The 576,716-nt window shown below is 39.2% G+C and overlaps 1 protein-coding gene across 1 annotated transcript; it reads right to left on the bottom strand.

Moving 5' to 3' along the window:
• Positions 1–189,032: 189,032 nt before the first annotated feature.
• Positions 189,033–483,627, bottom strand: CNTNAP5 (contactin associated protein family member 5). Its single transcript, XM_074828793.1, has 24 exons — positions 483,196–483,627; positions 411,558–411,668; positions 404,681–404,874; positions 355,092–355,239; positions 344,314–344,517; positions 341,591–341,775; positions 338,110–338,253; positions 326,706–326,970; positions 323,917–324,066; positions 322,629–322,800; positions 304,095–304,201; positions 289,692–289,811; positions 276,880–277,080; positions 246,711–246,867; positions 237,549–237,676; positions 237,205–237,375; positions 234,902–235,120; positions 225,661–225,900; positions 224,084–224,308; positions 208,988–209,118; positions 207,587–207,671; positions 197,644–197,862; positions 192,221–192,292; positions 189,033–191,173 (listed from the first exon to the last, which is right to left on the bottom strand). Exons 1-24 carry the CDS (start codon positions 483,269–483,271, stop codon positions 190,977–190,979), a joined length of 3,921 nt encoding a protein of 1,306 aa, XP_074684894.1. The 5' UTR covers positions 483,272–483,627; the 3' UTR covers positions 189,033–190,976.
• Positions 483,628–576,716: the final 93,089 nt, after the last annotated feature.

Below are 576,716 nucleotides of genomic sequence, written 5' to 3'. Positions count from 1 at the left end.
GTTCAGGTCATTTTGCCGTGGTAGCTACTTCATCAGCAGGTTTTGTGCTAAAGCTATTTGGAATCTTTCATATTTGTTCAGACTCCTTTCTTTCTTGTCTGTCAGACTAGGGAATGTTATATAGGTTTGTTTGTTGGGTTTTGTTTGATTTTTTGTTTGTTTGTTTGGGTTTTTTTGTAAAACAGACACCTCACCTATCAAGCACTTACTTTTTTATCTAAGAATAATGCCAAAAAATTAGTAGATAAAAACAGGTCCAGAACACTTAAGGAGATATTCTTTGAAACCTCTTTGCATAATTGTCTCCTTTTCACTCTTCTTTCTCATTTGAATGATTTACAAGATAGTACTGTATAATATATAACAAAGAAAATTATTTTATTCTGATTAGAATAGCAGGCAGAGGTGAAAGGCACTGCCCCATCAAGATACCAAATTGAAAGAACGTGGTCAGTCTAATCTCTGATTTTTTCTTTTCTAATGGTGTCAGTTAATGTCTGCAAGATCATCGTACTCATTGATGCTAGCGTCTACCTCTGACAATTTCAACAAGCAGAATTTACAATCATTCAGAGAGAGGTAGGACCAGCCATCACTGCAATCTTTAGATGTATGGTTTTAGCTGTTACAAACTCAAGGTTTTGGTCCTTTGCCAGTCGACATATTAGCACCAACTTTATGCATTATGTGTTGGTAGCAAAACAATTCAAACTTGAAATGTATAGATCTTCTACGAGGAAGTTTGTTTGCTGTTTATGTAACTAACCTTTGCAATTTTTCTTTGTTGTTTGAGAGACCATAGTCTCCATAAATAACAGAGGTAAAGTTCTAGGCTTGTAATCAGTCAACTGTTATTTAAAGGAATTGAAAAGTGCTTGATTCAAATTCATATCCAAAATAAGTATCAGTGTCTGACAAAGCTTCAAGATTTATTCACAGCAAGATTTATTGTCTTAAATAAAGACAGTAAGTTCTGGAAAACTCTAGACACAACTGAACTTAAAAGATCACAATGAATTTGTCAATGAGTTGCAATATTGTCAAGGGCCTGTTTCTCTTCTGACTGTAGCGTATCAGGGCATATCTAAAGCAACTTTAAAATAGTGTCATTGACGTGAATTAAGTGCTAATTTGACCTTTTATTTTATTAAGAAGTATTTCTGACATATGAGGGAAAATTAAATAAACTTTTTCAATTTGATACAGGCAGAATCATACAGCTGGGGTGTTAGCCGAGGCCGGTGCAAAGCCTTTGCAGGTAGCTTATCACAGAAGACCCTAGCATCAGAATCACTTCTGGTGATTAAATCAGACTCGATCAACTTAAGTTTTTCTTCCTTTTTTTTTTTTTTTCTTTTTTTCATGAATGAAACAGAAGAAACTATAAACGGAGTTTCTATGGAGGTTTTATTTTCCTCCTTCCTAAACTAAATGGTTAAATATGGCCTCAGAAGAGGATTTTCTGTATGTAGCAACTGCTGCATCATTCTTATCAGGGTATTCTTTCCAATGAAAAGAAACTCTTTTTTTGAAGCAGCCAGAGACAGAAACAGTCATAATCAGACAGTTGGGTGTCTCTGACACCCTGACACTCTGCTTTCCTGCCTTTGGGTTCTGTCCTTGTCTCTGGCTCACACTAATCTATCAGAACTTTAGTTAATGTTCCTGAGAGTTAGCTGCAGTGATAGTTGCCCCAAAGCTGGCTGAGTTTGAGCATATTTATCAGGCACCAGTTTGACCCTCAGCAGAACGACTGAAGTAAACTCTACTTTTGCCACAACTTTGCCACAGCTCTGACCAGAATTTTTTTGTCTCTAACTGTTGTTTTTGATCTTGGGCGAACCTAAGAAATGTGGTTTTGTGGGGAGATGGGGACGTGTGTTATGCATATAATGGGAAAAAGAAAAAGGACTATTTTTTCCATGATGTTGCTGATATAACTTTTAAAAAAGCATATTGCTGGAAATTCAGACTTTTTGTCTCCAAATTAATAACATTCAGGACAAAATGCAGATAATTAATTACCATGGAAAAATTTAGGTAGGGGGGGAACATATGGAGGTTGTGTTATTCACCCTGCTTCAACTGAAAACAGGTCCAACTAGGTCAGGTTGGTCAGGGCTTTCTCCATTTGAGTTTTGAATATCTCAAAGAATAGAGATTCTTCAAACTGTGTTTAACAACAGACACTGTGTTTGATTCTCCCTGGCCTTTTGCCTCCTGCAGTTCTTACAAAAATGGCTATGAAATGCTTCAGGGCTGACAGGCATTATGTACATGCGCTTTGCAGAAGCATAAAAAAACTGTGCTTAATCAAATGCTCACATCTTCCCTCAGCCTTACAGTTTGGATACATCTACAGCATTTGACCACTGCAAGCTCCTCAGGGAAACATGGACTGAGGAGTTCCTGTATTCATCTTGAAAAATTCCTCTTTTTTTTCCCTAAATTCTTCTCTGAGGAGTTGGTGGTGGCCTCTTGGCCTGAAAATATCTTCCATTTTAAGACCTATAATCTTTCTTCTAAGAAGCCCAGCTGTAAGGCATCTGCTTTCTCTGATAAAGGATCTACCATTTATTTCATTACACGGCTTCTCTGTCCTGATGCTTTCTAATCATCCTGGTGATGTCAATGTAAATTCCCTCTGAAAGTCTCAAATTTTAGAGATTTGTGGTAAGCAGAGACAAGATGAAATAGAGATCACACTAAAACAGGATATATTGTGCCACAGTTCAGGCTTGTCAGAAAGCATTTTTGCAATTTTTAGACAAATACTGTAAAACAGTTGTGAAGATGTTACTTTTCTCTTTAAGACTAGTAAGAATTAAATATGCTGAACACCTTCCAGAATGAAATCTTTACAAAATTACCTCTCAGTTTGCTCTTATAATGAGTCACCCTTGTTAACTCTAAAAGAAAGCTCTTGGGTTTTTTGCCCTATGCATATAAAGAGTCATGATGGTAGCTTTCAGGGATGTCTGTATAATACAACATTATTTCCACTTAGATTTAAATTAAGATATATAAAAATAAAATTCATCATCTAAAAAAATGAGAAAAAAACCTGAGAAAATCTAGTCTCTCCTTTTGAATGACAAATACTCCATTCATATTTCCTGTTTCGAACTAAAATTAACATTTCACATGTTATATCTGAAGATTCAGCAGCAACACAGATTCTCCCCTGTCAGATATTTGCATGAATCTTTTCCTTGGCTCTTGCTGCTGGTTCATATGTAGTGCATGGTCTAAAGCAGTGGACTGTGAGGGACAGGGGATCCTAGAGCCTGCTTCCTGCAAAGCCACTTCCTTTCTGCTGCTCCTGTCTGCTCCTCCATGCCCCTTCCCAAAACTGGATCGTTTATGCTTAGAGATGGAGTAGGTTCTTGTAGCTTTGCTATAAATGAATATTTCACAGTTTCACATGAAATATCAACCCTCAAAGGAATGCGAAGGAGCTGGGGGGGGGGGGGGGGGGGGGGGGAATCCAAGCTTTCAGAGAAAGAGGGGGACAACATTTATTGGCTAGCTTTTATTTGTTTCAGCTGATTACATGGATCCAAGCAAGAGGGGAAGTTGGCCACGGTATGAATCTGTCCTGCTGAGAGAACCCTGGAGGTTTTAAGACACAGGTTTTCTCTTCTATCTGCAACTGAAAGTCCACCTTATCCAACAGCACCACTACTGTAAGAGATTGGATCAGTTTACCCCCAGAGGGAAGAGTGCTACAGACTTCCCCCACTGTCAGCAAAGCCTTATGTTCCCAGGTTGTCTCTCCTCCATGTACTCAGACATGCTTGACCTTACTTCGTAAACATAATATGGCAAAAGTCATGAGGATAATGTTGCAGGCTGAAAAATGAATATGTGCAGTACCTCATGCTGTCATTTTTTATTATCTCAAATGTCAGGTCAGTCTTCATTAGATATAAGACCAAATGCATCCTTCCTTCCCTTAGTAGCAGTTTCTCCTAGTCCCTCTTTTTCTATATTTCTCTCTTTCCTCATCTCATGGTTCTCGGTATGTTTTTAGCCCAGTTACTGCTGTGATATCCCCCCATTTTATGTAGTTTAGCAGAGCAAATGCATGCTCCACAGTTACAAGCTTTATTGTGCTTAAAAATGTGTTTGTATTGCAGCAAAGACTCTAGAAGTTCTGTGATATTATTTCTAGTAAGATGAATCAAATGCAGATTTTCTTTGCAGTTTTTCCAATTTGCCCCTCCTCTGATGACTCATCCTAAAAAGGTACAAGATATGCATATTCCACTTCAATAGTTTCTCTATATAGTTTTTCCAAGTTACTGAATCTTATATTTCAGTAATTATTTCTCCTGGTTTGTTCTCCTATACTTTATTGGTATCTCCAGTCTTCTAAGTGCTTTGGGATGCATAAAGCAATTTACAAATGCAATTAGACAGAGATAAAACATGCACAATAAAATAAAGACATCATAAAACATTAAAGAAAACCTTGGTGGTCTAGTGACTGGAGGCATGGGATGACAGTAGGAGCTTGTTTCTTCTTCAAAAACTAGCCTGGGCAGATTGTTACAAAATCATTTCATTGAAGATGAATGCTTCTATGCTGAAATGCTGAAGTGAAGTTCAGGACAGCAGGGTTCACTTTCCAGCTTTACCAAGAATTAGGGATATGACATTGCACAAATTCCTTGATTTCCTCTCTTCCTTAGGCTCTCACCTGAACAATGGGAAGAACACGTTTTTTTCTGAAAACCTCTGTATTTAGACCAAGATTTATTCGGCATAGTGTTTTTGTCTGAATCACTAACAAAAAGGGGAAGATGTGAGTAGGTGGGGTCACCAAGTGAAGTTCTATATCTGATGGACTATGGACAGCTGAGGAAAGGAGCTCAGGAGATATTAATTGTTAATAAAGTCTCCTACAAGGCCCTGGGATGATGACAATTACCTCTCCTGCTGTGTCTTTGGTCACACCATAGATTTTGTGGCTTGAAGCTATGTTGCTTTGTAATAAATTGGGGAGTAAAAAGTGGGTTTATTTGTTACATTTAAATAAGGATGTCTTATTTTGCCAGTTCCTCATGAGGGATTTCTGTTTCTGGTACATATGCAGAAAACCCCCAGGCTGAGAGATCAATTTATCCAGTTGTCCTTCCCGGCACCTGCCTCCTGCAAGCCTCTTCATCCCTCTTCTGCCACTTCACTGGAAGCCTGTCCAATTAAATACAGGAGATGGCTATATTCTTGTCTCATGCTGATTGAACTTCAGTTTCCAAAATAAAGGAGTACTGTTTGCTCAGGCCTCAGCGTAAAAGAATCTTGCCCTAATAAATGGATGTAGCGAAATTCCTTGCCTGAACAATATGAGCAATCTAATCTGAAAATTTAATTATCTTTAATTAGTTGTTATTTCATATTTATCCTGAATGGTTTGAGAATCCAAAGCAATCATTCTCAATATCACAGCATATTACTGGTTACTGTTTGGGTAGAGGAAATTCTTATGATTTCCTAGTGGGGAATACGGACTTGATTCCTTTCATAGAGCTGAATAGTTAGAATCATGCCCTTCAGTTAATTTGTGCAATTCATGTTTCTCATGCTACACTACGCAAGAAAGCAGAGCAGCGAGGGAAGAACAAAATGGCCTGATCAATAAAGATCTTTCTTCATGTTTAAATGTTGTGGAGGAGCAGGGATGGTAGTTATTTTCTTATCCCTACTCATTCTTTCTGCAGTCCAGTCCAACTAAATATCTTAAAATGGATTATATCCACAATGATAAATGGAGAAGTTTGTATTGATTTACTGAAATCACCCTATAATAACATAATTAGTATACTTATGAATTTTCTCTACTGTGAACTAAAAAAAAAAAAAAAAAAGCAGTAGAAGAAAAATTCCTGTTTACTCACTTAACACTTAAGGAAAAAACAACACCTAGGAGATGCTTCCACATAACACTGTGATAAATGCTTTACAGATGCTCCCTTTCACATTCTTCATGGTTACTGATTCAGGTTTCCATTGTGCATCCTCATTCCATGTGTACAGTTCTTTGACCCTCATCCAAGAAAGCACTTAAATATTTACTGAACATCTGTGGTTGTTGCTTTTTTGACACCCAGTTCTCACATTCTGTTCAGGTTATTAGACCACCTCCTTATTGCAGCATGGTGCTAATGCATCTATTGGCATGTTCTGTTTTGCTGGGTCAAAACATTCATCCAGTTTTATAGTAAGATTTAGCAATTGCTATGGGGTCTAGCATCCCAAAGAACTGAGAACCAGTCAGAGACATTGACACTGAAATTCTGGAAGCAGTGTAACTGTTCACTTTCTTCTCTTGTGCTACACCAGCTTTAATTCATTTGCAAGCTGCATGTTAATGTGAATCCTGACTCATGAGCTAATAATAAGTGACAGGAAAGAAAAGAGAAATGCTTAAAAAAATTTTTTTAAAAATTATGAGAGAGAGAAGGGAACAATAGACTGTTTGATCAATTGGGAAAAAGCAGCAAATTGAAATAATGAGGCAAAATTTTATTTTAAAGTCTTGAAAATGAGTCTTCAGAGTCTTCCTTTTACCTTTTTCATTTGTTAAAATAATGCTTACCTGGGAGGTGATAAAGATAACCCTGAAGTTTTTGGAATGAAAAACTGAAGTTTAAGCAAGCCCTTAGGATATGCCTTATTAAAATGTATTCTTGAAACTTATGTTCTTATTCCAAGCAAAAGGTGGTGATATTTTAACCTTTGTCATCATAGCCTTATAATAAAATTTTCTAGCTAAAAACCCTAGCAGAAAGCATAGAAGAAAGATACAATCAATGTCCATATGTAAATTCTGACAATTTTTATTTTTTTATTAATAAACATGTTTAACAGGTCTGAGAATATATATCTTCTGTTTACAGCACTGACTGTCATTAGCTGATTTAGGTGATTAATCTGAGCTAAAAATAGACAAGAAAATTTGCCCAGTGCAGAGTTCAGGTATGCTGAGAAATTAAACCACTTAGTGGTCAGTAGCTGGATTTAAGACACTGGTGTCTACTGATCACCCAATTACTATCAAATTGTGCACAAAATATAATCTCACTGTATTCCTGAATTAGTTCTTGAAATCCTGTCTCCTTCACAGGTCCGAGTTAAGGAGGAGAGATTGTATCAAGTACAGAAAGCTAAAAGCAATCCACATATAGATAGGACAATGAGGAAAAACATTTCAGAGATGAGAATCTCTGGAAAATTCATTCTTCTCCTTTTGCATGAAAAGACCTCAGACTTGTAGGCTTTTTCTGAGGTTCACAGTATTGCTTACTGTTTCATAAAGATAATGAATGTTGTGTGCTACATACCCCAAGATATCTTTATGGTCTGGTTTTCAGCACTATTAAACAGCTGGAGCAGTACTTAGTGTTTGTAAATCACGGGGCTTTTTGCCTAAAGATGCCAGTAATTAGTTGCTGCTCCCTAAAGGACAGTATCAGAAGGTCAGCACTTTTCAGGTGGAATAAAACCAAAGTGAAGGTGCTTGGGAAAAGCCAAGTGAAGTCTCTGCTCAGCCTGCTGCAAGAGGGTTTTGGTGGTATCACCCAGTTAAACTGATCAGTGTATCCTGGGCTAGGGAGGAACCCTCTCTGAGCTGAACTATTTTTCACCCTTCTCTGTACTCCGTCCTTGTGCTTTAATATTACAAAACAAAAGAAAACTCTGAGCTTTGACTTTCTTCTCCTGAGCACAATATACATCATGATTAAATTCCTGATTCCAGTATGACTGGGGTCTTCATAGGGGTGAACAATTTGGTCCATTGTCACTGTATTTCAGAGGTACTTGAACTTAATCTCTGGCCTGCCTTGGGGCAAGAAATGTGAGGTGTATCTGGGAATATGTTCAGAGTGAGGGCTCTACAGTGTGCAATATGGCTTTTCTTAGAAACCTTATCACAAGTATAATGATTGGAAGGGGGAACAATTTGGGTGTTTTTGGATTGTCATTGACCTGTGTAAAAAGATTACCATCTGCCACTAGTGTCAAGATGACTCTTGTTCCTCTGCTCTTTATCTGTATAAAGAAATTAGGCTGGCCCTAAGAAAAAATGACTGCCACTTCTCTGGATTTCAGAAAGAATCTGATGTGTTTAAAGCAAACAATTACCATCCTGTGGTTCAGGGTTGTGGAGACTTGTATTGGGTTTGAGTGACAAGGTTTTGGCAGCAGGGGGACTACAGCGGGGCCTTCTGTGAGAAGCTGCTAGAAGCTTTCTTTATGTCTGATAGAGCCAACAGCAGCTGGCTCCAAGACAGATTCACTGCTGGTCAAGCCCAAGCCCAAGCCCATCAGCAATGGTGGTAGCACCTCTGGGATAACATATTTAAGAAGGAAAAAAGTTGTTGGGCAATGGCAACTTCACTTAGAGGACTGAGAATGTGTGAGAGAAACAACTCTGCAGACACCAAGGTCAATGAAGGAGGGGGAGGAGGACCTCCAGGCACCAGAGCAGAGATTCCCCTGCAGCCCGTGGTGCAGACCATGGTGAGCCAGGCTGTGCCCTGCACCCATGGAGGTCCATGGCAGAGCAGATCTCCACCTGCAGCCCATGGAGACCCCACGCTAGAGCAGGTGGATGTGCCTGAAGGAGACTCTGACCCTGTGGGAAGCCCACATTGGAGCAGGTTCCTGGTGGGACCTGTGGACCCATGGAGAGAGGAGCCCATGCAGGAATAGGTTTGTTGGCAGGACTTGTGACCCCATGGGGGACCCACACTGGATCAGCCTGTTCCTGAGGGACTTCACCCCATGGAAGGGACCCACGCTAGAGCAGTTCATGAAGAACTGTAGCCCATGAGAAGGGCTCACGTTGGGAAGCTCGTGGAGGACTGTCTCCCATGGGAGGGTCCCCACGCTGGATCTGGGAAAGAGTCTGAAGAGTCCTCCCCCTGAGGAGGAAGGAGCAGCAGAGACCATGTGTGATGAACTGACTGCAACCCCCAATCCCCATCCCCTGCACCACTGTGGGGGAAGAGGTAGAGAAAATCAGGAAAGAAGTTAAGCCCAGGAAGAAAGGAGAGGTGGGGGGAAGGTGTTTTAATATTTGTTTTTATTTTCTCATTATCCCACTCTGATTTGATTTGCAATAAATTAATTTTTTTTTTTTCCTGAATTTGAGTCTGTTTTGCCCATGACAGTAATTGATCAGTGATCTCTCCCTGTCGATATCTCGACCCACGAGCCTTTCGTTATATTATCTCTTCCCCTGTCCAGCTGAGGAGGGGACTGATAGAGTGTTCAGCCAGTATCAACCCACCATTAAACTGGAAGCCAAAGAGAGACACTGGAAGTTGAGACTGGCCAGAGAGTGGTGACAACAGGAGAGCGAGATGCAGGGGATGCGTGAGGCAAAAGGGACACATGGAGAGGAGTTTCAAGGATCAGGTGAAGGTAATGTGCTGCAAAGACCTGTAACAGAAGAGAAAGAGGTCAAGAAAACAGTGAATGGTACATGTCACCAGAGATTTAAGGTTGGATTTTGTTCCTTTACAAGGGTGGGGATACATGGGGATGGGTTTTAGGTAGTTGTTCTCTAAAGCTTCAAATACCAAATAGTAAATATGGTTCCCTTTTTGCCTCTGTTCAGAGGTGTAAGGCTTAAGCCACTATTAAATTTGGAAGTGAGATACTCTGAAGAAATTCTGACTCCTGATTTTTATAGGCACATGGTTGGCAACAAAGTGTTTCCAAAGACCTCACGGGGGAAACAATGTTCCTGAGACACCATTCAGTCCAGTTGGTGGCTTCTGGAATTTTGTACTGGTCTCACAAACTTTCTGAGTTGTTGATGTCTCTCTACTATGAACCTTGAAAGCTTCTGAGATTTGCCCATAATGAGAGTAATTTCTTTGCTGTTGTGCACGATTGTTAACCAGCATACTGAGAAGTGTTTTAATAAAGACATCGCTTTAAAGTAAGCTACTACCATCTGTTCTGCCCTCTAATTACAAATAGGGAAAAAAGGGAAAGAGAATAATTTACAATTGCATCACAGAGACAGCAAGGATAAAGAAGTGACATAAAGGTGTGAAAGTCTCCAAACATGTCCTGCTTCACTTACGTTGCTTTCATGATTCATATACAAATGAAAGATGAAACTGTTCCCTTGTGAAAGAAAAAGTTCCCTATGATAGTGATTTGTTTTCAGGATACCAGAAGCTTAATCCGAAATGGCATGTCTCTAACAATATATACCAGTGCCTTCTCTTTTGGTGTCAGTTACTTAGTCCTGGAGAAAGCTATAGATGTGAGTTGTGTGTGCTTGAGATAAAATAAAAGATATGTTAAAAAAGATGATCTGGTAGGCAGTGGATTGAGATTCAGAAGAACTGCATTCAATTCCAGTTTCCATTCTTTTCAAGCAAAATAAAAAACAATTGGGAGTCTAACTTCAAGCGCAACTCTGGATTTGATGTTCTGTGAGGCTTACATAGTACATGCATAGTACTCGCATAGTACTCATAAAACAGGAATAACAGCCCCATATTGCATAAAAGTGTTGCCAAGATTCAATCAATGTATGTATGCATGTATGATGCACGGAGGCTTTGATCTGATTCCCTGCAGCCTTTTCTGCCATGCTTATTGCATCAGTATATGCTACCTTCTCTGCAGTACTTACATCTTCTCAACAAATATGGAGTAGGCTGAAAGATGCTCCACAGTCCCTCTGTGATGGTGAAATCACATACCCTTGTTCCCAGAGGTGCTGCCCAGTGTGGTTCATGCTGCTGCAGTGGAAAATGCTAAATCTCATGTGGTCGTAATGTTAATCACAATCCTCAGCCCTGGGAAGAGTGGCCAAGCAAGGAAACAACAGCTGCTTGAAGATACTTTCTTCACTCCGATTATCTCGGAGGCATGCAGGCTCTGAGCTTCTCTCTTTCTCAGCAGCTATGTTGCTGCTTCTGGTTTGAAATTATGCACTGCCTTAAGCTGGGGAAACACTGAGCTCCTGAAGAAAATTCCTGCAGGTCCCACAATATGTTTATGCATTTACTTAATCAAATTATTAGAGGATTTATCTGAAAGCATCTGAGCACACTGCACAAATTGAGCAAGAGCAAATTCCCATTTGATACAGGAAAACAAACTTAAAAGTGTGTGGCAAAAAGGAAACTTGGGTGATAGTTAATGAATCCTTCCAGTCAGGGGGGATGGGTTGGTATCTGATCAGCATGGACAATCAAATCAAATTAAGACCTTGTCTTAAACATCCACTAAGTGGTATGAAACATTGTGTGTAAAGGGAGAACAGGAATATAGCTCTTCCACTTTTCCCATTTCTCCAGTTCAAGCCTGAAGATCTGAGAATGTATGTCTTCTTTCCTAGCTGTAATTGGATTCGTTTCTTTACCAAAATGAGGTAAAGGTCTTATGAGGAGCGGCTGAGGGAACTGGGGTTCTTTAGTCTAGAGAAGAGGAGGCTGAGGGGAGACCTCATCGCCCTCTACAACTACCTGAAAGGAGGTTGCAGAGAACTGGGGATGAGTCTCTTTAACCAAGTAACTAGCAGTAGGACAAGAGGTAATGATCTCAAGTTGCACTAGGGAAGGTTTAGACTGGATATTATGAAGTATTTCTTTACAGAACGGGTAGTTAGGTGTTGGAATGGGCTGCCCAGGGAGGTGGTGGAGTCCCCATCCCTGGAGGTGTTTAAGAGTTGGGTTGACATAGTGCTGAGGGATATGGTGTAGTTGGGAACTGTCAGTGTTAGGTTAATGGTTGGACTGGATGATCTTCAAGGTCTTTTCCAACCTAGATGATTCTGTGATTCTGTAAAATAATGACAGTGAAAAATGGAGCAGAATTCTCTCTTTTCCATTACCCCTCAGATAGTAAAAGTGAACAAGACAAGCTGTTCCAAGACAGTGCCATCCACCAGTGTGCAACTGTAATCAATGTATTTGCCACACTGAGGACTGCACCAAAATCACTAAAATGTTCTTGAATAAAGAAAGGAATAAAACCCAGACCTGCCCTAACCAGTAATAATTTTCTGCAGTCATATGATGCAAGGGGATTTTAGCCATGGTGAATACTCTCACATGCTTTTTTCAGTTAATGTCTCTGGCTCAGAAGGGATTGTAAGCCTGGATTTAATCATGTCTCTAAAACTAGTTGAATCCTTAGGCACTACAGGAATGCAAATTACTATTAAGTTCAAATCCCAGACATAAAGCTCAGAGAGCTGTGTGCTCTTTTGATGCATTTCTCTATATGTAACTGCTGCAGATAAAAGATGGTCCATAAAACCTTCTCAGCCAGCACACAAATATATTCAGCTTTTTCTTCAAGCATGAAAAAAACAAACTTCAGGCCCAAACTTCCCAAAATATACTTATCAGGAAGCACTGGAAAGCTACCTACATTCATAAATATGATTTCAGGTTTTGATGACTAAAAGACCATCCTAGGACAGGGCTTCCCAGGAGACAGTGTGAGCCAGGGCAGGTGGCATTCTCCATGTTCCCGCAGAACATAAGAAAAGATACTTGCATGGCTATGAACCCTCTTCCTCCTCTGTTAGATGATTGCTGCTTGCAGAAAACCAGTGGATATGGTTTATTCTCAGAGGTTATCATAAGTCTGAAGTATCACACAATGGGTGAAGTTGGAAGGGACCTCTGGAGCACATCTGGTCAAACACCAATACTTAGCTACACCAAGCACTCTAGCTTTACATTCAGTGGAAGTGCTCAAAATGTTAACATGCGTTGGGACTAAGGAAAAAGACAGGAATGGTTTTGTAGCATTTCTGAGACCCCCCCCAGCAAACAGATGTGCTCTAATTCTGTCTTGTAGATGCCCTGAAACAATGTGCTGTCTCTCAGAAGGGAATGTTTAGTCTGACTATTAATATCATTTTGTAATGAAAGTTCTGAACTGTGTGAGAAATATTCCTTTACATAGCTGAGAAACCTTCTCAAGTCATTTAATATCCCCAAACAGAGATTACAAGGTCAACTTTCAAATAGAAGACAAAACTAGTATTGAAAATAAATGTAAATGATAAATGATCTTTCTGTTTCTGTGTTGTTATATTTTTCTGCACTCAGCAGACCATAGTGAAGAAATTACCTTGGATTTAATTTCTGGTTCTCTGCAAATATAGAAATTAGTTTGTGAGACAAATACTTCCAGAAGCCTCTATTGTACAGATAATATGTGTCTAATCTGAAATATTTTCCTATATCTGCAGCTCTCCAATAAAAGCAGGAGAGACTTTTTATATCTTTCTGTGTAACAAAATACTTTGATGGTCAGTAATGGCACTAATACTATAAAACTACTTCAACAGTTCAGGTAGTAGTACTAGCAGTTTGTTAGCTTTAAGTGGTACAATAAATGGAATGGAAAAACACTTCTTAAAATGCTCAAGAATCATACTTTTTAGATTAGTTGTTTGGATCTATAAATTATGTAAAAGAATTGAGGTTCCACAGTTGAAAGGACAACATTATTATTATTATTATTATTATTACTGCTCTTCTTCAGTACACTTGCAGAATCATAAGAATTATTTCCAATAAATTATTTCAAGATTTGTGTATTCTTGAGGGTTTTTTTGAAAATAACTGGAATTTTGAGGTGGCCTGTGGTGAAAAAAATCCTTTATTAAGGAATGAAACTCCTGGGTTTTTTATTTTGATGCATACTGGTTGCTGAACATATCTTAACATCTGGGAAAAATTATTTCAAGGACAAAAGCTAAATAATTTTTATTTTTGTTGAATAAGCATAAATGTTAATATAATCAACATGTTTGCTTGTACTTTGGGTATTCAAACTGAGATTATTAGCTTGAAAATTATTGCAGGGAAGAATGGCACCTTATTACTTAACAGAGCAGATCCAAATGTGTATTCAGTCATAATATATTTTCACTAGGGAGAGAGAAATAGCATTTCATTTATTATTTATTTTTCTATTAGCTCTTCGTACTAGCTCATTTTGTATAAACTAAGTTGTCTTCTAGTTCTCTGCACAACAGTAAAATAATCCCTCAAATATCATCTACATTGTGTCTTTGCTTTCTATGCTGCTTTAAGTCTCTGAGGAAACCACATAGACAGACTCCATACACAGTTTATATGAAACGTTTTTGTAAATATGAATTTCTATGCCTTATGCAGTCAGTTTTGATTCTTATGTATGGGGGTTTGAATCGTTTGATGTCATGAATTTGCTTTCCTCATTATACAGCAGTCATAAATATAAAAAGAAGGTAGACTATGGAGGGAGAAAGAAGGTAGACTATGGAGGAGAAAGAAGGAAAATGGAGAAGGGAAGATAGGAAAATGTTAGATGTATGAAAGAATATACTCTAAGGATGGGCATATTTTTAAGAATAGCAAAAGGAGTTTCTTCTCAAATATGTTTGCAAATACTTAATGGAAAGTAATAGCAATTGAAATAATATTATTACAACGAAAATAAAGTAAAATAGGAAGCATTTTAAGAAAAAAATCCTGACTTTTCAAGAAGAAAATGCCTTTTCCTTCCCAACTCTACAGCTGCTTGGTAAAGAGAAGGTTGTTAATATTTGTGTTCCAGCTTTTCTTAGGACATTTCTAACCCTCAGAATTTGACACAAATAATTGCTTTCTCAATGTGGAAAGGCTAATGGGTTTAGTTCAGTTACTTCACCCATAATGAGAAAAAATCAGACTTTTGAAGCAAGGAAGATCCTTACCTGATGGATATTGCCCAGTCTGACCAGCTGCATAGCACAGCCTCAACATTTCATCAAGGTCTGGGAAGGAATGGGGTGTGGTGATCCCGCTCCCAGGTGCTCTGACACCTTAAAAAGTGATGATCCCAATACTAGTCCTTCTCTTCCTCTGTTTGTTCAGTTCAGGAAGAAAGGAATAATTTTGTTCTCAGATCCTGTTTCCTTTTTAATTAAGGGCTCTGTACTCAAGAAAGATCCATGATTACTAATCACAGATGGAAGGAGACATGCAGGATTTGAACAGTGGGCAAAGCTCAATATTTAGAGAACTTGCTTGGGGGAAAATCCCCTTGGTCCCTCTCACAGATACCTAACTCCTTTTATGCATCTGTGAGAATCACCACAAATCAGGCCCTGGGGTACTTTCGTAGGGCAGTCCCTCTGTTTAGACACTCAGCACTTTTTCATAAAGCCCAGGAGCCTTTTTGTCAGAGCTGACATCTCAACATGATAATGAGAATGTCTTCTATTTCATCTGAGAAAGTCCAACAAGGAACTGAGACATCAAACAAACAGGAGAAGCTTTCATGTTTGGAAAGTTGACTGTTCTAACACACATCTTCACTGGTTTTTTTCTAGGGAAAAAAAGAAGCATTTGTCTTTACAAGAGGGTTAATTATATAAATGAAGCACTTTCCGTTCTAAGATACAGGATTAATGAAATGAAATCTCAGGACCTCTTAAAGTCTGATCCAAGGGGAAATAAAACCAACCACAACATAGGCCAATTGGCTGAATGTGTTAAGTAAAGGAGGAAAAGAAAAAGAAATTTTGACCATATACAGAAGTTTGAATAGAAAGTTAAAAACAAAAAATAAAAGAAGAAATTGATGATGAGTGAACATTCATATTGCCAGGGTGCTCCTAAAGCAGAATGCAGCTATTATTTGGAGTGGAAACAGTTTGTGAAGAGTTGACAGGCTAAAATGATTTAAGGGGCTCAGAATGCAACAATTATTTAGCAAAAGAAAAATATAAAGATGGGTAAAGGTTTTCTTAAGTCTTGAACAAAAAAGAAAAACAATCTTTCCTGAGGTGTGGTAAATGCTTTTTCTCAAACTAATTTTCAGTGTTGTAGGGAAGAAGGATACAGAGTTCAGTACCGGGCATCCTGTGTACAAACACGTCCATTACATCCTTTGTTCCCATTTGAAGGCTGCATAGTGGTAATCGCTCTGAGTCAGTATTAATTTGGATCTTTTTTCCTTGGGATGAACAAGGAACAGGGATGAACAAGGAACAACAATATTTCTTTTAGAGAAAACTATGACCATAAAAAAGTTATTCTGAGGAAAAAAAAAAAAAGAAAAACACAACCTGCAGATTCATCCTGGGTCCTATTAGATCTGCTTTAAAAAACCATAAAGAAATTCTCATTCAAATTCATGACTGCTTTACATAGCTTCAGTTGTGAAATTATACGTGTACCTGAACGTTGCTGTCATTTATAAAAAGATAGCTTGTGAGTATTGCGCTTGTAGAGATGTCGTAGGAAACATGAATCCTAAAGGTGCATAAACCAGGCGGGGGATATAAAAAGAATGTTAAATATATTTTATATCTTTCGAGATCTAACGGATGCTTTTCAAGTCTTCATGTTACATTTCATGAGGGCCTGATTCTGCTGGTGTGCATTAAACTTGCTGTGATGGGATCAGAGCAGAGCATGCCTCCACCTACCTGACTGAAATCCAGGGGCAGTTAGGCTGAGAAATTTCTGGATCCCTTTGGTGGTTTGGGACTGCTCTGCCATGGTCTGTAAAAGCTGCTGGTGTCTGTGGCTGTGCTGAGGGAGATTTACTCAGGGGAGTAACTCTTGTGACCAAGGGACGTCACAAACTGCAGCTGTGAGAGGATTAAATTCCTCCAGGATCAGAAGTGTTTTGGATTTTAACTTTCAATTGGAAGACTTTGTGTGCAGATTACTCTCCTTTTGGATCCACCCCAAGATCTTCAGTATGAAATCAAGCAAAATTTCCCTTTCATGAATCTTTGGATGCTGACTACCGGTGTTTTTGAATTCCCACTGTTCTTTCCCTCTGTTTTAGGAGTGGCTTAAGTAAATTGGGTGTTTCTTCCACTTCTTCTTCATATTTTGTTCTTTTTTTAGGAGAAAGGAATAGAATAATGAAACTAGGTGAGTTGTTTAGTGTGCTTAATTGCATAGTTGATCTAGTGACTAAACCAAGAACACTTTTCAACATATGATTTTTTTTTTTTTTTTTTTTGGCTAAGTTTAGCTGGTAACTACATTTACCAATTTTTTATCTTAATAAAGCCCTTTTTACGTTCTAAAGCCTATGTTTAAGCATTCTGAAATCACTGGAACAAAACCAGGAGTCAACATCCTCTCCCTTCCCACAGGGATGCATCCTGTGCCCCAGTGTCCTCTGAGAGCAGGTCAGGATAAGTGTCTCCAGCTGGCTTAATGCTGCAGAAGATTTTTCATCCTCTGTTATGATTGGCAATGCATTTCAGCCTGGTTTATGTGAACAAAGCTAGAGAGCAAGAAGCAATAGGGCATGGATCCTCTGAGGCTTCAAAGCCAAGCTTTTTCCACTTAAATGTCAGTTGACTACTCTTTGTCAGCATCATGGAAAGCCCTGACAGAAGGAAATTGAGTCTTTTCTGCTTCTTTAATAGCCACGTGGCAGTGTGTCGTGTGTGGTGCCACACTAGAAAATGAAATATGCTCAGAAAGAGCACGTCAAGGTGAGGCTTCTGCCTTGCAAGCATCCCATGCACAGACACTGCAGTGGGCTCAGGGCACCCTGACCCTCTCTTTTAAAGACCCACATCAGGGACAGGGGGATTTTCTCAATCTGCTTACTTTTTGCTTAGAAGAGGGTTTCCCAGGCAGCCTTTCCATACCTTAACAACTAGTTCTGGCTGTTTTGATGTTTTCCAGGGTGTATAACTGTGTATACATATCCAGGGGCACATGGGCTTTTCTAGGGCAGCCTCTGGCCCTGTTTATGAGTTTGTCCTCTGGCCCAACACTGAGTTTGGCAATGCGGAAAACACCAGAAAATCTCTGTCTGGACTCTGGGGGATGAGGCGTGGGGTATTCCCATATGTGAGGGCAGTAGGGTTAGGGTTTTAAGAACATGAGTCTGCAGTCCTTGTTTGCATCACCGACTTTTGAGGGGATTCTTTGGAAATCAAAGATGCTGTTTCTGTGAGTAAAAGGAAGAAAAGGACCCTGACTGTGTTTGTCTATAGCTGTGCTGAAATCAGGAATAGCACCTCTATCTTAAAAATATAGATTATAGTCAAAAGGGTTACTCTGATGAAAACTAATATTTCAGCTAGTTGTTCATAAGCCAAATGCTGAGATGACTCACCATTGGCTGAAGTTCATACTGCAGGTATCACTGCCTTAGTAAATAATGCTATTAATTGTTTGCATTTAGTTCTGTTTGTTAATCTCTCTTGGACATGTTATTTGCAGTTGTCATCAAGACAAATTTGCACCCTGCCAAACTGCAAACAAGGACTGCCATCCCTACCAGTTTATTCATGCCAGCGGTTTCAATTAGCTGAACTCTGAAATACATCTGTCTTAGGAAGAGAGTACCATACCTAACAAGTCATTTTTCCTTTGTGTCAAAATAGCAATATCACAATGAAGATATGATCTCAGTGACTGGAGTAGAACGATGAATAATAGTATCTAATCAAGATATTAATTAAAACTTGAAAAATTATCTTAATGGGAACATGTTCCAAAGTTAAATTGGATTTTTTTCCCCTTTTAAATTAGCACAGTCGATTAACAGGTGTTCTCCATATGTAATTATTTTCAGTGGAATGAAAAGCTGAGTTAAACATTACAGTTGTATAGGGGTATATTACGGTCAGGCACTTTGAGAGGATGAAGACAGAGAGGAGGAAAATGTGGACCAGGATGCTGTGGCTAAGTTCCAGTTTGCTAATCACATCGTACTTAGTCAAAGCTGCCTGGTGGTTTCAATTTGTTGGTGTGTTCTCCTCATATTTCCTTGGAGGGCTGGGTGGTTTACAATATAAAATTGAAAAGGTGCTTCCCACCACGTGTGCCTGCCTTTAACTCTCAAGTGACAAAGTTCAAATAACAGATCTATTTCAACTTAGTTTTTGTGTGCAGGAAAGGCTTTTCACTTTATATCTCTCTCTGTATAGTTATATATGTATGAACATACATATGTATGTTTTTCTTTAAAGGCTACCTACAAACAGTCTTCCTGTGGATAGAATAGTGGTTTTGATTTTCTTGTGGAAGATCCCTGCATGAAAATTTGTCATATTGTTTTAGCTGAAAAATCTGGTTGAATATTTTCTAGCTTTCTAGTTGTACAACTGATGGCCTCACAGGCTAATTCAGCTCATCACCCTGGCTGATTTTGAATGTTTTGACAATGGTGGTCTAATATTGAGCTTTGACAGCAGAAGACTTTAGAATCAGTCTCTTTTGATGGGCTGGTGATGGTGGGTTAAAACAGGGATATCTGGGTCTGAAGGCATGGGATAAAGGACAAAGCTGAGTTCATTCAGACAAAACCAGATTTTTTGTTATTTTGGTATTTGTCAAGTAGACTATTGAGCATCTGTGGTTACCCACATGTAGAGGTCATCATTGTGACTTGGTTGTGTGCTTTATGTCCCATAATGCTGAAAGGGTGGATCTACTCTTCAAGTAAGACTGAAAGGGCATTTCAAAATTAATTCTATTTACCCTCTTAAGAGTAAAATGAATATTCAACATTTATGTAAACAAAATCTGTTTCACCCCAAATCCAAAGCCTGTCAAAATCAATGGAAGACTTCCCATGAACTTCAGTGAGCTTCAGTTATAAGTGAAAAGAATTAATTTTGCAGAAATAAGAACATCTGAGCAGCCTTTACAAGCAAATATGTAATCATAGGAACAGTTTGCATTTATACAGAACTCTTCCCCTAAGGATTTCATCCTTTTTTGAAAATGGAGTCCTTGAACAGGCTTTAACTCCATTTAAATATGCATGTATAGAGATTGTTTTATTTAAGAAGGTTCCCCCCCGCCCCCCATCAAGCATAACTTCTTAATCATGCATTTTTACCCTCTTTCTGGTTTCTCAGTATTTTTCACCACCTCTAGCCAGACATTAGATTTCCTAGGACAGCCAGATCCCTGTCTTGACAAGGTTATTAATTATCACAGCTGGAGGTGGGGTGTTGTGGCTGTTCCTTGCTGTTTGTCATTTGACAGTAAAACTGGATGAAAACTAAGGCTTTGGAAGAAAATAGGAATAAACCCCAGCATTTGTATACAGTGCATATTGTCTGAACAGCTGCTGGGTTGTTTTTCAGAACATCTCCAATGTCTCTTATCCTTCTTTCTTGAACTTCTCTTTTCTGAACTCAGAGTTCTTTAAACAGAGAATATTGTGATAGCAGACCAGTACAGAACGTAGCAAATTGTTGCTGAAAATATTTTGCCTTAAAGATATTTCCCAGAAATCTTCAGAGCAAGGTTGAAGTAGTGTGGTGGTGAGAGGATACATTCAAAACAAAGAGAAGATGCCTTCCAACAAGGCCATTTACCAGCAATCACTCAGGAATTTAGGAGATCCTAAATTCCCTACATCTAGCTGTTGTCTGAAAACACTAATTTGTGGGGTGATTCGTTTGGTTTGGGGCAATGACTCAGTCACTGATTTCATGAATGCTTGCAGTGGTGAGTGTGACTGGCTGGGTAAGGTGGGTGTTTGCAGAAGGATGTTTGGGTTACCAGGAAGCCTTCTGTGAGCATCTACACCTCTCACACACTAAGGTGAAGCAAAGCTCTCTCCCCGGGTCATGCATGGGCCATGAGGAAATTTGACCCAGGGAAGGACAGTTCAGGCATCAGGGCCAGGAGGTGCAAAAGCAGTCAAGGGGCACCACTAGAAGCACAGAGCCTACAGAAATTGTCCTTTCCTTAGCTTCTGAGGCACCTCTGGGACTGATGTTGATCAGGAGCATAGAAAAGGAGTTGGAGGAGTTTGTGCAGCCCACACCAGGACAAAGCATCTCCTGAGAAAGATGAATTCGTATTGGTGTAAGGCTTATCTGTTTTCCCTGATATTCCTCAGGTTTAGCTGCTGTGAGTCTGTGAAGAGCAGACAATATCCAGGAGAGGGCAGTGCTGTACTCGCACATCAGCTGGATCAGGTTGGAAAGCCAGGACCGTTGTGGAAACATTGCGAGTGATGAGAAAATGTTCTTCTCATGTAATCAGTTCACTTAATTAGCTACAGATTCTTCTGCCACATTTATATTAATTTTATTTTTGTATCTGGTCAATCTCTATCATGGAAGTTACTAGATGTCGTCAAGGTAAATTGTGACAGCAGCGCGGCCTTGCGGTTTCATTTTTCTTTTCTTCCTAGTTACAATGAGATCTGTGAGGAAGAAAAGAGAGGAATGGTCATCCTAAGCCGGAATTTAATAATGGTGCTAAAAAGTTTCCTGAAAGTGAACAAACTCTGTTTCCTTTCCCCTTTCTCCAGAAGTTTTGCTGTGCCCAGATCCCTCAGCCTGGATATCTATCACCTGTAACTTGCTTGTACACTGTGGTGGGCTTCCTCATTCATTTCATCCCAAAGGACTCCAGCAGCCTTGGCTACAATCAAATGTAGCTAAATCAGTTGAGATCAGATTCTTTCATTGCTTTGCAGCATGGTACCAAGGCCTTAAATCGTGGAAGGAGGTAGGGACTGAGCTGATAACAAAGCTCCTGAAATATGGAAGAGACAGACTGTGCATTTGAACTAACCGGAGTCAGACAGTGAACTACAATGATCCACACTGGACATGACAAATGCATAGCTCATCCTGGCTTCCATCTGGGAAGAAAGGGAGAATAACAGATGCACTTCGGCTCCCAGGGAAAGACGTATGAGGATTTGTGAACTGAAGTGCCCCTGGAGCCACAGGAAGTGTCTGGCACTCCATACTGGCAAAAAGGGTGCTTTATGCCCAGCAAGCTGAAAGACTGGGACATTAGCCTGTGTCTGTATAAAGGCTTCTAGTAGTACCTGCCATTTCTCTCTTCTGTACTTGTTTTCAGAAACAGCTACTTCTTTCCTGTCTAAGTTTCTCTTGCCAAGTCTGTACTCCTACAGTTGCTCCTCTGCTGAAATGGAGACCTGCATGTTTGGCTCCTGCCTCCCACCTCACTGCAGCTCAGTCTGCATCCCAGAGGTGCCCACCACACAACAGCCTCTCTCCTGCTCCCAAACTGGTCACAGCTGTGAGCATCACCACCCTTGCTCTGAGCATGCACATCTGCTGTATGACTGTCACTCATCCTATTCCATGAAACTTAAATTTCAGGGTTCAAGTAACTTGAAAGGGCCAGAGAAGGCAAATTTCCTATGTGTAACATTTTGATGGCTCTCCTTGTTCTACCAAACCCCCAAATTCATCCCCCTCTTGCATAGTTGTGTTTCACATCAGAGACAGATTTCCTTGAGGAAAGAACACAGAGAAGAAAAGGAGCAATGAATGACAAACAAAACCAGTGAAGGCCAAGTTCAAAGCAAACAGGGTGTGATTCTTCACACACAGTGTAGTTAGGTTGTGAAAATGCTTGAAGTATATTTTGGAAATCATCCATTTATCTGGCTTTGCTGGAAAACTGGACAAATTCTTGAAAAATAATCTTCATGTCTTTCATCCCTCCAAATACTGTATTTTAGAAACAAAACACAGCTTGGGAGGTGATTCTCTGAGCAGTCTCCATTTACCAGCCTTTGAAAGTTTACTATTTTATACACAAAAAAAGAATGAAAAAGTTACCAACTAGATTAATTTTCTTTTTAAATCACCCAAACCTCTTAGTGTTAGTCAGTTGTGCTGCATACTAACATCGACATTCAAAGAAAACTTGTTTGCAAATTTGTCTTGAGGACAACCTAGAGAAGATGTTCAGTGAATGACCTTTTTTCAATTTACCTCCTCCCTGCAGACATTTTAGAGTCACAACAAGCCTGAAGCCATGATACTTGAATAATGATCTCAGATTTTGCAAACTAAGCAGGGTCAGGACCGGGACATGTTTGACTGAAGAAACCTCCAAGACAAATCCAGCAACCCTCAGGAGGTGACATGAGAATTTTAGAGCTGAACCAATATCACTGGATGGTAGGTGTTACTGATCTGCTGCTTTTTTACAGAACTTCTCCCTTAGGTAATGCACTTACTTACATATGAGTATATTCAACGGTGTGTTTGTAATTGGGACTCCCTCCACCTAATGGGAAAGCTTTCAGACTTCTCTTTGGTTATGAGTCAGAAAGATCCCATCAAACCCAGCGAGGAGACCAGATTATTTAAATGTTAATGTGAGAAGAGATGAACATAAAGGAACTATTCATAGACAATACCTTCTATTTGCTTGACATCCACTGGAGGGTCTAAAGTGAAATTACACACAAACATATCTAGAGTGCAAATAGCTGCGATAGTGTTGTGGGTTGACCTTGGATGTATGCCAGGTTCCCATCAAGCTGCACTATTGCTTGCCTCCTCAGCAGGACAGAAGGAAAGAAAATAAGATGGAAAAAAACCCTCATGGGTGAAGATAAAGGCAGTTTAATAAAGTGAAAGCAAAAGTCATGTGCAGAAGTAAAAGGAAGACAAAAGATTTTGTTCTCTGTTTCCCATCAGCAGGTGATGTCCAGCCACTTCCCAAGAAACAGGGCTTCAGTACACGGTTTCTCCGGAAGACAAATGTCATAAATAACAAATGCCCCCCCTTCCTCCTCCTTTCACTTAGCTTTGATTGCTGAGCAGACATCATATGGTATAGAATATCCCTTTGGTCAGTTTGGGTCAGCTGTCCCAGCTGTGTCCCCTCCCAAGATCTTGCCCACCCCCAGACTTCTGGTGAGGGGGGGAATGTTGGAGAGACAGCCTTGATGTTGTGCAAGCACTGCTCAGCAGCAGCCAGAACACTAGTGTGTTATCAACACCTTTCTAGGTACCAATACAAAGAACAGCACTATGAGAGCTGCCATGGGGAAAATTAACTCCATCTCAGCCAGACTCAATACAGATAGAAAAAGTATTTCTTATGTCAGTGACAGACCCTTTCAAAGGAAAGGACTTACCGCGGGCCTTATCATCATTCTGGTTCATGCTTTCTGAGAGATACAGTCATTTGGGGATTGCTGAATTGTTGCTATTTTAAAAACTTCAGGAGAGGGAAAGCTGAAATCTGAGCAGTCATAGCCTGATTACACCAGTTCCTCCTGAAATGTTAAGTGTATATAATAATGCCTTTTCCTTATGGAGCCTAAACTGATAATAGCCTTGCTGTTAAAACGCCATATTGTGCAAGGGAAGAAGCAGATGAATTCTGCTGGGTAGTGTACTGTTTGTCAGTGAAATTTTTGTAAAAGTTATGGGATCTTTAATATGTTATATCCAGGAGGTTCTGTCCATAGTTTGAATATTTGCCATTGGGACCCAAGTACAGACAGGTGCTTCTTCAGTGGGGAATAAAAATCTCAACCCCCACCTTACTGCCTTATTGAACTCGTTATCTCAGAGGGAAACACATTGCTGCCAGGCTCCTATTTACCATGAGAGGAGGTCAGTCAGTACCCTACCAGTTTCCATTCTTCCTCCATAATTGCTTCTCACATTGAAAGAAACATTTTTTATTACTCTCTGACAGTGTATGTTCTCCACATATCTCATGTCATGGATTTATTTTCTCTTCTAGCTTGCTGGTACGTCCATTTCTCAGTTCATCATCTATTTCTTTCTACAAGGAAAGGTTTACTAAATGTATATGTGTGTGTGTATAGAAGGGATTCAGACTTCAGTTTGACAGTCTTCCTGCTAGTCCCACAAATTCAGCTGCTTACGTCTCAAAAGTGCACTGCAGTTGGGTTAATATGAAAGAAATAAAGCAAATTAACTTGGCTTGTATTGAAAGTTTTGGAGATAGTTTACTGAGTGGCAACATATTTCAGCCACTTGCACTTACTACTTTGTATTGTCTTGTATGAATAATATATACTTGTGAAAAATTCCCTCAGAAAGGAATAATCTGGGAAAAGTACTTTTTTCATGTTGCAAAGTTGAAAAGCTACCTTCATCCAGAAATCAACATTTTGTCATAAAAACTAGATTTTCTCTTAGAAAACATCAAGGGGTCTGGGAGAATACTAAAGAAAATATTGTTTGTGTGTAAATGTAAAGTCCAGTAGTGTATTATATGGGAAATAACATGTGTTCATGCGATTAAAACCTGTGAACAGTATTGTCATCTCAGTGAACATTGCACAATGCATGATCTAATACATACCAAATTTTCGTGCAATCCCAGTGTGCTTGCAAACCAAGGAAAGGTAGCTATATATACTGTCAGAATAGGTACAGAGTCAAATTAGACTTAAAAATGTATGCACAGCTTTGCATAAAGCTGGACCATCTTGCTCATCAAAAATTGTGGCCCTTGCAGCTTTGGTTTCTGTGCATTGAAACAAATTGCTGCGGCGCCGACCTTCCTGTGCTCAGCACCCACGTTCCTGTGCTCAGTGCCCATGTTCCTGTGCTTAGTGCCCATCCTGTCTGCACATCTCCGTTAGTGGAGGCAGCAAGAATGAACATGTGCCCAACACATTTTGAAAGCTTCATTTTGTCGTGTTAATGGAAGCCCAGCTTCAAGGGTAGCTTAAGCTAATATGCTGTCTCCTGAATTCATTGTCCAACCTGTAAGCACACATTCCTTTATGGTGTCCAGGGGTGATAACCAGTGACAAAAAGCAGAGGGGAATAACACATTACACTCCCAAGTTAGATTTCAAAAGCCTTTAGTCTCTCTGAGCCTGTCTTCCACCTGTAAAAGTTGTTAGGAAGATAAATGTCTAAAGGCTTCCACAATGTGCCATATCAAGGATCAGAAATGTAACAAAACCAGACTGAATAGGTGGAATAGAAATCCAAGCCAGCCTGGTTCTCAGCATTAAAAACTGGTAGGATAATCTGGGTCTGTTATATTTTTCCTGGTTGACCTTCTACAGCTAGTGTACCAGATACAGAAGTTAGTCAAAGCATCAGTAATTTATTCTACCATTTCCCGTGTTGAAATCCCTTGATGACATGTTGATGAAACTCTACTCAGCTGGAGAGTCAAATTAAGTGCACAGCAGTTTATAAAGCTGGCTAAATTCAGACACAATCCACTGCAAAGCAGAGAAGTCTAACCAATACAAAAAGCCAGGCTTTCTGTGAGACATTCAAAAAATGAAAAAAAAAAGTTGGAAAAAAAAAAGTAGTAAAGGAACAGTTAAGTATATATTATGTATGTGTGTATATATAGGTACATATAAATACATACAGATATGTAAGTATGTGTATATATATGCAAAAGGTACAAAACTGGAATGGTGTGATTGACAGACTGAATGATAACACATCCCTTGGCTTTTGCTTAAATAATAAAACCACAGCACAGTGGTTTTCCAGAAAGTCCTCTCTTGTTTGTCAAACTTCTAAACCACAAAAGAATAGTTTTGAGCCTTAGCCAAATCCTTTCTCTATTGAGCTCACAGAGATCCCTTTTTCTGAATCAGTGCATAATATTACCATGCATGTTTATTGTAACAGCTCCACAACCCCTTTTGGCTGAAAAATTAGTGAAACTGCCCATGGTTTTGATGAGTAATCAAATATCATCTAATATCCAGTTGCTTCAGACAGACTGATAATTAGGGCTGAATTATAGAGCTTTTCTTAGCTATCACTGAGCTGATATTTTACCATTGGCCATTTTTATTTTCCTGCTGCCTTTGCCTGTATTGTTTGTTTTGTTTATTTGGTGGGCAGATACAATAGCTGCAATTTTGCATTGGATTTAACACAGTTAAAATCCAAGCTATTTTTGAAAAGGGTGCTGCTGCTTCTCCTTTCATCCCAGGCTATTCATTCCCTCATCCTCTTTTTGCCATGCCTAAAGCTGGTGTAGGTCTCTGATGAGTCAGACCAAGGAGCTGCTCTGGCTGAAAACTAACTTAAAATAAAAATCTGCACTCTCCAGAGTGCCCTGATCCCTCTCATGGCATAGCAAGGGCTGGACCAAAGAAAGGGCAGGAATTCACAACCAGGTGCAGTGAAATGACCTTCTTCAGCAACTCTGCTGATGTAGATTAGGCTTCATAGCGTTTTTAAGCCATCCTATTGCTTACTGGAAAAATACGCTGTATGTAGCACAGCTTTATACCAGTCTTGAATACACTGTCATAACATAAACAGGAAAGATGAAGTATTCCCTGCTGCTCAGAGAATAGTTTTGAAGAGTTCTTCAGTATCCAAAACTCATATTGATACAGAAATGACTCACTTTGGTAGTGTCTATATAAAGATGCTCAGTGTTAGATGTAGCTTTAATGGGAACCAGTGCTCAGAAATACTTTACAAACAGAGTAAGTTGCCCAAGCTGGAGATGGCTCTGGTCCTTCCCTGAAAATCTTGGGTTTGTATAATGAAATCTCACCTGTTAGTTTTGCAAATCCTCCAGAGATGAGCAAAATTATTTGCTATTAAATCTTACTAAATTAATTAGGTTATTCTGACAGACTAGATTTGGTTCATTTCAGAAGCAGCACTCCAGTTTCTGTAAAGTCACATCATCATTCTGAGGGCATAATATCTCTGATAACATACTTTCCTTTCATGCAGATTTTTCTAGCCTAAATCCAGAGCTAGGAGAAAAGCTGATTTTTGTTCAGAAATGAAGGCTTGGGTTGTTTTTTTTTAGCATAAACCATTTGTAATTCTTGCATTTGCTTTGTGTAAGCAAGCTGGAATGAATGATTGACAACATAATCATTTGGTCATAGTTATTATAGAACAATAAAGATTTTGCCTTCTTTTTAGTTTTCTATCTGCAAAGTGGGGATACAGTTTCTGTCTCAGAGGAGAGTTATGAAGATTTGTTGGTTAATGCTTGGACTGCATTTTGTCTGTGCTAAGTACCATATAATTATTTAATGTCCCAGTTACAGACAGTTGACACTGTGTCGCATCCTTGGAGTATTGCTCACTTGTTTTATTTTTTAAGATTCTGAAAATCTGAATGATACGCTTGTTCTGAGCACAATGCATCAAACATCAAAGCACAAATGTGGTTTTTTTATAATACTAATACTCGAATGTATGCAATTTTTCATTTGTTTGCTCCTAATACACAATATGTTTCTATCATTTTATACAAAACTGACCAAAAAAAATCTGTTATACTTCTTTGTAATCTCAGGAAGACTCTTGAATGTTTCCTTCTTCATATGGTCTAGACTGTGCCATCATGTTATTACAAAATTCACCTTTGGAGGATAGAGCTATTTATATGATTAAATTTCAGGTGTGCTCAAAAACATGACTGCAGTGTTGAGGAGTCTAATAAAAGCTCATCACTTATTAATTGGAAATTAGTTTTAGTATGTGCACCTGAGCACAAAAAAATAGCAAAACTGAGTCACTGAAAGTTGTTGTAGAAGAAAATCTGTCTGTTTTTTCTAACAATTCAATGGCTTCAGGACTCAACACTCCACACTCTCTGGTTGCAGCAACCGCTCATAATGAGTACTGTCATTTTAAGTGAGTTACATTTATTTGACTTCACTCGCTGGAGCCTCTAAACAGAAGAGGCACCTGCCCAACACCAAACAGCCCAGTCGCCAGTGGATGGAGCAAAGTGAGCAAGAGCATGACTTAGTGGTCTAGAAATTGTGAATACACTTCATATCGAGTTTTGTTGGATTTATGAGAGAAATAAAATCAAACAGAAACGATTTAAAAAATGCCTGTGTGATTCAGTTGCCTTCAGTATCCCCTCCTACATGTTGTGCTCTGATTATTGCACTATGGAGTCATGTTCTTCCTTCAGTACACTACTGCTTTGATCTCATATGTCCTGTTGAATTTGTCTCTGGTTCTTAGATGTCTTCTCTCCTTCCCTCAGAGCACAGTGGTAGGACACCCTCCACGCAAAGGTGCGTGACTTCTTGCTGTGGTAGATGGTTCTGTGGTAAAGTTGATGCTTACCTTGTGCTTTAGGGATATCCCAGTCTCTGACCCTGCAAGGTCTTAAATGTCACTCTGTGAAGCAGGGTCTGATGGGGTTCACTTGGAGACCCCCAAAGGGTAGCCTTGGACATGTTCCCTGTACTATCCTTGCACACAGACTGGACAGCAGGCAAACAGCTTCTATGGTCATGGCTTGTTAAAAACCTGTCATGGGAATTTTGGGATCAAAAATACAAATGCCTAATGAGATCAGATGCTGCTAAACTAGACTGATAACTAGTGTTATATTATAGCATGACACTTAGAAATGAAGAAAACTTTCAAGTCCCCTTTTAGATGCCCAGGTTTTTTCATTAGACCTGTCTATGTGCTTTGAAGAGATCTGCCTCCTTCAACAGTTAAGTTCTAGTTGTGTCTGCATTATCATGACTTTCTGTAGTCAGCTCTCGGACTTCCTATCTCCAAAGTTAAATCACAGGTGACTGTCAGAAATACAGCCTGCAGACTTTGATCCACTAAGATACATGCTTAAAACATGAGTCTTAAGATGTGAGACATACTTGTAGTGTATTTACATAGATGCTTTGGAATAGAGTTTCATGGAGGCCCGACTTCACAACACACCATTTAGGGAAATGGCTGAGACCTACCCCACACTTCAATTTCACATCCTATATCCCCAAAAACCAACACCCCAAACTTTTAACTCCCCCACTATATACCCACATCTTTCCAAATCAGGGCTATCACTGCATTTTTCTTTCTCACTTTCTCACTCTTGTGTGATACACCTTCACCTCTCCAAAACATATCCCTACCTACCCTTGCCTCTATCTTTTTTTATCCTCTTGGAAGATATGATTTCTTCTGGATGTATTCAGTCTTATGTCTGTGATCTCATCCAGCTTCACAATTCTTTGCTGCCCACCTTGGAGGGCTGCCCAGCTTTCTAGTTGGCCATTGGCTCAACAGAGATCCTTTGCAAGATGCTGCACATCACGCAGTAGGAAAGCTGCAAGAGACAGCTTTTGCCTCCCATGGGAGCGAGTTACCCGAGATTGGCTGCCACACAGTGTCTTGTTCCTGCTTGAGGCAGCAGCTCCTAGCTCCTGAACTTTTCATTTCATTTCCATACATATTGCTGTCCAAAATTAATGCCTTTCACATTTCAGCATGCTAAAATATGCAGTCAGAAAATCAGCACATTTGATAAGCAAGCAGATCATGAACTGCTCATGAGCCACTCTTGGCCATGACTATTATAGTCAATAAAGAGAAGCTACAGAAAAATTGACCATAGTATATAAATATGAAAGCTTTGAGAAAGGTATTAATGTTTTCTTTATCTCTTGAAGACATGAAAGGATGTCTTTGTGTCTCCTGAAATTCTACCAGAGGTACAGCAGGGACGAATCTGCTCCATAAAAACAAAATTACACAAAAGAAAATTAAACTAATAAAAAGAGAGAAAGAGAGATTACAATAACAATAAAAAACAATAGGCAAAGGAGAAAACAACTCCCCCTCCTTATTGTTATGCATCCAGAATCAGTGTCTTACTCATTTGTTAAACTTTTATGGCACTGGGAGACTCAAATACTAATTTTCTTCAGCATGAAAGTGCCCTTTTTAATGGGATGAATATGATGCTCCCAATGCAGGCAAGAGCAGGCATCTGGGGGATGCTAATTTTATATTCTACCCTGCTGGAGGTCTGTGGGCAGGACACCTTTGTCTCATTGTTTCTCCTACCCTCATTCTGCCCTAACCTGCTGATGCTGCAAGAACATCTGGTCAAAAAACATCTGTTAAAACCAACTGTAACAGAATTTTGATGTTGCTGTGTTACAATTTTCATTAGCAGTGAGGCTAAAAAATCACTTTCCCAGGAAGTAAAACCTTCTGCCTCAAAAAATGAAATGGTGTCCATGTGGAGATGAGGTGTGCATACCTAGTGGGAAAGGCAGTCTGGTGGTGTGCTGTCATGGCTGTCCATGAGCCACCAGACTTCACTTCCAAGGGGACATCATGGTGGGGAAGTTCCTTGCATCCTGCTAAGTGAGGGTGTGATGAATCATAGGAGGGGTTATCCTAGGAACAAGGAGAGAAAGAGGCAGTGCAGTAGCATTATTTATTTGCAATAATGGGAATTCCTGTTGGAAAAAGAATGTCCTTCATACTTCTGTGAAAAATGGAGAATTAAAGTTTTACATGTGACAAACTGAAAAATCTGTGTACAGTGATGAAAACCTTTCCTTCAAGGTCTTCATATGGGTAAGCATTCAACTGAGCCCAGTATGACTCAACATGGAATTTCAACACTCATAATAGAAATAATTAGCTATACTGGTTTGTTTGCAGAGGTTTTCATTACTTGCTGAGCTTTATTTAGTGCACTGTGTGTATACTAACAACACACAGCTCTCCAGGACTTTTGAAAAAGTAGGCCATTTAAACAGGCGAACATCATAGGGTAACCTTAACTATTGGTAAGAAGATGGACCAGAAATTATGTTCATGGCCATACTTGCAAGACTCTGATGATGATAATAATAATAATAATAAAAAAAGATATCATGCCATTGACAAATAGAAACAATTTTATATCTAATAGGATTTAAGTAATAAAGGCTGAAGGGCTGCAACAGCTGCAAAGAGATTAGATATGTTATGTTTTCTCAGTGTAATAAAACTTGTCAAATAAAGCTGAATAAAATCTTCTTATCTGTGTTTCTGGCTTATTTTTCCTGCAGCCTCTTTCCTTTCAGCTGATTGTGGGAATCACCATTTCTCTAGAATGGTTACACACACGACAGTTCAATTAGAGTCAAGTTAGTGAAAGTTATTGCTGGATTTGCTTTTGGTTGCGCTTTTTTTTAAAAGCAAAGGACATCTGCAGCATTTGGAAAGTATGAAGCAGATCAGAAAAACCGCTCTGCCAGTCTGTTACCAATCTCCACTGATATTTACTGGACAACTGGGCTGGACTGTGTATATCACTGTAGTACCATTAAATTTAGCACAGGTTTACACCAGATCTGGATCTGATTTAAAAATAAAACACATCAAAATAACATGACAGCCTTCCCCAACCACACTTGATGCTGCCTTGGATACTGCAACCCGTTCCTTTGTAAGGTCTCCCTTTTCTCACCTGTCTGCTCCCACCTCTGGGCACTGTCTGGAATCCTCCATTCCTTCTGTTTCTCCTGCCTCAGTTTCTCCCTATCTCTAAAGGAAAACATTGTCTTTCTAGGGCTGGTGTGCTAATGTTTGCTGAGCGCTTTAGGATATGCAGATGGTATTTGTGCTAAAAAGTGTGAGTTGTTATTATTACTGTTAAGAAGATGTGACAGGCTGACATTTTGTTAACCTTTCCATGAAATCCAAGGCCAAACATTTGTCTGGGCTACAAACATGCTTGTATTTGCCGTGTGGTCCATCCTTCCACCCAGGCCAGTATTTCTGAACTTGTGTGCATGTCTGTTTTAAATTACATGAGCATCTAAAACAGAAGTATTTTTTTAAATGCTGACTGGGAAGAGCAAATGATGATGCATGTTTGAGCAGCATTGCTGTTGCCTTTGGCACATATTTGAACAAAGTATATTACCTTCCAAGGCAAACCTGTGAACCTAGTAAGAAAAGCGAAGGGATCTGTCCAGGCTAATGTAATACATAGAGACACAAACATCATCCATAAATCAATAGGCATTGATTTAGGTAAATGAGATCTTTGCCCTTAGGTAAGAAAAATTTTACTTATTTATATGTATTTATTTAAAATGTTTCATGAAAGATTTCTGGGGACACATATCCAATATTAATTAAAAAATAAGTGTGTTGTGTCAGTGCCCACAAACCCATTATTTAAGATTTTTTTTTTCAAATTAAAGCTTTTCTCTTACATTATTTTCTCCTCCAGATAGAAAGCTCAGGAAACCAATGCATGATGACAATATGATTACCAATTAGGGAAAAAAAGCTGAAACAAGATGCTCATGCTGAGACTACCATCAAAATCTACAGTGTATCTGTATCTGAAATAATTTCTGGCCACTGTTTTAAACACATCTGTTCCTTGGGGCAGACAAGGAAAAGAAATTTCTAAATAAATGTAATATAATAATTTAGTGTCAGCTCTAATTGCATAGAACTGTGAAGACACTAGGAAAATCAGGGTGGGTGTAATCCCTATGTCACCCTGCTGAGAAGTGCTGCAGTCAGGTCTGAGCGAGCCAGCGTGAGTCCTCAGGGAAGTCACTGCATTAACCAGAGTGCTCCCAGCCTCTAAGCTGGCATCGCAGAGGCTGTATGTGCAGGTTTATTAGAAGGATGGGAAGGGAATTAAGATGCTTCTCTTCTTTTAATAGCAGAGGAACTCTCATGACTGGAAGGATGCATTACTCTAAAGCAACGAGGCTGACCCAGCTGTCAGCAGATGGTATACACACATCACGTTTGGCATCTGTCTTGTCTGATCTCAACTGCAGCCCTGGTCTCCAGCATGGGCAGACTTTCTGCAGAGCAGGCTGAAGTGTGAGTGTGCACCATCTCAGCCCAGTGGTCAACATTTCTGGGGGTCTTGAGCTCTCTTCCCCAACTCTCCACTTCTCCACCTGTATGTTTCTATTATTACTACTACAACATTATTCTTCCTTCCTTACAAAGTAAGGGAGAATTGTGTTGGGAAATACTCTTCACAGGTTTAAGTCAAAAATAACTCCACTGATTTTAATTAAGTCTGTTCAGATTGTTTCCAGCTGAAGTTGTCATCCATTTGTTGAGATGGCCTTAGGTATAGCTGCTGATAAAAGGTATTATATTAGTAGTTGGACAGGTAAAATAACATTTTAAAACATGCACCTCTTTTCCACTTGTCCCCCTCCTGTGAAGTCAAGTTGTACCCAGTGGCTTGAGTATAAATAAATGTAGGGAAGAGTCTACTTAAAGTTATTCCTTTCCCTGTCCTGGTCAAGGGGTTTTTCCATAAATCCCTTCCCACTGAGGTGCAGCTTTCCCAGTGTGACAGGAGATTTAAAAAGGCATCAGCATGGCTCAGCCCTCTGAATGCAAAACTTTTCATGTAGGTACAGAACCAGCTAGGAATATGAACAGGAGTTAAGATAGTATAGAAAATGCAGAATTACATCCTCTGATTAAATTTCTCCACCTTCCTCTCTTCCTGCAAGATTATGAAAAAAACCTCTGTGCGAGTAGAGACATGCTTTAGCTCTTGTCCGAAGTTCACATTTTAATATTAGTTTCTTTCTGTTTTGTTTGGGTTCTCTCCTTTTCTTCTGCTGGTAAAGACTTAATGAAAGTTAACCTGACAGCAAATGCTGGGATCCAAGCTGTGGATGGTTTGCTGCCATCAAAGTTCTTTTAGCCTTAAAGTTCATCCTTATCACTGCTATTGAATATAACAGCATCGTGAGATTACTTTCTGGCATCAGTTTTCACACATGATTGACAGATGTAACAAGCAGGTAGGCAAGAAACTTAACTTGTTGCAGGACAATGGATTTGCACATTAGAAGATTTCTGAAATGCAGAATGTTACTAAAGGCCATAACCTGATATCAGCAGTGGAGATGGCTGCAAACCACTCGGTGCACTTCAGTTCTTAATATTTTTTTTTTGTTTCATTGCTTACCTCTTGTAATAGATCAGTACTCATGTCCTCAAGGTATTTCTTGCATACCAGGAGCCCCCAGGACATGGGAACCAATTAAAGGCATTGATATTCTTGCTGCAACAGTAAGCCAAGGAAAGAATTGACAGGAATTTCAAGTTCATTGTGCATGCAGGATGTGGTTACCATTTCCATATGGTTTTCAGACTGTCTTCACTCCCAGTGAAAACCCACGCCTGGGGAAGACGCAGCAGGGCCTGAGGCATGATTCGCTCCAAACAGCTTTTGATTCCCACCAGCATAATTTATTGGAAACATTTTGCTTTTGTTGGAAACATTTGCAGACAGTATGGGAGCTACTGAAATATGTCCCTAACAGTAGAACTGATTTTGAATGACAAAGCCCAAAGTAGCCATGGCCAGTGGCTGGACAAAGCATCTCGTGACCATCCTTGCAGCAGGTCCCAGATCACATATACACTCATGCTTTCAGTCACTTGGGGTTTTTTTATATTGGACATTTAGAAGTCCCACTGCCAGGCCACGCTGGAGTCCCAGCCTTGCACCAGCAGTGTTGTCCTTTTGGATTTCACCAAACTGAACAGATGTTGCTTATGGTCCCCAGCTGATACTGTATGAAATGCTGTGTGATGGTGGATGGGGAGGAGAAGGGGAAGGAAGGAGATCCTTAAGGTCTAAAGATGCAATGATCCATATGATCTGCTCTTAGCTCATGCTCAATATGCTTTGCAGCCTGGCCATGTTCTTGAACTCTGCTCAGGAGCATGACGCCAGCTCTAGTGTGGTGTTGTGAACACCTTTTTCCCTGCGTGAAAGAGGAAAGAGGCATTGTGCTATAGACCTGAGAGATTTATGGGGCTTAGCTTGGCATTTCTAATTTTGGCCTGCCTCGTTTGCTTGTCAGTTCTTAAGCACACAAAGCATACATAAATATAAGCGCCGTATTTCTCAGGAGTAACTCTATGAATTAGTGGAACAAAAATTATCTATAAGCATCTCAAATTTCATTTGCTATGTGTGGAAGGTCCAATAACTGTATTTTACATGGCAACTGAGTGTATTACACTGCTGTTTTACTTGCTTTCATGCCAGCGACAAATCTCATTCCCAACCAGTTTTGACTAAAGAAAGGGAGTTGATCAGATGACTTTCAAGGTGCATTTTTAGTTTGAGTCACCCTCTTCTTTCTGTGTTGTTTCACTCCCCATCTCTTCCAGTTTCAGCCTTAGGCAGGTGAAGACCTGACTTGCTATTGTTTCAAGAAGCAGTTCCCATGTACAGTTAAATGGCTGCAGTGTTTCTCTGCAACAGTCATTGTGTTTCAGAGAGAGGCGAAATGGTGCTGGTTATACTGCAGTTTGTATTTTGCAATTGCCCAGATACATGTCTGAGATAAGGGACGAGGGATGTTTCTGATTAATATTACTGATGTTTGCTCTCTGTGCAGCAGTAGAGACAGACCTCCACTACTCTAGGTGCAACAGGTACATCTAATGAGAGTCCATGTCTATAAAGAGTAAGCAAACATTCATCTCTCTGACCTTGGTTATCTAAAAGATTCGTGTCTAATCTGACCCCCTTGTCCAACCTCCCTCTGTACTTGGTGGAGAGGGTGATAAATCCGTCCAGTTCCAGACACCTCTCTCAGGCTGGGATTAATCATCTCAGGAGATAATCTTTCTCTGTTGGCTCTAGTGGAAGCTGATGCAACTAACATGGATTAGATAGCTATATTTTAGATTACTGATTTCCTTATTCCATTATGTTTGGTAGACTGAAGCCTTCTCTTCTGTATAGGTGGGAAAGAAATGGACAAAGCCATCATTTCATGATGGTGCCAGGTAGTGTGACTGTCAAATATCCACACTTATCTTCATTTTGTGTACACCCAGCTTGCAAGCAGGAATAAGAAATTGGATTATGATTCTTGCTCTCTTGTCATTTCCTCAAGTAGCAGATTGATAAATCAGCACAAAATATTCACCTATAATAAATATATAATTAATCCATTATATAATAACTATAATGAACGGGTTCTTTTGGTTGGGGTTTTCTTATGTTTACATAGCAAATAAATATGTCTGTTTGCAATTGTCAAGGCTAAAGAAATACATATCTGCCAATTTGCCTTTTAATTGGACTGAAATTCTTCTAACAGCACTGTAATATTACCACTTCCTTCTGACCCTGTGGAAGAATAATCAGAAAAGCAACAATACTCAGAGGCTCAAGGTGAGATTATCTGTCTTTCTCCTCAGCAGCAGGAGCTGCTCAGAATGTTAATCAATGCTGTTTCCAAGCTGGAAGCCATCTAATTCCAGCAGCAAACATTTAAACTATTCAGTCCTGTCACAGTTTAAGCCCAGTCAGCAACTAAGCACCATGCAGCCGCTCGCTCACCTCTCACTACCATGGTGGGATGGGGAGGAGAAAATATAGCAGAAAGGTTTCTGAGTCAAAATAAGGACAGAAGAGATCATTCACCAATTATGGTCGTGGGCAAAACAGACTCGACTTTGGGAAAAAACATCAATTTAATTTATTACCAATCAAATCAGAGCAGAATAATGAGAAATAAAACCATCTCTTAAAAACACCATTCCCCATCCCTTCCTTCTTCCCAGGCTTAACTTTACTCCTAATTTTCTCTACCTTCCCCCCTCCAGTGGCACAGAGAGACGGGAAATGGGGGTCGCAGACATTTCATCACTCGTTGTTTCTGCCACTCGTTTCTCTTCAGGGGGAGGACTCCTCACACTCTTCTCCAGCTCTAATGTGGGGTTCCTCCCATGGGAGACAGTATTCCATGAGCTTACCAATGTAAGTCCTTCCCACAGGCAGCAGCTCTTCACAAACTTCTCCAGTGTGGGTCCCTTCCATGGGGTGCAGTCCTTCAGGAACAGACTGCTCCAAGTGTGGCTTTCCTTCAGAATACTGGCCTCCTTCAGGCACACCCACCTGCTCCACCATTAACCTCCATGGGTGCAGGGGCACAGCCTGCCTCACCATGGTCTTCACCACAGGCTGCAGCACCTGGAGCATGTCCTCCCCCTTCTTCTTCACTGACCTTGTTGTCTGCAGTTGTTTCTCTCATCCCACTCCTCTCCCTGCTGCAGGTTGCCCAGCAGGTTTTTTTCCCTTCTTAAATATGTTATCACAGAGGCGCAACCACAGATGCTAATTGGCTCAGCCTCGGCTAGAGGTGGGTCCAATTTAGAGCTGGGGAAGCTTCTAGCAGCTTCTCACAAGAGCGACACTTGTAGCCCATCTCCTGCTATCAAAACCATGCCACACAAACCCAATACAAGTCCTTAATGAAGTTGTCCCAACGGCACATCTTTCCTTTACAATCCACTTCTTGTACCCCTACACTGCCCAGATGTAACTGTCAAGGGCTTTATAGCCTCTCCTTGCTCTTATCCTGTTCATGAGCAGTTATCCTGCTCAAAAGTGACAAAATTGAAAGGAAAAATTAGGAAGGGTCGTTGCTCTGGCCTGGCTGGGAAGATGCTACTGTGTGTAGATATTGGGTTGGATGCCTTCAGGCAGCAAAGTCCAGGTACTTCGTATTAAAGATTCTGCCAATTATAGGGGATGTTCGTTCATATTCCTCATAAACAACCAGTAGAAATCTGCAGCCTGCAAACAGGATGTGCTGGTTTTGGCTGAGATAGAGTTAATTTTCTTCACAGTATCTAATAGGGGGCTACGTTTTGGATTTGTGCATAGATGTTTTTGTTATTGCTGAGCAGCGCTTACACAGAGTCAAGGACTTTACTGCTTCTCACACCTCAAGGGGGCTGGGGTGCACAAGAAGTTGGGAGGGGACACAGCTGGGACAGCTGAACCCAACTGACCACAGGGCTATTCCATACCATATGACATCATGATGAGCATATAAACCTGGGGGAAGAAGAAGGAAGGGGGGGGGGGTGGGGAGGGTGGCATTTGGAGTGATGGCATTTGTCTTCCCTTACTTCTAACAGTAACTGTTATGCGTGATGGAGCCTTGGTTTCCTGGAGATCGGCAAACACCTGACTGCCAATGGGAAGTGGTGAATGAAACCCTGTTTTGTTTTTGCTTGCATGCATGGTTTTTGCTTTACCTATTAGACTGTCTTTATCTCAAACCATGACTTTTCTCACTTTTACTCTTCCAATTCTCTCTCCAATCCCAGCAGGGTGGGGACTGAGCAAGCAGCTGTGTGGGGCTTAGTTGCCATATGGGTTTAAACCATGACAGTCCATTTTGGCACCCAGTGTGGGGCTTGAAGGGTTCAAGGTAACGACAGATTTGATTGGAACATGCTAGATCAAATTTATAGCTGTTATTGCTGTTTAGCTATTAATCAGCAGGCTCCTGTGCTTGCCATAGGGCTTGCCTGCCTCACTGACTATCAGAGTCTAGTGCTTGTTAGTGGTTGCTTTTTGCTTTTCCTGCTTGCTGTACTGCTTATCATCTTACTCTGCTGTGCCTGGGAACATTTTTATAACAGCCATGGCGATGCGCCTGTGCTGGCAGATGGCTGCTGTTTCTGTGCTGTTGTTTCTGTGCTGCTGTACTGGGCAGGCTGGAACTCCAGTGTGAACTCATGTCGAAGCTCTGTGACCTGTGGATGAGTCAATGCAGGAGCAGGACACCCCAAAGTATCTGTGGCCATGGATAGGTCCACGCCAGAGCAGGTACATCTCAAAGTGTCTGTGGCCATGGCTATGTCTGTGCTGCAGGAGGTATTACCTCTGAAGAGATTGTGGCCCAAGGGTTAGTCCACATTGGAGAAGTTACATCTCAAAGCATCTGTGGCTGTGGATATGTGCACACTGCAGCAAGTACACCTTGAAGCATCAGTGGCTGTGCATGAGGTCATGCTGGAGCACCTTAAAGCTTGTGGCCATGGATAAGCCAACAACACAGGAAAAACTTGTCAAATTTGGCGTTGTCCTGTGAATTTGATTTTGGCCAGCATCTGAATTGGTCCTTTCCTGCAAGATGTGTTCAGAGACACCAGCAGCTATAAAGCTTCCCATAGCTCTATTGTGAGATTTTATAATTCCTGCACCAAAAGAGCACAGGGTGGCTCCCCCATCCCAAAATCTTACCCTGAATGGGGAAGAGCATGGCAGGAGACCAGGAGCTCTCTGTCTGCTCCATGCAAGGATCAATGTTTGAAACCAGGAGCTGCCATTTGTTAGACTGATTTATTTTCATAGCACAGCATTTAAAAGAGGGATTTGATTATGAAGCACTTCACTTGCAGAAAAGGACCAACATATATTTTTTTTCATAGCTTTTAGATTTAAAGCCCGGTTTAAAGGAGGATTAAATTAGAGACACTTCTCTGGTATGAAATGGTGCAGCTTCTCAGTGACTGATGAAAATATATCCAAGCCCATATCCTGGGCTGCATCAAGAGAAGTGTGGCCAGCAGGTCAAGAAAGGTGATTCTCCCCTTCTACTCTGCTCTCGTGAGACCCCACCTGGAGTACTGTGTCCAGCTCTGGGGCCCCCAACAGAAGAAGGACATGGACCTGTTGGAGCAAGTCCAGAGGAGGCTACGAAGATGGCCAGGAGGCTGGAGCACCTCCCGTGTGAGGACAGGCTGAGAGAGTTGGGATTGTTCAGCCTGGACAAGAGAAGGGTCTGGGTAGGCCTTATAGCAGCCTTCCAGTACTTAGTGGGGGCTACAGAAAAGATGGGGAGGGACTCTTTATCAGGGAGTGTAGTGATAGGACAATGGGTAACAGTTTTAAACTGAAAGAGGGTTGATTTAGATTAGATATAAGGAAGAAATTCTTTACGGTGAGGGTGGTGAGACACTGGAACAGGTTGCCCAGAGAAGTTGGGGATGCCTTCTACCTGGAAGAGTTCAAGGCCAAGTTGGACGGGGCTTTGAGCAACCTGGTCTAGTGGAAGGTGTCCCTGCCCATGGCAGGGGGGCTGGAACTAGATCATCTTTAAGGTCCCTTCCAACCCAAACCATTCTGTGACTATATGAAATGTTTCCATCACCTACGGATGAAGCCGAGCAGCAGGACCATGGAAAACCAGAATAAGAAAAACCCCATATAGAGCATTTTCCAATTTAATTATATATTTTATGAAAAGATAGCTGCTTACTTTTTTGGGACTGCAATAAGAATTTGCATATTCTGCTTGTAAACAGTCCTCTGGGCACTTTATCTCTGTTTGCAAGTGATATTTCCCTCTAAGTATTTGTTGTGTTTGTTGAACACATGATAAACACAGGTTAGAGGTCATCAAGACTCTAACATTGCACGTGGTTTTTTCCTTCTTTCCCCTCCCCCCTGTTTTCGTTGGTTTGGGTTTTTTGACCTCCTAATGTCTTTGCTCCCTGACCCAGAACATCAAGAAACAAATCAAATCACCACAAGGGAAATGTGCTTGTTAAAACTTGCTTTGGTTTTCAATGCAGCAGCAGCACAAAGTTGGAGCATTTTTGACACAAATAACCTCAGTCTTTAACATGCAGCATTGGTTTACGTAACACTCAGCAGTCTTGACAACATATGAGGGAAAAAAATATATTCCTAGATTTTTCTTCTTTGGGACAAATAAAAAAGCACTTGTCAAGGACAAGTATTTTAATGTCAGAGTTATGGGTTTTCTTTTTCTTTTTCATCTCTTCAGTTCAGTTCAGTTACTTTAGGAAGGTGCTTAGTTCTAAGTGTTTGAGTTTGAAAACAGAATTTTTTTTTTTTTTTTTTAAATTAGATATCAACAGCTGGAAAAGAGTTCCTGGGGGACATCTGCAATGTGTATGAGTCTAACTGATCCCCCTATTGAAGATACATTCATGAACATCATCCTTTGTCATCTGCCATAACTCTTTCCATCAAGACAGACAGAAGTTGCTCTTCGAGCAACCTGGGATCAGGACCTGGGAAGCATCAGCACTGTGCTGAGTCTGGGGAATGTTGCCTTGCCTTGAGCAAGTCATTTGAGGATGGTCCAAAGCCAAGGAATTTCACAGGTTTGTAAATCTGCAGAGACTGTGCCGATCAGTTAGTGTTTCCTGCTCCTGTAGGATTTCCCTGATTGAATTTCTGTTTAAGCTTAGCTATGTCTTTAAGTAAAAATCATGTAAACCTTTCTTAACTTTAACATGCCCAGTAACACTACAGCTTTTGGTAATCATTCCCCTGGTTAATTACTATTCATATCAAAGAAACCATGGTGTTCTTGAGGAAGTACAAAGCCTGGAGTTTACATATTTATTTTCCCTCTATAGTATCATTACATAAAGAATACAACAGAGGAAACAGGATTTAATTTCTGACTCCCAATTGTATCTGCCTCAGCAATACCAAAGTATCTGAGCTAGTTTGATGTGAAAGAGTCCAGATCTCAATGCATTTTAATTGGATGTGTTGATTATTAGCTCAGGCACAGATCTAGGTTGAGGCAGTTTAGTTTTGTGCAGCCCGAGCGATAAGACAGAGTGGATCTGTGCTGAACCAGTGGTGCTGACCAGCTTGGGCTTTTCTGTCCCAGATGCCACAGCACCACTTCACAATTCCAGCTAGTTCATGCCATGCTCACAAGGCAGGACTCTTTGGGCAGGACAAGGTTTCAGGTAGGGCTCAAGGTTTGTTTACAGAGATCTGGAAGCCCTGTGGAGTAATACTACTGTACTGACCCTCAGACCAGGCTTCTAGTGTCTGACCAGGTCCACCATGTGGCCAGCTTTTAGGTGTTGAGCCCTCATTTAGGCAGTGTGAGAAATACTATTGCAAAGGCACGCTCACATCAGAGATGCTGCAACATGATTAGATAAACAGTATTGTGACAGACAGATTCTCTGCACCGTTTGAGCAGGATTAAGGTGCCTAAACATAAGCATATAGGGGACTCCACCAGGTCTAGCACAGCTGGCAGCATTGCTTGGAAATGTCAGACATCCGAGGGCATTGGAAATGGCACTAGACTGCAGTGTATGGATATTTCAATCACAGCACCATTAATGGAAGAGAAACTCCTTGATCTACTTGGGTTTGATCAAGAAGTACAGTTCACAAATCTCAGTGATCCATTAAAGTGTCTGTTTCACAAAGCTAGGCTCCTTAAGACCAAACTAATCCACTCTAAACTTCAGTATTTAAGACAGGGTTAAGAACCTGTGTACCATGAATACCTTCTGTAGTCAGTAAAAAGAGAGGTATATCTAAGTTTATCTAAAATCTAGCAGATTCTACATGGGACTATTCCAGGATTTGCCAGCTATCTAATTGTTGGCCAGGGACTTTCTTCCTACATGTTTATTTTGATGAACATGGGATGTATTTTGGCTTTGTGACAGCAGTTTCCTGAAAGTAGGAGGTCTGGATGAGTCTAAGCTTGTGGATGAGTCCAGGTTTGTGAGTGAGTCCAAGCTTATGAATAACAACTCCCCTGGAGCCAGTGGAGCTACATCTGCCTTTGAAAATGTATGAGAGCAGAAGCAGGTTCCCCCATTGTGCTCAGAAACCAAGCTGGATATCAGATAGCATCCAGCATTTGCGTCCTTGAAAGTCCCTGCTGCAGCTGATGAAATGTACACTCTAGTTAAGTCTTGTTACCCTTTTGTCATATAGATCAGAATTATCTAGATCCAAACAGCTCTGTCAGTAAAAGGGAGAGAGCGGGGAAGCAGAAGAAACAGTAATGCATGAAATGACATTTTAATGAGAAGTTTGCCATTCAGCTGACAGATGAAATCTAAATTTCAGGAAGATGAGGAGCGTGGAGTCATGTGGGCAGACCTTACATACTACAAGGGCTTGAATTTTTGAGGGATGAACTGATATGGACATTTGAAAATGACAGCTTACAGGGTAGCAGACCCAAATGGTGGGAACAATATCCAGTTAGAGGAATATCCATAGGTTGTTGTTATGCTTTATTTTATGATATGAAGGCTTTGGAATGCATTCATGTAATAAATAAATAAATAAATAAATAAAGCGCATCACTGTCACCAAGGGCCTTTTCTGATATTTATCAGAGAGATGCTGTGTTTTCCTGTTGAATAACAATGCTCTTCACTGCTGACAGATTTATGTAGGAGAATCTCAAAATCTTAAAGGAGAATTGAATGGGGTTTTCAGCAGAATTAAAACATAGTGAATGAAATATTACTATGTTTTTGCTGACTTAGCAGCTTCAATAAGCTGAGAAAGTTGGATATAGAAAGATCCAATGTGTGTCGGAAAGTCTTGGAGTAAAACTTATTTTCATGATGTAAGAATCAAGATACATTACACTGTCACCTCTATTTTAATTAGAAAGTTGTCTTTTATGCCATTGATGAACTACTGAAATAGGTTTGATATTTACACCACTTTTTATACCATTCTATTGGGTCTTACTACTGATCACTTTAAATTGCAGAGAATGGTCATAATCATCATGGTTTTTCATCTGGAGCATGGTCCAATGTCTAGTTTCAGATTATATTATTTTAAGAACCAGATCCTGGGCAATTGCAAATTTCCTCTGACACGTTATGCTAAACTGACAATACCCTGCTCTGCCTATAGATATGTAAATAGAGAGGCAGTGAATGGGTGCTCAGGACTGTGTAGAATTGTTTAAGAACTTGGTAGGCACAGTAAGTTAGTTCCTGTTAGTTACTTCACATAGCTCTTCAGCACAACTCTACACCAGCTTTCCACCAGCAATCAGTCTGTATTCCTTAGCTTTGTAGACTTTCCTGCCCTTTGTTAGCACCAAAAAATTGTTGGTTTTGTTCTGCACGGTTGTGCTTTCTGCCATACAATAGCACTTCCATCTCAAAGAAACATTTCTCAGCCATTTAAGTGGCTTAGGGTTTGTGGGTTTGGGTTTTTTTCTTTTTTTCCCCACTATTTTCATTCTTCATTTTCCAATGTAAGCTTAACCTGTGACAAGATATTTGAATAGGAAAATCATGCTGAGGATTTCATAATTGAAACTGAAGTGTAACATAGGGAAAAGAAAAAGAAGAGGTGAGAGAGCTGAGCTATTCAAGCATGAGTGAAAGGATAGGAGTTAAAAGATGGAACTTGTATTGAGCATTTTCAGATCAGCCAGAAATTCTTCCTTAAAGGAGGTGGAATGAAAACAGTTGGGAATATTCAACATTAAAGAATTTGGAGAAAAGATCCTTAACCTGCTTCATCACTACTTTGGAAAGTGATGTTCTGCAACTCTGGGCAAGTTGCTCCTTCTTTCGTTTATCTCTTCCTTTAGTCTTGTTTGCCCTGGTTTGTATCTGCGTTTTGCAAGCTCTTACAGGAGATTTTAAAAAGTAGAGCTTTCCATAGCATAGTTATAGTAACTGTTAAATAACATTTTCTGATCTGAAACAAACGAAGGATCTGTCACATGAAAGTCTCAGACAGATCTATCCTCATGGCTCTGAGTGCCCAGCATCCAAAGGTGATAGAATGAGGTGTAATGCTCCATCAGCTGCTTCCAGCAAACATATTGGATAGGAGATGAAGTTAAGTATGTTTCTGAAGTAAGTTTCAGGATATGTGGCTTCAATTCCCAGGCACTGGAACAGGCTGCCCAGTGAAGTGGTTGTCACCATCCCTGGGGGTATTTAAAGGATGTGTAGATGTGGCATTTAGGGACACTGCTTAGTGGTAGACTTGGCAGTGTGAGGTTTACTGTTGGACTCAATGACTATAAGGTTCTTTTCAAACCTAGAGGATTCTATGATTCCATGATTAATCATGAACTTTTTGCAGGACTGGTAAAGCAATTTAATATAATGAAGCCTCAGCTGACCAATATTAATCTATGTGATGATGCTGTCCAGTGTTCCAGGAATGTTACTGTGGCCACAATCTATCACTGTTTATAAGTAGTTTAAATAATATGGGTTATATTCATCCTGTAGATCTGAATCAAGTTAGGATGGGTTAAACCGTGAGCTTGGTAAGGCTCTATATTCAGAGCAGTTTACTGGTCATAACATCAAATGAAAACCTGAAACATTGTTTTGAATTGAAATTCAAATAATTTTGAAAAACAAAAAATGTTTAATCTGCTTTTTTCTTCCTCATTTCCCATATAAAAACTGCACTTTTCAAAGAAAAAAATCTTTATTTAAAAGATAATGTATGTATTATCTAAAATAATTGCTCATTGTTAAGTAAACTTCTCACTTCTTTGCCGTTGCTGAGCTCCTGTCTTCCCTCTTTCTTCTCAGTTCCATATGTGCAGTCATTTGCATTGAGTCTGTATGATACAGAGAGCTCATGTCATCATCACAACTGTTTTAGGGCTTCACTTAGGTCATTCTCTTCCTTGTCAACATTATTATTTTTTATCAAAATTAACAGTACCAACAGAAAGTGGATTTTTTCCCCCCCTCTTTCAGCTAAACAAAGGAGAACTTGAACCCTCTAGTTATTTCTGCTTCCCAGAGCTAAACCTTAGGTTCAAGCAGGTGGCATTTTTTACATTTGGAGAGGCTCAGCCTCTGCAAGCAATCGTTCCAGACAGACCAGGAGAGGGTAAGGACAGAAAACAGGACTGTGTTGGAAGACCTGATTTCCATCCTTGGCTTGAATGGTATCAGGCTGTCATATATCCTTGCTGTGTCTCAGTTTTCAGAACAATAAAATTCAGTAAGAAGCTGTGATCAGCTCTTCTTTATTTCCTTCAGTCAAAACCTCTTTTCTCCTCACTCTTCCTTTTAAATGATCTGGGTTAAAATCGGTCAGGCAGAACTTTTCTGCTTTGCACTGCCTTAGGACAGAAGAAGGCTTCAAGCAGTGTCCATGGGACCCATTTGGTGGTGGATTGGTGTGCTTAAATGCACCAGTCCCCTGCCGTGATAAACACACTGGTCATTTGCATGCAAGCACCAGTCTGGTTCTCATTTAAAATCCTTTGAAGAAATTTTTAAGCTTCCTTTGCTGTAAAACAGAAACTCTTCTCTCACTGCCCCTTCTGCCTCTATCTGGCTGGTGGACTACTGATTACTTGTCCGGAACCATGACGTGAACTATGCCAGCAAGAATATAAGTATTACTTAAATCCTGTTTGCGTTAAGCTAACAGCAGAATGTTGACAGCATTAAGGAGGGAGAGAGAAAGAGAGAGAGAATTTAAAAAATAAAATCTCCCATCAGAATGCAGTTAGCCTGCTGCTCACTTTCTCCTTTATGGAGTGTCAGAAGGAAACTTTTGTGTATTTATGTCATGACAACATAACTCTTTTTTCCTTCTTCCTTGTCATAAATCAAGATCCAAACTGATTCCTGTTGATACTCAGCTGTTGAGTTCACTCATTTTAAAAAATACCTGCCCTGCAGATCATTGGAAATTGGGAGAGTATTCCAAGGAAATATCACGATAGGCTTGTGCTAATTCTATATTTGTCCCTTGACATTTGCTGTTGGGGGAGGATACTGTGGTAGATACATTGTTAGGCTGACATTGCCCAGCTGCTGCTATGTTCCAGTGGATTAGAGGGGGTTTCACTGGAAGGACGAGAGTACACTGATTTTGCTTTCCATGAGTGTCTGTATCTCCTGGCAGTGGCTGGCTGCAGGACTGGGTCCATAAGAGGTTTGATTTCTAACAGAGGTGTCACATTATGGTTAGCTGCCAAGTAAATGGTTCTGCAGGATCAAAATCCCATCTTTCCTACCTAATGGTATGAAAGGACTGTCAAATATGAACACATGTCCTTTTTTTAGTTCTGTGCTGGTTTTGGCTGGGTTGGAGTTAACTTTCTTCATAGTAGCTCGTATGGGGCTACGTTTTGGATTTGTGCTGAAAACAGTGTTGGTAACACAGGGATGTTTTCATTATTGCTGAGTAGTCTTTACACAGTGTCAAGGCATTTCTGCTTCTCACATCACTCCACCAGTGAGGGGGCTGGGGATGCACAAGAAGTTGTGATGGGACACAGCTGGGACAGCTGACCCCAACTGATCAAAGGTATATCCCACACCACATGATGTCATGCTCAGCAATAAAAGCTGGGAGAAGAAGAAGGAAGGGGGGGATGTTTGGCATGATGGCATTTGTCTTCCCAAGTAACCCTTATGCATGATGGACCCCTGCCTTCCTGGAGATGGCTGAGCACCTGCCTGACAATGGGAAGTAGTGAATGAAACCCTTGTTTTGTTTTGCTTGTGTGCACGGCTTTTGCTCTACCTATTAAGCTGTCTTTATCTCAACCCACATATTTTCTCACTTTTACTCTTCCAATTTTCCATCCCCCATCACACCATGGGGGAGCGAGTGAGCGGCTGTGTGGGGCTTAGTTGCCAGCTAGGGTTAAACCATGACAAGTTCAAACGTTGAGACCACAAAAAGGTAGCTGAAGAGAGCAATGAAGATCAAGGCTGGTCTTTATACTGAGGAATCATTTGGATATGTGAATCAGTTTTTCTTATTCCACTGTTTCTGATCCTTTCTGAGTTTTAAAAGTGTAAAGAGTCAGAACAGCTGAAAAAGTAAATACACCAAAATAAACTAAAGTCTCCTTAGGTTTTGTACAATATTATTTCCTGGGTCCAGGTGAAGTCAAACAGAGAACAGAAAGGTTGCCTCTTTTCCTGAGGGTCTCCAAAGTAAATGTAAGAAGAGACATTATAGACAAATGCAATAACAGGAAAATACAGAGGAAAAGCATGACAGAATTGAGTAATGAGTTCAGGAGCTCAGCACTGCAACATCTTCACATCCCTATATATTTCATCTATTTATTATTTTGCAAAGCAATTTTCTTTAAAAATGTACACACACAGAGAAAAATTATTTTTTCAAAATCCTTTTTTATAAGAAAGCTACCACGTATCAGCTCACAAAACCTCAGAGAGCTCAGCTGGCTCCACTACTGATGAGCTTATGAGGCTGAGCAAATCACTTATCTCATTTTGACTTCATTTCAGCCTGCCGGTGGTATGTTCCAGATAATTCTAGTATTTGCCTATTGGTCAAAGGGTATCTTGTCTATCTACTGCTATGCTACATGTCTGTGCAGCACATAGGATGACTGTGTCCCAGTCCGTTTCTGTCATTGTAATGCCAATATTAAAAAATAATAAATCATATACATATAATATACAACAACTGGTAGCAAAAGTAAGATGGAACTTTTGTAAACCACAGTACTACTTTCTGGGTTACAGATTCTAAACTGGGTTTTGACAGACAGAAATCAAAATAATGCTATTTGTTCCAACAAAGCTGCGCCAGTTTACACTACATAATATATAAGCATGCTTGCTTAAAAAATCTTGAGTGCACAGCTTTTGCAACTGTGATTTTTATTTCTCATTTTTCCCCCAAAGAATTGAAAGAAAACTTACTGTCTACCAAGAGGAGATCTAACATATTAAATTAGATCACAGACTAAATATATTACATCAACATCTGTGCTCTCAGAAGAGTTCTGTTACTGTCAATAACACAACCTGACAGCTTTAGGATCAATCATCTTATTAAAACTTTCTTCTCTCTTTCCCTTCCCCCCCCTCCCCATTCCTCGAAGGAGCTTGGCAAAGTTTATTTGTTTGTTTGTTTGGTTTTTTCTACTTCAGAATTTCTCTCACTAATACTTCCCTGAGAAATAGATTTGCCTCAAGTAGCTTACATTAATCTGGGACACAATAATGAATAAATATTTGGAATAAATAATGCATAATGTCTAAGTCTGATAATCATACTAATGATGACTGACATCCTCCTCGCACCTTCCAACCCCAAATCCCAAGGCATTTAACTGAATGACTACAGATCTGGGAGCTGTGGGATGAGATGGAGAAAGATCCTGAGCTGCGGTGAGCTGTCAAAGCTTCTCTGATGTTGCTTGCGCCTCTTTACCATGCTTGAAGTCTGCTTTTGTTTACAGGACCCTCACTATTAACTATAAAATAGGATGCTTTTTATTCTGAAAATGGCTCCCTAAAAATACTTCTTATGTTGATGGCTTACTGGGCAAAGAGACGTGAAGGGCCAATACTTGGGAGACCTAGCTGGTGCACCACCTCTTGGAGCAGTCTATGCCATGGTGATCCCCATCTGCTGCAAGGACAGAGGCAAGTAAGGGACTAACAGAGAGCAGCCTAGGGAAGGCAGCAGCTGTTGCCAAGGCATGGGATAGCGCTTCGCTTCCGTGATGAAGAATATGGGGTGGCTAACGAAAAGCAGACATCTTGGATGAGGACCAGCAAATGAGACTTATAGGATGCTGCTGAGATTTCAGGGTTGGATGGAAAGGACAATGCACTCCTGGAAAGCCCACCGACTCTGGCACGTTAATGAAGAGGTGTTGCACCATTCTACCTCATGCTCCTTCACAGATAGGAAGCAGTTCTTGCCATTGATGTCAATGGTCATGAGAGGCATGTTTCAGACCCAGGTCTTTTCTAATCAGCTTTCCCTTGGCTTGATGCTCTCCAAATCCAAAGTGAATGAGAGGGATAAAGGGATGAAGGAGTTGTAAACTGAGGCATGTCCCAGAGGATGCAATTTCATAAAAGCTAGCATTGGAAAGAAGCTGCTGGCTTTTGGTCAGTATGCCTAGGGTGATTTGGAGGACATATCCAAAAGCAGTGGGTCACCTTTCTGCCAGAGCATCACTTTAAATGCTGGCAGAGAAGCAAAAGCTACTTCATTTTTCCCTTTGAGGAAAGACTGCCTCCAGGCCACTTTGCTCCAAAATTCACCTCCCCTGGAGAATTCTGGGTACCAGAACCTCTGGGCTCCACCTCTTGATGTGAAGCTCCTTCACTGTGGGTTGTTGTTTTTTCTTTCTGATGGCAGCCCTCACAAGTAAGCACATTCTATATAAAGCTGGCAGGTGTTATAGTGGCTAGTGGTCAGAGTAACACCTGGACATCCCTCTTACAGTGGCCTGTTGAGCACTGTAAAGTTTGTGAACGTTCTACAAGTACCACGAAAAGGATCATGCCTTAGGTGTCAGGGACATGACAATCATTTTAAAAGTCTGTTTTGTCTCCGATTTAATTCTAATGGAAGTAGAAAAGCTCCCAGATATTATAGGGCTGACTCTGAACCCATGTTCTGGAGCAGATCTATACAAGAGGAGCATAGCAGGGACTTCTTCTGGAAAGTATACAGATTTATCCATGGGGTCATAGCCTTTGACGAGCCATATACATCCTCCATTTCATAAATGCTTCAGTGGGACTATTCACAAGAGGAAAGATAATACAATGATTTGCCTATATAAGCGTGGCAGACAGAAACACAATGTGCAGCTGGAGAGCGATAAGGGAAATTGATTTCTTTTTCCTATTCCTTTTCACTTTATTTCTCCTGGATGGCAGCAGCAGTTCTGTTCATCAATACATTGCCTTCTTCTCCTATATGGAGGCAAATTCTCTAACATTCTTGAGCCTGCTGCAGGTAGATATATTGAATAATCTGCCCTTTAAAAAGAGAGCTGACTTTTCATGAAATTCTGCTCTATGTTGCTCAGGTTATTGGAATATTTTCCATTTTTCTTTATACTATTCACTAAGCTATAGGACTAACAACATTGCTCTGACTGTCATGCAACTGTCCTATTCGGCTGGTGATTTGGAGAGATACATGTCACCTAAATCATGTTTTTTTGCTGGCTCTTATTGCTGTGCTAGATATGGTATTAAACACTTAACCACTCATAAGAGTGCAGTCTCTGCTTGTGTTAGGCTGCAGATGAAGAAATATCAACACAAGCATGATAAATTGGAGGTTTCTTCCACAGAGCACTTGCATGAACACAAACAAACAATTCATTAGCAAGATGATAAACAAAACAAACCCCACAGCAGTCCCCACGAATGTGTCAGTAAATTGCTTCAGGGTGAGAAAACACCCTCTGCATCAACTCCAGGATATCAGGGAGACTGGGGAGGTGCTGCTGGGCTGGAAGCATCTTTTGGGCTGTGTGTTGCCTCTGTGAGAGGAGGCTGCAGAGTAGGAATCCTCCCCTCACCCAAAGGGCAGGTCCTGCTGGCCCTTGTCAGGTTGCTGCTGGGCTTCTGTAGCTCTCCAGGATTTGGTGCTTTGCCTGAAAACCAGTCCTGTGAAGTTACTCAAGATGAAGCAGTTGGAGTTAATGCATTCTGCCACATGTGGGCTCACTCTGAAGACTGCCCGTGTCCCCCTCTTATTTAACTGTGTGTTTTGAAATTCTGCTACAGGGACTGATGCCCCTTAGGGAGAAGGGTAATGTTTGTCTTCTCTTGGGTCTAAGAAACAGTTGCAAATAATAGTTTCAATGATGTTTATCTTTCTGCAATCAATTTGTAGAGAAGGGCTTAGGAAATACACACAAAGAAGTTCCATTAGGAAGTATGGTTTTCCCTATGATTTTTTAATTCTGATTTTTGACTATAATTGAAAATGTTAACTTATTTAGTATTTTGCACCCCTCCCACCCACCCACTTCTGTTGAGCACAACAGAAAGAGTGATACCTATGGGATTCAGCTGTTTTGATTTTTTTCCTCCATTTATGTATTTATTCAGCTGCCTTAACTTTGTAAAAGGTAAGGCAAAGTAATTTTCTCTTTGTTGTCAAGTTGTGCTGAGATGCATCTTCATTTTTTTTTGAATATGTATTTTTACATTAGCTTTGTTTGAGAGTGTAACTATTGATTTCAAAGGTTGTAAATCTAAAGAAAATTAAATACAAGAAAATAGAGGAAAAAAACAGCTATGAAGCTCATCCATAAAGAATTTGGAGACTGAAGGTGAGGGAGAGGAATATTGAGGAGCACATATTTAAAAATGGAAAGGAAAAGAGGAAAAGCAAATGATATGTTAAACCTAATAAAAGTAACACAGTATTGGAAGGTTGTAAGTATATATCTTTTAGAGAGATTTTGGAAAGATTGAGGCTGGCCTGTTTGATGAATAATTTTCTCTGTGACTTATCAGATAACTATTTCATATGCTAACTTTAGACTGTGTGATGTTCACATTCTCTAGAATCAAGGAAGTCTAGGCTGTCTTCACTCATCCTTATCACTTGGTGATTCAAATTATTTTATTAGGAGAATTCAGTGAAACTAAAAAAAAATACACTTCTTTCCAAAGAAAATTTTTTATTCGTAAGAACTTGAATAAATTTGCCACCACTAACAAGTTTAATTGTTTTATGTTACACATTATTTCTGAACCAATATAGTAAGGTAGGAACACTACCCTTTCTGGAAAGATCATCCACATAGATTTGTCTTCTTACAGAAACCTTTTTTTTCCTCCCTGCTGCATGCTGAGGTGAAGCTGGTTCTTTACATTGGTAGACTTATAGAGGTGACTTTTTTTTTTTTTCTGGTAGTAATATCACAGTGACCTGTTGCTCTCTACCTGCTTCTACCTAGTGAGTATTCTGTTTTTTTGGTTTTTTTTTTTGTTTTTCTTCATGGTGCTTGGATGTTTCTTAGCATATTGTCCCAGAATATATGCATATCTGACTGAGTTTGTTGTGGGATGAAATAAGTAACTTAAGTATATTATTTTACATAAGAAGCCTAAATCATTCATCAAGAGTGAGAAAACTTTTCTTTTAAATCATTAAAGGCAGCTAGTACTTAAATATCTTGTGTAGTATAGTTTCTTTAAACAAGGTGCTGAAATAAAATGCATGGATTCAGGAAAATGTACATTAGACTTGTAAAACAATCCTACAAAAATACAGTTGAATTGTCTTGATAGGTATGTTTCAGACATACCTGTGCCTCTTAGGTAGTTTTTTATACGGATGTATGTGGTTTGAAAGACTTCCTCTGTATTTTTAAGCTTCGGATGCCTTGAAGATGTTTTTTATATTATGCAATCCTACATTCGTGGTACTGCCCCTTCAATCTTTCCTCAGCTAGATCTTTTTCTTTTACCACTTCTTTTTGCCTCTGTCTTTAATTCAGATTCACAAAAGTTCATGCTTCTTATTGCTCAAGTCTCTTTTTCTCTCTTTGTAATTTTTTGTTAAGTGTATATATATATAAAATCCTGTGTCATGGGTGGGACTCAACTAATGAGCAGCTTGAGAATCTGAGTTCTTATAAATTTTTTTACTTTTTAGGTAGTTTTTCTTTCTTTCATTATTCTTTTCTAAAGAGGAACAAGTATGATTGGGAAGTGATCTTGCTTTTCTTCCCTGTAAAAATGTTTGGGAGGGTCATATGGGCTTCTCAGAAGTTAGTAAATTAAATAACTGGAATGAATTGAAAAAAGTAAAGATATGATCAGGTCAAAAGTGTCTACAGTTGTAACTCCATAATAGAGATGTTCAGTACTTTGTACCACTTAACTTTTTGTGTACTATATCATTTATATTAAATGTATTTATTTTCAGGCGTATAATTAGTCTCTGCACATGAGAAAATAACTTTCTTCAATTCTATATTTTCAAATAAATGTCACCAAGACTCACTGTCATCTCAGAACTGACGCTGTTCATGGAGGTTTGATGCTTTCTGACTCTTATTGCTGTTGGTGTATTTACATCACAAATAAAGAATTATAAAATGAGGCTTTAAACAGAGCTATCTATGCTAGATGAATCAATTCCACAATGTTTTATGTTCCCTGTGTGGGTAATATTTCAGTGGCATTTTTTTTCAGTTTTTGTCAAGCATTACGCTTTGTGTTTGCATTTGATATGGTGTCGGATGTTCACACCATCACACTCTTCTTCCCACTGCCCTCCCAAAAATATGGTAGGATTTTTACAGTGATTTATTTAGCAGTTCACTGGGAATCTGACTCTTCAATTTTATCACTTTTGCTTTTCTTTCAGTTTTGTAAACTTATTATTGCCTCAATACAGAGAAGTTTTTTGGCATTTAACATACAGAAAGCTGTGCTTAAAATACCATTACCATTGTAACAAACCAATAAAACCTGAAGAATTCATTTGAAAGGCTGAAATTATATCCCTAATTTACATGCTTTTCCTTCTCCTTGTTAAGAACAGTGGTGATGAAGTGTTATCCTTAACTTTGAATTGCTCAGCATCTGTTGGTTTGTGGCACAGCCCAACCCTAACATTATTTAAATGTATTTTTGTGCATCTGAATATTAAATGGTGCCCTAAGGATTCAATCCAGCAGCCCAGACTATGGTAGTTACAAGGTTATAATTTCTCTTGTGCTTATTTTTTGTTCAAACTTCTATCTAACCAGCTCAGTTAAAAAAAAATAAAAGAGGGGGAGGGAATCCAGATTATTTTGTGGAAATATTATGAAGGTAGGGTTACCAATATACTTCTTTCCTTTAAATATTCAAGTTAATTCCCCAGAGCAAGAATACTTTAAATTTCTCACAGCATTTCATGTCAGGTTTGCAAATTGCAGGGAGTTCATCTGTTCTTAGATTTGTTTTGATTTTCCTTACAAGATGAACCACAAAAACATATGCATATATAATATATACACAACATGTCAGCTGAGGAACACTGAAAGCTGAAATCCATTTCTACCAGAAGAAAAAGGTGAAACTAATTTGAGAAGAAACCTACCAACAAATCATCTAAGTCTGCAAATGGTGGCAGACTGCCTCTGTGTTAAGATTCTCTGTTCTCAAGCATTGCCATGACTTTTACACAGGTTTAAATGGTGATAAATTCAGTAACTCCATTTTAAATGGACAGATTGGATTGCTAATATTTGGATTAAAAGTAGTATTAAAAATAGGGCTTTTGAGAATATGGGGTTTGGTTCAGTTTTTTGGATTCACAGAAGTCATTTTTCAAAAGAACCCAGACATTTTTATTATTTTTAGAAAAACTCTTCTGTTTTCAGTTGTATGAGCTTTAATAAAATGTGAGTAAACACTGTGTAAAAACTTAACGTTTTGTTTTACCCTTAGATTTCACATCTCTGACCCTACATAAGATTTTTTGATTTTAAAAAGAGATTTAGAATCACAGATGTTTTGAAAATATTGTTCAGTTTTCCACCCCTGGGAATTATCTTTTTTTTTTTCTTTAAAAGATAGATAAATTTATTATAACACTTCAGGCATTTGGGCTTAGGAAAAATGAAAGATGAAACAATGTTGAAAGCAGTAAAATAATTGGAGTTTTTCACTACAAGTGTTGCTTCTTTTGAATGCTTTTTCCTTCTTGCTCACCAGGTAATATCAGCTGGTGGCTTCTCAGGGAAAATTCTAGTTTTGTTAAGGGGAAGAATATACCTTGTTGAGGCAAAGAAATAAAAGCAATCACACTCTTTCTTCACATTCTCTGCACTCGTTCATCTCTCTTCCTCCTAATTATTCATCTTTCATATGTGGCCTGGAGCAGAATCTCATCTATTTACAATAATGGGAAAAATATTGCAAAATAGTAGATCCTTTCCAAGCTCCATTAGCTAAGCAATATGATGCATGTTGATGAAAGGTGCTGACAGCCTCTCGTAACTCAGGTCTGGAGAAAGGTTCCATAATCAGGGTCAGATCCATTGCTCAAAGCTCACGCTTAATGCTACCTCTTAAGAAGGCCACATGAGGGACACCATTCTTTGACTGGACTAACATTGGCATGAAACCTGCAAGGAGCTTGATTCCATACCTCTTTCTCTTGTGATGATTTCTTGTTTGAGTGGTGTAGGGTCTCTGCAGGCAAAGAGTGCCTCAGGACCCTTAAGTATCTTATTATCTTTAGGCTTTGGTGTTTCTAAGCATCAAGAACATACGAGCAAATCATAATAAATGGTGGAACTGCTTTCAGAATGATACCTGCAGTCTCAAGTCATCATTGGTGTACTCTTGTTTACAGATACTGTTGGCTCACCCCATATTGCTTTGTTAGACTCAACTTCTTTAAAATTAGTGCTCTGGCTGATCTTGAGAAACCTCTTTGTGAGACCCATCTGAGGCCTGTTGGTTGCTGGTAGTGTCCAAAGCTGTATCACCACATGTAAGAATGTGCTTGGCTGAAAATGTAAATCACTTTTGAGGTGAGGTAGAAGTGTTGCAAGTATTGCAACATTTGCCTAGTATTGCAATATTTGCCTAGATTATATAAGGGCAAACCAGTGAGGGCCAGTATGACACAGTACCTACACAAAACAAAATGTGAAAATAAGCTGTGGTTTCCAACATATCTTCATCCAGAAGAAGTAGAGAAACAGACCTGAACAACAGTGTTTTTCATCCTACTTATGTTGTTGCTTTCAAAGGTGTTATTCTATTATGTGAGAATGATGTGCATAGCATAGCTGTCAAAACATCAAGGAACCACATCCAGGCAGTTGTTGAACACCTGCAAATCCCACTGAAGTTGGTGGAAGATGCAGCTGCCAAGCTGTAACTCAGCTCCTTGAAGGGACTAACTACAGTAAGTAATAACAAAAGCAATAAAAAAAGCAATTAAAAGCCACAACTACCTTGCAATGTCTATTTTAAGGAGATAGGTTATGTGTTCTAGAAAATCAAACTCCATTTCTTTACTGGAAATAAAATGAGACTAATTAACTGTTGCACACTACTGACTATTCTGATTGGTATACAAAGGCTATGTAAGTTTTCTGCTTTTTTTGATTCATGGAACTTTTGGTGTTGTTGCCTCAACAGCAGTTATGCTAAGGTTTAAGAGCCTGACAGGAACTCTAATAAACACTTTTTTTAAAGCGTTCAGAAAGTTTGTGCACAATTGTTAAATAAAAAGCAGGATCAGTGAAAGAAATTAAACTGCCATACCTGATGCCAACAGGGGACTGTAGTCAATGTTGACTCTGAAAACCTGGGTCCTAAATTTAGACCACTGCATCTGCAGGAGATTAGCAAGTAGGCATCAAACTGAGATAATGAATTTATCATTAAAAAAAATATAAATCACCTTACTGCAAGAAGAAGTTGCATGAGGGCCTTGAGGAACCCAATGAAAGGCAAGCTGTGTGTAACCTCTTAAGATCTCACGAATGATCTCTACCTCTGTTTGCTTCAGTGCATTACAAACAGGTATGTATTTGTAATATTTTGCAGTCTGTCTGCAGAGATCTGTTTTTTCTCCAAGATCAAGTAGAGAAAATGACTCCACAGGCTTCCGGTTCTTCATGAAAATATTTTACTTACAGAGGAAGAGTCTTCTTGATTCTTCCATAATTGCTTTATGTATGCATATGTTGACCAGTTGATAGATTACATTCACTTCAGATGTCTTTCATTTGTACTTTGTTAAGTTTTAGCCATTTCTGTCTTTTGGAAAGATGTCAGTGGTGATTTTGAAGAAAACATAGATGTTTGTGTCTCTGGTCACCGCAATCTTTTCAGTGGGACTTTTCCTTCTCATTCACACAGAAAGTCTTGGTTGTGAAATACCTGTATGGGTTGCCACACCCTCTTGGACTTCTGTGGGGCAACGAAGGACTGCATGAGTCATCTCCTATCTTCATTCATTAAGTTCTCCAAAGAATTTCAATTTTACAATGGCTTTGCATGACACTTCATGTGATTTCTTATAATACTTTATTCTACTAGCTTTAAGATCAACAGTGCATAGAACAAAAAATACTGCATTGGTTATTTTATTGATGGATGCTGTGGACCTGCTCGGAACTTGGAGAATAGAATTGATCTTTTGACTAACTTTCCCTTTGGATCTGTCTTTAAGACTGACCTCATAAAGTAGGCAACTTCAGTACCAGTGCATGAGCTTCAAACAGATGGAATCATCTTTGTGTACATTTTCTTTGAACTGTCATCATGTCCTTGGCTCCTTTGTGGTTTTATTTTTTCTTGTTGTTGCTGTTTTTCCCTTCTTGATTCTCTTTTCTGTCTCAGTCCTTTCATATTCTTCAACTCTGAGTTAAAATGACTTGTGTGTAGTTGGCAACATGAACACAGAATTCATTTATATTTGGCATTTAATCAACAGGGAGCAAAGCCCAATGTCAAATTAACACTACAACACTACTTTGTTGTTTAACAGCACAGGAAAATACAAAGTGTATTTTCTTCAAGTTTGTTTGTGAATCTTCTGCCCAGATGTGTCTGAAACTGTATGTATATGTGTTTGGAGGGCAGTTTACCCAGTTTACCTTTATTTTGCTACAAATATGCCTTTTTTTTTTTTTTTTTTTTTTAATAGTAACATTAAGGACTAGGAGCATCACCCTCAGAACAAATGAAACAATGTTTGGTGGCTGGTTTATCATCCTCTTTCCATTATGGCCTGAGCCTATCCTACACAAGATATCTTGTCTGGGTGTTGTCTTGTATCGAGGATAGACATGACATGAGTAGAGCTGCTGCTGTTAGTGGACTGCAGTCTGGCTACTTTCTCTTGTCTTTAACTGGCTTTGGACCCCAGACTAAAGGTTGGAAACATATGCCACATCCCTGTGTTCAAAATACAGCATATGTACATGCACACACATAAACACAGCATGAGTTTATGTGACAATTATGCTGTTCTAATTGCTACTATGGGGATACAGCAGTTTCCTATATATGGAATGTTTGGATGCAACAGTCTGGCAGCTCAGTAGCTATGTAAAAGTAGAGTTTTTTACCATGTCAGGTATTTTTGTCACATTTCTCTGGAGAGGGCTTTGGGTTTAGACTTGTAAAATAAGTGGAAGTCAGCATCATCTCTGTAGTTATCTATACCTATGTGTTGACTCCCCTGGAGCAGTCAGGCCCATGAGTAAGGTTTGTATGTAAGAAAACACTTTACTGCAAACCTGCGTGCTCGTCACAGATGAAGGCTGAGGAAAGCTTGCTTTATATCCTAGAAACTTACACTGTAAGAAAACAAGGAAAAGATTAGAGCACTAGGAGACAACTGAGTGCATTCAGTTATTGAAAACTGATGGGCATGATAGGTAATCATTTTGCCTTTTAAAAAGAAATGAAGTCACGCAACTAAATTTCATCTATGCTTTGGGAAAATGTGAACATTGCTATCCAGAAGAGATTGTTTATTTCGTAAGACAGATCTTGCTGTTCTTTTCTAATTCCTTTACTAGACCTCTGATATATCACAAAGTTGAAGCATTGATTAAACAAGATATTAACTACTTAAAGGCTAAAAAGTGTTTTTTTCCTAAAGACAAACTATTCGGACCCAGTAAAATACTTCTATCTAGAATTAATAAATTTAAAAAAATAATGTTGCTTTCAGTTAATTTCAAGGTTGGAGGAGAAAATTTATTACTGCCTGATTTGATCTGTGGTTTAATGCATTCTGTGTATTTTTACCCTATAACTTCTATTTGAGTTACGGCATATATTTTAGACAGCTTTTAGCCTTTATTCAACAGTCACAGATAATGAAGACTTTACCACATCTGTTAGTAGTTTCTCCTAATGGCTAATCACTTTGCTATTAAATGTGTTTTGTAACTTTACTGTGATTTTTTTTTTTTGGTCTGTTTTAAGTTTCCAGCCATTGGCTCTCATTATCTTAAAAACTTGACCTGTCAGTTGTGGGCAAGTTGCTTTATAACACTGTATTGGTTAAATGATATTGAGAAGCTTTCTTTGTTTCTGCTGCTTTACACAAGTGTTGGTTTGTCCTCTAATATCTCTCACAGCTCTTCTGTGATTCTATTCCAGCCTTGAGACCCAGCATGGTTCCACAATAGCCTTAGGCAGGACCACAGGCCCTTCTTCTGCTCCCCAGTGTACTTGTCATGATATTATGCCATCCCATTTATCTATAGCGTCATGCTGTGGGGTGGTTATGTTGGGGTTTTTTTCACCAAACCTTACTCAGATAACCAGTTGCCTCTGGGATTCTGATGAAAGTGTTGTGCTATTTTGGGGTTCACCCAGGTGCTTTCATAGGTCATGTGAAAATACATGTTTGAAGAAGCAAAAAAACTGTGATGAGAGTCCCCTTCTCCCTAAATGTAAATTAGTGGAATTAGTGAAACACTCAGATTTCTGCATAAGTACTATATTACTGGAAGGTTCTGTAACTCTCTTCCTCTTTTTTTAGCCTCCCATCACAAGTAACTTTTTTCAGATATGATTCTTTAAAAATATAATTATCCAAACACTCACCTTAGGGTAAGCTGGCCCACTGCTGCTGTGCATTTAAAACTATTAAATCTCTGCTAACATATCCATTAGAAATGAATGAAATAATGATGTGGATGAAGCTAAACCAAAGCACACAATTAATTAGATTTCATTTTCTATTGTGATGGATTCCTGGAGCTCTGTGGGCACTGACCAAAGATACATTTGCTTTCCTCATGTAGGGTAATTGGATTACTAGGTAGTATGAGTCTTTAATCTTTGCTGATAGAGCGAGATAAATGTCTGCTAAATACTCTGAGCAAACAAGAGTAGCTTAAGAAAAGAAGTGACAAAAAAGGTGTTGTGAATGTAGAGGCTTAAGCAATATTTCTTCTTGTGATGGAGAGGAAAAAGCTGTTCTGTTGTCACTTGGTCGGTTAAACATACTGTGACAATAGGGGTAGCTGCTTCTCTGCACACTTTAATAATGTCTCCCTGTATGCACTGAATTTTTAAATGGGGTGTCTGCTTTACATGTCTGCATAAGTGTCTTTGCTTTTCAGGGAATAGGTGTCTGAAAATACTTGGAAATTTTTCTCTGTGAGGAACTCTGAAATATAGAGTGGTAAAATTGAGGTGTCAGTCATTTCTAAGGTTGAAAATGGATGTCAGTTTTTCATCCTGTGATCAGGAGAAAATACAGTGTGTGCTTTGGTATTTTGGAGTTGGGGTGGGGGTGCATGTTTGGTTTATTTTTTAAAGTATTGGAACATAAAAGGAAATATGACAAAAATGAAATTACTTTACAATTCCAGTGATTCATCCTACCAATCACCACTCTAAAAAAACAATGTCAGTCATCTGTGACTAGTCATAGACCTTCATTCAAGCAAAAACAGAGCATGAAAATAAAGAAAAGATTATGGGCTGGGATGTTTGGTGGGTGAAAATAAATAAATTGGGGTTGTGCTGGTTTGCGATTGGAAGCAATTTCCTGTGGAAGACCTTTCCTCCCAACCTGTAATTTATGCCCTGCTTGAATGCTAAGGCAGAACCTGATCTCTTTTGAATATCTGAGAAGCATAGGAGGAAGCACAGATGTAGCCTCCAGCTGTGGGAAATAGATACTGAGATCTGAGTGCCTCTGCAAGAGCTCCAGGGACATCTTACATAGCCAGAGAGGGGGACTTACTTTCAAAGAGACAGCATGTGGCCACCTTCTGTCCACCTTCCCTTAAAAGACATCTGAGCTGTTTAATTCATCCATGGTGCTTGGAAAACTTGGCCCTTCAAGGAGCAGGTCTGGAGGACTAAACAAACAGGTTGAACTCCAGTAAGTGGGCAGACCACCTCCAGAAGTATTGATATCCTGATGTCCTGTCATGAAGGCAGCTCTGGCCTGTGAAGGAGCTCAAGGGGTGGCTTATATTCTGGGGGGTCAGATCACTGCCAATTTTAAATTCAACAGGGATTGTCAAATTCACTTGTTAAAGCTTGTTTGAATAGATATCCTGAACTTGTTTCATTTTAGGAAAGCCAGCAATAAAGAGCTAACACCCAGCCCAAACTCTAGAGACCAACTTCCCCTCTTTCTGGGTCGTTTTGTGGTTGTAGGATTCTGGGAAACATGCAAATATATCCTGAACCGTTTCATAAATGCCAGAGAGGTCAATCTTCTTTCCTTGCTGTTTCACAGGGACGTGATTGATGCTTGGTACTTCTGTATAATAATAAAACATTTCCAAAGTTTATGGTCAATAAATTTGTGTAATAAAAAATGCATCCCTGTGCTATTATAGTTCATACTTCCACTTCAATAACTTCGCAGGCTAAGATAATGTAAGTTTTGGTCATGCTTTTTTCCTTTTCAAAGAGCAAAGACTGAAATTTCTTTTAAGGTAGTGCATGTTAAGGTTAGTGTCTCCTTCAAAGAGTGATTTCTGGTGGAATCAAAACTGTAATTTTAATTCGAATTTTCTATGAGTCATTGTAAAACAGTGTGGTCTGGGACTTTAAGTGGGTGGCAAATATTCTCATGTTAGTTATTTTTCTGGAGACATCTGAATACATCTGTATTTTTTCAGTGAAGTACCCCACAAAACTGGCTTTCTGATCAGGTATCTATTAATGAAGTGTTATGACGTCTACAATCTAACCCAAAGTACAGTGCAATCATTGGATAAGTCTTCACTGCCTCTACCAATATTTGAATAAAAGCTTCAGGTAAAGAGATCTATAAAAGCACTCATCTTTCTTCAGGGTGTAGAGTTCATAAGGTCTTTGCTTTTCTTTTTTTCTTTTGTTTTTGCTGACAGACTCTTTTTTTTTTTTTTTCCCTGACTTTGGATTCAGACAGCAACAGTAAATGGGGCTGATAGAAAAGGACTCCAGTCTTATCTCTACTGAAATGGTAGAAATGACATGGGTTTCTGTTGAGAACTGTGAAGGTTCCTAATTGTTCATGTGAGGGATGTAAATAGAGGTCAGGGACCAGATTTATGTGATTTTCAGTCATAGAAATCCCTAACTGTTCCAGAACCACATTTCAGCTAGCTTTAGAAATTAGCTTTAAATGTTTGTTTTCCTTTTAAAACCTCCTATCAGGTTTTTTGAGACTTTTGGATATGTTAGGCAATGTTTTGTGTTTGCTGGTTTTCATGCAACCATGATAGTTAGGCATGAATTCAGTTGCCAGACCATAAATACAGAGATAGTGGCATAACCAGGCTTCAGCCAGCACTGCAGAATGGGGGTAGTTATTCTTTGGGTCCTGTGCCATACCTACTAGCCTCATCTGAGGCACCTTAAGGGGTCTGCAATATCTGCCTGTGTGTAGACAACTGAATTGACATGTTAATGTGCTTGCTTTTGCTTCCTTTTGCAAGGAAAGAAATAAAAATAGTCTGGACTGAAAAAGCTCTGAATTTCCCTTCATTATTCATTAAAAAATTAACAAGTTTTTTGTTGGTTTTTTTTTTTTTTCCTTGATTTTACCCCTTTTTTCCCAGAACTGAAAATTTTGGTTAAGAAAATATTTAGAAGATGAACTAATAGAGAACAGAAGGTACTCATACTTCTTCAAGTCCATCTTTTAAGAAACTATTCTCTAAAAACTAATTCTGAAAGGTAATTTCAAGGAATTTTCTCCCCATAGCAGATATCAAGAATACACACTATTCTGGAATATGTGCCTGTTTGGGAATGCCTGTTCTCTGTTAGGGTTTGCAGGATTGATAAAGTGATGGTGGGGAGACATAGAAAAAACCATAGAAAAATTAGAACTGACACAAGAGGAAGGTGTTAGTGGTTAGGATCTCAGACTTTGTTTGACAAGGGATTCATCTTGTCACGCTGAGTTTAACCTAATTATCCAGGGTCCTCCTGAGAGAGAAGAACAATCTCCAGAAAAAAGCTTCTCCCATCATCTGAAGAAAGGAGGCCATATGAAACTGATCCTAACCTGTCTCTTTGCTTTCCTCTGGAGTTGACTTGTGAGAGAAAAATTGTGACTTAACATCTTTGCTTTGTTTTTGATAAAACTTTAAGCATTTTTCTGCAGTCTTGTCAGGAGATGACATGTGCCCTCTGCTTTGTCCTCGTGCCTTCTGTCTCATTTCTGCTGTCCTTGTGCATGCTGATAGGATATGATCTAGCTTTTTCTACCCAAAAAATATAGAATCACATTTCTAGACCTGTCCAGTACTGTGCAATAGCTCATATCTCTGACTTCTGCCTATTTCTTCTCACTCCATAAAGGCCAGGGCAATATTTCATGCATTCAGGCAGTCCTTCAGCGTCACAGCAGCTCTGGACCCCCAATTTATAATCTATTACCAGCTGCTGTCCCCCTTCTGAACTGCCACACAACAGCCGCCTACAGAGAAGATTGATGCCTCCAAATTAATCCATGAATGCCAGGGATTAATTTAGGCACAGAAAGCTAGTTCATAACGAGTTCTCAGTGTTCGTGTATAAAAATACTCTAGTAGATTTGCAGCTTTAGAGAAGCGAGTTTAAAAGATGAAAACACGGCAGTTGATGGCCAAAAGGAGTCTGCATGGGGGAGAAAATACATGGTCACTTGAAAGCTGCAATCTGCTGAAACCCAGAGGGTTCTTTTAAGTTTGTCTTTTCTCTGGTCTGTGTTTGTTTATTCCAGCAGAACATGCTATTGTCCAGAAGATATTTTGTGCTTCAAATAAAACATACAACGTTCACAAAGAGCTCTCTATTTTAAGCTGATATCAACCATTTATGAAGTTCATTGTGGAAACTGCACAAACAGAAATGTGAAGATTCCAGCTTTTAAGGACAGGCTTTTCTCTCTGACTGGGGAGGTCATAGTATCTATGTCTTTTTCTTGTAAAACTTGCACATTGCTGATAAAAGCATTTGGGGCCTCTCCAGCAGATAGCAAAGGTAGGACAATTTTTACATCCCTGGGCTTACAGCTACTCATGACATTGTTCTGTGAACTGTTACTTTTAGGTAAAGAATTTGGGCTTAAATTAGATGTAGTTTTCTTTGTATAGGTCCTCTCTTTGCTTCATTTATTCTATTATACTCAAACTGAATATCGCTACAGAAACAGAACCACACTGTGTGTGATACTATAAACACACAATAAGCTACACTTTCTATGCTCAAGAAGCAAGTAGGCCAAACAGATGAGAGGACAAAGAGAAGGAGTAAAGAAAAATCAGCCCCTTTGTAAATGCTGGGAACCTGAAGTTCAGAGCTTGTTCAAGGTCACTCAGGAGCTGTTCACCAGAGATGAGATTTAACCAGGCTTTCTGAATTCGAGACCAGCATTGCAATCACTAAAATATCTCTTCATCCAGAAGTTTGCAGTCACTTGACATTTGTGTTAATGCCTGACACTTGACTTCAACGTTTCAGCTTTGATAAGGACACACTATCTTCATTTAAGATGAAAAGAGGTTTTTTTTTTTAAAAAAAAAAAAAAAGCAGGGGACTGTTTGTTGTGAAGGCTCCTTCATGGTATGTGAAAAGAGCTCTGTCAACTCACTTTCACTGAATTGGTACCAGAAATTATTTTAATAAAACCTTATTGTAAGGATAGATTAATATGATCAGTGGTTGCCTGTACTCCTCATTGAGACAAGGGAAGTATCTTGTCTCTTCACCATGAATAGCTTAGGCAAATATTTGCCAACACAAATCAGGGGTGTTTCTTACTTTTTTCAGATTTTTTTATGGTAGAAATATACAGGCCTTATGCCAATACTTAGCGTGTGATAATTCTGGAGAATCAGTCTGGAGAGCATGGGACTTTGTAGATCAAGGTGGGCTCATCTAACCTGAAGGTCTGGGCTACTATTATTATTACTACTATTACCACTCGTAGTGTCTTAGAATTTTCAGATAATTTGAGGATTGGTTTCTATGGGTTTGATCTGTGGGATATGCCACAATTTTTGGAGGGGCACATTCTTTTCATTATTTTAATGTCTTTCTCACGTGCTGCCTAGTCCTTTAGGTGAGGGAAAGGGGGTGGGAAGAAAAACAGAAATAAGACTGCACCTACAAGACATCCAGCTTGTGCAGAGGTATCGCTGCTGGGTAAAGTTACTGGAAGAGGCCACCTTGTGGAAGCCAGTAACACAACTGCACATTTCTGCAAACCACTGGCTCATGAGCAGAGGGATTTTTTGGTTTACAGACTGATTGTTAACTATTACTGACTAAGCAGGGAAAAAAGAACCCCTTTTTTGAGACTTCTGTCAGTGCAGCTTCACAGGCTGACATAGAGAGCGCTTAAATTGTAGCATTTAATCTAATGAAGGCAAATACCTTCGCAATTTCAATATTTTCAAGAACATCTCCTTCTCTCTCTTTCACTCCCTTCCCTTTTCTTGTACCCAACTGCCAATTACCCAATAACTACTGGGAATCTGTTTATTTATAATAGTTTTTAGAGAAGCAGCTGGCCATAATATCAGCAATGACTCTCCAGGTTTCTAATTTGTTACTTTTTTTTTTTTTTTTTTTTGTAGTGCTTGCCTTTGCTTCTGCTCTTTTCAAATGCTTTCAGTGCTGCTAATTGTCTGTTTGGATTATATTCAGAAAATTATTATTATTGTTTTTAACTATGTACTCAAAGTCACTTCCCTGTTTTTATGTAAGAAAGGAAAAAAGTTGTGTCAAGCAAAGAACAGCTGTCATGTATCAAACATGACATTTAAAAGGAAGTCAATAGCAGGTGCTGTGAGCAGACAGCTCCTGCCAAGGTACATAGGTACCCAACTTAGGGGCAAAGCCACAACATGGAGGCAGGACATGGGGTACACTGACAATCTGGGATGTAGAGTGCTCCCATGTGTTTCAGAGGGGGGTATGTTTCATGTACCTCTTGTTTTCCCATGGAATTTCCTTGTGTTATCATTTTGACACATCACGTGTGTGAGGGTGACTGGTAGTCAGGGTTTGGCTTGAATAGGCCAAAGTCAGAGAAGGCAAATGATTTACAGGACAATATTTTAACAAGTGGTTAAAGAATGAATTGCCATGTCTATGTTTATTTTCTTTGTTAAAGTAGAAGTGTAAAACACCCATAACCCTGCAATGGAATTAGTGCCAGACTGTCTTCAGAACCTAAAAAACTAGAAACATGTGGCACAAAATACATTAGTAACGTTGGTATATGTTTTTCTACCTGAAAGGAAAGATTTAAAAGAGAAAAACAGCTAATCCTATGCAAAACAGTTAAATTTTTTTAAAAATGTTTGAAGTCATCAAATAGAATAGAAGAGAGGGACCTGGTTTTTACTTGAGAGGAAACATGTCAAATGAACTGTGAGTAAGCTTGGTGATTTTTCCATTTGGGAAGGCAGAGACAAGTTGTACTTAAAGTACCTAAATGAGGGTTGAGTAGTTATATGACATCTAATAAATTAAAGGAGTGACAGCCTGTCTCCTGAGTGATTCCTTGTAGTCACCCCTGTTGGGATCCTAGGGGGGGGGGAAATTTCATTGTCTTTTTCCTGCCTGGCATAGCAGCAAAATATCATAGCAGAACCCAGAAAAACAGACCAGTAATGTGGTAGAGCCTCCAAAAAAGATAAATCAAATAAAAGATGCACTCAGTCAAAGAATCTGAAGGGTAATGGCAAATGAGTTCTCATCACTGTGTAAAGAGGACCAAGAGTTGTTAGTCTGAAAACATCCTTTGTTAACACAGCTTGTAACTTGGTGTGCTCTCTGAAAGGAGTAGTGGGTAAGCTAGTGTTAATGTCAGATTTATGTTAACATGCACAGAGGAAATCAATACAAGGTAACATTGTTTGCATAGGGTAAACAGATTTCTGGCATGCTTGCTGCTTTTGATTATCCAAAATCGTGGATGCAGAGATGTGAATTTGCACTGCATTGTGCAAACCAGAGAGTAGTTCTCCTGTGCAGAGAAACCAACACATTTCAATAAAGCAGCAGAAAGAGCTTAGAGCCAATTTTCCCTATTGCTTGGCACAGGGGTAGGGGCTGCCCTTTACAACAGTTTGTTTCTTTGGTCTGGATCTTACTCGCTTGCATGTCAACTTGTTCCTGGGGCAGTCTTTTTAACTCTGCTGAGAAAGTGTAAACTGAATTATTTCTATGAAGGAGGGAGTGTGTGGGAAATCTTAGACACAACCAAAACAAAGGACTTACAAGAACCTATTCTCAAGCAAAAAGGTGCACTTAAGGATGCTCAGAACATTCCTTTCTTTGCCATACAGTTAGATCTGAAATGCATATGCAAATCTAGTCAGAAATAATATTTGATCCCAATCGGACTGATTTTACATGCTTTTTGAAATCCTAATATTTTCTCTCATCAGTGGCTGAAATTTTCATCAGCTGCAAGTTACAGTGTATTTAATAAAAAGTTAGGAGAATCTGCATCTCTGCAGATCTTATTTTTCCTTCCCGTACTGTGGTACTACCTGTTTTATACGTTTAATATCCAGTTGTCAGTTTAGTGTAACTTTTTCCTAGGAGACCTGTTAGTGTGCTTGGTCTCTCACCCCTTAATGAAACATGGATTGTTTACAGCTAATGAAGCTCACAGTATCCCACTTTAATTTGAGGCTAATTTTCCTGGGCCCAACCAAAACCTTTAAACCATAAAGAGCATAAGTGGGGCCTGACTGAAGGTCTGAGGTTGTTCAGTCCTCAATTCCCTGGCCTGCCCTCATGCTGCTAGAAGTTATTTCTTTTCATAATGAACTGAGGATGCAATGTTCCCAGCAGGACGGGGCCGTAGGGAAGCAGAGAGGTTTTGACAGCCTTCGGCTGCTGCTGCTGCAGCAGGAGTGATGGACTGGGGCTTTGGGCTCTAAGAAATGTCTCTGTACCCCAGAGGCAGGGCATGCCAAGCTTCATATACCAGTTCTCATTTTCAAAGAGTGCAAGCTTATTTTCTCACATCCCTAGGTGTGGAGATGTCTCCAGTTTGGGAACTGCTATCTTGCATCTGATCCTTTTGACCTGTTTGGGACCAGTTTCATTAAAGCAAAACCTTTCTCAGTGAGAAAGATACAGAGCCACTTCACCAAAGAGCATATTTCTTTCTATCCCTCTCCTACCCTGAAAGAGCAGGCTAGTTTTGTACAGTGAACTGTTAGGGATATATTTCCCCTTAGAAAGATCCATCTTCCACATCCTGAAGGTGCACACTGTCTTTTTGTGGCAGGAAACTTCTACACAGATTCCTCTTTAGGTAAGAAAAGTAAGGGAAGAAAATAAAATGTTGCTCTTTGCTTGCAACTTCACTCCAGACACAACAGCATCTGTAACATTTATTTCTAGACTGTGTGATATTTGGTTTCTGCACCACAGGATGGAAGACTGATTTTCTCACTGCTTCTCCCAAACCCATCAGTATTAATAATCCAAATAATAAATCTAAAAAGGACTCCAGCCCCCTCCTTTACAAGAATAGCCTCTGTGTGTTGTGTTTTGGTTGATATAATACTTCTGTTTTGCTTAATTCAGAAGCATTTATTTTTTCTTCCATCATTCATTTTACTGAATGTTAGTGGTTCTGTGGGGATTCAGTTGATTAATGACTAATTTCCATCCTATGCATGCTCAAGAGGAACCTGCTCTCACAGTACTTCCCTCCAAAATAATATAATCTTAAAGGAGGGGGGATCTTAGGGGAGGAAGACTTTCATGTGAAAACAAAAATCCAGTAGAATCGCAACGGAAAGATGGGACGTGTTGAAAATATCTGTATTTCAGTAGTTTCCTGGGTGCAAGAGCACTTCTCCTGAACTGGATGCCTATTCATGCATTCCCTTTTGACTGCCCCAGAAGCTGAAGATGTTACTGTCACTAACTGGCTCATGTCATGACCCATTTGGAGGTTAACCCTCTACTGTCTTAACTGGCTGGCTGAATTCCTGACAGCTTATATCAGCTTCCTTTTTAGAGAGCTAGAAAAGGATGGGTAAACACAGTATCATGCTCTTTTCTCCCCTAAGAGAGAACAGAAGCAGGGTCAGAAAGTAGATTGCTCTGGGTCATGCTACAGATAGGTGGCAGTCAAAAATTGGTCCCAAATCCAATTCAGCCCCAATCACAGAATTACAGAATGGTTTGGGTTGGAAGGGATCCTAAAGATCATTTAGTTCCAACCCCCCTGCCATGGGCAGGGACACCTTCCACTAGACCAAGCTGCTGAAAGCCCCGTCCAATCTGGCCTTGAACACTTCCAGGGAGGGGGCAGCCACAGCTTCTCTGGGCAGCCTGTTCCAGTGTCTCACCACCCTCACCGTAAAGAATTTCTTCCTTATATCTAATCTAAATAAACTCTCTCTCAGTTTAAACCCATTACGCCTTGTCCTATCCCTACACTTCCTGGTAAAGGCTACCTTTCCTGGAGCCCCCTTTAAGTACTGGAAGGCTGCTATAAGGCCTACCCAGACCCTTCTCTTCTTCAGGCTGAACAATCCCAACTCTCTCAGCCTGTCCTCGTAGGGAAGGTGCTCCAGCCTCCTGACCATCTTCATGGCCTCCTCTGGAACTGCTCCAACAGGTCCATGTCCTTCTTCTTATGTTGGAGGCCCCAGAGCCGGACACAGTACTCCAGGTGGGGTCTCACAAGAGTGGAGTAGAGGGGGGAATCCCCTCCCTTGACCTGCTGGCCACACTTCTCTTGATGTAGCCCAGGACATAGTTGGCTTTCTGGGCTGCAAGCGCACATTGCTGGCTTATATTCAGTTTTTCATCCACCAACACCCCCAAGTCCTTCTCCTCAAGTCTGGTCTCAATCCACTCATCAACCAGCCTGTATTTGTGCTTGGGACTGTCTTGACCCATAAATACTGCCTGAACTGCTAAATGTATCCTGTATCCTCTGAGACATCAAAAACCAAGAAATAAGCAATCAGCTCTCAGCAGAGACCGAATACCTCCAAAACCCCACCTGATGCCTGGAAGTGTGCAACACTTCTGAGTGCTTCTGTCTTTGCAGGGAGGAAGATGTGATCTTTGTAAATGAGTTGAACCTGAAAGTTTGCAGTAAAATTCAGTCAGATCCTGGTAATGGCTCCTCTGTGAGGGAGAGCCAAGCCTTCCTCTGCAGGATCACCACATGTCTTTTACTTGCAATATTTTAAGTGGTTTTATGATGTTAGTGTACCCTTAACGATAACACAGAATTCAACAAAATACCACAGGCATTTTGGAAACTGTCCTTTTTCAAGGAATTAACCATTTAAATTAGTATGTCCACAAGTGAATTGAAATGCAGGCAGATACTGCAGACAGCAGATTTGGATTTCATCATTTCGCACATCACAAGAGTCATAGGCATCTTGCAAAGGACACCAAAAAACCAACCTTCTCCGGTTACTTCCTTATGCTTCCTCTGAGAATGCCACAATCTTTTAATAGGTATCTCAATGCAATCATAGATTTTTTTTTTTCTTGTTGGAAATGAACCAGAGGCAGAGTTCCATTGCTAAATCAATTAGAAAGAAAACTGCAGGTGCTCTTGTAATGCTGCTTGCAGGAAGACAGATTTCCTGATAAATCAGTTCCTTTGACACGCTGTTAATGAGAAATTAAGAACCACGTTGTACTCTGTGCCTAGGCCTGACTGACTTAAATTTCTTTTCTTTCCTCTTTGAGTGTAAAATATATTGGGGAAAAAAAAAAAGGTATAGTAATTCCTAGCACTAAGTAGATTTTTTTTTCTAATATGCACATTTATGCATTAGTCTAGACACACAGATAGATTATTAATATGCTGAAAGGACTTGCCTTTGCCAACTTCAAGAATACACAAAAAGAATATTCTTTAATTACTAACAACTAAACATCTTGTCAAAAAGTTTTGAAGCAAACCTGTAAAGTAAGATGTCAGAAAGGAGTATGCAGCATCTTACCAACAAATCAGAAGTCAGAAGAGCTGCAGCTTAAGGTCAACCCACAGATATAGCATACCTATTTTGGACCATCATATTCTCCTACCTTAGACTTTGACCATGTGTCTGTGAGTTGCTTTGTGAATGAATTTTTAGCCAGCTGTGTTGGATGGACTCATATATGAGTGTGTAGGTTCTGATCCTGCAAAGTATGAAATGCCTTGTAAGAGCTGTAGAGTGTCCAGTGTTGGCTGTGATGGGAAGTGAAAATGTTCAAATGCTGTATTTCTCTGCTTATGAATGTCAAATATATGTTTCAGCATCAAAATGGTTCTGCTGTGCTGTTATTGAACCACATCAAGTAGAAAACAGTCTCAGCCTCCAAAACAAAGTCATGCACTTGCCTTGCCTGTTTTACTAGAAAGTTACAATCCATATTAGGACTGGGAAAGGAGAAGCAGCATCCCTCACCTGTTACAGTTCATAGTCACAGTGCAAACATGCCTTCCCCAGCCCTCAGACATAAAATGCCAGTCTGAAGTGTAACAACTGAGAAGTCAGCACCTATTCCCTTTTGTTGTGCCTGGTCCACGGAGGGTAACCTCCATGCACAAGATGAAGCTTGCAGCTGGATCTGATAAGGTATTAAATTACAGCAGCAAAAATTTCTAGACTCTATCATTGTTTCAGAAACTTTTGCTATGATTTTTTTTCTGTTTTTGTTTGGTTGTTGTTGGTGTTTTGTTTTGTTGGTTTTTTTTTTTCCTACTGCCAAGGGCAGTGAGCACATTGTGCTGGCCCTAGTTAGCTAGAATTTCTCTCAGTAGAAGATGGACTCTACACTGGCCTAACTCATGATACTTTATATGTCATAATTTTATGATAGCAGCTGAAATTTGTTAGTTGTTCATAGGAAGACTGGTCTCACAAGATCATCTTTCTTCTACAGATAATCGCTTTTCCCCATGAGATTTCACAAAGAGAGTGCATATGCAAACACACACATACTCTATTTTAAAAAAATCCTCTATTTGTTGTTCCATTACAACATGGATAGATAATCTGCATGTCTCTAGTGATACATTCTGGCTTTGTGTTCAAAGTCTGTTGATCTCATGTTTTACTAGATTAATTGTTTCCTGTCAGTCCTTCCTTTTTTTGGTAAGCTCTTTGAAAAGGTATTTTTTGTGTTTGACACAGAGTGAAACTGGAATTTTTTTTCAATGCAGTAGGTATCAAAGGCAAGGTCTGTAACACAGCAGGGGGGGGGTCAGTAGTTAAAGGTGTTCATGTTTTGCTAATGTAGATTAGAAGGGCTCTGCTGAAGCCAGCAGAACTGAATCAGTTTGTATCATTTGGGGATGTGGTCGATATATTTAAGGATGGAGTGTATGCTTTTAAAAAGTAAGTTAGTTGGATTTTTTTCTGGTGACTATTTCAGTTGATCACATCTCATGTGCAGCTAATATTATATTCTTGGGGGACTAAACCATACTTCTTTACCACTCAGACCTACATAGACCTGACTTCATGGGAATATCAAGTTTATGAATATTAAGCATTCTTTTGTTTCTATTTCTGAGGTAAAAGTTAGGAGCTGAATTGCTGGATGAATAGGCTAATCTTTACAAAAGTGGCTAATGATGACCTGCCAACACAAAGTAATTGACCAGTCAACACAAGTTGGACCCCACCAGAAATTATGTTGTTTCATGATTAATTTATATAAATTCAAGATAATCTGTCTGACCTTTACTAATTAGTTACGAGGCAAAATCACAGACAAGTGCAACTCTACATCCACATCAATTGCTGTAAGCCACTTTTGCTCCTCTGTGGCCAGCTGCTTGTGCACTGCTAAGAAAATTCTCAATGTGTCCTTGGTGGCTTGAGAGAGGATGCAAAGTCTTCTCTCCATTAAAAAGTGCTATCAAAATGGAAAAAGAAAATAAATGAAGAAAAATCATTCCATTATGATATTTTCATCTGAGTAGATGTATCGACAAAAGTGCTGTGAACAAATGTCTAGATCAGTCCTTCTCACTACTGGATGTATAAGTTGCCTAAGTAAGATCAGTCTTTTTGCTCAGACACCTGAGGTGGTATCATGCCATTCCTGCCTAGTTGAGACTATCTATTTAGTCTTCTACCACTCTCCCTATACACCTGAATATGTATAATTTGCAGTATTTGAAGGTCTGGCTATCGCTTCACCAAGCTCACTAGTGAAATCTCCACTGGTGTCAATGGTATCAGGTAAAACCTCAAATAATTCCATGTTTTACAATAAACCACCCAAGCCCTGTTCTCAAGGGCTGCTTGGAGAAGGCATTCCCTAGTGACAAAACAACAAGGTCCTACCAGTCCTCATATCCCCAGCTAAAAGCCCTTTGACTCTTATAAAGTGTCTGCTCACCACACTCAGGTGCACCCAGTGATGGTGAACATTTAGTGTTTTGAAGGAAACCTGTTTCCTTTTCCATCATAGGGCAGGTTAGATGGTGATCTCTTGTATCTTTTCTCATTTTTATCAGCTGGCATACATCCTCCCTCACCAATGAACAACTTTGTATAATAGAAAGGCACTGCTTACAATAAAGTAATTTACTTGCAAGCCATCGGAAATGGTGTATGGTCAAAAAAAGCACAATGTTATACAAAGCAAAACACCAGAGAAAAAAAATTCTTATCAAAGAAAAGGCAAAGCAAAGAAAATCAGAATGTGTGTTAAAGATAAATCTTATGTCACGACCCTAAAAAACTCCAGCTGGGATTCTGCTATTCAGAATAGCCCTTGGAAATTATTTTCAAAGGTTAGCTGCATGTGAAAAAGGAACAAAATAAAGTTTGATCACCCAGGGATTTGCAAACATGTTTGTGGGAGCTACCAGAAGGCCCTGTACAGATGACCTGAACAGAGGAAGAAACAGTTCCGTTTTCCAACCAAGCAAGCAGGAGTGAATGTTCTGTAAACATTTGAATATCAAAGGAAGCCTTTTAAAACCAAAACTCAACTTCACAGGAAGCCAGTTTAATGAACATACACCATAAAAAGTAAATTACAGGGCTGGAATACATTACTTGGTGAGATCACACCATTTTGAGGGCTGTCATTTTCCAAAAACTTTTCTGTGCAGGTCAAGGTGCAAGCTCTGATCTGAACCTCATGGTATGATTAGTAGGGCAAGAAAAAGCATCTTAGGTTTAGAAAGGACCTGGATTAATGTGTAACATTTAAGAATGCACCTGGAGCCAGCTGCTACTAGAAAAACAGTAGACACTTGGCATGAAATAATCCTTTCAAGAGGTTTAATGAAGCTTTGTCTCACAGATAGTCCCTTCTGGTTTCTAATTTCTTATTACTCTATGTCCTTGCTGAATTACTTATTGCTGATGAAGCAGAATTATTACAATACCTAAAAGCTGTGTTGAAGTCTGGGCTTGGTTTCTGATGCGCCTTTTCAGGTGGACAAAGATACAGAGAAGCCTTAAAATGCCGTCTTACGAATAGGAACCCTGAGTGCAACAGTTCAAATTTGGTGAAGGGGAAATTACAGTCTCATCAGTTCTGTACCATATAGTCCTATGCACCAACAACTTCCATTTACCTCCAATAAATTAAATGTAAAAGCATGAGGAAAAACCAGACCTTATTAATTTCACCTTTTTTCTTTTTTCCTTCCTGGAATTCCTTTCAAAGTAATAGGACTATATTCAATCTCTTGGAACTTCACTTTGTAAAACTGAACTTCAGATACACCCATTTTTGAGCAAGCAGTGAAACGCTGGTGCCCGTGCCTACCCTGTGCAAGGTTTCTTCACATCTTCTGCCAGACACAAGCAAAATTTTTCTTTTTATGTCAAAAGTACGACTGGGTTCACTGAAGGGTTAGACAAATTCACATATCTTAATTGTAGCCTGGTCGTTACTTCCAACTCCAGATGTCTCTGTACCACTAATTACAGTAAATCAGGAAACTGTACTGAGGAAAAAATTGCTCTTAATATGTCATCATTATTATATTCCTCAATTAGCTCTAGACCCCTGCTGGAGCTGGGAGGCTGAACTCGATGGGCTCAGCTCCACCCCACTGCAATGCTTATGTCCACCCTTACATGTAAATCCTTTACAAAAAATAATCTCGTTTTGATATAGAGAGCCTGACACAGGCAGGAACAATGTAACTAAGCAGGAAATATAGGAGCAGAATCACAAGTATGATGGGAGATAAAGATGAAAAAGAATTATGTCCTTATAGATCCACTGACGGCAATGAAAATGTGCTGATTTACACCAACTGTAGTCTTTACTAAGGTAACAGTATAAAAGTATCACTGGGAGTATAACAAATGTTTCTTTCTAGGCACAATGGATTACAGCCAGCCATGGCTGCAAGTTGCATGTGCTTACACCAGGGTTTAATTTGGCACAATAACTATAAGCATGATGTGGCTTAGCAAATGATTTATGTTGGCTTTGTAGGCAGCTGACAGCAGAGATCTTCCAATAAAACTGTATCAGTGAGATAAAGGAAGAGAAGCAAGTGGCATCTCGGATGGCATGACCACCCCAATCTGTACAAGGATGTTTGTGTTGTCTCAGTCCATCTGCATGAGCAAAAGACACATTAAAAATGCATGAACAGACCCATAAAGATCCTCAGATTAGGTGTGGGCAGGTTATTTTGTCTTGTAATGATCCATTCACATGTGGAGGGTATTGGAAGGGATAATTCTCTGGGGGTCAACAGGTGGGGATGTTGTCCGCGCATGGCCACCGGATTTGGCACAGAGGTCACTGTGTTTCCAGTCTGACTCCTCTTTTTCTGCAACTATAGTGAGAATGGGTTTGTTCTTAAGTTAGCACCTTGAGAAGAGAAGGTGGGGAAAATCCACTTCTCTAAGAAAAACTGGTGCAAACTGGCATTGCTATGGTTTCCCCAGGGGTATGTGGAAATGAACCACAAGACCAAAGCTATTTGGTCATACCATCTAATTTGACATCATGTGGGGGTGTAACAACTTGGGCAAATTCAAAGAAGCAGCTCTAGCCCAGTAGAAAGTAATGAAAATGAAGGGTGCCAGAGATATTGTGAAGGGGTGAGCAAACTTCATCCCTGAAAAATAGTGAGTATGCACAAAATAACAGCAGTTCATATTGATCACTTATCTGAAAAAGCTGGTAAAGATGATCTGGGTGGCTGTGGCACATCTTGTGACCTGGCTTTTCTACACAGAATTGGCTCTGTTTGCAAGCAATAGCACTGACCTGGAAAACAGGTTGCCTTTCATATTTTAAATTATCCAGTTATGAAAATATTTTTTAAAGACAATTATTCAGAACAATCATATTTCAAAGTTATTGACTCTTTCAAATAATATTAAAAAAAAAACCAAACAAAAAAAATGTCTGGCATGTGGCTATGGACAGAGACAGGACTATGGTTTGGATGAACTGGATGGACTGTTCCTGGATTAGTAACTCACTGTGTTACTTTGCCTTTGAGTGTAGCAACCAGGGAAAGACTAATGACTGAACTGGTCCTCAGAAGCACAGAGAAGACACAAATCAGATCTGGAGAACTGAAGCTGGAGCGTGTACTCATATGAGCTAGGCACACAGGGAATTTAAGGTAGCTTCCTTTATGGACAAAGCAGATATATAATGATAGATATGTAAATACAATTATTATTAATACAAGAAGGTGGCAAAGAATATTTCCAGTCATTAAAGCATGCACTGGAATAGTAGTGCTGTGGTTAGCACACTGTGAACTTCTCATGTTTTATCTCTGAAACGATTTGAGATCACCCATCTGCTTCTGTTCTGCAAGCTGGCTGCTCCTTGTGAAAGAAATTGCTTTGTGTATCCCATCAAGACTTAGCTTGAAATATTAGCTTGCATTGTTGGCTTTGTCTCTAGCATAGACCATATGAGTAGACACCACCAAAAGATTCATGCATGGTCTAATGTGCTGTGGCACAGAAATATGCCCAGAACAATCTTCCGTGATGTGAATGTAAGCAAACATATTCAACAACAGGAGCAGGAATTAGATTTCTTTTTTTTTTCCTTTTCTGATTTTTCACTTTTACTTTGTTAGAACAAGGGAGTGAGAAGGGAAAATGGATGGGGGAAAGACAATATTTAGTATGAACTCTTTGTTTTTGACATGTGTTTGTCTCATTTCTGTCTCTTCTGTGTGTGGAGTTTGTCTAAATGTCTAAGCAGTGATGTTTTGCTAAAGACTTGCTCGTATATGATATTGTTCTCTCCATTTACTCTATAAAACTTGACCTTTTCTATGCCAAATGATGCCTGCCTTAGGCTGAATTGTTAAAGCTTTTGGGGGGACAAAGGGGAGGAAGTATAACTGTTATTATACATAAAGAGAAGAAAAGTGGTTGTTTCTTTTTTTTTTCTAGCAATGAGAAACCAAAAGTCTCCTAACCATGTTGAGGAAGGTAGCCAGATCAGCATCATCTGCATAAATTCACCCTCTTATAATTCTACAGTATGACAGAACAGTGTTATTCCAGTCTCTCTGTTTTTAGGGAGAAAAATACTAAAACCTAGGCCAAGTTATAATTATCTTAAAAGCACTGTTTGTACATAATTTATTTTTTAAAAAGTTGGCTAAAAATCCTCAGAAGATTGCACGTACAATGTTCAGTGTTCAATGCTGACTAGGTTGGCAGATATTGAGCCGGACTTCAGTCATGCTGTGAACCTAGAGAGCTTGACCCTTCTGGGTGTTCAGGAGGATGTTGATTGGTACTGAAGCAACATGCCAAAAAGCGGGGAAGAAATTTATAGGGCAGATTAAAGGTGTTAGCTCCCCAGAACAGACCCTTATATCATATGACAAGGTTGTGTGCACACCTGATAAAGGAAGTAACTGAAAGCAATGAGCCCAGGGGCTGTCTCTCATAAGATTTCTTGCACTTCTGGTTACACAGAGGTAGGTCAAAATCAAAATGCAAATGGGAAGTCACAAATTCAAGGGCAGTTACAAAACATCTGAGGAATTAGCAGGCCAAATATGTTTTGGTGGATGCAGTTTTTAATCAGTTTTCTCATGTAAAGGATTATTTTGTCATTGTGAGTGTGAGACAAATTGTGTGAATAAAAGATGGCTGGGGGAAGGGAGAGAGGGGAATCATGAAATAAGAGGAATTACTCCCTGAAAAGAAACTTCCAAAATCTCTCTTTAATCTCAGCCTCTCTCCTGTGTCACCTGCTACTGCAACACATCCCATCCTCTCCTTCCCTTCTCACTGATCTCCTGTACTGAGAAGATCAACAAGTTCAGAAGAAAGGCCAGGACTCTGCAGACCCAGCTAAATGCTTTGACGGTACTCACAGTATTTGCCTTAATGTTCCTGGTATCACTATAGCAGATGTTCCTGTAACATTTGGTGAAGAAGCCTGTACTTAAGGGGGGGAAAAGATCATTCTTGCATGTTTCTGATTAAAAATGGGAACTGAAGCAAGGACTCCCCCATCTGTGCAGTCGTTCTTGGCTTGGGTGATTATTGACTGAGGGTTTGTGGTTTCAAATAGGAACCTCAGGGTGTTTTTAGGGTTCTGTTCAAATGCTATTGTGTGGATGGGCATCTGTCAGCAGTCTGTGTGATGAAAGTCAAAAACTAGAGAGAATGTCATAGAGGTTGAGACTAAATGTGTGGGCATTTTACTGCAGGTACAGCTGTGTGTCCACTAAGGGTGTGGGAAAAGGGTATGTTTGTCTGTAGGAAGCTTTGAGTTAGTGTGGCTGGACTGTAACCAGTATCTAAATAAACAGTTTCAATGAACTTGAGACCAATGGCCTTGCTATAGGACCAGCCCTCCCATGTCCCTTGGGATCCTGGTAAGAGGTTCCCTCTGTGCTGCTGCAGCGCAGGTGATGAAAAAAATTTAAGTTAAACAAAATGCAGATCATCAGGAGCCAGCAAAAATCTTGAAAAACATACATAATTCTGGGTTCTTGTTTTCTTCTTTTAAAGAAGAATAATTTCCCCCACCCTTTTTTGTGCACAAGAAGCAAAACCGCCTAAGGTTGATTTTTGTGTTTGCACTTGCTCGGTCTAATTGGTTTGCTATTCCACTTTGTTTGCTTCAGCAACTTTAATTTCATTTTAATTTTATCTGTTTTTCAAGTCAATATTTTCTTGAAATCAGTGATATTTGGAAATCTGAGGTATCTTTAAACATCTGAGCCCAATTAGTAATTCAGAGTGACAGGAAGGTTTTGGATTACATCAGGGAATTGAATGCAGGTCTTCCCAGTCTTAAAAGATACCCTAACTTTCCTATCCCACAAAGAAACGAATATAGAAACCAGGCTGGACAGAGAGACTCTCTTCATGATGCTTGGTCCAGCTTTTCAGCTTTTCTTCTTTCTTCCCTTACCTTATCTTCTAATACCAGCAAGGACTAGATCCTTTTTAGATCAGCAGTGTCCTCTAAATACCTTCCCATCTAATGCCATCACTAGTCTCATTAGAACAGAGGTTTTAATTTCTGTTTGCTAGTAGGTATAGGCATCATTTGATGCTTGCTTATCTGCTGTATTTTTCATCTTATCAACCTTATTTATATTCATTCTCTTTCCCACTTAATCAAACTCCTGTCCTACTCTGCTAATGGTGTGTTTGTTAGTTGTAAAGACTTTAAAAATAAATTTTTAAAAAAGCACTTTAAAAAATGTGGAGAGTGAGAAAGGAGCACAGGGCTGGTAATATTCCTCAGTTATCTTAGACTCAGATTCACCACCAAATGTAATGCAGTGCAAACACCCTTTGCTTTGATTTGTGATATAGCAGCTCTTGGAAGTGCTTGGTGTTAGAGGTGTTGCATATGTTTAATTAAGGCCCTAAACTGCAAACACTCACAACAAACAAAACAGAGTCATGAGGCAAATGAGGGTCTAAAGATGTGAATAAAACCATTTGATACCATGCTGTAGGTCAGTAGTCAGACGACTGAAATGAAGCTTGCTAACTACCAAACCAGATAACTGGTAGTCAATGTTTGGCCCTGTCTTGCCCGTTGCATGACAGTGGCCATCCTCAGCCTCATTTGAAAAACCCATCATGGAACAAGCTGGAATGAAGTAAGTACCATGACTCTCATCCTGTATGTCCTGCACTAGAAGAGAAAAGTATGTCTATACATGAACAGTTTTTACTGTTCTTATACTTTCCCACTCTCAGCTAAAGATATTAATGTTATTCTCACAGTATTTATTTATAAAGAAAATTTATTCTGGTTGGGGGGTGACATTTATGCTGATTTTACCACAGCCTTTTCACTGCCTGTGTCTTTTATTATAGCTGTATTTCTTTCATTGCCTAATGTTCATCCCCTCTTAGAAGTAAAATATTTTACCAAGCTGACCATCTGATGAAACATTTTTTCTGCTAGGTTCAGAATATATTTACGAAGTAACATTGGAGGAGTGAAGGCATATAACATTTTCAGACAGTGTGCCACAGTATAAGGGTGATAGAGGTTTATGGGAGATATAAGAGAAAGGAGGGAATCACTTCCTTAGAGTGATTAAGCAGATTTTATTTACAGCACAAACTGGACACATGCAAATTGTGTATCCATTAAACACAACACTGCTTTAGATTTCAGGCAGCTGGAGGTGAATGCTTCGGTGTTAATTTCCACCTAGCATATAAATGTTAGCTCAAGTTAAGGTTTAGGATATATCAACTATTCCTAAGTTAAAAAAAAACCCAACAAAAACAAACAAAAAAGGCATGAAAAGCAGGGATGTTACAATTATCCCTAGAGAAACCATTGCAAGTACAATAAAATGAAAATGCAAAGTCAAATTTCCAAGACAAGCAAACCGTGTAAGAGGAGGTAGTGCAAAGCTCAACCACACAGGCTATTTAAAGCTCTGCCATCTAGGTTTTTTTCATAGTTTTTTCACACCATTTCAGGAATTGGTGAGGACTGGGAGAAGTTAGGTTCTTTGCCTGTGTCTTGTCTCTCCCTTCATCCTCAGTCTTGCTTCCCAGCAAAGTAATCTGTGCTCCATACAACTGCCACTCTGTGCAGCAGAAGGGGAAAAACTGGGGTTCACCTTCCCCATGGGGGAGGTATCGGATGATGTCCGCAGTGCAGCCTAGGAAGGAGCCATGCACACCCAAGTGTCTGACAGAGGTCCCAGGAGACACAGAGAGGCTGAGACCACTCCTGGGTCTGGCACAGAAACTGCTAATTAGAGTAAGTGGGAGAAATTAATAAAAGTCAGCCTGGACCAGATCCAGTGATCAGTGAACAGTCATGGTGCCAGGTGCTCTCCCAGGCATATTGTGAAACTCATTTTTGCCCACTTCAAACTAAATACAGAAAACCCAGCATGAGATTGTGACTTTAGAGTGAATTTTCTTGCATGAGAGTAGGACAGGGACTAACAAAACCTATTCTCTGGTGAGTCTCAGAGCTGCCCCCAACTCACAGAACTTCCTGTGCAACATCCTGTTGTCATCACCCCAAGCTGCTGCTCTCCATAAGGTTCAGATCCTGTGACTGACACCAACGGGATCCTGCCCTTGCTTGTGTATATGTAGATCAGGTGCATTTCTTGAAAGTTAGATCCATGTTTCTGAGAGCAAATAGATAAGCATGAAGCAGGCTGGCTTTTATAATCTTCTATTCAACACCATGTACGTTGCACAAATTCCCCCTCACCCTCTTCCCAATCTTTTTTACAGGAACAAAAAAAAATGCTGAAGTATAGGACATAAAAATCTCACTGGCTTTACAGGTTTCAATTAAACACATCTATTAATGTTATCCTCATGTGCTTATTTATAAACACGATTTATTATTTCCTGCAAGTCATTCATGCAGCTGATGCTGCTGCTATGAAAGTGCTTTCTTTGACTGCATATTTTATTATCAGCATATTTCTTTAGCTACTTTCCATTCGTCCTACCTTAGAAATAAAGTATTTCATTGAAATGTCCATCTGATAAAATATTCCCCTTTAGACATGTATTTTCTCAAAGAATATTTGAAAAGTAAATTTGTAGAATATTTAAGGCAGAAAGTGGTGCCAGTAGCAATAAATTAGTGACAGGCTAACCTGCAGGTTTGTAGGCATTCTCTTCCTGCAATAATATACAGTATGTCATTGTTAGTAGCGATATACATACTCCTATAGATCCTAATTCAAGAAAGACTTATGCACATGCTTTGAACAGAGTCAAGTGCTCCAGTTATCCAAACTGGAAGGGGCTTTAAGTATATATTTGAACTGCAGAGTGAAGCTTCCCTGGGAAGTTTGGGCACTCATAAGGCCATGTCCTTTATGAGTTCCGTAACTGAAAGAGCAGAAGAGCTTCAGTTATACACAGAAATATTTATTACATGTGAGCATGGTGTTCACTGCAAATTTAAGCATAGCTTTTAATTTAGGACAGACTGTGTTTTGCATTCAAAGTTCAAGCATATCCCAAACCCCTCAGTCAAATATCCCCTGGACCCATGGGGTTTCCACTAGGGGCTGAACACTGTTAGCTGCCAGTGCCTACATTTCAGCTAACTGTGCTGCCATTATCCTTCGCTCTGGCTGCATTACAAAGCCTGAAGCCTGGTTTGTTCCCCACTCACTGCTCAAGTATGAAAGAGCTAACACATACCTGCAGCTGAGGCAAGGAGTTGCTAGCAGTTCACTTGGCACAGCTTGCATGTCTGGTCCCGCATGGTGGGATACGAGGGGAGTGAATCTTTTGAATTCCCCAAGAGCCTGTGTGCTGGTGGAAGAGCCAGACTCCGCTTGGCAAAGCTGCAGGGCAGGTCAAGTCACAACAATGACTCAGAGAAACAAGTTAGTTGGTAACTTTATTAATGGATCACTTTAGAGCGTGAATTGAGACAATTTGGCAACAATCAACTGATAACCGTCTGATAACTGATTGAAATTAGTACAAAATTTATATACATGAATATATGTAAGAAAGAGAGAGAGAAAAAAGAGGTAAGAGAGAAGAGAGGAAGAGGGGATAGGAAAAGGGGAATCACCACCCTTGGATCCCATGTTGTTGTAGTGTCACAACCTTGGTCTGTACGTGGTGGGTCTACAAAGACACACGTGAGGTCTTGCCTTTATACAGTCTTTTTTATGCATGTGCAATAGGTTGTGCCAGAAGGTTTTCATTTTCTCTGGCTTGTACCTGTGCAGTTAGACAAGTTCTGTCTCTGGACAACAGGAGGGAGGGGGAGAGAAATGGCCCGCCACCCCACCTCCACAGGGCTTGCTCTGCTTCTCCCACAGGACATCCCACTAGAGTTGTTTGAGATGTCCTCTTTACAAACAGTTTCTTGTTTATGAACAGTTCGTGACACTGCAGTGCACAGATTCCTGCTCTAATTAATCCATCCACTCTCAAGCTTCTTTCTGTAGCCTCAGCTATGTGTTCACCTGGTAGAGACTAGTGTAGCTACTTGGCTTAAGTGGTGCAAGTCCTGCTCCCTGAAATGCTGTAATGAGACTTCAGTGTGACTGAACTCAAAATTCATGAACACTCAAATGTCCTGAATGTGATATATGTCCTGAATTATATAGGCCAGAAAACAATGCAAGGATTCACCTCAATATACATGAGCCCATTTCCACAATCTCCTGATAATGCATTACATTTGCTGACCAAGGAAGCCTGAAAACACAAGGGGATTGAGTGCAGCGAAAAGCCCCTATTGCCATGCTGCTTGCTCTCAGGGTTGCTGTTGTGGGTATTTTGGCAACAGTGGACTATATGTATATTACAGCAGACAAGGGACCCTTCTGTGTCTGACTATCATTTGTAAAAGGCCTTGCAAAAAATAACCTGTGTGTATTATTTTAGCCCTGCAAAAGGTAACCTCTGTGTATTATTTTAGCCCCTTAATTGACTCATTACACAGTAAATAACAGCTCTAGAAGCTGGGGAAGGAAAACACAGATGGATTTGAAGGTAAATAATTCAAATGCACTATTCTTTCCTAAAATCCTTGTTACACTGGCAGAGTATGGAAGGAAGCTTTCCTCTTCATACAGAAATCCTTTTTCTACAGTGTTGTTCCACTCCCCCCCCCCCAAAAAAAAAAAAAAAAGTGATCTAGGCTTTCCTAGGGTGTGCTAAGAAAGAACAGAGAGATTTTGTCTCTCAAAGAAGCCAGGTGCCACCTGTTATCTCTGTAAGGCTCTATTGTTTTTACCAGAAGCAGCAGCTGCTACTCCCTTTACATTTGGGAAATGATGCCTTTCATGGGCATTTCACTCAGAGTCCCATGGATCTCACCTCCTTTGCTCCTTGCTGTGGCTGACCAGTGGGATTTCTCTGTCTCCATACAATTCAAGAATGGTGCAATGTTGCTCCTTAGCAAGAGTTAACGGGGCTGAGGGACAAGGAATTTAAATATCATATTTGTGTGGTACCTCTCAGTGTGGACATGGTAGCTCAGGTTTACATTAGCTCAGAGATCCTGCTTTCCCAAATCACTTTTCTCCATAGTAACCTCAAAGTATACTTTTAAAGCTAAATTATACTGGAATGCTTAACATTATGTCTGTTTTTTTTCTTTACACTGGTTATCCCCACTTTTCTCTCGCATAATCTCAGTGAATGAGGGGCTGGTGCATTAGATCTGCATGTCAGTGGAGCTCACTTCCCAGGGGTATGCCCTGTTCACCTGTCTGTGCCCCTGTTAAATGTGTAATCCTTTGTTTCTAACAAATTAATCGTTTCTGTGTGCAAGCACTAACTGTGATATTACAAGCAGAGGATTAGGCTTGCATGCAGTGAAGAGGTAACAGAGGAACAAGCACTTTAAACACTCCTTGAAGTTCCTGTTTCTTGTGTATCTTAGTAATAAAGATTTATGGAAGGGTGAAAAATGAAAATTTCTAAGATTGATATAAATTAGTACTTACAAGGTGCTTTTTGAAGGCCTCATAAAGTCATCTTTTTGCCATTCAAAACCATCAAGTAAATAAATATTGCTTTTTTGAAAACCTGATTAGGAATGTCTCATTGAAACAGATTTTGAACTTTGAAGGAAGCTTAAGATAAAAAGCATGGAATTGAAGCTGGAATGAGAAAGTGGATGTAAAATTTATTGGAATTTTTCATTGCCTGTTTTCCAGTGGTCAGCCACACTGACCTGGACACCCTGTCTGCTGGTGGGGTACCTGCTCCCCTGTCACTGGGCTCAGGTGGCATATGACTTGGTGTGGACAGGGACATTGGCCAGATTCAGAGCACTTCCTCACATTTTCACTCCTTTTCATCACTTTGCCTCCCAATTGTGCCCGTCAACATCCATCTAATATTAAACTCAGCTCAAGTGTGGCTTCCCACTGGGTTAAGGCCATGGTTTGTGACATAGGTGCAGGTGAAACGCCTCAGATGTCCACTCTAGTTTGCTCTGTGGAAGGAAGCTATGGCCTGTCTCCATCCAGTCTTTCTTCTCTTCCTCCTCTCCCCTGGGCTTTCTGAACAGAAGATTAGCAGAATTTGCTGTGACATGCTTGGCTGCTCCTATTACCACTTCTGCAGTTCTCATTAAATTCACAAAAGCTCTGTTTTATCTTCCAACCAGTGTTCATAGAGGGTGGAAGCAGGAGTCCCCTGAAGTGAAACTTACTGTGTTAGAAAGAAGTTTGGTGGTGGAGTGTTCAGGCCACAAATATCTTTACTTATTTTATTTATGTATATTGGTGCACTACTTGTGCACTTGATACTGCGGTACCCAGAGTTCAGACTGTAATGGGGAGCAGCACGATGCAGATATTACTACATTTTCATCTCTGGCCTTTTCTTTCTAGCTCTCTCGTTAAAACCCAACTGAATTATCGCAGACTGAAAAATTGTTGATTTAGTACCTATCCAATAATTTATATTGAAAAAACATAGAAAGGGGATTTTGTTCCATTTGTAGTAAGGCACCCATATCCTATTTTTCCCCTATTGCCATGCCAATCAGAATTTGTCTTTTGTGTGGTAGGATGAAAGAAAGACTAAATATTGAATAGGCATAGACAGCATCTAATTGGTAAAAATATTTGTCCTTGGATATAGCTGGACACACTAGAGGGTAAGGATGGGATACTTAAGCTGAGGGAGAGAATTCCTGATGATGATCCTAATGATGCAGAACACTGTGCAGTGTCTGTAATGACTGATACAGGCAGTGAGTATAGTGGAAAACCATTTTCAGTTCAACTGTCTGTACTCCTTTCTAAAATTTTCTAAAATATCCATGATTTGGGATGCCATATTTGTACAAAACTTTGGAAAAATTCCTGTACTATATCTTAAGATGCATTTTAATTAATATCTGCTTTTGAAATGAAACCTTTTGTCTTCAAGCAGCGAAAGAAAGAAAAAGAACAACCACACATTGTAAATATTTTTACAATGCTACAGTGCATTAATATATTCAGGTTTTTTCTAATAGAGATTTTGATTATTAAAAATACAAATTGTCTGATTAATTATAAATTATAATTTGATTTATAAGATGGTGTTACATATTAAATAATGCCAGATGGTGCCATGAGGGCATTAGCTACCCATAATAGATTCTGGATGACAAGGGAATTAAAAGGGGACAGACTCTGGGAACCAAATTAAACAGGCAGTGAAAACTCTGCCAGAATAAAAATAGTTTCCAAAGCATTTCTGTCTCCTTTTTTTTTTTTTTTTTAAGTTAAAGATTAAAAAATCACCCCAAAACCTACTTATTTTTTGTTATGTTTTCAGCATTTATGATTACAGCAGGACTCCAAGGGCATTACAGCATGAATTACATTTTCAGTAACTTCATGTCCCTTATAAGCTTCCTTCAATATGTTTATATTGGTTAGTAAAAAAATCTATTATTATGTACCACCATTTGAAAAATGTTTCTGGATGTTAGAGCAGCCAGGTTTGTTATTTGTACTACTCCTAGGTAAGAGAGATCCCCTTCCCAGCCTTAGCAGTAGTGGCTGAGGTGCATCATTGCCCTGAAGTGCTGTTTTCTCTTTCTATGCAGACTTAAATGAAGCGCTACATTGGTTTTACTTACAAATATGAGTTACAAGGACCAAAACATTTACTTATACACAGAATGGTCCAAGTACTACTAACGTGATTTAAACATCTTCCTCTTTCAAAGGTGTGTGGGGGGGAAGTATAGAGTATGCAAATACATAGATTAAAATTTCCATTACATAGACATTGTTAGCATTAAATTATAGGGGTTTTAAAAATAATTTTCAGTGTTGATTTTTTTAATAGAAGCTGCCTCTGTATGGCAGATGCACCCACCCAATGAAAACAGGGCTTCTTGGCTACTGAAGTGCAGCAGCTCCTGACTGCTTTTGTTCTCAGGGCTTCGTGGTAATTGGGGCCTTTGGCCAATGGGAGCCGCTGTTGAGCACAGGTCAGATTCGGCCTGAGTATAAATGGAGTCCCCGGGGTCAGCCATTTTGAGTTAGTTTCATCTGGAGGAGTTGTCTCTTCAGTTGGGATGCTGCCCAAGGAAACTCCTTGAGGTAACCTGGGTCGGGATGCTGCCCTGAGAAGTTCCTTGAGGTTGAGAGCCCTCACTTGTTGGGTGAGTGATAGAGCATTTTGGGTTGTCATTAAACCCTAGGAAGTTGTTTTGTTCTCCTGTCATGGACATTCAAACCTGTAATTGAATAGTTGCAGAGGGCTAGTTAATTGTGTTGATAACAAGTTTTTAATTTTTGGTGGTTGGTTGTTTATTTGAGAGCCTCTGTAACACCCTGTTAAACTCACAGGGATGGGAATTCTACTTCAGCATTAACCAGAATATCTCTCTTGTGGCCCTCAGTTCTAACTTCATGTCAATGCAATGTATTTAAACATCTGCCACTGCTTTTTTTTGCCATAGTTATTTCCACTATGTCTTACATCTTATAGGGATGTTCTGGAGTCAACTAAAATATGCATCTTCTAATTGCAAGCTTTATTTTGAGTGGTATTCATTAGGAGGTTGCTTGTTCTTTGTCCAGTGATCTATTACCATTATGTGAGCAATGTGTGCTGATGTAGTAATATCCTCCAGAGCATCCTACTTGCAGCTGCCCCACCAAGTATATTGTCATATGCTTCTAGTTTTAAGTTTGGTGTCCTTTATTTGATGCAATTTGTTGAACATCTACAGGGACTTCCTATTTCCATCTTGCTGTACATGGATTTTTCTGTATCAGGAATGAAAGGTGGGTGTATAAGAGGCAGAAGGTTCTGTAAAATGAACCTTGTTATGATCTGCAATAAACATCCAAGGAGCCTGAGAAAGTCTTTAGGCTTAGCAAGTGTATCTTCTCTGGGAGCTGTACTTCTTTCTATTTGCATTTTTTTTTTTTTTTGTGAAGGGAACAGTGAAATAGTAAGGCTATCTTTCTTGAACTCAACCTCATGTGTTTTATTGTGAAGTGTCTGATTCAAGAGGGCCATTTTTTTTTTTTCCTGGTACTCTTGATGTTCTTGTTTTGATATATCATCTTTCTATTGAACAATGACTGATGACTTCAGGCTCTGCCTAATATGCAATGTTTATAAATGAATTGGAAAAGCAACGTTGCACATATTTGCATGAGAAGATAATGTAATGAAGTTGAAGCAATTTTATCTCTGAAATTCCCTATTTAAAGTGCACTGGTCTTCAGTGTAAGATGATGTAAAAAGTGCTGAGCTTGGACTTTTTGTCTTAAACTTGGAGTTTCCACTGTAGGTGATTCCAGTATTTCCAAATTTGATACTGAATAAAACAAAGTTATATTATCATACAATTTATGAAGGGAGGAAATTTTATTTTATTTTGTAACTACCTTAGTAAGCTGTCTCTTCCTGATAAGGTTAAAACTTTTTATTTCAGTGTTTTATTTTTACTTTTATATTATGGTATAGTTCTAATGTAAAAAACAGTCCATTTAAAGATGAAATGAATAAGAAAATTCCAGTAATTCTGGTACAGATATAGAAAAATCTGATCCTCATTTCATTTGCAATATTACACTATTCCAGAAGTATTTACTGTTTAAAATAACTTGATTTTTTTCATTCATTTCTAACAAGTATGTGTTTAAGTGGTGGTTTTCATTTAGTATTCAAAATTCACAGAATTTGTGTATTTCTACTCAGGCTCTGTGTACCAAAGACAGTAGCAAGAACAGTCTGAATCTCTTGGATTTCACATAACACAGTTTTTAGCAACTTTAAAAAAATAACTGTTATATTTTACAAATTAATTCTGATACTGCTAAACTTAAAGACAACAAATTTAAACTTTGCCACAGTTAGAAGGTGTTTCCTGGAACTGTCCCTCCTCAAATTGTGATCTTGTCACATCTGATAAGGATCTTATATGATCTAGTCTGGAGACACAAGTTGCTCTCAGGAGACCTCAGAAGCATGTGTGTATGTACTTGTATATATGTTTTAATACCTATAATTCAGATAATTGGCGCTTTAAAACAATCCTCTCACCAAAAAAACCCATTGTGTTTCAACAGCAAAGAATGATGGTGTCTGTCATGCAAGAGAAATTTTAACCCAGAACTTCCTTCTCTCTTGGAGCTTCATCTCTGTTATTTCTCCGTGAACTACTCTCTTTCCTTCTGCACTTTCTGCCTCTCATTTCATGAGGTGTAGGGTCTCTGTGACTATTTTCAAATATCTAAATATTTAAAGGACTCTGAGTTAGCTGAAGAAAAAAAAAATGCAAGCAGGAAAATAAAACAATGTTTGTGACCCATCATTTGATATTCTGATCCTGACCTATATTAATGAAAAAATGCTTCTGCCCAATTTAAGCTGGACTCCTCCAGACACAGTAGGCAATAGGTTAACATCTGCAGTGCAGTTCAAAGGGACTTGAGTCTTTGATTTGCCTCCTCCTGGGTGTGTGGTTGTATCTCTGGAGAAGAGGCAGCCCATATAGCATAAACTGACATAGGTCAGCGAGATAAAATGGACTGGAAAAGACCTCTGCCTGGTATATTGCCTGTGCATTTCCAGCTGCTCTTCTAAGGCTATTTCAGAGGTAGGGGCTAAGAATAGGGAAATAAAAAGGACAGGAAGTATGAGAAGGATTCAGTACAAAAGGAGACTGAAAGCACTGGGGAAACTGAAGATAAAAAGAAAAACTGAGGGATGATGATTTCTCAAGGAAGGTTGCTCAGTTGCTCATGTTTCTTTTTCTTGTATTACCTAATCAAGGAATAATTAAGCTCTCCAGAAGCATATTAAAACAGACTAAAGGAAATGTGTGTCTTCTGTTTTATTATATTAAGGATTTTGTAACAACCTTACGGAATGCTATCCTGGAGGGAGGGAAGGAAGTTTTTATCTGAATCATTTGAACCAGTTTCATTGTATACAAATCTCTCTTAAAAATGATCAAATTTTTAGTTTTCAGGGCTAATCTTTTAATGAGCTCAGATTAGGAAGACTGCTTTTTTACTCCATAGAGGTAACTTTTACAGAAGTGTCTATGAAGTACTTGAGTCTGGCTACTAGATGAGGAAGACTACTGATCCCATCTGCAGCTGCTGTTTGTATATCACAAGTAATAATGTCCACAAGGATTTTTCCAACCCCCTGTATTAGTTTCAAGACCTGTTCCTGAAAGTGTTCCTTAGTAAAGGACAACTTCAAAGAATTTCCTATCCTGAAAACAAAATAAGGGAAAAACTGTTGAAATTAGAGTTCTCATATTTAGCATAAATTATTTGTGGTTTAAAATATTAAACACTTACACTGCAAACAACCCAGCATTGTTATTCTTACTCTGGTCTTTTTTGTTCATGAATATTTTTGACACTGTCAGTCACCACATGTATGAAATCAGGAACATGTTTTATATTGCCAGTTCTTTAAACAAGAAAATCTGTTGGTGTCTGCTGCTAGAGGCATGCATTTGAGAGGCAGGTAAGCTGCAAGGTAGTAAGAAATTGGGAGAACAGAGGATTTGCTCTGATGTAAAGTTTAATTGCCTGTTTTTCCCCTGCATGCATATAACCATAGAGGTGAAGAACCTCTGAATAGGTTTGCTCGGGTACATAACTCTATTAAGAGTATTGTTCTTACACAAAGATTGATCTAGACTGGGCTTTAGAAACAGAAATTTGACAAAACACGGAAGATTGTTGAAATAAATATGCGATTAATTTAACTTGTATTTCTAACACACACAATACAAGGCATAATTTTTTTAACCTCCCCTGCTTTCCCTCTCTATTCATTGCACATTTAAATTCATTATGGAAAAAAATTAAGAAAAAAAATTCCTGATAGTTATTTTTATGATCAAATACCTTTTCCAATTAGTCTTGGCACCTCACTATAATCACGATGAATGTTATTAATTCAGCAGTCTACATCCTATTAAGGGTTTCATTATAGCAGCGTGTTCAGGAACTTAATGGCTTTTGCATATTAATGCTGCAGCCTGTGGTCTTGTGTCCATTAGTGCTGTTTAATATCATGGATTTGCACTCATACATGTATATACAAACATATAAACATATTACATACAAATCTTGATCAGATGAGTGCAAGGCTATTCATCTGATCAGTAATTTGAATTTATTTAAGCAATTATTTTATGTGAGATTGTTGTACATGCAACATGTTCTCCAAGTAACAAAAGATGTAATGCCATTATAAACCAGTAGGGTGCCAGTACAACAACATACGAGAGAAGACAGCGGTAGTGAGTGTTGCTAGGCGTTCTGCACAGGCATTGATGATCTTTGAGGTCATGGGAAAAGTACACCTTACAAATGCAATATTACTGTAAAGGTATTTTAAATAAAAGGGTGATTTTAAAACATCAACAAGGTGCTTTGAGAAATTTTGAAGGTTGATTTGTGGGGCAAAAATTTTGTTAACTACTGGGTTATAACAACCAGTCTGACAGCCTACCTTGCTTTCTGTTGACAGCAAAATGATTAAGAAAATGTTTGAGCAATTCAGCCTTCAGAGGAGTTCAGATTTTGGCATAAACTGCATTTTTTTTCTTCTTATTATAGAAGACTTAATCTAAGATCAGTTTCTGTGCTCTGAATTTCTAAGGGTGCAAGGGTAAGGGAGGACCTTTATCATTTAGTGTCACCCCCACCTTCATATAACACTGGTAGTTCTTATTTCACTTTCCTCGAGTAAACTTACAGCTTCTCTTCAATCTTTTTCAAAGACAATCTAGACATATTTTTGAAAATTTAAATGATGATTGGTCAATTGATCACAATTTAAATTGTCTCATTAATAAAGGCCAGTATTTAAAAGTCTGTATCTTAGAATTTTCTCAATTTTTTCTCCCTACTATCCTGCATTTTCAAAATTTAGTCAAACTTTCTTCTGTCTTTAGATTTTAAATATCTGGAACTTCTCCTGCAAACTGCTGCTCCACCAAAGCTCTTGAATGTTCCTGGCACTTGGGCACCCCTCAGGAGCACTCCTTTTTGCACATCTTGCTAAGGATCCAGCAGCACATACCAAAATCTTGACCTGGACTTGACATTTCTTCTAAATTGTTCAGGGTGGCCAGGTTGTGTGACCCTGAAGCTTTCACAGAGGTGGATCCAGCCATATCACTCCCTTTTGTGTTCTTTTTTTTTTTTCTAAAAAAGAAAAAGCAGTATGCCATGATAATGCTACTACTACTGTGAGTCACCTAGTCTTGGGCAGGCCTTTGACTTGGAGGGAACAGTCCTCTTGCTTCAAACCTGAGCTCTTCCCCTGTCTTCCAAAAGGAACATTATGCAAGATCTATTTAGATATTATGCCCTCATCAGAAAGCACATTTAGAGCTGAGCAATGAAATAGTCCTTGTATCACTAATTAAAATTCAGTGGTGAGGTTGTTTAATTACTCCCTCCACTAAAAATTCTTACTTTACTTTTCACATTTATTCTGGTAATAATGTGTTGAAGAGCTCATCAGCCTCTGAAGGCAGGCAACAATTTTTCTCGTGTACATAATCATTAAACTGACAAATAGGCACAGCACTATACAGTTATCAATATTAGCACTGCAGCCCCATCACTATTAAAACTCATTGCAGCAGGGGATTAAAGTGCATAAAGGGGGGGAAAAATGGTGGGGAAACGACTAAGTTTGAGATCCTTCCCTTTTGCTCTCCTAGCAGCCACCTCAAATCAATTCATACTGAAATTCCTCCTTCCTATACAAAAGCAAGATAATTGAACACATTTCATTCTGTAAAAAATTAATGACCTTATTTGGTTTTTCTTTGTGGGTTAGTCTAAAATGCTTTTCTTTCTTTTTCTTTCATTTTTTTTCATTGATGATCATAAGTTCTTAACGCTGATGGATGAGTATATAACTGCCTGCTGCAGACTGCTTTCAAATCCAGTCACCAGCTCTGCCAGTGAAATAAGGAGGGTGGAGGGGTGGATTCCTAAATTACCTTGTTGAATCTTGAGTTGGGTGAAATAACTGGTTTGCAGCTCCTCAGCCATCTTCTCTGACTTCAGAGAATCAGAGTGCAAAGGAGAGACCACCCAAGTCTTCAGCAGTATCTAGCCTTGCTGTATCAGGGAGAAGCAGAACTTCAGTGACTAGAAATAAAAAATACCTGCAGCTGTGTTGATTGTTGGTGAATGCAATGTCACATGGCAGGTCTAGGGCGCAGGAGTAGGATAATGTACATTTTGGAAGCCTGGTTTGGTAATTTTGAACCAAACAAGTGGAAGTCAGTAAGGTAAAAACTGCATTTCATGGTAAGGTTATAGCATGAAATAAAAGGAAAAATACTCTTGTTTCTTCACTAACTGTGCTGGGGATCTGAAAGGCTTGCTAAGCTGCCATTATAAAAAATAGTGTATCTCAGAGTTGAAGATCAATTATCATGAATAACACTGAGGGAAATCCAGGTTCTGTTTCTCTTTTGGTCATGGCATGCTTAGCTCCAGCTTTCAGTTTTCATTCTGAAAAGCATGAATTAACAGAAAGGGGGTTTTCTAGTGCTCTGTAACATCCTTTTAGGTCGGCTTCCCCAAAACATAGAGTTTTAGCTCTGCCTTTGTAAGTCCAGGGTAGCAACAGCATAAGACATGGCCACAGTTCACAAAAAAATTCATTACTATCCAAGCAGCTTCACTGTATTCTAGACTGTAGTGATCAGGTCATACTTAGGTGCCTTAAAATGAGGAGAGGCCAGTCTCCAGCATGGTGATTTTATATCAGTTTTGCATATGAAGTTACAATCTGGGAAGGTGTTTGAATTACCATCTGCTACAGGCAGCTATACCCTGTCCCATTATTCAGCAGATGAGGGTAGTATGGTTGGGCGCTCTCTTGGGAGAGGTTGTGTCCCTGATTGATAGTGCACCATTATTGTCAGCTTACCTAAAAAAGAAAACATGTCAGGAGGTCTTGTTACTACTGCAGCAGCCTGCAAAGGGACTGGAAAAAATCATGTATCAAAATTTGAGGGATGCATCATCAGAACAATCTCCCTGTACTTTGTTCACTCTCTGTTGGAGGGAGGCTGAGTGACAACTCCCACAGTCTACTGTCACCAGGATAACTTGCTAGGAAACAGAATACCCAGAAGATCCCCTGGGCTGTCATGTCTGTTCACCTGGGACACCAGACGATAACACACCCTGTGTGGGACTGAAGGGATATGGGGTGTGATGCTGCCTCCAGCTCTTCCTTGTCTAGCATGGCACTCTGGATCCAGACATCTCTAGGCACTACAAATAGGCATGGCAGCACTGCCAAGCTGGGTGGTTTACTAGCACTAAAAATCACTTTGAATAAAGAAGGAAACGGTAGCGAATTTAGCTGCTCAAGAAAATAGCAGTGTGATAAATAATGTATGGAAATGGGATGTTTCTTTAAGAGATGAAGGAATGCTGAAGCTTTTATTGAGCAGTTAATGCCCTCTCTACTTATTATCTTTGGAGTTTTTAAACCTTTTGGCAGTCAGACATGTTCAAATGGAATAATTTAATCACTTCTATGCTGAAAGAGACGGACCAGGAACTTGATTTGACCTGAAGTTCCAGGATGTTAGTTTCATTTTGCAGACTTTGATGTTTTCTGTTGTTTGGTTTTCTTGATACTGTTTTACTATGGGCCCACAAACCGGGAGGTAAAATTCAAGACATGTACCTGGAGTGTGACACATACCTTCCACAGGCATTTTTGCTTTGGAAAGACAAGTATTTCCGATGGTGTAAAAATTAATTTCCAAATTTACTGGTGATAAGGCAGGTGAAGCAAAGTTCATCACTTCTAGGAATCACATCCTGGGCTTGTATTTTGAACTTGAGACATTTGCTTACTGTGGTAACCTTGGGCTGTTATTTATTTTTCAATCCTTTGAGGCACATAAAAGAATGATTAAGAGGTTGAAAGCCCACATGGTTGTATATTTTTGGCAACATTGCCAAATCTTTTTTACAGTCTTACAGATGAATGTGCATTTCTTGTCCAGAATCCATTCTGTATCCAAATTTCCCCACCGTGCCATGAAATTCAGAGGCAAATTGTTCAAAGATTGTGCTAAACCTATTGATTTGGACCAAATCTCTGAAAAGCTTAGAGCAAATGATATGGTCTTTATTTTGTATGCATAACAAGAAAAAATACTTGTAATGGATTTTAAGAGGATTAGATTTCAGGTAATGGAAGATGTGCTTTGTTTTGCTACCTCCAATTACCCTTCATTACATTGAAGCCTGTCAGATTTGCTATTGGATGAACCTCCTGAGAGGAGGTGGTGGTAGCTTCACCGTTTTGAATTACTTTAAAAAAATCTCATTCTTCCAGCAGAAGTTTTTGGGTCTAATGAGGGAATAAAGCAACATATTATGGGTGCAGAAGACCAGACGTAACTGGTCACTCTCATCTCTGTCTCTGAGTTACAACCATAACACTAAATGGAGTTGAGGAAAGCGGCATACTTGAAGGCATGACTTCAGATAAGTGCTTGGATAGCTCAACACACAATTCAGATTTAGGTTTTCATCTAGGGAGATGATTTATTTGAAAATCAATATTGTGCTGGATATGTCATGTAACAATTATACAGTGCTTTCTTTTCAAATCAAGAGATGACTGTTTGCAATTCTTAAACTTTGTGAAATATTTTGGGGGTAAATAAAGTGAAAGCTATTTTCCCCAAATTGTACTCCGGCACAGCAAGCTAAACAAGCATAGGAATCATTCAGTGAATGTCACAGTATAGTTGGCTATGTCTGAAATGCTCCTATTCAAAAATGATATAGCAGCTCCCCTTCCCAAACCTGACTTGTGTTAAAGAGCTTTCAGAGGTTCCAAGCTCTTAATTTGTTGTGCTGGGTAACCAAGGATCTCAAGAATGATTATACTCCATGGGATTTGCTATGGTGTAATCTTCTTGCTAAAAGATGTTTTCTCTTTTTATGTCTCTCACTAAGTACTACTCAGAATGCAATAAGGTTTTGTATTTTCTTGCCCATAATCTTAAAAAAAAGAAAAACAAGCCTCCCCAATCCAAAATAACCCTGTGCTGAAAGCTAGCCTATGTACACTGACAAAGTACAACTGCTTTATAAGGATGTGATTATCTTTCATATTTTCCACCTACAGGTGTCAATGATTGCATGTAAAGCTTCTTCCAACTGGAAAGAGCCCTCCCTCTGAAAGTATACTGAGATAATTAATTTGGAAGGATGGTGCTGTAATCAGTTACCTCTCAAAATAAAATAATGGAAGTGACATTGTACCTGCACTCTGATAGCTGTCTAACGAAAAAAATATTTATGGTTGTATTTCCAGAATTACACCATTTATAAAAGCTCCATTTGGAAAATCATTTGTTGAAAGGATATTGAAAATTCAAGGTGTAAAGGGACAAGAAAATCACAGCTCATATGTGAAAAATAATGTGGCTCATTGACTTTTTTTTTGTAACAGTGGAATATTACCTTTTCTGTGTCATTTTTGAACCAAGAAATATGTCATTACAAAATATTTAGCTATTGAGTTAGCTCTGAGAAAAGCCCTGTGATTGAAGAAGGGGGAGAAATTACCAGCTCAGCTGGTGAAATCATAAGTGTCCTAATCAACAGTCTCTAAAACTGGAGGTGTGATGCGTCCTCTCCCGTGCCAGCTTCTTTCCTTCAGTATTGGACATATATCATCAGCACTCATAAAAAGAAGGCAAGAGAAATTTCTTCAGTAGAGTATAGCTTGCATCACAAGTCCAAGAAAGAGAGGTGTAGCTCAGAAGTCCACATGTTTGTTAGGAAAATATTCTGCTTGATCAGTAAGGTTACTGAAAAATTGATGCCTACAGAACATCTGATGCCTTCAGTGTAATAAGCAGCTGTAACAGTAATATGTAAAGACCTCTCCTAAATTAGTTAAGTGCTAAGCCTCCTACTGTTGCAAGCAAAATGTATAGGACCTTGTCCACATTTTAGAGCACAGCAGAAATATTCTTAAAAACAACTGCTTGAGGTGTGTTTTTTTTCTTGAGAACATGAGACAAAATGCTGTGTATCTCTTTTAATGGGAAGTAAAGAGCTTTTCAACTGATGAAACTTGAACAGTGACTTTTGTGTTTCTCCAGCACAGCTGATGACCACAAACAAGCTCTATCTGAAGGCAGATCTCAAACCTGCCAAGTATGCCAAGCAAGGGGCAGTACTAATAAAGGCAAATTTTCCTGGGTTTGGTTATGGTGTCCAACTTCTCCAGTCCCTAATAAGCCTTGAGCTCTAATTAAATATTTTTCAACACATGGGCTATTTACAACCTCCCTTTTCCTCTCTCCTGTGGATATGCTGCCATCTAATAACATTTGAATTCATAGTGCAGTTTTCTGGGTTTTGGAGTTGGGATTTTTATTGAGATAATTAGAGTTCTTTTTCCTCTAGCTGATTACTGTTTATTTTCAAATGAGAAGTTAGTATCATTCAGCCTAATCTCCTGCTGTCAAATCTGATTGATTAGAGAAGTACAGTCACGTGCACAGACAGTATTGGTAACATCTCCTGAAGAAACAAGACTGAATAATTGGTTCTGGTTCCTGGATCCCTTGACCGCCAGGTGCCTGAGAGCGATTTAGCTGTTAGAGCAACATGTCAGAACAGAAACTGAGAGATGGGGCTGGGGTCAGATCACACATTTTCTCCTTTTGTTTCCTTTCAGAAAAAGAAAGTAGTAGGGTTAGGATGTGGGATGGGGATGTTCAAAACTGTTCATAATAGTAGTTTTGGAGTTCAAAATGGGGAAAATACCATGAAAAAATTTAAAATGTTCCTATTTCTCCTAATCCTTCCATATTGTACTCTCCATTAAAAAGAAAAAAAAATCTGTCTAGTATTCTCTGTGTGTGTGTTTTAACTCGCTTTCTCTTGTGATTGTAGTTTATTGACTTTATACAGATTCCCAGGCACCAAATGTTTTACTGGGTCACCAACTAGGTCTGCAGTTTTATAAACTGTCATGTTGCCAGGTTGTTCTCAGTAGATATAACACTGTCAGGTGTGAGGTTATAAGGATGAAATAGAGAAAAGAAATAAATTGTAGAGAAGTAAAGAAAGAGAAGGCATAGGAGAATGGGGCATGTGGTTAAGTGGAAGGTGATGCTGGTCTTTGTGGAGGGCATTTGTACAATGCCCTGAACCCCAACAAGGTGCCAGTATAGGGCTACAGGTTCAGCTGATGGCCCTGCTAATTAAATCAATTAGTTTTCTTATCCTTTATTTCTGTGCCAAATGTATAACTGACATTTCTTTTGTCATCCTCCTGTAACACTGAAAACTCAATGCAGTTCCTTCCTTCTATCTGTTTACCTGGTGGATAACTCTCCTCTGTGTATTATCAGCCTGTGATGTTATTTGTTGGGCTGAATCTCTTTATTTTCTTTTTTGCTCTTCTTCACAATCATTTTAGAGTACTTTCTTATTTCTGTCTTGAGTGGTGTTTGCAGCTTCTCCTAAATTTAAATCATCTGTGAATTTAAATAACATGAAGTTTGTTCCTTCTTCTGGAATGTTAATTATTACATTAAACAATCCAGATAGACCGTTTTAATTTTCTTCATTACATTATATTAAAGCACAGTGGTAATTAGTTAATGAATCCTTTAATTTTTTTCATTCCTAGACCAGATCTGAAAATTAACATTGGTACAGAGCACTACACCTTAGCTTGGCTCAGCCTCTGCTTTGTTAAAGAGGGCAAAATACAAGCACTGAATCACTGGAGACTGCTGAGTCTGTGTGAAGGGAATAATTAAAGAAAATAACCTTCCCGATACAGTCAGAGACTCTCACCACAGATAAAAGAAGGTATCACTTTGTATTTTATTTAGTGGGGATTTTACCAGGTTTAGTCACAAATTAGACTCCTACAAAGTGGGGAGGATGATTGGCAAGACCTTATTCTATTTATTTTCTTGTTTTTCCTTTGAAACTCCTTTTGATTTCACCAATATAAAGAACAGGCAGCAACATCAAATTGAAGGTTTGGAATGGCTGCAGGACAGAAGAGAAATTATTTGAAAAATCAAAATGTTCATGTCATCTTTTCTCCTGTTCTTCCCCAAAACAATGGTAAAGGGTTTGTTAAAGTCACTAGAAGAATATGGAGGTCTGTTCTAGCAAACAAGTAGGAGTTCAGGTTTTTAAGAGCTTTAGCCTCACAGCAGTCTTGTGCCACTGAGAAACAGAGGCACAAAAAGATTAAGTGATTTGGCTGTGGTTACAACAGATAGAAGGCTCCTCACCACAGTTTCTCTGCATCCCCTTTTTTTCATGAACTAATTCCATACAAGGTTGTAGAGGTCAAATACATCCTGTTTTCTTCATAGAAAAGGAAATACACTGAGCTTTTTCTGAATGGGGTGGCTTTGTTTGGGGGTGTGTGACAACTTTATTTCTCCTAGTTTGAGCTGAGAGGAAGTCTTTTGCAAGATCTCATACTTAATTCTTGAAAAAATACTAAGGGTTATACTGTTGATCTCTTTAGAAGCACCTGGTATCATATGTTTTTAAAGAAAAAAAACTTAGGTTGCCCATTCACTTCCATCTATAAAGAGAATATATCTGTGTTCAGTCTTTTATGTTTGTATTTTAATGTAAATATTACAAAAATGTAATGTGCAGACTGACAAATGCTATAGTTTTTCTATGATATATTTTGATGTTCTATCTACAACTTCAAAGTGTTCACTCATTGAATTATTTGTGAAAGAAAGAAATGTGTGGTAACAGCCTGTAATCTGTTTGCATAACTCCCTCATGGTCTGTTGTGGTGCTGTACAGGATGTGTTGTGTATGAAATACTGCTTTGTCACACTGGCGGGGAGATCTGAAATAGACTGGATCTGTCTGAGAAGGACATTTCATTCTGTGGCCTGTGCAAGAATAGCCTCTTTAACTTTGTCCAAAATTATTTTAAAAAATCCTGGGGGAACATTGACAACAACTTCTAAAAATGATGCTATCTATAAAGCTTGGCTTTCTAGTTACATTTTATGAAATAAAAGAGGACAATTTGGGAAAATTACCCAGACACTTTGGTGCCTCTTTCCAGATGAAATGTGGATGGTTTTGTTTTTATTGAAAATCCCATAAGATCTTGTCAAATTTCCTTTAAAAATCAACAAGAGACAACAAATGACCGTACTGGTCATGGAGAATGACACTGGAATGACTCAGTTTTCTCAGTGTTCAAGTCCCAGGCACATCTTGCCTCTGCTTTCTAGCCCGGTGTTTTCTCCAATGGCTTCTGGTGAGCACTCAGTTGATTGCATACTGAGACTGTCGTGGTAATAAGCAACCATACCCTTATGGACATGCCAGAAGCGTTTCCCCTTTGGTATCATATTCCTTTTCCTTTTCTCTTTTTTTTTCTCCTTTTCTTACACCATCTGAGATAACTTTGACAATCCAAAGCTAAATCTGTTTATAATCTGTAGAATACCTGAAATAAGATCAATTATGTTAAAAGGTCTGTTGCTCACTAGGGGATCTCAGAGTCCCAAGGTACAATGAAATTTGTTGATTAAACTTCAGAATTGTTTCCCCTCAATGTACCTTTTTTCTTTTATTTTTTTGCTTGCTTAATTGCTTCCTGTGTATTTCTGCTCTGTGGGAGAGTTAGAGAGTGTTTCTGAAACAGGAGGATGTCATATTTATTCTGTAGGCATTAAGAGTTCTAATTACTCCCTGACGATTCTCATTCACAAAGCATTTTATTTATGATGCTTTTTCTTAAATGATTAAATATTTATTGGTTAAATGTTTGCTAAGTGTAAGGTCATCACATCCTTGATGCTGGTTCCCAGTAGGAAAATAAGAAAGAGGATATAGTAGGTAGCTGTTACAGGAAAGTCTTTCCCAATAGTGAGTAGCTATTTGTCAGGATACAGGCTGCCCTGTTTTTAAATACATATATATATATATATAATTATACTACGTATTTTTTTTAATATGTGGTTCCATCTAAATGCTTTTGGTTTTGTTGTTGTTGTTTATCATTTTTCCTGTTTCACAGCTGTTCTGTCTGCTCTTCATCACATAAATAAAACCTTTTGAGGTTTGACTTTGTAAAAATATATCTCAGGTAGATTGTTAGAGTTGCTGCTTTGTTTCCAAATTGGTAACAGCATTTTTTTTTTAAAGTTCTTGCCTTCAGCCTGCTGGAAATCAAATGAAGTGTGTGCAAAGAAAACCAAACCGAAGGACACAGAGTGGAAATTAACCAGCGAAAATCACTGAGTGGCTGCCATAGAGATGCGGGTTACATAAATGTTACCTCTGCGTTTTCAATTTGTTTTGGGACCCTTCCTTGCCTGCTGCTTTTTCTCCCTTCTTCCCTCATTTCATAATGACTCTTGGGATTCCCTTCTTCTAATTTGTTCTTCTCTTAATTTACATTATTTCCCTTATCCCTTAACAGCTCTGCTTTCTTACCAGCTCCCCCTTCTCATTTTCACACACAGGCACATGTGAAGATTGTCAGTCTTGTCCTGTTTCACAGCATTTTCAGATAATTATTTTGTATTTTCAAACCACCATCAGCGGAAGGGGTGACACTGGCATCTGATGCAAAATTCCTGAAATGTGGTGACACTTGCGCATCAGCTCCCATCTTCTGTTCAAAGTGTGGTTACCATGAGCCTTGAATGTGTGTGTTTGTGTACCCGTATGAAAAATACACTGGGAAGAGCTGGTGGAAAAGCATGCTAGAGATTGGCATTGTAAGGGGGGAAGTGGCTGCTGACTAATCAGCCAAGCCCTTATTCCAACTCTCAAGTTGTCTGCTGAATCTCTTCCTTCACCCTTGGCAGGTTTGTCATATTCTGAATTTTTGGTAACTTGTTCTGTGCTTTTGATATGAAACACATGCACATCGTAAAATAATGTTATTTTAATCTTGATGGAAATAAGAAAGAAGTGATGGATCCCACTGTCATAATTATATTTTCTTTCATGAAACCAATAGCTTTTAAGAAAAAAAAAAAATGAATACAGAGGCAGCAAGGTAAACTACTCTTGGTAGTGCATAAACTACGTGAGCTAAAATAACCACAGCCATAACAGATCTTTTATAGTTCCAGTAGAACGTGCCAAAACAGGAGGGACAAAACATTTAAGGTGTGTCTATGTAATGAGGATGGATGGATGGAAGCATTGGGCTCCAGGCAGACTTGGGACTTGAGGTTTTGTAGGTGCTGTATTGAGGCCAAGCAAAAAGTCCTTTGAAAAGTGCTATCCTTCTTGTCATAGTGTAGACAGACACTTAGAAGAGCTACAGCAACAATGATGTATGTCAGTGGAGGAATAAAATGAAGTACTGTGGGCAGGCAGCACAGCTTCACCATGACACTGAAGGTTGAAGGGATAACTACTGGCCTAGGGAGATGGGGGAGGCTTTGAGAGCTGTGGCTGGCTGGGGAACTAGCTTTACTCCTTGCAGCAGTGACTGGGTAAACTCCATTATTCCAAGATGTATGTCTCAGTCCTCCAGTTGTTGACCAGGTCTTGGGAGCTGAATCTCACCAAGAAATGCATTTTTCACTGCTGAGTGATTGGTAAGTTTGGAAAGCCTTAAATGTGCCACTCTTTGTATGTCAGGAGCAGTCTGTGTGTGGGGCTGCAGATAAAAAGACATGATGGAATTGATTTCTTCAAAGCATTTTTATTTCCTGTGCCTACTGTACTGCGTAACATGTAAATTCAGAACAGCTCCACCAAATCCAGAGATGGATGGCATTTACTCTACTGCGGGCGAGATCAAAGTGAGGCTGGAAGATGTATGCATTTTAGTGCCTGTAACATTATGTATTATGCACACAACCCGACAATTCCTGAGCTCAGTTCCTGCTGTTAAGTGCCTTCCTCACAACCTGCAAAGGCAGATTCTTTAATTAACCTTTAAATGATAATTATTTCACTGGCAGTGTACCAAGCCAGAATCAAAGTAACTCAGTTCATACTGTATTAGACTTGTCTCCTGAAGATATGTTTTATTACCTGGAGTAACTTAGTGAAGCTGAAGGCTGCTTCACCTACTTGTTTGTGCTGTAACCAAATAGATCTGTGGGCAGATAAGATAGAGAAGTGGTGATATATGGGACAGGGCAGATGATTTGCTTTCCTGAGGAACTCGCTGAGTGGAGAAGGCAGACAATGTAGTCAGGAGTCATTGGGGAAAAAACATGAAAATGTACAGGGAAGTGCAAAGGAGAACTGTAGCCAGCTGCTGTGACTTTGGAAATTATCTAAATGGACCTTACTGTGGCAAGCATTGCTGTGCCGATAGGGAAGGACTTGCTATGATATTTGAGAGACAAGCAGCCAGATCGTATTAAATGAGTGGTATCACTTGCTGTCACTTCTATGAGCTGAGCATGGACTAGTTTGGTTGCATAGGTGGCTAGTTGACATGCTTGGCCTCTTGGAGCTGCAGAGAGCAATAGATCAAGTTGATTTCCCAGGCGTTTAAGATGTTTAATTTCTAGTCCATTCCCTCACTCCTCACTGAATTTTATGCAGTGAGTCCCATGTTATATCCTGAAAGATCAGAACCATCACCTGAACGAAACAACATGAAGTGCCAAGCAAGCAAGGAGATAGGAGGCAGATTTTTGCCTCCTTCAGGCCTCTCAGTGTTGTGTCTGTAAAACCTGTGGTAGAAGTGACTCTCCCAGTCTGGGATAGAGATGCCAGTGAGGTGAAAGTATATGCCTAAATATGTTGATTATTCACTGCAGATCCATCATTTTAGGGAAGGCAGTGACATCAGGGTGAGCAGCTTCCCTTTTCCTCACATACTTTTACTCTTTTCTTCCAAGTCTAGAGGAAGCAACTACCATGGGATAAAGGAAGAAAAATGGTAGATAAACCACCTTCTGCTTTCAGGACATTTTCCAGATCTGATTAGAAATGTCCTTGAGAGTGACAGTACTGCCTTCTGTTACTTAAGTCCAGACTGTCCTAAGAAGCTGGATGCTGCCACCTTCTCCGCCTTTTTCATTCTCTCAGCAGCACATCTCTGTGGAGGTATGTTTTACCCTTCACTACAGCCACATTGTGGTTTTGCACACAATTCACTGGTTCCCATTTATTCCCACATGTTCATCAGCAATTCTCTCATCTAAATGACTGGAATATATTGCTGTCTCCAGGCTAGTAAAGTAAGAATAAATGGATGCGACCACATTCCTTATCTCCAGACTGCAGAAACTTTTGTCAATCCATGAGATAGACTGGGCAGAAGCTGAATGCATAACAAGATCATTTGGGGTCATGGTACAATGATTAGATTCATACAGCCTGTGTTACTGTAGATTAGTACTCTGGCTCCCTGGAGGAAAAACAAATCTGAAATTCTATGCTACAGCCAGATGCCAGGCAGGCCATCATAAACAGTGTGTGAACCTGAGAAAAACACTTGTCCTTTTAAGGTACTGAGATCTTTTCCCAGCAAACCCTAATCAATTCTAAAGGGAAAGCTCAGTTCAGTTTGTAGTGCTGTACCACAAATGGGACGTCTCTGGCTACTTGCAGGGATCACAGCTGTAGTTTGGTAAGCTTTAGGAAGTGGTGTTTTTTTCTTGAAAGAGGAAGAGAGATCAAAAAGCATAAAAGCTCTAACTCAGTGACAGAAAGTTTTCAAAAGCTTTGTGGTAAGGTCCAGGCAAGACTGTCAAGGGATTGCCTTTGTGTCACAGAATCAGTTATGTTATCCCCTGAATACATGTGTGAAGGACCACGATGTACTGCCTAGAAACAAATGAGTGCAGGACATGAGATAGTCTAAGGAGATGGTCTTTATTCAGCATTGGCAAAGGGAAGATTTTCAGTTTGTGGATGTCTGGCTGTAGTTTCCTAGCTTTCTGATTACACATTCAATGCATTCTGCAGGTCAATGTTAATGTTCATTTCTAATCTGTGTATTTGCTCCTGGGAGAGGGGTTTTTCAGTCTTGTTCTACCACGTAGCTTTTGCAGCATGGTAGCTGCTTTGGATATCGTTTGGCTTGTAGAGAAAATAGGCTTAATCCTGATTTACAGGCAGCCCTTAGAGTGCTTGAGAGCAAGTGGTTTTGTCCAAAGTCTTGGAATCTTGTAATGAGAGAAGTTCAGATTTCTCTAGACACACTGAATGCCTTCCATGGAGAAATACAGTCGTGGGAAGCTGAATTTCTAATACAACCATCAAGTGGGGAAGTATAATTAAGCCCCATACAAGAACAACAAAATCATTCTCCTAACAGGGCACAAACCCAAACAACTCCCTGTTCCTTCCTTTTTATGCAGCAAAAGAAAGAGAAACATTTCATCCTGCCAAAAAAATAAAAACAACAAAAAAGGTGTTAGCAAATGTGATCTTATTCCAGCAATGCCCAACCTAAGAGAACAATTTGTGCTTCTGCCAGTAGATACTGCAATTGGATACTATTTTGTAGCCGCAGAATTGTTGTAACTGCTGTGGAGGCACAGCATGCTGCTAAAAACCTGGCAACTTTTATGAAAGCCGTTTATATTACTGTAGGCTTTCTATAAACAGTGGCAATAAAAAGCTAAACTGTTTTAGGAATAAGATGCAGATATTAGAGATGAGTTTTTCTGCAACGGTAATGCCTTTTGGCAAGTGTGCTGGCATTTAAGGAAAAAAGAATTTTTTAAAAGAAGTATCTCTTAAAGATAGAGACTGTCTCACTGCAGCCTTGACAGCGAGCAGAACCCCTTCCCTAAGACAGATCATGGGCTGCAGAAATTATATGGAGTTGGTTTTCTTACTAATCTTGCATGAGAATGTGGGCAGAGCACTCCTCCCAAGTAGCAAAGGCATCTTTTCTATGAATGAATATTCAGAGGGGAAGGAGCAAGTTTCTTGGCTGCCCTCTGATGCATGTCTCCACTAGGGTTTCCAGGGATTTATGTTGACCCATTTGAACTCATGTATTAGGAGTTTAAGACTGGTTTTGTTTGTTTTTTCTGGAGCCATCACACACTAGGGTTTTCCTTTGGCTTCCAGTGGATTTTCCAGTGGAGACCTTGGAAACCAGACCACTCATTTATGGGCCTCACTGTAACAAGCCACATCTGATGTTAAGGATATATTTGAAAGTTTTGAACTATATTAGCTTTTTAAATTTTCATTCTAGGCATAATTTTTAGTGGTTTCCAGAGTTAGAGAGGATTTCAGAGTCATGGTTAAAAACAAACTGTCTCCAGAAAATCCCTGAGCTGAAAATGGCTGGAGGCTAAGAAATGTGCTTGATCTGGTTTTATATTCTTCACTAGGCATCTCCTTTTGGTCACCACAAGACCATTTACTAGGTTTTGGTCTGAACTATTGAAGCTGGTCCCTTATTCTTGTTTCCTTGGGTACTGGTGATGCTTTCCAGCCAAACAACTGCTGGACAAAAAGAAGGGGAGCATAATGGGACTATCTTGCTATTTTTAAGCTCCAAAATCCTTTCATACAAGAACAGCTGTATACTGGAAAATCAGTCATGTAGACACAGCTACACCTGGCAGGAATGATCCCTCTATCCCAGAAGCCTTTCATTTTAAAGGAGGTGTGTATAAGTCTGTTTTATGCTTTCCTGTGTGATTTAAAGTATTAATAAAATCCCACACATGTCTAACAGCAGATAATTTAGAAAATTTGAGATATTGTAAATTTATGGGAGTCTTATAGTCATTTAGTTAATCACGGGCTAATGGAGAAGCGTGGGAACTGCATGTGAAGTGTATGGACATTTTCCCCACAGAAAGCTGTTGCAGATACACCAGGGACCTGCTCCCCAGCACAGCAGCACAGCCAGGGTTTGCAGAAGTGTGTCTAAGATTAGGTTGTAGTTCATTATCTGCAGCACTAAAATTACACCTGCCTAAGCCATGTTCAGTGCCTACTCTTTATCCTACCTGGAGCAAGGTAACAAGAGGCTATGATATCTGTGCCCACTCTCTTGATCTTAAGTGATTGTTTCTCCTGCTTTGTAGGAGGCTGTGAATATAAATATGGTTAAATATAGTTTTCCCCCATTTCCTTATTGTTCCATAGAAGCTTGAATTCTATTTGCCACATTGAGTATTAGCTATCTTGCAGAGCTGGGTACAATATATAACTTTTTTTTTAAATGAGACTTTTTTCCCCTTCTATTTGTGGGCTGCTGGTGGATTGCCTTTTTCTCAAAGTTATTCAGTATGAGAATAATTAGGGACATTGAAGCATGAAGTTTGAGGGGAAAATGGAAAAGGAAGGATGATTCGCTGGCTGTATATAGCTTCTTTAGGGATGATGTTTACTGAACACTGAGATGCGACATTCAAGCTGTTTGCATAGGATTCTCTAACTTCGGGGCTTTGTTTCTCCTGTTTGAATGGTAAGCAATCAGGAATCAGCAGAATTTTTTTCAAAAATAATTGCTCTCTGCATTAAATATGAAATATTCACTTGCAATTGAATTTTTGAGTAAAGTTTAAACCCATAAATGAATTTATGGGAATTGGGTCATGTGATTTCTAGAGGTTTATGAATGTATCTTAAACTTATGTAAATGTTTGCTGAAAAATGTGCAGAACATATTTTTTCCGGGCTAATCCCCAGTTTATTCATTAAATAAATGTTTCTGCAATTTTCAGTTGCTGAGGAAACAAATCCAAAAACTAATCAGGAGTCAATCTGCTATTAGTAGTACCAGTAATTAGATTTACCAAATCTATTTGAGAAGAGGTATGGAGCTGAGAGAGGCAGTCTGTGCTGCTTCCATAACCCTCACCTCCTTTCCCAAGTGAGGACTTAAACTCAGAGCACCAACATATGCCTGCGGACTTCTTTTGAAAACTGCTTTCAGAACTAACTGGAGGAGGCTGGGGCAAAGCATGAGCCTGAGCCCTCAGCACATAGGGGTGTGCTGCCATTTGGACTGCCTTAGGATACCTGAGCACCTGTGTGCGGAGAGCCAAAGGGAACCAGGATCTGCAGGGTACCAGAACGTCTCTAAAGGAGCAGCTGGATGTCACTTGGCATATTCTGTGTCTCTGGGATGACATAAACATATTTTTATAGACTCACAGCATTGGTAAGGTTGGAATGCACCTCTGGACACTGTCTAGTCCCAACCCCTTGCTCAAAGTAGGGACAACTAAGGCAGGCTGTCCTCAGCCATGTCCAGTTGTTTTTATCATCTCCAGGGATGGAGACTCCACAAACTCTCTGCAACCTGTTCCAGTCCTTGGTCACCCTCACAGATAAATCTTTTTCTCTTGTATTTTGAGGTATTTGGATGCCAGGACAACTTGGAATATAAATCCTGTTATGTCTAACTTGAGTACTGTGATAGCCAGCCATGGTTCACTGACACATCCAGGTCCTTCTTTGCATGTGAATGGCCATAAGAGTGGGAAGTGCAGGCAGCATTGTGCAGGGCTGAGAGCAATGTGCCAATGGCAAGAGAGGTCTTGAATTAGTGTCCCTGTAGTTGCTAAAATTGGAGCATATTACATTAAATTCCTGGTGGTCAGATTTGTGTGATGAGTAAGATGTGACTTTAATTTACATGATGCTCAGATTTCCTTGTGTCCCACCAGCACTTATTATGGTTCCCATTATATGCTGTTACATTCAGAAATATATCCCACCTATCCTATGGGGTACACTGTTTCAGGGGGACAGGGAATCATACCTGTCGCTTCCCTGCCTTCACCAGGAGGGCACAAGCTGGGAAATCTCACCCAACCTCTATCCAAGGAAAAGAACATCAGCATCTTATACATAATTTCTAAAATTTTCTAGTGGTGTAAACATGCATGAGCGATTCACAAGTCAGGTAGGAATCAGTTATGCTACAGGTAGACACCTTAGGCAAGAACACGTTGACGTGTCCTTTTGCAAAGAAACAGAAAAAAGCAAATAGCTTTCATATTCAGTGCAGCAGCCCAAGGATATGTCTGCATGAGCTGGTTAATCTGAGGTAAACAGGGGTGTGAATGTAGAGCAAGTAATCCTGTGGTCACTGCCTGAGTGGTCGATGTTCCTGGCAGTAAATGTAAAGCAGCTCATTCTGTTTCTCACTGCGTGCAAAGAGGGCTCATGGCCAGCTAATGTGCTATACATCCACGCCCAGGCTTCCCTCCGGTACTCACAGCCTGCATGATACATAAATAAATCACCATGTCCATCTGACAAGCTTGTTTCAGGCTAGGAACCTTCTCAATAGAAGGTACAGAGTTGGTGAGAAAGTGGGAAATATCCTAAGCTTTTTAATAGCATGGGAAGTGACCTGCCGGGTTGGACCAAGGGTCCATCCTGCCTGGGACTGTCACAGGGAGACTGTGTGAGCCTGAGTGCTGTCTGTAGGTGGTTCTCCTTGTGCTTCCCCTGCATCTGCAGTCACTGGTTTAGCAATGTGAGAAGGCACATCCTTGCTTATTCAGTATTTTTTAAAATCTGTTGACCATGATTTATTTTACCTCTTTTGAAGATGCTGCTGCCTTCTGCCTCCAGTCTCCTGTGGCAGCAAATTTTGTGGGGTGGTTTTTTGTTTGGTTTTTTTTTTAGCATCTCCTGTTCCAAGATGGAGCTCCATGCCTGCTTAACAAGTAATTAAAAGCAGCAGTGTCACTGTGCTTTGAGAGTCATTTTCTTTTATCTTATGACTACTGGATACTCAGGAACTTACTGATTGTCACAGCTAGAACAAAGCTATGAGAAAAAAAATCTGTACACATTTATTATTTGAGTCAAAATCTTATCATCTCTATACTAATTTCTATTATAATTGTATATACCTAGGATATGGCTCTGTGTGGCATAAGATCAGAACAGGGCAAAATAGAATGCCATGATTTTAAACCCTTTAGGAAAAGGGATGATGTAACTAACTTTCTTCTACAGACAAAATGTGCCTTAAGTACTTAAGGACTTAAATGATGCAGCAACCTGCTACAATCAACAGGAACTTCACCTTCTATCAACATCACACCAATTGAGTTTCATTAGCATAAACAATCACAGAAAGAGAATTTCAAAGCTATGCATGTAGTGGTGGAAACAGGATTTTAAGCTAGCACCCCATCAAAGAGACCGAGGAAACAGTGCCGTGCAATTCCTCTGACCCTTTGAATAAAATGATAGCTCAGATAGCTCATTAATAATCCATAGGTTTAAGATTTGAAGCAAAGAAATCAATGTAGAATTCTGAATAATTAGTATTTTTGAGGAACTCTACCCTCCCCAGAGATGAGCAAAAATAAAAGGTAAAATTTGTGAGACACAGTATTGGGAATTCACTGAATTCTGTTCTGTGGGGAGGTGATGTGGGCAGATATCTTCCCACTGCAGATCCATATAGCAGTTTTCATAGAAATAATTGAAACCTGCTAATTCTATTGCTATCATAAGATCTTTGCCATTTTGTAGCAGTTGGAGTTGGTGAAATCTTGCGGCTTGCTAGTGCAAGCACTTGATCAGACCCTTTGATTGTCATTTTTACCACAACCACAAGCATCTTGGGTTCTTCAGAACAAGAATAAAAGGATTCTAACTTGCAGTTAAAACTAGATGATTATTTTTTCTTCCCTTGAGAGGAGCAGAGGAAAATGAGAATTTGGTTTTTGTTGACATTTCCCTGCTTTTTTTAATCTTTTTTTTTTACAGAAAGCTTAGGAAACAAAAAATTCAGTGAAAGTAGGTCTTTTTATTAAAAAAAAAAATTCTATAGAAGAAGAAAGATTTGAAAGACTATTTGTCCTCAAACAACCTGATTCTCAGGTGTAGCCCATACCCCTGAGAAAATTTCATTTTGATTTATTTGATTGTGAGGGAAAGCAGGCTCTGGAATTCCCTTGTTGGCTCTTTCCACTTGGAAGGTCATTAATATGGTTCCCATGAGATTAGTTGGCCAGTTCTGCAGATATCTGAAGTGTAGATTTGTTCTGAAAAAAGCAGATCTAGAGAATAAATTACGCTGTTCTGGTATACCGCTTACTCTTTCTTTGCTCTGAGAAAGCTTCCTTTGAAAAGGCTGAAAATAGTGGGTGTTTTGTGTCATCTGGCACCAAACATACTGTGATTCATGACTTGATGTTGTTAGGATGCTTCTCTGCAATCTCTTGGCCTGGGTGCCAGCTTGGAAACAGGGCTGGCAATCACAGAGTATCTCTGTCCTGTTTTTGCTCTCCACATGGCTGATACTGTTCCTTCCTGCCCTAGAGAAACCTCACTGCCCATGTATAACGCACATAATTGATTTATTTGACTTCATTTATTTACATTCTGACAAATGCTTTTAAATCAAGCTATTTACTAAATTTGTTTTCTCCAGAAATAGCACAGCATTAACTTGTGACAAATGACATTTCAGCTTGTGACATCTCTCACTTAAATTACTTTCAAGTAATTCTGAGTAAATTTGTGATTACATTAAGCATGGTTTTTAAAAGAATATTTTGCCATTCAGTATGTCACACAGTAATGAGGTTGGATTCCTTCCCATCTTACCTTTCTTTGGCAGTGTGCAATAAGCTCAGTGATTTCAAGGGCTAAACCATTAAGTTTTTGTAAAGAAGAGCTAGAAGAGTTGAATCTCAGAGCATTAAGAAGAAAAGATGATAGAAGTATGTCACAATAAATCCAGGTTCTTAAGGACCTCTTAAGAGGAGTGGGTGGGAAGATGCTTAGTAGTCTTTATATATCTGACAGGTATCAAAGAGTAGTGTGGATCAGTGTATCACTCAAGTGCACTGTAATACTTTGAAGTCTTAATAATCTGTAGGTTTTATGCATTAAGTTGTTTCATCTGTATGATAATAAATAATGTTTAAAAAAGATTTAAAAATTGGCAGTTTACTTCTTAAACATTAAAAAATAGAAAGCAATTGGTTAAGTAGGGGGTTTCCAAATGAAAATGTTCACTTTCAAAAGACTGAAGAGAATAAGACATCAACATGTCTCCATTTCTCTCCAGGTAGGCAGAAAGTCTGAAGAGAAAGGCCACCACCTCTGGTTTAGGTGTTGCTTATGACCCTTGTGTGGCCTCTGCCTGAGCCAGGACTAAATCCTTACCCTGAGGTCTGGAGAAGAGATATTTTGCCCTGATCTTGGCAGTGGACATTGGTCTCTTCCCACTGTGGTCATAAACCTTGGTGGAGGGCCATCGCTGTGGCTTCTTTCCATGAACAGTGTGGACAAGACCCCTGCAAAAAACACTTTCTACAAAAAGTTGAGACTGATGTTTAATGTACGGTTTGTGTTGGATGCCTCCCAGATAGAAAGACTACCTGAGTGCATTGTGATGGCTTCCCCCGGCCCTCCAGGATGGACTTCATGGGCAATTCAAATGCATTATTTTATATTGGCAACTCTCATACCCTCCTACCACTGGCAGAAAGCTCTCAAACTGCCTACTATGGGAACAGGGAGCTTTATTTACTGCAGTCACATTGAAATGACAGGTCTTTCCCATTCCCCTGGTACTGAAGCTATTCTATTGACTAAAAACTCAGCTAAGCTAAATGTTACTCAAGATGCTGATTTTCTATTATACTAGGTTTCAGCTGTGTTCTTAAAAATACTGTATTCAGGAGCAGCTGTAGTGTCTAGCCCACAATGTTGTAAAAGTTCTCAGATCCCAAGAGATTATGAGAAATCAGAGAAATGCGATAGTTCTTTTAGTAACAATAAAAGCCTAGTTTGATTTTTATAGATTTTTTTTTATCATTTCAAAGTATTCAATTTGCACTTAAGTCAGATTTGCTGTCTTTCTTCCAAAATCACAAGGAATAAAATCTACTTAAAAACAGTGAAAAAGCAAGAAAAGAAAAATAAAGGCAGAAGTATCAACTATTTCAATGTCGTTGGGCTTAAAACATCAAATCTTTTGAAGTATGAGTTATGAAAACCAGCAATGCTATGCTGGTCTTTCTGTTTGAAAAAAAGAAATCCCCTTGAATGATAGATATTTCATATTTTATTTAAAAAACATTAGCACTCATTCAAGAGAGAAATAATGAATAACTGTTAACCATTATTATTGCACTCGCATGTGATTATTACTTTGTTTTTATTGGAGAAAATTTTTTTATGTATACTGTTTTTATTAAATGATTGTATTTAACCTAAAAGAACCTTAAAAATTAGTCACTTTGTCAAATAACCATGTATAAGTACCAGGGAAAAATTAGGCTGTAGCAAAAATATATGCTTTTGTTATACTATGACTTCTGATTTCAGTTACTAGAAACCCTTGTTGCAGCCTTCATCGTTTGTTCTGATGAACCCATCTCTATCTTTCTTTTAACAGTATAACAAAAAGGCACATAATTTTAGACTTCAAAACTCTTTCTATACATTTCATTCTGGTTTGGTTTGCTTGTGTCTTTGTTTCTAAGTCACTGCCCTTGACAAGCAGTCAATCTTCAATATAAGCTTTATGATTTATAGCTCATAGAACTGGATCAAAAAAGCTTGTGAGGTTCAGGTTGTTATATCTGTCTTCTGCAGGACTACAGGATATAAATAAACATAGAAATTTTAGGCTGAATATGTTAATAAAAAGTCACATATCTTGAGTTCTGTATTTAGCTACTAAAAGGTGGGAAAGAACATTTAATATGTATGGAAATTTCAACTCTAAACTGGAAATTTTATTTATCAATCCCCTGATAGGCTTCTTAAGACTATTACAAGTGTGAACAAACAGAATAATACTGAACTCAAATGTTATTCTGAAACTTATTTCAGGAGTGAGACATCACTGATAAAAACAAAAATACTCTGGGTCTAAGGAGGACTTTACATGTTGGAAGAAACCATAACCTCCATTAGCTTTAAGGTTTGATCTGCTCTCCTCTCTTTTCCACATGAAATAGTTTTATGTGAAACAGTGGTTCTCCTGCCTTCTTGGGATTAATTTGGTACAGAAAGGCTGGATTCTGCCCTATTCCCCGTGCTGGGTAGCTGTGTAACTGCCGCATGGTACCCTGATGGTACATAGGATGGTGCCGGTGGGTGATGAGGGATAATTTTATGACTGGAATGGTATATCTTTTCATGCATTTGTTTTAAGCAAAACAAATAAGCTGATAAGAAGTAGTTAATATGAAAGGATAATACCTGAGACTGTTATTTGTTTCAGAAATATGTCCTATGGCCATAAGTACTATATTTCTGACACCTTTTCCAAATACAGTTAGACCTAGAAAGTGATAATTATACAGTTCTTCCTCTCACATAAGCAAAGTCCAAATTAATTTCTATTGAGAGAATTCTGTAAGAGCCAAAAAATAAAAATGCATCCAAAGTGTTAGATTTTTTGGTATTGAGAACAGAAAAATAAAAATCTGAAGTTTGAGTAATATTTCTTAAAATATGTATTTTTTCATAGAGGAGTCCTAAGAAAAATTCCACTCTGAAAGACATAATTGAGATTTGTTTCCAGTTTGTTCCCTGCCTACATCTCAGTTATGCCTTTTGATCTCTTCAGCTGTAGACCTCCTTAGCCTAGAAAATGTTGGCTGCGTCCAGCAAACTTGCCTCTTTGGGGAGGCAATGAAGGTTGCATGCTAGGAAGAAAGTTAGCATAGCAAGGCTGCTGAATGAATGGCAGGAAGCTAGCCAAGCAGTCAATCAGCTTTTTGTACTTCTCATCTAAAGTTCTGACAAACCTGATAGCTTGTGGCTGGCCATTCCCAGTCAGTGGAAACTATTCCATGTTCATGAAAAATTTCAATCACTTGCAATGACTTTTAGATGACTTATGTTACAGTAGGAACCTTCAGGGAGGAGAGTGTTGGGAGGGGAAAAGTAAAGAGGAGGCTATATTACTGCATTATCTGAATTTTCTATGCCATTTGCCTCCCAAATTACTGCTACTTTTTGCTGTAAAATTTCTCATCTCAAAGTGTTTGGAGAGTGTCTTGTTAGGTGGGAAATATGGCTCTTCATATAAACCAGGGAGAACTGAACTTGTTGTTTGGATTCTACTTTTGTCGAGGTGTCCAAATTGCAGATGAGCAGAGTTGTTTCCCTTAAAAGTCTTTTAATTGTATGAGACTCAAAAAATGTTAGAAATAACAGATAAAGAAACAAAGGAGTCTGTGTGAAATACTAAAGAGTAAAAATACTGATCAAAAAGCTATGATTAAGCATTTTTCGGGCAAAATGTCTATGTGGACAAAATAGCTTTTATACAGAATGTGTTTGTCCAACACGTTTAGATTTCAGTGCTTTCAGATCTCTTTATTTTTAATAAAACTTATTTTTAAGAACTGCCAGAAGTGGTTAAAAGTATTTTTACCCAGGAGAAAGAGTTAATCCTCAATCAAACAATATCATAGATGCCTGTGAATGCAAAGAAAAATTCTATCTTAAAATATAGCCGAAAACATTCATCGTAATCATATAAACTAGGGATTTTAAAACAAAATATTATTTTCCATTAGTAAAAGCGTTTTCAACTTTGTGACTTTTTAAACTGAAGAGCAGTCAAGAAGAAATATCTTTAGCTAATCTATTGCATTTATATCTCTCTAAAAGAGGTTGAATTCAGTGTATTGATTTACTTTAAAAAAAAAAAAGTGCCCTTACAGTCTCTCTAAACCTTCTACTTTTTAAACTTTCGAACTTCAAGGTTTTATTGTATAGCAGATTTAAATCTGACATTTGGAGTAAATTTCGAGAGAGTCAGAAGAACCTGAGTTCTACAAGTCTGTGGTACCCTTTAAAGTCTAACAGCTGAGTCACTCTCTGAGTCAGTCCACATCTGCATTAAAGAAAGCTGAGCTGGGTAATTTGATGTTCTCAGACTTCAGATTTGTGGGCTGTTATATCCAATCAGTATAATCATTACAGTGTTGTGCACAAAAAAATGGTGTTGCTTATTCTACAACACTCTCTGCCACACTAACATAATAACAAACGTGGGGCTCCAATGATGCAGTGCAATTTGAATTACTTAGTATGATATAAGTATACATAAACAAATATACTAAACTTTTTCCTACTTGAGAGAGATTACATTAAAATAGCACTATGCCAACCCATGTAAACTGTAAACCCTCTAAGCAAGTCATCAGGGTTTTATCTGTCTTGCCTCTTCCGATGAGCCATGCAATATTTCATGCCCCTTCCAAAACCCTCCACAGACTTTATGTACTTATCCAGTGAGATCCCTGTAACTGACCACATGCCCTCTTATCCAGAGTCTGTTCTCACATTTGACTGCCATCAGAATTTAACACAGCAACCAGAGAGACACCTCCACAGCAGCAAATCTATCCCACTATTGTTTTTATTCAGAGCTCTCCCTTATCCGTTCCTACCTCTCATGCAGTTAGTGTTGGACTTATCCCAGTGCATCTGATGCTTTTTCTTTGGTATGACAATAGTCTCATACTTTTCCATAGTTACGAAACCAGTATAGCTGGGACTGCAGGTATATATCCTTCTATGTACACTGTTGTTTTTTAATTCTTTTCTTTCACCAGATTTGTGACTTTACAAAATGAAAAGAATGATGCCTTGTTTGTTGACTTGTTTGTGCTTTAGAGAGGAAAAATGCTGTAAGAGAACTAGGTTTGTTTGTGACTGTTATCCTGGCCTCTCTTCCATTATTTTGACTGCATTATGCTTTGTACAAATTGTTTCTCTTTGTATGTCTGGGTAACTATCCATCCATCTGCAAAACTAGCATTTAGGCAGAAGAAATATCGAACAAAAAGGTGTTTGGTGGGTTTTTTTTTATTTTTGGTTTTGATTCTTCAGCATCTCACTAGCTTCCCAACAAAAAGATTATAGATTTCTGAGTTTGCTTGTTTGTGAGCAAAGGTGATCATTTTTCCACACTGTTATAATTCAGCTGAAAGGAATATTCCTGTGTAGTAAGAACAACAATGTGCATGCAATTTGGGGTGTAGCCGAATAAAATATGGCAGAGCAAAGGGAAGAACATCCCATGACCTCATACCAAACACTGTGTTATTGCATACCTCAGTTTCCCTAGCTACCAGAATGTAATGTGTTGCTTTTCCCTCTTTTCAAATATTGTTAATACCAAGGTTTAAAAACTTATAAATCCATGGTTTGGAAAGCACTGTGACAGAGATGTACATTTTCTTGAACCTTTCAAAAGCTGAATAATTGGTCCTTCTTGGTTACAAATTGCAGAAATAAAAGGAATGCTACTTTTTATTGTTTTTAAATCATTTGTTTCAACTCAGAAAACACCTTGCCTGGTCACACTTGACCATCACGTTATCTACCCTTCCCCTGCAGATTTTTCTTTTTGTTCCCATGGTAATTGCAATATTCAGTGTACATGTGCATCTTTAATCACTGTTCAGCTGATGTCTCAGTGGGTAGCAGAGAGGTAAGAGGCTTCCCTGTGCGGAAGATTGATCTTTTGTTGATTTGTTGGTTATTATATTGGCATGGTTTACAAAAGCACAAAAAGTTTTTAAAGATGACCAAAATCAATTATTCCTTTTACAAACTGTGTCATGAGAGTGACTAGCTGTGACTTAAAAAAAAAACCAAAAGAAGCAAAAAGAAAAACCCTCAAAAAATTGAGGTGACGTAAGGACAACTTGCTTTTAGCCTAACGTGATCATCTGTGGCTGGAAACCTGTGTGTCTAATGGAAGAATATATGAGCAACAGGATGTTCATTCCAGCTGCTATTTGAGGTTACATTTTCTTCCATCAAGACAAATCAAACACAGATTACCAGCTGTCTGCCACTCTCTTCACAAACAAAGAATTGGATCCCCCAGTAATTACTTTTACTGAGAATTCTATGAGCCCCTTGTCAGGACCAAAATTTGGATTAGAGTCACATTTATAAGAGCTAAAGGGCTTACCTGATATGTAGGACTTATGCTGGATGTGTTCATGGGGATTAACTGTGAAATGAAAATTCAGGTCCCAGAGAAGTAAGTAGAAAACCCACCACTAATGTCATTAGAAGTTGGATTGGACTGTTAAAAAATTTCCTAAGTAGAAATAGGACATTTCTAGTAATGTCTACAAGGAAAAATGCCTCAGAAAACTTTCTCCCTGAAAAATGGTGATGGAACATTTGGAGCTTTTTTCCCCCTCTTTTCACACCCTGTATCTGATCTGTATTTATCATGCACAGCCAGATCTGAACCAGTTTTGGATATGTGTGCTTCATATCACTATGTTATTTAGAAAGATACATTACACTGTATTTATATTTAGGTCAAAGAGTTTTATTACAGTTTTGCAGTGAATGTAATACATGAAAGGATAATATAGATGTGATAAATAGTGCAGTTTGAGGTGATTACAATGGGAAGAGGGGTTTGTATAAATGGCCAATATATTACAAAAAGGCTTCATCTTTTGAAAGCGCAAAGATGACTAATGCCTTCACTTAGAATGAAAGAACTCTAGAAATAGAAAAGTTTCATTAGCACATCTTCCCTAATCACTCACAACAACCATCAGCTGCCTACTGGTTGAGTGGGTGGAGGAAGTATTCTGAAAGCCCCTCAAAATCAATTAAAAGATTTTAATAAATTCAGTGGATGCTGAATCATCTGAAGTGAGCACTGAAGGGGGAATGGCAAATTCTCTACAAAACTTGCTTCAGAAAGTCCTTAAACAGGCACTACTCTCCAAAAGTGCTTACACCTCTTTCACATTCAAATTTGCCTTGTTTCCACCTCAAAACTTCTTAGAAGCAAAGCATTTAATATCTCAGTACAACAGTAATAGGGATAATACTGTTTTTCCTTATCCAAGCCATCCATCTATAACTAGGTGTGCAGTGAGGAGAGTCCAGAAGAGAACAAGAACATCCAAAGCTATAAAATGAGGAAAGATGAAATAAATTTGACATTTTCAGTTCAGAGAAAGAAAATGCATTGCTGTGGTGTTCCTCAAATATGAAACAGGTCACTATAAAAGGCAAAAAGAATAAACTGATTTCTGAGGATAGGTTGGGAAGCCATGGACTTGTACTGAATCAAGGTACACGCAGGTTGGATGCTCAGAAAAGCTTTCTAGTAGTGAGAATCAGGAAGCAGTTGAGGGGTTACCAAAGAACAGATAGGATCCAAAAAAGTTGGACAAGCATCTGTCAGGGGAGAATTGGATAGAGCCAGTCCTTCTCATATGTTACCTCTCTTATCCTCAAAATGAAACTAGTTATATCTGTTCACTAGCAACATAGTGTTTTTTTGAGCATTAATTACCTACAACCTACCAAGACTCCTGAAAATTACACATCTTTCATTTATTATGCTCATGTTCAACATGTTCCACAACTGCCTGTGTATTGCAGGTGATCTGAATCCTCATCAGCTCGAAGTAATCTTTACTTGTTTTCCTTTTTTTTAAAAATGTGTGCACAAATCCCAGATCTCATTTTTATTAAGTATTCACCCTGCAAATTTGGAAAAGTGGTAATTTTGTAAAAGGAGTGTAGTGATCCTTGTCTTGCTGAGCTTACTAGCTTGTTGATTCTGGATTTGGTTGTATTGTTGTTCAGTGCAGGCAGTTGACCTTATTTTTATAACTTTATTCCCAAAACAATTTTTCTTTCAAAAATTCTAAAGTAATTCTCATTTAATTTCATACACATTATTGTCTTTGGCTACTAAGCACCAGACAAAGTAAGATTAATCCTCTTTAAGGACAGAAAAAAATAGAAAAGGAAAAAATATGTTCTTGAAGCTATTATCAGCCAACATGCATGTTTTTCCCAAACTCTTGCATTATGCAAGCTCAAAAAATACTGTAGTATCTAATGTTTCCTAAAAAGAATGGGCTGTGTTTAATGCATCATCACAGTAACAAGAAAGCAAAATTATTTTTTCTTTCAGTATCTTACATATTTTTAAGTATTTTAAATCTGTCACGCATGTGATATATTCTGAACTCATGTTTTTAATGCTTTATGCAGACAATGATTGTTTCAGATCCTCCAAAGGAGAAATTCAAAACCTATAGTAAGTTAGGTAAGGTTAGGATCCTTATTGACCTGAAATTATACCCTAATTGACAAGTCAGTTAAGCATGTGTTTAAATCCATCCTTTTTCAGCAATTCATTTAATCTTAACTTTTTGCAAAAATTCAAAATTAAGCATAAATGTAGGTAATGAGTCTTTGAGCATATTATTTAATGTTTCTCTAAGTATGTTAATTAAGCCCTAGTAATGAACAAGACCATCCTGATAGTAAATATTGAATTTCAAATCAAGCATTTCTATAGTTTGGACACCTTTTTTTTTTAATTTTTGTTGTTTCCTTTTGCATGTGTACATTTGATGACAGTATTAAAACATAGGGATGGAGAACAATCCACATCTTATGCTTCCTCTTTTGGTTGGGAATTTTTATTTCCTCATAGAATGTAATTTCCAGAGGAAGTTCCCCAGCTTCCTTGAAAGGGGGAGCTTTCAAGGATTAGAGTCACATTTATAAGCTGAGATCACCATGTGATGCTTCCTTGAAAATGAGGGCTCTGGTCTTAGAGTCCCCAGCAGCGGCTCACTGCTGAGTGAATTCTCAGAAACTGTGTTTGGAAACAGCACTATATTTACAGATCTGCTACTAGGTCTTAATTCAGTACAGGGGTCAAAGAACTTACTAAACATAACATGAATGAGAGCAAGTATTTGTCATAATAAAAATGAAAAAGGAAAACCAAAGGGACAAAGATGAAGAAGCAGCCATTTTTCCATTTCAATTTATTAATGTTACAACTCTTCAGAGGGCAGTATAGATACCATCAAGGACTGGTTCAGCAATGTAATACTGACTGCTAGGAAGCAAACTCCCCATGTGGATGTGATGTGACATCTAACCAATGTGTTTGTAGTTTCAAAGTTTGACAGAGTTTAGCTGACTAAAAAGGTTTTGGTGCATGCTTCATTTTTGTTGAGGAGGGACAGGACTTTTGCAGGGGGGGAGTTTCACTAATATTGGAAGGGCTCAAAAATGACCTACAAAAACATTTCTATGTACTGCAGACCTGATGTGAGCAGGAGAATCAGGACAGTGCAGCTGTTTTGGGGTTTTAGACTTGGAAGGGATTAGGATATGATTTAGATAAGATCAACAAATACTGACAAAGCAAAAATATTTCTGAAAGTAGACTGCTGTTTTGTATCAGAAAACAGTACTTGATGAAAGGAAGTGGAAGACTATTTCATACCAAGGACAGGATGCCCAGTTCAGACACGAGGTAGTTTAATTGCTGGAGTAATTCACCTAGACATATGTTGAAATCTCCATCCTTGGAAATCAAAGACTGGAAACCTTTTGAAAACTAGGTCAAATCAGAGTCATAGCCCTGATGTAGAAATGCAGACAATAGCTGTCTCAGATCCTCCAAAGCACAAATTCAAACCCAATAGTAAGTAAACTAGTTATTTAGCCTGTACAATGGAAGGCGCTGGAGGAAATGATCAACTGACACCTCAGTCTTTAAAAACAGTTAATCTGAATTGCTACTCTGCATCATAGTTTGGCTTTATTAACGTATAAACTATCAGGCTATCATCTAGAATTTTTTTGTTAGCTTTTTTTTTTTATTATGGTACTGGTATTTCAGTAAAAACACCTGCTTATAGGTTATGGGAGTTAGGTGTCTAAAAAAGAATGTTCTTATTTCTGATATGACATTTCAGAGGCTGCAATCTGATCTGCACCTACTAGGAATCCAGCCCAGCAGTGACATGCTCTCACATAGGATTTCCTAGACCTGGTAACAAAACAGCTGAGAACCACCATAGACAAACAAGCCAAAATATGGTCAGGCAGGTCATTTCCCTCGAGAAGCATTGCACTGAAACTTCATACTTCCTTCACTCTACATATTTTTTCATAATAAGATTTCACTTTTACTCTTTCGACAGGTACTGCCAAAATTGTTGTTTGTGCTAAGTGTAATAAATTCTATTTGACTCCTAGTGCTCTGGGACCTGTCACTAAGTCACTAAAAATATCATTAGGAGAGCATTTTGTAAGTGAGAGAAGGTGAGATCTATCACAGACCAAGCAACCAAAAGAAAACAAAACGTGTGACTTAAGCAAAGTAATAAGATGAGGATTTCAAAATATCATAGTTTTCTTCTTTATTGACTTCAGGCATGGGAAGCAGAAATACTGACCTTGCAGGATGATCCTTTCAACTCTATAGGAAGCCAAATTCCAGTGTAAAGTGAATTTTTAAATTCATTTTCATAGGAACAACGCTGCTGTGACTGAACTTGAAATATTTTCCTCTTTATAAACTTACTCTGAAACACCCTGCCACTTCTTTTCTTTCTGGTCCCTGGAGCCGATATGCATCATTGTTAGTTTTCAGCATTATTACTTGTTCTGTAGAGTGAGCTTATTGTGTAATTATATCTACCAGTACCAGTAACTACCACCAGCTACAACTAAACAGGACTACCGGATAAGATAGTTGTTTGCAGAAGCCTCCTTCAGTTATTCTTGTGTTAAATCATACTGTATGATTTCCAAAAATATCCCGCAACCAATTGCATGCTGCATCCTAAGGGAAAGGGAACTCAAAATCACAATGCTTTCTGGATAAAACAGAAATGATGGTGCTTTCGTCTTTCCTTCAGACTCTTTCCAGGCTCCTGTGATCCTTGCAAAGATGTGACGCATTGGTATGGTCTCTAGCAAGTGCTGATAACAACTTGCTTATGGTATAAAGATACCGCTGGGAAATCTCAGAGATAAGCAGCAGTTAAACTTAGGTTGCTTATTTAAGGGTCACATATGTTAGGTGTATTATCCACTGACATTTGGGCATAAGCCTTGCCTGTGATTACTGCATGAATCAGTAGTACATAAAAGCTAGGATTCCCAGGTTTGTCTATGTTATCAACCAGTGCAGTGAAAAAAAATGAAGGATTTGGGGTTTGATTTGATAAAATCCATTACAGCTCTTGAATGTCATGTCTGCATCACGTGTGTGCCAGCAAAGAGGCTTATGCACGTTGCCAATCCTGGCCGCACATGCCGTGACTCTGCCCAGCAGGTGATGGTGCACCTACCTCACAAGTGGGACTCTCTTGATGGCAACCTGGCATGGGGCTTTGGCCAACGGGGAAACTGCTTGAGCACAAGTCCCCTTGAGCCAAGTACCCCGTACTTTCTAATATAAATGTGAGACAAATTTATACCTGGAAAGGACCACTTGAGCGCATCAAAATACTAACGCAGATACTCCAGCATACTGTAGCTGCTAGCTGTACTCATTCACTATCTCATACCAGTACTAGATTTTGGTAACATAAAGCATTCAGCAAGTAAAATGCTAATGTGAGAAGAAGAGTTCTCTATGAATTTTTCTAGAGCTTCTTGAGCACTGATAACACTGGAAGGCTCAGTGTATTCAGCATTTGAGTGCCATATAAAGCATTAAAGAGATACTGAGCAAAACAATTACTATCCACAGTCACACACCAGCACGTGTACTGACAGCGTACATTCCCTGTGGCAAAGACCTTACGTACCTTTAAGTTTTCTACCACACCAGATGCACCCATGGTTCTTGATAATATTTAAATAACAACACGAGCAGTAGTTCTGCTTTGATTTTATATAAGGCATGCTTGTTCCACCAGATATTTTCAGGGATGAGAAACTTATAAGAAGGCTTGCTGTTCTGTGCAATCGCAGCGGGGTTTTGTTTGGTTATGTGTGCGTGAATAGCCTGAGGAGTTCACAAATGTGTTTGATTTGCATTGAGCGAAGAACCTTAGAAACCACTGTGATGAGCAGTGAGAAGCACAAGTTAATACAGCAGGCAATCAGTTGGTGTGTAGCTCTCTTTCATTAATACAAAGACATTGTGTCTTTGAAAGCTAGATGGTTTTATTTAATTGTCATATGATGGCAAATCCATGAGCTGAGATCAGAGACAGCCTGGAGATCAGAACATTCTGTTGATTGCAACCAAGAACTGACAGGTCCACAGAATCTGTCACTCCATGAAGGACTTTAAACATGGGTTTTTTTGCAGCCAGGCCCACCTCCTGGTGCTTTGAAGACATCTTCTGCATAGTCTGCATTGCTTGATTTATATACAAACATCTGGAGATTCTACACATTTTGCTCTGTCATTCCAGGACAAGGCATGGACAATCAGTTCTTCCAGTGGGAAATTAAAGATAACTCTAGCCCAGCCTCAAGAGTCTTTATTGACAAGTATTTATTGACTGTCCTCTTTGGATTTTCTGAGTCTTGACGAATGATTAAATAGGGACCTCTATCACGTCCTCAGAAATGCTGATTGAAAATGGTGGGTCAGTGATTATATTGAACAGAAATAAAAAGTAGTCATATATCACTGGGGTTTAATCTCTTTTGCAGAAAGGAGAGCATATTGATTAGAATCAGAATGCTTAAAGTTAGGTACACCTTAAATGACAGTATTGACACCTAGACATGCATCAATAAGGCTATTTTAATGTGTCTTATATTATTCTGCCCAAATTATTTCATTGGCTCTTCTATCATCCTTCTAAAAATGTATTGATCTCTTATTTTCAGTTATTGTTGGTTTACACCAGGATGTTGTTTGTTGCATTTGCAATGATGTTGCAGTTTTCTGATGCTGTTGAAATCTCACTGAGATTGTTATTTGTTAAATTATAATCCCTGGATGTAAATGTGTAGTGAATCTAGTGGACTTCTTGTTTTCAGTCTCTGTGTCTCTAGGTCTCTGGTGCACTTGTTAAAGTAGTTTTACTTGGAAGTTCCAGAACTATTCTTAACTAGAAAAAAAATACTAAAAAAAAGTCAGGGACACTTTCTAGTTTTAGAGCAATGAGAGAGGAAAAAAGTAATTTCACACTATTTTCTACATTTTTCTTTTTTTTTTTTGTAATTAGCTTGGTTTCAAAGGTGAATTCTTCACATTTTCTTTCTTGTCGCTCTTTGCTCTGGTTAACATCAAGAAGATAATGAAAAAACATTGTTGTGCATAAATTTCAAACAGCCATGAATGTTCACTAAGTGTAAATGCAGAGGAGCTATTTCTGTAGATCAACACCTGCGACAGAATATAAAGCAACTATAAACTACTGAAAAGGACATCACCCAGTTTTGTTGTACTGTGCATGTTCCCCTTCTTCAGAGTAAAAGGGCATACAAACGTTACCAAATTTCAGTCTCTGGAAGATGTCCCCAAGGCTTCACAGAGGAGCTGGGAAAATGCTGAAACTTTCTGCTCTTGCTGTATTAGCTGTATTTTCCTGCAAAGGAAAAGTCATTCATAGTAGAAACAGGGCCTGGCTGAATAGACAGTTTATCTATTTATGGGCATATTTATAGACTTGACATATTTAATAGATCCAGCTGGCATGGAATGCACCATTCATTTTGTAACAAAAGCTAGCCCATTTATTTTTTTTTCGTGTTGGCTGGATGAAGAGAACTGTTTTCTCATTTGGCTTGTTTCATTTGAACGTCCCTTTGTAGATCAGTCTTCAAAGTAATCATGTCCAGATCGTTAAACGTACCCTGCAAATACCGCTGTTAATACATATGTGAAGGGACTACACATTACTGACATTGCAGGAAAAGCTTGAAGAATGACTGCTCTGGATCTGAAGAAGAAAAAACCTCAGGACTCACAGTTTTAGGGTGAAAGGATGAGAAACATGGTTCACAGTTCACCATTTAGTACTCAAAGAGCTGTGATTTTGTGGAAGGTTTCTTTTTGTCACTGGGAAATTTGCAACTAGTTATAGCTATAAACAGCTGTTTATTAGGCTGATAGCACAACTGGTTTGTTAATTCTGCATCAGTTCAGACAGTAATCTGCACTGTGGCAGAATGGCAAGGAGCTGATATGACATGTATGATGTTATATCTTTCAGCAAACTAGAACTCTTTGGATGTGAATTAAGTTCCAGTGTCACTTACAATCTGTTTCAGAGCTGCTTTTTTTGAAGGAAAAAAAAGACTGTTCACCCTTCTACCGTCTGTGCCATGTAGCTAAATTCACATAGAATACTTCAGGTCATTTAAAATGAGCATCTTGGCAATCAGGAACATATGCTCCTTAAATAGTCCATCAAAGTCATAATGCTAATATGACTTGTTGTTTGCTGCTGCTTTTGTTTTTCCTGAAAATCACCCTTTCATGCAGACTCTGACAATTCTGATGAAATCAGAAGAAAGCACAGATCCTGTATCAAGTTCCATTTTAAGCTATGTTTCTTTAATCTGTAAATCAAGTCATAACATACTCTAAAGTACTGTCTTTTAAATTAAATATTTGCCAAGATGCTATACTAAGGTATTCCATGATGGTAAATGGGTGAAATTAAATTCTCTGGGATTGCCTCTGTAATAGGATAAATGGACTTGCATGTCATCGCAAAGACCTTAATTTATTACATTTTGTATTGAATTCGGTCATGAACCATCAATTATTTGCACTATAAGTTATTTTTCTTTTGTTCTTTGCTGTTATCGGTGCCTCAACTCATCGACTATTTATTGTGTACAGTTTGTGACACTGTTGCACATTTCTGGCCTTTTGTAAAAATCCACATTGAATCACCAGTTTCTGCTACATGCTTTCAGGATAGATCCTTCCCAGCACAGGAGTGGTGTGGTGGTTTTTTGTTTTCTCTGTGGCACATCCTAAAGTCTTCCCCCAATACAGCAGCACTCTTTCCCCTAATCCAGCTATGTTTTCAGGTGTTGTTACCTTTTCTCTTTGGATTTCTTTTATAAAGGAAGAAATTTTCTGTGGTCACCAGTGACTTCAAAGGGTCTGACATGGAGAAATTTTTATCATCTCATTGCTTGTCGCCTAGTAGTTTGTGCAACAAGTTTTGCTTTGCCATTTATAATATTCAGAAAGCAGCTACCTTTTCCTTAACCACTGTCATTATCTGTTGTCTTCCAATTACCTCTTGTAATGGTTCCCAAGCAGATGAGGCCATAAACTAATAAGGGGTAGTCGTTTTGCACACTTTATCTTTACAGATTGCCACAGGCTGTATAGTAGGAGCTGCCTCCACAGCCAGATCTGGTCTCAGTCCATCCTCATTGTGTGCTTTCTCTGGATGTGTCAGCAGCAGTATGCCAGAACTATATGGCTTCAACCCTCACTTGTTAGTGCATCCCCATGCTGACATAGCCCTATGGCTCCCAGTCTGATGGCAAAATGCCTATGAAAGCAAACAAAGAAGGACCATTATATTCAGCACTTTGATCTCCTTTGACCAGCCTTATGTGGTGAATGCTCTGTACTCCTCAGCTGTGATCTGACTTGTGTCACCAGCTGTCCTGCTCCTCAGAATATTGCTATCAGTGTGGGAATACTACACAAGTGTAGCTATCACAGCTCTGTACAACTACACCAGGGTTTGCAATTGTCATGGTTTAAACCCAGCTGGCAGCCAAACACCACGCAGCTGCTCCCTCACCCTCCCTCACCTCTGGGGAATGGGGGAGAGTTGGAGGGGTAAGGGTAAGGAGACTCATAGGTTGAGATAAAAACAGTAATTGAAATAAAACAATAATGATAATAATAATAGTAATAATAGAAAATACAAATGAGTAATGTAGAATGTGATTGCTCACCATCTGCTGACCGATGCCCAGCCTTTCCTGGCTAGTGATTGCAGAGAAACCACAATCCCGGAAGCCAGAGTGAGCTTCTCAATCAACCCTTATCTATACACTGAGCATGACGTTATATGATATGGAATATTATATTTGTCGGTTTGGGTCCATTGTTTTGGCTATGCTCCTTCCCAGCTTCTTGTGTATATGTGTACTAGCAGGACATGAGAAGTTGAAAAGTCCTTGATTTCTTAGCAACTACTAAGAATATCATTACGTTTTTCTCATATTAAATCCCATACTGAATCTGAAACACAGCACTATTCTAGCTACTGAGAAAGGGGAAAAAAAATTAGCTCTATCCCAGCCGAAACCAGGACAGCAATCTACATATGCTTCTGCGTAGGCAGGTTTTGAAAGCTTTATAGAAGTCTTACGAGAAGGTGTGGAGCACAGACACTGGACTGTTTGCTATATACTCCAGCAACTGACTTGGCAAAGAAATCAAGGGCAGTTTAGTATAATTCCCATCATCTGGACACAACTGAACTCGAGGGAAAGAATCCTCTTGCATTAACCTTTAGATCAGATCTCTGCCTAAGCCTAGCTAAAGAAATAATCACCAAAGCTTTTCTGTTGGCAAGATATATTGAGGATCACTTGTTATGTTGCTATCCTCTGTAGATTTTGTTCAATAGAAACAAAATGCAGGCCGTTGAACTTGCCTTAGGGGAGAAGTCTGGTCTTCAGTCAGATAAACCTCAGCCATTTAGTTAGGAAGTGAATGGAAAGACCCATATTAACTGTTCAGTTCAGAGTGTCTGATAGTCTCTATGACGTTAAGATGTAGAATAAGTGTCACAGATTCTAAGGCCCAAAGAAGTTGTTTTGATCCCACTACCTAACCCTTCTTATAATGCAGGTGATACAGTCATCCATGTGTTTGTTTTGACAACTATTACTTAAGCTGCACAGATGTGGATTTGGGATAAGAGGTGTGTAACTCATTCTCACCTCCCTAACTGTAATATCGAAATGTCAGATGTGAGTGTCTTCCTCTGTCACACGAGGACTTCACTTACTAATGAGGGTTTTATCTGCCTATGGCTACCCAGTCCTGTGTTTCTCTTTGTGTTCTTGTATATCTTTTCCATTTTTGCAAATGGGGAGAAATCAAAATGCACAGTGACTGTATAAAATTTGCATACTATACATACTGTAATTTCTCCAAAGGTGACATATTGTCAGCATGTGTAAGTTATTTATTTGCAAAAGATGTGAGATGAGTTCCAGAGGAGTCTGCATCACTAGGAAATAACTCCCTCTTCGAACACACACCAGCTGCTTCCCTTTTTCACTGGGGTTTTTGCATCGTGTCACCACCTGACATCATTTGCCCTGGAGGCTCCAGGAAGGAATAGAAAGGTTGCCATGTTAATTAGAGGAGAGTGATAAAACCTGATGTTTTATTTATTTTCTTGAAGAGGGATTTGTGTGTCTTATCCTGTTTTACGGTAATATTTTTATGATGAATTTTTTGAAGTTTAGTTCAGAATCAGTTCCCCTGAGGAACAAGTGTTGCAGCAAATTATAAGAGGCCTCCAGTGCTTGAGATTTTTCATTAAAATTAACCCACCCCTGACTGCAGTTACCAAACAGTCATTACATCCTCAAGGACCCTAACTTACCTCCTGATGATGACACAGGTAGAATTAGACATATACACTGTTTAAGCGTTTCTCTTTTAATGACTGAGATGGGTCCAATCTGTGATAAAAAACACTAGTTTAGAAATGCTGCAAATGCCTGGAGTTTGCAGCAGGTTATGCCAGAAAGGGAACAATTATCTAGGTTCATCTGCCAGAGGTTCAGGATCTGAACACCTTCATAGATCTTGGCCCATGGTGGTTCTTTTGCCTAGCAAACATCAGCAGTTGTGCAAAATGGACTTTAGGGTAAGTGGTTGTTGGCAGAACTCATGGAGTATGTTGCTGCATTTTTATAACTGCAAGGACTCATCACACTTGAATGGGGTCAGGATTAGTCTGGGAGTAAGACTGCCCCATGGCAATTAGATGAACACAGCTCTTCTCTTGGAACAGAGCTGGACTTGGACCTGTGGGGCCTAGAAAGCCAAGGAATAAGGCAGAGAAGAACAGTTGTTTTCTTTGGTCTCAGATTTATCGTAGTTCAAGTTTAGGTTTCAAAGGGACAGACTAAGCTGTCACATATAATGAAACCTTTGCTGAAAATGAAAGTTTTCATTCCTTTCTTGTGGTTTGGAGGAATTAAATGGTTAAAGACCATAAGGCAAAGACCTGACTTTTATAGACATCTTGCTTTAAAGATCCATTTTGCATAAATAACTTGGACTGAACTAATTCACGCTGCAGCCTTGGCATTTATATTATAATAGTCCCTAAAAACTCCAACCATACATGGGGTGTCATTTTTCTAGATACCATGTATAATTCAATAAGAAGATGTATTTTCCAGAAGCATTTATACTCCAAAAGAAAGCTCAGGTGAGGGGAAAAAGAAAGCCCAATAAGAGAAAGATCATTTAATACATAGTAACTTTAAGCACGGATTAAAATCAGTTGCCATTCAGCAAACCACTTAAGCATTTGTCTCACTAAATTTAGCTCATCATCTATTTGGGGCAAATACAATGTTTTACACTTGGGTAAACAATTTACCTCAGCAGGGTTTTGGTTCTTGACTGTGTCTACTTGAAGCAATTGCAATATGAATGACAACAACAATGCTGATAAGTCTCATTAATTAGGATCACATACTGCCAAAAATACTTCTGAAAAACAGCTTCCCTATTCCAGATTTTGTAGAATTTATTGTGGTTTCTACTGAAAAATGTCTGGGTTTACCTTTGAGCTCTCTGCCATAGCTGTGATTTTAATAAGAAGCTGGTTTTATGCAAATAGCATATTATTCACAATTTTTCACTGTTTGTCTTACGCTGATTACGTTAGCAGCTTGTCTTCTGTACTGCAGTCTTGCTGCTAATAATGTTACAGATCATATAATAAAGTTAATAGTGAAAGCAACTGTGTCACTTTCATTGTCTATACCACCAGTGTACATGGATGAATAGAGGTTGCTGTGATAATTTTGGTAGGACTCAACAACCCACCGTGTGTGGGAGGCTTAACCCATCAGGTGTGGAAGCTTTTTGCCATGGTCTAGCACTGTTCTCCAAGTCCATCGCTTGCTGAAAAATAAAAGAAGGATTTTCATACTGTTTCCTAAGGGTCTATCTTTAGATTCTATTAAACCTAGTATTTGTATAGAAGAAAACTAGTCAGGCCAAAGAAAATGGTACAAAGATACAGTTTTTGTTCTAATCGTCACAGATTTGAACAATGTGTTCTTGCCAAAAATTTAAATGCATCACTTTATAAAGCTGTTTATGCAGCATGTGAATTATTTGGGATAAGTTTAATTATGGTGATTAATATGCATGACACTGCACCACAATATGAAACCTATCAAGGCTGGATTGTTTATTTTATTGTTGTTCTTTTGATTGTACGCAATTTAAAAGCAAAATCGCCTCTACCCAGTAAGATCTCAGTGTCTTTTCATAGGCTCAATCTCAGTTCATATTTCCAAGATGTGATCGTGTTTTTGAAATGTTAATTTATATGCATAATACCTTTGTTACATATACTTCATAATGAGCAGTTAGGTTTATGATATACATGGAAACTGATTTTCTCGTAGTTAGACTTCTGAGTTTTGTACAAGATAGATGCTGTAGAGTTACCTTGAAAGACCTTCAGTTAACACTGACTCAGGATACACACCCACAGAGCTGTGACTTGGGTTTGAATCTCTACAGCCAGTGAAACAGCTTACTCCAAATGAAAGGCAAATTGAACTGGTGTGCTTCTTTTTTCTCAAAGCCTTGTAGTGTTATAAATTTTGCCAAAACCTTGACCCTAATGAAAATTTGCACCCTTTTGAGAAACTAGGAGGAATCCAGAGTATGGTATGAAGCATAAAAGCTAAAGAGTTTCTGATTGGTTTAGGTTTCATTTTAAATGTTCCTATGAGTTTTAATGAAAAGCATCTCAATAACATTATACCATGAAAAACTCCCTGTCAGTCTAACTTTCATAGATCTAACCTAGTTAGACTTCTGTGAAACTTGTCATAGTTTACTATAAGAGAAATGAGTAATTAAAATGAAAAGGAACACAATTAGTAGAAGGCCCATAAGGTGCATAAGAAACTGAAATACAACAAAGTATTAGGCTTAAGGGAGCTATGTACCTGAGATCCTCAAACCTCCATCTTGTTTAATACTGTCGCACTAGTCATTATGATTAGTGTAATAAACAGGGCTTTTGAAACGTGCTAGTACTTCAAAGGTAGAATGAATGCCAATGAAGAAGAAGGATTCAGGTACTATAAAGAATTTACTGAGTGACCTTGAGGTCCTGGAAACAGGAGGTCGTGCATGTCAGAACTAATACAAAATATTGGGCACTGTCAATATTTAGCACTAGGAGGGAAGGAAAATAGCCTGGGTGTTTTGGTCAATCACAGTATGACTATACACCACCTTTGGAAAATAGCAAATATTGCTCTATCGTGTCTCAGGCAAAGTGTTTGCAACAGAAATATAAAAGTATTAACAACCCTATGTAAAGCCTGCATAGTTTATTTTTATTCCCTGTATTTTTTTTCTGCTCACCTATGTTAGAGAATGAATTCGAACTGAAACAGGTACAGAGAACAATCAATGGGAACTGGAGACATCATGCAGAAGAATGAAAGGTGTTTTGCTTTTTTAACCTAATAAATTCAAGGCTGTGACTGCGCTCTCTGAATTCCTCAGGAAAGAGAACCTGCAGGATGAGTGGACAAAGAATAAAGTATGTATAAATGAATTTAGGTTAGAAATCAGAAAAAAACCACCTCATTTTCAGTGCTCTGATAAGGTATCCTATACTGAATGATGAGAAAGCTGCCTTTGTAAGCACAGATAAGCACACAGCTACATTAATGAAAGGAATTATATGAGGTGGCAACTGTTGTCAGGACTTTGATAGGCTGTGATGGACCTGATGACTCAGCTGAATCCTGTCTAGCCTTACACATGCCTCTCTCCCTAGCTGAGTGTCATGCTGTGAATATGACTTTCTCTTGCAAACTTTCATACTAGCAATCTATCCTACTGTCAAAATGAGATGTGAAAAGGGGTATTTCTACTACAGACTGATGCCTTGTAAAATTTTGTGCTTCAGAAGTAAACAGAAGAGATTGCTCCTGATGGAGGAAACTGTAAGTTCCAGAGAAATCATAAGCATGTTTTTGTTTCTTTTGGTTTTTAGTTTTCCTTAGAAAAAACAGTTAAGTGAGTAGAGTTTCCCTAAGAAAGGAATAAACACCTAATTCTGATTTAGGCCAAAAGAAAATGTGATTACTCAATACATGTATAGAAATGAGACAGCTGACGCTGCCTTGTCTACAAATGATGCTCCAAGTTTCAGGACTGCTCTGTAAGTCCCCAGTTGTCCAAATGGGGAAGATCACACTGCATGACAGCGGGTATAAGAAGAATTGGTGATTTGTATTTCTTCTCCTCAGTAGCACAGTTAAGCTCCAGCACACGTCCACTGATATACAAGAAAGGTGAACTGTCAGGGTGTTGTGACTCAGTAGAAATATCTAGTGTCAAATCTTGTAAAACTAAATAACACAGAATGTATTAGAGGCTAATAAACAGCCATTAACCACCCAGCATTCAGATTTACCAATTACCACACTGTTCTAGGCCATGGACCTGCTCTCTGTGGCTGACAACATCACATTAATGAATCTCAAGTCTTAACCTCCTTGAATTCATGAATAACAATTTGACTCCATGTAACTTGATTACTATGAAATGGAAACTTTAGTTGAGTCTAAACATTGGTTATGAGGTTGAGATGAGAGAAAGACAACCTTACTCCATCACTGGTAATTTAAACTCATATAAAACCGAGCACCTGTCACAGTGATAAATGGGTTTTCTTGTTATCTCGCTGTCGGTATCATTTCCCAGTCAGATTCCTATCAAACACCCAGACAACACTGTGGAAACCAAGGTACAATTGTCTTCATTTTATTTCTCTTCCAGAGAAATGGGTAAAGGTCACAAGATGCTTATAAATGTGATTGATTTCATTTTCTTTGAGTCATTCCCAGAACACAGATTAATTTACTTGTATATGCAAACGTAAGGTTTTTATAGTCATCACAGAAGAGAGAGCTGCTCATTGTTTACTGACTCAAAGCTTAAGCCACAACCACCTCGAATCAGGAGGTGTCCCAGTGGGTTACATCTTTCAAGGTCCATTTCACTGTGTATGGTTAAGAGAAATAAATTTTTTAATCTGTTCTACTTTAGATCAGTGCCCTTACTTTAGATCCTGCTTGGTCTGAGGAATGAGGCTGAAAATATAATGTGAACAAGCTCCTTCATTACAACTCCAGTGTGTCTTGCTTCAAGTTGTATCATATTTTTTTCTAGACTTGAATTTTTTTTAGTTCTTTTTTAGTTTAAATCTTTTGGTTTCAGGTCCTGCTGTGTATCAGAAGCAGAAAAGATGTAGGAAGATCAACGCAGAAGGAGGGAAAAATACCCCAATATTTAAAAACATAAAACTTGAAAGAATTGTCTGTCTTGTGTTAAACAAGATGTCTGAATAGACAATCGCTGTGGTCACTTGTGAATGTAGAAGCTATGCACATGCTGTCACTTGGTATCAGTATGAATGAAGAGAATTGTCTCATCCTGACCTATCTGACAGGTTTCGGATTAGCTCTGTAATACTGCAGAGTATTTGTATTCTTTTGGAGCTTCAGTGCCATGCATCCAACATGATCATAGTGAACTTTCATTCTGTCTTGCTGGACTATGGTCTTAAAATATAAATATGTATGTTCATGGATTTTATTAGCAGTTGCACAGAATAGCTTGTGAACATGGAGTGAACCCTCCAGAGGTTACAATAATACTGCTGCTTTCTTTTAAGATGTTGCTGAAGAAGGAGGTGGTAATGATGATTTTCTCTCTTTTATAGAAAAATAAAATAAACAGAAGACTCACATTCTTTCAAACTGTTGCTTTTGCATATTTCTTTTCTCCCTAGAGTGATACAAGTAGCAGACTACAGGTTGATATTGCCCTTTTGAAGCTGTCTCCGTGTAGAGGAAAATATTTATATTACTTGATCATGAAATGGGAGGTGAGAGACAGAGAAGGATTTTGCCTGACAATTAACAGGTCTCTCTCCTTTTGTGAGAAAGGATGTCTGCTTGTAGAAGATGCTTTAACAATTGGTTCTGTATTTTAGCTGGTGGTAAAAGAAATAACAATCCTGGAGAAGGGAATAGAAGGACCCTTTTTAAAAGAGGCAACGGGGTTGTTTGTACATTGAAATAAAGTAATCCAATAATGTGGTCCTCAGGACAGTCTCCTATGGAGGGGCACAGTCCAAGGCTGGTCAAGTGCAGCCGAGCCTCACTGCTCTTTGCCGTTGCCTTCCAGCAAGATACAGCAGCTCTGGTCTAATCTGTGCAAGTGGGAGGCAAACACAGCACAAAAAAATCAGAAGTGGAGATGGGAAAGTGACGAGATAACAACACAATAGTTGTCAAAATGTTTCACTGTAGAATTTCTCTGAGATGTGAAATTGAGTCATGTCAGACATAGCAGAGAATTGAAGCCATTTCTTGAGTGAAACCTCATCTGCTAAGTCTCTGTGTATCCAGGGCAAGTATGTGATACTTCCTCCTCCAGATAAGTTTGGAAGGAAAGGAATGAGGTGTGCTAAGCTCTTTGAAAAAAAGATCCTGTAAGCCAGCATTTCAGGAACATGTTTCAGGCTTCAGTCTGACAGGAAGGGAGATGAAAGATGGCTTTTTCTTCCCTCATATTGCCTATTGATTAGGACTGTGTTCCTCCTCAACATGCTGTCTGCGTTGGATCCCACCTGAGCATTCAAGTTTTCCTTCAGTTCTATTCAAGGTTCCAGGTTCCTACTAGTTAGCTATTATAGCACTTCTCATTAGGTCATTAGTGAAATCCTTTACTTGATTAAGACTTGTGTTATTTAAGATGTTGCATAAGTCAACACAAAGAATAAAATCCTTACGCTTCTTATCTGTTCCCTCAGGTTACCCTTTCTCTTGTATCAATGGCCAGGCAAGACAGTCCATTATAACATTGACTCTTTGGGATGCAAAAATGAAACTTAGCTGGAAATGTGTGAAGTTTTGCTTTTAGTTAAGTTGAATGTCATCCTTTCTTTGAAGAAGACAAAGAAGACAAGGAAAGAAAATACAATTTATCCACTGTATTGACATTTGGGTTTGGAAAGTACAAAAATACGTGAACTGCACATACTATTATGATTAATAATGTTAAAAAAAAATCCCCTCACAAGGGCTTTGTGTTAATCTTACATGATTCAACTCCTGGCTGCATAATGAAGTTCTTACATATTTAATAAGCAAATTGAAGTAGGCCCAAATGAGCGAACAACATAACACTGTAAAAAGAAACAGCGAGGGGGGAATTCTTGTCAGATGAGGTGGCTGAAAAAAACCTGATCTACTGACATTTTTATGTCTCCTATCAAATGTCATTGTGAATTGAAAGTGGAATGTCTGAAAAAAGAAACAGCAAGTTTCTATATAACCTGATGAATGTAACTCCATTGTTTCCATGAAATCATATTAAAAAGGTCATCGCTCTACGTATGAAAATACCATGGCAGTTGCTCTATTGCTCTTTCAGTTTGAAATAAGCACTTGAATGTCATCAACGAGAAATAGCTGATATTCTATAATTAAAAGTAGATTTTGATTTACAGTGGGGAAGATGATAAGAATGGATCCTTCCATACTGCTGATGTAGACATGCAGCTTATTCAGGAATAAAAGAATCTCTCTGAAGGATGAAGGGAAAATATGATTAAATTAAAATGTCTGGGGTATGAAAATGTGTATGTGAAAGGAACTGAAAAATTCCCTCTTCTTGTGGTGTTCTACAAGTAACTCCTTCGGGTAAAGCTTTTGCCATAGCAACAGACAAAACCTTTATGAGGTGTAAAGTTTTGCTAAGAAAAGAAAGGTTTTCTATTCCATTTCAGCTGGTGTCTTGAAATTAAATTAAGTCTGGCATGAGTATTTTGTGAATTATCATCAGTTTAAAGATGTGTTTTTTAAGACTATGGCAACAAAGAGTCTGGGATGGTTTTACGGAATGAGATACACATGAATTCCTGCTGGAGATGAAAACCAGAAATCAGAACCCAAATGAATAGTGACTTCATTTACTCTTTATTCTGCCCACTATCCTGTCACCTGTTCTTTTTCTTCCATGTCTCATAAGTTTTGATATCTGTGTTGTTATCTTCCCTTTTAGCCTCTCCATGATGTCTTGTATGTTCTGTATTTTTCACATTTTTTTACAAATAGTTAGATGGAAGCATTGGGATAGATCTTGGCCTTAGTGTGTAACTTTTCTTCCTACTTCTGCTGGCTCAGTTCTTTGCTTTGCATTGCATCCTTTTCTACCTCTCACTGTATTCTCTTCCTTCTATGGAAAATCAGAGATCCAGGCCTTCCCTCATCTCTCATCCTTGATTTTATTTTTCAGTCACCAAGAGCTCTCTTTGGCACCTGCTCCTTTGATAGGCTTTTGCTTCCATTCATAGTAAGGCTCTCAATTACTTTTTTTGAAGACTTCAGCTCCTATGTATTCTCAGTAGTGCCTCTGTGGATACACTGAAATTGAAATTTTCTCATTCTGTGCATTCTTATGACGGTTGCTAAAAGCAGAGTTATGAAGGTCTTTGTTATGTTGTTGTCCTCTTCACTGAAGTGCCCCAGCTCTTCACAAGATATAGGCAACTATCTCAGAAGATTAGGGTGAGTCATAAGAGGATCCTCTGATTGTCTGTCAGTCCTGTGAGTTTCTTGGCATTTGTACTCTCGGAATTAGGCTGTGTCAATTATACCTGCAGATGGAACTTCTCCTCAAATTGCTCCAAAACCCACTTTCTAGTTTCATCTTGTCTGTTTGCCTTTACCATCAGTAACATCAGTTTGTGAATGGAAATTCTCCATGCAGCAAATTGCTGAACACTTAAACAAATGCCCTCTCTCCTTTCCATGTTTCATACCCTGAGCTGTGTAGTTACTTCTCTTTTGCTCCTTTTTTATTCCTCCTCCTATGAGGGATCTGTCCTGACATTGCAGAACTGGGACTGTAAGATTAGAATGACAATGTGTGAAATGGAAATCTCTGTCTATCACTTTGCAATCAGCACTCTGCAATGCTCTTTCCTGGCTGCTATCAAATCTCCTAGTTATGCTTTTGTCAGCTGGTTTGCTTTTATTTTTATTTTTTTCATCAACTCGGTCCTTGAGTGCTTTTTGAAAGCTGGCAGGTCAGCTGAGCTGCCTCTCCCTCCTCTCTGTCTTGAACACAAATGCTCAAGGTCTCAGAAGCGTGGAACGAAAGAAGACATTGAAATGAGGCTCAGAAGTCTGGGTTGTGCTTTTGCACTGTGTTGGCAGTGGGTTGTGTTCTGTACTGAGGAGCCTTCCCATTCACTGTCTGTGGGAACAAATGAACTCTGGGGACAGCAGGGCAAACTGTGACAGCAGTTGGGGAGCATCTCACCACCCCACTCCTCAGCATCACCTTGTGACTGAGGCCAAAACTGCAGCACTACCCTGTCCTTAACCTGGTTTGTGGGATGTTAAGGCTGACGTGCAGAGTCATAACACAGGAAGGAGAGCCCACCTAAAAAGTAAAATGAAATTACAAAAATAAAAAACTAAGTTCTCAAAAAAGGGTTTTGGCCATTTCAGCCCAAGATATTTCTTCCTTGCAAGTGCCAAAATATTCTATACTTTACACTCTCTTTTCTGAAAACCTTCAGGTGTGTGATTAAACTTACTTTTCAGGATAATTTTGGTGTTAAAGTACCTATTCTACAGCCTCTGGCACTTCAATCAAGGAGAGGAAGTAGAAAAGAAAGTGAAAGCAAAATCAATTAAATGGGGAAAAATCATTCTTTTCTTTAGAAAGCCAATTTTTTTATTAATTGTCACATGAATTATTTTCCTCTGTCTGTCGTGTAGGTGTGGGGAGGGTAAGGATGTTGATTCCTGGCTCTCTTTATCCTTCCAGTTCAGTGCAGACAAATTCAGTTAGTTACTTACCCTGCTTACACACACATGGCTACCTTCTGCTTTTGGAAGTGCATATTGCTTTTGCCTGATGTGTTTGAATACATTTGAATTTATATTGTTATATGTATTAATAATTGGCCTTTGAATTAATAATTGGTTATTTTTCCAAGCAATTACTGTGGTTCCCAAGCACTCTGTATGCATCACAACACCCCTGAACTATAAAGGCTACGAAAATGCCTTTTGTGTTCAGTGCAGGTTTGAATAAATGGAAATTCGCTTATGTCCCAGTGCTGAAAATTCTAGATTTCAGTCTTCTCTCACAATGTCCAGCATACCACTTTTTGGTATGGGCAGTCTGATTTATCCTTTGGAGCAATCAGTGGAGTGACTCCTGTTGACTAGACAGTCAAAAAGCTGAGGCCAGCAGCTGTCTGGGAATGAGACAGGATGCTGCTGCACCCTCTACTCTGCTGAGTGCAACACCAGTCAAAATAAAAAAGACAGGAGGTTGAGTCTCCATTGCACTCCTGCCTCTTCAGTGTTCTCCTCGGGAAGCCACTCCTGGGTCAGGACTGTATTTAAAGATCTAGTGATTTTCACATGGCTCAAAGTAGAAACTGAATGTTTAGTTCAGTATTGACTTACACTTTACAAAACCAGTCACAAGTCTTGTCCCTGATGCAGATGGATAAATAGCCAGGTCCTTTGCCTTTCCTTTCCATTCAGAAATGAATGTGAAAGGGAGTACATAAAGTTAACAGTAGATGAAAATCACAAAGACTTTAAATTTCCTGAATGTGCCATTCATTAGGCTGCCTGATAAAAGGTATATGCACCATAGTGATTTTCTCTCAACCTCTCCTTCCTCATATATGGAGGACCCCCTATGTGTGTTCCCTCTGCAGTAGAAGATTTGATTTATCTCCTTTATGCAGGTGCATGTGGACCCGACTTCCCTCTTAGCATTTCTTTCTGAAGGTCAGAGCTCTGAAAAAGGGCCTTGTCTTCTCCCTTCCTGTAGGTAATTCCTGGAAGTGGAGTGAGGGAAGCAAAATACAACATCCGCAGGTGTGCAGTCAGTGAAAATGTCAAGGCTATTCAAAAGCTTGTTCTCTATAGCAGTTAGTGGCCCTGCATGTCAAACAAAGACTCCACCACTTAATCTTCAGCCTTTCTTAGCAGCAAACCATATGTTCAGTCTTTGATGGTTTAGGAAACAAGGCTCCCATCAAAAAAACATGGGCCAAAATGTGTTCAAGTTGAGGCATCTCACAAAATCGAAGACCTGCTAGGAAATCCAGCTCACTGGTGGACAGCAAGGATGACAAACTGTGAAAGTTCAGGCTTCAGACTTCTGCAGTTGCTATTTTCAATGTCTTCAAGGTGATCTACAAGAAACTTGGGCAAGTGGAAACAACTCTCAGTCCTTTTCAAAGATGGTAAACTGAGTCATGGAGAGGTGAAGTGAGCACATGCTAACGTAGACCTGCCATGCCTGGGCTCCCAAAAGCTGACCTGGGTCTCCCCTGGGCTTGGGTCCTCCAATCCTAAAGAAAGCCAATCAGTGACAAGGCCTCTTGTCTATGGTCAGGCAAAACTCCTGTGGAAGCACCAGATCAGAAGCCAGGTATCTTTATCTCAGGACACTGCTTTTATTTCTATTTCTTCTTCTACATGCATCCTCCAAGGCTTTATTAAGCACGCTGTTCTTTATCCATTAGAGACTACTGGTGTAACAATAGATGAAGTGCTTTCATTACAGTTGGTCTTTAACCATACCAGTTACGCAGTGTTTACGTAGTGGTCACTGCAGCATCTTTATAGCAGCGTTTGGTGCTTAGCAAGCTCTGAGCGGAGCTCAGCCCTGACCGAGATGTTCAGAAATGTTCAGCAAAAGGCAGGATTTCCCATGGTGCTTGCCCTGTACAGCATGTCTGACATCACTTATGAAATATCTTCAGTTTACTCAGTTATCCAAAGGTACAGTATATCTCTTTGAGTAATGTCTGTGAGTTCATTGCTTTTTTTATGCTACTGAAGTATAGCTAACAACAAAGCTCTGAATTTTGGCATTTGTGTTTCAGCAGGAGCAGAACTGTAAGTGCCTGGGGTTTTGTGTATTTATTTAATTTTCTCTAAACAATGGTTTATTATGAGTGATGATTTAATGCTTTCTGTTCCAGATTAATTCTTTGTGAGCATCAGATAATGAAGAGTTCAGCAAAAAACAACCCAGGCTGTCTCACCTTTGTTTCAGGTATCTCAGTTTGTGTCTCACCCTAAGGATTGCTAATCCCAGTGGTCAGGCTAAAGTCAAAATCTAATTGCTCATCTTTCTCTGGATGGTCAGACCTTTGGGTCTTTTGGTTTTGGTTTTGTTTGCTTTTGTGCCACATTTTTCAATATCGTTCAAAAAAGCGCAGAAGAAAAGACAGAGTTAATTTAGTCTCTCAGATGAAAAATCCCTCAGCACTGACAAAACCTGCTGTGCTTGTGCCAGGTCCCTAACAGCTTGAAAATCAAATTAGGCACAGAATTATTACAGACACTGTTTGCTGTCAACAACCTGAAAAAAAATAAAACAGAAAAAGCCTTCTCCAGAAATCTCAGTAAGAGCCATGCTTCCCAATCCATTTGCAGGTTCTCACTCCAGGTCTGGTGTTCCCCTTTGCCAGGTGTCTGGCAACAAGGGCTGCAAAACAATGTTTTAAAAAGTCATTTGAAAGGGAGCAGAGAGACTACATGCCGTCTTGAAAGTATGACAGCAAGAAATATCTGAACTTGTTTTGCCGGTGATGAGGAAACCTCACCACATTCACTGTAGGTTGAGCTCACTGGGGTAGAGGAGGGGGATTTAATCTCAGTATTTGTCAGACATTTCCAGTGCAGTAGGTTGTGCTGGTCAGTACAGTCCTGCTGCCATTTTCTCACAGGGAAGCTGAATGCCAGTGCATTGAAGTTACCTCATTTATGGCCACCCTCCTTGAATGTAAGAAAAGATGCAGTGGGTCAGATTAAAAAAGAAAAAAAAAAAAATTCCTTCTAGCCCAGTCTCTAACTGTGGTCATGAGCAAATGTCCAGAGCAGAATAAGAATGGTACACGCATATATGACACTTCTCTCAGTGCACTCCAAAATGCCATGTCAATAATCATAGTCAATGGATTCTCTGTTACGAAGTTAATGATGGTACTACTGATGCATATAAACCATTAATATCTACAACATCCTTTAGCTACACGCTCTACAAGTCTCCTACATCCTATGGGGCAAATAACCCCTTTTTTTTTCTATTTGTTTTGAACTTGGCAACTAGTAGCTTCACATAACATGCCCTAATTCTTCTACTCGTGAAGAGATGATTAATCAGTTCCCATCCATACTTTCCACATTCCTTCTGTTTCCAAGGTCTTTCCTCATCCACAGGATTTTCTGTATGTTTGCTAAGCATTGCTGCTTTTCTCAGAACCTTTTCCAGTTCCAGTATGTCCTTGGAAATACATGGCAGGAAGAGATATCTTGATGCATGTCCTATGTTCCTAAGTCTACAGCATCATCTACTTTTCTTAGGTCCATCTGAGCTTAGATGTCTTCTCTCCTCCACAACCCGTGGTCTCTTCAGCAGAGTAGCAGCTCACAGCATATGTGCTGCAGATCTTGTCCTGACTTTCTTGGGAGATGAATGGGACCATGAATGAACTCTTAGCTGGACTAGTGATTCTTCCCTTTGTGTCCCCTGACTAGCTTTGGAGGTAAATTCAGTTGTCACTGTCAATGAAGGGATGTTGGGCTAGAAATGTGAGCCAACCTGGTACCTCTTATGTATGTGGTTTGATGTACTTGTTTTGTTGGTCTGTCCATGTCTAGTCTTGCCTTGAAGAAGCATCACCACAAATGGAAATTATCTGTGGGGGAAAAGTCTCACATGCATTGCAGTTTGCACAGGCTTTATCATTTCAGTTGTGCCTGAGCCATGAGCAGAGGTGTTTGCAGCATGTTGCTGCTGCTGCAGTTGTGCAGTTGTCACCATTAAAGCTTGAGGCTAGTAGAAGAGTAGGCAGCATCAGGTGAGCTTGCAATTTCAATTTTAGAGTTTTTCTTTTTCCCTCTCCCCAATATGCCTAATCTGACTTGTCACATTGAGCTGCTTTTTTTCTGCTTCCAAGTTGTAAATGTAATCTTGCCAATGATTATGGTTACTAATTCCCAGTAGGCATGTCATGCAGACATTGTCAATCAACTCTGTTCTTGGATCTTTGTCTTGGTTTGGGAGAAAGAGAACACCAGAAAATAGAAAATCTGGGAACAATAAATTAAAATCAAGCAAGAACCTAGGAGAAGTATTTGTAAAACCTCAGCTTGCCTTCTTAAGTTACTGGGCAAGATTTCCATGAGCTACTTCCAACTAATCAGAGAGGATGTAAAGAAATGGAGCTTCCAAGTATGGATAAATTTTATAATTTTATGTTGTCACTCCCTCTCAACATTTTACCTCTTTGTGTCATGTTGAAAGGAAAGTGTTTGTTTTGATCTCTACTTTTTTCAGCACAGTGGGCAGCTTGTTTTTGGAATAGTACTTAATGCTTTGCAGGAAACCCTGTTGAGGGTTTTCAAATGCCTCTTGTTTGCAGACACCAAAAAATTGTTAGAAGTGGGGGGATAATAGTTAGAAATGAGCTGAAGGTGAGGAAAATGTTTCTAAGGAGAAAGTTAATAAAGCTATAGAGGAATATTGAATTTTATGCTGTGGGTCATTTAAAATTGGACAGTACAATATATCCTTCAGAACGTGAACTTGTATTGGACTTGAGGGGTAGATTAAACACTCTGGTTGGCTTTGGGGATGAGATTTTCAAAAGCAGTCAATTTGCTTTTTCTATTTAAGTGGTAATAGTGTTCAGTCAGCATTCAGCACATTTTGAATATCTCAGGATTTGTCTCTGGTTTTATAAGCTGAATCTTTGGTTCTTTATTAAAAGAAAATACCCTGCAACTCAGAGACAAATTTTCCTGGAATTAGATGTGTTTGCAGGCTCCAGGCTGCAAATATGCAGTTTTATTTTGTAGTATTTGAAACCTGTCAAGGAATCCCATGTTTTTGCAGCATCTTGGATCACTGCTGAACCTCTTTTAGGGTCAACAGTCTCATTCCTTCAAGGGTCCTCTTGTGTGATTGACTTTTGGAGTAAGATTATCCTAATAAATCCATCAGTGCTACTGTTGTGGATCCCTGCCTTTGTTATGCTTAGCTCTGTCTGACAGTGGAAGGGTAGAATAGAGCCTACATTCAAATCACCCCAATTTGATTAGCCTTGTAAAGAGGAAACAAAACCTTACAAAGACTCACTTGATTTTCTTTGGAGAACATATGGGAACCATCAACATGTGCTGTATTTAGGCATCATCATGTGCAGTGCAGGCATCATCATGTGCAGTGCAGGTCTGAAGTCAAACACACATGGTGTTTCCTAACCCTAGCAAGCTCTGCAGCATGCAGTTGTTCTGCCTGAGATAAACATGCAGCTTGAGCCAGTTGTAGCAGCCATAATTTTGAAGACAACTTTGCTGGGGTAGGAGGCTGGACTAGAGACCAAGGTCCCTTCCAGCCCGTTTCCCTATGTCTATGATTCTGGAAGTGAGAGTCCCTTCAACCATGTCCTCAGCTCCTGTAATGATGCACAGGAGTTCTTGTAGATCTGTAGTTTTAAAACCACCGAAGGACTGCTCTGGGTACTGACTTCTGAAACTGATAAGGATAGGGCACTATCAAGACATTTTAATGTTTGAGGCACAGCTTTCCTTTCCTGGCATGTTTTCGAGGCTCCTTACAGTCCTGGGAGGCTTTACCTCTCCATGGGTGGATCACAGTATTTCCATGTTTCTGCATGCTTTTTTCTTGAATGGAAGCACTGAAAGATTTCCTGCACTTTTTCCCTGCAGGTGCACTCCTTGTTGTCACAGCTCTGCCTAAAAAAAGCATCAAAGTACAGTTTGATGGAGCTGAAATAAGATAGATATGATTCCTTAGATAGTTGGCAGGTCACTGAGAAATAGAAAAAACAATAATCAACTGGGAATAGCTGAAGCACATAATTTACTGCAGCCCTATAGATAACACCTTTCACCTTTTAAACTATCTGTTAACAAGGGTTGAATGAAAACCACAAACATTTCATCCCTGTGCTGCATTTTTTTTTCTTACCATGCTACCACATTCCCTAAACTGATTATTTGTTTCTTTCTAGGTTGCCTCTGGAGAGGGGAAAAGTTGAAGACTTAAAAGACTAGTGAGATAGTAATCATTGGTTCACACTGTTTCCCTTCCAGCAACTTGCTGTAAGCAAGAACAACAGAAAAAAATAAATATACAAGACAGAGAGAGAAACAGAGCCTGAGGAGAGAACATTCATATTGTCATTTAGATGAACTATGCAGCTATCTCTCTTGACACACCTATTCCACAAACATGTTTCTTCTCAACCTGGTATTCATTTTCTGTCTTTCTTCATTACATTAGTGATTCTTTTTTCCCCTCCTACTCTGCCTACAGTCTGAACCACTTGCTTATTTTTTGCCTATATTAGCCAGGTTGTTTGTATTGCTGTCCCGCGGGTGACCTAGCAGCTCAAACTAATAACACATATTTCTTTGTCAACATGTTAGTCTCCAAGCTTGTTGAAGACATTTTATATGTCCAAATTGCAGTGATGCATTTTGGGGATAATAGCACAGAAGTGGAATTAATGCCTTTTGGAACTTTCCTTTCTTGCAAGATTGGACTGGCCTAGATAAATGGTTTTCTCACCTAGCTTATTGTGTTGGTCTTTTGTTTCAAAACCCCTGAATTTAATAATGTGTTGAGTTTTTTCCCCAGACCTCTTCATAGAATTTTTATATTTGTTTTACTCGGTTTGTTCTTATACAGCAGGATCTGCAAGTTCTGGTTCTAACTAAAAATAGAATAAATTGAGACATTCCACTATCATGAAGGTGTGATTGGTTTCATTTACGCTGTAAAGTGCCTGGGGCTGAGATTTATGTATTTGTAGTATCTATCATAATGAGATTTCTTGACTAGGATGAGGAATCTGGTCTGTGTTTGAGATTCCTGACACATGATTGAGGCAATGTTCATGGTAAAGATAAATTAGTTTCAGAAAGAAGATAGAAATTTTTTTTTATCTCCCCCATTTACCTTATCATTAAACCTGTAGGAAATTTGTACCTTCAAGTCTGTGACAAATTTGGTTGAAAATGGCTAGTACAGTCAATGCAGATGGGCACATAATTGTCAGATGATCACAGGAGCTTTCTGTGTCTTAAGAAACCAGGCTAGAGAAGAACTGATGAAGAATAGTTAGTTCTTAACTATCCATTAGTGAAGAGAAAGATGTGCTGTCAGAGTCCTTTGCAGATAAGGCGTGGCAATCCAGTCCCACATTCCTCAGTAAAACATTAATGATAATGATTTTGTTCAAGCAATATCCACAGGCCTTAGGAAACTGAGATCAAGTTTGTCCCTCATGTGAGACTCCATCCACATACAGGAGCAGAAAGTCCTGGTCCTACAGATGTTAGGATATGAGAAGATATTAAACAAGTGGAAAATAGTAGAAGAAAATCAATTTACCTTATTAAGACATGTTTTAATTTAGTCCCAGGTCCTCACAGAGAGTTAGGTGCTGAAGTCCCATTGGCTTTCTTGGGAATTAGGTACTTAAATCCTTGTGAAGTTTTGTTTGTGTGTGACTTACCCAAGGTCATGCACATACCATCTGCAGATCTGAGGTCTGAATGGGACCTCACTAAATTTCACTCCACTGTCTTACAAAGAACAGCTTAATCTGGGTACATGTAAAGTAGGGTCTTTTTGACTGTGTTATATCTAGCCTGGTTTTGGTTTGTTTTTGTAATGTTACACAAGAGGTTTTATTTGGTTTTAACATACAGAGACAACCTGTAGTCATATCTTCATTAAAAAAAAGTTTGAAATTCAATTATAAACCATTAACATATCAAGTCTAATTTGAGGGTTATTAACCTGTGTAGTTAGAGCCTAGTGTAGAAAGGATGCCGGTTTGTTTTGTCACAGGTTTCCACCAGTAGCTCAGGCTGGTTATTCAGTTCCTCTTCCAGATAAGGTCTGTATGAACATGTTAGCTCAAATGTTGTTCCTCACACTCAATCCCATTAGCCACACTGCACAAACTGTGTCTCCAGTCTGGAGCATTCCAACAGTAAGATGACCAACCTTCTTGCTGGCTCCATCCCAACCAGCAGTGTGGGTACAGCTGGTTCCATGCGTTGGCTCTGCAAACTCAAACATAGCTACCAAATGCAGCGTAAATACAAGTGTTCAGTCCCCTGACACTAGGGACATCCTCTGAGGAGGAGGAAATGGCTATTTCCTCACAGAAACCAATCATGCTTAATTTATTTAGCTTGGCAAAAAAAAAGGCTGAAGAACCAGAAGACACAAAGGCAGAGGAAAACCAGGCATATTAATATTATTAAAAATGGGCATAAACTAGCTATGGATACATTTATAATAGAAATTGGATGATGGTTTTTGACCTTCCGAGGGACAAAGGTCTAGAGCTGCCTTCAAAAAGCTGGACAGCATTTAAAAGACCTGACTTGCTTTAAGAGAATATGGATCCCTTTTCAAAAGTACTCTCTCTGAACACTTTAGTAATTTCCTTTTTGTAACTGAGGAACATGACTTACCTCACAGGGAACACTGTGAGGAAAAATGAATGAATGACTGTGGGATGCTAAAAGAGCTGCTAAATGCTAGGTAGCCAGAGGGGTTCAACTGTGAACACTGCCAATAGCTCAACATGTAGGATGTAGGATGTCTTGTCTCCAGGCCAGTCTGGAGTTTATCCTACTGTATCCTTTTAAATTAGCCAGATTCCAGCAATATGTTACATAAAATGTATGTGAGACAGAGCACAGTGAAGGAAATAAGAAATAATATTTTTCACACTCAAATAGTGGATTCATGTAGGTAAAATGAGCCACAGTATTTGAAATGTCAAAATTGTTAGTATAGCTTTGCATGCATTTGGGTGCTAATTTGTATTTATAATTGAAGCAAAAAAGTGTGTCAAGGAGCAGGTGACAGGCTTTCACCAAAGTGTCTACTCCAGTCATTTATTAATGACAAAAGTATTTAGAATATGTCTAAGAGATGAAAGAGATTTTCTGATCAACTGAAACAAGTGTGAGGGTTAACCATCTCCCCTTGTTCATGGATATATCTATGAAACCCCAAAGCAGATAGCTTTGATATACTCTATAAACTTTTTTGGGAGGCAGATTTTAACAGCTTGTGGGTATTCTGTGAGTCAAAACTCTTTTGAAATGTGTAAGGCTAATATCTTCCTCACAAACACAGAGCACTAACACTTGGTTTCAGGGATCTCTGGTGGAAGTGGGGGATCTTCCCTTCTCAGTCAGTAAATCTGTGTCTTCAGGTATGCATCAAACAGCCAGACAGGAAACAAAAAAAAAAAGTGGTTTCTACAGCAAGAAAACAGATATTCTTAAAAGGTGTAAAGTGATATAATTCCAACATGCACTGCAATTACAAACCAACCTGCTCATCATCTCCATGGTGCTTACTGGCTTACTGTTGCAACTGTTCTAGTAGGATATCCTATTCTAAAACGAGGAAATAGCTCAAGTGCCAGCATAAATTTTCCTAATGTGCTGATTTTTGGTGGCAGCTTGCACTGGGGGCACCAACCATCTCTCACTGCATGGTCTAGAAAGTAGAAATAAAACCAAGTTGTCTCACTTGAGCACTTATCTGACATGAAATTTTCATTTCATCAGGCACAGTGTTGGTGCCTTGAATTCTAAACATTTGGCCTTCTGCTGCTGTAAACTGCTATGTGAGCTCTAAAGCAAACAAATGCACATTTTTCTTGTGTCAGTGTTTCTCTTCATTCCCATACAAAGATAATTCTTGGCAAGGTCGCACAATGGCCTCTTTTGCCTGCAAGCAACTGCTTCGGAGCTGACTGCAGAGAGCTCCAAAACCTGAACTGCGGCACTAGTTCTTGTTTATCTCAGCAACAGGAAAGGAGGAGTTACGTGAAAAGAAACTATTTATTTTACTTTTTTTTTCTTATCTTCCTAGCATCTTGAGCAATAGTGTATGTGTTCGTGTACAAGTATGTAAGAGTGAACACCCATTGGCTTGTGATTAGTATAAATTAGGCACATATTCAGTTGTCATCCTTTTCATAAGACTCCTTTTACAAGAGAATATTGCTGTTTAATGCCCAACTCCTCTGACTTTAAGAGAGAGAATCAGAATCTTTCTTGTTTCTTTATTATTATTGTTGTCGTAATTACAGGTTAGCTTGTCTCTGAGGTATTTGGAGTACATTGTAGCGATCATTAAATTTATTGTGTTTAGGGAAAAGAAAGAAGTGACCACACTACTTACATCTTTATACTAACCCCTGAGCATGACAAAGATTAAAAGATATACTTAAGACATTATTACAGTTCTCTTCTAAGTACACTTCATAGTTCAGAACAGAATTTTGTCTCATGCCAAAATATTTCCTACCACTGACATTTGATGTTTGCCTCAGTTACTCCTCAGTCATCGAACTTTAGGTATTTTGCCAGAGATAAAATTGGGGTGTTGGTGTGGATGGGCTGATCTGAGTTTAGATAAATTACCTCTTCTATTCTTTTTGGTTTGTACTTTTGAAAAGAGCTGATAAGTGTGAGGCACCCAAATGCTTCTTGAATTCAACGAGATTTGAAATTGTGTCTCTCTGAGTAAATACTCAGAAACTATGACAGTAACCTAAAAAGAGTAACCTAAAAGAGTCCCTACAGTCTTAAAATTAGCCTTCATATTCTCCTAAAGAGCTTCTGTGTAATTGCAAATTATATTAAATAATATTATATTTTTCTCTTATTCAGAAAGTGCATTGAAGTATCTTAGTTTTACTCCATGTTTATAGAATGGTGGCTTCATTGCCACTAGATCACTCCATACACCAATATTAGGAATATATATATTAAGGAAACCAAAGAAACATATTTCTTTTCTCTCTGTAGAGGCAAGTCTGCCAACAGCCTGAGTTGCACTCCTTTCCTTACAGCTGAAGATAGTGACTCAGCAAGCATGAAGTTTATTCACATCTGTAAATTTGGTGTGTCTTGCTCTTCTGAGGCAAAAGAAGGGCTGTTTTGCCACTTCTGCTTCATGTGCATAGGTTGAGATCCATGGAAAAGCCTGGCAAAGCTCTTGTTGCATTCAGTGGCAAAACGAGATTTTACAGACAGACATAAGGACTGTGATTCTAGAATGACTTTATGCATAAAGGTGTTCTGTCCTCATTAAGTCTACACCTAACAGCTGCTTTGGTCAACAAAGGACTCACTGAAACCAAGGGTTGTGACCTTCCTTGCAAACATGCTCAGAAGCAGTACTGAGGGGCCAAAAGTTGAACTATGTATATTTTTTCAGCCTTTCCTCAGAGCTCAGCTGTTCCTCTATGTTATTGGGCTCTCCAAAGCAATTTTTTGAGCTGATCCTTTTGTGTCTATATGCTGGAGAAGACTCTGAAAACCTTCCCTGTGTCTCCTTATTCAGAGCTGCCAGGAATTCCTTCATATTGGATTAGCAACTAGAAAATTGTGGGTTGGTTTTTTTTGTTTTGTTTTGAATTTTTTGTGAAATGTAGCTGCAGTGACACTTCACATATCCAGTGATTCTGCAGTCCTTCAAAGTTTACTGTAGCCTGAGGAATGGCTAAATGATGAGCCAGCCTCCCTGTTGTCAAACCACAGCACGAACTTCCAAAGTGAGCCTGGTATTTCTTTCTTGTCTCCATTGATTTGTGAATCCATACTCGTCAGAAAATGTGATTTTGTTCTTGTTTCTCACACTTCCCCTGAGCTAACTGTGACTGTTACTGTGTTTTGGATTTGGTTTCAGGTTCCAGCAGAGACTTTATAGCTTTGATACAGGGTGTGAATTAAAAAAAAAAAAAAAAAAAAGGAGGAGATAAAAGCTGAGTTATAATGTCTATGGGCCTTTTGGTGGTTTGAGGTGGTTTTCCAGCCTGGTCTACAGGACATGACTTTTATTCATCAATTATGTCTTTTAACCCCACAGTAACCATTGCGATTGTGCACTTCATTTAGTGAGCATGGATTGAAGGGTGGACGTATAGAAGAGTTCAGCTGCTCTGTAACCAAGCCCATGGAACAGCTCTTCTCTCACTGAGCAGAATCCTGGGATGTGCCCTTGGTTCACCACACCATAATACCTGTTTTTATTTACAGAAAATAAAGAGGAAGAAGGAGAAAGGGAATGAAATCTGGAATTCAGGAACAGAAAATTAGGGATTGTTTCCAGCAGGATTCCTCTGCTTGATGCCTCCATTCCTCTATAAATATGAAAAAAATTAGAGAAAAATTTAAGCTTAATTAAGTGCCAGGCTTAAATCTCCCTCAGACATGGAACTGAAAAAAGTCTCTACATTTGGGGTGGTAAGCTATTATGAAGGAAACTAAGGGTTATACAGAATGGGGAATGATTAGACATGGGACTTTAGGAAGACCTTAGAGTTTATCTTCATTATCAGTGAACAAATCATGTTTATACACTGTATTCTACTTGGAACTCCTAAGCTCAATTCAGATTTCTGAGTATGGTTGTGGGATATAAAGAAGCCAGAAATTCTGGTCTGGTTTCTTGAATTGACACAATATCCTCACTATCCCAGTTTCCCTAAGTCTAAAATTGAAATAATCTGTCTTCTAAGAGACAGGATGTTGATGATTTCTTTCATATCTCAGTCTAAAAATGACATATTATTATGAATCCATCCCTTCTTGCAGTGAGTGTGTCATGATAAGGAATCACTGTACCTTTAAAGCAAAGGCAAAATGTGAAACAACAGTTGCCTCTTTGGCATTGATGAGTTAACCTGGATTTTTTTGTATCCCAGGCTACCCGGATTGAGGAACTCATAATAAATTGCTCACATTACATTTCTCTTAGGCTTCTTGTTACAGAGCTTCTTTGGAAGGTTAATTGTAAAACTTTAGTCTGGGACTACATAATGTATCTCACAACTCCATAACTTGACTTAAGTATTAGCATAAATGTGGTGGGTGATAAAAAGAGTAGTTTTTCATATTATTTTGAAAGGCTGAGCTCATATCATTATTCATGATTGTGTAAATAGGTTTTTATTCAAAGGTACTAACAGCACTATAAATACTCACTTTAAGGTTTCTAGATCTCATCTTACCCCCATCAAAGTTGATGGAAAGGTATACCTTGATATCCATGTTCTTTGGATCAGATTCTTTGCCTAGGATGACTGTAATTCACCTTTCAGTGGTCATTTGGGGCAGTATTTTTAAAACTGCCTCAAAAGAATGAAGTGTGAAAACAGATGGTGTTTAGTCAAATGCTTGTGTCCCCTTTTCCCCCCTGTCCAGGGAAGTGATGGAGGAATTGTGCAAATTACACTGATTACTGCCCGCCTTGCACCATCTATTAAAAAGCAATTATAAAACAGATCTTCTTTATAAAGTCCTTGGAAATCTATCAAGGGAAAAGTGCTATGAAAGAGTTAGGTAAAAGAGGTATTGCAGAAGTTCCTATTTGTTTCCATTTTTCTCTGACACTCTGTACATACTTGTGTCTCCTGAGCCCAAGAACTCAGCTGGATAAAGCCACCTTCTGAATTTCATCTTTATTGACTGCAACACATATGTTTTAACAGTAAGGATAATAAGATAAGAAGCACTGACACTGACAGTGCCCTGGAACAGATTGTTTAGAAAGGTTGTGAATTTTCCATCATTGAGCATTTTGAAGAAGAGGTCAGAGAAACATCCATCAGGTAGGACATCACTTTTATTGGGAACAGGCAGAGGAGTAGAGAGCAAGCTGAGGTTCCTTCTAAAGGGGGATCATTTTTTGAATTGATTCCAACAGTAGCTTGAGGCAAAATAACAGTAGCAGGACTATTCTGATGCTCACATTTAAGTTATTTTTGCAGGTATAAATTCCAACATTTGGGAAGTATTTGATGGTAACTGTTCCTATGGAATAACATAGCATTGCAAGGGGTGACTCCACAGTCTATACCTAATGGCATTGAACAGGATCATCAGTCACTATACAAGGTGTCTGCTCTACTCCTTCCCACCAGGTACGAGGCAATTACAGAGGATATGGAGAAGAATCCATCAGGGAAAGTCACTCCTCTCAGTTGCCAGGTTCTTTTATTAGGCTTTGCACAAGACTAGTTGTATGTCTCTGAATGTACGGACAGAATGTACAGTAAGCAGGAACATGTGGGCACCTACAGAGCTTCCAATTCCTCAAGCCATGCAACTAGGCCTGGATGGAGCCTCAATTCTCCCCTTTCCTCATGTTGTGGCCAGCACAGCTAAGTCACCACTGACACAGGACTTAGCTATAGCAGGAAAGACCAGCTGCAGCTGGGTTCCCTGAAGGAAAAGTCAGCTTTAACTTGGTCATTGCTTTGTGTTGGGAGTTGCAAACCCTTGTCTGCTCCACTTGGAGCAGACTGTACGGTGCCCTAGATAATATCTAAAATCAATGAAGAGTGTACATATATATATGTCTGTATGTATGCATGTATATATTTATATATAATATGCATATTTATATATAAAAATATGGATGCATATTTGTGCGTATCTACGTACACATGAGATATAGCTAGCAAAGCCACAGTAAAGAGATGTCTAAGCCAAGTAAATAGTAAATGAAGATGATGTTAGTTTTGGACAGTGCTTTCCTGGCAGAAGTCCTATATATCATTCTGTCACTGGACTGTGATCTGGAGTTGGCAGCATCTCTGAGCAAGTCTACTGCAGAATATTGTCTCCTGCAGATAAAAGTTGAGTGGCTATTTCTGTAAAGGAATTTTGTCTCTCTGAGCACAGATTCAGGACACAGCTGCATTTAAGTGAACCTTGTTATAGCATTTCTTAGATCATACCAGAGAGACTTATGACCTTCATAAAGCCAAGAAGGACAAACATTGCTGCTTTAAAAGCTTTTAGGAACTGATCATTTTTCATGCCCACTTGTCTGTAGCAGTTATAGTAAATTTGCTGTTCTCTGCATGGCTCCAAGATACGCTTTCCCTTATTACAGAACCACAACAAAAAATACTGTAGTAATATATGATTCTGTCTTCAAATGTAGCTGTACTGCTTTGGTTCATTTCCATTTAACTTAGTAATATTAACTGCACACAGGTGGATTTTCCCCCTTTAAAAGGGGACATCTAGAAGTCCATAGAAAGGGTGTTGTTTTTAATTTATAGCTTTCTTAGATCCAGATGTCCCTAGAAGTATTATTTTTGCTATACTAGTAAGTGCCTTTGCCATAATCCAGAATCCTTTTTGCTCTGCTGTGTGTATCTACTAAGGAACAGATCCTTGCCCAAAGACCTTTCAATATCAAACAGTGTATGATTTCTACTGTTTCCAGTATTATTATTAATGTACTAAATAACACAGTGCTTCCCAACCTTAGGATTTACTAGGCAGAAGTGCATTAACAAACAGAAGACCTTACTGCCACAGAAACAGGAATCCAAAGGATTTAGCTAGACCCTATTGTGCTGCATGCTATACAAGCAGAAACAGTGCTATTCGGACAACAGATGTCTTACTGCTTAAATGTAAGACAAGATAAAATAGGTGCAGACTCTATGGAAACAAAGGTACACTCATGGTAAACTCTCCTGAAAGTTCATCCTCAAGGATAGCAGAGTCTGGCTTGATCTTTCTTAACAGCGCTGTGATATAAATAATTAACAGTGTGCTAGAAGTGTCCTTCAGGTAGAAATATACAGTCAATTAAGCTGTCCTTAGCTTTACTATTCTGTTCCTAACAGTTTCACAAAACAGTATTTGTGTTCCCTTTTTATGAATGGCTAAGGAGTATTTGCCAGGCAAGAAAGCACAAGCTTAACTGTGCAATAATTCCAGGATGTTTGTTTTGAGATGATTTAACATGGTTCAGTTTGTTTGTGTAGCAGTGGAATATGTTTTTTTCCCAGGTGACATTTGCAAGGAGATCTGGCATGAAGTCTGTGAGGCATTGTGTGCCCAGATTTCCAAAAATGGCTCTATTTCTTAATAGAGCTTAATGGTTCTAATTGGAGTTTGGAAACAGACAAAATATCCTCTTGTGGGAATTTTCACAGATCTTGGTCAAAAGCAGTAATACTCATTTTTATTGCTGTTAACCAATAACACAACTGAAAAAATGTTCTCTCTCTGGAATAGAATTCTGTAGAACACTTAAAAAAACCCCAAATTAACAAGGGAACAGAGCTACAGAAAGCAGGTCATTTTCTATTAATTTTGATATCAATTCTTCTTAAAATCTGTATAACCAAGGTATATCAACATTAGAAGATAGTACAGTCTGTTAAAATAGACAGTAAACATGAGAAAAATGAAAAGAGCTTGATTATTTTTGTAAAAAAAGCTCCAACTCTCAGGGGAAACAGAAAAAACCAAATCACTTAAGAGATTTGATTTAGCATAACAAGAGGGGTTGAGATGCAACTGAGTCACATAATAATATAGTTTCTGTGTCTGTAGTGCTGTGTGTGCCCCTGAGTCATTTTTTCCAGTTGTGTGAGTGCATCTCAGCATTTTGAAGTAAACCTGGGGATGTGGGCAGCGAGGGAGCTTCCACAGTGGTGAGGTCCCCAGTTTGGCTGATCAAAGCACCAAAATTCAGATGCACCCACTGTAGAGGTGTAACGAAGGATTCTTGCCAAGCAAACCTGAAGAAGAACTGACTGAGTCAATGAAATTCAAGATCTAGGGAATCTATGAGACTGTGAGATTTTAAAAATAAAAAAAGCAGCGGCATTGTGTCCTCTTTTTTTATTTTTCTGGTTTTCTATGTTCAGAATAATAACACTGAACAAAACAAACGGCCTCAATGTGCAGGCACTTATTTTCTTTCTGAAACAAAAGCTGAGCATTTCTGTGAACTGAGATACTAAAAATATTGCAAGAATCACAATAAATTATTGAGAGCTGGTAGTACTGCAAGTTTTTGGTGTTAAAGGAGGCAATACTTATGCCATAGGAGCCCTTCCTGGAAGATCAGTGTCACTGACACTCTGTATATACTTCATTTCACCAGGGAAGAGAAAATATCTTTTTTTTACAAACTGTGGATAAGACACATGTTCTGTAGTTCAGTAATGATGATTCACAATGTGGTATCAAATATTAATGTTCTTTAGGACATCTGGAAAATACTGACTGGAAAATTAAGATGAGATTAATGTTCCTTCTGATGTTTTTATCCTCTTCATGCCTCATCATCATACCCACTGTACCATGAGATCAACAAGATTGGATATCTGTGAAACCTGCTCACCGGCAGAATGTGATATTCAGGCTGAGGTAAGAGGCCAAGAACAACTGACCTGAAAGATTAAGGTGATAAATTAGGCATCCAACAGGACATCTTTGTTCTAACTGAGGGATGAATACGTGATGCATAGATGTGTTGACTTGTCCTCAGCTGAACCATAATTCTTAAAAGCTACAAACACATATTTTGTTGCTGATTGTTCATGGTTAAGTGACAATGAATAACATTGGTCAACACAGAAGGCAGGGGGAATGAAAAAATGAAGAAAGGAACCTTGAGTAAATAAAATTAAAATAAATATTAAATAATATATGCAAATTATATACTATATAAGAATATAGTATAAAATAATATATAATGCAGCATATATGTACGTGCAATATGTTTATAATGCATATATTTTTATATATGCATATATTTTATACGTATCATATATGCATATAATATATGTATGCAAAATGAAATATTTGTAGAATGCACATATATATATTATATGCAAAAATCAAATAACCCATTGTCCATGTTCATAGAGAAGTAGCCCAAGGAGTAATAGGTTCAAAATGCAGCTCCATAAGTTAGATGTTAGGAAAAACGCTAACAATTACGCTTGTGGATCATATGGAGCAGACTAGTTTACATTGCCAAAATCAATATGAACAGGCTGGACGAACATCTGCTAGTCATGATATAGCTATATTTTATCCTTAAGACAAGATTACTTTTCAGCATCTTGCCAGCCCTGTGATTCTATATCCTTCTAGACTTTTAAAATCTGAACATCAGTAATGCATTTAACCAAACTGGTGCAGCATTGAAAGGACAAATTCCCTCTTTGAATATATGGGTTATAAAAAAAAAGGGCTATCTAATGAAGAACATGTTCTTCTATCCAGCAGGGAGTGTAAGTGCAGGATATATCCAGATGACATAAATGAACACAGAAGCTTAAGAAACAGTGCATTATGGAAGTGAAATAAAATTTGAAAGAGGTCATGACTTCTGAGACAAGAGGAGGAAAGCAAAAAAGAAAAAATAAAAGCCAAATAACCAGGTGTGTTTGTGCTCGTAATTAAATGTTTCACAGAATGTAATTTTTAATACGACAATGGGAAACAACTAAGAAATTTTCCTCATCCTGACAGTTACTCATTGTTTATTGCTCAGAATTTTTGAGTTACACAAGCACTTAAAAGGTAACTAATACATCTTCTTTATGGCAGTTTTCAAGCTTCATGAAAGAATATCGCAGGGCTTTCGGGATCAGATAAAAAGGAAGCTGTTTGTAAAGGGCACCACTAAATAAATGCATTCTAAAATAAATGTTGAGTAATTCAATCATCAGAATGTATGAACAGAGTGAGCTCTGAAGTGAAACACAGTGACCAAAGAAATTAGTGGAGCCAAGTTGCTAAGCAGAGATAAATAGGGGTCTAATTGGTTTTATACATCTCAATTGAGGTACTTATTCATGTGCAAAAAACTCACAACACTAAAAATAATTTGATTTAGAAATTGTTTTCATAGAAAGCATTTGGTATGAAGTTCCTGTATCAATGTAATATAGTGACAGCAGAAGAGAAGATATTTCCAATTAAACACTTGAAAGCTTCATATCCATAAATTAGTTGGTAGGCAACAGAGTTCATATGAACTGTGGCTCTGAATGGGAAAATATGTTCTCTTCAGAAAAATCATGCAATTGAATGATATAAACATAATCTGCAAATTCTGACAGGTCAGTAGTTATCTTAGTAGTTGAATGGAAAATATGCTTTTTAATATGTTTAGCTGCTGTCTTCTACTGGTGGGTATTAAAGTGGCTCCAAATATTTGGGTGCCCATATGACTCAGCGAAACAATAGAAGTATGTAAACCCTTTGTTAACTACCTCTTTAGTATTATTTTGTATCAGTCGAAATTAGTTTGGGATGCCATTACCTTGAACACTCCAACCTCATGCAGATAAAATGAAAAAAAGCTAGTAATTAGATTATCCAGTGTCAAGCCCTAGTTTTTTTCTCCTGTTTCCTTCTTACCCCATTCTTGCTGCTCAGTGATACGAGAGGGATGAGAACCACCTATTTACTAGCTGACATATTCCAGCTGATGAAGGATGGGCGTGTCAAAACTATTTACTCAATATGGAATTAAACCTGGATGTTTTACTGGATGGGCTCCTTAGTTGCTAGAGTTTGCAAGGTGACCTCAACTCTGTTATGTGAGGAATCTCAACTGGTCAGTGTGTAGTAGCTGTACTCTGACTCAACATGCTCCTTCAAGAATTTGCAAGGACCTAGAGCACTGGTTCCCAACTATTTTGGCCTCATCCCCTTCTTTTTTGTGTTATATGTCATGCTGTTGCACTGCTGCCGCCTTACCTGCTGGGACTTCATTGTGTAAGTGCCCTGGCTGCTATCACTTTCTCTTCTATACCTACTGGTTTTGGCATCACCGGCATGGAAGTCACCGTACTCTGTCCAAAACTGCTTAGCAGCTGAGGCAGTACTTGAAAAACACAGGGTTTGACCTCACCGGTAGGGAAACTGACATCTTGACTACTGAAACCTGATAGGCTCCATGTAGGCCACATTTCTGATGGAGATGTATGCCTAAATGAAGAAGTTCAGGCAGGTTTCCCAGTGAGTTCAAATTCCAGTTTGGGGCTATACACTTCCAACCTGGCTGCTTTTATTTCACATAAAGAACCCTGTGGGCACAAAAGCCCTGTATTTGTTGTGGCTTTGAGAACAAAGGCACTAAACAAGTATTTAAAAGGTTAGCCAGAATACTGAGAAAACGGCCATGATTAAAGCAATAGTTCAGTAATGTATTTGCTGAACCAGTCTAAGATGAAGCCAAATGCTGAACTTCTAGATTATTTCTTAGAAGGAAGCAGGGAACAGAAGGGCACTGCTCTTTGCTGGAACTTAATGAAACATGCATAATTCAGTGAAAATAAAATAGTCTTCTGGTTGAAAAGCATGCTTTCAAGATAAAGAGATATGTCATATAAATACTGATATAACTAAATGAATTTTGAGTTTTGAAATACTAAGCTTTAATTAAAATTGTATTTCAGTAAATGGAAGGTTGTAATAGTTCAGATAAAAAAATTAATATGGAGATTTTTTCTAAATGGAAATTAAGCCTGTTTCACAGCCTTCCAACAAAGTTTTGAAATACATAATTTTGTTTCTCAAAACAAAGTTTTGTATTTTAACGAACATAATGGTCTTTGAGTGTTCTGCACATACATGCAACAGTTTTTATCTTCTACATAATTTTCATCAAACTTAATGCCCTAAAGTCCACTTAGCAAGGAAAAAAGATGTGGAGAAACATATCTCAGGCAGATCCATGTAATGAATGCTGAATGACAGCTACTCTGGAAAACAAGGATTTCTTGTTTTTTAATGAAAGTCAAGATCACCAAATTTCTAGCTTTCCTAAACAGGGTCGTCATTTAGTACTCAGCCCAGACAAAAAGGATATCACCATGAAACTCTTCTGGGTGAGCTGAAGACATGGACTGGTTCACCACACCTCACTTCAGGTTGTGCACAGCAGAGATTTTTCCCCGAATGAAGAGAATGAGGATTTTTATGAACTGAAAGGCTCCTTACTCACCTCTTTCCCTACTAGTAAGTATCTTCAAAGAAGGGGCTAGCCAGCTGGAGGTGGGGTTTGGCACAATTTCTTTCTGCATGCTGTGGCATGGCTTCAGACGTTTGATGGGTTGCAGACTGACTGTGTGATGCCATGACTCTGTAATCTGCTGTTGGACTGAACCCAAAGGTTGCTGAAGTGGAGAGTGCCACAGGGTGTGCATGGACATAGAACCATAGGATCATAGAATCATTTAGGTGGAAAAGTTCTTTAATATCATCGAGTTCAACCATAAACTTAATACTGCCAAGTCCACCACTAAAGCATGTCCCTAAACTCTACACGTACACATCTTTTAAAAACCTCCAAGGATGGTGACTCAACCACTTCCCTGGGCAGCCTATTCCAGTGCTTGACGCTGAGTCTCCTTTTCTCCAGATTAAACACCAGTTCTCTTCTTAAGACTTGCTCTCTATACCATTCACCAGCTTCATTACTCTTTGGACATCCTCAGGAATGGAGAAAATGAAGGCAAAGGGCAGAGCAAACTATTTTCTCTGCTGAAAGCGTACCAAACTTGTCCTCAGGAAACCTAAGGGAGAGAATGTGAGTCAACTGAGAAATACAGCAGGCAACAAAATACTTGGAAAAATTTCTCAACCCCCACGGCACAACAGTTACTGCACTGCTTTCCACCAGGTGACTGTTTCAGGAATGTTTAGCTGCCTGGTTGGAGTCTGTTTTCAAAGATCATAAGCAGTGATTTAATTGGGGGTTTTTAGAATTGTTTTTATTACATGTTTCCTACCAAAAGCAGCAAAGGGCAGAGACTGTCACAAAGCCTGGAAGTTGAAACATAAACTTCAACTTCCTATGGGTTACCTTTGACACTTCTATTCCCTCAGACTTCTGAGCTTCATAGCAGAGAAGCAATCAGGAGAAAACCTGCTAATCTGACCACAGAAAGAAATAACTCAATACTCTAAATTTTTCTAACTGGTCACCTTTAAATTCCAGCAACAAGGAACTGTGACTCCCCCTTTTGGACTCTGTTCTCTTTGCTTGAATTAACACAGTACAGGCAATTTTTCCACTGACGTTTCACACAGAAGGTTTATTTCCAAACAGTTAGAAGTAGTTCCTTGGCTGCTTTTAAAGCTTGAGGAGCTTTGTAATTGAAACACTAAATTATTCTGTGCACAAGACCTCAATCAGTTGCTGTTCACTCACAATGTATGCCAAACTTTGGGGATTATGTTATATTCTTTCTTTTTCTATCAAAAATGTGCAGAACATCCACTTTACAGAAAGCTGAAATATTCTGAACAAAAACTAAAGAGGAAAAAAACCCTTTGCCTTATTTTTTTTTCAGCCTAATTTGGTGGTTCTAGAGGATACTGTTTTTCTGTGGTCATGTTTTGGTCTCCTGCTTAAAATCAACTGATTTAATGTTTAATGTATTCAACATGATCAGAGTTACTCTGACCTTGCAAGAATGTTTTATAGGATCTGGAGTTAATACTAAACATAATGTTTACCAGAGTTAATGTTAAACAAAATATTACAGCTAGAGAATTATACAGCTGAGTGTTATAGACCTGGTCTATTGATCTGGATACATATTTTTTAAATACAAAATAGTGTTATATAAATACATATAAATATCTCTCTGTGTGTGCATATATACAACCTTTTCTGAAGCTGACTAAGAAATAATTAGATAATGTCTTCAGAAAATGTGTCTCACTTTAAAAGTTTTCAAGATACTGAAACAAATCAGCCACTTAGGAAACATAATGCATTCTAAAGCCATTGACTTTGGGATATCTCATATCAAATAATTTATAATCTTTCTTGAGGGTATATGTTAATTTTCCTACAAGAACTAGAGCCCAGCTTCTTAAAGGTATTTTACTCTCTAATTCCCAGTGAAATCAGTGTGGATTAGGGACTTAAATTGGCATTAGACTTTTAAATAATTTTGAGAATCTGGATATTGTCTCTTAACCACAATGGCATTTATAGCAATTAAGAAAAATAATACAGCTAAGGCAGTTGCCCAGATCTGGAAGCATTCAACTGTGGATTGAAATTGTTGTATATGAGAGGCAGTGGGATTGAGACATGGTCAACACCTTGATAAAGGTCACCTGTTAAAAATAAAGAAATCTTTCAGTAGCTGACTGCTGGCTCCTGGGGGACCCAGTGAATGTCATCAAATGCTGCCTAGCCATAGATCTTAGCACTGTGTCTTGTCCATGCAGATGACTAGATTAGGTCACTTGTCCTGATCCCATTATAGGGCACCTACTTGTCCCATCTTCCCATATCTTCATTTAGATGCTGCACTCTGTTTTGGTTTTGTTGTTGCTCTCTTGCCCCTTCAAATATTTACTATGTGCTACTGAGTGATTGTTTTCTTCTGCCCCAGAGATGGCTTCATTCATCTCTGTGGTGGCTGAAATAACTCCTGGGCAACATTTGTGCTCATAAAATGCTCATGGGCACCTGAGATGACGATGATGTATATGTCATATGGGGAAGAGAGTATTCTCCTCCTGCCCAGCTGACACAGGTGGCTGAATTACGTTAGCTGGTGTAAGTATACATATATACACATAGGTATATTTATACAGCTTGTAAAAGTGCTGCTTTCTTACCAGGCCATTGTAAGTTTTTCCATTTCGACTAACTTGGTCCAATATAGCAGTTCCATGCATTTACTTCCACAATCGCTTTCTTTTTTTATCCAGCAACTGTCCTTTTAATTAGCTGCTGCTAATTAAAAAACCGAACAAATATCCAGACTGTTGTGAAAACTGGTGATAGTCTATGGATTAAATGATTAAGGGCAAATAGAAGTTAAGCTCATTAAGGCTTACAGGGGCTAACGAGCAGGAACATTAGTCGAGCCTTGCTGCGAATTGTACAGAGGGGCTTCACTGGCATGTGATCTAACACAGAGGCTGGATCTGACAAGGTGTATGGGGACATGAACAAAATATCACAAGTGAGGGCAAGGATTTACAGACACCAACTACTCCACAGTTGCTTTTATGGAATGGCCAGCACATCGTGAAAACCTACAGTAGATTTTTCTGTGATAAAAGATGGGTGAATGACATTAACAGTGGCTGAGAGCTGTGAAACTAGCTGGAGAGACTTGTTGTTTTCACAGAGGCTGAGCACACCGCAGCCGGTAGTGTAGCTAATCATAACCATTTTTGCCTGTTGGAAAAGTCAGGTGCCTGATGCCAAGCAGCCCAGTAACCCAAGGCTTTTGGGAGAGCTCAGCATTGTATGCAGATGGAAATTTCTGCAATACACTGAACTCCATTGCTGCTTTAATGATGCATCATACATACATGAGACATGGCCACACTTGGGCTATCTCTGCATATGGAGCATATATACATATATTGGTAAAAAGCATGCAGTGTTTTAGGTAACTGCTGAGCCTGGGCTCTGTACGCACTGTGGTACAATACAGCATATCCAAACAGCTCTCTGAATGTACAAAATGTCAACTGCAATAATCTCCATGTCAGGTTATTGAAAATAAATAAACGAAAAACCTAAACCAAACCAAATTAAATAAAACCAAACCCTTTTCCTTATTGTTTCAACCAGATCCAACTAGATCTAACCACCCATGGGTTAATAAATGTTTCATAAATTGGATTCAGCCACACAGAGGCTGCGACTGAAGCATTCAAGAGAAGATGCTTGCATTGTCAGGAGGTAAGCAATAAATGTCATTCCAATTCTCCCAGATTTGGATGATAATGGGTAATATGAGAGTGGCTGGGGATAGGACAAATAAATCTAGGTAGAAGCATAGGTGAAAATGACAACTAGGAATAAGCAAAATAAAGCCAAATGAGGCCTAACAACAGCAAAGATAAAAAATTATTAAATAGAGGACATAATTAGAAATTACTGCAGTCCTCATGTACATACAGAGTGTTCAATGTTGAATTAGGCCTTTGCAAAAGTTGTTTGATATTGGCATCCTCTCTGAGGAGAGGTTGGTGGTTTTAAGAACCTCTATGAGAAGAAGCTTGGATGGTTTTAGACAAAGGGATGGGCTTGCTTTGGATAAAAGTATTAACCTATCTGTATTAAAGATTCTATCTCATATTTCAGAGGAAACAGGAGACATTTACCTCAGGTGTTGATCATTCTTTAAGCATACTTTGGCCTCTTCAGGGCTCTGCTTGGAAGAGTAGCATGGTGTGCTGGGTTTGTGTGGCAGGGTTTTTGGTAGCAGGGAAGGGGGCTACAGCAGTGGCCCCCTGTAAGAAGCTTCTCAAAACCTTCCCAGCTCCAAGTCGAACCCACCTCTGGCCTAGGCCAAGCCAATTAGTGATGGTGGCCACACCTCTGCGATAATGTATTTAAGAAGGGAAGCCTAAGAGGGGATGGGGACTTTGAGAATGAGTTACAGCAAGGACACCTATGTGAACACTGAGGTCAGTGGAAGAAGGGGGTGAGTAAGTGGCTGCATGGTGCTCAGTTGCCCTCTGGACTCAAGCCATGACACATAGGATAAAGCCTTGGAGGGAAGAGGGGCTGAAAAAAGCTGGTTAATATTCGAGGATCACCTCCTCCAAGCTCAGGAGTGATGCATCCTGACAAAAAGGAAGTTAGGTAAGAATGCCAGAAGGCCTGCATGGATGAACAAGGAGCTCCTGGACAAACTCAAACACAAAAAAGGAAGTTTACAGAGGTTGGAGACAAGGACAGATAGCCTGGGAGGAGTACAGAGAAACTGTCTGAAGAGCCTGGGATCAGGTTAGGAAGACCAGAGCCCTGGTCGAATTAAATCTGGCCAAGGACATCAAGAGCAATAAGAAAAACTTCTATAGGTATGTTGGTGATAAAAGGAAGGCTAAGGAAAATGTGGGCCCTCTCCAAAAGGAAATGGGAGACCTCCTTACCCAGGATATGGAGAAGGCTGAGTTACTCTGACTTTTTTGCCTCAGTCTTCAGTGGCAAGTGCTCCAGCCACACTGCCCAAGACACAGAAGGCAAAGGTGGGAACTAGGAGAATGAAGAACTGCTCACTGCAGAAGATCAGGTTTGAGACCATCTAAGGCACCTGAAGGTGCACAAGTCTATGGGACTTGATGAGACGCATCCGTGGGTCCTGAGGGAACTGGTGGATGAAGTGACTAAGCCACTATTCATTATATTTGAGAAGCTGTCACACTCCAGTGAAGTTCCTGCTGACTGGAAAAGAGGAAACATAACCCCCATTTTTAAAAAAGGGAAATAAAGAGGACTCAGGAAACTACAGACCAGTCAGTCTCACCTCTGTGCCTGGCAAGATCATGGAGTGGATCTTCCTGGAAACTCTGCTAGGGCACATGGAAAATAAGGAGGTGCTTGGTGACAGACAACATGGCTCCACTAAGGGCAAATAGGGCCTGACAAATTTGGTGGCCTTCTGTGATGAGGTTACAACATTGGTGGATACGGTTAGAGCAACTGACATATCTACCTGGACTTGTGCAAAACATTTGACACTGTCCCACATGACCTCCTTGTCTCTAAATTGGAGACATGGATTTGTCGGATGGACCACTTGGTGGATAAGGAATTGGCTGGATGGTCGCACTCAAAGAGTTTCAGTCAATGGCTTGATGTCCAAGTGGAGAGCAGTGACAAGTGGCGTTCCTCAGGGGTCAGTATTGGAACTGGTGCTGTTTATCATCTTTGTTGGTGACATGAACAGTGGGATTGAGGGCACCCTCAGCAAGTTTGCCAGCAACACCAACCTGTGTGGTGCAGTTGACATGCTGGAGGGAAGCGATGCCATCCAGAGGAACCTCAACAGGCTTGAGAGGTTGACCTGTGCAAACTTCATAAAGTTCAAGACCAGGTGCAAAGTCCTGCACATGGGTGGAGACAATCCCAAGCACAAATGCAGGCTGGGCGATGAGTGGATTGAGAGCAGCCCCGAGGAGAAGAACTTGGGGGTATTAGTGGGTGGAAAACTGACTATGAGCCAGCAATGTGCACTCACAGCCCAGAAAGCCAGCTGTATCCTGGACTGCATCAAGTGTGGCCAGGAGGTCAAGGGAGGGGATTCTTCCCCTCTACTCTGCTCTTGTGAGACCCCACCCTCACCTGGAGCCCCCAACATAAGAGGACATGGACCTGCTCAATTGAGTCCAGAGGAGAGCCACAAAGATGATCAGGGGGCTGGAGCACCTCCCTTACTGAGGACACTCTGAGAGAGTTGGGGTTGTTCAGCCTGGAGAGAGAAGGCTCCAGGGAGGCCTTCCAGTGGCCTTCCAAGTACGTAAAAAGAGGGCCTACAGGAAAGATGGGGAGGGACACTTGATCAGGGAGTGTAGTGATAGGACAAGGGGTAACAGTTGTAAACTGAAAGAGGGTAGATTTAGATTAGATCTAAGGAAGAAATTCTTTATTGCGGGAATGGTGAGACACTGGACCAGGTTGCCCAGAGAAGCTGTGGCTGCCCCCTCCCTGGAAGTGTTCAAGGCCAGGTTGGACGGGGCTTTGAGCAACCTGGTCTAGTGGAAGGTGTCCCTGCCCATGGAAGGGGGGCTGGAACTATATGATCTTTAAGGTCCCTCCTGACCCAAACCATTCTATGATACATATATTTGACCACTTCCTTGTACAAATTTTGCTAGGGATAGAGTGCATTGATTATTCTAGAGGAAGCTTGCTCTGATAATCAGTTGAGAAAGAAAACAAATCCCTGATGACTTGAAAAGGTCCTGGTTTATCATGGGTGTTTTGAGATAAGCTGAGGTATGAGGTCTCTGGGGCTCAGCAGTTTCATTCTGGCTGCCCTGGGACTCAGAATCAGGTAGTAATAAAATACTCCAAAAGGACTATTTTTTTTAATCTTATCATCTGATCTTTGGTGCACAGATGTGCTTTTGCCATTTTACATTGTTGATAATAACTTCTCTGCACTACATTTCCATGGGGAGAAAGCATTAATAATAATTTTTTAAAAAGTATCCACTGAGTTCTCAGCAAAATGATTGCACTTGAAATTGTTCTTTCCTTCTTCTAATGTCCTGGATTTGGGGATTAGCCAGTAAACAGGAGAAGCAAATCAGCCTTCATCCAGCTCTTTTATGTGCATGTCACTAACCTCCAATATGAGCTGCAGCTGAACAAAGATGCAGATTATCAATATTAAAAGGTCATTTTCATTATAATTAATATATGGGGACTGTCCCGATCCAATGTCAAGGGAGGTTTCAATATGATCCCAAGGGCAAGATTAAGACACAAATGAGGTCAAATGCCGTTCACCCAAAATAAAGTTTTTTATTACTAAAAGTGAAGAGGGGTAGCGATAGGACAGGATGGAAGGAAAAGACAGAAATCAAGCAAGCATGCGGAATAGAGTCGCAAGAATAGTCACCACCATGGATCCAGCAGCGCCCCACTGGTACTCGGTCTTTAGTTCTTCGGTGGTGGGTGCACACAGAGCAAAGTTCTGTGTCGCCTTTTAAGTTCGTTTTATCAGCCAATTAGCATATCTTCCCACCTTTAGTTTTTCCTCCATTCCCACAGATTTTTACAGACTGCATGCTTCTTGAGCAATCATTCAGCTTCTGGGGCAGAAATGCTCACCTCGCCTCTTATCATCGGTTCCATGGCGAAGGCGCAAAGTCATTAGCAATACAATAGAGCCACAAAGTATCGGGTTTATACAATGGCCCGTGATCAGCGGTTCTTGTGCTTGATGAGAAACACCTGGTTTCACTCAGTCCACCTCTTTGAGGCTTATCTAAGGAGTTTGTCAATACAGCTGCAAGGGAGTGGGGAGTGCATCCTTTGATACACTCCTGCTTCCTTGGGTGATATTCCTTAGAGTAATTACACAGGCCACAGCTGGTCCTTGATGAATGGTCAAGGCACAACTGACACCACCCCGTGACTCAAAGCATACACACAAGCAAACTTTGAGACAATCATTTGACATTTCAGTCTCTCACAGGGACACATCTGGGGTACTGAGGGATGCTGTGGCAATTAATTTTGGTTTGGGTCTAGGGAATAGAGAGCTGCCAGTTTGAGTAGCACAATGATATTATGGGAAGTTCCTTTGAAATAGTGATTTCTTATATTGAATTGCAATATAAGATTAGGACCTCTACAAGTGGCACCATCTCTGCACAATATAAAACCAATCTTCTGTTCCAAAAAGCTGTATCAAAAGGGGACAGCCAGCAAATGCTTTACAAAGGCCAGACCAAAAGCCAGAAAGTCTAATTTGTCTGCAGGAAGATGACACACCTCTGATAAGCCTGGGCCATGACCCAGCTATCTTGAATCCTAAACTGGAAAGTTCGTTAGCCTCAGGCCAACCCTTCTCTGCCTACAGGGCTCATGATAAAAGGGAGAGTTAGCATTCGTTTCAAGGGGCAAGAGCTAAAGTTAGATTTTTTTTTTTTTTCTTACTAATAACTGGAATTTCTAACAAGAGACCAAGCACATTGGGAGCTTTGCTTTGGGCAGGGTACTGTAGAGGTCTGCTGCTGAACCTTTGTCAGTGACTTGCACGGAGGTTTGTCCTCTCAATGAGAGGACTGGTTCTCGAGTCTGTTATCTGGGACATTTTTTCCCACTTTGTGATTTATTCTTTTCCTTCATGGGAAATTCCATCAATTTATTACAGAACAGGACCATTACTGGTGCAAAAATCATCTTTTGAGCTCTGTCTAGACAGTTTTGCAGATACTTGACTTCTTGAGTAGGGGAAGGTTTCTGCATAGAAAGCTCACCAGATTTTGGGATTTTGCAACAATCTAGTGGCACTCACTACCAACATTTATTTAAAGTCCTAATTTCTTTAACATGATTTGAAACCCACTCTGTCCTTTTGATAAGGATCTAGCTTGCTGTGTGAGAATATGCAAAGGAATGCTTCAAACCATGTGTTGCAGACTGTGCCTGCAGATATTCTGACTAACGGGCAGGGGGTTATGCTTTTCTATTTTAAATTACTTCCAAGTCTATTATTACTGGGGTGTGTGTGTAATATTTTGGGTCCTCTGAAGAAACCAGTCTCCCAATCAATGTGTGTGAGCTGTGGGTGTGTGAAACATATTGAATGTTGCCCACCTACTAAGGGCAGTTATGAATTGGTAATGGTGGTCAACACCGTTAATGTTCTGTATGGGTCAGTAATAGCATGTAAGATGATTTCTGCCAGGAAGCAGTTAGTCTTTGGAAATTAGGAATGCATTATCATATGACTTCTGAGACACCTGCCACTGAGGCTCTGAACACTTTAGTAGGTGCTCTGAGCTACTTCAGGGTATGAAATTCTCCAGGTGAGAGATCTGGGATAATACCTTCAAAGAACTTTTTCAGAACTGAGAATATCCAAAGATACCTTGAAGATATCTTTAAGTCTATGCTTTTCCTAGCAAGTAGTTATCCTTTGCTTAGATATAAAAAGTTTTAGCAAATGTGCTTGAAATTCAATGAAGTTTTGACAGAAAAGAAAAAAAGGTTCTTTTCTAAAACTAAGTAACTTTAAAAAGGGAGGGAAGATAATTAGGAAAGAAAAAAAAAGGCAAAAGCAACAGTTTTGAGTAAAACTGAATAATATATATTCTTTTAATTAGTTTTGCTAATGAAGATGATAGAGAATAACAGACTCAGCCAACAAAGGTGTTTTGCTGCACTGCCTGTGTTCAGAGAAATATGATGTTCAGAGAGCTTTTGTAGAAAACAAGCTTGCATGCTCTGGGGATTTAGTTACATGATCTAGAAGGTCTTGGTTTACTGAATATGCTTGTAGTGTTTCAAGATTTTTCCTTACATGGGTGAAGAAATCGAAGCAAGCTGTTCCACAAGCAGAAGAACTGATGGAGTCCAGTGTCATGTGGCTTTGGATGTTGTGATTGAATTCTCTGCTGTCATCTAATGAAAACCTGGCTGAAGCTTTTCCCAGAGACAATTCTAGCAGCTGCCTTTCCCCAGGCAGTGGAGAACGATCTCTCTTTTCCTGCCTTATACACGGCTGTGTATTTTCTTGAAACTCATAGGAACACAAAATTGTTAAAAACGCACCCTGCTAAATGCCAAAATAAAGGATGTTTATACATGTGTAAGTAGTTCCCAGCTAAAATACCAGTAGATGGCACTTGAGAATATGCAGTGGTGTTCCTGGGTTCTGTAGCATAACAAATCCTCTTCTTCTTGTGCACTGTGACAGTATTTTGTTGGTAGGTCTTTTTGTAACACTCCCAACCGGAGCTGCCTCATGGGAATCTGGAGACAGCTGTGCTTGCTGGTTCAGAGTTGCCTGCAGCTGGGGTGGGTGAAAACACGGTGGTCCTATGAGGGGCATTGCTTTTGATTACAGATAATGTGTTCTCTTCTGAATACTAAGAGGTGAGCTGATCAGAATGAGAAAAGCCAGCTGTGCTTTGCAAAATGGTCAGGCACACACCTGGCAAATGAAAGCTAAGTTGTATAACTTAGCTTGTATACCCAAATGACACATGACAGGCAGCCTGGGCCAGCTGCATACCGAGCTGTGGAGTCACTGCAGTGCCGTGGGCCCTGCCTCCTCTGTGTTGAGCCTTCCTGTGCCACACCAGGCAGAATGACATAGCTCTTCACTTGAAGGAAAGACAGTTTATCTCTGTCGCCAGTAGGTCAAGGATAGCAGTTGGGACATGACTACCTTAAGGTAAAACCACAGTAATGTGATGACCTGTAATTTCTTACAACATAGAGAAAGACACAATTTTCTTTCAATTCACCCTGGAAAGATTTGGCTCTTCATATTTCCCTTCCAATACAGAGATCCTCTTATGTCTCTTGAAAGACTGGCAGTGTTTGTCTTTGAGGCTCAGAAACCTTAGGGGAAGATTCACCTGGATAACGAGACCTCCCCTGAAGCTCCCTCTCCTTGCAGTTGTGTTTCCTTCCTTTCTGGTCAAGTTATCCCCACCACCTTCTGCAGAAGAATGCTGCACAGGAAAGGCAACATGAGCAGAAGATGGTCTTTAGAGAGTGGTGACAGCAAAAGAGCATTAAATTAGGACTCTTTATGGTGGTGGCAATCAATGCTGAAGCAGCTGTACCGCCTCCATGTGCTTCATGTTGTCATTTGAGGAGATCACAGATATCCTGCAGTGAATCTCATGGTGTGACGCTTTGGTGGCTGCTGGGAAAGTATCTGCTACACGGAGTGGCAATGCTCTGTTTTACTGCTCTGAGTCACTTAAAGGAAGGGTAGCAAAAAGTCTGCTGCCCCTGTTGACCCAGTCCCCACACTTTCTTCAGAGCCCTGCCCCCAGTGCTGTAATGCTGAAAGACTTTTAAGTTAGCTTACTTAGATTTTTTTTTTCATTCTATTTCTGCAGTACAGAGGTCTAGTAAGTTAAATGTCCCATAGCCATTTATTCCTTTATATGACAAAGGCTAGGCAGGACATATTTATTGTGACTGAAAAAACAAAACCAAAAAATAAATATCAGGTGTGTGTATATGGAATTTATGCAATTTTTCATAGATATGACTTACCATTTTCCTAGCAACTCTACCACAAGGGACCTTAGAGCTGTAGATGGAGGCAAACAGCATGCCTTAATGTGAGAGAGAATTCTGCTAGCACTTTGCCAGAGTAATGGGCAAAATTATGCATTTGTGTCCCCTGGAAAGGCTGGCATTGCAAAGGGCCTTTTCATCCCAAATGAGCACCTGAATAATATTTTTGACAACTTCTCATGAAGCAAATGCACAGTGGTTTTGAGAAGGATTTTGTTTTTCTTTCACATAGTTGCAAACAATTTCACCTTTACTCTATTGCTGCATAATGTATCTGAGCACCCCTTTCTAGCCTTATTAATATGGCATATTTCATATTGTGTAGAAGATTTTGAATAACTCATGAAAATGTTAAGAAAATCTTCACATTTCTGCAAATTGTTTATATGCAAATAAATCAGTTTTCCCATTAAAACTGCATCCAGAATTCTTATTATTACCCAGATTTACATTTGTTTTCTATAAACCTTTTCCTGTAACGTGTCTTTAGAAACACTAATTCATGAAACCTTGCAGCCAGTCTTGGTGACTTAAGTCTGAATTTCCTTTTTATAATGCCTTAGAGTATTGGTTCGAACACAGTTATATCAGTGAGAATCTTTCCATGAATCAAGCTCACATAGAGACCCTTAGGGATGAAGGAGGTAGTCTTCTACTCCTTGAAACTGGGGCAATATTCCTACTGGCTTCAGCTTGTGTTGGAGGAGGTACTAAACGTTTTGCTCAAGTCTCACAGTTAGTTTTGGTGGAAGAGATTTCAAGGGTTATGCTACGCTATCCACTCTTCCTACATTCATATAATTTAAATCCTGAAGAGAGATCAAATCATTCATTAACCTCCCACAACAAGCCCTAAAATATTTTATAAGATTTAGAGCCTTCTCCTTGCAGAGAGGTGATGGAGAGAGAAGGGTGAGGGAGAGAAAGGGAATGAGATCTTATTTAGGTCTAGTTGACCCTTGAGCACAGATTGGATAGACGAAGAAGAAAAATTAATAACTGCAGAAGTAAGCAGAGAAAACTGGACATCTCTCTGGAGGATAAGAGTGAGAATACATGCGTGTTATGATGCAAGACCGTTCTCAGTGTTCAGAGGACACCTGGCTACCATTCAGCAAAACCAGAAGACTATGCAAAGCTGAAAAAGTGATAATTCTTCAAAAAACAAATCTGTGGGTAAGCTAAGAAATTGTCTGGGGAAATTCCTGCTGAGATATTGTGGTAATAGTTTAGAAGGTAATACAGTAACCGTAATCCCATGGAAGATGTGTATTAATAACAAGGGATGCTAGTTCTGGAATAAATGCCCTAGTTGGGTTAACAAACTACGTCACTATCTATTATTTGGTGGAAAAAAATATATGCAGTTAATTAATGCTTTGGGGACTTAGGGGGAAGAAAAAACAAGAAAAAAACCCAAACCAGATTTCTCCCAGGTCCCCAGGGATAAAGAAATGCAGGAGACAGAAAATAATTTATTATTTTATGTTATTTTATTTCAGCCAGAACTTTGTCAGCTACAAAGCACAACTCAGCTTTAATCAGTGGAAATTTTGAGCTTGATTCATTTCTGAGTAGCATTAAATTTCATCAGGTTTTTAATGATATAAATGTAGAGCTCTCAAGGTGATCTAGTCCTTAATAGTTACTAGTGAATTTGGCCCACACATTGCATTAGTTAACTGTACTATAAAGATGCTAATGAGGTGAAGGGTAAGTAGGTAATTCTTTGCTAGCATAATTCCAATGAACTATGAAGGAATTTATTATGGTGTAATTTGTTTGTTCTGAATAGCATGGTCTTTAGTGCAAACTAGTGGAAAGACTTTTTGATTGGGTGGAGAAAGTTAAGACACCCATTTATCAGTAGAGGTTATTTATATATAAAAAATTTAAAAAACCCAAACCCATAAACACAAAGATAAACATAAGTAATATAAAAATTCAAACATAGTGTCTCCAGAAAATCAGTTTTCAAGTACTTCGAATGGGGGCAAGCTGTAAAAATGTGAAGATACTGAAAGAGAGGAGCTGAACTGTTTGACGATTCTGGCTAAGGATAAGAAAGCTGCTAGAACAATAGTGATGGGAGAAGTAGAGCTCCCCTCTGACTCACTGAGAAGATAGTTTTGACCTGTTGAAGTCATCAGAAAAATTCCTGATTTTCTAGGGACTTTGACTCAGGTACTGATGAATGGCTTAAAGGCTCCTGAAGCACATGAGTAGTGACAGGGAAGAGTGGGAAGGAAGGCAGGAGACAGTTTTGAGCTGAAATGTCAGTATGTCCTGACAGCCCAGACGCAAGTCTTTTGAAAAGCAGTCAGCTTCACTGTTTCACCTGAATGTCAATAGCTCCAGCCTGTGTATGGTGAACATTAGCTATGAAAAACAGCTGTTCAATATTTTTTTTAACTATGCTGATTATTTTTAGTTCAATGCCTCTTTAAATCTGAACTGCTCCCTTATCACTGTACCTCTGAGAAATCTGCCTTCTGGCAGTTTCCCTTTGAAATTTGTTTTTTTGCCCATAAGGTGCAGATGCTTAGCAGCAAGACAGTTTTCCTCCCTTCTCAGCCTTTTCCACTGAGGATATAAAAGTAAAATTCATCCAGATTTCATGCTGTTTGAGAAGTCAGAGGGTTATCTGGCAGATTTGTGACTTCACTGGATTTTGTGCCTGTGTGTGTAAAAATGTACAGATTTGATTAAAATGGGCACTTGGACGACAAAAGTCTACACACTGCAGGAGATTATGTTTTGAAAGTGTACAAAAGTGTGTTGTATTTAACTTTGTAATGCGTATGCTCTGTGCGTGTGTGTGTGTGTGTGCATTTGCATGTACCATGGATGCAGTTGTTGCAGCTTGACATTGTGTTGGGGGATTCATCTTGCAAAGTAGGATACCTAAATTTATGTATTGACAAGTGAGTTAAGGGTGAAATCTGGTTGCCTGAATACCGGCATCTGATGCCATTGTAGACATTTTGGGATACACTAGTTCTTGTGTATCTACTATTCTTGTTTCTCATAAGAAGTTCTCTATCATGTCTGCCAACCATATATTTGTGTTGGATATTGCAAATGGCACTAGAACTGTATTTTAAGAAAGTGAATCGAACCCCTAAATTAGGTGCGTCAACCTGAAGCTGAATCCCATCCTTGTCAAACAGACAGGATATATTTCAACCTCATGTTCACAGCTTTAACTTGCCAAGTAAAGAAGGACAGTGTCTAACCTTAGAAAGGCATCAATTTATATTTAATCATTAGAAGGACTCTGTCGTTGGCCTATTCTTGGTAAGCATTGGTACTCTGTTACCTTCTCAACAGGCATAAGTCCTTTCTAGTCCTGACCATGTGTGCCCATCCTTATGGGCCTACAAATGCTGTAAGTTTGTGTTTGGACTCTCAGTCAGGTATTCTGATACATCTCATGAGAAAATAGCAGAGAGAGCACATGAGTATGAGAAATAGACATTCAAAATATGTGTGATACAGTTTTCTAACTGTGAGAGCCAATTTTATCCCATTATGCATAATGTTAAACCTGCAGAGTAACACTGATAATGACACTAATATTTTTGCATAATCAGCATCAGGCTCTTTCGCGGTGCTGAGCAACAGCCCATGAAAGCAAATGATATGTTTGTGTGGTTCCTGCTTACAGATCATGCCCAAACAGATTAAATTGGTGCAATATTGGAACTTTAAATTTAAACTCATCTGAATATTTCTGGAAGTTGCTCTGATCCAAATCCTTGCAGCTAAACATTTCTCTTTAGTCCTTGTTCTGGATCTCTTTCCATAGTATATGCAACATAGTTTATGTTTTGAGTCAAGGGCAAGCTTGTTATATCTTTGTATTTTGGCACCCCACAAGTTAGATCTTCATCGTATTTCTCTAGAGACTTCTTCTTGTACTACACTCTAGAAAGGACCAAACAGACATTCGATAACAGAAGCTCTAGTCTGAGACAAGCAAATATTGACAGGTTTTTGGTGCAAGATGGCAAATGTCAATAGGTGAGACAACATCATGGAGATTCGGACCCCAGATGCATAAAGCCTCAAAAATAATTAGTCAACCACCAGTCTTTTAACAAGATTTTACCATTTTACGAGAGTGCTGTTAAACCTAATGCAAATTTAAATCTAATTAGTGCTCTACCAGGGTAGCAAACCCCTTTGTTGTTTAGTTTACATGAATACATTGATAGACTGGGCCTGAAACATAATCCTTACCCAGAAAATCCATTTTGAGTATGGCTCCAGATCCAGAAACTACTTCCCTGATAGGTATATGTAGTGTTGCTGTGAATGTTTCCCATTTTCGATCTGAGAAGTAGTTTCTGTAGGTGTTTCCCCAAGCACATGCATGTGCTCGGGAGTGCCCAGCTCTCCTCCAGTCAGTCTCTCTTTCAAACACAGTTCCCTTAACTACAAAGGGCTGTCTTGCTGCTAGACCTGCCAGCTCCAATGGCAGCAGGAACCTGTTTTGCAGATCTTACTTGACATGTTTCAGAGAGGTGCCGTTGCTCTTCTTCAAAGAGCATGTCCCCAGTCTTTCTCATGGAGGTGCCCACTTAACGAAAAATTTTTGCAAAGCACTAAAAAAAAAAAAAAAAAGGTCGTAGAAAGTTTTGCAATGAAGTTGCAATTTGATTCTTCTTTTCCTTGAAATGTTCGAACTTTCCCTCAAAGGTGATCAGTTTGTTTTTTTTTTTTAAATAGTAATTTCTCATAATGGAAAGAAATATTGTTATTAATTATTGCCTTTTATTATTTATTTAATTGCATCAACATGTAACATCACCAGTGCACAGCACCCATGCTAGAGTCATGACAGGCACAGGAAAGATAGCAGCTGAAGCAAATATAAAGGAGCCTTTTTTAAAACCACCATGATATTTATATATTGGCCAATTCATGGTTTTTTTATCTCCTGTCTATTTTAGTGGATCATAATACATTCACTAATTGTCCTCATTATTGCCATCATAAGAGTGGTTTTCAATTTTTTAAGGCACCCACCATACTAATCCAAGGTGCCACTTGGATCCAAAGCAGCCTCCAAAGTCAGTCTTTCCCTTTACCTCTTTGTACTTGGTGCCAGCAGCTCAGCAAGTGATCTGTAGTCCCAAAGGCACAAGCCTTGTGGGTATTTGATGCCAGTCAGCAAGTGGGATTTCAGCTTTTAAATACCACATTGGATAAGAGGCAAGAAGCAGTGCATCACTTCTTTTGCCTCAGCAAACCCAGGTTTTCCTGCTATGAATGTTGTTCCATGGAGATAGGGATCAGGGGGTGTTTCACTGGCTGAGAAGTGGAAGCCTACGCCAGAGGGGGGCTTATACATATAAATATATATGTTTATATATACATACATCTGTATACACCTCCCCATATGTATGCATCTATACATATACACATATATGTAGGTGCATGCATTTTATCAGTGTACATGTGTGTATACATATGTGTGTATGTATGTATATGTATACATAAAACAATATTGATGTTGAGAAGTGACTGATTCTCTTTGTTTCTCGTGTGTTTCAAAGTGATATGCTGGGTTTCAGATCCCAGGACCATTGCCTGCCCTTGTGGACAGAAGAAGTCCCTTTCGTAGCCTCTCTTTTTGGCTATAGAGTTTCTTTAACTTGATGATGCTGAGGGGCCTTTGGATCAGATTGTAAGGGTCCTTCACAGCAGTCTGCTCTAGAAAATAAAAATCCTTTCCTTCCACAGTAACTTTCTTATTGCAATATTTACTGAACTCTTGGCAGTGTTGGGGGGGGGGACAGAGCCACAAGCTCATCTTTTCCCTGTCGCTTTTTAAATGGTCTCCTCCCAGCGAGGAGCAGATATATTTCTGTCTTCACATCAGCTTGCAGCCTTTTAGGAGGACAGGGTGAACTAATGAAAGGAGATTTTTGCTTAACCATATGGGGTTGAGTTGCTTCTCCATCCTGGGCACTAGCAGTAGTAGGAAACAAAGCTGGTGTCTGTGCAAGGCAGCTCCTCTCTGCTGCCTGAGCAGAAGAACAGCCTGAAAGGTGTGAATGGGGAATTTTGGGGTGTGTGTTTGTATATAACTAAAACCAAGCCTTAACTGTGGGTCTTAATCAGTCTTTTGCATAAAGCTCAGGCATATTCTACCTGTGGAAGACAGTACACATATATGGGTTCAGATGTATCCTGGTAGCAGAGAAGTCCTGTCTGTGTGGTTATCTATCATGCCTTACTATGATTGACAGAAGTCAGTAGAGAAACTGTTCCTGGTTTTCTCTCTCCCCAACCAAATTCAGGTGAGGGTTGACCTTAAAGAATAGAAGATCTTAAGCAAGACTTAGGGTGGGATTCAAAATTTAAAAGAAATAGTAAATTCCTCAGCTGCCAGTAAAAAAAAAAAAAAAAAAAAAAAAAAAAATCTCTGTCACTCCATCTCTAGCAGTTGTCTTATCAGGGGAACTATGATATTTTAGGCATCGGCTCCTAGAACCACCACCTAACACTGCTGTCCATGTGGAAGTAAAAAGTCCATTGCATGTTTCACTTCTTTTGTTATCACTTATATTTCTACTCCAAGGCCAATACTCTGCTCAAGTGTGCAATCCTTCATCCAGGAAAAAATGCTTCATTTTAACCATATAAACTTGCTAGCAGTCTGCTAGCTTAGGTTATTGAAGCTGAACTATTTCATGCTGAATCCTTCATTTGTTATGTAGCAGCTTGTTGCCTTTCATCCATTCATCATCCACATGCTCTCTCCATCAGATCCTGTTCATTTCCTGCTTTGTCCTGTTTATTACTTATTATTTTACAGTGAAGCTTGTAACACACAAAATAGCCACTTCCCTTTCATATTAAAGGTTTTGTTTTTTTTTTTGCTGTAGCTTAGCAATGACAGAGATCCAATATCCACCTTGTACTTGGACATGGTCTCCTTAAGTGAAGGATAAAGTAGGGATCGTCTGCCAGACCTGTCAGTTCCAAATTTCCTATTGCCCAACACGTTGCAAAGTGGGAATGAACTAAGAACTGGTCTTTTTGACAACTGGATGCCCCTTTGTACCTCCTCATGAGGCAGAAGCACTGTAATCCATCACATGGTGGACTTCTTGCTGTGTGTGAGCTGCTTGTAATAGACTCTAAATCATACTATTGGTGCCCCATCAGTGTTTTGGCTTTGCAGCATGGCTTGGCCCCATCACTGCAGAGGTCTGATGACATTTTGTTAGAGAAGGGTGCAGGGAGTAAGGCCGAGGAAAATAAATTGGGGGGAGGAAAAAAAATCTTCTGTAGATTAGTTATGCTACAGTGATTTCTGACACTCCAACTGGTAAAATTAAGCGTTAAGTTCTTATTAGGCTACTTTCTGTAATTGCATAGGGTTAAAAAAAATGCCAGAAAAGGTGTAAGGGAAATGGGGTTGGTTTGTCTGAGAACAAGGAAGGCTGAACAGTGTAGGGAGCTGGAGGGATAAGATAGCTGTTGAACAGAGAAAAAGGGCTGCTGCATGACAGGAAAGGATTGAGCGGTTCTTTCCATTCCCTTGGGAACAGGACAAGCTGTAATGGGCTTAAATTGAGGCAAAGGCTATTTAACTTAGGCTTTCAGAAAGAGCAAGCCATGGTCTCAAGCTAAGAAGAGTTAAATACAGACATCACCTGCATGGAGGGTTAGAGGAACAATATGACCTTGTATGGCTGCTTTTTATGATTTCTTGCTAGGCTAACAGGTATAGAAAAATAAGCACTGACTGCAGCAGCCTAGTATTCATGCTGTGGGGAAAAAGCAAAAAAATACCACAGCTAACTATAGCTGGGCTTTCCTACATTTCTTTCACAGCGGTGCTCACTTAATGGTATTTGCTTATATACATTTGCCAGTGGGCTTTTGGTTGAAGGAATAAAGCTTTAGCATAAAACACTTGCTACTCATGTGAATGTTGGTGATTTTTTTTTTTTTTTTAAATTTTGCCTGAGAGTAAAGGACAGCAGGTGCTGAGGAAGAGGGAGATTTGATGACAATCCACCATGATATCTTGTCTCCTCTTCCACACATTGCTAACTAGCCATAAACTGCAATTAATGATGTTTTGCCAGGCTGCCAAATAGATATATGCATTTGCATTACACTAGTGCAATTATTTAATGCAACCTTCTGAATAATGTCTTTAACTCATCACAGGACAGTTCAGGAAGAAAAAGCATAATGAATTTAAAAAAAAAAAAAAAAGAAAAAAAGCATGGAGGAGCCTAAAGCAGCTGCCTAGGGTATTAAAGAAGAAAAAAAAATAATCTCAGAAAAACAGAAAATAAGTCACAGTGACATTTCTAGACTGTAAACCATACAATCTTAATTTCCAAGGGTTGGATTAAAAATAAAATTGTAGGAGTCAGTACCGTCCTTACAAGCCTTCATAACATTACTGCTCCCACTATATTAGCTATGAAGAAGGAAGGCTGGAACATTTATATAGGCATTGCTCTTCCTTGCTCATTTTTTTCCTGAGAAAAGTAACTTGGTGTGGGATTCACTGTAACTTGCAGTCTCTGCAAGGTCAAGTGATATCTAACGCCCACCTCCCGCACCCCCCAAGAACAAGGGAACACCAGAAGGGTGCTGTTGGGTAGGTCAGCTGTTGTGCCTGCATGCTGCATGGCTGGTTGTGGATAGGGACACCTGTGGTAGACTGGATCAGCCCCGTGAGACGGGCACTTGTGCACTGTTGCCTGCAGAACCCCAAGGTGGGTACTGCAGAGTTGTCCTGCCAGATAGCACACCTCCATGCAGGACTATAAACACTTGTTATCCTTGTCTTCTGGGCAGCAGTCCATCCAGAAATAAAGAGGAAAAATAAATCTCATGGAGAAGTTCCTAAGATAATGAGACCCACAGCTCACCTGCTAATATAGAAGCTGATTGAAACTCAGAATGTGTAAGCACTGAAAGGTTAGGATGAGGATTGCACCAAATCCAAGCATGTGAAACTCTTGAAAAAGTGTCCTCCTCTTTATACTTACTAGGATTTGCTATTTTCTAAGTCAGTGTTGACTGGTTCTTGGTTGATAGTATCAATCGACTGTGATTTTCAAAGGACACTATGAGATTTATCTGCTCAGTTTCCACAGAAGAGGGAAAAAATAAGCAGTGAGACTGACAGTGTAAGCCAAGGCAGAATCACCAAGACTGAGCCAGGTCCAGTTTGCCATGCTAAGAATGTGTGTGAAGGCAGCAGTGTGCAAGTGTGATCCCTGTGACAGCCAGAAGTGCAGTTGTTGCGTGAGGGGACATGTGGATGAAGCAGGACACACTTGTGTACGCATGGCAGGCTGGGGAGAGAATATATGTGTGTGTGCACATGTATGTGGGCATGGGTACCTAGAAAGATATAGAGCTATGACTAGGCATGTTTTCTAACCAGAACTAAAGCATGTCTCCAGACATGACTTTTAACCCCTTAGGCAACTGTGCCCTTATGCACCCAGGGTAGGTGCTGCAAACCAGCATTAATCAGTTATATCAGGGATATGGGTGATGACCAGAGGTCCTCTGACACTAACTTTTAGCCATAGCTGAAATCAATAAATCCAGGTTGTGGGCACTTCAGCTTTTATTAATATCCAGTGAGATCTATTGGCTAAGTTAACATGTAAATGCCTGAAAATTAGTTTTCCCATAATCAGCACTTTTTAACGTTCACTTAGCTAGAAGATAAAATAAAAACACAGGAGGAGGCATTTGTCTTCCACACAAAATCATACAAAAAGTCTCTTTTTATTAAATATACATTATTTACAGTTTAAGTCTTTCTTCTGTACAACAGTAACCATAGAAAACAAAAGAAGCTAAGGCTAAATTTTTTCAATCCCCGAACAGTGTATTAAGGACATGTTACATTGTCTACAAAACTGACTTGGACTGAGGCAACGTCCTGTGGAATTCTCTTTAGAAAACCAGATAGTGAAAGGGGAATAATCTAAATTTCCGTTTTGCTTTTTACTGTAACTGAGAGACTCTCGCATTACCCTTGGACAGCCCATTAAAAGAAGAAAAGTCTCTTTTTTTGCTTTGCTACTGAAATGAGCTGTGTTCTGAGAGATTATTTAATATAATTTGAGTAGAACAAAGTAAAATGAATGATGAAGGGCTCATCTGTAGAAAGAGCCAGTTGTTTATTACTATAAGTATTTAATCTCAGCTAGCTTTCATAGCCTGTGAAGCTGCTCCTTCTGGCTTTTTTTTTTTTTTTTTGCTTTTTAGGGTGCCTTCCTTTTTCAAGTAGGACACAGTTCACCACAGTCCGCCCAGGGGTAGACTCCATTAAAATCCCATAAAATCCTTCCAAAGTCGGTGGGTTCCCAAGTTGGTTGGCAACACACTACCCACAGCCAACCCTCCCCCCCCTACACACATTTCCAGAAATTCCTGAAGGTGTCTTAAGTCATGTCATGGGCTTAAGTGGAGCTGAGGTTCATTGCCTTATCCCAAGTTTTATCCACAGTTCTGCTAGAAGACACAGACAATTGCAGTGAACACAACTCTTGCTGACAGCAGTAGGGGATGACAAATATAAGGTCCTGACTTTAATTCATATATGTCAGCCCCAGTTTGCAGGACATCATCACTGCCTAGGGCAATCTGAGGCTAAATTCGTCTGTGATATATCTACATTGACCTCAACAGGATTACAGCCAGGTCTGAAGCTGGCTATTTCTTTCATGAAGTGGGTTTCAAAGCAGGTTCAGGAACTAAAATGTTTAGCTTCTCTCTATCATCTAGATATAATGGTCTATGTTAAATATTTCATTTGCAAAATTCATAGAGTAGAGATTTTTATGGCTGGGTGCCTGAAAAAACATGTACCTGCTTGCTCTCCTAACCTCTATCTGAAATTTCATGGAGTGGGCTTGGGTGTCCAAGTACTCCTCTATGTCATGAATGGGATGTGAGGCTGTGACTGGCTGTATCTAATATCTAAGCTCTACCTCCGAAGCAATCAGTTTTCTTTCTTAACCATACACGTGCTCAGCATTGGCAGCAATGACAAAACACGTCAGAAAATGGTTTGTTTAAATGGTGCAAGAAGACACTATAAAGGGCATGCAAAAATGAGTAAATAATTTCCCATGCAGAAATTTATCAGACGGGCTCTCTTCATCATTGTGGGATTGAAATCCGTGAAGAGAGTAATGACCAGCATATCAAAAAGCAAATGGTGTTGCAATGTGAACAGCAGTCAGTAGTTTAGAAAAAAGCTGTCACAAGCATCCTAAGTGAGGGAGGGATGGTGAGAGAAGAGTCTCTAAGCAAACACCATTCTTTGGATACCCTGTTGTACCCAACATTTCATTAAATGTTACCTTTATTTGAGGGAGACTATCTTCAATTCTTTGGGGTATCAGGGAGAGCTCCAGTGATCTAACTGGAGAGATTCAGATTAGTATCACAGGTGTGAAATCCTCTCCCATGTTTGAAGCACATTTCTGATACTTTACAGATCATCAGGACAATTAAAGCTCTGTTTTGGCAGGCTAACTAGTAATTCATTCCATTGCAAAAGTGAATCATGGGAAAAGATCTGAAACCCCCATATCCACCTGATGGTTACCATGCATGGCTTCCAACAGCATAACCTTTCTGAGAGCTTTTGCCGCCTGTGCTGCCTCATCGCAATTGTCATTTGGAGAGTTAATGTCCCCATTCCCCCTTACAGGTCACCATCTCTAGATGACTACATCTCCACAGTGGAGTGCAGTCTCCCTCGTGGCTGAACACCTGACTGACATTTTGAGAACCATCTTTGAATTTCTGGTTTCTGTGACTGCCAGGAGAAAAATCATAACCTTAGTTAGAATTGTAACACAAGTTCCTCTGCCTCCTACCACCAATTTGATCGCCCCACATGTTAAAGAAAAAAGGAGAAAGAAAACAGAGGTGAACTAGATATGAAGTGCCACTGTCAACACAAACTGTTGCCTTAATCTTTCCTTAGCTCGGCTTGTAGACTCAGCACATTACAAACAACAAACAACGAGCTTACAAATTACAATAGTTCACCAGAAAGTGTGCTTTTTTTTTTCCAGTTTTTGTTTTTGTCAGAGTAACTTAGTGCAAAAGATCACAAAAATAAGTACCAATACATAGAAATATCCAAACTCCTATATGTATGACTCAGAATAAACAACCAAAGAAAAAAGCTATTTCGGACCCAAAAGAAGAGTGTGTTTAGAAGTTTGATGTACAAAAGGAGCACAGAAGAGGGGGCCGCCCACACCAAAAGGGGACATGGAGAACTTTTCATTGGAAAAGGAAGCGCGGCAAAGTGCAGAACCAAAGGGAACAAATCATGCCTTGAAGCTGTGATAGTAACCCCTCAAAACCCCCAAAGACATGGTGCAAATCTAACTGTAGTCAACCAAGAGGCCTCACACCAACCTCAAGACTCTGGAGAAGGCCCTTAGTTTGGCAAACTTAACTTGTTTGATAAGTAGGCATTAAAATACTTCATGAAAGCTTTGAAATAGCACTTGTCTTAGTATGACAAGGTCTCAGCTTTTGCTCATTTACAAAGTGTTGCTTTCTGAAAAATAATAAAAACCTAAAACCAACCCCTTTGTGTTTGAAAAGCTGGCAGTGCAGAACAATACTTGAAATGTGTCATCTTAAGTGTAAGTTTTGTGTAGGTGACATCAACAAACAACAATGGCATGAGATGGTGGAGCACAAAAGGGTCAAATTCTCCCTCCTGTTATACTCTTGTTAAGCTGAGGTGAAGGACACACTTCAATTGATTGGCTTACTCTGATAGAAAGAAAGGTTGATTCTGTTCTGAAGATGGAATTTTTTTTTTTTCAGGGATTCATTTCATTGAGACCTTAGGGGTTCTGGATGGGCACTTACTATAATTCGAAAAGCCAACAGGTATCAGACATATCTGCTGGGGGCTAGCAGATATGAGACATGACAGACAGGAGACTTGTATCCTTACTGGAGCTGCAGAGATACTCTAGTTTGTCTCAAATGGCACCAGACACACAGGGCTAAAAAGGCATCTTAGGAGTCTGAGTTAGCTTTAGATTATGAAAGCTGTGTAGATCTGTCTACATATAAGCTATCTGTCAAAGCTCCCACATGAGGCAATGAATAGATCTTGGATCTAGACTAGCTTGGAAGAACTATCCTCTCCCAAATGGCCACTGACTCAAACGGGTGCTTTGACACCAGATTTTCATGTATTTATTTGGCTATAAGTAGATGCATGCATTTCCTAAGCGGAGATGTCTAGTGTAATTTTAGATGCAAGGAGGCACCCTTCCTTGATCCGAGTTGACATCTCAATAAAAAACAAGTCTCTTTTTAAGACCTGTGCAGATGTGTCTACTGGAGCTGCAAGACTAGTGTAAATTTTCTGTATGTAGGCAAATTCTGCTAGAAGTAGCTAACCTGTTGCCAGGAGCCTACCCTGTCTCTATAATCAATGAAGAGAAAGATGCACCTCTAGAAAGTGATTCATTTAATCTTAAGGGATGTCAGAGACATTTGCTCTGTCCTCGCTGACCACAGGACAGGATTGGATGACAAGTGTAAAACAAGTAGCCTGTAAAACCAAATGTAAAATGAAACAAACCCAAAAGATTCAGATAAAAGCAATCTTCAAGTGCTTCCATAGGTCTACGACTCAATCTTATGCTCAACAAAATCGACAGCTGACTTCATTAGGCGAAGATTCATATCCCCTCACCATAGTGAAACTATATGATGTATTGATTGCTCATCACCCAATACATGAATACGTGAAATATGTCATCAGCTAAATGCTAATATAGACAAACATCTCATTAAAATAAGAGTTGGGCTTACACTGTAAAAATTGAGCAGTTGCTAAATAGGATGGGCTAAGTCTGGCTAGATCAGGTTAAAATAAAGCAGAGAGAAATCGTCTCATGTTTGCATTTTGGCTGTCAGTTTTAACTTAAATGTCAGGGGACTCTCATGACTGAATGCAATCTGGTAACAGTACAGACCTAAATGGCTTGTTTTCACAGCTACGTTCACACAGATGAGAATCCTGGTTTAGCCAATGTGAGTTAAAAGCCCGTCTTTTGTTTGGCTTTGTTTTCACTGCAGACATACCCTAAGTGCTGTGCCATGGCAAGAACAAGAAAAAGAAAAAAAAGTGTACATGTTAAAAATTTACTCAAAACACTCACACTATCTTGTCTCTAGTAAGTGAATAAGGACAGATGAAATAATTACTGCAAATTACATAGATGACTTCCTTAGGACCAGTGTTTTATTTCCAGAAGAGAAATGGGACTCAATTTTCAAAGGTATTTAAATGTCCTGTAGTATTTTAAAACATTTCACAGTAAGGCAGAAGCAGAAATTCAACTGAAATTAGAGTCAAGTGCTCATCTTGTTTAGTCACTTAAGCATTGATCCACATCCTCAGGAGACTAAAGTTCTTTGAAAGCCCACACTTCACTCAGGTGGCAGCCTATGTCTCACTGAAAGTTAGTGGGATTTCTGACAGACAGGCTTCATTTGTTTTCTGTAGCCAGACATCAGGGTTCTCAGACAGTCCTTCTAGTCATCCAACTTGCACAACTAAATATCTTTATAAGCATAGTTACAGGCCAAGTCATTTCTGGAAATCAGGAATTTGGAGTGCCTAAATCCATATCTAAGTGTCTTAGAAATTTCATAGCCTAAAAATCTCTGCCTAGCAATTATAATTTCCAGAGGTTACATACCATATCACCAGGAGAAAAAAAAGAGACTTTGTATCATTCTACCAGCCTCTTACTTTGTTATGAAACTTGTCATGGGAGAAGGAGGAAAACCCAAACACCTCCAAACAATTCTTTGACACTCTCAGGTTTTCCATTAAAATAAATCCTGACATTTTATATATAAAAAGTACTATCCCCCACATTTACTGAAAAATGTTATCTAGAATGATAGCTGAAAGAAAAAAGGAAAGACCCCCCTATTTAAAGAGCAATTTTAACAAAAATAGACATTGCTTGTAATAGATGGGAAAAAAAGGTCTAATTTGAACTGTGGAAAATAAAAGCAATTTTATTGCTAGTAGATTTTTTCAAAATTGCATTTCTTCTATTTAAAAAAAAAAAAATTAAAATTAATTGCCTTTAACTGATACTGAAATAAATCAGATTATGCCCTCACTAAAGAAAGCATTGTAACAAAAAAAGGAGAAAAAAAAAAGTTAGTATTAGGGTACTTAATATAGTATCTTTTAGGTACCTTTTAATAAGAATACTGACAGCCTGATTTAGAAAATAGGATTTTAAATGGCAAGTCCATACAAACATGTTCATTTGTCCAGCCCTGTAGCATATAAATATTCACATCTCATTACATCCATAGGTATAGATGCACGTGTTTCCGTATACTCATGTATGCATTTGTGTATGCAGTTCTTTCTTTTTGCAGATGCACACCAGCATAGCTAAATTTTCAAGGAGTTTTACCAGGTTGGGCTATATTAAATGAGGATAAGGAAAAACAGACAAACCAACCACTTAAATTGTTTAGCCAGGTCTGGGCTTGCACACAGGGTGCCACTACACTTGCTCTCTGGCCCAGGACATAGCCGCTGAGCTGTATCTGAAAAGTTTGCAGCAACACCAGTATCAACATTGGTGATGGGAACTTGATGCTCCTTGAGAAAGGTCAGCATCTTGCAGAATCAGGCCCTAAGATGGCCAAAAGTAATTTAGTCACTTGAGAAATGAGAGGACTCTGCTTCATTGCTCAGTCTCTCTTTTTCAGCTACTCCACTGCTGGAGCTGCTTTGTGCTTTGTCGTTGCACTTTGCAGTAATCCTATTCCTGGAAACTAACATGTAGGAAAGCAGAAAGATAATTTGTATGTTAGTTTGGCTAGAGAAAAATACACACCCGTGGGCTTTCCCCTCCTTCCTATTCCATTTTTCATAAAGCCAATTAAATACATTAGGACTTCAGAGATGTCTCATACAGAGGTCATTTTAGATTAAGATGACTCAAACATGGGCAGAGGAGCCCATGCACTCACTTATTTCTCCCCTCCTGCCATGCCAAACAAAGAAGCTTTATCTGGGGGAAGAAAGGAAGGAGAAAAAAGAATTGCTTTGCCATGATTTCACTGCAAAAGATAAAGCAACGTAAAGGGAACACAAGTAATGAATCCGTCATTACATATCTCATCATGCAGAAACAATCTCAAGTAATCATGTATCATGCAAACAGCCAGCAGGAAGCAAAAGGGCTGTTGTTGACCACAGTTGAGGAAGAATGGCATCAATACATCTGGTTATGGGGCTGGCCTCACATATTCCTCTTCACGTGAGAGCGGTATCATTCCAAGATTGCTTTCTCTTCACTGGACACTGCTTCTCATAAAATCTTCCAAAAGTGGTGAAGAATCACCATATCCAAACTATCATTTATTTATTCTTTTTTGTCTTTCCCCTCCTCCCATCAAAAAAAACTCAGCTACATACCTTTGTGATGCACTGCCTGTAAAAACAGCACTTGTTGCATGTGTAACCTCATCTCTAGTTTGCTGTGTGTTATTACCTCATACTGTGATTTTTTGATTTTAATCTATGTAAAAAGGATCACCATGTGGAAACCCCAGGATGACTGCAGAAGGGTGTAGGGGGCAAAGAAAGAGATTCAGCTGCACAATCAATTGTCTTGAATTAATCCTTTTCAAGAGTACTGCAATAAATAAGATTATTTTTTTTCTTAGCTGTTGGATTGATTCAACTCCTGTCAGAAACCTTCAAGTCTGACAGCAAATTCTACATGGTCTTCAGAAGCCCTGTGAAGGCAGTATGTCACACAAACACAAGCAGGATGTGAAAAACCTCCCTTGGTGGGACTTCCCCATTTCTTACCCTTAGGATGTCTGTGACTGAATAGAAGTTTTTTCAGCCTCACACTGAAAACCATGCAGCACAAGTAAAATAGGCAGGATTCAAGTTTCAGTATTGTTCCCTTTCAGGAAAGGATAGAAGATTTTAGAAAAATAGGAGAGAAGATTCATCTGAAGTGGAGTATCTGGAATCTTTTTAAACTTGTTTCCTCTTCCTTGTAAACAGGGTTGATTAAATATTAAACTTTTTAGATGTGACATCAGACCTCTCTCTCTTTAGTTTTGGAGAAGATATTCCAATTTCTACAAATAGGAAATACCAATCAATCTTTCATGCAATTTTGGGTGGGTTTTTTTGAGTAGTTGGATTTTTTTCTTTTTTAGAAGAACTGGCAGAAGGTGTGACTCATGTTTCAGATTAAACTATTTTTGTTTGGTCTTGTCTATGTACTTTTTCTTTGCCACAGTGGCAACAATGTTTAACCTCAGCACATGATAATCCTCCATATGGCATGAACAGGTATATGCTGCATTTCTAACATCTCAGACAAATATAGAGCACCTAAGTCCTAGCAGCTTCCTAAAACCCTTGTAGATTCAAGCTACTATTTTCCATGCTTCAGCTAGAGTTATGCTAGAATATGTTTTGTCTACATAGCCAGCCTTATGAGATGGACGTGAAAGAGATGCATGGGAATGACATTTATTGTTGATACATATATTGTTGGAAAAGTACTGATAAGCCTAAAAGTTACAGTAAAAGGACAGGAGGTTGGGGGAAGGAGCTTAATGAGGACAGTTTTATTTTTCCTTACCTCATACCAGCTTCTCAACCGGTATAAATTCATGTAACACCATTGAAATCAACAGATATATATCAATTCATATTGGTATCATATGAATTTGGCCAGTTCTTTACGATGGTTGCAAATGAGCCTGTAAAATAAATCAGGCATTTTGGTCTCATTATTTCCATCTATCCTGTCCCAGTATCTGTAGAGCTACGTGTTCAGCTACTTTACCTCTACTTTACATAGTCCAGTTCTAGTGTAAAAGTGATGAATTAAATGGCTCCAGAGGAAAACACAACTAAATGTAGGGACTTTGAAACATCCAGGAACCCACAGCATAAACCAGGTGTGCGTGTGGATCTTATTTTGTGTAGGGTGGGATAACAGGTCTCTTGCGCTGCAGAAGTAAACTGTGACTGCCAGGTTCTTGTGCAGAGAATGAGGCACTGTGATTGTTGTCAGTGTTTCCTGTGCAGGGCGGTCTTTTCCAAAGCAAAGAGAAGTTAGCAAAAAATGAATGTTTAAAAAAAATTACAAAAAGAAAAAAGGAAGGAAGAAAGGAAGGAAGGCTAAGGGAGTAAGAGTAAGAAGAAATTGCATTGTCCATCAGATGAAATATTCCCGTTTGCACTCGCTCACTGTGTTCTGCAAGTCAATGTCAGCTTTAAAGGAGCTCTCGAGGTTTTCTGGGTATTCCTTCTCCTTTGTCTGGCTGCTTCGATGTGCTTGTTTGTGCTGATAGAGGAATCTGCTCATGATGGCAATGATGCAAAATATGATGAATATCACAACTGCTATGACACCTGAAGAGGGGTAAAAAAGGAAGGATAGAAAGAGTAATAACCAAAACCAAACCAAAACCCCCACTTACCTCAAAAATACATTACCAATGCACAACAGCTAGTGGATATGATAGATCAGTTCATCTTAGTCTGTACATGATCATCTGCCTCTATCACACCCTCCCTGGTAATTTTTATTTCTATTTTGTCACCTTAAGTAAGATTTAAAGCGGCAATCATTGATGTAATTGACCTTATAATTTCAGTCAAATTCTGCTTTCACTGGAAGTAAAGTTGGGTCAGTGTATTTGGTTTTAAAAATCTAGACCTCTATGCTGATTCAAATTCCTGCTCTGCCATATTTTCTTCTGTATTATCTCTGGAAACCTTGCATGAGCCTCGTACACTCTGGTTTATAGCTTCTAGATATTATTAAAGGCAGCTCCCTACAAGGCATCCTATAAAATAAACAGAGATGAATTGCCTTCCAGGTTGTTAAAGGAAAATGAAAACCATACATGAAGCTATGAGGACAATTTTCCCTAATATATGAATGCTTCCATATGACCTAGTGAGTTGCACTACACCACCAGCTTGCAAAGAGAGAGCTCAAGAAATACAGGATATGTGAACAGTGTGTTAAGGCTCTCATCAGAGTAGTGTGTAAAACAGCTACCAGTTAGCTGGGTCTTAGATCACAGAATAAAATGGATCAGGGAATGGTTGAGGTTGGAAGGGGCCTCTGGAGGTCATCTTGTCCAAATCCCCTGCTCAAGCAGGCAGATAGACTTTGGTTATATTTTAGAAGACTCAGGTTCTTGACGATCCTTAATGCCTTTTCTTGGGTGATACCCAACATCACGTGCTGCCACTATTGGCTTCATCCATAATGCAGGTGCCTGTCCAGGTAGCTTGATACAGGTGTGTGCTAATAAATACAGCAAATACTAGAGCTGCATTAGATTACAAAAACCTGAACTGGAATTTATGGGGCCCAGATTTAAAGTACCCTAGATTTCTGTCTTGACAGAATTATTTTTCAATTGTAATCTTTAAAAATGAAGTTACCTCCAATCACAGCTGAATCGCTTCTGACTGCGTTGGTGAGAGGCTCTCTTTCATCTGTCTTCCCAAAAGGATCTGCAGTTGGTTAAACAAAACAGGACTTAGTTTCTGTATCAATTACATTAATTTTCTCTGTGGCTTAGACAGAAGCATCCTCTTACCCTCAAGAATTCTGATCTCTTTTCAAAAGATGTGATTTGGTGGATTGGAGAATCAAACCAGAAAGTGCTCTGAAAAATAAAGTGACCTTGCAGGACAATTTTCTTCTACATCTTCAGGAGCAAAGTCTGTTAAGGGTATGTTTAAAAGGAAACAGAAAGCCTCACTCTAACATCTGAAAGTGTCTCAGTTATCACTAGAAGAATCAGAGACACATTTGAACTAAATAGCCCACTGGGTGCTTTTCTCAGTCAGATTTTTTTTTATTATTATTATTTTGATACCTAAGAAACAACATGAGAAAGAAGCAAAAGGAAAGGAAGGCTAGACAGATGCAGACCTGACCTACATTTGTAGATGCAGATATACAAGTCAAATACAATTGCATAAAGAGAAGCAGCCTCTGCTTGGGACAGCTTCTTGGAAGGGATGTTTTTCTTGGCATTGCAGAAATGCAGTGGTCAAATTGAATTCAAGACAGAGAGGCATCAGAAATGAATTCCTATATTAAAGGCTTCTCAGTGTTGGAGCTCTCTTGCACCCTATCTATAAATGACTTCTGTCAAAACACTGGGCCAAACAGACTACATGCTGGCAGTTTCTCAAATTCAGATCCAAACCTGAGAGGTCAAGTCCTCCCTGAGGTCAGTGGAGTTATGGCAGTATACCTACTTTAGTCCTGTATGTTGCAGAAAATGCTGCATTTTCTATTGCTAGCTAAATCCATCTTTTCTGCACCTTACTTTTTTTTCCCTTTTAGCTTACCCTCTCCTTCGACGAGATTCCTATCTGTGTTTCTCTCCTTTACAAGCCTCCAGGCTATCATACAGAGGATGTACATGGGAGTTACGGATGACTGTCTCTGCTATATATTACACTGCTTTGCCAAACCGATCTTTCTAATGCAAGAGGTGGAAGCTTGACTGAGAAATTCAGTGTTGCAAGGTTTATTGTAATTGAACAGCCTTACCTTAGTAGCTGACTCAGCAACATTTTGCTCTCATTGCCCAAGAAGATATCTTTTATTGAAACAAGAAATAATTTCATATTTGAAATCCCATATTTGAAATAATTTCATATTTGGGTATCAGTTTGGAATGATGGTGGCTTTGGGCTATGTAGATTCTTAAAGGGGGCACTTTTTCCTTATTCTCTATGTCACTGATACCAGCCCCAAAGATGTGCAGAAGGCATCAGCCTCAAAGAGGCTTTCATGTTTTAAAAGATGAACTCTACTGCTAGTTTTAGGGGTGGAAGGATTTCTCATCAAACACATCCACACTGTAAAGTCAGGGTTCCCCATATCTGCAGTTTATTGACTGAGCTACAGGCACAAAAGGGACTTCTGGGGCCAACTGAACAACTCCAGTACACCCATTATTAATGTGAATGGTGATTGCCAATGACAGATTTGGACACTCCGGTTGAAACCTATTTAAAAGAGGCCCCTTGCTTGGATATTGGGTGCCTATAGTGATGTTGCCAAGAAACAAATAGTCATGGCAATTCTTCATCTCATTTACTACATACTAGTGGGACTGAAATGGGGATAAAAATTGTTGTTTTACATATAAATACAGATAACATCGTAGAAAAGGTTAGGTTGAAAGGAAAAACTGGAGGTTATTTAGCCTAACCTCAAGCCTTTGAGCCTAAGCTCAAAGTAGGGCCAATTTCAAAGTTAGATCAAGGTTGCTCATAGCGTTGTACATCATGGGTAGGTTCATCTTTATTTTTCAATATCTCAGAGTTAGTTATATAAATCAAAACTAGTAATTTAGGCTCTTTTTATTTAGTCAAACAGAGGAAAAGAACCTACAGATACTTTATACACTAAGATGGCTGTCAAATATGGACAGTGTGATTTGCCTATTTCCTTCCACAAACTAGAAGAGGGGAGTAATCATTATTTTAGACTCAAGATGATTTAACTTTCAGATACTGGACATTTAGTGAGATATTTTCTACCCCAGCCCTCAGATGGTGCTAGTGAAATCAGTTACAATAAAAATTCACATCTGTTGAACATCAGTCCTCCTGTATCAGAGAAAAATCTCCAGCTGGTATCTGGTGCATGGTATTAGTCAAATAGAGTCATGAAAGACTATTAACTATGTATGAAAAAAGCATGAAATTGAATTTCTATCTTAAAAATTATATAAGACGTCATTCATGCCTAAAAGATTATGTTAGATCTGACACTAAATGCTATTAAAAGCTCCGCTATTTTTCAGAGACTGTTACCAGAATTTAAGCACTGAGAGGAAACCAGAACAAATGTTGGAGATCAGTTTCAGAATGGAGGCCAACAGACATTGGCCTTAAGAATTATGTTTTGCCTGAGAAATTAAATCAGGATACAAGGAGAGGAGGGTTTTTTACAGCGGAGCAGATGGCATGTGACAGCAGAACCATCTCCAGTGGGAACACAATAAACTCTGAAGCCAAGGAAAAGCAATACTGTGTCTCATATGAGACCTTAACAGGACATCCTCCTCTTCTTAGATAAAACTGATGACACTACAGTGTGAATCACTGAGGTTGGAAGCATTGCTGACTTTGGAAGACCCCTCTGGAAATCATCTAGTCCAAATCCCTACTCAAATCAGGGTCTCTTACAGCAAGTTTCTCAGGACTGTATCCGTTTGGGTGACCTTCTGCCACCTCTGCTAGATTTCCTGATCATTGGGATGGATCATTCTTGATCTTGGAGAGGTGATCCTTGAACCAGCTGTTCTTCTCATGAATCCCGTGGGATCCTTCCAAGAGGTCCATGACCAGGTCAAAGGTTGTCCTCCTGAAGTCTGGGGTTGCAGACATGCTTTCTGCTTCTTTTCCTTCCTCTCAGGATCCTGAACTCCACCATCTCGTAGTTGCTACAGTCAAGATGTCCCGCCACATCCCTGGCCAGTTCCTCTTTGTTTAGAAATATCAGGTCCAGCACAACTAGTACTGTGAGACAGGGACTTGCAGTGTTTAAGCTGCCTTTCAGAAGCAAAATTTTTCTGTGTAGTTTCTGATTTATGAGAGTCTTTGGAATTTTTTACTTTAAATGCATGAAGACCTGCTCTTCAGCTGGAGTGGACAGACAGTTCAAGACTCCACCACCACAGAGCTGAATCTGCTCTGGCATATACAATTTTTTAATATTAAAAAAAAATAGCATAATAAAAGTCCATTACCTCTATGCCACCAGTGTAGAGTTCAGAATACCAAAACCTCTACACGTGCCTCAGCAAGGAAGAAGGTGATTTGCAGATTTTTGTTAAATATCAAACCACTGTAAGTCACCTTTCATTTTGTTTCCTAATCAGAAAGAATATGTATGGATAACTGAGCTGTGAGTGAATGAATTTTATTCCATATCTGTCTGCTAGGAAACTTCATTGAAGACAAGTATTCCTCTCTGAAGGAAAGAGCTTCAATTGTTTTCAAGTTATAAATATAGAAAGCTTTTTTCACACATTTAAAGAGTGATTTCCTAGAGGGCTTTTTTGTTGTATCTGTACATTAGAAAATCGACACAGACATGTACAGTCAGCTTTGAAGTTCTATTTTTCGTCTCAGACACTCAATAATGAGAAATCTGGAACTGATGAATTGAGATATAAGCAGTAAATTTGAAAGTTAATCCTTAACTCTGTCTTCTTTTTATGTCTTAAAATGTGTCCTTTCCATGTATAAATGTAATTCTCAAGTACATCTATACAAAGTATAATTTGCTACAAATTGGATTTTTTTTTTAACAAGAATCTACCGCCCAGTGCTCTTACTATAACATATAAAGACATGAAGTCTTCGGAACTAACTTGTTCTAAAGATCTTATTCAGGCTTAAATCAAATCCAGTATGAATAGCAAGACAGTAGTGTCAGTTAATTCATCATATTGAGAAGAAATCATATTTTAAAGCACCAAGTGGCAAAGACAGGGATGAACTTTTACAATAATTCTGCATTTCTGATGTAACCATGTTTAAACTTGACAATAGAATGCAACTGATTGTAAGTTTTAAGCATTTAAGTCCTAAGATGCCACACTGCTCTGTGTTCTGTCCTGCAGTTCCAATCCTCAGGTTTTACTGCTTTCTAAACTCTTTAAAAACATTAGATCATCAAGGTGACAGATCACAGAGCAAGGAGTACATATTTTCAGTATCATTGCCCATTTGGTATTTACAAGACACATTTCTTCTGTGCATCAGAGCAGATACCTTAGACAACTCTCGGTGGTGAGAAGAAAGTTGCGGGCTGGGGCGAAGCACACACACACACTGGCAGCTGCTCTCCGCAGAGTAATCAGCAGCCTTTTTCCCTATGCAGAATGCTAATAGCATAATTTGTTTTCTGCTGAATATCTTAGGCAGAAGCTGCAGGAAATGGTGATTTGATACAAGTACAAATGTCAAAGGAATCATGTTATGATCTAAAATGGAGATTTATTAGTTATCAGAAAAGAGAAAGTGGCTTCATAGGTCAAGGGGCAAAAAGTAGCCCTTAATCTGTACCCTTTTCTGGTCATTAAGAATTCTGCCACATCCACTGGTGACTAAAGCAGCAACTTGATTGCCCCTGTTCCTGGTGACAACACTTCCAGCTGCTCTGAGTTTCCTCTTCTGCATACAAATTCACGTATGCAAAATACTTAAGATTCCCAGAGGACAGTTTCAGGATTGCAAAAGATAAACGAACTATTGGGATCATCTTACTGGTACTGCTCAAGTAGTGCTCCTTCTCTTTAGGCTGAGAGAATAAAGTAACAGGCATTCAGTGGAAGTCATGTGTATGTGTTGAGGGGTTTGTACAAGGATTTTTTGTTCATTTCTGCTAGGGAGGGAACAAATTGGACTTGTTTGTTCTATGACTCCTATTGCTTCATCACCACTGGGATATGGAATCTGTGTAACATTTATGTTCTCCTTTGAGATCTGCAGCACTGGAGCTACTTAGAGTGGACAGGAATGGCAAATCAGGTGAATAACCATACTTCCAATGCTGTTTCCACTATGGCTCTGGGGCTTTTTTGTTTGTTCTAGGCATGTTTTAGGCAATCCAGAAACTTAGTCTGAAAACTCTGTTTTAGTACAATGACTTTTAAAGGGGCCTTGGCTAATCCTAATGCTCATCCTCAACACTCTCAATTCTGAGAGAAAAGGCAACTTGCCAGTTCCAATATTTATACTATCATAATTGCATTACAGCAAAAAAGAAGGAAACCTCACTCTACAGCATCTTTTAAATTCTCCATTTCCCTCTTGGCAAGACATACCTGATGAGGAATATATTGTGGTTACTGTGTTCACATCAGCTTCCATTATGGCTGCACAGCTGGATTCAGTCAAGGAGCCTTTGACAGTCACGGGAGCAACGCTTGGATGGCGTAAGGCAGCTTTCAGGGGAGCAATGTGGTTGTACTGTACAGAGGACAGGCAGCCAGTGAAGCCATAGGCATTTGCCTTTGAGACTTCAGGGTCCAGTGACAAACTATCTGCAGTACAACAGAAAAAATACTCTGGGAATTATCTGTTTTAGGAAGGCATTAAAAAAAATTAATCCTTTTTTGCCTTACCCACCCCTTTTACTTCTCTTCATCCAATCTCAATAGTTCAGGTTTTCCTTCAGCAGCCTACAAGTTCTCCTTGGCTTGACCCATGATGTTGCCCTCCCCAGTCCGTTCTCTACAATGCTACTTACATTGAATCAAGTTGGCTCAGACATAAAAGCCTGCATTGTGCTTCTTTCCTCATCCATTTTCTCTACTGTCTGGACAATAACTAACACATCACAGGTTCTAACCATGACAATAATAATAATAATAAACAGTAAAAGTAGCAACACGGAATAACACAGGATCCTGGGGATGATGCTCTTTAACTTTTTTTGCATCTGTTAACAACATCATTTTCACAGAAACGGACCATATCTTTAAGGCATTCTGCCTCCTCTACTCTATTAATGAAGGAGCCTGCTCTCTATGTCTATTATACAATGTTTCATGCGGCCTAATATTGAAGGCTTCCACCCTTGTCCAAGAGTTTATTTTTTAACTTACTTTTTTGATGCACCTAATCACGTTACTGCATTTTTATAATCAGAGTTCCTAGGAATCCTCCTAGTTATAGGCCAGGCTCTCACTCTGCTAGCCCCATTCCACTGATAAAATAAAAAACGAAACTATACCTCTTTTTATCTAAATCAAAACCAAAGCCAGTATCTCCATGCTCTTTTCCAGCCTAAAGATGACATAGAACAAGTAATTTATCTGATAGTCTGTGTTAATTTAAATTTCACAAAGAGAAAACCAATTCAAAGGTAAGTGTTTTTTATTTCATTCCAAATGTTTTAGTATCAAAGATTGTTTGAGAAACTCAGTGAAGGATAGTGAAGCCATCTTCTCTTTCCTCCAAGTTCTCATTTATTTACTATCCAGAAATTGAAATTCATACTGCTCAGAGGTCTGTAACATGATACGTGTTATATCTAGGTCAATCAAACAAGAAAAAACCCACAACTCACACATATTTAGTATCAAAACTTATTCACAGTCTTAAAAATTATCTGCTAATGAAAAAAACTTCTATCATTGAAAGTTTTGGAAATATCTCCAATGACATTGGAAAATAAGGATTCCCAGCTTTTCAAGTTTATTTTCAAAGCTTGAAAGAGTAACATGGTAAACTTTAAAATAAGGTCCAATTTTTCCACTTTCATTCAAATACAATGATTTTACAAGTTCTCAGCCAAAAGGATTTAGGAAAAAAGTAGATGTTCTCTTATAACTGACATTGCTACCTGAATTACATAAACTTCTTTTACATGTAAAAAAAACCTCAAAGAGAAACCTCAAAGCTACACCAAATCACACATTATTTTGGTGCTCAAGATCTATGACCATTATGTCATGCAGTCAGAAGGAATTAGCTGAGAAAGATTTCTAATTATGTTTGAATGTCTTTATGGAAATATAACGTGGAAGAGTTTGGCTGCTTCTCAGTAAAGCAAGGTATGGTGTGAGCTTGCTCTCCAATGGGTCTTACAGAAGATATGCTTAGTCTGCAGAGCTGTCACAGGAACAGCCTCTGGGCTTGGATAACTGCAAAAAAGAGAGATTGGAAGGGAAACAGTGAGGCTTTGCCACTGGAAGAACTGGAGCCTTACAGAGGTTCACATTTGCTCTTCTCAAAGTGTGTCGAAATTGGCTGCATTCAGGTTTTTAATGAGATTTTGGCAGCGGTATTATAAAACAGACAAAGAATTGCTTCCAAGTTTCTGCAAGAAGGCTTATATAAAATTAAAAGACTGATTTACAGTATTTGACATCTTTGTTGAATTTATAAAACCCTTTGTAAACATTCCTACTGTCAGCCTTTCCTGTTTTCTTAGCCCTGACACAAAAGGTAGATTTGTTGGCATCTTTTAGACATCAGGCAATCTAAATTGCTGTGTTCTGCCCCAATGTGCAAAAGGTAAAGCCTAAGAAATAATGAATTCCTTTCTCATGGTACAGTAGTTTGAAAAGTCTAAGATACAGTACTGTTGAAGGCTTTTTTTAAAAAGTCAAATTAAGGGCCAATTCCAGAAGTCTTTTGTCAAAGGAAGCTTTGCATGAATGAGAACTAGGAGATTTGTTGTTGAAAGGCTTTGAAATTTGAAAAAAAGAAATCAAAGAACAAACCATAAATAACCCCAGAGTCCTCTGGTAAAAATCCCACGTGCGCAGATACAGTTTGCTTTATTATATGGCCCTAGGTGCAAGTCTTACGTCTTTCAGAAAATGGGGCTTTCACTGTTCTCAACAAGAGACCTGCACAACTTGGATGTGAACGACTCGTGCTGCCCTCTGAATTCTTGAGTGGATAACGTGAATCTGTGACTATGACGTGGTTACCTCCGTGAAAGGCTTATTAAAGGCCACTCTGTCACTGAAGTCTTTATCATGATAAAATGTTTTTCCAAAACATATTTTCACTACATGACATGACGCTCAGTAAGAGAAGCAACTTGGTGAATTTCCAAGATCTATGTTGAAGCAAGGCCATATGAAACATCAGTGGCCTTCCTCTGACCTGGTTACACTGTGAATCTTTCCATGCATTTGACTGGCCTGGAAAATCACACCAAATTGCTGCTGATGGCTTGGTTTGATCTTCTGACATTTTATCATTGTGTTTCTGTTCCCAGTACTGGAGATTGAGTTACTTAAACGATTTCTACATAGGGGGTGAGAAGGCAATCTTTTTTGGCTTTTGAGTAATTTAACTGGCCTTTCTCCACAACTTAAGTTTACCCATATTTTTTGGAAGTAATTTTTAAGCTTTGTCTGCTGAGTTGTGCGTAAGTTGGTCTGGCTTCTTGCTGGGTCCTCTAGCTGCTCCCTGGAAACTGTCTGCAATGTCACAGGTCGGTAAGTTTTGTGTCAGTTTTGCTTTCCTGTTTTCCATGTTTTTGCAATGGCTTTCTGTGATAATTAGCATTAAGTCTAACAGGTAGCTGTATTTTTTAAGCTTTATTGATTGTATCAACAAAATTTATCTCCCGATTCATTCCTATTCACCAAAACAGACATCCTGTTCCACTGATGTTTCTTTGTGGACCTCTGCCATATATAACACACTTGTTTTAAGACCATAAATAAATAAAGCAATTTTAAGTCTTAATATCTCAGTAATGGGGAATTAATTTTCATCAACAATAGAATTCTGCCAGAATTTTCTAGCACCAAACATTAAGCTGCTCGGCAGTGTATCAGCAAATTGACATAGTAAACAGTAACTAATATGACAGGTAACTGGAATGAAAGAGAAATCAAAAGTGTTATTTGTGTGCAGAGAGAGTGGCTCAAAAGACCGTCTTTCTAAGGATATCACAGTGGAAAATGGACCATAAATATTATCCAATATCTTTTTGTTCTTTCTTTATAAACATTAATTTTATGTCACTCAGAAACTTAAATCTGAGGCCAAAGTTTACTTGTGTGATCACTTTCATCCAAGGAAGGCCCATCATGGATTTGCTTAATCAAAATTTATTTTTAATGTTAGCAGGAGCAGACATAGCCTGTTTTAAATGTCTATGCCCTAATTAATTAATCTAAGTGAATTGCTGGTAAAAGTGCAAAGGGTAATTTACTCTGTATGCTGAAGCACTGGTTGTCCTTTTTTTTTGAGTCTGAGAAATAGAAAGATGATTTTTGTGGGACTTAAAGTGTATCCATCACCTCATTTTGTCAAGGTGCTGAACAGCACTGTCAAGATTACTTCTTTGATATGGTCATTAGATTTTAGCCCATGACTTTGAAGTAAAAGACTCTTGTAGTCTCCACACTGCACCTGTCTCAGAGTTGACTAGCAGGTACTGTGTAGTTACCTCAAAAAATATGCTGCTATGTCCTTCAACAACCTCAGTAAACATTGCTGATACTAATCATTAATTTAGAAAGGGCAGAAAGCATATCTTGAATTGGACTGGAACCCACAAAAAGGCATCTTTGGAATAATTTCATTTCCTGGTGTGAGCCTGCCACAAAGGCAGCGGAGTGAACAACACAGAAAATTTTCCTGGTTAGAACCATTGAGCTCAACCAGTTTGGCTCTTGCTGAAGAAAAGGATGTGTTTGAACAGGAGACAGGCTCCAGGCATTCAATGCACCTCCAAAACACTTCTGAAAAAGCAAGGGAGAGCAAAAGCAAAGGAAATGTACTTTTCCTCACAAATTTTCCCAGGAATGAGCAGAACGCACCAGGATTTGCTTGCTGGCAATTGAACATTTCATGACAAGTGGAACACTTGAGACTTTTTGTTTCATTAAGCTTACAGGAGATAATTCCAGACATGCATTTAAGTATGTTTTCTTAAAGAGAGTTTGTCATCGAAAATTAAGCACTGCTTGGAGTTGCAATGTGAAATTTGTTACCTGTCACAGTTTTTGACATTTGAATCCTAATCTTTCACAACACAGACAGCCCTGTGTGATTTTGCATGGGCTCAAAATACAACCTATAAAAAGGAGAAAATATGCAAGAAGATCGAGAGATGATGTGCAAAAGAACACATGCTTTTCTCAGGAGCAGACAGCTAAAATCAACTCAAGTAGCATGAATTCAGACTAAAAATAAAATTTCTGGATAGAAGTTGGACACTTATTTAGGCAGCGTTATCATCAAGAATCCGGGGATTTAAGTATGGTGTTATGATCATATGGTAAATGGTATTGCTGGGGAGAAAGTCTGAATAGATTTGGTCTCTTTTTGATAGAGACATGATGGCATTATTGGTTTAGACTGAATTGCTTGAAGTGCCTGGGATAGCCAAACTTTGCTTATTTAAACGGCTGCCATCTTGGTCCCAAATGCCTCTCCTCTTTTATCCCAAGTAGTCATTTCCATTTTCCTCAATTCTTTACTAGGCTACTAGGAGGAAAACCATTTACTTTTAAAGGTGCCCTTTAATGAACCCAAGAGATCTTTTTCCAGTGTATGGTCTTTCTAAGAAATATTAGGACAAGAAGAGTCTGAAGTAAAGGAAAGAGCTTTGTTGTGACCAGAAGAGTTCAGCCAATATCGCTTGCAGCCATTGCTGTATTGTTTAAAATGCTAGAGCACGATATTCCAAGACTGTGACTTTAAATTTCTCAAGCAAATTCTGATCTTGTGAGCTTAAAAAAGGGAATTACTTTCCTCTGAAAGAATGGACTTAAGTCTTTTCCATAGAAACTCTCTTTTAGGAGATGCTGCTTTAGGGAAGCTTTTGTATATCAGAGTTAATGCCAACTTACCCCTTCTGATTTAATTATGCTGTTATCATCTCCCCCAATATGATATCACTCTGATGAATTGGACTTTGATCTCTTCAGTGTATAGATTCCACTTTCTTCTTGTGAACTTTTAATAAGAAAAGCTATTGTAGAAATCGTAAGAATTGTACTGCACCTACATAATGATTTTAATAAAATTACTTTCCAGATAAACTTTTTTCTACATACTTTATATCAAAGCTAAATGATTCAGTGGAAAGACTCCTACAACTTGACTATGTTTTAGCTCAGGCTTTTAGAGATAAAAGATATCATGATTATGTGCTAGACTACACAGTTCTTTACATTGCCAGTGTGGGAAGGTCTGCTAATTCATCACTTTGAAGAAACAAGTAAATTAGGTCAACATTAATAGATGCTAAAGAAATCTGTGCAAACTTTTTCCTCAGAATACTCTTGAATCCCTTTCAATGCTACCCTTTTACTCTGGTATCACTACACAGCTAGTATATTAAATTGCTCAGAAGAAAATATGCAGACAATGAGATTCACTTCTCTGCATCAGTGATTATTTTTCCAGGGACTGTAATAGTGAAAGATTTAGACATGTTGGGGCACAGTTAAGAAGCTTTCAAAGATTCATTAAGGTCAACCCCAAAACAAATAAATGATATTTTCCATTGGGATAGCAGCTTTTTCTAGACAAGACCTAAACATATGCAAATGTGTCTCTGAGATCAGAAAATTACAGAATAATTTAAGTTGAAAGACACCTCTGAAGGTCAGGCAGTTCAATCCCTTGTTCAGAGCGAAGCCAGCTTCACAGTTAGGTCAGATTGCCAATAGAGCTCATGTGGTTAAATACAGCAGTATGATCTCTGTAAGGAGTACTTAAAGTAAATGAACTGGGACTCTGGTTAAGATTTCACTGAGGCTTTGCCATAAACTGTATGACCCACTTGGGACCTGAATCCAGTACTCACTCAGTCCATGGAAAAACTCCCATTGATACTGATGATCTTTGGATAGGTCCTTTTGTGTCTTGCCTCTATATTTGTGAAGTAAAAATGACAAAAAACTACAGGATAATAATATTTTTCTATTGCTGTTGGATACTGTGAGGATGAATTCAAGAAACGCCTGTTGGCTACTTGAATGTTGCTTCTTTTTAGTCCCTTGTCTTCAAAGCTACACTTATATTTAGATTGATCTTTCTAAGGCAGCTATATGGCCCCATTACTGTGGATCTGAACAGCTCACAGCCTTTAATGCTTTTATCCTCCCAGCACCCCTCTGATGTAGGGATGTTCTATTATCCATGCTTTACTGATAGAGAACAGAGATAGTAAAGCTCAGACTGGTTCCAGTGGGAATAAAATGCCTGCTTACCTTTACATCTTCACATAAATGGCTTGCCCAAGGTCATTCAAGCAGTCTGTGGCAGAGTGAGTGTCCCTATGTTTTGAATTCCAGGTGAGCCTCCTCTGCTTTAAATGGAGGGTTTTTTCCTGGAATTCAGAGCTGGGTGTAGGGCAGCCATTGGAAGATATAGCAGATTTGAAAAGCATAAAAAAAATAACAGTTTAAGTAGCTTTTGACTAAAGGAATTGTAATGGGGCTGAATTGGGGGGGGGGGGGGGGGCAGTGTGTGTGTGTAAGATGGGGGAAGCACTATTATTTAAAAACTGGTCATTGTATGAAAGTGCACTTTTCAAAAGTTCCAGCTGTGCTAAAATGGTTATCAGAAAAAAGTCTGTTGAGGAAGAGGTTTCAAGCTTTTATGATGTCCTGCTGAAAGCTCTCTTTGAGATTTCTCATCCAGTGGGAAATGAATGGTGGAGTCGAGAAAGAAGGTGGTGTAATCATCTGGTTAAGCAGCCAGGATCAGGCTGTTAGAGCAGGCAAATGAGCAGTGGTGTGACAGGAAAGAAGGAGAGAGACAAATTTTCAGAAGAGTATAGCATGGATATGTAGGACACGTAGAACAGAGGTTTTTTATAAGGTTCTATTTTAGTGGACACTTAAATGTTCCTAATGAATGCCTTCAGGTACCTAAATCCCAGTGACATCCAAAACAAACACTACAGGAAGTCTAGGTCTACTTTGAAGTATCACATGCCTCTGGAAGTTTATGCTTTGCTGAGGGGATGAACAATGACAAAGAAGAACTTGGAGGATATTGGTTTAGGTCACCCATACTCACCTTCTGGTGATCCATTATTAAAAGGAGCTATAGTCAATATTTTATCCATATAATAGTACAAATGATGAATGTACATATTTATGTAAGTTCTACATTCCTAAAATGACAAGGTCCAGCTCTCCTCTTGATACAAGGCAATACTCTTGACTTCGTAGCACTGAGGATTTTTTTTTTTTCCTTTTTTTTTTTTTTTTTGCCAGCATGGGATGGGACAGTGTGCAACCTGAGTAAGTTTGGAGATGATACAAAACTGGGAAGAGCAGTTGGTAGACGAGATGGTTGTGCCACCATTCAGAGGGACATTGGCAAGCTGGAGAAATGGGAAAACAGGAACCTCATAAAGTTCAGCAAAGGAAATGCAAAGATCTGTACTTGGGTTAGGAATAATTCCATCCACCAACACTGGTTGGCACTGACCAGCTTTGCAGAGAAAGACATGGGGGTCCTGCTGGACAAGAAGCTGACCATGAGCCAGAAATGTGCCCTTGCAACAAATGCAATCAATGACATCCAGGGTTGCCTTGGGAAAAGCATTGCCAGCAGACAGAATGTGATCCTTCCCCCATACTCTGCATGAGTGTAACACTACTGTAGTGCTGGGTCCAGTTCTGAGCTCCCCAGTGGAAGAAAGACATGAACTTTCTGGAGTGAGTCCAGTGAAGAGCTGCAAGAATTATTAAAGGACTGGAGCATCTTTCATATGAGGAGAGGCTTGATAGAGCTGGGACTGTTCATCCTAGAGAGGAGAAGACTCAGGGGGATTTGTGATTCTGTGAGGTGACAAGGAAGAAACTAGAATTAGGATTAGACTGGAATTAAAGTGACTTGCTGGGATGTATTGTGTGATTCCTGGTACAGCAATAAGATCTCCCACCATATAGATGACCAAGTTTATGGCTCTAGTGTCATTACAGATTATTAACTATTGCTATTATTATTACTATGACTAAAACAAAATCCCAGTAAACTTTGGGGCAGGAGAGAAATAACAGAAGGATATATCCATTAAAGGCTGTCTGGGGACAAGTCTGTGGTGTTCAATGGAATTGAATGCCAGAACTCTGGACCTTTTGGCTTTGCAACAACCTTGCACTTGGAATTAATCATATTCTTGTGACTAAATCTAGTTTCCCTCCATGATGCTGAGCTGTACCTTGTCAGCTTGCTGGCTACATCTTTGAAGGTCTTTGTGTTCCATCTTGCTGGTTAGAAAAGACTTAGTTTATTGGTTTGGTATCTATAGGTGGAGCTTTATGTAGATGTCATGATAAGCAATGTTCTTTTAGGTTTTCAGCACTACAGCTGACAGTTGACAAAATGAGATTTTTAGCTTAGCTCTGACTTGGGCTGGAAAGTGTCAAATCTGTCCACAAAGGCTTCGAAGATTGCTGCATTTTGAACAAACATTAAATATAATTAAGGGGAAAATCAGCTCCTGCTCTTAATCTACTTAGTAAAACATGATGCAGAATGCACTAATGTCATTATACACAATTGTATTGCACAAGTAGACACTAGAGGAAGTCTACAGGTTCTGTCTAGCTACCAGTCCTGCAGGCCTTAGGTGCTATTAATAAAACATATAAAATTGTAATAGTGAAACAGATGTCAGGCTTGATATGGAGGTCCAATTCTAACAAAGGAATAAAGTGTCTATAACCAAGGAAGCATTTAGAATCCTACTGGAAATGAATAAGACTTTTATATAAAGTAATATAACATACTTGACAACAAAATAGAGTTCTACTTTCCAAATTTCAGGCAGTTTTCCTGGTCTTGTAATGGCTTTGTTAGTGTGGAGGGGTAAAGATCACGAAGATCCAGAATTGTGGCCTCAGTGCTATATGTAATATAAATATTCCTTGCAGTGAAAAAATGGTAGAGAGGATGAAGGCTCACAATGCTGTTGTTCTTATCATTAGGAAACAGAGATGGCTTGAGAGGAGCAAGCTGTAGTCAGCAAAATGATATCATTAGGCTAAGATGCCAGCCTGTGCAGCCACACAAGCAGTATGAATCACTTTACTGGAGGGAGCAATGGGAGAAGTTAATATTGCTATCAGTGCAATCAAGGAAAGTTGCCAAATTTTTGCATTGATGAGATATACAAATAGGAGTACTGGAATGCTCAGGCCAACTCTTACAGCTAAACCAGACAAACAGAACCTCAATCCTCTTAAAAACCCAACATTCAGCACAGGTTAACTCCAGCACTATAACAACTGATGAATCAGGAATATTTTTAGTAGAACCTACCTGTGACCTTGCCCAGGGTGAGTGATTTGATGGCCTTAAAATCAATCTCAGAAAAGTTATGTTTGAGTTTGAGAACTTGATCAACCTGGAAGAGGTCAATAAAATTAGTTCATTATAACAGCATGTAGACACCCTGAGATCTCTCTGTACTGCAAACTTCTGGGAATGCTCTCAGCTGCAAATCAGTTAATTCTGCCCCCAAGCGTGATTCAGTTTCTAAAGATAGCAAAGTGAATGTGCTTTGATTTTAGCATGAGAAGCTGAAAGGTACACCAGAATAGTCATAATAAAGGGCTTTAAAGAAACTTCCTCTGCAGAAAAGCTTAAAATGTTTGACACTGAAATCCCCCTGCTTCCCAAAATCCATGCCTAGTCACTTCAGAATACACTCAAAGGAGGCCTCTCTAGAAATATATTGTGAAGAATTACTTCTGCATAGAAGAAAACCACACTGCAGCAGATAATAGAAGACTGATACTTGAGGAAAAGCCTGGCTTTTAGCATAAGCCTTTTTCCTAGATAGTCAGGCCTACCCACCCTAGTTGCATGCTGTGTTGTTATTTTACCACCCAGACATGGAAACTGTAGACAAAAGAAAAACTGTGGTGCTCCCTGTGTTTTTGTCTCCTATTCCTTAACACACGGCTTCTCTGCAGACTGCCACCTTTCCCTGTTAAATGACTGCTGCCCAGATCTAGCCAATTTGTTTTGTAATATGAACCGCTATAATCAGCCTCAGAAGGAAGGAAACCAGAAGGAGCAGTAAGATGGTCCTCTTTTCCCTGCCTTGGAAAAACAGGCGATGCAGGGAAGCAAGGCAGAGGAGGGTTCTCGTCTCTCATGAGATTGTTACATTCAGCATGGCTTGCTTCTAGCAAAGAGACAGGGCATTGTCATGCAGATCATGGCTGCACCCTGCCTTCCCTCAGTTTTTCCTTTACTGTCAGAGGATAAGGCAGCTGGGGTCACATTCTGCCTTGGGGCACATACCCTAAATGAAATTACATTCCCAGGTGCCCATTCCTCAGCTGTTTTTCTCCTTTTGGCAGCTTTTTAATGATCCATACTGAGTACTTTCTCTGGGACTACAGGTCACACAGACATCCCGAAGTTCCAGAACCACTCCAATGGTCCAGATAAACTTCTGGCCAAAGTTGTTTCCTAATTCACAGATTGTCAGAGACAAGGGAAGGAAGAAAACACCATAGTTGGGCACTCTTTGAAGCAGGGTCTAGATGAAGTTTTGGTCTAACCTACAGGGCTGTTCTGCTGCTGGACCAGCTTTGGTTGTACCAGATCAATGTGAAACCTTTGCCTCCTGCTGGTGATCAGGCACTGAAATCAGTGGGTCTGCTTGTGGCATGAGGTATTATTTAACACTCAACATAAGCCATGGCATACCTGAATGACGAGCTCTCTGCCTTCTCTGTTAATCTTCACATGGTGCAGCTCTCGGTTGGCAAAATTTCCAGAGTCAATGGTGAAAATGAGGAGCCCATCCTTACTCAGCTTGTATCGGACCTGTAAACTTCCTTAAAAGCAGAGCAAAATTCTATGTATAAAACCTGTGCCAATAATGAGATACTGTTCAATACCTTTACAAAACATATAGCTCATTTTCTTTTTATTACAGTGGAGTAACAAGGTTAAAAAGTCAAGAAGGAGGTTGAAGAGAAATGAGAGTTCAAATTGTAATGAAAAGTGTGAAAAAAATAATGCACTGAAGAATTTTCCTTCCCACTAGCTAACAAACTCTGCTTCTGGAGAAACACAGCTTAATGGAGCAACTCAGCATATCAAAGGAGAGTGTGTCTGTCTGCAGGTCACACATTTAGCACTGCCATAAAAACTGATCTACATTAGTCTGTTAAGGATCGCTTCCACCAGAGGGCATGCAGGTCTTGCACTATTCTATTAAACTGATATTGGTGGATTTTACTATTCCTTTTCATCAGGATGTAACAGACAATGCAGAAGACAGTGACAACTGTGAGAATTATAACTTAATTTTAAACATTTAAAGGCCCAGACTCATTATAATTTATATGCAATACAAGAAAAGATATATTGTAAATGTTTATACAGAAAAAATATTTTTACTTTGGTGTTCTAACGTATTTGAAGAAATAAATATAATTCATATAAAAATGAATGCCAAACATCTCTTTCAGTCTTTATATCGAAAAAAGCATTGTGACTTCTGATAAATAACAGTACCATAACAAATCAAAATGCACAAGAAAACAAGGAATCCAATATGAATTTTAATTCATCCACAAATGACTACAGGGAAAATATATATACACACAGATATATATAATTTAAAATGAAAAGAACCTATTCTGATAAAATCCTTTTGAGTTTACTTTTCTGGGAATTGAGTAGCAGGGAGAAAAAAATTCTCTGAACTTTTGGAGCTCTTTTTTATGCATCATCAACCTAAATACATGGAACAACAGTGGTACCATAGAGTTAAAAAGCTCTTCTGGGGCTATTTTGTTACTGTCTCCAAGGAGAAAATGAATGCTGACAGCACCACAACCCTGAGCAAAGGGTCCTTCATTTATTTGCTGTTCTCAAAACCATCATTAAAAAAACTCCCATCTCCTTCCATTTCAGCACTTCTGTTAGCACAAGTTCAAACTATTCCAAGTATCACTAGATTCTGCAGAAGGCTACAGGCAAATGTTACCTATGCTGACTGATAGGGACCAACTGACTGACTGTCATTGAAGGATGTGTTCACACTGTTTTAGCTCTGGGATTGGTTTCAGTGTTTGCAGAGGCAACGCCTGTGTACACATCGTGATACAGCGCTATGTGAGAGAAGCCCACAGCACACCTGCATGAGCTGCTGCCTATGCGTGGTGCACCGCAATGTTATTCAGAGGGACCTCTGATCCCAGAAGCAGTCTGTCTGTTTAATAAGATGAATGAGCAGCCCTGCTTGGCTCCTATATTCAGCCATATTAATGCTGCAAGCTGCTTGCAGGTCTAGAGTTAGTGAGAGAGGACATGGGGCAGTTCTCCTTCACTACATAGTATGGATGCACCTGCTCCCTTCAGCCTTCCAAGTCCTCCCTCAATAAGGTCAACTCTGTTGTCCTACAAGCTGCTGTAAAACCACTTTATCAAGAGCTTAAAACAATGTATAAATTTCCTGCAGAGGGGGAATTTTGCCACCTCTACACAACTCACAGTGAACTTGGTAGTCCTTCCAGATCAGACCCAGAATACAGTTAAGATCATCCCTCCTCCTTTTCCCTCACCAGGGTGTTTGGCTCCTCGGGCTCCTAAGAGCTGTACTTTTTGTAATGTTCAGTATGTCCCAGATGAGTACTGCCTCTCTCTGAGCTTTGGAGGATAGAAACAAAGCTTCCAAAAACAAGAGGAAAAATGAGAATGAACTACTACGATGAGGGCTTTTTAGCTGATTGACAGGGGTGAGTTTTTAAAGTGAAAATTAAAAAAAGGAGATAAAAGGCATTTACTTTCTCACACATAGTCATGCATGTTAGAGGGGAACTTGTGAAGAGACCAAGTTCAGTAACAACTGCTAAATTGTTCAGTGTGATATTATAGGTCCTGATTCAGCTGCCCCAAATCATATTGCAAAGCTCCTATCCCCTCATTGCATAGCCAGGACTGTGAGTGAGTTACTCTCTATCACCATTATTGTCACCCTTAAAGGTCCAAATTTAAATCACAATCCCATTTTCTGGTACTGAATTAAAGATACATCATCAGGGAATAACAGTGTAAACATCTTACAATCACTTTACTCTAGAAAGACATGAGAAAAGAAGCCCAAGGGAAAGGAATTTAAGGTACCTTCTTCAGACTTGATTGTTAGAGCAGTGGGAGAGTTGATAAAAATTGGAAAGCTTGCCTGACCCTGCATACCACAACTGAGATGACCACACAGAATAAAATGAAACAAAGATGTAACAGTGTAACAGATTGGTCGAAACTAGAAATCATGTCCCAGCAGAAGTACTTTATAGGCCACCTCTTACCTGGAGCCTTTGAAAGGGGTGCAATGTGAAAACTGGAACAGGGCCCAGATTTGGTCTGTGACCTTGTACTAATTGCTTAGTTTGCAAATGTGAAAAACTTCTCTGCTCTTTTTGAATGCTATGAACACAGTAGTATATAAAATATAAATGGTACTACTATATCCAGGTGATCAACATAGCAACTAGCACATTTGTGTTCAAAGAGAGTCAGCAAGATACGCAATCTATTGAGGCTCTCGGCTGCTGCAAACAGGGATTTAGCCACTGACTTCATCAGAGAAGCACTGATTTTAAACCAGAAACCATCTGTTCCATTTGTTGGGACACAATGGAGGAGGTTCTTGACATCTGTTGAGAACAGATCTTACTTTCTATAGTAGTATAATTTTACCTTAAATCATTTAGAGAGATCAGCGAATAGTATCTTACTTTATCAAATTGCTTTGAATTCCAATGGCAACTTTTTTTTGGATGGCTGCTCTCCAAAATCATTGAATTCAAGTTGGCATTTTGCCTGGGGTCAAATTTGCATTAATATAAACCAGAAGTACATGGGCTCATCTCTCCAAAGGTGTTCTGGAATTTACACCAGTGTAGCCAAGAGCTGATTTTGGCTTGCATTCAGTACCAAAACTTCTTTCGTTATCATAGTACAGAATAATTTGTCTGGAAGATTACACTGCCACTTTGCTACTTGACAGGCAAAATAAAGATATTATTAATTAGGATTATTATTAAGAATTTTTTTTTGTCCTTTGAATTTTGATTATCTGGTCCACTGACTTTCTCCATCACAACAGCCCAGTGTCACTAACTGCAAATAAAAATCTGTACATAAGCCAGCTCTATTCTCCCTATTCTCTATTCTCTCTCTATTTTGCATCATTTTTGCCTCACAATAGGGATTCACACTAATCATGAGCAGTGTAATTTCTGGCAGTCTTGTTGCAGTCATGCCTGTCATCCTCTTTTCAGCTCCCCGTGTCTGAGCATGCACACCTGGAGTGCCATAATGCTCAAGCAATGCATTGCCTGTTGTGTTTTCTTCCTTCTCTGATGCATGTGCAATTGCTGGAGGCAATTTCTATTAAGTCCGTAAATGAGGGACGGAAGGAAAGAGAGAGGTGTCATGTTTTTGGCCTTGGGCTGGAAAATTTTAGTGGGCATATTACCCCATCAGTGTTAAGTAAGAGGAGATTCACGCTTGATCATAGTCATCCCTTTCAGCTTCAAATTCTGCAGACTGCAGATCAGCATGAAGATATGCTGTGCTAGCTCCAGAGTAGCTGAAAAAGGGAGCAGGCATAGTTTAACCACAGTGTTACAGAGTGCAGCATGGCCTCTTTTTGCCACTTTTGGAGGAAATGAGTCCATGCGGGCTGCCATGCTACTGTGATGAGACCACTACCAGTACCAAAACTGGCTTGCTACACATCACTGTGGCCTTCAGTCTGTAATCTTCAATAGTGTAATCCATGACTGTAGGGCTGAATGACATCTATCTGCTGATATCAAACAGCTACAGAGCTATTTTAACAGGGGTCCTGAGGGTCCCTGTGTGCAGCAGGAAGTTCTGAGAAATAGAGATCAAAGGGCATCCTTTATTTATGCCATCCCATGCTGGTGACTAGGTTGGGGATGACTTTTCTGAAACAAAACACTCCCAGGACATTTCAGTGGTGATGGAGGCCAGGGTTAGTACTTGCTAGCAGTACAGTAATGATCAGTGTCAGCATAACCAACCTCCAGGCAGCTACAGGAATAGCATGGTGCCTTCAAGCTGTTTCTACCTTTTTGCTGAGGACAAGAAAGATGTAGTAGTAGCTCTTAAGACTAGTGGTAACAAGGACATTAAACTGGTTAAAGATTTCAAAGTGTTCAGCCCGAAGAAGAAAAAAATACTCCCAAACTGCACAGTGTGAAGAAATACCTTGATCATGATGTTACATATTCTGTGTCCAAAACCTTTACTGATTGAACGTGTCAACAGGACACTTGTCTTTCTTTTGCCTGTGTCTACAGCAGTGCCTGAGTGGAATGTCAGAAACATCTGGTGGCTTTGTGGCCTATGCCCACTAACTTTACATTCATTCTGGACTGCCAAAGCTTGTGTTTAAAATAAAAATATTAATTTTTAAATAATCAGCTGGGAAAGAGAACATGGAAAAATGTTACAGAGAGTGTTCTAGCTCATGAAAAGACTTTCTGGCTTGAAAGATCTCACCCAGTGCTAGTTATTTGGCAAAAAAGGTTGAAGCAGTTCTGCAGAAAACAAAAAAACGGATACCAGGATTTTGGTCTATAAATCCATCAATCATAAGCAAGGTTCTTGTCACACATGTCACCAGGACCACAGGTCTTGTGTCATTTAGTCTTGAAGAACCAAACAGCAAAGAAGGGAATGACATGCCCTTTGAGTCTGAGACTTCTTTGCAGGACCTTCATTTACAGAAACTGGTTTTAAATGAGTCCAGATTGAACCCAACATCTCTGCCAATTTCAGTAGCACTTTTTAATGACTTAAACTGGCTGAAGCAGCTGGCAAGACATCTTACACCACTTGGAGAAGTTGAGGTTAGTTCAGGGAGCACATGTGGATGGCACACGTAAAACGTACAACTTTATCAACATCACGTAGCATCAGGAAAAATCATTTAAATGAGGGCAGCTTACAACTCTGATTTGGGAGAAACATGTATGTATGAAATAACGAAACACTGCATTAGGAAAAGGGCCTCGGACTCCCCTGCATTTCTCATTGCCTCAGAGGCACCCAGAAACAAAGGAGTTTAGGACCAACAGAACCTCTTACAGCTGTCTCAAACTGGCAGTCACCCTCATCAGACTGTAAAATGTTAACTATACCACCGCATCCACCCTCAGCACTCACCTGAGCTATAGCTAAAAGAGAAAATAATTAAGGAAGGCACCAATTAATCAAAGGGTGGAATACATTAGTGAGGCTAATGATAAAAAAATAAATAATTAATGTATTTAGCACAGAAAGCCATTCAAAGCTCATAAAGTGGAAATGTTTGTTCATTCCTGATCACAGAACAGCGCATGATAGTTTTCAGTCATCTCTACTGCAAAATACCTCTCTGGCAACTTGCACAGTTTCAGCATGACAGTGTCCCTCTTCATAGCCTAGATATTTAAAAATGAACCACAGTTTTCTTGGTTAGGAGCAGCTGGCTAAGAAGCCTGCTCCTTAATTAGCAGCTTCTCCCCAGGGATATTTACGCAGTAAATGTACTCTTCAGTGGAAGTGCTGCTGGTGATTCGAAAGAACAGGGCCCATCTCTTCAGCATCCAGTGGCATCTAACTAAGAAAGTACTTGCACAATTTTAGGAGGTGACTCTTCCTATTTGTTTTGCATGGAGAAAACAGAGGCAAAACTGTTGAACATGTTTGCTGATATGATTACTCAGCTATTGCATTTGCTTAGATGAAACTGTTTCATAGGTTTAAAAAAAACCCCACTCCACTCCCCCAATTTTTTGTAATCTCTCATGGTAGTGAAAAAAATAGGTGCTTATTTGAATGCCTCCCACTCAATGGTTGAGACATTCAGGACTTAAGGATCATATTCAGGCCACCCTATATTTAAAAAACCCACCACTTTCATGTTGCATTTCTTCAACTTAGGAAAAACCACACCAACAGAAGTCCTTAAAGGAGCCTGTCTGGAGGCCCACGATCTCAGTTCACTTTGCAATCCTGCTAAGGCAGCTGGAGCCAGATTGAGAATGTCACTTAAACATCAACAAATGTAGCTAGTTCCCTTACGTGACTGACAAATGTGTTTAACCTTCATAGACCTCATTCCCACCAGCCGCCAGTTGGCTTAACACAGGCTGACCAGCAATTAAAAAGGAACTGGCAGATGTTTCTTGCTTCAAAGCTAGAAAATATTGCAAGTCTAAAAGATGACCCAGAGGACCACAGTCATAGAGCTCATCATGCATGTACTGAGTGGTTTAAACACAGAGCTTATTCCAGTGATTTTAAGGGGAACACTCGTCTAAACTAAACAGTCTATGTCCTTGCTGATGTGGCTGGGCCTAAAATTGGGACAGGGCTAACCCATGGATGTGGGATAATGCTAAACACTGTCTCTCCAGTTCAGCTTATGGGTAAGCATACACAGTGGTGTATTTATGTACCCTGGAGGCAATGGACAGAGCACTGCCACAATTTGGGATCTAACAGCTTGATGACTGCTGACAAATTGTCTTCCTTCTTTGTGTCAGTTTATCTGTTGGTGAAACGGATGAATGTTAACATCCTTTGGAAAATGACATGAAACCTCTGGATGAGCAGCAATTTAAAAAAATACTATTAGTCATTATCATTATCTCTCCATTCCCAGATACTTCTTTTTGGTGAAGGAACTGGTTGCTGTTTCTTTTACAAAGCAATGCTACATTAATTATCTTTTTTTCCTGATGGTGACTGAATGTAAAGAGGAAGGGAAGAGCTGAGGGCATCAGACACAGTTAAGTCTCCCTGAAATTACCTCTTTTCTGATGGCGAAATTTTTTCTGGCAAATTTTAACCTACACCTTTTCTACGCATTCTTTGGAATGTTAAAAGTCACTTTAAGATGCTTCATTAACAGAAACTAGCTGTATGATACTATTGGATCTGATGCTCAGATCTCTCTGTCTTTAAACACACACTGGATGCCATTAGTATTCTCACGGTCAGACATTCAGTAGGCCCTACGGTTTACTCACCTTTGTACGTAGAAGAATCTTCCCAGGCTTTCATCTCACACTATACTTTTTATTTAAGACTAGCATAGCAGCCAGACTGGCAGAAAGAGCTTTTATTCTTTACCCAGTGAATGAAATAAAAAGTATCATACTATGAATTTTTTTTCCAGAAGTTAAACCTGGCTTTGCAAATTGTACATCATCACTAACTCTGTGCAAACAGCTTGCAGGCAAAAAAGACTGAGATCCTCTGTTGTGATACCCTGAGGAATTCATACCAACCTCCCCTCACAGAGATCCTGGCTCACAGTTTCCATTCTTTCCCTAATATCTTTCAACCATTCCTGTTTCAGTTTTTGCAGTACAGATAACTGTTCGAGCAAGGACTTGTTTCACGCTGACCTAACAAATTACCATAATGTTCAGCAATGAGAACATGGAAAAAGATAGTCTGGAAGAAAAAAAAAAAAGAAACAATCAATTTGATCATTACATGATGTCTGTGGAGCCGGAGAGTGAGCAATAATATTTTAAATAAAACTAGAGAAAAATAATCATATGCCTCTTCTCAAACCTCCTTTTCATTTTTAACTCATAATAAAGACAGCACAGTACTTTGTGGATTAATGGCTTTCTGAGGTTAATGATCCTTGTTTGTGTTGAGCTCTCTAGACACTGCCTGGCTGGTCACTAATCTCTGGGAAATGTTCTGCTCCTCTGACCAGTAAGTCCATCTAAGCACTGCCTATTTCAGAGGTTATGCCAGCCTCTGTGACTGGATAAGCTGGATCCTTTAATCAGTAACCTTCTCCTGATTATAGCAAACTCTCAAGGGAGCTATTTGAGTTTCATAACAAGCCACAACCACTGGCATACAAAGAACTGACTTGTGTTCTTAAGTCATCCAATGGAGAAAATCAGAGGAAGGATGAAACATTTACTTAGTAACAATCCTGGTACAAGAACCATATAAAGGTAACATTGTGATGACTTCTGTAGGAAAATACATGCTTATACACATATACTTTCACTACTTTACCTTCAAATGCATACTTCTGCAATCTTTCACTGATTCATAGAATGGTTGAGGTTGGAAGGGACCTCTGCAGGTCATGTTGTCCAACACCCTAACCCACCTCCCCCCTGCTCAAGCAGGGAGACTCAGCCAGTTGCCCAGGGCCATGTCCAGATGGCTTTTGAATAACTCCAAGGATGGAGACTTCACAATTCTCTAGGCAAGATGCAGCAGTGCTCAGTCACCCTCACAGTAAAAGAGTTTCCTGATGTTCAGAAGAAATTTCATGTGTTTACTGTTTGTGCCCATTGCCCCTTGAGTGGCCTTACAATGACATCTGCCAGCTCTCTCAGCACTCATGGGTGCATCCTACCAGGGCCCATGGATTTAGGTATGCCCAGTTTGGTTAACTCCCTGATCTGATCCTCTTCCACCAAGTGTACATTTTCCTTGCTTCAGACTTTTCTCCTGGTCTTGACCTGGGATTCCTGAAGGCCAGTCTCGCTCACAAAAACTAAGGCATAAACACCCAATTTCATCAGGCAAGAAGGACGAAGTCACCTTTTCATTATCCAGCCAGCATAACTGATACATTATGGGAAAAAATAACATGCTGATAGGGATATTACAAGGAAGATAGAGAATAAGGTTTGCTTGGACCCAGGCTGGCTCTTCCAAGTATTATTATCTTGGGCTCTATGTTGTGTGGAAACAGTTACACTGCTCCTAGGCAGCACTTGAGGCAGCAGTTCTGCTGGACTACAGCTCTCACTACAAATCTCTCTACATCCACAACACAGATAATTCACAATTTAAGAATAACTGAGAAAGGACTACTATCAATCCTCAGGTTTAAAGGTTTTGGTATATTGGGTTCTGAAGAGACCCTCATTTCAGAATTATTGAAGAGCATGTATCTATCTGCAGCATTTGTTTAAACACAGGAGCTTGTGACCCTCTGTCCTTCCTCCCCACCCCTTTCAGGACAGCTCCACACAAAGCCAACAATAAAAATGAGCTAGGAACTTAAGTCCTCTAGGAGATAAACACCTCCTCCAAGCAAATGGGAATGTATGTTTTCTTCCTAGCTGATTATCTGCAGCCAGTGGTCTGGGATTTTATGCCAGATACCAGTAAGTTCAAAGTCAGTCTGTATATATGCAGAGCAGAGATCAATTATTAACTGCATCCTCAGCCTTTCCTGCTCAATGTAATCCAGTTACAGTTGCCTTGTTTTTCCCTTGTGGGTCTCCAGAACCAACTCTTGACCCTTCAGTTTGGCAAAACACTCTTCATGAGTACAAACATGCCCATGAATCCAGCTAATGAGACAGATCTTCAGTTCTCCCCTCATGGAAAGCAGATAAAGAAATCTGCCAGAGTCCTTGGCTGAATGTTGTGGCTGCTTCTCCTTTCAAGTTAGTTTTGCACTCTTAAAGATTTAGAGTGCCATATGCTAAAACAAACAAAAAAAAATTGGTTTTGGGAGCCAAGTGTACCTCTTCCCTTAAAGACTTTTTAGTGCTGGATTTGAACTGAAAACTAATCAGCATTCCTATTTTCTGTGAAGTATGCTTACAGCAGGGAATCATCCAAGGGACCAGAGATGTTTCTAACCAGAGGAGATCTCCTGCCACCCTAACCCTTTCTACTCATGGTGCCACAGCCAGCCTCCCATTTACAGGCAACTAGGAAAAATTTCTTTTACAGTCACCATTCCCAATCAAACTCTCACTGGTCACTCACTCGGTAAATAACATAAGATTCTAGGGCCAACTACAACAATTGCTTGAAATTATTTTTAGAAGATAAATAGTCATATCTGCCATATAAAATCACTTAATGGCTGTGAACCAGAGTTAGACTGGGAACAATTCTCAGTCACTCACAGACAGTTGCTTGAAAACCAGTCTCCTCAACAAAGCTGTCTCCCACACTTCCCAACACGACTCACTTTCCTGCTCCTATTCTGTTAAAAATAACTATACCTGAACCTTGGCACCATTTTCCACTTCAGAAACATAAATTGTGCAGGTTGTTCAATGGGTGTTGAAAGTCTGTAAGCCAGAAGGTGTTCTCAAAAGACAAATGCACTAGCAATAGCATAGCCTAGAGGATCTTTCTGCAGCAGTTAGTTATGTCCTGTGGTACCCACATCCCAAAACTAAAACTTGCAAGGTGGTAAAGCAAAAGAACCATCAAAGTCACCCCCAATACCCACCCCCCAGTGTTTCAGTAAGTCCAGTTTTCGCTAATTATTTTAACTTTACCCCACTGAACTCTAGAGTGCACAGCTTAAACAGAATCAAAATTTTCTTTGCCTCAAAGACTGAACCAGATTTTTTGCCTTTCTTTACCACTGGATGACAAAAGCTTTGTTTTTGCTTGAGAAAAGTTGTTGGAGATGAAGCTCAACAGACTTGCAAGGCAAAAACAATAAGGAGAATTTACATGCCTTCAACAGAAAGGCTGCTTCTGACTTAGAGACAGGAGGAGATTACGGTAGTTTTCTAGTTTATTAGAAAGAAAAAATATCAGTAGCTTCTCACTGATGACATCTGTTTCTTTTTTGCAGAGTGTTAATTCAGCTCACCTCTATTACAGGTTTTGGTTTCTTTTCCTATTTACTTCAAATATCATCTGATTTCAAAACCTTATAGGACAGGGCAGTGGAGTTGATCTAGGTCCTGCTACTGTATTCTGAGTATCAGAGATCTAACAGAAGAATTACTCAAGCTGTTTTCATTTGTACTTTTGTTTTAACTGTGCCTTTTTCCTTGTCTTTAATCTCTCCCATGCAATTTCAGAGTCTTGCTTTCCAAAAGAAACTGAGAACAGAGCTCACTGTGATGGCAATAGGTACTGGATAGAAACAAATAAAAAAAAAAAAAGGACTCAAATTGTTTAGTTTCTTTTGAGATCAGATAATAAATACAGATAAATTTTCAATCACTCTAGGATAGTTTGAGATTCTATGTCTTTTCTTTGATGCTGGCTATCTGCTGTTTTTCTAGATTAGGAATCATACTGTTTCCATGGAGAAAGCCAACAACACTGAGAATCAAAGACTTGGGAAAATGTTTTCTAGACAATATACTTCATCATATTCATATCACATTTGATTACTTTCAGGGGGGAAGGAAGAAGGGAGAAGCACTAACAGTTTCTTTATTAATATTTTTCTCTCCCATCAATTATTGTCTTTAGGGATCAAGGAAAAGATAATAATACTAAGGTACTGGTAACTTGGTGAAATCATGTAAATGCGAAAACATACAGTGAAAATTTAGCCTGGGAAAGAAAAAACTATTTTTTTCTTGGCAGCAGCTTCCCATGATGTGAATAACTTCTGTGGACTGACACAGTGAAAAGGCTAATTAGAGATGTTTACCCATTTTCTGTAGCTTAGCAATGGGCACTATAATTTGAAATTTCTACAGCACTGATATTAAAAATACACTGCCAATTATTACAGTACTGCTAATCTTTTGGTTGTGAGATCAATGGGACTATGTCAGCTTTACATATGTACGCATATACACACCCTTCTATATACATGTATACATGCCCATCTATATACAATACATACACATCTATATATATGTGTAATTTAAAAATCCATGGGTACAATATGTAAGATTGAGGAGGAGCGGACAATGCAAAGTTATTGCACACAATTTTCAAAGGCACGTGCATGATTTAGAATCATAAATATTGATTAATGGCAGAAAGAATCCCTAAATCCTCTTTAAAAACAAAACTTACCCATAAGCTGCTAGGACATCAGTCAGTTGATCAGAAGTAAGAACAACCTTGTGATACAGATAAGTTCTCTGGTTGGGAACTGTTTCTAGAAATATTAGCTGGTGGGCACTAATTTTACCTCCTTCATGAACCACCTGGACTCTAAGGCTCCAAGCACTGGAAGGTCTTTCTGTGTGGGAAGCATTGATCTGTGTGGGTGAAGCCATGAGTGGGCATGAGGAGATTTTATTTCCTTTCCCAGACCTGACACTGGCCTGTTGGGTGACTATAAATGAATCATTTAGCTACAACAATTCTAGTGTCTTAGTCAATATGTACTGTATCTTCTAATGATATGACCTTTTTTACAGACTGACAGTGCAAAGTGTGTTGGGGTTAAATGTGATTATTTATTAATTTTACTGAAACCAATTGATTTTACAGGAAACATTTCACACCTGACTGGATTAGACCATAGATGCCTATACAAGTTCACTTTCATTTAAGCCCATTTTAATATACTCTATGAATAAGCCTTGCAGACACTTTCACTTCTTTTATGTTAAATATTCTGAATTACCAGAAACATTATTCTCATTGTCACTTTTATTAACTAATAATTTGCCTAGTTATTTTGTGCATAATAGAAAAGAGGAATAACAGGATACAAAAGTAGCAGCTTGAAAATACTTTAAAAAGGTGAAGTATTGAAATATACACAGATGTTCCAGTCGAGTTTCTTAACAAGTGGAAAGGGTCTTGGGATTATGGCAAAGAATATTATGCTCAACTCTTAAGTGTAGAATGCCCATTCCCATTTCACCAGGAGCCTAACCTTTATTTAACCAATCAGTTATCCAGCAGGGACCTGCTTAGGTCCTACTATACACTCTCAGACTCACCAAGATTCCTTGAAAATGAGCCAGTAAGACAGAAGGAATTGCACTCACTTTTAATGCTACAAAGGACATTGCTATTCATAGTCCAGTAACTTTATGGCAAGCATATACCTCTTGGAGGAAGAAAGAGTAACATATCTGAACATTATTTTCATTGGAATAATTTCAATTCCAACAAGACTGAAAAATAAGAGGATATGAGATTTAAAAAATTATTACATTTGGGACAAAAGGCAAAGAATATACATGACTGAAATGACTGTCTTGAAAGAATTACACAGAAGCGTGCACAGAGTAACCCTGAAAGAGACTTTCAGGAGTTAACCAAGGTCAGCAAGTTATCTTAATAATTCCTTGTGTATAGTGCTACATTTTATAGTCCAGAGTTTTGGAGGCTGACATCTCACCAACCCTCTAAACTACTGTTACCTTCTTTTTACAACTGAGTATATAGAGGTACAGATCTGAGAAAAATACCATTGTTTAAATTATCTGAGTGTGCTGAGAGCTGCTCCACCTAATTTGCAGAAGTACTGAGAGTCTCTGTCTCTGAACCAAAGCAGAGATCTGCAGATGGTGCAGCTGCCAAAATGCAAAGCTTATCTCTGCTCCTGCTGAGCTGCCACAAGATCCCAGTGTCCTGATCCCAACCCCTTGGCCAACCACCGTTAGAGTCCCCCCTTCCAGAACTTCACAATTATAGCTTGCTTACAGTTGTATTTCATCAATAAAAGTCAATTGACTCATGTTTCTAAGGTCATTTTACACTACTCTGGCAGCAGTAAATGTGATTTAAATGGATATTACATTTTCACTCACTTTAGGGCTATTTCCGATTGCCTGAGTGGCATCAAGAGACCTGAGTGTAACTGAGAAGCAGATTCCAAGGTTTCAACCTCAGCAGGGGATAACCTCTGCCACTCTGGAGCTACACCCCAGAATATTCATATATCTGAAAATCAGAAACACTTGCCTCTGAGAGCAAATCAGAGATGGATATCTGGGACTGGACAGGAGAGGAGACAGGGTTTCCTCAGTAGTCCCACCACCCTTCATTGACTTCACTTGGTGAATATGGGTCTAGGCTGATACTGTGCCAGCCGCCCCTCCCAGGGATTTGGATACTCATCCCATGCCAGCCCGAATGCTAGCCACATGACATAACCAGGAGATAAACTACTGCAAAGCCCATATAAAGACTAAAACATTTTTTTTCCTCATAGTTTCATTTGACAGTACTTGAAAGCTTAGCTGTTTTGGAATTTGCAAGGCTTCAGAGTGGTCTGGGTCATTCGGTCAAATGTACATATTCAACCACGTAGCATTAACTTTCTATTGTTCTGCCACAGGCTAGTGACTCATCAATATGCTTACTCATCACTTCCAGAGCTCCAGTGCCTGAATACTCTTGAATAATTCAAACATCCCCATTTGTCTAGGATGCTGTTTGTCTGGAGTGAGTTTTCTGAAAGCACTGCAAAGATTCCGGAGCCAGATTCTACTGAGAAGACATACGGCCTATGCCCCTAAAATCTTTGCATGTTTTCAAAAAGTCCCCACACCATCTACCTTTTAATAGAAAATAGATTTACACCTCATATTTTGGTCTATGAACCTAGAAAACTTTGACATTTTCTGGCTTTAGTATTCAGACGTACTGTCCATATTCCATTGAAACAACCCAGTGAAGAGCAATACATGTGCCAAAACAGAATGCAAAAGATAAAATGATAATATATTGCTGTACCAAGTGTTCTTGTACATTCATGGTATTTCTCATTCCCATATCTTGGAGGCCTAATGGATCTCAGTGTGGAATAAATAGCAAGGAATTGCTATTGTACAGTCTTGCCAAATGAAACTCAAAGCACATTTTAAGCCCCAACAACATGATTATTCAAAGACTGAATAGGCATGTGTAGCACTGAATGCCAAATAAAGGGACATAAACAAGAGTGATGGCCATTTGCATGAACTGAATACCATGAAGTTGATAAAGTTGCAGACACAGAAATGAACTTAAATCAGTGCAGAATTCTATACTATTCTCACAAAAAACACAGTTACACTGGTCTCCCTTCGGTAGCAAATCAAGAGTACTTACCATTCTTGGAGAGAATCACAGCCAGGTATTCATGAAAGTAGGTGTTGATGTACAGCAGAAGGCTTGGAGTATGTGCTGTGAGAAAGCTAAATGCAATATTTTCCTTGGACATGACAGCATCCGCATAAATGGCAGAGCTTGAGGTGCTTGCATTTTTTGTGACAGGATAAGGTTCTTGGAAAATATAGGTAATGGAAGTGCCGGCTTCAAATACTGCAGAAACCTCTGAAAGCATATATAAACCAAGGGTATAATTTCAGATACTGCATTTACAGATCTCCCAGACAGGCAGGGATATGAGCTGACTACCTCAGAAGCAGAACACTGCAAAATGCCCCAGACCCAGCTGACATCACCATTCCTTAATTTGGATGAGCAGTGTGTCTTTCCTTACAGTCTGTTGTCTGGCACAGAGAAGGACAGTTTATTGAGACAGGTCTCTAAATTCAGCTATTTTAGTGCTGGAATCAGAGCTCCACAGAATGGAACAGGCCAAAACGTCTGTTAGCCAAATAAACGCTTGGTTCACCATCTTCTGACAGCTGACATGTAAGGCAATATTCTCTGTCTTTCCCCCACAGTAAAGACAATATATTTGTCCTTTCTAGCCTTCTTTTTAAACAAAGTCATTATTAAAGAACACATTGACCCAAAGACAGACAGTAAGGGAAGTTGTCTTTCATAGCTCCAAAAGAAGAGAAACATCTACCTGTGCATGATCAGATCCCGAAAACTCATGTTTGTGTTTTCAATAAACACAGCATAGTCTGGACATGAAATACACAGATGTGATAATGGCAGTTTTTTCTAATGGGAGGCACAGGCCCACTTAGTAAACCTGTCGCATTTGTGAGGTGAGAAGCAGCCGTGGAAATTAAAACACTCACACTACACCTTGATGTTATTGAGCGGGAGTTTTGTTAGTGCCCTCCTCTGCCAAAGAGCATGCTATCATGTTCTTTATTTGCCCTGCTCCTTTTTCTGATGTTGGCAACATCTCCTGTGAGCCACCAGAAAGGTTCAATGAGGACACATTCACCATACAAATCAGTTTTCTCCTGAATGCTTCACACTTATTTTTAAAAACTCTTGATGTTTAGATGGGTTGTCACAGGAATGGGAAAAAACATGAAAAGAGTACATCTTTTTGTCATACCATTGCTCCAAAACTCTGTAAATAAAAGCTCTCAAGATTTTATTTAGGTGGACAAAGCTGGATGAGGTTTAAAAACAAGCAAACTAACGCAAACTGAACATTCAGACATGGGCAGACAACTGTTATGAAAAATTTCAGCCCTAGTTGTTAATGTCTGGGTCAAGTTGTACGCAATCGAATACAGGAATCATAGTGGGATATAGTTGATTAACAGTACAACCAACACCATTTTAAGTTCTGAGGCCATCAATGAAGTCAACAAAAGGAGGTGTTATAGACTGCTTACGATAAACAGTAATGTTGAGGGGACAGCTGAGATTAGAACATCTTCTTGTAACATGGGGGACACCAAGCTTTCATGGGTGAAACTGTGCTGTATATCAGACACTGATAAGGACTTAGGATCAAAGCTCCTGCCTACCTTCCTTGCAGAAGGGTCCTTCGTAGGCTGAGTTCGTACAATCACAGGAGTAACCATTATACTTCTCCACACATTTTCCTCCATTATGGCACAGGTTACCATAACTGCTGCAATGTCCTGGACATCCAGGTTTAACACCAGGTGTCGTTTTAGCTCTCTCTTCAAGGTCAAGTTTCTGTCCATTTAAATGCAGAGATCGAATGCATCCCAAAAAGCCCTTTTGTCTGGAAGCTGTACCCCCTGAAAAAGAGAGAAAAAAGGACATGTATTCATTGGTGAGTCTGCACAGTAATCAAAGCCCTGAAGTACAATCCAGAGGTACAAATATGAAACCATGAATTTAAAAAAAAAAAATATCTATTACATATCAATGCATACAGTGGCAAAAGACAGATGGACAGTCCTGGAAACTAAAGGTCTCTATTTATCTTTATGAAAGCACTAAAAAGCTGTATGTGACACTTTCTTGTTGTGATTCTTCTCTTTCCTGCCTTATCTACTGCCCTGTCTGGCATTTAAACTGCAAATTCATTTAGGAAAAAGATTAGCTTCTTTATCTTATGTCTGCATATCACCTAATACATGCAAAACCCCAACCTAAAATGTTTGGGTTTTTTTTTTATTTGTTGCCATAGTACAGAGTATAAATAACACCCTAATCCCAACAGCAGGTGAGTTACACATGCTGATGAGTGCAGATAGCAGGGATGAATCATGTTCAGCAGGAGGCCTGATGGCTGAAAGGAAATGACTTGAGTCAGAATTTATGCATGACTGCCCAACCTGATGTTTCATGTGAATAGTTGTTGTAGGAAGAAACATGGGTTCAGGTCACAGTTGTGTTATTTATTACAATTGTTAAGCATAATTGCATTTCCTTCTGAAGACCAGACCTGTATGGGACTATTCAAGAGGGCAGTTCAGTCTCCACAACCTAACTATCTTGTTATCTGACCAATGAAATTGCTGACAGTGTTACAATGAAGATACTTTTTCTGTAAGAGGTGGTCTCTGAGAATGATGGTAATGATGATTGTTAGAGCACTTTGTGAAAATATCACCATTTTTCTTATTGTAGGTTTTGTTTGGCAGTTGCCAATGTTTTGCTTTCGAAGATACTGCAATTCTGATTGCTGCTAAGAAATCTAATTCTAGTTCAGGAGTTATCAGCATTTCCAGGCTCTAAAATGATAGCTTTATTGGTGATTCTCCTGCAAAAGTAGTATGAAAGAAGTTATCTTCCCAAATTATTCTTCTGTAGGAGTTGGTTCTATATCAAAGTGCATAAGATTACATCTTTTGATAAGTCCTTGCAGAAGAGCATCTGTTTTTTCATAAATTGTTTAATTAAAGCAAGACTTCTGCAAACTAAGAGAATGAAGCAATGGTCTGAAAAGCAATCTCACCAAAACCCTGTTGTTCTGCTATACCATTCTAGCATATTTTTCTTTATGGTACACTAATAGCAAAAACACCAGATTTGAATTAAATAATTGAACTACAGATAATAAGTGTAAGACAGGTTTATTTCATGCTAATTTTATGATGCTTTTCTCAGAGAAACAAATATTTTCAAATTCCCCTTTAGCCAGCTATTCTTTTCAGGTGAGCAAATGTTAGCTCACTTATTTTAAAGGCCCTCTGAGCACAAGAATCAACCTTTTGCATTTGCTGAACTGTGCACACACAGTGCAAATTTTTCTCCAAAACCAAACATACCATGCAGAATTTTCAGTAATATCCAAATAAGTAGGAATGTGATTTCTCTCTTTAAGGTGGTTGGTTAATCTGTTTTCTTTTGCATGGAAGGTAACAACAAATATTACAAGGAAATGAGTTTCCTTGCCTCCTCTCTGCACACATATAAATCCCAGCTGTAACATTTAAAGAATGACTACAAACTATTGCTAACTATTCCACAGATGTCATGTTTATTGTACTACCCATATTCTTACTGCTCTCTAAAGCAGTTTGGAAAGCCATGTAAAGTAAGTTTTTCACTCTCCTTTTCTACTGTCTGGAGAGTATAGAGCTTAACAGAGACCATCTATACGATCTTAGATCCACACAGTACTGATTAACCAAATCTGTTTATTATTTGGGCAGTTTTCTTCAATTGACTAGACTTAATCTTCAAATACATTCCTGCAAAGCAGAGAAAAACTGAAAACAAACAAATAAAACTCTTCCCCAAACTAGGCTTTGCAGATTTTTCCTACTCTAATAGGCCTATTGGACTGGACAATTTCATGTATGTGACCTAAATGTTTTGTTCAGGAAAACATATTTTAGGATAAGCCTCAGGACCATAAACAACAAGGTTAAGGGTGTTCTTTGCTGAGTGGAGGTGACAGTCAAATGAGCCATGCTATTTTCAGCAAGGTATTTATACAGCTGAATTTTACTGAGAAGCCTTGGGGCAAGGAAGAGTCTGAGAGGAGGGGGCAAGAAGCTCAAAACTGAGCACTCATGGTGTATCGTGGTGACACAATTGGCTAAATAATTAACATTCTATCAATGAATTGAGGATTTGCTTTAAAAAGCAAAGGACTTTTTGTTCATAAGAACTGGATTAGGGAGGCTGAAGCAGAGTGAAAAAGTATTAGGAGCATTCTTGCTTTATGTAACAGATAGAAAGAAAAGGAAAGGTCACGGGAGTGTAAGAATCATAATTATTATTACTCAGGAGTAGGAGAACTTGCTATGATATTCCTCAGAAGACATCCAAGTCACACTTGTTAGTCTCAAACTGAAAGTTGTACAAAGCACACAGGATACACAAGGAGTTACGCATGAATTCCTCCTCCTGGTCTCCACAATATCGCAAAGTGTCTACAGATTCCTTTAAAACCAAAAACAGTAAACAAAGTATGCCCCTTATATTTCTCTCCTTCCTTTTCTCTGTCTCCCAAGAAAGTTTCTCAGATGCTGACTCTCTTTGGGGTATTGTTGCATTTGGACTGTCTACAACAGAGGAGATTCACCCAAGGATTCCTCACTCCCCTGCTACCAAGACAAAAGCAGGAACCCAAGCACTTAACTTTGCTAGTCTCCTTAACATACCAAATGAATAGCACAAAAACTTCTGATCAAGGCTTTATGCATCAAATTAACTTCTTAGATTTGTATTTTGCTTCTCTGAAGTTACCAGTCTGAGTGCAAATCCTGTTCTCAAAGAGATCTGAGAGGACTGTCTTTCCCCTCCCCACACTTCAGTGTTATGGTCATGCCTTCTCCACTAGATAAGACAGTTTCATCTCAGACTACATCATGAGAGGAGATGATGACACACCTCCTTCAGGACCATAGAGGCAGCTGCACAATCTAAAAGGATGTCACTCATTTTGAATGCTGAAAGCGACTGTCCATTGAAAGGAATGATTTTTGCCCGTCCCTTCAGAGCACGTAATGTTCCAAATTGGCCTGTTGCTGCGCAGTTTGGGCAGGTTGGTGCAGCTGATATTATCTAGACAGTACATTTGTTTGGGGTTTTCTCCTTCTGCTATAATTTGTTAAATTAGCAGAAGAAATATAGCCAGGTGCAAGTATATTTATGCTGTGACTGAGGATTATAAAGCAGCCTAAAGCAGTTAGATACCCAAGACCCACTAAAAGAAAGTGAGAAATGGTTTTCTAACTCCTCTAGGCTGCTTTAAAATCCAAGCCTGTTCAACTTTGAGTGTACTGGCAATGAAAAGTCATTTCTCCCTTCCACTTTGCACACACAGAAAGCTATCTCAGAAGACTGCCACATACTCCATGTGTGCCAATGTTGGCCTTAAGCAGACTTTCTGTCTTTAAGTTATTGCGACAAGTGTAGCCATAGAAAAACTCTTTCTGGTACTACATAGATTAATACTTAAGTGCCCTGTATGTCAATTACACATTTAACACACCATCTAATCATAGGATCATTACTTCATTTGCACTTCTGTCTCTCTCTTAGTGACTATGCAGACTATATATACTGACTATAACAGAGAGAAACCATAATTGGATACAGATATTTATAGGAAGTGATAGAATAAAACAAGAATTGCAAATTTGAATCCTATCACATTGTGTTGCTATGGATGAGGAGATAAAAGGACAGAGATTAGATTTGAACAGCTCCATTTTGACTCCCCTCCTTTTGGTTTTATCTCCAGGCAGATCCAAACAGAAGACAGTCATTTCTTATGGTTATTCTGAACAGCGTGTGTATGAAATCATCACTGCAGCAGAATCCGGGGCATGCTGTCCAGAACAAATGTTAAGGTTCTGCTCCCTCAAGGGGAACATCCCCCAAAGACAGACATGCAGGGCAGACATCATGTCAGCAAGATGCAAGAACAGCCAAGAATCATTGAATCAAACACAAAACAGGACAATGAAATGTGGCAGAGCAGACCTGAATGAAGAACAGGTGGTATGGAAAGAAATGACACCCAAATTCCAGCATTTCTGTGAATACAATGAATAGTATGAGCATATGGGAAGGAGCATCTGATTCTTGGCTCTATCCTTTTACACAATATTGATGTATAAAAGAGACTCTGGGGTAAACAGAAATCACTATGTGAGTACATCTTTCCAGGACACGTAAAACTCATGTGAACTTCTCTATCTGTGATGATGTATCAGCTCCAAACTGGAAGTATTTTGGGGTACATTTGTGTGCAGATAATGAATTACCACTAGTTTATGCTTATCAAGGCCAGAAGTGAGTGAAGAAGCTTTCTTGCAGATAGTACTGTTGATCCAAGTAATGTAATGTGAGTTGAAGCCGAGTAAGACATGCCTAACATTCAGAGATACTCCACAGAAATGCAGTTTAAGAACATTAAACACACCCATGGTTACACTTAAGTACATAGAATAAGTTGAAAATTGATTTTTACCCTAGCAATGACCCAGACAGGCTTAAGTTCAAGAACATGCACAACACAAAATTAGCATAGGGACAATGTAAGTCATGGTGAGACTCCCAGGTTCTGCTATAGTCTCTGAACATCTGGATCTCTCTGCTGGAATAAACAACCATGGCATCCAAATATTGAACTCACTGTCATTACATATCAGTTAGTATTCCTCTGAAACAACCCAAATTCACATTTTTCACAGTCTTCAGGACACAGATTTGCATTAGTTCACCATCAGTGTTTTCTTCATCTAAAATTACTAGACGGTTGTTGTGATTTGGGTTTTTTTTGGTTTGGTTTCTTATGGAAGAGTATAATTGGTCACACATGTGGTATATTTTTATCTCTGAATCCAATAGTTTTTCATTCCTTGCCCAAATTTGAGAGAGAGAATATTATGTTCTCCCATACTTCAGGAAAACTGGTAGCAGGGTAAATAAGAGATAAACAGCATCAAGGTCTCCACTCAGGAAGACGGAAGTGTGAATTCATCCCTTACTGGACATAAAAGTACCTACACAGATAAAAGAGAAATCCTTCTCTGTGCTTAGTCATTGGAAAATCTTCAGTAAAAGCCTAAATCTCCTAAAATACCTAAGTCAGTCAATCTGAAGATAAACTTCCAAGGCAAGTCAGGCCTTCTTAACTCTCATCCTTACGAAGTATTTAAAGGCTGATTAACTTCCTCACAATGTGTCAGTATCACCAGATCAGAAGTAAATGAAGCACAACTCCACGACTGCCTACAACTGTTTTGTTAACATTGCTGGAGAAGGCTTCTGTTCAACTTTCTTTACTATATATCATAGAAAGTAACAAGTCTGTTTGACAAGCCAACTTTTAAAAAACCCCAACAAATTAACATAAAACCCCCAAGAGCTATATTCTTCCATTGTTGGACTGGATGATCTAATGGTTGGACTGGATGATCTTTAAAGTCTTTTCCAACCTAGATGATTCTGTGATTCTGTGATTCCCTAAAGTCCCAAATATATCTGGGTTTTGGGTTAAGAAGGAAAAATCTGGCCAAAACAGAAGTAAATAACTAATTCATAAAACAGGCAGAAGCAGTTGATAAGGAATTAATTGGTCCAAATTAACAGAACTCCTTAAGAATTATGTTATATGCCAACTGACCCTATAGTCAAATTTTACAAATGTCCAAATTTATTTTATATGTTTGATCTGTATATAACTCCCTAAAAGGAAAAGACACAAAACCATCTCACATATACTACATACAGGCTGATGTTTCTGAAGCAACAGGAAAATAATCGTAGTTTCAAAGCTACAGTGGATCACCATTCGATCATCATCATAATGCTACATGATATTAATACAGTTCCTTCATCCCAAAGGATCAATAAATCCTTCCAGAAGATAAATAAACTAAATTAAATTTTGACATTGAGCCTTATTTATGAGATTTACAAAATATTTGAATTGATTCTGGAGAAGAATCAAGAGAAAAAAAGGTTATATCTTAATGACTAGTTACCTCCAGTGTGGAAACAAAGTTCCATGTTTAAATTGAATGAATTAGGGAGATTCAATCAAAAAAATATTTTGAACATTTTTAAAATAGCAAAGCATGCCAGTTATATAGATTATTAATTAAGAATGTGCATTCTAATTGTGGAAACCCCTTAATCACTGTCAGTATGCAGAACGCTGCAGAAACAAATATGTTGTGGATTACAGTGGGAGTAAGAAGTAATATTACGTGTTGCTGCTTCTTTCCTTTTTACAATGTTGTTTATGCATTTATTTTTCAGATGGGGTAAAATTCATTCTGCATGGTTGAGGTATTAAATCAGTTGCTTCCTAATAGAGATTGGAATGAGACTTTCAGTAGAGACAAATTATGCCACATCTGTGTATTGTTGGACTTCTGCCACCTTTCCCTGGAGCACCTGGGGACAAACAGTATGAGAATCAGGAGGCTACCCAGGTTTCCAGCTCTGCTGACTGCTCTTAGGAAAACTCAGGAAGTCACGGACGATTTTGGCTTTCAACATGGTAGAACTAAGGGCCAAAAAAGCACTCCTAAAAATATTAGGCCTTCTGTCCCTTTTGTTCAGGGTTCAGCATAAGTGTGGATGGACAACTGAAAACAATCTATTTACTGCACAGTGAGAACTTTTCACCTCTTGGTTGAGATAAAGTAACTTGTCCTAGAGGTTACTGTAAATATTAAGTACAATAAGGTTGGAAGTCACTGCTGGAGATCAACTGGTCCAACCTGTTCCTCAATGCACAGCTACATTCAGATAAGGTACACTTTCACTTCACCAAAAACAATGGGACCTTTTCTGCACAGCTGTTACCCATCCACTCAATCCCCAGCTTGTACAGATGCATGATGCTATTCTGCCCCAGGTACAGGGCTTTGCATTTGTTTTTGCTGACAAGGGTTCCTGTTGGCAAACGTCCCTGTTGAGGTGTCCTGGTTTCGTCCAGGATAGAGTTAACTTTCCTTGGGCTGAGAGGGAGCACAGCTAGAGGGTCAGGCCTGGATCGATCATTGGAGTATTCCATATCATGTAACATCATGGACACGTGCTCTCTCATTTTTGTTTCGGTTTCCTGGTAGGTGGGATTTCTGATGTGGTTGGGCAGCATACCAGTCACTGGTCAGTGAGCCACTGCTGTATTTCACCCATTTGGACTTACTATTGTTTCTGTTGTTTTGTTACTACTACTGAATTTTTTTTTTATTCAACCTATGAATTTCTTTTTTTTGTCCCTCCCCTATTTCACCGGGGAGGTGTGTGTGGGGGGAAGTAAACGACTGGCCATGTGGTGATTGGCTACTGGCCATGACATGAGGTCCTTAACTATCATGGATTTCCATAATGTAATTCATTGATTATGTCTCTTTAAAACCACCATGAAGTTTGTTCAGGTAACCTGTTTATTTTGCTGAGGCAGAGAAGCAAGCTTATAGGCAGATACTACTTTTCAGATACGAGATGGTGAGCAGTTGATAGATATGACATATCTGCTAGATGACATGATAAATCATTTTTACTCCTTTAAAAAGACACAACCAAAAATTTGCAAAAGTCTATCCAGTCATTAAATTCTCTAAGTTTTCCACCTGGAAACAGTACCTTGGCTAGATTTCTCTGATGTTTCCAAGGCCTTTAGCAGCCCAACCCTACTGCCTCCAGGCCTGGCTTCCAGCAGAACATGTTCTTAGGATCATCTCAGCATTTGAGAAATAAGTGATTAGCAGCATGTTTCATAGCAGAAAACAGAAACCTTGCACTGTGACAGTCTTAAGCCTCCCTTCTCTGAGTTCTTCAGTGAACTTTCCTCTGGCTGAGTCTATCAGAGATCATTTTAGGTATAAATCAACAGCTATGTGGGAGGGACTCCTGGCCATCGATGCAGCTGCATCTATCTATTAATAGATTCATTCCTTACATTCAGAGCCCAGTAATGACTGCACACACACACTACAAAAAGCTCAAATAAATACCCCAAAATCTTCTTAAATCAAAGGGTGTGGATACATGGGTAAACTTCATTAAAATTAATTGACAGATTGAGGTTTGTTATAGCATTTCATCTAAGTAAGAGAAACCATTTTAAGGAAAGAATCAGTAGTTACCTGCGTGGCCCTGAATAAGAAGCAGGTTACAACCCCCTCCATCACTGAGCAGATTACTCAGAAAGACAGTGTTTGAATACAAAAAAGGAAGAAGTCCCTCTGTAATCCCTGATTATTTTATCAAATACAAGCTGGTCCCAATCTAGGTTTCATTTGCAAGGGAGATAGGGAAACAAACTATACGCAGAGTTTTTTTCCTTTTTTCCCTTTGCAAGATCACCTTCAGTTAAAGTAACTGTATTTGCTTTGACTGTGTTCATAGCTCTCTCACACATGCACTCTATGGCCAAATAAGGGTTTTGGCAGACACACCTGAAGGAACAGACTTTAAGACCATACTGTCATCAGGCTTTGCCCCAGAAACTTACATGATGAATTTGTGCATTTTACATTGCACCTAAAAAGATAGATCACATTTCCTACAGCAAATTACACAGCCAGTGCTGCACAAGAAGAAATACTATGAATTCTTTGGCAATAAATATGTTTCAAGCAATCTTAGACCCTAAAAATACCATCTAGTATAGTATGGTTAAACTATGGTTAGTGCTTTGAGTGTAAAGGCAGTAGTTTGGGTTTACTTTATGTTGCCTATGCAGGATCGGAAGAAGAGAAAGCAGAATTAGGTCACCACATGCAAGCTCACTGCTGAAACAATAGCATTACCATGGTATGGACATAGAAATATTGTACATATCTACAGAAACCCTTATATGGTCCCTACCTACAAATAATTGGCTGTTGAGCTGCAAGCGGAAGTGCCCCTCAGCAGGTGCCTCCAGGACCTTCTTGGGGAGGCTGTCCACCTGGAGAGAGGTTTGCTTGAGGTTCCTCTCTGCTCGGACATAGTGCCACTGGTTGTCATTCAGGGGTGTGGGAGACTGCACAGTGGCTTCTGTGGGGCCATTCCCAACATCTATTGAGAAGGTGATCTCTTTGGGGGCTGGAATAGAAAAACAGATGTGAAGACAAAGTGAAGGTCTGAATTAAATTGTGGTTTTGACATCAAGAAGTCTTACATAAATACAGGGTCCACTACCTTTTATGTCAGCAAATAGTACAGCAGCATTTACTGCCCATCTCCTACACAGCAGCTTATACATAAATCTAAGCCTGCGGCCTCACTGTTTGATCTCTGCTGTGATTATGCTTGGCTGTAGGTACCCATCTTTTTTTGCTATAACAATTACAGTGCTCTAGAAATAGTTCTCTTTTTGAAGTACAGGTGCCAAATGCTGTACAGAAGTCACAGAATGGTAGCAAATGATTTTGGACAAATAATGCTAAGATGAGGGAAGGAATGAAGGAGCTCTTTCAGACTAAATCTTTTGAAATGGATGTACTTAACAATTACAGAACTTGGCTGCATATGGTGGGAGAGAATCCTATAAGCATTTGTTTGCCTTAATAAGTCTAATCCAAGAAGCAAGGAAAAACAGACAACCAAAATTAGTTCATTGGTGATCCTAAACTAAAGAGGAATATGTAACACATGTCCAGAGATAGTAAGGCTCCTAGAAACAGGATGATAATTGAAAAACAACAGCCACATATAAGAATCCATCTTGCTCTGTTGCATCTCGCCTGAAAGGGGCCAGAACTTTTTAACATCTTGCTGCTGACTATTTTTACTGTTCCTAAAATGCTAAATACACCAGAATGACCAAGAACTAGGTCCACAGACCACACAAACATTGAAAATTCATAAAAACCTGTTATTTCAAGCCCAACAAATTGGATAGGTCTGGTTTTGGAAGCTGATTCTTAGATAGTTTGGATAGGAAACACTCCATAGGGATAGACAAAGATCTATTCTGAGCCCCTGCATCTGCTAAAAGGCTGTTTCCCTTCAAAGCAGCTGGTCTGTGAAGCTTCCTTGATACAAGGCCTTTAGGCTGCAAATTCCATCTGGCAGCAAGAAACACTACACCAAACTACTAATGAGAAGCCTAAGTTTAAAAGACAAGACTTTTCCCAAACTTTTAAATAACTCATTTCTCTAGGAGTACAGATTTAACACACGTACAAAAGCCTTCACTATACAATCCTCTTAGTAGTTTACAGTATTTTTGAGATCAAAATGCCATTTTTACTTCTATATCCCTGAGAATGAAATGCAGTACACTAAAGTACAACCAAATTGGACTTTGATGTGCAATTAACAGTAAATCATACCTCATTACCTTGTGATAATGCACCATGACATTTACCATTGGTTTAATGAATCGAAGGGCCTTGGGGCCCTGTTTTATTAAATTTTATGTTGGGGTTATTATAAGGATATTATAAAATGCATAACACTCAGGTTGTTTTTCCTAAGCTTGACAGAATTTGGAATACAGAAGTCGCATCTCATGTCAAATCCACAGTTCTCTTTTGTCACTAGTAAATATTGGAGGTCATCAGGAGTGAGGCAAAACCTCAGTAATTAAGTTCCCTGCTACTCTCCTATATATACTGAGTAGCAGTTATACTGCAGCTACTTACTAGATTTTGAAGTATTCAAGGCCAATTACAACTGTGACTGACGTATCTTGCATTAGCATCCTGTCCTTCATAGACTCTCACCTCATAGTTGTACCATACACACTAAGTTCCTCTGAAACACTAGGGCTGCATCATACTGGGTATGTTGCTGATACAGAAACAAAAGTAACCATCAGAGTGGTTGTGTTAAATTTTCCATCTTTCAACTAAAATCACAGTCTACAGGTATATCTAATGAGTAGCTTTTTCTCTAAAGAGCAAAAAAAAAAAATTAGTAGCAGTGTTGAAAAAGTAAATTCATTCACCTGTGTAAGAAAGATAAACCTAGCCATAACAAGATTAAGTGTAATGACCAAGGCTATACAGGGAAACTCTGACAGGAGAGGTAGATAAGTCTAGATTAATGAGTCTTTATGTCTCCATTTTATCCTTTTCAGGCACCTCAAGCCATCTCAAGACATAAGAAAATATGTCCTTCCTACTTCCCTGCACCTGTCAAATTTGGCAAATACACCAAGAATTCTCGATAGTGAAACTTACAGTTTATTTCAACTCGTATGAAGTCTTTAATCCCAAGGTTTTCTAAGAATACCCCAGAGACAGCCGTAGTTTTGAAGAAGAAGGAGATGTCCGCGCTGACCTCAGCGTGGAAGGTGGGGAAGTGCAGGTAGGAGGCCTCCGTGTTGAAAGAAGCAGCGTTCCAGAACTGCCCTGCAAACACAACCCCCTTGTCTATAGTTATTTGGCACAGGACAGCAGCTGCGAGCTGCATGTGGAAAGCCACCTTTCATCAGATAAATACATTTTAAAAAAACAAAAAAAAACACCAAAAAGAAAGAGGGAACATTTTGTACCTATCGAAATTGAGAAGAGCTAGTACTCACTGTCTCCATAGCAACGCAAAGGGCCGATTTTCCAAGCAGCCTCAGAATTTGATCTGTTTGTGTCAGTGATCACTATCTGAGTTACAGGCAAATGGTCTTTGAAAGCAAGGAGGCCGGTATCATTTGTCCTGGATTATAATAAACAAACAGAAAGAGATGGATTAGTCACAAAGAAAATCCCCAACATTCCTTATACAAGGCAATATTTGAAAGATGCTTACTTAAAGATGAAAGGTCTTTTTCGGAATTACTTAGAAGAATTGTGACTGGTACACACTGCTTAAGATACATACATGCACATGTACAATCTATACTCATACATAATACTGACAACTGAAGACACTGTGTTTGGATACATGATACTGTCTGGTATGGAGTGTAACTGTGTTTCAGCTGTGCAGAATGACAGTGAAGCCGAGTGCTGCCATTCTGCCTGGCGGGCATTAATGTAAAATGGGCTCTACTGAGTTTCCTCAGCAGGATGAATTTGATGTGGATCAGGTATAAGCCCAAGTTTGCATTTCTGCTAAGTTAGCTGGAGACAGATATTTATGCTGGCTTTATGCTTTATCCAAGCAGGAAGAGGACATCTGATACCTGATCCAGCGTTCTGTTGGCATGGGGCAGCCAGACAATAACCAATCCAACCTCAAGATGGCTGGTATGCAACTGACTTAGCACATTGCAAAGATGGTTGAATTGGCAGAGTAAGTTTGGACTGAATCAGTCCTTTGCATTATGTCCCTGTGGAAATTTTGGTTCAGCAACTGAAATACTGAAGGCTGATTTACTGCACTGCCGACCTACAGTCTCTTGTTTGTATCAGCTGGGCTTATTCTTCAGCTGTGACTAACTTACACACAACTGCTAGAAAGCAAGAGAAAAGAAAGATTCCTAAAGGACCATTTCTTTGGTTTTACTCTGAGTGTGCTGGGCAAATTGTTGTCCTCAAAATGCAGCACAGCGTTTCATGGCAGCCCTCTAGTCCCTAAGCCGATTAGTGGCTTTGACTCTGGCAGGGTATACAGTTGTGCATTTATCCCACTGTACTTCATGAACTGAACTGAGTCTCCCAGGCATCCAACCCTGACCTTAACAGAGCCAAACTACCCTCTCGAGGTATTCCTCTATCAATTGATTATAGAGAGGCGAGTGCTAACATATCTTATCTCCACAGTGGTGAGTTTTTTCTTCTCCTAGCTCTTTTTCTCAGGGTTGAGGTCTTCTGTGCATCTGGGTTCATAAGCCTGGCAGAGCGTCCTTAATGGAGATGAATCTCAATAGTTTTGGAGAAGAGGATCCCTACCACTGTATGGCTCAGCAATCTGCACGCAGGGTTGGGACTCAACTCACTTGTCTACTCAGAGGTGAAAGACTACATGCTGCACATGGGGATGGCAACAATGACCAGATCCAAAATGCCAATAATTCCAAATTTACACCCATTTCTCTTCAGACAGGTATGACTCAGGAAACAGGTATCACTTTTTGAGTGATACCACTGCCAAAAGAGTCTGACATCCCAGGCAGGATCCCAGACTACCTATATGCTGCTCATAATGCCACCTTCCACAAATGTACCTCTCATTATAGTTCCATCTGTGGGAAGGGACCCAGGACTTCAGCAAAAAATAATAATCAGGGTGAACACTGCAGCTGTGCTCTGATACACAACCTCGGATGTTTGCTTGGCTAAGTGCTCTACTCTGATGTTAGAAAAAAATAGAAGAGGTATTTTGATATTTTTGATAAAGGCTGCATACATTTTATTTACTTTTCATTGTTTCTAATTGCATGCAGCAGTTAATTGTCTCATAATTCCAAGGGGAAAAGGAGAGGTACCCTCTCCAACCCTAAATTTTTTTCTTGCTTCAGTGGGTGTCTGACATGCAGATAATTACAGACAAAGTACAGCAAGATGAAATTCCCAGGCATGAGGCAGAGTGATGCTTTCAATACAGACTCAGAAGGGAAAATACCATGTATGAATCAAAAGTACATGGTCTCCAAATCCCTTCACGGACGTCTCTCAGCAGCATACTCATATAGCTTATTGTATCAATCTTTGAAAGTTAGTGTAAATGTTCTCAACAGATTATGAGACAGTTGTAACAAAAGCTGAACTACTTGAGTATTTCTCAATAATTGTTTCAGTGGGTGGGAGGAAGAAGAGTAGGCAGAATGAATGAAAGGCAGGTAGAAAGACGCACAGAAAGAAGACATAAAATATGCAATATACACATGAATAACTAAGCTGGCATTCACTCCTTTCAAAATAAAGTAAAAAAAAAAAATCACAAAACATTTAGGGAGGTTTCCTGCAAATTTATTTTCATTCAAAAAATAGTGCAGTCTTTTGACTAGATATGATAAGTATTCAAATAAAAATCAGTATCTTCCTACAGCTACTACTGAAGATATCTACAAAAAAATTGAAATGGTGACATTTTAAAGATATCTATTCCACATCTCTGAAAACTGCATTGCTTATTAGATATTCTGTTATATTGCATGAAGTTCTTTTATATCGAATTTTATGACTGAGTTTTTACTAGTTATATGCCAGTGTCACAGAGAACTTTAGTAGCATAGCTCAACTGTGAGAAAGAAAAATATTCTAGAACTAATAAAAATCTTCACTTTTATGTTAATGCCTTGAAAACTCAATCAAGTTTCTCTTGAAGCTCAAACAGCACATTTTATGTATTTTATTCTCTTACACATGGAAAAAAATACTTGTGCAAGGATATGTATTCTCATACAAGCAGACATTGAAATAAAACCCATCAGAAAAACATTCTGCCCTTCCAAGAATGTGTTAATGACAGGAAAAACATATCTATTGTTGCAGTTTATTATTATTATTATTTCATGGAGGGAAATCAAGTTTTTGGTGAAAAGTCAACACCTAAGATGTTTCTGCTAAGAAAAGCAGAAAAGAGATTTGAAGACGCTATGCAGGCCCTCATGGGAGCTAAAGTTTGAGTGTTTTAAATTTCTGGTATTCTTTAAGTTGAACTTATTTCAGACTCCATTTCTTACAAAGCACCATGATTCCTCTTCTCTTTATGTGGTACACCATGGCAGCCTCAAATGTATTATGCCTCAGAGAGGAGCAAGAGAGCTTCATGTACCTGTACAGTAATTTCCTGGAGGCACTGCTGTGGCACTACAAAATACAAATATTGCAGAGTTTGGACAAAACATTTGGAATTTTGCCTGAAGGGGGCTTGGGGATCACTTTTAATGTACTACAGTTTTTTTTAAAAAGTGCTATTTTCTGATAGAAAGCATCTGCAGTATGATGTGCATATACATGATTTTGTCTTTTAAACATAAATAAAACCTTGTTAGAGTCATTGTTGCTGTGTTTGTTCCCAAAGCTAGTTTTCAGTTATACATATTTTAATTTAGCAGTTCACATATACTTAAAACCAGATTCTGTTTGGTTTTCCACATCAGTTTCTCAGGTTAGCCAAAACCGATACTTTATTTCTCTTAATGGGTTTCACACAGCACTCTTTGACCACTTCCACCAAGCATGCCTTTTGTACCATGCTATGCCCTGCTCCTCAGTACGGAGAACAATGGGTGGGTCCTGCCTGCAGGAGGGTCCTGGGGAGGGGGTGCTCCTTGGTCAGGAATGTAAGTTAAGTTCTGATTTCACAAAAATCAAAGCAGATTTCATCCCTTTCCTGAAAGGAATCCTGTACGTGCAGAAAATGGTGCAAATAAATTCATGAACTTGGGAAGCAGACCTTCTGTTTACCTGACTTGGCACTCAATTCAGCACAAATTCAGATGAAAATCTGAATGTTTTTCGAGGGTGGAAATCACCCTCCATGAACAGATGTTTCTCTGAGCTCTTTGCATAAAGGGTAGCATTAATTTGTACTTCCCATAAGCAAAACCACATCAAAACAAATCCAATAATGCCCTTTAAATTAAATCACTGAAATATTTTCAGTTATGGGTATTAAATACAGTTGGAAGTTATCTATTCATCTGTTTCTGAAGATTAATGTCTGTATCTACCCAAAGGACTTCCTCAATAAGCTATGAGTCATGTTACACATCAAACAGATACTTTATGCATGGGGAGGAGGGCAAATAAAAAAAAAAAAAAAGAAAAAAAGCTTTGCTGCAAGCGCAGCAATGCTAAAAGTAACAGTGCAGCAACTGGATACTTTAAGATGTAGCACAGGTAGTCTTACCTGTAAACGACAAATAACTATTTTGATGGTAAAATTATGAGACTATTTTTCTTCTTCCTGGCTACTAATAAAAGCAATCTCAAAAAAATCTCACTCTATGGTATTCTAACAGTGTAAACCATCATAAGTTGGTAATCTCTAGGTAGCTGTTTTCATATTTTTTCTAACAGATGGTAGAACAGTGGTGCCACTAAATATAATTTCTTCTCATATGATCCCCTATTGGTACATTTTCTTGTTGTACATTAATGAAAAGTCTGGTAGGGTCTGAGCCTCGGTAGCTCAGATATTCAGTACAGAGTTTCATGAATTTGGGGAAAAGAATACTATCATCATCAGATGTCAATAAACTGCATGAGGAATGGGCAAGTGAAACAGGCTTCCATCAGAAAAAGTTTTGAGCCCTGTGCAGGACAGATCATTAATAATCCAAAGGAATACATTTCAAATGCTATCTTACCCACCAGCTGCATCCAAAAATTCTTAACTGGGTACAATAATGTAGAGTCACAATAACGAAAAAAACAGCATCAGAAGGGGACATACCTAATAGTTAAAGGCAAGATGCAATGGCTATATTTTGCTGAATTAGAGAAGAGGTACAGAGAAAAAGTTTGGTAATGATAGTAATGAACTGATTCCTGACACCTCAGGGGCCTGCTACAGTCAGCTCCCTGCAGGCAGCTTTTCTAGTTTGTTGACAAACGCAGTCATAAAGGCAGATATCCAAGACAGCTCTATACAGGCCAGGTCACCTCCGGCAGGGTTTTTTTATGAGTTCACAGGCTCTGTGGAGTTGCCTGCACTGCTTCTGGGGGAACGGGTTCAGTGCGGCATAGAGGCTAAGCAAACAAAACCTGTCAAATCTGGGCTTGTCAGCGGCTGGGTTTCTCTGCCCTGCTCTCCTCAGCTCTTCCAGTTTTAGCATCCTGGCTCTGGCACAGCTTTGCACAAATATAGCTTGTCCAAAGAGGGCTTAATTTGCTTCCACGTGGCTTTGCTCCTCCTTGAACAAGGATGGATATACTCAATATATCTCTGGGAGCCAAAGTGGGTCTGACAATAGTAATATTCCCCCTCCCTTCCCCCCTCCACCTTCTTTTCATGTCCTGTGGCTTCCTTGTTGCTTGCAGTACCCCAAAGGCATGGTAAAGAGGTGACTGCATGTTACTTCGGAAATGGGAAGACTCAGAGGCTTAGTTCCCTAGTGAAGGCGGCTGTTCTGGAAATAAAAGAAGAGGATACTCCTATCAATTTGAATAGTGAGACTGGAGAATAGAAATAAAAGATGGCCAATCAGCTACTGGTTGGAATCCACACTATCCACCACACTGCTGAAATGCCTGAGCTTCCTGTACAAAATACCTTCCAGAGATATCGCTCTTTCTCTACAAAATAAAAAGCTGTAAAGTTCTCCAAATTCACAAGGTTTCCAGCTGAATGCAGTCAGTAAGAAATAGGTTTGGTTTGATGACTGGCTTGAATCAAGTGTTTGCATTTGAAGTGGAAAACGGATTCCAGACAGAGAGACCAAAGTAGCAAATGGACAGTCATGTGCCACCATGGCATGAAAGAGGTTCCTCCCGTTTAAATGAAAGGTTTGGTAAGCAGCAAGACTTTCATTGCCAAGGCAAGAAGATTTTGCTTGAGAAGACAACCTGGGAGAGGTATTTAAGGATCCAAAGCATATCTAGAATGGACTTAAGATAACACAACCCTGTTTGCATTTCCGAAATGGTTTATTCTTTAGATCAGTTTAACATCTTTCCCCAATAGTGCCTGCATCAAGAACGCACCTCCTGTTTGAAACAGGGCATATTTTCTGAAAGACAATTGCAAATCCATCTCATCTATACATAACTTGTCCCAACAGTTAACTATTCTCAGTGTTGGGGAAGGGGAAGAGAGAGAAAGACAATATTGTCTGAACTAGATTTAGCTTCAGCTTGCAGCCACTGGATTTCTATGAATGTTTCCAGTCACTAGCAAAAGCTTTCAACAGGAATCTCTCTTTTCATGTTTAACACCTTTTCAAATCCCTTGCTTGGGTCAGGGTGACAATTTACGCCCCTGCTCCCTCAGCAGAGTTCTTCTGCTGTTCTCCATCAAATGCCATGAAGATGCTCCACTGTTCTGCAGTGACAGAATCAGCTGTCGTCATACTGCACTTTGGAAGCATGGTGAGGAGCTGGATGGAAAAAGATACTTTTCACTAGAATGCTTTAATAAAAAGAAAGGTGAAAAATACAAAAGCCTTCCCCATATAGCATGCAACCAGTTATATTCCTGTTCATCTGGCCAACATAACTCGAGGGGGACTAACTTGGTGTCAAGTAAGAGCCCAGAGATAGCAACTGGCTCAGGTGTCTGCTTAGATGTAATTTAGAAGTCAGTGTGCCTAGAAATGCATATTGTGTGCTGCCAAACACCTGGCTCGGGACATTTTTCAGGTTTATTTTCTCTTGTTTTCTGTTTCTTTTGCTGCTCTGAGAAATAACTAGCTTCTTCTGCACCCAAGATTTAGTCTAGGGAAACCAAATCAAAGCAAAATCCTAAGCCTGTCTCCTCTTCAGAAGGACACTCCAGCTATTCTGGTGAGTTCCTACCTCGGAGCTGCAGTGAGCAGCCTGATTTATCTAAAAGGAGCAAAAATGATTTTCTGGTTTTCCACTCTGCAGCACCCATTTTATTTCATGCTAAGGCAAATAAATGCATCTACTGCTGTCTTGCTTCTTCCACTATAATGTATAGCAGGTTAAAGTCACAGTTCAGATCTCAGCAGGTTTCAGATTCAAATGCTCATTATATATCAGGGGGTTAGTGTTCTAGCGGAGAAACACAAAAGAAATCTTCAAGAGGCATAAAATTTCTTATGTTTAGAAACTCTTTGTAAAGGTCAGGGTTTTGTTAGCTTTTAAAAAGGCAGCCTGCAATTTAGAATACTACCAAAGTCCAAATTTCAAATGGATTAAAAACCAAAATAAAACGCCTGAACCCCCAAACCAACAAACAGTAGGCAGTTTAGCTGAGGAAATTTCTATGCATATCCTGTTATCATAATGAAATTAGGAGAAACAAGTAGCTCTGTAAGCTGCAAAACTAATGAAGCATGATTTTCAACATCTTTCTCCCATGAGGGGTTTCCAAAATCTAATAAAAGTGTATGCTTCCTTAACTTCCTTCTTGTGGGTTTTAATTGGCTTTTTCCCCTCAGCCTGGCATAAATTTTCATAGAAAGTGTGATTTCTAATACTTTTGAGATTTCTCCTTCTCTGTTAAAGATGTCTGAAATGTGTCTGCTTGTTCAAAATCATTGGAGGTGGGGGGGGAAAATGGAGATTAAACACCCACAGCATAACTCACTTAGGCCTCATTTCCTTAGGAGACTTAGCTGAAACATTATAAAACTGCATTTAGCTTTCACCTTGCATTGGTTTGTACAATCTAGTGGTGTACTGTCCTGCAATCTCAGACTACAACCCCAATGGTCTTGAGCAGAGTAACACACCCTGCTCTGCTTGACTAGCAGCTCACCCGAAAGTGAAATGTGGATTATGAAAAGAGCCAAGCACCAGTAAAAGCAGATGTTTTTGATGCTCATGTGTAAACCTCACCGAAGTGCATCTGATAACCACACATTAAAGAAAAGATAGATTAACATGCACAGTAAAGGCCCTTCTATACAAATCTATACAAATCAGATTCATAAAGCAACATTTACATAAAGATCTTCCTGAAGAAATCCCCCTACAGTTATGATTTTTGAAAGTGAATAGTGACCCCAGGGATATAAAGGGTCTAAGTGAATAATCACACTGTCTGGAAATTGAGCAACCAAAAAAGCCCAACACTTACAGTTACAAGTAATTTCTGATTATTTTTTTTGTTTGTTTCAAGATCCCTTATAGTTGCTTTGTACTCATTCTCTTTTAAGTGAAGGTTTCACAGGGATAATTCAGAAACTATTTCAAACACAGTAGCCTATTACAACAAAACATTTGTCTATTTCCATGAGTCATAATTTCTGAACTACTTGAGGTTAAAATATCTTTTTTTTAGAGAAAGGGCAGCAGCTCTCATCGGTGAGTGGTCCAGAAGGGAGAAGGGATGAAGCAGAGTTTCCACATGTATTTTCAGTGTTTCAAATGGTACTTTCAACAATACTCATCTGGCATTTTTGTGCCCTCCAACACAAGTATGGAATTAACTGAAAGTTCACCAACTAGCTCTTGACTGCTGGAGAGTCTCTCAAGGTGCAGAGAACGGGAGAAGCTTGTGAGGTGGCTTTCGCAAAACCATGCAGCATTGGGGCACAACAAAGGTCTGAACTCAAAGAAGGCTTTGAATGTTCGTGCTGTAAATCTAAAACTTCCTATGGAGACTAAACCAAAACATACAGAAGCCAAAGGAAGTTTTTCCATTGACTTTAAAAAGCTTGGGACCCAATGTAAAATAAAGTTAAGGCACATACAGATATACTGTTTCATAAGAAAAATACAAGTATTTTTGATAGTACAGATTTCTTGTTCTTTAGCTGAATGTACCTGAATTTGGCTCTATTCCAAATAGTCTATGCCTGAATTTTCTGCTCTGATGTATACCCATTCCATCAACCTCCTAGAGCCTTTATTCATGCAACGTTCCAACTGAATCAATGGAAATTTTTAAACAAATAAAATGACTGGATTTGGTATTCAACAAGAAAGATTTTTTGAAGACAACCCATCTCAGCGATCTGCTTCAGAAAGATATTGTCTTTGGTTCAAATAAGAAATTTAAGATGAAATCAGAAGTCCAAATTCTAGTTTGACTTTCATTCTCATTTGACCATACCGAAGCCATTCAAGCTTCCTGAGTTGTGAATCAGGAAAAGATTTAAGCCTTCTTGCCCTACTTGCTATCCCCAGCTCTCACACAGACACTACTATACACATGTTAAAATTATTACCATTCTTCTCTATCTGCGTCACAGTTGCAAAAATATCTCATATCCAGACAACTTTCTTCCAGTCCACATGCACACTGTTGAATGCCCGGAAGAGATCCTCCCCAGTAAAGATGCTTTTCATTGGCACGGCCAACCCACCAAGCAAATGGCATTCCATCTGGATGAAAGGGAAAAAGAGGGGGAAAAAAAGAGAAAAGAGAAAAAGAGAGAGAAAGAGAACTTGATAAGCAAATTGGATTCTCCTGAGAATGAAAAAGAGAATGGAGATAGACGTGTTAATACTGAAAGATGTGAACTACAGATGAAGTAACAAACCATAAACTTTGCCCAAGTTCCATTTTATGGAAGTCACGTTGAGAGAGCAACAGCTCTATGGTAATTCCATTCGGTTTGGGGAGCAGCTGTTTTCCCCATAGGGCTCATGTGTCAATCACCCATGAGAACCTTGGCACATTTCAGCTGCAAAGACTTTTGACATGCAAACCCAACACCATTGTCTGCACCAGCAGTGTCCAGTGTTTCTGTGTGATGCTAGATGGGAGATCTGATCACTGAAGGAGTCTGAAAACAACTCTCCTGCCACAACTCACATTGCACAGGTGCTTTGAACCACCCAGTATTGGCCAAGGACCTCCTGCAGAGTCTACCTGTTATGAAGATGACTCTGGCTCTTAGATCAGAATTTTTTACCTTAAGACTCATATATAAAGAGCAAAAATTTTCAGAAATAACACACAAACTGACCTATTACTATACTTAATACAGTTCCTCTCAAAACAAAGACCAAAATTTGGATTGGTTTCTAAGGGAGCAGGACTAGGGATGTTAATATGCTCTCCAAGGGTGGAATTTACAAATGCAAAGCTCCATAAGATATTAAAATATCCTAGATTAAGGATTCAGGTAGGACATAAGTGGGGAAAAAGATATCCCTACTTGGGAATTAATTTGTCTCTGTGAAGTTATTTTCTATCTACAGGAGCTCTAAGATCTATGTATTTATATAAACCAAGATAGCTTTTGTTTAAATTCCATAATCCGTTATACATCAAGCATTAAATATTAATAGATACAGTTAGCAGATTCAGAATAATGAAATCCACGGATTAACATTTTGCTAAGATTGACTTTGTCTTCCAGCTCAGATAACTTTTTCATTGACTTCTTAATCCTTAAATCAAGAAATGTAATCAGTTACACATATAGGTAGAAGGCAAAATTTAGCAAAATTGACATATCAAGACTTTTTGATCAAAGGAGCTTGGAAAAATAAACTGCACAGTTAATGTAGAAAAATGTATCAATTTATTCTTCTGCTTTACTAGCATTATTAGTAGGGAGTATTCCTCATTATACAAAGCAAGAAAGTCTAAAATATGAAATGCAATCAAGGTTAACTGTAGAATGTAAGGGACTAATTAAAATGAGTTTTAGAATCACTTGGCAAAATTAATTCATATTTGTTTTCCTTCTAAGCTTAGACTGCTGAACTGTAAATTCATGAAAAAAGGAAAATAAATATAGGAAGAGTAACTCCATTCTCATGATACCAACAATTAAGACATGATGAGTTTGACCAATACCCAGTGGTACTCATTAGAAAAACACAATTTAAGAACATCTAAGGATTCATCTTACAAAAATGTGCACACTCATTTTAGGTCTCATATTATTGTCAACGCATTTATATTTTCTCTCTTTTCAGCTGATTTTCTTGCAGAAGTTGATTGTTGCAGCCAGTGAAAAAGGTCTATACTATAGTATTGGGAAATTACTTGGTAAAGCTTGGAATAGTAATGTTAATTGAATAAAAGTGTGATTTGTCTAGGAGTTGAAATAGATATTATACAGAAGTGCTCAATCTAATTATAAAAGTACCCATTCTGGAAAAATTATTTAGATAAAGATAAATCCTTCAGGCCATCAGCAAATAATGGTATCCATTAATCAAGTTCAACCTGTGTCAGATTCTTTTGGCAGAAATAGTTATATACTTAAATATAACAGTGAAATAAGCAATCATTCACAGGAATTAAGAATGAGTAATTTTCTGATGTCTTTTTCAGATCTGTTGTTATTTGTTTTATCGAGCAATACCAAGGAAACAGATACACATTCAGATTTATGATATAGACTGGGGAAGTGGTAGAAGCACCACAGTTTGAGTCATTTACAACTAAATTAAACACACTGCTAAAAAATAGAGCATTCAACATTATAAGGAACAATCTTAGATTGTCAAGGGAACAGACTATAAAAAAACAGTGTCTTTTCAAAAATTCTATTTATAAGGCAGAGTTCTGCCACCCTTTACTCAAGATGAGTAAATTTTTCTCCCTAACTAGTCCCTTAGAAATCAATTGTAGTATTAAGGAAAATTATGCCCTGATTCTTCAAAACTCTTTTCTACATGCTTAATTTTTAACACATGAGAAATCACAGAGCTATTCAGCAAAGCTCTTAAATCTAAGATACTTCAGCAGCATTGGAAGTGTTTAGGAATTAATGAAACATATATTGTATGTCATATACCTGTAATGCTGAAGTAATGCAATATTTCACTAGCAATGCCAATTAATATATCCCTGAGTTCTTTCCAGAAAGTTTACACTGTTATACCCTGGCAGAGCTGGAGGGTGCCTTGCATTGAGATTGAGTTTGGCCAACAGGTGCTGGTTAAGATTCTTTCTTCTAAGTCTGTAGATTTGTTGCAATATCTTCACTTCTGTAATCATGGTATTACCATTTTTTCAAAGCATTATCAATTCTCCACCACCTCAAAATGAATTAATTAGCTTTCTGTGCTGAAGTCACAAAGTCAATGACGTTAATCGAGGAGTTAACATGGCCCCATAAACTAATAGTTACATAGGTCAGTAGAATTCCACTTTAAAATTTCTAAGCTAAAAAGTCCATTAAATAACAAATGCTACTAGTTCTTCATTCTGTGCTTACACTGTACCTAGTCATACATTATTTAGTCAAAAAAGGTAGTCAGAAGCCTACTGCACAAATATAAGTATTATTTTCCATGCATTTTTATTTATTTAGAACTGAAAAAAATCAGCAATAATAAATTTATTAAGGTTCTCCTCGAATTCCATACTATGGTTCTGAAGGAGAATGTTTGTGAAAAAAATCTCGAACCAAGAAAAGCAAACAAGCTCCCAGTGACTAAATTCACCTGTAAAAGAACAGAGACTAGTTTCTAGGTTCTTTCAAGTGACTTCTTCCTGTACTGCTCAAGCTGCCTTTGGAAGGTTTTAATTTTAAGGACATCCCCTCAAAAAAGTAAAAAAATGTTTATTTCCTGCAGAGGACAATAACTTTCTGTGATGATGCTGTCTGGAAGCCTCTACAAACAGCTGTGATATTTACATCACTGCTTTTACCATAATTTAATATGATACTGAATAAAAGAACTGAGCAGGCAGACAGTATTTTGTATCAAACCAAGTATTGCTACTCGCTCACACTGCCAGGCACAGGCTGCACAAAGTAAGGGTGGCACAGGCCTTATGAATCTTCAGTTGATCATCTTGATGTTTCCCTCTACCTGTCTTCATAGCCAGGTCCTTTGTGGTCTATTGGTCTACTCAATAGCTACTGCATATATCTATCTGAATAGCCAAGTAAGACTTTGGAAACCCTGGCATATACAACACTGAAACACAGGGACAAGAACTCATTTTCTCTCCATCCAGCAAGGCACAGAGAGTAAGCTCCTTTCAGATGTCAGTTCTTCAGCAGATCTCCAGTACCTGCTCTATCAATGTGCTTAAATAAACTGTTCATTGTTAGTTCCCTGTATGAAATCTGTTTCAGCAGAAGCAAGGCCAGCACAAACTGTACAGTTCACAAGCACAGAGGCTGAGGACTATGAAGAGAATAGCAGATACATGGAGGTTGTTTCCAATGATCCTTAGAAGGAGATGCAGATTGAGATCAAATTCACCCACAATGTGTATCTGGCTCTTCCAGTGACGAGAATGGCTGAACACATATTTGGTGTCCCTCTACCAGCTTACAAGAAAATGTCTGTCCTCTTAGATCTCACTTGTACTGACAGTTATCTCATTTTCTGTATTAGAAGGCATTGACATTGCTAGCAGTACAAGATATTTTTAAAGGTTTTAGGCTTGCTCATGTTTAAAATAGCAGAGAATTTTGTAAAAAATTATTTGTATAGGCACTCAGAAGCTGGAGGAGGGGGAGAAGCAGCATATTCCAACAGCATCCAGGTCTAAATTACTCTGTATATAAATCCCAAGCAATTTCTGTGCACTCAGTTTACCTTTATATAGGCAGAAAGACTTAGCATTGGCTTTTATGTTTATACACCATGAGTTAAAACAAAGCCAGGCATTTTTAACATTATGTTTTAAATACTTGTCAAGATTTGTCTGCATCATTTGCCAGGTGGTTCTTTTTATTGCAGCAAACAAAAATCTAATGATGGAAATATAACAAGATAAAATGGATCTCTTGTTAAACTCCTGTGCTATATAAACGTGAAGTAACTGCATATCCCTAACACAGGTAAGGCTTTTGGGGTACCCAAGTTACTAAAACAGGTCAGTTATAGGTTTCTTCCACCACCACAGCAAGTCAATTTATTTGTATCTGTCTGTTGAAACACTGAAACTATATTGCATTAAAACAACATTCTCTTGGCAGTCTTCATCTTCAGTTTTTTCTCCAAAATCAAACTGATTTAAGCAGAATTGAATTTGTTAAATCTTACATCTACACATCTTACTGATGAAAACAGATTAATTTACATTTATGCTGTTTTCTCTTAAAAGGAAAGATTCGCATATCAAGAGATAGTGAAAACTAGGAAAATATTAATTGTAGAATTGCATAAAGCAATCAAAGCCAATTCTTTGCTGCCGCACTCAAAAATGTAAAATGTCTGTTTGCACTAACCACTTCAACAATATCAAATCCTGCAAATGGCTCACCTGATACATTGAACATTATGTGAAACAAGCAGTTAGCAGATTTTTTTATACATACATCTCTCTATATATATACACACACACACATATGTATATGAGGCAATTTCAACCTGAATAACTGAATCCAGAGGCCAATCCAGAGTACAAATTATGATCTCAGCTAATCTATTTTCAAAAGGCTCTTGAAAAATGGAGAAAGGGGTAGGAGAGTGAGAACAAGGGAAAACTGTGACTCAATACTTTTTGTAAGAGTTTACCAAAGTCTTGTTTTCCCATGCTTGATTTTTTCCCATTGCAACATTTTTCTAGCCTTTTTTATCAGAATTTTAAACATTAAATTGAAGTAAAACCAAAACCTTCCCCTTTGACCTTTTCAACATAAAAAAAAAATGCTTTTGATAAATCATAGAAAAAGTGTGTATAATAATTCTGGACAAAATTATGGACAAATTGGAGAATATTTTGTGTTTAGTGGATTACACAAAATTAAAATATTCTTAGAGGCTGTTTGTTCAGTGAAGTCGTCTATGGTGTTAATGACTCAGAATCTGTATTGGTTTAAATGTCAGCTCACACCTCTGGGAGAATACACTAATAACACAAAGCAGGGTGAACTCAGGCTGTGCTGCATTAACCAGTATGTGCTACCCACTCTCTGAAGTGGATGCTGAGATTTAACAGTGAAAAACATTGCTCTTTGGTTTACAGCCCCCAGTGATGGTCTCGCAGCTCTGCCCCAGCCAGAAGGAAGCAACGCCCACCCTCTGAGGTGGCAGACTCTCTGCACTTCACAAACAAAACCCTGTTTTTAACTCTAGATCAGGTTATCTTGGAAAAAATTACTATATGTAACATGGACCAGGGAAAAAGTGAGAATACCCAATGACATGGTTTCTTTGAACATTATTCACTGAGTGAGCCACCAAGTTGTCCAGTTGTTTTTGTACCATACTACTATGCTTCCATGTGGGCACACACCTGTTTTATGCATGGATCTTCTCTTTTCAGTACAGACCTAATGACCATCTAACAATTCCTCCCTTTTACTCAAAACATTCCCTACGGCAATTGTGCAATTCAGTTTTATTGTCCTTTTTCTTTCTTAAAACTGTAACCCACATATCACTGCCCTAATTTTCAGGGATGACAAACACGACTGCATTGGAAATCACATCTGGTCAAACACTGTAGCAAGACAGACACCATTCTGTAGTGAGCAGCAGTGGTGCCGGCCAGTGTTATTAAGATTCACACAGAATTTTATTTCAATTTCTGGTCAGATCCTGTAACCCTCATTTAGAGCAGCTATCCAAAAGTGAAGTAGCCCTGTTAATGCCAGTTGACCTACTCCCTGGGCAAATGTTACTTAGACACAAAGTCTATCCCTCATTTTATAATTATTTTGTTAAGCGTGGTTCAGAAAAGGGGAAAGAATGGCAGTACTTTGCTAACATTTTCTTTCTTGTTATTCAGCTTTGCTGCCAAGGTGCGCTGCTTTCATACAAAGTCCCAGACTAAAGTTATTGCTTAAAAAAGAAAAGAAAAAAACATGCAGCAGCATTTTTCTGTGTCTCTTTCTCTTAAGCAGAGAAACTGCATCTCCCTCTGGAGCAGCTGTTATCACGGTGTGTTCTGTTCTTCCTGGAGTTGTTAAGATATTGTCACAGATGAGAATGGGCAGAAAGAAGGTAAATAAACATGGACCTTTGCTTCTTCTACATTTAACAGGAGGCTAATGAGCAGAACTGCTGAGCTGCAATGACAGAGTTCTGCCATTGCACACTAAGAGCACTTCAGTAAAAGCAAAATCATCATCAACCCTTTTGAGAGACAGATTTGAGGATGGGCATAAGGATTTCAGACCCAAACAGTTTTATATGCTGAGGAAGATTGACTTTACATTCAAACTAAAATTTTATGCCTCATGAATGTCTCTGCTGAAGGCCAGTACTTGCATTCTCCTCTGCCACCTCAGGCTGGGTTGTTTTCTCAATAAATTTCTGGCCAAGCGACAAGTTTCCTGAAAGATGCAAGTGGGACTCCAGCCAGCAACAGAAACTATGGGAACAGCTGAGAGCATGCAGGTTAGGAAGAAAAAGCAACAACAACAAACCAACCCAAAACCAAAAATGCAGAGAAAATTACAGCTTTTAGGGACAAATGACAAAACAGAAAATAGTAGCATTGAATCCTCAGGAGTTTTGCTGAAGATGGAGCAGACATTCTACCCTGTTGAAACAAAAAAATTAATCTTATTTCCTTTATCTCCTGCATTCCAGCTCAGCTTCACTTCAAACTTGTTCCTCTTGCTTTCAGCTCCTTTTCCTTTTTCTTTTCACCTTTTCTTTTCCCATTTTCTCTGTTTAGCTTAAGTCATCCAGATAAGTTCAGATAAACACGCCCTGCATAACCTTAACAGATAGGCCTATGACATTGATGCATGTCCTGCTGCATCCTTACTCTGTGCTGGGACCAGAAAACCATCAATGGCCTGGATTCAATTGAAAGTGAACAATGACAATGGATAAGCCACAGTGGGCTCAAGAATGACCCTGCCTGGGCCAGAAGAGCAAGTCCTGCTCAGCAGATGTCTGGCTATTTTTTTCTATGCCATAGGTATAACCAGTAAGAATAATGACAATAAGATGATGCCACCATTTGTTGCCCTCACACTGCTCATTCAGGTCCTATGTATTCATTCTCATCCTCTTTCACCAGTACTATCTCACCCATTTCCACTGGAAGATCACCTCCTGCGGAGACTCAGTACAGTGCCCAGGACAATGGTCTTTAGTTCTTAATCAGTTCTTTTGCATAAGTATAAAAATAGTTGTGAGAGTAAATAGTAGCAAGTGCTGGATTAATAAACAGAAGATAAACCAAATCATGTCATTCCAGTTCTTGTGAAAATGCTGAATGGGTACTGAATGGCCATATGAGATTACAGCTTGGGGTTCTCTGCATCTGCAGCAGAACAGTGCTCCTCAGCGGCTCTCTAGGGTCTGAAGAAGACAACAAGAATGACACTCACAGCCACCCTGTATGCAGTCAGTAACACAGGCCAGCCTGTCAACGTTCTACTGAAGTCTTACCCATGTTATCTTATGAGCTCACCGGTTGAGGTGGCCTGCTTTTAGATCACCATACACCACACAGACTGGAGGAGAGCATGGAAGAGATGAGTGAGTTTGTAAGTTTAGGCAGATCATATGCTCTTTTTCAGAGCTTTCTTTTTAAAGTGTTTTATAATGGATGTGAAAGGACTATAGGGTAAGGAGAGACTACTGAACTAATGTACCTTATAAACTACTGTAAGGTGAGAGAAGTAGTTTATTACAGCAGTTTTTGTTCTTATATGCTATTTAAGTTTTCATAGAGGAAAGAAATTTCAGAGCCTAGAAATAACATCACAGAGGACAGAGGGGAATAACTGAAGCATCAGACTATGAATGGTGCATCAAACTGTAAACCAATCATTTCACCACAAGAAAACTTAGTATTCAACTAATAAAACTTAGTATTCAATTTTTCATGGAAATGTTGAAGTGAGACAACAACTGTTACAGGACTGTAAAAACTACATTATGAGCAACTGTCCCAGGAAAGACTGTTGGGAAGAAACACTTTGCAGATCATTCATTCACTATTATTTTCCAGGGATAAAAAAGGCCAGAGTCAACAACTGGTATAAACGCATCTGGCTCCAGCAAAATCAAGGTAGTCGTGATGATTTACGCTCAGTGAGCATCAGGCTGTTCACAGGACAGAATGAGGCTGGAGGGGACCTCTGGAGACTGTCTAGTCTAGCCCCCGGCTTCAAGCTGTTCTGAAACAGATTCAGGTTGTAAGAATTCCTTAGACAAACTCTGTGGCTATCACCGGGACAGGTAAAAGTACCACCTGCAGGTATGCAGCGACTGAAATAAAGGCCTGAAGGATCTTTTTTTAAAGGGGGAAAAAAAGGAAAATTAATTGTATATTTGATCTATTTACTCCTGAAAGATCCAGCGTGACATCTCAAGCTCTTGGGACAGGGCACGGATGAAGAGTAACAGAGGGACCTACTTGCAGCACTTTGCACCTCATGCCCTCAATGTGGTGCAATGGTGGAGCTGTACAGCAAAGCCCCCAGCTCTGCATGGCTCCCAGGCTCATATACTCTTACCCGCCTACCAGCCTGAGCGCTTCATCAAGAAAGTCAGCAAAAACCCGGGTCTACAGCCTGGCCTAATAGTAGTCTGGAAGCCAGGGCATAACTCAGAGCAGGTTGCTCAAGGTTATGGACACAAGTCAATTGGAGTAAAGTCAAGGGGAAGTAATACAAGGTTTAAACCAATTCTTGCAGGAACTTGTGGAAGGTTTGCTGGATCATGCTCACAGCAAAATGCAATTTGATAGACTAGAAGAATAAAATAGATAAAATGGGGACATTTGGGACAGTTAATAAGAGACTGGATAAGTTACAGAAAACCATGCTGTGGAAAGCAATCTTTGCTTGGTCCTTTGGGAGAAACTACATACACTAATAACAGTCCTTCTCCCCCCACTTTATTTTGAAAAGTGTCTGAGTAAAAATGGAATTACCTTACTCAACAGAACTGTTTCCTGTATATGCAGTTTTAACTACCAGCATTAATAATGAGAAAAGTATACTTATTATTACTTTTTTCCCCTTCTGCTCACACTGCACCAATACAGTCACAAGTGACTGAAACGGACTGTCTTCTGATTTGACAGCCCTCCACAAAAGACAGATTAATCTTGTTCCCATTGTACTTGCAATAGCAGCTTCTAGGAATAATAAAAACTAGATTTGGGTATAGAGATCTTTATTAGCCATATTGATTCATGAAGCAATGAGAACACACCTTGTCTTTCAGCTCCCAGGTTAATACAGCATGGCTGTTTAGAAGAAGTTTCTCGCTGTTAGAGAATAACATCTATTTACACAGAGTGAATCTGATCAGAAAGTCATTGGGACAATGTCATTTCCACAGAGTGCCCTTCTGAAGTGTAACCACTAACTGGTTCCTGAAAGTGGTTGATAATAACTATGGAATTTCATGGGTTAGATTGGTCTTAAATCAGAAAATATCATCTGTAAATATGCTGAATTTCTGAACTAGAATAAAAACAGAAAAACAGTCTTAACAGAACATAAATTAGAAGAGGTAATAACTTTGAAGCTGCAATCCCTAATTAAATAAATGAGGGGATTTTCTTAAAACTGATAATAGCACTCACAGATATTATTGGGATGATGCTTCTGTTTTGGAAAGAATCCTTCAGAAAATGAGATATGAACATCTCAAATTCCCTGTAAAATTAATTGGGCAAATAAGCATCTTCAGTAAGAGGGAAATCCAGTATCATTCCCCATGCAGCTTTATATAAAAAGCCAGAGTTGTTTGTTTGTTTTTAAATTAAAAAGGCAAAAAAGCAGTATATTTAAATTTATGCTAAACAGTTGAAAGTCCCTGTGCAGAGCATGCAATATATTTCCTGTATTCTAAAAGACAAGCATTGTAAACAACCAAAAAATGAAACCAATACCCGGAAAAGAGTTTAGAGAATAATCCAGGCACATTTATGAGTCTTATACTAATTATGAGCCAACAAGGCATCTCGGACAAGCGGAGTAAAAACAATGCTCTTAGCTTCTCCTCCTACTCTTCTGTCACATGCCCATTGAATTGAAATATCACAGGGACAGTTGAACTGGATTGTTTATTTTTTGCTCCCAAAAGTGTTAGTCGGCAAAAGACAACACTCAGTTGTACTTACTATGATCATAACAGCACCCATCTGGACATCCAGCACAGCAGTGGAGAAAGTCCAGTTTTAAGTACTTTATCAAAAGAAAAAAAACCCAGCTCATTGAACTGCATCCCAGTATTTCCAAGAGGCTACAAGCATTACTGCAACTCATTAAACTTCTTGATAGTCTGATGTGTTACAACACATTACAGAGCAATGGTAAATAAATAACTGCTGATTTGCCACTGCTTTCAACTGCTGAGCAATTCCGCTTTCCTCAATGTTACAATTAATGTCAGCAGTTAATGCCTTAAGTGGTAGAATCAGAAACTTGACTACAATAAACAAATGCAATCAAGTTTCAACTTAAGGATATACCCAAACTGCAGCATGGCGTTGGTTCAGCTGTCCCTGTCTTGGGCTGCAATTACAGTTCTGTTGGTCAGAGCAGCAGGGGCATCATTTGTCATCCTATGGAAGGCTGGAGTGCTGTGAAATTGGGCACTTTGGAAAAATGCAGCTGTAGCAAAACATATGTATAGGCAAGACCATGAAATGAACTGGCTCCAAGCCAGCATGTAAGAAGAAAAACAAGAGAATATAAATGAAAAAATTCATAGAATAGTGTACTCAGAAGATGCTCCTATTGATATATCCTGACCAGCTTCAAAGGTCAGGATGACAACAATCTCTCTTCTCTGCAGAACAGCTTAATCAATTTGCAGCTCTTTTTTCTTCACCCTGTTTGCAATGAGTTTACATCTTTCAAATGGATCTTCTATTTAGTTTTTGCTATTTAATTGGTCTCAGGTTCCTGTATATCTCTCTATACAACTGTAGCAAACAGAAGGATATATAAATGGTTGTGTATATATTCATGCACAAACTGTACTGGATAGAATACAAACTGCTCAGCTATGCTCCGTAGCTCTACTGTCACTAACAGACATTATTATTCAGCTCAAGAGATGTCAGTTTTCTGCTCCTGGAGCAGAAGGAAGAACTCAGCTGTAGCCTTACCACTGCAGTGAATACTGGAATGGGCAGAGGCTGCAGAAGAATGACAACCATGCAGCCACAAGAAGCCACCAGTCCTTCCTCTTTTTCCAAATGCTGAACAGAACCATGTGAAGATACAGACTCCTTCCCCCACCACACATACACACACAGTGCAGAGCAGGGCTGGGCACTTCAGCAGCTCTACGAAATGTATCAGCATATGCCCAGTATCAAGAGTTAGCCACAAAGCTCAACAGTTTTCAGAGAGAACACCTCCTGCCCTCTGGGCAAGATCAGGGCATCTTATCCCAATCCAGCAGAAGATGACCTGGCCTCATTCATTGATTTCTTGGCAGTACTGGAGCACAGCTCTTGATTCTTGAGAGAACTCCAGCTGCCACATCATTTGTGAGGAATCACACAGGTTGCAATGAGCATATCAAATACTTTTTTTATTTTCTTTCTTCCCATAGAATATACAGTTAACAAGGTTACAGTTCTTATTTTCAGAGTAATTAATCTTGTGTTCATTTAATCTAATTTTCAGCATTTAACTGAGATGGCTACATCTGTGTTTAATGGCGAGAGAAAGAACCAACATTGGAGCCATTCGGTCAACCTATAAACTTCGTGAAGTAAGAATCAAGATCTTTACACACAATGTAACTTTCTACCATATGACTTTCATCACAGCTGAATAATGACAAACCTTTCTTGTGGGCTGCATCAAGACTGAGAATGAAAATCCTACAAGATCATCATATACATCATCTTTCCTTCCAACAGTAAGACTCCTTAATTGAATGTACCTTCCTCAGGACAAGTATAGCTTACTACAAATCCTGTCTACTACTGGTTTGGAGAGATGTAGGCATCTCCCTCATGTAGTGATGCCTGGTGGAAACAATACAACCGAAGCAGGTAAGTCTCTCTAAGACTGGTGAAGGATTTTGGCAAGGTGTACATTAATGTATGTTGTTAGAGTTCTCCAACAGCTATGCAGAAAGTCACTGGGCTCAATCACTTCCATTCAACTGTCTACATCATTTGCCTTCTTTCCTTCAAGACACAGAGCCCCAGGGGGCTAACGGTCAGAGGAAATGAAGTCATGGACAAGATTAGACCCAAGACTTGTATTTTAGAGACAGGCCTAGATCAGACAAAACAGGAATGCCTGAGGGGCAAACTACTTTCAAAAAATACATGAGAGTCCCTCCCCCCAACCTATTCTCTCTATACATATGCCTGCATGCATATGTACACCTCCATAATGGAAGTTTTTCCACTCAGATTTACGTTTAGGAATTAATAAATATAAGTTACACATTTATGGCTGTAATACACTCCTGAGGATTATGCTTCTTCTCACATCTGAAGAGCAGAACAAATGCAATGACAAACATTACCCTGATGTATGCTTCATTACAGAACAGACTGCAGAAACAATCAGCAATATGCAACCTCTTGTAAAGAAAAGTGACAACTTTCCCCCCCTCCCCCCATCTCACTATTGCTTTTTTTGTCCCTTCACTCTCAGACAAATGACATTTGGCAATGTTGACGCCATGCCATGTATTTTCTTCCACTCACATGCAACTGGTCAAGATAAGGTACATATGCCCAGAGATTCAGGTAAGATGCAGCTGTATTATGCTATAAATTCAGAGATACAGAAAACTGATGTGCATAAAGGAAGCAACCCCCTAATACAGGAAGAAATATATTTGTCTGAATTTGGGTTTCTTTTCTCTTCCACGTTGTGAGCAAAGGTTCTAACCGTACAGTTTTACTTTTAAATAAAATACATAAATGACTCCCAAACAGCTGGCCTACTTAACACTACTATGTAAACATCTGTTCACATTCATGCATGTAAATAAGAACATCAGCTAGCAAGTCTCTTAGGCTCAGATTAGTCTTTATCAAGTCCTCCCAGAAACCACTGGGGTTGAGGCCAACAACTGTGTGAAGGGGAGGAAAGGGAATTCTTAAGGTTTTTTTGGATAATTGATCCTTGGAGAAAAGATGGATGATGGAGAATACCAAAAAACACAAGTCCCATGCTTTCTATTTTTCAGTATATTTGCTTTAATGTCAGTTTCCTACTTCATCACATATTTTAGCAGCCTGTTATATAACTGGACATTGTGTCAAATTTTTATTCCCCTTTATTCAAACCATCTTTTGAAAGTGTCACAGATCCCAGGTCTGCTCCTGCTGAACTAAATGGGATTCTTGACATTGACATGAATGAAAACAGGACTAGGCCGGCTGTATGCCTCATTAGATACGCAATTCTATAGCACCCTCTAAAATTCTGCTGAACTTTCCCTTTCAAGCAAATAAAGCAGGTAAACTCAAAGGCCATGAAATGTCACTATTACATTTCGACACTTAACTGAGGTACCTGATGAATTAGCCATCTTCTTGCCAGGCATCTTAGAAAACTGCAGCCCCCGAGGGATTTCCCCTGGCCGTTACCACTTATTGCAAAGTCAAAGAGAGAAAGCTAAGGTTATTGTTTTGCCTGTGGAATCAAAATATGCTGAGAGAGCATGTTATTCCCTAGACTTACAGGTTTATTGCGTTTCTAATTCACACCTAAGGTCACCATATGTCAAGTGAGTATGCATTCTGCTACCATGGCTACTGTCATTATTTTAACTCTAATGCTAAATAGTCCTAGACTGGAACAATACTGTCTTAGAAACAATGCAATTTAGGGCTTATAGCAGAAGACTGGTCTTCTGATTAAAGATGGAAAATTGAATGTTCTGGTTCCACCTTTGGGTTTGTCAGACTCTCCAAAATCTTATAAGTCAGTCAATCACTCTGGATCTTCATTTTCACACCAGAAAGCCAAAGAACTAAAAGCCCTGAATAAACAAAACCAAAATAAACAAAGCTACTAAAGCAACAGTTGTGTCTGGTCTGTTGAGAAAGGTTAATAAATGAATCAATCTTTGATAAAATTTCATTCAGCATTTAAAACTACAAGATGAGGTTTGAAATCAGTTTCTTGTGGCTTGATACAATTATGCCATGATGACGATGCTTCCCTCTGCATAATGCATTAATGTGAATTTGACCACACAATTGTCATTTCTTGTCATTTAAGTAGTCTTACAGTTAAGCAGCCACAATTGTCCTTTGGGTGTTATCTTAAATACATTAAAAAAGAAATTGAATGCTTTCACCACATTATAGCTGGGACACTTTTTCAAAGCTACTTTCTATGTCTGTGAATTATTCATAATACACTTCAAACAGGCTCTTCTGGATAAGGTAATTGACCTTGTCTGCATGAAGCACCTACTACCTTGCCTTGGGATAATTAAATCTACGATGTGGTCCATTATTTAAAGGTAATGTCTTTTCATTAGGTTAGGCAATATATTATCACTCAACTAGTCACCTAATTCTGCATTTAGCACATTCAAGTTTTCACTGTTTTGTCATGGGTTACACTCATCATAGCAATACCTCACATTAAGTAGCATTGTATAACAGTAAGACAGCATTCTCTTGATAAATGGAAGCAGGACTTTGAGGACTAAAATTTCAAGATTTACCTCTGTATTTGCAACCTCAGTTAGCTGTGCTTGTTTTTTCTGAGGGTGAAAGCAATAAAATGTGTCTATTCAGTAAAAACTGGTGTCGGGTAAAAACTCAGGTACAATTAATGTACCACGTGGCAGTAGCTATACAAATTCACATACTGTTCAGCGGAAACACTTATGTGCAGTTGAAAGATATGCTAAAACACATGTATAGAGTTCCGTGATGTAAACTAGCTCAGGTACTTCTACAGTTTTATTTTGGTGTGTAGAGAAACCCTTGGTAGGCCTGCCATCCAAGGTTGCAATTAGCAATGCTGGCTGTTGCCCAGGCTAGCTCTGAAACATTTCAGCTTTCCCTGTAACAGATTACTAGCACTCAATTCCCCACTACATATTCCCTCAAAAGATGTTGCTCAGTGAAGTCCAAAGTAACTGATTTTTTTTTTTTTTTTGCATATGCATGGAGTGAAAACTTCTGAGAGAGAAAGCTAAACAGTTGAGCACCCAACTCTCACCTGTGCTCCAACTACTTTGAACCACTTTAGCAGAATAAAACAGCCCTGAATCTATTTTAGTCAGTGACTAAGTCCTCCTGCATGGGTAAACTCTTGAGTGGCACAGCGATCTGAAGGAGCTCCTGCATCAGTCCCTTTCCTGGCTCTCAAAAATGGCCAGAGATGTTATTCTAATTTATATTGCACCACTCCAGTAACCAGGCTTAAAGATACTTCTCCACCCCCCCTCTACATCAGTTGTGCAGGATATACCTCCCTTTTCTATTACAGGAACACAGTATTGGATTTTTCAATCTATCAGTACTGAAGTGATTAGACTGATTGCAAATACTGCATGAACAAGTTATGGATAAACTTGTTAGCTCCTCTACATATCTGAATTTTTATAGTGTTTCTGTGTTGTGCAGTTTGTTTTACACTAAAGTGGAATTTAATGAAAGATGCAATAACTAAGGTGTTAATCCACCATCTTACTTACCTAAATTGGTATAAATATACTGAATCCAATGGAAATGATCCTGCATATCTTTGAGCTTTTTATTTTTCCAGTTGAATCATTTGATATTGTAGCTTCTCTCAAGCTGCCCATTAATAGAATGTTATTATGTTAGCTATTCAAAGCTTTTTAATCATGTTATACAAACACAGTTCAGCCTATGAATTGTTTATCTTGATTAGATATTGTTTGAGTGTTCACTTAAAACTATGAAGCACTGTTTTACATCAGAAATAAGGACAAGAGCATCAAAAATACTTCAAGGTGTTAAGAGTGAACATTTACTCTGAAGACCTTTGGCTGAATTCCTATTGGCATGAATATTCATGAACAATCTGTTCATGCCTCAGGAACATTTCTGCAAACACGAAAATCTCAGTATTGTGGTCCAGAATAATATAAAAAAAAATTATGAAAATTATCAAAGTGAAATTGAAATTAAATTCCAGTAGGATAGGAAAGAAATAGCTGCCATTTATCATTTTCAATCAGGTAGAACAAACTAGTCAAGGAAAGCATTGTTCTAAGCAGGATTACTTGTAACTGGCCTGTCTGCTAAATCATATTTCATAACGGTCGACTGCCTTCCATTGTGTAACCACAGTTGTGTACTATACATTGATAGCTCCTGTCACTATAATACGATTATGTTTACCCATTAGTTTCTGCTTTTGTGCCACAACCCAGCAACTACAATATTACAATGGTTCTAATGGTCTGTTTCACTTTGTTCATTTACCTATTAATTTTGGCAATGGCATATTTCATGCAACATAAATTTCATCCTCTGAAAACATGACAACCTGTACTACAATATGGTCAGACAGATTCTGGAGCTTTGTATGGAAGCAAAATGAATTGTCCAGGGTGGCATTTTGGAAAGAACATACCTCCCTCTGGAGGCATCGGTTGTATCTAAGGTGATTACTTCAGCAGTAATAGGATGTAATTATTCACTCAATAAAGTTCTGCCGCTATTAAGTAGGTACTTCTAATGTTCTGCAGATTGACTGGTGGCCCTAGCATGTCTCACAGAGGCAGTAAACAAAATGCAACACAATCTCCTTGTCTGAATCTAGAACTTAAACGTGCACTGGGAAGGAAGTGACCTAGAAAGCTGGCACTGCTTTGAACCTGGAGGCTCTGGGAAACAGGACCCCAAAACAGAACCTGAAAAATGCTCGTTGCCAGGACAACCTTCCCCAGTTCAACGATAGATATTAAAATGGCAAAACAAATGGACAAAACTGACTTTTCATAGTCAGAGAAAAAGCCAAAGGGAGCTGAAACAGAGCCTACGTCAGGAGAAGACAACTTGCCCTAGAATCCCACCCTCTGCTGTTATGTTAGAATTCAGTCATGAAGATCTCCCTCTGAGGAACAGCCCCTAAACTTCTGCCACACACCAAAATAGTTCCATCTGGGAGGTTGAAATCACAGTGACAATGCGGGGTAAAGAATTGCTAACGTACAGAAAGCCTTTTGCTCAATGGAGAAAAGAGTAACCAACACTAACTTGTCTTGCACCAGGACTGGCAATGATCCATCTATCCCAAGAAGTTAATTACAGTCAGCTTTAACTCTCCTTTTCCTCCTAACATATCTGCACATATGCAAACACATACTTTCCCAAAAAGAGAGCACTCTGTCTATATCAACAGATAATTTTATGGACTGTACTGACCATTTGAATCAGCAGCTAAAAGAAAAGTTAGTATTTAAAATAAACATATCATGTTACTTTTTCTTCAGAACCACTTTTCAGATCTCTGCTCATTTTTTAAAACATCCCATCATAGTCTCGGACTCATCAGTAAAACAAACCTGTCAGACCTGAATTGGGTTCAGTAATGCAAAATTGACAAAAAGAACAGCCAGGAATCATTATCATCTTTTCTTTCCTGCCAACAAGTGCCACTACCAACATTTTGATCGCACTGAATGAGACAGCCTGAACAAAAAGAAGAATCGAAAATGGCTACTGATTGCAGACTAAGCTACTGGGAGCACTTTTCATGCGCTATTAATGTTAATATATTGGAATCACTACATGTTGTAAATTAGACACGTTATTTTAAACTTTTGTCAAACCAAAGATATAGGGAAAGGGGGGACATGGACCTAAGCATCATGGATAAAGAAACAGGCAGCACATGATGCAGACAGACACTGAATCTAGCACAGCAGCATGTGTCCAAAGATCTACAAAAAACTGATGAAGTTCAGTTGAGTTTAGGATGTACATTTGATTTAAGTTTTTGTTCTTGTGCTGAAGAGACAGACAGACATTTGTGTATCTGGCGTGGTGAGAAAATACGTGCATCTGCATCTCATTTTAGCCCAAATTAAGATTTCCTTCTAGCACTAGAAAACTTGGAGTCAGCAGAAACTGTATAGTACTCTCTAATCCCTGTTGGTTCTAGCAGGCTTTAGATACTAATCTTAACATGGTTTTCTAGAGAAATGAGACATATTAGAACATGCCACGTGAATGTTTGTGCACATGTGTCTGTTGTTCAAGTAACTCATGAACCCACTGGCCAACTTCAAGTACATCTGACTGAGAAATATGTTCCTAGAGGTTTCATGTACTGTCTAAACAGAAAACAGAGAGGTCCTCCCAGTATCCAGCCTAAGAAAAGGTTGCAATGCATTTTCAACCCCCAGTAGGTATCAGACAATCCATACAGAAGCTCAACACTAAAACACAAAGCATAAGGAAAAAAAAAGCATCATTTATTACTCCACCATTCATTGAACTATTTTTTTAGCAAAAATAAACAAAGAAGCAATGTTCTCAACTGCCAAAAAATCAGTAGCACAGAAAAAATAACCAAAACTGTATAGTTGGGAGAGATGCTGTTCACGAAGCAGAAGCATGAGAACATAAAACGTTTAATCAGTTTGATCAGTTCCTGTTTAGAAAGGTATCTAAAGTAAGTCGGAAGTGTCACTTTCAGTTGCACATATCTCTGCCTGGAAGAACTTGGGCATCAACCTTGGGCTGAATACATAACCTTATGACAGCTACAGTAAGACTACATGGATTCCATCCTAGAAATGCAGGCCTTCTTCCTTTAGCTCTAATAGGTGTAATTTCCAAAAACAAGGGCGCTGTTTCTCAATTACGTGGAATCCCTTCTTGCCCTTTACAAAGGAAGACAACATCCTTATTGTACAACTATACCATATACTACAATAACAGGTATGACCAGGCAACAGGTAGAATAGTTGTAATGGTCTCTGTCTAATTAGTGCAGGTAAGAACAGTCGTCTACCAATGGTAGGATGAATTCTAGTATTGAATCAGCATTATTGGAGACAGACTCTGAAGACCAGATTATGAATCCCTGCCTCCTGCATCTGGCTGTGTTCAGATCCATACCTAGATTCAAGCCATCGTGTCTAAGCTAACACTTTCTGAATGAATTGCACTTATTCTCAGGTGAGCTTTTCCTTCCTCAAAACATCTATGAACAAAAAAGACAGGGCTGTCCATATGGCATCTGAGTGTCTAATAAGGAAAGGAGGCTTGGGGTTCTCACATCTCTCCCTTTGCAATCAACCACTGCAGCAAAGCAAAATCCAAACATTGCCTGGGAGATGAAGAGGAAGAAATTTGGTGCTTGATTGATGCTTGAGACTGATGATACTATTCTTGGGCTACAGTGCAGAATCACAGCTTTTTCTCCTTACCTGGCTGAATATACCAAACATCTCATTACACCTCACCTGAATATACCATTACCTCCCTTGTAATTTGGTAGGTCCACAAGAATTCACAGAATCATGCCTTCCTTGATAAAGAACCATAACTTTGTTAATCAGTTCACTAGAAAAAAACATGTGTACCTCTAAGGGATGACATGTTCATTCTTCCACCAGCAGCAGAAGGGCAAGGCACAAGAGGTACCTATGTAAATCTCACAGTTGGAGTGTAAGACTTTAGAGGTGTTCATCTGGGGGTAAACACTCTTCTTATGGCTCTTTTTTGTGGATGCACAAACCTGGTCATTGGTTCTAGGGTGGTACTTTCCAGTAAATCTAATGGCCCATACCAGTTTCAAGGGAAATTGTCATCAATACCAACCTGATGACTCAATTTTCTTCTCTGCTAAACAAGGTAAGAAACCTACCTTTAGAGGAGGACTGCACAGATTAATTGGTTAACCTTTCTAAATGCTAATGTTAAAAAAAAAAAAAAAGGTTTTCTTCCGAGACTTTTGAATTCTGCTTTTGAGAGCAAAGGAAGAAGGCTCTTGATGTTGCTTTGAGTCCTGGACAGCTCAGGCAGGGACACACCCCTTGACTAAAACCAGTTCCCATTAAAGTCTGATCCTTCCTCCTATCAAAAGGGCTTGGAACAAATTCAGGCTCAAAAGCTTTTTCATTTTTGTTCTCAATCTTTCTGGCCCAGAAGATATGAAAAAGCTTCTCTAAAGAAAGTTTTAAAAGGGTTGCTTTCTTTTAGGTCACCACATCTTTCCAGCTACTTGTCAAGTGTCAGTCAGATCTGATCCTCCCCCAATCAATCTGGGTTGGGGGGGAGGCAAATAATTCTCAATTGCTTTAAGATGCTTCTTGGGAGGGGAAGAAGTACACAACTTTTTTCACCAAAGGTCTGGAGATATTTTCCCCAAGCATGCTTACTTACCCTCTGTATTTTGTTTTTTTTTTTTTTTACAAAAGAGAGTAACAGACACCTAGAAGAGTTACTTTTATGCTTCTCTTAACATCAGGTGGTTCATATAAGCAAAACATTGTACTAAATACTTTTAGGGAAGGCTCTTGTTATGTTGCTGTTTGAACACCAAACACAAAGTAATCTGAAAATACAGCCTTCAGCTGATCCTCATTGTTTCTTTTCCCCTGTCTCTGCCTTCACACCTTCAACAATAGAAAATATATTTCCCATTGGCTATCTTCACACTGTAATGGGGGTAAAATTCCAGGACTCAAGATTTACAAGCAGTGAATCTAAGCGTAACCCAATCTATACAGAGTAAAAACTTGACTCCTTTTTCCATAGTCTTACATTTTCTTTTCTCCTAATTACACCATATAATTAAATTATGCCATTGATAATCTCATGTATAGCCTCTGTCTTCTTGGATAGGTCACACCAGTTAAAGCGAAATCAAAGCTTATGGACTCTGTCCCATTCACTTGCTCCACCCCATCTGATTTTCAGCAAGCACCTGGCTTTGCATGTACTTTTTTCCCCAGATCTAAAACAGGAGTCAAGTGAACCCAAAACACACATAAAACTGAGACATTACAGCCCCAAATGCTTTGCTATCCTCAAAGATAATGTGAATAGAAATGCAAATTACTATTGCTTCACTCATGTGGCATCTTGGTAGAAGAGGTCAGCTGAGAACTCTTCCACCACTACGATTTACATCTTCTATTCTCCAGAATCAGAGAACATCACTCTCTGCACTGGCCCAAATTTGACAGAGAAATTAGTTTAATGTCAGTAAGACAGTTTGAGTCTAATGGAGCCCAAGATGCTCAAAGTAGGACAGCCAAATGAAGCAGACAAATGGAAGTGTGATGAGAACACACTCCCCGCTGTGGCTCTAATGAGGGAGAAGGCACACTTTTCTGTGCAGGCAGCAGTTCTGCTTTCTTTCTTGAATGGTGGACAGGTTGCTGTCATAGCTAATGACCCATTAATATAGCAAGCCATGGATTAGCTGTTTGTTTCTAATTGCCATTATTTATTTATTGTTAACAATATGCCGAGTCCTGCAATTTAAAAAAGACTATCACTGTTCATGATTCAGGGAATGCTGGCTGAGATAGCCTAAAAAAGTTGTCTAATTCTTTCCTTCTTTGAATTGTGTGTATAAATAGCTTATACGACCGGGTCTTTCAAGTCAGAGGTATCATTAAGACATGTTTGGTTCTAGCACACATGTCTCATAAAACTATCTATTTCCAAACTCTTATTTGGACTGCAGAATTCCCTGAATTCAAGGTTTCTTTGTTACTGAGGTATAAGTTTTCACAGGTTGAGCAAAAGATGTCATCAACTTTACTCCAAATCAGAGATTCTTTGGGAACAAAAGTCCCAATCTAACGGATTATAAAAGTTAAGCAAACATCTTGCAGCATCTGTTCACAGCACTGACTCCCTTACAGCACCACCAATAACAGTTCACACAATGACCTTCAGATTCCAGGCTCAAAATCTGTTGTCTAGGTTTACATTTAATTTACCTGTCCTATCTGTCTTCATTAATACCCCCGGTACAAGCTTCCTGTATATTGGAAGAAGTACTTTCCACGTCAGTAAATACAGTAAATCTATTCAGTTTGAACCGATAAATTTGTTTTCTAGATAAACTGTAAAAGGTCTCTTAAAAAATAAATAATAGAAGTATAATTGCAGAATTTCTCCTTACACTTCAAAAAAAAAACAAAACAAAACAAAAAACAAACAGAAAAATCATTCAAGGGAGGAAAAAAAAACCACAACAAAAAACCAAAAGAAATATCCAGTGACAGCAGAAGTATGAAGGACATATTCCACAGAAGCAAAAAGGAGTTACCCTTAGAAGCTCCTTTCTCACTACTGTCAGTCCACACTTCAAGAAGTGTTTTTTAATTCACCTGACATATTGTGTCTAAAGCAAACACAGATAATGGTGCTCCAATGTTCACTGGACTAGTACCAGGAGACTCGTGCCCTTCTGGTGTCACACCAGAAGTATGCCAGGTATCATTAAGCTGTCCTCTCCTGCAGTGGGGTTCAAGAAGGGAGCATGCTTTCCTCCCACTGGGTTAGAAAACACCCAGTATATGACTGAGCAAGGATTTCTTCCCATGTCTTTCCCATCTCTTGGCCTCTTGGCTGCATTGCGAGCTCAGAGAAGCACAATGGCTCTAGAGGAGAAGTAATGTCAGCAGCTGCCATTCCTTCCTTGGCAGGTATAGCAAACTTTACCTCACTGCCAGTCAGGAGGGATTGTATATGGTGAGGGAAGTAAAGAGTCAGAAACTGGGATAATGATATGTCTGTTACTCACAGGTGCATGCGTGCTAAATGCCAAGTTACCTCCTCCACACAGCAGTTTTTTTATTCTACTTAGACCACCTGCATTTTAATCAGCTGCACACTACTAACAATATAGCATCTTTAAAAATGGCCTCTAAATCTCTTCCGGCAAATAAGGGGGCATGTTGCATTACTATGGCAAACTCTGATCAAAAGTCTCTAAATATAGCACAAGTTATCTAAAATTGTGCTTGTGAGAAGCTGTGAGCACTGCCACTTTGGAGGTGAGAGACAAGGTATGGTGGTGGAAACACAGATGGCAAGTCAATCATTCTCAAGAAAGATATCTGAATTACCCAAGAATAATTACAACACAAGATCTACACCTGCCACCTATCCCCCGCTCTCTTCAATACGAACCACTTTTTGAGGGCGGACTGCCCTGTTCTATGTTATTTTGTGCAATGACAAATAGTCTCTTGGTAATGCAATAACAATTTAAAGTTATTTTGTGCAATGACAAATAGTCTCCTGGTAATGCAATAACAATTTAAAGTACCTGGAATGATAAAATGGAAATTATATTTGAAAGACATAAAATAATAGTGAGCAAAACCCCAATCGTAAATGACTTGCTTGTTATGGGTCATTTTATATCACCTTATGGTACATCTATGTAAAAAACTTCAACAGAACCCAGGTTTCACACGCCTTTCTCCATAAAGATTTATACTGCTCTAAAAAGTGGTGTCCCCATTATATGAAACCTTGGTGCAAAACCATGCTTTAAACACTGTGGGTCACTTCTGGGGAAAAAATACTAGAGCTAGTAAAGGTCCAAGAAGGGCAACTTAAAAGGACTATAAAAGCACTGGATGAGTGCAGAACTGTGATTCACTGTATCCTGAAACAGCAGAACTCAGCGCACTGACTAAAACATTAGTTTAAAAGATATTAAACAAAAAGTAGTTCATGTGCAGCAAGTAGGGAACTCCTGGGACTTGTTTTCCTAGGAGGCTGCAGAGGCAGACAATGTTCAATATAGTTCGAAAAGTGATTAGACAAATTACGAACACCAGATCCGTAGTGGATACTAAAAGGTATTGGCAGTGGCATAAACTCTAATGCCCTTAACAGAGCAACTGTGGGTGATGGGAACATATTGAGGGATGTGCTGAAGACATCCAGACTTTTGTACTCACCCTAAACTGCATCTGTCCAGCAGCCACTATTGGAGGCAGGACCTTGCAGGACATTTCTTAGCATCTTATGCTCTGACATCACTGGAGGTCTTATCTGGAACTAAAGAGGGAGCTTGCACAGACGAAGACCTCTAGCAACATACAGAGTGTAGATAAAACACCACTGAACTGTCTCAGCAGCAGAATTAAGTTTAAACTCTAAACTCAGAAATTAGGACATGCTCCCTACTGTGAGCTAACACTTCATCTTTCCCTCTAATAATAGAGGCACAACATGCAAATGTGGTGGTTCACAGGTAAGGGCAAAAAGCTGTCTGGCATAAGGAATCACAGACAGCACATGGTGCAGCTTGGCACCGAGACACAGGTCTAGCTGGGAGACAGAGGGGAGAAGAGGAGGTAGAAAACTGGGTGCAAGTCATATAATACTGAGACTTGACAGATTTTAAGAGGGACAGGCAGAAAGTTCAGGGAAAAAGTGCATTGTTTAGGATGGATGTTTGAAATCAAAGCTTGAGGTGACATGGTGTGGGACTTCTACTGGAAAGAGAAAAATAAGGAAGGCAGGAAAAAAACCACCACCTAAAGACATTCCTGTTTCTTTGATTTTGCTCTAGGACTGATCTTTTCTCAGTCCCTGCCTACACAAATGTGCTATGAACTTGACAGACTGTCAGCCAAGTATTGTAAAGCAAGCTATCCTGCCACTGATACAGCCATCACGGTGTTAAATCCTTGATATGGTGGATGCGAGGCAGCTTCCCAAACGTTAAGTCTTTGAGTACACCCACTGCTTCTAGAAAACTAAGCAAGTTCAGTCAGAGCTGAGGGTTTCTTCAGTTAATAGTGTTTTCATACCTTCAAACATCTTGTATGTTAACAGTTTAATTAAACATGCATGTGCACACACCCACCTATCCTGGCACACATACCCTTTTTTCCTAGGTATTACCTGAGATGCTCTACAAAGAAAGGAAATCAGAGCCCTGGGGCCCTAAATTTCTTTTCAGATTCCCAGAATACAGACAGCACATTTAGAGGTAGCCAAGGCCTCCTGCCCACTCACCTCCTCTCCTGCTAGCTTGTCTTGGTCTGTGCTTCTAAGGATGAGGCAGTGGTAAAGTCTGTAATCTCTTGCTAAGAGTGTGGATGACTTTCCTAATTAATGCCAACTGTCAGATCTGCTCTGGTTATGTGAGTGTCTCTCCAACAGGCATGGAGAAGTCACAAGAGACTTGAAATTACTGGACAGAAATTGTAAGTTTCGTTTGCCAGCATCACGATAAAGCCAGATATTCCTTTGATGAACAGACATCTATTCTGATGTTCACAAACCTCCTGAAAATCTATCTGATGGCAGAGATATACAAAAATGCAGTTCAGGGCAATTTAATTTTAGTTTTCAAAGACATGCTTGCAGCTAAACTGTAATATGACAACGAGAACTGATAAGGCTGTTCCAGACAGCAAGAGATGGAGATGAGTAAAACCCTTTACCAACTGCCAGATTGCATGTCTGACACATTTCAGATGTAAAACCAAGTAACTCAATGGGGAAACTACGCTGAATCACACCCACTGGGAATGTGCCTATGTCTTCAGGACAAGAGGTAGTAGGAAGAGAGGAAAGACAAATTCCTTCATATAAACAGGAACAATTTTATGCAAACCAGGAGCTTCCCTTGGTTTCTCTCTGAGGCAGCCCAGAGTGCCACGCTTGCTCCTTTGCCCAGGCACATGATTTTTTTCTTTTCTTCCCCACATCAAAGATGCTAAAGCCAAAATTGCTATGTAACAACATGTGTCTTTGCTGGAGAGTAACTTTATGAATGAAAGGGAAATTTTTTTATTGCTTCTCTGTGAAACATGACAGTGTTTAGATCCTGAAGACAAGGATTTGGGGTTTTGGTGCTACCAAATCATGCATTCCATCTCCTTGGAAAAAAAAAATAGCAAAGCCCCAAACGAGAGGAAGCTCAGAAACAGATTAGATTCCTTGCAGGAAGGGGAATTTTTATAGCTCTGTCAATATCAGATACACCTCTGGAAGATGCCCCTCCATCAAGAACTCACTGCTGTGCTTAGTCCAGAGGTATTAATGCATGGTGATATTCAGCAGGCTGGATTAGGTCATGTAATGTTTCCTGCTGGCCTACAAATGCAGCATTGTCATCAATACATGTGCATTGTATACTGACTTCTGAAGGAAGATGTTAAGTGTGGTTCATTAACTGCAATTACATATTATGATACCCTGGGAACACAGAGAGAACACAGTGCTTCAGGCTTCCAAAAGCCTAGACTGAATCAAGAAACAAAACCCAAGAGTTTTGATTTTTTTTGTTGTTGTTGTTCTGACCCCAAATCAAACTCGCTCCAGTCACTTCTGGGCATAAACAACACAGGTGAGAACCTTTTGCAGTGAGTCCAGTAAAACACCCTAGGGTTATTCACACTTGTAGCTCGTCTTCAAGTTTAGGAATGGAAATTCTTAAAGCTTAGAACTCTTCAAGACATGTATAGTGTTCAGCACCATTGGGTCTCTAGGATCTTCTATAATATAGCAGCAGTTCACCTCAAAATGAATCTCAATTAATAGAGCTATTTAAGGCTTTGGGGAAAAAAAATGACTCGTCATTTCAAGAACTCAAACAATTTATTTTTGAGCATATTCCACATCTTGCCAAACTTACAGTCTTAGGCTATTGAGAAAGTTCAGGATGAAAAACTGAAAGTGTAATTAAAGAGCATAAAACAGGAAGAAAAAAGAGAAAAATATGATAGGGCCTGCCACATGCACAGCACTGGATTGTAATTTTTTTTCCGATTTATCAGCTGGAGCTATACTAAAGAGTTATGAGTTGTGCAATTCTTGTGTGGTCAACTGTGGCACTGCAGCAGCTGCAAGAGTGCAAGCCAGGCTGCTGGACACTGTCCCCACGTCCTCTCCCTTGAGGAGTTAGTCACAATTTTAGTCCGGGAGAAGTGGAGAAGGAGCTGCCTGTCACGAATTAGCTGGTCTTACAGTTGGTAGATAGCTTTAGCCCTGAAGATGGATAGTTTATATACTTATATAATATATATAATATACTGGATAGGATATATATTTATATACTATATTATATAAATATATAATTTACACAAGATTATCTGCTAGTTTTTTCTTTTTTTAAAGAAGAAACGATTTGGATCCTTATAAGTGTCCCTAGCTTTACAGAGGCACCACATACAAGAGGTATCTCAAAATGCACTCAATAATGTATCTTTTCCACATACACATGACCAAGTAACTCACAGAAATGTGTAAAAGCAAACACAGGCAGACCTGCTCTAATGCTGTGGCCTTCATCCTTAAAAAAATATTTTGGAAATAATGTCAAGTGTGGTGTGTGATACACAAGCCAGCAACACTGGAAGTATTTGTAAGATATTCGTTCCCCCTATTTATGAACAGTTATGCATGCTCATTTTGTTTCCCCTTTGTGTTCTGTTGCTGATATTAATGTTTCATTCTTCAACAAATGATTAGCAATACAAGAAGTTCTTGGCTGGTAAATTCTGATCATAACAAAAGACATAATTTACAGGTTTTAAAAATAAACTGACTGTAAGGCATCTGATTACTGGATCCATAAACATTCAGTGTTATAGTAACTTTGCTAGAACCAGGCATGTTTTTGATATATCTCATTAGGCAATGTATTTTTAACACAATAGGAAGTCCCATTGCTAGCTCCCCTTAAGGCTTTCTGTGGGATTCTTCTAACCTACTAACAAATTTAAGAGTTGCTAACAATCAAAGAATCACCAGGACCATACAGACAAGTAACCAGATGAGACTTTGAAGACGTTCAGAAGCCTGCCCTTAATGTCATTCGTCTCTCTGGATGAGTAAACATAAAATCCCGACCCCAAGAGAGAGTCGAGTGGAAGGCAGCCATCCTGAGTAGCCACTGGAAATATGATACCGCAGAGTGACACAGACTGATCAGACCCTCTGCTTTCTTGTTGCTGCTACATTAAGTCAGGGCAAAAAACCTTGTTCCTTCTATCATGAGAGGAAAATTAGTTTTGCTTCAGAAACTGTTCTACCAAGCACCTTAAACATCATATCCAGGGCTGTGGGACTCAGAAGAGGGTACACCTCTCCTCTCCAGAAACATCATATGAGTCTGGAGCAATGTGGATGCTTTCTATCTTTAATATACAGTCTAAAAATGTAAATGAATAACCAAATCCATTTACCATCAGCTAAATACAGCTTTTGTGGTTTCTAAGTAGTATTTTCCATTGTAGAAGCTTTCAGAGCCTTTGCACACATGAATTTACAGAGTGCAAACTCCCCTGCAGAGCTCTGACCCTCTTGCATCAGAGGACAGGCACTGCACAGTGCTATCCAAGAAGGTTGTGGTGGGTTAACCCTGGCTGGATGTCAGGTGTCCACCAAAGCCGCTCTATCACTCTCCCTCCTCAACTGGACAGGGGAGAGAAATATAACAAAAGGCTCAAAGGGTTGAGATAAGGACAGGGAGAGATTACTCACCAATTACCATCATGGGCAAACCAGACTCAACTTGGGGAAATATTAATTTATTACCAATGAAATCACAGCAGGATAATGAGAAATAAAAACTAAATCTAGAACAGCTTCCCACCACCCCTCTCTTCTTCCCAGGCACAGCTTAACTCCCGATTTTCTCTACCTCCTCCCTGTGAGTGGTGCAGGGGGACAAGGAATGGGGGTTGTGGTCAATTCATCACACATTGTCTCTGCTGCTCATTCCTCCTCAGAGGAGACTCCTCACACTCTTCCCCTGCTCCAGTGTGGGGTCCTTCCCATGGGAGACAGTCCTCCATGAACTTCTCCAACATGGGTCCTTCCCGTGGGCTACAGTTCTTCATGAACTGCTCCAGTGTGGATCTCTTCCATGGGGTGCAGTCCTTCAGGAACAGGCTGCTCCAGTGTGGGTCCCTCATAGGGTCACAAGTGCTGCCAGCAAACCTGTTCCAGCGTGGGCTCCTCTCTCCATGGGTCCACAGGTCCTGCCAGGATCCTGCTCCAGCGTGGGCTTCCCACAGGGTCACAGCCTACTTTGGGCATCACCTGCTCTGGTGTGGGGTCTTCCCCAGGCTGCAGGTGGAGATCTGCTCTGCCATGGACCTCCATGGGTGCAGGGCACAGCCTGGCTCACCACGGGCTGCACCACGGGCTGTAGCGGAATCCCTGCTCCAGCACCTGAAGCACCTCCTCCCCCTCCTTCTTCACTACCCTTGGTGTCTGTGGAGTTGCTTCTCTCACACCTTCTCACTGCTCTCTTTGGCTGCAGTTTCTGGGGTTCCCCCCCTTTCTTAAACATGTTATCATAGAGGCTCTATCACCGTCACTGATGGGCTCGGCCTTGGCCGGCGGCGGGTCTGTCTTAGAGCCGGCTGACATTGGCTCTGTTGGACATAGGGGAAGCTTCCAGCAGCTTCTCACAAAAGCCCCCCTTATAGTCCCTGTGTTACTAAAACCTTGCCGTGCAAACCCAATACAAAGGTAAAAGGTTTTTCCCTCTGTTCTGTATTGCTACTATTCATTTTGGTTTTTTTTTTCTCCTCAGTTGCAGTGCAGCCTGTACCTGCCGCATAATCAATAAGAGTTAACGAAGAAAGATTTGAGATCATGGCACTTACTTGGGGTATTCAGGAGACGTGACTTTCTGCAGTGGTAGGCTGCCTCTTGTTCACAATACTCTGCACTGTTTATTATGGCTTCAAGTTGCTCAGCACTGCTGTTGTAGTTAAAGGACATGGTGTATGGCTTCTCTGGATCAGTTCCTTGAACTCTGGTTAGCCCTGTGTTGTTGTGCTGCACTGCAGTCCAGATCTTATCTTCTGTTAAATGAAAAAGGATTGAACAGGAAGTTAACAAACTTGCAACAAGCAGGGAACAAAAAAATAATTGAAATATAATTCTTTAGTGCGTTGGAGAGAGCATCAGCAGGACCCTGGGCTCCTAGACGGTCACTCTGTGATGAAGACCTATTACAGGTCATTGTAGCCTACAGAGATGTTTCTCCCTGAACCAGCTCAAGCAAACACTACAGAGCCTGCTGAGCAAGAGAGAAACTATAAGCTTCCCAGGAACCATGGGAGACCTTCAGCATCTTCTATTGCCAGCTATCTGAAGAAAATTAGATACCTTGCAGCTGGCTTTGGCCCTGAGAGAAAAGACATAGTAATATGGCCCATGGGGGTAACACTCATCTTTTGCAAACATAGCTGTACCTGAGAGCACAGCCTATGCTGTTATAACAACAAATGGTAGAGGGAACTGTAGCTGATGAGCTTCCACAAACTCTTACCAAAAAGCTAAAACTGAGAGTATGTTCCTACTTCCCAGTTGGAAGTCAGATCACTCATTTTACTCAGTTCTCAGATTTTTCTACATATAAATTGAGTGATGCCTTGCTTGGATGATGGTGCAGAGCAACATATGACTCAGCATCTGTAGTTCACTGTAAATGTTGATACTTTTCCATGCTTGGGAGTCATTCTCATCTCCTTCATCGCATTTACTGTCAGAACAAGGGATTTTGTAGCTGACAGAAGGCAGAATCTAGGCTTAAGCACAACTTGCACTGTAACAACCCAGCTCGTGACCAGCACTGGCGTTGGCATGATAAGGAGGACATCGCAATTAAAAGCAATTAGCTTAGCAGGGAGGCTGTTTCCTGGATGTTTCTGGTGACATAGCAACAGGCAAAATAACAAGGGCTGCCTGAACAGCCAGTCTGCCAAGCTGACCCAAAGTAAAAGGCAAACTCTTTAATGAGGATTCACAGGACTGAGCCCTGCACGTGCTTCACAATAATATTAAGAGTCACATCCGGTAAACTCCCTCTTAATTGAAGACCCTGCTTGCCTAGGAATATACAAGGTACTGACAGGGCACAAATTTAAGGAAGTAAATTTTAATCATTTGATGAGAGAAAGATTCAATCTCACTTGCAGAAACCTACTAACAGGCAAGGTCTAGACAAGCTATTTCTACGTCATTATTCATGCTTCAACAGAGAAACCCTGGATAATGCTGAACCAAATCTTTTCTAAAACAATCTTAAAAACTGCATTTAAGTATTCAGATGGTTTTATCATATTACCTGGTCTGACTTCTTGCAGGGCATGAGTGTTCCAGTTACTCCTTAATACACTGGCATAATGTGCCCATTAGCTTTGTGGCCACTGCAATGCACTGCAGTTGAAGTATTTTTTGTTGAGCTACAAATATCCCACAGATCACTTCAACAGAACTCTAATAGGTGTATAAAAATCCTAAATGGACTATCTGTGCAAAGACACTCAGATGATTTAATGGATTGTCATTATGGAGGCATGCAGATGACAGGCAAGTAACAACCACCATCTGGAGACTATGTAAAGAGGTCTGTTCCAAGACCTGGCTGCAAGTTATGGAGAAACTACTCCCCCAGTAATGTATAGCATTAACTGTAAGGGCAGTTTACACTCAGCAAACCATACATTCACTCACAATGCTCTCATTATTTCTGTGATGGTAGACAGAAAGAGTTTGCTCATAGATCTGTAATTCTGTGGTTCTTATTGAGTTCAAGATGCTGCTTGTGGATCCTTTGAGTTGGAGCTCAAAGAAACATTGCTGCAATGTGTGATACACAAAAGTCAGATTAAAATCACCAGAAATATTACAAATTTATTGCTTGTAAAACTTGCTCCACTGGTTGTAATCACAGTCAACACTATAGCACAATACCCTGCACATATATTGCTTCCAATGCAATATAATTCAATGACTTCATAACACACATCTTGTACATCTGAAGGTAGTGATTCTTATCAGCCAGAGTCTGTTTTTTCGTTTGTTCTCTCAAAGATTGACATGAACAGAGTGGATTTTTCAGAAGCAGTTGAGGGTGAGCTAACTTTCCTCTCACTGAAGTTGGTAGAAGTTTAACCCCTGCCTTCACTGAAAAACCTACTGAAAAGGCAAACATCAAGTTCCTAATGCTGTAAGTGAGATATAAAACCAAGAGATGATGGAATGAACTGGTTGCTGAAATTCCAGATGGGCAGTCATAAGTTCCTCCCTACTGAGAGTTATTAACATAATTTTGGGAAATTGCAGTAAGATTAATGCTTACAATAGCGGCTACAGTGCTGCTCAGGCAGTACATCAGCCTAACACTAGAGTTTCAGAGTGGTTAATAATACTGTGCTTTCCAGGATGTACACCAGGAAGGGTGCTGTGAGGGCACCTGAAAAGCCAAGAGCGTCAAGTTCCAGTAATTTAGAAGCAACGAAGGATTACCGGGAAAAACTTATTAAAAGTAACATAGCATAAAACAGTCTTGTCAAGAAGTGTTGAAAATGTAATTAATTGACATGTTTGAAATGAGGGTGGACAAGACATCAGCAAACATACTTTTAGCAACAAGCACTCATTAACAAGTGTGCTGGACAGACAATGTGACAGGTCTTTCTCTTATTCTCTCTGTGATTGTTCATTAATTTTCAATGGTGTTGTTATCATTACAGCTACACTCAGCTGCCCCTCTGAGATCTGAACTTTGACATTCAAGAACTGGTTTTCTCCACAGGATCTTTTAGAAATAAGAAGCTAACTGCAGATTTTCCATCCTCTAGTTTGTGAAGGGAAAGGAAAAACAAATCAAGTTTCTTTCTGTACTCAAAGAAATTGTGATTTAGCAAGTACATCAGAACAGAGAGTTAGAAAAAGTAATAAAAGAAGAATTCTGGAGTTACATTTCAGACATTTCCTAATCTACACATGCCTGATCTGTTATGTTTACTACTTTTACAGATCAGATCTGTGCTTTGCTGGTCACTTCAGAGATTCCCTCTGTGCTCCATCTTTGAAGTAAAGGTAACCATCAGTACAGCTTCTCAAAAAACATGTTTGACTACATGATCTAGTGAAAGGAAAGTCACAGCCACCAGCAAGCATACCTCTAGGATGGCAAAAGCTACCACCATTCCAGTTTGTTTCTTTTCCCTGTGCACAGTTGGTGTAGAAAGAGCACAAAGAAACACATCCTCTGGTACCTTTTTATTTTTAACAACAACCAAAAAAAAAGGCAAAGAAAGAGACTTTAAAAACTTGAAGTCTGAAAAGGAGTCTTCAGATTAGAAGGGGAACCCAACACACTGCAGATGCAAGACAAAAGAGCTGGTGACAACAATGTTAGAGGAGGAAAAGGAAGTGAGATGTGTTCAAACATCTCAGCCATGCTTTTTCCTGCTTCCCAGGGAAAGGATAAATACTTCCATTTTAGAAAGAGGGACGTGAGGTGTAGAGGGGCTAAATTACATACACAAAGTCACACACAATCTGCTAGAAGAATAAGGGATTACATTCACATCACAGTAAAAAAAAAAAAAACCAAGAAAGTTCTTTCTTTTAAAAGGACACCCCTTTGTTTACATGAATCAAATGAGCCTGAAAGCGATTTAAACTTTAGTTTGCTTTGGACAGAGTGGGAGAGCTGACACTGCTCCCTCTGGAGTCTCAGTTGACTCGGGGAGAAGAGCTGGAGGGCAGTAAATTCTCGAACCATTTCAAGACAATAGCAAAACCATGTGCACCTGCTTTAGTAGAACAGAAAACCACACAAAAATAATGAAGACCCTCACCATTCAGGTTAACTCTTAGGCTTTATTCAAGCACCATTTTCTCTACCTCAAGCCCAGCAGCATTTAGAAAAAAGATCATGCTATCTTCTCAAATTCACACGCACAAGTGGAGGTAGGGCTGCTCCCAGAATACAGCTGCCTGCCTCAGAATGAGGTCAAGGAATTTTACCCTTACAGCTCGATCAGTGTGTACTCTGACGCCTACTGCCAACAATCTGGGAGCTTGCATTCCAGGAGTGCTTCAGGACCTGTGTAAGAAATACAGCTGCAATCTGGACATGTACACAGATCGCTACAGCTAGAAAGTAGTGCAACAGCTGTCTGCAACCTTAGCTCCATGACTTGCATATGCCTTTGCGGAGGCATACCTCTGCACAGATTATGCCTATGGCTTTTGAAAATGGGGCTTCAAATAGTATTCATATTTCACAATACAAGGACTGATTTTTTGAAAAAAGACCTTTGGGGTTTTTTTGTTTGTTTTTATTATATTTTTAGGCATGGACACTGTAATCATAGATGCAAACCAAGTTTAGTGCCACTGGCTCCTTATAGCCACTTCCATACCTGGAAACTTTTAAACTAGGCAGATAAGGCTCTTTTTTCCTTTATTTCAAGAAAGAAGTTATCATTATCTTTTTACGTCTGTCCATACTATATGTTTTTTTCCTGTTTACTCAATTTAATGAGCTCTCCCTGCACTTGTGAATTTGCAATGAGAATGAAAAAGCTGTTCTCCAAGCAAAGGTCACTGTTTATTTTTACCTTCTATTATTCCACTTTATTATTTTATTACTTTCTCAGCTTGGTAAAATTTCAAACCGCACACAAGCTGAAAGTCATTCAAAACCCAGTAGGAGAGTGCAGCCACATCTTCTACTGTATAACCTGGAATAGTTAAATGCGGCCTTGAAAAGCAGATTTCCTAAATGCTTGTTAAATTGTTCCATAATTCAAAGGTGACAATGCTTTAATTTCAGGGTAATGCTACAGCTTTATGACTTCGCAGTTTTATTTAATGGTCCAATTTACTAGGATATTATGCTGCCTGTATTTGGTCCTAGGAGATGTTTTTACAGCATGGGACTGCAATGCATTTAGCACATTTTAGACCCTCTGTTTAGCCTCACCCATAGTTCTATCATCTTGCTGGAAGCCTCCAAGTTGCTTTTGACGGCACATAAATTAAATTGTGGGAAATTAGAGCAGCTGGGAAACTGGCTTTCAATGAGTTCTGTATTGTCTAATTCTCATTTTTATTCTTCAACTTGAAATATCTCTGTGGAGCACATTTCACCCATACAAACTGCATCACTCCTTTGTGATTTAGGAGGTTTGTCACAAAACAAGATTATTCAGACTGATTAAATTGCCAACAAGCCAAACATACGGTAAATGCTACATGAGAGAGAGAAAAATTGCTCTGAGAGCTCATATGATGCATTTGTTTCATAGTGCTCTACATTGAATGCCAAATGTTGTCCTGAAAGCTATACCTATAACTACAGGAGTAACCACAGGAAGGACAGACTCTCCTCCTTGAACGTTGTAGTGTTTTAAGCTGCAGTGGCAGTTTAACCCAGCCACTCAACATACACCCCTCAAAGAATATGAAAAGATAATTTCTTATTGCAAACAGCTTTAATTCACTGACTGCAAGAAGATGTTTTCTGAGTCTCCTATGAAATCCACCCCTTTTTTTTTTTTTTAATAGCTACCTTTTTTTTTTTTTTTTTTTCTGTTGGCTGACCCAGCAATATGTGCTTTTTCAGCTTGTTTCGTGCTCATCAGCCTCCTCCTGGTTTCTGATTAAGCCACTTCCAGCCAGTGCAGAAGCACTGCAATGCATTTCCATGGAAAGAATTCTCGGGGGGGTTCCTGTCCCCCCCAGTGGGCATGCAGCCCACTCTCCGATGGTACTGGCAGACTGCACCTGCCAATGTGCATTCCTCAGGGATGCCCACGCCTGGAACCATTCCCCATCTGTAAACCCTTTCTGGCAGTCAGTAGTTGGCACCAGGAAGGCACCACCCCACCCCTGGCTCCACAGCCAGGCTGCCCCAGCCCTGGCAGAGAGGGAAGAGCTAGATTCCCAACTCTCTTGCTCACTCTGAGCCCATGGTTTGAGGCACCTCTGTCAGTAGAATGACCATACCAGGCGGCTCTGATGGATGAGAACAAGACACCTCTTCTGCAATCCCTTGCACCCTCATCCCCATGTGCTGGAATCCAAAGATGACAAACCATTATTCCTGCCAGCCTACTTTTTGATGACACTCCCTTTCCATATTTCCTCTAATACAGGGTATCTACAACAAGCAGTGAGAAATATTCCTCTCCAAAAATTGAAGAGGAAGTCGCTGAACTACTTCCTAGTGCAAAATGGACACTTCTCCACTGTACTCACACTTGCTGCACTTGTGACAACAGTGCAATCCTCTCTGACTCAGTTTCCTTCATCTAAGGTGAGTTTTGAGAGACTCAACATACTCCCTTTACTGCTGGTTCATATGCTTTGTGATGGCTCAGACATCTGCATGAGCCTGGCAGACACGAAGTGGAGCCCACAGGAGACCTGCTGTTCTGGTGCCACACCAGGAGGCTGGGCAGGACATCTGCAGGTTTCCAACATGGCACTAGACACCCGTGTCTGGGGCAAATGGATTCACCCCTTGTAACTGAGACAGCTGAAGTGACTTTTAGAGAGCCAGAACTTATCTACTGTTACGTTCTTCTGTACTAACACTTCCTCGGAAGCCTCCTGCAAGTGTGACAGTGAAGGCAGCCTGCAGGACTTCTGCTGTGATGCTCATCAAAAACACTGAACTCATCATTTTACTGAAAACATCAAGGTAGCTGTTGACAGCACAATGCCTTTGACATAATATAAGCACTAAAGAGTCTTCATATTATAAATTCTGGAATAGTTATTGAAAATTCAAAACAGAAATGTATAAATTGTCAGAACTACAGCGTGCTGAAAGACCTGTAGTGTTTGAAGGGATAAAGTGTAAATCTTTAAGGGCTGTCTTTAATCTAAATAGTAGTAAATAATTTTTAAAGGATTCCCATTTGTTGTTTTCTCCAGTGATAAATTCAATTACAATCACAGACAGTAAGCTGCAAGGTACACTCATTAAAAAAAAAAAAAAAAAAAAAAGACAAACAACAAAAAAGGCACTCCAAGAACCTCCTTAAGAAGTTCAAATCTGTAAAATCTTATCTAGCTCATTCTGAGAATCTCAGGGAGTTTCACCATTTAAGTTCTTGTCCCACAATTACAGAGTTGCAGGTAATAAAACCAGAATTAAGGGCATGATCTCCTCCTTCTCCTCTCTTATTGCCTCAGTCTAACTGGTGGCAGTCCTCCTTTCCACATGAGAGTCTGCCAAGTCCACAGGAAACATAACAATGGTTAAATCACATGGTGACTTCTGTATCAGTCTAATTGCTATACAAAGTAAAAGGAGGTGATTTCTTATGGAAAATGAACTAATAAATTATATAAGCAGATGAACTGAGAGTCTCGTGTGGAAACAAAGGGAAGGTAGATGCTCTGGAGAGTAATACCACCAGTTCCATGATTATTTTGGGAACATCACTGGGATCTCTACTGCAGTGATTGAGGTTCAGCCAGCTCTGCTTTGTAGTAGACTGTCTCTTTGTTACTCCAGACTGCTCCTTGTTCATAGCAAAGTGAGTGAAGCTGAACTGCTACAGTATTTTCCTCAAATAGCTGATCAAATATCATACTGTAAATGGGACTATTCAGACACCTAGAGTATTTAGACACTTCAGCTAAAACACAACTTGTATTCTCCTGAATTCAACCCCCTTTACATGCCATGAAATATGTACTATCTGGGAAAATAAAATCTTGATCATTGTTAGCTGAATAAAAAATAAAAAATTGCAAGTATAACTTTGGCAATCTCCTTCACATCTTAGAATCCCTTAATCTGTCTGAGATTTAAACACAGTTTCAACACAGAGATAGAGAAAAGAAAGCTTTACTTTTCTGGCGTCAGAAAAATAGGCAATATTTGCATTTTGAGAGGTGACTGCAAAACTGAGATGATCCACAACAAGGAGAGATATATTTTTTCCTTAATTACTTTTTCATCATGTCAGTTTCAATAACAGATCTTGGACTAGCAGCAAGACCTGGGATAAGGACTAATTTTCCCCCAATCTGCACCCCTGGAGGAAAAGAGGTGAGGAAGGAAAAAAAAAAAAAAAAAAAAAAAAAAAAGGAGACAAACTATTTGAGGACTGAACAAATATCTAGCTAAGATAAAATTAAGCATTGATTTAGTCATGGCAATTTCTAAGCATTATTGATTTGATAGCCCAGGATCTACACACAGTAAAACAGCATCAGTGAAGAAGTACAGTGGCAGAATTACTCAAGTGTATTGTAAGCAAATCTTTCAGATATTAAGGGTAAAATTTATTCCAGAGGAGATGAAAAAAGGTCATTACACTTTCCATACAGGACAGCAAAACAAGTACATGGATGTAGATTGCATGTCTATAGACTTTGCACTGGAGAAAGTGAGTATTAGCATTTAAGTAGTACTCCAGACAGATCAATAGATTTCTAAGCAACAAGAGAAAAAGAATAAACCTCGCAATGATAGAAAGACTGCCAGACCAGAGGTTCAGAGGGTCCACTAGATGTTTTTTGTATTGATTGTTATCAGTCACTTCAGTGGGAAGTGAAGATTAATTCAACTGGTCTAATTATCAAACAATCAGCCTACAGGGAAAATTTCTTTCCCAGCGCTGGTGGTTATTACCTCAAAGCATGACAAGATACATTCTCTCTGTACTTTATGCAAAAAAGTGTGGGCATAGAGCACCATGGATGATGGGAGACCCGGGTAAAACAAGCAGAACTAGTTTACATTCCCATCCAGACAGCCCTGGAAAAGGCTAGCTATGTTCCCATGGCGCTGAACACAATCATCTCAAATTAATAAACTCTGCATGGACCCTCATGGTGTCTCTCATAGCATCCAACTACATATGATCACGGTTTGGGCACATACACCTGGTTCACTTCCCTCATGCACATGCATATTTGGTGTGTATTCCTCGTTGTTTCTTACAGTTGATGAATTTCCCTGTGAAAGTGACTTTGCTTTGTGTATAATGGGCATATAAGGTGAAGAAAACATTATGTTAATAAGGCACTGTCTTTTTTAAAAAAAAATCTAGTTTTGAGTTTGTTGTCTTCCACTGTCATTGAACTGTCTCTTTATTCCTATTGTAAGAAAATGCAAATAAACATCAAGATCACTTCTGTCAATGAGTCCTATTCACTTTGGATCTTCCCAAACTAAATAGTCCTGGATTATTTACTTCTAACCTCTCTCTATACAGATATCTTTCTATGCCTTTAATTAGGTACATTACTGTTCCTGACAACCTCCTATTTCAACAACGTATTTTACTTTTAGAATAAACAGCCTTCAAGATAAGATCCTTCTAAAGTGCTCCACACACTCTTCCCTCTTCTTGACCAATTTAAATAATAGCATGCCATCTACAATTTTTGTCACCTTGCTTTTTCAGCCACTTCTCCAGACAATTAATACTTTTACCCACTTCGTTATCAGCAGATATCCTGTGACACTCTATTGTTAAATTTCGTTCCATGCTGAAAATTGGCTTCATATTTTTAAATATTTTTTTCCTCATTTTGTCTTCCTGCAAAATTTCCCTTCCCTTAATTTCTCTCTCCCTCTTTGTCTTTGTATGATTGTCCAATTCCCTCTCAACACACAAAATTGCAATTTACTGGTTTCTTCAGAATTTTTATTCAGCATTGGACTGTTGAAGTTGACAGGCTGCAGAGAAATCACTGGGACCATAGACACAATAAACTAACTTGTAATGTCGATACTTCCCATATCCACATCACATATTGGATGCCTATGACCAGACACCAATATGTGAGAAAGCTGCTGTTAGTCTGCCCTGGTTAATAACTGGATACAAACAAGGTCCCTATCTGTTCAATTAAACAGGTAAAAATTAGAAATAATTTTAAACAAATGTAAATGAACATTAAGGAACAACACTGTTCTCTATATGCAATGATGCTGCTCCTTACTGATGATCTGATTCCTTCTTTGAATTCATCCTTCAGAGATTCAAGGCAGTGTAATTCCCAGAGGTCATTAGTTCACTGCACCTCTACTTTTAAAAGCACTACATGAGTCATTTCCCTGGATTTTCCATTCCACCTCTAAATTCTTCAGCCTGAACATGTTTTGGACATAAAGAGGTTACTGCTTCTTGAACTGTATACAAAAAGAACAGCCAGAGTAAAAGCAAATCTTCGTTTAGCCCAGGAGCCCACCTCTGTCTTCGAGGGTGAACACACACCCAGGCAAGCGAGCAAAGGCAAAAGACTTTCCAGAAACTCATTCCCGTTTCCCAGCAATCTTTGTCTCACAGCTGCCTGAGCAGGGAGCTGCAACTAAACCTCCCCATTTAATTGGACCTTCTGAATCTATCAGACAAGACTGGGGCTTTTTCCAGCCTCTTTTCTTCCCTTTGTTGATACATTGACCTCCTTGATGTCCTGTGGTAGTAAGTTTCAAGTTGAATTATTCATTTCATCAGGAAAAAGAAAACAAACAAAACCCCTCCAAATCTCTCAAAATCCTGCTATCTAATAATTTAACTGTTCCTTAGCTCCTATATGATGAAAAAGAATCAATCCCTATTTGCTTTCTCTATGCCACAGATGATCTCCATGCTTTCCTGTGACAGTTCCCTCCACCACTTTTTTAATTTGTTTAGTTTCCCTGTACGTGGAAGCCATCCATGTTTCTGACCATCTAGATTTTTCCATGCACAGGAGGTGCGGTATGGATCTATGTCACTGAACAGTAATGTTGACTTTTTTGTCTCTGTTCTTTGTATGTTGCTAATATAACAACATAGAATTTTATTTTTTGACTTTCCCTGAATATTGATACTTTCAGAAAGCTATGCAGAAGCATCACTTAAAAAGAACAACAAACTCAGAATCCATCCCTGTGCACATACAGTTAGTTTTTCCATATTTTGCACTTAATCTATTACTGTAAACAATTTTTATCAGCATAACAATAACGTATGTTCCCAGAGAGAAAAGAAGTTCTTGTGATTAAGGCACCCAAACCATATTTAGATGATACAGAAGCATAACCCAACTGTACCTCAAACTCTCTGGACAACTGTAAAATAGTAATTTCTTTCTATGGCTCAGTCCTTTTTTATGCAATAGGAATAATAGAGATGCCTGTGACAAATGACCTTCCCCTGCCTCAAATGAGACATCTAGGGGAAAATAAGAAATACGAAAAAGTTTTCCAGGCTAGGAGGTTCTGCCAGTTTTCCCCACCTCCACGTTTCTCGTAACCAAAATAAATAAGAATGTCAGCAAGTTCATTACAGATAGAGAGAAAATCAGGTATATGCCTCCTGGATTTCTGCCAAATAAAATTTATTTGAGAAAAAGCAGATGCTTTCTGCAAGGAGTTTGTCAAAAATCCTACTTCTTCAGCAGAGATAAAAAGCACTGACAATGTTTTGATCACACACATTTATATGATAAATAATAAAAATGAACACATTTCCCACACTGGAGATCAAGGAAGGATATTCAGACAGAAAGGTGAAACTGTGTTTCAATTCTTACGAGATTCAACAACAGTGAAGGAGACACATCTTATTAAATATTTGTTACACTTGAATAAAAAACATACTTAATAATTAACTGGTGTTCATTTAATTAACATAATGATTGCCCAATTAAATCAAAATGAAAATTTAATTTGAGACACTTTAAGTACAAGGAGATTAAGGATAAAACATGAATATCCTGAGTCCTTAGTTTTCAGGACTGAGTGTGGAGGTGATATGTGGCAAAGTAGCTCAACCAGAATTAGTAATTTAGAACAGGTAATAAAATATTCTTTCATCAGCACCTGGCCACAGGAAGTAAAAAATGCTGAACAGGAGACAGTCTAGGAAATTTCCTCTCCATTTCAAAACTAAAAAGCAGAAAGGACGCTCTATGATATGAGCTATGTAATCTTTTCTCATACCCTTGCATGACAGTCCTATATACAAAATAGAACCCACTTAAGGGGAGAATGTCAGACAGGTATATTCATTTGAAACACTTTTTATTTTAAAACTACAGAACTGTAAGGTTGAAAAGTCTCAACCAACAGGTCACCTTGCCAGGCTCTTGTTCTGCTACCTGTCTCTTCGGTGCCCCTCTTCTTAAGAGAGCCGTGCCTTCTCCTCCACACAGATACCCAGGACTATCAAGGTTTCTGTTCTCTGGGACATCAAAGGCAGCACATCCATATGAGGGGAGGTATGCCTGCTTAAGTCAGACTGGAAGGGTTTACAGCTAGCTCAGTGAAAGGAGTTTAATAATTGTTCCCAAATGTAGTGTTCTAGTAAAGCAGAGAAACTATTCAGTTTCAGAAGAAGGATTCAGGTCTAAGTTTCTACATATTTAGTAAAAAACACAAACATCTCATCATTAAAAGTTATGATATTATGAAAAATATATCAGCAGTGCCCTTTATAAGGTGCAAATACCATTGTAAATACCACTTAGCAACAGTACAAGGTGAGTTTTTCAAGGAAATGCTCAGAGTTGAACTTCAGTTACTATCAGTTCTCTGCTTTTTCCCCACTACTGAAAGACCTGTGATTGCACAGTCTTCTTAGTAGAACAATGATAGATATGTCAATAATATTAGAGCCAACATAAAGTACTGAAGACAAGGTTAGGTCATTACCTGTTATATTGCAAAAAACACGGAGTGGTCCAAGTGGTCCACTTCCATCAGAATCGATGTAGAAGAAACCTGACGTCTTCCCTTGGTGTCGGTAACCCTCACAAGATTGTTCATAGATAGCTTTAAAAGAGAGAGAGTAATTGCATCACAAACAAGGAGAAAACTGACAGACACATTTTATACATGAGTACTGCTTTAAGCATTGTTATAAACTGTTGGTTCACTGCTGATTAGCATGTGAAGGAGTTTACTGCATTTGGACTTGAGTCCATTCTCAAAATTAGGCATGTATTTAACTACTTCCTCGATCTTAATATATTCTGGCTTTAAAGATATAGCTAATGGCCTTATTTTGGATTGAAGTATGTAAATTCTTAAGTAAATTGATATGAACTTTCAGATGTGCCACCATCTAGTTATGGAGTGATACATATATGTGTTCAAATAGTATTTCAAAGACATACGTACTTACACACATGTACACATGATTTACTACCTAGGCATGTGCTCAAGTCTTGTCAACACAGATGACATATTTTTGCCAGTCCTAAGATTCCCTGCAGGATATTGTTAACAGGTAGCTATAAACCACCATCTATTACCCAAATGAAAACAAGCCATTGTCCCCTAGCAGAAAAGCTCAAACTCAGATATGGTCTCCATTCTGGGTGACATATTTATGCTTCAGACCTACTTTTATACAACCAATTCTTTCTCTCTGCTTATCAATATTCTTCTTCTGGAGGGCTAGTGCCCATGAAAATCCAAGAGGTTAATAAAACAAGCACAGCAGGTCACCAAGACCAAGAACAGGAGGAAAAACTCCCACAGGCCTGTACAATTCCTTGTATTTGAGGCATGTTTTCAGGAAAGATATCATAACTGTCACTTCACATGGGGCAAAGAGAAAACTCCCCCAGAGAGGCATTTAAGAGGTATCAGAAACCTATATGCATGATCCTGGATCTTGAGCAACAGTAACGTTAAATCCCATTGCAGGAGGATTGATTTTTTTTTCCACTCTATTAAATACGTACTCGATTATACTGACAAGCTTATTCACCATAACAGCATATGATTGTTCAACTAATTGTCAGCAAATAGAATAAAAAACACAGATAGACTTAGCAGATAGATCAAGACTTCCTTTTTTCTTCCTATGAGACAGAGTTATTTGGAAGACACAGTAATGGAAATGCAAGCAAACAGAATTACCCCTAATCGTTAAGTAAGCTTTTCAGTTCTACCAGTAGCAGAACACACAGAAATATATTTGAACATCATCTCCGGCTTCTGTGAAGTCAAATCTATCTTCTTCTTACCCCTTAATTTTAAGAGCACATTTAGCTACTATTTGCATATTCGTACATCATTATACAGCAAACACAGGACAACATATTGGGAGATACTCAGGGAAACTGCTGAATAACCCATTTGTTAGTCACTGCAAATCTTTTTTTCCAGGCCTCCTCAACTCTTCAGGCAGCAGAGCAGTACAGTTAAACTTGATATAACATAATATCTGCTGTATTGAGGTTGTAAATACAACTGCAAAGTTCCCAGTGTCTTTCATCTGGAAGGAACTCAAGATTTGCAGACCGAGTGCAGTGAGAGCACTTCCTTGCCACTTCTGAAATGCAATTCCAGCCTCTCCTGCAGAAGGCAGCAATTGCTCTGCACCAGCAGGAATAGTTCCTCATTCCCACTCCTGTGTGATCATAGACTCACATCCCTTCTTTCCCCTCATCCCCTAGAAGTAGTTTCTCTAACGCAACAAATTTCAGAAAGGCTTAAATGTCAGTCTGAAGTAGCCTTGTCTGACTATTATTCTGAAGAATGCTATAAGATAGTTAATCACTCACATTTTAATGAAATTTGGACATTTCTTCACTTCTGCTGACAAAACAGAAGAATCACAGTTCTAGGGGCTCCGATCCTAAACTGCGTATGAATTAAGAGTCGCACCAGTCAATCACTTGTACCACTCACTGAAATATGCTTTTCCCTTGTACATGTCTCTCCCAACCAGACACCTTTAGCAGGCAGAACATCACTAAGTGCTAAATATGCACAGCATTACCCTTCCCGGAGTTAAGAAGCTGCTTAAGGTACTCAGCACCGCGTGAGACAGTGCTTTAATTAGTATCCATCCTATAATAAATAGAATTAAGAAAGCTTCTTCCTGACAGTCATTAGCCTGGTGTAGAAAGCACCGTAGGAGTCCAGAAGATCTCTAAATTCCCCCTGTGATAGCTGGCCAAGTGTACATATTAAACGCAAATAAAATAAAATCCCCAAACCAGAACCTATTGTTCCACTATTCACAACCTGAGGGGCTAACAGAGAGTCCCTCAGTTGCCGAAGTGCTGACAAAAGCAACTGGGATATGGAGGGTCAGGGAAGAGACCGTAACAGGCGATTAAGTAAGCAATCAAGGAATCATGGTTTGATCAATTTGCAAAGTTCTCAAACTGCAGTTCACTTAGTGAATTTGCTGTCATCATCATTACGGGACACTTTATCTTGTCTCATTAGGGAATATGCCAATTGCTCCCCCTGAATTGTTTGCTGAGTATTTTTGAAGACAAAGGGTAGTGCAAGGGGTAGAGACATAAAACTAATATGTTGTCAGTGAACTGGCACAGCTAGAAACTCATTCTTCATCAAAACTTTTTCTTACTAAGTGTTTTGCTGCTTCTTGACTGCCATTTTGGCTGAAGGCCAGATATACTCTTTTCAAATTAATAAGGAAAGATGTGAAGATTCAGCCATTAATAATGTGGGCAGATGCAAGCAGAGATGATCTACTCACCTTTAGATGGTCCTTTGTCACTGCAACTTTAGGAAAAAAAGGCTGTATAGAGCTAGAAATCAGTCTAGGCATGCTCAACTGGTATAAATCTGAAAGGTGCACAAGCTTCAGTGAAACTACAGTTATGTCTGCCAGAAGAAAATCCATCCTGGTATGTTTTCCTTTTGGTTATATGAGAATTCCAGCAGTAAATACTAGGGAGTAGCACAAGAAGTGGGAAAAGGCTGTAAACCTCGAGCTGTAGCACATACTCTATCTATCATGACTTAGAGGAGATCTGGTTTGGTGGACAGTTTCTTTTGTAGTTACATGCTGAGTGTTTCACATGCTTATATCTTAAGCATTTGGTACTGCATACTTCTAGACATGATGGGCCATTGCTTTTAGTTCTCCTTTTTGCTATTTATCCTGTATAATGCATCAAGGAGAAAACTATATTTGTTTTCCAGTCACTGGCAGATGCCCCCACAGACATTTCAAGTGCACCATCCATTCCAAGCTCTGCTCAATGTCTTTGCAGGCTGAGCTGATTGCTTGTTGCAGAATAAAGTTATGCAATTCCATTTGCTGAAAAAGGCCCTATTACTCCAGTGACAACAACCTTAAGCTGTCTTTATGGTTTAATGAAAGACAAGGTCTCTTTGCAGTCATTCTTCTCTTTATGCAATCAGAAATAACATACAAAATAAAAACCAGGCGAACAGTCGGCTGTGACTGTTAAGACCCCAGAGCCTTAACTCTGAAAACTGCCTTCATAGTTATGTTCCATTTTGTGCCAGGCATCTCTGATGTAGATGGAAATGTGGTTGTTTTGGGAACAGTAGGAAACCATTACTGTAGTTGTCATTAAAGAGTCACCAACCATTTATGCATGTAATAGGGCCTTACTTTCAAAAAGCAAGCACCAAGTGTAATTATGGAACTGTTGACAAATGCATACATTTTAATGTCAAATAACGTTTGCAGTAATTGCACCTTTTTAACAAAGGAGAGGTATTCATCAGTTCATTCAGAGTAGAACCCATCAACAATTTTCAAGCATTATTTTTAAATTTAAAAAACCAACAAAAACACAAACAAAAAACAGTGATTTTATTCCTTTCTGTGAAGCATTTTAATGGTGTTTATTCTTTCCCTCCTTCAAGTTTATTTTCAAATTTTAAAATGTTCACCAAAATAACAAAAATAATGTTCTTTACAGGCTGCTCATGCAAAGCTTGTTTCCTCATTAAAATGCTTAATCAAGCACTTTTTGAAAACATAATTTAAAAAATGAAACCTCTAGGTTGTCTTTTGTCTCAAAGAAGCAAGACAGTTTTCCTTCTCTAACCCTCCCACACTTTTTTTGGACTAATTTTGACTTATACCAGCCATTGAAGCTAAAATGATAGTTTCCATCAACATTTGCTTCACTGAGCCAGAACCACTGAAAATCACAGTTTATGACTTCTAGCCCCTGCTGCGTTTCCTCAGGCCCTTTTGGGAATGAGCTGCACTGCCATGCAGCGATAGCACTGCAGTTCCTGCCCCCGAGTTCCCGCAGGCGGTCAGGACGAAGCTGTTTGCTTCAGGGAGTTGCACTATGCTAGTGCTCGACAGAAAGAAATGACAGCAGTGCACATGAACCCAGGCTACTCCCCTGCAAGTATGACTTGGACTTCAGAGTCAGGTATGGCAGGTAAAATCATTAGGGTAAACTACAGCACAAGGCAAAAACCAAAGCGTAAAAAGAGTCACGGGGCAGAGTTTGGCTGATGAGCTATTGCTGGTAACAGTGGGCATTCCCGGAAGACAGAACAAGAAACAGCTTGACTCCAAGGTCCCAGATTTAGTAAGGGAAACTGGACATCAGAAATATCTGTTTTACTTGGTCACAAAGAGACTGGATATCTTTTATTGACTTTTTCTTTTTTCTTTTTTTTTTTTTTTTTCTCCCCAGAATCACTTATAAGCTGTAACATTGGACCCTGTGCTGACATTTTTGCAGTGCCCTTCAAGGAATTTTTTTAAAGGCTACTGCTGTGTTTCACAGAGAAATTTAAAATCATGCCAGAGCTAGCTACTGAAACTGATGCAGCCTGAGAGCCCCATTCTTCATACCAAGAGCTATTTCCCTAAGTACTGTATGTGTCTTGCCTACCCGCTAGGATGAGCTGTGCTGATGGTGCTCAGGCATGCACAATACTGACAGAATTCAAGATATCTATCTCCCAAGCCCTTATAGTCCTCTGTGAAATACAAATACCCAGTTTCTCCCTCAGGTATCTCTTTCAGCCTTAAGTATCTCAAATTAAACTAGCTTTTCAGATCAACAACTCATCCCATCAGAGCATTCATTCTGAACACTGCTTTACTCGCTGATCATAATGGCCATCTTTTTTTTAGTTCTCACTTCTCACCTTTCTGGGTGATTAAGAAATGGTTCATCAAACTTTGATCAGCATTTACAAAATAAACACTTTATCGCCAGTCAGATCAACATCACCCAATTCTACATGTTCTCTTATATCTCCTGGGATATAAAGATTCATAAGTTCAAAAATCAAAATTATGGATCTGAAACATACACATTCCATATTTTTGCAAGCCACATACACTACATCCCTACACACTTTGATTGATCAAGGTTCGAGCTGTAGATCCATGATTCAGACTTCAATGCCAGAAAGGCATTAAGAATTGTAATGTCATTATAATGACCTATTTTGACCTTTTGTGTAAAATCAAGTACAGAATTTCATTTTCTAATTCCTTCATCAAGACTCTTATGGCTGGTCAGCCAGAGCACATGCAGTAGCTCTCCGCACCCTGCAGTCAGGTCTGACAGGGCTGGGGTCCCTCTTAGCTTGGCTTTGCAATTGAAACTTCAGCCTTGATTCAGTACACTGCAAGAGCCTGACAAGTTTTAAATATGAGCAATTTCATCACTGTTCAGCTCTCTGAAGTATCTTGAACCTGTTAATCCAACTGTTTTAATTACAGTTCTTAAACTAGAAGAGATTGTGTCCCTGTCGTAGCTGAAATCTTTAACAGCACATGGCTGAGCACAAACATTTGCAAGGTCAAACTTCCATCATTTCCAATACAACATTTTTTAATTCAGTTTTCCACTGACTACCTGTTATTATATTGACATTTGGCTTCCAATCTTACTTTTGCCCTAACCAGTTCACCTGCAGTCTCCACGACAGCTTTCACTAAGCACATGCTTACTGTTTCACTGTGGAGCTCCCAGCCGGCCTCAGTTTTCCCAAGTACTTAACAGCTCTGTTTCCTTTGACTCCATGCTGCTAACTTATAAAACCTCTCCTCTCTCTCAGACCACTTTAATTTCATTTTTAGCCCCGAGTTCTAACAAAGAACCCCCAAAAACAGACTGTTCTTTGCTCACATACTTGAACCTCTGCAAATAATCCCCAGGGAGCAATATATTTAAATGGATGGATGAATGAACTTGTTTATTCATCCACTAAGACGGACCCCTTACCTACAATTAAATAGTGCTGGGTGTTGGACTGAATGAATTACAGTGATATCCAGACTTCAGTTTTACTACTGGGAGACCAGGCAAGGTAAACCTCTCTGCCCTCCACCCAGCAGTACATTATTGTTATAGATACAACTAAGGGAGTAAATTCCAAATCAAAGGTAATTCGTTTGTTTGGGGCTTTTTTTAATCAGGGGATTTAATATCCTTTTAAAATTTAGTGGATATCGAGATAACTGTCCAAAAAAATAAAATTAATTAAAAGTAAACCTTAAAATTCCCAATATTTCTTTCCTACTGTACTTCCAATTACTTTGGAAATTGATCACACATTTAATTGCAAATACTCTGAGCTGGAGATTCAGAATTTGAGCTGTACTAGTTATAATTATCAAAATGAATCCTGCAGTATTGCTGTTTCTAGATTGGATTCTCATAATCTAATAAAAGTAACTGATAATTTTCAGATTCTCAGGCGGATATAAGATTTTATGGTGCTATAATAAATAAAATGAATTAAAAAGACCTAAAGAATTTTAATTCTTAATTTCATTGGGAAGTGCTGACACTGTCCACTCCTCAGCTAAAACACAGCAGTGAGATGCATGTTGCTTTTACTACCTCTAACAATTGCACATTCATGAAAAATAGGAGGAGGAATACTTATTGCCAGATCATTTGGGACTCATTTCATTGCTTTGTAATTCTTTGCACCTTAGATGCAAAGAGTAATAATAACCCTTATAAAAATTATTGTTCTTGTATTCTGAGGTGAAAACTTATGTACTGGTTAGACTGGAAAGGCCAGTAAGAGCTAGGGATTCTTTCAGGATCTGCAACCATCCCTGGACTGACCTTGGACAAATTGATACACACAAATGCCAACATAGGCTGAATTAAGCATTCTCACCAAAACGCTCAGAGCTCCTGGAGGCAGACTGGATATGACTGTTTCACCCTCTGCTTCTAGACCTCAGGCCTAACAGATTTCTTCTTACAGATTCAGCATGGTGAGTGTTCAAATCAAGGATTTTTCTAAATAACAACTAAAGCAATATGCAACATGAAGTTTCTTCTTCTCATTCCAACAGCAGAGGGATTAGTACAGTCAATGAACTCTGGGAATGATCGTCATTCTCACTCTTATAATACAATTGTCTTGTTAAATGCCAGAAAATGAAATCTGCACTCTCAAAAGCTGGATTTTGACAATTCTGCTGTTGACAGGCTAATGCAGTCTCTGCTGTGATGTGCCTGGATGACAGATGGCTTATTTTTCCTTTTTCAAATATGTATTTACTCATCTGATAAAGAATGAGCTATTTCCATAGATAGCTTTAAAATGACTTTTACCACAATGTCATGCAAATGGATGTTTGGGAGGGATCCTTCCATTACACTTGGGGATTAGACAATTTCCTACCATCCAAGCTAAGGCTCCCCCTGGCTGAGGTACGAAAGGTCATGTCAGCCCGTCCTCCCCTGTCGCTTCCCCGCTGAGGTTTGAAGGCGGCTGTGTCAGTCACACACTCCAGCGGCCCCCGCCCAGTGCTGGTGCAGAGTGACCTGCAAGTCCTGCTGCCGCAGGAAAGCAGTCAGGAAGACCAACAACATTTTAAGAGCAGTGTTGGAGGGAAAGGAGAAATCAAAGACTTGACGACACTGTGCAAAGCATGGTATTTCAGCCTTGCTCTTGAAAGTACTGGCATCCCTGTGGCGATGGTCACACCTGACACAGGCAGGCTTCAAAATGGATTGAGTTAGTCCCCCATATACTCTGTTCTGCAGGTAAATTCCAAAGTGGAATATTCTCTGTGTTATTTATAAGAAAATGTCAGGCAAAGGGAAAAACTTTTTTTAAATGAACACCACTGAGAAATGCAGATATACAATTTACAGATACACAAACTGAAGAGAAAGCATTAATAAGACAGTAACTTATTACAAAATAAACAATGAAAATTCATATGCCAGAAGCATGGTACGAACAAAAATATGCAGGGACACCAAGTACAGTACTGAAGGCTTGATATGAATATTAAACATGTTTTGTTTAGTCAAAGAACACCAAAGTGTTTAAATGCACATGGAAAAAACCTATTCCAACAATCTCAGACAGGAAAATTGGCTACTCAGGACATGCAAATTACATGATCAGACTCACTCTTAGACATCTGGCAGACTGAAACCCTCTGAACCTCATTTGCCCAGCCAAGAAACTGTGTACACATCTCTCTACCTTGTAACACAGTAGAATTGCCAAATCCATGGCTGACACTTTAAGATGCACCTCCAGTACTGCTAACAATCTGGCTGAAGCTATATTAAGGTTTTCAGATCAAAAATAATATATGCAGTAAGCATATTTATATTAAAAAATACATTTTCAAAGCCTGAAGTTATGTAAGTTTATGTCATACCAACAACTACATGACATTTCCATTATTGGATGGATCTTTCCTCCAGCAATTACCTAGGCCAATAAGGCACATGCCTGTATGTGCAAGACAGATCACACACCAAAGCAAATATTCAGAATTAAATTACATTCTGTTAATTATCACCTTGCAAAGCTTTGGGACATGTTGATATCCCCAGAACATGAAGAATAAAACCATTATTTTATATTTCTCATCATCTTTTAGATCAATGTTCAGCACTCTTCAGATTAAAAAAATACACCCAAGACTAAAGGCCATCTGAAAACTATCATATATAAAAATAATAGAAATACAGAAGGGGAAGATGAGGCTTTCTAAGGGACTAACATAACTCATATAAGAGGAGATTACTAATAATTACCTTGCAATAAAGTTATAACATTCTGTATCTCAGGGCCATTTTACACTCGTCTACTGCTTTCACTATCACATGATAATTACAAGGAGAATTAATAGTATGAGAGAGATGACTATGCAGGTTTTAAACTATGACCTTTCAATTAAAAATATTTCGTATATATACACCTATAATTCTGATCTAGCTCCAGTTGCCTACTGTATGTTTAAGCTAAAACAGCCTCCCTCTATAGATGACATAACACTGGCATGTTTCAGAGGTGGTCCATGAACTTACCATGGAGACCCTATCTCACAGTGAGATTAGTCAAGTTCTGAAAACAGCTCACACTCTGTTAAATATAGAAAGAGACCAGACGACTATCTTAGATTAGATGTCACAATATCAGCCAGGAAAAAATAGATGAGCTGGATCCCACCCAGGCCTTTTTCCCCAGCTGTGTACTAACATCAGTGTTTCTATCTAAAAGAGGAAAACAAAACAAACATTACAGTATTATCTATTTTTCTATGATTCACACATGTAATTACATAAAGGATCCTCTCCTATCTATCTAGATTATATCAGACTACTCCAATACCTTATGGATCAGTAGGCTACCCACCACACTGTAGAAATGGGGAAAGTGTCTATCTTTAAAAAGGCTTCAGCTGAGTTAATCTTCCAAGCTATTTAAATGCAAGCTGTGTGAAGCACATTTAAAAGATAAACCAAAGAGCAAAACCATGCATTTTACAGACTCAAAATAAGATTGTATCCTCAAAGCACTGTCTTAGCTACAGATAAGCTCAAGTATCAGTACGCAAAGTAGTTTCAAAGGAAAGAATCCATACCATTTCAGTAGATGATATAGATCACACACCTTCTAATATACCTGCAAATTGGATCTATTCCCAACAGAGGTGGAGAAACTAAGGCACAACAAAACTCATACACAAGCAAATGTAACTCACCTACCATTGGCTTAATATCCTATATGGTTATTCCATAATTCCTAGTTTCCCCAAACTGCAGGCAGTGAAATGGGTACCAGGGGACTGCCACCACAAGTTCTACATTTCCCATCAAACTGCATGTCTGTCCACATGCATTTGTGACAGCAAGGCACTAGCACATGCCTTGGAGTTCCACAGTAAAGAGATGAAAACACAATTGCTAATCAGTGCTGTGACCAGCCAGCAAGAAGATGTGAATCGCACTGGAAGCTGGAATGATGAGAGATAGATCCAAATCCTCTTTTCCCATTGAAATAAAAAACCACCCCACCACCCCCCCAAAAAAAAAAAAAAACCCCACAACAAAACAAAAGCACCAAACAACCAAACAACCCACACACAAGAGAATTGGAAGGTATTGATAGTATTCCATACGTGGCAGCTTATCAAGGAGGATTAACTGTTACTAAACAGAGAAATGGACTTATGCATGAGGCAATAAGCTATGCAGGAAAGAAACAAGCTGTTTAGAAAACATTCAGACTCTCTCCATAAGTTACTGAAATCCAGAAAACACCAATGGATTTTAGCACCATTTTACTTGTATTTACAGCTAAATTCAGAGAAGAGGAGAACAGAAGAGGACCATATGAGACCAAGAGGGAATGGATTTAAACTCCAACAGGGGAGGTTCAGACTGGACATCAGGAAAAAATTTTTCACAGAAAGAGTGGTCAGACAGTGGACTAGGCTGCCCAGGGAGGTGGTGGAGTCACCACCCCTGGATGTGCTTAAGGGTCATTTGGGTGAGATGTTGGGGGATATGGTGTAGCGGAGAACTTTGTAGAGTAGGGCTGATGGTTGGACTCCATGATCCCAAGGGTCCTTTCCAACCTGAATGATTCTGTGATTCTGTGATTCAGGGTGAAACTTGTCTGCCACAGAATAGCTATTTAACAGGACATGACTCTACACCCTTTCAGTGGTGGACCCTCAACTGGATCTGCCACACCTCCTGTGACAGTTTAGGAGCATTTGGGATCAGAAAGGATTTTGAGTGAGCAGGAGGATACCTGAGGTTTGCAGAAAATTGACTGCCTCTAGGAAGATTATATTAAAGCCATGTCTAGACCCAGCTAATTCTTTATATGTATCTTGAGATGTGCACTTTTGCTTCATTCACACATCTTGAATGTCAGCTATACCCATTTTCAGTCATGACAGACAAAATCATGTCCCACATATCTGATGTGGTCATGCAAACATTGTCCCAGCTGTGTCTTCTCTCAACTTACTGTTCTGCCCTGCCACTGTCTACTTCCTTTCTGTTGCATCAAATGCAAACTATTTATCTTTGCTTTTCATGACATGTTTCCAACCTATCTACCTGTCATGACTCTAGCATTTGCCCTGTCAAAAATGTCAAACTCCTCTGGCCATAGCCTTATATTTTTCAAATGAGCACATTATTGCTTTCTCCCATGTCACTCCATGCCTGCAAGCATTCAATTTCTTCCTCTTTTTAATCTCTACTTTATGACTTTTTGCCTACAAAAAAGCCTAGCAATAATTATGTACCTGGTAGACTGAAACTGCCACCTATGATGCTGATGAAGACTTTCTGGCACTCCATCACCTGTGCCAGAATAGTTTGAGCCCTCAGAAACTTAACGGCAAACTCTTTGGAGCAGGGATAGTCTGTATAGTTAGCTGTTCCTCATAGCAGGATCCAGTGTGGTCCAAGAATACTTGGAAGAAACCAGTAAGATTGCTTATGTATCAACCACAAAATGCATTTCAACACTTTACAGATGATGATAGTAAGTTAGGGACAATGTATCTTCAGATCTCAGTTCTTAAAATTGTAAGGTCTCCCATTCTGAGCTGGTAAAACATAAATCGATTAAATCGGGTTTGCAGATGCATGTCATGCAGTTCTTCCCAAAAGCATGGCAAGGAATGAGTCTTTTTACATTGTTTAACCAGTGGCCCCCAACTCTTACAAACATCACACCAAAAAGAAGTAAAAACACACTGATGAAACTCAGACAGAAAAGAAATCCCATTGACAATTAAACTGTTCACACTATGTTTGACTTGCAGCAGATTGCTGGTTAAATCTTTCCACTGTTGCTGCATGGACTTGGGTCCGAAGGGCAGGTTAATAAAAGAAATAGCCTCTCCAAAGTGGTACGAGTTCAATTTCAGGCCTGTCAGCCTCAGTGTTCTAGTAAAAATCAAAATCTGTTGAGATAATGTTTCAAACCTTAAGAAATTAGATGGTTTACTTTGATAGAACTACACTGAATTACACGATTGGAAGACTTGCTGTACATTGAGGATATTCTGGAGTTCTGTTGTGATCAGATCTGTGGCTTTCATTCACCTTCTACAAGGTACTCCTGTATGTCAACCACTATCAGCTGAAAGCGATAACGTCTCTTGTTCTGCAGGTTTCTTATCAATAGTCTGCATTTGCCCACTGGCTTTGAAATGGTTTCATTGCACATTTCAAGCACATGAATGCGTTTTTCCAGACTAATGTTGCTGTTTATCAGTGTTGCTTGGCTTACAGGGCAGCTGGCTCTACAATCTTGCTGGAATCAAATTAGCTGTTGATAATATGGTTGTAAATAAGCTGAGCAGCTGAATAGCTGTACATCACATGTGTGCACAGCTTGATCTGCTGGAAAGTCTTAACAAACGATCTTCCTAAGAAATTTTTCAGAGTAGTTTTTACCTCAGTGAACCTTAAATAACTGCAGCTATGTATGTGCCTTTGAGAGCACAGACACGAGTTCACAGAAGCGGGAGGCTTTGCTAGCCCCATGTCCATGGGGAAAACTAGTCATGAACTAGTCCTCTGCAGTAATGAGATGGTCTCTTTTGGACACAAGCCACTCTGAGCTGGCATAGACATAGCGAACTTCAGGCCCCGAGCTAATATGACAGTGCAGATGTATTCTAGAAGTTAGCGTTCCTAATTGCCTTTGACAGTCAATAGCAACAGACCTCTTCTTTCCCCAAGGAGCCTCTCCCTTCTCAGTAACTGATTTGGCCATCTAGTTTTGTACCAACCATCAGCTGGTGTACATACTCTGCTATGGCCTCAATCACTGCATGCAGTAAGTTGGGTTTGAAGGTTTTGAAGAGTGATGATGCCTTTTGGAATGACAAAAACATTGGGCAAAAAGTAAACCCTCTTTTCAAAACTATAAACTCAGCATTTTTCATTCCATCCTTCATCTGGCTTGGCATGATTTCTGCACCAAACCCTTAGCTTCCTTTGTGCTTACAATGTAGAGTTCAGGTGACTAATCTATGAATAGACCTCTCAACAACCTCTCCCATCAGATGCAGACCCCACACCACAAATGATTTCACCATTAATTAGCAAACCATTAAAGTCTGCAGAATTACAGTACAACTGACAATATTCTCAGCTTCAAACCACTAAGTACCTTTTCTTCTCTTCTGCTTTTTAGCTTAACAGGGAAAAAAATGCATCTCTCACCAATCTCATTGTATCTGTGGTCCAAGTGCTCATCAAACACCTGGAGTGGTTATAGCTGTATTCCTGGAATTGTTATTCTTACTCACTCTTTTTTTATCTTTATTTCCTGTGATAGAACAGGAAGTTTACCTTCATTTTCTAACTGTTTTCCCATTTAGTCAGCTGTATGAACAGGCTTTATTTTGGCTTCCTCTTTCTCTCTACTTTTTTAAATTAGAATTCCCAGCATTCTGTGTCTCTACTGTTTGATACTTTTTTTTTAAAAAAAGCCTTTAAAACACCTTTAATATTCCTTTTGCTGTGAATTTCAGTAGAAGACTTCATGTACTGCCACTGTTTCAGATACTGTATCCTTGCTAATAGCAGGAGCCCAAATAATAGTTTAGCAAAATTCCAAAATTTTAAACTGTTGAAAACGGGATTCTTGCAACGTGATAATCTAAAAACTAAGAAGCCCATGATGCCAAAATTGATGTACAGCCCAAACACAGATTAAAAACACCCAGCTCAGCCCAGCTAAAATCAACTAAATGTCTAATGACTAATGAGTCTACAATGTGTATGTAACATCAATGAATTTAAGATTCTCCAAATCAATGTATAATATGAGAAAAAGTTGTGGAAAATTAGTTAAAATAATCTGGTTTTGTTTTCTCCAGAATATTTTTCAAGAAACATGCATATTTGCAAATGCATTCCTGTGCATTCCCAGCCCAACTCTTGCCCTGTTTGAACCATGTCAGGACATGCTACATCCTATAATACAATATGATCTTTCACAAATCTCCTCTCTCGTTTATGTGTACCTTGACATACGAGCTGCAGTAGAAAACACTGTATATGTGGGTTTACTTACAGTTATGACAGGTAGCTCCCATGTAGCCTGTATCATTACAATCGCAGTAAAAGGTGGTCCAGGACTGAGAGCATTTTCCTCCATGTTCACAATAGTTGGGTAAACATCTAATTGGAGACAATTTTAAAAAAAAATCCCAAACAATTAATTATAAACATTTCTGTAAAAATAATGTGCTGAAAAAAAAACCCAAACCAACTGTCTTAATTCCTCATTCAGGCAAGAGTTTCATAGGGCTGAATCACTGTATAATACCTCAAATAATTACTTATTCCTCTGATCCATGATTCACTTCAAATACAAGCATTGAAGACAACAGCATTTAATGTATCCAGTAAGTAGGTAAAGATTGCTTTTAATAAAAATATTCCACTTGTCTTCCACTTGTTAGCAATTAAAGTGTCACAAACTTTCCAAGCACAGAGAAGGATAAGTAACAGGTGAAATGCTATTGAAATCTTGTTTCAAAGGAGAATCCCCCGTTCTCTGATTAAACAGGCATCATTGTTATCAAAATTAGGCTGAGTTACATTTGTAGTAAAACAAACAGCATGAAAATCTCAGAAGTGAGAGGAAAAATATGCTTCAATTATGAGTTCTGTACTCTCTCTTCTTTCGCTCATTTTAGTTCGTAAGCCTCTAAAGTATTACTGTGAAGCAAATTATTAAAAGAAGAAAGAGGCACAACAGCATGCAGCTTGGGAAGTGAAAAGAAACAAAAGCTGTGGGAGATAAATTCAATCTCCAGGACAAGAAGTGAATACTGATCTGAATTACATCAGTGTAAACACAGGTAGTGCAATAGAGTTACACCAGCCTAAAGGGAAACAGAGATTGTTCCATTGTTTGCTTTTTCTTTCTTTTTTTTTTTTCCTTACTGTATATTAGATAATCTCTTTTACACTGTATGTTTGACTTTCAAAAAATGAGTAACTTGTTTATACCACTGATTCAATTGTGATGGGTGGATGGATAGAAAACAGGCAATCAATTTATCTCATACACACCAGCACTCTGTTAGGGTTTGCTTTGTTGTAAATTGAGCTTCAAAAACCTTTTTATGGCCCAGATCTTTCAGTGGTGTTAGTGGTGAAGTCACTGAGGCAACCTAGATTTGTACTTGATCACTATTTATACCATTGTACATAAAATTATAAAGATCATATAAAATATTAATGTGAAAGATTAATTAATTTTTATTAATGCTTACTCAATTATTATAGTAATTATGTAATATTCAAATATTAGAGACATAAGGAATTCAAGAAGAAAGTATGTTATTTATACCTATCTGTAACATCTGTTAAAACAATTATAAGATATATTGGTCTTATAAAAATCATTGTTATGGGTTCTATTAATCACTGGGCTCAAATACAAAATGAGGAAAGAGAATGGGAAATGCATGCCTAGTTTTCCAGCTCACCATGGAGCTTTTTTCAGTGCTGTGGAGAACAACTTGTTTCTGAAATTGGAAAGAAACAAAGGGGACAGCCAAAACTATTGGGTTTGCCACAAGCTTACAGGGCAGGAAGTCTGAAAAGGGATGAGATTTTGTCTTTTAATGGTATGCTGGGAAATCATCTAACAGAGCCTAACAACCTGCTGCTACAGTGACAGCCCAGCCAGCCATTACATCTACTCTTGGCAATGGTAAAGAGAGATTTAGAGGCTTTGGGTCAATGCTGAAGAAAGCAAAGGCAGCCAACAGGGTGGCACGCAGAGGACTGACTGGTGCACGATCTGCACCCAGTTACGTTCTGCAGGACCATGCCAGCTCCCTTGACACAGCAACTCTTTAACAGCTTTGTCCCAGAAGCTGCAGGAGAAGCGCAGTGGTTCAACAGCTCTATAGTGAATTTTGCCTCTCATGAATTTTGCCTCTAAGAGTACATTTGCTCATATTTGTGCTCTGGTTGTGCCTGCCCTTGCCCTCAGCATATTGCCTTTACTTCTACCTGCTACTTGGTGATAAACATTCATTTATGTCACTTGTACAACAGCAGTAGTTATATTCACATCACAGGAGTGCTGGCAACAAGAAACATCTGATGTTAGTAAAGCTCTTTGGAATGGTAAAAAGAACAGTACCGTGTTATTATCATAATTCACATCATCAGTGTAATGGACAAATATGCTTTCTGCCTATTTTAAGCTACCTTTTATTAATTAACCCAATGCAGTAGAGCTAATTACTAGTCATTTGTGGTTTGCTAAAGGCCTCTATCAGAGGCATAGCCCCATTTATTCCCTTAGAACAGCTTCCTTTTTAAAGGCTTTACATAGTTGAGGGTCACTTCTCCTTTCTACTTGTCTTACAAATGCAGACACTTTTTCTTCCTCCAACAATGCACAAAACGCAAGTTGAACTAGCCATGTAAGCTTTTAATGATATTCATAAATTCAGAATTAAACTTTTTTTATTCCTTAGTCTATTTGCTTTAATTAGCACCAACCACATTGATCTTGTTTTTGGTCAGATAACGAACCCTTCTAAGAGCTTATGAAACAAATTTCTTTGCAACTCTAATAATTACCATAATCCCACTCTAGCTGAGCAGTTGTGTCTTCATTAGGAGCAGAATTTATCCTAATTGTCAGAGAACTCAAAATTAAGAAATAGCTATGATTAAAATTAATCAAGGCATGGATAAATCACAGGTTGTTCCATTTGATAACAGTCCTGGATCCTCATGTTGAAGGATTTAAATACATGTAAGTTAAAATAAAAATTAATATTTGCATTCCACTAGAATCAAGCAATTTTAGTAAAAAGCGCAGTGGTATCACAGAACATTTCATAGGCAAAAATTTGCAGCAGGCAGCCTGTGACCTATTTGCAATGGAAATGAACAAACAGATCAACTCAATTTTTGTAAGTATCATAAATGTGACACTTTGAAATTTAATTATTTGCCTAAGACAGTATGTGACAGACCAAGGACTCTAATCTTCCAGATTAATTCATAGAATATATCATGGTGAATGAATCTTATAAAAAAAATAAACGAAGCAAATAAAATTTTCCCTCCTTTGGTCAAGCTGAAAACCACACCTTACCTATCTAAGTGAGCAATACGCAGAGCCCTCACAAAAGCATTCACTGCCCTTAGATGAAAAATTCACCTCCAAAACTGTATGTGTGCTTCCTTTGAATTCAAAGGACAAACTGCATAGACATTAGAGGGCAAAATTTGGTCCTTTGATAGGAACAATGAAGAAATAACAATGACAAAATTACTTGAGTGGGAAGGCTGAAGGAGTTCTACATATTTGATGTTACTCTTGACTGGAAATAAACTGGGTACTTTCAATAAACACCTCTCGGATTTTGTTATAGTCAGCACAACACATCCTGCCTGCACCACTCTCTATTCTTCCTAAATAAAGAGGAAAAAAAAGAGAACTATCAGAGAGAGAAAGAAAAAAGGAGCACACACCCTCAATATATTAAGACTGTGAATATACATAATTTTGAGACAACCACTAAGTCCCTAAACTCAACGTCCTAACAAAAAAAAACACATGAAATTTAGACATTTTTCTATCAAGAAAGCATTTGACTAAATGTCTCAAATTCATTTTATTTCAGCTTGTTTTCCTATTTATGAGCTGTAGCTATTTAATGTGTAATTAACAAAATATAACATTAACAGTGATGACTTAATATAGTAGGCATGCATATATGATGAAACTCATGGTGCTACTGTAACAGCCTATACTTTGCTTCGGTAAAATGATGTCTTTCCACTAAATTCAATAGATTGAGGCCAATTGCAACAGCATGGATTTTGGCCCTGCTCTGCTGAGCTGTGTATCTGTGAAATTCCTTGCCAAAGGTTATTTTGGATACAAGAAATGGGTTCAAGGGGAGACCAGACAAGTGTTTCAAAGAGAACTCCACCAGTATTATTACATAGACAACATGTAACAACTTCAGGGATTTACCAAGGGGGAAACAAATGAAGATCAGAGAGTATTATAAAAGAAAATACCACAGGAGCATTTTTCCCTGGATGTCTGTGGTAAAATGGCAGGCTAGGTCTCCTTAACCAAAGGGAGAAAAGAAAACTACCAGAACCTGAGGGAGGAAAGGAGAATGAGTAAGTAAAAACAATATTAAGACAGGCTGTAAAAGAGTTAACACTCTTCAGATCTTTAGTTTGCCTCAGCACATAATCCCTCCTCATAACCACACCTCCCAACTTCTCTCCTGAAATTTAAGAAAACTAAACAACTTTTAAAAAAAGTGTTGTGGCATTTTTTTTTTATTATTATTTTTTAATCCATTTACATTTTCTTCCCTAAATTCATTATGTTATGAGAAGTCATGGAGTACAAACAGAACAAGAGTAATATGAACAAAGACAGTTTTTCTTTTCCATGCCGGAAATCATTTATCACAGAATAGATGTTTAAAAAATCTAAAGAAAAAAATAAGGCATTTTTGTCATTTTAATAATTTGTCACAAAGGTAGTTTTTTCTTCTGTCAGAGATTTACAAAACTTGATGACTGAACTTATAAAATTTATTGTTATTTCCATTGCTGGTCACCCTGGTTCTCAGACTCTGCACTTGCATTCCACTGTGAGGCCAACATTTAGAAGATCTGAACACTGATGCTAACTGCCCTCGGGCATGTGGCTGAGACAGAACTGAGGGAGGAGGTTGTGCTGGGATTGGCACAGGTGAAGGGAAAAGAGCCTGTTATCTATGCCTTAGATAAAAGGCATTTTTTTAAGGTTTGATTGCTTTGTTGTTAGAACACCTACATTTTTAATAGAGGTAAATGTGCTGACAGTTTGGCTTGGCATCAGCAGAAAGGATTTTATATAAATAAATTTGAAAATGAAAAAAGGGAAACAAATAAACCATCCTGTACAGACAGCTGTTCCATTTAGAATTCATCATTTTACAAAGCAAAAGCAGAAAAGCCATCTGCAAAAATCAAACAAACAAACAAGGACAGGATATTATATCCTACATTCATCCCTGCAGTTGGCCTTTAATTTACCATGGGGTTGCACATCCCATGAATTTTGACTCTAAATGAATAGCAATGGGGGTGAACTCTATTCAGGTCCCCCCGGAAACTCAATTCCACACTCAAGTCGGATTCCAAAAGCCACTTAAGTAGCCCCCTACCAACCTTCAAACCACCTTATTTCTCCACAGGGGTCTCATTTAGAGCAAATCCCCTCTCCAGCACTAGTGGAAGTCCCTCCACTCTGTATCAAAGACAAAATCTAACTATCTCTAACTCCAGCATTTCCACATGTACAAGTCATTGAAGCTATAGGAAGGAGTTCACCTTGCTCAAACCAGTTCTGTAGTTATCCCTTACAGCAATTACTAAATATTTTAAAGGACCAGCTCAGCACTGCTCTTAGTTACTCAGCATTGGGTAAATGGGATTTGAATTCAGCACCATTTTCTTACTTCACATGAAAATAAACAAACTTACTTATATGGAAAAGAATAAAACTAAATTAAACCACGATCTGTCTCCAATTCAGATGCAGTGAGTATGTCAGATAAATCTGAAGAATCTGTCTTTATTTTGCTTTGAAACACTGACCAGTGCAGCCTCTGTAGGCCTGAATCATTTTCTGCAGCTGGTCTTGCAAGTATGAAACAAAGTCAGGGAAAACAAAAAGCCTTAAAATTAAGGCAGGGCAGGCAAGATCAACTCATGGCATTGCCCAAATAATCTGAGCATTCCCTTTCATTCACATTAAAGAAAGACAAAGGACAGAAAACTCCCCCATCTTCAGAGGTAGCATCTTCCACTGTGACTGCCTATTTTTACAGAGACTTTGCTTTGCACACACATATTCCTCTTTTATAACTACCCAGACTGAGCTCATCTGACAGTGCAAAGCTCATATACCAGTCCAAGAGGAGGAAATTCTTCTACATGGTTTTATTACACTTCATTGTCAGTCAGCCCTTAAGCTATCAGAGAGAGAAGCTCTGTCACTGCCTACGTTATCCAGCTAAGTTTAAACATTAGAATAGATAGGAGAAGATGGGAGGATGGTCTTCAGTACTTCAGGGATTTTACTTTCGACACGCAGGTTTTGGGTGTTTGTGGGTTTGGATTTTTAAAATCTTGCTCAGTTTTTCTGCATCCTGTCCTTTCACCCTAAAACTTGGGCGGTATTCAGGGGGTTTCCAAGACTCACACTACAAAATGAGCTACCTGCAATGGTTTGATTACATCAGTTAGCATGTCTAATTTGTGATGTAGGTGCATACTTTTGGGAGGGACCCAAGGGGTTCATCAACTCTCACAGAACATCATGTATTCCTCTGTTTAATATTAGTTCTTCCACTGTATATTGATCTTACAAGGGATTAAGTCATTAAGATACCTTTTTTACCTTTTCCTTCCCCATGATGTAACATAGTTTGGATTTAAGATCTTTCCCCCCTTCCATTTCCACATCATTATTTCCACTGTTTTGCTTTAGTTTTAGTACAGAGAAAGAGGAAGAAGATAAATTCTGTAAGGACATTTCTATAAGGCATTTCTAACAATATCATAATTTTTGCTGCACAAACACAAAGCAAATTGTCAGTGTTTTACAAAGTACCAACACAAGCATGAAAAAGGGAAATTTTTAGAAAATCTGTCCAAAATTTCCTTAATTAAAATAGAAACTGAAAGGAGACATGAAGCTTCAGTGTGCCCTGTGCTAGTTGTAAACATGTCCACTGGACCCTACATTTGAAACAGGCAAGGGACGCAAAAGGTGAGGGGGAAAATAGTCACTCACAGGACTGAAGTTATCTTTTTAAGGTGACACAATGGATCAGAAGAACTATAACCTAGACCATCAGATCCTTATAACTAGGCAGGACAGCCTCTCCTGTATGTGGCATTTAATGGAACAATTCTAGAAAAAGATCCAGGTATTCCAGCATCTGAAGGTGTACCATTAAGTGCTTTGTTTTGGCTGATGATGAAAATACAGGTGGGCAACATTCAAATCTACTTTGGGATTTACCCAAAATCAGGACTGTTTAAAAAAGGACAGATGACATCCCCTCTTATGTCTTCAACTCATCCCAGTTTTGATCACCATCCAAATTCAAGGAGTGTGATCTAAAAACATCTGACTCGTTGCTATAAAACCAAGAAGGGAAAATGTAAGAGGATTTCCTGCAAAGAGAAAATAATCTGAACTATAAAATAATTGTCATTTCTGCAGAGAAGATACTAAATAACTACTGAAAGTAGGAATACTAGAGAGAATGAATAGAATGGATGCCAAATTGTGGGGTTTTGCTCTTTTGGGTTTTTCTTTATTCTTTCTGCAAAACACTGCAGGTATTTATGTGGGGGTGAATGCAATACTAAGTGTTTGCTTTTTCAATCCCAGCCTGAGACTGTAATAAATAAAATCAAAACTCACTGGGCATAATTAGCCAGGATATTTTCTCATTTGCATGGCCAACTTTGGGGGGGGGGGAAAAATCATATAAAGTTTGGCTTCTGCTGCAGGGCATACATTAAATCTTAGAGGAGATTTGGGAAATGCAAAAAGAGACTGCTTTCATCGGATTTATCCTAACACCATTCACCTGCAATAGTAATTAATTTCCCAAAGGCCCATTTTGACAGTACAACACATGAAGCAATGTTAAATTCAGTACTAAAAGAAAAGGAAGAAAAAGCCAAAAATTATTATGATTTCTTACATGTAAAAATTGGTAGTAAAATCTAATGGAATCTACAAAAGAAATAGGTATAAAGCAGGAATTTAAAAGGTCAGCTCTATTTAGCAAGAAAAAAAGAACATTTTAAGCTAATTTATTTAGAAAATGTTATGAAGAATTTTCACAGATAAAACATGGGTAGCGATAAAAGGATGGGAACTAAGGACGCTATCTGTGCTTCGTAACCCAAGTAGTACAGGGAAGCAAACTCATGAATCAACTCAGTATGCTTTTCCCTAATGAGGTAAGCTGTTAACGCCAATCCTATCGCAGTGATTGTTATGTATACCACATGCTGCTCTCTCCATTTGTATTTGCTAGCAGAACCGGAATATACAGATGAATCTTAGTTTAATAAGGATGGCAATATCAGCGTGTGCTTATGTCTGCCCACTGATGCTACAGAGATGAAACACTGCCAGGATTCATAAGAAAATATCTGAGGTCAGGTTTGCGTTCCTCCTTGCAGATCTCTGGAATTCCCAGGATGGCCTGCAAGATGCACCATCCATTCAGCTGCCAAGGTGGATTCAACGTGAATTTTTTTTTCCTTCTCCCCTCCCCCAGGTCACTTAAGGGAACTGAAGTTTCCAGTGTTGTCCTTGACAAGTACTGTCAGTATTTGCTATAGTGAGGGCAGGGTGCCAGCCAAGTAAAAATAGGACAACCCAGTCAAAGCTTCATCAGCGCAAAATCAACACGAACAGCAGCAATCAGATTAAAGTACCCTAGCAGTTGTAGACAGGGAGAGCAATGCATGCATTTATCTATGCATTCATGCAAATCTGAGCCTAAAAGAAAGCAGGCTCTCACTGTCCTTGCAGTTCATTTATGAATAATGACAGGTTCAACACATAAATGGCCTTCTTAATCCCAACACTACCTAGTCTCATATACTCAAGTACAAATGGTGTATAGAATTTATGACAATATAACAATGGGTGTACAACACTGTGCTTCTGCATCTCCCTTAACCCTACTTCTGTCCAGGCAAACTTTGCTACCAAAAAGTTAACAGTTTCAAGCTATTTCAGCCCTGGCAGGGATAGCAGAATCATATGAAATTTCAGGCTCTTTAACGGAGTTTTCTCTGTCACTGGCCAACACATCCTTTGTGATGCTGGTTGAGGATTTCAAAAGCAATAATGTAGCTAATGGCATTGTTAAGGATGTGTCTCAAGAGGATGTGACACATCTAAGGATGCACCTCAAAAGCCTGGTGGAAGCAACCATTTGTATATCACCATCTTGAGAGGCAAAGGAGACTATATTCATGAGAGCTATCAAGTCAGAGGAAAATGAGGCCAGTTTTCCACTTAGCTGTTTAACACGAGCTATCCCAACTGCAATGCCTCCTAAGCACATCTCTTTACAGAGTTAGAAGGAGCTGGTAGGGAAAAACCAGACCAGTTCTTACCTCTTTGTGTACCTCTAGGAGTGCAAGAACTCCTAGAAATGGAATTTTCTTCTCTGTGACTAACACTGCAAAGCAGTTTGTCCCACTGCATGCAAGAAGTGTATGAGATTAATCAACCCATGCCTACAGGCAGCACCGCCACCCTTGCTGTTGTATTCCAAGGGGGCCATCTGCTGTAAGAGCAGACAGCCTTGCTCAGCCCAAAGGGAGCATCTGTGCCATATGATGAAGGGCTGGAAATCCACAGTGTTTCTGGACTGAGGTTTAATGATTTTCTGGCACATTTTCCTAATATCCATGGCAACTCTTGAGCTGCAATATCTCCTGAGCCCACATTCCTGCATCTATTCTCTGAACAGGATGCCAACCACAGCAAACAACCAACTCAGCTTCAGGACTGAAGCTAGTATTTCTAGGCTGAAAATCTGGCATTCCAGCCAATTGCTGAATGGGAAATCCCAGAGCTTCTCAACACTGTGGCCAAATTCTCAGCATCTGCATATTTGTTTTCCTACCCATTTCATTTATTTTTAAATGAGAGGCTGCCTGAATTTCCTCCAGGCTATGCTTTCCATTGTTTGCTCACACACAGACAGACCCACACCCCCACTATTCCACTGCCAAGTAGGAAGAGAAAACACAATGCAGAAAGTATTAGTACTCAGCAAGATTCACAGTCAGATTCCAATGTATTTTGAGATTAGCACAGCTATGACAAAATATATTTTAGTTTTGAACAACAGAAGTACAAAGAGCTACCCACAATGAAAAGCATGTCTTTAAAAGAGTAAGAAACTTGAAGCTTCCTAGTCCTAAGATTATCACCTCCCTCCAGACTTCGCTTCAGATCAACAGTGCCTCTCCTCCAATTTCCTTACTCCCACAGTGTCATGGCAAAGATGCTGATGAAACATGTTTAAGAGCATCCCACTGAACACTTTGCCAGCTTCCAGCAGGTTGTGACTTAAGATTCATGTATGCCTTACTGGCTTTTTCCTTTACGTTTGACCCCCACGGTGTCTAACAATATCCAATTTGATGCTGTGTAAGATGAATTTGTGAGAAAGAGTAAATTCGTGTTTATTATTCACCTCCTTTATGCTGCTCCTCATCACACAACCCTGCCCAGCTCTCTCTTCTCCAGGCTGAAGAGTCCTAGCCTATTGAATCTCTCCTTGTAGAGAACAGTTTGTGACACACAAAAGAACCGAGTGTCAGTTTTAGAAACAGCCATGAGGCCTGAATGACAGACTCTTATGGTCAGAGTTATACACAGCACCACCTCTGAGTGGCCCAGTGAGGATGTACTTCTTGGAAAGGGCTGTTCAGGCCAAGGTTGAGGTCAGTGAATACATCCAACTGGATTTATGTTTCGTCTTTTAGCAACTGAAATAGAGATTGTGAAGGGATCGACACACAGTTGTTAGCTTGATTTACTAAGGGGAAGATGTTCCCATAGTTATCCAGTGCCTCAGTCCCCACCTCCTCCTAACAGCTTACAAACTTCTCACCATCATTTTGACCACAACTGAAAGAGGGACAGACACCTCAACTCCAAGATGTCACAGGATCTCATGAAAATAGAGAGTCAAATAAAAGGAACGCAGTTACTGTTCATCAAAGAAAAGTACGCAGCCTGAGCTGAACCATCATTCTAAGCATCATGGAATCTGCAAAGAAGAAATCTCAAGAAAAAACAGGGCAATAAATTCTGCAATCACAGAGCTTCATCCTGCAGTTGTGAAAATGAATTCTGCATTTTTAGAAGCAAAAAGCAAATCATAGAAGTGAGAAATGAGTAGAAACTGTTGCTCCTTCTCCTCCATTTCCTTACACTTGAAACTTAACATATACATCTCAGGTTAAAAAAAAAGGCCACCAAACCATATCTATGGGCCACATGGTCCCTATTCCCTGCCACAGCACTACCTTAGACTGTCTGAGAGATACATCTACCAAATGAGCTTTCTCACAGGTGTGAGAAATTCTTAGCTGAATTCCTCAAAGATATTTCCCACATATTTTTAGTTTGATTTTCTTTTTTTTATTCCTAAGCAGTGTTATAGTTGTTGACATTTCAGAACCCCTAAAGCAAGAACAAGACACAGCTGTTCCAGCTCAAGGAGAAGCCTGAGCAAACGCAACAGAATTTCACAGAGCTGGAGGGAACTCAGAAGATCACTTAGTCCATGCTCACACCCAAGGCACAATCATCCGTACCCATGTTTGTTATTTCTCACAGATTCATCTAACCTATTTGTAAAGCCTTTCAGTGATAGAGATGACAGTCTCCTCAGACAGTCTATGCCATGGCTGCTCTCCTATATATCCTGGGTAGAAAACACGATTATTCCCTTCTGCACTGCAGCAGTCTTTTAGCACCTGAAGACCACTATCCTGCCTCCCCTCAACAATCTCTTCTGGTTAAAGAACCAGAATTTAATCAATCTTTCTTTGCAGGGGATGTTTTCTAGACCTATTTTGTGTCTTTTCATATAGACAGGGCCATTCAAGAAACAGTTTGGGTTCTGAACATGTTTATATAGAATAGAAATTTAGAAGCATGACTGCTAATGAACCTAGGACAGTTGAGCACCAAATGGCAACCCTGGGTAGTGTTTACCATACAGGGTTTGCTCATCTCCCTGCTGCTCCTCACTTGGACGCATCTGCCCACCCTGTTTTGCTCACTAACTCCATTCTGTATTTCAAGATTTGTAGAGTTGCCAGTGACCCCAAATTTCAAAAGGAAGGCTGTAGATGATAAGAGCTTGTGTACTGGGTTTGTGTGTGTGGCAGGGGTTTTCAGTAGCAGAGAAAAGGGCTACAATGGTAGCTACGCCTCTGCGATAACATATTTAAGAAGGGGAATCTGGGAAGAGGAGTGGGAGTTGTGAGGAGGAGTTGCAAGAAGGACACCTATGCGAACACTGAGGTCAGTGGAAGAAAGGAGGAGGAAGGGGGTAGATGTGCCAGTGCAGAGCCACTCCCTTGCAGCTCGTGGTGAGAGGGCAGGCTGCCCCCCTGCCACCCATGGAGGTCACCAGCAGAGCAGAGACCCACCTGCAGCCTGTGGAGGACCCCACGCTGGAGCAGGCGACTGTGCCCAAAGAAGGCCGTGGCTCTGTGGGAAGAAGCCCCTGCTGTTGTAGTTCAGCACTGGGAGGACTGCAACATGTGGGAGCGACACACACTGGAGCACCTAGGGAGATGCTGCGGCCTGCGGGAAGGACTCAGGTTGGAGAAGGTTTGTGGAGGACTGTCTCCCGTGAGAGAGAACCATGCTGGAGCAGGAGAAGAATGTGAGGAGTCCTCCCCCTGAGGAGGAAGGAGCAACAGGACTGACTGCACCCTCCCATTCCCTGACCCCTGCGTCACTGTGGGGAAGGAGATAGAGAAATCGGGAGCAAAGCTGAGCCTGTGAAGAAGGGAGGGGTGGGGGGAAAGTGTTTTCAAGATGCGGTAATGCTTCTCACTGTCCTATTCCATCTGTTAAGTGTTGCTCTTGTTAGTGTTTGAATTAATGTTCTTTTTCTTCCCCTAATGAGCCTGGTTTTTGCCCATGACTGTAATGGGTGAGTCATCCCCCTCTGTCCTTATCTTGATTCCTGAGCCTTTTGCTTTATTTTCTCCTTCCCAGTCCTGAGGGGGAAGGGGTGAGTGAGTGGCTGCGTAGTGCACCAGTTGCCCTCTGGGCTCAAACCACCACAGCTTGGATTTTTGGTATCAATGGTACAGCTCAGGGATCCTGCTTAGATGAGGGGAATGGCAGCAAGCATGTTTTCCTTCTATGTCAATAAGAGAAAACATTGTATGAAGAAAACAGCAACTTATCTGAGTTTATGACTCACCACAGCACTGAATAAACCTCAGGTTACAGAATCATTATTAACACTAGAGAAACCAATATTTTTTTTGTCATGCTTCTGAAGAAACAGGTTAGGGTTTGTCAGTTTGAGAAGGCACAAGACTCAACTCTCTGTTCTGCCACATGCACATGCTAGCCATGGAAGGGAAGCACTGGCATACCTGGGGACAGCAGCCTGGTGCTTTTCATCAGTGTTAAAAAGACTGAAAGAAGAGCTTTGTACCAGCCACACTGCCCAGATGGCCACTGCAATAGATACAGCTGTGATTTCTCACCCTGCTGAGTGAGAAGTTTCTATAACCACATCCCTAACCCATTTCCAGGAGGCTGTTTGACAGGCTCAAGAAGTCTTTGCAAACACTGTAAAATACTGAGGAAGGAAATGCATAAGTGAAGACACCATTAAGAAAGAGACATCCTGTTGTGTTGGATTTTTTTTTCACTAAACCAGAAGTACTTCGGAACGTCTTTCCAGCTTGTATCTGTAAAGCCCCTAACACGCTACCTGCAGGTGAAGGACGGGAAGCCTGGCCATACACTTAAAGCTAGAAACTTAGTGGAGCTCAAGAAAAGGGTGTGAATCCCTTCTGACTTACAACATCTATGAGAAACCAATGACTCTTTCATGCTGCTTGTCACCTCCCCATCCCTTAACACTGACGTCCTCCCTACAGATGCTACAGGGTGAAAGACAGAAAGAATTATTCTGTCCTTATTAGACTTTTTTGCAGCTCAGGTTTTCCCGTGGAAGCTTTTAGGTTTAATGTGTCACCCCAGAAGATGCCTCCCTTCCCAAAAAACACAGTGAAAAACACCAGGAGCGAGGGCTGTACGGTCCCTGTAGCCATGAACTTAATCTATATCACTCTGAACTGAAAATAAATTCAAAAAGCATCTGCATTTATTTGTTTGGCACTATGTCTGATGGCTTTTGGTTGGAGATGGTCAATGTAGTACATGTACTGCTGGAAAGACTTCATAGATACTCAAAGATATATCTTTCCCTCCACAACAAAAAGTCTCTGAATTCTAGGGCTTCATGGCACCTTCACTTCCAGACATCTCTGCCTTGTAATTTTCTGTTCTGTACCATGCCATAGAGGGGAAATGCCAGCATGCTGTAAGAAACTGTACTTTCCAACTTATTAATTCAGTGTAAAGCAAACAACCCCTGATGTGTACCTGCACTCCTAACTGAGCAGAAATCCTGAAAAAGCAACAAAGAGGTATAAAATTAAATCCACTTCCTTTTAAATAGGGAGCAGACCTCTATGGCTTAGCAGGATATTGTCTCATTTTTTCTTCACCTTTCATTGGAATTGGGGATAAATGCATTATAGGAGCTATGACCCCTAACACTTCATAACAGGAGAAGTGTAAGCACCACACTTTGCAACATCCTCAGAAAAGACTGAGCAATCTGTGTATTTGGACAACCACAGCAAATATACATACTACGAAAAAAAGAAAAAAAAAAAAACCCAAACTGGATTAACAGCAGGCAGGCAGTAGGGATAATGCCAAGATTGCTACAGGAAAAATTGCTTCCTCCTACAGATTCTACATTTCTGTTCCACAAGGCATTGGGAACAGTTTGCAGGAACAGCTTTTTCTTGAAGGAGGTAAAGAAGGGAATACAGCATTATTTTGCAGGGCTTGTGGAGCAGACACAGCTCTGATATGAATAGATTGGGGATGCCTCTCCTTGCACAAGATGTGTCACCTAAGGACAACATGTAGATACCGTACAAGGGGATGTCAAGTCAGAGATGACTTGATATGCAGCAATAGGAACACTAGTGATTCTGGCATTACAGCTGAGAGCTAGAAACAAGCAGTCTCTTAACAGGAGATGTTGCTAACTAGCCTTCTTCCATCATTGGGACAGTCCATATTGCTGTGTTCAATTCCAGGCTGCACAACATCTTAATGTCCTACTGAAAGTACAGAAGACATGAGTTTTCTGTGTGTTATCTGCTAATCCTAGTTACTGCAGATACATCCTGAACTGCCCACTCAGCCAGGACCAGAGCAGCTACTGGGTGGCCTTGTTCACAGGCTGCAAGGAGCCTCTGGAGGTCTCTACCAAAAGCCCCTTGTTCAAAGCAGGGTCAAGAACAGGGTCAAGTTTGCATGTGTCTCCAAAAACATCTTCACTTGGCACTGTCTCTCCAGCCACTAAATGGAAAGAAGGCAAAACTCTGTATATTTCTATGGACATCCCCATTTTAGTGTGCTCTCTGATATCTCAGCTAGTGACAAGGCATTTATTTCCTGAGAAGTAGTCACTGAAGGATGGAAATAACAAATACAGGGAGACAGAAGGCATTCATGCCAAGTTCACTTGAGCACACATATAGTTCAAATACTAGAGATGAGAGATGATGAGATATTAAGGCTTAGTCCCTCAGATGGCTCCCTTTAAATTAATGGAGGCTCATCACTTTACATATAGAATCCCGGTGTGTGTGTTTGGGGCGGGGGGGATATGGTGTGTGTATAATATGCTTACACAACTATATTCTCTCTTGAAAAACATACTCCCAGCATCAATAGTAGTCCCAGTTTATCATACTTCAAAATAAAGTAATTAACTCCCTTTTTAAGAGCAGGCACAAGTTGCAGTGAGCTGCCTAACCACTGTGTTCAGAGCCCAAGTCTGAATGAGCTTGGCCTACAAGCCTGTAACAAATAAACTGCTTTCTAAATAGAATCATATTCCTCAAAAGAGGTTTTTTGCTTAGATAACTAAGACAAATGTCCCATTTACATGTTAATTAAGCTACACAATTCCCACATGCGTTAAAATTACAAAAACACGTGCTTTACAGTGCACACAGCAATAAATCTTATAATTAAGAAAGGGGAGATCACATTTCTCGAAGAAGATGTTTCTACAGTGTTTTAACACTCCTTATATAGAGAGAATGAGCAGCTGGATACTGCATGCCTGGAGCCAGACCCCAACCTTCCTATAGTCCAGAACTGCTGTGATACAGATCACAAGTTGAACTATGGTGACCAGTTGAATTACAGTAACTTGAAGTGTCAGACATTTTGTGCAATGAACCAATTTGAACAAGATCTGAAAACATACTCAAGGGTACACCATGCAGACTGGACAGCAATACAGTCTTTAGATTTGAATTCAAATCTCCTGTTCCCCCAAACTTTCCATCTGTATTTTTCTGTAACCAACTATGCCGTAATATAGGCTTGCAGAACCTAAAATTTAAAAAAATGGTTAGGAGGAATACACTCCATGAATACTTTCTTGTTCACTCTTTCCCCAGCTCACCCACTAGCTTAGGATCAATTGTGTTGGCAAAATAACATAAAGGATTTGCCTCTTGTCTGTATTTTCCTTAATTATTTTCTTTGAATTTCATCCTTCTTTCCAACTGTCCCTTGCTGCTATGACCACTCTTGACTTCACTACTGCACCAGCAGTACTTCGCCCTGGGAATCTTTGAACAACTTTTGTAACTTTCTGAATTCAATTCTTTAAATTTAACCCCTCTCAAGATTGTGTCCCAAAGGTGTAAAATGAGTAATATGATTTAGACAAAAAAAATTAAAATCCTTCTTCCCTGCAAAACAGCTTCAGCACAGTTTTTGGAGTTGCCAGACAGGGAGAGTGTGCTGGGTTTTTCACTGAATGAGAAAGCTGCAATCTCCATGGTGCCAGTGAGGCTCACACCCTTTCAGGACATGGCAGGTTTCTCTCTTTCCCTTCAGCGCACCTCCACTGATACACCAAATCCAGCTGTAATAGACTCACTTTTGCCAATTGTAAATCAAATTATTTTTTTCCTTTTTTTAATCTACCTTGGGTTTGTGATCATATCTACTATATGATCTAGGTAGATCATATCTGCTATATGATCATAACTACTATAGAATTACCTAGATCATGTAGTACAGACACATAAATTTAATGCTGTCCAGAGAACTGCATTGGAAGAGAGTGCTTTAATCTTCACTAGATCATGTATAACTTTTGTTTACATGTCTGATATCTTCAAGGCAATGATTATGTAAAGTACCACCATTCTTATTATGTTTGGATCCTTGCCCTAAATAATTGTATGGTATGATCACAGACTGCTGCTTGTCATCCTTAGGATACTGAAGATGAGGAAGACACTCGCACTAGTACCACAGATTTATACTTTAGCCTGGACTTGGTGACAATGAAGGCACTGGAGACATTTCACAGCACCTCTGCATCATTACAGAAGAGTTCTCTGTTGTTTCAATATACAAATATACAAGTTACATTTGAAGGGCCCATTTGATCTTAAAGAATCTGTTTTTCCAAGAAAACAGAAAAATACTTTCTCTCAGTTCTCAGGAAAGTCTACATTTTACTTTCTTTTGTTAAATCAGCTGCATCTTATCAATTCTGTCTTTCAGGCACACCAAGTGTGAAATTCATATCCCCTGAATTAAGTCTTTGTTAAACATGGAAACAGGTTTGATCATCAGAGTCAGTATTTCCTCCTACAAGTTAACAAACATGAACACACAAAGACGAGCACAAAGGTCTCACATAACAGGTTTTGCCCACTTTTGAAAAGATTGTAGCTGGTCCCTCCTACAGTAAGCAATAATGGAGATTGGCCTTCAGCTCCACCTAAGTAACATGTCTGAAAAAATTACATTAAATGCTTAAGCTCCTAATGTATTTCCAAAATATCCTTACTACTCCCTCAACTATCTGAAGTACATGAAATTTCCTGCAGTTCCATTTCCATTTTTCAGAACTTAGCTAGATTAAAAAAAAACAAAATCAGAGCCTATTATTCCACATACTAACTTCAAAGTACACATTTTCAGAAATAATTCAGAAATATTTAGACACTAAAAATCCAGAGGAAGTAAAGGAGAAATTATGAAATACTTAAAAAAAAATTGGTTGCTTATTTCCTCTCTACTCTTTATGAGAAAATGTGGGTTTCGTGTCAGGTTTCATCTTAGGAGGAATTCAGATCAGTATTTAAACTGAAATGTGTCTCTGGTAGATACAGACATTTCATCATTATATTGTCCTACTGAATGGGCAGTATGTTGCATGAGGTGTACCGTATCTTCATGATAAACGTGCTGTGCTGTAATGGCTAACAAGAAAAATTGTAAATGATCTACTTAAGCAAAAACAGCTAATATATTAAGGGGATGACATGTTCTGATGAATCAAATAATTTTTCCTTCTCTTTCATTTTCCTGTAAAACTTCAAAGCAATCAAATATTGTTTATGCATAAAATTTAATCCTTTCACCAATCTGTAGTTTGATTGAATTTGCATACTCTATTTGCTACAAGTCAATGTGAAGAGAGCCTCATGTAATTGAAGCTATTTCCCCTCCAGTCCTCCTATCTTCGCTGTAATATTTTCCATTAGTAGCTCTATTATGCCTAATATCCGTAATGTTGTCAGATTAGAATTTTCACTTAATGCAACCTGTATTTATAAACCACTAGGATGAAAAAAAGAACAAATACAAGAAAGAGGAAACAATTACCTGTCTTTGATGCCACACAGATCAATGTGTAAATCACTAAAATTCCCCAGGGAGCCTTGCTGAACTAAAATTAGGTCCTTGGGCTGGTTATCAATAAAGATGAGCCTCATACAGCCTTGAAAAGCAGTAACGGGATTTAAACATTGGGAATCAGTGAAATTGTCAGGGCACCCTGTGGAAAAAAAGAGAAGAGGCAGAGAAGAATATTGGAATGTTCATCTGTTTCTGCTGGGATTTCCTGATGCAAGAACTAGGAGGCTCATTATTCCAAGTGGTTTCATTCCTTGTGCTACACAACCTTCTGTGCTATAAATGCTTCAGTAAGAAAAAAAAAAAAAAAAAAAAGAGAACCCACTAGAAATATCAGAGTATGAGGTTTTCACATGTGCTAAGCAAAATCAAAATTCTTTTTCCATCTTCTTTAAACTCCACAGTCGATAGCAGCTGACTCCCATAAAAAAAAGCTGTGCAAATTGTAAAATCATTATGGGTTACACTCTGCTGCTGAGGCAATGCACGGAGTAAAAGGATGAAATTCTGCGGACAGCAAGAAAGAAGCCATTTGTATCTGAGCTTCCTCAGTATTTGGCCAGCTCTGAGATCCAAAGCCTTCTGTGCATCCTCACTTAGTGCTGTATCCAGAGGGTTCATCGAGATCAGAGCCTCACTACAGTAAGCACTACACAGAAATATATTAAAAAGACAGTTGATGACACTCCCTTTATCTAAATTAATGTTTGCACTCCAAAAAAGCAGAAGGCAGTATTTTTCAAGACTGTTCTTTCCATTTTCACGATTGAGCTAAACCTACATTCATTTCCGTGAAAGCACAGTACCTAAATACCTTTGTAGATCTGAGCCATATGTCAATTAAGCTCTGAAGTCTAAAGTCACTGAGCCTGATCAGGACAGTGATATCTACAGGAATATTAATAATACTCATAGTCCTCAGACTTTTAACTAGAAAAAACACTTGTGGCTAAGATAGCTATGTAGCTTTTGCATGTTTTGCCAGCTAGATGTAGGTACCCATTGGCTACAACTACCAGTAGTCCACTTTTACAGCTGTGTTAGCATTTCTGCTCCTTCTCTCTCTGTCAGGGTTGACCAAGACCCTTTGATCTTCCCACAGTGCTGTCTGCATTGCAGCTCAATAGGGGGTCTAAAATCAGTTATTATAACATTTGCTCTTAGCTGCAAACAGAGTGCACCTGGGGAAACATCAGTGGTGAGCACCTGAGGATCTGCATCATGAAAACCTGTCCTGCATCTGTCTGAAACAACCCACCTCCAAAATAGTAGCTGTTCCCAGAGTAGATCCTTGAGACAGTGGTTGCGTGGCTAGCAGTGGCAGCGTTGTTGTCCAGTGTCAGGGTAATGCGATGTCTTCTGGCATTGATGTTAACAGAATGCCAAAGCCCATCGTGGAGATTGGTGCCTGGGAAAATACAAGTGCAAGGAGTGAATAAAGAGGTGCAGGAGACAACTGTGTTCTTCAGGCCTCCTTTTGCTTCCAACTTGTGATCATGAATGTGCAGTTGACCCCAAAAACGGGAGAACTGGCAGCTGAAAAGAACTCATTACCTCTGGAAACAAACTGGTGTAGAAGAAAAGGCCCAAGAAAGGAAAAGCTTTTGAGAGTATTTAAGGTGGTCATCTTACATTTTAATCTAACCTGCTTCTGGTACTGTAGGCATTCATCAAGCTAGTCAGGCCCTTTACCTTTCTGGTAGCACATTATTACCACTTTCTATGTTTTATGTCTATCTTCAGTGTGTTGGGAAATGCTTATAGCTTACAGAAGGACGCAGAGAAGATCTCTATTGAGCTTCTGGTACTAAATACATGCCTGAGATTGCAGAGAATTAGATTCAGTGAGATGGCCATATCCTGTCTCAGGCTCCAGTATGAAACCTGACAAACTTCAGTTGCTATCAGTAGGATTTTTGTTTCTTAAAACCCTTCAGCAGTAAGTTAGCACACAGACTATCTGACGGATGTACGGAATCCTTATGTTGGATTTTGACATGGGTATTGTGAGAGCTGGGATTGTTGCTCTGACCAGGAACCTGTGAAGGTACATGAGAGATGATGGTACTGGGTGGCCTCTTTTTCTTCTAGACACTTGTGCAAAGTGGGAAATAACCTCTCTGTTTCCTTATTCTGAAAATCAGTGTTGCATCTCATGGCTCTTGAAATAGCACCGCACAGCTACAAAGAAACTCCACATCCTCTATTCAGACAGCTGTGAAAATCAGTGGGAAAGCTTCTGAGCTCACACACAGTGGTGCAGATCAAAAGTAACCTAATTACAGTTCAAAATACACTACCGTCAGGCTGGAGTCACTGAGATCAGGCACAGACAACTAGTATTTACTCCCCTCCCTAATGGAATACTTTTCGTTAATGTAGCTTTCAGAAGAAACAAACGAGCACTTAGTGACACAAAGAGGTGTGAGAACAGTTCAAAACAAAATAAAAAAATTGTGGGTGCTCTGTGTATGAAAAGCCATTTCATTATGAATTTGAAAATGAGACAATTTCCACAGTAATGGCTGTTAATGCATGCACAATTTCCATAGAATAAGAGGTTGGTTTTCCAGCAAAAGTGTATGATTTTTCAACTAGAATAAGTCCATTTTGAAGTGAAATATGTTGCTGAAGTTTAAAAAGATGTCAAAACAAAATAGGTCCCGTTTGGGGCAAAAATCACTCCATCCTTGAGGAAGCATGAGTTTTGTATCTGACATCTGCAGAACATGGCACTTACAATTTCTGCATATTTTCCACGTGTAAGTAGGCAGTTTAGCAATGTTTTGGATAATACCAAAGGCTGGGCTCAGGTTCATGATTTCAGAACTGCATAAAACAAATACACCCAACCAAATATTGACACTGTCTCAGCTTTGTCTACAATTTAATTAAGATTGCAATAAAGGCTGGAAATGCAGCTTTCAGTGTTCAGCTGCAGCAAGCTAAGGCTGTACCAATCTACATGAATGAGGATAGATGCAGGGCTGCCTCATTTTCTGTCATAAAGGGGAATGAAACACACATGCGGAACAGCTCTGCTTTGACAACTCTGTCAGATTTTATCTCTGCTTCTTTTAATAGACACATCTGCCCTCTTTCAGTCTGTACTGGGAATATTTTAATATTACATATTTTTAAACAGCTGCTCTTTTAGAAAATACTATTATTATTTAGTTCCATCTGAGTTTCATCGGTCTATTACTCATTCACCTTTGGAAAATAGGTATTCAACCTATGCAGAAAATTAATTTCCCAGTCTCCCACCCAGCATGGCTGCATAGCAGCAAGGGATGTGCACAGGCCCTGAGCTAAGAACATTTCTGTTTGGGATGCCAGCATGGCTTATAAGGTTGTACTGGGATGGCAGCTGGGCTACTCTGGTCCTGCCTCTATTGTACAGTCTGAAATTGTTTCCCTGTTTTCTCTGTGAGCCAATGCATATCTGTTCTGGTAAGTGTTTACAAGCAATTTCCTCTGAACTTTAAGTCAGAGAGACAACCCCATTTCACCCTCTTGCATCCCACCAGCTGCACTGCACAAAGCAACTTGCAAACTGGCTAAGGAAGCCAGTGAGGGAGTGTGAGCAGAGAAAGTCCATGGTCCCTCTCTATTCTGAGCATAGCTTAAAGGGAGAGTGTAAAGCTACAGTCAGAGGAAGAAAATCAGCTCTGAGGCTGTCTTAACTTGTGATGGGGAATGGTGCAGCGGCTGAGCTGGCTCCCAGCTGACTTCAGCACAATCTAAGGATGAGAAACAGGAAGGTCTTCATGTGACCTGATTGATGAAAATTTAGTGTGACTGTTTAAGAACACAGAGGCTGAGCTAATTGTCAGGTAGATTGAGTCTGGAGATCTCAGGATGCCAGATTTCCATGCTTAGATCTACCTCAAGCTGCACACAGTGGTTCTATACTAGAAAGCAAGATAAAATTTGAAAAAAGAAAGGAAGATTGGATGCTTCCTTATTACATCATCCTTTTATCTTGTGGGATTGGACCTTTGTATTTTGAAAGGAGACAGGTGAAAGTAAATAAAAATTGAGTACCTTCACTGATTTCCACTGGGTTCTCTGTCTCTTTCTGAATAAGTAGTGTCAATCTCCCACCATGGAGGTAAACCAAGAGAGGTCCTGAATTTTCAGACAATTCGGTGAACAGAAGTAAGCCATCTTTATTCCATGTTCGAAACTGGAAGCTGACTGACAAACCATCGATTTGAGGAGTACCAGGTAGTAGCAAGTAGCTATGACTGGTGCTGACAAAGGTGATAGGAACAACTTGTGGTTCTGAGCAAGAAAAAGTCACATTCCCCTGCAAATAATGAAAATCAAATGTAAATCAACACAACAATTTTTTTTTGGTCATCCTAAAATATCCGTAGTTAAATAAGCTGACTGGATTTCTAATGGCCCTCAAGGCCGAAATAGGTATTGTTACTGAGACACAAATCTTTGGAACTCATTAGGAAATTTCTCTCTCCATTCTGGGAAAACACATCTGACTTAAATATTTTACTTTCACCCCAAATAAGGGGGATCAAAATTCAAAACCTCAGTTCTTAGAAGGATCTAAACACATCCAAATATCCCGTATTGAGACCATGCCTGGGTGAAGAATGGCTTATTTGCTAGCCCAGACAGACCATCTCCACATGGCCACATCTGCATTGTGTTTCCCAGCACCTCCCACGTCAAGCTCAAGTTTAGCTTTATGTCAAGAAAATCAAACTCATTTGGATCTATGCTGACTTCAGGAACTGACACCAAAGGAACAGCAAGTCTGCTTGCACTTTCATGTGCTGTGGGATTTGATACAAGTGTCCTGCATTGGCTTTTCACTGATGGGACTACAGGGATGTGAACAAGGCAAGCTGCAATTGAAAAAAGCATCCTCCAATGCACAGGGATCCTACCAAACAGACTAGATTTATTCTAAATTGAAGCCAAAAATCAGCCATTAATGACAGTACTTTTTTTCCCCATTTACACCAATGCTACATAACCTTAAAAGCAATAATTCCCTCATCCACTTGAATCTACTACATGGGGCAAAACGCGAGGCAAATTTCCTGGGTTTGTTTCAAATATTCAATATATAGCTTGCAGTAGCAGTACTGGTTATGTTTTCTTTCACCCAGAGTGACACAGTCTTGTGCTACTCCAAATGATAAAAGTCCACTTCATAATAATAATACCAGAATTAGAATTTTTCAGAAATTGTTTCAAAATTCATAAGGAAACTCAGAGAAAAAGTCCCTTGAATAAAGTACTTACAGTGGGATGAAACAACAGTGATGTTTCCTGGACAGTGCTAGGTCCTACAGTTTTCATGGGGAATTTTGAGGAATTATTAAAACATTACACACACAGCAAGCATGGTAAAATCCAACACTATTTCAATGCCAAACTTAGTTGATTACCTCAGTCATCCAGCCCTGAAATCAATGGCATAATTTGCCCAGAAGTGCAGCACATTTACTCAAAGCAGTCAGCAGAATCTGTACGTGCATGTACCATTGTAGTTTGTAGAAGAAATGACTCCACCATTTTGTTCAGCCATTGTAGATTACCCAACTAGGTCATTCAAGCCATGTAATAAAACCTTAACAATATATAAAGCTGAGATGCATTTAAAGAGTCATGACTTTCAAAGCCACTCCAGGAGACTGCTACAGACAGCTTGCTTTGAACTAGGCTGCTTTGCAAAATACCAACTGGAATCTGATACAAACATTGGAGTAAAAGTATTTCTCCATGGTACTGTTTCTCAACAGAACTCACTCTAACAGGATAATTATAATGAACAGCACTTGATGGATGTGTAGGAAGTTTACAATGCTTGGGGAATTCCTCTCTGAAATCTCAGACAGCTGATGGAACTGTTCCCTATCACTTTCAAATGTCTTTCTAATCTTTATTTTAAAATAGAAAATAAATAAAGTGCTAGAAGGAGACCAAGTTATCACTGGATGAAACAACCCTTGATAGATACATATCTATATCAAGCTACTTACATATTCCTGGCCCTGTTAGGTGAAGAATGCTACATACCAGATTTACCAATGGCAAAAGGAATGTATGGATATATTATATTAGAAGGAGTTCTGAGATATAATCCAAAGCTTACCCAAACTCACCTGAACATTAGTCAGGTGGGAAGTAGGAAATTTGATCTCAACAGTTAAAAAGTTTCTACTACCTGCTGGGTTCTGCCTGCACAAGAGATGCCACAGGCTTTTTTTTTTTTGTCATTGTTGTTATATTTCCACCTCCATTTTCAACCAAATTCATGACAAATTACAGAAAACACAGTCAGCTGCAGTGATATAAACAAATATGGTTAACTTTCTCTAGAGCTTTTTAAAGGTTTAGACATTTAAAATGCGAAAGAAAAATTTTGTTTGGAATTTTAGACATTTACAGTGATTCAAATAACTCCACACAAAGCAGGAAAACATTTACAGATCTCATACATACATAACACTGGAGCTTGGAGGAAAGTTCAAACATTATCTGAGTCTGCACTGAAGTATCTAATTTGCTTCACTGGCAGTGGGAGGCTGTAACAAAATGCAAGACTGTAGAGGGGAGGATTTGCAACATTCGGATAGGATTTTTGTTTCAGCTCTTTGCAGACAGGACAAGCTATGCCTAGACTGACTTAATGGTGCCAGAGAAGGTGAATGCTAAAATGAAAAAACATGTTTGCAATGCACAACAAATTTTCACATGACCTTAAAATAAGCCAGTAAAGACCTTGTGCAGTCAATTTCAGCTTTCAGCTATTTACAGCAACACCATAGCAAAGTACCCCTGATGCATATGCATAGGCCCAAATATAAGGTCAAATTTCTGTCTGCTTTTCATATGAGGTTCTCAGCACGTGCAACTAGTCCTAAACTCATGGATTGCTGTGACCCCTTGAAAAACTCAGCAACAATCTTGTCTACACCAGCTAGTAATTCATGCCATCCACACAGAAGTCTTGTACTGGGACAGGAGCAGCAAAGAGTGTGAACTGAACCCATGGCCAATGCTGGGACATATAGGCAGCACCTACACATCTCCCCCCATGCTTAACCTGGTGAGACTTCAAGCTCTGTAGCCTCTCCACTGACTACCCTGCAGCAGAGTACGCGTGCTCCCACCTGCCACAAGAACACATAAAGGCAGTGCTGCAATATTTTGTGTACATAGGATTAAAGGTACATTTGGGGGATAGAAAACAGGCCTCTTGCAAGGGTTCTTTTAACAAGGTATTTTTGTTACTCTTACTCAAGAATTGAGACCTTCATGATGAAAGAGCCAAAACTAATTTTACTCAGAGTTAAAAACTAGCTGGGACATTTGGGAAAAAACGTTAAATAAACCAATTGATGCCATGGGAACTTAAATCAGTTCAACCGACTCATTTAGGAGGGAAACACCTTCTTAAAGCAGCATTCCAAAGCAAAAACAGATGATGTAGTTAATACACACCAGCAGTAGCTGCTGGTGTCCTTACACTGACCAATGCTGTCTACCTTCCTAGAGAAAATAACATGAAAATTTGAAAAAGAAATACGCAACAGCTACTTTGAAAAATGTTCATCCACTGAAGTGGGATAGCTTCCCATTACAAAAACTGTTAAATTTGCCCTAAATGTTATTCTCAAACAAATTATTCCAGCAGGTTCAAGTCAGAAAAGTAAACAGCTCCTCCTAAACCTGCATCTGATCAGGAGCATTTTGCTTTAATTGGCAGCAGTTCTGGAACTCTCCAGGGTACATGCAAGACTTCTGGCAGACACTTGATTTTATAACTGAACCCAGTTTAACTGACAAGTAAAAGCTCATTGGCTAGGAAATGGGATAAGAAGAGTCTAATCCCTAAAGAAAACAAAAGAGACGCTCAGCTCTATCCAGCTGCTGGAAATTCCAGCTATCATGTGATGTTTGAGAATTCCACTGAGTCCATCATCTCCAGACTGATCAATGACTCCTCTCACAAGCACTGAAAACTTTCCAAAAGAGTTCTTATTGTTCTTACAAGAGAAACCTTCTGAATCTAGAAATGCAACGGAGATATTTGCAATTTGTTCACTGACTACCATGACACTTGCTTCAAGACAAGAGTGCAAGCACCCCAGATTTCTGCAGGCAGGGTACTGGTTGCAGAGGTGGTTATTGTTCAAGTAAGATATTGAATGAACAGGCACAGCATGCTACAGCACTTTTAAAGGAAGAATCAGAGCCTTTCCAATTAAAAAAGAGAATGGAAGAACACAGTTGCTAAGTGATGAGATTAAAAGTGGATTACATAGAAGATCCTCTGAGCCATAAACCTCATCCAAATCTGACTGGAGTCTTTCCAGTGACTTCTGTGGGACTTCAATAAAACCTGCATAACTTTAATGAATCATTTCAGTCTTTTCCAGCCTTTCTTCATGCAGTTTTATGTACTGTTGAATGAAGAGAGAAGACTGCTACAACACCACAGCCTGGGCAATAGGTGACAGGTTTCTGATACATCTCCCTCGCTCTCACAGAATACTAATCAAAAGTAATACGTACTTGGGAGATTATTCAAACTGACAGCTGAACTGAAATCCTCAACATTTAGCCTACCAAAGGATACAGGCCAAGATCACAGCTTGAACAGGAAGAACAATAAATGAGTATTTCTAAGCTCTCATTCTACCTGTGGGTTAGAGCATCAAATGGGCACTTTCCTCATTAATCACTCTATGGATATTATCCAATAAAAAGGATATCTTGTTTTCTGCAGAGGATTAGAAAGGAAAATTTATTTCATATGACAGGTAAAGGGACTAAAATCCCAGGCCTGGCTGAGACACAAATGTGGGTAAACTGGCAAGAATACGTCTAGCTTGGAAATTGGAGGACTATTTCTAGCTGTGAAGAGACTGAGATTACAGACAAATTTGCAAAGAGAGTAACAGAGGAAAAAGGTGACCTCTGGTGCAGTTTTAAAAGGATAAGATGAAAGATTGTCATTCAACTCTGAACAACTGGATTTTAAGAATTGGGGAGGTCCCTTCAAATCCTGTTTTTAAATTAACTGTCTCAAGGAGAACAGATGTCAGGAGACCCACATAGATTTCAAGTACTTTTCAAATCAAGACACTGCTAAGCACTGAATGAAAAGCAAACCAAAGTGAGATATCAGCTCCAACCTTCTGAAATACTGGTGCAAATTGTCTTCAAAGACGATGTGGGAGCACCAAGACACACAGTGTTACTTGCATTAGGACTAGTCCACTGAGTAAGCAACTAGTTCATCCCAAGAGCAGGGCTCATACTTTAAGAGAAGTTCCTATACTGAGGTGGGTTTCTCGTTCTCTGAGCAAAATTTCATCATGGAGATCTGAAAGCTTTCCTGATCCCAATTTCATTGAAATTAATGTATCCTTTTGAAAATCACCCCTGTGATAGAGAACTGCCCTATCTTTACTCACTCTAGGTATCACATATGTCAATAAAATGCTAATTGTTTATCACATTGACTTAAGTTGCTTACATTAAGATAAAGTTCCTATATGGAAAAAATAGCATTTAACAAAAAAAGCTTTGAAAAAACTGAAACATAGTAACTGTGACAGAATCAGGGATGAGATGCTTGGCTAGACATTTCTGGATGTTATCTCAGACTCCTAAACTATGTCACTCACCAGAAACGGAACAAAGGATTTTACTATTTTTGTGCCCATAGGAACTGTACATTAGTGTTTCATTATATGGTACGATAGCTAAGAGTTGCTGACAAAAGATGGGAGCAAATACAGAGCTCATTAATAAAAATCATACATCATTTCCCTCAGAGAGATAGGAAAAGGAAAAAAAGAGCACAGGAAGAAGCACAAAAAAATATACACCACTTAATATTTTTTCTCATTTGAATAACAAGCAGGAATGAATCCAGCCATTCAAATGCACCTTGCTAGAAGTGAATAAAATAGATGTCTTAGATCAAACTGGCAAATTAGCACAATCCAAGCGCAATTTTTGTTCATGTTTAAGGTAAACTGATCGACAGGTTATGAGGTTTTATCACCTGGAACAAAACACAACAGGAAGGAGATTTTTTTTTTTAATTATTAGTATATTACTATTATGTATTTAAGTATTATTATTATGATGAAAACAGAGGCACATATCTTAAAGTAGAAAAGGGCATAGAAAACAATTCTTATCAACTTTTTTTAATGTATTAGTTTTCTTTATTAGATTTTGCTCTTTTAAATTCCAATCATCTGTGTATCATAGCACAGCACCAGCCTAAATGGTTGGTATGAAATGCACATACTCCAGGCTTTTGACTGTGATGGGGTCAGCTTGCCCCCTTCTGTTGTGCCAGGCAGCCAAGTACCAAGCAGTTTCCAAGGCCTTAGCAATTGGAATAAGACCTTAAAAGACATTTAAGCTTTGGCTTTTCAGCAAATTACATTCTTCTCCATTTTCCTTATTCCCTGCTAACTCCTATGACAATAATTAGCCATCTCTCTTGGTCTCCTACAGGGACTAACAGCCTTATCACCCCCTGCCTTGAAACATCCTCCTCTGCTCAGCAGGTACTAACTGCCCTATTCACTCAATTTGACTACCTAGATAATGTAATAAATTAAACTCTGAGCAACTGTTTCTAACCTGTAATTTGCTAAAGGCTGATGACTCCCAAAAGGCCTTGTTTGCTCAGAAATGTGAAATTTTTTTCCTCATATGTCAACAAGTCTTCTAAAAAGATATGGTCTCTCTCCCCAAAAGACTTGCTTCACTTATGGTCATCACAACTATCAAAATCCTAACACAAAGAAACTTTTATATTAAGAAAAAGAGAGTTTATTATTGGAGCTACATACTGGATTAAGTATTTACATACTGAGAGTCTTCAGAATTGTAGAAAAAGCCAACTGAAATCAGCTGGAAAGCTGTCATTTAGATAGACTTTATTTCAAGTTCTTGATTGAGGTGACACAATTCCTTTTAAAACAATCCTGTTCTGCCATCCAGCAACAATAAATTGGGACCTTAAAATTAATGCTATCTATATAGACTTTCTTACTATTCCACAGTGCAGATAGGATGTGAAGGAAACTCATCTGAAGACCCAGACAGCAGACAGGAAGATAGAAGAAACCATAAAAAGCTATTTTTACAGGAATCAAATATTTCTGGAATATGAGTTCACTTGCCTTGTCTAAAGAACAGCAAACTCAACTACCTTTTTAATGTGTGTGTGTGACTCACACTTTCATTAAGTAATTGCATAAGTTTATTTTTTTTAATAAATTCAACTTAGTCCTATAGGAAGTTGTCAAAAATGTCAATAAATAGTTCCAACAAATTTATTTATGATTTCTATAGTCTGATTGCAGTGCAAAAACTAATGAAAAATAAACAATTAAGAAAAAAGAAAAGATAAATCTATCTCCTGGTTCTCCAAACCCTAGTAGGGGCCTTCAAAAGTCACCAGCCTGATACTCACAGGTATATCAAAACTTGCAATAGTGGCAAGAATAGTGGTAGAATAAGACGTGTGTAGACAAGTAAATTCTTCTCAAGATGAAAGTATCTCAAAACAGCTTAATAAAATAGCATGTTTGGATTCTCTATAAAGGGAATGAATTATTAGTTTACATTCTCCTGTCACTAGGTATCTTTCCTTGCTCTTTGATGCAGGCAATGGGTTATTTCCCTGAGGCACTACAGTGATGCATTTACATGTCACCACATCCCTTGCTGTGCTGAATTGTCACTCCCAGATTCAACATGGCAGGCCAACGTAGAAATTCAAGATTATCTGAGGGCTGACAACTTCTGCCTTACAAATATTTTGCACTCCTCTCTAGTCAGTGCAGAGTTTGCTCTGCTAAACAAAAATACAACTCCAATTCCTGTTAGCTGAAGGTGATGGAAGGGAAGGGGGGATAGGGTTTTCCTCAATTTCAATGAGTACATAGGGTGGATCACTGAGAAGATCAAACACAGCATCTTTTCATGACCTCTTAATTTCTTTCCTTCAGCTAGACAGCTTCTTATTTTGGCATCACAAATCAGTGACACATGAAAAGACTTAAGACCCTGGCCACATGTCACATTGGAGCAGTTTTTAAAAGTACGACCTGAAACTAGCAGTGGGTAACCACTGGTGGCCAGGATACTATCGTTATTTTCAGGATGCTATAGCTATTTTTCTCTTAACTACTCCCTCAGCCAGACATATTTAGCAATTCTCAATGGATTTATCTTCCTAGAACTTGTTCCATCGTCTCCTGCATCTACATACACTCTTAACAAGCACAACATCCTTCAACGAGGAATTCACCATCCCAGATATCAACAGGTCAAATATCCTTCTGTGAAGGACAATTCCCCTTCTGCTTCTTGTAAATGTGGCTCCTATGGTGTATTTTCCTGCCGCTAACTACTTGTCCAAGAAGGGCGAGTAACTGCTGTACCATTTCTCACAATGGGCAGTCTTCACTTCTTTTGTGCTGAGAAGACAGCTAGTAAATAGGGCAGATTTTTACATTATTATTTTAAAGCATTTTCTGAGGTTTCCCAAGGGTCCAGCCCTATGACCATAACAGTGGTAATTACAGAAATTTGACTTCTCATAACCTCTTGCAATTAAAACCAGTAATCACTTTGGATAGCAAATAAAAGATCCCTTATCATTTCTCCACACTCAGTGACCTAGGGGAGAAAAAAAAACACAGAGCAAAAAAACCCACAACATACCATCAGGGACAGAAGAAACCCCAGAGAGTAGATAGCCTGTCCAAATAGATAGGGCTACCATATAGAGAGGTTAAGTATCAGGCAATATAAAAATGGAATTCTGAAGGCGAGTTCCAGTTCAGAGACAGGCTGCCTCGTTATCTTGAGATGTCTTCTCCAGGGGATTTATTGCAAGTCTGACAACTGCAAATGAGTTACAGAAAAGAACAGGCAGAATGATAATCACAGCCACCACCCAAGAGGACAATACATAGTACAGTACTCTGTTATTGACAACCTGTAGTTTCTTCCTCTGACTTTAAATGCAGCTGATTTGGGACCATTATTTATATGGATAAGGAACTACTTCATAAGAGGAAATCTATACCTCCAAAGCTGATGTACCATTCCCCTGCTTGTGTGAAAGATGTCAACAGTAAAAAATCCAAAGTTGATGGGTATGAAAACCCACAAGTTTGGCTCACTGACTAGACTGTGTTAACGTTCACAAAGGCACAGAGAATGAAGCACAGACTGAGTGTTGAAGTCTGCCGACCTTTTGGAATCAAAAACTAGTGTCTCTGAGCATTAATGACTTTCTAATCTCAAACCAGCCAGTTTGTCCTCAAATACCTTTTGTTAGGAGACAAAGGTATTTTGGGTACTAACAATGCAGAACCATCTCTGGTGATCTCTCAGCTTGTGGGGAGGGAACACAGCTATACAACACATTGTTGGAAGAAGTGATTCCAAGTCCCTGACATATTTAATTATTCTTCTGTGTTATTTCTTTCATCATATTTCCACTCCAGACAACCCTAGCAACTACAAAGACGTGAAGCAGAGAAGCTTGCAGCTCCCTGGGGATATGGATTGTTTCTTGAAAACCTCAATGAACTTTGAGTAAAAGCATTTAGTGCAGAGGAAGTCTGGCAGGCAAAAGACTACACTTAGTAAGAACAAGTTATTTTAATTTGAGTAAGTAAATTGCTAAGAAGTGAGGAAGAGCAGGAAGATGGGAGAGGGAGATCAGTCTGTGAAAGCTGGAAGTACCTGAGAGTTGCTAGAGGAGATAAATAGCTGTGATGGAAAGGATGCTGGAAAACCAGAGATTTACAGGGGCTGTTTCCTATAGAAGGATGTTCATCTAAGATTATGAGGTGCTGTGAATGTGGCAACCTTTCCATGCACTTTGCATACTTAAGCGTCACAGACAGCATGTATCAGCTCATAAATCTTGCAAAATGCAGTACAGCAACCAGCCTTTGAAAACTATCATGTTAAAATCATGACTTCTGTGAGGGAGATTGGAAGATGGAGCCAAATCCCTGCTACCTTAAATTGACAAAAGGAGCAGGATTCCTGACCTTCAATCTAGCATTGACTGAACCAAGTATTGTGATAACAGAGTTTCATTGCTTGGGGCCACGTTATACCCAGACAACACCCTTTCCGAGAGAAAACACATTACAAAGTTGTTCTTTTCCCCTTTAGGAAGGCCTTCCCATTACACAGCTGTCAAAACAACCAGCTGTTTAATGACCTAAGACGCAGACCAGAGCTCTTTGCTCCCTTTAGAAAGTAAGCTGAGGAGAAGAGCAATTTAACACAGTTCATAAGATTTGTGCCTTAGCATCCTGAGTCAGAGCAATCAAACTTCAGGTTATTAAAGCAAAGTCTCTCAGGCTAGGGGAACATCCTGGAGGAAGTCTTGACTGCCAGCAAAAGAATGCAGCACTTCTCACCCATCACCTTTCCACTTCCCATTTCCCTGTGTATTCAGCCTCACCCTAGGCAGGGAAAATAAGGAAAGGAAAGCCTTCTTGTGGTCTTCTGGCTTGCTTTGTTGTAGCTTCAGTCTGTTTATACACATTACTACAAACTAGAAGATGCCATGAGAGCCAGAAGCAGTTTCACCTCCACATTCTCCAAAGACACAGTATTAGCCAAAAGGCATATATCAAAGTGTGGTACAGGAGTGAGGCATGAGCTAAATAAAGAGCTGAATTATTTACAATTTGTCAAGGCTGCATGGGAATACACTGTTCTTTCTACTTATGAAATAAAATGTTCTTTATTTTGCTCATGATATATTTAAATGTATCTATAATTTTGGACATTATTATGAGTGAAGTTATGTTTATGTTTTATGTTAGCAGGCTGGATAAGACCATAGTTCCTTTTGCTTTACCTCTACCATCTCACATTTAGAGACACTAATATCAGGTCAATGGTTCTCAGAACTGCCAATACACTGAGTATAAGGGGTGGCACAAACTAAAATATTTCCAATAGTAAAAGAAACATTTATTCTTCTCTATAATACCAACTCAAATAGCAAAATAAAATTTTGCTACTACTGTACTCCACAACAGTGATGGAGAGTGGTTCAGAAAATAAGATTTCAACTGAGTTAACCAGAAGAAGTCTTTATGACTTCTATCATCCCATCAAAAAGACACATTTTAATCTTGGAGAAGGAATTAAAAAGTTTCTCCAAACAAATTGTAATACACTTGGAGAGTCAGAGAAATGTATTAATTTCCACACATGTCTTTCAATAACTCTCACCACAGCAGTCAGTGCTGGCTGGTGTTAGCCTCATCAATATCATTTTTAACAAGCTAATTATGCCCATAGATATCTAAATCTGAACTCCACTCATTCAGTGAAGCCAGCAGCACCAACAGCATGGAAGTAAAGAAGGAAAGCATACATTATTGTCTCTTACCACAGTATAGATCTGAGGTTTGCGTCTTTTTGCCAGGTCAATTATATTGACTCCATTGTAATAAAGGTTCTCGATGCACCCATGGAAATTTTTCCTCTGAAAGGTTCCTGGTTTCCCCGGGACAGGAATACCTCCGAAACTGAGCTTTTGGAAAAAATAAGAACAGTATTTAGCTATCACCCCAAAAGAAAGAGGGCAGAGCCCACTCCATGCAGCCAAGGCAGGACATTATATAAGAACAAGTCACATTAATAGCATCCTGCCGGAGCACAAAGCAGGTCCTGGCTGCCCAACAGGGGAATTACAGGCTGCACAGCATTACAGCTGTTGGAGAAATGCTGCTGGCACAGACAGCTCACTAACTTGAAAACAGCTTTTAAGTGCCTTGACACACCACTTCACCAACCCAATACCACCAGCCCCCCACCCAGGAACACCCAATGCACAAGATAATGTTCAAATGGTCTCCAGCCCACAGGCCCCATGGGCCTGGAGGCTGCCGCCCATCAGCAGACCACAGCGGCCAGGAACCGCTGAGCAATGGAGGAATAAACTCTTCATGTCCACAGAGCACTGGGTTTGCCTGAGAGCTGGAGTCAACCCTTTCCACCAAACATGTATCTGAACAGTTCTGATTTCAGCCAGTGGAGGGTAGTATCACACACGCAAACTACCCCATTTGCACCTTGCAATCGTTTTCCCTAATTTTCACTGTGGTTTGTTCTTTAAAATACTCGCATGTGGTATTTGAGACAGATCAGCGTAATGAAGAAGTTCCGCAAGTTACACATTTAAACAAAACTTCTGCTGGGCTGTTGTCTAAGTAGTGGAATATGTTAGTATTGTGCAGATTACAACTCATCACTCAACTGGAGGGCTGAAAGTCCTAGGAGGATAAAGAGCCTAAGAAAACAAAGCTTCCAAAATCCTTGGAGCATAATTACTTTAGATTCTTTAGAAAAGACAGACAGACAAAGACATAAAGACAGACAGAAAGACAGACAGAACCCACATCCCACACCCCAAACCTCACAACCCCCAAAAATTCTGATAATCCCGTTTTCTTTTGCCAGATGACACAGCTCATTTCTAATTAGCTCCACTGGCCTTTTTGGCAAAGTCTTACTACTGGTGGTACCACTGGATTTTTACTCATTTTTCCCATCGCAACCAGCAGCATCGTGAGTGATGTAATGCCGGTGGGGATCCTGCAGTCATCACAGTTCACAGTGGTTCCAGTGCATCAGGAACTGTGCTGCAATCCCGCTGCATCTGCTGCAGCAAGGGCATGCACTGCTGTGTGGTGCTGTCGACACTGACGGCTGCTGAAACCTGGTGAGCCTTATGCCTCTGTCACAACTCCTAAAGGCTTGTCTCAGCTCATTATTACGAAAATAAAGGGAAATTTGGGGGTTATTTTTCCTCCCACTCCACCTAACAAGATGGGATACCTAAGCAAATGAAACCTCCCTGGATAACCTTGAAAGCACTTCTTTGAAAACAAGTCCTTAATGAACTTACACCTCAGTTGTATTCATTGATCAATTCAGAGAAACAAAGAGGGAACAGACTGCTGTTTTACATCACTTGCAGGGTTGTTATTGGCATGAGGGCTTATGTGGTAGCAATGTTTTTTTCCAGTGAGAATCATTAGTTCTTCCCTTAAAACACCAGACTTTCCTTCTTTCATGTTCTATTTCTTAAGTCTTCTGTTTAGGGACTCTGTACTGGGTTTCAAAACCAGAAGAAAAATCAATATCAATTACACCACTGCATTACTAAAAAAAGTTTCCTTTGTGATTGGCAATAATTTTAATTACCAAACTAATGGTTTTATTACCCTCAGTAAAGCCTTCAATCCCTAAAGTGTGCTGAGATAAACTTTCAGTAGACTGTATTATTGTAACGTTCAACTGAAAGACTGTGCAAATGGAAAGAAAACACACTGCGTGAAATCCTATGCAGCAGGGGCCAGGACGTAGTGCCACAGAGGTCAGTGGTGATGCTGATTTACATCATCCAAAGATCTTCTCTACCATGCTTCCTGTTTTGTAATATCTGGAAAAATGTTCTGCAAATACATTGAAGTCTGAGTTTTCCCTAATTGACATCAACCTTGTAGCAGGAAGCAAGGAATTTTATTACTTTGAAATTAAGAAAGATCATGACTATCATTTGGCTTTTCTGAACTCCATCTTGAAAGTAGATACAGCTTTGGCCCTTGCTAGTTCAGTCTGAAGCTGTTACAGAATCTCACTGCTCAAATGTGCTGTCCCTACTACATGTGCTCATGATTTGGTACAGCAGTGCCAGGGGACAGGTACCACTCCCTCCACCCTGCTTTGTGAAATGCAAAGAAGGGAATTTCAGCTGAAACATGAGAGGAACAGAGAGCAGGCACCTGCCACTGCCGAGCTGTCTGCTTTTGTCTCTTGGGTGTGCTGGGAATTGATCCTTTTCAGAGAAATGAATTGGAAGTGCAGAGGGGAAACTTGTGGTCTCTTAAGCAATGCCAGCTCAATGCATGCAGACAGGGTGATGGCTCTGACTGTGCAAGCATGACCCTGTGCCTTGTGGGCTAGCAAGGCTTGGTAGACAAGCGCGTGGGGATAAAAATGAACATGGGTAATTTGTACTCAGGTGTGCGTTGGTGGGGGGAACAGATGAGGAACTGCCTTGCATATAGATATGATGATATAAAAAGTTTTAAAGGTATTTTTTACTGACTATCAGTCACAAGCACTGAACTGCTGGAGTGATATAAACTGCACTCTGCCACGCCTTGGGCTCATCACAGGGGAGCACACCAGCCTCAGATTTTATGGGCAGTCAGGATGTTTCCTCTGCTCAGTCCTCCTTTAGCTGAGCTGCTCTGGCTCCCTAGACCAGGATGCTCTGCATCACAAGCCCAGATATGAAGGGATCTGGGTCAGAGTTAGTTGTCTTAACAGTTGTGCTCAGGGTCTTCCATTCCTACTGGGAAGACAATGGTCTTTACCTGCTCATCTCTATGTGGAGAGCTATAATCTGAGCAACTGGAGTCACAGCTCAAGCTGGTATCCCCATGGTCATGTCAATCAGATGCAGGGATGGCATGCAAAAATCCCATTAAAATCACATTGGACATGATGACACAGCACCTCTCCATACAGATAAGTGCAGTTGCCCCCTGAATATTTGACTAGAACCCAGACTATATCTTTTAGTTTAGCTCAAAGTCTGCCATACTTTGAAGTGTAAGCATAATCCATTGCATATTTGCCCAGAGACTGGCCATTTTCTGAGACTGTTGTACATAGAGTTGCACTGACATAGCCTATGTCTGTTAACTATGAAAGAAGCTCTCTGGAAAGAAAATATTAAATAAAGAAAAGATCTTTGCTGGAAAGAAACAGCTCATAGGGTGGTTGCTTTTCATCACATTCATTTTATATCAATTCAGCCTGATCTCCAAGGTTATAACCTAAAGGGCTTCACACACCTCATAATCAATATCCAGGTGATCTGAATCCCCCTTCGTTCGGAAATGCTGGGTGTGCTTGTCCACCGTGAAGTTCACTTGCTTGTTGAAGCGCTCTATGAGAACTGAGTGCCAGTGCTGGTCATCCAGGAGGCTGCCCAGGGTGACGGATGTGTGGCTGTTACTGAAGTGCAGGTTGGAGTCCCCTAGAGGGGCAGAGACAGGCAGAAGACACCAGAGTTACCTCCAGCCCCTTAAGTGAAGCATTGGGACTTAAGGGGAGCACAGAGCAATGCTCCTAGATGCAAACTGGAGCTCTGCTCATCAGAAACAGACCCTTGTCAAAGCTTGCCCTGGATATTTTGGGCCTCTTATTCATATATATATACACGCACATGCACACATACACATAAACCAGGAGGTTTTCCTGATGCTGCACCCACACAACACTGCAGCATGCACAGGGTCGCTGCTCTGCCTGGCCATTGGTTCTACTATGCATTTGAGGCCTGGTGTTTTAAGAGCTCCCTTCAGATTGCACCAAAAGTCTCCTGTCTATTCACATTAACAGACCACTCCTGACACTTCATTTTCAACTACGTGCTTTTTGTCTTTTAACAAGAAAATTGCACCTGTTCATTTTCAGAGAAAAAAAAGCCACAAGTCCGTGAAGCAACATGAACGCGTTTTGTTCAGCTCAAAAAGATTCTTAAACCTGGCCTGGACCTCCAAAAGTTTAGATCAAGAGTCATAAAAATATTTAGGCCCTAACCCTGGTGATTTCAAGCACCCTTGTTTTCCATCTGGTTACATGTCTGAACACTTCTGAGTCTCTCATTGAAAGGGAGTATGTGTCCTTTTTTGTATTCCAGCAGAATGGAGAGAACACGTGCTCCAAAACTGCCAGGCAAGATGCAAGCAGATTCAAGAGCAGGCATCAGAAGCCTTGCCCATGACATATGAATGCACACAGAGGACTTGAAATGGCTAAAATCTGTACATTTGGGGGTACTGCTGAAAGACAAAAACCTCTTATCTCAGACCATGTATTCACAACAGCATCTCCTCTGGAAGAAGTGACATAATATATTCAACGGTACTATATCTTACCCTAGTATGAAACATTTGTAAGAGAAGGACAAATGAATGGAGCCAAAGAATCCCACATTCAGAGACTTTGGATGTAGCTACTTGGTCCAAGTAACATCCAAATATCAAATCAGAAAAATGCTGCATTATCATTTCTACTCTTTGATAAACTAAATAAATAAAAAGAAAGAAAGGGAGGAAGAAAGAAAGAAAATACTAGTTGGAGACTAAGCAATTAATGAGCTTATGAAAAAATTAAATTCAAGAGCTGTGGAAAATTGTTACATTTAAAACAAACATATTTAAGTATGAGGGGAAAAATGCAGAAAAAATTATCTATGAATTCTGTTTTAGTTTGCTCCCACTAGTTTATGATTTCTTTTAAATCCCCAAGTCATAAACAGGGGACTAAGATACTGCACCGTTGCCTGCTTTATCTGCTCTAGACAGACTTCTTAAAATGTCCTGGAATTGCTAATCTGAGATCTGCCCCTGTTAATACTATACATTACTGGATACTACATCTCTCACTTTTTTAAAACCAGCCTTGGCAGTCTAAGCAACATGTACATGAACTGCAAAAGGCTCAGATTACTTTAGTCAACAAAGTTACTAAGATTGAGAATGGCAGTGAAAACCTTAGACCTTAATTCCCTCCTCTCCTTGCCCATTCCCTCATGGTTAAAGGGTTCAGCTTTCCATCTGGTTGGGCCACTGAGGTTTTCAGACCAAATTCAATACCCAAACAGGGTAAGTGCAGATCCTGTGCTGACCAAAGTACAGCAATGCAGGCATGGAAACTTCTGACCAACTCAAACCCCTCGATATGAGAAACGTGACTCAGCAGGGTCTGCTGAGGCCAGTACCATGGGTCACCCACAGATGAAGCTAATGAAGATTTTGCCACAAGGCTGGGAGAGAGGGTATGATTACTCCTACTACAGTAGCTCCTGCTATTATCAAAGTGCTTTAGTGAATTCACCAGGAAAACGCAAGCATCCTTCTACAGCAAGAAATTAAGCCAGCCTTTAATCTGTCCCAACATGATCATACAGTGATGGTCTTCCAGATATTTACAGTTTTCATCTGAAACCATCTCCAGAAGCAAAGCAATACCAGTGTGCACAACGTTTTCACCAGAATGTTTTAATTTAAATTCTGTATTCTCAGCTCAGTTCCAATCACAGAAAGGAAAAAAATAAGACACAAACCAAAAATAAACCTTTGCACCCCAAACCAAACTTTCTGGGAATGCTATTCTTAAAAATTAATAACAATAAAAATAAAAAAGGAGGAAGGGAAAAAACAAAACTTTTATTTAAATCACTGCTTGAAAGCATCATCAGGCAAAGGTCAAAACTTCAAAAGTAATCATTGAGCATCTCAGCCTCGGTTGGCACTAGTTAGAAGAACCAGGGTCTCTTCTTGGTTCAGCTATCATGTCCTGCATGACATAAGTCTATCCTCTTTTGCTTCCCCTCCCACCTTCTCTGACCAGCATTTAAGCTGTGAGCTGTCTGAGACACACAGCATGTTTTGTTGATCTCAGCTGGAGTTTCTAGATACTGCCTAATACAAACAGTTGATTTATAAAAGCAAACCAAGACAATCCTTATAACAGTAATATGTGACCCAATAAACCTAATTACCCTTACCCAGGTTGATGTGCAAGGAAAGCTTCCCTTTCTGCAGTTCCAAGGTAACGTAGTCTCCACGCTGTCCTTCTCCATGGAATAAGACTCCATCACCCTGCATGCTTTTGAACTTCAAGGAAACCACATCTTTGAATGTGCTCATCAGCTTCTGATTGAACCTGTAGAGGAGTGAACTTCTGCCATCGAAGTCTGCAATATCTGACTCTGGGAGAAAGAAGATGGCAAAATGAAGAGGAGGGGCAGCATCAGGAGAGGGACGGTATTTTTTCAAGATCTTTCCAAATATCACTTGAAGCCAGGCATTCTCAAAGCATACAATCCACAGGACATACATGGCATCTGGCCAACCACATTTCACTCATTTCCAATCCTCTCCCTCTGTCTGGGGAAAGGGAAGACTAGGATGAAACCAGAACTTCTCTGCACTTCTCCTCTCTCATGCGAGACTGCTTTCTCACTCAACTTTTCAAAACAGAACAGTTGACTTCCACCATATTCAGATCTCCAGAACAGGCCTCAGCATGTTTACTGTATGTCTCAAACACACCCAGGATGTTACTCATCGCTTTGAATACTTCAGTTCTCCTTCCACTTTTTGTAGCTTCACAAGCATCTGTTGAGCAGCTTCTGCGTGTCAGCCATGCCTGCATCCACCTTTGCATGCAAGTAAGCATCATCTTAGTTTCTGAGGGTTGGCTGCTTGTTTGTGATGGGCATTTATCAACCATGTTTCTGCATGCAAATTGACTAGGCTGGCAGGAATACTCAAATATCAATTCAAAAAGCTTTTGAAGGGATTTCATGGGAACTGGGCATCTAAACTGATTATACACCTTTGAAAATCCTATTAAAAAACACATTTTCCTCTTCAGCCAGCCTCTAAAACCCAATCACTGTGATGGGAAACAAGCTTCGATTCTTCAATTGCAATTAATATTTCCTTTGGCAGCAGCAGCCTGCAGTACTCTCTTTTTTATATAAAGTGGTATTTTAAGCAAAATTTATTTTTAATAAACTTACTTTTCTAAATATATATATATATACACACATAACCAGAATGTTTCAGGTACCTTTAAATACTTTTAACTAATAGATTGTTTTCAAACGTGTGACTAACATATGTAAATTCAATTCCAATTTCTATCCTGTTTTCTATGCTGTTTCACGTCTTTGTTGGCAACATGGATAGTGGGATTGAGGGCACCCTTAGCAAGTTTGCCGATGACACCAAGCTGAGTGGTGCGGTCGACACGCTGGAGGGAAGGGATGCCAGCCAGAGGGACCTCGACAGGATGAGAGGTGGGCCGAAGCAAACCTCATGAAGTTCAATAAGGCCACGTGCAAGGTCCTGCACATGGGTCGAGGCAATGCCAAGCACAAATACAGGCTGGGTGATGAGGAGTGGATTGAGAGCAGCCCTGCAGAGAAGGACTTGAGGGTATTAGGAGATGGAAAACTGACTACGAGCCAGCAATGTGCACTCGCAGCCCAGAAGGACAACCGTGTCCCAGGCTGCATCAAGAGAAGAGTGGCCAGCAGGTTGAGGGAGGGGATTCTCTCCCTCTACTCTGCTCTCATTAGACCCCACCTGGAGTACTTTGCCCAGCTCTGGGGCCCCCAGCAGAAGAAGGACATGGACCTGCTGGAGCAAGTCCAGAGGAGGCCACGAAGATGGTCAGGGGACTGGAGCACCTCCCTTATGAGGACAGGCTGAGAGAGTTGGGGTTGTTCAGCCTGGAGAAGAGAAGGCTCCAGGGTGACCTTATAGCGACCTTCCAGTACTTAAAGGGGGCTACAGGAAAGATGGGGAGGGACTTTTTATCAGGGAGTGTAGTTATGAAAGACAACTTCTAACTCCCTGAAACAGGGCCTGAGACAAACAGGCCTGTGAGAAACAAGGACTGAGAAAAACAGCCTGAGAAAAAGATAAGGCATGGGGCAGGGGGGAGAAGGCCCAACGAGCTGAGGAATGTCTCTAACATGCACAAGTAACAAAACTATAGTCATGGGGTTGATAGTGTGGATTTTGGAGCTGATAAGCCTGCCTGGATAGCACAGGATGCAGCTGGAGGAAGGAGCCCTGTGAAGACAAGATGGTTCTGCTCTGGTGCATCTTGTAAAGTTTCAAGGGCCATCTGTCCAGTGAATGACCTTTGCTTCATTATCCACAAAATGCATATTAAAGTTGACACCCCTGCATATGCTAATGAAGATTAACAAAATCAGGCTAGTTACATCATCCCATGAAGCACCTTATCCCTCCCCATACATGTGATATACAGATAGGTAGGTTGACCTAGGGGAGGGACCCAAGGAAAGTGTGTATAAATTGAGGGGGGGGGCGAGGAGTGAAAGAAAAGGAACGAAGTGAAGCAAAGCAAAGTGAAGTGAAGATGGATGCACCTTGAACCCTCATTGGCAGGACCAACACAAGAACCCAGACCGGTGATCTCTTATTTCTACATCTCTCTCTCTCTCTCTTATTCTCTTTTTTCCCCCTTTTGCCTTATCATCATTAGGTAATGCAAGGCATATTATATTGCTTGCCATAACTCGTTATATACTTAGTCAATTATCATTTACCCAATTAGTACATTGTGGGAAATTAATAAATGTCTGGACTTTACATTGTGGGAAATTAATAAATGTCTGGACTTTGAGACTAGTCTCACCGTTGTCTGCTCCATTGGGGACTTACAAATCTAAGTCACTTGTCTCCCTTGTTTGAGCAGGACGTGACAGTAGTGATAGGACAAGGGATAACAGTTGTGAACTGAAAGAGAGTAGATTTAGATTAGATATAAGGAAGAAATACTTTACTGTGAGGCTGGTGAGACACTGGAACAGGTTGCCCAGAGAAGCTGCGGCTGCCCCCCTCCCTGGAAGTGTCCAAGACCAGGCTGGATGGGGCTTTGAGCAACCTGGTCTAGTGGAAGGTGTCCCTGCCCATGGCAGGGGGGTTGGAACTAGATGATCTTTAAGGTCCCTTCCAACCCAAACCATGCTATGATTCTATGATCCAAATGCAATTTGGCACAAATTATGGATAAAATATACACTTGTAAATAATAAATCTGTCAATTGCTATTTCCTGTTGTTAAGAAAAATATTAACAATTAAGAACACCAGATGATGAAGAATCTGAACAAGGGTTTACTAAGCTGTGTAACTACTGGGATATATGTGAATAAAGACAAAGAATACCTTCAGAGTAACCAAGAAGAAAGAGCACAGACCATCTTTGTTTGCAAACCACATGTTTTAATGACAATCCAAGGCTATCAGCTTTCCATTTTCTTTTGAAAAATAACTGAAAGGTCCATAAGAAAAAAACAATCAAGTCTTCCAGGTCAGCATCTGCAGTGTTATTAAAGTTGCTGATTTAAGTCACCTAAACTCCCTTGAGAGTTCTTCTATCTTTTTGAGCATTAATGGTAGATTCATTTGCTCCTCTTTGAAAACAGAAATAACAGGGATTTTTTTTTCCCCCTCTTTTTCATTTTTGGACCAAGATTTAAAGAGGTTTACAATTAAAAAATATTATAAGCTTAGAAAATAAAAGACCCGTTGATGATTTGTTACCATGGAAACTACCATCGATAATTTCTGCATATCAGTATGACAGTTTGTACAGAAGTTTGTGGCACATTTACAAACTTGCAGAGAGCCCAAAATTTAAATTTGATGTGAAATTCCGTCATGCAAAAAAAGATTCCATTCAAAATCTGAAGGCAACTGATTATTTCTTATGAGAATAACACTACAAAGAAATTCAACCCTGGGAAAAATTCACTCCAGAATAAACTAAAATCAACTTCTTATCTGTGATGTCAGAATTATAACATGCTGTTTAGCATCATACATGGAAAAGCTGCTAGTATAGGAAGCATTATGACTACAAAAGTATTCACGCCACCTGCTTTTACTGTTTTTTATTTCTTAATTAGTTGTTCAGAAACAGCTCCTTCAGAATTGCTGATTTCTCTCTATTGACACCTTGACTGCCAGTTTCTGTAAAGGGAATTAAATTCATACTTTAGTTCTTATGAATTTCCCCTAGCTAAATTAAATACTTCAATTTGTTTAAAGTAAATTGCAAGTGTATCATAAAAATGGTTTCATTTTAACACAGGCAGGAATTAGGAAATAGCTTATAAAGAACTTACTGTCTTTGATTTCCAGTGCATTTTGCAGTTAAAGTTGATTTTCTGCCCAGCTCTCAAAAACAAAGATACTGTAAGAGAGCACTGATTCAATGTTGCCATAATAGCAGCCTGTTTTTTCTTCTTCTTCTTAAGATCTAAACTCAAGTTCACACTTCAGTCCTTGTTCTTAACTCTCCACTAAGCTACAGCATAACACACAATTTCTTGAAGAGCTCTACTACTGACATTTACGGAGTATAACACAAAGGAAAATTTGTTTCTGAGAAGTTCACTAATTATCGGTTGTGAGTCCACTGGCCAATGAACAGCCCTGAACAAAATGGGAATATGTCAAATAAATGCTAAGACTGGCAGCCAAAAGTCATTAGTGGCAGTTTGCATGACAACAAATCATTGGCTTCTTGTTAAAAATTGAAAGATACAGCACAATTTACCAGATAACCTGCTTGTTTGCTTAGTGTTTATTTAGTCCATGTATGTCCATAATCTACTTGCAGCAAGAGAACAAGGATCAGAAATGTTATAAGTCTCAGAAAACCTGTAGGAATAACAAACTAAAACACAACATGTGGTTTGATTCCGCACTTCCTGCTGGTTTACTTATTCTCCCTGAAGACAGACTTAACTCAGTCTGGGTACTTTTCTATACTGTCCTCATCAACAAGGCTACAAAACTCAAAAGTGAGATCAGGCAAAATATGCTTCCTTCATGTTATTCTCCACTGACCAACAATTCAAACAGATGCATCTGCTGTAAATACATACAAAATCACAGAATTATTTAGGTTGGAAAAGACCTTTAATATCATCATGTCCAACCATAAACCTAATACTGCCAAGTCACCACTAAGCCATGTCCCTAAGTGCCACATCTACACGTTTTTTAAATACTTCCATGGATGGTGACTCAACCACTTCCCTGGGCAGTTTGTTCCAATGCTTGACAACCCTTTCAGTGAAGAAATTTTTCCTAATGTCCAAGCTAAATCTCCCCTGGCACAACTTGAGGCCATTTCCTCTTGTCCTATCCCTTGTTACTTGGGAGAAGAGACTGACACCCACCTTGCTACAACCTCCTTTCAGGTAGTTGTAGAGAGTGATAAGGTGTCCCCTGAGCCTCCTTTTCTCCAGACTAAACAATCCCAGTTCCCTCAGCCACTTCTCAAAACTTGTGCTCTAGACCCTTCACCAGCTTCCTTGCACTTCCCTGGACATGCTCCAGCACCTCAATGTCTTTTGTGTGGTGAGGGGCCCAAAACTGAACACAGTGTGGTCTCACCAGTGCTGAGTACAGGGGGCAGGAGTATCTATGTACTCCTGCTCACAGGTGAAGAAGTTCCCATAAAATAGGAATCATTCATCAAACTTTTATGAAATTCAGTAGAGGTTCTGGCTCCAGGGGTGCCAGTTACGTCATTGCATTTGAATGTTCTTTCCCAACATAGATCCAAACATTAAAGTCACTTGGGGGTGGGTGTAAACACAGGCAGATAGTTGAAGGTGGATTACCAGGTTAATTCAGCTTTTTTTTTTTTTTTTTAAAGGGAGCATGTGACCACAGAGCTCAACCTCTGGGACCAGCTATTCTGAGAGGACCCAGGCTAGGAGAGATGTGAGAGCATGGAGTTTACTTGTGCAGTGATCTGCTCCTGACAGCAGAGAAGATATACATTCATACTTACAAAGACAGTCTTCCTAGTGATGATGGAAAAAGTAAACACTTGCTTGGCAAAGTTATTCCAAAATATCCTCTAGGAACAGTTGCAATTTGAGACAGAAACTTTTGGTCTTGTATTTGCATCAATGAACAGAAGCTTTAACTCCCTGCAGGAAGGAGGAGGACCGTTCCTGGTCTGAACAGATATGTCTCCTGGCCAGTCATGACTTACTGGTTTGAGTTAGTCTAAAACAATCTGGCTTCGCTCTTCATACCCCTCTCAGACATGCAATCCAAGGGATGAATGTGGATGAGCACTTCAGAGGTGACTGTTCTGCTATGCAGCTTTATCCCTATCACAAATCTATGTCTGCAGCTTGGTAAGCAATCATTTCAGTATTTATCTTATGCAGCTGGTTACAAACACCACTGGTCAATGACCATCAGACTTTAAAGTGGTGCTCTACAATGCATTCTTTTCTGTCTCATAGGAAGACAAAGGAGAGGATGAAAGAAGGTGGGGAAAAGAGGAAAAAAAAAAAAGATAAAAAGATCCAGTAAAAATATCGTTTAATCAAAAAAGCACAATATCAGATCATATTCCCTGAAGCAATGACAGCAAAGGATGAGAAATCAGAGTCCTGAACTGTGAATGAAGAACTCTGCTCTCAAAAGCAGAAGATAACCTGTCTCACACCTTATCATTGTTTCTACTGTGGTTTCCCAGCCTGTTAACTGCACATACACCTGATTCTGCTGATGCATTTTGGGCTGTTAACCAGTTATAGAATATGATCAGCATCTTCAATGCAGCTATAAATCTTATCCTATAAAAGAAATTGTGTCAGCAGATTTTTTTCCTGCGCTAAGCTAACAAGACTTTTCCCAACTATAAAGATATACCCATTCCCCCCTTACCGCCCCCAACATCAAAAGCAATTGGTTTGCCATTTGTCTGAACACCTCCTCTGCTGCAGCTCTGGTTATCTGTTACAATCTCACTGCTTCTAGAGCCACTGCTGCAAAGGGACATTAAGAGCTTACACATACCTCTGCATGGAAATTTCCATTTAACTCATCATAAAATCTTTTCTGAACAGGAAACAACAACATATGTTTTCAGATCAAGATCATCTCCTTCCTATTTCTGTACCTATTTTGAGCATGTAAAATGGAATCTTTACAGGAATTTCAAATAATTAATTTTCATTTATATATATACTTTCTGTGTAAGAAAGTAAACAATTAGCATGTGTCATCTGTGAATTCCAGGTGATTCGATGCCCTTGGGAGTGCTTTGTTGCATAGGAACTTCGATCTGTATGGGACAGGGTCAAGCAAACTCATGTGTCTGAAACAGCTTTACTATTAAAAACATGTTTTTATGTTCCAAAGAAACAATGTCAACTGGCAGCCAATTAGAGGTTGAAAAGAAAAAAAGGGGAAGGGAGGAAATAAAAAAAAGAAGAGAAAGCTCTCTTGTTTGACAGAGAAGTTTTGGGAATAAATTCATAGTAGCAAATTACTTCTAGTAGGATCAATAAAAACCAGTGAGTGCCATTTATCAGCACAGTGAAATCACACGTTAAGTTAGTCACTGGCATCCACTGCACGTAGCAGTTAATCTCTAATATGGTTCTTCGGTATTTTTTGTTACTGTGTCCTGGCAGAGTGTCTGGTGACCTACAAGACCTGATGCCTTCTGCTTGCCACCTACTAAACTGTCAGCATTGAAAGCTGCATTTACCAAAAGGTAGCACAAGGTTGTGTTTCTGGGACCTCTTCAGCAGAGTATGTTGCACAGGACAGTCATACTTCAAAAATGAGAAATCAGAGCCTTGCGCTAACACAAGGGTGTAACATTCACCTAACTTTGCCATCAAAAAAATGCTTAAGCAACAGTGAAACCACAAATCTCTCCTGCAGCTGTTATCTTCTGCTCAAATATTCAAGGTTATAAAGGCGCTGATGTGAGCGGAGACCGTTCGAGGAACCACTGGCTATTTTGCATGCCCTGGTGTATCACAGCAAGGTGCTCAGCTGCATGTTTGGCACTAGTCCCAGGGTTTTAACAGATGTGCAGCAGCACATGAAATTCAGATGGCCTAAGCTGCCAGTGTCCCCAGACTTTTGTTTCAGCCAACCAGTGAATGCTGCTACTCACACAAAAAGGATCTCCAGCTTGTCTGTAAATGAAAACTGTACTTCTACAGCTTTCTGCCCCAGATATCAATATAAAGTAACTGTTTTCAGATCAGGTGCTGTGCTTCTGGGGCAACATTTGCCTGAAAGGTGGAATGGACAGTCAGCGGTCCAGCATCATCTGAATTTCAGTCTGCTTCTACAAGTAGGCTAAAAGCTAGAAATGACCCCACAGTCACACATGTGCATTTGGGCAGGCTTTGGTTCATATGAGTTTCCCATGCACATGTTCTGTTTTTGTCTTATACTTCAGGACTGGATCCAAAGCTAAAATGCCAGTGGAAATCCTTTCTTCAACTTCAGTGGACTTAAGATCAAATACTGCAGGTTTGCTTATCTGTAGAAGCCTTTAAGCCATTCCAACAGCTTAAAGATGATGGGGCATAACTGGAAATTAGGGTCTTACAGATTAATTTATATCAGTTGAAACCTTTGATACAGGTAGGTGACTATAACACTGTTTCTACTCCCAGGCTCCCATCCCTTCTTTCATATACAGAGAGACACTTGCATGAAGGGTCATCTCAGAGATGGTGCACACTTGGGACATTTGCTCTTCTTCTAGCTCCATTTCCTTCCTGGCTTGTCCAATAGCTTGTTTCTAGTGATATTTTTTTTTTTTTTTGTCATTTTTTAAAACTCTTTTCAAATTATTAATATATTACTTCTGCCAGAATTGAACATGGTGGATGATTCTGTATGCCGTCAAACATTACAAAATGCAGTTATGTAGGTGTATACCAGGATCTGATGCAGATATTCTGTCAGTATAACAGTAAAGATGACATTTTATAAATGATCAAACGTATTTTGTACAGTGCTGGAGTGCCTGGGTTAGGAATAGCCAAGACTGTGAAACTATATAAGCAAAACTTGTAGACAGGTATTGTTTGGCATATACAATTTGCCAGAGAGAAATTTGAATGGCACATTTATATAAACAGAATGAATATTTCAACACTCTGCAAAACTTTTATGAACCCCGTTATTTCTTTTCTGGCTTGCTTCAATCTCAGACCTTAATTCTGCACAAGCATTTTTATTTCCTGTATCCGCAGGGTACCGGACAAAGATGAAGAGTTAGATGATATCAGTGTAACTAAACAGCCTTCAAGTGACTTTGAAGTCTTCACATCATAGAAGATACAACCACAATATGACATGAAAGTAGTTCCCATGTAGTGTTGTACATGGAGTAGCACCCAAACACACTCAGCTACAGAAGTTTCAACCTTCAGTTCGAGTTCTATTTGTTGCACGTCTGTTTGAACTATACTCTTTACTGCACAGGTTTGGTCATCATTAACAGAATAAAGCTCTTTGAAAAGAGATGAGATAAATGCTTTGGAATGATGTCATCAAGGGCCGTTGGTTTTGATTTATAGGTTTCAGTTTCCATGTTCACTGGTAGGGCTAAAAGTGGTCTCTTATCCTAGTGACTATCCATCCAGACCAGGCTCTTGCGGATCTGTACTTACTCGCAGTGCCTGAGCATCAAAGTAGGTGGAAAAGCAGCATTTAAAAAAAGCTGAATGGATCTTTTAGATCTACACATAGATCTACACACAGACCACAACAAGGATCTTTGTGTGAAACCATGTGAAGCAGTCTTAAGACCCAAGTGTAGTGATGAGTCCTGGAGTTGTGTCTCTGTTCAATGGGATCACATGAATCAAAAGGTTTAAGACACTTTGCTCTTTGATTCTGCTCAAATGAATTTAAGAAGTCTCCCAAATAGAGGGGTTTCCACTTTTTTACCTTACAACCCCTTTTCTGCACCCAGCAGGAGCAGATTAAGATGGAATCTAAATGGGGAGATGTACAAGTACAGTAGTGTCACATGATGGTGACTTGTGCCACACCACATTGAATTTACTGGTAAAATGCTGTTAATCCCCTGAAATCTTCCAAGGAAAATCTCACCTGTCTCCAGTTGTATCTCAAGTCATACTTGACCATTTCAGAAATAAACCCACAGCCACATGAGAAACATAGCGGGCTTGTGTTTCCTCATTTGTGGACTTGTTTTTGTTTTGTGTATGGGAGCAATACTGCTCTGTTTTCTTTACATTTGCATTCTTCCAGGCTGATAGGTCATATACCTGTAGCAGTACACCAAGATAACTATGGGGCTGAAATGCCTTAAGGCAACAAATGTTTATAAGCTTCTCCAAAGCTCATGTGACAAAGCGCTGCAGACCGTGTCTTAGAGGCTCATCACCACGTGTTATGAAGAAGAGCACTAAAGTAAACACCCATGCAAAAACATTTAAAGCAGCAGATGAGTTCTCTGCTCTCTGGAACTATAAAGTCATCACCCTCAAATAGAAATACTAGCTGAACAATCTGCAGCACTTTCCTCAACAACTAGTTAAGTTGCCTTAAAACCAAAAATGAAGTATTTAAGAAAAAAAGTGGTACCTTTCCTAAATAAAGCCCTACAAAAGATCCCAAGTAGCTCTGTGCCCTCCAGCAGGGCAGGAGGTTTTGCAGCATCTGTCAGCCTTGCATTCACAAGAACCAGCAAATTGCTCTGTGGTGAGCTCAGCTCTGAGAAAGCTTCACCAGCTGAGCTAGATGGGCCAGCACATCCCTGAGCAGAGAGGCAAGGACAACTACTGAAAAAACAATGATGGCTATGTATTTCATATTACATTTTAACTCATAAAAGTCATGCTGGACCCATCCCACAGCACTGACAGCATCAACAAAAAGCTCTTTGAGAAAATGTGCGTTAAGATGTAACAACTTACTATAGGAGCAGCCGAAGACCTCAACTCTCAGCCCTATCCGTCCACCAACATTCCACTTTAGAGGGATGAAGCGCAAGAAGCGGGCTTTCATGGAGTGCAGAAATTTGTGGTGAACCACACTGTCAGCGTTGCTGTTCCCTGTGAAAACCTGGAAGGATAGAAAGCCTTGGTGAGACATTTAGCACCAAGAGGTGAATGAAGCACTTTGAATTAAGGCTGGGAACTGCCACCCCTTTTCCCGATTCTCAGTCTCATAAATTACTCAGTATTATTTAAACTTATTCTCAAGTTTTCTTCTAAGTGCTGTGTCTCTTATAGAGGGAAAGGAGGGAGACAGCAGCACACAGAGCACCTCAGCAGAGTCAGGGGACATATACAGGGAGTCACAAAAGCAGGTTGTAGATGAGGATGTTACAGAAGACGCTGGATAATTTCTCCAAACCAAGGATATTCCTGTGCACCACAGTACTCCATCAGCCCCTAACATACCCAGTCCCTTCAGTACAGTGAAGGATGGGGCCCAGTTTAGCCTTTGGTTCATTCAGAGTAGTAGAAAAAGATGGTCACACGGCACTGAGGTTGGCCAGAGCCTAGGAAGATGAACGGGAAAGTGTACATCTGGATACGCCACAGAAAACACAAGCAAGACACAGGAAGAGATGAAAGCCTGAGTCGGTATACAGGAGACTCAACAGTTTGACTGTGTTTGAACCCAGCAGAGTTAAATTATTATTGTTTGCAAGCGTTAACTTTTTTTCTTGCCTATTTGATTAACTGCTTGCAATTGCAAGCCAAATTAACAGCCCTACTTGGAATTATCACTCAACGAGAAGAAATTCTCTCACTGATGAAGAATGACTGCAGGTTTTTCAAAGACAAACCTTAAGACAAGCATACAAGCTCTGATCCCACCTGAAGCTTTTTAAATTCATCTTTACACCCTTATTCTGTAATACTGGGCTAGGAATATCACAGACTTTCTGCTATCTTCAGAACATTTGAGCAACCCAGCTAGGATTTAAATTTGAAGCTAACAGTTCTGTAAAACATGAAAACCAAAGACAGAACTCACAAAAAAAAAATCTCACAGGAAGCCTGTGTTTGTAAGAGGTCTTCCTCAGTATAAAATTTCATCACAAAAAGTTGTACCACTTTTAAACACTTCTGCCATACAAAAGCTAACACCATTCAACTATGCAATATAAATGCAAGCACAAATCAGAATAACCCCAGTAAAGTAGACCTACAATTAATTCTTGATGGCTGAAGGATGAGTTAAAGAGATTGTGGATTTCATCTCAGCTTTGAAATAAAGGACTAATTAACAGCTGTTTAAATTTTTACTTAAATGCAAACATTCCAATTTTTTCCCAAATGTTGTTAAAATGGTGTAAAACTTCAAATTCAGTGTGTTCTTGTTTCACTAAAAGCAGTGTGCTATCATTTTATTAGAACTATATTCAATAAAAAAATCCTTGAACTTTTCTAAGGAACAATACTTTGAAACCATACTATGCTTTTTTTCATTTCACCTTAAAAACTCTAACCTGGAAAAATGCTCTTATATGTAATAAGCCTTATTTTCCATCTAGTCATGAATGAAAAAGACAACATATATCTTCAATTCCTAGAACATGCTTTGCAAGTACATTTCACTGCTGCTATTGCTTGCCTCTGAAGACAAACAATTTTACTGAAACAATGTCTCACAACCCCAGTTACTTCAGTGACATGAAGAACCACCCTTCAAAACATATGATCTGTAAAATTATTTTTATTAGAAGCTTATCAGGCTGAAAAGGGTATATAATTTGGCTATCCTAACTGTCCCCAAAACTTTGCTTATCCTGCATCTCTTATTCTGAACTTCTTATGCACAAGTTCTTGTTTTCTACAAGCCTTATGTGATGGTTAACTAACCTCTCACAAGTTTAGCTATATTATGTAATTTTTTTTTTTTTTTGGACGGAGATTCTTGTTGATCTTAATTCAAAGTTAACCGCATACAGCAGCTCAGGAGCCTTGCCCATCAGATATGTTTTGAGAAATGCCACAAGTAGCACTTCCAGATGTCCTGGGCTTACTCATACTGCTCTCCAGATAGGAGCCAAATTCAAACTTTGGCAAACAGTATTTCAGAGGTTTTTTTACCTTATACTTCAAGTGAAAAAACCTTGTTCTTCTCAGTAATGAAACTGTCAGCAGAGAGTAAGTCTCACAGCCAGAGCTGTGGCAGCACTCACATTATTAAGACACCCATGGATATATGAGATGGACAAAGGGGAGCATCGGTTTCTACTTGTTTGTTTAGTAAGCTCATCCTCTTGGAATCCTGCCATTATGTAAAAATCTCACATTTGAAAAGATAAAAAACGAAAGAAGGAAGAAAGAATAAAAAGAACAGAGGGGCAGCAAAGAGTTTCCAGTCCTCCCAATTGTGAAGACAACCTTAAAATGCAGTGACTAGAAAGCAAGTGAAAGGTGAAAATTAAGAGACAAAAGAAAAAGTACACCTTAATATAGCAATACTGTGAAACAAGGGAAGGGTCTGTATTGTTTATTTTCCCATAATCCTCTCATACACAAGGCTGTCAATACTGCACAGTGCATCACAGGCCCACCAGGTAATCACTTTTTGGTTTATATAAAAAAGAAAATATTCTGGGAGAAAGACCAAGTTGAAAAGCACAGCACCTCTAGAAATATCTCCTTGCAATTACAAAGAAATGGGAATTAGGTGATTTGTGAATATGACTGTGTGCTAAACAGCCCACATATTCCTGCTTGGGAAGGAGGTAGGAACACAGCCCGCGCCGGCACTCAGCAGCATGCTGTGATCAGTGGGGCCTCGCAGCTGCTGGAAAACCATAGAGGCAGTTCTCAGCTACCTGTAATGATGCTAAGGGCAGTCGTGACACCTCTCTTGCAGGGCAAACCTGTAAATACATTTTTTGCAAAGCTTGCGCAAACCGCATAGTCAAGCACAATGCACGCGAGCATCACCACTGCTCTCAAACACTGAGGCAGCCCTCTGCCTCCAGGCACTGCTGCGTACAGCATGTTTCAGGGACTGCCTCTGAAGTCAAAGGCTCTTTGTGGTTTTGCCAGGTGAAACAGACAGCTGTACCCCACTGTCATAGTCATCTGTGCAAGACAGTTTCCTCCACAACACTTCAAGGAACAGCCAGAATTACCCACACCCAGCCTCCAAATCAATTGACTCCAAACCTGATGTGCAACTATGTAAAAACATCCTTCCCATGTTGAAACAGTCATGTCGGTAAAAATAAATCCTTTAGAAGTCCAATACATCCCTTACAGCAGTGTTTCTCAAGCTTCTCTAATAACCAAAGAGCCAGCGAAACTTTGGGGGAAAACAATCCACAGGAAATGCTGTAGCTATCGATCTGCGCCTACGAGATGGTTTTGCATGCAGCTGGCACATCACAGCTTGCTGCTAACTGCGGGGTGTCACTGTGTATGCCTTTAGGATTGCTTTGATTTTCGCTTCCAACTCCCACTGCTATACAGATCACCTTCCAATGTTTTATGGACCACCTGTGGGCTGTAGACCATTGATTGAATAACACCAATTGCCACGGTTGGTCACTTGAAAACTGAGACCCACAGCTGACACAGAAATAATCCATCCATTAAAGAAGATGAAACAAGGATGCAGTACCAGATTTCGTAGCCCTGGATGTTCAAATATTGATTAACAGTGAACATTGGTGAGAATGGCAGAAATATTTTCTCCTGAGAAATGGCCTCTATTACAACTTGTTGTTGATATGGATTAATTCACAGGAACAAAACGACAAACTAGCGAAGAAAACAAAGCACCTGCATGCCATTTCCCATGCAACACAGTTGCTCTGGGGGGGAACACAGCACTGAAATCTGTGGTTTCTTACAAGCCCTATAAACACAACAAACTGATGATTTACCTGGGAAATTCTGCTTCTGGCATTCTATGGGGCTTATAAATCAAAAAGCTCCATTAGCACCAAATACTGTCACCTTCTCGAAGGCAAAAACTTTTCCCTAGTGCTAGCGGGTGTAAGGTTAACAGCTTGCCACAGGCAGGGCTGCCTCTCGGACCCAGCTTGTTTCACGATGCCTGGCTGCGTGGTGCCCTGCTGTGACACAGACCATGGCACCACAGTAATATTTTATGAGGCATTTTTTATGAGCCAGCAAAGGCAGGTCCCACTGGCAAGAAGAGGTGAGGTAAGAACAGCTGCAGTAGTTCAGAGCAGGGTCCAACCAGCCTAGTACTGCCTCTTTGGCAGCGGCTGTCGACACGGAGGAAGGAGTAAGAATGAGACAAGCATATACAATGCTCTTCCCAATGCTCAGCCCACCTGGTTCATGGGTTATACTGAAGTGGAACAAAATAGAACTCCAGTTTAGATGAAAAAGAAAACTTTCAAAAGAAGTTTAAATCTGAAAACCACCATTGTTACCTGGAATTTGGATGTATGACTCCCTCAGGAAAAACAACAGTTCAAATGAATGGGCTGTTTATACAACTCTCCCATTCAGAGGGATCCCAAAAGCTGTTCAAGGGCAGATCAGGAAAATGTCATGCAACCATGGTGAAATTTGACAGTTGTTTAATAACTCTGCAGACACACATTTGTTTCGCTACCTCATATATTAATTCAGATCTATGCCAGATCATACCAGTGAGATCTGATGTGCTAAACTTTATCTAGCACTTTGGCCAAACTCTTAGACAGGTCTCCACCTTTAGACTCACAACTGGAAATTGGATGCAAGAAAAGTGTCTGCTCATGAAAGCCTAATCAATTCAAAAGATAGCATCAGACGCAGGCCTTTATCTCAGTCTTCCCGGCACGCACACTCTGCACAGGAAATGGCAATTTATTTACAGAGCTGCAGAAGGTGGTTCCCATAATGACTCTACTGAATATATTTTGCTCTCCCACTTTGTAAGGCAGGTAATGGGATGCGTTCAAAATGAGTATGCAAGCAGCAACACAGGCACAATCAGCCCTGAATGGTGAGCTGGCAGACCTGAGGTTAACTACCTTCTAGGGAAGACATTTGAAGTAGTATTGAATACCCTCATTTCTGCCAAAGTCACTCTGATGAACTGAGCTGAGGGGGGGGGAAAAAAAAAAAATCAGATTATGAATGGGCAGAGGGCACATAACACAGATGTTAGCAATTTACAACATTTCAACCTTCACTGAAAGAACTACAAGCACAGAAAAGAGCACTCCACCTTCAAATCTCACCCATAATATTGCAGTATGCTGCCTCCAGTGCCTAAAGAAATAAGGATAGAAGCACACTGAATTCAAGCTATCCAGCAGTTTAGTGAAGGAAAAAAAGTGATATAAAAGCAGCTAAGCCTGTCATAAATGCCAAAACTGCAATACTTAGAGTAAAACAATGTCATTCACCCTTTTAAACTTTCTTTCTAGGATGAGAAAGATCATGAACTAGGAGTTAGCACTGTGATACAGAACATGCTTCCTTGTGTATGCATTCCCAGGACCTCCTCAAACATTTGAATGTACATTCACTTTAAAGAAAACATTAATTTCCAACTAAGAAACAACATGAAAATCTGAAACAGGAAGGAGAAAGCATTGTCTAGATTTTCACATTTTCTAGGTTGAAATAAACTTTTACTCAAGGATAGCTTTTACCTTCTCCAGAGGCAACAGCATTTCAGTTCTGCTCAAGTTTGTATTATGTGGAATGCAACTCAGTGGGGTTATTGAGTGTGGGTATTAAATCCAGGGTTTGGGGAGGCCAGTGACTGAAATTATGTTATAATAGGGGTCCTGTGCCTCTGCTTGTATGTGTGGAAAGAGACTGAATGCTACCATGACAAGGACACAACACAGCTACAAATGCACCATATGGAAACTAGGCAGCCTCTGATTTTAATGGGAAGCTACAGGTTGTTTTTCACAGAACAATTATACTGCATCAGTGCCTGCTAGCAACACCTTGGGCTTGGATAGGTTTGTGGTGACTTTTTGTAACAATGAAAATTAAAAAATCCATTTAGTTTCTGCTGTGAAATGAAAGCAACTGTCAGTTCAGGCAATTCCAGAAACTCCTCCCCTCACCTCAGCCTGACCCTAAAACAAAAAACAAAACAAAAAACCAAAAAAACAAAAAAAAACCAAACCAAAACAAAAAAAAACCCAAAAGAAAAAAATGTGGAAGAACAAAATACAACTTCAAAGTCTAAATATTCTTTTTACATTTTACCTTCCCTACATACTGTTCATGTCAACAATGAAAAATGTCCCTTTGCCGATGCAATGGAAAAAGTCCTGCCCAACACATCAAGCCAGAACTGTTAATATCTTGTCATGAAGAAACATAGTGAAATGGCTTTTCTGTCATCTCAATCGCCCTGTGTCCAGACTGGGAGCTGCTAAAAGCTCCACCTCATTTGGAGGGCGTGTTAAGAGCAGCTCTTCAGCACAGGGGTTCATGGCAGGACCTGGCCCTTGGGAGTTGTCCTCTTTCAGCATGTGGCCTTAAAAATCCTTTTGCTACTAGAGACAATGGGGAGAAGGAAAGGATGACAAGGAAGACTGCTTGGCTCCTTAAAGTGATGTAATTTAGATCTTTGTTTTCACCTACTGCGCAGCTTCCTTTGGTACACGGGCAGCAAACCTCTGCATCATGTTTTCTCACTTCTCTTTCTCAACAATCAGGTTACATTTTCCTTCCATTTTCTTTCAACCAATCTCTAAAAATGAAGGACAGATTTTACTTCAAGTACAACAAAGTTGTCTGCTTTGGAGAGTCAATGGGAACCTTTTCCACCAATTTAAGCAGGTTTTATTTAGTCTGAGCCCAAGAGGAAATGGCTGCCAGTCTAGTCCAGGGACTGGAAGCTGGAAGGCAGGATGTGTCCTCTTAGCACATCACTCACCTCTGAGCATCTCTTAGTACTTCATGTCTGTCTTTCCTGTTAACTCTCCATGGTCTTCATGACAAAAGGTAATTGGTCATTTCTGGTTAACAACCTTCTGAGTTGAGTTGCCTGTTTCCAGGCTCATGTTTTCCCTTCCAGGTTGAACACTATGACACTATCTAGTCTAAAGCCTATCCTACCTTCAGAAAGAGAAGCCTGCATTCTGCTTATGTTTCTTTTCTTCTTTCCTAACAGCAGCTACATTCTTCTCTTTGAAACACCCATCCTTGACAAGAACCTCAAAAGCAATATCCCCTGGCACAGTGTCAGAGCTGCTATTAGGGGGGAGCACGGGGAAAAAGAATACAAGAGGCACCTGTCAAAATTATCCTCCTATAACAAACTATCTGAGGAAGTGACAGCTTCCCTTCCCATTCCTCCACCCCCAATTGGAAAAAAAAAAAAAAAAAAAATTGGTCTATACAAAGAGGCAGTCTAACTTCTCTATACAGCAAGAATTAAAATTAATGGCTGCAGTACAGGTTATCAAGCAGGGGTCCTACTGGGAAACATGCATTACATTTGTTACGTATTGAGGGGCTGACTGCTGTGCTTCAGCAATGCAATGTCCACCTGGTTTCCTACGTGTTAGTCACCTCTGAGCTACTGTCAGATCCTGTATGTAGCAGAGTAGTCCAGGGGAAAGAAGATACAATAATGTGGCAGGGTCCATCTACTTAATCATTTCCTTGAATAATCTGCTTAAGTGGGAAGGTTATTTGCCTCTGATCTACTCCATTACACTGAATGCATACCCTTCGCTCTGGTTAGTTACAGGAACAAATACTGTTAATAACAGCATTAGCCTCAGATAGATGACTGTCCAACATAAACCACATCTATATTAAGGATGTTGTTTATTATCCTTGTGCTAACAGTTAGTAGAACAATTCACAGATTATCCAGATTTTTCATCTACCAAAATATTTTGCAAGAGAATGTTTTACATGTTTTTTAAAGACTATCTATTAAGACAATCTATGTAATATTTTGTTTTAGACAGGTCTCTATCAATCCAGAAAACATCAGTTTAATGATGGTAACATTAAAAACATGAAGCTTCTTGGGTCCCCTTCAGGACAATGAAACATTTCTATTTAGACCAAAAAAATTTAAAATATTACAGAACTTTTGAATTCTTTGTGCTTTTTTTTTTCCTTTTCGTTTACTCCTGTTCTGATTTACCCCTAGCACCTGTCAAAATTCTGGTTTTCTATACTGGAATGGACAGTCTGATCTTCAAACAGTCTGAATTAGTGTAAATCTGTTTCCAGAGTCTGCCAGACTTAGCAAAGTCTGAGATATCGTATTCACCAGAGACCATTCCCAATAGGCAGCTTAGGTACAGTGATCTCTTTTGAAGAAAAGAGAGTTTACCAAACGGCTAATATAGGAGCTACAACACTCAACCTCAGAAAACGGTCCCTGTCCCCTTCTATTTACTCCTACAGATGTAGCCCAAGTGTCTTATTCAACCTGTAGTTGGGCAGGCTGCCCTTCTTCTTCCCAGCAATGGTCCAAGCACAATTTCCCTGCCCTACTGAGACACACTTTGAATACAAATGCATACATAGAGTTGCATTTCAGTGATGAAGAATTGATCCCCATCTTTAGTTTTTAGAATCAGCTCTGTCTTTGAAGCACTTGGAGGTGAAGCTGTTATCGCTGTTATTATTATCACTGCTACATAAATTAATAATAATGGAAGCAAGAACCAGCAAAATTAAACACATAAATTACAAGTCTAAGCTAAAAGTCGGCAGCTAATTCCTGTTTCTGCTCAGCCTCCTGCACTTCATCTTAAAGGCAATCCTACATATAGATAGTATTTTAAGCTATATCACTGCAAAGGATAAATATTTCCCCAGTACCTTGACTAGATTAACCTTAGCCAACAGACTGAAACTGCTCTTTCCACCGCCAACATTAATCATAGATTTCAGCTGTTCTTCTGCATAAATCTCATGGAGACCTTCATGTTTTACATTAAATTAGTGGGATTAACAATGCAGCGAATGTGTTTATGTCTGGCAATGTTGGGGAACTCTGGGAACCTTCCCTGTATTTAGCTTCATCAAAGTGCGTTTAAATAGCTAGCGCTGTACACTTGGTATCTCTCTGGTTATAATTTGCCAGACGGATCCAGCAAGATGACACCAGAGGGGTGTTAGTTATTCCATGCAACAGTGACCTTAGATGAATATTGTGCTTCGTTATCTTACGTTATTTCCCTGTTAGGAAGTTTGATGGCATTTTCATTTGGATCAGTAAAGTAATATCCTGTGGAAGAGGATAAATAGGTAGACTTGATTTTCTCCAGTGTTTTATAATGCATTGAAATGCACGTACATACACACATATTTTTTGATATACGCAGCCTTCTGTATTTCTTTTTTCTCCTTTGAATAGGACAAAGCTCACATCCTAGCCAAGATAACAACAGTTAACATCGCAAAAGGTCACTGTAGACTGATCCCACTGTGCTGTTTACCTTACTCAAGATCATCTCTCAGGAGTGTCATCATAAAGTATGCAAATATGAGGTTACAAATAATACTAATAATAGTGATTGTTTCTAAGGTTTGCTATGCTCTACTTACAAAAACACCATGCAATTGCAAATTAGAAAAAAATTTATCTTTTTGCTCATATATTTCTCTAGACTTTTTCAACCATGCCTTGTTAAACTGCAAATTCTCCTGTGTCAATACACTGTGAGTATCAGTATACACCCTGTATTGGTATAAATCATTACTGCACTCTTCAGAGCAGTGAAACCATGCTCATGCACATCAGCCATAGTCTTGGTCTAGTGAGTTGCATAAACTTCTCTCGTACCACAGGAGGGTTAAACCTAACTGACATAAGCTTCCTCCTAGAAAACCATTATTGCAATGTTTGCAGCATCCTACATTTGAGTCTTGTCATTCCACTTTCATATTGGGGTCCATCACTGGACCACATAAAGTAATCTCCAGGACACTAAAGCAACTTAAATAAACCACTTTTCTTCCTCCTGAAAAAGAGTAAGATGAGCTTTTGTAACATCTCTGCGGGCATATATGCAATGTCTTCCAAATGCATGTTGGCCCATTAAGTTTCAACCACACCAAAGCATCCTCAGCAGTAGGCTCTGAAGATCATGATGTTCTCTAAACTACAGCACAAAAAAGGGTAATATTCTGTTAGTGATGCAAGGAGAAGGTGGCCTGGAATTCTGATTCTGAAGTGTAAATTTTGTTTGCATATGCAAAAGGCCTGTAACTGTTGTTATGGTAGGACATTAAGCGAAATCATGATACATTTGGGAGGCTCAAGATCACAGTAGGCCATAAATAAAAAGTGCTTCATAACTTTTATTTTGGAAATGGTAAGAGGATGGGAATTGCTCAGTGAGTTGGAAGTGTCAGGACTTGTAAAAAACATATTTGAAAATGAGCATGATCACCATGTTGCTGAACATAAGCGAAGGAATGTGAAAATTGTTTCTTGCAACAAGAGGAGTTTCTATGCAACAGAGGTTTCTGTAAATATGTAAACCAGGTTGCATTATTCTGGACTGTCCTTAGGACCTTCGATAAGAGCAGAGTTCTTGTCCCTTCCCCAAGGAGAATGATCTTAGAGAACCTTTGTCTTCTCATCCTCTAACAGTAAGATATGCAATGCTGATTTACACAAAAAGGTCACCAGTTTTAAGCAGTTGTAATGGATTGCCCACAGGAAGGCAAACAAAGACTGATAATTGTCATCCTCTGCTGTACACCTCCATTCAAGAAAGGAACATCAAAGACGAGGTGTGGAAATATTCCTAAGCCTTGCACTCTGTGGCACTAGGTTCGGGAACCTCACACACCATTTTAGAGATGGAAGAATATTAAGAAAATTAGTTTATTTCTGTATGGACCTGCAGCCCAAAATGTACCTTAATGGATACTTTCAAAGGTATCAAATCAGCTTAGGTGAAGGGAAAAGGTTTAAGTGAAGTGAAAAGTAGAATTATGTTTTAAAATACCATGTCAATAATTTCAGTATAATGCCTCTTAATACTAATTGGATAGTTTGCTTTCCCAGAGTGTTCTTTTTCCACACTTCTTATAAGATGCCCTTTCTCCTTTCCCTTCCATACAGTTTTTCCCTAAATCATAGCCAGGCAAACACTTAAAAACTAGAAACCTTAGGAGTCTCTCCAACGGTACCAATATTTCCCATTTAAATATGAAAAACAAGATGGGGAGGGGGGATATAATAAAATAGAATTTAAAAAATCAATAGCCGCTTAACAAGCCCTTCTCCTGAGGTATGAAATCTAGCACACAGGGCTCTCTTACTCTTTTTAATCTCCTGTTCATAGGTGAAAGAAAGGACCCAGGACTTGGATCCATGAAAGAGCTTGCCTTTAGAACAAGAAATAGAAACACCTTTTTTAAAAAATATTAGATGAAGACACTGTGTTTAAGTTTGGGGGTTTTTTCTTCCCTGAAAACAGTATGAGTAGCTACATCTTGAAAAGTAACAAAGAAGGGAAGAAAGAAATAAGTGTTTTAGACAATGCAACCCACAGAGAAGAAAATTAACCTATTACAGGATTTCCTTTCAAAACTTCTGCATACTGCGAGGCCTGCATAATAAACTTCACTAGGACATTATGTTCACTATTCAGTCTTCAGCAAAGATGAGCTCATTTTCTGCCAAACAGAAAAAGAGTGTGCAAATATACAAATTTATCTTCTAATAAAGGAGGACACTGATATGTCCTCTACTGCATCTGCATCAATACTGAAGTCTTATGCACATTTGAACTCCTCAGGTTTCTGCAGTATAGCATTAATGAACACCCGAACTGGTATCCATGCTGAGAAAACACAGCATTAAGACAACAGTTATTTAAAACACCACTAGAACAACACATTATGACTAAAAAAATATGCAGCGATTCTGCAGGCTCCCAAATCTTTTATTATATGACATCCTTGGAGAGACTCAGATTAGCATTCTCAGAGAGTCCTATTTCCCTCTATGTCAGTGTTCATATGAGTCATTAAGGAATGAACAGAGAATTTCTTATCCCTGATTATAGCACAGGACAGAAAGGGACGACATGCACACATCTTAACCAGCAAAGCATGGTCTCAGGAAGTCAAGTCCCATTTAAGCAGAGCATGTCAATACAGTTCTCCAGGGTTACATCAAATGTACACGTGCTAATTCTGGAAGTCTAACTGACCTGGGTGAAAGCCTTGCTTATTTGAAAATACATCCCAGCAGACATATCAGGAGCTTAGTGGAAAGCAGGCACTTAGAGGAGGCAGTACAGTTGCAGTTTCAGGGTAGAAATGACGTAAGGATGGAGTGGGAAGCACTGGTAAAAGAAAGGTTAGAACCAATAGGGACAATGAGTCACTATTGATCATCCTAGTATTTATATGGATTGAAATTCTTCTACATTAGTGTTAGATCTGGGTTATCAAGAACAGGACCAGGTGATGTTACCATTTCACACAACAGAAGATAAGGCAGTAAAAAAGATCCATGAGTAGAGAAAACACCTTTGAATAGAGAGGGTAGCTGTCATAGTGATTTAAAACCCTAATTTTAGAAAACAGAAATGTACAGTTGCTGGAATTGGTAGGCAAGGTACCTAGCACACAAACACAATGCTTGCTTTAGACTTAAGCAGCACTCAGGATGAAAGCAGTGTTATTGAGGAGCTACTCTGCAACACTGGTCACACAACACTGAAATTCAACACACTCAAGTGCAGAGCAACAGATACACACAAAGATACTCCTTTAAAGCAGAGCTTAATTTCAAAAAGGAGAAACACATAAAAATTAGGACTTATTAGATAGAAATTAAAAGTAACAAAAGGATAGATTATTTTAAGCACCATAGAAGTATTTTAAAATCATCATATTAGAGATTCAAAATAAATCCACACCACTAATTCGGAAAACAGATTTCCTCAAAAAAAAAAAAAATCTGGTAAAAGAAGAGAAGAAGAGAAGAGAAGGAAGACTTCCTTCTAAAGTAGTCACAATTAAATGATAAAAATTGAAATCAGGATCAGCTCTGTAAATACAGAATACCAGCATAATGTAAAACTTAAAAAAAAAAAAAAAAAGACAAATCATTTGATATAAGGCATAAAAACTAGCAATAAATACCTTTTAAAATATGTGATACAAAGAAAGCCTGAGAGAAAGTCTGCAAAACAGACTTGAAGAAGACAAGACAACAGCTGAGATGTTAAATGAGTTGTTTGCATCAGAGCTGAGTAGGATGCAGCTTAGGGTAATTCCAACTCTAAGCTCTTTCTTTTGGGGGAATGAGTGAGAAAAAGCATTTTAAGTTGAAGTACTGAATTAACATATAAAATGAACAGAAGCAATCCACTAAGCTCTGTTAATATTCTTCCACAAGGAAATTCAATATAAAATTGCTCAACTATTAACTGTGGTGTCTATATACACTATCAAGGAAATTGACTTCATTACCAGAAAAACAGAAGGTGGCAAATGCAGCACCACTTTTTTAAAGGGCTTTAAGACAGGCCTGAGTACCCACACATACAAATAAATCCATACATCAGTAGAAATGATTTTAAAAATCAGAATAAGCAAACATGCAGATCATTATATAATGTCTAAAACATGTCTGTTTTTTTCAAAGGAAAGACAGACCTCACAAATTTATTGGAATTCTTCAAGGGAATCAGTTTATGTATTGATAATGATGGCATAAATTGATGCTATGTACTTGCACTTTCATCAAGTTTTTGTTGAAAATCACTGAAAGAAAAGGCAAACCAAGCTGATATATGACAAAAAGGAATGTGTCTTCACAGGTTAGCAATTTATTAGAGAATAGGAAAGAAAGGTTGGGAAGAAAATTATCAGTGGACACTAGGGGGATGCAGTCTAATCTATGCTATTTTTTGACTTTGTAAACACCATATCAAAGAAAACACGGAATATAGAGAACTGACACAACTTCATGATAACCTGAAATTTGGTGGCTTTTAAAAATACTGATCGTGAAAAGCTGCACAAGTATCTGATGATACCGAAAGATCAGGCAGTAAAATGGAAAATTAGTAGCATCAGCAAATGTAAAGTACCACAGCACGCAGACAAAATCATCCCCACCACACACCCTCTTCTGAAATAGGCTGTAAATCTGCTACTGTCATTCAGGAATCTTGAAGACTTGTAAACTGCTGGATGCAAGAATCACTTCTGGACTCAAACATGGCCAAAACCCCAAAGAGGTTATTAGGAATTACTAGAAAAAGTAGAGAACAAGCCAAACAGAAAGCATGCAAATGACATTATATATTAAACAGCTATGTGATCACAACTTAAAAACTGAGAGGGTTTTGTCTCTCCATTCGACAAAAATATAGTTGAATTGGAAAAAATATAGAAAACAGCGAGAATATAAGGCCAATAGTGTAAAACATCTTTAGAATGTGGAAAGATTAAACAGACTGGGATTTTTCAACCTGAAAAACCAATGTCCGAGGTAGGATACAACACAGAGCTGTAAAATAATGAATGACAGACACAGGAGGAGATTGAGGAAGTATTATTCATGTTTACTAGCACAAGAAAGCTAAACAACTAACATCATTTTCAGACAACTTATGGACACAACAGCTTTTGTTTTACTAGCGATTTCTGGACATGTTTTTTCTAGTCAAATTTTTAGGTCTGTCTATATGAAGTGTCAAGCTACTGCTAAATTTTCCTGATCTCTTCAACAATGCTCTAAAGAAAAAGACGACCACAGAAAATAGGAAATTAATAATACATGTAAGCTTTTAGATAAAGATGAGTATACTGAGATTCATAATTAGTCAGTGTCACAGAGCATTTACTGACAAAAGACTTGAAAAACCTCTACTCCTTTTTCCCCAGTGAAAAGGATTAAGAAAATTTCTTATTTGGAGCTGGTGACATTTCATAGGAAATTGTGCATTAAAAAAACATAAATAAACAACAAACTAATTTTATTTCTGGACTATTTATTCATTGGCTTATTTTCCAACAACTATACTGAACAGAAGAAATCTGTAAAACAATAAAAATTTAATTTGATTTCAAAGTTTCTCTTTGAAAAATATCACTGAAAATGTTCCTTTCCCTTGAACAAAAAACCAGTACTGACACAGGTCATCTTTCAAAAGGAAAATTTCTCCATCATTTGACTAGTCAGAACCTGGGATCATAACTACAAAGATTTTGGAAATCAAATACAGACTTTGCACCACAAGCCCACTGGTTTCCTTCCACTCCTTTCTAGCTGACCATCCTTACAAACTGTATCACACTTACGAAGCATCAGTATCTACATGGGCATCCACACTACTGAATAAAACAGCTTATGACATCCTAATTTCTCTAAATATATTCATTGCTTCAAGTGGGCATTTCTGCCTCCAATGCATTCAGAATTGAAGTATTACAAAACTGAGCAGAAAAATATTACTTGAATATTTTTGCATGGCTCTTGCAAAGAAATTTTGTGTTTTCACTAGTTCTGAAGGTTTTAGGATGCTCTCCCAAGGAGCGGTACAGGGCAGACACTACACCAACCATCTCCCCGTGTTGGCTTCCCAGGCAGGAGCCCATGGGCAGCCGCTGCTCACCGCTACAGGGACAGTTGGGGCCTTCAGGGACCATCATTAGAACCAGGAGTCGGCACAGCTGTCACAACCACAACTTCATGTTAACCTGGACCCTCTGCAGAGCAGGTATATCACCAAAACCTGAGCTCACAGCACGTGTACAGAACTGTCCCAGCCCCCATGGTGCCCTGGCCTTTCTGCCCAGGTGCTGCCACTCCAACCCAAATCCCCCGTGGGACTTGCTGCTGTGTGCCACGTGCTCTTGTTCCACATGAGCCATCCTGACTGTCCCAGGCTCCCGAGACCCCTTTAAAGCAGAAGCAGGTACGCAACCTGCCATCCCCTGGCCCATAGCCGCCTGCCTCACAACATGGTGCACTGGTGGTGAGGAGTAGGGGGTGCCACTCACAGTGCCCTATATATTGCCCAATTTACAAGTGGATAAGTCTTGTTTGTCTGTGTTTGCCCTTTACTAGATTGATGCCACAAAAGCAGCCCCTTTCTTTAATACATCTAATTTACGTCATGGTTCTACCATGGCTTAGGCAGGGCAAAACAAGCTCAGCTGCATTCCAGGAAGGACGATCACTTATTTATCTTTCCCTCTGTCTCCAAGCCAAAGGGCTTTATCACAACCACTGGAAAGTACCACATCAGCATCTCTCAGGGATTTGCTGTTCAGTGATGACTTTCTCCAAGGTTGACAGTCCAAATGGTATTTTCAGTTCCAAATCCAAACCGATAGGGGCACAGTGGGGAATGCTCTGGTCTCCAAACCAGACAGGTACCAGCCTTCCCTCAACCTGTAGAGAGCAGGTGGCAGAAATCAGGAGGGCCAGGACACTTAACATTAACAAGAGCTACTATTATCTACTAAAGAAAAACAGAACTGGACATTTTAAATAGATAAACTCTTATTTCATTTTTATGTACCATAATGGTACATTGAAAAGACATGGTTTATGTCTAAGGTCACCCTTGGCATTAGTTTTCACCACAATTGGGTCAAATTTCACAAAGTATACACTTCCCATCATAAGCACCCAAGGCATGATCAGATCACGCTGATTAAAAACTTCTCCAAGCATCTTCAGGTGTTGCATATGGCAAGTTCCAAGCCTGGTGCTTAGGACAACACGTGAGCTGATATGTGCCCCAATCTAGACAAAGCAAATGAGAGCACATAGTCAGGGAGACCTACATGTGAGCTCTGCCATATCAAAAAAAAAAAATTGAATTGAGCTGGACGGACTTTGGGTCCCATTAATTATCAAATGTTACAAATGCCTTTGGTTGTCAGAGACTAACCTGAAGTGTGCCCTAGAAATCTCATTCATTATGTATTAATTTCTGTTGTATGAGTTCTGCGAGCTTTGTTAAAATATTCCTCTCCCAAACTACCATAAAAATAAGAGATTGCTGGCCTCCTAGACAAATAGAAAACCTGTAAGTCTTGCCAGCTGAGTTGGAGGTCTCTTTAAAGGAGAGACAGTACCATCTGTTAGTTTTGGTTTAGCACTCCATTTCCTGATTCATTACAAACCTCTAACCTCAAATCAAAGATTCACCAGGAACTTTTCAAACCATCCAAATTTACCACTCATACAATCTAAATATCTAAACTAGATTGGAGAGGGGATGAGCAATCAATCTTGTTAATTACCCTCAATCAATTAAAACAGATTTCTGTTATTTCAAGCAGGGATGTTCGGTTTTGGGTTTTTTTAAACTCGGAAGTAAAATATTTTAGTTATGTGAAACACCATAAAAAACTCAATCTTCTATTGGATGAACTTCACATTTGTAAATGCAAAAATAAAATTTACGTCCATATATATCAAAAAGGATTGAGAGGTGGAAGAGTCAAATAAAAAAGGCAAGGCAATGAGAATGTTTAAAACTTTTAATTCATATGATTCCATATATAATTCCTAGGATCTTTTATGACATTGTCTTCATTTCCACAGCTTTGTTTGACTAACACACATTCAATCCAGCACTTGTGTAAGCAAAGAGTTCTCCACATTGACCCAAGAAACTGGAAGGGGCTGTAGTGTGACCTACTGTTTACTTGTTAGGTTGATAATATATTGCTTTTCAAATAGCCACTTGGACTCCTGCGAAAGGCTAACAGCAATATAAACAAACCCAGATGGCACTGTTTTGACATACGTAAAATCTTGAATCTGCCATCGGAGTGATGTGAGAAATCTCTACTTTTCCACTATCCAATTAAATAAAAATAGTCTATTTTTAATACTTAGGCAGATGTGTGCACAGCTATCACCAGGGAGATCTCCAGGGCATTTTAAAATCTCTCCAAAGATCTAGAAATCCTTAAGTTTAGGATGTTTTAAACGACTGGCATGAATCTCTAGGAAAGCATACTGGGGAAGAGAAGGTTTCAGAATAAAGGGATATGCACCAAAAAACTGGCTTCTTCCCATTGCTAATTTCTCAAAGTGTGATACAGTTTCTGTTCTCAGGCAAAACATCACTAAACACTCCTAACAGCCAATTGCAGCACTGGCAGTACCTGCCTGAGCCCAATGGGTTGAGACTGCTTTGAATCACGTAATCCTACACCCAATATTTTTTTTCCTACCGTACTGATTTTACAGGGCAGTTTAATGAAATTTCCTGATATTTGAATCAGCAAAGCAAAACGACTTTCAAATCATTTCTGCAGAGTTTTCCCTGCCCTACCAATGTCATCTTAGTAAAATCCCTATTAGCTACTGAACTATGCTTGAATGTTTGCACCTCTCATTCACAGGAGTGACCCTTGGGACTTCACACTACCAAAGCCACCCTTCTGCTTCCTGGGGCATCTCATGTCTCCCTGGTACAATGATTTGACATTTTCAATCCTCAAATTCCAGGCTGTTTGGGACAGACCCTCACCCAGGAATATGGTTTGTAGCAGCATGTGAAAATATACACATTTTTGCATCCCCTGTCTGAGAACTCACATAATCGCTAGTGATGAAGGACACGTAACTACTAGGATCATTGACATTAAATCTTATCACTCCTTTCTTCTAATCTGGTCGAAAAATCATCTGGCCCCAGAAGCCGTTAATAATACAACACTACAAACTGATTTGTGTCTGTAATAATATTTCCTCAGTGCATGATGGGAAGAATGTGTTTAATTGAATTATATAAATGGGAAGCATTTTTCATTTGTTTGATTTTTAGCCTTTCAAGTTTTTTGTGTGTTTGTTTGCGCTTGTTAGTTTTAAATATTGGATGAAGGAAACAAATTAAGCAAGAAGAAAATGAAATAAGAAAATATTGACATTGGAAAAAAATACCACATTCCTAGAGATTCAGCCATTTATCCCAGATGATATGAGAGCACACTAATAAGTGTTTCACTAGAATACAGAAACCCCAAACCAAAAGTTAAATTACATTCTGCCAGGAATTCCAAAGGATAAGCCTTCCCCACAGAATGCTCCCAGTCCACACCGACAAGACAAAAGCTTGACTGCAGACAATTCTCATTCCTATTGCTATAATGGGTCACTGAACCAAAGAGAAATTTGCCCAAGGTGAGGACAGAAGCCTGTAGCAGGATGTAAAAAAAAACCCCAAAACAAAAAAAAACTAACAAAAAAACCCACCCCAAAAACCCCACAACCAACTTATTTAAATAAAAATCAAAACCAGAGCATATTTTTAAACATCTTGAGAGGAACAAAATTCAAAACTAAACTTTTTGGAAACTGAGAAAGTCTAAATAATATCTCTGATCAGGTTCCTCACCTCCAAAAGCAGGAAGGACTGGGCAGCAGAGTAAGGACCTGCAGTTTGCCTCAAATCCCAACCCCAGTGAAAGCTAACAGTAGCATCTCTTTATGTCAGCCTACCAGTGGGGATGTCGGTAAATTTTAATTCACTTACAATCTGAACACAGGGTTGCAGCAAGAGGAAAGTTTAGGAAAAAAAAATTCTATAGTGTCCACTTCTCCTTGAGTCCTGTGTTTGCTATTTACACTTGCCTGCCACTTAGTGCATCGTTAGCAGCAATTGCTTCTAGAACAAATGTACACAACCCATTTCTGCTGAAGTTACTGATGAGGGTACTTGCAAATGATTGTAGAGTTTTGCAACTCGCAGAATCACAGAATCATCTATGTTGGAAAGGACCTTGAAGATCATCTAGTCCAACCGTTAACCTAGCACTGACAGTTCCCAACCACACCATATCACTAACTCCACTGAAACTAGAAGGTGAATACTGAAATATATCTTAACATGCACAGGGTAGAGACATCCTCTGCCTCTATGTAGTTTAAGAGTCTCACCAACACCTTGGGATTTGAAGTAACACAATACCAGGAATTGAAATTGATATTCTTTGATTTTAAGAAGAAGAAACTATACATTGCATGAACCTTAATAAAAAGCCTCAGTCAGCAGCTATCATAACTACTTCCAGACAAAGATATCACAGTGACAAGATCTTGTTTCTTAAATGTGCTACTGTCAGTAACTGCCCCACTATGAACTCATCAGAACATAATTAATGTCAACTTGGAACTATGAGCTTATTGTCCTTTTTAGGCTATTGTAACTACCTTTTAATTCCTTTCTATGTTTTGCTGCGTTGCCTAGATATGTAAAGAGAATAGGAGTCTCTTATCTATTTCAAGAGCTCCTAGAGGGACAGCCATTTCTTGTATGACAAACTGCACTGTATTCTCAATAGGAATGACAGCATAATAATGTAAAGGATCTGCAGCTTGCCCCTGATCTCAGTCTCATAAATAACCTTCTGAATGCTTGCTTGGAGGGATATGGATCTAACAGGGTCCATGCAAAACATGGCCCAGACTAAACAAATCCCAATTCTGGGGGAGGGGGAGTGTAGTTGGCATCAAAGCTCCAAAATTCCTAGCTGAGAGAAACATTCCTAACCTATACTGAGGAGTCAAAAACCTGTATTGAGGAGTAAAAGTCTGCCTTGCTGACTATCTGCAATGTTATTTTAGGTCACTGAAAATGCTGCCCATCGGACTCTCTACTGATGTCCAACTACCATTATCAAATGCTGGAATTACGAAAGCCATTTCATGCATAAAGGCTGTTTATGCATCTACTATACCACTGTCTTGTCTTGATTATGCTGAGTCAGAGTTCTCCAGCAGCCCCTCCTGAAGGCTCTGCCAGTCCTTGGCCTTCAGCCTGTTCACTGCATGAGGCCACTGCAACCAACTTGGATTTGTAAAGCAAGATGGGATGAGGAGGAGCAAGGGATTCTGTTCAGCAACAAGCAGTGGCAAAAACATCTCTACCAATGCACGAAGTCGACTCACATCTCAAGGTTTATGTTACTCTGGGTGACAACAGTCACAGAGCCATGCTACAACTGCTACAATATATATCCAATGTCACCTTCTGAGAACATGATTAAAGAATGTCATTAAAACGATTTTCAGCAATACATTGTTTCATCACTGAAATTCTGCTCATTGCACTAGGACATATTTTAATTCGCATTTGAGTTTTGGTTTGGCACTGCTATGAACAGAAGACACTGCATTGTAATCATGATTCTTGATGGTTTGTGTGTGTGTATGCAAAATAAAAACTGGTTTCACTCACACCTAAACTCTTGTGACTTCCACTTCATGATTCAGAACTGTATTTCTTCAGTCACAATCACTATGTTTTGGGTGGATGTAGCTGTTAAAGTAACATGAAATTTAAGAAATGGTACTGTATCAAAGTAGCTTCCTATTAAAACAAACAATTCACCCTGCAGATAATAAAGATGCTCTTGGAGTCTATTTTTAGAAAAGCAGCAATACTGCTGAAATTGGCTTTAGTGGTGAATAGGTGTATGAAAATGCATTCAGGTAGGCAGAAGAGATGGACAGCAAATATTTTAAAAAAATAGGACAGCCTAAACTTCATAATGCACAGAAAGGCATACAGCTAGTATGAGTTTTTCCACAATCGCTTTATCCTCCACTGTCCCTTGAAATAGTGTACAAGAAAATGTCTCTAATTCATTGCAGTAATGTGACACTTTACACTGAACAACAACTAAAGTAGAAAGATTCTCTCAGGCTATGATCTGGCACCAAAACTTCCAAGACAGCAGTGTGCTCATTTCACCTGTCCCACACACTTCCTGCTTATGACCCTGGTATCTACATTTTTAAATCTGGAGTCTCAATTTCTTGTGTTTCAGTGCTCAGTGTATCTTAAAAGTAACTCTCTTTTGTCCTTAATGACTTGCCAAGTCTGCATAATGCTCAGCAATGAATACAAAAACATGAATTAGATTTAATATTATTACAGGTAGTCGAGAACTCATATTCCCTCTCACAAGTCATCTCCACTAACAGCCTAGGCTGTGCTGTACAAGTCCTGAGGTACCCACAGAAATTATATCCCTTACATGCCATTGAACTACTTCTCATTCTGACACTATAATGACTCAACTTCAGCTCATCTCGGTCACACAGGAGGAGAGCTAATTCAGCATTCCTTTGCAATGTCCTTCCAAATGAATGCCACAAAGTGACACGTCTGGCTATTGCATCTCTAGCCAAGTTCAAGCTGTTATGATCCCACTGAAGTCAGGAACAAAGCGTGTGAACCCTCCAGTGTTTACTGAATTGAAGAAATTTGGCTGTGTGTCTCCCCAAATCATCATGTTATTCCTATCAAATAGCATTGTGTCTTCTCTCTTTTTTCTAAAATTAAAATAAATAAATACATGATTTCCTCTGTCAGTGAGAAAAAGCATTTTATAACAGATTCCATATATGACTAACTTTGGCATTTGCCAGTTAGGATGCAATATACAACCAGACTGCAATATTTCAGAACTAGCCATTACAGGTATTTAGCAGGTTAAAAGCTAGGACAAAAGTTCTCCAGTCTGTAGTTTAACGTATCTGGGCTACTCAGGCTGGGCACAGTCTCTCTGGTGACGTCTGAAGTGCACTTACCAAGCTCCTTGGTCCATGTAAATACTTTGGCCTTGCCTCAAAATGCTGTACTGACTGCTAACCCATCTTTCCCCTACTTCTGCATCCCACTTTCCATGACAAAGAAACTTAACTGCATAAACTGTAAGGAATTTCTAGCATGGTCCAGATCCAGCTCCCTGGATTAAACAACACCGCACACTAGGACCCGAAGGGCCACATATTATTTTTTTGCCACTTAATCCAGACAGTCCCTGGGTCCTGGCTCTGCATCTGTCAGATAGGGCTAATAATACCTTGTCAAGTCTTTTTCACCTACTTACTTCTCTTATGCAGAGATCAACTCACTTGATGGATGTTTGTGGTGCATGGCAGCACACAGCTCTGAACTTAGCTGAAAACTCTTTATATACTTCTGTAAAAATGCTATAAAGTAATACTAATGTAAAAACATATTCTCTCTCTCTCTCACTAGAAAACCATTATCCACAGTCCACCAAGCAATTACCACTAATTGTAGGTGTGAAGAAACTTGAGATCACTGAAAAGTGCTAAAAATTGAAGAAAAATTCTGTCATTAAATGAATAAATGGTTTCCAAGGTGTATAGGAATTGTAATAGCTAAACAGTAGAGGAAATGATGGATAAAGAAGTTGTAACAATAGTAAGCTTTAAGAATATAAACAGCTTGTAAAAGGAAATTAATGGACTGAACAGATTTTGATATGCCCCCCCCCGCCCCCCCCAAGAATTAATAAAGAAAAATCTTTACTTTTAGAACCTGCTTGGGTGTTGCATAATCATTTTATGGAGGATATTTTAGGGGGAGTCTCTCACTTATACACGAAGTGAATCAGCATTGATGATCCTAAGATGCTGCTGCAATGCCATGTTATTTCCTGTCACATAAAGAGTTAGAACAACTAAACAAACAGGCTCAAACTCCATCATATCACCTAAAAGGTACAGATTGCTTGTTTTAAAAGAGAGACTTCAACTGTTTTTTGGTGGGGCTAAATAAAATAAATATGCTGGGTTCAGATGACATATTCTCGTTTAAACCTGCAATAATTTTTATTTCTTTGGCAAGATGAATCTGCTGCTTACCTGGCTAGAAGTTGAAATTACTAACACAAGTTGGAGTGCCACATTTCAGTGAATTTAAGTCTAATCCAGAGACCATTACTATTCTTCCCTGTACCTCCTCTGTGCACTTTTGATTGAAGGCAGAATTGCTAGCAATTAGCATGTTAAATTCTCCATCACAGATTAATCCTTTCCTTCCCCAACAGATAGAATTTACTTGTGTAAGGAGGCATCCTACAGAGGATAAGCGAGAGCACGTCTGAGGATTGCTTTGGATCTGTTCTCCTAGACCTTGCCCATAGATAAATAGTAGATTATTCAAATGGTTTATCCAGTCCAAAAGATTGCAGAGTTCATAGAGCTGACCAGAAGAAACAATGTCATTTTACTGTGGCCATTCTCATTTCAAAATTACCACCATGCTTCTGCGGTCTTTCTAAAAAACCTCTGATCTAGTTTTTCAGGACCTTTTACCAATGGTCAGTCAAGGAAAAACAAGGTGCTTCTGACTGTTGTAGACACTTAAAAGCAGCAGATATGGGCCACTCACCCTAGTTTTGAGCCATGCAAGACTCAATGACACTACAAAATAGTGCTTGTTTATTCCACTTGGTTTTTTTTTTTTTTTCATTTAATTAAAGCATGGACACACAGTTATCTATATGCTTTCACACCAACGCATGCACACCGATCCATCCACCATCCTTTGTCAAAAATATTAAGGTTGCTAAGCAGATACTTAAAAAGCTAGGAAATGTCAGCATTCAGTGCCATAAAGACTACTGTGGACTCCTCCCCTCCTCTCTATTACATGGTTATTTATTATTTCTGCAGGACCGTAGTTTCAATTAGCAGTTGAGAATGTTCCTAGAAAGCTCTAATATTAGATGCACTTCCTCAGTAAAGCAGGTGTTGCCTCTAACATATTCATCCTTGCAGAACTTGGGGGGTCAGCAGTAAACGAGCAAGAGGAGAGCAAGCCAGAAAAAAATAACGGTTTCATTCATAAAGCTGGGGAAAATATACTTTAATCCCACCTGCACCTCGGAGACAAAAGAAACTGCCAATTATGAGATACCAGTTTTATGGACACAAACTGTAGGTGAAAGACAATTATGAGTTTTGTTCTAAAATGTTATTTACTTTTAATCAAAAAATGCTGATTCATGGGAAGAGTTCCTACAGTCTATTATGAAAGCAAGTCAGAATAACTGCTATTTTAGGGCTTTCAACCAGTTTGGGAATTTTAGGCTCAAAACCTTATTGACCCTCATTCACACCTGGAATGTGGGCATTAAAATGGAAATGGAAGGACCATCTGTAACCCTGTTTTGGATTGTGCCTTAAGGGATAGAGGTCTGGCCTCACTTCATTTAGTGCTGGTTTCTCCATCCCCTTGCTTTAACCACTAATCCCTGTTATTAAAAGATTCACCTGGAAGCAGAGAGACACTGCCTCAGTGTTCCCAATGACAGGTCACTTCTGCCCCTCAGGCAACTATTTCATCTACTTTGCCTTAAATTACTTGGGCGAGGCCACCTTGGAAAGGGTACAATTGCAGGAAAACCATGCAGATGGAAACGCTAAGAAGCAGCAGCAAGCATTACTCTCCTCATCAGCAAAAGGTTCAAGGCCTCAGCTGCCAGGAGTATGCTTGTATGCCATCCAGTAATTTTTAAATGCAGAGCAAGTATCCATTCCTGGGAATAGAGAAGGTATGTTTATTTTGATAGCTACTTCTCACTATCACCAGGGCTGGTCTTTCCAATTCACAGCAGCAATTTTTAATGCGGCTTTCTACCACCTCAAAGATAGCGGTTTAGTGGCTTAATGACATGACTAGGGAGGCAACATCTCTCTCTGGCACAAGACACGTTCTTGCTCTCACTTGTTTTTTTCTTTAAACAGGTTGAAGTCTTGTTTTCAGCCTATGCTAGGTGGGGGAAAATAAAAATCTATTTAAAATACTGTGATCTGATTTGCTTTACCAGGTAGTTTATGCAACTGAAGTAAATTGGAATTTTTCTTCAAATGCATATAAGCTGCTGAAAGACAAGTTTTATTCGCCTTAAACTAAGCTTCAAAATTAATGTATGCTTTTTCTTTGTTATACAATTCACTGTCTGAAAAATCATAATAGCCCATCATCCCTTTTTGATGGTGTGAAAATAAACAAATATTTGTGAAATAAATTTTCTTGTGAAGTGTACTTCAGAATTTCCTGTCAAGAAATGAATAATTACATTTTTGGAGCCAGGTTTGAAGAGTATACAGTGAATACAACGTAAGGCCACGTACTGAGGAGAAAACAAAATATCGAATAGTTGCTCATTAATTAAAGACTATCCAGTTTGTATGCTGAAAGGAGTGGAGGATGCTGTGCAAAAAATAGTTTGTGAACAGGTAATTAAAGCCCTTCCTACTGCATACACATTAGGGGGTCTAATTAAGTTAGCAATGACATTTTCTATCCTTCAGGTTTCTAACTTCACAGCTTAATAATGTCTTTTAACATTTCTTCTTCATTTATAATAGCTCTCTATAATGCCCCAACAAAACATTTATACATTAAGATATTTCATATAAATGCATCTGCTTCTGGGTTTGTTTTTTTTTTTTTTGGAAAAGAATTTCTCAGTCTTTATATCACAGACATAAAATGAAATATGTAGCACTTTCTTACCTACCAGGAAATGCAATACTTTTTTTTTTTTTTTTCCCCCCAGACTCTTTGAGCCCTTGGAATATGCTGTGGGATCTCCATATTCAGCTTCACTCCAGCTTTGGAGTTAACAGAAGAAGAGCTCTCAGTTACACAAGAAACAAAATTGCTGATATCTGTACCACGGATCTACAGATAGGTGGGATTACCATAGAAAACAGTCATTTCCCAGACATTTATAAAACTCTCTCTTCTCTACAGAACATTATGCTTTTCCTATGAGCCTGGGCAAACCAGGTAAGAACAGGGAAATCTTCAACCCCACTTTGCTTCTTTCTTCCCTCTTTTACAGAACCAGTTTAAAGCAAAGAGCATAAATTTAAAAGTGAAGTGTGCATATGTGGGAATCCTCTAGTGTGCAAAACACTCCTTCCCCAGCTCTGCTTCTTTATCCTAATAAAGAGTGATGTTTTTCTTACTAAAACTTGAAAAGCACTGTCGTACCCAGCTACACCCTAAGAAACATGAGGATACAGACCTCTTGTGCTGATGAACACCGTCTTTCACTACCATACTTAAAATCTTCCCTCTTTCCATGAGCTCTGCTTTCCTCCAGGGAACTCTGACAGGGAACAGCTACCAGCAGGTGACAGACCTGGACCCTTGCCTTTTCCTCTACCACACTTGGAGGTGTTGAGGATCCCTAGGGCCAAACTGCCCTGTCCTGCACCCAGTGCTACTGGAGAAATACAGAGTATTATAGCTAAAATCCACACCTCTTCTCCATAACCTCCATCCCTCCCCTAGGATTAACAGAACTAACCACCACAGCATAAAGTACAGGTTACGTACACATTAAAGAAAGCAATGCTTATAAATTACCTCTTCTCTGCAGCGGACAGTTTAAGCCACCACATCTTCTTATCACTAAGATTTTTCTCCATCTAATTCTATTTGCTGTTCCTCAGTGAATATCAACAATAACTCATTTAGTTTTAATGACATTAAAAGTAGAGCCTGTCCTTGAGATAGCATCTAATTTTTCTTTATGAAAGCCAACATAAATTCTATGTATGAGGTCTCTGACAGCCTGGTAATAGAGGTGTTGTTAAAGTGAGCTAAAAATACAAACCAAGAAAAAAAAAAAGTATCTTTCAGAGGAATCATTAGAGAAATTGATGAGGTCTGTTTGCTTTCCTTGCAATCTCTGAGGACACATTACGTATATAAAGCATGAGCTAACACTAAGTCTGTCACAAAAAGATACTAGTTGAACAGATCTTGACCTTTCCTCCATCTATGCAATAAAGATAAAGGTTATAACAGGAGCTCTGCAAGAGCCCCTTATTATAGTTATCTCACACTCCATATGAGAGTTAGTAAACTTGTAGCTATTTTTTTTCCCCTCTAGGCATCCCCCATGCAGGGGGGAAAAAAAAAAAAAAAAAAAAAATCAGGCCCTTAAGTCCTAGATAAAAATGCATATAATTAAAGGAACCAGACTAACGTTGCCCAGGCAACTAGTTCTGCTATTTCCTAACTTTCTGCTTGACTTTGTAGCCTTGCTATTTATATTTGTACATAGTTGTGTATCTGAATGTAATTATTAATAGATTTGTGAGTTTGTGATATGCACAGCTGAGTGCTATTGCGGTGAGCGAATTTATCACTCAGTAATAACAAAATTAACAGTACAGTCCTGACCTATACATAGGGTCTGAACAGAACACTGAAATACATAAGGAGCTTTTTACACATGTAATACAGGATGAGACACTGTTTCACTGATCTAATGATACCAAACTACTTTCACACACTCAGGAGATTTTTCTTATGGTGATTTGAGACCTCTCTGCAATATGGCAGAGAATGGGGTGAAGGAACATAATTGCCATGATAAACTGAGATGTGGAGAACAGGAGCTGAAAACAGACAGACACAGCGTAATAATCCAGCTGCAGAATTACTTAATGCAGTGTGGTGCCAATGCCAGAGATTTGCCCACTGTCATTTCAATACAGGAAATGTCAGTCTACACTTTCTCTGAAGAAGATGCCCCAGTCCTGGGCAAGGACATACCTCAAGCTGATTAAATATGAACATAAAATTTCCATCCACATGTCAAGCAATGCAAACCTCCAAATGGTTCATGATGAAAAAAATTCTGCTGAGTTGAAAATTTTGTGGGAGAGAGAAAACATCAAAGTTGCACATTTCTCAGGAGTAGCTACCAGAAGAGAAAGTATAAAAGAGATGCACACCCAGGCTGTGCTTAGGCAGGCCACCTGATGTAGTATTTACCTTGTTCCGATACCACATGCATCACTAACACACTGATTTTGCTCAGCACTTTTATGTGTTTGAATTACACATGTATCTCAGGAATACAAGATCACTATATGGTTTGTCCTATGTAGCTTTAACTTAAGCTAGTAACAGGAAGAAAACGCAACATTCATGGGACAATTCTGTTGCATCATTTTCTTGTTCTGTCGTCTCTAACTGCTCTCCTCAGGGAAAAAAAAATACATTTGTGGAATTCTTTTTAAATATATTTTATCGAGAACATTAACTGCATTCTTATTTTTACTGACTGCGGGAGAAAACAAATAATCCTATTTGCATAAAATGCTGATGAGTCACAGAGTTGGTTCCCAGAGCAAATCAAAATTTTGTAGTATGTCAGTGGTGTATTTCACTGTTGTAAATGTTATGCATGACTTTATAGTTTGACACACACGCACGTCAGCCTGCAATAAGGAAAGGGCATTTTTAAAAGTTACCGGTCATGACTGATAACAGACTCTTTTTACAGAAATCCCTACTGGAGTCTGAAAATGCAAATACAGACAGCCTGCCTGAATGCAGAACAAATGAGCCTCATAGGCAGTCCTGCTGTCCTGGCCTGCTGATTCTGCCCATGGGGGTATTTTTTGGAAGTTACCATGTGCTCCTCCAGGACAACGCACCCAGATTTTCAGTGGCAATAGGCACACCAGGAAAGATGGTGGGGAGTGGGATGATGTGGCTCAGTCAAGATATTTGGGCTAGACAAGGTCAGGGTGCATGGGTGGATGTGCTGTACAGTTTCTCCAAAGTCCTGCATTTGGGGTGGCTGGAGAACCTTAGTAAGTCTCTTAATTCACGTCCCTCTCAAAGAAGAATCAAATACATCCATTTCTTTCATCATGAAGGTCTAATTTTAAGAACACTGATGGGAGTTTCCCTTCGCTTCCTGACCAAAAGCCAAGAGAAAACAGAACTAGGCTTCGTGCAACTATGCAGCTAAACTGTGATTAGACATGCAGTGGTACCTGATGAGTAAAATACTCCATTAAGAAACTTTGAGTTGTGTTCTTGTATTTGACATCAGCTTTCTGTAAGACTTCAGGAAAGTCTTTTTTCTGTTTGTGCTCCAATTTCTCCAAGTTTGGGTCTTGCCTATCCATTACTGGGTAGCAACAGTAATGAAGTATTGAGCTTTACAGTAACAACTCCTACACATCTGTTTAAAACAGAAGTATTTGTGTTACTGCAAACAATTACTCATAGTGTAGAAGGGAAGTCAGTATGTCTGGAAACAGAACACTATACTTCTGGAAAAGATAATGGTACTCTGTAAAAAATGAAAGTAAAGTGCATATCAGAGATAGAGTAGCTAATTATCTCAAATAAGGATTCAGTGCCCAACCAAATTACCATTGCAAAACATTACTTTCACAGCTGTAATCTGGAGAAAGCAGGTAGAAAAGACCTTAGAAACAAATTCCTAACCGTGGGTGAAAGAACTGCTCTGCCAAGATCCAGTAAGTTTCTCTGAGTCTGCCAACACTAGCATTTTAATAGCCCAGATGAGTAGTAACCTTTGGCAGGTTTGGGGAAGTGGTGTGGAATTAATGTTAACTCCTTTCTGAAAGGATTTGTTTACCCTCTGTTTTGTCATGGGTGCTAAAAGGTCAGACCCAGCCCTGATCCCGAGCATCATTACATGTTTCTTAATGCTTCCAGGACACTCAGATCATGAAAACTAAGAAAAACATTACAGCTAATGTGCATGTTACTTCTGAGGGTATCTGATAGCCTCAGGAAGAGGAAACATCCCTCTTGGACACCTAGCAAGAATGCATTATAAATATAGACCTACATTAATCTGGGCTAAAATTCAAGCAAACTTTGTGAAGTCATGCTGCAGTAACCACTTGCACAGAAGAATATTAATTTGAAAGTTGGTGATAAGCCAGCAGTGATGCAGGAAAGTTGAAGGTCATGATTTTGCCCAGAAAGCAAAAAACCAACAATTAAAAAAAGAAAATAAATTAAAAAGCTCCTCTCTCTTTTAGGAAACTCCAGGACATGTCAAAACTTAAACAAAAAATGCAAATGATCAGAAATAAAAGATAAAGAGACAGATTTTTGTACTACTGGTAAAGCTTCTTGCAATGTTTATTTTCTAAAGTGAGTAATAAGGAATTATTTGGAATTCTGGATTCATAATTTACTAATCACACTGCAGGGCTACATGTTGAAAATTGATGATAAGGTTTATTCATCAATAAAGTAATGAACTGAAGAGGCAGCATGTAACTTAGGAACCTTCCAATTAGGTAGCCCTAACATTTTGCCAGCTCAACAAACCTTTTTTTTCTCCCTTTAATTTTAAGTTTAAAAAAAAATTAAAAAAGAGAAAAAACCTCATGTGCAATGTTTGCAGCCCAAAAACATAAACCTTACTAAACAACCATATTATCTATTTAAAAAAAAACACAACCTTTTCTCTCTGATCAAAAGATGCAATCAGAAGATGAAAACATGAAAGAGTAAAAGTTAATACCAATATACAATAGACATTTAAAGATCTTGTAAGCATCCATGCACACAGTAGGATCCTTTGGGGCTCTGTATTCTCATCAGCCAACACTGCATTGTCCAGAGTACAGCTCCCTTCCTCCACCAAGTCCTACCTCTTTGGCCACAACACTTGTCAGGACCTTCCTGAAGGAAATTCAAGGTATGTCTCACTCCTGTACAAATGTTTTTGATGATCAGAGCAACTTAAAAATTGTACCACATTGGTTTTAGTTCATAATAGTGACAAAGTCACCAGGGGTCAGAACTGATATTGGTGCAACCAAAAACCAAGCTATTACCAAAGCTTGAAGAAAGCAAATTCAGACTAAACTATGGCATATTAGTACATGAATAGCATTATTCTGTATGTAGTTCCAAAGACCTCTCTGAAGTTTTGCTCACTGTGTAGCAGGTCCACAAGATCCTCAAACATTACTAGCAAATTGCAGCACACAAGGAGTAATGAATCCTGGAAACGACCCTTGGGATCATAGAATGAATCCCAAGGCCCAGTATAACAGACACAAATAAAAGCTTTATTTACAGCTTTCTTTTTGAGAGCAGTAATGGACCAGAATTTTCAGTTGTATTGTAAAGTCAAAGGAAAATGAAAAAATTCCTCTCTGGATACACGACTGTCCTCTAGCAAAATTAGGATACAGTGACTTTCAGAAAAATAAACTTGACAAAATCAAGATTTTTTTTTTCTTGGCTTTTATTTCTGAAAACTTGAGCTCATGCTGTTTCTTACAGGACTAGCACCAAAATATTCCCTTTGCTACTTACCAGAGTAAATAGTAAAGTATATTTTTTTGACTGCACTACATTAAGGTTTAGTAGCTAAGTGGCAACAAAACCTGTGCTATAAAAGTTAATAAAAACACTACAACAAATAATATTTATGGAAATTACATCCAGCAAAAACTTTGAAAGAAAAACTAAATAGATGTAGCAAAGCTACATTAAAGAGTGTTAAAAAAAAAAAAAAAGAAAAAATTAGAAATGAAAGGTGAAAGAAAGAGGAAAGGGTTGTACAGAAGGAGCTCTGACAAACAGTCTCTATAAGCAGGAAAGATGACTCATTGGTCTAAATAAACACTGAAATGTGCCAATCTCCATATGAAGCAAACACCTTCATTGGCATAACCTCCACTGTGCCCCCCAATAGCACCACTTTAGCATGTGCAATTTTTCTAACTTGCATTTTCATATATAGTTTAGCTTTTTACCAAATGAACCGCCCCAGGAGTATGGTGCCTTGCCTCACAACATTATTCTCAGCCCTCTTTTAAAAAAAAAAAAAAAAAAAAAAAATCAATACATTAGAAATATAGTTTTAACAGATTTGTTACCTTCCCATTCCACCTGCTATCTCACCCATATGCAAGTTGAGGGGATTCTTGCCAGCTCAGACATTTTGCTCAGTGGCACTGACCATCTCACACCTCAGTATGCCACAGAGGCCCAAGAAATCAGTGTCTGCAGCAAATTTTTAAAAAGGTCATATGTACAACACTGAATTAACCCCCAAACGCACACTGATTAAGCAGCCTTTGCTCCTCTCTTGTTTGTGAATGTCAGCCTTACTAATTAGTAAACTCAAGCAACTAAGCTCCCACCCCTAACATGCTCTTCTCTGCCTCTTCCTGGAAAGTGCAAGGGAGTACATGAATGGCAGCTCATATTTGAGATAAAAACAAACAAGCAAAAAAAGAAACATTTTTTGTTCTCTTATACATACTTCTAAAATGCTCTGATCTATCACCCAGAACGGAGGTGCCTCTGGAACCCAGCAGAGGTAAAGGCCAAATGACAGTTCAGGATGGTCTGAGTGCAAAAGCAACTTGCATAAAGTAACTCTAAAGTTTTGTAGTGAGCTCTGGAAACCACGATGCTGAAGGACACAGCTGCAGCTCCCACAGTGAGGAGACTGACAGAGGAAACCATTTATGCCACTTAGTAAAACGTAGATGCATTTGCTCAAACAACAAGTGACTGAGTGGGTTTAACAAGCAGGATAATAGCTTAGGATGTCATTTTGATCTGAATACATAATTAAAGGAGATCAAGGAAAGGCTCAGGTTTAGAAGTGGCCTTGAATATCTGCAGCCTAATTAAGAATTGATTTTGCCAATCACTGCCTAGAATGCGAGTCTTCTGTTTGCACTTGGTTTCCAGTAAAACCTGTCAGCTGCCTAAACATCAGCATAGCTTCTACAGGCATTACCCACATAGAAAATATGGTGGGTCCAAACCTGGCCTAAAATGGTTATATACAAATCCTATGGGTTGCTATCTTTTAGCTTTAGATTACTCATGACAAGTGCAATCAATAAGGCTTGTTAGCCTGAGGCTCAGAAGGGCTGTAGCTATTTTTTTCATCTTAGCCTGTATGCATAATATGATAGGGCGGTGAGGAGGCACAGATGAAGAAGTTTGTTATTTATGACAATATCAATCAATGCACTCTAATACTAAATGAATTAAGTAGCACTGCAATAACTGGCTTTTCTGCTGCAACTTTGGTTTTTAAAAACTGCACAGAAAAGTGATATTGATCTGCCTAACTCTACTGCCATTTTATTACAATTCTCTCACAAGGGAACAGAGTCCCTCCTACCAGTGCCCCAAAATTTTTGTAACCATAAAACTAGATTCATCTAAAGACTCACAAAAGGACTTCAGCAGATTTAAGCCTTGGAAATTCAAAACTGTGATTCTAAACCTCTCAGCAAAGCATCTGGTTGACCCAGAAAATTCCTAAATTCTTTGACCATTGACACAAAGGTTCCCCAGTTTCCTACAGCTGTTTTCTAGATGCCCAGACCTGCAAGTCTATGCAGTCAGTTATTTTGCTGCTACCTAACATTGGACCTACTGAAGGTGAACCTACAAAACACTCAGAATTCTCCAATGCTAACAGTGACCTCGGCGGTGTTGCAAATGGAAGTGGCCAGAAGGAAAGAAGGTGACATAACAAGAAACAGGTACCTTGGGAATGAAGCACCTGCGCTCATTCGGAAGTGAAGGACCTGGGTCCAGCATCTCATCTGAAGGAAGCCTCACCACAGAGCCATCATTTTTCTCATTGTTTGTCACTACTAAAAGAGCCATTTCATTCTGGCTCACTGGGCCAGAAGATCAGAAAACAACAGGGAACCCAAATGCAGCTCTGGGCCAAAGCCACTCACCTTATCATGGGAAAACCTCAGGAGATGAGTCATTTGGTGTTAATCAGCTGTGCTTTCATCCCTGAAGGAGGTCCAAAGCATACCAAGACCTAGAAGAATGACCCAAGGTAACAGGATATATAGGGCTGCACAGAGATGAAAAATCTGTGTGATTTCAGCCTTTAGCCAGCTATAAAGAACGTGGGAAAATTTCAGCCTATTTGCCAAATCTGAATTACAGTGAACCCATTTACATAACCACGTGCTTGAAAGCTAGCAGGTGTAAATGGGCCAGAAAGGTAGTGATTAACGTATGATGAAGAAACACATCTAATCAGAGGATTTAAGAAAAATTGATATAAGACAAGGCCAAGACTCACTGTCTAGGGCTGCTAGACATCTATGACTGTGCCACCATCTGTGGCACTGTGATGTTATGTTTATCATGGTGTTTGCTGCTGCCCAGACAAAGAAACCCTCTGGGACCATCTAATGCTACATTAAGTTTTGTGCCTGAATACATAAGGGTCCCGAGAAGGCAACAAAAGAGTTCTAGTTACTTTGTAATGCTACAGAAAACAGCATGAAAATCAGTGCACAACTTAATGTGCAATTGTGTGGTAATATCCAAGAATTTGGCTGAATACCTGGACATCCTCCAACTACCCTTTAGCCTGCCTCTTTTTGCACCTCAAAGCCAATGCATTTTCAGTTTTTGTAAGGTCTATTTGGGGAGGGCAGAGGGATTGAGACAAAATACTTTCTGGTAGCTACAAAGCTATCAAAAATGCAGTCTAGGATAAAATGGTTTTATTAGTGACAAGGGCTTTGGAGACCATGAAATCAACAAGAGTTTTCCTTGAATGACAATATTGGGATGGAGACCACCAGGGAAAGGCTTTGGTGGGCATGGAACCAAACATGAAACCTGGAGCCCATAAATTTAATCTAATATGGCCACTGAACATCTATCTTTTATGTAGATAAAATGCAGCAAATGGGTGCTCTGAAGTGTGAATAGGCTTATTTTTAGGTACCCACTGAAAGCATCTCCAAAGAGGAAATGCAAGTGTCTTCTGTGTGAGGGTTTGTTTTGTTGTTGGTTTTTGTTTTGTTGGTTTTTTAGACCTGGAAGAATAAACAACCATTGCAACTTATAATAAGGATTCTGTTAGTATAGAACAAACTTTGATTTGGTGTATGCAGCTAGAGGAAATTTGCTTCCTTCCACTTCCTTTTTACAACCAACTGTATGAAATAAGAGCCTGGACTAAGTCCAAGGGACTAAACCAATTATGATAAATAGCTAAATTTGTGAATATGTAGAATCAACTGATCATCGCATAATTACTTATACTCCTGAGGCTATGGTAAAAACGTGGCAGCAGAATCATCGTTATTTTCATCACAGTAATTATAAATCATCATCGTTGCATTCTTGCAGATATGGCTGGATGAATGCCACCTGAAACTCTGCCTTCCCTCTGTCTCTCAGATTTGCTTCTCCACTGTCCTATGACTTTAATTTATTTTTACACACACACACAATTGCTCCGCATATTTGCCAATAACTCTTCAGAACTGCCCTAAATATCTGTGAATCTTTAATTTCATAAGAGTATTCCTTGTAGATCACCATTTCTGTTAACCTTTATAATGATGTATGCGTTACCACGTGCACGTATTTCTCAGGGTGAAATAGCGCACATATTTTACAAGGCCATAACCAAATAATGTCCATGGATTATAAGTATAGGTACCATTATAAGCCTTCAAATACTAAGGCTAAGCACTAAAAGCTGACCTCCAGCTTAGTAGACGGAAAAGAAGAAACAAAGTTAGGTGAAGGATAGTGAGAAGTCAAGGCCTTATTTCACAGCAATGTGCTTCTGCAGCTTGTTTTAAAAATCAGACTGCAGATATGCATTTGCTTCTAATGACTGTCCAGCCACAAAATGTAGGAAAGAAGGTGGCCCCTCAGGATGAACAAATAGGTGGAGAAACAGTTTTCCAGGGGGGAAAAAAAAAAAAAAAAAAAAAGGAAAACAAACTTCACAGCAAATGAGAAAACTAAGTAACTTTCAAGTTCAGCAAGTATATAATTGTATAGCCCCTACTCTACAGTATGTTATGTTCAGTACCTAATTACAGGTGTGGGATGAAATCCTGGCACCACTGGAAATTTTATTATAGAGTTATTTGGAATCAACATTTCAGATTTTCTCATTTCTAAATTGTTATGCTTCATGGCTCATTCTGCAAATGTAAATGCATGAGCTAAGTGCCCATATGTTTGCCAGATCGCAGGCTAAAATCCTCATTTAGATGAGTAGTTACTTGTACCTGAATAACCTCACAGATTTTAGAAAGCATTGTTCAAAGTCAGTTACTACTTGCTTTAAGTGGAGGTAACAGAAAGTGGTCCCACTAAAAAGGAGATACTGAGAACTTCCAAAACCTCAGTAACTGTTGTCTTTAGATCCTTTTCCATTTGATAATTTCCACAGAGAAATTAAACATCCCTCTGATCTCTGTAGGAAACTAAAGGCTATCTAGATTTTAATCTCTGCTATCCTCTTCACTATAATATATACTCAAGTTGGAGAGCAACCAAAACAAAAGCAGTTTACTGTGTCTGATGTGGCCCTGTCTGATGGGATGAGTTGTTAAAGGAAAAAGTAAAATGAGAGGAAGAAGAAAAAAGGGGGGGAGGGAAACAGTATGAAAGGAGAAGTTGTGAAAAACTTTTTTCACTCCTGCAGTACACAAAATTCTCTCCTCCTACAAGGAAATTCAGCATCACACCCAGAAGCTTCTAGACATGACTTCCATGGCCATCAGGTTTCAAAGAATCGGTTTCTCAGAGGGTGACTATCTTTCCCTTTCTTTGTGCATATTTTTATGAGTCCCACAGTTCTGCACATAGCAGGATGGGAGAGCACATCTGAATGCTTTCTCCCTACTATAGTACCTAATCGTGAAGATTTACTGCCAACAAGAAGTTGCTACCTGTAAACGTGTCAATCATGACTTACATGGCTGCTATACAAATCACAACTACTTGAAATTTTAAAAATCATTCTACAGGGATAGCTTTTGCTTTGGCTGACTGAACTTTGTTATGGTTTGTTGGGTGTAATTTGTTAACACAATGTGCTCTCCACAGAAGTCAGCTGCACATTTCAGCTGTCTGAACTGATGTAAAGGACTAAAACTTGGGAAGGGATTTAAATCTCTGCTTAGATATCACAAAACTGTTTTCAACACCAAAACCAAGAGTTTTGATTCTCTTTCCAGAGAAAAGAAAACCCAGAAAGGGCTACATATATCAGTGCACTAGCTCCAAATCTTCTTCAGCATACATAATTTATGGTTTTGTTTGTGATCTTGTAACAAGAAACAAACTAAAATTTGAAAGTTTAAAGAGATTAGAGAGTGCTTATAAAAGACCACATATTGGATGCACATAAAAGCCTGACTATATGCATCTGGGACACAAATTAAAAGCAAGAATAACTACCTATTGTAAAAACATGTAATGAACACAGTAACAGATGCTTGAACAATGTTTTCATTGTAAAACAATGCCATGAGATGGAAATTTTTCCTAAATTTCTAAAGAATAGTTTTTTTCCAGAGACTGCTTTATCAGAAAAATACTGAAGTGTGCCCTCTTCCTTGGAGAGAAAAACTCTTCCCTGAAGTACCAGCTGATGCAAGAAGGCAATATCTGAAAGATATCCTTCAAAAAGGATGAATTTTGGTACCTGCTCTTCTGACTAAATTCTATCTGTTTTTATTTACTGAATGATAGACCACAAAAGGCTTTTCAGGAGGCATTTTTTCTCTCCTTCTATTTAATTTTTTCAACTGAAGTTCAAATGAGAAAGCACCAAGAAGCATCTGCTGAGCATATGCAACTTTCAAGTATTACCATTAAAGGATACTGCTAATGGAAAATTTTGTTTACTGGGCACACATATATTATGACTGGCATACAAATACTTTCAGTCTGAAGGACTTGACAAGGAGAGCTGAGTAACTGTGGACCAGCTCTGTAGTGCAACAGCAGCTATCTGTGCCCAGAGACTACCAGGAAAACTGAGGTTTGGGTCTGACACAGAGGCAGTAGGTCACACTTTAGCTGTTTAGGAAATCTCATCAAAGAATGACATTGAAGTGTAAAATAGGATTAGAAAACATGGATCCAGAACTCAGATTGCAATTTTCTTTTGATACTACTATAAAGTACTTGAGACTGCCCTGCAGCTAAAGTCTTGAGACTGTCCTGCAATCTCAAGAATCTCAACTCTCCCCCAACAGCACCCAAAGAAAGGATTTGAAAGCATCAGCCAAAAATGGCTATAATCCTAGTGCCAAAAGGGCCTGCATCTCTTGGATTTGTAGGGATTTATTGAAGGAGATTATATAGAATTGCTAGGCATTGCCAGAATTACTTTAGTCTTCAAAACAGTTCCCAAGTGGAAGGTGTAAAGTTCTTTTGGATCAGCTTTCTTAAATTAACTGCCACAAGTCTGGACGCTTTCTTGACTTTCTATCAAGACATAGACCCTCCTGAGGCAACCATGATACATATTTTAAACGGATAGGTCTAATTTCCAAATAGAAGCTGTTCAAATGAAATCCTTATTTTCGAGAGCTGAACCTAAACATGAAATACTCCAAGACAGTTAGTCTTTCCATATAAATTCTCCAAAGTCTACCAAACCTCATCTCAGGAAAGCAAGAATCTTCTCCAGAGAAGATTTGTCCTTTCTTATCACTGATGTGGGACCCTGAATATTTGAAATAAAAATAAGTGACTCGCATTAAATGTTCTCTGAGTACAACTGTTTGACTAGCTTTTATTTGAGCTGAATCTCTTCTCTCCCCCAAGCTGTAAAGGTATATATATGGAACATTTTATCATGTTTTCAGGACTGCATTTCTACCCCCAGCTCATGAATACTTATTCCCTGAAGAATGAAAGTTCTTCAAGTAATACTACTTCAGGATTTACTCTCTATCTTGGTTTGCTCACACATTATTTTATCTTTGATTACTAACTCCACAAACATAAACTGAATCCTGCAGAACAGGTCTATGCAGCTCCCCAAAAGTGTCAGATGCATATTAAAAAGTTTCCCAGTTAAGTCAAATTTCAAAGGAACATGGACAGGCTTATTTATTCTGCAGACACTAATTTTTGTTCTTAATTTTTTTGTACCTCACGGGATCTTCTAAGGATTTCTATCCTTCCCCATTCCCCTGAGAAACAGCTCTGAGAATCAAAAGTACAATTGGTATAATGACCTTCAAGATTAATGATTATATAAGTGTTTTTAAAATTCTCATGCACTCAAACCTGGAAGACATTGAAAGAATATAAAAATATACACCACACATTTGGAAAGACAATGTATTAAAAGAGGTCCCCCCATACTAAGAATTTTACTTGCATTCATTTTTGAAAATATCAGTAATCTCACTAATTATTCTTTCTTTTTTAATTAGGCAACATATCTAATAAAATCTATTAAATATTTATATTTTGTCTATATTGGGCATTATAGAAACACTATTTCCAGGCTTGGAATATTCCAGTCCAGGCACTGGCAGTTAAAAAAAAAAAATTAATAAAACTTGCTTCTATCAATGGCATTCTATCAATGTTTAATATCTTAATAAAATCACAGACCTAGAGTGGTTTGCAATGGTTTGTTTATAGCTTGCCTCTTCTTATGTGCCATTTCCACTACACTTATGTGCCATTTCCACAAGCTTCTCGTTACAGGAATAATCTAAAGTTTAGAAAGGGCTCAGAGCAAAATAGGTACAATCTTAAAACAGTTACTGAAGACCAAGTAAGACCAGCAGAGCTGATAACCTAGGTAGTTATTTGAATTAATCTAATCTAAGAGTGAATTAGTGGAAGTGACACACTTTTCAGCAGCAGGACAACTTGTCTTATTTTATAATACATGATAGTACAGTAAGAGTACACCTGCTAGCCAGGTCTCCAAAAGAACTGGCTGTTAAAACAGCTAGAGCTATTCTCAGTTGTTCCAAAACGTACCAAACAACTGCAAAGAAACTCGCTAAGACCTGAGTTCTGGAAGCATATGGATTGAAGCACTATTTGTTCCATACTTATTTATAATTTGTAAAGGCACCTATTTATAGCTTCACATACCATAGAATTTTCAAACAAGAATAATGAAACGTGGTCTACTGATATAAAGAAGTTGCTGGATGAAATCCCCCATCTGAGAGGAAATGTCCACTATTTTCCACATTAACCATCTTAGCATGCTGCCACTAACATTTACTCTCTTAGTAGATGCCTGGAAGGGAAAACAATAGCTCTCTGGCTGTGGCAGACGAATCTGCTGGAGGCAGTTGGAAGACATATATATTTTAGGGCCAGACTTCACCAGCCAGAACCATACCAACCAGACTTTCCACTCCAGTTGGCTAGGGCCATCACTGTGAAGTCATACTCTCTAGTCCCTAGCATGAAGCAGCAGAGAGACAAGATCGTACAGAAGATCTAGAATGTAGGAAAGAGAAATCAAGGAACATTTCACAGCCTTCCTGTGCTAAATGGTAACAGAAAAGGTACATTTCAGGCAACTTGCAAAGGAATAAGAGCGGGAGGTCAGTGACGATGTCACAGACTGGAAATAACCACATTTCTTGTAGTTTCCTGGGTCAGGGTGAACTGCTGCCAAATACCAAGCATGGAGCATTACTGAAGACATTACTGATGACTATCATGTTAATACCAGCATTAAATTCTCTAGACTCCACCTTAATATCACTTTACAGTTAACCAACTATAAAAGCACATTGTAAGGTCACAGAATTCATACAAAATTCAGTTAGCTTAAGGCTAACTCAAGTATCTCAACACTAAAGGGTAATTTGCAATCTAAGTATATCCATTTTATTCAGGCATAAATCCGTACAGAGTGTACTTAGCAAAAGCAGATATACTGACACTTTGAATTATCCTCCCAATGGGAGAAATGCCTTGACAATATCAAGAAATAGATAGACTTCCTGAGAACGTGCTCAAGAGGCCAGGTTTGCAGCCAGCTCGGTAAGCTAAACCAGAATTAGAAGCAAATTAGTAACATCCAAACAGCATCTCAGAATCAGACAGTCTTAAATCATAACAGTCACAAATACAACAAATGGATAATAGTTGCCTCTTCAAAACCTGTAATAACAGAGGTCTTATAGAAAAAGTGATGAAAAACTCTGAAAAATCTTGCTTCCTGCAGCAAGACTGAACTGGTTCCTTCATTCCTACTGAAAGTAGCAATTGGCTTTTTTTTTTTTTTTCTTCTTTGCTTCTTAGAGCAAAGGTGATGGAAAAGAAAATAATCCATAGTACTTACTGTTTAACACCTCTTTGACTGGCAATAAGTATTATGCATAGAGGAGATTAAATATATCTGAATACTAGTACAGCAGGAAGCAGTATAACAAGACAAGCAGAAACTCATTTTCTAATCCAAGCAAACAATATAGGATTTCTCATCACTACAGGTGGAATTTTGCTCTGGCCTTGCCTGGAGGGCATTAGGACTAGAAGCTAAAAGATGCTTTAGAATAAATTAGCACATCTATAAATCTGACAAGAAGATTAATATTCTAACTATGCGTACAATAATTAACTCGCCAAAACAGTTCCACGATCATTATCCAACTAGAGTGGAAATGGGAAAGTTTACAGCACTCCTGTAGATTTATAAGCCAATTAAGAGTGACCCTCCTCTAGATTTCATTAGAAAAGCCTCGGGTTCAGCAGAAGCTCACACATGCAAGTAAGAATTTTCCTGAGGAAAGGGGATGCAAGGGATCTTTATCACCTCTATTAAACACTTTTCCTGCTCCCCTGATAATTGCATATTCTTAATGCATCCTCAGCCTCATGTCAACTCTCCAGCCTTGCACAGCACCCTTGCACCTGCAAGAAGTGGGACTGACACTATGGCACTTCTCCATGGGGAAAGCTCTGCTCTGTACCTTGCATGACCTAGGTGTCATGGTCCAACACCAGAAGCATACTTCCTATCTTGTCATTCAGCTTTGGGGTTCAGGCTTACAGTCCCCCTTCCACCCAAAGCCATCTTTGTCCTTCCATGTGCAGCTGACAGCAGATGTGTAAGAAGCTTCACCAACTAACAGTCAGCTTCAAACTTTTGCTTAATATGTGCAAGTATGTGCACGTATTTGCACAGAGTATGATGTATCTCCTTACTGTCTATGCTATTTTTCCCCTTCATTGGCTTTCTGCACAGATTCATTGTTCTAAGAGCCTTCTCTGCCACTGTCAGAGCAGCCTCCCTTTATCTCCAATTCCACAACTTCCCTTTCTCCTTTCAAAACTTAGTCTAAAGAACATCTCTTTTCTCCTTTTGTTGCATACATCTATGCCTGCTCCATCCCCTTTCTTTTGTGTCTTCCTGCATAGTTGTGTTTTTCAGCCTTGTAAAGTATTTTCAATATAGCTAGCATAAAAATTGCTATCTAAAATGAAATACCATTGTATCACAGCCCAGACTTTTTGTCCCAGTAATATACACAATTTGGACTGACTCAAGCTGTGGTGTGTATGCAGGTAAAGTAAATTCTGAATTATTCAACACTTAAAAACACTGAAAAATCATTTACTTGTTACAAGCAATAAGATTTATGTTTTATGTCTCCCAATCAATAGCTAGTATGTCCACACACAGCTGATTTATCCATATTGAAAATATAATTATAAGTCTAGTTTGCTCTGAACCACAGAGTCCTTTTGTAACAAGATTATTTAAATACAAATGGGGTTGGAAAATTGGTTTTAAATGGCTAATCTGTCTTGTCTTCAATTCCAGCTGCAGAATTTACTAACATCATAAACACAGGCTGAGTGAAAATGTAAGAGGTTTTCTGATTCTCCTCGCGATCTGTCTATGCAGCGCTCATTAACGGTGAAGTTGATGGGAGCTGTATGCATGCCGTGAAAGGAGGATAATAAGCCTTGTAATCTCTATAAAGAGAAAGGGATTTTTACTAGTGATATGTTATATATACTGGCGTGCAAACGTCTGTCTTATCAGCAGCCCAATAAAGAATTTATGTACCCGGGTCTCAGATGCACTGAAGGACACATATGCCATATGGGTGGACAAAACCTATACCCAGATGGCTGGAAACAACTCCTCAGGAGCACCACTTGCAATATGGAGCATCAGACATTTGCAAAGACATGATTAGGAAAAGTTTCATCCAGGCAGATTTATTCAGGGATTATAAAAGGAGCTACTGCCTTCCTGTTGTTTCCACCAAATGTGGCCGATGGCCCATGACATGCAGTGGGGAAAGGCTGTGCCACTAACTACCTCCTCCTCCAAGAGAGCACTGCAGTCCAGCCAGCTGGGAACAGGCCGTAACTTTGTCCACAGGTCATGCAGATGGACTGGAAGAAACTGCAGTTCAAATCTGACTTGGGTTGAGTAGAGCTTGAAGATTTCTGCCAGTTTTAGCTTAACAGACATAGCTAAGAAGAGATTTCAACACCCTGTTTCCCTTTGCTGGAACGCAAACAAATTAAAACAAAGCAAAACCTCTGACTTCTACTTGAAATAAAATGCTTGCCTTGAAACCCAGGTGCTTCTTACACCCTTTTCAGCAATTGAGTATATCATTATTCTGTCAAAAGGTTTTCCACATAGTTATATTGCCTTCAGAAAACAAACGTATTCACCAGACTACCTAGGTCCCTTATACTGATACATAATCTCCCCTTTCAACAGTCGCAAATGAATGATAATTCGTCACCAATGAGCCATTGGTGCGAGACATTCAGTAATATCCGTACAGCAAAGCGCAAACTTCCAGCTAGTTTTACTGAAGTAGAAGCTGTATCAGCAAACCTGACAGGTCTAGTGCATATCAATATTTTATATTGATACAGCAGATGTCATCTAATGATCTCCAGGTAAAAATGATTTAGATTTCACAACCCCATCTGAGCTATGAGTCAGTGTTGACTACCTCTTAAGTTAGGAAAAGCACAGCTTTCTGAAACAAACAGCAGTAAAGCAGGTAAACATCTAGCACTTTATACACAAAAATTTAAAAAGGAAATCTTAAAAAGCTCAAAGTTCTGAGGGACATAGAGAGTACTAAAACCTGTCCTAAGGACTGCAAAAATAAGAGCTCCAAAGTTAAAGCCGGGGGGGGGGGGGGGGGGGGGGATTCATTTCCCACCCAACCATCTGAAGTGTCTCATTTTCCACAATAACCTAGATTTTAACCCCTCCACTTCCTGTGGATGAGAAGTAACCTAAGTTGCCACCTTGCCCTGAGATAGGAGACTCCTACCTTGAATCTTGCTTAGACAGACCACCGTGCCCACCCCAAAAAAAACAACAGGAGAATGTGCTGGTTTTGGCTGGGGTACAGTTAATTTTCTTCATAATAGCTAATATGGGGCTATGTTTTGGATTTGTGCTGAAAACAGTGTTGATAATACAGGGACATTTTCTCACTGCTGAGCAGCGCTTACACAGAGTCAAGGCCTTTTCTGCTTCTCGTACCACCCCACCAGCGAGTACGCTTGGGGTGCACAAGAAGTTGGGATGGGACACAGTTAGGACAGCTGACCCCAACTGATCAAAGAGATACTCCATACCATATGATGTCATGCTCAGCAATAAACTAGGGGGAAGGTGGACTGGGGGGCTGCTGCTTGGGGACTGGCTGGGCATCGGTCAGTTGGTGGTAAGCAATTGTTTTCATTTGCACCACTTGCTTGCTTGGGTTTTATTCCTCTCTTTGTTATTTTCCTTTTCATTACAATTTATTAGTAGTAGTATTAGTATTTTTATTTTATTTCCATTATTAAACTGTTCTTAATCTCAACCCATGAGTTTTCTCACTTTTACACTTCCAATTCTCTTCCCTCCATCCCGCTGGTGGGGGAGAGTGAGAGAGTGCCTGTGTCATGCTTAGTTGCTGGCTGGGGTTAAACCACAACAGTCCAGGTGTTCAGGAGCTTCACCTTGTTCCAGAGCAGTCTGTAATAATCCATGACAAATGGTAGGATTGTATTTCTGACCCAAGGCAGTCAATTCCAGGTGTACTGGATACTCCTCCATGTGAAAGGAAACTGTGATCTGCACAAACTGTGGCTGCCAGAGGGACCGAGAAAAACATGTTTGTGATACCAATTGTTGCATACCATTTGGTGGCCTTTGACTCCAGTTCATATTGGAGTTCTAGCATGTCTGGTATGGCAGCACTCAGCAGCATCATGACTTGATAGTCCAACTGCCTTGATAGTCCAACTGTTAGTCTCCACTTTCCATTAGATCAGGATCCTGTAGTTGTTTGGAAGTGAAGTTCCAGACCATTGGAAGTGAGAAGTTCTCTAGATACTTGCCCATATTCTCCCACATGCCATGTCACCCATGACCATACTCTTGCAGATCCTGGGTCATATTCCTAAATTGTTTGTTAACCTTAGATAAAACAGAAGCAATATTCCTAAGAAATACCAATAGAAGTATTTCAACTACCCAAGGACATTCAAGATACTGAGAAGTTATTGTAAGAAGGGAGAAAACAACATAAAAGAAGGTGGCAAAAGTGCCTATCTGTTTCCTCCACAAAAAGCCTCTTGGAGAAAGAAGTATAATTGTTAATTGTCTCCATGAGATGGTACCCAAAGTACAGTAATGGCTTCAGTACAGAGCCCAAATACCAGATTAAGCTCAAGGTCAGTGTTTTAATAACAAATCTCTCAGGCTAAACATCACTAATCACTACAGAGCACAGCAAACTGCAAAAGCCAACATGAATCTTTAACATGTATAGCAAAAAAAAGAGCATGGTGCAGATCACATAAACATCGAGAACAGATGAATCAATATTGTGATCTGCAACTGTTAACAGATAAAATCCCTTCTAATATGCTCTGGTCAATATGTTATTATCTCAAACCCTTTGAGCCCCATGTTGGGTGCCAAAGAGGGTTGGTCATGGTTTAACCCCAGCTACAGCTAATCACCACACAGCGGCTCACTCTCTCCCCCCACAGCAGGATGGGGGGGAAGAGAACTGGAAGGGTAAAAATGAGAAAACACATGGGTTGAGATGAGAACAGTTTAATAATTGAAATAAAATAAAAATACTAATATCACTAATAATCCATTGTAATGAAAAGGAAAATAACAGAGAGATAAGTAGAACCCAAGAAAGACAAGTGATACAAATGAAATCAATTCCTCACCATTAACTGACCGATGCCCAGCCAGTCCCCAAGCAGCAGCCCACCAGTCCACCTTCCCCCTAGTTTATTGCTGAGCATGACGTCATATGGTATAGAGTATCTCTTTGATCAGTTGGGGTCAGCTGTCCTGACTGTGTTCCATCCCAACTTCTTGTGCACTGCCAGCCTTCTCACTGGCAGGGTGGCGTGAGAAGCCGAAAACACCTTGAACATAGCCCCATACTAGGTACTATGAAGAAAATTAAATCTACCCCAGCCAATACCAGCACAGACACAGATTCCTAAGGTTGAAGCTATTAACCTTGTGATAGATTGGTACAGTGTACACTATCACAGATTGTGACAGTGGAGTCCACCCTGGGGTGCTGCTTTCCTGTCCCTGTGAAATGGTTCACTCCACTGCCTTCCCTTATGTTGAGGGTGACGGTTCTTTCCTAGAGGTGTGCAATACAGAACTTCCCTTTCAGCTATTTAACAGACAGATGTTTAGGACAAGCATCATGTTGTGTTTGTCTTCATTTCATCCAAGGGTCTGGCTTTTATAGAAAAGCCTTCAACATACAGCATGCTGGACAGCACACTTCTATTTTTCTTCTTAGTTAGAAAAAAGCCTAATGAAAGGATTAATGCCAGTAAAAGAGAAACACTGCAAAATTTGAAATTATAATTCTATACAAGCTTCTGAAAGCCTCTTTGGCTTTCCTCTTTGTGCTCTGAATAGCTCTCAAGATCTAATTTAATTCAGTGAAACAAATCTAAAAGTGCCAGGAAAAAAGAATCAACTTTTGCTTTAGTTAAAATAAAAATTGTACAGAAGGAATTCTTGATCTTCATTAATTCCATGGGCAAGCATACAAGCTCCTAGGTGTTAATGAGACTTGCCAGTTTAGGTGGCTGTAGAGTCTAATGAAACATCAAATGAGCTCACTTTGGATTTTCACTATCAGATATTTTCAACAACGAAGTTTGGCGATGCACCCCAACCATCTCTTCAAGCCGTCTGCCTGGGGACTTGGAGCAAATTGTTCTTCTGGACTGGAATTATGTTACTGGCTCGCATGGTCAGTGTGACTTGTAAAAACTAATGTGAGGGGAAAAACATCCAAATCCTTTTCCAGTGTTACCTTTTCCACATCCAAATTCTATTTCATTTTTCCTCAGTTATATACAAAACTATCCTCTGTAGCCTATGGCATTTTTCCATTAGAAAAGCATACAAAAAATTACCCCTCCAGAAAGTAAGCCACCAGATCTACTGAAGCGTTAGAACTTGTGTCAGGATCTGCTCTGAATGAACTTCATGCCTAATCACTTAGTAAAACATGAGAGTTCAGGTTCTTCATAAATCCTAACTCACTGTTAAATGCCTGTTAGGCTTGTTCTTATTCTTGTGTGCAATATTAGGTGCCAGATCAGAAACTCACAAAATCGGATTTAGGGCATGAAGATTTGTTATGGTAAAATTCTGTGTTGTCTTTTCAAGTTTCTTCTTACAGGGAAAAATATACAAAAGAAAATAAGAGGTCAAAGGTTTCCAAAAAGGAAAGGACTGAAAAGTTAGACACATAATAAAAAAATAATTTGTCATAATATAAAATTTTAACAAGGCACATAATATTTTCAAAGAAAGAAGCACTTAAAGACACCAAGTCTGGAAAAATATCTCAGTTCTGGATTTCTAAGTCCCAAGGGTGGAAGTCAAGAGCCAGGTTAAATGATCACGATATTCAGTCCAGAATGGAATTCCACTGTTTTTAAAAATTAAAATTAAAAAAGTTTATAAGTATCTGGAGCAAAGACAGCCTAATATAACTTTATAAGTGACAGATGAAGCAGAGCCACACTTCACAACTTTATGATCATCCTTGGGCCAAAGTTGTCTTCCTAAAGGAAGAAGGATTTCCTTAGCTTTCTCTAAATTAAACCATGATAAAATAAAGACAGTGGCAATGCAATGGATTTTAAAACCGCAGAAGTTAACCTCCCTCTACATGCATCCCCACTGCCTGCAACATGCTCAGGAAAAAATTAAGCAGCCCTTCTCCCCTCTTCCTGCTGCACCACCACTCTCCTCATTCGCAGTCAATATGGTCTGGAAGCAAAATCTGCTTTTGTGACAGCATTTAATGAAGGTGCTAACCAAAGAAAAAATTAAGACAAGAACCAGAAATCTATTTGATCACCCTTAAAAAGTTCCCTTTTATTTTCATGAAGAATGTGTTTCATTTACCACTGCATACTGTCATGCTACCAGGGCTACTGATCCTCAGAACTACAGAATATAGAATACAGAATATAGCACAGGGAGGATGCTACCGTTCGTTAACAATTCACTAACAATTCACGTTTTTCATATGAAAGGAAGACTTTTAAACTTCTCCATCCACACCTGAGGTTGCACTGCTACCACAAGCAGTCCTACCGACAGCACCTGGCATGGCCACACGTTGAACTTGAGACACAGCAAGCATCAAAATTAAAATTTTAGGAAGAGCCTTGAGCACTTTTAGTGTATCTGCTAAATCATCCCACCACTCATGCTGCAGCTCCAGCCTTCTCCAGCCAAGGAGCAATTTACCACCCACCTCCCCCAGCATGAGTCCTGTTGTTCTGGCCAGCAAGTATGCATAAGACACAGAGTTAATTTCCATATTTCCTGGAGAAAGTATGTAGATGATTATCCCCATTTACCCTGGTGTGCCTGAATCCAAGCCAACCAGGCACAGAAGCATGCAGGTCATTTTGAGTGCCCTGAGCACCCTCACAGTCTCAAAAACCATGTAGTCCTGAAGGCCTAAACTTGTATTACACAGACAGTCAGTGACATAACCCATTTAGATCAAAATATCCTGTAGAGTCACTTGGGTCTGTGCTCACACCACTACAGCACTCCTCTGATCTGAAACCAAAGACGTTTCTCCAAATGCCAAAATGAGCATGAACCAGAAAGATCTGGGGGCAAAGGCATCTGCAATTCAAACCTACCCAGACGGTGTCATCTTGTCTGTACTGTTTCCAGTTGCGGCCAGTGTCGCTGAACATCAGTGTATAGCTGGTTACCCAATCTGAGCTCCCGTACCTGCCCTGGGTAGCGACCGCAACAATCTCCACTCTGTCTCCCAGATCAACCTGGAGCCACTGCCGCTCGTTTGAGTCCAGCGGGGACCAGCCACCAGCTCCTGAAAGAGATTGGATAAAGATAATTTAGATGACAGTGACACCCCAAGGAATTATACTTGACAAAGAATCATGTTGTTATTTCAGGTCATCACAGAGGACCCTACTTCCTGAACATACAGCTGCTTGTTCATATTTTTATATTAGGAAATACACTACAAGGTGTGCTTCCTTAGGGTTTTCTTAATTAACCTAAAGTTCATAAGGAATTTTGAGTTTCAAATAATTTTAAAGACATTTACTCTTTAAAGATATTTACTGGGCAAACGTCGGTGAGGTTGGTACATCCTCAGTCACAAAAAACATACAGTATCTATCCCCTCCTCGCATGCTTGTGCAAATCTGGGAATGCTGATTTCTAACTTCTAATTTGCTTTGACATTTTCACTTTTGCTATGCTTTGAAACACATTCAAAAATATTAGTTATCTTGATTTGAGACCTATTAAGTATTTGAAAGAATGGTTTAATTACAGGTTATAAAAGCACTTCAGATAATACATTGTAAAGCTAGAGACCATTTGATTGAACAACTGAAAGGACTGCCTTTACACTGGGAAGTAGCCTCTTCCTTACACAAGATGCCTGCTAAGTGAATATGTATTTTATCTTAAACAAAAGAACAAACAAGATCTTCATAAGGACAAACATGAGTTGCAAATTATCCACTTCCATGATCCACTTCTCCATTCAGGAATGAAGACTTCAGAAGTCACAATCACATGAAAGCTGATAGCTTGTAACTCTTGTTTGTCCTTTAAAAGTGAAGAAATGTACTGTCCTTTGAATTCTTTTAGGGGTTAAACAGGCCTGTGGTAACGCCAAGCCAATGAAACACAGAACTGCAACCACTGCTGGAATTTCACCACTTCACTCACTACAATAAATGTGAGCTTATGGTTAAAAGGCAAATCTTTCCAGACTGGAATATATTACTCTAAGATCTTTTGCTTTGTTTTACACCTTAAATTATAGGCTATGTTTATTTTCTTTTAGCTTGTTTCTATTTGCACACATTTATTCTCCATATACACCCAGCATTCACTTCAGCCTTAGAAATACGAGAGCAATGCAGATATGAAGAACACAGAAGCCACTAACAAAGTATCCAAAGTAGCAAATTTTCAGGCTGTCACTGCTTCTGCAGCCCATCATCTTGTTTGTTGTGCCATTATTAGTGAAGTTTACAAGAACTGTTCTGCGTGGTTACAGTGAACACAGTCACATTGGGAAGGAAAGGGGGAAATACAGGGTTGAGAGTAAAACATTAACAATTCCTCATGTGAAGTACAAGAATGGTTCCAAATGTGCATTTCCAAACAAAAAGCATCACTAAGCTTTGGTTATAAATAGAAGGATTTACCTTAATAATTTTATTAACTGATACATCTCAAAGATGCTCCATGAAGAGTTTATGGAAGCGAACTGAGTTAAAAGATCAATAAAGGTGGTTTATATAAAAGAATTCAATTTCAATAACTATGCCTTTTAAAAAATTTCTTGATTTTCCTGTAGTGCACTGCATTTTCCAACTCACAATTGAAATTCCTTTGTCTAAAAATAGGTGTTAGAATTTTCATTGTTTACAATTCATTAAGATAGGTTTTAGTCCTAATTCCTGAAACAGAAGCGTGTTTATTTCTTTGCTGGAATTATTGTCCCTGTTCCCCTGGATGACCCAGTCTTCATTTCTCTATGAGAAGTCTCCAGGGAAAATAGTTTGTAACCAATAATGCATACTGCTTGCTCGTGCCATGCTTTATTTTACTTTTTTCAATCCCAATAGAAGTCTTCATTGTCATTGTGATTATTTTACCTGCCTTAAATAGAATACTCTCCCCTATGAGCATGCCATGAAAGACCTAATGAGAATGTTGGGAATTTCATTACTCGGTTCTCTCTAACTACTTCATGGCTCTCTTAACTCCATACCTATAACTTATATAAGACTATAGTACTTCCCATTAAAAATCTTAACAATGGTTCTTCTTCCCCCTCACCCTTTTTTTTTTATATATTTAAAATATCATATAAAGAATATTTCTGTCTGTCTTTTAAGATACAAACTATATAACTGTCTTCAAAGACAATAACCTGCATATTCCTCCTACATGGAATCGTGACTAATATATGTGGGAGCCAAAGGAAAATTTCCTTTGGATTGTAATATCCAGTATCTGAAATAGACTCTGAACACTATAGTTGCTGCTTTGTTTATAGCTTTATTTCAGGAACTGGCTGGACATAGAACTTCAGTTCAGAAGTTCTGGCAGGTCTGTGGCAAAGTTGTTTCCTTCAACACTCCAGAGAGGCTATTCTAGAGGTTTTCAGCAAATATTATAAGAAATGTGGACATTTTCATCTTTCCTTTATTGTTCTTCTACAACATAAACAGCAACAACTAGATGGAAGAAGATCACTTATAACAAGTAATCTGTTCGATGAGTTTCTCATTAAAAAAAAAAAGAAAAAAACACTTTGCTTTCTCTTTCTCTCTTCTAGTTTATACACAAGTTCTTAAGCCAAGCTCATTACCAAAGGTACTTTCCAGTATTTTGTTAGACATTATAACTAGCATCTACTCTACGTAGTTTATGTGCTCTCCCTTCTGCTGCTAGAAGTGACAGAAAGGTGATATGCTTTCCACAAAAGTATTTGGCTTTACTGAGCACTGCTATTTTCCAGTTTGAGCATGGCACAACAGGCTTATATTTTCAAAGTCAGTCAAAGAAACGATACACACTGAATGGAAATTTGGGAGATCTGTGGTGAGCTTGAGCTCTCAAATTGCAGATTACAGGGCATCTCTGAACTGCATCTCTCTTCATATGAGCACATTTTTCTGTTGGGAATGTCACGCTTTAGATGTAAGCACTGCATGACACAGCAGTGACACCTGCTCATCTCATTACCTCTCCAGAAGCTGGTCTTGCAAGGGAGATTTTATCAGTTACAGACCATGTCTTTACAAAACAGCAGCGACTTCATGCTCCTTTTCCCACTGGGAAAAAAACCACTGTATTTCCCTCTCCCAAACTTTCTACCATTACTATTTCCACAGATGGACAGTAATTCTACTGACTTGTAAGAATGGCAGTTAAAATCCCTGCAACAGCAAAGCTGCATTGACTGCGTGACTGAGGGCAAAACTAAAGCTTCTCCCATTGGGCCTCTCTCACTTCTGCTAGTAAAGCAAACACATAACTTCTGCTTACTTTTGTGGGTTTCCCAAATCCTCAAATACTGCTGTAAGTACGAAAAATCAATAAATGTTCTTTTTCCTCCATATTTGCTCTCTTATACAGAGCAAGTAGCACAAAGGATAGTGGCATCTTTTTCCAGCACAATTTGTCTGCACATTTCTTTTATGCACGTCATTCATTATAGAGCGTCAACACCTCACCCCCTACTTTTTTTAGTAAGTAGCAAAAAAGCGCATCCAAAGTATAGCAACTCTTTTACAACCATTTTCTCCTCTACCCAACAGTGAGGCAGGCCCAAGACAAGGGACAAGAACGTAATTTGTGAAGGCTCTAACAGGCAACAACAAGGACTACTGAAGACACAATATTTACAGGACATCAACTCCTTTGAACAGGTACAAGCAAAAGCCTGACTCCATTTTCCTGCAGCTGGGCATGAGGAAATTGAAGAGGACTACCTTTTATTAATAGTGTGGCATAAACATAAACCAGACAAAATGTGGCTCTGATCACACCCACCAGATATGTACTTTTTTTTTTTTGATAATCTGGAACGTACTAATGTATGAAGATGCCACACTGACTCTTTCACAAGAAAACAAGAGAGAGAGGGTACTCAATAAAGTCAACACATTTAGCACTTTATGACATCATGTCTGAGGGGCATTCAATTTCCCGATTCTTCCCACCAGGTTCCCACTGACATTGATAGGATTCTGTGCATTGCACTACACCATCATTCCTCACAGTTCACACATTTCACATTTTCTGTGGATCATTTAAAGGGAGAGGTTCAACACAGTATGGAGACAATGCCCAAGTGGAGAAACAGTACCACAAGAATCTGATATATTGCTTATATTCTCCATGGCAACAAATCATAGTGCTAGAAATATGAGGAGAACAGAGATCAGATGGTTTCTCAGTTGGAGATCCCTATGACTCCAAGAAATATGATCAAATACTTTTTTTTCTTTTTCAGACTATTTGTACATTTTGCCATAATTGTTCAAAAAATTGCATTTAAGCCCAGCGTTATGCAGTCAGTGCTCCCTGATGTTCCACAGGGCTGCTCAGGATGCCGATACTTATTTGTAGTTTATTAATACGAAACAAAGGGAATGCTTGTTTCCACCCTACAGTGCCTTACAAACAGCTCTACTGTCTTTATATTGTGCTACAAACTCTTGGACTTCCTGCTGCAACTGTGTGCTTCCCTGCTGCAGAATTTTACTTTAATGCCCAGATCAAATGCTTCCTGGCCATAAAATATATTCTTTTTGACATTGTATATATTTTATACTCCCATACATAATTGTGTATACTGACTACTCAGGCTGAGAACTAACAGAGAACTGAAAAAGCTCAGTTGATACAGTCATACTGCAGCAATTTTCTTATTCTTTTTCATTATTTATTTACTGTAAACAAAAAAGCCGATTAATCCCTCTCATGGGAAAGCAATATATTTCATACCTCAGAATCATATTTATCAGAATTATACTAACTGCTATACTATTACGAGTACAGATTTATCAGCATTTTAATTGAGTGCTTTCAGCAGCTCACACAGTGCTTTACTCATGGGTAGTTTGTGTGGTTTTTTTTTAATGGCACATTTCACTGCTGCAGGCCTTTTTTTAAACAACAGCTTTTTAGTTATTGTTATCTATTACTGAATCAACTTGATGAATTAGAACTTTCTATTGATGTAGGTCTGGACTGTATTTTATAAACTCATTTTCACCTGCTGCATTCATATTTACTTTAACAAAAGTATTTATTTGGCTTTCTACCTGGAGGCACTGTTACTTGCAGCACTGTCTTATCAATTACAAACAAAGCTAAGCCAACTCATCAAAACACTCCAACATTATTAGAAAGCCATGGCACAGTCCTTGTTAGTGAATATTATTTCTTGTAGAGATATCTACTGTTTGCATTCAAGTGCCAGCCAAAGAAAGTTCCTTCAGCCACCATCTACCACTGCTTGCTCCTCTAACCCAAGATGAACCACCCATATGAATTCTGCTGGCACTACATCTGCACATTTCTACAAAAGTCTGTGCAACAAAAGAAACAAGCAATGTAGAATTTAGCTTCTAGGTCCCTGTGTTGGGCTTAGCTCATCAGTTATCACATAAGTCTTCAGAACATGACATAAAAGTTGCTGAAACAACTCCCTTGCTTAGGGCTCAGTTTCAATATTCTGTCTTCCTGCTCCCATGATTTATGCCAAAGGACAGTGTAGACCTTACTGATGCGATACCGTATGTCTAAAAAACTAGAATACCTTACCTCCTACTACATGGCAAGACTACTCTAGCACAGCTAAATAGGACCTATTTAATTTTCTACCCTTAAATTGAAATCATTGTCAATTTATTTTAGATATTGTTATACCACTTTAAAATACAGTACAACCAGAGCTTGACTTGCAATAATATTGACTTTGAATCTCTTCTTCTTTTCTGCAGATTAAATTAGTCATTAGAGCCATTTGCAAAATCACGTAAGCACGTCTGTTCACTGTCCCAGCTAGCAGTTGGAGACAAGGACAGAGCAAACTCAAAATTCATGCTCAGTGTCTACAACTTTCCTTATGTTGAGCAACTACCATATGACCTTCTACTTGCTGAGGAACTCTGGTTCAGGAGTTTAAATATGATATCGTAACTCCCATCTAACACTTCTCCAATGATCTAGCAACTGTTTATCAAGTATCTAAGAGAGAGCCCTTTACTGTTTTTCTATAGATTTATCAAATGGTGTTTGATTAAAACAGACATTTCAGAGATTAAGTAGGAAAATTATCATTTATTTTCAATTTAAAATCTCTTTTCTAGTAGTATACTTTCTAGTGTTTCTCACTATGAAAATCATATGTAACGTGATAATACAGGACTTTCCTCTTTTAGAGGCTCTAACTTGGGAATAAGATGGGAGCCAACAACGGTGGCAACACGGTGTCAAAAGATGTCCTAGATACTGCCAACTTCTCTTTTCTGGTACCAAGTTTGGTCCTAATAGTTTCACCTTGTGTGTGAACTCAAGCATTCTTCATTGCAAATGTCTGCAAAGTTTTTTCATTCATTTTAACTGTTTCTGCAGAGATCTGTAATCATTGAATTCCGCTGGAATGTTATTATCTAGTTGCTACTAGTTTTAACAAACACCTACGCTTTAGAATAGGGCCTCAAGTCTAATGACCTTCAAGCTCTAAAGATTATGGGAGCTCTTCAAAAGCAAAAAGACTATCTGAACTTCCTTCAGAATGTTTCTATAAGTGGAGAGCTTTAAATTTAATGGAATTTTTCTATAATAAAGGAAGGAAATGCTCCTAAACAGAGCTCTCACAGAAGCATAAATTAATGGCTCTATTCAACTTGGCTCTTAATGCATTCTATACAAACAATATAAAAATTTATTCTTTGTAAATGTGATTAAAAAGAATAGTTTAGGCATTTCATACTGCAACCTTACCATCTCGCCTGTTGAGCTTCGCAAAGCTGGGACTGTGAGTACTGAAGAGCTCAGAGGAACTGGTAAGGGCTGTTGAAGGTAAGGGAGATACCAATGCATCATCACAATTATCTAAAAAAAAAAAAAACAAAACAAAACATACAGATGTCATCACATGAGGAACAAATACGCCAACTTGTGCTATCTTGAGGTGGTGGTTTTTTCTACTTACTATAGAGAGACTGGAGAAAGAGCACACTTGTGTTTGAATTCATGTGCAAGACTGAAATTTACCCTCCAGAATGACAGTCTGGTGGGATGGCACCTGGATGGGAGCTGTTGTGAAGACATCGAATACTTGAAAAGCTGGAAAATGTTTTCCTTTCAGTGAATGAAATTTGATGATCTACCCTCCAGTTAAAGAGGGTAATGACTCTTGTTACAAAAGCCACTGGAAGAATGTAGTAATGCCCTGGCAGACTTTAAAGAACACCCCAGGTGTTAAGTAAAGTCTGTCCACAGAGCAGATACATAATGTAGGAGTTACAACTTGATACTTCTGTATGGAAGCGACACACAGGGATATGCCACCTGGCCTGTTGCAACATGTAAAATCGTGTCCCATGCTTCACAAGAGTCTCGTGCTGCACTGTGATTACAAAACCTGAACACTTCCTTAATTTCTTCCTCAAGCTCATACACATACGTTGACAAATTAGATTTGTTCACTCAAATGAGTAGTTTGCCATGTCTTTCCCCTCTTTTCACATCATCATCTGAAGACAGACGGGTTAGGCTAACACTCAAGTTGAATTTTTGAGCCCATAATGTCTGAATAAGGACGGAATTAGGTAAAGTAAGTTTGCTCATTACAATGCTGTCACATACACATTCAAGAACATAGTGTGGGGTTTCAGTAGGGAATAATAATAATATAACCCTCTCATTTTTAATTGAATCTCCTATGGAGCAAACATGGATCTAATTACTGGAAAAGTCCTGCAGGTTAGTAGGGTCTCAGGCATCACAGTGTTCTTGCACTCACAGAGTAAATGTACAATTTGCAAAGGGGTTGTGGGGGCAGGGAGGAAGTAATGCATTAATGATATTTCAGGGCAGGGCTACAAAAGACAAAGAATAAAAGCAAAAATTGTTTTATAGCTATAACAGCAAATATAGACCGTTCCAGAACTGGATAATACCTTTCCCATAATGAGCTAGATTACATTAAAATATTTCTCATCTCTTTCTACAATGACTCTCTAGAACAGCCCAGATACTTTTGTAATCAAAATTCAGCTCTATATGAAAAAATCAGTGTAATCAATATAATTCATATCAGTGCATTGACTGATAGACCTCAAAAAGTAAACTTAACTACAAAATCCTTTCCACCTCTTCGGTTGCCATCAGCAAAAACGCCTAACAAGATCTGCGAGTTAGATAAATTAAGGACAAGTATACCACTGATGTTTTGAATAAGAGGATAACTAGCCAACAAAACAAGTTATCCAGATCCTGAGCAGGTTCTCTACCCCTCTACAGCCTTTAAGTCTTAAAGAGAACTTCTGACTGCAATGCAGGAAGTGGACTGCTGTGTCCCCTGGTATGGCATGAAGTCAGGCCATACTTGTTCTGTCTGGACTTAAAAAAAAAATCTGTAAATTAAAATGAGGCTCTTAAATTCACTGTCAGTTGTGACCCAAACAGTGATTTAAACAAAGATCTCAAATGGTAAGTACATCGGGGCACCAAACTCACCCAAACGTCTATAAAACGCAGCAGAGGGGTTGGGAACCTCTCAAAAGGAGGTTCAAGGTCTTAGCGACAGATCTACATGACTATTCAGCAACACTTAAAACCTGAAGTTGAAAATAACTGAATGCAGAGATTTCAATTTAAATAGTGCCTAGACTGCTGGCTCTCTTCTGTTCCCTGTTGCCCCTGGACCACAAGAGAACTCAGCACATCAGCCTGTGATCCACAAGCTGTTCATAACAAGAGTCACAGTGACAATCTCTGGGTTCTCACTGTTCCCTGAGGATAGGATTGGACACCTATGGGACAACAAGTGTCTCAGCACAGCAGCAAGTGTAAACCATTTCAGAGCAATGCATTTAAGGTCTTCCCTGGGATCTCTGGAGGCTTCAGCCTGGGAAGTGACAATTATCTCTTCTAACTACCAGATACTTTGTCTACATTTCCACATCCTTTGCTTCTGTCCCTAGACATACTCCCCTGGATCTCTGCTGCTACAACATTACAACGTAATTTTTACACCAAATTCTGGGATCCTTATTTGCTTTTCCTCTACAAAAAAACCCCACTACTGCCAGGAGTTCTTCCCTGAATTCATATTTAACTATAAAAACATGTAATTATAAGGCTTCAGGATTTATGACAGCATTGGCAATTTAAAGATAGTTCTGAGAGCACCAGGGCCAACACAGTCCAACTTCCAATACATAAGAGAGTAACGACTGATTGACTTTAGAGTGCAAGCAGGAATTTCCTCCAAGTGAAGTTGATTTTTGAATAGATAACTCTGACAAGATGTAAGGTCACTCTTCTGCCCTTGCCTCAGTCAAAACTAACCTTGCAACATTGGAGGCTGCACCTGACAGCTCTACATGCACAGACCTACAATGCAGGACATGGCACAGCTTTTACATGCCAAACAAAATTTCGAAGTACAGTACAGTAAAGTGCTTGGAATGCATCAACTTGTACATGCACAACAATCCAGATCATATGCAGAATAGCTTTGATGCATCCCTTGTCAGAGACACTACACATATGGCCCGTACAGATTTGAGATTGATATCTCTTTGTAAAATTTAGCTGAAATAGGCCACAGGGTTCAAAAAGGTAGGATGTGCACATACAGTGAGGCTCATCCCATAGGCCCTGCTTCCATGAGAAGGCAGAATTGACAACAAATAAAACAAAATAAACAAAACATCCAACACACACCTCTCAAGATTACAAAACTCTTTAAGAAAGGATGTTATCGTATTTCCTTTTATGATGGGTGGAGACAAGAAAGAGATGAAACGTTTTGTGCTGATGCAAGGTCAGAGAAGACCCATGGTAAAGCCAAAAGCAAAGCCAATGTATCTTGATTCCCACCACATAATCCCAGCACACAGATTTCAAGAGACTTCATCTCCCTCACTTGGTGTGACAGAAATAGACCTTCATTCCAGGTGCTTCCACATTTCTAGTTTCTGACGTTACTTCTTTTGCTTTGGCAGTTTGCCTGTCAGAACAAGAACTTTGCTTCTTTGAGTCAACTGCACCATATGTATGTTAAAAACATCGTTTTTAACAAAGAAAAAGATCTACACTACAGAATCATTTAAAACATCCAGACACCCACAAAGAAAAGCATTTACTAGCCAGTTGATTTCTCCTGTTTTCTTGCCAAACAAATAAGAAAAAAAAACCAAAACACCATGGAAAAAAGTGTCTAATTGTACCTATAAGCCATCTTCTTCATGCAAGTCACATAATAATACAGATGTTGACTTGCATTTGAGAAACGGGTGCTGACTTTGACTATGCTGACTTCTGAGAAACAGGTAGTTATGGATAGCATTTACTATCATGTGTATTATTAGAACTGTCATTAGCAATCTTGCTACTGAAATGAAGAAAAATATTTACCCGTACCAACTTAATTTTTCAGGTTTTTATTCACTTTTGATTTTTAGAAAATAATGATAAATTAACAAAAAACAAATGAGAAACTTAACAACCTATTATGAAGCTGTTTGGTTTATTGGTTTTAATTCCTTTCTTGTAGCTTTCCTTGTTCTCCAAGTAAAAACAAGGAAGTCTCTCCACCTTTCCCTGTGTATTTTAATTTTGTCCAAAACCATTTCTTTTAAAACACAAATATAAATGCTATCAGTTCAAAAGCATCCAAATGAGATTTAGACACTAAAACTCTTGGAGTCCTTTGAAACATGATAGATAATACCAGCATTAGCTAATAATCCATGAAACAGTGAACTTCAGTTAAGGCCTTTTGCCCAAATATCTGATTAAGCTCTATATTTTGTGAAGGCCTTCAACACCTGTGACAAGTATGAAACAAATAACCGAGAAAAATGTATCCAAGTCCTAAAGACATAGGATTTCAAATGCTTCTGAAGCACAGCACTTATGAAACACAGCTAACCTATTACCAAAATTGAGTTTGCATAGAAATCAGAGATCCAGCCCAACTTCACTAATTCTTCTAGTACATGTTTTACATTGGTGTTGATAGGCATGGCATGAGCTATTTTATAACTTTCTTCAAGCTTGAGATAACATTCAGTGGCAGCAACCAATACAAATTTAGAAGATTTCTGATCAGTGGACACTGAAGATATTTAGAAAGCCATAAACCACAAAAATCCAACATGATCATATTAATGTTTCTTTCACTTTGTTCTTTGAAGAGGATCAATCCCTGTAATGTGGGCAGGGTTATTATCAGCCATGACTGAAATGTGTTAATAAACCTGTCCTGTTACTATTTTCCTTGTCCACTTGAAGAATCAGTGGGACAAAACACATTGATTTCCACTTGTGAAGGCCATCCAAAAAGGTCACTAACATATCCTTAATGAAAGCTTTGATGAAGAGGACACGATCGGTGAAAGATCACCAACCCCTGAGCTCCATAGATTTCCTATATATCAGATTTTAACTGCTTTTAGTAATGCTGTACCCTCACAGAGACAAACATGCAGAAAATCTTTGACTGTGAAGCTCACATTACTTCTGCGCGGTAGTATATTGCTAGTCAAGATCTCTTATCAGTATGATAAGTAGTACTATACTTAGGCCAACAATCTCATACCACCGTAAATGGAAAGTATTTGACAAGTAAGACTGTGGTCTATGCTGCAGCTACTCTATTAGTGACCATAAGCGTCATGAAATAGTTAGAAATACCGCAAGACAGCACCACCCAGAGTAGAAACATGGGACTAGTATCACTCAACAATGAAACTGAAGGAAGGGTAAGAAACAGGACCCAGCATGCACATTATTAACAGAGCAAATATTGCCTCTTCTTTGCAAGATACACAAATTGGAGAAGATGAAAAAGGATAACCCAGAAATTGGTGTGGGTATGTCTCACAATGGAGTCCAAAAGACAAATTCAGAAGAGGATAAGTGACATGCCTCCTGCATCATCCCACAGTAATAAAAGGCTTTTTAAGGGAAGATAACTGCCTTCTGTAGGTGCTCTTCAAGTACATAGGCCCTGCCATATCACAAAGAGCTCCCAGATTAGACCTCGCTCATACATCTCTGCCGAACCAGATACAAGTTGTGCAATGAGGGCAGGAGTACTTGTGACCAGCTGTGCAAAGCCTTGTCTGAACCATAGTACCTGAGCTTCAGAGGTAGTTTAACACAGGCTTCACAGAATCACACAGACCTTTTGTCCACAGCTTGCTCTTTAAATGTAGATATATCTATTTTATAGTAAACATGAAGGAGATGTCAGGGTAAATCAGAGACCTTGTAGTTTCCTCTTGGAGGCCTCACTTGGAACTTAAAGGTATTTTATTGAAGTGGGACTTTTGTTGCCAAGATATAATTTTATTCATTATTAAAATACCAGCAGAGTTACAGATGGTGCTGAAGTTAAATTGTGTGCATCATTTTGATTGCAATTGTAAATTGTCTCCGTACTGGGATTTGAAGTTGAAAAGATTCAGTGGTATTTATAGGCTAGATAAAATTCCTCTTAGTCTCACCCACTTAATGGCATACTTTGTTTTAAAGATGTAAACCATGCATTTTGTACCATGCCTCTAACAGTGCTCAGGAGTGATGCCTTCCACTTCATCTGTTTTTCTCCTGCCTTCTGTAGCTACAATTCTCCTTTGTAAAGACAAGAAATAAGTATTTGGACTTACTGTGGAAATTAACCTTCTACCTTTACAGTACAATGAGGTGTATGGGAGGAGGGTCTTCTGTGAGGGCCAAAAAAATATACACACAAAAGACACAGGAAATGCAGTAACACAGAATATGACTACAGATTTGGAAGAGACTGAGAGATTATTTCCATATCAAGAGTCTCTACACAAAGCATCTCACCAGGACTACCACATACTACTAAGTTCTACTACCATGAATATCTTAGTGAGTGGTTCTTGGAAAGATGAAGAGAAAAAAAAAAAAAAGAGAACTGTTTTTCTGTAAAGAGAAATTCCTTCTTTTTTTTTTACTAGAGACTGGCTACACTTACATGCACAGCTGTGAACTCCATCTGTTAGCTGAAAGGCATGGCATATTTTTCAAGATATAAGACACCAGAGAAAGTACTTAACAACACAACAACATTCCTTTTTCTTTCCTCACTATACTGCAAGTAAACATCAATAGTTAAGCTAATCATGAACTCTTCCTAAAACGCCTGTAAATTATGTAAGTGTTCTTTCATATGCCTGTAAACCTTGACATAAAAGTATTACTCAATCAGTGATTTTGTAGAGCACCCTTTTATGATACAGTCTGCACATGTAACCTTGTCTCACAAAAAGTGGTCAAGTCTGATTTTGAATAATGCAAGGGGCTCTCAGAAAAATCTGATTCAATAGTGGACCTTACATTTTTACTGAAACAAGCATGTTTGCCATTTAACTCCCACTCACAATAATGAAGTAAGAGTCAAACTTGAGGAACAGAGCAATCACATGACACTTGGGCTTATGAAGCCAAACTGGGAATTTCAAATAACCATCAATGCAGCTCCAGTCAACTAATACACATAAGCAATACTTGTTTTAAGAGGGTCAAAGAACATCAGACAAAGCCAATTACCAGCAAAAATTAGTTAAAGAAAAATGGCCTTATGTTTAAGGAATGAATGTTCTCAGATTCCAGCTCTCTCATAGTCTATGCCATTTAGGTGAGTCGTAATGTCTGTATCTCCAAAATGAAGGTACCTGTCACTTTAGATTATACACTTTTCATCAGATCACAGACTTTTTTTTTAGGACAGGAATGAGGTGTTGCCAATGAACAGCAAATCTGTCACAGAAATCCACTGAATAAGAAGATAGTCTGAGATTTCAAAAATTACTAAAATCATTGTAATTTTTATATGGAAAAGAAAAAAAGACCACATGAAAAGGATGTAGTGACTCAGCTTGTCAACATTTATATTCCAATGAACAAACCTGCAAAAGCATATCGTTGTCCAAAGCTGTGATTTACTCTCAGCAGGTGTAACAGCAGTTGTCAGGGATTCTTACTATTTTCTAGTCAGAATATAATGTTTCTTGTGCCTATTTACCTTTTCCTTCTGCATTTGTGACATCCTGATAATTTAAGACTGCTCTGATCTTTGACCTGAGATCAGAAAGCTACAAAGCTGACCCAGTGGATGGAACAGGTTTAATATCTGAAGTTTGCCCTTTTGACATGTAACACACTTTAGTGGACAGATGGTATAAATTTCTGCAATATGTGGCAGGGCAGTATATCCAGAGATATATTTCCTGTACAGAAAAACACAGGCAAGTGATTTTGTCAGCACAGGGGAGTTTTTGCTACATTATGAAAAACAGAATCCAAGAACACAGAGCTCCTTCATTATGGCCACACAGCATCACAAGCATTCTTTTTATTCTGCCCTACATAAGACTCATTACTTGTGCATTTCAAACAGAGTAGTTGATATATTCCAGAGATGAAGACTGTCTTTTATAGTTTCAGAAGTTTTACCAGCACTCACAAAAACATAAACTTGATGTTCTTCAAAAGCATTAGACTTTGCTACAAGCATGCCCTGTTCACCAAAGGTCATCACTGAGGGAGGAGTTCATGACTCCATCAGTTAAACCATGGATTTCAAAAAACAGAACAGTATGTGCCTTAAAATATCATAATACATGCAATTAAAACAATACTGAATTTGCAGGAAAAAAAATGTTAATGTATCTGCACCCATCAGCAAGGCTGCCGGGCTCATTATTAGAAGACAAACACAAGAATGATCAGAGGCAGCTGGACTGAGTTCGGTATAGGCATTCACCAACATAAAATTAAAATGCAGAGGGGGTAAGGCAGATTTTCTGTTGATGTTATTCAGAGTTAAGATTGTTCAGGAATTCATTGGTGAAGCAGTTTTTCCAAGTTGTCTAAATACAATTTTTTAAATGGGAATGTAAATACCTGTTTCAGTGAGAATTAGGTTTATTGAAAAAGAGAAATAAAGAAAAGCTTTCTGCACAGAAGCAGCAGCAAATAGGTTACCATGCTGACTGGAACATGAAAATCATTTCAGGAAACACAAGTGCTTTATTTGTAAGGGTGAGGGGAGTTCACCATCTCAGGTAACTAACACCACTGGAGAAAAATAAATCTGTTTTCTAGTCCAATTTGGAACTAGAATAGCTTCAGCAATCTAAGTAGAGCCATGACACCTTCCACCACCTGATATTCAGCCCACTGAAACAGAAATATAGTTCTGACTACTTCTCCAAACTGGATGAGTCTTTCACACAGACAGACATCTATGCTCTTTCCCACACCTTGAGTGACCTTCAAATTCAGCGTGCTTGCAGCAGCACCGCTACAAACTTCAGTGGAGCATCTCAACACCAACTGCTTATCATCGTCACACCTGTGACCAGACACAGTCTCAGACCCTTAAATGAGGACTCCTATTACCTTACTCTGCCTTTGTAGAGTTGTACAGTGTTAGTAGGGATACCTCAGAGAATAAAAACAAGAATCTGATTCCCATGATGGGTTTCCTTTGAAGGATTCACACTTGACCCTGATTTCCATGAGTTCAGCGATGAATGTAAAAAGGGAAGTTAAGGAAAAATTAGCCTTTTATAAGTTCTGGGTTCCTCCTGCTTCCCCAGCACAGTACTATGGTCCACATACTCTTAGTTTGTTTGCAGTGCTACAGTTTTCCCCCCAGCCTTGGAGCAAGACCCACGAGTACCTGCCTCAGTGTGATGCCCCATTCCCATTCTCTCTCTTTTTAACTCAAACAGCAATTCAGAAAGGCAATGAAGTTGGGCAACCTCCATCACATGGGGAACTCAATGAGGCCTCAGCTTTCTTATTCTGAAACAAGATTTTTCTGCTCTGGTTTTCCTATGGACCATTATGGAAAAGGCTTCATTTATACAGGCAGCCATTGAAAAGACTTTCAGATAATGCCATATCTTTGTCTGGCAAGGTTATTTTGTGCACTTCTAAATTTACAGCTTCTATCTCTGAGCAAACAACAGAAGCAGCTAGAAAGGTGTGGAATGCCGATGAATTTCATGGGCATACCCATATAACAATGTACAGCAATTTAAAAGCCATCAATAACCAAGAGGTTGTCCCTTGAATTTTCAAATCAATCATGGTCAAGTGAATTCAATTTTTATTTTTCCTTTGAATCTTTGGTGAACTCATGGATAAAACTGATTAAAGTGAAAAAAATACACAGCATGGGGTTCACTAAATATTTTCTGTTTGGAAGAGAACCTCTTCAAATCGTGTACCATGCAGGATAGCATACTGAAAAGCAATTATAATTCTGAGAATTTCAGTGCATCCCATATAGCTGAGAGAACGTTCAATTTGCAGGCTGTGAGCAAGGATTAACAGAGATGAAGGTAGTAGTAAGTGCCCATGTACCATTCCATTTAAATGTAATGTCATTTCAAGGGATGATAAGTAATCATTTCATGTCTCAATAACCTCCAACAAAAACGCCTTATTTAGCCCCAAAACACCAATTTTTAAGACTCTTCTATGCAAGTTAATGGTTTAGATAGGGGACTGGATTGAAAAAAAGTTTAAAATTCCCATTTTTAAGCAAGGTGAATGCAGATTTGATGACAGTTTAAAGATGGAAATTTTCTGCCAGGCATTTCTTAGGGCAGTGTGTTCTCTCTTCATCAGTCACAGTGGCATCTTTAGTGCCACAGGAGAAAAGAAACCTATAGATCTCTTAGTTCGAACACATTGTCAAATAAGCAAGAGAGTTTATACACAGATCTTGATTTTTTTCTCTCCAAACATGATTATTTTGTGAATCAGTATTGAGATTCTCATGCTATAGTCTTTGATACAATCTTATGTTACGTTAGGCTTCAATCCCATGCTCTGAACAAATCCATGGCACTAAACGATCATGGTCCTCAGACTTCACATCACTACAGTTCTGGCTCATAACTCACTTCAGCATCTCTGTCATTGAATTTTTTTGTAAATGGAAGGTATTTCCTGACTGACAAACTTTCATCACCCATTGACATTATGCAAGTATACTAGAAGATGTTAGCTAATGTGAGGACAGAGGACTCCCCATCAAGCAGTCAGAAGACTGGGGCACACCATGAGGGTGGTGGCAGCAGCATCTATCCATCACCCTCAAATACAATCCAAGAACTGTTAGAAAGGATGAGCTTGTGGTCCAGATATCGAATTGATAAAGATATTTTTAATTACCAGTTCAGTCACAGAACCATTCAGGATTTGAGCCTTGCTGAGATCAACTTTTCAAACAAATTATTTCTTGCCTTCACCGGTCAGGACAGCAACAGTTGAAGAAAAGCTGTTTCTCACTTTTGTGAAAACCTGAACTTTATTTGTATGCAGAAACAGTATCCTTCTCAGTCAGTAATGAAGATGCTTTAGAGAACAGATACACCCCCAAAAACATAAATATTATCCATTTTTAATGGATCATCTATTATTAATAGATTCAGCATACATGTTCCCTTAATCCACATTGATGATGTTTTTTAATTCAGTATACAGGAAAATCTGTATGAACCCTGGAATGCCTTTAACAAACCCAAAGAATTAGACTTTTTTTCTTAATGGAAATCTTAGAAGCCAGGTAGAGTGGTGGTGTCAACGCCACACTTGTCACACCTGGTTAGTGGCTCACTTTCCAGTCCTGTACAAAATCAACTAGAAGTTTTACATGCAAAGATACAAACTTGATATAAACCTAGCGCTTTCTGCATCAAACATTTTCAAAGAGGCAGACTGCCAGTAGCTATCCTGGATTTAACACAGAACACAGGAGGACTGGAGGGTGGGGGAGAAAACTCTCATAACCTATGCAAGTACAGTATAATAAAAAAAAAGGGGAAAGGACATAACCAGATCATAGTATGACTATGCACACTAGAGTTTTGCAAATTTGGTTTTGCAACAAGCTCACAAACATTAATAACAGAATTAAGAGGTAAAATACACTAAGGATCATGGTGCAGTATTCCTTTCACATGGGATTAAATAAAACTAGGCATTCTTCCTTTTAGAAACACAGTGAAAACTAAAAAAACAAAAAGGAGAAATTCAACAAGATGGCAATTTCAATTTAAAATATTGATTAACGTATCAGTTTAAAAGCCAGCAGAACTCTAGTAGTCAGGTACCTTTTGTCTAAAGAGGTCATTTTTCACCCAACAAGGAAAAAGGATCATCTTCTATCAGTAGTCCTCCTTGTGATGAACTTTGCATATGGAAAATAAAATAGTCTTGATTAAAAAAAACCAAAACCAAACAAAAACCCCATGTTCTACTACCTCCTGTCAAAAACCATTATACAAAACAGAGCCATCTTGACAAAGTTACTGTTGCAAGAATCCTTTGTAGATACAACTGTCAGATGTGGAACAATTTGGGTAATAATTTGATAACTTTATTTTCAGATATGACAAACAGACAAGTCCCCCAGGCTCTCTAATTGCTTGTCACTGTTTAGACAGATCTTACTCCTTCAATACTGAATGACTAGCTCAAACGCTTTCATACATAATTATGGCTCAGTTCAAGGATGCTTTCTTAAAAACAAAAGAAACTGTATATATTAGGGTAATAATCTTTTAAACACAGAGGAAAGATCATCTGTGTATTTTCTTACTCTCTTTAAACCAAATCCAGATCCTGGTTAGATTTCTGCTGGTTCACATCCCATTTTAATATAAACTCCCACAGGTTTTATCTCTTCAACAAAGTAATTAATAAAGCATGGCTCAAGCCATTAAAGGTTTGTTTTATGCCCTTCTGAATCCTTTGAGATAAATAGGAATTGATGTTTATTTTGAGACTTTTGAAATCTGAATCATTTCTGCAAAGTTCTGCAGCCCTTAAACTAAAATCTAATTACCTGCAAGTGTTTGCAGATATAAGTATACATTCAATCTCACTCCCCTATGTGGCAAGCTTTTTAAAGATCAAAGAGTTTCCTCTAGCCTTGAGGCTTCTTGTTTGAAAATGCACGTTAACATTTAATGGTGTCACTCACCAAAGCCCTGCGTTTTGCTTTAAAAACATATCCCTCAATGGTGGAAGTAGCTTTCCTTGCTACTAGTGCTAATCAAAGGGACCAGGAATATATCTTCAGAAGATCCATGGCCAAGGCCTCCACCTCAAGAAACGCAAAGCCCAGTTGCCTCGCAAGTGGTTATTTGCAGCATCCTAACTCAGTACATCAGCCCAGCAAAAAGGTTCCCTTCAATTTTGCCCTGGAGGAGTCAACAACCAGCTCTTACTCCTTTCTTGCCATTGAACGGAATCACTTATGAAACTCAAAATTGAAGAATAGTTGAGTTTGTGAGGGACCCCCAGAGATCATCTTGTCCAGTCACCCTGCTCAAGCAGGGACCCTTATGGCAGATTGCCCAGGACCACATCCAGACTTGTGTTGGTGCTGGTAAGGCTTTTCCCTAACCCTTAGGGGCAAAAAAGCAAGGTCCACTTTGTAGGTTCATTAAATCTATCCTATCCTACAACAGAACATGGCATTCAGGAATAAAGAAGCTCTTATAGTGTCTTGATGGGCTATAGCCTGGAGAAACTCTATGAAAAGCCACCTTCTGTGTCCTATTATGCTGAATAGAAGTGGGAGAGCTTCAGATAAATTAATTCTCCAGGACAGAAAAAAAAAAAAGATAATAGCATCTCAAAATTTTTGTTTATATGGTAACGCAGAGCATTAAAGAGATTATGATATGGAATTTGTCATGTGTCTTTGGGGAAGGGTTAAGGAGGGCAGATCATTTTCTTCTCTTGATCTGTATTATTCATATTTGTTTTCCTATTTTCTGGGGGGAAAAAAAAAAATCAGTTCCAAACCAGCACACTATGTAATTGCTTATATTTAGGTGTTTATTTGAGTAAGTTTGTTCATTGGAGATACATCTAAAATAAGGAAAGATTCAGGAATATGCTTGAATAAGGGAGGGTGGGGGGTGTGTGTGTGTTGTTGTTTGTTTTTCAACCTTAGGGACTTTCAAAATTCTGAAAAAAAAAAAAAGAAAAGAAACATGTCAGTCAATTCTAACGCATATTTCTCTGTTACACTCAGTTTCAACTGTAGGAATCCTGTGTTACCCTAAAGATGCTAAGGTTGGACCACATAGTGAAACACCATACAGAATATCACAGATTTCACACTGGCTTTTGCTACTTCTCAGATTGCTCCTTTCTCTTAGATTGGTAATAAAGAGAATAATGAGCAAAAGTGGTCAAGCCCCTCCCAGCAAACCCATGAAGCTCCAGAATGACCTAAGCAATCCCTGTCACACACTCATCCCTGGAAGGTTAAGTGGATTTTGATGAAGCCATCAGCTTCAGCCACAAAGAGCTTGAGCCAATGCCAAATGAAGTCAAAGGGATTTTTTTTTTCCCCTCCATTAGCTTCAATGGGCTCTGAATAAAACCCAGTGGGCTCAAACATGCCTACTAATTGCAAAGGGAATTAGAATCCCAGTAAATCATTTCAACTATAGACACTTGAAACCAGAATGTCAAAGGAATATGATATGATCCCTTGCATATCACTGTGTCAAACACTGAATTCATGCCAAAAATGTGATAATGTTGTCCCAGAACCTAGGAATACCACCTCAGGCAATGTGAACCAGCACCTAGTATACCAGATTAATTCTTGTCCCCTTCAATTCCAGAGCAATAATTCCTCATAAATCCAAGTGACTTTTTATGTACTCACATTAAACCCCCCAAATAGCCTCTCTCACTCTCAAAGGTAATCTAATTTTCACAAAAAGATTTTGAAAGTTCATGTCTATTGGTATAAAGCCAGAGACTGATTCAAAGGCCATGACACTATATCTTTTAAGGATACAAAGTATCGAGTGAGAAAGGTTTATATGGCCATATGTAATCTTATTTTTTAAATAAAGCTAGGCCAGTTTGCTAACCAAATTCACAGCACAGCAACAGAGAAGCTGTTGCCATACAGAATTTCACACTGAACCATTCTTTAAATGTTGGTCACCAACAGGATGCTACTTAGCAGCTTGTAGCAATTTGTCATTGCCCTCTCTAATGATTAAATATGATGAGTCATGTTATTTAATTTTTGTTTCTTCTCTTCACAAGTGTTTTCAGAACAAGTCCACGCCCCTGTGGCATTCACAGATACTCTCTGCAGACAGTTGTCCTCGCAGAACTACGCACAGTAATGTCTGTGGGCAACATGTATGAAATCATGCCAAGGCTAGTTAAATGAACTGAAGCAAGTGCAAGCTTGTTTGTTATTCAAGTAACATACAGCAATCCTAACTGAAGTAGGGACCTTGCAGGGTAGGAAAAGCATGCAGCAAGAGACCACTTCGAAATGGTGCTTTACATAACATAAAGCACGCCTTCCCTTTATCTGGCAGGGCACGTTACTTTAACTCCACATTGCATACATGGAAATGAGACAGGAGACAAGGTCACACAGAAATCCTTTTGGATAAGTGGGAACTGAACTGTCCTCCAGAGCCCCCAACACCAAGCAGCTCTGCTCCCATTATTCCTTCTTCTTGTTCTCATAGAACCACAAGAACAAGTCATTTGAAATTCATCAAATGCATGAAAAGTGCTAGAATTGAGTCTGGGAAACGGACAGAGAAACTAAAGAAGAAAATTAAGAATACAGGCATTAGAAGAGTTGAATAGGACAACACAATGAGAAGAGGACAAGCCAGAACAGTTATAAACTTCCACTTTTAAAAGAGCTCAGATCTGTTAGTATATTATTTGAATGAAGCAAAATGGAGTGCTATGAGGATGGTAGAGTGGAAGCTAATTTAGGTACATGTCTGGAGCTTAGCTTGATTAGGTCATTCACAGCCTGAAGCTTTCTGTCCATAATAGCGCCTATTCCAAACCATCCCTGCTGTGTCTCACTTCTGTTTATTTGACTAGTTCTGTTCAAGGTCCAGATTTGGCAGACCCTCTGTTCCCCCCAATGTGCATTTCATTTCCAACCATCTGCTGAAGACTCAGAGCCTCTTCTCTGAAATTTGAAAGATTTAATGACAATTAGCTTGAAAATACTCTTTTTAATTTTATTAACAGATTGTAGAATCAAGAAAATTCACAGGGGAAAAATGCATTAAATAGCATTGCCTTTCCCCATCACTAGACCTGCCTACCAAGCAGTATGTACAAGGCACATATGGGGAGCTGCAAAGCACTTTGAATTCAGAGCTATGACATTAATCCTCTAAGAATAATCACGATGCCCAACTTGTGCTATCATATAGCTTTACTGACTCGAATAAGACCTTGTGGAGATGCCCTAAGCCATATGCGAGTCATTCAACAGAATCTTGTTATTTAGTGTTAAGTCCCCTACCACTGGCCCAATCTGCCAGCTCTCTGCTCCCTCCCTAAATATCAAATTCAATAAATATTAGAAGAAAACATGTTCTCACATCACTGGTCTGAGAAGTTCAAGTTGAATAAGACTTCATCTGGGAAGTTTCATCACTACACAATAGATATACAATATCGGACAACTTTCATATTTAGAAACATTTTTACTTTCTAAAAAACAAAGCTACTCATTAAGTTCCTTGTTTCAAGATTTCCATAAATTCATGACATTTCCATATGTGTCAAAGGCACTTTTCTTTCATTTCCTGGAAAACTTTTTTTTTTTTTTTAAATATACACTGTCACTGTACACACTCTCAGCTTCATAGTAATTTATGTCACTGGCAACCTTTAGAAACTTGACTCATACTGTTAATGTAGTAAAACAAGGCAGACATTTAATTATGCCCTGAAAATAAAATCTTTTGTAAGCTTTAACAGCATCTCAGACATCAATTGGATTAGTTCCACCTGTCAAAATTACAGGTGGTCAGATATGTCTCAAGAATGCCTATCTACTTGAGAGTTCATATCCAACTACTTATATTTCTTCCAAAGGAGAAATTATCTCTTTTGGTACATTATGAAGCCAAAATATTTTATTTTTTTCCAATTGGAATAGGCATTAGATCTTTCCCTCTGCAAGCTTGTACCCAAACTCTGCCTTACAGACCCAATGGAGAGGTATAATTCCAATCTATGGCCAAACTTATTTTTGACTCAGATTCCACTGTGTATTCCATATGGCCAAGCCACTGGTTCTGCACAGGACTGTCCACATCAGTGCAACTGAAGTCTGCTCTCAAAAATAGTTTTTCCATAAAAATCATACAGGTCAGGACTCCTGAGCTAGAGTTGGAGGAGAGGCAGCACTTCAGAAAACTTGGTATACAAAAACATTCTAGAGTACTTTGGGAGGTTTGTTTACTTTCCAACCCTCTGAATTATGTCATCTGGAAACCTTTAGTTTCAATGGGCCAAGGATAGAGTCAAAAGGTGAGTTACCTGTGTTCAAACAAGGTACATTTTCCAGAAAAAAGTCAACAGTCTTGCACACATCCCCAATTTCCATGAGGAATAATTTGTGCAGTGTCCCTTACTGAAAGCACAACTTTATTATTTTTGGAAGCATAGAGGGAGGAGGTTGGATTTTGGAGCTACAGGAAAAGTAATAGCTAATAAGCCAAGCAACTGCAGCATGAAAATATGACAGGTGCAAAATTAGCTGCTGTATTTCCATGCCAGACAGAGTGTGCTTACTCATTCATAATTAAGCTTTTCACACCTTATATAGTCCAAACGGATTTCTGGCAATGTTTACTATCATAACACTCCTCTTAATAGCAGAGACCTCAGTAAGTAAAAGTGTATTTTGATCACGCTAATAGGGACCAGGTTTCCGAGTCCTGCTTTCATGTTTTACATTATTGTTTAACCACTAGTAAACAGTTTTGGTTTTAAATTCTTCCTTTAAGTACCATTCCATAGCTCAACAAATACCTCATAAAAATACAGGTAATTTGGACAAGTGGAAAAGTTTTCAAAATAAAAACAGTTCTAAAATCATAGAACTAGTTCATTTTCAATCTTGCAAATCAGTCATTCTTTCCCAATACATTCCATAATTTTTTTTACATACAACCTCAGTAACATTTAGTTTAAAAAAACTCAGATATTGTTACACGTTCCTATCAACTTGTCATATGAAATAAGCTGTACTTATCTCTCTATAATTCAACAGACTGGGTATTGAGAAAAGTCCAACCAACAATTAAGAGGGAAAAGTATTCCAGTAAACTAGAAGTATCCAACATTTATTCTAACAAACTTCAATATGCAGATAGATATTCCCCTCCTGGGGGAAGAGACCTGAATATATGTGTACTTAAATCCCATAGATTTTCTAGAAGGATTTTCCACTTGAGGGACGTACTTTAAACAAATATTTCCATCTAAATTTTTTTTTTAATTTCTCATTTTAAGAACTTAACTGGAAACCTGAATTATATTCATGTAGCTCAGTAATGGTCCTGCCATTTACATGTCTGATGCAAGTAAAGGTTACATTTCTCATTTCATCATCTGACTTGAACAAACTATGGAGTGGAAGCTATTTTTAGTTCAGACCTAGAACAACATGGCACTCACAAAATGAAGTTTGATTTTTAAACATGACACGCTGTTTTTTCGGTGAAATTTACCAAGCAATATTATTTGCATTGTTCTTACAAGTTCTCCAGGACTGGGTCATTTCTAACTCTTACTAATTGCTTATTACTAATTATCTTTTATACTTGAAGATGTTTGTTTCTGTTCTTGAAGGCTAATAATATTTACAGTCAACAGCCCTCATGCCTTTTTTGCATTAAACCACAGCTCTCACCATCCTCTAGAACCAAAGATCATTTACATCATGTTGTCTGAAGCTCTTTACGGTCCAGCCACACCTCAGCAGGCTGTCTGGTGAGAGACAACAGCCTACAGAGCAGGTCCTGCCCAAGAGTTCCTTCCTCCCTTCTTCCCAAAGGATCAGGGAACAGCTGGCTTCACAGTGAAAGCTTCTCAGACAGGCTGAAGCCTTCCCAAGCCTGAAGACCTGTCACTACTGCTTCTGGCTCATCTCTTTCTCCCTTTTGGAAAGCAGCAGTGGAAGCACCTTGCATGGTGCTGTACAGGAAGGTACCTTAGCTGCCTACCTTTGCTGCCACTGGGAATCAGCTAACAGTGATGGAGAAGCCCATGACCACTTTTGGGACCTCCAGATATGCCTCTGCAATGTGACATCGAAGTGCAGTAAGAGACCTCTCCTTCCGTGATGACACGCTCCAATCCACTGCTCATTTGCTGTATCTTCAATCCTGTTTCACTCCTTGGTTTTTGCTAGACTTGCTAGAAAATGGACCATCACCTAACAGCCCAAGTAAATTTCTCTTTAGGCTATTTCTTCATGATTTTGCAGATGATTTCATCAACATGCAAAGGAAGATAATCACAGGTTTCTGATTTGCTCAACTAGATGCATCAAATGCTGTCACTGACTTTTTCCACCAAGGTATTTCACCGCAGGTGTCATTTCATTACCAATTCAAAAGACATGAATACAAACCCCAGACGATTCATTCATACTTAGGATTAGTCCCACCAGGCTATTAGTTGTGTGTGGTATGGAAAGAAACTCTTAGTAATGCATCTCACAGTCTCACTCCATATCTAGGTCTATACCTTTCTGAGGCTTGAAGGGTCTGTTACATTACTTTGTTGAACCCCCAGCATAACTCAGGATCTATAACTGTGCATAGCCATTCTTCTATCAAACACAATAGACTGTTGTCAGATAAAGTGCCGGAAAACTTATTTGAGGTTTGGGGATTTTTTGGTTTTGGGGTGGGGTTCTTTTGATTTTTTTGATTGTTTAATGAGTATAGGTGCTTTTTTTAAAGAGAAGAGCAAATTTAAAAAAAAAAAAAAAAAAGAGAGATAGAAGAATGAAGTTATGGCATGTTTTTTAAAATGCATGAGGAATTTTTTTTTTAATGTGCAATCTTGTGCTTCCTTCCTGCACTGTGAATTACTGTAATCCAACCATTATTTTCATCTCCGAACATTTGCAAGGTCAGCACTGACTATATCCAGCTCCCAAAGGCAATTCTGAAAATGTTCCTTCCTGCACTTTTCCTTCATAAGAACCCTAACAAAGGTGTTATTTAAAGATCCCTCCAAGCCAATGAATGGCATTGCTATGTAAATGAGCAAAAGTAAAGCTGTGCTGATAAGATGACAAGGGGAAAAAAAGAAACCAACCAACCCACAACACATGCTCCTGTGCATGATTCAGCCCTTTACATTTTTCATGGGAAGAGCAAATCCGCATTTCTATGAACCTCATTACACCTCTTTGATACAATCCATATCGGTCAAGATCTCTAAACGCTGACACTCACTTGCATTGTGGACTCTGGACTACTGCTGATAAACAACCAGGAAAAGGGGACATGAAGTTAAAGATTTTTAATATTAAAATTCAGCTGGTATTATATTTGGTTGCTAATTTAGGGAGGAGAAAAACAAAAACAAACAGAAGCCTTGGTACTGATGCCACACAAAAGCTGAAACCATCAGTAAGCCACACCAGTTCTTCCCTACCAAAGCCAGCAAGGTTTATTCCTGAATATCATACAACTCTGGAAGGAGGAGGTCTAGAACCAAGCATGGAGAGTGGTGCTATCTGCCAGCATCAACAGGAAGGCAGGTAAAGGGGGAAATGCAATGAAAAATGGGCTCCAGTTGAAGGTTGGGTTTTTTGAAAAGATGAATGACCTGACTTGAGACCTGAGACTCTTTACTCTGACTGTAACACACCAGGATAGTACTTTTTCAGAGTATTATCACATTATTTAAACACAGAGCATTGGTTCTCTCCAAGTCTCACAGGCCAGAGAACAAGCAGTAAAGAGTTAGTCAGATAGAGGAAAAGCTGTCTACAAAGCAACCTGCTTCCTTCAGAAACACTTCCACAGGGCATACAACAGATCAGAGAACTGTAGATATGGAGTCCAGCGATGAGGAGAAGTTAAGCAATGACTTCTCAGCACTCCATGGACAGGACTGACAAATCCAGAATTTTACGCCTGACAAAATGGTCAGATAACTGCATTAGGAGTGCAACAATGTCTAGATTATTTTCCCACTTACAAAAAAAGAGGGTAAAAAAGAAAACAAAAAGAAAAAGCCCAACAACTTTCACTTCAAAAAAAGAAAAAACATTCTCTCCCAGTGTGAAGTGCATAAATCATCTGCTTTTCTTGAGTAGCAATTTTTTCCTCAAACTCATCTCACTTTTCTGTGAGGAATATGACAGAGAAAAGAAATTAAGGAAGCAAATTAGGAAAAGACTAAAACCTGACTCCTACAAGACCTAAAGATTTTAAGCAATTAAAAAGAAAAAAAATCGACATGCCAATAGAACCGGGAAAGAAACCCACATTTTAGAATATTTCAAACAACTGAAAAGTCTGCTTTGCCCTTTGATTCAGTGTCATCAAGTTGCAAAGACCTATTCACCTGACAAAACCAGAGAATACAAACATAACCCACAAATACTCTAGGTCATTAATCTTTCTTATTTCTTTCTTATTGACTATATCAAATAGAGAAGCGATGCCTATTGACACTGAAATAGCAAGATGTAGGAGAAGACAGCAAATTTTTAATCCACATACCTTTCACAGAGAACTGAAATGACTTTAAAAAAAAAAAAGGAGGCAAAAAAAGCACAGCCCAGGAACTAATTACTAATTAAACACATCCTCCACTTTTTTGTCTTTTCCAAAATGCAACTTTTCATCATAATGTTTTCTTTCCATGTACCTAACTTCTGGATTTTTGAACTCATACAAATGCAACCATCCACTTTCTTTTAGCACAAAATCAATCATCCATCACTGCCAGCAAATTGCACATAGTCCCAAGTATTATACAAGCCCTGTAAAACTACCTGTAGAAGCCACACAAGTTTCTACCTTCAATTTTAAATGAAAACAGTTTAAAAATGTTTAACAACATCACGGCATCTATTTCCACCACCACCTTTCCCTGCCAAGAATCCTGTTATTCTTAATCGCTCTGCTATTTCAGCTATTGGGTCCTAAGGACAAGTGCCACACAGGGACTTAAACAAGAAATATTTTCTCCAGGAGTAATTTTTGCAAACAAACAAATACCAATACAGTGGTCAAGATCTTATGTGGGGTAAATTAAGATAGAAGTCCTAGATGACTCTTGCCTGTGCAGCTACAGTCACAATTCTACACGTTACCGTACCACTAGCAATAAACTCTTAAGGGTAATTTTACAGCAATGTCTTCCCTTTCAACCGACATAGTTTAACACAGCTTAGCACAGGGAAGAAAGTAACTGGTTTTGCTTTACCAGTTTGCATTTTAATGTAGCACATTGAATTTAAGGATTTTTATGCTACCAATAGAAAGCTGTAGCAGTCCAAATAGAAGCAATAACTTACTGCATGTTCAGCCAAAGCCTGTATGGGTTTCTTTTTGTTCGGCTGAGTTTCTTCTAAGTTTTACCCAATGACCATAAATCTTTGTAACAGAAATATTACCTAGAAGTTGGTGTGAATGAAGTATGAATGGAAATGTGTGTGAAGCATCAGAAAGCAGCACAAAGGGAAAGAGAAAAAGACTTAATTGATAATGAAGGAACCCATTCTCCAGACACTGGTTTTAGCAGTGGACTAGAACAGAGGAACTTATTGTTTATGGCACAATCACAAAGCCTGCACTCTTGAGACTACAGCATGATGGTTTGTCAGCAGAAGACACTGTGTCCTCCCAGCAGGAGAATGGCAAAAAGGTTGTAGCATGATATATACCCTTTTCTTGTTAACCAAAAGGAGGCCAGAGCTTCTCCGTATTCAAAATGAGGAAAAAAACAGACAAGAGAGAGCAACCCAGATGAAGATTTATAGAAGCTGTAGTCAGCCAGGTCCTGAGGCAAAAGACCACTCTGCAAGAGCTGATGAGTCCTAGACCATAAAGGACCTCTCCAGAAAGTAGATAGTCACCGCTATCAAGAGGCACCTCTCAGACATGATGAGGAGTTGTCAGCTGATGTCCATTATTCTCTGCAGCCTGTCCAATTGGATATGCTTATCTTGGTGCTTGCAAGTACACAGATGTAAGAGAACTAAATCTATGAGTGCAAAAGTATGAACACTTAAAATTAACTTGCTTAAACATTTTGTAAATAAGTATCACCTTCCCCTTTCATAAGATCTCATTTTGATTGTTTTTACATTATTTTCCCTACATGTTTAGGGCTGAAAAACATCTATTGGAAACCCTCTAAGTGCTAGGGAGAACATTTAGCTGTTGTGGGAAGAGGCAGGAGAGTCTCAAGGTCCTGTATCTTCCTGAAGCACAGGCATATGGTTAGTCCATGCATTAAGAACAGATACCAGCTGAGTAAAGAGCATGTTTTCTCCATGCAGAAATCAGTTCTGTTCCTAAAATAAGCCTCAACTGGAAGCAAATAAGACTCATTTTCATGTGCTTTGTGATAGTGTCTTAAAACCAGACATCCCTAATTGCTACTTCATTGTGATTATCAATTCATGCAGGGATGATGCATAGCACATAGTAAAACACAGCACAGCCCTGCCTACACAGAGCACATCATACTTACAGTATGATGGGAAAAATTAGTAATAACTGTAGAGGAGATGTCAGGCTCAGTTTTATAGATATTTACATTTGGGTAGGCCCAGGAAAAATGATGCTTAAGGGAATGTGAACAAAACACAGATCATTCAGGTTCATCCCAAAAGTATTTCAAGCAATGGTAGAAATAGAAACTATATAGCTGCTACTATTAGGAAACCGTGGACATGTTGAATTCCCAATGAATACAGCTCCTGAGAGAAAAATAAACATCTTCTCTCCAACATCCAAACTTCTTTCAGTTCTTTGAGGCTGAGCAAGCATGTCTTGGTGAAGGATGTGATTCACATGCAAGGACAAGCTCACCAGACAAACGCTCTAAGGAAAAGCCATGCATTAGTAACTAGTATGTGCAAACATATTTGGTCACGCAGCAGAATGCGTCTTATTATCTTGAGTCTTACTATTGACCTCACTATGACTAGGTGAGCTCTGACTACAAGTGTTACTGGTTATAATCAGATTCCTATATCCTGGGGTGCCCTTCTGACCTGCTTTCATAAGAGACGGCTCAGAAAGTGGGCATTTGCCCTTCATTGCCCTACAACTAAGCCTATCAAAATCTTCATATTTATTAAGTTTTCTTTCATTAGAGGTCAGCTTATTGCCTTGTGAATATTTAATTTTAAGCTGAAATGCAACGGAAAAAATTCCAGTCCAGCCCAAAATGGGGGGGGGGGGGGGGGGGAGGGGTGGTGTGTGTGGGGGAAACACCCTCCTAAGAGCATATTATACAGTGTTTAGCTTTGTTACTTCCTTCCATTACTATTTTTACTCACTTTTAGAAATAGAAATGTTTCAAAGCGCAGTTACCCTGGTTAACATTTTTCTGAAAGACTTTATTCTTCAAATCACATGACTGGGTGATAACCTCAGCAGAAGCAGCAGTTCTACCATGGTCATGCATTGAAGAAACTATGTCAGAAAATCCTTCTACAGGGCTGTGCACAATGTCATCTTTTGGAATATCTCTTCTTTCAGTAAAGTTCTGTAACTCCAGCCAGCATAAAACATATTTGCCTCCACAGATATTTCTGCTAACAAGTAACAGGGATCTTAATTTTAAAGCTTGTTTTAGCTTAAGACAAAACTGAACAAAGAGTTAAGGAGGAAAAAAAAATATTAAAAATTAAAAAAAAAAAAAAAACAACCAGAAACAAGAAAACATAGCAGTTGATTTAAATTTGCACACTGGGGTAGTTACCTTATTTCATAACTTTTAAAGACAGTTTCATTGCACAAAACAAACCCCCACTTAGGTCTGAGCTGGAATTAAATGTACTTAATCACTGTCAACACAGCAGTGAATATTTCTATAGTGAACACTGAGTGGCGGAATAGAGCTTTGCACAGATAATGATAGCAATCAAAACACACATGGACTGCAAGCAGTGAGCTTTCACTGGAGAGCACTTTCAAACGATTCATTGCTATAGAAGTAAGTAAATTTGGGAACACATTTAGAGCTATTTAAAGGTGCTATAATCAACAGCCAGTGCATTTTTTTAAATAAACAAAAGGTCACAATGTCCCAGAAGTGCCAGAATGAATGATGTTTGTGAAATGCTGGTTGGACACTCTTGAATCTGAAATCTTTCATGACACGGTCCTAGGCTCACTGGCTACATCGGGGCTCCTGGGTCACTCAGCGCACAAGACAAAAATCAAAGCCAGTGTAATAAAGTCTGTAGGGTGAATGAATTATGTCATCATCCTCAGGAGTTTTTCTACAAGACCACTCCTCTTTGTTGATGTTGGAAAATATGTAGTTGAGTAGAAAATATAAGAGAAAGGGAGTTTCAAGCCTCACCTTTGCCCAGATCTCGTAGTTGGCTAAGTATAAAGACAGTTTCTAAAAGTCATTCCTACATGGAAGGGTTAAAGCTTACACAAACTTGTTTCCTGTCTGAAGAGAGAGACTTAGCATCAAGCTGAGCAAGCACAGGGATTTGAGAGGGCTGATCTTCACGTATCTGCTGGTCAGCAAGGGTTTTCCTCAATTCAGAGCACGTAACGGTAGTTACTGCTCTCACCCCGAGTCTCCACTGACCAGCCTCTGATGCTGTCACCAGTCCAATGAACAAATCTGAAATAACATCATATTGTAATAACTCTTGCTTGCCAGTATCAATGTTAGAGCAAGAATCAGACTTTAAGGGCTCAGCCCTGAAAACACTTTAGTATCTTCACCACTCTGGAGCTCTTCCCATCCAGCTGTTGGGCAAATTAACCACAGAGCTGGTTTAATTAACTGTTTAGGGATTTCCAGGGTGAAGGTGGGATGCAGACCATCGTCAGCTCTAATTTATCCCTATTTTCAGTCTCCTGTGTACAAGGCATTGAGTTATTAATTGGTTTAAAGGCATATATTGAATGAGAGAAAGAATTACTGTTATTGATTTCTTTAAAACTAAAGATAGCTTTGGATGCAAGAATTTTTTTTTTTTTTTACATCACCTTCCTTTCCAACTTAATCACTGCAGGAAACTTTTTCATCAAAGCAACTCCAAGCATCTGTTCTCTAAAAATCACAGTAGGAACAACAACAAAAAAGATTACATTTTCATTTCTCCACCAAGATCTACCTGATCTGGATGAAGATCTTAAAATGAATATTCTATAATATCCATGTCTGCAGGGAGAAAAGATGAGCACAATCAGTCTGAGGTAAAGTACCAGCTGCTGAGACCTAAAAATCGAATTTATCAAAGATGCACTAAAGTTCTGTTAATCCTCCAAAAGACATGAAGGTTTTAGTGAAAGGAAATTGAAGCACTCCTGTCTTCAGACAAATTAGGACAGAAAATCTTCTCTGCTTAGTCGGTCTTAGATTATCAGATTCAAAATGGTATCTTAACTTCTATTGTCACTCACTCCCAAGGTCTGCAGAATGTTACATTTCAAAACACTTTTTATCATTTAAGCAAGTATTATAAGCAGACACACCTGAAAGTCAACTGATTTTATATTTTCATATTAGTAAAATTCTGTGCTAACTTTACAAGTCTGATACTGATTTAAAGTAACCTTTTAAGTGAGGACTAATAAATACATGTGGCATTCGTCATCAGAAACATGGTTGCATTTTTTTCCAGATTGCAATTCACCTCTGCCGTGAGAAATATGACTTATGGCTTTTAATTTCTTCTGATAAACAATGAATTATGCAGATGTAAACAAAGTAGATGTCTGTAGCTTCTGGTCTCAGCTCACACTATAGAAGGAAGAGATTCTGTCATTCTATTGTACAAGGATTTTACTGTATTGTATTTCCAGTTTCAACCAGGACCTTGAATCATCCACACCGGATGAAGCTAGAAATGTACAAGAGTATACAGTAAAGTGTACAGCTATTTCTTCTGAATATGTCTTTAATTTTAATAATGATGCTGTTATTCCTAATAACAGTGAGGATCACATACAAAGTATCAATATATTTCCACATCTCCTTCAAAGACAAGCTGTGTTGCTGTGAATCCAGCTTGACATATTTCCACCCTCATGCCAATTACTTCAGCCAAAAGACTGACATGACATATTTAGGAAGGATTTATTTTTATTAAATGTTCAGCAAGCAAACAAGGACAAGTCCTGAACTATGAATGATATAGCAGGGGATACTACAAACACATCATTAAGTTCAGCACAACACTTAAAGTCAATAATACCAAAGTTTTCAAAATTTTTCCTCTTTGTATCCAATTCCCTTACAGTATAATACTATAAATGGAAGATCACCTTTCTACATTTCTAGAGCTGTCTGGAAATTTTCTGTCATGATTTCCTGCTTATCAAAAACAGTTTCTACAGAATCTTAGATTTCCATGGAGCATGTTTTCTCTGATCAAAAATCAAAGTGAAATCTGGCTGTATCATTTAAACTCAAGCCAATTCTTTTGTTCACATTTTCTCATTCAGCAGATTAAATTCGTAACTCAGAGAACCAAACTGGCCATTACTTTCTACCCAGTCTGCACTTAGCTTTATTGGTATAAATTGAATAAGTAAGGACTAAAGGACATGACCTCTAGTTTGCAATTATAGAGTTTGAGATTATATCAAGAGCCCTTTTCTTTCCAGATGACCTTGTTAATTTTTCCCCATAAATACACTTCTTATTATACACAGCAGAAGTACCTGATCAGAGTCTTCAGCTGGTGTTTTTCAAAACTGCCCCTGGGCTTTTGTGTAACTGAGCACAAGTATGCCCTTCCATATTGAGATGGTGACATTGTCCGTTAAAGCATTATGGTCCCATGAGAGTTATAGATCATCCCAAAGAACATAATATTCTCAATGCATTAAAAGTAGAAAACATTCAGTAAAATAATTAAGTCTGCCTTGGTCAAGGAAGTGTCTAATTGTGAAAAGGAGAGAAGACACAAAGGCAACTGAATTTTCCTTACCCTACAATAGCCAACACCAGGCAAATACGGGAGACTTGACCCCACCTCAAATACTTCTTGGTTATAAATATATTCATCGCGTATGCACAGCTGCACAAAGCATATGAGGGTAAAGCAGATAGTTATACTTTTTCATTCTTGTATTTATCACCGAATGCTACTTGTTACACAGGAGATTTATGAATACAACTTCAATTCATACAGTATTGAACACCTATCTCACAGGTCTGTAGTTTGAATGCCAGCAGGACTGCTGACCTATCTGTAGCAAGAATACATATTTACAAGCAGCTACCATTCACTTGCATCTCAACTGTAATGCAAGCTCACACACACTTTGCTCCAGTCTCCAAAACTAGAATTAAATTCAGCTTTTATTATGCTATTCTGCAGAACAAAGGCATTTCCATAACAGCAGAAAAAACCAAAAGCACCTGAACCCATAAGCATGTACCTGCATTCTATTTTATGCAGCTGTAATTGTTCATGTATAACATGCTGATGTACAAATTCCGTAGACAATTCACATATGGGGTTTTGTGGCAGATTCACATTGAAATGCACCACAGTGCCAGGCTGAGGATGAATGCTGAAAACAGCAGCAAGACCAGAATTGAACCTGTCTGACATTTTACATCAGCAACATTTGATGACAGCAGCACTGAGGAAAATTGTTCTTAATCAAATCCCAGGTGATACTCAGGAGGGGGGATGACGACAACTAAATTATCAAGCCACTTCCTCAGCAAAAAGAAGCCGAAGGTTCCTCTGACTAAGATAAGAATATGACCCACTAAATTTAAATTTCTAGAGCTATGGTAAATTTAAAGCTGGTAGAAGGAGAGAGATTGGCTGCAGTGAAAATAAATTTCTCTGTATGCTTAGAGAAAGAGATAAAAGGTAGTCAGAGCAGGACTAATTTTCCCCTCTCTGAGCTTGTCCTGCAGAGGTTATATCCACCTTCACCCAGAAGTTCGGTCTCAAAGCTGAAGGACTGTGAATGAGGTGGCAAAGATGTGTGAAAAAGAATAAAAACCTCAGCTAATCCACAACTATTAATAAGAAACAAACAGAAAAGCCACAAAAGCCTTGTCCCTATGACATTTTACTTTAACTTCTTACAGACTCAAACAAAATGCTAAATTATCCTACAGGCATAATCTTATTTCTAATTGAAATATATGCAACTGTTACAGTGCACTGCATTATTAAATGTAACTCAGTAATACAATTTGCCTTAATGAGAACTGTATAATAACCACAATGAAATATCACATATGATGTTTTAATGAGGATTATGGCATGTTAATTTTAAACTGAACAATAGGGCGTGTAATGTAATCCATGCCCTGTGTACAGTTCAACAGCTGCTAACGTGCTGGACCGGTTCGTACTTGTGCCTGACATAGCTCAATAATGAGCCAATTACAGAGCTGCTTGGTACACCCGTTTATGGTGCTAACTACTTTTTTGAACACTGAAATGAAGTAATGAAGACCCCATTCAACTCCTGATCTGTTGTGCTTCTACAATGAGGACAACGTTTACAGTCCTAGTGTTCTTTCCTGCATCTGTTTTAACTGGGGAGCACATAAATCTTGGTCTATACTGACTGGTCTTTATGGAGACCTTCAGTTATTTCTAAACAAAAGTTTACTTTTCATCCCACATGTAAAGTTCCAGGAAAGCTGTTATTCTTCTACACTACTGCAAAATTCTGAAACCAGTTCCTCACAGTCATTTAATACGTGATGATTTAAAATGATAAAGAAAGGCCGTAATTTCACGTGGTCCACATACAGTTTTAGTTCTCACTACTAATATTATCCCTCAGCAAACAGTTCCTGCAAAGTACAGAGCTCTACAGTGTAAAGTGTAAGCATGAAACTTAATGAAATGTTACATCTAAGGGAGTGGCTGTTGAAGATAGTGTTCTCACCAAAACACGGTATCACTGAACAGACCAAGCTGGCACAATCAGTTCAGCGATTCCTACAGATTCAGGAGACTTCACGTGAGTACAAACCAAGACAGGCTCTCCTGAGGTGCAGGCCAAAGCTGCCATGCTTTCTAGGAAAACGTGGATGCTGGAGGTGAAGATAAAGTAGGAGTTGTACTCAAAGATGACCTTTGGTTTCAGAAAAAAACCCAACACAAACCAACCAAAAAACCAAAACATATAACAAAAAACACCAAAAAAAAAAAAAAATCCAAACCTTGTCAAAACCTCCCAGAAGAGCCATGCAGAATACAGTCTTTTCCTCACAGCAGGGTCACACCAAGGTGGCTTCAGCTAGAGCCAAACTTTGCTCTGCAAGGCCCTGACCACTGAGAAAAGACAAATGAGTCTGCAAATCTTGACAGTGTTGATGCTTCCCTTCTCCATAACCCTTATGTTTAAGCCTAAACGTGGTGAACCCTTCAGCAAGGCCCTCACTTGAAAATGGCATAAATAGGACACGTTATTTTATTTAAAAAAACACAACACATACCCCTCACTGGCATTAGAAGTAACTTAAGGTCTGTTTCATCACAGGAAGGCTAAATAGCTGATTTCTCAAAATCCTTGCCTCCCCTCTGCATTTTCAGATGATTACATGACAAGCAGCAGACTAATTTAAAACAAAATCTCTTTTCACACTAGAAGCTTATTTTAGTAGGGCTTATGACATATCCTGTTTCATCTGAAAAAAAAAGCAAAAATAAAAAAAATGCCTACCACCACAAACACATAGGAGGAATGAGTGATACTTCCCTCCTGGCTCAACTATCAGATGGAATATGTAAATTTTAAAGGATTTAAAAAAAAAAAAAATTAAAAAAAAAAGATTAAACCTTTTTTACATGGATGTTTCCTTAGATCCTTTTAATTCTAAAGCTCTAACATGTCTAAAAGTAGAAGTAGTAAGAGGAAGAAACAATTCCTCACAGTCCAACATGGGTGAAATTCAAGAGAGGTTTTTCAATAGTTCTGCCCTTCATTCCCCAAGAAAATAGAGTTTTCCAAGGTGGTATTCACAGATATACCACCCTAACCCAGTACGTTTGTTATGATTTTTCCCCATGACAGTCTAAAGGTTTTTCTTTGGAAATGAAATATGAAGCTGTAGTGGACTTTTCTTCAGCCTAAAGTTTCAGGCAAAGAAAGTTGAATTCACAAGAGAGAGAGAATTTAAAATGAGAAATTCATTTACATTAGCAATTTTGAAAAAGCAGTAATGACGCTGGTGAAATCAAATACCATTATATTTCAGAGACTTGATTTTGGTGTATCAGTTTTTGGGGGGTTTTGGTTGTTTTTTTAATTAAAAAAACCTTTTTATTGAAAGCTCTGACTCAAAGAGAAAAAAACCCTCAACTGATAGTTTCTATATCCAAGCAGCAGCTTCCGAACTGTTATCAGTAAAACATATGCTACCTGCCCTTCTTCTTTCACCTCCCTCCCCAGAATTGTTTCCCTTCACTGTTATTCTAAGAGGCCATAAATTGACATGGGATGTGCAACTTCTTACCCCTTTTTTCTCCCGCACTGCAGGCTGAAAAAATGAACCAGACTGAAGAGAGGTTTCTACAGGGAACTGCACTGGAGATAGAAAGCCACCAGTTTACCCACCTCAGAACCACAAAGCTGCTGAGCTACTAGCCTCAACCGAGCTAGGCAACCTCCCACTGAAAACTACTAAAAACTTCCCAAATGTATCTGGGTTGTGGATGGTGGACATGATGCGAGATGGCTTTCTTCCATTCAAGGAGTCCTACTTCCACTCAAGGTTCTTCCTGGTGTTCAGAGACATCTGAAGAGACATTCTTAAGTTCACTGATCCTGTAGATCCTCCTCAGCTTCCCCAGTCACACTGTATTGCACTGAAGCACAGTTCTGAATTAACTGAATGTCTGTTTTGAATTATTTAGGATTAAACAAGCAGGCCATAATGTAGTTAAACATGCCAAGAATGAACAATGCAGAATGTGGGTGCTTACAGCTGTCAGGAATTAAAAAGGGAGGCTGCATGAACATTTATTATTTGCATCAGCAGCTGGTTACTATAGAAGGGAAAAGCTAAGCTCCCTGGAAGCATGCTTGACCTCTTGTGCAAATACTGAGCAAGTGTATTACAGAAGCACAACCACTACTGATACAGTCAATGTGAGTAAGAGCATGAGCATCCAACACAGCAGATTTTCTACTGCATTATTCAGAGAGCATATGTTTTCTGTTAAAAATATATGAACAGAAAATACAATTCAAGAGAACCAGTCCTTGTGGTTTCTCCTCAAACACAGTTTTCACCCTTGATACTTGAATGCACTGAACTCTACCACAAGTAACCAGCAACACTAATAATCTAAGCTTTCCTTCACCACCTGACTTCCAACTTCTAGAGAACCTGAACCTCCTTTGACAAGGACAGGGCAATAAAGAGCAAGTAAAATAGGAACTGTCTTTCTCCTTCCAGCCCTAAAGCTCCAGACTGACTGAACAAGCACCCAGCCTTTGGGAAAGAAACTGCCAAGAGACATCATCCAGGAATGGAAAGTAGAGAAGATGTACAGGCAGTTCCCTAATAAAACACCTTTTTTAAGAGAAGCTTAGTTCTAGTTGAAGTGCGTGCACAACAACACAGAAGACTTATCACAAACATAATACTGCAATCTTTTAAGTTTGGCAGAAGTTGCTTTCTCAACTTTCTCTATATGACCAAGAGAGAAGTGTTTCCAAAAAGGTTTCATTTCATTTTGCAAGATACGCATCCCACTTGTGTAACACTGGCCGAAGTTCCTTATTAGGAAACCAAACTTTTCCCCCTCACTGACAATCCCCTAATAATAATAATGCAATTCATTTATAAAAATAAATAGAAAAAGAACTTCTCCTTTCTCTAGCTTTTGGGGAAAAAAAGGAAAAAAAACCATCACCAAACCACAAACCAAAACCATGTCTTAACTGTGGAGACTGTCACTAGTTCAAACAAAAATTCAAACTACTTCGAAAAACACTTTAAAAATAAGAAGTTTTTAACACACACAACAAGATAACACTTGTAACAGCTTCTGAGACAGCCCAGAGATAGTTCAACACACTAAAAATGAGTGATTTCTCCTCCAGAGTAGAGAGAGATAACAGCTATTTTTCAAGTATATTCAAATTTCACATTTGCTCTTGAGGCATTGTCCTGTTAAAAGACAACAGCATAATACAAAGGTACAGTGATAACATAACCATGCTTCATCAAGGAAGAGAAGCATTACAAAAGTGATACATGTTCAAATGCTTTGGAATAAAGACCCACTAAGTATAATTTAAGGAACATAAAAAAAATCTATTGAGAGTCAGCTACTATGATTTAAAATGCTTAAAAATTAACAACAATAAAATCCACTTAATGTTTTTTGTAAGTCCTGTGTTGTACCCTCATTATTTCCAGAGTGTCTTATACTACAGCATCAAGACACTAACTACAGCAGTTTAGAATTATAGAGTATTGTGCTTTGAGGATTTCACAAGTGAGTTTCCTCTTTGCATCTCCTTTCATTTTGCAAGTTGATAATTCCGTATCAGCGAGATGGGTTTTGACCCCATCTTACCCTTTCTCAGACAAAGAAGTACCTGATTCTATTCTCTGTAGATCTTTTGATGATCTTCTTTAAGCTTTCTTGGAATAGGATATTCTCAGTAAATCACAAATGGAGTAAGGCTTTACTGTAGCACATCTTGTCCCGTCAACAGTCTTTGAGATTGAAGGAAATTAAATATGTGAAACACCAATGTGACATAGTCTACAATTCACTGTGCTAAGGACCCAGCTTGCTGTAATAACCCAGTCTGGAAGTAATACATGCAAGTTACACTGCAACCAAATCTAAAGAAGACAAAAAGCACACACCCTCCACTGTAGCATGAAGAAGGTGCTGCACCACATGCTATGTACCTTTTACTTCAGAAGATTAGCTGATGATTTTCTTGCCCCATGTAGCCTGGATGAATTTGGGTGAAAGAACAGACTTTCTGACTAGAACAAGCACTCTGCTCTATCAAGGAACAACAGATAAACACAATAGCCAGTGGTGTCTCTCTCGACAAGCAAGCATTAAAAGGGTTGCAAATTGTTTTAATCAAAAGGTTCAAGAGGCAATAAATAGTGAGTTGTGTTGGACACAGGAAACGCCATAGATCTATCCCTTTTAAACATTTCCTGATATTTCCCTGCCCACCTGCTAGAGAGGAACAAAATCAGTTCTTTAAACTTCCCTACTAAAAGTGGAAGTTTTTGTTCTGACTTTATAGTCTGGATTCCTTTCATCCACTGCTTTAATAAACCATGGTTCAATGCCATCAGATACAACTTTCCATCGACTACCTTGTCTGCAAGCTTTGGGACAAAGCTGGAGATGCAAGAGGTCAAAGACGTGCATAAAACACTATGAAATCTGGTGATGATGCATCTATGGCCCAGACATAGAACTGTATTACTGGAAGTTCTGCACATACCTCCTCCTCCAAGCAGCACACACGGTCCTTCAGAAACATCTTACGTGGTGGTGCCAATAAAAAACACTAAGCAATGAGGACTCCTACTGAAGCTAAAGGAGTTACAGCTACCGTAATGATTTAGGTGAAAAATAATGGGAAGGAAGGATTATTAGTAGCTATCTGATTTTCCATTTACCTAATCAAACAGCTTTAAAAGCCAGGGAGGTATTTTTCTACATTTCCACACCACAACATGACTATCTTCGACTGTCAAATTAGTTAGCAAGGACAAGCACTCAGTTTAGGTTCCAAGTGCAGCAACAACTACATAAATCAGTCATTACCCTGACTTGTCAGAAAAAAACTAACCTAATTTCACCCTGACATTTGAGCTGAAAGAATAAGAGGAAAAAGAAAAGAGAAAAAACTAAACACCCAAACAACATATTTCATGAACATCACTTCTTTTTTTTTTTTTCATTCTTCAATGAGCTTCTACTGCAACAAATTCCAATAATCCTTCCTCCCAAAACTAGTAATTTATCTTTTAATTTTTGTCATTTTCCTTTTACTAATAAATACTGCAAAAACTGTGTGCTACTTCTCTCTACGCATGCAGCTCACTTATTGCCTTACTAACTTTTATTACAGCTGAGGCTTCCATAATTCATTTCCACTCCTAGTTCCTTTTGTTAATCATAGGCATAATTTCGCCCTTTTCTTGGGGCAGCAAACAGAATACCTTCTTAGTTTGCCTTCTTATTTTTGACACCCATCTTATTCAGTGGCATAAACTCTGCAAATCCATGCTACCGCTGTTTCTGTTTGCAGCACTATACATTTGAAGCCTCTTTGGGCTGCGATACTTGCACTGCAATCTCTGAAAAATTCATACCAAAAAAAAAAAAATCAAAAGAAAAAATAGATATGTGGGCAAAGAAATATGTGCTGTTTGTCTAACTTGTTGCAAACATTTAAAAAGCCCCTAGCCCCCAAGTAATTAAGGAAGACAGCTTGAACAATTTAAATATTAAAAATGCATTTTATTATTTAAACATTTCATAAGAGGAACACAGAATCTCTGCAGCAGACAAAATTAAGGTACAGTCAGAGCGCCAAGTGCATAGTATGCTGTCAAAAAGAAATAGAATTTTCCTGTATTTGGTACAATATAAATTTACAAACCCTGCAGCGAAAAGAGGGAAATTGCCTCGTGTTAACCTTAAGCACAGGGTTCTGGAACAAAGCTTTGGTCACAGCTTGTGAACTCCCTGCTTTGTAGCCATCACAAATTCACTGCCAGTGTCTACAGAGGTACCATTCAGTTCAAACCCAAAAATCAGCTAGTCATTTTACATTATTCTACAAAATACGCAAATGCTGCCTCCCCACCTCAATGTCCTCAGCTAAGCATTGGTATGTATTGCTTTGAGTGACCATGCTACTAACGTAGTAGCGCTCTGGAGGAAAGGCAGGGAGCTTGTTTTAGTTTGGGGTTTTTTGTTTAGTTTTGAGGGGGTTTATTGAGATAAGAGATGAGAAGAAAAAATGGAGAGCAGAACAGACCCAGATGAGCATCTAGCCTCCTTCATTCCCCCAAAGATTCATTTGCATACAAACTCCAACTGCCAATTTATGATTAAAGAAAATAATCTTTTAGAGAGCTACAGCACCAGGAGAGATTCATTTGTGTCTTAAAACATCTATGTTACTGAGGTTGTGCCCTACTCCTTGAGAGCCGATATGGTGGCACTGTTCTCAAAATGCTACTGCCTTTATTCAGAACAGCAAGGGCAAAAAGTGGGCAGAGATAAAGATGATTCATCCATGCTTTGACATACATTTACAGTGAAAAAAGAGCAAACACAGAACACTACACGTTTTGGTTGTCTCAGCTCCCCCCTACAGCTGTCAGCCATGCCTGCAGAGCACATTTTGGTCAGTCACCATACTGAGCTTAGTCCTTCTTTGGCTTCCGACACCTAAGTGGAACTGTCTCTATTAGGAGACATCTTTGTAGATTCAGCTCAGTTTCATACCTTCCATTTAATAAGGGCCACAGTTTCCAAATTACTTAATTTCAAATATACTTTCCCTTACACCCCATAAAAGAAGTGACAGCTTTCCTTTCCTCTTCCTGAAAAAGGTTTTTAAAACTCTAGAGTTCTTTTGACATTTTATTCGTCTGCAAATTAAGGCTGGTAACCTATTTGAGGCTGAAGACAAGAACATGGAAGTTAACAGCTTTTCCCATTGCTTTCTGAGCACCAGAATGTCTTTAGCTATTATATGCCTATCTCCACTGGTTTTCACACAGATCCCATTAAAAGTTACAGTACTAAGCATTCATGCAGGATATGCTTAATAAGATACCCATAGTTAGATGAACTTTATTTCCCTGACAGATCACTTCCAGACTCACACTGTTACTGTATGTTATTATTCAAAGACCAACACTTTGCAGCATTTGCACAAGCTCCACACACTCAGTAATGTGGCTCCACACTCAAGTCAGATTTAAGCAGTTCAAAGTTAATTTTCCAGGAATGTCAGAGACTTTGACTAAATGACCAACTATTGAAGGACACCTCAAACACCACCCCACAACAGCTTTCAACCAAAATGTCTGCCACTTGTGTCATCTTAGAGCTATCAGGTCTACATCATCCCAGGATAACAGGGTATTTCCAAGATGCTGCAGGGTATGACAGGACTGCACTAAGAGACATAACACACTTCCCTGTCAGTGGCTGCTGTCACCTGGGGCTTTTTACTTCTGAAAACCACCACCTTTCCCACCAGGCAGCCCCACTCAGAAGGAAAGAAGCACAACACTGACCTTGTACAGGTTCAGGCCTCCTCCTGAAACTCTACATCGCAGATTATTCAATTTTCTCACTGGTTTCTTAGTCTATGCCTCACTGCTGCACCTCAACAGCTTCCTCTCCAATGTTACTCTCTCAAAAACTCCCCCTGAAACCTATCCCATCCCAGCAGGTGAAACGCCTTTGCAGGCCTGGGTGTCTGCTGGCCATGCCTGGGTGCAAATAGCCACCTGGTCACAGCTAAGCAGAGTACTTGGGTCACTCTTGCAATCCTGTCAGTATGGCCCAGACCACAAAGACCTAGAGCATTTCCATTGTTCTAAAGCAAGATTTCTAAGTTTTGCCCTGGTGTTTTGCAAGCACTTCCATTTCTCTGTTCCTTCAAAAAACTGCTACGGGCTTTCTGAGCAGTATGGGGCAGGAACAAATAATTTAACTCCATTCCAATTTACTGATTGCAGGGTACTTGAATGAGTTTTCTTATGCAAAGTTTTACCTAGCCTTCAAGTTGTGAGCCAAGCACTACATTACAAACTACACCACTGTCACAAGAATGGGCGGAATGAAAATATGAGCTACTGACCACAGCCTAGGGAGCCTTTGAAACTTGGACACCTGAGAAATTGAGTGAAGCATTACGGGACTGTGAAGAAAACTTCTTATCAGCGTATCTTCCTAAAGTGTTAGGCAATGACAATGTTAACAAGGCTCATTTTTCTTATGTCCCACATGATTCCAGCATGCATTATCTGAAAATAAACTCCTGTGCTTTCGACTGCAATGCAGCAATAGAGAGCGGAAGTCTGTATCTACTTCGCAGTGTCCAATCTGCAAGCCAACATCTCAACAGCAAACTTAAACCTTGAACATAGAATACCAAACACCTCAGGAAGCTACTGTGCCACAGGAAGAGAACAGAGAAATGAGTCATGCATTAACATGAAACCTTCCAGGTGAATGTTTCTGTGAGATTTTACAAGAGTTGGCCTGCCTTCATTTTGCCCCATCCAGCCATAATCCATTTAACTAGATTTTCCTTATTTCTGCATTACCAGTTATAAAATTTGAGAAAGGACATTTACCCCTGGATTAAATCCAAAAACACATTTAAGCATACTTGGAAACATGAAGGACACAAGTGGTCCAATTGTAGTCAGTGAAATGGAGCATACATCTAATTTTTCAGAATGCCAGCTGTCCAGCAAAACCCTGTCTTTTTCCTACTTATTTTATGAAATTTTAAAGCAAAATGAAAACTTCATTCCTTCCTAGAATTCTAAAATTTTATTATTCCATTCCAAATAAATATGACATGAGAAGACCAAGTTTTTTGACAGAACAGGAAACATCAAACTTAGAGAAATGCAGAAATGCTAGTTTATTTTCTCTCCTCTACATCAAACTATACCACTCTGAGTTGTGAGATTCTTTCTTTGTCCCTGTTCTTCTCAGAGTCAAAGTCCCTCAGAGTTCATCTTTCATGATGCTCTGTGGTGGGATCAGAAAGGAGGGAGACAGTAGTACATCATGAGGGACATAACTGCACTAGAAATCCTGATCCAAGTAAGAGAATAAGCACACTAAGAACCTGAAAAATCCAATTTTGTGATGCACCAAAGCATGTCCTATCTGAGTATTTAATAGATGTAAAGCATTTTGAACAAAATGCTTCACTTATTGTTCCTATAGAAAGGAAATTATAAAGATGAGCTTCTAGTAAACTTTACTTTCCACTGAAGAAGACTCTCAGACAAGGATATTTCAGTCTGAAAATGTTTTGAATGTACAAAATATAAAACTAGCACAGAATATAAAATAGTCCATTCAATCTTAAAATAATAAGGTGAAAAAAAATGAATGCACTTAGAAGAATCACAAAGGCTGAGATGCTAAGTGATATTGTCAACAGGCTACAGCAAGTATATCCTGAATGCTTTTCACCTGCAGTATGTTTGTTGTTTCAAGTATGTTTTATGTATGTGCTATAAGAATTTTTTCCAGGTTATTTTTACCTAATTTATATAGAAATTATGGTAATTAACCCCATGTACATGCTCATACACGTACTTGTTAGTTTGCTTGGCTCCCAAATACTGTATCTGATATTTATGAGACAGACAGAATGGAAGCAAGGGAAGAAGACATTTGCAGCTTCAGATTGCCAAAAATGTAATTTTTCAGAAGAAAAATTTCCAACTGTAATTATTCACTCCATGTCATAACATTCTTTAGGTTCCTATCCCCTTGACTTACTAAAGCACTGAATACTCACTCTCTTCACTACAACTGAGAGCTTGTTGAGGAGACTGCTGTTGGCTGGAGATGTTTGGAAAATTTAAAGGTTAGAACTTTATTCTTCTTTCACTTGCAGTTATTCCTGATAAAGTTCAGGATTTTCCATTCTTTCCCTCTTACTTTCCTTGCCTTCCTTTCCTAATACAAGCAACCATGTAGTCTGAGGTCTGCATGTGAATTAGGTCATCCTCAGTTAGCAGATACTTCTGTAGAAATATATTGCTCAGATGTGCTTTGTTAGATTGAGCTACTGATTCTTGTAGTTCCATAACCTGTCCTGAGTAATGCTCCCGATACACATGTACATTAATATATATGCGAAGAATAAATTTTCACACTCCTTCAGTGATCAGTTTTGCCTGTGAAACATGGTAGAATGATTGTTTACAGAGCAAAATGATCATATTCCAAACATGAGTTTGTTCCTTCACCTCCACTGAAGTCAGTGAATGACTAGCTATATATTTCACTGTAAGAATGTTATGTTCTTCTTGGTGACACTGATAGATACTTTCATTATATGTTAGAATTTGTACCTAATCATCTAGAGGGAATGGAAATTATCATATGGCCTTTAACTCTTGTAAATTACTTTCTTGAATGCACAGAAAATAATCTTCCTGGTCATTTCTCCCTCACTATGTAATTTTGAATTTCATGGATCTCTTTATTCTAGATCTGTTTCCTTTGCTCTGTACTTATTACAGTGTCTCAAACTGATTTTATATATGATAGCTAGGTAGGTCAAAGATAGCTCTACTCATAGATTTGTTCATAAGTTCGAACAGCTACAAAAGTTGTGTCTCCTTTCTGATGATCAGCTTCTTTTGGAAGGTCCATCTTTGATCTGACATAATATTCTACAGTTTCATATTTAATAAGACTATAAGTAGAATATAAGCATCACTGAAATTTATAAATTACTATGTCTTTTTGGTTCTTAACTGACAAGTCTGATTGCAAATGGAATAAAAATATTTTATTCTCACCTCAGTAATCACTGTAGAGAGATGTAACAGCGTAAGGAAGAAAGATCAATTTTTTTTTTAAAGTGACTTAGTTACTTCACTCAAAAAGGTACTTTTCTTAATGCACAGAGGGTTTTTCCATCAAAAATAAAGAAGAAATGTAGCCATGATGGATTAATTCTCAGTTGAGATATCCACTAAGAGAAAAACAGCGAAAAAAAAGTGAATACCCTGTTGACACACTGCAAGAGCACAGCTGAAAGCACAAATGTGCCTCTGCTGGATCATCTGTGGTTCTGTTTGTTTCATGGATCAGGATAGTTGCAACTTCAAAAGGGAATTCCTGTATTTATAGCCCAGGAAGTTCACTAGTAATTAAGCAGTGGCAAAACATCTATAAGAAGGTGTGGCAATCAGATGGTTGCACTGTTGTGCTTTGTTCAGAAAGTGCACCTTCTTGATTTTTGGCACTATTTCTTACTGATAAGCCCCAGATGACTGTTTCACACTAATAATTTTCATAGTGTACAGTAATTCACATGGACTCTGCACAATTATTTTCCTGGTGTGCATCTTGTACTTTTCCTGGCTCTGACATTTTAAAGAAGGAATGCTACTGGTCAATAACTACCTATTAAATGTCAAAACTTTCTAGTTTTTCAAATGAGCTCTTCATATTGCTAATTAATATCACTTTATTAATAAATCTGAATTATAAAATGTATTTTCATTTGATTGCTAGTCCTTATCTATAACATATAGAGACTCTTTCCTGCTAAAAGTGCAATGGAAATTAAAGCTAAGAAATACCCTGGGTTTTTTCCAAGACAGCAGGAAATATACATACAACAACTTGACAGGCAGTAATTGCTCTAAAGAAACATGAAAATAAGAGTCAGTTAAAATGAGTGGTATTTACATGGACAAGATGTTTATTTTTACATTGAATTATTTGCCATATGCAGTTATATGAAATGGATCCAATTTAAATTCCCTGAATGAAGTCAACCCACACATAACATACTGTTCAAGATCATGGTGGATTTTCCACTGAACAAACCATGAATATAGCAATATCATCTTAATTATGTTGCTGTAGGACATAAAAATATCAAAAGGATAAATTTAATCCTTACCATGCAGCTTGAATAACTGCGTTCAGAAAAGAGGAAATGAGATTAGGGAAGAAAGGAAACTCCCACACTAGAGGCATTTGTTGCCAGTCCTTTGTCTATCTCAAAGTTACACATACAATTGCCTGAAATGTGTGTGACACAAAAAAACCTGAAATGATGCATAGAATGTAATAATTATGAGATTCCAGTATAGGAGAAACACAGGTCAAAACTGAAAATGACTCTGAAAGAGAACCTCCCCTGGACTGCTCAAACTATCAGTATCTTTGAACACCCCAACGGCACAGCCTCTCTCATGATCTGAACCAGCCCTAAACTAGACAGCAGGAAGCAGGAGTTTTGGAGTCTTAAAAACACAAACATCTGATAGGTAATTATCTGAGTGAAGAGGAGATATATATTTCTTAAGATGCTTCCTCACATCTTCCGACTGGTTTATTTCCTTATTGATAGTATTGGTAGGATCAACTTGTTGCCTTTTGCTATATTCAACTCAGAAAATTATATGAGCTGCAGAGGAGCACCAAGAGGCAGCTAAGAAAATAAAAAGGGAAGAAGGGCAGCAGAAAGCAAATAGTTTGGTGTTCTGTTGAAGTGGGTTTACAATTCCACTTCTACAGTTGAAATCCAAAAGCAAATACAGAAGCCCTAGAATACACTTGTCTATTTGTGGTTAGAGCAGAATGAGGGAAGGGATTTGGGACATCTTGTATCGATGTTCTTCAATGAACAATTTGTTGTCAATTCCAGACATAACTGTAGCTGCTTCCAGACACCTACTCCATAACATCAACATGACTGAAGAGAGGTAATAACACATATAAAAGACCTGAATAACAGAGATGTTTGGCACTGTTTGATCTCTCTCCTTGTCTTTGATGATACTACAAAAGCAAAACCCATGAGATTATTAATAACAGGTGGTAAGACTCCTCAAAGGCCCTCCATACCAGTAAAAATATAACCAATCTAAGGAGGGACTTCTCTAGAGGCTAGCAGAACAGATTCTACCCCACTGTTGTCTGAGCACGTAGTTAATTTACTGTGTATTTACACAGTGGGTTTCTCAATAAAATTGCTATATACAGAGTCTACCCTGAAAGCCACTCAGAACTCTAATGGTGTCAGATGTGGCTACCTTTTACTATCTTCACACTGAATGTCTCATTTGCAAAATTTACAAACTAAACTTAGGAAATATCATCAAGAGTTTCCAACTAAGTGAGCTTGCTCTGCCTAAAGAGGGACATAACTGGAGCAGAATTAATATCTGCATCTTCCAAAACTCACCTCTACCAAACTGTTATAAGTCTGACTTAAAAATATACCATCTGTTCTTCCTAGGAACAGTAACTCGCATGAATACAGTTAAAACCAAACAAGCTCCTACTGAAGCAAATTGAGAAGGTTGTGTCACTACAAACCTAGGAAGGGAAATTAAAACAGATGCTCAGTGCATTGCTGCTTTTCACACTTAATAGACTGAGTTTTAGAACAACAGTACCTGTTAATAGATTTGTTAATTACAGGTGATGTGAAGTTTTTAAGAACTCATTAGAAAAGAATTACACTGATCACCCAACAGTTTGAATGTCCTCAAAAATAAGCTGAACTCAACCACTCACCAAAGCAGAGTCATATTTATTACCTGGCTACAGCAAAATACCTATAAAGGACCTATTCGTTGAATAGGAATCCCTTGTGCAGGGGTACCGGGGCTGTACTTCAGAGCAGGTCCCTCAGGATAATCTGAAGACACCCATTACTTCCCAGAGATAAAGAATCCTATGACATTTGGCCAGTGCAGTTATTATGGTCATTTCTTTTCTTGTATATGATCTTTATGTATTTTTAATGTGTATGACTATGAGACAAACATTCATACATCAAAAACATCTACTAGTATAATTGAAAAAAACAAGTTCCAGAATTATGCATTTTACTTAGTGGGTTTGTTTCTTGTGCTGTAGACAAATAACCTCTTCTAAGCCTCATTGGCTGAGGATGTCATTTGTCCCCACAACCTGTCACCACTTGCCATCTGGATGGGCAAAAAAGGATCTTACACCTCCTTCTGTTGTCTGCTCCAGACCGAGTCAACTGGTCCTGCTTTAAGCAGCTCAGTGAGCCCAGACAGGTTGTCCCAATGTGGTGAAAGAAAAGCTCTCACAAATCACTCCAGCAGCACAACTGTGGGAAAAGCAGTGTCCAGCACTGGGGTTCATAAAAAAAGAAAGGTGCTGATGTCTCCAGCTGGCACAGCTGTTTACCTTATGAATGTCTGTTCAGTGCGTTAGATGGTAATGATGAACTGAAAAAGATGATAGGAGGTTATGTGTAATAACTGAGATTCTGTTCCTAGCTCTGCCCCTTCTTTTTCACAAGGGTCAAGGCAATTCATGCATTTCCTCCTTTATAAAAATGGGATTATCAACATTTATTAATTTACCTTAGAGTTTTGGAATAGATTAGTTAGTATCTGTGTGGTAATGTGAATATGTCAAATGGGCAATAAAGACTAAGTGTGCTTCCCACCTCTATCAAGAGGCAGCTCACACCCACCTGTAATGTATGAAATATGTATTTAACATTTTAAAGCTTCCTTCATAAATCACTCCCATTTGTCCACAGGAACCCAGATGGATTCTTGAAAATCCCTTACTGGCAGACATACAAAGCCCCCAAATACAGGCACTGAAGCAAAACTTGGTACATTCAAGCAGGAATTTTAGATTTTCATAAATTTGCTGCTCTCATAATACAGTTTGAGAGGAGGGAAGAAAATAACCTATCATTTTTTGCACTATAACCACAAGCTTCACATACTGGATAGATTTTTGCCCCTGTATGTCTCATTATTTCACTTGGGAAGATTATTTTTTTTCCACACACACACAAAAAAAAAAAAAAGACAGAGAAATTAAACTCAAATTCTGTATTGTGTAAATTACTGGTGAACTTGCCTAAAGTCAACCTTTGTCTATGTGCCATCATTACAGGATTCATTTCATGGCTAAACAGCTAATAAATAAATAAATATAATACAGTAGCCTTCTATCTAGTGATTAGATAGAAAATTCCTATATATTGTTCCAAAACTACTTTTGCATTAATGAAACCATTATTACTAGCCACAGCCTAAGTGCAATTAATGTAAATGCCATGAAGATTCTATTCATAATTTTTCCACAACTTAATTAGGATGGTGAGAGTTTTAATAGCTCTGCACCTCTTTCCCCTAAATGAAGAAAATCTCATTGTCCTTGTAATTCTTACTTTCATTTCAATGGCAGCATGAGAGATGGATTAGGTCTCTAATGAGCCTTTGAATGAACAGTCCCGTGAACTTGCTGAGGCATTGTAGTGAGAAATGTACATTAGCTAGGCTTTGGCCTTTACAAATTAGAAAAAATTCAACATGAAAATTTTCCCCCTTCATTTTCCCATTATGTTTTGAAATGAAAGATGTTAAGAAAGTGGGAGAAAACAGTCCCAAGAGCAACTGTATCAAAGCATGGCATCCGTTATCATTGGTGTCCTGTAGTGTCCTTTTTTCCCTTTGTGTTTTAAGACTACTAAATCAAAGATTTTAAATCTTATTAAGCTAAAACTATGCATTAAATATCTTCTGGCCATTGCATTTTATTTATTTATTCTTAAAGATAAATTTCCTCATATAGCCACAAAAGCAAAGGCTAACAGCAGGGCTGGGAACATGCTTGGTTTTATATTAATTAATTGATATTACATTAATTATATTAATAATTATTATTGTTAATATATTCTTTTATATTAATGAATATTATATTAATTTGCCCATGTTAGTAGTTCATGTTGGGGCAGAACCTTTAATTTATATTGGAAATCTGCAGAATTTTATTTGTGTGATTTAATGTCTGTCAAACTAACTACAATGCAACAGAGAACATCAGGTGTAGAATGAAGAAATTCTGCTTTCTTGACCTTAAAAGCCAGCCACTGGAAAGATCAGCCATTGAAGTGACCTTGAAGTAAGCGTTTGTCTTACAGCGTGACCTGTGAAATCTTAACCACCCTGTGTTTTCGCCCATACGCTTTGCTGGGTGAATTTCACTGAATCACAACACATGCAATGCCTCTATCTCCTACCTAAAGCCCAAACTCTGCCCTAAAACTTCTTTTAAATTCTAATAGTGCTTCAACTTTTCTCTAATACTGAGGAAAACTATGTACAATACCTCTGACTATGCTTCTTCATACTATTATGAATATTCATATTGCATTGTTTACATTCATGCTAAAGGAGATGTGTGAATGAAAAATAGGTATGAACAGAGGTAAAGACATGGGGAATGCACCTGAAAATAAAAACCAGCATATATTCCGACAGGAGAAACCCATTTGTACTTTTCCGATCATTCCTCCGTGTATGCATGTTCAACATCCATCAGCAGCAAAGCTACTTAAAAGAAAGTTTTTATTTTGAAATAATTTCTGAAGCTAGAAAGAACAAGCTTCATCTTGGCAGAGAAGACAAGCTGACAAGGGTTTCCCTGAGGCACATGTGATGCTGATTTTTGTGATGCACGAGCTTTTCCACACAGAAATTATCAGGGAGCAGTGTGACAGCCACCAGCTGGGCCAGACCCCCATGCCCCTAGACCTTCGTTTGCACATCCATCCCCTCTGCACCATTCTCCAGACAAGGGCAGGGCCCATCTTCAGATAGTTCAGTCCTGACTACTGAAAAGATGTAGCAGCTGGACGAAACACACAGGAATTCAAAGGAGGATTACAACAAACACGTGCAAAGATGTAGGCCCATGAGGCTTTTAAATCCACTCAAGGTCAGAGTCTCCATGCACAGCCTTGGTAAAGCTACTCTGACAGGATCCCACCATGGTGAGACTAGACGTGGACCTGGTGGTGTGCCTGTGTCTTCTCCCTGAAGAACCTCCACAATCCTAAATAGGCTCCAACCTGAAAAGCTTTTTGTTTGCAGATAAATTAGAGCAAAGAACTTTTAAAAGTAAATAAAACTTAGAGATAGTGGCTAACGAATGTCCCCATGTTTCCACATTGTCCTAAATGGACAGGTTATCTCCTTAGGCCTGTTGTCAGTCCAGCATGCGATTAAAACTTTAGTAACCTCTGTGTTACATTTTTTCACTCTCTTCTCTAGGTCGCTAGAAAAAGCCTGTATTCCCACTAGGACATGAATGTGTGTCTGATAACTGCTTTTCTAGTGGCCTGTGATATTTGCAGATACACAATTCTGCTTCCCCAGCAGGTTCTCCACCTGTTTGTCCCTCTCCTTCCCTTTGCTCTAGTCGGCTCAGCTGTGCTGCAGGGAAGATCCATCCTCTCTCTCTCTTCCTCCAAAGTGCAGAGTCAGGACAAGAAGCATTCAACACTGCTGTCAAGCCATGCTTTACAGATCATGAGAAAATCATCCATATTGGTCCTTCAAGATTTGGAGGTTCATTGTTTTCAGGCAACACAGGATTTGAAAAAGTCCTAACAATGAACATGATTTAAAGTGGCCTCGAAAATGAAAGATTAAATGATACAACTGCTGGCAGCTGTTTCAGAATTATTTCCAAGTAGCAAGCCTGTATCAGGAGAGCCACATTTTAATATGGGAAAAATAATAATTAGGGAAAGGTTTCAGAAATATAATTTCCACACTATCCATTTATCCTGATAAAGGCTTCCCCAGAGATAAGATACAACCTGGGAAGACCACCTCATTTTTCCCTGAGTTTGAGATTATGTCCTAATGTAGACCTGTTGAAGCAAGTCCAGAGAAGGGCCACAAAGATGATCAGAGGGCTGGAGCACCTCTCCTATGAAGACAGACTGAGAGAGTTGGGGTTGTTCAGCCTAGAGAAGAGAAGGCTCCAGGGAGACATTCTAGTGGCCTTCCAGTACTTAAAGGGGGCTACAGGAAAGGTGGGGAGGGACTATTTATCAGGGAGTGTAGTGATAGGACAAGGGGTAATGGTTTTAAACTAAAAGAGGATAGATTTAGATTAGATCTAAGGAAGAAATTCTTTACTGTGAGGGTGGTGAGGCACTGGAACAGGTTGCCCAGAGAGGTTGTGGCTGCCCCCGCCCTGGAAGTGTTTAAGGCCAGGTTGGACGGGGCTTTGAGCAACCTGGTCTAGTGGAAGGTTGATGAAGGTAGAACTAGATGATCTTTAAGGCCCCTTCCAACTCAAACCATTCTGTGGTTCTATGAAATATAACGTCTAAAGAAGGTGCTTTATTGAGCTTTCTGAATAGAAGACTGGTGTCCTGTTATCCTCTGAAAATGAGACGGTGTATTTTAGAACAATGACACTTCATATCAGGGGATGAAGAGTAATGTGAGGGAGGAAAACAGTGTGCTGAAGGAAGATAGCTTCTTATCTCAACAAAATGAAAGGTTTTAACCACACACATTGTAATCAAGTCTATGGGAACCCTGCCTTTAATTTAAACATAGTTACAGTAAGTAAAAAAAAAAAAAAAGCTGCATTTATATGATCTCAGCCATCTAAAAAGGTTCTTTAAACAAGGCATCTGTCTAAGTTTTGGTAATTAGATAAATGCCAGTTCTCAACCACATTTCTTCAGTATAACTTGTCAGAGCAAATACTCCTAGCCAGACACCTAACAGGAAAGATGCAAACATCAGGTCTTTCCTTGAAGACCCTCTTCAAACGCAGCAGAAAAAGAAGTAATTGATAATCTTCACATCTACTGGGACACTGATTCTAAAATTCAGACCCAAATATTTCTTTTCATAATAACATGTATTTTTGTGTGCACATAGAGAGCACCACAAGGCTCGTGCAGAGACACGAGGTTCCACCTCCTCAAGAGAAGGGCAAGGCAGGGCAGGGTGCCTGACAACAGCCACACCAGGCTGCTAGACCCTTCCTCAGTATTCCTGCTGCTCCCCATGTGGTGAACAAGTGCCAAGTAACTCAACACCGCACAGGGAAAAACCAAACACCAAATCCCTGTCAAGTCTCCCTTCCAGGCAAACACCCATGGCCAGACCCTGTCCCTCTTCCACATAAAAGTAAAGCCAACAGATTGTACAGGAATCTCACCTCTAATCAGTCACTACTGGACATTTTGACTGGGATACTTAATGATGTAAAATGAAACTGATTTGAAGTGTTTCTAATGCATTACAGTTTAATTAGTAATATAATCTCTCTGGGCAAGCTTTTATCAATCACGTTTGAATTAATTCAGTTTATAGCTGTCTAAATATGGGTGCTTCGTGAGTTCATGTATTAGTCATGAATGAAGTGTACACTTGTACAGGGGGAGGAAACATCACCAGGAAATACTAAACTGTGTTAGAAGGCTGGATCAGTACTGAGATGTATTCAGAGAGACGGTTGTACATGCTGCTCCTTTTTCTGCATTTATTTTTCCTCAGTGGATTGCATGATAACTTGCAAGTTAAGATTTGATTTTTCTAACTGGCTGCTCACATACCAATTTTGAATCTGGAAAGGGCTAGACTTCTCTTGCTTTGTATAGCTCATTGCCAGCTATTTTCTCATGTATATATATTCTGAAATGCACAGAAGCTGAGAAAAATCCAGTGTTCCTTTCTGCATCCACACTGTCTCCACTGTGCTGACAACAGTAAAACCAAATAGTTTCCTTTGGCAGCAAACCTAAACAGATATAACCTGGAAGATCTCCAGGAAAGTGATATTAGTAGCATCAAAGTACAGCTCTGATAGAATCATTCCTCTGATCCTAGAAATGTTTTTGAACCTGCCGTTCACTGCATTTCTCATCCACTCTGTCAACATGGGAACAATTAAAAAAAAAAAAAACCTACTTGTTTTGTCAAAGGTGAGTGCATTCCTTCTAGATATCAAGGTAAATGAATATCTGCTTTCTACATCTTCTGCCAGGGTTTAGGTTTGGTTTTTTTTACATTTTTTACTTTCAAAAAAAAAAAAACCAAACCAAAACAAACCAAAAGTTATATGAAAGAGAGTTGAATACATAGAAAAAAAAATATCTGCAGCCTGAAGGAAAATAATTCCCTTCACCTGAAATACTGCTGAGTAGTATTTATGGCCAGCTCCTGGAAGCAGTGGCCTGTAGACCAACTGTGACTCTCTACTGCAGTCATACAGCTCACAGTAACAGTATTTTCTTTCATATTATTACCAGTGAATGCTAACATATCTCTTAATGTGCTGCCTTGTGAAAGGTGTTTGAGAAGCCTTCAGAAAGGAATAGGTTTCCTTTCACCCCAGATGGCATGCAACACAGAACTCAATACATGACCAAAGCCAGACTGTGTCAGAAATTGTCTCGCCTTCCATCAAAAATATGAATCAGAGTTAAATATCTACATGGATATAAACCTATGGAGAAGTGTAATGTAAAATGTCTTGCAATGTTTTGGAGGCAACATCCAATATACTTAAACTAGTGTGAGGGGAAAAATATAGTAATTTTTTTGCAGCCATATAAGAGAATTTCTGCTGAAGGTAGCTTGGACCCCTGTGCCAGCCTCGTAATTTGTAGCTTTCCTTTGGCACTCTTCCAACCCTGTCCCTGGTGCAAATCACACTCTAATCCCTTCTGTATTTAATGTGCACCACCTCTAAATGCATTTCCTAAAACTGCTCTTATTTTGGTTTTGTTTGTTCTAAGGGAACTTTGTGAGTCATATGACTGGAGGGAAGATTTAACCAAACTCCTAAAGGATAATGTCATCTTTAGATCATGTTCATTACAATTCATAAGTACTTCTCCACTTGACAGCTCTTGAGTTGCAGTTTCAATCTGATGCTAGTTTATTTCTTGAGAGCCTTTTCCAATTTTCCACATTGCTAATAGAGCCTGAGCCAAAGCTAAAAATCATTTGGGCTACTTAAAAGGATCAATAATTTTTGTGTGCCATGCATTTTAGAATACACAGCATCACTGACACAAACGCTGTCCCTGCATTGATAAATATAACACATCAAATAATGTCAGAAGTTTCCACACAACAGTTGAAAAAAAAAAAATAAAAATTCGATAACTACCTGCAATCCCACATGCAGAGAGCAGTGTTAAGTATATCAGAGGGGAAAAAAAAAAGTTTAAAATAAAATTACCGGAAGATTGATTGCATAAATTCTTTGCCAAACACTGTCATTTTCTCTGAGTCCTGGCTCACATGAGAGACTAAGTAGAGCTAGAAGGTCTAACAGTTTCGCTACTTTTAGGTTTATACCACCACAAAATCTCATGGAAAAAAGTTCACTCAGCTTTCCCTATCACCCATCCAAGCAGTCAACGATACCTGATCAAGTGCTTAGACATGCTGTACTCAAACAGTTAGCTCAATAAATTATTCATTCAGCACCATGGAGAGCAAATTATATTTTAGGTGGACAGCATTTTTGTTCGCAGTTCATTCACTTACAAGACAAGCAAGAGACTGCAGTGAAAGAAAGGGAAGGAAAGGATCACTAATACAGAGCTGTGTTTTTCTCAATTTAAAGCTTCTAAAGAAATTGCTTACAGAGCACGTTGGGGCTGACAAACTGAGTGCTACTCTACTGATGTCTGTTTAACCCTTGCCAAGAGCATGTTACTTCACTTACAATGTTTTGAAGCCTCTAACAGACTGAATGGAGATGCACATGCTTCTCAGAGAAAGCAAGTGTCGAAGCAGCATTAATCAGACCATATAGCAAATGTGGTTTTACATAAAGAATTCTCTGAGACGTATTACAGGACCAGAGTATAAGGAAGGAAACATGGCAAAGACAGATTCTTATGTTGGTTTTTCCCCCCCCCCCTCATAGCTACGCTCCATTCTTTGCTTCTGCCCTCCCTACTACCATTTCCAATATAATTTAGATTGCTTCATCAACTCCTAGTGCCTATGATTTCAAACCTTCATTTTCCTCCTCCACTGCTGTATTCTTGAGATCAAATAGGAAACTGAGATTCAGCACACTCTGTATGATTCTGCAAGCAGGTCCTCTGTGCAGGCAGCAGAAAATAAACGAATGTCAAGTGTTGATGTGTTAGTGTTTTGCATCTGCTGAGCTGATCTTGCCTATACAGCATTCAGCAGAGCAGAGCGCATTCTGTTGTATTTGCATGTCTGACTTTTACCACAATTAAAAATACATTTTAAAATTTAAAAGACACTTTTTTCTAACTGAAAATACTTCACTGAATAAAGCTGTAATGAAAGTATCTAAACCTGGTCAAAAGCCTTTCAGAGAAATATTAATTGCAACCAAATATTGTTTAGAAAGTTCCTAAGGTTAAAAAAAAGAATCACCTGTTTGAACAACAAAATATTTTTAAAATACATCTCATCCCAAGTGGAAATATCAAAAGATATTCCTTCCCCACCCCCCACCCCCCCCGCCTTGTGGGGAGAAAGGAAAAGAAAGGAGAAAGTAAAAAATGGCAAGAGAACTGTAAATGCATATTCAGAGAACAAAGTATCATAGTGATATTGGGTCCAGATCATTTGGATGAGGCTGAACCAGATGCATAAATTAAGACATCCCAATGTGAATATCTGCCCAAAATACATTTTTTTTCCTTGTCATCAGGTGGGGAAGCTCATTGTCCTTTTCCCCCAGCTTTTCTAGCTTGCTGTACAACCACAAAGAGACCAATCTCTGACTTGTTGGAGGTTTTCTTCCTGCTGAAAGGAAGAGCTATGCTTCAGCTTTTGAATCCAGAAGCATTTCCCCACCTGGATGCATGCCTCTATTTTTCCATGTTGGGAGGAGACTGAGATGCTCTAGAAAAAGCAGCTCCCTGGTGGGAGAGGGCTGGGCACCAAAAATGGGACACACTCAGGTACTGCCCGCGCCACTTGGCTGGAAAAAGGACATAACTGGAGTTATAACTAAATTGGGCTGGGAGTAAGGGTGGAAGGACTGAGAAGTGACCCACTCTCTTCCATGCCAAACGGTGCCCATAGGTGGTACTAATTGGAGGGTTACGAGCTACCTTGAGATCCACTTAGCCCAAAATTAATGATGATTCTACTCTCCTTCCCAAGGAAAGTGTTATAACTCTTCATTAATCTGACTGACAGCTCCTCTTCTCCCTATAGATTTAGATAAAATTTGTGAGGTAAAATAGTAGATTAAACCTATGCCTCATACCTGAGTAATTTTTCCAATCTGTGAAGGGAAATTGTCTCAGTTCACTGCAGAAGTCCAAGTAAACACATCTTCTACCCTGTGGCTTGCTTTCCTCTGGCTGCATATTTCTTTTGCCTAAGCTGTTCCCTTGCAGCAAGCCGAAATTGTTGCTCCAAAGTTTCAGGAGACATGCCTTTAATAACTCCCACTTTCATTCCTCACTTACTGTGCTGCCACCCTTTCATCAGATCAGCTTTCTTTCATCATTGTTTCTGAGCTCATTATTCAACATGTAGCTGAACTGCATTTACCATTCATTAGGTATTTCTGAGCCAAAGGTGATCATATGATCCAATCCTTCTTGCATTTCATTGTAGCTTGTTATGTGCTATGTTCCCATGGTTTAGTGGTATGTTTAAATTTGGCTTTGAATACCATCATTGGGAGCAATTTGTATGAATAGCACAAATTGCAAGACATGAAAGATAATGTAGAGCAGCAATAGGAATCTCTATAGCATCACCTGATCAAGCCAGCATGCTAAAATGATGCTGACAAATCTCCAGTCACTTTGGTGATACAAGGCTGAATCTACTATCTGATAAAAGGGGTTTGAGTCCACTGCTATTAGCAGGCTAAATGGCACATACTTCTAGCATGGTGATATGCATTACAGAAACAGTAAAATAAATGTTAAAGAAGAGAGGAGGAAAAAAAAGAAACCTGCCTCGTTTCCCCAAGTTTTTGAATGGTACATTTCCATTTGAATTGCAATTTTCATTTTTATGTTAAAAAAAAATGGAAACAGGTTTTGAAGTGAAAAACAATGATCAAGTCTTTCCTTCTTGCTTCTCTATTCTCTCCCTCCTAATTTTCTTTTTAAACTACTGCAGCTCTGAGAAAATTACAAAGATAAGAACTGAAAAAGAGAAGGGAGGGAAAGCAAGGAAATAAAGAGGGTAGAAAAGGAAGCCTAACTGGTTCTTTGAACTAATAATAAAACTAAATGAGAAGCCTCCTTCTTATTAACAAATCAAACTCATTTTCAGTAACAAAACTTTCCATTCAAACTATCAAACCTTTGCATATAAAAATACTTTGAGACATGCTTAGCCTATTTCTCCAGTGGGACTCTGTGAACTGCAGAAATAATTATTTCTCTGCATACATTCCCTCTTTTAATGGCTTTTGGAGTCCATGTCCCTATGAAAGGGTAAAAGGGGATTTAAAAGTCTTCTCCTCCTTCCTATCTCCAGTTACCTCTGAGATAGTTCTGAGCAAGAAATCACACAAATCCATGTTTTGTTTTCAAACATTTAACACTCACATGTAAACTTCATTTTTCTCCTCAGTTTTCTACTGGGATAAATATTGCTCTGAGACCCATCATGCTGTGGGTATCTTCAGCTCCAGCCATGGACTCTGAAACCAGGATCCATGTCTAGAGTAACATTTCCCAGACCTGCAGCTCCACACACTTTATACACTTTATACTAACATTAGTTAACCTCCATCCCTCAGTCTCCAAGAGATACTAAAGTCTTAGTTTGAGTTTCATACTGAAAACAGAGGTTAAATTGTATACAGAGAAAAAATATTCCAGGTTTCATATTGATTGCTTTCTATAATTTAGATTGCAAACAGTTGAGCTGTTCTGTGATGCCTGTTTGGCCAGCTGACTTATTAAAGAAAAAGTTTTGGAAATCCTGCCACCATGCTGTTTTCTCTTTTCCAGAAATGGGAAAAAAAAGAAGTAATCACTGGCCAAATACCATACGTCTGTGTCGTCTCTGGCATGGTCAACCTGCCAAGACACATGATATGGGACTGAAGATGAGAAGTGGCAAGGTCATATTAGAAATGCTACAAAAGGACATGTTTGAAAGACTCTGTAATAGGAAAGATTTATGGCAGTAACTTCAGATACCTGTTGATAAGTATTTTGCAGTTCACCCTGTGACAGTATTTTTCTTGATGACACATATGCACACAAACCACTGGAGGAGATGCTACAATCAAAATCAAAATAACGCAAGTGGATTTGTCTTATTGGCAGATAGGAGTCTTGTGCAGCTCCCTGTAGAGAATGCAAGGTAATGAGATTAGGGATGAAAAATAAGATACTGTATAAACCTAGAAAAGCAAGCATGAGACACCTGAGGGTAGTTGTGGATCATTTCACTTAAGCCCTGTGTTTGCCAACAAGAATGAGCAAAGTAAGCCGTGGGATATTTACAACCAATATATATGTGGATATAGCACACGGAAGGGCTCTGGCACAGTGCCTCCAAAGTGCTGTTTCAGGGCTCCTGCTTGTTCTTTGACATACAGTGTGTCAATGTGTTGGTGTAGGCACGTGTGTGCTTATGAATATTCATATGAATCTGCTTGTTCCATATTGTATTTTCACTATTCTGCTGTAGTAACTACTTTTCCATCATGCAGGAGGAAAATTATGTGAATTTTTGAACATGATGGTTCAAACATTTCTGTCTGTTGATTTTCCTTAATAGTTCACCTTAATTGTATTCTAGGCAATTGCATATTTGTCACCATGCTTCATTATCAGAAATCTGATTTATATATTCATCTTTATAAATATGATACAATATGGTAAATATTTTATCTTACAACAATTCCTCCTTAAAAACAAAAACATAGCATATTTTATAAAAGAAGCTAGCTACATCTAGGGAGAAAAAAAAAATTGTCCTATCTTATGAAAATTTTAATCGTGAATTTTTGTTTGTTGTCACTTCACTGTCCTCCCACTCCACTCTAAAACAGAACATAAATTGAAATAATTTTTATAATATAATAATAAGTTTGCAAAATAAGATTTTGATTCAGATCATTGGAAGATAAAAGGAACAATAAAAATACTAATTCAATAACCTGAGTATCTTTAATGTTATGTCAAAACATCCTTTCACAAGTCTTCTGTGGCTTGACTGAATCAGCATTTTAGAGGGGAAAAAATGCAATTAAAGCACTACCAAGCTACTCTCTCTACTTCTGAAAAGCATGCAGGAAGATCCAGCAGAAGCTGGGGCATAGAGCAAGTTGGTAATTTGTTCAAGCCCACACAAGAAATCTCTCTTCTTTTTTACGATGTCGTCCAGCTGGCTTACTAGCTGCAGTAATTTTAAATCCTTATTACTGCATAAGACAACCATATAGTTTTCACAGAGAGGACAAGTCTGTAGACAGTGTATTTATGCAGTTAGATTTAACTGCAAAATCTTTTAAAACATTGTAATCCCATGAAGTCAAAATTTAGTATCTGATTATTTTTTTTTTTTCAGATGAGATGCTAAATGCAACAAGTCCCACAGAAAAGCTTAGGGTCTGCTTCATAAACAGCCAGTAGAAGAGATGTAAAGTAACTCTCCAATCTCCAGAAAAGCACATTCTGTTAGCTCTATACAGGTTTTTAATATTTTTTGGAGCATGAACATCTGTAAGCTGCCAGATAACCTATATATATATTTATTTGTAAGTACATATTTGTGTATAAACATATACATACATATACATAAAGAGTAGATAATTACCTGTGTATGTTTACATACATATACACACTTATTCCTGTATGCAAATACAAAAGCATTCAAAGGAAATGGGAATTAACTTTGAATGCCAGGTTCTACATGATTTTGGACCTCATGGCTTAGAAGAAAGGACTTTCCAGAGTCAAATAAGAAACAGATATAGAGGAGAGGTGCTAGATTGAAGCAGATAAAGCAGACTCTGCTGTCTCTCTGAGCTGCTTGTTCAGCCTGAACATAAGCAATCCTGATCTGCAGTTTCAGATAAACCCCTTCTTCTAACAGGGGTTGTGTCTCTTTGTTTGGAAGGTGGTTTTCCTGAAATCAGGAATATTGCTAGAGTTTTTCACTATTATTATATCAAAAGACCCTCAGCTTCCCTTCTCTTTCAGCTTTATGCAGACTTTCACCATAAACCAGTACTTCCCATCTTATCAACCACCTCAGAAGAGAGGAAGGATTGTATCTATCAGCATGACATGGAGTGGTTGAAGATTGTATTTAATCTTGAGAAAGTAATAAGATTTGGACACAGGCTGAACTGTGGAAAGCCAGGGGAGTCTACAGTGGTAAGCCTGAAGGACACAGAGGACAGTGAGGACACTTAAAAGCGATGAGAATTAGAGAGATCGTGGGAGGAAAAGCAACTCACCATTTGTTTTCCTTGACTTACGAGACACAGATTAGTCATTGAATCAGAGAGCTGAACAGAATAAGCAAGAGGAAAAGAGAAAAATAAACATAGAAAACAAAAAAAAAAAAAGAGGACAGTACCTGCAGTGTGACTGAAGACATGTTGAAAGCTAGTGAGAGAACCAACTAAATGGCAGAGACAGAAATCAGAGCAGATGCCTGCATGAAGGTCCTTCTGGATGCAATCTTTCTTCTTACCAGAAACAGCAGCAAGTTCTTGAGCAGAGGGCTCAGAAGGTGTAAGGGTAACTAATGATGTCCCTTTCTAGGCAACTTCTCTGGTATTCTTAAAATGGGATATATTCAGTACAAAGAGTCTACCCCTCACACCACTGGAAAATTTCTGTGCATGAATTGTGTAGTGAAACAGGGAGAGTTTAATTATAGCAGATTCCTTCAGCTCATCACAGTGTATTTTTCTTGGTATTGCAGACCACAGGGGCTCACTAGCCATCATTAAATGAGAAATGATAGAAAGTCACAAATTAAAGAAATTCTTGGAAAGGATTGTATGTAAGAGTCAAGTTCCTAATCACTCATCTTCAAAAAAAGTTATAAATCTCTGATTAAACAGAATATTCAAGCTTCTCGATCTTAGAAAATTTTTCCCGCCCCAAAAGAAAAAGAAGAGTATAACAAAGGCAAAAATAAAATACAAAAATGGAAATTAATGTATTTCATCAGCGAACTGTTTAATTCCATCACTTCATTTTTTTTGTTTCATTTTAGTAATTATAATGAAATGGTTTCTATAAAAGCAACAACATCTAAAATATTATTCTGCTCTGTACAAAGAGCTGAAGGTATTCGCACATACAACTTTTCTCTTAAAATGTCATATATAGGTAAATGCACACACAAGTCTGGGCATACGTATTCAAGATCAAATTTCAAATGTTCCATTTACAAAAGAAAATTGCAAACTGAATAGTCACCAAAATTCAGGAGCAGCATATCTTGAGGATTTGATGTCTCATCATTGGGGCTGAGCATTCTTTATCTAATTTCAAGGTAGAGGAACTAACATTTAGATGATAGAATGAAAAAAAAAAAGTTAAATTCCCCTAAAAGAAGGAGAAGAGGGAGAATTTATTTTCATCAGCTCTACATACTTTTCAGTAATTGGAGTCTATTAGGAGGTATAAATACTTTTCTTTCAGTTGAACCATTCTGGCTTCTGGTACTGTTTACTGGAACGCTTGACTTCAGTGAGCATACAGAGTTCTGATTCAGTTTACCATTGCTTAAGTGTGCTATCGCTTTTCTAAACAATGTGCTAAGAATTAAATCCTCTGGACTCAACTGAAACATGTTTATACTGTAAAACCTAACCTCAATAGTCCTAATGATATTCTGTAGCCATTTGCTTTTCCAACTACAAAGGCACATATTTAAATGTTGAACAAACAGAGCATCAGGCACAGAAACATAATGTGACCTGAAAAATTAAGATAATTTCCCCAAAGATTCTTAGAAACAGCACTAGAAGTGCTTTCTCACTTGTTCTTTCATCAAAACTGGCCAAAAACCTTAGAAAACTATTCAGCCATTTCTAGAAGACATCCATCTGAGACAAATCCTTTACTGACCTGCAAAATATCAGTGCTTTTCTGTATTCAGAAAGGTCTTTTCCATTACCTTACTTATTTGACAGACACTTGATTCAACCAGCATTTCAATATTTGAGGGACTCTGCTTTTAATCTAGCTGAAATGACACTACAATACCTAAGTAGCTTGATGTTGCAGCCTTCTAGATCTCAGGTCTCTGACAAGTTGGTGTAATTGAAATTGCTCTACCCGGAAAAAAGAAATAAAGGACAAAGCTAGGGAAGAGCAGCCATTGCTGACTCTGTTGCTATCAGGGGTGGAAATACTGAAAACTGCAGGCAGGAAGGTCCAAACTCACGAAGGAGACGGTCCTACTTCTTTCCTGTTTGCACCTCCAGCTGTGCAGCCACCTATTTTCTAAGGCTCTGGCAGGGATAAAATAGACATGACTTACTATTCTGAATTCCCCTTGAATCTCTTTTTAATTAAACCTTTCCTTCCCCCCAGGGAAGCTTAATCAAAAAAACAACCCATCAAATTACTGACTTAACACAGGCAGATTCGCTCTAAGCCTTGTTCATTTGCATAGCTGGTGACTGTTTCACTTTGTTTTGATCTTCTTGGTCACTTCAGTGAATGGTGAGGTTATGTGTTATGTGTTGATATTCGTAATACTTACACTAAGTATGAGCATAAGATTTATTTGCTAGTATATGTAAGAACATTACAGGAAGTAGTTTTTAAATCACTGACAAAACTATCACAGAGTAGGATAATCATACAGTTGCATTTGGCTTTAAACATACTAGTACTAGCCTCAGACTTTCTCTTCGGTACTCTGTTTTGTACAAGAATATCCTCAATGAAATAAATGGGCTTATTGATTAACGTAGTGCTTTGGAGTATCATGAATGACTCCCACCTTCTTTCATATATTTATGCTCAAAAGTAGGTTACAGACATGGGAAGGAGGAGGGGTTTTCCATCATCATTATTTCCTAGTTGAAGAAAATCTACAGGTACACATAGACTGTGGATATCTAACAACAGCTAAACTTTGCTACCTTCAATATCAGCTTTGTGAGTTTCCTATTTCTTAGTTAAGGGCTATTCCAAAAAATTTTTTTTAATTTCTTGAGGGTTGAAGGATTGGTTTACTAGTCCCAGGCTAGAACTGTCTGGCTGTTCTTATCAAACTAGTTATTTGTTCAAAGACATCAAAGGCTGCCACCAGCCAGTGACATACTTACAAATATGCTGCGGAAGCAGAAGATGCATTTGCATTCATATGTAGTCTTCAGAGCAGAGACTTTGCTGTTATCATCACTGGCATGAAGAGATCCTCCCACTAGGATGAAGACCTTGTGCTTCACACTTACTAACACAGAAAACCCATTCCTATCCTGAAGGAGTCTAAGTCAATTACCCTTCTCTGTGCATCTCATGGAAGACAAGAACAGGCATTTCCAGCTGTGAACTGTTTTTCTCCCTGCCTGCACACTGAATTAAGTGTCTGTCTTGGAATTTACAAAGCTTAGCTTGAACATGACTTTATAGATTTGCTCTAAATTTCCTCTAAGCTAAGATTACAGTTTCCCTTAATGTAAGAAATAAAAGGGAATAGCCAAAAGAACTGCACAAGAGAAGGGTTATCTCAGGACAGTACTTTATAGTCATATTTAACTGGTTGTTATTCTTTAACTTAACATGAGTGCACCATTTCCATCACACAATTTTAGTTTAGCACCAGTGCTTTTGTAGGGAGATGCAAGTTAGCATCCACATGCCCTATAGAAATGATGGGAAGGGCACAGTTTGTTTTCCTGGCTTACACCCAACCAGCCCATAGCTCTCGCGTTAGACTGCATAATTGTAGATTTACACAAAGATCCTAAAAATTGTTGTGTACAGACCCCTCTGGAAGGCATCAGGGAGAGCCAGCGCAATCACAATGGTTTAGAGATTCCATTACTCATCGATGCAGTCAGTACTTTTGAAAGATGTGTGCTAATAGCATTATTGCTTATATTAAGTTATTGCCTAGCATAGGGGCCTCTTTCTCTAACCCCTGTTATGTATAAGTCTGTACACACTAGAAGAGATGAACGTTTAGCCCTAACAAGATAAACCGGGTAAACTCAAGCTCAAAGCATTTAAACACGTCACCTAATGATGACCAGGAAAACTTTCAAAAAGTCAAGCATCAAACCCAGGCCTTTCAAATTTGAAGATGGTGCCTCTCCCCTAACGCCTACACTTTTATCATAACACTTAGGGGTTTTATGTTAATTTTCATATGCTACATTTTTCAGTGCAGCAGAAAAACAGATAATTGCACTTGTAATTGTGGTGTTCCCTTGTAAAGTCTGTCAGGTGTTAGAATACTGACCCCAGTGCCTGTGCTAATTAGATGAAGTTGCAAAAAAACAGGCACTATAAATCAGATGGTACTAAGCTGGGGGGGGCGGGGGGGGAGGGCAGGGTTGGAGGGGGTAGGAGGAAAATCTGTTCTGTTATAGCTCTGACTCACTGTCTGCTTGTAATCAGAGAAAGGCTGTCAAATCAGGACTTCCTTATTTAATTCACACAAGTCATTGATGTCCGGACCCAATGACAGAACTGGTGGGGTTTGGATCAAGCCTGTCAGAGCAAGTGAAATAGCATGTATTTGCTGTGAAGTGGGATGAGTCATGGTGGTTGATACCTCCTTCCATAAGCTAAAGTGGAAAATGACTTATGATTTAGGGAGCAGATCTTTTTTTCTATCTATTCTGCTGAGGTCTCAAGAAAGTAGGCCACTTCTTTCATATTGGTTGACCCTGCCCAACAAAGCCAACCACAGCTCCTGAGCAAAAGTACAGACGAAAAGCACATCTCTGTTGCTCGTCTGAAAAACAGTTTGGGCTTTTGCAAACACTCACTGATGAATGTGGGCGTGTAATCCAAACTCATAATGATGCAGTAAATAGACTACTTCGACTCATGCGCAACCTCTCTGGAGGACGCCCCAGGGAACAGAACCAGCTACCAGATGTAGATTTTAAAGACAGAAGAGTTTATAATTTGCAAACAAATCTAATGTTAGAGTTAAAATGTCTAATGTTAGTAATTTAAGGGAAATTTGGAACTCAGGAATGACTGACAATACTAGTTTTCAGCCTGACTCAGTTCATCCTTTCCTCCCCATAATACCTGGTTCCAGCCTATATGCTTCACACATGAATGGCACAGCCAAACCCTTAAATTCTTTGGTTGCTTTCCTAGAGCACAGAAATCATACAGTAGCTCTCCAACAGGAAACTGGGCCAGAAAACAAAGGAAATTACTCAGTGAATTTCTTCAGAGTATGGAGATAGGGATGGGAAAAACATGGTGTTAAATTTTTTTAAATGTATCTATGCAGACTTCTGTACACTGTCATGAGCAACTTCATGTACTTAATGTTACTAACAAAAAGCTAGCTATATGTTTTCCAGGCTGGAATGAGCTTTCATCTGTCCAACCAGGAGCACCAGCAATGTGAACTCATACCTGCCTGGAAGACAACCAGGAACATCCTTGGACTATCAGCTTTTCAGAGCATTTAAGATGTTTTCTGTAATGCTTATAAAAAAACATTATCACATTGTAATCCTATGTGTTACAGTGGCTAGTAGTCACCTCAACAGAACAGGAGGACCCAAGAAACAGAACAACTGTTGGTAAAAAAATGTGAAGAACGCAAAAGGGTGTGCAACTTTAACTTACTTTGTCAATAAGTCGGACACAAGTTTGGCATAGAATATGACAAAAGAACAGGCCAATGCACTCTCATTTGATGTACCCAAAAGGAGCAGCAACCATCAGGAAAATGAATAGTTCTTCGTACTGACAGGTACAAACACATCTTGTATTGCATACATTGCCAGACAGGTTTTAAGAAAAATAAACTTCACAGGAGAACAATAACAAGGATTTACACTCTGGATGAACTGACTTCTGAGGAAAAGATGATCTGAAATTCAAGTACAAGTCATTCCCTTCATCTTCTGGAAGTTTAGACCAGGTCCTAGATGAACTGAGTCTGCACAAGAATTCAGTGAATAACGGTCCAAGAATAATGAGAATTAATATTACATGTAAGATGAGCTCTGCACTTAAGAAGCAGAGCTGGGAAAAGGGAATTTGATAATCTATAAATATTTGAATGCTGCAAGCTACATCCCATTGAAATTCATCAAATTTTCATTTTCTTTTCCAAACAAACAGTCTGTGTGAAAAATGCCATAGCTGTTTAATCTTGCTAGGGGTTGCTGAAGGGAGTTCTTCCTCTAAAATTAAAATGCAAACTATTTTGATACAAAATTAAAAAATAATAAAATAACACAAGCCAACCACTCTGAATTTTTTGGGGCAGGTAGGAAGAAATCTAATGGCACTGTTCTCTCTGTGTAAGGTTTTCCTTCTCCTTTCTCTCTGCTGTTCTGTTTAGTGTCCACATAAGCAGTTGCACCAAGGGTAGGGCATAAAGTGCCCCCCTAGAATGCAATATATTCAAGTTCATGTTCTGTTTTTTTCAAAGACTTCCTAGGTAGCTTTAGACAAAACAGTTTAGCTCCTCTGAAGCTCCAGTCTCTCTAGAGGCACCAATGTTCCCCCTCCTGCTGATACAACTTTCCAGGAGCCCACTGGCATTATCTGAGTACACAGCATCCTGCATGTCCTAAAAGATGTGTTCTGGCTAGGAGAGGTTCACTGTGGGCATCTTCACAAACATGTGGAGACCATGGGAATCATGGACCCTTACAGCTACTAAAAAGCTACTATCATTACTCATAGAGGTAAGTTTCCCCGGGATTATTTAGAGTATTGAGTCTACTACAAGTGCTCCTAAAGCCAGCTTTAGAGGACCATATCCCGTGAACAGAAGCTCCCTCTCCATTTTGCTTGCTATTTTTGTTGGGTTTAGCTTACCCTCTGCACGGTGGAGAATGAGTGCTCCTTAGCTCATTATCCTGTGGGGCAAGCATTTCTCGTGATCTATTAAATATTTAGACCTTCATATAGCAAGTAATGCTGCTAACTTGTTTGATTTAAATTATACCCCACTGGCAAATCAAATTAGAGAAGATTTGAGTAAATCTACCTTTTAAAACAAAAGCTGATTTTCTCCGTGTTCAGCCATTTGTGGGATTAACTTTTTTAATGGGTTCTTATGTGCACAGTGTTTGTTTTCATGGATACTAGAAGAAGATGAATTATTCATCAGGGGAAAAAAAAAATCTACGACATGCATTTTCATAGCATATTTAGTCCCTTTTGTCCTATCCATAAATCAATTCTGATTACTACAAATGAATGTGTTACTCCTAACGGTTCACTGATGACTCACTTGGACCATTAATTCAGACCTCCTCATTGAGTGCATTAGGAAGCTGCCACTAGTAACTGGAAACTGGGAGATCCTTTGTGACCTCCCCTCTTTCCCCACAAAGAACAGTCTTCATCTCCTGCTCCTTTCCTTACATATAATGTTACAGACACACCACATATTCTCCAGTAAAAAAATGCTATTTCCCCTCCTGCTCCAGTGATAAATTTGCATGGAGGGAAGAAATAAAATGGCTTTATTAATGCTCAATAGGTTGTTTTTATGATCTAGAAGGAGGACAGAGAGCAATGGCTTGTAGTATCTGCACCAGAAGTGGGGGCCATTTAGGCCTAAACATATAGAGACATCACTGAACTAATATGGGAACAACTACAGCTATGTCACTGGTGACATAGATCACAAGGTATTTGTCTCTGTTCCTGGACTGCTGACGAGCTGTCATCAGTGAAGAACCATTGTCATTGAGGAACAATGCCTCACCATTTAGAGCAGAAGTAAATGGAACTTGCCAATTCTTATCCAGGCAGTATAGCATTTATCAACTCCTTATTGCCCAGCTGGGAACAAAGAGAGGATTCTACCCATTTGAAAATTATTATTATTATTTACTACTATATTGGCAACACAGTGCACTGAATAGTTTTAGAAGAGAAATTTATGCTCCAGAATTCCTAAGGGCCAACACTCAATCCTTCTCAATACACACAATAAAACAGAGAATGAAAACGCATTTATTTCCTTTTCAGCCCAATTGCTACTGTGCCACAATGGTTAGTATTGAATACCATTCTGTTTCATGCGTTGGAGCTCTATGCTAAACTCTAATTATCAATGTCAAAAGGGAAGTGTTCCCCAGAATGATACCATAGTTATTCTTTGCAGTTTCCACTGCTGTGGTTGTTGCTGAATATCTTTTGAGTGGTACTGGGCTGAAAGGAGTGCAGTGTGTCCCACTGCAACTCTATGCTCCTTTATCTCATAATGATCACACAGATCCCAGGCAGTTAATAGTTTGGAAAAAAGTATGTTAACACCGGCCTCTAAAAATATTTTATAATCTAGAATGGCATTGAATGAGCAATTACAAAATTAGCTTTTCCTTGTTATTGCTCTTAGGAATGCATGTAACAGTGACGCTCATCAAGAATACCCCTTAACCTCAAATTTGGAGTCGTGTTGTCCAGCATGGAAACAGTGTTGGCATGTTATAAGCTACTCACTGACGTAATGTATCTGATGTTGACTGTGACAGGAGGGAGTCACAGAGACTCTTCCCAGTAAACCAAGGATAAGCCAACATCCAACCCAACGATAAGCCAGCCTCTATGGTCAGGAATCTGGACTTCCCTGGCCCAGTACAAACACACCAACACAATTCTGGAGCTGAAACAACCTCCAGATCTTGAATCAGTGATGTTGATGAACGTTACTTTAAATTTAGTTTCTTAAGTAATCATCATTCATGACAAAACAGAAACCGTTTAACTGCTGTTATCCAAAGCAAGTTTCAATGAGACTCAAACTGAGGAAAAAAAGCTACTAGTTCTCTTAAAAACCCATCTGCACCCTGGTTCGCGAGAAACTTCCTCCCATCTGCAACACGCTGACACACAGGGGTCTGATTCCAAGCCTGACTCCTCTCTCTGATTTGGCATATGCATAGGATGAGGACAAAAGTTACGCTGGCATGCTGCCACTGATACAGAAAGAGACCAAGGCACTAGTGCTTCTTTTGCCATGTGAATCATTTCTTGACATTTCTTTCTAACACTAAAGCCTTCTCCTCAACCAGAGAACATATACATACACAATGTCTGAAAGAGTAGAACAAGCATCTCTCTTCCAAAATTATTTCCACAAACTTTTGCCATGGAGGAAAGAAACCTTTTTAACACATATGACCACGAACTCATCACATTCTTTTGCCCTGTCTATAGCACACTTTTGGTAGTCGGGGTTATTCAATGTCCATACAGGTTGGGACTTCTGGGGTTGCACTAGAGACTGAGAGGTTGAACACTGCTGAGGTCTTTATTATGGTAGAGAAACACTGGATAAAATAAAAGCTACCATTACCTAGAAGACCACACTTTGTCTCTCTGAGATTTATATCTTATTTTCAGTTAAAGTACTACAATTGTACATTCAAAAAATGAACTCTGCAGGCCTTTAATTCACAGGTTACAAAATACAGTAATAATTGAACCAACCAGAACTCTAATACCCATTTAGTATTGTAAATAGGTAGGTTCATACAGAATTCCACTGCTTTATTCAGAACCTGTGTTGATAATCTCTGAGCACAAACTTCTTTAGGGAATAGACCAAGTTATCTGAGTTCCAGCATGGTTTGTAAGAATGTAGAGAAAGAGCTAGTATCATGCAGAGGCAAAACGCAGCCATAAAAATGGGGTTTCCTCTCCGGGAATACAGATCAGGCAAGATCCTTCATGACATTTACAAATGGCTTCATGCTCTCTCTTTTACTAAGTTATCTTCCTTTATTTTTGAAGAAAATACCAGCTAAATTCTGAAATATTTTCTGCATATCTATTTAGAAAGGCAGTTAGATCACCACACTATGAACTACCAATTTTTTTAACTGCTTAACAGAGTGGATAATTAAAAATAAATAAATCAATGTTTTGGCATCTCTTTTTCCTTTAGATTCTATATTGCATTGTTTTCATCATTTAAAACACCGTCAGTTGCACTGATCCAGTGAACAGATGGCATTATCAGCCCACAAGAATCTGCACAGGGCAATTAGAAAATTCAGAGACAAGATTAATACAAGGAAATTAATTATCTATGATATCAGTCCAGCACTGTGTACAAAAAAATTTGTTTTCCTCTGACTCTACAGAGACTTGCTAATAGGTCTGCTGATACCTCCCACTTTACCAAGTGATGCATTCAAAACCTCCAAGAATTGCCTGTAATTTTAAACCTTTATTACATCAGGATTACGCTATTCTCTTCCCCTCTTTCTTGGTTTGAGTAGAGGGAGTTTAGTTAAGAATGGAAAAAAAACCCAAAACAGTCTATGTTTCTTAAAGACTCTTTATTGACAGCGGAAAGAAAATTTTCACATGGATCTACCACTTCTTTTCTCTTTTGCACCCTTCCTTTCTGCATAGACCCAGAAGAGATGTGTCCAGCAAGAACCACATCCTACAAACATGATGCAAATGTGGCCTTTGTATCAGCACGACAGCAGCAGTCTGAAAAAGCGAATGCTACAGGACCAGAATATCTTTCCCCCAATTCCTGGTGTGGAAAAACCCAAGAGAGTGCTTTATTTTTTTAAAAAAGCACAGCATGCTACCTGGTGCCCTATATACGGAGTCCGCTCCCTTGAATACTTGGTAGGACTCTGGAGGCTGGTAGGCTAGGGGAAAGCAGATGCATCTAGAGAGCCTCTGTCATGTGTGATGCTGGTAGATACACCTGCAGTTCTGTGCTTCTCCCATTCTCATCCCTTTCAGAGCAGGGGAGGGTAAGACAGTAATTCAAGTTCTCCAAGTGAGCTGAAACCTGTCACATCCATAGAAAATGCATTTTGGGGGCTAAAAATAAATAAATGCCATCCCACACTCCCACTGCCTTCGGATTCTTATTCATTTCAGTATTCAGCTATCCAAACTCCACTTGCTTCAAATAGCAGCAGAAAAGGGGAGGGAGAGGAAGAGGAAACGGAGAGTAATCCACGGATTTAGAAATGATTACATATAGCAGGACAAACATGAATATGATCTAACAGAGCACAGGACATGCTCACACCATATGAGATCAAGTCAGTTGACCCAAAAGGACTTATTTTAGATACTTAAATGTAGAGTCAATGTGAGAATCTATGTCCATACTTGCTTATGACACACTGCCTCAGTTTCCCATTGATAAAAGAATGATCACAGCGATCAAAAAAATATTCACCAGTCCTGCGCTCACTGGGGTGCTGGCAGAAGCCTGTACGTGCCATGTGCTGTGAATACTTCACAAGTGTGTTGTCCTACCCAGAATCACCATATTTTCCACTTGAAGTCTATACTTTGTACAAATGTACCAAGCACATTTGAAAACAATTTGTTCTTGCTGTTAATTTATATGAAAAATCCTGCTGCATTTGCACGAGATTAAGAGCAAATAAAGAAAAAAAAAAAGTCCAATCAGACAATGTATTTGATACTGAGATGATAATAACCCTGGATAGATTCCTGTGGGCTGGCAATGCCATCTGCCTAGTAGATGCAGAATCCAAAGACCATTGTAGTCCATGGAGACCGTTTTTAAGACTGATTCAAAGCCAAGGAGTGCTAGGTGAGTCAAACTGATTGAAAGCTAGACAATGACAGACATGCAAGAGAGACACTGATCAGCAGTAGGTCATTCACAGTCCTTCTCTCAGGAAACCTCATTATTTTGTACCATTTCTTCACTGTTGCATCTGAGGGCATGAAAAAGCTAACGTTTGTATGTTTTTCTCCCTGTATGGAAATAAAAGGCGGAAAGCATGTCTGAATATGTCTTTTATAAAGAATATTCAAGTACCGGAGCCAGAGAAAAAGCCAGAGATGTGCGTCTGATCCCTTTTACTCAGCCTGCAAGCAAATGAGCCACAAACAGAGATCAGATGATCAATATTCTACCTATTTCAGCAGATCTCTTCAAAAATTAGCATTTCTGACCACATGGATTGAAAGGTCACTGTTTAAGAGACCTCTTGGCTGTACCACTGTTGACCAAATGGGTCTCATTCGTGCTGTTACAAGTCCCAGATACACTACTGATCTTGATGACCTCAAATATCCAGAGTCAAATTTTCTCCTGTAAGTTTTCACTTACACTTGTCTGACTCCTGCACAGTTACCATCAATTTAGATCACTGCAGAGGAAGACTAAAATTACAGTGAACACTTCTGTAGCCTAAAAAAAAAAAAAAAGAGTCTCCTTGTCCAAGAAAATGTATGTTTTCTTCAATTTTTTTTATATTTCAAAATAAATAGAAATACAGACACATACTACCTACCTTTTAACTGAATAGAGTTATTAAAGACAGTCTCCTGTAAGGCCACGTCTAAATCTACTGCAGAGTATCGGACCATACATTTCAATAAGACATTCAATAGGGATCTGATTCTGCCACACGCTGAATTTTTGCAGCTTCAACTGACAGTTATGACCACGTTTAAGGTATGATCATGATCAGGTAGTAAGTGCTAGTGAACTGGGATAATAAACACTAGGGATACTGTGGGAGGAAGAGGAGGCTGTGTTCAGGAACGGAAACGTAATCATTTCTGAGAGTAACTTTTGCAACAGGAGTTAGAAGATGCCATTTCTCCAGGAGGTGTTTTAATCTGCTACATTCTTCTGGTCATGTGAGAAAAGTCAGTCAAAAATTACATAAATAAGGGGGAGTAAGCCATAATGGGTAAAACAACAATAGGAAAAATTTCTAGGATACATGATACCAAACGGGGCAGAGCATCACTAACCAGGAACACTCCTGAGATTCTTTTCTGCAGCTGCAGACCAGCCCTGAACTGCTATGTCAACATGGTTGGAGGAAACATAAGTTCATTTCTCTTTTCATATTTTCACTATTTCCCTCTCCCTCTAACTTTAAAAAGGAAAAAGGAGGAAAAAAATCCGCACTCAACAACTGGAAATCTAGACTTAACAAAGCTACTAATGTTTCCAGATCACAGAATGTTCTGCTAAAGGGCAACTAATTTGTTATGTAGTGGGTAAGGCTTTGTGTCTCCTTGTCTACCTGATAAATGTAGAAGTTTCAGTCCTGCCTGATATTGTATGCAACACATTTCCAATGTTACGTACATGGCTATTTATTAATTTTCTAGTAATTAGTATCTGGGAACTCCTATTGCCACTCTGTTTACCAAATTTAATAAATTACTGCAAAAAGCAAAGTAGGATGAATTTCTTATGTTTTATTAGCATTTGGTGATTTTGATCTTCCTAATGATGTCTACTGACCCCTAGCCTGTAGCTGTGTTTCAAAGCAGTTTCTTTAGCAATTCTTTGTTTAATTAAAAACTATTACCAAAGAGGAAATTGGAATTAAGTATCTCAGTGGTGAGGAAGATTTTGACTTACTCAGGATTTTTACTTTATAGAAACTAAATAATTGAGAGGAGAATCATTTTTAGGAGTTTCCTAATTTAGAAGCAAGGAAAAAACCCAAATTAGATTAATGCCATGTTAGATATTAGGAAGAAAACTAAATAAGTTGCATTCTTCCTCCTAGAAGCATACTCCTTTTCCACTGTAAATACTGTCCCCGGTTCTGTTCTTGTTTGCAAAACCTGTCAGAAACAAGCCAGTTGAAGCCATTGTAAATATACCAGTATAGGCACCTGAATGCGATTCCTTCGGCCAAACTGTTCAAACTGAGGAAGGCAGAGAAGAAATGCTCTTCCATTTGCACTTTGGCTTTCAAGTAGAAGAACCTCAGCTCCTGACAGTGGCCTGTGCTGAAGCTTCCCATCTGCAGAATTTGGTAACTTCTTTTGGAAAGTTTACTGGGTACCTGGGAGCCCAGTAATCCTTAAAAGCAATGGCACTTTTATGTAGCTGTTTAAGTATACTTCAGGATACTACTTACAGGCACATAACATTCAATATAAGCTTTCTTAGCCCAAAACTGAAGAAGGGAGCACAGCTTCCCTAAGCTCCAACATACAGAGATGATTTATTTAAGAAGGTGATGAATTTTCATACTGGATGCAATTATTGAGGTCCGTGTGCGCACACAGATATCTTCACATGCAAATCTAACGAGGTTTCCAGGGAACTTGTAGCTATTACAGATTCACAGGCTCCTTCACTCAGCTCCTGGGAAAGCACTTACAGCTGATTCCATGCTAATTCATTGCTCAATGAATAAGTAAAATCTGTACAGTATAATAAAACCATTGATCATTATGCTTTAAAAAGATTGACTCCTAAATATTTAGGAAGCAGTGTGTATTCAATGGAAATGTTTATTGGCACTGGCAAATTAAACTGTCACCCGTGAAATAGTAAAACTCATTAATGCAGAGTTTCTTTTTAAGTGTTGGGAATTAACTTTATGACTGCATCAGTAATGGCAAGCCTCAGCCTTAAATCGCCTGCCATTTAGTATTCGTGAACATTATTAAAACATATTAACCGTAATTTAATTGACTGAAAATTACAAAAGGGGAAGAAAAAAGAAAAAGAAGGGAAATAAGTTCACCGCCCTCAGCGCGGTGGCTCGTCTGGCAGCCATGGGCGGGCGGGCGGGCAGCGCGAGCCGCGCACCCCAGCGCGGGGCCGGGCCGGTGCGGGCAGGACGGGGCGGGCGCCCCGCGCCGCCGGCGGGGCAACAGCGCCCTCTAGCGTCCGCCGCGCCCCGGCGGGGCCCCGGCCCGCCCAGCGCCGCCCGACGGGCCGCGCCCGCGGGGGAGGCCGCGCCCCGCGCCCCGCCGCTCCCGCTCCCTGCCGCATCGGCCGCCCCCGCCTGCCCGGGGGGGTGGGGGGCAGCTCACGGAGCAGCTCTTCGTCCTCCTCCTCCTCCTCCTCCCCCGGGCCCACCAGCGCCGAAGGTCCCCGGCTGCACCGCGCTGGCCCGTGGAGCCGCCGCCGGTGCCCGCCCGCCGCCGGTGCCGCGAAGGCCAGCGGCGAGGGGAGGCTCCTGCCTGCGGGGGCAGACCCCGCTGGCACCGCCCGCAGGGGCAGCGGCACTACGTGGGAAACTTACGGGGGGAATCTCCCGAGGAAGAAGGAGCGAACAGCGATTTCGCACCCGGGATGCTGCGCAGGGAGCGGGGACGGCGAGCACGCCCCGGGACCCAGCCGCGCCCGTGGGAACCGACGGCGCCCGCCGGGCCAGGACGAAGATGCCCGGTACCACCAGCGCCGCTCCGCCAGGCTGGGGCGAGGCTGCGCCCGCAAAACGCCGGCACCCCCCGAGTCGTGCGGGAAGGACCGACCCCCTCCAGCCCGGCAGGCAGAGGCGCAGCGCGGCGGCCCCGTCCCACCGGCGGCCCGCAGCCGAGGCAAGGCGAGCGGCAGCGACACTGCCCGCAAAAACTGCGGCCAGCGGAAGGACAGAAAACCGTGAGGGAAAAGCAGCGAGCGGCTCGCTGCGGGCTCTAGCGGCTCCCGTTCACTCCCACGTCCACAGCGGCAGGACGGTGGCGAGCAATCCCTCCATCTGGCCGCAACTTTGCGTTTCTAAGCTCCATTAGCAAACCGGAGCCGGGCTAACTTTCTTAGAGGTCATGTTGCAATAACCCCCTTTTTCAGGGAGTTTTTTCCCCATCTCTTCCTGCCCCTGCCCACCCCCCCCTCACCCCACCCGCCCCAGCCCCAGGCAACTCCTTGCGCTCCCGCTACTCACAATTCGTTGCAGTTAATCCCAGGTGCCAAAAACTGAAGAGCAGCAGAGTGAAGCCCCCGAGGGCTCGGGAATCCATGTTCAGCCCCGGAGGGGGAAGCCAGCCGCCCGCCTGTCTCCCCCGGTCCCGGTCTCCGAGCGCCCCTCAGTCTCTGTGCGCTCTCTTTTCCTCCGCTCATTTACTCCATCCAGCATCCAGGCACGGGGGGGTGAAGGGGGAGCCGCGGTCGGGGTCGGCCGAGGGACCCTCCTCCGCGGCCCTCGGAGATGCCGCTCCAAGCGCCGGCGGCAGCGCCCGAGCCGAGCCCGCTCCCCCGGCTGCCGCCGCGGAAATTCACCTTGCGAGCTGCGGCGGGGAAGCGGCAGCCGGGCGCTGGGCACCTCCTTATAGGCGAGAGCCGCGCTGCTCTCCACCTCCTCCCAGCCCCCTGGAAGTCACTCCTCCTCGCCTTCCAGGGAGGATCCTTATTGCAATCTTCACGCGTTGTTGATAAGCATCAGAATCACGGAGTAAATCAGATGCCTGGAGGAGAAAAAAAAAAAAATTAAAAATCTGCCTTTTATCTTTTTTTTTTTTAATTCCTTTTCTTTTTCCAGCGGTACCTCCTTTGGGTACCGCTGTGGCTGGAACATTTTAAAGAGCCCCCAGCTCCGTTGTTTGTTTGCTTATAAATACATATGTTATATACGCATACATGAAATACACTTGTATATCCCAGCATATATAGTGCCGACACAGCCCGACAAGCCCCGGCCCCGCTCAGTCTCACCCCCAGGGAGCAGGGATGGAGCCTGGGACGGGGCTGATGCTCGATCTGCTCTTCTGTCGCGGCTGGTCCGCAGGGTCCCTGCCTAGCCCCTCCTGGAAGGCGAGCGGAGGTGGCCCGGGGGTCCCAGCGGAGACGCGGGAAGCTCTCGTTAGTGTCCCCCCGCCCGAAGAGAAAGGCAGTACCTGGGGCTGCAACCCCCTCCCGGCTGGCGAGGGTGATGCTTGAAAAAAGCAGGTTTCGTGACTGATTGATTGATTGATGGCCTGGCTGCTCAGCTGCTGAACAGGCCGGGATTATGTTCCAGAGGAGGGGATAGAGGAAAGCAGAGTTTAAAAAAGCATCTCGCCTTCCCCAGACAGCCTGTGTGCAGGCAGCTGGCGTATGCCCTGAGCTGGCACCTTGGGCCCGCTCCTGGCACGCCTGCATGCACCGGAGGGAGGTCAACGGCCTTTTGGGAGCTCCCGTTTAATCACGGCTGAGATCTAACCTTGTTGCTTTGCTGAGGCGTCACCCCACATCAATAGAGTGCTGCATCAAAGTCAGGTCAAAATTGCATTAGTGATTCCGCTGTAATCTGCAAGGAGAGCGTGTTTGGACCATTAAAGTCTTTGTGGAGGGAAAGTTGCTGGTCCTCAGCCCTAATCCCTCACAATGGCGAGGAATAATCAGAAGAAACAGACTGTTCACCAAAGCCATCCTGACTTGCTAATGGAGACCGGAGGTTTAAATTGTTGGCATGCTGTAAGCCTCATATTAAAAAGTAAGGAGGGTGGAGGAAAGACATTGTGCTTAGCTATTAGGTACTATATCAAAGAGAAGTGTCAGGGGGACATCTTAGCTTTAAAGGAGCAGTCAGCTTGGAAAGCAACAGTCATGTTTAAAAAATGACCTAATTATTTCACCTTCTGTTGTTACAAGTGACACAAGTGACACAAGGTTAAACAGGAAGGATAGCTGCCTAGCACTGAGGCTTTCAGTCAGAGTCAATAAAGGATTTAGTCAGACAAACCCAAGATTTAGGAAGAACTTAAAAGCCTAATGAGCTCTCCAAGTCTTTAATTTCTGCCTTTAAATACATCTGCGCACACCAAGGTTTCATCTTCGCTCATGCAAAGACCTGACCCACTTGGTCTGCGCTTCACTTACATCTGAGCCCAGCGAGATTTCGGAAACTAGGGGTGGGAGTCAGTCCAAGGCTAATGCATTTACATGAGATGTCTGCTCTCTCTTCCAAAGGCCCTGAAGGAGGTGTTCAACTAATCGTCCAGGAGGCGTTTGTGTAAGGGCACAGACGCCATCTTCTCTGAGCAGGCCCATTTTTGAAGGCAGTAAGCTCTGCTCATTTCCCTCGGCGGAGGGGGAGAGAGAGGGTCTCACCTTCACATTTTCTTATCCTAGTCAGAATCATCTTATCTTCCCCATACAGATCATAGACAAGACTCTGGCCCAGAAACTAGGAACTGTATTGCTTTGCTGCATTAGGCCAGGAGGCTGGAGTATTGAGAAAATTAGGTTATTAACTTGACTTTTTCAGGTGAGTAATCAAGCTTTAGAAGCGCTAGCAGTGCTTCCAGAGCTACCACTTGAGTAAAGCTAAGCAGTAGAATATATCAGAAAGCTTAAAGCCAGAGTGGATTTGCTCTGGAGACACACAAGTCTTTGACAGAGTCACAATTTTGCAACTATGTATTCTGAAATTAGCAGAGGAATTCAGAAGAAGGAGATTAAATGTGGGGATTTTCTTCATGCTTTCCTTTTAAAAAATAATTAAAATTAAATGGACTGTGTTTCAAATATTTTCAGTGTCTCTTTAAACTATCTGGCACAATGGTGCACTTTTTAACTGACTCACTGAACTAATTAGTGGCTTGTTTATGGGAAAGCAGATGTGGAAATGAGCTATGCAGACTAATTAAAACCTATCAGTAAATATGAGCCCAATCCTGCAATGCATCCCAGTGGTCACCAATATGGATCTGACTGCAGGATCTGGACCCCGGTTACACCACTGGTTTTGAAATCACACTTGTGAGATGCATCTCTTTCATAAGCTCCTTTGTATCGTAAATGCCAGGCAGGTGCCTTAAGATTTGTGAACGTTTGGGTGCAGGAGCACTACAACTGAGAAGTTATGACCAGAGTGGAGGGCTACACAGCTGTTCATTGCAGGAAATTATGTAAATAATGTCATGTTTAAGGGCTTTTTGCCAGCAAGATTTTTATTAGAGTAAATTTATTAATCACTATTAAAGCTGTTCAGACAAAAAGTGCGGCTTGTCCTCAGCCACAGATCTGGGTACCCCAGGTTTTGGGAAAACTCAGTTGTTGATTTAGTTTTAGTGTATCTGGACTTTATTCAAAATTACTGCGATGGTTGCCACTGAAGGCATTGCAAGCCTTGGCAATGAGTGAAGGCTTTGTTACACGTATAGTGATTACTCCTTTCTAACTCAGTGATAACTTCTTTCTAGCTCTCCCCTTCATTGTGGCACGTTTTCTCCTCCTCCAAAGCTGACCTTAGCAGTGAAGACCCTGATATTTTCTTCCTTTCAATTCCTGACTCTTCTTTGACACATTTCATTTATAGCCTTTTGCCAGTCACTCGATGTTCACTCCCTGTTTGTTAAACAAGGGGAACACACGCTACCTCATCTCGTACAGATGGCAGGAGAAATATCCTCATGTCTGGCACATGTTCAGAGTCTGCAGTCATGGTGATCATATGAGCACCATTATAATTTCAGAGGCAATGTAGATCATGATTAGGTCATCTGGGACGGTATAGAAAGGGCTACATTAGTTCTGCGTGAGAAAGCCTAACATGGTCATCCAGTTATCCTCCTCCCTGATGGCAGCTGAGTGCCCGCATTAATGCTGCTCAGGACACAAGCACTAGATGACCTGCATATGATGGGGAGAGGAAGACAAGCAGCATTAGACCAGTTCCTATCACAGTCTTACTGGCTTTACAGTGCAAGCAACAAATCGCTGAAATTCAGCATTTAAGTTTTCAGCCCCAGTATCCTACCCAAGTTTGTTCTACCAGTGTGGAGCCTTGTTATTTGAGCAGAAGGAACCATTTGTGGGAATTGGATGAGAGAATATGAATAGGAGAGCAGCAGCAGGACATGAACACATAAGGAAGAGCAGGAAAAGCTGGCTGACACCAGGGAAATAAGGGTATGCATTTTTGAAGGAGAAAGCTTTTTTATTTAAATTCTTATCTGAGGAGGTAAGTTTATCTGTGATCAGATAAACTTCTTTTCTTTCTTAGAGTCAGTAAACAGCATTAGTACTGCTATAACCCATGTTGAGTTTGCCACTAGAAGCAGTAACAGTTTAGGCCATGAATTCAATCAATCCAGCTGTTTGGGTAATTGCAGCTGGAAGCTTTATGTCTGACCCCAACCGCATAGCATTAAGGAATGAGAATAGCATTACGTATATGAATTTTCAAGAGCACATACTACCACAGTCTTCATTGTATGTGGCTTTTGGATCGCATATTGCTGTTTCCTGTTGATAACTAGGACTTTTGTCTGAAGAAAAATATGTTTCTCATCAAAAAACCTAAAGGTCATGTCAAAAAAACCTAAAGGTCATTTTTAAATTTTTCTCTTAAGAGTTCTTCCCTATAAAAAGAAAGGACTCGTTCATTAAAGAGAATATGTGGGGAGCTTTCATAAAACACATCGACCCCAACCAGGTGAGTGCAACAGCAGGCAGCTCATTATCCTTGGATAGTCCCATAGCATACATAAGTCCAGAGGATAAGAAAATTTAATGATCTGCTGGGATAATCTGATGGCTAGTAGCATTTTTGAGATGCATGCTGAGATTAGGGTAAAAGAAATCAGATGTCAAGCTGTGCAGTGATTATTGGAAGACAAAGAACTAAAATCACCTCTTCCTCCCCCTCGTCTTTCCCTACATTATTTTACCACTGTCTGCTGCTATTATGGCTTTCATTACATTATCTTGTCTGCCTATGAAGACGCTTGTGTCAATCACGGCCAGATACAGCTACCAGACTTAGAAGATCAATAACCTGACTAAACAATAGTACAAATGGCAATGGCTACAAATTACCTAGGGACCTCAATAGGCCTTATATGGGACACACTCCTCCCTGGTGTAATTCCAGTAACATTATATGCTGCAGTTCAAGACAGAGTCACAGAGGTCACAGAGGACAGCATCCATGGTTTGCTCTCTGTGCTGGTTCCCCACCAAACACAGTGGTCAGCTCCAGCTGGGACAGCTACAGTTGTCCCTGAGCAATACTGTATTTTTACTGAGCAATACTGTATTTTTACTAAAATGCAGTGTCATCCTGGTGCATTTATTGTCCCAGAACCAGCTGTTGAACAGTGTCCAATGGAAGGATGGACTCCATGAGGTGTTGACATAAATGCAAAATCCATTCCTGTGATCTAATCAACTACAATCAGCCCTGAAGAGAGAACTCATACACAAACTAAATCATGCCACTTTTCCCCCTGTTTTGAAGCCACACAAATTAGAATGAAGAAACCCCTAAAAGGTCCCTGGACAGTTACGTGTCACAGGATGGAGGTAATCCTTGGAGAACAGCTGGCTAACTAATGGGAACAAACTGTTATAAGAACTATGAGTCCCAGCTGAGGTCAAAGCCCAGAGTGTGCCTTACAGTGCTTAGAAACTTCAAGGCAAACTAGAGAAAAAAAAAAGACAGAAGGGGGGGAGGCCTTTTAGCAAAAATCTCTGTTCAATAAAGACTCCAGTTCAGACCACAGAGTCAGAAGGTAGACAATGTTATCTGTATGAATGCCTATTTCCATACGTAAAGAAGGCAGCTTTATTTGTCATTCATTAGAGGGTATCAAGTCTCCATTTTGCAGAGATTCAGTCATTCAGTCATGGAATTAGAGTATCTGCCATGTCACTGATGTGAGTAATGACATATAATGAATAGACACTGGGATAGATTTTCAGAAGCAATTAATGATTTTGCTTGAACAACCAAGGTATCCCTCAAGGGGCAATTTTTCAGAATGATTTGGGCCTTCAGCTGCTGAATATCAGTGCCATGATCAGTCTGTCCAACTAGGACAGTTAAAGGGAGAGGCATCCAAAATCATTAGTCTCTATAGAACACTTGCACCTCAGTGTACCACTAATCCATACTCTCATGCTTAAGGAGAGAAACAATCACCTGGGCCTATATACATAACGAACACCTTTGAACGTCTCCATCATTTTGCAGAGAAAGTTTGCAAGGAGTGAAGAAGAGAACTAATTTAATCAAATAAATCATTCGTGACAAATGGCTCATCCAGTGCTAGCACTTGGAAAATTATTATTAGCAACAGCTGGGTTGGGTATGACAACCTATATTCAGGCATTCTTTTTACTTTTCTGCCTGTCCTTCACTAATCTCTGTTATGGATAGAGGTCAGACAGAAGTGAAAAGAGGAAAGTTGTGTGGAAACTAATGCAATCATTAGGTCATTTTTAACCTTGCTGCAATTTTTATACAGAAGGAGCCAACTGAGAATAATGGAAGGTGAGACTGTAATTTAGACTCCCCTGAAAAAGAGGAAGAAATGAATATACCTTCTCTAGGAAGCCATTGGGATTTCTAGGTTTAATCCTGCAGGAATGAGCAGCTCCTGAGCACGCCCTGTGTTGCTCACTTCTCGGTGTAAGCACAGGAGATTTGGTCTTGGGCCCATGTTTTTATGAAAGCCTGCCTTTCTAAGCCTGATGCTGTAATTTTTTAGTGCAGACGTTGAAGGACATGAAACAGAAAATGGGATTGATAGAGGTTCCTTGATCACAGTATCACTGCGCTGCTTCTGGACAAAGTCCTTGCTGAGGGCTGGGCTGGAATTTAGTCTGAACTAAACTACAAAAATCCCCATATATATGTTACGCTGTATACACAGAGAGATATATACATGTGTATATATGCACATATATATATATGTACATATGTATATGCAGGCAGATATACACACACAGAAATAAGTGTAAAACAGGAAATCAAACAAGGTAAACTCAACCCTCACTAGGAGACCCATTTATTTCATACTTACTGACTAAAAATGTTTATTTCCTCTAGGAAGTGGATGCATTTGCATCAGAATGAAACAATTCCACGTAGACCTACCACTGTCTTTTCAAAGCAAAGTGATTTTAACTCCATGAGGGATAGCTGATTATACCGTAATGCGTAGGCCTGAGTCAGACACACTTATCTTACTTTGACTTGAGCCAGCTTGAGGTAGAGGAAGCCTCTGCTTTCTGCCAGTCTGGATTGCAGATTACACTAGAGTTAATGAATCCCTCCTACTCGGTAAAGATCTGCTGACAACATGAGAATATTAACATAATGTAGCTATGTAGAGGGGTGGAAATTCAGGGGTTCTTTTGCAATCAATGTATTTTGCATTAGTTAAACAAAAATTTCATTAGTAATTTTGAGCAACCACTATCAAAACTAAGTCAAAATAAAAAATCCTATTTGATGCACTTTTTTTTCAGACTCTCAAGGGCTGTCTTCTGCTTGTTCTAAGGATAATTATCTATACGTGGATGATGTTGTGAACTCCAGGGTAAGGAAAAAAATCAAACTCACTGTTGAGACTTTTTATGCTCAGGATTTAAACTAGCTGATGGAGCAGATCATCCTGAGTACCATCACACAACACGTGCGGGACAACCAGATGATCAGGCCCAGTCAGCTTTATGAAAGCGGGGTTTATGAAAGGCAGGCCCTGTTTGACAAACCTGATCTCCTTCTACAACAGGGCAACCTGCTTATTGAATGAGGGAAAGGCTGTGGATGTTGTCTACCTTGACTTTAGTAAGGCCTTTGACACCGTTTCCCACAGCATTCTCCTGGCAAAACTGGCTGCTCGAGGCTTGGATGGGCACACGCTTCGCTGGGTAAAAAACTGGCTGGATGGCCGGGCCCAAAGAGTTGTGGTGAATGGAGTTAAATCCAGTTGGCAGCCGGTCCGAGTGGTGTCCCCCAGGGCTTGGTTTTGGGGCCACTCCTGTTTAACATCTTTATGGATGATCTAGACAAGGGGATTGAGTGCACCCTCAGTAAGTTTGCAGACGACACCAAGTTGGGTGGGACTGTTGATCTGCTCGAGGGTAGGGAGGCTCTGCAGAGAGATCTGGACAGGCTGGAGCGATGGGCTGAGGCCAACTGTATGAGTTTCAATAAGGCCAAATGCCGGGTGCTACACTTGGGCCACAACAACCCCCAGCAGTGCTACAGGCTTGGGGAGGAGTGGCTGGAGAGCTGCCAGTCAGAGAGGAACCTGGGGGTGTTGATTGACAGCCGGCTGAACATGAGCCAGCAGTGTGCCCAGGTGGCCAAGAAGGCCAATGGTATCCTGGCTTCATCAGAAATAGCATGGCCAGAAGGGACAGGCTGAGGGGAGAACTCATCGCCCTCTACAACTACCTGAAAGGAGGTTGCAGAGAGCTGGGGATGAGTCTCTTTAACCAAGTAACAAGCGATAGGACAAGGGGAATGGCCTCAAGTTGCACCAGGGAAGGTTTAACTGGATATTAGGAAGTATTTCTTTACAGAACGGGTTGTTAGGCGTTGGAATGGGCTGTCCAGGGCAGTGGTGGCGTCCCCATCCCTGGAGGTGTTTACGAGTTGGGTTGACATAGTGCTGAGGGATATGGTGTAGTTGGGAACTGTCAGTGTTAGGTTAATGGTTGGACTGGATGATCTTCAAGGTCTTTTCCAACCTAGATGATTCTATGATTCTATGATTCTAGAGCAAACAAGTCCCTCTAGGTTCCCATCAAGGGGGGAGAATCCTAGTCAGCCCAACTTTCTGTTCACTTCTTAGATGTGTGTTGAATCAGTTGAGGTTCAGGCAGAAAATGTGAAACTGTACCACAGAGATTTCATTGAGCTCACATGAAGGGCAGCCACCTTGGCTATGTGCAGGGCTGAAGACAGAGGGTGAAGTGCAGCAGACCGTGTCCTGGAGCTCACCAAACCCCCACACTTTAACCTGTCATTCACACAGGTTGAACATGAGGCGAGTTTAAGCTTCAGACTGGATTCCGGCTCATTTTCAAAGGTTGCAGAGATGTATCCGGGGTCAAAAGGCAGGATTAAGTCACAGAGAAAGAGTGTAGCATAGCCAGGAGGTTAGCCCAAGTTGCCTTTGCTTTCTTAATTGGAATCTATGTCCTTTATTATCTCGCCTTCAGTTTACAAATCAATTTCATAAATATAACAACTCAAGAGGATGATAGTCATCTGAGACAACAGCATGTGACTCAAATCTTATCCAAATAGGCAGCGTACAGCATAAACACCTTACTTGACTTTGTTTCTCCACCTTATGGGTTAAGATGCTCATTACAGGCAGATCCAGGCAGCAGAGAATCTCAGCAGTTGACAGGAGGGCCACAGGCACTTAGATGTGCCCTGTAGAAACCTTTAGCATTGTCTAATATGAAGAAGCAAATGTGGAAATTAGCAGTATGCATTGACATGTACCCTCTACATGTGTTAGTACCACTTATGTCATTGCATTTGTTATAAGCAACTCGAATCCCATAGTGCAATTATAGCAGATGGATAAACAAGATGCAATATACTGTTCACTTTATGACAATGATCACATAATTCCAGCTTCACTGCTTTTAACTGTTTGCATGTAACACTGATTAATAAAGCTTTGAAAGGCTGACAGACAAGGATATATGAATGTGTAAGTGATACAAGTGAAATTATTCCCCAGTATAAATATCCCTAACATTGCAAAACTAGTGAAGCTCTATCAGGGATGATCATGATCTATATTGTCCATCAGGTTTCCTTGACAAAGGCTGAGCAGTAACTACAACCAGCTACAATCATTATCCTCCACTTTCCTTCTTTTTCTATCTACTTTTGTGTCCGTTTAGACCATAAGCCTTTGAGAAACAGCCCCTTCTTCCCCATCTATATGTAGATGTGCTGTAGTCTTGATCCCACTATGAAGGTTGTAGATCCTTGCGCAATATTGCCATAGGTTAACCATTATAGGGACAATTAGGGCAGTCTGCGAGAGCATCAGTGTGCACAAGTCACAATAAGAAAAGGAAATAAGAGTCACAAAGAGCTTAGGAGGATGGACGGTTAATTCCTTTATCACAAAAACATGTTACTGGAGCTACATTCTGTGGATTAATATTACTGATACATCCATTTTGTTAAGTGGATACAGTTGTCTGCTGACACATATTCACTTGAGATGATTTCATTTTTAAGGTATTTCACAAAAACTGATACCAATTTACATCAGTGATTTTAGCAAAACTACAACCTACTGGTTTCAGCTTTGAAGATTTTGAATCTTTTTAAATTAAAGAATGCACCATTTAAAAATCATTTTGGCCCTGAATTACAAAATGTTTCTTAAGGCTTAAATTATGGATGAGTGTCAGGAGAAAAAGGGGTGTTTAACAGAAGATCAGATACCTGGCTATACCTAGGTGAATCCCTTCTCTTTTCTATCACCTCAGCAGTGACGGAAATGAAAGGTCAAGGTGAAATCTGTGATGTTGTGCTTATTAGGTGATATGCCATGAGTCTAGTTTGTGCTTCTGGTATCTAAGATTTCCAGAGGAACTCCTCTCTGAGAATTATTAAATTCCCAAACCTGCTGGGTATGTCATGTTGCCCTTGAGAACTGCTAATTTGAAAACTACTCCTTAAACTTTCTGGGTTAGAGCATCCCCTGATGGAACTGTATGTAGCTCCACCTAATTTTAATGATGACTTACCTCAGCTGGATGTCATATGGTGCTAAAATAAAATGCAGAAGCCAAATTCTAAAGGTTTTATATCATTTTAAGCTACCTGGAGAAATCAGGAGTGTTTAGCTCTGGGGATCTTGTGTTAGCTTGTCTCACACTGATACAAAAGAAGATAGCATCAAATGAAGAGGACATAGAGTAAATGGATTTTTTAAATTCTGTGCTAATCTTCACAGTTGTTTTCCTTTTTTTTTTTTTTTTTTTTTTCCCTTTCATAAGATCTTCTTAAAGTGTAGACAATAGCCTATTTACTGGGAATAATCCTGTTAGGAGGATAGTGCTGTATACACACATCTCTCTCTATATCTCATTCTATAGGGACACCAACATTTGAAATCAAAAAGTGATTCCTAGCCCTAATTTTCTTCGAGATCTCACCTTTATTACACTCCATAATATGTATCTCTGACGTCAAATCATAAAGCAAAAACCATAATGCAGAGGTGAGAAAGACACTTAGAAAAGTTTTGTCTTTTTGATATCAAAGGACAGGGTGAGAGGACATCATGCAACATTTTCATTATGTGTTGAACAAGGGGTCTGAAAGAGCCTGAACTAAACCCTTTGTTTAGTTCACTAAACACTAGTCCACTGCTTTGATTTTAATGGCTTTTTTTGATGGCTTGTTTAATGAGATTCTTTTTCACCCAAGTATGAGGACCAATTTTCTCACACCAGTATGATGGGCAACAAACATCCCCCAATTCCAGAATACCCTGAATGCAAGAAATACCAGCATGTGGCAACAAGCTCTCTACTATTTTAATTTTTGTCTGCTGAATGACTAAATTATATGCTTTTATTCTCTATTATGTATTTTTCCAAAGATAAACAGTTATTTTAATGGAACAAGCAACTGCATAATCATTGTGAAGTCCTTGAGCTTTCTACTGGATGTGGATTTCACTGTTCAAGTCCAGACGAGCTCTATAATGCAAAAATATATCTGGTAAGTTTTTCATTGACATTACTAGGAAGGTGTAATGACTGTCGGTCTGATGTCAGCAGGAGATGCTGTCACAAAGGGGAAGGAAAAAACCCTCAAAATCCCCTGCAGACATTCAAGAAGAAATCTTGTACTGTTGAGTAATTACAATTCTCAAAGAAAAAAATAGACTTGGATAAACCTGGAGGCACCTTTATGTTTTTCCTTTTGAAACCTTCCATCTCCCTGACACAACGCTTTGCTGCTCTGTCATTTCTTTCACCGTGCCATGCTGGGCTGGGCTAGCTCTTTTTTACAGGGGGGAGGGAGTGTTTTTGGTCCTTAGAGAATCCACTGTGCAAATACTTAAAACAAACAAAGTCTTTGTTGAGATTTTTTAAAAGTCTTTTAATCAGCAAACAGATATATTCTTTGTCTGTTGGAAGAGAAGCTGCAATTATCAGGGGAATTTCATTTCAAATGGCACATATGTTCTTCGTGTGGGTGGCGAGGTAGGCAGGCATCTCAGTGGTAGGTTATAGTCATGTTTATTATATACTTTGAATGTTACTTTGCTGATGTCAGTATGGTGCTTTTTTCGAAGGTGCGCAGGAAGCCTGGAGCAGTAAAGAGCCTCCCTTCCATGTCATTTTCCCACTTGTAAAGAAATCATGACTGAGATTGCAATTGTGAAGGTATGCAGTCACAGAAATTGTGTCCCAGGGAGGTGTTGTGTCTTGCTGCAAGTTATTGCTGTCCCTTTGTCTAGACAGACAATGGCTGAACTTCTCTCTTGTGTTACACTATTTATTCCTGTTCTTTCCTGCATTAATCCTTTTCACCGCTTTCTTTCTCATTCACTTTCTTCTCACCCGACTCAACATCAACATCCTTTTTCTTCTCAAGCAGTTCATGGACCAGTCAGGTCATGTGCCACCAAATTATGACCGTCCTTGAAATCTCTTTGGCTCTCATATGGTTCCTAAAATCATCAATGATGTCGTTTGGTTTTGAGGCTTTTTGGTTTTTTTGTTTTCTTTGCTTTTTCCCTGATTGAAACTGATGTTCCCTTTAACTGCTTCTTTCTTCCCTGAAAGTCTATTGTACTTTCCACATTGTTTCTATCTCTGCTTTCTGACTCTTCCATTAGTGCTCCTCCAGGCTTAGAGAGCTCCAGTGAGAGCTCTACTATCTTTAGTTTTGCTTCCTGTTCTCCAGTTTGGGAGAAACACTTCTATCCCACTACGGGTAATTTTCCTACTCACTCTTTTTCATTGCTTTACATGTTGTTTTGTTATTACTATCTTTACAAACCTATCTTCACCTGTCACTGTCTGCCCTTGATTTAAAAAATGGAGGGCAGGCTATGTATCTCACTGCGTGGAGGAAATATTGCTGATAGAAAGCTGCAGGGCTAAAGCCGATGGCTAAAATGCTCAAACTTTTCTATGCAAGATTTCCCTACAACCTCGTCTTCTTGATCTATGGCTGTTTTATGACAGTGAAGCAACCACAGATTAGATTCATCTGGCATAGTGCTTTCATATTTCATCTGTATATATGTTGAAATGTATTTGCTATTCGCTGTCTGTATTTGCTATCGCTCTTTTGTATTTGATGAAGTGTTTTTTTCCATCTCGCAAAGGCTCTTTGAGTGGCACTCAGATGCCTAACTATAGGCATAGTGTTATTTTAAACATTGTAGGGTTACCTGTTTGGCCAGTTACTACCTCTCTAGAAGGGTATGAGGCTTGCACAGGTCGTGTGCTCCATGCAGATGTCTCATACTGCTGTGGTATGCATTACCCTGGTGCACATACCCTACTGCATCTGTGTATTAAATGGCTGTGACTAAACAGCACAGTATCTCTCTTCTTATCTTGCCATCTTAAGCTTTCTCTGGCAGCTTTTCAGGAAGTCACAGGAGTCACACTTGTGCAGAAACCAAATGGAGGCACAAATATAGAAAATGAGAAACAAACCCATACAACAGAGCAATACTTTCCTAATGCAAATCCTACTGAGTGAAAATGTAAAGTCAGGCTAATAATAAAAGAGAAAAATAGAAAAAAGTAAAATAGAAATAAACCAAAAAAACCCATTAAGAGTAGCTTTATCTTCCTGACAAGTTCAGCCATCATAGAGGTCAGACTGGACTGCCACATCCTTCTCTATGACTTTTGTTAGCTTAACCCTCACCTTGAGAAATGCCTGTTCACCACTGTGGATCTTCTGCATAATCTTCTACTGGAAACCCTTTTGTGTTTTTCCCTTTTTCTCTCAAATATTTTTCATGAATCAGGTTGTAGTCTGTTTTAGAGTAATGACTCTGTGTGCATCAAATTGAGACTGACATACTTTTGTTTATTATTACAGGGGCAAAAGGATTTTTGCAGCATCTCTTTCAAAGATCTGAGACTCACTGTAATTCTATTGAATTAAGCTGATTAATATGAGGACCTCACCCATATTTCTGGCTCACAAAAAAAAATTTCCGCTGGATAAATTAGAATGTGAAATATACCTCCTTTTCCTGGCATATATTTTCCCTTTCCTTTATGGACTTCATATCCCACATGGAAAAGACAAGACAGAATTTCTACCTATTATTTCTTAAAAACAAACCACCAACAGAATTCTCCATAATTACAGAGTCTTAAAATGTTAGAGGTAATATTGAAATGTTGACAGGCATCTAACTTCTACTGTGGAGGAATGAGCGATTTAGTGAGAATGAGCTAATAATATATTTCCAGTGGTAAGTAACAGCTCTCCGTTCTGGATAAAAATGATTATTTTAATAAGGCTTGAAATTGCAGGCATGATATGTACTGTGATAGTACGTAGGATGAACCAGTAATGCAAAACCAAAAACACTAAATGGAGCTTGAGCAGGGATCCTCTGAGGGATTATTAAAGATTGTAACAATAGTCTGTTAGCCATTGAAATTAGATTTATATGACTTTGCATAAAACAATTATTTGCAATCTGGAAAAAAAAAAACCACCCCAAAGCCTTTTTTCCCTCATCTTTTTCTGTCTTTTAAAAATATTTTTCTTTTTAATATTTAAAATGCATTTTCACACTTTATTGTTTTTTCCTGTTTTCAAGGATGATACACAACTTAATTCTACTACTGTTTAAAGACTGCAGGATATATCTCAGGGTATTATGTTAATATTGGAGGAAAAGTCTAGCTTTTTCAGGGTGCAAGCTGGGGTTGCTGTTAATGTCCTTGTTATATTTTACCAGCAACAAGTTAGACAGTAATCAGCCCTGGAAGAGGCTCATGTTCTGCTATAAAGCAGATCCCGTGGTAGCCCACGGCCCTCCTGGTAGCCAGCTATGTTACTTAGGGCATATCAACTTCTTCGCTTTCTGTCTCTGATTCTCTCCTCACCCCTCTTTTCTTTGTAAGCTAAAAGCTCTTTTGGGAGAAGCTGACAAAATGTACTACACAAGGCTGTGCTTGGCACAACAGGACACGGATCTTGGCTGGAGTTTTTTGGCAATGCAGTGATACAGACACTACATTGATAATAAAGGTTTCACACAGAAGGATCAATAGGGACAAGACATTAGTTCTTTAAAGCCTCCTCTCTTTTATGATTAGTAGGGAACAGTTCATACACAACTCATCACCCTCATACGAGTTTTGTGAAAATTAATTATACAATGATTGCACAGTGCTTTGAAGATGCAAAGGCAGATCCCCAGCTGTGTTAGAGTTCAGCTAGCACAAGGAAGCCTAACACAATCAACCCAAAAAATCATCTACAGGATCTCTTGGCTAGTGGAGAGCAGCTGGGAGGTTATTTCACCACCTCTCCTAGCCTTGGCTGTTAGGGTGAGAAGTCTGCCTCTCTCTAGACTCACCACCCCTCAGGGATGGACTCGAGGTAAACTCTTGGCAGAGAGGATCCTGAGGGTACTCAGTGCCACGGAAAGCTCTCCGTCATGTGATCTGGATAGAGCAGGACATTAGAGCAAAGCACAAAACTCAATCCGGCAGCATAGACCCAGCTCTGCATTAGCACAGCACTGGGCAGTGCACTTTACAGCAGGGCTGCAACTGCCGGTGTGCACTGAAGATACAGAATCGCAGAACTAAACATGTCTTGAGATTTCCTCACTCTTTCAGTGTAGACAGAACTTCAGTGACCCAAAAGCTAGTGTAGATTTCAGGGCAACTGAGTCTATGCTGTGACCCCTCCTCCCCCACCTTATTTTCTCTTTCATCATTTTTGACACAAGATCTAACTAATGAGTTTCAGACTCCATGTCCTGGGTATATATTATCTATATTTCATTCCCAGTAAGTTAACTCCAGGTTCAGCATGCATCCATGAATTACATCTATGCCATTTGAAACCGATCAGCCTGGGTGGTGTTCAGTTAGGATGGAGAAGGCTAGAAGGAAGGAGTTAGCATTTTATGTACCAAATCTCATCTTGCTCAAGCCTTTCGTGTATGGAACTTTAATTATTTCAAATCTCCATCTCCATGTCATGCTGCCATTTGTCACACTGTTGAAAGTAAGTGTGAATGAAAGTAAATACATAAAGCAAAGTCTGACCAAAAGAGTAGATATTTAGTGGGGAAGAAGATAGCCTTTTTTAATAATGTACTCTTATAAAGGAAAAAAGCTGAGGAAAACTTGCTTTTATTTTTTTAAAACACAACAGAACTGAACAACTCATATTCACATCTGTCCATTTAAGCTTTTTAATGGGTCTAGATGGACATCTTTCAAGACTTGCACAGAGCCATAAAACAAGGCCAATTCATGCCTTCCTGAGAGCTCTTTTTTTTTTTTTTTTTTACACTGTAAAACAAAAGCATTTCTCAGAAAAAGAAGTGAGAAGACTTCAATCTACTTTAGAATAAGTCACTAGAACAACCTCCTTAGAGAACTGTTCTTGGGGTCTTCTGATTGTATTTGGTGCCTTTCTAACCGAAGGGGTTCAATGCTGCCAGAAGTTATTAGTTTCTCATGAGTCACTTCACAAAAATCTATGTCTTGTATTATGCAAAGGGTCTTAGAATATTATATTTTCTGACTTAAATATATACATATATCAATTTCTTTACAGTAAATCACAGCTCATCACCAATATTAACCTCTTTGTGGGGCAAAGCTGGAAACAGAGATCCTGATGTCTTTTGGTCCTCTGTAAGACTGCTGTTATTTAACAGCACAGTAGTAGTCACACTGAGTAGGCAATGGAAGAAACAGTTCATTCACCATCAAATGATGGGATTCAGTACACAAAAGCGATGGCAGTCAGGGTAGGAAGCTGTGATATTTTTTCCAGAAGCAGAAAAGATACTAGGAGAACAGAGGTAGAAACCAAGCCCTCAAAACAGCATGTGTGAGTGCTTTTGATGCTCTGATTTTGACCAAGCATAAAAAAGTGAAGAGCTGCTTCACAAGCACTTCTTGTCGTCCATTGGCTTCCATTAAGAATCACAGTTCTTGCTAACCTGAATAATACCTCTGTGTGTGTGCTTGTGTATATACATATATATAGGTGCAAGCTTTCCCATCAGGGAGGATGGAAAGAGCTGATGCAGCCTCTCCTTTCTTCAGAGAGCACCCTCCTGTTTCCTCTTATTTAAAACCTAAACACTTCTAGAGAAACTGCTTCTTCCCAGAAAGAGGCTTTATTTTCAAAGAAATCCTTTATGAAAAAATAAAAAAAAAAAAAAAACCCAACCAAAACAAGCAAACAAACAAAACACTTCTATGAATAACTGAACAGAAGGCCTGAGTCTGAGAGCAGGACACAAGCCCACCTTTACTGTGAACAGAGTTAGGATTGCTAAACAAGCTTTAATGCTAGGTCTATCCCTTTTGCAGTTAGGATTCAAAACAGTCTTTGCTCTGCTAGATTTCTGTTTAAACTGCACATAGGAGTTGTTCTAAAAAGTAATCAAACCAGAATGTTCCTCCTGCAGAAAATATAATGATTTTTATTGCTTTCCATTTGCAAGAAAAAAGAAAATTAAAAATGCTATTTTTTATATCAACATACAGAGATTGGAAAGTTTAAAATTGATGATGTTAATATGGACTCTTCTGAGGATGTTTTCACGCAGAAAAGTTTGCTATTTCAAAACAATTTTTTTTCCTTGAACTAATTTTATGAAATTTTAGAATGCTCTTTTTGAGTGAATGTGAAGGAAGCAACACAGCATTTTTTGTTAGGAAAAGCTCTGACAAGTCAATAAAAGACTATTAAGATCTACTGCAGATACTGAAGAGGTAGTGTGAGTGCAGCCAGCATCTGGAAAAGAGCGGATGGCACAAGCTAATCTCTTTCTCCAAGGGAGGAGTCAGCAGGAGGGGAAAACCCAAAGGTTAGAGCAGCACACTCTAGCTTCTGCCCTTCACTCCTGACAGGCAGTTTTCAAAAAACCCAAACACTTCTTATGCCACTTCCAGTCAGTATAACTGCAGATATTCAGCAACTGAAGAAATTGCTCTGTCTTGTCTGGGGTCACTCTTAAAGCTTTTCTCATTAGAAGTTTAACCATTTGTATAGCAGAACTAATGATTACTTGCCTGCTGCATAGAGACAGGTAGTAGATGGGAGATGCAAATTATTTTGAAGGATTTTGTGTTCCTTTGCTGAAAGTTATTATAGAAGTGGGAAAATACTGTTACTCTTCTACTACCATTTTTAAACAGATTTTTCAAAGGTCATTTTAAACAGATGAAAATACTGGTTTAAAATTCAGAGGACTAGTTTAATGCTACAAAGCTGGTGGAAAAAGAAGTTATCCTCTCCTTTTTATGCTGATATTTGGATTTTGGTTGCATTTTTTGTTCATAGCTATTGTAAAAACAAAATGTAAATTGCACAATTAAACATTTGGAACAGCCTTTGTCAATGTATAATTCACAGTGTGTCGGGACAGCTAATAACATCCTATTACGGATCACTTATCAGATAGTTGTTCAGTTAACTGCTATTATCTTCTTTGCCATCTCCCATAATTTGATGCGAATAGTTTCTGATATTTGCAGGGTGGTAATAATCTTCCTACATTGTTATGCAGCCCTTTGCCTCTCATTTTTAGAACTCATCTCCTGTTCCTGCTCTTGTTTGGTTTGTGTTATCACCTGCAGGTAGCACTATATAGATTATACTACTTCATGCTTGCTCTTTCCTTATTCCCTTCCCATTCGCCACTGCTGTAGACATTACACTGGGCTAGACTGACTTTGTTCTGGTTCGGTAGGGCTGCTGTTATGTTTGCAATTGCTGCTGGTGATCTGTATGCTTTCTAATGCAGATGTGGATTTAGCCGGGATGGCTAAGAGCACTAAAGCTCCTGCATTAGCACTGCCTGTCTGCAGTGGACATTGTAATTGTCTTTGACACTCCTACCATCCTGTTATTTACGTAGCTTGCTGTTAGTGCCAGTTGCTAACTAATGCTGCATAGGTGTGGGCCAGCACCAGTTTTGAGGACTCATTTCCCATCCCCCTTCTACTACTCTTTCTGTAGCAAAAAGCAACAGTCACAGCTTTTTGACTTGTCAAATGCTGGGACCACTCTCTGCCGCTGTTCTCTGGGACACCCGCCAGCCCAAAGGGGTAGGAGTGCTGGGAATTGGTGAGAACATCTGTTTCACACCCAAGGCCAGGCAGCCTCAACGCGTGGTCTCCACCATGAGCAGCTTCTGCTTCTCTGCCCTCCCGAGCATCCTCCGTGGAGCAGTCGGCTTCCAGATTTGCTTGGAGAAGCTCTCTGCAGACAACATTCAGTCACATGTGGGGAAGGGAACTGGGAAGAGGCAGGAGCCACAGGATCCATGACCATCGTCCAGTCTCCAGCTGGCTTTGTGCCTTCTCACAGCATTTTTCATGAGGATTTGGCTAATCAGGCAGATCAGTTCTGGTCAGGAAACCCAGACCGTGAGCTCTGTCTCACTGTGACCAAAGAAGTTTAGTGCCTGGGCAGTCTCTGGCAGCAGTCAATACAGGCATCTTTCAGCAAGTTGATCAGGGTCTTGAGAATTATAGTGCAAACTTCTTATTTCTTATTGTCCCTTTCAGTTCTGATTTTTAAGCACTCTAGTTCTCTGGTACATCAGTACTAGAGGTTTCTCAGTACATTATAGTTTATATTGTGTCAGTTATAATGTCCGAATATGCACCTGTTAGTTAAAGACACCTTCAGTTTTCCAGTCTTGCCTTACCTAGGAGATTAATTTTTAATCAAATGGAAAAGCTGACTAAGCAGTGATTTTATAATACTTTCTCACCAACTGACCTGAAGTTGGAATGCTTAATGCATTTTTAGTACTTCTCACTAAAGCAGGCCTATGTTACAGTGTTAATATTCCCAACTAGAAATACCCAACGCTCTTGGGTTAACTGTTGTCTCTGTCCCTGTGAAATACTCATGAAAAATGCTTGAGAATATTTTGGGATCATTCATAACAAAATAAAAGAATATCTTGTAGTGCATATCTTTATTTTTTTCCCTGTCCAGATACTAATTCAGCACTCGGCTCAAGTCACCATAAAATACATGAACGCATTTCCTAATAAAAAGTGAAGTTTCCCTATAGGAGCAGTGAGCTGTCAGATATCTTTCTGCCTCCCTTTATTTATTCTTCTGCCTTTCCCTTTGCTAGCTCTTGTCAAATTTCTCTGGAACATTTTTTCTCTCTTTGCTATTCTGCAAGAGCAGAAGAAAAGAAAATTGGGAAAAAAAAGCTAGGGGCTTTAAAGTTTAAAAAATAAACACAATTTGGGAACTGTAGAAGCAGGTGTTAGTTGCACAGGCCATAATTTACTAGAATACACATGGCTGTAGTCAGCAAAATTAGTGTTTGCTTGGGTTTGCATTTCAGGCAACTCACCAGTTTTGAAACTAGCATATAACAAAGAGATCAAGGAAGGTAAAGAAAAAGGTTTTTTAATATGATTTTTAGTCTAGCACACTTATTCTCTTATAAATTCCCCTTCTTCAAAAAATGTGTAATTTCTTTCATTTTATGATCACTATCATCATTCTGTGAATATCAGCAGTCAGTCTAGTTACCAAGAGTATAGCCTCATGGAAGCCTGAGTTCAGGATAAGGAATGACTGTGGATGTGGAAGGTTTATGAATTAGGTGAAGAACTACAGTTGCTTGGCTTGACTACATTTCATTTCCCTTCCAGCAATGTGTCTACTTAACATTAAAAGATCTTGGTGAGAAAAACTTTACTTGCAGGGTCCCACTCCAAGGACCATCTGCTCTGCTTCTCTGCTTATTACTAGGAAGGAAGAATCACATTTCAGATGCTTGGAAATTCAGAGGCAAATGAGCCAATTCCTTCAGTTAAATTCAAATCCACCAGCTAACAGAAAGAAATATACCTTGGGGTTTCTTAACCTGTTGCTTCATCAAAGCGCACCCAAAAGTGACTCTGAGCATTCCTCCATTCCCCCACAACATCCCTTGTGTCCTGCCCTGCCACTGCATTTGAGGGTCTCTGTGAATCCCACAAACTGTCACCAGGGTAGGTTAATTAGACCTGTAAAATCACAGGTCAGCTGTGATATTGTAAAGCTGAAATACCAATGATGTGTTAGTGCTCACATTAGCGCAAAGCACGAACAACTGAACATGGTCGTGTTTGTTTATAGATATGGAGCAGAATGGATAAGTGGAGGGGGTGAAAGCTGTTCCTGATAGAATAGAAGCTGCTAAAAAGTTTCATTCAAAACACAATCTAACTTTAAAGAGTTTTTGCCCAGGAATGGATAGTTAATATGTTTCCAGTAATGGAAATCCTAATTCTTTAGAGGGCCCAAAGACTTAGCATGAGTCCCATGAGACGTGAATGAGTTCAGATGATGTGGTTTAAGTCTCCGCTCTACCACAAGTTCTTATTTAATCTTGGCAAAACTCTGAGGATAAAATTAAGGCTCTTAATTAAAGGCTGAAGGAAGTTAGGTCCCCTAGTTACTACAATACTTTTGGAAATGTTTACTCTTTGACCTTCTCTATTTTCAAAACATGCTTCAAAGTTCTTCCTGATAATGTTGCCAACACAAAGCCATTAAGAACTATTCTTTTCACAAGAAGGCAAATAGCTGTGATATCACAGTAGCAAAATGTAAAAAAACCTAAACAAAACAACCCTCAACTATTTTATGGTTGCTACTGGGTTCCTAAACAAAATGAGTCACAATAAGAGACTATGAAATATGTGGCCCTTGAACAACTGTCACTACTGCAAATACTGCCTTTCTTCTTGCTTTCACCTTAAAAACCATCGCACTAAGTGAAAATTAACCCCATTTGCCCTTCAAGCCACTGTTCATTATATTACCTATCAGTACCATGCTACCGCAGCAATGTTTGATCAGATGGATATTCCATCAACAGAATTGAGCACGAATAATAAAAATAATGGGGAGAAACAACTAAAGATAAATTTTCTGATTAAATATTGATGTAGAAATTATTATTTATGTTTCCTGACTTTCCTACATTTAGTACTTGTTAGCAGTGTCCCTCACTCATGAAACATTAATGCTCTATTTTTATAGCTCACTTCTGTTCTTAATCTGAGTTATTTTATGAAATGACTCCTTTTTATAGTGCTGAAGATTCAGATTCTTTCTGCCTATTGAGCTACACCATTATTGTCACTTCAAGTGTAGCAAATTTTTTAAAAAATATTTTTAGAGAGAAGGATAGACTTTGTTACCCTCTACAGATTAGCTGTTGTGAGAGATTTGAGTCTGCCCATGTTCACAGGCTGCAGAATATCCTCCAGACACATTGCTTTAGGTGTTACGCCCCTGTCAGAGAGGTAAATCCTGTAAGCCTTGAAATATGTGAAGTACTGAATCAATGCAATCTCAAATGCATGTGATATCAGCTACATGAACATCAGGACAGTCACAGCCAGTCAGACTGTGGTCCATTTAGCTTAGCATCCAGTGTCCAAGCAGGGCTAGTAACAGATACTTGAAAAAGAGTATAACAAAGAACAGAGAGTATGATCAAGGAAAGAATAATGTTTTCTCAGTATATCTACCCAGATTTCACCTAATCTGCTCAGAAACTTTCTGAGTCAGAGATAATGTCTTGTTCTTTGACAGCCATTTATTCATGTATTTGTCAAAATCATTTTGTGGGATGCACAGCCTTCTGCAGCATGAGCTATGCAAACACACTCTGCAAAATACTATGTTTGGAACACATCACTTGAACATTTAATTAGATTCCTCCAAGTTTTGTGTTTTGAAAAGCAATGAACCATCATTCCTCGCTGACCTTCCCTGACCTAGTTGTGATCTTGCATCCAGTGCCCCTTTTTGAGGCCTGAGTCTTAGTGATTTTTGTCAGTCCTCAAAAGTAAACCATTCCTATGTTTGGTCATCTTTAGAGCACTTTGGGCATTTCAGATTTTCCCAGGAAAAAAGAAAAGCCACAGATCAGCAACTACTGGCTATAATTTTTCTCATATTTATCGTCCTTTTCTCTATTAGTTCTGTTAATACTCCTCTACATAAAAGTCTGTTTGGAACTTTCACTTTAAAATAACTTTAGAATAACTAATCATCAGTAAAGGAATTGGGATTTCTAAAGTCTTGAAAAAATTCTATGATCTCTCTTAAGTTTCATTTTGCTTATGTGCAAAAAAAAAATGCAGCAATTCAGAGCAGATCTCATCCTGGTGTAAGTCTAATGGCTCTCACAGCTGGTGTATATTGATATAGCTCTATTGATTTAAAGAGTGCTACACTGATTTATATCAAGCAAGGATCTGGGCCTCTATGTCCCAGCAGAACACAGTTATAAACTTTGTTTTAAAACAAGTTAGGGGGAGTAACTATGTTGAACCACATACTTGTGCCAGGTACATACGCCTAATGAGAAATTTTTAAATGTTACTGGCCTTAGAAAGGCAACATCTGTGATAATAGCAGCATATCTCGGTTGTGGCCACAAGATGGCCATATTTCTGAATACAGTTTGTCAGGAGTGTTATAACACAGGAAGTGAATTTATTCCTTTCAAGGCAGTTACCAGTGACAGTGGCATTGTGCTTAAGGCAGTTGCTGTGTCTCAGCTGCCTGTCCGATATCACTGAATACAAAAACCTGCAGGAATCAGCAGATGCTGATATGCTTTAATAGAGGAAAGCAGCCTGGAGATTGTAAGAAGTGTGTGAACTGGATGTGATGCCTGATATCCTACAGATGACGGACCACACTCTTAATTTATCTGTGCCAGTTATTCGTAGGTCTAAAGATACCCACCATCAAATCTCTGACTGTCAGGCATTGCAAAACTGTCCCATGCAATTTGTAGCACCACAATAGGATGCTGCAGGAACATACACAGTATGTCACTGGCTGACAAAAAGGACAGGGTCAAGACATAATCCATATGTAGTTTGGTCTCAAGTTTGAAAGCATGATGTGACCAAGACGATGCTGATGTGCCACAGGTTATTGGATCAGCAAATCAATTAACCAATGTGGCAAGCTGCTAATTGGGAAATCAGAGTGTGCTAGTTGATAAAGCATAGCTTTCTGGTATGTACCACACAGCTAAGGTTCAGTATTACAGTGGAAGAATGCCAATAACTCTTTAGTCTTTAGGGGTTTTTTAGTAAAATAATTCTCCCATTTTATAATTAGAAACTGCAAATCACTCACTAATCTCTCAGTGATTAATGTCTGAAGTTTGTTCTTTATTTAATCTATTTTATCAATTTACAGTTTATTAAGAACTTCAGAGATTTATGTATCTGTTTATTTATCTACATGCCCACTGACTCATGCAACAGAGGAATAGATGCAGGAATGAGAATTTGGAAACTTAATGGGTCACAAGTCTCCCAAAAAAGGTTTAATTTAATATGTCTTTGTAAGCTCCTGTACCCACCCTTCACAGCTAAACAGAGAACATCACTGTCTCTGTGTTTACCTGCAGGGGGCTGAAGCATATGGGTGAAATGTATTAATCTAAAGAGATCCCACTTTGACTTCAGTAGGAATAGGATCAGAATGGAACAAGCAAGAACAGGGTTGCAGTAACAGCCTCTGTTCATGGGAGAAATTGGGTGATGAACTTTTGACTCCTAGTCTAGTTCCTCAGCTGCTCAGTTGCCTTACAAACTTCTCTTTGACCTCGGTTTAAGAGTATATACTTAACCACATGATAACTTCAGGAATGTGACTCAACAGGACTACTTATGAGCTTATATTTATGCATGTTCTCAGGTATTCTGCTAAAACTCCGTTCACTCTTTGAATAGACCTTTCCGATATCATATTTTCTTTTTATTTCCCAAAGTATACTGAAATGATAAAAAACAAACCAAAACAAAACAGGAATCCAAGCAAGAGAAGCAGATGTTAACTTGCAAAGCAGCTTCCTAGTTTGTTACTATTCTTTTGTAATTATGACAGAGATCAAGAGATCATCAATAAAATAGGTTGTCTTCGTTGCTCGTGCCAGTCTCAGTAAGATCTGCTTTTCAGAGAGGTTCTTTGATATAAATGGTTTTATTGATTGAAAAACAATGATACCAAACTACATATGAGACTTACAGAGATCCCAGACAAGCATTGAACAAGAAATCACGTAGCAAGAACATGCTTCTGGGCTACAAAGCTTCATCTTCAGCAGTCCCTGTTCAGCAGTCTAATTGGCAACCTTTTCACAGAGCTATACTGTGTAATATAGGCCTACGACCAGGAAAATCCGAATTTCTCATGTTTCAGGAAAATCTTTAATTGTATCAAACAGCTCTGCAAATACAATATTTGCAGGAAGTAATTTTTGTATGTCAGCTGGTTGGTATTTTAACACTGTAGAGATTCCTTGTTTAACTGTAGATAATTGGAGTACACTTAAAAATGCACATACATTGCAATTCTCATATTTTAAGACAAGACATCAAATATTAAGGTAGCATACACCTATTATTTTCTCTCTGACATTTAGAATCAGAAAGGAATAAAGCAATTTGCAAATGTGCGTTTGAATTAGATCAAGAGACTAGTGAATATTTTAGCACTGTCTGCCAGAAATGCTTTCTGAACAGTGCAGCTCCCACAAAAAAAAAACTACTGGAACATCAAATACAAACAGTATGTGAAATGCATGCACTGTTCTTCTGATATCCCCATGGCAAGATCCCAGATGCATGGAGAATAAATGGTATGGAGTATTTCATGTTCTCCTGATCATTATGTAGTATTATCATAGTCTTCATAAATTTTAGACTTGAGGCAGGACTTTGTGAACACAATATAAAAATATGGAACCAAAAGAAGGCACTCATTACAATTCCATGAAAAAATAAAATAAGAGAAAACAGATGAATGGCAAAACAGATTCCAACAGAATGTTTCACAGTAGGATAAGTCATGGTCTGACAATTTACCTGTTGTCAATAATTTTTGTGGGTATCTGAAAAACATTTTAACAGAGGAACTGAAGACAAGGAAGTGGCTTTGTGGGTTCCTTAGGAAACTTCTCGCAGACAGCAGAGAGAATGGTGGGAAAACTATAAGTGCTTGCTTGAAAATTTAACAAGTGGGTAAAATGGGGACCAAGACAGGGTGGGAACAATGAGTTGGCCTCTCCTCAGCTGGTAAGAGATATGATATGGAGGGCAGACTGGAAAGGACTTTACAAGAGGGACAACCACCTCACACTTAAAAGTTTGAATTAAACTATTAAAACTGTTAATATGAAAATGACTACAATCCTGAATCTTCTTCACTGAAAGAATTCACTGATCAGCACAGCAGTTAAATAGATGCTCATTTTGCAAATCAATATTAAACGTTTCTTACTGTCCCTCTGCTAGACACTGAGGTTGCATGACCTCTCCTTAATCTGCTTCAGACTCATTAAACCATTAAGGAAAGTGGATTGAGTTTACCCCACTCATTTAATCTGAAGCGGATTAGGGAATGCTAATCCGTTCCCTACAGATTTGGGGTTACTAAACCTTCCAACATCACTACAAAATCTGGAAGATCATGTTTATTTATGACCACATTAAAATAATAAAAAACATGGGCCTGACATATCCTTTGATCAGACAAGTGATTTAGGCTTTTACCCAGCCCTATAGCTTGTGACATGGGATGTATTAAGGTACTGGAGTACCTGGCATATCCTGTACAGCACATGCTCCAAACAGACAGGTTTCTAATGGTCCCTGGAGCCTTCAACCCTTTCCATAAGGAGGGCAAAGACCACACAAGAAGACAGAAAGCTCCAGCTTGACTACTTGGACTGCAGATCCTGGGAGTCCTTGTACCAGTGCTGGGAGCAATGTGGGCAGCAAGTCCTGGAATAGTCAGAATTTCACTAAGCATTGAGCAAACTCCTTAGTCTAGAATAGTTTTATAGTAAGGCCAGTTCCCCCCACTCAGAGTTGCTGTTTCACACTGTCACTAGCTTCTGCAAAGATATGAGTTAAACTCAGACATGTTTTCAAGCTTCTCCGTAAGAATCTCCATCATTACCATTGCATTTGGAAACATGTTAATACAGTCACACAAGAATCATAGAATGGTTTGGGTTGGAAGGGAACTTTAAAGGTCATCTAGTCCAACCCTCAACCCTCTTCCCACTGAACAAAGCAAAGCAAAGCAAAGCAACCAACAACCTGCAACAACTTTCCCCTCCCCAAACAATCTCAGCATGACAGTAAATAGCATGTCCTAATGCTGACATGTGTCTTGGAACAAACTAAAGTTCATCCTTCAAGCCTGTGGCTCATTCTTTGCCAGTTTTAGAAACCTGAAAATGAAGCTGTGTTCCCAAGCTGAGGGAACTGAGAGCTTTGTACCACCCTGCTGTTCAAGAGAAAAAAGTCCATGAGAAGAACAGTCCTCTGGGGTTGGGCAGAGTGGAGCCAGGAGGATGACAGAGAATGAAGAATGGGCCTTTGACTCCCACCAACTGTCAGCTGTCAACTCTGGCATCTAGAAACATTTTATGATTTTACCAAAAGCCAAGCTTGGACTGTTTTTGCATAATTCCAAGATTCAAACATCTTGGAGGTTTCAGTGGGTTGAAAGACCCCAGCCATCCCAGCAACAGAGGGACTGCAACAGAGCTGAGCTGAGGTGGAGCAGACAGCTAAGGAGAAGTCCTCTCTGGCTGCCCTTCCTACTAGTCCTGTCCTTGTACATTATGGACATCCCTCTTTATCTTGGCAGCGTTTATTTATTTTTCTTTTTTCTTCCCCCATTGTGGGCAGAAAAGGAACTGCCTATATTTTTTGGCATTGTCACATAGTGGTTCTGTTCTTGTGTCAACAAGGGTGATGACCTGGTTGTGTCTTGGCTGGTTTGGGCCCACCAGATATTGAGCTTTACTTCTGCTTCCATAGTAGAGAACAAGAGAAAATCCAATGTACTATTTTGCACATTATCTAAGAAGTTGCACTTGGGAATTTGTGAAAAAGTGGCTTTGCATGAAAAAATACTTGACTTTGGCTGTAATGTGGTCAGTATTTTCAGATCTACAGGTGCCAAACTGTTTAACAGCGCATGATGCAGAAACAAGATTAGTAAATGATTTGTTGAGCTTGATAGAGAAATCCAAGCATCATCCTTCATAGAGGTCAGATAGTCTACCTAGGGTGAGAAAGATCATTAGATAACCATCTCCCTCTTTAAAATGAGCACCTGATTATTCAAGTCGGGTTTGAATTGTCTCCTTTGTACAAGTGAGGTGTTATTTTAAGATTTGTTTTAGAGATTGTACTCTGCATTTAAAATCTCCTTTGTGTGTAATCTTCTGCTATCTCCTTTGTTCTTGTCAAACAGATGAAGAAGGGAACTCCTGCCAGCTTTTTTGTTTCTCATTTGGTGTATTGCTATAAATTGTACACACAAACCTTCATAAAAGCTTTTATTCACCACCTTTTATTAAGAATCTTTGTGCAAGTGTATGTGTCTGTATTTATAATCATCTATATTTGCATAGAATGGAAGACACCATTACCCAGAATAAAACCAAAAAAGAATGTGAACCTTGGCAGTCTGAGAATTCAGCTATGAAATTTTTAGACTCATTAAAGAATTTGGACTAATTCATGAGAGGTTTTGTCTTTGAAACATGCATTTGCTTATACAAGTCCAACAGTTAATAAACCAGAATTCTCCAACAATTTTTCCATTTTTTCATGCAGTTTTCCAAACAGTCTGATATAGTGAGATGTTCTGCATTAGAATTGAATGCTATTCTTTATAACTATCATGCTGAACACATTTATATATGTGTAGCGCACTTTAGAAATACAAGGTAGCACTATTTAAGTGCAATATATTTATTCAGTGTTGTAAATATTCATGGTGTTTCTTATGTCAATAGAAAATAAAAAATTATATTGTGCTCTTGGTTATGGTGATACTGATCTTTGATTATTTCATTGACTACATAGTGGTGCTCTAGACTTTAATAAGTGTAACTAATACAGGGATATGGCCCATGTAAGAAAAGATGGAAATAAAAAAATAAAAAGCATTGAAGTACAAGGCTTTTCAGGCTCTGCATTCGTTCCACTCTGAGATCTGACCTAGTGTTAGATGACAGGCATTTTGTAGTCAGACTTGAAACTGAAGCTTGAAGTGTCTGCCTTGGGAGAAACTGCAGGCATGTAGAAAGCCTTTGTGGATGTTGTTGTAATTTCCAAGTGCCTGGCGAAGGCTGTTAAAAAGTAACTGCTGTTTGCTAATCTGAGCTCTAAACTTTCAGATAATTACTGTGCTAATGAATACTGACTGAATTAAACCGGTTAATGTCAATATGACAAAAGATGGAAGAGGAGAAAGGAGGGAAATGAGCAAAGTTTTGTCCAAACTCTCCAGACTGTCCAAACTTTAGTTAAGGGATACACTGCCTTTGTTGTTTGCATAGCTGCAGGTGAGCACACTTGCTCTTTTTTAGTATCCCTTGCATTTAATCTGGAACTCTGCAGAGACTTCATATTTTAGGTACTGGAGCAGTCATCTAGTATGTTAGGAAGTGGCAGATGAATAACAGTAAGTCTGAGTCTCAGTGCAAATGTATGTAGCTGGAAAGCAAAGGTTTGCAGTAAAAGCACTCTGTAATAACTGTGACTTAGGGTTTTTGAAATCAAATAACCTGACTATGGCTTTAACAGTAAAGGGTGCAGGTGTCAAGCTTGCCCACAATACCTGGGGGTTTAGGTAGAAGCTAGAAGAGCCAAGTCTGGACACACACTGCTGACATCTGTTCTGGGGGATCTTTGCAGCAGGGTAAAGTGAAGTTACCTCTTGTTGCCCTCCTTTTCTTTAGAGAACAATTTAAAAAAAATGAGATTAACAGAGAAAAAGCTTATATATTTTTGTTCCTTTTTCATTTTGAATGCTGAGATGATACCCCACCTGCATCTTCAAGAAAATCAAGAAAAACACTGAATGAGATTTCAGTACCTAGTTCTTAGATAGTATCTTAACCTTCACCAACGTACATTATTGGCTCCTACTTTGTTATCAAAACTTGTAAAATATTATAGTTTCTCGATTCTGAAAAAAATGAAAAGCTGAAACTTTGAGAAATAGTCTACAAATTATGAGATTTATAATAACCTGTGAATGAGCAACACCATTAAGTTCTAATGTGAATTGATGTTACCTGTGCAATCAGTTCATATTAAATTGTGTTCTCATTTCTTCATAGACTATGTGATTTCTTTTCTTCTCTGAAACTCATAGTTGGGTTTTTTTTCTTCTATAAAATAGGATTGATATACTGAAAAGGCAGACCAAAGGTAGAAATTTCACAGATGTTTTTCAAATAGTTTATGGACTAATGCAAAATCAAAGGTAATACTTCACTTTGTTGTGGCCATTTATAAACTGACCTGCTGCAGTAAAGGTAAAGTCAGGGACCTCTCTTCTGAGTGAAGCCTGTGAAGGAATCTAAGACTATCTATCTCAGACACCTCTCCTTTCATCTTCAAATCTTATCTTAAATATTAACAATATCATAAAGTCATTTAGGTGGGAAAAGACCTTTATGATCATCAAGTCCAACCACTAACCTAGCACTGCCAAGTCCACCACTAAACCATGTCCCTAAGCATCACATCTACACATCTTTTAAACACCTCCAGGGATGGGGACTCCACCACTTCCCTGGGCAGCCTGTTCCAATGCTTGACAACACTTTCAGTGAAGAAATTTTTCCTAATATCCAAGCTAAACCTTCCCTGTCACAACTTGAGCCACTTCTTCTCATCCTATCACTTGTTACTTGGGAGAAGAGACCGACACCCACCTCGCTACAACCTTCTTTCAGGTAGTTGTAGAGAGCGATAAGGTGTCCCCTGAGCCTCCTTTTCTCCAGGCCAAACAACCCCAGTTCCCTCAGCCACTCATCATAAGACTTGTGCTCCAGACCCTTCACCAGCTTCGTTGCCCTTCTTTGGGCACCTCGATCTCTTTCTTGCAGTGAGGCACTCAAAACTGAACACAGTATTCGAGGTGCAGCCTCACCAGTGCTGAGTGCAGGGGGACAATCTCTTCCCCAGTCCTCCTTGCCACCCTGTCTCTGATACAAGCCAGGATCCTATTGGCCTTCTTGGCCATCAGGGCACACTGCTGGCTCATATTCAGTTGGCTGACGACCAACACCCCCAGGTCCTTCTCTGCTCAGCAGCTTTCCAGCCACTCTTGCCCCTGGCAGGACCCAGCACTGAGCCTTGTTGAACCTCATACAAGTGGCCTTGGGCCATCAGTCCAGCCTGTCCAGATCCCTCTGCAGAGCCTCCCTACCCTCAAGCAGATGAACACTCCCACCTAACTTGGTGTCATCTGCAAACTTACTGAGGGTGAACTCGATCCCCTCATCCAGATCATTGATAAAGATATTAAAGAGAACTGGCCCCAGTACTGAACCCTGGGGAACACCACTTGTGACTGGCAACCGACTGGATTTAACTCCATTCACCACAACTCTTTGGGCTCAGCTGTCCAGCCAGTTTTTCACCCAGTGAAGAGTATGCCCATCCAAACCATGAGCAGCCAGTTTCTCCAGGAGAATGCTGTGGGAAATGCTGTCAAAGGCTTTACTAAAGGCTAGGTAGACAACATCCACAGCCTTTCCCTCATCCACTAAGAGAGTCACCTTGTCTTAGTAGGAGATCAGGTTAGTCAAGCAGAACCTGCCTTTCATAAACCCATGCTGACTGGGTCTGATCACCTGGTTGTCTTGTACATGCAACATGATGGCATTTAAGATGATCTGCTCCATAACTTTTCTCAGCACTGAGGTCAGGCTGGCAGGCCTGTAGTTCCCTGGATCCTCTTTCCAGGCCTTCTTGTAGATGGGTATTACATTTGCTAACTTCCAGTCAACTGGGACCTCCCCGGTTAGCCAGGACTGCTGATAAATGATAGAAAGTGGCTTGGTGAGCACTTTTGCCAGCTTTCTTTCTCGGTACCCCTGAGTGGATCCCATCTGGCCTCATAGACTTATGAGTGTCTAAGTGGTGTAGCAGGTCACTAACCATTTCCCCTTGGATTATGGGAGCTTCATTCTGCTCCCTGTCTTCCAACTCAGATTTTAAGAGGCACATGAATTATGGATTTTCTTCTCAAAGTCTTTTTCTTCTGTGATTTCTTTAGTGGTCATGAGACACACTGGACTGTTCAGTTTTCAGAGTGGTGTCCTGTATTTGTTAGCAAGACATATAAAGGCTTCTGTGCTTTGATGCTGCTCACTACATCTCAACTGGTGAAGCACCTTTGGCATGTAAATACATAAGCTTGTCTATGTGTCCTCTTAGGCTTCTTGACCAATGGGCCATCTGTGCATGTTAAACCTGATGGTGGTTTCAGCAATGTGCATCCAGATATCTCAGCCTTTCAAACTCTGTATGTCCCCATTTCCTAAAACATAGTCAGAGGCTTAGAAAAATAAAAGATGGTTTTGGTTGTTGGGACCAGTCCCCCACGTATTTGTCTGCACCTCTTTGGGAAATTAATGATCCCAAGGACAATAAACTGCAGTTTAATTTCACCTTGGTTTAGGCAATTTAGGCTGCCTAAGGATAATATTGTTTGGTCATAGTTACATAGTCCATAGCATGGGGTGGGTAAGCAGAACTGCCAGGGTTGGAAGGTTTTGTAATAAATAAAGGGAGATTCCCCAAACTCACTGGCTGTTCTGCTCACCACCATATTTCTCCTTCTTCATGGCATTATGTTTATACTGGCTAATTCTGTAAGCAGCATTTCTATCTTGCCCTCAATATCATGTGGCAGTGAGCCCCAGAGCGTGCTCCATGGAGCAGTAATTCATCCTCTGTGTTTTACATCTGGACAGAATAATTTCTTTGTTCTGGGAGAGTAAATAAGAATGTCAGATTTACCTTCCTCAGGTCATGTCTCTCTATATTGTGATTTTTCTAACTCTGCTCCTCTCTAAACTAAACAATATTAAGCTATTTCAATTTCTTCTATCATTATCCATAATGGACTTTCAGAGCTAAGAGAGGTGAGAATAAATATGAGAAAAGATCATTGTTTTTCCACAGAAAGCTGATCACATAACTTTTGTTTTACACAGCTCTCAACTCTTTACTTATTTACTGATTTAGCAGAAGAGTAGGAGCAGATAGTACTGATGGATACAGCCATAGTGAGAGGGTAGCATAGTTAAATAAGTTTGCAGAAGAGATTGGAAAGGAAGAAATGAAATCACTGAGCAAACAGCACAAGAAAGACTGCAGATTCTGATTAGCGTGGGGAAAAAAGCATGACAAAGGTAAAGGAAGGGTACAGTGGGCTGAACTCAACCACCTATAGGTAATAGCACTAACTGAAATATTTAATTGACATATTGCTTGAGAATATTTTGCTTCTTGTGATCCAAAGGTAGAGGGAAAATATAGACTATGTCAAAAACATATACCAAATCCTACTAATTATTAATATTAAAAATGCTTAAATATTTCTCCATTGGAATATATATATTATTTCATTTTTAAAAAGTTATTTTATTCACTGAAAAATCAAAACACAAAAAATTATGTAAAATAATTCTGAATCAATTACACCATATGTTTTTAATAGCTGAAATGGTCAAATAAAATAGTGGAGACACAAATAGTCAGACATGAATACCAGGCACAAAGGGGTGTAGAAGGAAATGAAACTTAAAACATGCAGATTCCCTATGTTTTCCTCTAATGACATCACTTCTTTATTAAATTTGCTAGAGTTTTACTTTTCTTTTTTTCTTGTCAGTCTGGATTATTTATTTTTACAGTCTACCATGAAGAGCTCTGGGGAATTCTGGAGTTCCCTGTACTTTGGTAAACTGTATATTTTATAATCACTAGAGAAGAAGCTGATGTTCTGTAATATCAACTTTATAATCTCTAAATTACAGTATTTCTGCATCAAAGCTGTCAGGACAATTTCCCCATAGGAGCCCCTGCAGCAACTCCACAACTAATACGACCATAGAAAACATCCTACGTAATTCTTTGTTTTAATGAACTAGTTTACACAGAAGGGCTTTGGGAACTAGCTGACAATTTTGCTGAGGATGAACAAAGCAGATGTAGACTCAGTTTCTGCTCCTTTATGCTGAACTGTGTTGGTTAAATGGAATTAAAAACTGTAACAAAAAGCAAAAAGCAGTTGCCAGCTCCCTGCCAGCCTGCAGGACGAGTAACATTTTGGCTGGTCAGATCACAGAAGCAGTGAATGATTAGGGGTTTGAAGCTTAATACAGTTAATAGGGCATTTGGAAGAAGATGAAACCACAATGAGCCTCCTACCTTACTTTGAAGTTACAGTTTTTGAGAGAGCTTTTTAGTGTCACTTTTGCAACTCTTCTTGAAGAATTGCGCACAAAGGACTGCTTGTTATTGTCATTTAATCTAGATCCTATTAAAATCAAGGGAACATTCAGACATTTAACTGTGTTATTTTCAATTTTTACATATATTACATAATCATAAGAAAGCTGAAAATAACATGCACCAAAGCAGTGTCAGTCACATTGGAATAAAATTGAAGATAATTTCATGGATTTGAAGGATGGTTTAAAAATCTAGGAGGATACTTCTCTCACAAATCAGACCTTTTTGTCTAGGCTTAAATAAGTATTTTAAGAGAAATTACTGTGTCTTCTGAGGCAGACTATGAAACAGGATTTCTGTGCCCTCTACCTGGTTCTCTTATTCCTCTGCTATATACACTCCATGACTTTGTCTGTGTTTTCTTCTGTCACCTATCTGCGCAGCTAAGTTCTTTCTTAATGGATTTATTTGCACAGTGTTGAGCATATGGAGCCTGACTGCAGTAACTGTTGCTGCTATATTATTTTTTAACAACAGTGCTCATGAAGATGCAGTGATGTTTTCTGATGCATTTGTCTCATGACCCTTGGGAAAAAAGTCAACAAAAATGTTTACAAATGTCCCCCCCTCTTCCCCACTGTAACGCCAGGAAAAACTGGAGCATAAACTGGATATGTTGCCATAAATTAAAAATTTAAATATCTAGGACAGAGTTTCAGGTATTTTTTTTTTTTTTTAGAAAACACGTCAGATCATTTCCCTAAATGTAAGAGTGGAGTAATTCCACTTAAAATGTCACAGCTACTCTAGGTTTGCATCTGTATGAAAGACAGTGCAGTTCCCCATTCAGATAATCCAAGATGAGTTGTAAAACCCAAAAATATCAAAAAACAGTGAAAAGGATCTAAAGAAACTTTTAGTTCAAGCTCTGGATAACATCACTGATATTTCTTTGTTTCCATGCAGCCTATCAAAGCACTTTGAAGAGTTAGAAAGGGAGTGGATACTATGAGTTCCAGTCTCTACACCCATCCCACTCAAAACAGTGTCTCAGGTAGAGGAATAAACCAAAAACCTGTGTCAGTATCAGATGATAGGATTGCATCCAGCATACTCTGAACTTACTCTGGCAGGGAGCTTTGTGCAATCTGTATGATCTAATCCGGAATTACTTACTCTCACTTCAGAGTTTCTTAGGTGGTGAACACATTTTGCTAACAGAGCATTTAATGATGGACGGGAATGTGCAGATCTTTGGATCTGGTCAAGATCTGATTCTGTTGTCTTCTCCTCAGGTTGCTGTTCTGGCTTTGTCACCATGATCAATGTTTTCCATTAGTGGAAGGGTGCCAAGCAGGTAATTTTTCATTTGCATCTTCTGTTCAGGGATTATTACCAGGGATGTCTTTACATAAGGACAACAGGGAGCACTGTCTATTTAAAAAGGAACAATTAAAGGAGTTGGATGCAAGGAGAAAAGTAGAGCTGAAGTCCAACTCCTGAAGTCTGGAGGTGGTAACTCCAGGTGCTGCTGACTCCAGAACACAAATTTGAGCAAGTTCCCAAGAACTTCATTGTTTCTTCCTTGACTTTTAGTTTCTCATTGCAGTTAGCATGTGAGACTCTGATGAGCTTTTCTGTGTTCCCACATATTCTGTGAGCAACGTCCCAGATACTTGCTCTGTTCCCAATAGCTATCACTTAAAGAAATCCTCCCTTCCAGAGCAGTGAATGACTAGTTTTCCTGGCTAGGTACAGTCTTAAAGCAAATATGATGAAGTTTGCTGATATGGAGCATTAGCTAGATCTTCTTAGAAAACCCCCTCCACACTGACAATTTTGTAAAGAGACTGCCAGTCCCTCACCTCAGTTATAGGCTTCTGAAAATCTGGTGGCTAGCCATTCAGTCTTTGTGACAGGGATCATTTTAGCAAAGAAAAACTTAATATCCCAAGAGCTGTATTCATCTTACTTGACATTTACCATCTAAGCCATTACCATGGCTTCCAGGCCAATCTAGCTTTCTAGTCTTCCCCTATAGTCAATGGAGAGACAAAAGAGCAATTCAGAAGGTTTTGCTGTACCTATTTTAATATCAGCATATGCACCAGTGTCTGGATAGGAACAAACATGCCCTAAGTGATTAATCTGTGCTCTTTATTGGTTACAGGGGGAGCTGAGACAAGACACTGAATCATTACAGGACTGAAGTTAGCATACATACTCTATCCATCTGAAGGTCTGTCAGGAACAGAAACACAGCCAGCTCCTCTGTCCTGTTTCTTCCCTTTTTTCTTTGGGAATATGAAAGACTAATTCCATGGATGTAAATTCAAAGCAGTTATTACAACTTTTAGATTTTGAATGGGATGAAACAAGGTTTCCTTTCTCCAAAATAATAATAAAACCCAAAGATATTACATTTGGACAATCTAAGTGTCTGACCTGTGCATTCTTTCTGTGAATAGAGGCAGACTCGTCTGCTCTCTTCATCCCAATAACAATATTTTGATTTATTCTGCTAGGCTTTTCCACAATTACATAAAAGAATAAAACACTCTCCTAGAGCTGTAGCAATCAACTGCTCAACCATTTTTCTCCTGTGCTTTAAAAGGTATCAGGCAACTTACTGTTGCAGCTGTTTCCAAAACTGATTCAAAGGCAGGTTCACACCTTCAACAGACAGCACTGATATACTGTGGCAGCATGTATGTCAGGGATTAGGGTATGTAGGAAGGGACAGAGATGCTTCAGCTGGTCTTTGGTATAATAGAAATATGATTTACTGCAATGAGTTTTGGTCAGGCTCTTAGTTTCTCTACTTTTCTACTGCCCATTCACCACAGAACATCATTAATGGGGCTCAGTGCTGCCCTTAACTGAGTTTAGAGAATAATAGATACTGGAAAATTAATGGTGAGGAGGACTGAAGGGATGTTATGGCCTATACTACCAGTGAATCACTGTATTTTTGCCCACTGCCACCAGAATGGACAAAATATCGACGAAGTTGTTTGTAGAAGTCGATGATGATAAGCAAGGGATATTTTAGGACTTCTTCCAGTTTAAATGATGCTCTGAAGCCCCAAAAGCAACATTCCTCTCTTCCTGCTGGTCAAACTTTCAGGTAAATAATCTCCATTTAAAACTGAAAGATAATCTATTTCCTTTTTGTCTGAGAAGTGAATGATATAGAATCCATTGAAATTCTTTCTTTTCATTTTAATAAAAGTATTGTCCATTTTCTTTCCCTTCTCAGATCCTCAAATTCTGTTAGGAACCATCCAGACTTTGGTGAGCTTTTGTATGCAGGTTTTGGTGAAGGAAAAGAAAGTTAAAAAGACATTTTTACATGTGGGGAAAATCCAATTTTACTATGGTTGAAAATACTTCATAAGAAATAACTTTTAAGTGAAAATGATTTTCCAATTAGAATAATACAAACAAAATGCTACCATTCCTTCTTTCATTCATCCTTTTTTTTTCTTTTCTCTTTTAAACAAGGTTTGTTATAGGACTCCGTGAAAGGAATAATGCAGTCTTTCATCAATGATCAAATCCCATCTCGAAATGTATCAGTCCTTGCTGGCTGAATTATATAGAATTTGGGAATTTTACTTTGATGTACTGCTGCATGTGTGACTTGTTATTCAATATGGTTGTTAAGAGGGACTTATCTGCAAAGCAATTGCTTCATATCATACCTGTAACACAAGAGGGTATTTTTTTAAACTTTCCGTTTTCAAAGGAAATCTACTTTGTTTTCCTCATTTCAAAAGGCAATGCAAGGTTCTCTGAGTGTATGTAAAACTCTCCTGGCACCTAATGTATGCATAAAAGACTAGCTTCAATTTACCTGGTTGCATCCCTCATTTCAAGCTACTGCAGACTATTAAATCCAAAGTAAAGCTTTCTTATAGAAAGCTAGTGACCTTGCTTTCTCTTCCAGCAGTCTAACTATAATTTATTTAGTACTTAGTGTTACATGGTACTTTGATCCTGTAGGATACAACATTGTTACTGGATACAGTTTCAACTGGCCTTTATATGGCCCAGAAAATTCTGCATCAAATACAGATGTTTGAACACACAACCTGACTTTTCGAACTACTGTTTTCATGCTAAACCCATTACTGCTTGGAATCTGACTGGATAACAAGTCATCCATCCAATGCACATCACCTTCATGTGGAAACCAGCTGCAATTGCAGGAATAGCACAGAAACTGTAAAAGCTTATTCACAAAATACCGCCCTTGACTTTGGCTCGGCATCGGCCAGTTTGTCTCCTTTATACTCTGGACAGGGAAAAGGACAGTGTGCAGTGCTCCTTCCAAAGGACAGGTTATATTAGTCTTGAAAAACTGCTGTGCTAATCTCCGTTCTGTCTACTACATCAAGAATTTGCTAAAGCATTTTTGTGCTGTGCTTCCTAAGTCTCAGCCACCTTCATGTTCAAGAGGTGTTTCTCTTGAGCAAGAGAAAAATATTTAATCCTTTTCACATACTGCTGTTTTACATGTACTCCAGGACGTGTTTGGTTGGAGAAACTCCCACTCCCATTGCACAGCATCAGATGAGCAATCCCCACTTCACCAGGCAGGGGGCTGAGTAACAGTTTTTGGTTTCCCAGCATAAGGACCACATCCTATTTGAATGGAGTCTCTGAAGTGAATGTGTAAAAACTTGAAAAAACAGTTTTAAGAAGCTGGGATACTTGTTTATGTGTCACCACGTATTTTGGTTGAAAATATTCTTAGCAAGAAGAAAAGCAGTGCTGAGGAGAAATCATTTTCCCTCTGTGAGTGGCAACATTATTAATCTGTGTGATTAATTCTGTGACTATTAAAGAAACTGCAAGGCACTCTCCATTTAGTTAATATCACTAACAAATACACATCTGTCACTCAAAATGCTGTGTACTCAGCAATGTTGTTCTTACGATATTAAATATTTACTATTTATTATGATTGTTACTTTTGCTATTTATTGGCTTGCAACAGCCAAAAACATGCCAGGCAGCCTGGGGAGGAACTAGAAAAACATTTTCAAGCCAGTCTGCCTTAAAGTGAAGCACTTAAATACAACATTGGATATTTTGGCCTTGATTCACAGAAGTCCTTTTCACCATATGTCTGAATCCTACAGGGTGGGTGTTAAGCACATGCTGCAGTTACTTGCTGGGGAGGGAGGGAATTAACAGAAGCTTTGCTGGATCAGGGCTGTGGCCCATGGCTAGAAGTATTGTCCTGCCTTTCACTGAACAATGGCCTTTCCCCTTAGGTAGTGTCGAAAACGGGAGCAAAATTTGGTGGAGTCACAGATTGTTTTCCTATGGGAACATTTCCAGCAGATGGAATTGATATTGTGTTTACACATATTTACTCTATTCTCAGCCTGAGTATTAGAAACGTCTGATACAAACCTTCCTCTTCTGAGCAGCACCAATGGTCTGCAATCCATTCACAGAAGACCCCACCAATCCATTAATGCATTTTTAAGACTTCACAGTCCTTGTATCTCTGGACCTATGACTCTGGTAGCAGAAATTTACTGGATAAGAAGGAAGCAGAAAACCAACTTCTAAAAATAGTAACTTAGAATAATACCTCTGATGTAACACATTAATTTCTGTCCAAAATACATGCATTGATTTTTAGGTAGCTTTTATGAAACTGCTATTAAATTGTGGATGAGTATAACTAGAGCAAATATTGCTCCTTATCATGTCATCATCTTCCTTTTCTTATGATTCCTAAGGAGCTGAATGAAGCTATGATAATAATTGCAGTGATATTCAATTTCCATGCCTCAAAAACCAGCCGAGTTTTGACAGGAGGGATGTTTCCCCTCATGATGTAAAACTGTTTAATTTTTCAGGTTCTTTGCCTGGCCTGTAACTTCTTAGTCAAGTGGCATTAAATATAGATTTTAGAATAACAAAACAAACTAGATAGACCTAAATGAACATTTATTCAAGTGCTTACTGTAAGTAAGGAGTTTGCAAATTGTTAATGAAGTTGGGAAAGAAATTTCAAGTTCAGGAAAAACACGTCTTCTATGTATAATATTCTGTTGTTTTTTGCCTGGTGTGACTTTATTTTGCTGTTGTATTTGTATTGCATATTTTTTTATATCATGTAAAATGAAGTCAAATTCTGTTCTCAAAGCATTTGTTTTTCAGGTTTTGATAAATGACTATATTTCCATAGACTTCACTGAATTGCCTTTAATTGAGACCATTTGTTATGAGATGATATCAGAGCTCAAGACCAGTGGCTGAGTTTTCTCTCCACAATGTTGCTCCCAGCAAACAATCTGATAGGAGACGTTTCAGAAACGTAGAGCCTTTTTTAACTAGCCGTATAACTCACTAGTAAATATAGAAGGTTATAACATCTTAAAATAATTTATGGTACTGTCAGCTCTGAAGAAGAAAAGACTTCTCTTGGGAAGCGGTTTCAGCAGGAACTTCAAAAATTGTATGTTTGATAAATTACACCACAACTAACAATGTTCAAAGTGCAAGAATCAAGGGAACTTTAAATTAGGAATTTAGACTCTCATGTCCACATAAAACTGTTATGGAGGAAGATGCTATGACCAAGCAAAAGACAAACATTTAATGTGTCAATTAAATCAACAAGAGACACATATCTACCGATCTTTTGGGATTCGAGTTCCGACCTGTCTGTATATGAGGATGTCACTGATGAAAAGTGTGAATTTTTATCCTAAAAGAATAATATTTTCCTCCCATCTAAAATTTTTGAGAATCTAAAACACTTTTTTCTTTCATATTCAGGCTCAGCATTCAACATGTCAAAAAAAATCAGTAAAACAATAATAATTATAGCTGAAAAAAAAGGAAATATTGCTGTTATATGATTTTGCAATACTTATCAACTTTATCTTTCTGAGCTGCATTTTAGCTGATATTTAAAAACAATAAGTTACTTCATCTAGAAATGGTTTCAAAACGAAATGCTTTAGTTTGAAAATCTTGATTTTTTTATTTTAAAACAAATTGCACCAAGAGGTCCACTGAAGCAGAAACTTGTGAAAAGTACTCCTTCTTACTAACTGGTATTTTCCAGTGAAAAACATTTTCTTGGAAGATTCCTGACAAGTTCTATCCCTTTTTATAGGCTGTAGCTTTTGAAATAAATACATTATTGAGGACCAGGAGTCACTTGCCTTAAAAGAATGGTCCACTTACCCATATATTATCTAAGGATGGATAGGTAGACATGCTTTAAAATTAGTTACTCTTGACAATATCAAGGTACATAAAATGTTAAGTTTTGTTAAGGCTCCCTTCAGGTCTTGTGGACATAACCATTTAGCATCCTGAATTTAGAGGACATCTGAATTCTGCTACTGTTATCGTGGTTCCTTTGCTAGAACCATATGCTTTGACAGAGATAAGAAAGAGAGGATTTGCTGTTTGTGAATTCTCATTATAACTGTAATGAATGAGATAACACTGATTAACAAAGAAATTAAGAGTTCTGTTCTTTGGAGAAAAAGGTACCCCACTCCGTCAATCCATTTAAGTACTCAACAGGTGAGTTGTTCTACTGATCCTAATTTCCTATAGTTTAAACACCTGCTTTAGAGTTTTATTAACACATGGACCTTGCAACAATTCTGTTTTTCATCAAAAACCTCTTTTAAAAGTAAAGCTAATCAGAAACAAGAAAAATATGTTTTGACAGATTGAACACAATCTGTCCACACCTTGATGTGTCTAAACAGTTGCATAAAATATTTTCTGTATGTCCACATCTGTGTATATCTGTGTATTACCTTCTTTCCCAATGTAGTGCTCTCCTCTGAAACATTTTTTACATGATGGTGTTTAGAACAAACTTCCTAATTTCCCATTTAAATTACCATTTGAGTCATGGTACTGATTTCAGGATATTTCTAATAAGGAATCACTTTTCCCTGAGAAGAAATACTACAGACATAGCATCTCTGAGATACAGATAGCTGGGTATCGGAGAAGAGAATAGCGGTACCTTCCATATCTAAAGACATTTCAGGCCTCAAGAGTATTTCAGGGAGGAGACGAAACCTGGGCCACAACAACAGCTTCATACAGGAATGGCTTAAATATCACACAAAAATATGGACTAGAAAATATTGCTCAAAAAAAAGACCACCCTCCTGCTAATCCAAAGCTTTGAGATTCAACTAGTCCCCTGTGTAAACGCCTGGATATTCACAGAAAGATACTCCCCTCTATACACCCATGCCTCTCACTTCTCTTCTGTAGTGAGTCCTACAGAGGTGGAAACAGTTGTCTTGCACCCGATTTGTATAATAACCAATCTCATCAGGACTGTTGTACTGATTGTAACACAAAAACCTTGGAATTTGTCTTTCAGACTCTTGAAAGTGGGCCCAGCAACACATCTGTCTGTCTGTCTGTCTCCTGGCATTTCTACTGAACTGATTACTGAGGACAGTTTTCCTGGATGTGCAAAGGCAAATTACAGTGATGGGAAGTCCCACTCTGGAAGACCAGAGAGTGGGAATTACAGCAGTCCTTAGGAGACAGGTTGCTTAATATGCTATGCAAAGGTGTTCCTTAGTAGTAACAAATACGTTGCCCATAATCTGACTTTTCGAAGGCTTTTCTTTATCATCACAACTTCCAAGGTGGGGAGAGGGAACCAAAAAAGACAAAATCTACAAAAAAACCCATCTCTTTAGAAATTAATTTAACCAAGAAAAGCTTTCCAGAGGGGCTGGGACAACCACTTGTTCCACACAAGGCTCTTTTTTCATTAAGTTGTTACCTTTCCATTGTCTCTCGTTAACTGTCTTGCTCTCTCAACAGTTGAAAACCATCACAGGTGTTTAAAATGCGTGCCGAGTCCCACACTGTTACGTGTATACAAAGCAGCCGTGCAATGCTCAAAAGGCAGCCTGGCCTCTTCACTGTTCCTGCTTGCCAATTACAGCACAATGGATCTTATTTATAACCTAAGTCTTTAAGTTCCTTTCTCATATTGGCAGTTTTAGAAGTTAACTGCGCTGGGTAAGCTGTGATCCAAAATGCAATGTCAGGGAGCTGTTCCACCAAAACTACAAGAGCAACCTCATTTTAATACACGTTACCCTTATGTGCTCCCTCCGGGATCTGGGCAGGCTTGAGCTGAGAGTCGCATTCAGGAGTTTTGCTGATGTGATCCTTTGCCAGCTAGATAATCACCTCTTAAAACCAGGCAGGCAGGCAGGCATCTTTGTCAAACGAGCACATTTCATGATCGTAAAGTACCATCTTCAGAGTACTTCCAGACCCCACACTGTGATTGCAGGCTGCCTACCCCCCCACCCCTCTTTAATTAAGAAGCCCTCTCATGCTCATGCTGGGACTGTTGCACACGTTGAACCTTGGCATTTCCAGATCTGTTTCTCTTCTTTAAAGCCTTATTACTTCTACACAATCTGCAGAGACTGTTGCATTTCAAACGGATCTTTAATGCATTTATTTCTACATAACTTTGCCTCAGAAAAATTCACAACAGGAATACTAAGCTGCCGTCAGCCTGATGAACACTCAAGTATGAGACTTAGTCTGACTCCAGGTAAATAGCCATCACCTTCAGAAAGATCCAACAAAGAGATGGCAAAAAAGAAAATTTTCAGCATATTTATTGTACCCACTTCCCATCAGTGATGTTCACTGTAGGTCCATCGGGCCAGGTATGGAGGAGGTTATGGCACATTGCACTTAGTGGTATAATATTTCTACAATATTGCAGCCATTGAACCAGGGATGAGGATGAGACACACATATAAAGTGAGATGGAAGAGAAGAAATAGAGACAATCTCAACAGCAAGCTCAGCCCTATGAGAATCTTCTCCCTCTTCATTCCCCCTTCCCTGTCAGGAAGGTCATCCCACCTCCTCTTCTGGAGTGGTAAAATTCACTTCTACTGATAAGAGGACAGAGTGCTTAGGAGATTTTTAATCTAAAAAGAGTCAAAGTCAATCTCAAATAATCTTAATGTAAATTTTCTATTCTTGCGGTAAGATTACCTCATTATTCAGGGATTTCAAGACATGTCTGCAGGTCTTTCAAACTGGAATAGCTTGACTTGACCCAGGCTAGCCTATTCAGCTGCCCATGGCTTTAGAAATCAAGACCATAAATCACATTTTTTTATAAAGTAAAAATAAGGTATGATTGTACATATTTGTGGTCAGATTTGTCAGAGTAGACATTTCTTTCTTTTTGTCATTCTCCAGCAGTTGTATATGTAACAGGAAGTGATTTATATATCACTTTTTTTCTCCTGATGCCTTTTAATAGAGGGCTAAAGTTGAGCTAAAAAGGTGGGGTTTAGTTTGGTTTGGTTTGGTTTGGTTTGGTTTTTTTAAAGAGTCAAGTATCAGCTGTAGGGGCTCCTACAAAACAAGATACAACCTTAATAATTTATGCAGCCTTTGAGAAATGAAGGGATTAATGTGGTGTAGCCTCAACCTAGAAATTACTAATGTTCAGAAAGAATAATAATAATGAAAAAAAGATTAAATGTCCATATCCAGGCTAGAATTGCTATTGTAAATGAGGTTGTAGACTGAGGAACTAACCCTCTTAAACAGAACAGCTGAATCTTTCTGTGAATTATGGAACACCCTTACAAGTTAACATCTATGTACAGCCTGTGATACTTCATACTAGCTAGAGAAATGATGTGCTGTGATGTGGACCTTGCCACATATGCAATCTAGAGTGTGAAATGAACAGTGCTCTTATAAGTAGCTGAAATGTGTCTGACAATGAGTAGTCCCAAGGAAATAATTTTAAAATCCTCGGACTCTGAATATATGCTTTCATTCATCTTAGAGAATCAGAGAGGAAGCCCCACTGCCACATTCAGCCTATCACCCTTTCATGGTGGTATGCTTTCTGGGATGTATCTTCTTCTGCTTTGCTTTGACTTTTAGTGATGAAATAATCATTGTTCCAAGATTTTCTCTAGAAAGTCTGAGTTGCTGGGAAATCAGGGAAATCGTTATGATGCCTGCCTCCAGGAAGCTTTTTTTATAATCCCAGGCTAAGTCTGCTAGAGTCAATGCCTGTAATTCTGGCACAGAAGCACATATGCAGGAAAATGACATTTTTGTAGAAATATCATAAGGCACAGTCCTTGCTTGCTTTGGACAAGCCTGCAAAGCAGGAATGAGGAAACACTTGCTTTTCGATCCATTATGCAACAGCATTCAGTGAAGTATTCGCTGGTGGCAGGGTGATGACTTGGGATGTGGAACATTCAGGCTCAGCTCCCTGGTTCATTGCAAAGGCAGCAGAAAGGAATATTATGTGCCCACATTTCATCTGCTCTAGTTCTCAGCCATGTATGAGCACAAAGGCACCTTCCTTGCTTAGCCCAACAGACAAAAGTGGTTAGTTTTAACATGGATCAGTTACCACACCATTGCTTATAGCCTGGCTTGCAAAGTTAGGTGCCCCTTCAGAGGCTTATGAGTGTGATGACCTCAACTGAAAAGCAAAGGATGAGCAACATATATTCCCACTGATCTTGCTTAGATGGTAATATCTGCATTATTAAGCACTGCATAAGTCTCTTCACCCTTTGATTTCTTATTGTATCTTCAGACCTGCCTGTAAAGCACTCAACATAATTTTAACACTAGATAAATCATAGGAAAGAATAATAGTTTCTGATCATTTATACTATATGATTTTTTTTTTTTTCCCTAACCTGCCCTATCTGACAGCTCTCCATGGATTTCAGCCATGGTCTTGCATGCTGTTTCAAATTTATGTACTTTTGACTGCAGCCTAGCTGTCTCCCACACAGCTAAACAATTATTCGAATATTGGTTCTTTGATGTTAATACCCACCTTTTATTGCTTCATCAATACTGAGCACAGGGTGAAATAGAGCCAGCTGCAACTTTTTAAATCTTAGAGATCGTGGTCATGAAGAGGACAGAATCAAATTCACCTTGTCTATAGTTTATGGGTTTTGTGCTATTCCTCACACCAGTGACATTTTTTTGGCCACAAAAGTGAAATACTAAATTCACTAAATACACCTGAGGAGAGATGCTGCAAGTTCTGATGATTAAACATCAAGAGGCCTCAAAGGAGTTACAACATGATAAAATTAGATGTGCAGATTTTCTATTTTGTGAAGGAAAAAAAATTAAGCCTTTCCAGCAACACATTCAGTTTCCTTTTTCTCAGCAGATTAACTCTCTTCTTTGCATATCAAATTTTGCAATATTTTTGACCAGATTCTCAGCTGGGAAATTTTCAGCCCCAAATAAATGAGATGTTGAAATGTTACAAGGAAAGCAATTTGGTCCAGTGTCAGTAACTGTGCATGTGTTTTCTTATCTGGAGATTTAGTTGTCATCTTTTAAAAACAGTCAAATAAACTCTGAAGAATAACTTGGTTCCTTTAGGACTATCTGGGATTGTAGGTAACTAAAACCTGTTTGTATGCTTATGTTCTCTGTGTTGCTAGATGAGATATTAATTAATGAGAACATAAGAGAACATCATTACATGGTAATGCATGAAGCCAAAGATCAAATACACCAAAATTCTCTAGCACAAATCATGGCCTAACCCATTTTAAATTAATGTAGTTACCTGGCAGGTCTTGGGGTACAGCCGTGTGAGATCAGCTGAGAACCCAGAAAAAGGAGGCCTAAGACTGGTGAATAATAAAAAATAAGAGTTTGCAAATTTGCCTAGATCAAACACTGCTCATTTGTCATCCTGTTACTGCAAAACCATTTACACAGAATAGTTGGGAAAATTATCAGAACAGACTGAGGCTTTCCCCTCAGAAAAGATAGCAAAATCACAGGATCATTTAGGTGGAAAGGACCTCTTGAAATCCTCAGGTTTGATTGTCTTGGCTGGTTAGACAGGGAGTAGTCATACTCTCACAGTATTTAATAAAGTCTGTCACTCAAATGAGAGAATATGGTACAGAAAACATAAACCAAACAGGGTAGGGTAGATGGGAAAACACTGAAAACTAATTATGATTCCTGTTAAACATTTTCTGTTGAAAATTTTTGATGGATAATGGGTTTTGATTAAAACTAATATTTTTGCAGGTTTTATTTGCTTTCTGCATTTCTCAGCTTTTTCAAGTGAGCCAACTGCTCTGCAAGGATTTCTTTTTACCCTGAGGAATTAAATTTATAAAAGAAATATATAATTAAATTTTTATAAACCATATTTATATATATTAATATATATAAGCATATATATATACAATAGAAAATAATTTCCAAGTAACTCTATAATTAAAGATTGACCTAGACCCAGTTACAATTTTCTTTACACAGATTCCTGTTGCTCATGTGTCCCATGTGACCTTCTGGAAATACAAAAATCCTCAGTCGACATAAGAGTTTCAGCAAAATTCCAGGGTGTGTTTAACCCAGGAGCATGGTGACTGTTCCTTTCTTTGGGGCACTGTGACAGCAGCACAGCTTCCCACAGCGAAGACATATGGCAAGGACAAAGGCAGCCACCTGTGTACACATCCCAATCACTTAGCAATATTGCCAAATATGAGAAAACAGAAACTCCTGAAAATAGCAATTTATAACGCTATTATAGCTTAGGAAAGCCTGAAGAGGATTAAATGGTCTTTCCCACAGGAAACAGAGATAGTCAGTTCAAAGATACCATTAAAGGCAGTGATGAATGCCAAGTCCCCATCCTTATCTATAAAAGGATTCTTCTCAACAGGTTTTGATGAGCAAAAATGAAGGAGTGGTTTATTTTTCAGAACTTCCTCTCAGCCATTTCACAATAATGTGAGACATTTCACTGGTCTGTCTCCTAATGAGTGACTCCAGACATGCAGATAACACAGAGCTGTCTCAGCTAGCCATATTTCCTACCCAAATGCAGGATCTATCTGCATTGAAGGATAGCACTGCAGCAAGAGACAGAAGCACTACATGGTTAGAGAAGCAACAGCTGAAGAAACTTAGCAACATAATCATCTGTCTTTTTACAATGTTTACAATGCCAGGGGTTTGTTGATTTGTTCCTGTGCTTATTTTTGTGATACTAAATTTGATTAGAATGAACCTTCCCTCTGGGTGCATTGGCAAACCATAAAGTAGAGATACACTGAAGCCTATTATAAAGTCAAAATCTATAAATAAATTTAGAGTTACACAGAACAATGCTAGGCATACTGAGCATTTTATTATTCAATATGTCTTTTTGCTAGTGGCACATCTACTTAATTCTGAGAGATCTGTGTTTTACTAAGCCCAGCAAGCATTTAATAACTAGCACTTTACAGCAACTTTTGTATAAACAAATATTCAAAGGTGCTTTTCAAAGATCCTAGCTCTTTTCTTCAGTAAACAAGTGGAAATGTAAAGCTTTTTGGAAGGTTATGGACATTTTCTAGCTCATGAGTAAAAAAGAAACTTGGATCGAAACAGCTCAAACTGAAACCTATGACTACTTCTGGTGGAGCACTGTTTATATACAGACATTTATACACTTACATGTAGTTTTGATACCTAAATGAGATATTTGTGCTTTCTACATGAACAACAGAGCTTTCAGTTTACTAAAACTAGGGGTTTTCTCTATTTCTTGTATAAATTAGCTCAATCCTAATCAAAACCTTTACTCTGTATGCCTAACACTGAAGGATGTGAATATCATACATAGCTGAATTGGTCTAGGATGGCATGGGGGTCCCAGGATTCTCAAAATCAGTGGCATTCAGACCTTGCCATGCAATCTTTGTGTGAAGAGAAACTGTCCACTGAGACCTATTCTCTAGCTAAATCCACAGATTTGAAGGAGTATCTGTGTTTCAAACCCACAGCTATCTGAATGCTGTCAATTTAAATTCACAACCATTTCCCCAATTCAAACAATGTTTTCTTGATTTGCATCAAAGCCAAACTACGATCATGAAATGCATACATTTATACTCTCTGCTTACTCAAAGTTAAATAACTAATATTGGAAGGGATTCAATGTAATACACAACTTCTTCTATCACCATAATTTGTGAGATACTCTGTACAAAATTGAAAGGAAGACACTTTATGTAATCTCAGAGTTCGGAGATGTTAGAATCAGTTGCAGAAATAAAATGAGGCATCAAAGGTTTCATTTCAAAGATCATTATTTTCACAACCGGGCATCCTTAGTTAAGGCCTGCTCTTCAACTGGACTGACAACAAACAAATCATCCTGAAACAATGGGGTGAGATAAATGCTCAGTACTTTTAAGCATCTTGGCATTTTCTTTAGATCAGATACAGAGTGCCAAGTGAAGCAACCAGTAAGTTCTCTCCTCATTGCTGTTATGGGGATGACACTACCATTTGACTGGAGATCACCATGAATCAAATTTAATCCTCCATGTAGCTTTGAAACATAACTGAGCTGAGCAGGAAATCTGTGCCCATTTTGTGGATGAATAACCCAAGGCACGGTAGTCCTGTCTCCAGCTGCAGTAAACCCAAGGACCAGTGTCAGTCCATGTCAGCTGAAGTTCTGCCCTGTGGATTTCCTCCTACATGTTCATATGTGCTGAGTAAGGGCAGGAATTACCTCAGTCCTTACTTGTGGGGATTCGGAAGGAGTCCCTGCGAGAAAATGGACACATGAGCAATCCTGCATATGAGCAAGACTGGTAAAGCCTCAGCGTTGGCAAGGATGTGACGAGATGACCCAGAAAGAATGAGGAAGAACCCAGGAAGTTAAACAACTTCAGGGTGTGGGTTTGGGCGGAGAAGGAAGTTTGTACAATGTCAATGTGGCAGAGCTTAAGGAGCATGTGCAAAGCTAACTGTCCAATCAGAAAGAATTATACCATGTGATTGTATCATGGGATTCTCACCCGCATTATAAAAGGCTTGCTTCACCACAATAAAATTGGTATTGCTTAATCACACTGATAGTCTGCACTGTCTATATCTCCTGCACTATCTCAAGCAGAATTTCTTCTGAAGTCAAAAAAATTTCATCCACATCAATTTGGTAAGATATTTTTTGAACATTGCAGTTATGATTTACAGAAGCTATAACTGACTGTATGTTAACATACTAATTTCAAAGCCCTAGTCAATGCCAGGGTAAAATCAAGTAGAAGTCTCCGTTAGGTTTGAAACAAGATGAGCAAATGTTTTTCCAGGTAGAAGAGCAGTTGAATATCTGAATGATGCTCGTGTTAATAGTATTCCCAGTTGAAACTGTCTTGACCTCAGTAAGTTTCACTTTGTGAGCACTTCTGGACCCAAATGGCTGAGCTCAGAAGCTAAATATATAGTTGATCCATAGGTCATGCTAAGCACTAGACTTGCAATTCTTAATTAACACATTTTGATAATACAGAACAGTAGCATTATCAGCAAACCACCAGCCTCCACAGAGAGTCATAAAAGCCACTGCTCTGCATATTCAACAATTAATACTTTAAAATTTTTTAAAATTTCAAGTATCGTCTGTTATTTTTAATAATTCAATTGTTTGTATTTTCTTTCTCTTTATATTTATTAAATCTATCTCTCATCTCACTTTGTGTTATCCTTTACAAAATTTCCAACTTGGAAATAAATTACCACAGCCCTTTTTACTCCTTACACTAACTCAGTTTCTTAATAGAGATAAATATGACTCTCTCTTCTCAGAATGCTACCATATTTTACATGGGTGTTTACTGTTCTGTATTTAGTGATGCATATTAATCTTTAAATCAAACACACCAAGACAAATGCCATTAACATACATTCTAGACTCCAGTTCTGTTTCAAAAACCTCAGATACGCTACGGTTTTGAAAGCATCAGCCCAGAGGTTAGGCATGGTCTACTGCATGAAGAGTGGAAGAAGTTATTAAAACAAACACTGATAATTGCAGCTTGATAACTTCTTTTGTCCTGAACTGTTGTAAATCAAAATCTCCTGTGAAAGAAGACAGGAAGGAAAGAGAATTCCTTTATAGCAAAGATGCAATCCATAAAATGAAGTAATATCTACCTTCTATTGTATTTTTTTTGCAACTCCTTGGTTTTCTGGCAACCCAAAAGTCAAAAATGCAACAGCTTTGGTCGGTGTAGTAATTTATGCTGATTTACCAAGCTGCAGTTTTCATTGTCAGTGCCATCACTGTCTCTGGATTTGTTAAATGAAATTAATAATGTCTCAAGAAAAAATTAGATTGCACCAGAGAGGTAAGTTGGTAGAATGGAGTTAAGTTTTCTACTTCAGTAAGGATAACTTAATTTTGATGTGTTTAAGAATATCTAAAGGCTAGTTTTGCAGCACAAACTAGATCGAAGTAGCTATGGTCCTTGCTCCCTACTGAAGTAATTTGAAGAGAGTTTGCCAATCTACAGAAAGCACTGCTGAATTAAGAATCTGTCCTTCCCCTGAGAAAACAGTGAAATTTAAATGGGCAGTTTCCAGTCTGAGACTGTCTTTGTGATAATACTTGAAATCAAATGTACTTGGCTGTGTTCATGCGATGGTTTAAGTTGCCTCAGTATTTTTTTTTTCCTGAGTCTTATGATCATTAGACCAGATTAACAAAAGGAACTGCCCAGCTATGCTAACAAGTAAGGATAGCTACAAGTTCATGAGAGAAAGAAAAAGAAACTCATATGCTGATCCTAAGAGGACTTCTTCCTTGCCACTGAATAAATTTTGCATTACAGTGGGATGAGTACTGGGAAAAATATGTATTTTATTTTTAATATTTATGTTTGCTGCAATTTATTTTTTTTAAAACATAGGAAGAAACTGAGCAATTGTGTCAATTCTGTCATCGTCAGTGAGACAAACTTTCCAGCCACATCAACAGGTTGAGCAGCTGATGCAGTCTGTCCCCTCTTCAAAGTGATGTGCTATTGATAATTGACATTCACATTTATTTAAAGACATCTGAATTCTGTTTTCTGTTTCTCAAGCATCAGTGAATTAGCAAATTTGCTCTGTTGTAAATCAAGAGCAAAAAGCCTTATACATGGTGTGCATGAAGCCAGCAAACTTGCTGAGCAAAGTGTACAAGAAGTTGTTTAAAACTAGGGTTATCTAGTGATTCTCCACCTCAGTCAAGAGTCCTAGATCGCTTGTTTTTTGCCACAAGAGTTATGAAGGACTGGAGCCTACCCTGACATGTGACAAGCTCCATTGCAAAGGTTCACATGTGCCAATTATTCCCAGAAAGAGGAAATGGTCCCCAGCCTGTTCACAATCCCAGTGAGCATTATGTGCATTGTTCCATTGTTAGGCTGAATCAACTCTCTTTCTCCATTATCTAATGATTTTGCACTCAGTAGTGACAACATATTCTCTCAGTATCCAGTGGGAATCTTGCCATGGACTTGCAATGAAGCCAAGATTTTAAATGAAGTTGTCAGATGGTGATGAAAGGAGGTATCACTTTGGCTCTCTGTGAAAATGAGGCAGAGTGAACTTGATCCTGCCTTGTGCTGTAATCCCAGTATGGCCCCTCATGGCATGAAGTGGCTTCAGAGATGCTCATATACATGTGGGAGAAAATTTGGAAGTCATGGCAAGGAACTGTTTTGTCTGAAGACCAGGTTTAAACACTTAGAGGCTGAGTGTACTAGAGGGCATGGCAGTAAGTGGGAACATTTTGAGGTGGGGGACTCTGAGGCATCGACCTAACTCCCTCTTCTGCCTGAGGACAGGATAACGTGACATACACAGACTCTCAGGACTGTCTGAGCTGTACGCGAAAGCTATCCCACCCAGAGAGCCTGGGCTACCGTCCAGCCTTCCCTCTCCCTTCTCCACCTGCTCTACACCTCTACAGACACTATGCAAAATTATACCCAAAGACAGTAAATGATTTGTGTGTACTTGATGGCCTATGTGGTTGATATGTTTGCTGTCATGGACTCAGTGATGTAGAATGATGGGTCTCAGATTGTGCAGAAGGTCATTGGTATCTGAGTGTTTTTCCTGAAGTAGCCAAAATTTATCCTATTACAGCATTTACCCAATCAGATCACAGTGTTCTTTGGCTTATTTAAATGTAAATTACATGATATTTTTATCTCTAGACTTCTGCATTCTTTACCTAGATTTCCTTTTTGGGGTTTGGGTTTTGGTTTTATTTTGGTTTGGTTTTTTTGGTTTTTTTTTAACTCTTGGTGTTTAGTACATTTGACAGTTTGATTTAATTTAACTTCTAATAGAAGTGTGGCTGATAATCTAGTGCTTGACAAATAACTGCAAATTGCTATGTATTATTTTTAAAAAAAGTATTTAAAGTAGTGGCAACATGAAATACTATCATGAGAAGAATATTCCTGTTTCATGTCTTTGAAGAATCGGGCCTTGTCATCCCAGTATCTGTTCTATCATTCTTAAACATTTTTCTTTTGTACATCTCATTTTATTATTTTTAAGCATGTAAAAAATGATGCCTAAAGGAAGTGCATATTGTTCTATTAAGTCAAATCCTTATATTACATTTTACAGCTTAGCTTTTGTCTTGAAAAAAAACATTTAATGAGTTTTTGTGTAATGTTAGGTATTATTCATGCAGGTACAATAGGAGAAATGGTTTCTTACATAGCTTATAAGGAAAGAAGTTCACTTGTAGGCATGTAATTTCTGAGGAAAACACATTTATTATTCACTTAGTAGAAACCTGAAGGAAAATAGAAAGGAAAAAAAAAAGCTAGACTAGAGCTTTTGGGAAATGCTGCTCTCATCCTCTTCTCAGAGGAAATTTAAATGAAATTAGAACTAGCATATTTTCATACAGCATTTATGAGCATGTCTATTTTGGGGAAAAACTATGATCTGTTTCGACTAATTATCAAAAAACACCTTAATTTTTACAACTATTCACAAAATTCAAGGCACTCACACTCAGAAGTACCTCAACTACTCAACTCCTCTCCCCAGATGACTCCACAGCATTGCTCTGCATGTCAGTGCTTACTGAGGCAACTAATCACTTTTTTTGGACCATGTTAATCTTTGACCAGATCAGCTTCTGGAAAATACTCCAGGGCTAACACAAACAGAACAGGCAGCAAACAGCAGTTTAGATTTAAATTGGCTAAGTTGGCCGCTTACCCAGAGTAAAGCAGTAAGGTCTGGCGAGCTGGCCATATGCCCCGTGAGGGCTAGAGGAGCTGGGCAGTCCCTGGAGGCGGGGAAGTCAGTTGACTATTAGTATCAAGACAGGGAAGAGGAGCAGACAGGCACAGTGTAATAGAAGAGGCAAAAATGAAAAAATTACATCGATTTACAGACTGTAGTATATGATGTTTCCATTTTGGAGAAGAAATTTAAAATATCATGCTGAAATTGAGACCCTACCTAAACTATGACCACAACCAGTGGAAGTATGCTGTGATTGCTGTAAGGCTTGGATCCATCACAGGGCCTTAGATTTCACCATAGAATATAAATTTCTTTGTTCTCAATAATATTTTATTCTTTTATCTTAAGATTTAAATCCTATGCCTGACCTGGTTGGAAGTTTTTCCTACCTTGGTATCTCTCAGTCTTCTGAAAGTTGTACCTCTTTAAAGAGATGAGTGGGGCCCCACTTTAACAGAAGTATTGAAAAGAATAAGAATCCCATGCAACTGGAAAAGGGAAAGATATATGCACCATTGCATTGCACTTCTTTCATTATTTTATATAAAGATATACAAGCAAGTTACAGCTAGTTCTCAATAACTACATTCTCTCATTCACAATACATGAAGTTAGCTCATTTCTTGAGAAAAGGGAATCATGAAGTTTCTATGGAAACTTCATAATTAATAGCTCACAGTGTTAAGCCTTTTTCATTTGCAGATATCTATTTTCCAGTGGAGCTGCAGGCTCTTGTACAACAAATGCAAGCTTACTGGCCACAGTCTGGCCTTTCCTAGCTACAGACTACTTGGAAATATCACATGGAAAAAACACTGACCCACTTCCCTTATGTCCTTGATTCCAATTCATTTAGGCTTTAGTTCAGTAAATGACTTAGGTCGCACTGACTAGATATGTTATTTCCCATTAAATAAACATACTCAATGACTTTGGTTTCAAATATAACTTCTCATGTTAAATGTCAGCACGTACTGATATGTGGTTATGGATTAGGGCATCAGCTATTAAATCCTTTAAGGCATAACTGCTGTATTTGTACCACTTTCATATCAGAGTCTGCTGACACAACAGAAAAAAGAACAACAATAGTATTCGGCATTCCTAACTTCTATTTATAACTGGAATATACTTGGATTCACGAACATCTCAGATTTCTATGTTAATAAATTAAGGACAGAATATTTATACCAAACATCACTGGAAAATTGATTATCTTTAGAGGTCCAGTTAAGGTCTAAATTATTCCTGCTTGTTTGTGATATCAATGATCTTCTTTTAGGTATTAAACTTAATTTGCAATATTTAAAACCATTGGCTGGCATCTTTTTAAATGTGATGGCTAAATGCAGAAAAAATTATAGATGCCACAAAAGATGTGATCATTTATAAAACTGAACTCATTAAGCTTGATTGGATTCATTGCTTACATGGTACATCCATTCTCTTGTACTGAGTTCTTGCAAGATTTGTGAAAAAGAGAGAATATGCAGGGGAGAACTTATAAATAGCTCCTGTAAGAAAGACGTCAATCTGTGAGTCTAAACCACATTGGACCCCAAGGAACCCCCACTTACAGAGGACCATCCTCTGTGCTCTCTTATTAGCCCCTTCTTCCAGGACTACTTATTTTTAATTTCAGAAACTTGGACATAACTGCATAAATCATTTCTTTGTTTTCTCATGAAGCACCTAATGATAGTATATGAGAATTCAATCTTATTTTGCAGGGTTTAGTGGAAGGTTTTAGGTTTCTTTGTTTTTCCCTATATCCAATTAAAGAGTAGATGATAGGACGCTGAATAATTGAGAAAGAGAGAAGCATTATGATGAAAAAGTGTCAGGCACTTCCACAACAGTGGAGTACAGAAAATAGCAATTTTTCTGTCCTTAAATTCTTCTTGCCATGGCAGTTTAAGTAGGGACTACAGTTTCTGTTTGAGAAAATGAACTAAAAGTGTTTCAAATCCTTTGAACCATCATTGAAATGACAGAAGATGGCCTATAATACAAACGTGAAGACATTTATTCAAGGGATCCCCAATTCACTGCCAGATCACTTCCACAATGAGCTGTATATGATTTCTTTTTACCTTAGTAGTTGCTTTTATATATAGATTTCAATTATTTTTAACTTTAATGATTCATTACCATAATGGGAGAGCGTTTAATCAGAAGAATGTTCTCCAAGTCAAACGCAGATTGCAAACCCACACTCTCCAAAACTGGAGGGTTTTCAAGGACCTCACATTCTGCAGGCTCACCCACTTCGTTTAATTATGTAAGTAACTAATGGGGTTAGTGTAAGAGGAAAATTCAGGCTGAGTATCCAGAAGGGAAAAACAATAATCTGGACAGTGGAGGTGCACTGAGCCATGAAATTAGCCTCCCTAAGGGATGTGGAAGAAACAAGAAAATTCTAAAATACCAGAAAGTTGCTGTGAGGCAGGGAGCTAGATAGACGGATCTGAGATCTCAGACAAGCACCCTCTGTCTGACTCCTGGAGTGATTTAACACATTACCATGCTTGCTCTCCTGCCAGATAGGATCACCCCCAGAGCAGAATCAGAAGGCAAATGGGAGTTTTATCAACTTCGGTACCCAGCCTTACTTCCTGGGTTGAACAGCTGATAAAATGGGGTTAAGCTCATGGGTCAGGCTGTCAGTCAGTGAATGTGACATGTAGGCTCCTTCTGGATTATGTCAAGCCTTCCACATAGTGTGGGGGAGGAGATACAGGGGCAAGCTTAGGAAAAATTACATTTTAAACCTCCCTGGAAAGATTTGTCAGAGGCCACCTGTCAGAGCTCTGACAGTTTTTGGGTTTTGCTTCCATTTTTGACTCCCACAATAGCTTAAAACTACAAAAAGAATAGCAAGGAAAAAAATAGACTGAGACACACATCTCCAGAGATAGAGAAATAAAAATAGATTTAAATAAGCCAGGGTAAATAAAATTGTTAAAGGCAAATTCACACAAATTATCTTCCACCCACTTCTGAGCTGGTCCCCCATATTTAAAGATTTTCCTCCATCCCAAGTGCTCTGGTGATGGCTAGAACAACTATTCTTGGCTCTATTTCCTTCCTTCACACACTTTATTGGGTAAGAAAAGCTGCCAAAAAGTGGGAGTTTTATGAAAGCAATCATAAAATGTTATGGGTAATGCTAAACAAATTATGTGTTACTCTACAAAAATGGCCCTTTCTTTGGGTAAAAAACAACAGCTGCCTGATCAGGTTACCTCTCTCAAAGCAATGATAAACCTACTATCAAGGGCTGTAGCTGGCAACTGTGGAGGCTGTGGAAAGTCAATATTATTGAAGCTGCTTTCTTGACAGTCATTTCTGAAAAGCTAATAGTGATTTGATATCTTGATGTCCCAACCTGCAACATGTATTTCCACACATAAATGAAGTCCAGTGTCCTACCCTGGGCTTCAGGAGATCTCAGTTCATCACTTGTTGTTGTCCCGTAGCTGCTGGGACCTGTACTAAGACATTTTCCTCTTGGTCTCTATCAAGTTTATCACTGCTTTACTAAGCAGGAACTACCCCTACCCTTCCGTCTGTATACTGTCTGACATGATGGCACCAGTTAGTCAGGACCCCTACACAGACACTATAAAAGATGCTGTTAACAATATTTGGGCTGATGGGAGTTGGTTTTTTTTCCCCCTGTTTTTTTGTTGTTGTTGTTGCTGTTGTTTTGTGTATGTTATTCAGGTATATTGCAGGCAGTTTATAAAGATATGGAACGCAGTTCAATGAAGTTCAGCTCTGACAGTCAGCATAAGCCCTTCCTATGTCCATCCTACCATTCTCCTAGACCATAACTATGATACTACCATGGATATTTCTGGAGTATCATTCCTCGGAACACAGGGAATTTTAGAAATTGAAATGAGACTTTTGCAGTATTTAAAGTACCTGGGTGCACAATCTTAAAAACTTCCATTTAGCTGGCAACAAAATTCGGAGGTGAAGTGCTTTGGTTGCTTCAAGTTCTGAATCTCCATATGCTAAACGAAAAGATGTTTCCGGTCTGACTTACACAAGGAGTATCTAGTTCCTCAGCCCTTTGTTATCCACACATTAGGCTTTTCTCCAAGTATTGCATAGAGATACCCAATTCAGCAAATGTTGGGGGCACATCTACCACATAGCAATATAGACAATATGGACCCATCTAAAGTCTAAAGTATCCTCCAGTTACACATGCAGCTGAAGAGGAGGGGACCTGGATTTAACTCTTCTTTTTGAGATGCAAATCCACTCTTCTTGAGAGTGCAATAACTACTAATCAACTGGCTAATGTGAGTTGGCATTTTCAATTTCTCCTGTAAAAACCTATTCCACATTGCACAAAAGACTGGACGGAATGGGAGAGTGCAGCAGAGCCTGACTCCATGTTCTTGTGATAGGCACTCACCTGGAAACAGAGAAATGTGGGTCTCTATCTTCTCTAAAAGTACTGTTTATGCATTTCATTCCATGACTATTTAATGCAAAAGATATAAAATTAGGAGTCCATGAAGCGTTAATTAATTTATAACCATTGTTCACTGGCTTTCCTCCTCTGTAAGTAGAACATTTTGTGCTCTGGAATATGAATGACAAGTGCTGCTTCCCTACACTCTCTCTGTTTCCTCTGCTTCCAGTTTCACCAGATCACAAGCTCTTTAACCTACACTTAGACCTTTAGAGTGCTTCAGTGCCAGCTTGTTTCAGGTTACCCTGTAAAAGCCAAGTGTAAAGAGCAAAGAGTGAAATAGCATGGCAGATAAATAAAGAGAGTTTCCAAGGGCAATGCTTCTGGCAAGTGACTTTATAGAAGCACCATAAAATATTCAGAGTTCATTTTAGCAAATTTAGTATCTACCTGTGAAGCTATTAAGCCGTAACAAGGAACATCTCTGCGGCATTCCTTCCCTTCAACGTAATCCCTGCCATTGTTGCAAATTCTAAATGATTGAAATGATAAACATTCACAAATTCTGAAAAGCAGGATTCACCATAAAATTCCAGAGCAAAGTTATGCTTTATTGGCATGATGTAAAGTGCCGAAATACACACTGCTGTCAGGATAAACAAACAGCCCAATTTTCCAAGCCTTTTTGCCTTGCACTTATGCAATCACATCTATTCAGTGTAATAGTCTGTCCTCCTTTTCTGGTAATTTTTTCTGGCCTCTCCTAAGAAATGAAGAGAACTTATTATCTTTGCTCACTAGTTTGTATGTGTTCCGTCATCATTAAGAGGGTGTTAGGAGTGTTACCCTCATGAAAGTCGTATTTTATGACACAAAGACTTTAAGCCAGTGAGTGACTGTTGAGAGTGAGTTATGCTTCTGCCTCTAAAAGTTGCCTTTGTAGATGAAGGTGTGGTGCAAGGGGATATATAAGGGACATGAATCCTTTAGTTTGCAAATATGTATATGATTTTGCTTTTATTGGTATAATCAGGCCTTTAGCTTTTGCTGTCAATACAAGGAGTGGAAGAAGCAGTAAATGAATTAATCTATTTGGAGTGTAGGATCAAGGAAAAGTCCGGAATCATAGTATTTGTTTATAACATTCAGAAAGCCTCTATTTTATGCAATCACTCCTGTGGTGATTTTTTTCTATTTTCTAACTACATACCATAAAGCAGGAGATGCTGTAGGTTCTATCTATATTTTAACTCTGAAAAAGTTATTTTGAAATGTTCCCTATTATGTTATAGGGAAGAGATATTTAATTTCCATTATTGCCTGCTTCATTTATGTTCCATTTTTTTCTAATATGTTAGTAATTCAACAGGAGTGTATTTTGTCATGTTAAACTGGTGTAGAAAAGGAAGACCTCCATTCTATGAAAAATTTGTGTGGTGAGAAAAAAGTTTTGGCAAGTGGAAGGAAAAGTCCTTTGCCTACTTGACATACTGCAGTGCTTCAGCCCTAGTCTCAAACAAGAAGGAGAACTTCTCTTGCTCTTCATAGAAAGATTGGGATTTATTTTTTACTGCAAAGATTCATTTTTCACCCTTTCTTTGTGTTTAGAAACACATGTATGCTCCCTAATAATTTGCACACACTGGAAGAACAGTTATATTAGTCAGTAAGCAGTTAGTTACTGGTAGGTATTCAGCTGCACTCATTATTATGTGCAATGCAATGAATCTGCAGTACCTTATATTGGTACAGCTAAGTCATATCGCTATTGTTTCCCTCATGGATTGACTAACCTTTACCAAACTTATGAAGCCATCTGGATAAGCAGCTAATTCTTTAACATCAGTGACAGACAGAGGAAGAGAAAGTTAGGATACAAAAATAGCTATAAATTAACAAGTATGTGAGGTATACTAGGGAACACTGAGGCAGGCATCACCTGAACAACACTCTGTTGAAGACAACTGATCTACACTGATTTTGTCAGCTACAGGGTTGTGCTGCTTGACCCTAATGCAAACACACCAGATTTTTCAACTGTTTCAGGAAACTATTATTTTAAAGAACTTCATTTCTTCAAAACAAGAGCTGGAATGAGACATTAAAGATTTTTTGCAATGAGATATAAAACTCAGGTCTTCAAGTCCATTTTTTCTACCCACGTAAATCAAACTTATAATGTGAAGATTAGGGAGAAGCTTGCATAGACATATTAGTCTTGATCAAACTGGACTTAAAAATAGAGGCAATAAATACAGTCCATGGATATCAGCATTGTCTAGAAGTCTACATATTTACCCAGGATCCTGGGTACTTTTTACAGCCCAGGCTGAATGCCACACTCTTTCAGCCATACTGTTATTAATATTGTGCTAATGTGGAAAACTATCTAAAATACAACTTAAGCAGTCCTACATTCCTCAGAAGCAACATTAGTGACCAGGGATTTACAATAGTTTCTTTTCAGAAATAGTTCTGAAATCTGATTAATACAGCGAACTGGTTAGTTCTACCTCCCACATACACATTTTGGGTAGACTGAAGTGCTTTGCTTTATCTGAAGGAAAACTTCCTTATTCTGAACATCCATTTATTTAAAAATTGGAGTTGCAGGAATTTCTAAGTAGGATGTCATTTCAGAGAAACAAAACCATTTGACTTAGAAAACATTACAAAAATTTGAAAAAAAAAGACAAAGTTTTTAAAATTATTGAAAGAAACATTTATCTTTTTCCAACTTTTCAATTTTTATTATTCACGGGCAAAAATAAATTAGCCCAGTACCTCAAGGTTAGCAACATTTAAGTTCAGGAATTTATGCATATAATCCATAATGACAAAGGAATGTAGCTGAAACTGTCTCTGTTAAGAGGAATTTAAAACACTAAAACCATATCCACTAAATAATTTTGATTAATATTTTAGATATTTTAAAGAGACTGTGAACCTGTTACTCATTTAAACTGAGATGCATAAACCCCTCTAGCCAACTCTGCCAGTGAAATCAGAAGTTAGAAGCCTAAATTCCTTTGAGGGTCCTGGGAAAAGTTTCCTAATTCTGAAGAAAATCAGATTCAGTTTCTTAAAATGTCATGATTTTAATAATTCAATAAATATCATAATTTATTTTTTTAGGCATAACAAATACTAAGCAAGAGATATACTGCTCTTCCAGGACTCTTTTATACAATAATGAGTAAAAGAACTCAGAATGACACTACTCTAACCCATATATCATAAATTCCCAAATAAGAATAAAAAAATTACCCCAAAAGCCTAAAAAATACATCATACACAAACAAAGCCATAATATTGCTAGCAATATGAGACAAGAGGTGCATATAAAGATTCCCTACAGTGAGATTGAAATGATCTGTTAAATATTTTACTCTAATGTCTTTATAACATTATTTTTTTCAGGTTTTTGCACATTTGTCAGGGCTGAATTTGTTGCATTTTGAGAGAGCCTGCAAACAACAGCAATTGTGCTTATTCTCTTTGTTCAGTCTTGTCTCTGTTAAAAAGAAAATCTACTCCCCACTTTTCCCTCTATTAATTTCTCAGCAGCTATGAGCAAACTTTCAATACTTTCACAATGTATAGTTTACTTGTAGAATTAGTCAACCTTTCTGGGTGGGAATGGGAGTATTAATGAAGCCTTGTGGCTGTTTCTGCAGACAGTCATAATTATTTTGTATTATTTTGTTGCTGAATAATGAAGAAAATGACTCATAATGCAGCACATATATTTCCATATGTGTATGGGTGTGTGTGTTTGTGTGAGTGTATAAAACTTGTGGTATTAGAAGCTAATAACTGATAACAGAACCAAATTCTAATCCAGACAGTAATGTTCTGCCTACCTGATCTCCCCTGCATTTTGAATTCGAAATGTTATTCTTCACTCCCTGTCCACTCACAATCATGTAATGCAGATATGTTCTTTTAAATGCCTGGTATTTCAATTGAAGTTAAAAGGTCATGGATATTTATTTTCAAAAAAACTTTTGTGTAGATAATCAAGCAGTGAAACCTTTATTTCATTTCCACCATCACTCATGAGACTGGTGTGATTTAACTCTCTGAGGTCTGAAAATACTTTTGCATTTCTTAGGAAAAAAATTTCCATTCAGCTCAGTGCAGGTAAGGAAGTTTTAAGGTAAAAGTCTTGTTTGGCCATTGAAAATAAAGTCTGCAAATGGAGAAAACGTTACTGTAGCCATTCAAAACCCCACAAAGCAGTGTGTGCTGAGAAGGACCACCTAACACTTTCCAGAATACTCAATTGTGGATTCTAACACCAGAGATTCATTGCAGCTATTTTGTGCACAAGGTTACAAGAACAAATTTTAAGACAACTCAGGGCTCTAACACTCTTGTGTCTTTCACCTCCCTACTTTTTCCATCCTGTTGGAATCAGATGCTTCAGGTGAGATCTCAGCTGAGAATATAATCAAGAGAGACTTTCCCAGATTTGATTAACCTGTGGTACAAATAGGATAATGATAGAAGGAGTTGGGTCACTTGTCTCAGTTTATGCAGAAAATCAGAGTAATAGCTGGATATAAAAGTCCATTTAAGCCCAAACCAGTTTATGTTGATAGCCATTGGACGGTGCAGCTTCCCACATGACCTATTTGACAGCAGTGAAAGAGAGGAAATTGTGATACTGAAACTTCAAGATGATCCTATGCCATACACTTTTATTTGTTCATTTCAACATGTTTCTTCTTTTACTGTCTCTCCTCCTTGTTACTTGTCAGAGACTAAGGCATATGGCCATATGTGTGCCTTTTGAGGTTGTCCCTTCAGATGACAACAGCTGCACATAAAGACAAAAGCCAACAGCCTGTGGAAATAACTTGCACCACTGTGTTGCTTGCAATGATGAGCAAAGACCCTCTATTCCAAATGTAGCTGAGCACTGGACTCAGGTAATGTCAGTTCTGAGGATGCTGACCATAAATAATGAGGCTGAAGCCAGTTATTTATTCCACTTACCAAGTTTGCATAAATCAGAAGGTAAAGATTTTGAGCTCCTATCTTTCCTTACAGCGGTGTTTTAAGGAATGGTCCCTGAGCTATCTATACTGATGTTTCTCGACTGCTGGGTCACAAAAGTTGTCATGAAAAGATTATGATCAGAGTCATAAGGCGTTGGAAATATTATGAATCTATAACAGAAAGAAAATCTCATTCCCAAAGTATTCATATCCTTCAGGGCCAAGTGCTCTCTGTAACATCTCATAAATAGAGTTAGCATTGTTACCATGGACACTTTCTGTTCTCCCTGTAATAAGAAATAAATAAATTGGGAAACAAGTAGAAACAGAACTACATGATTCTCTTTCCTCCTGTTCTTTCTGTTGTGTTTTTTTTTTTTTTTTAATTCATTGCCAGCATTTCTATGTGAAACATGAAATATTTTCTCGTCCACCTTTTCCCATCAAATATAAATGAAGACTAGTTAAAAAGGGGAAGTATATTAATTCAGTCTCAGTAGTTTAGTGAAAGAAAAATCTCTTACCCATGTTGAGCAGCACTTCTAAAATCTCCATATGCAACAGGTTAGAAGACCAAAGACCAAAGGAAGAGGAAAAGAATCCTGAGGTTGCACATTCTTGTTCTGTGATGGCAAAAGCCAGGCTAGCCAGGCAAAAAATCATGTTTGCTACATAAAAGCAACTTATTCATTTATAATGAAGAAGAGGAAACAACCATAGGAACAAATAACAACAAAACCAATAAACATGCAAATTCCTAACTCTGCCTTCAAAATATATTCAATTTTAAAACCTGTTTATCTTTCAGACCAGCTGAAGAAACAGGAGAGAGAAAGGGAAAAAAAGTGTAATCTCTAGTTTTAAGAAATTGCTTATGGAAAAAGCTTAAGCTGATGAGACTATTGAGTGAACAAGATGATTTCATAATACAATTTGTGCCTGTTTGGTAATGACACTAAAGATGTAGAATAAAAAACAAGAACAATCATTCAGCAATTCAAGCAAAGTCAAGGCTTATTTATTTATCTTTTTAATGCTGTTTTGCTGGTGCCAGACTTCCTACAGAAATTAGGTGGATTCAATAAAACTGGACAGTGTGGAGTTTTAGTCTAAGAAACATTCACCACTTACATCCTCTTCCAGTGGGTGCTCAATTTTTATTGAAGTTTGAAGGAAAAATTTTCTAAGGTGTTTTCAAAAGAAAGCATGAACTGTTTTGCATCTGGGAGCTATGAAGGCACCTTGGTCATTACATGAGATACTAGGCATAAGGTGAGAAAGTGAATATGATCTTTAAGTATGCATTAAAATCACAAACTTAGATCCAAATTGTACTTTTCAAAGGCTACAGAGAAAATTGAGGGTTAAAGTTTTCTTTTGGCTGTTGAATGGGGTGGATCTAACTTATGACATAGACATCTCCAAAGGGAGAATCAGTTTAAGCACTTTCTGCTGGTTACTTTTGTTTTGAAAATTCTGAAGTCTTGTGTGGTATGGCAAATTTTCCACCAAGAATTCACCCCATCTAAATGCAATTGGTTAATAGGCAGCCACTTTCTGCTGATTGATTAGAGTCAGCTGAGACATGGTGGGAGAGTCTTTTCACTGATGGTAGACATCTAGTTTAAGATGTGATGCTTCATTTTCTGTAATGCCTTTCTCTTTTCACTGACTACAACAGAAGCCTCTTTGACTGGCTCAGACTGGACATCTTTCCAACAGACAAGATAAATTCCCTCACTCTGGCTCAGGCTGGATGTGAGTCACAATGTCCAGCTGTAGCCAGACCTCATTTTACTTCTCCTTTACTTGTGCCTGCTAAGACTTGCACAGGAGAAAGCTTGCTGGGAGAAGATGAAGCCCAGATGAAGAGATCTGAGGGAATGATGAGTCCAGGTTTTATCACTTTGTAATGGTTTGGTGTTCATGCACTGACTGTGTAAGTGAAAGCTTCCCTGTGCTACTTGTATCTCTCCTAGCCTTCAGTGGCTTCACAGTGATTTTTCAGAAGGGAAATTCATACCCCCTTGGACTTGGTTGATAGCTCCAAGGATTGATGCAGAAGAGAGATATCCATTGCTATGATCTCAGGGAAGCCCCAGGAGCATGGCTATAAGGTACTTTATAAGTCTGTCACACTGAGGTAGAAGCACAAAACTTGTCTAGACTTTCTTGTGTCTAGTACCAGGTGACTTCTGGGCAAAACAAACTGATGCTGGAGGTAAATAAAATAACATACGGGTTATCATTAGAGGCACTCAAGTGATGCCACTTAAAATCCTGAGTAAGAAAAACTGCAGCTAAGAAAAAATTGTGAGACCAATCCTTAACTTTTAAGCACCAATACAGATAGTACAGGAGCAGATTATTTCTGATCTTTTGTGGGTATTTCCTGAAGCCAGTATTCCAAATGAAACTGTTTGTACTCCACAGAATATGTAGAGCTGAATCATTTGAAAAGATAGGTAAAGCGACTATCTACTTCAATATTTTATAATAGCTTTTCTATTAAAAGATAAGTAGAAAGGTCTGCAAGAAAGAATACAAAACTAGAAAACATGCAGTCCTGGTTTTTAGACCTAATTCTTCCACTGACTTTTGTTTTTCTTTGGTTTTTGGAAAATCACTTCTGTTGCATCTCTTAGTATCCCTAATTATAAATTCTAAAACTCACAAAAATAAGTGTTTTCCTGCTTTCCTTGTTTCAAATATCCATTACTGAATGTACAGTGCATTGAACTTAAAATGTTAACTATTATCTTGTCATAAATACCAGGTCTTAATATTAATTCACTGAAATGGTTACTTTACAGCTGTTATAAAAGTTAGTTTTATTAGCTGACCTTATCTCTCTGCTTTTTGCCTTTGTGTATTCTCTTTCAACACCTGAGGCTCATTCAGTTACATTTAAATTACTTCATTTCTGTGTCTGAAAGCAGTTATTCAAAAGGTAGATTATCTTTGAGTTTACTGAATAAATATGCTTAATATATTGCTGACAAGGCTTGACTCTTAAATTCTATTTTTTAAGTTTTACATCTTACTGCAGAATTGTAGTCCTTGCAACAATCCAGCAAATAGAGATTTCTGGGTTTGTTTTGCCAGACAAAGTACTTTAAAAGGGGCTTCTACTTAAATCTGCTATTCAGACTATGAGCAGCTTAATGGATTGTTGACAGAGAATGTAGAGCTCAAGCGGGATGTGATAATACCAGGTGTTTTCTCACTTTTATGAAGTTTATATAACTTTTATATTCATTTCATTCCTGACTGTCACTTAGCACAGTACAGCAACAATGACCTTCACAATAAAGACTAGAATTTGCAGAGGAAAAAGGAGAAAGAAATTGTAGAATCAGACCACACATCAGAGATAACAGTATGCTTCTTGTGGTGAAAGGCGGCTAGATGTCTGTGACCAATTGCAATATGAAGGAAGTTCAGATGATGGCTTTCAGTCCCCAGCCCTCAAAAAAGGCTTTTTCATGTCTGCAGTTAAGAATCAACTTCAGTTTAATAACTGAATTTATTAAGTTTGAAGTTTACCTCATGAAATTTCAGAAGATGCTCTTTACAGAAGGAGCAGTTGTATGGTTGGGCTAGATAGGGACACTCTCAGAGAGGTAGACTGGTATTTTTGTCATAAGTCTGACAGACTTGTCTTGTTCTTTGTTTTTCCCCTTTGGTTTTGTCATTATTGCTTCAGTAGATCACTTCAGAGGAAAATTCCTAAGCCAGCAGAGCCATCATTAATCAGGAAAAGTTTACTCTGTGGATGTCTGCATCTGCATATACATCTGCATATTACATGCCACCACCTTCCAACACATTTGGTTCCTGTTCCCCTTCAAAGAGGCCCTGTAAGGATATGGTGGCTGAAATGCAAAGTTATCCATCCACTCCTACATTCATGCAGACTGTTCCTTCAGATGATGTCTGAGAAAAAGGCCTGTGAATTATCTGAAGAGCCCCCTCACAATTATATTTTTTCTCTGAATAAGATGGAAGGTGAAACAAAGGAATAGAAACAATCTGCCTGTCCACCTTCCTATGGCATTTGCTCTCAGCAATGAGTTTTAAACTTTGTGTTCATTTTTCCATGCATTTTCCAGGTTTGTTCATACTAAATCATAATTACCTGAAATTGCCACAAGAGACACTCTAATACCACTAGAAAAATTATCATCTTAGCCAGCAAGAGAAAAGTAGAGTGCTGCAGCAGTAGTACAGAAAGAGTTTTTCTTTGCTTGCTTATTTATCTGGGTAAAGATGCGGGAGCATTTTTAGGAACTGATTATTGATAGGCTTTAAAGTCAGGTGACTTTTATATACATATATATATTTAGTGGCCATTTTACATTTTCAAGTAACAAACACCTAAGAGCATATCTTGTACTCATTTTCTGCATTTTCCGTTTCTTTGGAAAGCCAAACTGACAGCTTACAGCCTGTGCAATCAAACCAGTGCCTGTTAAAAAAATGGAACTGCTCTATCTATACACTACCTCTGGCATGCAACAAAATGCATCCAATCCCACAGAGAATCAAAGACATTTTTGTCAAAATATTTATCATGTCACTGGGAATTAATGTAATAACAGAAGTGATCAGTCACAGAAAACTGCAAATTCACAGCTGGAAATGAAAGTTAGGTTTAAGAGAAGAAATTATCTAGTTACTAAGAATGGAGCATCTTAGTTCTGGCCCCTCTTGCTTTATCTTTTTGTTCATTTGTATTTGGTTTCCAGAAAGTAGGTTCTACTAAAAAATTAGTCAAGAAGACACCACAAGGAGCAGGTTTGCAGCTGTTCCAGTTGGAGAAAGGCGCTATTTATCTATCAGTTATGAAAATGGACTGAAATCTTGAGTGTTTGTGCTAAAATTAGTCCTCTGTATCCAAAGTGGTCTTCAATTGACATCCAGGCCCAAATGCACAACCGCTCATAGCCATGAGCAGAGTCCCTAAATTCATCATACCTTAGGGTCACTTTGGTGGATGGGTGTCCTCTAGTGACACCAAATCAATACAAGGCACAGTGCTGGCTGCACTGTACAGTTTGTATTTAGGACTTTTCATTAGCATGGTTGTTCTGATTTCTACATTGATCTATTGGGTTCAATTGCATTTGATATGGTGTCAACCATTTTAACACTAGCTGGCGCTGAGGATGTTGAGAATTCAAGCCCATGCACACGGGTTTATAAGCATCTTTGCAGTCACAGACTGTACTGTGTAAACATCAAGTTTTTTCTATTATCACTTTTCTCACTAAGGTTCCACTAAAGCCAACTTCTATTAATAGCTCTGCAAGCAAGCAGCACTGTCTAGATATATCAATGGTAAATACGGGTGAAGATTTCACACAGTGGGGAGGTAAATTACAGGCAGCTACTTTTTTTAAAATCCTGATAGGACATCTGTGAGAAATTACATTTTCATTCTTGGATCTTTAAGTTATTTCAAAGAGACCTGAGAAAATAGTGGAAAGAGGCATCCATAAATTACCTGGGTTTAGACCTGAGTCCTTGCAACCTAGAAGCAAGATGAAGACAAGGAAAGAAGGAATTCCAACCTTGTGGATGATTTGGAAGACATATCAACTTGCTGACTTCATGTCAGCAGAAAACAATGCAAGACAAATGACAAACCTATTCTTTGATGGTAAATTCCTCATTTATTATCACTGTCTTAGCCAGTGGGAACCTCTGACTGGGAAAGCACTTCAGTGATTATTACTTGTATCTCCATATATATATATATACAGAAATGTACCTTTCCTCTGCTCCATATAGATGTTCTGAAGCAACTTGTAGTGAAAGAAAATGTGTCCAGAATTTCCAGCTAATATTTATCCTCACTTCTATACCTCAAATGGAGTTAGATAATTGAGGTGCAAATGATATTATTCAAACACAGGAAGAATACAATAAAGGTCATGAAATCTCATACTTTGGAGATTTCAGGTATGCAACCTGTGTTGTCAGAAAGCAACTGTCTTCCTAATGTAAAATCAGTCAAAGTCTTTATGACTAAATTTTTCTGGATTTCTTGGTATGTTATCAAGTGCTGCTGAGTTTCCATTTATTTGCCTTCATCCGGGTGCAAGACTCTCAGAGGCCTCAGGGAGCAGATGTGGTATTTGCAATTTTGTTCTGAACAATCTGGCTGTTTTGAAAATATTCACAGGAAAACACCAGCCACAACACCAGATGTGAATGTAGCAAAGCAGCATCTTGTGTTTACATTTTAATTTCTCCAGCTAGGAAGGCTGGAGTGCTTATGCACTGGGAACACATAACACAGGCTGCATGCTCTAATAATCTATTACATTTATGTGGTGCCATTCACCTCACAGTGCTCTGCAAGCCTTTGTGTAGAGGAGCCACCCACTGCAAAACTGTCCCTCCATAGGTCTGTGATACAGCAGCTGTATATTAATTCTAAATAGTAGTAACCTTAGTGTAGGAGTAAAGGGTAAATGAGAGCTGCATCTAACAGCAGCTGCTGAGAGGGCTTTAAGTTGGCAGGTCTCTAGGTGCTTGTGTGTGTGTGATTTTTACAATTTTTGAACATCTGCAAGACTCGCCGACTTTATAGTGCGGCTGCAAACACCTCTAAATAATCAAGTCCCAGGAATCTAAATTCAAGGCACACAAAGTGGAAATCCCAGCTCATCTTTTGCTGTGCAAGTAGTATTTTTCTGTTCTGTATGTTTGAGGGAGCCAAGTAATACCAAAGCAAGAAACAAATCCATCTGGCATTGGGTAGTCCATTTAACTCACTGCAGGCAGTAGCCAGGTAAAGGATCTGACTCTGAAATTCATGCCAGGTTTGAAGTGTGGCAGAGACGCTCCCTATGACAGAAGAAAGGGATGACATTGCATGGAGCTCAAATCTCTGTATTTCCTAACAGTGGTTTCAGGATAGTGCTTAGTATCTTCAGCATGCACAAATCTAGGAAGTAAAACCAGAAAACTCAATTTGTTTTTAATGGGATGTGGTGAAGGCAGAGATATGTGCTAATGGACAAAGGAGCCAGGAAACAAGACTATATGCCCTGCCAGGAGGTCTCAGCAAGTTGCTGTGTTTGTCATTTTATGTTTGTGCAATAGATGGGAGAGGATTCAGCTTTGGGGACTTACAATCAGTGTGTGGCTAGTAAAACCAACAACAGTACAGTCAAAGATACAGAGAGCTATTTTATTCCTAAAAACCTTCTGGTAGCTGTAATAGAGACCTGGCCATGACAGCTCCTGCTCTGAAACCCAAACATAGCACCAGGCTGGAAGAGAAGTGCAGCCCTCAGCAGAGGAAAGACCTATGGGAAAGAATAGAGATGTAACTGCAAAGGCAGTATCCCTGCAAAGCCAATCTCTTAAATGCTGAGCAGGCCACCAACATCCTTGTTTCATCCCACTCTGCTCTACCTCAGTCTTGAGACCAAATTTTTCCCTTTTAGTGAGACCTCTAATGACAAGGAGGAGTAAATTGAAAACTCTTCCTCCCGATTAAATCAATGAATTCTCACTGTGGCTGTTAGAATAAATGTTCAAGGAGCCATAGAACACTACGTCATTGAAAATAGGCCGAGTTTACATGGAATTGATTTGAGCCTGGTATTTTATGACTCCCGTGTGAACTTGATGTGGCCAAATTGGCTCTCTCTTAGGACACTTTATCAGAGAGTTATATCTTTTGTCTAATTAACAGGACTCAGCACTAAAAGACATGACTGTATAGAGAATTTAATGTGCAGGCTGCAGTGGCAAAGGAACACTTTACAACGTACTGCTACTCGAGTGAGAGGCAGTGGTGGTTTTAAGAAAACCTCTCAGGGAAAAAAAGAAAAAAAGATCCTATCCTGTTTTTCCTGATATCATATCTATGTTTGGAAACTTCCTCCCTAAATCTTTAATGAAGGCAGAATGGGGTTTGAAAAACAGCTGGAGGACATTGATCTACACATTCCAATTTGTTTATGTATAAAACATGCATAAAGGATTAAATGCTGCTTAACAGTTGTCTGCTTTCAGCTGCTTTCATGCCTCTGCTTTGCTATAGCACCAATCCATGTCAGAAGATACCCTGGGGGGGTTTTTAAATAATAAATAGGTTCCTTTGGAGGATGTCTTTTTTTTTTAATCTAATATTAATTGGCACGCAAAATGGTAATTATACTTACTCTAGAAATACGCTGTGCCACTCATTCTTCCCTGGTCGATTTGGCATTTGCCCTGTCTCACCGTAGCAGTAGGAGCATGGGAGACCAGAATTAAGGCTGGAGAGTGACATCAGACTAAATTAAGTGCTCATACATTTATGTATCAGCATAAAGCGATGCAAATGCATTTATAAGGTATGAATGATTTATCAGGAAGTCGTTTTGATGCCTTTCTGTTGCATGTGGCTAATATGGTGAACAAGTCAGTTCATTGATTCCAGTTCAGGATCCTGGTTCGTCTGTCATTATGAAGAGGCTGTTTCAAAAGCCTGAATTTTAAGTACTTTTCTTTTTCTTTTTTTTTTAGCCCACAGAGGTTGGTTCACCTCTATCAGTCTGAATGATTTGTTAAGCAAGAAATATGACTAGCTCTGCTTACAAGCTAAATGCTGAAAATGGTCTCTCCAAAATAATACATTGCATTTTCCACTCATATAATCCTATTTTACACAGAGGCACACAAAATAGATTGGAGAGGCTGGTAATTTTAAAAGATAGGCAGCTGTCCATGCAAAAAGAGGTCACGGCCACAAGAAAGAACCAAATAAGTCACCTGTCAGCTCAGTAGTGGCAAAATTCTACTTCGTGATGGCCTAAAATCCAAAACTTCGGCTTTTCTGCAGATATGCCACTGATAACTGACAGCTCTGTAGCATAGCATGGGGATAAGTCTGTAGATAAGATCAAAACAGTTCTAGCAGAGATGTGAGCTTCAGTCTTGTGTTGGATATGCAAGATTTCTTATCTCCCAATGATGTATCTGTCTCCAGCATTCTTGGTTCACAAAGTGAGCCATGCCAAGTTTCACAATAGCATCCTATAACATAGAAAAGCACCATATGGTCACATTCTTTATTCTTATCCCAACTGTCATCATGACTCCAGGGTCTTTTAGGATCCAGTATCAGGCAGTAAGATCAGCAGAGTTAAAACTGAGCACTCTAATATCTCTAATGGTATAGGTCCTGGCAACAGGTATTCTAGGCTCTTATCATAACTTGCACCAGCACTTCCAAGGAATCAAGAGCATAAAGAGTTAAAAATCCATTCATTTAGCATTCTGTGTTACCTTTCTATTGAGGACAGACAAATGCTCTTTTAGTTTATACTGATGCTAGAAAAAGTCACAGAATACTTTAGGAGAAATAAAACAGGTCTTCTGGGAGATACTCCCCCAGTATAAATGTAAGAGTGGAAAACCAGTGAAAACCACGGACTGCAAGAAAGATTTGCTAATGAAATCCCCAGAAAATCCTAGCACAGGCCAGACTTCACTTAACTCAAGGCTAAACTAACTCAACTGATCAGATGTGCTGTCAAGCATTCAAGTTATCCACACAATGGAAACAAATGCTTACCACTGATCAAGTGACTGCAGCTTACAGTACAAATCTTGACTTTTCAGCCTTTTTTCCTATTTCCAGTTTAAAGTTATTCCTAGCCAGTTTAAGCCAAAATTGTCTTTGTTTTCATTAATTAGCAGAAGAAATGCATGTAAATCCCATCAAACTCTGTGACCAAAAGGTAGATTTAAGGGACATAAAGGAAGGAAAAGGAAATCTAAAACTCCAAAGGGACAAGAATGTTGGGTCATTCACTTGGTAAATATAAATTGGCATATTGACTTTACTAGAATTACAGGGGCATATGCAAGAAAGATGTTCGTTCAATTTATGCATCTTTTAAAAGCCTTATTGGAACTTTCACCTCCCTCTACCAAATGTCACCTAACAAACTAAGCATAGAGAAGTGAAATTATTTATCTGATGTCAACAGAAAGTCTGTAGAGGAACTTGGAACTCAGGTCTTCCCACCCCCACAGTCCATTACCTAGTTACATAAAGTCTTTGCCCATCCAGAAAATAGCTCACAGTACTGTGTCTGGGTCAGAAAAGCAGCCAAGTATTTTGGTTTACATTTTCTACAAAATGATTAATTGAAAATGAGTGCTAGTTCCTTTCCCATGGAAAGGAGTTGACAGGTGTCATTGCTTTCTCACTTATATGATGAGATAATAGCTGCCTTAAACTTAGTCAAGATGCATTCATAACTAAGGTGCAAAGAGATACTTTGGTGACCAGGGTGCATGCTTCCTCACCCTTCCAACCTGCTGTACCCAGCTCTTTCAAGATACAAGCCCCATGGCCATCCCTGCCTGAGGATCTTTCAACTCTGTAGTCTTCTACCCTCCATTCATGCACATTTCTCACAGCTCACCTGCATAGTGTCTGAATTCAGTGCTGTTGCACACAACCTAATACAGCTATTCCCTGACTCCAGCCCTCACTACTCCTTGGCACAGTTCCTACAGGTCTTTTGTTATACCTGCCAAACTTCAGCAGATGCTTAGGTCACTCAGGCACATATGTTTAGGAACCTGAATCCATCCTACGAAAAAAATTCTTAAAGCAATTTAGAATTGTTTGATCAATATTATCTCTTGAAGAATATCAGGTGCTTACATAAAAATAATTGCAAATATCACTCTGAGATCTGTCCTAGCCCAGGTTTTCTACTCTGGTAGGCTTTGGATCTTGTCCTAGGTTCATTTGAAAAAGAAAACAAAATCATTATCTTTTTTCTTCTTTTCAATGTACTAAATATAGATGTATAAACAAAATCCGCAGCTAGATAAAGATAGCAGCACACAGATGGCATAAAAAACAAAGCATTTAGCAATCTCTGATACAGGCTGTACCCATATATACTTTGTATTACAGCTTGTTGCCAGCTAATTTATTTCCACAACAGTTAAAATCTCACTCAACCTTGTAAATTATCTAACTTTATTAGTGAATAAATATTACAAATAGGTCTCTGTGACTCTTCCATGAAATCTGAGTGGTTTTTTTGTTCTAAAATATTTACATTTTATTTTGTGGGCAAGAGGTTTCCTGCTTTCAAAACACTTCGCAGGATGCCTACCCTTCCTGATGCATGCATTCATCCAGTATGCACGCTTGTTAGACCCGAGAATGTGGGGACTAGGGTTGGTGAGGTAGCAGATGTTTTTTGGTCTGACTCTCTTCTGCCAGACAAATATCGTTATCCAGAGTGCATTTGGGATTAGATGAGGGAAAGAGCATTCCTCCTAGGCTTTCCAGAACCGCGAGCTAAATTCTCCTATTCATCAACTAAACTATCTATGCTTTTCTTTGTGCAAGGCAGACAAAGATGGTGTTCAGAGAGAGGTCTAGTTTCTAAGTCTGTATTTAAAAAAAATCTTGACATTTTAATGCTATTTTTTAATTTAAAAAAATATAATCTCATTATGAATGCTTAATATTTTCACTTTCCAGATGTTAATTAATGGAAGTTAAAAGCAGAGCCCTCAAGATCTTTATAATGAAAAATAAATACATAGTAGATCTTTTTAAAATATACATATTACAGGTTTTGCTATTTCCTGCCTATTCTCTTCCTAGTCCATTCTGTATGGTAAATTGGGAAACATTTCAGTGAAATAATATGGAAAAAAGGCAGGAAAGGGTCAAGAATTGAAAGCTGAAAAGGGAGAAATTGGAAAACTGGAAATATACTCTGTGTATTTGATATACAAAAATGTTAACATTTATTTTTAAAAAGGTACAGAAAAAACTGAGAACATGTGAAACATCCATACTTTTTTAAACATGTCTTTTTTATTCTCAGAAAGCTCCAGGAGCTTAAAAAAACCTGGTAGGATGCCATTATTTAAAAAATGTAAATGGGATTACTTGCATAATTACAGATCTGTCAAGTTCACATTGATCCCGGGCAAAATACTAGAACAGTGGTACAAGACTCAATAAAGAATTAACAAAAGTTGGAATAATTAATGTCAATGAACAGTTTTATGAAAAATAGATATGATACCCTTCTATGATATTATGAGTTCCATTAATAAATGTAGGAGATTTGGGTAAGGCATTTCACTTTGTACCATCCAACCACTTAGTTAAGAACAATGTACAATCAACACAGTATATGTTCAGTGGATATACAATGTGCTAATTTATATTTCTGAATGATTATAAGCATTCATCATTAAATGGTATAAAACAACATAACAAAAGATTGGGAACACTGAGTCAGCCCAGCAGTCCATATAGCCCAGTGTCTTCTTCCCAACAGCGGTCAGGAACAAACAGCCCAGCTCCTCCTGAGTCTGCAGGACTCATTTTTGGATCAGTACTAATGACATTTTTTAAGCAGTTACTTTTGAGAAAACAAAGCTATTACTGACACGGTGCAGATAATGCAAAATTGGGGGATTGGTGAATTATTCAGTGGACACACTTTTAATACATAAAGTTTAGAAAAGGATTACAACAAATTCTGTGTTTCTGTATGGCCAGATCTAAAATCACAAATCTAGGAACAAAGGTCTTGCTGTGCAGGGGATTTCAAACTTTGACACAGAAAAATGGTTTCTGGAACAGGTTTTGAGGTTTTGGTGGCAATGAAATGAACATGAGGTATCAAAGAAATACCATGGCTAAAAGGTACAGTAAGACCTGAAGCTAAAGACAGAACATGAATTGAGAAAGAGTAGAGTATCCATACTATGCTGTAAGTGGAATCCTATGACAAATTTGGAGTTGAAATTCAAGGAGGATATTGAAAAGTTGAAGAATGAGTTCACTGGAAGATGAGCCTCACAGTGAAAGATGCAAAGAACTCAGTAGTATATTTAAGAGCAGATTGAAGAGATTTGTAATGGATTCATCATCACTGGTATTTCTAATGTCCAGATTGGATTTTTTTTCTCCTGAAAGTTATATTGTCCTACAGATAAGAGTTAAATTTGGGTGCCTCGTCAATGCTACAGCAAAATAAACTCAGTACATCAATGAGGATGTTTTATGAAAGGGATATAGGCATTTAAGAACCAAGTCTACACTTTTAAAATTGTTATATTTTTTCACTCTGTTCTGATAATTAGCTGATACCCTGCAGCAGAAAGGAGTGAAAAAGGAAAGTAATAGAGGTGATGTTGTAAGATGGGAAGTGCACCAAAAGGGAAGAGAAAGAGAAGAGACTTTTTTCCCCCAAATCTTACCTAACTGTGCAATCGTAGACTTTTTTTTTTTTTTGACACATACATAGTAAAAGCCATTTACCTCTCCCTCTTCTTATACAGACATAACTTTCCCAAACCCATGCATTCACTGCCTTCTTCAGGACTAAAGTGCTCCTCATTAATCTCTAGCTTTTTGGAGGTTATCGCTTTATCTTTTTCTTGCTTATCTTCATTCTGGAACTCAATTATAATGACCACATTGGCATGCCATGAATCACACAAGCAGAACACAAATCAATGTAACTGGTACACTTACTTATAGTGGATGTTACAGAGAACAGAGCTAGTGAAAATCCATGAACAATTTCCAAAAAGGGGGTGGGAAGAAAGAGAGGCACATTTTCCTTCTAAAGACCCTTTTCTCAGTATGAGAAATTCTGTAATAAGTTTTTCTGACTTGAGATCAAACTATTGTCCTTTAAAGTACATTGCCTAGGGATGGCTTTTGATGCAAAATAGTTAATAATAATAATAATGCCTAATTAATTATTGGATAGGATTGATTCCAGATGAGATAGGAGAATCCAAGTCCCAAGTCAAAAATCTCCTCGTAGTGCTGCTGAAGAGTAAGTACACCTGTAGGCCCTTTGGATAGCATTAGTGCTACACAGATGACGTCAGTTACAAAAGGATTTCAGGATTAATTAATACTGGATGAGAGACAAACTCAAAGAACTACTTAACATTAAGATCAGACTTTGTCCTTTCACTGGAATGGTTCTGAACAGCCTCAATGAAGTTGGTAATACAATCCTCTAGCATAAGACCAGGCTTTATTACTTTGTTGAGTGAGTTGCTGACAGTATTAGTGGAACAGAAGTATGGCATTCAAAAGGAAAGCTGAGATGATAAAATAGATAAATTATTTTCCTTCTTATCCTCTCACCTGCTGAAACAGTGGGAGAATTTTTGAACCAAAATTGTTGTAATTTTTACTTTTAGTTGTAAAAAGTGAATTTTAAATCTTTTTATTTGGGTGGTAAAAAAAAAATCCCTCTGTGCACTCAGAAACCCAGCCTAACTTTTCCAAGAATCAAACACTTCTATTACATTCCTCAAGTCTCCTTTAAAATAATTGATTAGACAATAAATATAAAAAGTACATTAATTATAATGTGAGAAAAATTTTATCTCCACCTCCAACTTGACACATTTTTCTTCCACAAAAGCTGCTAAATTACTATGAAACAATTTGATACTGCTTGTAATAAATTTCTAAACCTAAGCTGTGTAGATATAAAATGACAAATTTAACTGCATTTATATTAAAGCAATTTTCTGCCCATCAGAGAGATGAGAAAATTAGTATGTAAACCATTAACTTATAGTCAGAAATGCTGTGCACTGCAACTGAAATAAGGATTTTTTTGATGTTATCACTTACATTTTATTGCTTTCTCAAAAGGAAAATGCTTACCAAAAATTACAATCACTGCATTTAAAGGAGGCTCATTAGAAGAATATATACTTTGAGGGAAATCATCCATGAATTATGGGGCAGTCATGTTTACAAACCCTTAATCTTTTTTTTTTTTTTTTTTATTTGTTTCACTAGCATGCAAGCAGCTCAGTGCATTTCCAGTGCAGCAGTCAGCAAACACTGGTACACAGTGTAGTGGTAATGCTCTGTTGCAACCCTTGCCATTGACCAAAATAAAGCTGACTTGGAGAAATTAAACATTATTTTAGAAGCCTGATGTGTTCATCTTTTCTGTAAAAAAAACAGGTTTGTTTCTCCTCTGTGCCACCCCTCCTTTGGCCTTCATTCCTTCTCCATGCCATGGCAGTCTCATTAGCCTTAGCTTTCTCTTGGGTCTCATGCATACAGAACGACCTTAGGAGCTTGACGTGACTCCTAATGAATCAGAAGCCCCTTGCCTTGAGCATCCGCCAGCCTAGCTTTGGTCCCAGGGCTGCAACTGTAGATCATTATGGCTTTCTCACCCTGTTTCACTCCTAAGGAAAGATCCTGCCTTTGCTGGCCTTGCTCGCTATGCACCTGCCCTCCTTCCAGTTTTTGTTGCCACTTCAGCATGGTGGCAGTGAAGTGGGCACCCATCTGGGAGGTAGGCAGGGCACACTGTCCTTCCCAGGAGCCAATTTTAAACTGGTCCCATGTGTATTAAAGCTGCCCCTACGTCTACTGCAACTTAATCTAATCAGAAGTCTAGAGCCAGAATGATGCCCCTGTACTCTGGTTATCTCTTCTCTCTCCCTTGTGGAAAATCCATCTCACCCTGCTCAATTGCTGTCTTATCTGTCCAAACCAGAAAGGAAAATAATGTTTTAAAATCTTTGGGATCACAGTCACTGCTCTGCTACAAAGTATGCTTGCAGCTAGTCAGCATTAATCTGTCTCCATTGCCAAGTGTCTTCCCTTCTCCACCTCTACTTTGTTTATTCCAGATACTACTCCCTGCCTTTTAACTACAAGCCCTCTAAGACAGAAGCAGTTGCCACCTATAGAATAGATGACATCCTACAATACTAAGGGACAGCATGTCACTGAATAGCTTCAAAAGCATAAGAACAAGTTGCCACCTTTCCTTCTCAGCTCTCCCCAGGAGGATATTTCTTCTTTGTGGAGAAGGTTATTTTCCCTCAATACAGCATCCAGATGTTCTGCACAGCAGGTGAACTGTAGAATCACAGAATGACTTGGGTTGGAAGGGACCTTTAAAGATCAGCTAGTTCAACCTCTCTGCAATGGGTAGGGACATCTTTCACTAGATCAGGTTGCTCAAAGCCCCATCCAACCTGACTTTGAACAATCCTAATGATGGTGCATCCCCAACTTCTCTGGGCAACATGTTCCAATGTCTCACCACCCTCATCATAAAAAATTTCTTCCTTATATCCAATCTAAATCTACCCTCTTTCAGTTTAAAACCTTTTCCCCTTGTCCTGTCAGTGCAGATCCTGGTAAAAAGTCTTTCTTCATCTTTCTTATAAGTCCCCTTTATATATTAAAAGGCTGTAATAAAGTCTCCAAGGAGTAGGAGGTCCTCATGGACAATCTTTCTGCAACTGATGGCCACAGAGAATAGACAGCAAGAAGATATAACTCTCTCCTCTCATCCCCCATGGCTGAGATTTGAGATCAGTCTGTACAGGTAAGTCTTTTGGCATGAAACAAGACTAGGCTTGAAAAAGGTGGATAGGTAAAAATCTAGGCACTATCATGGAATAACAGCTTGTTTGCTTTTATTTCTTGTCTCATATCTGGGTATATTTGCCTTTCTTGCAATACTACAAAACTTCTATCTCAGTCTTGGAAATCAGACTAAGGAATAGTATTATAAAGTAAGGAAAAGCCGTGTACTATTCCTTAGTCTGATACCATTTATGTAGTGCTTTCTTAGCTAGTAAAATATGCAAAATATACCACTTATTTTAACAACAAGCTTTAGTTCCAAAACATACAGCCATAGGCTGAGTCTCACCTTCTCATTTGCAGTCTGATTAATGAACTCCAGGTTTTCCATTTACAGATTATAAAGCCACTGCACTGTCCAAGTGTGTGCATTCTTTACTAAAGCATTTAATGGAAAAAAAACCCAACATAATATATCTGGATCTGTCACAAAGGCTACTTTGACCCACTCACTTTCTCATGAAAATACCTCTTGGCACAAAGGTAAATTAACAAGCCCAGAAATATTTGTGGGAAATGTTTCTTACACTGATCAGTTGGGGCATTGATCTACCTTGGGGTGAGGGGAATGGGAATTCCAGCAGGATTAAGTGAAGCATTATATTTTTTTTCTGGAAAGACTGGGAAGAATAAGATGAATAGAGAAGGAATTACAAATGTGTATTGTCCTGTTCCTCAAGACTTTGAAATACTGCAGCTGTGTCCAAATCTAAGTTCTCTTCTGTTGTAACATATGGACACTGAAAAGTACAAACCAGAAAGGTCTTTTTTTATTTTTCTGGTGCTTGGGCGTACATAGACTCGGACTAGCCCTCAGAAAGATGGAAATCTCCTGGGATTCACATTCTTTTCCTGTCCTTGGAACATTTTCTTGGATCCATTGTTTTCAGGTACACAACATTACCCATGCCTTTGATGTTCTCTTGAGTCTAATTCAACATGCTTAAAGTAAAAACAATGGGCTTTTCTCTTATTTCACTGCTATTGCTGCACCTGAGCTGAGTAAAGGGTTGTATTCTCGTTGACTAAATTGAATACACAGTCACAGAATTGCAAAATGAGAAACCACTAACAGAAGTGATTTCATATCAGTCAAACAACATTGCTTGATTTGGATTACAACCTCCTGATCTGATGATCCTGGCTCTCTTCCCTCAATTGACAACTTCAGCCATCCTGGAAGGTGTTTCTCTGACTTTCCCATCAGATTCCACTGTTAAACAGAACTTCCCTACAAGTCACAAGTTTTTGGTAATTTCTTTGGTAATTTGTTTTTAGTTCAAGGCTGTTTTCAACTGAAAAAAAAAATCACAGCATTTGTTACAAATGCAATAACTAAAATCATATATCACAAATGACTTTAGTTCTTCATAGAGAAGGCCTGTGAGTGTCCCAAACGTGTTTTGTCAGTGCTGGGGTCCTTTCCACAAAAGCACAAATACCTTCTTTTATCTGCTGGGGAGCCTTAACTCCTGGAGCCACTGCTGTCACAGCCTTATCAATGTTATCTCAATATAAGACTTTGTAGTACTGACAGAGAGTGAGAAATTACAGTAGCTGGTGGAATAAATCCTCACTGCAGGGTAAACAAAAAAGCCCCACTAATATCGCTCTTTCTTACACCAGTTGGATGTGAGATGCCTGAACGTGAGAGAGAAGAATGGATCAGTCCCTTAGCAGACCCCTATCAACAGCATGCCCATCACTCCCTACAAATTTAATCGGGTCCTGTGGAAATACTTTACCTACCTGCAAACATGATCCCCACAAGAGGCTATTCAGTGTGTGTGGTAGCTGCAAACTATCCCACTATTTACATTGAATTGCAGAACCGCGAAGCAGAGCAGAGGAGCTTGACACGGGAGATAGATGAGTTATACGAATATGATTTCTCCCCCCCACAAATGAAGGCAGCAAATTCAGCTGCAATATGCGGCATCAGGATATTTATTGCTTGCAGGTGTTCATGAAAATATATGAGAATCCCATGAGGTTCACAGATTTTAGAAGGAATTATTGTGCACCTGGAAATTTGTCCTGCAAAGTGTGGTATTTGTTTCCTGTTGTTATTTGCTGTCCGTTCTTTTCTAGTCACCATGCATTATTCATGGTTGTACTTGTAGGAGAGCCAAATTCTACAGATACTCTTCATCAACAAGAAGGAACAATTCAGACAGAAAATCCTCCTTGGAAAAGGATGACTTTTTTGTTTAAGAGATCCAATACAGAGTGAATTTACCTTCTTCAGTTTTTCTTTTAAAGCTAAATTTCTTAACCTACCTCCAGCAAAAAAAAAAGGAAGGAGAGCAAAGCCAGTAGCTTTAACATCTTTGCCATGAGGAACATAAAGCTGCTTTTGTACTAGGTCTACTGTGTTAAGCCAACCCTTTTATAAAGACTTCAGGAAGCTGTGTACAATTCCCTTTCCTTGGAAGTTTCTGAGAAAAATACAAACTCTTCTATGCAAAGTGCATGCTTCCTTCTCTTTGCTGAGGAAATAGAAACAGGAAGACATGCCCAGGTGAGTCCTTCCTCACACATCGGGGTTCCAAACAATTCACAAACACCACGCAGGCCAGTTCTGTTAGCATAACACACTGTGGGGTCACGAGGCTTATTAGAAGACACTTAATTGCCAAAAGCTATGGCAAAATATGTGACAAAATATACAGATGGTCACCCTGACATGATTTTTAGTCAGATGAAAGGATTCACAACAGATCCTCAGGAGTGTGCAAGACATGCAACCATTACTGTAGTCAGAGGGATGCCTACCACATGCCTGCATTTCAGCTATGGAATAAACATATTATTTGGGCAATTAATTTGGCATGCACCAACTCCCTTCAGCCTTTAGGAAAAGAGGTGACAATGCTCTTGCAGTTACTTGGTCAGCCAGAATGGAAGCACTTTTGTAATATTTAAAAATAACAAATCCTTTCCTAAAAGCAGGCCAAATTAAAAAACTGTCTGCAAACAGGAGGAAAAAAAAAAAAATCGGATACTATCCTATACACTGCTGAGATAGTTGACATCAAAATACTGAGATTGACACAATTTTTGTCAAGTTGCATTTTTAGAGAAAAAAGATTAAAGCTCAAAATATTAATAAAACATTTCAGGTTTTTCCTTTTTGTTTTTCAGTACTATCCTCTACCGAAATGTTAGCTTTTGAAATGTAAACAAAAATTGAAATTTTTTTGTGAACTAATGTGCATTTTCTTAGTGTTTCCATAAAATGTATTGCCGCTCTCTTCAATCATATCTACTAGTTCATTGTTGTATTGGGTTTGCATGGCAATGTTTTGGTAGAAGGGTGGCTACAGGGGAGGCTTCTGTGAGAAGCTGCTAGAAGCTTCCCCTATGTCCAACAGAGCCAATGCCAGCTGCCTCCAAGGTGGACCCACTGCTGGCCAAGGCCGAGACCATTAAGGACGGTGTTAGAGCCTCTGTGATAACATGTTTAAGAAGGGGGAAAAAAAACTGCACAACAGCAACTGCAGCTGGAGAGAGGAGTGAGAAGGTGTGAGAGAAACAACTCTGCAGACATCAAGGTCAGCGAAGAAGGAGGGGGGGGAGGTGCTCCAGGCACCGGAGCAGAGATTCCCCTACAGCCCATGGTGCAGCCCATGGTGAGCCAGGCTGTGCCCTGCACCCATGGAGGGTAACAGTGAAGCAGATCTCCACCTGCAGCCCAGGGAGGACCCCACACCAGAGCAGGTGATGCCCAAAGGAGGCTGTGACCCCATGGAAAGCCCACGCCAGAGAGGCTCCTGGCAGGACCTGTGGAGGGAGGAGCCCACGCTGGAGCAGGTTTGCTGGCAGCACTTGTGACCCCATGGGGGACCCACGCTGGAACAGCCTGTTCCTGAAGGGCTGCACCCCATGGAAGGGACCCACACTGGAGCAGTTCATGAAGAACTGTAGCCCACGGGAAGGACCCACATTGGAGAAGTTCGTGGAGGACTGTCTCCTGTGGGAGGGACCCCACACTGGAGCAGGGGAAGAGTGTGAGGAGTCCCCCCCCAGAGATGACAAGTGATGAACTGACCGCAACCCCCAATCCCCATCCCCCTGCACTGCTGGTGGGGAGGGGGTAGAGAAAATTGGAAGTGAAGTTGTGCCTGGGAAGAAGGGAAGGGTGAAGGGAAGGTGTTTTAAGATTTGGTTTTATTTTCTCATTATCCTACTCTGATTTGATTGGTAATAAATTAAATTAATTTTTCCCAAAGTTGAGTCTGTTTTGCCTGTGATGGTAATTGGTGAGTGATTTCTCCCTCTCCTTATCTTGACCCACAAGCCTTTCAATATATTTTCTCTCCCCTGTCCAGCTGAGGAGAGGGAGTGATAGAGCAGCTTTGGTGGGCACCTGGCATCCAGCTAGGGTCAAAGCAGCCCAACTTAATAAATCAGTCAACTGTCTGAAGTCATGGCTAAAACTGGACTATAAAAGACAGAAAATCCTCTAACAAAACATTTCCTTTTCAGCATAATAGTAAAATTATTATAATTATAAAATAGAGCTCCTTCACCCTCTTACAGCACAGAGGAACGAGACAGTTTGACATAATGGAGGCAAATTATTAATGAAGGAATATAAAGAACTTTTTGCATGCTGGCCTGTCCCAGTGAACAGCGGGGAGTCAAACACAAAACCAAGTAGCGTTGCAGAGGAGCCAGTCCTCTGTTTAGCTTCTGTGTTTTCATACAATTTTATATTTGCTTTGAAATGCTATGTTGTTAACTGTTCAGGCTTGATCTGAATAAATATGAGATCCATAAAGGAGACGGTCAGAAACCTTGTCAACTTGTCTATAACAATATTGCATGGCTCAGCCTGTCCTATTTCTCTTCCCATCATTTTCATCCCAGGTGTAAAATGTCCTTCCATTTCCCTTTTGTATTAGAGGGGCTGAGTCAGCAGAGGTCTCGCCCACCTTCTCCTGGATGAGGGAGAACATTTCCATTCACTAGAATTCAACTGTCATTTTTACATATCAGTTTCTCAACTCCTCTCTCCTCTCAAATTTCATAACTCATGAGATAAATAATTGCTCCATGGCAACCTTTCTGTTATTAGCACAGCAAAATGTGTTGGAGGCCTGTTCACAATTTGTTTTTCAGTGTGTTTGGGAGGGAAAGTTAAGACTGCCCCTATCTGAGAACACGTGACAAAGTGACAGCTTTAATTTTAAATGTTTAGCAGCAGTGCCTTCACAGTTCTTAGAAAATAATTATCTAGTGGATGATTCTTTTTAAATTTTATGTTAGAAAACATCCTTTAATACCAGCCCCCCAATTTTCCTCTTGGAATTCCTGCTCTCTGCTAAATGACCATCAGGCACTACTAAAAATCTCTGCTTCTCTCTGCTGTTACTCTTATGATTTAGACAGGGTGACAGCAGTCTCTCTAGATAGGTTTGCTCTCCTGTCTGGAGAAACAAGCCCAGGCCTCCATACTCTGAAACAAATAATGTCTGGACAGAGGCAGCCTTAAAACACACTAGAGGAATTAGATAAATTAGGAAATCAACAGCCTTTGAAAAGCTTGCAGTAGAAACCTTTGCCTCCACCCCCATCCCATGACAAAACCCACAATACACCTAGAAGCTTTGCTGCATTTGAAAGTATGTTTATTAGCAGCAATAGAGTATTTCATTAGCATGCAAACTGAAATTAGGACCATACTGTGGTAAGTGTAAACAGATTGTGCTGAAGATTTTCTAATTTAAATAGAAAAGAGAAAGGGTGAAAAATAAACCAGAACTCAGAAGCACAGAGACTCGCTTAGAACACAGGTCAGGAACAGAGCTAGAAAAAATCTCAGATGTTTCGGCTCCCAGTGCAGTTAGTCTGCTGAATCCTTATTTCACCTTTAATCTTTTAGACAGAAAATAATAATAGTTTTTCCCACTCATTGAAGAAAAACCCACAACCTCACATAATTTTTCATTCCATTTGCTTACATGACTGTCCTGATATTTGCATAGCTAAAAACCTCTCCCTCATAAACACTTTATTTCACATGCCTAACTAAGAATTATTTTGTGATAAAATTGTCTAAACTTCCTCATCATTAACTTCTTTAAATTATACTGTCTGAAGATGTTTATGGATTAGCTAAGTAATCTACTGTGGAGCACAAACTGCAAACCAAAGTGAAATTGAGTTCCCAACTGACTGAGAAGGTAATTAATGATTTAACTGCACAACTGTTAGCAGATCTATAATGCAACTTAAAAGCTAATTGAGAACTGTACAGCCAAAGGAAAGAGGAAAGCATAGAGCAGCCACAATATTCCTTTGAGTAGTATTTGGTCAGCCTGCTGTCAGAGAAAGTGGAAAAATAGCTGTCCCTACCTCATATAAAAATAAAGACACTATACAAAAATATGTGCTAGCTTTGGGGAATTGGCATTTTATGATCACCTCATTAAGAGGGCAAGTTTCTAGCAGAGCACTGGATCCCACAACTTCCCCTTCTCCCTAGCCAGTAACATTAACATACTCCATTTCTCTCCCCACTCATAATGCATCAAAACCCACCCCAACAAACCAGCTACCCAGAAGAGCCAGGAAGTGCTTTCCGCTGCCATTTTATAGCCCAGTTATCTTAATTAGTCCCAGCTGACTGAGGAAGCCCAGATATAGGGTAATAGATTGGGTTGTGCTTTTACCTGGAGGAACTTTTCCAGATTTGTGGCAGCTGCTACAGAATCTGCAAAGACCAACAGCTCTTTTGCCACCTTATGTCTGAGCAAGTGTTAATCTTTTCTCAATACATGTGAGTATTTGGCACCCTACCACAGCCAAAGAAGTGAATAATGATTTAAGTTGCACAAGGATTTGCTCTACTCCAGCAATGTGCAATACGGAAGAAAGACTATAGATTAGATTTACCAGAGAAAGTGCATGCCTAAATCTCACTGTCATAGCCCTCAAGCCCTATAACATACATAGCATCCACAGATCCCAAATTTTTCAAGTCATAATTATTAGTAAAGGTGCCAAGGCCAAAGCGTGTAAAACTTGGCAGTACCGAAGCCCTATGTATTTTTCAGTGTGAGGCACTCCTTTCAGCAGCAAGGTAGGCTACCACATGTTTTCCACACCTATTTACTAGTTTGGACAGCACTACACAAAGTATTTCAGAAGGACATGTCTGTGTTCCTTTTTGCCATGCAGTTATGTCATTAAAGTGTCACACAGACATGATAGAGATCTGCGGTCACTACAGTTCTCTCTCTTAAAGGACATGAACCACATCATCAGCTACTGCCAAGGCAGCTGCCATAACCTGTACCTCACAAGTTGTTCTAAGAGTTAATCTGGGAAAGTGAGAATACATATGTACTAATTTCCTCCAGTAGAAAAAGGGTTTCAGCTTGAATCAATACATTCTGGGTAGCTGTGCTACCCGACCTTCCAGTGTCAATCACTACAGCTCTCTCTAGTCATATTTTATAAGCCAGTGTGGGTACAAGTTGTCAGTACAAGAAATGGACCTGGTTCCTTTTTGAATGTTGCTGTCTCCCTACAGGCCAGAATAAGGCATATGAGAGTCTCACGACATTCCTTCCTCAGCATTTCCCCTTGGCTACTTTCAGTGCCTCCCACTCCCTGTGCTGGCACGGACAGAAATGTCCCTTGGCAGAGACTGTTCCCACAGATTTGTAGATAACACTGATTAGGGCTCTGTTTTCTACTAAGCAATCAAGCCTCCAAGGGTGAGGCCCCTCAGCAACTGTGGATTTACCTGTATTTTTTTTTTACTGTTAGCAGTAAGTTGTTCTCTTTACTGCAGATTTAGCCTGGTTCAAAAAAACCCATTATAAGCTCAAATGAAAGTGTTACATTTGTCAACAGAGGGACAAGAGCAACAGACAGGTAAGATCGCAGGCCAGATCTTCAGTAAAGATCCTGTTACCAATTAACAGAATCACAGAATCACAGAATCATCTAGGTTGGAAAGGACCTTGAAGATCATCTAGCTCAACCGTTAACCTAGCACAACAGTTCCCAACTACACCATATCCCTAAGCGCTACGTCAACCCTACTCTTAAACACCTCCAGGGGTGAGGACTCCACCACTGCCCTGGGCAGCCCATTCCAATGCCCATCAACCCGTTCTGTAAAGAAATTCTTCCTAATATCTAGTCTAAACCTTCCCTGGCGCAACTTGAGGCCATTACCTCTTGTCCTATCACTTATTACTTGGTTAAAGAGACTCATCCCCAGCTCTCTGCAACCTCCTTTCAGGTAGTTGTAGAGGGCGATGAGGTCTCCCCTCAGCCTCCTCTTCTCCAGACTAAACAACCCCAGTTCCCTCAGCCGCTCCTCGTAAGACCTGTCCTCCAGACCCTTCACCAGCTTCGTTGCCCTTCTCTGGACACGCTCGAATAATTCATGTCCTTTTTGTAATAAGGGGCCCAAAACTGAACACAGTAATCGAGGTGTGGCCTCACCAGTGCCGAGTACAGGGGCAAGATCACTTCCCTGTTCCTGCTGGCCACGCTATTTCTGATACAAGCCAGGATACCATTGGCCTTCTTGGCTACCTGGGCACACTGCTGGCTCATGTTCAGCCGGCTGTCAGTCAACACCCCCAGGTCCCTCTCTGACTGGCAGCTCTCCAGCCACTCCTCCCCAAGCCTGTAGCGCTGCTGGGGGTTGTTGTGGCCGAAGTGCAGCACCCGGCATTTGGCCTTATTGAAGCTCATACAGTTGGCCTTAGCCCATCGCTCCAGCCTGTCCAGATCTCTCTGCAGAGCCTCCCTACCCTCGAGCCGATCAACACTCCCACCCAACTTGGTGTCATCTACAAACTTACTGAGGGTGTACTTGAACCCCTTGTCTAGATCATCAATAAAGAAGTTAAACAGGAGTGGCCCCAAAACCGAGCCCTGGGGGGCATGACTCGTGACTGGCGGCCAACTGGATTTAACTCCGTTCACCACAATTCTTTGGGCCCGGCCACCCAGCGCAGCATGTGCCCATGAATTCGTTTGTGTGAAATACAAAAGAGACCATCATGTTTTTTAGATATGACAAATATGTAGCTTTCCTCAAATCTCTCTTAATTTGAAGTAAAAATCTTTACTTAAGTTCTTCCAAATGAAAGTCCAGTAGAATTAAAGAGTGTGAAAAAAATTAGATGCTATAGGGAATTATTAGTCTTTTATAATGACAAGGTCAGTGAGAACTGGAAGTGAGTCTGCACCTTAGGTATTTGTATTACCTCTTAATCTCCTTTAATGGCCCTGAACATCCTTTAAATATTTTGCTAAACAAAAGGTAGCGGTTCTGTATGTGATCTGATCTGCCATTGATCCTAGATCATACACATTCAAGTGCTGTCTTTAAGCAGTTGTACACAGTGTTCAGTATGTATTTGCTTAGTGGCTTCTTCCTCTTGAAACACATATGGGACAGAGCTGGCTTTCTGTAATTAGGAGCAGTATTTAAGTATTTGTCCTCTAGCCAGGTGACAACTTCTATGAAGTTGTAGGAGACAGAACTGCCTGCCTGACATATTTGATTGAAATTCATCAATAAGTTCAAAAGGTATTGGGTGTAATGATTCATTACAAAAAAAAAAAACAACAACAACAACAAAATCATATGAATAGAGAACACCGCCTTTGAATATCTAAGGTAAAACACTGACTGAAACCCCACTGGACTGAAATCTTGGTCTTGCTGAAGTCAAAGGTGATTATATTTCAGTCCTGACAGTGTTTCACCTTACGTGTTCCACGAGCCAACCTATGGAATTATATATCAAAAAGACAGCTGTTTGTTTTGGTAATAAAATAAAAAGAAGATACTAGTAAATCCATCACTGTTCTTCACCTCCCTGATGAATATATTCTCCACAGTCCCTGCCTCTAAAAGGTTAGCTGTCTCCTAGAGGCAGAAGCAATTGAAATCACAGTGTTCAGCTTCCTGCCTTTCTGTTTCACTTAGAACTGTTTTATTTGGAGGAAAAGGATCCTACATTTCCTAAAATCAGCACTTGTGTACTTGAGCCCCACAGCTATAAAGTAACCACAACAGATCTTTGATTAGATCTTAAAGTTTTCAAGCACTGTCTTTTTTTGTTCTATGTCAATACAGTGCCACAATGAAGCCAAAGTCTTTCCATGCTCTAACACAATCCATCAATAAATAAATAAAAAATATATGAATAAAATGTCCCATGCAGAACAAATTGAAGAATCAGAGCAACAGTGGTTTTCTTTTTCCCTTGTTTCAATACATTTTGCAAGCCAGAATTAAATAGCTGAACAGAATGCAGAGAGAGCTCGTGACCAGACAGATTGACTAAAGGTACAGGTTGTTAATCCTCTAGAAATGGCCTGTTATCACAGCTAAATCCCTCTCTTCAGGAAAAAAAAAAAAAAAAAAAAAAGAGAGAACAGGAGAGCAACTCCTGTGCTTTCATTTGTGTTAATTTTTTGTTGTTTAGTTGAAAAAGTAACACATTCTATCCAGGACATTCGCAGGAGATAAATAAGGGTCTTCACCTCCCCCTGGTCCCTTATGATCTGTGTCTTGACCAGAGCTGCTGAAATGTATTAGGTTTTTAAATAAATCAGTTTTAATTTTAATGCAGCTTGTTCAAAGCTAAGAAATGTTGTCACTGCTGCAGAGGTGGAAGGAGAGCTAAGGAAGATATAATCTAGTCAGAAATATTTCCTTTTGTATTTTCCCTGTTGGCAGTGTGATTTTTAGATAAAAGAAGAAATCTTGTTTGCTCTCTTTGGACCAAGGCCATTGAAGAGAAGGAGAAATGTTCTGCAGATCTCTGTAAAGAGAATAAGAAACAGTTTCATCATCTGCAGACTTCTGAGTCCCTCTAAACAGTAGAGGTGAGGGTTTGCAGTAGCAATATACTATCAAGGCATGTTATAGGTATCTTAGAGATATTAGCACATGTAGATGAATGTAATACTTGTAGAAAACACCTGAGGTGTCTATATACGATAGTAGTTATGATAAAACTACTGATGTGCCAGACTGTTCATTAACTGTGTACTAAAATGTCTGTTCTGAATTTAGGATTTCACTACTTACAACCCTCTCCTTAACGTGAAGTGTGGAGGAACAGTATGCATAAATGGCATCTGTACAGTGACTACGTATAATCAACAGAATTGAGGTGATATTCACAGTGAGTTGGGATCTCAAAGTATGAGCTACTCAACCTTATTGGATGTCTTACACGTATTTTAGATTACAGTTCAGCAACTGAAATTGTCTTCCACATCCTGACAAGTCCTGGCTCTTATTTATAATCTTTCATGTACCCAAATATCAACACGGTGTGGTTGTAGTTACTCTAAGAAAGCTGTATGTAGCACTTGGTCATGCTGGGTCAGAGAATGTTATTAAACAATCAGAAGCAAAACACTGGCAAAAGAAAATCGACTTTCTCATGTGCTGCTAATGCCTCAGCCCAGAGGAAACCCAGTTAAAATGTCCATTTCAATTAAATCAGGTATGTGCATAACTGCTTTGCTAAAGAGGGATAAATACAGGCACGTGCCTTGGCAGTTTGCTGAATCCAGGCCTGATATAGCATTTCTTCTTTTAAGCAGGCATTGGGAACAATATGTTCTTATGATATTAATATAACCCATCTGCCAGTTGCATAAAGGCTGGCAAATTACCTCATCGCTTTTCATCCTACATTTCAAGAAAAAAAGTGAAAAAGAAACCCACCTCCAGTATTACTGGGATGCGGCAAAGCGGTGGAGGAAAAACTTGACAGTTTCAAAGCAACCCTTGCGATGCTCTGAGCACAGGCCTGCACTTCTAATTAGATGTACAAATAATCCCAGAACATCAAAAAGTCATAATAAACAACCCTGTGCAGGAATCAATGGTGACAGTCACAACCGTACTCTTGCTGTGCCTGGCTGTACTCTTGGAAACCAGAGCAGAGGTTCCTCTTGGCCCTAACAATGACCTGCAGTTTACGTTGTCCAAGGAGTGAGGTATTTTCACAACTGAGATAGCCACAGCAGATCATAATTTCTTCCTAGACAGATTTTTCTAGATCCCAAAAGAAAGGCTACTTTACCCTATTCAGCCCTCCATAAGGGCACTATTGGTAGAGCTGTGCTGATAAATGGGGATACATAAAAAGGAAGTTCTACTTTTGTAATCCTGTGATGAAAAGTGTAAGAACAGCCCATACAAATTCATGTACAGAACAATTATATCGCTTAGGGCTGATTAGGTCAGGTGCAGCCCTGCACTAGTATGCTGGGTTTAGATTCAAACAGGTTCATATGAACTAACATAGATGCTCTGCTACAATAAGTCTCTCTAAATCATGGTCCACTTTGACCTTGGTCAGGAAAGTCAGTTTTTTTCCTTTTGGTATCAGGTTTTCTTGGGGAGAACAATACTATTCATCTTCTCCATTGCTGTGATCCAGGGACAGAGAATGACTCTGTTGTGCTTACAGTTGTAAACAACTCTGAAATGGTACCCAAATTTTGTTCTGCTTCAGTAGACATGCAATGGCCAAAGCAATGTTTTGAAATTTGATTCTCCGAAACTGAGTGAAGTTAGCAAGGAAAGGACTGTTTCATAAATAATCTTAGAAAAACAATGCTGAAATATAACATAAAATTGTACTTTAATCATATATATTCCATTTATGAAGAAGATTTTACACAAGAACATTAGTTGGTATCAAATATAAACTTATCAGTTTTCAAGGTGATAAGAAATCATAAATGTTAATCTTGACTGACATCCTGCAGAGTACAATCCAAAGGCCCTTACACATTTGCAACTAGACCCATAGTTTTTGGCTGAGCTAGATGTTAAGAAAATATATTCAAGTCAGATACCTAGGCCTGATGAAACTACAAACAAACAAAAATCCTCTAAATGCCATTCTGGGTCATTCTAATGTTTAATTTTCCTGATGTAAAAATAATGACTTAAAATTATTAATTTCAGTAGAGCTATAACAAATATTACCAGCTGTGCTTTTGGCTCTTGACTCAAGTTTTCTTTGTATTTGATAGGAGTAGTTCTATTTATTTGTACCAGTTTCACTATTGCTTTCATTACAAGGGCACGAATCCAGTGCAACAATTCTAGACGGGATCCCAATATAGAAGACTAC

This window comes from Strix aluco, chromosome 6 (genome assembly GCF_031877795.1).
Source record: "Strix aluco isolate bStrAlu1 chromosome 6, bStrAlu1.hap1, whole genome shotgun sequence".
In the NCBI taxonomy this organism is placed as follows: Eukaryota; Metazoa; Chordata; class Aves; order Strigiformes; family Strigidae; genus Strix; species Strix aluco.
Note: the sequence above shows the minus strand (reverse complement) of the source record. Positions and strands in the feature narration are given on the sequence as shown.

Bases quoted from the DNA above. Each gene is read 5' to 3' on its own strand.
- CNTNAP5 (XM_074828793.1), bottom strand. From the start codon at position 483,271: ATGGATTCCCGAGCCCTCGGGGGCTTCACTCTGCTGCTCTTCAGTTTT. The intron at 326,971-338,109 runs GTAAGAGACAAT...CATTATTTGCAG, and splicing joins AACCTCAGATCTATACTGTG to GGGAATGTGACTTTTTCTTG. The intron at 277,081-289,691 runs GTAATGACCTAA...TTCATTTAACAG, and splicing joins TGTTTTTTGCAATATAACAG to AAGATAAGATCTGGACTGCA.